Source organism: Bufo bufo, chromosome 2 (assembly GCF_905171765.1).
Source record: "Bufo bufo chromosome 2, aBufBuf1.1, whole genome shotgun sequence".
Classification (NCBI taxonomy): Eukaryota; Metazoa; Chordata; class Amphibia; order Anura; family Bufonidae; genus Bufo; species Bufo bufo.
The window spans coordinates 635,831,669-636,408,384 of NC_053390.1; the positions used below are offsets into that span (position 1 = coordinate 635,831,669).

Sequence of the window (576,716 nt, forward strand, 5' to 3'; positions counted from 1 at the left end):
AAAAATGAGCCACTACCTGAGACAATCGCCCAAAAAATAAAAAAACTATGGCTCAGAATATGGAGACACAAAAATATCATTTTTTTTGTTTTAAAAAAGCTGTTATTGTGTAAAACTTACATAAATAAATAAAAAAGTATACATATTAGATATCACGGCATCCGTATCGACCGGCTCTATAAAAATATCACATGAACTAACCCCTCAGATGAACACTGTAAATAATTGAAAATAAAAACTGTGCTAAATAAACCAATTTTTGTCACCTTACATCACAAAAAGTGTAATAGCAAGCGATCAAAAAGTCACACGCACCCCAAAATAGTGCCAATAAAACCATCATCTCGTCCCGCAAAAATCGTACACTAACCAAAGTAATCACCCAAAAACTGAAAAAATTATGGCTCTCAGACTATGGAAACACTAAAACATGATTTTTTTTTTGCTTAAAAAATGAAATCATTGTGTAAAACTTACATAAATAAAAAAAAAAGTATACATATTAGGTATCGCAGCGTCCGTATCAACCGGCTCTATAAAAATATCACAAGATCTAACCTGTCAGATGAATGTTGTAAATAACAAAAAATAAAAACAGTGCCAAAACAGCTATTTCTTGTTATCTTGCCTCACAAAAATTGTAATATAGAGCAATCAAAAATCATATGTACCCTAAACTAGTACCAACAATACTGCCACCCTATCCCGTAGTTTCTAAAATGGGGCCACTTTTTTGGAGTTTCTACTCTAGGGGTGCATCAGGGGGGCTTCAAATGGGACATGGTGTCAAAAAAAACAGTCCAGCAAAATCTGCCTTCCAAAAACCGTATGGCATTCCTTTCCTTCTGCACCCTGCCGTGTGCCCGTACAGCTGTTTATGACCACATATGGGGTGTTTCTGTAAACTACAGAATCAGGGCCATAAATATTGAGTTTTGTTTGGCTGTTAACCCTTGCTTTATTACTGGGAAAAATGGATTAAAATTGAAAATTTGCCCAAAAATTTAAATTCTGAAATTTCATCTCCATTTGCCAATAACTCTTGTGGAACACCTAAAGGGTTAACGACGTTTGTAAAATATGTTTACCTTGAGGGGTGTAGTTTCTTAGATGGGGTCACTTTTATGGAGTTTCTACTATAGGGTTGCATCAGGGGGGCTTCAAATGGAACATGGTGTCAAAAAAACAGTCCAGCAAAATCTGCCTTCCAAAAACCGTATGGCATTCCTTTCCGTCTGTGCCCTGCCGTGTGCCCGTACAGTAGTTTACGACCACATATGGGGTGTTTCTGTAAACTACAGAATCAGGGCCATAAATATTGAGTTTGGTTTGGCTGTTAACCCTTGCTTTGTAACTGGAAAAAAATGATTAAAATGGAAAATCTGCCAAAAATGTGATATTTTTAAATTGTATCTATTTTCCATTAATTCTTGTGGAACACCTAAAGGGTTAACAAAGTTTGTAAAATCAGTTTTCAATACCTTGAGGGGGGTAGTTTATAGAATGGGGTCATTTTTGGGTGATTTCTATTATGTAAGCCTCGCAAAGTGAATTCAGACCTGAACTGGTCCCTTAAAATTGGGTTTTTGAAAATTTCTGAAAAGTTTCAAGATTTGCTTCTAAACTTCTAAGCTTTGTAACATCCCCAAAAAATAAAATGTCATTCCCAAAATAATCCAAACATGAAGTAGACATATGGGGAATGTAAAGTAATAACTATTTTTGGAGGTATTACTATGTATTATAGAAGTAGAGAAATTAAAACTTGGAAATTTGCATTTTTTTATAAATAAAAAAGTTTTTACTTAAGGAGTTAAAGGACCCTCCAGTTAAAAGGCTAAATTTGACTATACATGGCAAATATATAGTGAACATGCTTGGTGACTTCCTCACTATGCTGACGCTGTATATAAGTTCTATCCCCCATTTAAATCTTTACAAAATGGACACCACAGTATTAGACTTCCCTTTGCAGAGTGTTCCCATAAGCCTTAGACAGGACCTTATTCCACAACCCTCCAACTGACACAGCAGCAATGGGGGACCTCAGGAGAAATCCCAAACGATCTTTAGAATGTGATGCAGAGGACTGAGTTGCAGAGGACAGTATAGGGGACAGTGAACTGCCAGAGGGTGTCATATGAACACATCACTCAACTCCAATCCACTTGATCAGTCTGTAATATGGGGTGCAGCAGTCATTTCAGCTCTAATCCACAGATCCCAAATCTTGAGAAAGTGTCACAAATATGCAAAAGTATAACTAGTATAACTATTCCTATGCAAAAAAAACTAAACAAACAAAGCAACAGCACTCTGCAAACTGAACTCTGAAGTAAATACAAAAGTGCCATATTATATTGTACCTCTTCAGAGCCACAGAAATACAATATAGTCTGGGCTCAGCATGCATGTAGAACCTGAATTCTCAGAATTTAATGGAGGCCGGTATGGCACCTAGTGAATGCAGTATTTAGTGTTAAGTTCCTGTCCTAAAGAGATCGCCTTGACGCCAGCGGACAGGCACAAATAATTTTGTACAAAATGTATTTGCCAAGCATCTCACATTTACAATGCAGCATTAGTATTTTACATTTCCTACAGTAAGTATGGCACTATTGTATTTACTTTATTATTTGTGTTTGCAGAGTGCTGTCGCTTTGCTTTCTTTGCTTTTGTGCTTCCAGCCATGGTGACGTGCATCTGCCCACTGGGATATGCTGACTAACCCCCAATTTTATTTTAGTCATCACTGTTTCTATAGCTTTTTCCTATAGTTTGCAAGCATTGCCACCATTGCTGGATTGCAGGGTGGTTGTAACCCCTAGAAAAGAGCAGTGTATAATGTGATGGAAAATGAATCAAGCCAGCAAAGGATACAATATGGGCAAAGTGCCTTGTATTAACTTTCTCTACATGATACATGCCATTTGCTGAAGTGAGACAATCCCTTTAACCCATTAAGGACTCGGCCCTATTTCACCTTACGGACTTGGCCATTTTTTGCAAATCTGACCAGTGTCCCTTTAAGTGCTGATAACTTTAAAACGCTTTGACTTATCCAGACTATTCTGAGATTGTTTTTTCTTCACATATTGTACTTCATGACACTGGTAAAATGAAGTCAAAAAAATTCATTTTTATTTATAAAAAAATACCAAATTTACCAATTTTTTTTTAAAAATTGCAAATTTCCAAGTTTCAATTTCTCTACTTTTATAATACATAGTAATACCTCCAAAAATAGTTATTACTTTACATTCCCCATATGTCTACTTCATGTTTGGATCATTTTGGGAATGACATTTTATTTTTTGAGGATGTTACAAGGCTTAGAAGTTTAGAAGCAAATCTTGAAATTTTCAGAAATTTTCAAAAACCCAATTTTTAGGGACCAGTTCAGGTCTGAAGTCACTTTGCGAGGCTTACATAATAGAAACCACCCAAAAATGACCCAATTCTAGAAACTACACCCCTCAAGGTATTCAAAACTGATTTTACAAACGTCATTAACCCTTTAGGTGTTCCACAAGAATCAATGGAAAATAGAGATCCAATTTCAAAATTTCACTTTTTTGGCAGATTTTCCATTTTAATAATTATTTTCCAGTTACAAACCAAACTCAATATTTATGGCCCTGATTCTGTAGTTTACAGAAACACCCCATATGTGGTCGAAAACTACTGTACGGGCACACGGCAGGGCGCAGAAGGAAAGGAATGCCATACGGTTTTTGGAAGGCAAATTTTGCTGCACTGGTTTTTTGACACCATGTCCCATTTGAAGTCCCCCTGATGCAACCCTAGAGTAGAAACTCCATAAAAGTGACCCCATCTAAGAAACTACACCTCTCAATGTATTCAAAACTGATTTTACAAACTTTGTTAACCCTTTAGGTGTTCCACAAGAATTAATGGAAAATAGAGATACAATTTCAAAATTTCACTTTTTTGGCCGATTTTCCATTTTAATAATTTTTTTCCAGTTACAAAGCAAGGTTTAACAGCCAAACCAAACTCAATATTTATGGCCCTGATTCTGTAGTTTACAGAAACACCCCATATGTGGTCGCAGTGGCGGATCCAGAGCCTGGTCTCGGGAGGGGCACTTCCAGATTATTTTCTGTCCGCCGCCACAAAACAATGGTGCTTATAGAACAGACTACACAGTGTAGCGGTATACTGTATATTGTGTGGCACAGTGTAGGCTATATTTGTATAACATAAACATATTTCACATGAAAACTTACAATTACTTGGCTTGGCCCTTGGGGATCTTGGACACCACTTCAACACTTGGCTGGGGGGCTCGGTGGAGCTGATGTTGTGTTTTATCCTAATGAGAAAGATTTCATAATAAGGATTTGGAGAAGGGGCAGAGGGATAGCAGAGCAGGGAGAGGCTGGTGCTGCTACTAGATGGTCATACCATGGGGGAGTAATAAAGCCCACTATAATGCCCCCCCCCCCCAGTAGAAATAATTCTCCTTATAATGTGCAAAAAATACCCCCTTGTAATGCCCCCAGGTGAGCTAATGTCCCCATAGTGCCCCCATAATGTGCCAGTATAAAATACCCCTATATAGTGCCCCCAGTAAATGCCCCTTAGTGCTCCACACCCTCCTTCCTCCTAGTGCCCCCCATAATGTACCAGTATAAAATGCCCCAGTAGATGCCCTCAGTGTCCCCCATAATTGCCCCCCCCCCCTGGATCCGCCACTGTGTGGTCGTAAACTACTGTACGGGCACACGGCAGGGCGCAGAAGGAAAGGAATGCCATACGGTTTTTGGAAGGCAGATTGGTGTTCCACAAGAGTTATTGGCAAATGGAGATGAAATTTCAGAATTGCAATTTTTGGGCAAATTTTCCATTTTAATCCATTAAATCCAGTAACAAAGCAAGGGTTAACAGCCAAACAAAACTCAATATTTATGGCCCTGATTCTGTAGTTTATAGAAACACCCCATATGTGGTCGTAAACAGCTGTACCGGCACACTGCAGGGCGCAGAAGGAAAGGAATGCCATACGGTTTTTGGAAGGCAGATTTTGCTGGACTGTTTTTTTTGACACCATGTCCCATTTGGAGCCCCCCTGATGCACCCCTAGAGTAGAAACTACAAAAAAAGTGGCCCTATTTTAGAAACTACGGGATAGGGTGGCAGTATTGTGGGTACTAGTTTAGCGTACATATGATTTTTGGTTGCTCTATATCAGTGTTTCCCAACCAGTGTGCCTCCAGCTGTTGCAAAACTACAACTCCCAGCATGCCCGGACAGTCTTTGGCTGTGCGGGCATGCTGGGAGTTATAGTTTTGCAACAGCTGTCGGCACACTGGTTGGGAAACACTGCTCTATATTACACTTTTTGTGAGGCAAGATAACAAGAAATAGCTGTTTTGCCACAGTTTTTATTTTTTGTTATTTACAACATTCATCTGACAGGTTAGATCATGTGATATTTTTATAGACCAGGTTGTCACGGATGCGGCGATACCTAATATGTATACTTTTTTTTATTTATGTAAGTTTTACACAATGATTTCTTTTTTAAAGCAAATAAAATCATGTTTTAGTGTTTCCATAGTCTGAGAGCCATAATCTTTTCAGTTTTTTGGGCGATTACCCTCGGTAGGGTATGATTTTTGCGGGATGAGATGATGGTTTTATTGGCACTATTTTGGGGTGCGTGTGACTTTTTGATAGCTTGCTATTACACTTTTTGTGATGTAAGGTGACAAAAAAATGGTTTATTTAGCACAGTTTTTCTTTTACATTTTTTACGGTGTTCATCTGAGGGGTTAGGTCATGTACATCACATGACCTAACCCCTCAGATGAACACCGTAAAAAATGTGCCGGTAGATACGGACGCCGCGATACCTAATATGTATACTTTTTTTGTTAATGTAAGTTTTACACAATGATTTCATTTTTGAAGCAAAAAAAATCATGTTTTAGTGTTTCCATAGTCTGAGAGCCATAATTTTTTCAGTTTTTGGGCGATTACCTTGGGTAGGGTATGATTTTTGTGGGATGAGATGACGTTTTTTTTGGCACTATTTTGGGGTGCATGTGACTCTTTGATCGCTTGCTATTACACTTTTTGTGATGTAAGGTGACAAATTGGTTTATTTAGCAGTTTTTATTTTTTATTTCTGAGGGGTTAGGTAATGTGATATTTTTATAGAGCCGGTCGATATGGACGCGGCAATACCTAAAATGTATACTTTTTTTATATTTATTTAAGTTTTACACAATAATATCATCTTTGAAACCCAAAAAAAATCATGTTTTAGTGTCTCCATATTCTGAGAGCCATAGTTTTTTCAGTTTTTGGGCGATTATCTTAGGTAGGGTCTCATTTTTTGCGGGATTAGATGATGGTTTAATTGGCACTATTTTGGGGTGCATATGACTTTTTGATCGCTTGCTATTACACTTTTTGTGATGTAAGGTGACAAAAAATTGTTTATTTAGCACAGTTTTTATTTTTAATTTTTTACGGTGTTCATCTGAAGAGTTAGGTCATGTGATATGTTTATAGAGCCGGTCGATATGGACGCAGCGATACCTAATATGTATACTTATTTTTTTTTCCCCTATTTGTTACCAATTTTTTTTAACTTTATTTGGGGAAAATGAAGTTTTTGTTTATTTTTACTTTAAACTTTAAATTTTTGGGGGGGAAAACTTTATTTTTTCAACTTTTTTTTTCACTTTTTTTTTTACTTTTTTTTTTTGTCCCACTTCTGTATTGGAATGCATTGGCTGTATGAGTAATACTGTGTGTATTACTCATACAGCTTCCGGGGCCTGTGAGATCCAGGGGGCTGGATCTCACAGGCTCTTAACCGGAAGGCAGCGCGATTCCTTCCTTAGACATCGCGCTGCCTTCCATGCCATCGGGTCCCCCCTACAGCCGCATGGGGACCCGATGGCCCGCCCGATCGCCGCCGCAAACCGCAAGTCTGAATTGACCTGCATTTTCCGGCGATCGCCGATACGGGGGGGGTCACATGATCCCCCCCCGGTGTTGTGACAGGATGCCCGCTGAATGATTTCAGCGGGCATCCCTTCACAATTAACCCCCGCCGCGCCGCAATCTTTTTTTAAACTTAGGACGTACCGGTACGTTCTGAGTCCTTAAGGACTCGGGAAACAGGGCGTACCGGTACATCCTACATCCTTAAGGGGTTAATGATGTCAGCAACAGTGAGTAAAAGTCAGCTTATGACGTTTTCGTACAATGGTTGCTTGATATCAAAAGATTTGTTTAAAGAGTCACTGTACTTTTAGACAATTAAATTTCATTTAAAGGGATTGCCCCACAAAAAATAATTTACAGTTTTCAAACCAGCACCTAGATCTGAGTACTTTGTAATTGCATGTAATGAACAATTTAGCATAGCCACTGAGTTATTCAATATAATGTATCTGTATAGCGCCACCTGCTGTTTTTTTTTTCGTAATCCTTCGTACTGCTCACTAAGACAGCCGCACATGCTCAGTTTCATCCTTTAACTGCCTTCTTAGTTGTGATAGGGAGAGCTGAGACACGCCTCCTTAGCTGCAGCAGAAAAGACACTCCCCTTGAGCTGTGATAGGGAGAGCTGAGACACGCCCCCTGAGCTGTAGCAGATAAGACACTCCCCTTGAGCTGTCAGCTTGATATAAATCTTGCAAAGCAATGAATGGGGAGATCTCTGGATCCATGAGAGGTACAGGGCTAATTCTAGAGATCGTCATGTACTATATCAGGGCTGGCCAACCTGAGGCTCTCCAGCTGTTGCAAAACTATAACTCCCAGCATGCCCACACTGCCTACAGCTATCCGCCTACAGCAGGGCATGGTGGGAGATGTAGTTTTGCAACAGCTGGAGAGCCTCACGTTGGCCATCCCTGTACTATATGATGTCTGATTCTCATTTTTTTACATTAGTCATGGGAAAACTCGTGTAATAGAAAACAGTGTAACCAGCAAACATGACACAGCTAGCTGAGATCCTGAGCCTGATAAAAGAACTGCTTCTACACAGCTTTTGATTACAGGAGCCTTTCTGTAAGTGTGATTTCCCCCTCATTATCTGTTCTGTGAGCTCCGGAGCTGGAACCAAACACAGTGAGAAGTGAAGGAAAGGACATCACAGCAGTACTGTGCTGGTGGATGGCACAGCAGGGAAACACCCCCTGCTTCTGAGAGAAATGCATCTAGCTGTGCAGCTGAAACAGGGAATAATATGTCTGAGAAAAAGATTAGGGAAGCCCAAAAAATTAGGGAAGCCCAAAAAATATGTCACCGTGCAGTTCACTGTGTCACTGGGGGCTTGCTGCAGCCTTCTAATGTGTGAACCTTGGCCTCTGAATGTCTGTACTGCCCATGTCTGCATCAAAGTGCAGTTCTTGACGCTCTTGCCTTGCAGGCTGACTACAGGTTCTCTTGCATACTGGCTGTAGGTTTTCTCCTGTGTATGCTGGTTGCTTGGGAATGCGTGCTGGCTGTCGCCTTTCATGTGTGAATGGTGGCCTGTGTATGTGTTTACTCTTTTACTTGTTGGTGTCTGTTTCGTTTGGGATTAACTTTCCCTGTTCTTCCTGGGTGTGTCTTCTAGGTGGTCAGATGACCTTGTTACCCTGCTATTTGATCCTGTGAGCTGTGGGTTTGGGTTCAGTCTATCTCCAGCTTTGCTGGGTGCAGTAGCTATGCATCTGACTTGGGGATATTCCATCTCCCTGTCTGTGTGGTCACCTAGTGAGACATCAAGGTCACCTTGCCTGGTTCGGGGGCTTACTGAGTCTCTACCCTCTGGGTTTGGCCCCAAGTAAAACTGGTGCACTTGGTCCAGTGGTATTACATGCCACTGGTCCCTTACCTGCTGGCCCAGTTTCCTGTCATGTCTAGATTTCTTTAAATAAAGACTTTGTGTTGGTCTTTGCCTTGTCTGATTGCTTGCCTTGTGTTTGTTTGCCTGAGATATGTTCTAGGGGTCGGTAGGACCATTGCTAGAACATGACAAAAGACCTGCTCCTTCATATTTATGTCCGAAGAAGCACAGCCATTAGGCAAACTTTTTTGAAAGCGCAGGTATGCTTTAAAAAATGTAAAGGGGCTGTCCAACTTATATGAAAATCTCCTCCGTGCCCATAAAATGTGTTTACAGGCTGCAGCGATGAGGTAGCCTATACACCATGTGACCGTTGCAGCCAATAATAGGCTTCAGCAGTCTTGTGCTGTATACAGCTGATTGGCTGCAGAGGTCACATCCTGTATATGGATGTCACCACTGCAGCATGTAAAAATTTTAAAAAATATTTTAAAAAATGCAGTGAGAATTGGAGAAGCAACTGGGGGATTAAGTGGTTACAATATGTTTTATTATTTTAACACATTTAGGGACACTTGGGAGATTTCCATACAATTCAGACAACCCCTTGGTACTATACAATACTAGTCAAAGATTGATAGGTGAAGGTAGACTGGCATCTTAGCGGCTTAAAACTTCATATGAATAGAAAAACACCTACCATGAAACACAATATCCAATGCTTATGTATTACCAAGTACATACACGATATAAATTGTGTTTGAAGCCAGGGAAGTCTATCAAGTACAGTACTGAAGAGAATTCATTTCAAGGGTTTCAATGGTTATTTGGTAGAATTAATTATTATTTATTATTTCATAATTACTTGTATGACGATTCTTAAAAAAATTAGCATTGGGAAAATGACGATGTTTTCAGAATGATTCAGGAGCAAAGAGTAGTTCTCCATCTAACAATCTATCTGGAGATGCAGAACTAAGCAACGGATCCCTTCCCGTACACGATTTTCCGATCACGTGGACATACCTCTGGTCACGAGAACCACCGCCAAGTAACGTGTGACGCTGAGTTGAGACCACGAGACCACACGGGACGCCGTAGCGGGTCTGGCGGTGGAGAGAGAGAGAGAAGACACTCGGCATTTACTTACCAACATGGTGGTAAGGTTTGATACCTACAGTGCGAACAAGACAACTGGCCAACTATCGGGTGATAATGTATGACACTAACCGCATTTACTTCTGATATTATTTACTTGGTATACGGACATATCTTTGCTATAGATTCATTCTGCAAGGTATATATCAAAGGTGACATGCTCCCAAGAGGCACGTTTTTGCTGTCCATCTTAAGACCCAGCCTTATCTGTACACAGCGCCGCCTGAACAGGTAGCACGCCTTATATCTTGCTCCATAGGGACTCTACACCCTTCCACCTAGGGACCTATATGACTATCTATGGAGCTACAGTTTTGATTTACCACTGCGTATGATTACATGGATGTGCTACTATTCATTTGAATATATGCCATTCATTTGTATTTACAGTTGCAAGAAAAAGTATGTGAACCCTTAGGAATGATATGGATTTCTGCACAAATTGGTCATAAAATGTGATCTGATCTTCATCTAAGTCTCAACAATAGACAATCACAGTCTACTTAAACTAATAACACACAAAGAATTAAATGTTACCATGTTTTTATTAAACACACCATGTAAACATTCACAGTGCAGGTGGAAAAAGTATGTGAACCCTTGGATTTAATAACTGGTTGAACCTCCTTTGGCAGCAATAACTTCAACTAAACATTTCCTGTAGTTGCAGATCAGACATGCACAACAGTCAGGAGTAATTCTTGACCATTCCTCTTTACAGAACAGTTTCAGTTCAGCAATATTCTTGGGATGTCTGGTGTGAATCGCTTTCTTGAGGTCATGCCACAGCATCTCAATCGGGTTGAGGTCAGGTCTCTGACTGGGCCACTCCAGAAGGCATATTTTCTTCTGTTTAAGCCATTCTGTTGTTGATTTACTTCTATGCTTTGGGTCGTTGTCCTGTTGCAACACCCATCTTCTGTTGAGCTTCAGCTGGTTGACAGATGGCCTTAAGTTCTCCTGCAAAATGTCTTGATAAACTTGGGAATTCATTTTTACTTCGATGATAGCAATCCGTCCAGGCCCTGACGCAGCAAAGCAGCCCCAAACCATGATGCCCCCACCACCATACTTCACAGTTGGGATGAAGTTTTGATGTTGGTGTGCTGTGCCTCTTTTTCTCCACACATAGTGTTGTGTGTTTCTTCCAAACAACTCAACTTTGGTTTTATCTGTCCACAGAATATTTTGCCAGTACTGCTGTGGAACATCCAGGTGCTCTTGTGCAAACTGTAAACGTGCAGCAATGTTTTTTTTGGACAGCAGTGGCTTCCTCTGTGGTATCCTCCCATGAAATCCATTCTTGTTTAGTGTTTTACGTATCGTAGATTCGCTAACAGGGATGTTAGCATATGCCAGAGACTTTTGTAAGTCTTTAGCTGACACTTTAGGATTCTTCTTCACCTCATTGAGCAGTCTGTGCTGTGCTCTTGCAGTCATCTTTACAGGACGGCCAATCCTAGGGAGAGTAGCAGCAGTGCTGAACTTTCTCCATTTATAGACAATTTGTCTTACCGTGGACTGGTGAACAGCATGGCTTTTGGAGATACTTTTATAACCCTTTCCAGCTTTAAAGCAAAAATCAAAAGGTAAAGCATAGAGGTCAGATCAATATATATCTGCGCTCTGGATCATCTGGGGTATATGCAAAAATCTGAAAGAATAATCCTAAAACATAACATTTAATAGTTAATGCTGATAAAATCCTAATTAGTGTGTGCAAGAAAACTGTATACAGGGATAAGCATGGAGGCAAACCGCTAGATAGAGTGGTCCATGGTCACCCCAGCAACAGAAACAAAATAATTAAAGTGCACGGCGGCACTGTGGTGGTAACCAGTATGTCCTACCGGTACCCAGGGAAGGTCGTCAGGTGCTCCACCATATGATATTGTAGCAGTTGTTCATCCTGTATGGATGGTCGGATGAATACCAGGGTAGGAGAAAATTCAGATCAGACAATGCATGTAGGGTCCCTAGGGTGATCCCTATAGCTGTCTAAACACCAACCCTAATGCTATAGATATGGTAGCAGCCTGACCACAGGGCACTCGTCCTTAAAAGGACGACCCCGTCCGGAACCTGTCCCTGATCTAGAATACTATATGTCCCTAAATATGCATAGGCAAATCCCTACATGCACGTTTCGCTGCCAGGACATGGGGCAGTTCATCAGGGGAGATGATATGGTGTCAGGCAAGTCAAACCTGGATAAAGTGATCAAGCCTGCAGACCAAAATGACACGATCAGTCATATGGTCCTGAGGTGCACGAAGATGTTCGGCCCCTGCGTGGGCTACCTCATCGGTAGGAGGTTTAAGGAAAGATGCAGTATACAGATGTAAGTAACTGCATATGGGACGCCAACTGACCTGGTGTGCCCTCCTTGTTTAAATACAGCTCGTTTCCCGCTGCTGCCGTCGGTAATTGAGGCCAATGAACGCGCTTACCTGCTTGCACGTAAGCACGGCGCATGCGCTCATCACAAAATGGAAACGAGGCCTGCATCGCACAGAGAGTGCCTGATACAGAACGCACTCCTGCGCATGCGCGAACTCACGTTGGTATCGCGAGATCGCGGACGCTGTGCAAAACAGCAGAAGAGATAAGAAGCAATTCAGATATCGATTGCTCCTAAATATTCAGCAAAATACAATCGGGAGTACAGCTGAGTATTGTGAACCACAATGGGTTCTAATTTATAGATATTTTTGGCCATTTATCCTATGTGGGATAGGTACAGCTCAGGGATAGAGAGACAATCGGAAAAACAGGTAGAAACAGGTGATCATTGAAAGTAACATTTAATATTAGTATTTCGTGCAGGGTCTTGGTCGCTGTTGATTATTGACCCAGAAACTGAGTGTACAAAATTATGATACTTGGGTAAAGGCCAAAAGATGTTCACACTCAAAATAGGTGCACAAAATGTAAAACCAATGTCAGGAAGGTGACAGTTAATACAAAAAAGGGGTACACAGATCATTACTAACGGTGATGAGCCAGCATGTATTCTTTCTACAAGAAGCAACTATAATTCAGCTGCTCATTTAGGCCATTTGGTGCGACAGTCTTCAAAAGAAATATCCACCGTGACTCTCGTTGTAAAAGAATCTTGTCCCAATCCCCCCCTCGTTTGGGGGGACTGACAGCTTCAATACCCATGACTCTAATGGCTTTGGGATTGCCTTGGTGTAAATCGCAGACATGGCGGGCCACTGGGGTATCACGGCTCTTAGCAATATCCAGGAGATGTTCTCCTATGCGTCTGCGCAGTTCGCGCTTTGTCTTACCAATGTATTCTTTTTGGCAAATACATGTAATTTTATATATTACACCAGTAGTTCTACATGAGATGAAATCTTTGATGTCAAAACTACGTTGGAGATTGGTACTGTAGAAGGTTTTACCTTGGTCAATATTGCTACAGGCCACGCAACCACTGCATCTAAAACATCCCACAGGGCGACGGCTCAGCCACTTACTAGGTCTAACTAGTGGTGCAAGATGACTATGCACCAATACGTCCTTAAGACTTTGGCCTCTTCTGAACGTCACCTGAGGGTGTTCATGCAGTACTTCTCGGACATCTGGATCCATGAGTAAGATGGGCCAGTGTCGTGCAAGAATCTCTCTGGATTCCTTTGCAGAACCATCAAAAGTAGTAATGAATCTTACTTTCCTGTCACCCTCCTCTCTGGTCTTAGGAGTAAGTAAGGTCTCTCTGGGGGTGTTAGCCGCTCTCTGAAAGGCCCCTCTCAGTACCTTGTCAGGGTAACCCCTGGCCCTAAACCTTTGGCGAAGGTCTGCTGCCTGACGCAAGAACTCTTCCTCATCAGAACAGTTCCTGCGTAAGCGCAGGTATTGTCCATAGGGAATACCTCTCTTTAATGGCAGGGGATGGCTACTGAGTTAGTGGCCGTGGTCTTACGGAAAACGGTTGTGGAAAGTTCACCTCCAGGTTTCTTGGAGATGCGGACATCCAAAAAAGGAAGGGAACAGTCATTGGCCTCATAGGTAAAACGGAGACCTATGGTGTTATCATTAAGAAAGTCCACAAACTTTTTAAATTCCAGGGTGCCCGCATTCCAGACTATAAGGATGTCATCGATGTACCGGGCCCATAGGGTAATGGGCCCGGTCATCGGTTCACCCTCTCCAAAAACGACGGTGGCCTCCCACCAGCCCAGGAGCAGGTTGGCATACGACGGCGCACAGGAACAACCCATGGCCGTACCCCTGAGCTGGTGGTAGAGGCGACTGTCAAAAGTGAAGAAGTTATGCGTCAGCAGGAATCTGAGCAGCTGTAGGCTTTTGGAGATACTTTTATAACCCTTTCCAGCTTTATGCAAGTCAACAATTCTTAATCTAGGTCTTCTGAGAGCTCTTTTGTGCGAGGCATCATTCACATCAGGCAATGCTTCTTGTGAAAAGCAAACCCAGAACTGGTGTGTGTTTTTATAGGGCAGGGCAGCTGTAACCAACACCTCCAATCTCATCTCATTGATTGGACTCCAGTTGGCTGACACCTCACTCCAATTAGCTCTTGGAGATGTCATTAGCCTAGGGGTTCACATACTTTTTCCACCTGCATTGTGAATGTTTACATGGTGTGTTCAATAAAAACATGGTAACATGTAATTCTTTGTGTGTCATTAGTTTAAGCAGACTGTGATTGTCTATTGTTGTGACTTAGATGAAGATCAGATCACATTTTATGACCAATTTGTGCAGAAATCCATATCATTCCAAAGGGTTCACATACTTTTTCTTGCAACTGTATATGCCATTTATTTATTTTATTTTATTGGTGGATATAAAATGTTTTATGTTTCACAGATTCTGCTGTCCAGGGCTCCCTGATATTTGAGTGCCCCTTTATTATTTATACCTACAAGCTTCCTGGATTCGGGTGATCTTTGAGGAGTGCACCTACCCATAGGGGTCTCCCAGGTGAGCCGCCATCTTTGCACTCAAGATGTGACTTGTGCCTTCGCTTATAAAGAAGCTTAAAGAGTTTCTGTCACCAGAATAAACCCTATTAAACTGGCTGACATTAGCGAATGTCAACAGACCCTAACTGTACTATTTTTATGCTTATGGATGCCCCAGGTACTGCACAATTTTAACTTTGAAGATATGCAAATTAGCCTCTAGGAGCAGAGGGGGCATTGCTCCTGCTCCTAGAGGCTACGTTCTACCACCTCAGGTCACGCCCTGCCGTCCTTGATTGACAGGGTCAGGCAGCGTTCGTCTCCTCCTGCAGGCCCTGTGTGCTGGGATTGCGCAGGCACGAGATTTATCCAGCGCCCAGAGCCGGCAGGAGAAGACGAACGCTAGCCCTGTCAATCAATGACGGCAAGGCGTGACTTGAGGTGGCAGAACGGAGCCTCTAGGAGCAGGAGCAACGCCCCCTTGCTCCTAGAGGCTATTTTGCATATCATCAAAGTTAAAATTGTGCAGTAACCGGGGCATCCATACGCATAATGGTACAGTTAGGGTCTGCTGACATTAGCACATCGCTAATGTAAGCCAGTTTAATAGGGTTAATTCTGGTGACAGAAACCCTTTAATAAAAGCAAATATACAATTCAATAAACAGCTAATACTGTGGCATAAGGAAATAGACTTTGGACCTAGAAAGTGCTCACGGAGATCATATTGCTTAGCAATAGGTGCTTGTCCTATGGGAAGAAGCTGTCAGCCTTTGTTTGCCAGAAAGTTATTAATGATTTAGCTCTTGGTGTCACATGCTAACTGTGAAATGCCTAGCGCCAGGTTGTGTGTAGTACCACAAAGCTGAATGAGGTATGGCACACATGGATTACCACGTAGAAGAAGCAGAAGACGAGATGTTTATCAATGTTTCCTTAGAGGACAGTGCAGGTAGGATGTTATTGCAACGTTAGAGATGTATAGTAGGTGAATATTTGTTTGATTGTATTGTTTTGGCTTCTTACAACACACATTACTTTTTTTATTTTTGGTGCAAACTATCCTTCAAGGCTATATATATTTAGGTGATAAAATGTAAAATAAAATTAAAAACAGAATCTGTAAGAGATATTTTACATTACTTAGGCCTCTTTCACACTTGCGTTGTCCGGATCCGGCGTGTACTCCATTTGCCGGAATTACACGCCGGATCCGGAAAAACGCAAGTGTACTGAAAGCATTTGAAGACGGAACCGTCTTCCAAATGCGTTCAGTGTTACTATGGCACCCAGGACGCTATTAAAGTCCTGGTTGCCATAGTAGTAGTGGGGAGCGGGGGAGCAGCATACTTACCGTCCGTGCGGCTCCCAGGGCGCTCCAGAGTGACGTCAGAGCGCCCCATGCGCATGGATGACGTGATCCATGTGATCACATGATCCATGCGCTTGGGGCGCCCTGACGTCACTCTGGAGCGCCCGGGGAGCCGCACGGACGGTAAGTATGCTGCTCACCCGCTCCCCGCTACACTTTAGCATGCTGCTGTATTTTCTCCGGCCAAAAAACGTTCCGTTCCGGAACTGAAGACATCCTGATGCATCCTGAACGGATTTCTCTCCATTCAGAATGCATTAGGATAATCCTGATCAGGATTCTTCCGGCATAGAGCCCCGACGACGGAACTCTATGCCGGAAGACAAGAACGCAAGTGTGAAAGAGCCCTTACCATGTTTTTCGGACTATAAGATGCATCCCAGGTTTAGACAATAGAAAATTTGAAGAAAAAAAAAATTCTACTTATTAAACCTTCCCTGCTAGTTTAATAAAGTGGAGGGGCTAAGGTCATTAACTTTGGGGTCCTTGCTAGAGGGGGTTAATAGTTTTAGTCAGCTCCTGTTAACTTTAGTGTATTATCTGCTGACCATTGAAAGAAACAGCAATGGCGCATGTGGTCACTTGATTGAATGTATCTATCCAAGTAAATCTGTCTCCTGTCATTGCTCTGCAGTGTCCTGCTATGCTTTTTTGCTACATTTTGTTAGGTATGGTTTTTTTTTTAAACTTTTTTTTTAAACAAATACACAGACACACAGCTCTGAGGTACACACATTATATACACACACAGCTCTGCAGTACATACACTATACATACACACAGCTCGGCAGTACACACATGATACACACACAGCTCTGCAGTACACACTATACACACACAAAGCTCTGCGGCACGGACATTATATACACCCACAGCTCTACAGTACACACACAGCTCTGCAGTACATACACTATACACACACAGCTCTGCGGCACACACATTATATACACCCACAGCTCTACAGTACACACACAGCTCTGCAGTACACACACTATACACACACAGCTCTGCAGTACAAACACTATACACACACACACACACAGCTCTGCAGTACACACACAATACACACAGCTCTGCGGTATACACATTATACTAACACACAGCAGTGCTGTATGAATACTATACACACACAGCTTTGCAGCACACATTATAAATATGCACAAACACATTATATATGTGTGTGTGTGTGTGTACATATACAGTACAGACCAAAAGTTTGGACACACCTTCTCATTCAAAGAGTTTTCTTTATTTTCATGACTATGAAAATTGTAGATTCACACTGAAGGCATCAAAACTATGGCATCCACACATGTGGAATTATATACATAACAAACAAGTGTGAAACAACTGAAAATATGTCATATTCTAGGTTCTTCAAAGTAGTCACCTTTTGCTTTGATTACTGCTTTGCACACTCTTGGCATTCTCTTGATGAGCTTCAAGAGGTAGTCCCCTGAAATGGTTTTCACTTCACAGGTGTGCCCTGTCAGGTTTAATAAGTGGGATTTCTTGCCTTATAAATGGGGTTGGGACCATCAATTGCGTTGAGGAGAAGTCAGGTGGATACACAGCTGATAGTCCTACTGAGTAGACTGTTAGAATTTGTATTATGGCAAGAAAAAAGCAGCTAAGTAAAGAAAAACGAGTGGCCATCATTACTTTAAGAAATGAAGGTCAGTCAGCCGAAAAATTGGGAAAACGTTGAAAGTAAGGGCTATTTGACCATGAAGGAGAGTGATGGGGTGCTGCGCCAGATTACCTGGCCTCCACAGTCACCGGACCTGAACCTAATCGAGATGGTTTGGGGTGAGCTGGACTGCAGAGTGAAGGCAAAAGGGCCAACAAGTGCTAAGCATCTCTGGGAACTCCTTCAAGACTGTTGGAAGACCATTTCAGGGGACTACCTCTTGAAGCTCATCAAGAGAATGCCAAGAGTGTGCAAAGCAGTAATCAAAGCAAAAGGTGGCTATTTTGAAGAACCTAGAATATGACATATTTTCAGTTGTTTCACACTTGTTTGTTATGTATATAATTCCACATGTGTTAATTCATAGTTTTGATGCCTTCATAGTCATGAAAATAAAGAAAACACTTTGAATGAGAAGGTGTGTCCAAACTTTTGGTCTGTACTGTGTGTGTATGTGTATATATATATATATATATATATATATATATATAGACACAAATATATATGTATATAAATATATATACTAGCTGAAGGACCCGGCTTCGCACGGGTATATTTAATCTATTTCATTTAATCTTTGTGTGTGTCGTTAAAAGATATTGACAGTATCCACTATAACAGTGACATCTACAGTACCCCGCCCCCTTAACAGTGACCTCCACAGCCCCCCCCCCACAGTGTCCCGTCTCCTTAAAATAGGACCTCCACAGAAGCCCACCCCCTTAACTTTGACCTTCACAGCACCCCACCCCCTTGACAGTGACCTCCACAGGGTCCCACCCCCTTAACAGTGACCTCCGCCCCTTAACACTGACCATAGGTTATAGTGCCCTTAACTGTGATCTCCACCATTCCCGGCCCCCTTAACAGAGACCACAGTGACTGCCCCTTTAACAGTGACCTCCACTGTACCCCGCTCCCTTAACAGTGACCTCACAGTACCCCTCTGCCTTAACAGTGACCTCACAGTACCCTGCTGCCCCTTTAATAGTGGACTCCACAGTCCCCTCCTCCCTTAACAGTGACCAACACACCCCGCTCCCTTAACAGTGACCTCACAGTACCCCTCTGCCTTAACAGTGACTTCACAGTACCCCGCTGCCCCTTTAACAGTGGCCTGTCCCCTTAACAGTAACATCCACAGCGCCCTCCCCTTTAACAGTGACATCCACAGCGGCCACCCCTTTATTAGTTACCTCGACAATACCCGGTCTCCTTAAAAGTGATTTCCACAATATCTCGTCCCCTTAACAGTGACCTCCACAGAGCTCTGTTCCCTTTAAAATGTGACCTCCACAACATCCCACCCCCTTAACAGTGACCTCCACAATATCTCGTCCCCTTAACAGTGACCTCCACAGAGCTCTGTTCCCTTTAAAATGTGACCTCCACAACATCCCACCCCCTTAACAGTGACCTCTACAGCACCCTGCCCCTTAACACTGACCTCCACAGTGGCTTGCCCCCTTAACTGTGACTTCCACCGTTCCCTGCCCCCTTAACAGAGACCTCCATAGCGTCCACCCCTTTAACAGTGACCTCCACAGCATCCTGCCCTCTTAATAGTGACCTCCACAGCGGCGCGCCCCTTTAACAGTGACCTCCACAGCAGCCACCACTTTATTAGTGACCTCCACAGTACCCCGTCTCCTTAACAGTGGTTTCCACAAGACCCTGGCCCCTTAACAGTGGCCTCTACAGCAATCTTCCCCTTAACACTGACCTCCATAGCGGATCGTTCCCTTAACTGTGACCTCAACAGCAGCCTGCCCCTAGGGTGGCCAGAGGTCCAGTTTTAAGGCGGACAGTCCGGCTTTCAGACTCCCTGTCCTCTGGCGCAGGGCCAGGACAGAGACAGGGATGTCCTTTTGAACAGCTCACTCTCAGATAGCAGCACTGTGCTGTCTAAGTGTGAGCTGCAGACCCTCCCTCCCACCCCTGCAGCTGACAGAATTAGATTTTTACCTTCATTTTTTTCAATCCCTGTCGGCTGCGGAGTGGGAGGGGGCATGGCCTAACCGGATCAGGGCGTGGCTTAGCGGGACAAGGGGCAGGGTTTTTAAGTCTGTCTTTTGCGGGTGGCCTGAATGGCCACCCTACCTGCCCCTGAACTGTGACTTCCACAGCACTCCGCTCCCTTAACAGTGTCATCCACAGAGCCCTGCCCCTTTAAAGCTGACCTACAGCAGTGAAGAAAAATGGCTGGGTTGTTATGGAAACCTGTTGTAAAACTGTGTGTATGTGGAGACTAAGGGCCTGCGAGCTTCTATTGGCTGATAAGGGTCATGTGACAAGGCTTCTATTGGCTGATAATGCATTTTTTGGGAATATCTCAGGAACGGTACGTGCTAGAGAGCTGAGACCCAGTCTAAAACATTCCTGGACACCTGTTGTACCTGTGCGCCATATTTCGTGATTGTAAATGCGATGGTGCAGATTCCTTTAGTGGACACACACTTAGCTTTATATATTAGATATAAGAGACATACATTGGATATAAAAATATATTATTTTTATATTTTTTCTTCCCTCTACCTAAAAGATTTCAGTTTGTTTTTCAATTGAGTGGTACAGTTTATAGGTCACATTAAGGGTGGAAAAAGTTCTGAAATGATTTATCTTTGTCTCATTTTTTTACATCACAGAAACCTGACATTTTACCAGGGGTGTGTAGACTTTTTATATCTACTGTATAGATAGATAGAGAGAGAAGAAAATATAGAGAAATAGAGCGGCACAGCTGTATATGCAGTATAGACGGAGTGCCAGCAGCTGTGAAGGCGATCCCCCTTCAAGTAGTTAGCAGGAAAAATTCCACGGCACTTCCAAGGCGTAAAATAGAACCATACTTTATTCACCAGACAGCGACGTTTCGATCCACCTCCTGGGATCTTTCTCAAGCAGTGACAAACATACTAGTGCACTGTGTATATTTATACAGCTTTCACATAATTAATCAATCAAGTACTAATTTGTAACAATGAAAGAAATATCATAACATAATCATCAAAATATATCAAATGTCAGTGTATACTGTGAATGTAATATAGACATAACATACAACACATGTTTTCGGCATCCTTGCCCAATAAAACAATCAAAAATGCTTAAATCAGTGTATGGTCATCATAATTATAACTTCACACATCTGTGGATGACTTCATAATTGTATATATAGTGCAGGTGTACCTTAAAAACAGACAAAATGAGGAAGGTCCTAGAGCGAGCGTAGGAAGAGGTCCACATGGATTTCGGCGTGCCGGTCACTCAACTGCGCATGTCGCAGGACCTTTGAAACATTCAGGTCACGTGATCGAACGTCCGATCACGTGATCGCAGTTGCTATGTTCATCGTACAAGCGTCTATGAGATCAGACGTCATGCGCTCCAGCGCACACGTCTACATAGGTCATCACGTCAGTGAACTGAGTATGTCATGCGTTCCAAAGACATATGGGACGCATATATCACCATGGAGACGCGACGTACATTCACATGGGGGAACTCGCTCAAGAGCTGGAGCGCATGACGTCTGATCTCATAGACGCTTGTACGATGAACACAGCCTGTTTCAGTTTATTCGTTGTTTTCATTAAATTGAATGCTCAAAAAATGTTTTGTCTCACTCCCATTTCTTCTTGTTGCATGGTGAAGCTCTACTTAGAACCTTGTTAAGATCCAGCCATGCTAAATATGATTTTTTGCCATTTTTCAAGTGGTCTTAATGCAGCGTACTCAAGTTGTGTTTAATAGTGTTCCTGGGTGTAGTAGTGCAATAGACACTAACCTGAGACGGCTGACTCTCTGCATAGGCAGGTGATGGTAGGAAAATGTTCGTGACGCCAGTGCCAATTAAACGGTGGCACGCCGTTTGCGGATAGCAGGAATAAATGAGGAACACCGTGATGTTAAAACAGAACTCCAACTTTAGTAGTTTCCATATAGAGACATTAACGGAAGCACAGTTCCTTTGCATACAGTTGATTTTTCAATACGGTCGATGCAGGCAATACAGATTAAGCAAGGTGACTTCAGAGTGTGAAACACAGGACTTGCAGTACAGGAGCTTGCACTCTATTTCTGACTGATCCTGGGACATAGAAAATCTTCTCCAAGGCCCAATGCCCTAGCTCTGGCGTATATCCTTGGTTCTCTCTTTATAAAGTACCTCCTCTGTTATCTTGAGTACCTCTTGCTTCTCTGCGCTTTGCCTCTGTCTCCCTCTCAGCTTCCTCAGACTCCAGAAACTTCTGAACTGAACTCCCTTCCTGGCTAGGCCCTGCCTATTTATACAGAACTGGGAGCTCCCTCTGCTGACTGTACCAAGGATTGCCTGCAACAGGCCTAACTGGCTTAAAGGGGAATACACATAACATTCTAGCAGTGTCGGGTAACCTACCCGTATGCTGCATTAAACTTTTGATCAGGACTGTATAAGTACACACGTAACACACCTCTGCTGCATACACACCTGACAAATACAGTTATGCTATACAGTTGATACAGCACGCTTTCTGACATTTTCTGTAGTACAGTTAGTAACATACGTCCTTTCCTTTTACAGTACATATCCTTCAGTTTTACCAACATTCCTGTTTGGTGTAAAGCAGTGGCGTACACATAATCCATGGGGCCCCGGTGCGAAACTGATCCATGGGGCCCCTCTTCCCGTCCCCGTTCCCCCCAACCTGCCTTCACCCCCCCCCCCCCCCCACCGCGCGCGTGTGTATGTACTGTATGTATTGTGAGACAGTGACAGGTCTCACGCAGGGTAGAGGCAAGGAAGGGGTGGATAGTTCGGTCCACACCCCTATTCCACCACAGGCGAGACCAGCTGGAAGTAATCAGGCTGGCACAAAGCACCTCCCAGGATGTCAGCAAGGGGGGGAGTGTGTTACCTGTGGACAGAGGCCTGGAGGCTCTGTCTGTGTGGTCCAAGCCAGGAGGGCTGAGAGACCACGATTCCCCAAGAGACACTGAACTGGAGACAGTGGGCGTACTGTGCTCTGTACAGCCAGAAGGCTGTGGGACATTGGCTCAGAAAGATGCATGTGTTCACAGGGTGTGAACAGGGACTTAGGTTAGTCAGGGATCTGTTTGTTTAGTTAGAGCCCAGCCGGGTGAGTTTTTATTATTTTGTATCATTGTTTATGTTTATGCGGATGTGCCGCAATAAAGCACCGTGTTTGGATCTTAAACTTGGTGTCCTGAAGATATCTGTGAGAATGACCCTCGAAAGAGAGCTGATCCCCCTACAGTATATATATTATATACTGTATATCACTGGATACAAAAGGATGATATACGGTATAACATCTTCTTGTATATAGCGATATAGTGGACCACGCTGATGATATAACCTGGTATCTCCTTATATGATAATATATGTGCAGCTGGTATAAGTTGTACATCTTAATATACCAGAAGATGTATAACTTATACCAGGCCAGCTCACATGTAATAATATACAGAACATACCAAGGCCAGATAGTAACTATTACCTGGGCTGGCTCAGGCTGAAAGCTGCTGAATCGACCTGCTGAAAGTCAGTGGCAACTGGCAAGGCTGAATGCTGGAGGCTGGCTGGGCTCAGTGTGGGCTCAGTGGCAACTGGCTGGCTGAATGAGCGCTGCTCCTGGGCCTGGCTCAGGCTGGCAGAGAGAGAGAACGAGGTGGGGTGAGTGACTGTAGTATAGAGTCAGACTACTGGGCAAGTGGGCAGTGGCAGACTAGCAGTGGCTCCAGCGCTCCTCTGTTCCCAACTTCCTGCCGGACCTGCAGCGCTGATAACTTTGTGACATCACGTAAGTGCACAGTGTGATCCGGACATGCTGCCAGGCCCTTCCCCATGCCATTGGTACTTAAAGTGACCATGTCTGAGCCGGACCCGCCGTCCCATCATCCATAACAACAAAAAAGGGGGACTTCTGGCCGGCCGTCCTGGCCTTGCACCAGACCAGGAGTCTAAAAACCGGACGTCTGGCCACCCTAAGAGCAGCAGTGGCAGAGAGGCTGAGGCCAGCAGCAGCCATTTCAGTCAGATTAGAGCCAAAGCTGCAGAGTGGCTGTAATCTGACTAAAATGGCTACTGCTGGCCTCAGTGTGCCTCTCTGCCACTGCAGAGACCTCAGATCACCCAAAGAACCCCATGAGACCCCCACTCAGCCTCCATCAGACCTCAGATCATCCCAAAGACGCCCACTCAGCCCCCTATCAGATTAGCCCCAAAGACCCCCAGGTCCTCCAGTCAGCCCCCATCAGACCACACTCAGATCAGCCCAAAGACCCCCATCAGACTCCCACTCAGTCCCCATCAGACCTCAGATCAGCCCAAAGACCCCCATCATCATCAGACCTCCACTCAGCCCTCATCAAACCTCAGATCGGCCCAAAGACCCCCATCACACCCCCACTTAGCCCCCATTAGACCTCAGATCAGCCCAAAGATCATCATCAGACCCCCACTCAGCCCCCATCAGACCTCAGATCAGCCCAAAGACCTCCACTCAGCCCCCATCAGACCTCAGATCAGCCCAAAGACCCCCATCACACCCCCACTTAGCCCCCATTAGACCTCAGATCAGCCCAAAGACCCCCAGTCAGCCCCCATCAGGACTCAGATCAGCCCAAAAACCCCCATCAGACCCCCACTCAGCCCCCATCGGCTCAGATCAATCAGCGGCGGCAGCCCAAAGTGATCCCCATTCCCCCAGGCCCCAATACTTACCTGTTCTGCGCCACGGGGCTACTCTTCCTCTTCGGTGCATCTGCAGAAGTCGCGTTCCGGCCTCTCTCTGTCTTCACAGCCGGCGCTGCACTGTCACCTGACAGCGTGCAGCCGCAGGTCATAGTGCGCGCACTAAGTCCTGATGCAGTACGCGCTCAGGACAGTGAAACGCCGGCCGGGGAGGGGAGGGTAAGTATATTAAAGGGGCGGGCACAAGGAGCCTTGGGGGGCGGGCACGAGGAGCACTGGGCGACGGGCCCCGGGCACTACGGTACACAGCACTACTGCAGGGCGGGGCCAGGGGTCCACAGGCGGCCGGGCCCCCTGGAGTGCTGGGCCCGGTCGCAACTGCGACCCCTGTATGTATGCAAAATCACTAGAATATATAGTTAAAGAAGTTTTTCAAGAGTTCAAAACTGATCACTTATCGTTAGGATAGGTCATCAATATCAGATCCTGGGTGTCTGACTCCCAGCACCCCCGCCGATCAGCTGTTTGAAGAGGTCACAACCCTCACCACCTCTCCTTAGGCCAGTGACATCCCGTTCATTGGTCACATAGCTTACTCTCAGCTCAGTTCCATTCAAGTGAATGGGCGTAGGCTGCAATACTAACTACAACCACTATATAGTGTACGGCGCTGTGCTTGGTACTTTGAAGAGGCCGCTGCACCCTTACACTTAGAGATAACCTGGGTTCATTAGGTAGGACCAAAAATATTGGGCAAAATTACAAACTGTGCACTGACTGTGTAGAAAAGGGTAACGCACTAGAGTGCACTTGATATTAAAAGGAACCTGTCACCGGGATTTTGTGTATAGAGCTGAGGACATGGGTTGCTAGATGGCCGCTAGCACTTCCGCAATACCCAGTCCCCATAGCTCTCTGTGCTTTTATTATGTAAAAAAAACGATTTGATACATATGCAAATTAACCTGAGATGAGTCCTGTCCCTGAGATGAGTCCAGCGTGAAGGAGCCCAGCACCGCCCCGCATCCTCAGAATCCCCTCCTTGCTCCCCGATGTCAGAAAGCTAGAGCACCGTAATCTCGCGATGCGTGATCTAGCGCATGCGCAGTTCGTTCCCTGAGGCTGATGCCAGCACAGGGAAGGAACACTATGACGACACTGCGCATGCGCTAGCTAGGGGAGATTGGGCGGAGCTAGGTGACTTTTACAGTTTTTTTTTTTGTTTTTACATTACAATTTTATTACCACCACAGGGGCTTCACGAATATTAGGGGGGCACTAAGGGGGAGCATGACTGTGTGGGGGCATTAAGGGAGAGCAATAATGTGTGGGGGGGGTATTATGGGGGAGCACAAATGTGTGTGGGGGCATTAAGGGGAAACACTACTGTATGTGGGGGCATTAAGGGGGGGGGAATACTTTGTAGAGCCATTTAGGGAGTAATACTGTGTGGGACTAATGAGGCATAACTACTGTGTGGGGTGACTAACAGGATTTTAGTGTAGGGGCGCTAAGGGGACATAAATACTGAATGAGGGCGCTAAAGGGATATTCTACTGTGTGGGGCACTAAGAAGGCATAACTGCTGAGTGGGTGAGAGTCTATGGGAAGCATGGGTGGTCTAGACTAGCCGTTGGGGGGGGGGGTAGGTTGCAGGGAAGTTGCTCTTTCATTCCAAAATTTGCTATGGGGCACACCCTTTTCTAGTTACACCCCTGCCTGCTGCTAATGGAACAAATTTATAAAGTGAGGCAGCCATTACTAGAAATAGCCAACGCCAATAGTACTCACAATCATTCTGCTGTTTGAGCTCATAAAGTTTTGTGGAGCATCATTGAGCATGTGAGGCCACATCACCATACAACTTCTTCTAACCACAGGTCAAGACAGGAAAAAGTAAGAGTACTAATTCAGAAGTGTCATTGGCACAATGGGCAGGGATGCGTTGTGCACGGCTGATGCCCTTTACTCTCACCACATGGATTACAACATAGAGTTTTTATCACAGTTTTTCAGTGTCTATAAATCTGCATATGCAATATGCAATATAACATATTACTAAGGCAATGGAGACAGAAAGTAATCAGAGTGAAAGAATGCAATCAGAGTGAGTGATTAAGGGCACACTTACCTCAGGTACTGATATGAATATAAACCAGTGGTAGAGATCTTAGACACTGAAATTCTCTGATTCCCTCTAAAACCTTAAGTTATCTGATATCTGACAAAAGGGAAGACATATTAATTCCCTGTTCATTATTTGAAAGGATGTGACCTTACATTAAATTGTAGGGCATTATCTATAACATACCATTAGCAATATTCATTCAGATATACGTACCTTGTTCAGAACCCACCACTAAAGATCTAAATATAGAGTGTGACTTCTTCAAGTGCTTCTCTTACTAGACATTAAAAATCTGTGTTACCAGTATCAGAACAATTTCTGTGCTACTGGCTATTAGTTTATCACTTACAGATATTAAAGAGGCCTTCAGAGATTCTGATACTGATGACCTATCCTCAGGATAAATCATCAATATCAGGTCAGCAGGGGTCTGACACCCAGTCAGCTTTTTAAGGAGGCTGTGACACTGTGGTGGGTGCCGAGGCCTCCTAACAGCTTACCAAGCACAGTGCTGTCCACTGGATAGCAGCTATTCTTGGCATGGCAGCTCAGCCCCATTCACTTGAATGGGACTGACAAACGCCTAAGCCACATGACCAACGAACATAATGTCACTGGCCTAGAAATAAGCTGCAGTGCTCACCAGAGAGCCACAACATCTGATTGGTTGAGGTCCTGGGAGTTGGACCTCTGCCAACCAGATATTGATGACCTATCTTGAGGATAGGCCATCAAGTATCAAAATCTTGGAGAAACCCTTTAAATAATAAACTATAATCTACATATCATCACTGCAACATCTGCCGCTCAATACTACTACGAGTTATTGATATTAATCAGCATTAGGCCTCATGTCCATAGAAGAACTGTTTGTGCAGAGCTTATATGGCAGTAGAGTCCAGATGGATTCCTTGTGACCCTGGTGTACTGGCTCTCTCAGGTGCCTTATGATAGAGAATACCTTTGTACATATCAGAGATGGAGATTCTATCCCTGTATAGAGTGTGCACCGGACGCTCCCCCTCGAGAGTTCAGAGCCAGGTGTCAGTATGTTTTCACTGCCTGTCCCTGTCAAAGAGAGTGAGCAAAGCCTCTTGGTGCAACGATACTGCCCTCATGGCGCCTAGGGACTCATTTGCATATAATAAAAAAAAAAATTGGGCAATGCAGGCAAGTAGGAAGATAGGACCAATACAATGACATTTAGCTGACCAACTCACATCTCTCAGGTCAGCTGCTTTTATCTTGACATATATGGTGACAGACTCTGTTTAAAGACCCCATTTCCTTCCATTGGTACAATATTACAACTCCGTACATGAGGTCTGATTCATTAAACCTCTGGTGTGTTGTTGTTTTTTTTTAAATGTTAGATAATGTACAATGATCAAATCCAATTGAGACCTGGTCTTGTTTAGTAGTCTGGTTTGCACCACCAGTTTTTATTGAAATGTCCCCTCAACAACAATCCTCCAATGATTGAAGGATCTAACATGCAACTTTCAGCAACCAGCTGCACTTCTGGCGTAGTGGCTGGTAGCTCCTTATTGAAGCATTATATGGTGTCCAAGACAAGCTGTAGCAGCTGTCCACTCAGGGTGAAATAAGAAGACACCAAATCCTGTAGGTCAAAAGCATTTGTCTTAGTTCATGGCCAAGTTAGTGCTGAGTTTCGTTAAGTCTGTGCCTTATGTATATTCCTTCTATAAATCAACAGAGTAGATATTTTTGTTATAGCCAATGAGTATCAGGAGTTCTTCCTCCTCTTGGAGAACTAAGGTTATGTTCACAATGCCATTAGAGGCTCTGTTTGGAGCCATCAGCAGTTCTGGTATATTTGATGCCAAGAATAACCTTGCTGTTAAAAGTTACAGAAGCCATGATGGAACCACAATGGACCCCATTACACATCCAACACACAATATATCTGGCGGAGCGTTTTTTTCTCAATCACAGTAAATACTCCTATTTAGAGGTCTTTGTGTCCTCACAGGGGTGCTTGTATGCTACAAGAAAAAACTTTGGGACAAGTACACATTTCACTGCACTCCATATCTACAATGAAACTTGTTTTATCGTACATCACTTTTTTGAATTAAAGTAATATCCTCCACAATCTGAATACTATGTTAGAGTTAGGCTACTTTCACACTAGCGTTTTTACTGGATCAGGCAGGGTTCAGCAAAAACGCTTCCGTTACTGATAATACAACCGTCTGCATCCGTTATGAATGGATCCGATTGTATTATCTTTAACATTGCCAAGATGGATCCGCCATGAACTCCATTGAAAGTCAATGGAGGACAGATCCGTTTTCTATTGTGGCAGACTGTGGCAGAGAAAACGGATCCGTCCCCATGACTTGCATTGGGGGTCATGCCGGATCCGTCTTTCTCCGCATCCCAGGACGTAAAGCAAATTACAGCATGTTTAGGAACGCAACTAAACGGAACGGAATGCATTTTGGAGCATTCCATTCTGTTCAGTTTTGAGCCCCATTGACAATGAATGGGGACAAGACGGAAGCGTTTTTTTTTTTTCCGGTATTGAGCCCCTATGATGGAACTCAATACCGGAAAACTAAAACGCTAGTGTGAAAGTAGCCTTCAAAACATATTATGTGACCAGGTTATGATTCATTTTCCCTTTCTTTTATGTGCATTCTAACTATACAGATAAAATAAATGGACATTATTCTCAGTAGTTTCTGCCAGGAGTGGAGCTTCTTAATTGGAAATGGATAAATCTGAGGTTGCATAATTACTTCTCCATGGTAAAAGTTGCTGATTTTGTAAGTGGGAGATAATATAAAATGCACTGTCACAGACACCTACTGTGATCTGACAAAGACCTTAGAGGATATGTATAAAAAATGTAACAAGAAAGAAATAGATTAACATTGGTTCATCGTTAGAAATGACTGCAGGGTCAGTAATGGCCTGACCAAAATTATAAGCTTCCTTTTCTCTGAAAGGCTCTGGAGAAAACTCATTTAGCATAAATAAATGATCTTATGTGTAATATAAAGATTGTTTCAGCGAGCAAAGGGCCCGTATTATGCATGGATAGAATTGGTCACTTTGAGGAATAATTAGAAATTCTTTTAAATCATGATTTCACATGGGAGGCACTGACAATACTAACTGAAGCAGTAGCAGGGCTTTTTATCATAGTCTATATCACTGATTCTCAGAAAAATGGCCTTAATGCAACCAATGGCGTTTAAAAGCATTTGACATTATTAGAAATATGCTACATTGTAGTATATTTTTTATAAATATTTCAAAACCGATACCTTACACATTTTATTGATGACTTCAAAGCGCACTCTGGATGAATTGGATCCATCTGGGTACTGCCATCATTTTGGTTCAAGAATAGAGGGGCATGCTGTGCTAATTTTCCCATCAACTACCAAAGGAGACTCGGAGAGGCCTCTGATGATACATTGTGACACAGCGTAAAATATTAACTCCTCTAACGGTGCTTTCACAGTGCATTTTGCAGTGTAAATTGAAGGTATATTCTAGGAGGATAGTGGCATTGTTTGTTCATAGGCTCCCATAAACATATAGGGGGTCATTTATTAAACAGAAATACGCCTATATTAGGTGTATTTCTCGCGCAATCTGCGACTTTTCCCCTCTCACGGCAGGTCTAAAAAAAGCGGGCAGTAAAGGAGACGGTAGGCCCGTCTTATTTACCATTTTCTATCCCTGTTTTAGGCTACATGCACACGACCGTTGTGTGTTTTGCGGTCCGCAAATTGCGGATCCGCAAAACACGGATGGCGTCCGTGTTGGTTTCCGCAATTTGCGGGACGGCACGGACAGCCATTGATATAACGGCCTAGGACAGGTTATATTTTTTTTTTGCGGAATGGAGCAATGGATGCGGACAGCACACGGAGTGCTGTCCGCATCTTTTGCGGCCCCATTGAAGTGAATGGGTCCGCATCCAAGCCGCAAAAACTGCGGCTCGGATGCAGATCAAAACAACGGTCGTGTGCATGAGGCCTTAGGCATAGAAAATGGTCTAAATGTAAGACAGTTAGAAAGCTGGCTTACACTTAGAAGCAGTAGTGGATCTGCTGAAGTTATGTAGAGGCTGGTGCTTCTACATAACTTTGGAGGAGGTAAAGAATAGCCAGCAGCACTCCATGTTGTGGAGTGCTGCTGGCTATTCTTTACCTCTAGCTTATTGGACCTAGGTGCAGGTTCACATTTGCCGGACGTGCACCCCTCGTTTACACAGTGTGCTGCCTCCTCATTTTTTCAATTAACTTTGGAGGATCCATCGCCAGCGCAGGGTCTTAAGACTGGCGTCTAAAATGCCGGTCTTAATAAATGAGCCCCATATGGTGTGACAGTATAAAAGACATCAGGCTGAGCTATACCTAATATACTAGCCAGACTGGAGGCCAAATGGACAATTGTTTGTCCTCCATCAGGTGAATGGCGGCCAGTGCCGTTCCACCAAATAGGCGAGCTGAGGCAATCACCTCAGGCAGCACGGCCCTGGTGACAAATGGGGGGCGGCAGCGGCAGGGCACAGGGACAGGGCCGATCCTAGGGTCACAGGCGCCTGGGTGCAGAAATATTTCTGGCGCCCCCACATGGGCGTGGTTATCTTACTAACTCCTCCCCTTTACAATGTTTCTATGGCAACAACTTCAGCCCCCAACTTCAGCCCCACCAATTTGCTTTGACAATAACTTAGTCAACGGCTTTGACAAGTCAAAATAAATGTCATGTGCCAGTAGCCAGAGCCCCCCCATATCATGTGCCAGTAGCCAGAGCCCCCCCATATCATGTGCCAGTAGCCAGAGCCCCCCATATCATGTGCCAGTAGCCCCCCTTATGTGCCAGTAGCCCCCCTTATCATGTGCCAGTAGCCCCCCTTATCATGTGCCAGTAGACCCCCTTATCATGTGCCAGTAGCCCCCTTATCATGTGCCAGTAGCCCCCTTATCATGTGCCAGTAGCCCCCCTTATCATGTGCCAGTAGCCCCCCATATCATGTGCCAGTAGCCAGAGCCCCCCCCCCCTTATCATGTGCCAGTAGCCAGAGCCCCCCCCCTTATCATGTGCCAGTAGCCAGAGCCCCCCCCCATATCATGTGCCAGTAGCCAGAGTGCCCCCATTATCATGTGCCAGTAGCCAGAGTGCCCCCATATCATGTGCCAGTAGCCAGAGTGCCCCCATATCATGTGCCAGTAGCCCCCCATATCATGTGCCAGTAGCCCCCCTTATCATGTGCCAGCCCAGTAGTCCCCCCTTATCATGTGCCAGCCCAGTAGTCCCCCCTTATCATGTGCCAGCCCAGTAGTCCCCCCTTATCATGTGCCAGCCCAGTAGTCCCCCCTTATCATGTGCCAGCCCAGTAGTCCCCCCTTATCATGTGCCAGCCCAGTAGCCCCCCTTATCATGTGCCAGCCCAGTAGTCCCCCCTTATCATGTGCCAGCCCAGTAGTCCCCCCTTATCATGTGCCAGCCCAGTAGCCCCCCTTATCATGTGCCAGCCCAGCCCAGTAGTCCCCCCTTATGTGCCAGCCCAGTAGCCCCCCTTATGTGCCAGCCCAGAAGCCCCCCTTATCATGTGCCAGCCCAGTATTGTACCTATATAAAAAAATAAAAAAAAATACACTTATACTTACCTCCAGCAATGCGATGCGATGCAGGCCGCCTCTTCCATCTGTGTCCCTCGCTATACGGCTCAGGCGACGCGATGACGTCATTGCGCCGCCTGCACCGGCCTCTGATAGGCTGCCAGCACTAAGCCGGCAGCCTATCAGAGGAACAGGAGGGGACACACCTCTCCCTCCTCTGCCGCAGCACAGGCATCTGTATTGCCGTCCTGAGGACGGCAATACAGATGACTATGGAGATGAGCGCTTCCGCAATGGAGGCGCTCATCTCCTGCTCTGCCCTGCCGCCGGCCGCCCCCACTTGTCACCAGGGCCGCGCCTTGCGGCACTCAGGCTTGCTGGCCCACCGGGAAATTTCCCGCTATCCCGGCAGGCCAGTCCGGCCCTGCGCTCGGCGCCTTTCGGGTGACAGCGCTGGGGTGCGGGGCACCCACTGCACCCCGTGTAGGATCGGCCCTGCACAGGGAGATCATCTCCACAGTCATCTGTATCACCATCCTCAGAACAGCTATACAGATGGATGCTGCGGGGCAGGGGAGAGACGCGTCTCCCTTTCCTGTTCCTCTGATAGGATGCAGGCACCAGCCCTGCATCCCATTAGAGGCTGGTGCAGGTAGCGTGATGACGCCTGAGCCGCACAGCAAGGGACACAGGCCAGAAGAGGCCTGCATAGCATCACTGCCAGCCTGATTGAGGTAAGTATGTGAGTTTATTATTTTTATACGATACAATACAGGAGAGGAGCGCTATGCGGGCACTTGTTACTGGCACATGATTGGGGGGCATCTATGGAGGGACTATTCTTACTGGCACATGATTGGGGGGAATCTATGGGGGGCAATTCTTACTGGCACATGTATGGGGGGCACTACTTACTGGCACATTATTGGGGTGCACTTCTTACTGGCACATTATTGGGGAGCATTATGGGGGCATCTACTGAGAACACAAAGAAGGGGTATTTTATATGGGGGGCACTATGGAGAAAGGGGGTTAGGAACACTATGGGTGCATCTACTGAGGCCACAGAAAAGGGGTTATTTATGTGGGGGGTTCTGTATAGGGGCATTTTATACTGGGACACATTATGTTGGGTACTATGGGGAAATGGGGGAGAGGAGTATTATGGGGTCATCTAAGGGGGGCACTATATGGGGGTATTTTATACTGGCACATTATGGGGCACTACAGGGACATTAGCTCAACTGGGGACATTAAAAGGGGGTATTTTTTGCACTGGCACACAATATAAGGGGGGGGGGGTCTATGGGGAACATGATTACTAGTATGGGCACTATGGGAGCATTATTACTTCTGGGGACATGTTGGGGTCACTGTAGGAGCACTATTACTACCATGTGTGCTCTAGCAGAGAATTATTCCTATTGGTGGGACTTTTGGGAGCAATATTACTGTGGGGGCACCTTGGGACAGTATCAGCTTACCACAATTATTTTGGGGGGACGTTATGTTTACACTATTAGTGTCAGGGGCACTATTTGCTGGTCGCAGTTATTTTAGGACACTGTCTGCCAATAATTATTGAAGGGCACTATCTGCATGATACTAGTATTATCAGGGGGTTTATCTGTTTCTGCAGTATAATATTGGGACAGTATTGGGGGTGGTAGGATGATTTGTCCAGAAGATGGGAGAATGATGGAAAAGTAATAAACTAAGATTTTTTTTTTGTCAAACTGCAGAGATGAGAAATGGCAGAAAAATGGTGGTCTGGTCTGAAAGGAGAAGATGAGGAAAGAGAACATCTACATCAAAGGAGACGTCACTGGATGTAAGAGGTATGCGGCGCTGTATTACCCGGTATGTTCTTTTGTGATATACGTAATGTTAGGAGGGAAGAGGTTAGGTTGAGAATTTGGATGGGTGGGGGGGCCTTTTTAAATTTTCACCTCAGGCAGCAGAAAGGCTAGGTGCACCCCTGATAGTGACCTATGGATAAGTTAGTCATGTATGCCAGGTGCTTTCCAAAAGCATACGGAAAACAGACACTTTATTAAAAAAACAGGGTGAAAGCAGCCTAAAGCTATGGAGACACATGACTGGTCCACTTCAGATTTTGAAAAATGGAATGCAGTGGATCTTCTGGTATTTTGCATTAGCAAAATCCACACTAATTGGTGCAGATTTTGTTGCAGGTTCGCAGCACATTTTACCCCTTTGTATTGCAAAGGCTGAAATATGTGGCAGGAATCTGCAACATAAATTGACATGTTATTGATTTAAAATCTGCGCCGCATGTCAAGGTATATGCTGATGGATTGTGGAAAATGTCTGTAGCACGTGAACGTCTCACCCGCCTTGCTGCTACTGTAAATGTAATCGGTTTTTGAAGGGTGGGTGGAAACGGAAGCAGCTGGAGGAAAAGCATAATATGGGGAGAAAAAGAGAGAGCAAGGACTTGTTCCCTAACTCGTGAATAAAAACTGAATGCAATGGTGTGGAGGTGCCAACTTCTAATATTTTATTCAGAATAGAACATAAATCACGGAACAAAAGTTTAAACTGAGAAAATGTACCATTTTAAGGGAAAAATATGTTGAATCAGAATTTCATGGTGTCAACAAATCCCCAAAAAGTTGGGACAAGGCCATTTTCACCACTGTGTGGCATCTCCCCTTCTTCTTACAACACTCAACAGACGTCTGGGGACCGAGGAGACCAGTTTCTCAAGTTTAGAAATAGGAATGCTCTCCCATTCTTGTCTAATACAGGCCTCTAACTGTTCAATCGTCTTGGGCCTTCTTTGTTGCACCTTCCTCTTTATGATGCGTCAAATGTTCTCTATAGGTGAAAGATCTGGACTGCAGACTGGCCATTTCAGTACCCGGATCCTTCTCCTACGCAGCCATGATGTTGTGATTGATGCAGAATGTGGTCTGGCATTATCTTGTTGAAAAATGCAGGGTCTTCCCTGAAAGAGATGACGTCTGGATGGGAGCATATGTTGTTCTAGAACCTGAATATATTTTTCTGCATTGATGGTGCCTTTCCAGACATGCAAGCTGCCCATGCCACACGCACTCATGCAACCCCATACCATCAGATATGCAGGCTTCTGAACTGAGTGTTGATAACAACTTGGGTTGTCCTTGTCCTCTTTGGTCCGGATGACATGGCGTCCCAGATTTCCAAAAAGAACTTTGAATCGTGACTCGTCTGACCACAGAACAGTCTTCCATTTTGCCACACTCCATTTTAAATGATCCCTGGCCCAGTGAAAACGCCTGAGCTTGTGGACCTTGCTTAGAAATGGCTTCTTCTTTGCACTGTAGAGTTTCAGCTGGCAACGGCGGATGGCACGGTGGATTGTGTTCACTGACAATGGTTTCTGGAAGTATTCCTGAGCCCATTCTGTGATTTCCTTTACAGTAGCATTCCTGTTTGTGGTGCAGTGTCGTTTAAGGGTCCGGAGATCACGGGCATCCAGTATGGTTTTACGGCCCTGACCCTTACGCACAGAGATTGTTCCAGATTCTCGGAATCTTCGGATGATGTTATGCACAGTTGATTATGATAGATGCAAAGTCTTTGCAATTTTTCGCTGGGTAACACCTTTCTGATATTCCTCCACTATCTTTCTGCGCAACATTGTGGGAATTGGTGATCCTCTACCCATCTTGGCTTCTGAGAGACACTGCCACTCTGAGAAGCTCTTTTTATACCCAATCATGTTGCCAATTGACCTAATTAGTGTTAATTGGTCTTCCAGCTCTTCGTTATGCTCAAATTTACTTTTTCCAGCCTCTTATTGCTACTTGTCCCAACTTTTTTGGGATTTGTTGACACCGTGAAATTTTGAATCAACGTATTTTTCCTTTAAAATGATACATTTACTCGGATAAAACGTTTGATCTGTCATCTACGTTCTATTACAAATAAAATATTGACATTTGCCATCTCCACATCATTGCATTCAGTTTTTATTCACAATTTGTTTAGTGTCCCAACTTTTTTGGAATCCGGTTTGTACATGCTGTTATAAATTTACCTGACCTCGATCCACCTGTCTCTGTCTCTCCGCCCAGCAGCCGCCACTCCAGTCCATACTACAATTCTGGTGGAGATCAGAAGTCGTGCAAGTGGATATTGTGCAACCATTCTGAAAGAGACAGGGGACTGCGCATGCAACAGTCACACAGCTGTTCCCTAGGGTTGCTATACTGACCAGTCAATCTCTGCTTATTCCACCAATTAGAGACTTGAGATGGCAAACCATTCAGGGCTCTGCCTCAGCGTTCAGTGAGAAGAGTAGACAGGGGATTTAAACCAAGCACTGACACTAGGTCAGTGCCTGTGATTGTGTGCTGTCTCCTGGCTCTCATTTGTGTTTCTTGGGCTTTCTTGTTTGTGTTTCTTGTGTCTAAACTATCTGCTTGTTTACCCTCTGTGTACCGAACTTGGCCAGTCCCACTGATTAACTTCTTGTCTGCTGATTTGGCTATATCCGTAGCTTGTTTTATTATGCCTTCTGCTTTCCTTTGATCTTCTGGTTAGGTCTGCGAACTCACACTCTATTTTTTGTCACCTTACTCCGCAGTCGCAACCTAGGTCTCTAGCAGCCAAGACCACCCTGACTTGCAGTAGGTTTTAGGGAATACCTATAGGTAGCCTTAGTCTCTGTTGACCAGAGTGGTGTATGATCAGTAACTGTTTTAAGTTTGTTAGCTGTAGTTCCAGTCAGTGATCTGTAGTTATCATTACACATGTGTGGGAAGATTAGAAGGCTATGTATGTTTACTGATCCAAGCTGGGTCCATTGTGCAAAATTTATTTTTTGCTGAAGCTTCCTTTTAAAAGAGAATTAGAATTTCAGAAGAAAAAAAAAAAAAAGGTAGACAATTTTCCAATGTACTTTCTGCATCAATTAGAAACTGTACTTAGTCGTGTGATGGACACACTAGTGTACAGTTCATGTCCCATACCCCTGGTGACACTGCTAGGCAGCAAAACATGACATGGGGACATTTTATAAGAGGTAAATTTTTTTATATTGTGTGACATAGGTGTAAGCTGGATATGTAGTAGAGGAGAATTAGGAGCTAATTAAGGACTGTTCCATTAGAATGTGATCGGCCCAGGAAAAAACGGGCTATGTGTAAGCTGGATCTCCCGGGCCAACTGTGTTCCCCTTACCCAAACTTTCATATTGTTTTATTGATCAGTCTAAAAAATTTGTGTGAAACAGCCCTAATTATTATCAATGTACATTTATTATTAACCCCTTAGGGACCGGGCTCATTTTCACCTTAAGGACCAGGCCATTTTTTGCAAATCTGACCAGTGTCACTATGTGGTGATAACTTTAAAACGCTTTGACTTATCCAGGCCATTCTGAGATTGTTTTTTCGTCACATATTGTACTTCATGACACTGGTAAAATGGAGTAAAAAAAAAAAACATTTTTATTTATAAAAAAAATACCAAATTTACCAAAAATTTTAAATTGAAAGTTGGAAATTTGCAAATTTTTTATCTACTTCTATAATACATAGTAATACCTACAAAAATAGTTATTACTTCACATTCCCCATATGTCTACTTCATGTTTGGATCATTTTGGGAATGACATTTAATTTTTTGGGGATGTTACAAGGCTTAGAAGTTTAGAAGCAAATTTAGAAATTTTTCAGAAATTTAAAAAAACCCACTTTTTAAGGACCAGTTCAGGTCTGAAGTCACTTTGTGAGGCTTACATAATAGAAACCACCCAAAAATGACCCTATTCTAGAAACTACACCCCTCAAGGTATTCAAAACTGATTTTACAAACTTTGTTAACCCTTTAGGTGTTCCACAAGAATTAATGGAAAATAGAGATACAATTTAAAAATTTCACTTTTTGGGCAGATTTTCCATTTTAATAATTTTTTTACAGTTACAAAGCAAGGGTTAACAGCCAAACAAAACTCAATATTTATGGCCCTGATTCTGTAGTTTACAGAAACACCCCATATGTGGTCGTAAACCGCTGTACGGGCACACGGCAGGGCATAAAAGGAAAGGAATGCCATACTGTTTTTGGAAGGCAGATTTTGCTGGACTGATTTTTTTTTTTACACCATGTCCCATTTGAAGCCCCCTAGAGTAGAAACTCCAAAAAAGTGACCCCATTTTAGAAACTACACCCCTCATGGTATTCAAAACTGATTTTACAAACTTTGTTAACACTTTAGGTGTTCCACAAGAATTAATGAAAAATTTAGGTAAAATTTCAAAATCTCACTTTTTGGGCAGATTTTCCATTTTAATAATTTTTTTTTCCAGTTACAAAGCAAGGGTTAACAGCAGTGGCGTAACTACCGGGGAAGCAGGGGAAACGCTGCTTCAGAGCCCGGGCTGACAAGGGGTCCGGCACCCGGCAGCGTGCCCTGTCTATCCCTGCAGAGCTAGACAACATATTGGGGTCCCTCAGCTCTGCACCCCCCCTCCCAGTATACCAGACATAGGGGCTACGTGGCCTAGGGTAAACCCAAAACTCTGGATCTGGCCTATCTGGCCATTTAGTGCTTTTTATATAATTGGTTACATAAAGGTTAAAAACACTTTAAAACATTTTAAAACATAAATAAAATGTATTATAATAAAAGAGGTGTCCGCTGCATATTGGCTTGACTTAATATATGCATTTCTTAAAATATCCTTTCTAAGTGGGATGCAATTTGTATATGTTAGAGATTTTCAGGTTGACTGCCCATACAAAATGCTAGGTGCGTTGTGCATTTGTGCTGGAATGTATTTGTTTAAAATAACACTACATGCGTGTTATTCATGTGCGATTTTTATTTAAAGTGTGTTTTTTATGTGCAGTGCGTTTTTTCATATATGCGTTTTATTTAAAAATAAGGGTTTTATTTAAAAATTAAAACGAATGCGATCAAAATAGCAATTGAATGTAAAAATTGTGAGATTGTGTCTTTTAATATAGCATCCAACTGTATATATTTGTACCTAACTAGTCTATTCTCCCTTGATTTCTTATGTAGGACTTATTACATTTACAAAGAGACGGTAGCTCGTCTAACTGAGGTGAGTGTTTATCTAGGGACTTATGTTGCTTGGCTTTTTGTCAAAGATTGGAATTAAGTAGGGGGAGAGGGAGATCCTGCAGCTAAACTGCAATAGGATTAGAATCCACACCCTACAAGAAGCCAAAAACCTCCAATTCTGCGTTTAGTCCTTGTGGGAGGATGGAATTAAATTCAAATATTTTCCTAGATTCCATCCGTGACATTTTGCTTATATGGTCTCCCCCTCTCCAGTGTGTGTTCACCTTTTCCAAGGCTATAAACATCATTCCTTTTGGGTCCTGATTATGTGACGTCTTAACGTGAAGTGACAAAGTGTGTTTGTCATATCCTTTTTTTATATTTGCAACATGTTCTGCAATGAGTTTTTTCAACGTTCTTTTGGTTCTGCCCACATACTGTTTTTTGCATGGGCATTGTATGATGTATATAACGCTCTCCGTATTCACAAGGCACAGCCATGGGCACCAGGTTTTCACCCAGTTACGCTAATCTATTTTTGGCCCAATGGGAGCAGGACATCATTGCTCCCAAACTGGGGACAGACCTGGTGCTCTGGAACCGATATATAGATGATGTGCTGTTTGTATGGTGCAACGATCAGGCATCACTTGATCTGTTTCTTGAAGATATCAATAATAATTTATTGAATCTACGCTTTTCAGCCACTACAAGCAAGTCCTCCGTTGAGTTTTTGGACCTACAAATTACTATAGAAAATAATAACTTAGTATGTAGCACTTACCAAAAGCCAACATCAAAAAACAGCTACATACTATATAATAGTTGCCATTTACCACAATGGCTTGTAAATATACCTTCAGGTCAATTTAGACGTATTAAGAGGAATTGTTCCAAACAAGAAAAATTTGAGGAAGAAGCAATAAAACTAAGGGATCAATTTTTACAGAAAAAATACCCATTGGAAATATTAGAATCCTCATTATAGGATCGAAAAACCTTTTTTATGGATAATTTGGAAGTACCAAAACCCAGCACTAATGATAATGTAAGATTAATATTGCCATTTAATTCACAACATAAAAAGATCAGATATATAATTAACAAACATTGGCATCACATTACCAAAGATAAAACAATAGGACACATATTGCCCAACAAACCTCAAATTACCTTTACCAAGGCCCCAAATTTGGGTTTGTTGGTAGCCCCCACCATCACCAACAAATCTTCAAAAAAACAAACATTTCAAAAATGGATGGGACTTTCAGGTTTCTATAGATGTGGATCGTGTATGGGGTGTAAATCCACTTCATTCCCTAAAAAAACTAGTGAGGTTAAATCCACCAGCAACACTCATATACACAAAATCAGAGAATTCCTGACATGCAATACGGAGAGCGTTATATACATCATACAATGCCCATGCAAAAAACAGTATGTGGGCAGAACCAAAAGAACGTTGAAAAAACTCATTGCAGAACATGTTGCAAATATAAAAAAAGGATATGACAAACACACTTTGTCACTTCACGTTAAGACGTCACATAATCAGGACCCAAAAGGAATGATGTTTATAGCCTTGGAAAAGGTGAACACACACTGGAGAGGGGGAGACCATATAAGCAAAATGTCACGGATGGAATCTAGGAAAATATTTGAATTTAATTCCATCCTCCCACAAGGACTAAACGCAGAATTGGAGGTTTTTGGCTTCTTGTAGGGTGTGGATTCTAATCCTATTGCAGTTTAGCTGCAGGATCTCCCTCTCCCCCTACTTAATTCCAATCTTTGACAAAAAGCCAAGCAACATAAGTCCCTAGATAAACACTCACCTCAGTTAGACGAGCTACCGTCTCTTTGTAAATGTAATAAGTCCTACATAAGAAATCAAGGGAGAATAGACTAGTTAGGTACAAATATATACAGTTGGATGCTATATTAAAAGACACAATCTCACTATTTTAACATTCAATTGCTATTTTGATCGCATTCGTTTTTATTTAAAAAAAAACTTATTTTTAATAAAACGCATATATATGAAATAAACGCACTGCACATAAAAAACGCACTTTAAATAAAAATCGCACATGAATAACACGCATGTAATGTTATTTTAAACAAATACATTCCAGCACAAATGCACAACGCACCTAGCATTTTGTATGGGCAGTCAGCCTGAAAATCTCTAACATATACAAATCGCATCCCACTTAGAAAGGATATTTTAAGAAATACATATATTAAGTCAAGCCAATATGCAGCGGACACCGCTTTTATTATAATACATTTTATTTATGTTTTAAAATGTTTTAAAGTGTTTTTAAAGTGTTTTTAACCTTTATGTAACCAATTATATAAAAAGCACTAAATGGCCAGATAGGCCAGATCCAGACTTTTTGGGTTTACCCTAGGATGACGCAATAAATTGAATGAGAAGATTGATCCAGGACTATATAAACCACCACATAACAGATGAGACTTGACCACTGAGGAAGGAGTCTGTGTTAACTCCGAAACGCGTCTGGTGTATACAAGTCTCAAAGGAAGAAAAAAACGCAGCATACAACCTGCGGATTATCTGTGAATTTTTGGAGCGCTCCCGAATGTTCTATAGGAATGAGAGAGTCCCGCCGCGTCTAGAATAAATACACACGAGGTAACGCTGATTACTAAAGAGGGTTTAACCACCTACAGACCCCGGCGTCCAGCGGACTATTCCTAACCTTGAAAAGCTATTATACTCACCTTAGAGCAAACCGGAGGTAAGATCTTCTGTGCCGCAACACTTGGGACGCCACACTAGGCACGAAAACCTGGAACCACTATTGCCTCAAACAGTGAGTAACATAGCGGGAATTAACTTTGGTTTAGTAGCGGATGATTACGATATAGCTACAAATATACACTCAACAAATTGAGAGGAAATTATCCTCATTTGTAAAGTATTAGTCACACCGGAACTTTCTACACCGACAAGTCGCAGCAAAAAACTGCTGACATATAGGGGAACCACGCACACCTTAAGTGCATCAAAACCGGAGATCTAATAAAACAGTATATTGGCCACGGTCCAACAGCAACGTATAAGACTGTTGGCAACTATACCCAACTACGGCATTATAACTGTGCACCCATTCAATCCTTTAAATTGGTTACATTTATTTTAGAAGTATTAACCCATGTATACAGTGATAATCATTGTCATTTTTATTGTTAATCTATAGAAGTACCGCTAAACTTGATTTTTATGGTTATATGCAATAAACAATTTAGATTAATATTGGCTAGCGCTCTGTGTTTTTCTGGATGTAGGTGTGCCCCTCTATCCAATTTTTTCAATTTGCTCTCTTTAAGATTGGGGTACATCTTTTTTAGGGGGAGCACCCACTCCTTGTTAGTTGGAGGGAGAGCCATCCCAACCCACTATAAACTATACTTTATTTTTATTTATGTAAGTTTTACACAATGATTTCACTTTTGAAACAAAAAAAAACATGTTTTAGTGTCTCCATAGTCTGAGAGCCATAGTTTTTTCAGTTTTTGGGCGATTATCTTGGGTAGGGTATGATTTTTGCGGGATGAGATGACTGTTTGATTGGCACTATTTTGGGTGCGTATGACTTTTTGATCGCTTGCTATTACACTTTTTGTGATGTAAGGTGACAAAAAATTGCTTTTTGTACACCGTTTTTATTTTTATTTTTTACGGTGTTCACCTGAGGGGTTAGGTCATGTGATATTTTTATAGAGCATGTTATTATCGATGTGGCGATACCTAATATGTATACTTTTTTAAATTTACTTAAGTTTTACACAATAACAGCTTTTTTAAAACAAAAAAAATGATGTTTTAGTGTCTCCATATTCTGAGCCATAGTTTTTTTATTTTTTGGGCGATTGTCTTAGGTAGGGACTCATTTTTTGCGGATGAGGTGACGGTTAGATTGTTACTATTTTGGTGCGCATACGCCTTTTTGATCGCTTGCTGTTGTACTTTTAGTGATGTAAGGTGACAAAAAGATAGTTTATTTAGCACAGTTTTTATTTTTTATGGTGTTCATCTGAGGGGTTAGGTCATGTGATATGTTTATAGAGCCTGTCAATACGGACGCGGCGATACCTAATATGTAAACTTTTTTTTCCCCAATTTTTTACCAAGTTTTTAGTTTTTTTTTACTTGAAACTTAATTTTGGGGGGGGGAGGAAACTTTATTTTCTGATCCCCTTTACAATGCATTCCAATACTTCTGTATTGGAATGCATTGGCTGTATGAGTAATACAGTGTGTATTACTCATACAGCTTCCTGCCTGTGAGATCCAGGGGGCTGGAACTCACAGGCTCTTCAAAGGAAGGCAGCGCCGATGCCTAAGGAAGGCATCGCGCTGCCTTTCATGCCATCAAGTCCCCATTACAGCAGCACGGGGACCCGATGGCACCGCCGAGCCCCCCAGGAACTACACGTAAACTCCGCAAACCGCAGGTCTGAATTAACCTGCAGTTTGCAGCGATCGCCGAAATGGGGGGGGGTCACAGGACCCCCCCCCCCCCCCCCCCCCGTGCATTGTCCTAGGGTGCCTGCTCAATGATTTGAGCAGGCACCTTGTTCCGATCACTGTCTGGCATACAATGGAGTGGGAAGGGGCAAAAAAATCCCAAATGTGGTGGAATTGGTAAAAAAACACAATTCCTCCACTGTTTTACAGGTTTTGTCCCTACGGCATTCCCTTTGTGGCAAAACTGACCTGTGACCTGTGCCCTCTATTTTCTGGGTCAGTATGATTACAACGCTACCACATATGTATAGGTTTTTTATGTCTAAATAGTGTAAAAATAAATGTAAACTTTGAAAAAAAGATTTTTTTATTTTTTTTACATCACTATATTCTGACACCCAAATCTTTTTTTATAGTTATATCTACTGAACTGTGTGGGGGCTCATTATTTGTGGCACGATCTGTAGTTTTTATTGATACCATTTTGGAGTGTGTGTGACTTCATATTTTATTACATTTTTTGGGGTAAGAGAAGCAATGAAAAAATGGCAAATTGGCCATTTTGACCCTTTTTATCATTACGCCATTCGCTGTATTGGAAAAATATTTTTATATTTTAATACTACAGGTGTTTTCGTACGCGATGATGCCCATGATGTTTAAATTTTTTGTTCTTAATGTTTTTTAAATTTTTTATTCTACTGAAAAGGGCGAAGTGAAAGTAGGAAGAGGAGGACGGATGGGTGGGGGATGGGGCTAATGAGTAGCAGCAGTCTGCTACATTACCACAGCCCCACAATAATCTGCAGTGTCTGTCCTCCTCTCCCTACTTTCACTTCGCTCCATTACCACACACAGCTGATATCAGCTGTATGTGAGATGGTAACTTATTACAGCCAGACTGGTTAAGAGGGCTGAGAGAGCTCTTTAGCTAACTGCACTGATCATCTGATGTATCCCGTCCCATCTGTGTTACAGACTTTCTCTGTGCTAGCAGCAGAGCCACCATTTTATTTCTCCTGATGCTTGTTCCCTAGAGAAAACAAGACATTATAAATAATGAAAGCTATTTAGGAAAGTGTTTATAATGAAGTAATATTTTATGTATTTTCAATAATTGTATTTTCTTAATTCCCAGAGATCCCCTTTAATAAATGTGCCCCTCAGTCTTTATTATATGTGTCCTACTTTTGTGATCCATTCATGGCTTTGGCTATAAAAAAAATAAAAAACAGCCTTAGGCTACATTCACACGTCAGTATTTTTCTATAATCCGATTTTCTGTCCGTTTTTTGCGGATCCGTTGTTCCTGAAAATGTTTCCGTATGTCATCCGTATGTCATCCGTTTTTTTTGCGGATCCGCAAAAAACGGAAACATGTATAAATTTCAATAAGCAAATAAAAATGTTTGGATTTCTTTAAAAAAAAAAATAAAACAAAATTAAAATGTAATTTCCAGGAACGGATTCCGTATAAAACGGATGACATACGGAATGACATCCGTATGTCATCCGTTTTTTGCGGATCCATTGACTTTGTATTGTACCAGGATCCGATTTTTCAGGAAAAGAATAGGACATGTTTTATATTTAAACGGACATGCGGAACGGAACAACGGAAACGGACAGCACACATTGTGCTGTCTGTTTTTTTCCAGGACCCATTGAAAATAAATGGGTCCAGATCTGGTCCAGAAAAAACGGAACAGATCAGGAAAGAAAAAACGAACGTGTGAATGGACCCTTAGGCTTTCTACGCACATCCTTGTCCGTGGATAAACATTCAGTATTTCATCTGTGAAGATGTCCATGAAGGTCCCTTTTTTGGTCCATGTCTGTCTTGTGCTCTCCATGTTGCATCCATATTCCAAGTGCACTGCTGGCTTGAAAAGGGGGATTTCCAAAACATCTCCCATCAATGGTCAGTGAAAATGGCTTTTACGGACCCATAGACTCCAATGGCTGCAACGCAGTCCAAAGTATTTCATGCTTTCGTTGTTTAATGAATACATGTACATGTGAATACACCCTAAATGTTCTTTTTAACCATAATTAACCTAAGTTGATCAAAGGGGTTATCCGACCTCTGAAATGCCCACCCATATGCCCGGGCCCCTCACACACAATGTTCTTAACTCGCTCCCTGACACCCGCGCCGCTTCTGAAGCCCGCACGGCCGCCGCGGCTTCTCCCCGTGCGCGGATGAAAAGATCCGACGTCGGGGGCAGAAGGGTCAGCCAATGGCAGGCGGTGACAGGAATGAGCCTCCCTAGTGTCACCCGCGATGCTAGATGCTAGAGCACTCTAGATCAAGTTTTTATTAAGAATATCTCTGTACTTTGCTTCATTCAGCTTACCCTCAAAAATGACCAGTCTCCATCTCCCATCTAGTGAAAAACCACCATGCTTTACTGAAGAGATAGTGCTGTGCAGGTGATGAGCAGTGCCGATTTTCCTCCGGACATGATGCTTAGATTTGAGGCCAAAAAATGTAATCTTGGTTCCATCACACCAGGGTATCTTGTTTCTCACAGCTTTAAAGTGTTTATTTTGCAAACTCCAGGCAGGCTTTCATTTGTTTTTTACTGTGGAGAGGTTTCTTTGTGGCCACTCTGCCATAAAGCCCAGATTGGTTAACCTTCTGGAAGTTTCTCCCACCTGCACACAGCCAGAGTGACTATTCAGTTCTTGGTCACCTCTCTTACCAAGGCCCTTTTCCCCTGATTATTATTTTGGTTGGTTATCCAGCTCTTACAAGGGTCCTGGTTGTTCCAAGCGTCTTCCATTTAAGAAATATGGAGGCCACTGTGCTCTTGGGTACTTTCAGTGCAACAGAAAGTGTTTTTTCCCTTCTCCAAATATGTGCCTCCACACAATCCTGTCTCTCAGCTCGAGAGGCAATTATTTCCTCCTCATGACTTGGGTTTAGCTCTGATATGCATTGTAAGCTGTGAGACCTTATATACACAGGGCTGTGTCTTTCCAAGTCATGTCCAGTCAACGGAGTTTACCACAGGTGGGCTCCAATCAAGGTGTAGAAACATCTCGAAGATGATGTACAGAAGTGGGAGGCCTCCGGGGGTAAATTTCAACTGTCAAGGCGAATACTTAAATACTTATGTCCAGGCAAAATTTTAGTTTTTCCTTTTTTATTAAAATGTGAAATAATTTCTAAAACTCTGTTTTCATATTATGGGGTATTGAATGCAGAATGATGCAGGGAAAACGTGAGGTTTTTTTTATTTTATTTTAGCACAAGGCTGCAACATAACAAAATGTGAAAAAGTGAAAGGGGCTGAAGAGTTTCTGAATGATAGACAGATTAGATAGATAGATGTAGAGATAGATATAGACAGATAGCTAGATAGATGTAGAGATAGATATAGACAGACAGATAGATGGATTGACAGATAGACAGAAGAGATTAGCATTCCAAAATAGAAAATAACTGGTCTAGCATCATAACTTAATTTAGCTACTGGCAAAGTAAAAAAAAAACTAAACTATGGCCAAAAGTTGCATTTGTCCTAAACTGTACTGGACAGGAGGACAACATTTGTATGTTTGCATGCCATTGTCTTCAAAACAGTTTAACTGAGCTCCTCTGCTCAATAACATTACGTGAGTATGCCTGTGGAGACATGGTATCAGAGAAATATAGTACAATATCTGGTAGCTGGGAAAAATATCACTGAATATTCTTCAGAGAGAGTTGTCATAAGACTCATCACTTCGCCTCTCTCCCCTCCTCTCTTGACATGTGCACCAGCCTGGAACATCTCCCTGTGCCTGCGTGCAGACAGCCACTGGCACTAACCACCCGCTTACCATTTCAATAAATACAATGCTATTCTATGCACACAATGTCAGATTAACCTGTTGGGCTGTTCCTAAAAAGGAATGTAATCTTCAAGGATGATGTTAGTTAACAGTCACCGCAAGAGGCAAATGGTGACCTCAAACTGTGATTTCATGTCTTATAATTACAAGTGGGTGGCTAGAATGCTTCTCAAATGTGTCGCTCTTCTGCCATGAAACCGCCACCTACTGCCACAGTCTGATTACTAGATGACTCAGTTCTGTGACTCTCCTGCTAGCTGCTCGGGGATGGCATAATACCTGCACAATGTCATGGAGCACATCTCAATGTTTCCTTGTCTGGGTACTAAGAGTCAAAGTTGCTATTGATTGTAATGACATTTATAACGATCTGTGCATTTCATACAGGGTTTTAGATGATGGCAGATTAACAGTGTCAGAAATACTGGGAGAGATTTACTACGCTAAATGGGCAATAATTTTCAAATCAAATTTTAAATCAATCCACTCACCCATCTAGCTGTTGATTTTTTTGTGCTAACCTACCATCTGTTGGCAGACTACAAGCTGCCACAAATGTCAGCTAGCCTCTTAAAGAGCATGTGTCAGCAGATTTGTACCTATGAAACTGACCTATCGCTTAGTAAAAGCTGGACCCCTTTAAATAGTAATTCCCATGTTTACCTGCAGGCAGTTGTCCTCTGTGAATGGCCATATCTGCAGATTTGTACCTATGAATCTGGCTGACCTGTTACATGTGCGCTTGGCAGCCAAAGGCATCTGTGTTGGTCCCCTGTTCATATGTGCTCACACTGCTGAGAAAAATTAAGTTTTAAAATATGGAAATGCTGTGCACCGCTGTTCCCTTGCTTACCGCCGTGGTCCTGGGCATCGTATTCAGCTGTGTTTTGCTGCCAGTGCTTCCCCATTCACCACTGCAGTCCTGGGCTCTATCCTTGTAGGTACTGTTTGTTCTGGGATCCACTCCACAGTTTCCTTTCAGCACTGGCCACAGCATGCTTGCTGCTTGTTCCATTCAGCACTTCCTTAAGGGCCGGCGCGCGTCACTTCCTGTGCTTTATGGGTTAGATCATGTGACCTCGCTGACCAATCCTAGCCCTCCTGCATGTATAAAAGTGTCTCAGTCCCTTCCCAGATGCCTGGGTGTCAAGGTCCTTGTGTCCTGCAAAGGTTGCTGAAATCACTGCTTGTGTTCCTGACTCATGCTTGTATTTCTGGATTCCGCTACCTGCTTGATCCCTGCCTGCTTGCCTTGACTCTCCTGTTGCCGATCTGGATTGCCTGACCTGTACCTGTGCCACCTGCCCTGACCTATTGCTTGTTTGACTTCACCTCTGCCTCATCCTTCAGTCCTGCACTGTTGCTCCTGGTTATGACTTGGCCTGCTGACTACGTCTGTACCTTTGGTACCCCCCGGTCCGTCTGGACCAACTGCCTCAAGTGACAATCCTCCTCAAGAGGTAGCGACCTGGTGTTCCCCTCAGAAAAGTCTATCCCCACAATCAGAGGTACTGTGAAGAACGAGGGGTTCACTTAGACAACGCCTTTTAAGTCGGTACGACACGTGGCACAGTGGGTTCACACCCGCTGGTTCGTGACAGAAAGAATAATGCTACAGACCAGAGGTCACACTACATTTTTTTTCCAGAAGAGTAAAAATACTCCTCTTAGCATTTTTGAGGAGTAGTTTTAGCCAAGGAGTACGGAAGTTGCAATAATTCATATATATATAATATGCCTGTCCACATAATGTTGTGTTTGCTATTTATGCAGGGAAACCATTACTAGTCTACTCTATAACTGTCCTCTATGCATAAATAGCAAATGTAAATAATTTTGAATTTCTCTGACAACATACACTAAACATACAGTAAGACCACTGCCACCATAACAGAGCTACACAGGCGTTCCATAAAAGAGCTGCCATGCACTGGGCTTCCATAACAGTGCTGCCATAACAGCCATGCATAGTGCTTTCATAACAGTGCCACGCACAATTAGGTTAGCTCATTGGGAGGTACTGGCAGACATTCCTGCTGCTGTAAGATTTTCCAAATCATCCATGAATCTCGGAGGTCTTCATTGTTTCAGGGAGCCTCTCGGACATACCAGGAGAGTCGGCAAGCATGATGTTACCCCATGTATTTGTATGGGTGATCTCCAAGTACTCTAGTTTCCCCACACTCAAAAAATTGAGAGCCCAATGGGAATAAGGAGTGATGGAATATGGGTATTATGTAAGTGCTATATAAATAAAAAAAATACTAAATAAATGTGGAATCAATGGGGTTCAGTCACTGGTACCCTACAATGACTGTTCAGTATTAGACATAATGCCCAAACCAGAGAGTATGGTAAGACTTTGAAGGAGTCGTAGTGTTGCACCACGATCTAGTGATACACAATCCATGTTTAAAGGCCCCCTTTAAGTTGCCTTACTAAAGCAGACAAATATGGCCTATGTGCAAACATAATAGCCTTCAGACTCCCTCTATAACATTGCATGTGGTCATAATAAGCATGTGTGACTGCTCACTCACTTGCATCTGGTAGCCATCTTTTCACTTCCAACATGGATCAGCTGAGAACATGCAGGTGAGATTACAGGTAGAGAACATACAAGAGGCGTGGCTACTTGTACATAGGGATTGGCTGTGGCACTGTTTGGAGGAAGTCGCGGCACATGTGATGTCTGGAATCACATGCTAAACATACCATCTAACGCTGCACTGCTCCCTCTGCTGGCCACATACAGGCAGACAACACAGCATGCAGTGCGCTCATCGTGTGCAGTGAAAGCCTATGCGCATTCATACGCATCAGTTATTTTTTAAAGAGTAAAAGTGCCTGTGCAGGTGTCTGTGATTGTTGTTCAGGCGTTATTATGACCTCTGCTAAAGACTATGTTATTCTTGTTTTCAACAAATACCCAGTGGACCACAGACTGCGCCATATTGTTTGGATATGTTTCGTTTTCTTTAAAATGTGTTCAAACAAGTGTCATTAAACTAAATTTATGAGTAGGTCCAGACAGGGGAGCACCCAGAGATTTTGCTTAGGCAGGACCCGAGGTGAATAAAGGCGGCGCACACCATGCAAAAGTTTAGGCTCCTCCATTATTCTAAGTTCCTCCTACATATAATAAATCACTCCATACAGCTGAAATTATATAACTATACCGTCATGATGTCTAGAGGACCTATAAAGGTCGGCGTATACTGCTCACTCTGTCTGTACCATTCTCATTGATATACAGTCAGGTCCATAAACATTTTTGGCTCTATACACCACCACAATGGATTTAAAATGAAACAAACAAGATGTGCTTTAACTGCAGACTGTCAGCTTTAATTTACATCCAAATCAGGTGAACGGTGTAGGAATTACAACAGTTTGCATATGTGCCTCCCACTTGTTAAGGGATCAAAAGTAATGGGACAGAATAATAATCATAAATCAAACTTTCATTTTTTAATACTTGGTTGCAAATCCTTTGCAGTCAATTACAGCCTGAAGTCTGGAACGCATAGACATCACCAGACACTGGGTTTCATCCCTGGTGATTCTCTGCCAGGCTTCTACTGCAACTGTCTTCAGTTCTTGCTTGTTCTTGGGGCATTTTCCCTTCAGTTTTGTCTTCAGCAAGTGAGATGCATGCTCAATCGGATTTAGGTCAGGTGATTGACTTGGCCATTGCATAACATTCCACTTCTTTCCCTTAAAAAACTCTTTGGTTGCTTTTGCAGTATGCTTTGGGTCATTGTCCATCTGCACTGTGAAGCACCATCCAATGACTTCTGAAGCATTTGGCTGAATATGAGCAGATAATATTGCCCGAAACACTTCAGAATTCATCCTGCTGCTTTTGTCAGCAGTCACATCATCAATAAATACAAGAGAACCAGTTCCATTGGCAGCCATTCATGCCCTGGGTCTTTTGGTGTTGCTGAGCTCACCGTTGCGTTCCTTCTTTTTAAGAATGTTCCAAACAGTTGTTTTGGCCAGGCCTAATGTTTTTGCTATCTCTCTGATGGGTTTGTTTTGTTTTTTCAGCCTAATGATGGCTTGCTTCACTGATAGTGACACCTCTTTTGGATCTCATCTTGAGAGTTGACAGCAACAGATTCCAAATGCAAATATCACAATTGAAATGAACTCTGGACCTTTTATCTGCTCATTATAATTGGGATAATGAGGGAATAACACACACCTGGCCATGGAACAGCTGAGAAGCCAGTTGTCCATTACTTTTGGTTCCTTAACAAGTGGGAGGCAAACTGTTGTAATTCCCAGGGCTGTGGAGTCGGTAGATAAATGGTCCGACTCCTCCGTTTTTGGTACTTCCGACTCCGACTCCCCGACTCCAACTCCTCTGTATTTAATATGCGAATGTATTTTATACATTCCTTGAAGGAAAGAAAGGCAACATACATGTCATTAACACAGAAATACTGGCTAGGAAGCTGCTGCCTTCTTCTTTGTGTGCTGATCTTCTGCTGAAGATAGGGCAGTGGGAGGATCAGGGGCAGGAGGAGGGGCATTTATTTTAAAACATGATTTCCCTAGTAGAATCCCATAGTCATGTTTAAAGTTTAAAGAGGACCTTTCACTAGTGTACAAACTAAAAACTAACTATATCAGTGGGCAGAACGGCGCCCAGGGGTCCCCCTGCACTTACTAGTATGTCTGGGCGCCGCTCCGTTTGCCCGGTATAGGCTCCGGTGTCTGCAGCGCCCTCTGTTGTACTGGACTGATTTTTTGTATGAGGCGTGTCCCTTGCTGCAGCGCTGGCCAATCGCAGCGCACAGCTCATAGCCAGGTACCCAAAATTGCCTCCGACTCCGACTCCTCGACTCCGACTCCACAGCCCTGGTAATTCCTACACCGTTCACCTGATTTGTAAATACCCTCAAATTGAAGCTGACAGTCTGCAGTTATAGCACATCTTGTTCGTTTCATTTCAAATCCATTGTGGTGGTGTATAGAGCCAAAAATGTTAGAATTGTGTCGATGTCCCAATATTTATGGACCCGACTGTATATTTCATTTACATGACAATATTTCACAGGTTGCTCCCTTTTTTTGCTCTTGTTTTCAGTTCTACCACCACCTTAAGTAGCATATAAAAAAAAACAAAGCACACATTTTTCAAAAAGGAAACAGTATTTATTAATCGATCATATGTAAGCTATAGTTCAATATAAGTTTTTACTTTGATAAATAGACGAAGCCCATAAAACAGTAATTGAAATAGTCATGCACCGTAATTTAAAAGGAATCTGTCACCAACTTCATGCATACCTTTCTGAAGGCAATATAAAGTAGTTGCAGAGTCCCTGGATCTACCCTCATCCTACATAGACACACTCTACTTTAAAGGGGTTCTGCAGTTTGTTTAAACTGATCGGCGAGGGTCCGACACCCGGGACCCCTGCCGATCAGCTGTTTGAGAAGGCAGCGGCGCTCCAAAAGCGCTGCAGCGTTCTCGCTGTTTACCGCAGGCCCAGTGATGTCACGACTAGTATCACTGCCCTGGGCGCGGCTAAGCTCTGTTCACTTGAATGGAGCTTAGCCAGTTGATACTAGTCGTGACATCACTGGGCCTGCAGTAAACAGTGAGAAGGCTGCGGCGCTCCTGGAGCGCCGCTGCCTTCTCAATCAGCTGATCGTCGAGGGTCCCAGGTGTCAGACCCCTGCCGATCAGATGCTGATGATCTATCCAGAGGATAGATCATCAGTTTAAACAAAGTGCAGAACCCCTTTAATACTCAGGGCCCCAACATAAGTTTCACAAACCTACCACCACGTGGCTGGCTCTGTCAGGAGCTGTTGCAGCTTTGCTTCCTAGTCCTGAGGGTGCCAAAAGAGGAGTGGAGGAGGAGCTGCATGATATGTAAGGTGGGAGGGGCCCGACTTACACATACAGGGAGGGGAGGGCCTACCCTGGCGGCACTGCCTGCTTTATGTTATACAATGGACCACAGCAGGCTACAACCAGAAAGCTCCTCTCCTCCCGGATCCCGCTTCCGGACTGTCGTCCCCTCCACCATCAGGGCTGCCATCCTTGCCTTTTTCTTGACAACTGAGGCAAAAGTCACGGACACATTCCCCGCCTTATTTAACACACACTCACAAAACGCCTCAACTGAAATTACTGGTAGTGCATAGGATGCCCCCAAAGCCCTGTATCAGAACCAAAAAAATCACTGCTATCTATTTACTGCTCCTACATCTGCGTATGTATATAGGCACACATGCAGTATATTCAGGCAGGAAAAGTACTTAGATGTATAGATAGGAGCAGTATACATACTGTAAATATACAGAGTTAGAAGCAGTACAAGCTGCAGTATATATAGACATAAGTACTGTAAATACTGGCATATTATCATCGATCAGTCTCCAACTGCAAGATAGGGCAGGCAGAGCACCTGCAAGACAGGGCGGACAGCGACCTGCCAGACAGCCCAGGAAAGATAGCCGTGTAAATATTTCAGAGATCAGAATGCGCCTCAATTCTGGTGAAATTTGCCTTAAAAGACAGGCATACATGCTTTGCATCACATTTCTTGTTCAGGACATTTTTTGGACAACCTGCCAAGGGGTATAAAAGATTAGAAAAAATGCTTGCTTCTCTCCCATAAACAGCACCCCCACAGATTGTGTCTGGTATTGCAGCTCATATCCATTCACACCTAGGCAAGAGTGGCACAAACAGTCTGGAAAAACCTCCCTGGCTGTGACGCTCTCCGCTGTGATTGGATCGCGGCACAGCCAGGGAGAAGGAGACGCCCATTGAGAAACCCTGGCGTCTCCTCCTCCCTGTACCGATGCTCAGGATTTACATACTGAGCGCGAAAACTTCAGGAGGGCGCGTAGGGGCGATGTTTAAAAAAAACAAACGGGTGGCAGCATCAGCGGGGGGTACCCTGCAAGTACAGGTATTTAGCTCCTATAAGTAAAACAGATGAAAGGTCCTCTTTAAATTATTTATTTGCATCTGTTACACTCTAGAAACTTCCATGATGGTCCTCCAGCACACAGATCATACAACGAATGATAACTCATCCTAGTGTACATTTCATTCATGCATTTCTACAAGAGGTGATCCTTTTAAGGTCAATAGCAAAATGCATATACAACTCCGAACAACAGTGTCATAACTTAAAAAATAAACCGTATGGGATAGCAGAACAAATGAAAAACCACACCAAAATTTATGACACAGTGACAGCATCTTGTGCAAACTACAGGTTTGGCATCTTAAAACATATATAGCAAGACACTGTTATATGCTGCCACCTACTGGCATAAAAACTCATTGCAGCACATTGGAGCTAGAAATTGTACACCTTTACTATTGTATAGATCAGTGGTGCCCAACCATTTTTCGTCTGAGGGCCGCACTAGACTTGGTATAAATTTTGCGGGCCGGAACCAGGTAGCTTTGCCAGAAAGAAATGCAAACGCTGTGAGGGGGCACGTGTGAGCATTACTACTGTGAAGAGGGCACATATCTGGCATAACTACTGTGAGGGGGCACATATCTGGGCATAACTACTGTGAGGAGGGCACATATCAGGGTATAACTACTGTGAGGAGGGCACATATCAGGGTATAACTACTGTGAGCTGTGAGGAGGGCACATATCTGGACATAACTACTGTGAGGGGGCACATATCTGGCATAACTACTGTGAGGGGGCACATATCTGGGCATAACTACTGTGAGGGGGCACATATCTGGGCATAACTACTGTGAGGGGGCACATATCTGGGCATAACTACTGTGAGGGAGCACATATCAGGGTATAACTACTGTGAGGAAGGCACATATCAGGGCATAACTACTGTGAAGAGGGCACATATCTGGGCATAACTACCGTGAGGGGGCACATATCTGGGCATAACTACTGTGAGGGGGCACATATCTGGGCATAACTACTGTGAGGGGGCATGTGTGAGCATTACGTCTGTGAAGAGGGCACATATATTGGCATTATTACTGTGAGGGGGCACATATCTGGGCATAACTACTGTGAGGGGGCATGTGTGAGCATTAAGTCTGTGAAGAGGGCACATATCTGGGCATAACTACTGTGAGGGGGCATGTGTGAGCATTAAGTCTGTGAAGAGGGCACATATCTGGGCATAACTACTGTGAGGGGGCATGTGTGAGCATTACGTCTGTGAAGAGGGCACATATCTTGGCATTATTACTGTGAGGGGGCATGTGATGTATACATGTGTGTAATGTATGTAGTGCAGTATGTGATGATCACACACTGCACTACATACATTACACACATGTATACATCACATACTGCGCTGTCACCTTCTTCTGCAGATCTACCTTGATGTCTGGTCTTTAGGCTTCAGTCAGATCCTCCACCGCCATGCTTGAGCCATGTGCCCGACACCACCAGGAGCTGGCCCCTCCTCCTTTCATCTCCCGCCGGCTTCTCCTACAGCAGGGCGCTCTATCTCTCCAGTGCCCGCCCAATCTTAACAATCAGGGGCGTAGCTAGAAATGACTGGGCCCCATAGCAAAAAAATGTATGGGCCCCCCCCTCCCGTATCTCCCACCCCCACATACCTATCGGACCTCCCACCCCTTCCAGAGCTCCCACCCAAACACCACTCCAGGACCTCACACCCCAACATCCCCACATCCCTCCCTAGATCCCCCCCTTCAGTGTCATCCACAGATATCCCCCCTTCAGTGTCGTCCACAGATATCCCCCCCTTCAGTGTCGTCCACAGATATCCCCCCCTTCAGTGTCGTCCACAGATATCCCCCCCTTCAGTGTCGTCCACAGATATCCCCCATCAGTGTTATCCACAGATATCCCCCCCTCAGTGTCGTCCACAGATATCCCCCCCCCAGTGTCATCCACAGATATCCCCCCCCAGTGTCATCCACAGATATCCCCCCCTTCAGTGTCGTCCACAGATATCCCCCCCTTCAGTGTCGTCCACAGATATCCCCCCCCTTCAGTGTCGTCCACAGATATCCCCCCTTCAGTGTCGTCCACAGATATCCCCCCCAGTGTCATCCTCAGATATCCCCCCCCCTCAGTGTCATCCACAGATATCCTCCCCCCCAGAGCCGCTTTCTAGCTAATTTATTCACTGCACTTGCCTCTGTAAAATTGAAGAGAAGCGCCGTAATCTTGCACAGGCGCACTGGCAGAGGCCAGGAAGACGGTGCATGCGCACTTCGATGCCTCTGCCAGTGCGCCTGTGCGAGATTACGGCGCTTCTCTTCAATTTCACAGAGGCAAGTGCAGTGAATAAATTAGCTAGGAGGCGGCGCTGGGCGGGGAGATTGCAGGCACAGGCAGCATCGCTTTGCTGCCTGTGCCGTTCGCAGCGTGCCCTGTGCTGATAAAGTCCGCTCACTGCGCGGGCCGCATGACACGGCTTCGCGGGCCGCATTTGGTCACGAGAAGGTCGACCATACACATAAAAATAGCTTTCACGCCCGATCTCTCCTGATACACATGCCTGCTCAGCTTGGCCAAGCAAGCATGTGATCTTAGAAACATCTCTGGCAGCAGCTTAAGCTACTTTCACACTAGCGTCGGGGTTCCGCTTGTGAGCTCTGTTTGAAGGGTCTCACAAGCGGCCCCGAACGCATCCGTCCAGCTACCAATGCATTCTGAGTGGATGCGGATCCGCTCAGAATGCATCAGTCTGACAGCGTTCAGCCTCCGCTCCGCTCAGCAAGCGGACACCTGAACGCTGCTTGCAGCGTTCCGGTGTCCGCCTGGCCGTGCGGAGGCAAACGGATCCGTCCAGACTTACAATGTAAGTCAATGGGGACAGATCCGTTTGAATTTGACACTATATGGCTCAATTTTCAAACGGATCCGTCCCCCATTGACTTTCAATGTAAAGTCTGGACGGATCCGTCTGAAGCTACTTTCACACTTAGATTTTTTTCTACAATATAATGCAGACGGATCCGTTCTGAACGGATCCCAAGTCTGCATTATATGAGCGGATCCGTCTGGGCAGACCCCAGACTGATCTGCTCTGAACGCAAGTGTGAAAGTAGCCTTAGCTCCCTCAGAACAAAAGGATCAGATACAGTAACTGAAATCCAACTGTCCAATCCTTATCTCCCCCAAAATTTGACCCTTATGCGCGTTAGACGGTTGGACAGTCCCACCAAACTCCGCAAAATATATCTAATGTGTATGGGCAGCTTAACACTTGTTTATACCTCATTACATGGGTGTGTGGTACCCAAGTAGGACTACTGCAAAGGGTTAACTAAAGTTAAACGGGTTAATGCAATGTTATGGAGTTAAACGTTGTGATTTACTGTGTTCTACAGTATGTGTACTTAATAGCAATGTATAGGCAACCAAACAGTTAACAAATTGGCAGACTATTTAGGTTACTGGGGTGATGGACTGGGTCCACCCCCTGGTTAGGTTGAAGAAACTAGTCTGAGCAGAGCAAGAGAGAAGATGTGTGTGAAAGTTCCTGCAGACCAGGCCCAAGCTCAGAAAATCTCAGTCTCTGAGGCTGCAGCTGGCTAAGGGAGGATATACATCTCCTAGAAAGCCTTCCCAGAAGAGTGGAAGCAGTTTTGCCTGCAAAGGGAAGATCTACTCCATATTAATGTCTATAGATTTAGAATAGGGTGTTATAAAAGCTCCTGTAGGTGTAATGTGTAGATATACCAAATACTTTTGTCCATACAGTGTATTTCACAATGCAGATACCAGCCAAATTAGTTCAAAATCTGTTGATCCATGCTACTCCAGCATGATATGAAATTGTCCCAGTGTCTTGTGATGTTACTTCACGCTTTTAAAGTGAACCTATAGAAGAGGGAGGTCAATGTCAGGTGGCTGTGAAGGGAACTCCTTGCTCATCTTTTATCTTCAAGATGTTCTTGCAAAGCTTTGACGTTGTGTATGGGTCATTTTCACGATGACGTATAAATCATTCACAGATATGTAAACCAGACCATGGCATATAATGGATGAATGGAGTGCTACTTTCCTTTGTTAGTCTGTAGTACATCCGGTGCCCAATTCCTTAAAAGCAAAATCCTTGAATACTCCGGTCACAATACAGTTGATCTGACTGTGTTTGTCTCCTTAATAAACCCTTCTGTTACATAAATGTGGTTTTATCAGTAACACTGCCCCATGGTAGGCATTGGCCTTGTTCCCCATTCTAAGAGGAGGTGTAGAGGACGACGGCTTGTCTTCTTAGATCACTACTAGTCTTCTTGTGACAGCAGTTCTGCTGATTAGTCTTTCATTCTATATTCAGCACGTTCTGTATATGTGATGAGGTTGCTGTTCTCTCAGGGGTAAAGAGTTATGCAGGTTGATTAACTTGAGATGGTAATAGGCATTAACACCTGTCACGTACGCACCCGCGTCTCGCAACCAGGGATGGGTCTGCCAGGGGCCCCCGCCTACCTCCAAGCTCCCCACACACTCAGACCGCTAAGTGAGTGTAGTTCACCCCCAAACACGCACAGACTCAACACCCCAAACACCGGCTGCCACCATCGACTTTGACGTAAGTCGGAAACGATGCACACTCCACGCACATACGTTCTGCTCACGAGCAGTCACACGTTCAGGCTATAGATTCTTAGAGCAACAAGGCGGACTTACAAAGGGAATATTTTATACACAAAAAATAGTGCAGTGCTTACAAAAACAGATGCAAGATGAGACAAAGTAAAAATAACATACAAAACAGTAAGAGTAAAATAAATGGGTAAAAACAGTAAATAAGAACTTACTGCCCCGGGAGAAGCGGAGGAAAATGGCTAACCGTCAGCTCGGCTGTGACTCCCTCACGGTGTAACACTGAAAATATGTCCGTGCAACAATTTTATAGAACTAGGAGTGGTTTCCAGTTTCCGGTCGGCGCAGTCATTGACTAACCAAATCCTAGATCTTCCATTAGGGGGCAATTGATGAGGGGAGTGGAGGGCATTGAATATTGAAATCTCTTTGTTTTAAAGTTTTCAAATCTCCCTCCAAAATGAGCCCCCTTCCTCCAGTATCTGGTTTATCAGGGGGGAGCAGCTAGAGGTGTTAGATATGACAGGAACATGAGGAGAACTGGCCATCTGCATCTCCTGTAGCTGGCAGAGTCCCAGCCTGCCCGACTCCACCCTGCTGGGATAGAATGGAGGCTTCAAAGCACTCAGCCATTTGGTGAAGGACCCTTCTATCCAGCAGACACACAGCACATATACTTCTATAATAGCTACTACAAGTATGCGCCCCACATCATATTCATGACAACACCACTTTCACAAGACAGTATTTTCCAATGCTATGCAAAGCTTTAAGTGGAGCGAGTAATCACAGGCAGGAGTTCTGCATAGCACATCGCTGCTCCAGCCTGTGCCCACTCCACCAAAGCTCAGCATAGCACATTGGATATGCTATGCCAGTCTTTAGCAGAGAGGGCACAGGCAGGAGCAGTGATGTGTGCTTATGCCAGTACTGCGCCCACTGCAGCCCCACACTGGAATCCGTACACCACTGACATGACAACGGTATACGAGGGTATGGATTCCAAAAGTCACTAAAATAGCAAAATAAGCAAATAAAGTATACACAAAAATGAACTATAGCCCATCCTCAATAGTTTTTATTAAAATAGATCAAAAATATAGGTACACGTTAACACTTTTTTGTTTGCTACTTAATTCCATATGTGTTCCTTTATCATTTTCATTGTCTTCAATGCAAATCTACAGTGTAGAAAAGGTCCAAACTTTTGACTGGTACTATATATACTGTATGTATATATGTCGCAGGGAAATGATGAAAATGTAGATTTTATCAAATCCCCTAGGGGAAATGATCAATTCACGGAAGATATTTAAAATAACATCTCTGTGGGGTGATTTCCCTACAAAAAGTACCGTATTTTTCGCCCTATAAGACGCACCGGCCTATAAGACGCACCTAGGTTTTTGAGGAGGAAAATAAGAAAAGAAAAAATTTGAACCAAAAGGTGTGAACTAATGGTGGTCTGTGGATTACACTATTATGGGGCATCTGTGGATGACACTGTTATGGGGGCATCTGTGGATGGCACTGTTATGGGGGGCATCTGTGGATGGCACTGTTATGGGGGGCATCTGTGGATGGCACTGTTATGGGGCATCTGTGGATGGCACTGTTATGGGGGGCATCTGTGGATGGCACTGTTATGGGGGGCATCTGTGGATGGCACTGTTATGGGGGCATCTGTGGATGGCACTGTTATGGGGGCATCTGTGGATGGCACTGTTATGGGGGAATATGTGGATGGAACTGTTATGGGGGCATATGTGGATGGCACTGTTATGGGGGATCATTGTGGGGGCATCTGTGGATTGCACTGTTATGGGGGCATCTGTGGATGACACATATATAGCATCTTATCTAATGTGTCATCCACAGAATCCCCATAACAGTGTCCCTGTGTAGTGAATGGGGGCCGGCATCTGGTTCTGTAATGGCAGCGGGGCCCGGTGCAATCACTGTATTCTACTACAATGGGCCCCGCTCACTGTAGTATAATCATATCTAACTTGTGGGTATTGTTAAAGTATTCAAATAATTTTAAATCCAGCGCTGTACTACTTACTACTAACTTCTTGGCAGTCAGGAGGCCGGGCAGGCGGGCGCTCGCAGCGTATGAATGAAGGAGGCGGCGCAGGTGCATGACGTAGTCCGCCTGCCCGGCCTCCTGACTGCCAAGAAGTTAGTAGTAAGTAGTACAGCGCTGGATTTAAAATTATTTGAATACTTTAACAATACCCACAAGTTAGATATGATTATACTACAGTGAGCGGGGCCCGGTGTAGTAGAATACAGTGACTGCACCGGGCCCCACTGCCATTACAGAACAAGATGGCGGCCCCCAGCCCCTCCTCCCTCTCAGCCGATACACCCGACGGTCGCAGCATTCGCCCCATAAGACGCACTGATATTTTTCCCCCACATTTGGGGGAGGGCGGGGAGTGTGTCTTATAGGGCGAAAAATACGGTAAGTGATTTGGTTCAAATCCCTTAACCGTTTTAGTGAAAAGATGAAATAAACAAGTAAGGATTCCTGGAAAAAAAAATAAAGTAGTCGAAGGACCTTTGATTACCTCATAGACAGTAATGTGACCAGTAATATTGCTATGTTACTGGTCACATGGTGATGATGTCATCAAAGGTCCTTTATCCCATAGCTCTCACAGTTCACTGATAAAAGGCCCTAGCGACCCCCCTGATTCTAGGTATATACTATTCTGGCAGGGGGAACACAGCCAGGCATATTTCTGTGGGGGCACACTCCTGGCCATGGGTTCAGATATAGAAAAAAATCTAACTCTGACCGAAATTGTATCTGAAGAACAATTTAATGAAACTATCAGGACGTTTTTGAACAATCAGCATGATAAAGAAAAACCTTTGTGGACTCGCGAAGGGATAGAAGAAGCTATCACAGTCATTGAGCAATTTAAATTAGCACCTACAACGGACACATATAAACAGTACTATTATGGAAAAAAATACGATGTTATAGAAGTAGGTACTAAAAAAAATCTTTGATTTTGAAGAGAAAGTCTGACTCCGATCCAAATATCTAAACAATATTATTTCATATTATTATTATATTATCAAAAATATTAAACTTTTCACTAAAAAAGTTAAGGGACTTGATGATCAAATCACTTACTTTCTTTAGGGAACATCATCTTCCATGAATTGATCATCTCCCTTAGGGATTTGATCAAATCTCCATTTTTCATCATTTCGCTGCGACATGTTTAAATGTTTTTAAAGATGCAAAACTGAATACCGAATTTATTTGCGCGATTTAGAGTGAAACGAATTTTGCCTCCAGAGAGGCAATACATTTTAATGCTGTACAGAGACCGGTCTTCGGACAGCACTAAAACAAAGTGTTAGAATGAATCGGCCTCGGATCCATAATCAACACAATATCCACCCTGCTGTTTAATTCATTGGGGGCCCTGAGTCCACAATCTCGAGATTGGTACTGCTGGGACCCCCACCTATCTAATACTATCCCATGCCTCCCAACTTTAGAAAATCGCAAACAGGGACAATATATGCCGGCATGCATCGTTGCAATTTTTATTTTTACTAGGCCATGCCTCTAACTCCGCCCAAAGCATAATTACTGACCCCCATCACAACTGCAGCAGCTGGGGATCGGTTAGGTGAGCGTAAGTTCCTTTTTTTTTTACAGTCTGCGGAGCCCCTGGGACAATTTTTTCTTGTATTTAAATATTAGCACATAAATCATCAGAATATAGATATTTTAAAGTAGAAATGGCACAAAATAATGATGTTCTGGTCTAATATACAGGTAGAAACCATCCAGACACTTTAGTAAGGAGCCATTTAGTAAATGTATTATTACACATTTATGTTTTAATTCCCCAGGTCAAAAAGAGAGACATTTAAAGGGGTTCTCCGAGTTATTTTTTTGTTCTTTCTATGTTCCTAACTAGGCAAATATAACAACTTTACAATTAACTCACTTTATCTGCAGTGCTTGGTTTATCAGATTTGACTGAGGGTCACATGACCTGTGATGCCAGCTACTCTCCCTGCTCTGATAAAGTTCGTTGCACAAGCCTGTAAACGAGACGTCACTGTGCTGGCCACGCACCCCTTCACTGCCGGGCTGTCGGCTCTCTCCTAGGATTCTTAACCCCTTCAGCTGCACAGACTGGGTAGCTGCAGGCAGTGAATTCTGGGCACGGGAGCTGACAGACTAGAGAGAGCATTGCACAAGAAGGTAGGGGGGAGATCCTGTGTGTATTAGCAGTGTCATTATACAGCTGGGACTTGTAGTTCTACACTTACAAGTTGTTGATTCTCCCAGCACTCAGGGCAGCTCTTGTATCCACTCCCTTAGCAGTGTCATTATACAGCTGGGACTTGTAGTTCTACACACACAACATGCTGCAGAGTCTCTCAGCACTCAGGGCAGCTCTTGTAGCCACTCCCTTAGCAGAGTAGGGGGAGGGGCAGAGATTGTTTTTATTGCATGTAAACAAAGGGCCAGAAGAGAACCAGGGAAATGAGGAAATATATATATATATATATATATTTATTTATTTTTTTTGCCTGAAACTTGCTTAGCTTAGTTATATATTGCTGCCCATCAGATTTTCAGTGCTATATATTTTTTTTTCATAACTCGGACAACCCCTTTAAGAGTCAAAGAGGGATTTGGGTCAAAAAGAGGGACACTTGGGAGGTATGCTTTCCCTTATCAGTAGGATAGCTTTCTCACAACCAGAAATTGAGGGGTTAACCCCACATCACAAACCAGTCCCACCATAACCGGGGTGCTTGTTTATAATATAGCTCTGCTCCATGCGCTGTAAGGACCTTCTGACGTCACAGGGGCAGATGACATTCATAGTCTCAATTTCCAGTCACCATGCGCCTCACCTTAAACACTATCATTAGGCTTTAGCTATAATTATATTATATTACTAATCTGTATTACCAGAGCGCAGAGGAAGTAGATTATTACCCTGCAGCTGCTTCAAACCCACGTGACTTTAGCATGTCACGTGACCCAGTGACGTCCCAACGTCCCTTACGGCGCATGGAGTGCCTACCAGCTAACAGGGATTCTAGCGGACGAACATCCAATCACAATCTTCTATTTCTTTTCCTTGAGCTGCCATGCTATATAGAAGGTCGAGAGAACCTGTCTCCAGTGCTTTTGTTTCACTTTCAGTGAAGAAGCCATCTTTGTGAAGTCAGCGTCATTCAAGTTTGGGGCGCTGGCTTCGCAAATATGGCTCCGGTAGTAGGGACAGAGTCGTAAGGCTTGTTTATTCGATAGTAATTGCGGGTATGGGCACGTCAGTACGCTGGGGGGCACGTCTGGCCAGTTCTGCCCTGTGTCGCAGAGGAGGGTCCAGGGGAGTGGACAGCTGTGTATGTGTGTACATCAGACGAGGCAGCGGACAGCGCCCGGCCCGGGTAGGTGAGTCCCTGGAAGCTGTCTGTACCTGTGGTTTACCTCTGGTCTTTTCCATCACTTGTTATAATAAGGCAGCCCATCTGCATGGAACATTAAGGGGTACTCTGAGCAGCTGAGCCCCACATTCCCAATGTTGGGGGGGCCCCATCTTGTATTGCTGCAACTCCACTCCTATTCAAGTGAATTCGGCAGTATGACCCCAGATGGAGTCTTCTAGAGGCCAGGTGTCGGACCCCCATAGGTCTGATACTGAAGACTTATCTGGAGGATGGGTCATCAGTATCTAAGTCCTGGAACCCCTACCTATAGGAATGAATGGATCCGCATCTATTCTGCCAAAATGTGGATCGGACGATACGGTCGTGGGAATGTACCCCACATCTGCAGCGTGTCAGTTCATGCTGTGTTGTCGGATTAGATCCTCTCCAGTTATTCCTGAAGGATGGGGTACTTACTGTATAGCAAGCATGGCCAACCTGTGGCTCTGCAGCTGTTGTAAAACTACAACTCCCACCATGCCCTGCTGTAGGCTGATAGCTGTAGACTATCTGGGCATGATGGGAGTTGTAGTTTTGCAACAGCTGGAGAGCCTCAGGTTGGCCATCCCTGCTATATAGCATTAATGCTTGTGCTATGTTTCTGAATGCCTGCAAGATTTTTAATATTATTTATATTTCCTCATCATAACTGTTTGCTGTCAGTGAATAGGAACAATATGGTTTAAATCCTAGAACAAAAAAAAACCTCTCATCAGAGACTAGTTCCTGTGGATAGAGAAGGCCTCGGTGGCAAATGGATGTGACTCCTGGCAGTGGTTTGCTCGGGGAGGGCACAGCCAGCCAGCCATTTCCCATGCTGTGCCCGCAGCAGAAGTGATGTAGTATACATGTCACTGGTTACATAACGGGGCCTCATGTAGAGGACCGCTTCTATATCTACTATAGACAGGGGTTGTCTTTATGAGACAGACCCTTCAGTACTGACAGTTCACTATCTTTGTATCCAGTCTAGACAGTCCCTGACTAAACACATCAGCTGCACCGCTCTCTCTCTCGTGTGTAGAGGGTTTGTCACAGTGTATCACTGCATGCACAGTATTCAAGCCTAGGCGAATAATTTCGGATGAGCTAAAGGATCTGCTAAACATCAGAATTCAGTGTTAGTACTTCATTATCAGTTTTTTAAGTCTCACACGCATTGCCTAAAGCCTGGGCCCCCATGACAACACTTCCAGCTTTGTTATTAAGATATTATCTAAATCCTCATCCCCTCAATTAGCCACGTTCTTGCTACCCTGAATTTTGGCAGTTATGTGCATATATATCTGTGGACATTGACGTATATATTGATTTGGGTCCTTACAAGGTCCATCTGATAAGACACATGTCATTTAGGACTTATGGTACAGACACATAGAACAGTTTTCAGGAGCCATATACCTAGTGATGGGATTGGGTCTCAGGCGATTTCACTTGGGGCCTCGCTATATACACCACTCCGCATAGATTTATAACAGTGTTTGGAAGGGACTGCATCCGTAAATGGGAATAATTGCCAGAAGCTCTGCTAATATCAATGTGGCTGGGGCGCTCGTTAATGGAGCTCCATTTTTACTTTGGCCTTCATCTTCCGCTAAATGACTTCCTGCACTGGTACCACGCGCATCAGGTGAATGTCGGCAGAACCCGCTGATTCCCAAGGGCCCAAGAATATGCGGCAGATGCTGGAGGAGAGAAGGATCGGGCAGTAAGGCTACATGCACACGACAGTGGGGGAAAAATGGACACGCTGTCAACTTTTAACTTTTTTTTTTTTCCCCCCAACCATTTGTGCATTCATTTTCTGTCTGTTTTGAATCACTAATTTCCCTTTCTTTTTCGGCTGTTTTCTTTTCTTCTTTTTATTATTATTATTTTTTTTAATCCGCAAACTTGCAGTGCCCTCATAATGCCCCCAGTATGCTTTTTAAAAATAAATAAAAAAAAAACTCATTCACTTGCACATGTGGGGACTGGAGGCTGCAGGATGTCCTCACACTGAGCGCAGGTCCTGCCGCATCCAGTGAGGGGCGAGTGTCCCTGCTCAGGCAAGTGGTTGAGGCTTTTTTTTTTTTTTTCCCACTGTATGGCTTTTTTTCCCCCTCCTGTACCCCTTTTTAACCCCCATTAGTGCACTCCTGTCTAAACGGCTGTGGTCCCATTGGGATCTGTCTGGTCATGAATACTGCCAAAAAAACAGGAATTGTCCTAGTTTTTGAAGACCGCTATTCACTGACTGTTATAAACAAAATGGCTGCGTGAATAGCCCCATTGACCTCAATTGGTTCTTTATGTACCAGCCGTCACACACAGCCATTTTTCAGGATTGTGTGAATTTGCACACTGCTGTGATTAGTTCTCTCAAAGCGGTCGTCCCGGATTAGAAAAAGATGGCTGCTTTATTCCTAAAACAGCCCCACAGCTGGCATTACAGCTCAGCCCCTTCTACGTCAATAGCATACTCAGCCCATGGACAGGTGTAGGGCTGTTTTTATTTTTTTTGTGTTTATTTTTATATTTTTTCAAATAAAGCAGCTATGTTTTTCTAATCCTGGACAACCCCTTTAAAGTGGTATTCCCACCACACCCAGAATATCTGCAGGATATGCCACGGCGGTGTCAAGAATGACTCTGCCTGTAACCACCACATCCAAGCGGTGAATGAGTGGGGAGGTGGGAGCTACAGAAACCGCTCAGGACACCTTCTTACTCCTTTAGGATTTTCCGCCATGGATTTGTGTGGATTTTATCTCCGCTGTAGAAATGAGCAAATCAATTTGTCCAAGCAAGATTGTGTCCCCGAAGCTGAGGACAGGGCGAGACATCTCGGAAAGCCCTGACAATCTCGCACCTGCACCGCTGCTCTGGGTGGCACTGACTGCGCATGTGCTGCTACACTTCTAGGTAGTGGTGTGTGACCAGCAGCTACTCTGGGAGTGACTGAAGGCCTTCATTATGCCCACTATATGCAAGGCCTATTGTCCTTCTGGATAATGCACTATTATTGACGTAGTTCTGGGGCACCTCGCCTTCTCTATATGCCGGGATCGTTCTGCTTTCATCTATACCTGCCGATATATACCATTTCTTATTTTATAGAGTTTAGCTCATCGCAGTTACAGTTGACGCCGCAAGACTTGCCTTCAGCCATGATGAATTCCGACATGGATGGTACGTGACAATAATCCTTGCTTATTACCTGGTAATTTGGTAAATTGGATAGAAGTAGGTGAGGATACCGCCAAGCTTTTACATCTGCAGATTGTCATTTTCTGTTTGTCTTTTTTCTTTGTACTAATTCGTTTTCTTCTGGTCTTACTGGTTTCAGATGGAGATTTATGTGGTACATTATTTATGCCGTTTTTTTGTTCTGGTCATTTTGTAATATTTACTGTTCTGTAATAAGTGTTTTTTGACCATGGTGGATACGATGTGGGGTGGTTGGGTCATATTTTTATTATAATGTAAATAATTGCCCATTGATAACTATATTAAAGGGGTTTTCCAGGCTCCTGATATTGATGACACCAGTGATCCCCACTGAACTGCTGTTCCCTGCAGCCTCTGGCGCTAAAACTTGAGCTGTGAGTGGAGCCGGAAGCACGGCTCCATTCAAAGTATAGTGGCCGTGTCGGGTACTGCAGCTCTGCTCCCATTCACTTCAATCGGAGCTGGGCTGCACAGCCAGTACACTTTGAATGGAGCCGTGCTTCCTGCTCCATTCACAGCGCAAGTTCAGCTGATCGGTGGGGGTGCAGGGTGTTAGACCCTCACCAGTCAGATTTTAATGATCTATCCTTAGGATAGGTAATCAATATCAGGAGCCTGGAAAACCTCTTTCCCCACACTGATTACTAGGGTTGTCCCGATACCGATACTAGTATCGGTATCGGGACCGATTCCGAGTTTTCTCGGCGGTACTCAGCCGCCAATACCCCGCCCCGATACATAAATAGAATACTATGGGCGTAACTATGGGCGGGGCCCCGCCGCTCACCGAAGTATTTATAAACGTGAATCCTTATCCTGTTGTTAAGTTGAACTAACGCTGCCCTCTCCCATGTCCCCCCTGTATCCCCACAGCACTTACTTAAGCTTCCATAGCAGGCAGAGCAGACGGCAGCAGTAACGTCACTCACTGACGTAGAGCGCCTGCTCCGCCCACTTTATGAGTGAAGCAGGCGGAGCAGGCGCGCGACGTCAGTGAGTGACGTTACTGGTGCCGTCCGCTCTGCCTGCTATGGAAGCTTAAGTAAGTGCTGTGGAGATACAGGGGGATACAGGGGAACATGAGAGAGGGCAGCGTTAGTTCAACTTAACAACAGGATAAGGATTCACGTTTATAAATACTTCGGTGAGCGGCGGGGCCCGGTGTATTGGGGGACACTGTTATGAGGGGGATCTGTGGATGACATATAGCAGTGTCAGCCACAGATCCTCCCCATAACAGTTCCATCCACAGATCCCCTATAACAGCACCATCCACAGATCCCCCACCAAATAACAATGCCATCCTCAGATCCCCCCACCCCATAACAATGCCATCCACAGATATCCCACCCCATAGCAGTACCATCCACAGATCCCCCATAACAGTGCCATCCACAGATCCCCCATAACAGTGCCATCCACAGATCCCCCATAACAGTGCCATCCACAGATCCCCCATAACAGTGCCATCCACAGATCCCCCATAACAGTGCCATCCACAGATCCCCATAACAGTGCCATCCACAGATCCCCCATAACAGCACCATCCACAGATCCCCATAACAGCGCCATCCACAGATCCCCATAACAGCGCCATCCACAGATCCCCCATAACAGCGCCATCCACAGATCCCCCATAACAGCGCCATCCACAGATCCCCCATAACAGCGCCATCCACAGATCCCCCATAACAGTGCCATCCACAGATCCCCCATAACAGTGCCATCCACAGATCCCCCATAACAGTGCCATCCACAGATCCCCCATAACAGTGCCATCCACAGATCCCCCATAACAGTGCCATCCACAGATCCCCCATAACAGTGCCATCCACAGATCCCCCATAACAGTGCCATCCACAGATCCCCATAACAGTGCCATCCACAGATCCCCCACATGACAGTGCGTCATCCACAGATCCACAGATCCCCCAAAACGGTCACATGACATTTAAAAAAAGTATCGGTATTCGGTATCGGTGACTACTTGAAAAAAAGTATCGGTACTTGTACTCGGTCCTAAAAAAGTGGTATCGGGACAACCCTACTGATTACTAAAACATTTCCAGACATAATCAAGTAGACAAACGGATAAAAAAAAAGTAAAAAAAAAAAAAGAGAATAATTTAATAGTAAGTGAATTTATTCCCTATGTTTAGTGCTGGAAGTAGAAAATCAGGTCGAACTGGAAGAAAAGACGCGGCTCATTAACCAGGTTTTGGAACTTCAGCATACATTAGAAGGTAAAATGTTTTAAAAATGTATTTAATTTGTATGTATGTAGCCATCGAGGGGCATTTATCAAGGCATTTCCGCCAGTGTTGTGGTGTAAATACGTTGCAGATTATGGCACATGCCATATGTGCACCCATAATTGCGACTTTTTAGGCTTCTCGGCACTTTTTGGAAGTGGTGTGAAAAGGGGGCGTGGCTTCATGACGCCAACCCCCCCCCCCAACAACCACCACCTTCCCCGGATTTACTATAACTCGCCAGAAACCATGCTCAACGGCTGCAATGCGATCGGCTGCACGGGATTGCAAGGCACAATTATGCCTGAGGTCCGGTCAAAATGGTGTTTGCGGCATTTTGTTTGGACTGGACTGCAGGCATAATGTGCCTTGCGATCCTGTGCAGCCGATCGCATTGCAGCCGTTGAGCATGGTTATGGTGCCAATCACAGACCACTACGCCCCCTCCGGCCCCACAATATAGTTAGCTGGCCGCAATGCGGTGCAGTTAATCCTGGACAGAATCAGGCCGGAACGCACTGCCTGGTGTGAACGAGGCCTTAATGTGATCACCGCAATTAGTTTAGTGCACACTCTTGCTCTTAGCACATGACAACCTGTACCTCTAAGTGGTTTAGGCAAACTAGCTGCTGATGTGGCATGGAAAGGAACCCCCCTCACCTTCCCAGTTTGACAACACATGCAGAAAGGGGGGTCCTCTGAGGGATGCTGGCAGAGTTGAGAGTTCTATCAATGCCCCTGGCTCTGTAACGGCTCTGTAACTGCTCCTCCCCCCAAACCGGAGACATGACAGAACCCCTCCAGCTCTGTAATTTCTTCTTCCCCACGCTGTCACTACACCACGCCCCCCCCCCCGCTCTGTCACCGCCGATGCGTCACTGCTCTACGCCCACTGCTCGGTCACCGCCGCTCCACGCCCCCAGCTCGTCCCCGATCCACTGCTCTGGTAAACAAAGCCTTCTCACCCCTGCTACTTGCCCGCAGCAGGGATAAGCTACTGAACAAACTACCTGCCCGGCGCCCGGAACTCCATGTCCCGGGCGTTGGGCGATACGATTTCCACACCCCTGGCCTTTTTATGACACAAAACAAAAGGTAGCGGTCAGACATCATTGGAAAATTGTTTATGATCCTTAACATTCGCTGTCTTCGTCCACATCACTAGCTGATTTTTATTTTTTTCCATGTGGGGTGTGAAGACTTTTCATTCCAGACATAAACACTTTTTGACCAGCTAGTAAGCAAAAGTCATTCACCATACAGCCATGTATACTGCCAACTCATCACCTTCTGTACTGATTAAAGGGGTTTTCCAAGTGCTTCATTTTTAATATTGACAAATTATCGTGAGAATTAGGTCTTCAAGGTCAGATTGGCGGAGATCTGACTCCTGGCACACCCACCTATCAGCTCTTGTTCTGGTCAGGAGATATAAAGGGATTTTTCAAGTGTTTAATACTGATGACCCATCCTCTCTATAGGTCATCAGTCTGACACCAGGCACCAGCGCCAGTCAGCTGTTTGAATAGGCTGCAGCGCTCTGCTGAGCTCTGCAACCTCCTAGAAGCTTACTAAGCACAGCACTCCATCAGATAGTGGCTGTGCTTGGTATTGCAGCTCAGACCCATTCACTTAAATGGGACTGAGCTGTGCCTAGGTCATATGATTAATGTAAGTGACATCAACAGCACAGGCTGTTCAAACAGCTGATCAGCAAGAGTGCTGGGAGTCGGACCCCTCATGATCCGATACTGATGACCTATTCTGAGCATAGCTCATCAGTATTAAAATCTCGGAAAACCTCCCAGACATTGGAAATCTTCTTCTCCCCCCTCACCTGAGGAGTGGTTTGACGAAATTGCCTTGTATCAGAGGTTGGAAGATCTCATTTGTATTACGCCCTCAGACACCACACGCTATGTACAGACTTGGGGCCCCTGGGAAGTCTTTCGTTCCTCAGACACATTTCGTGATGCGCAAGTTTAACCGCTTTAGCAGAAATTATACCCTTTCCCCTCCTTTCCTCCCCCCTAATCCCTTGTCTAATGTCTTGTCTGTCTATGTTACTGAAATTTTACATGTCCATTTAGATACGTCTCACTCATATTCTTCCATGAGCTAAGCTATGTGATAACGGGTGTATACCCAACACAATTCTGTGGACATTATGTTTAAATTGATAACATTTTTTGAATGTGCATTTGTCTCTATTTTGGTTGTACCAGAAAAATTTCAATAAAACTTAAATTTGAAAAAATCTCGGAAAACCTTTTAACTCTTAGGATACTGGAGCTTTTTCGTTTTTGCATTTAAAACGATTTGATACATATGCAAATTAACCTGAGATGAGTCCTGTCCCTGAGATGAGTCAGGGACAGGACTCATCTCGGGTTAATTTGCATATGTATCAATTCGTTTTTTTTACACAATAAAAGCACACAGAGCTATGGGAACTTGGTATTGCGGATGTGCTAGCGGCCATCTAGCAACCCATGTCCTCAGCTCTATACACAAAATCCCGGTGACAGGTTCTCTTTAACCACCAACATGTTCTCATTGAGGAGAGCACGGCTTTCTCCTTTTCTTAGTGGTTGCCTTACCAGGGATCTAGGGAGGCCTCTCTGATTTTTGCATACTGTGCCACACACCACAGTACCTCTGCAAGCTAGAGACTGGAACAGTGGTAGACTCGTGTAGTAATTATCCACGTAGAGATGGTAACCCTTATCCAGCAGTGGGCGCAGTAAGTCCCACACTATCTTCCCACTAACTCGTAGGACGGGGGGGACATTCTGGGGGTTCAATCCGGGTGTCCCTCACTTCGTAAACCCGGAACTTGTGAGTGTACCCAGAGCTACTCTCACAGATTTTATACATTTTTATGCCATACCTTGCCCACTTGCTGGGCAGGTACTGGCGGAATCTTTTTCTGGGGTGTACACTTCTGAAAACTTTGCGTTGAAGTGGTCAAGGATGGGCCTAATTTTGTACAGACGGTCAAATGCGGCTTCATTCTGGGGTGGGCACTGCATCATCGTTGTAATGCAAAAATGTCAGGATTCCTTGGAATCGATTGCGGGCCATGGCACTACTGTAAATTGGAGTGTGGTACAAGACATCCACACTCCAATACTGAGTAATCTTAGTTTTTTTTTTAACAACGCCCATATGCAACAGGAGCCCCCAAAAGGTCATCATCTCTGCTGCATTTACTGGGGTCCAACCTAGGGGTCTAGCATAGGGAAATGTGGGGTTCTGGGAAAAAAATTGCTGGGCGTATAAATTTGTTTGGGTTACCATGAAATTTATTAAATCTTCAGAGAAAAAGATTTTAAAAAATTCAATTTCAGTGAAGCCCGCACTATCTGAATTCCTGAGCTGCCCACAAACTCAGGAATTTGGGGCTGATAATCGTCAGGGGGTGCGGTCCATATGGGGTCACTCTGGGAGGCTGTCTCCGCTGCTACCATGGGGTGCTTTAGAGGGTCCCTCATCACATGATGATGATGAGGAGTAGAGGGAAGTGGCATCCTCTTCTCCCTCACTGGTCGACTCAGTATCAGAGGAAAGATATGCGTATGCCTCTTCAGCTGAGTAAACTCGTTGGGACGGACGGGCCATTTTTATTTTATTGGGGTGTAATGTGTGAAATGTGTAAAACTTTATTTAGTGTGAGGTGTGTATGAGGTGGTTTCACACGTGAAGGGGCTTGTAATAAATTGGAAAATAAATTTAGGAGAAAAAAAGAACAAAAATTAGAAGAAAGAAAATTCTTTTCTGCACAAAAAAAAAAAAAGAAACTACTGATCGGTGCTCAGTGGTTGCAAAATGCACACGTGCAAATGGTACGTTCGTGCAAAATCCTAAACTGACACTAACTAAAATTGATTTTTTTTATATAAAAAAATAAATAATAATATATACAGTACAGACCAAAAGTTTGGACTCACCTTCTCATTCAAAGAGTTTTCTTTATTTTCATGACTATGAAAATTGTAGATTCACACTGAAGGCATCAAAACTATGAATGAACACATGTGGAATTATATACATAACAAACAAGTGTGAAACAACTGAAAATATGTCATATTCTAGGTTCTTCAAAGTAGCCACCTTTTGCTTTGATTACTGCTTTGCACACTCTTGGCATTCTCTTGATGAGCTTCAAGGGGTAGTCCCCTGGAATGGTTTTTACTTCACAGGTGTGCCCTGTCAGGTTTAATAAGTGGGATTTCTTGCCTTATAAATGGGGTTGGGACCATCAGTTGCGTTGAGGAGAAGTCAGGTGGATACACAGCTGATAGTCCTACTGAATAGACTGTTAGAATTTGTATTATGGCAAGAAAAAAAGCAGCTAAAGAAAAACGAGTGGCCATCATTACTTTAAGAAATGAAGGTCAGTCAGTCAGCCGAAAAATTGGGAAAACTTTGAAAGTAAGGGCTATTTGACCATGAAGGAGAGTAATGGGGTGCTGCGGCAGATGACCTGGCCTCCACAGTCACCGGACCTGAACCCAATCGAGATGGTTTGGGGTGAGCTGGACCGCAGAGTGAAGGCAAAAGGGCCAACAAGTGCTAAGCATCTCTGGGAACTCCTTCAAACTGTTGGAAGACCATTTCAGGGGACAACCTCTTGAAGCTCATCAAGAGAATGCCAAGAGTGTGCAAAGCAGTAATCAAAGCAAAAGGTGGCTACTTTGAAGAACCTAGAATATGACATATTTTCAGTTGTTTCACACTTGTTTGTTATGTATATAATTCCACATGTGTTAATTCATAGTTTTGATGCCTTCATAGTCATGAAAATAAAGAAAACTCTTTGAATGAGAAGGTGTGTCCAAACTTTTGGTCTGTACTGTGTATATATGTGTGTGTGTGTGTGTGTGTGTGTGTGTGTATATGTATATATATATATATATATATATATATATATAACAACACAATGTAACTCCAAGTCAATCACACTTCTGTGAAATCAAACTGTCCACTTAGGAAGCAACACTGAGTGACAATCAATTTCACAGGCTGTTGTGCAAATGGGATAGACAACAGGTGGAAATTATAGGCAATTAGCAAGACACCCCCAATAAAGGAGTGGTTCTGCAGGTGGTGACCACAGACCACTTCTCAGTTCCTATGCTTCCTGGCTGATGTTTTGGTCACTTTTGAATGCTGGCGATGCTTTCACTCTAGTGGTAGCATGAGTTGGAGTCTACAACCCACACAAGTGGCTCAGGTAGTGCAGCTTATCCAGGATGGCACATCAATGCGAGCTGTGGCAAGAAGGTTTGCTGTGTGTGTCAGCGTAGTGTCCAGAGCATGGAGGCGGTACCAGGAGACAGGCCAGTACATCAGGAGACGTGGAGGAGGCCGTAGGAGGGCAACAACCCAGCAGCAGGACCGCTACCTCCGCCTTTGTGCAAGGAGGAACAGGAGGAGCACTGCCAGAGCCCTGCAAAATGACCTCCAGCAGGCCACAAATGTGCATGTCTGCTCAAAAAGTCAGAAACAGACTCCATGGGGGTGATATGAGGGCTTGACGTCCACAGGTGGGGGTTGTGCTTACAGCCCAACACCGTGCAGGACGTTTGGCATTTGCCAGAGAACACCAAGATTGGCAAATTCGCCACTGGCGCCCTGTGCTCTTCACAGATGACAGCAGGTTCACACTGAGCACATGTGACAGATGTGACAGAGTCTGGAAACGCCGTGGAGAACGTTCTGCTGCCTGCAACATCCTCCAGCATGACCGGTTTGGCATTGGGTCAGTAATGGTGTGGGGTGGCATTTCTTTGGAGGGCCGCACAGCCCTCCATGTGCTCGCCAGAGGTAGCCTGACTGCCATTAGGTACTGAGATGAGATCCTCAGACCCCTTGTGAGACCATATGCTGGTGCGGTTGGCCCTGGGTTCCTCCTAATGCAAGACAATGCTAGACCTCATGTGGCTGGAGTGTGTCAGCAGTTCCTGCAAGACGAAGGCATTGATGCTATGGACTGGCCCGCCCGTTCCCCAGACCTGAATCCAATTGAGCACATCTGGGACATCATGTCTCGCTCTATCCACCAACGTCACGTTCTACCACAGACTGTCCATGAGTTGGCAGATGCTTTAGTCCAGGTCTGGGAGGAGAACCCTCAGGAGACCGTCCGCCACCTCATCAGGAGCATGCACAGGTGTTGTAGGGAGGTCATACAGGCACGTGGAGGCCACACATACTACTGAGCCTCATTTTGACTTTTTTTAAGGACATTACATCAAAGTTGGATCAGCCTGTAGTGTGATTTTCCACTTTAATTTTCAGTGTGACTACAAATCCAGACCTCCATGGGTTGAAAAATTTGATTTCCATTTTTTTATTTTTGTGTGATTTTGTTGTCAGCACATTCAACTATGTAAAGAACAAAGTATTTCAGAAGAATATTTAATTAATTCAGATCTAGGATGTGTTATTTTTGTGTTCCCTTTATTTTTTTGAGCAGTGTGTGTGTGTGTGTGTATATATTCATATTATTTTTAATTTTTTTTTATATAAACCCCTAAATACAGTTTCTTCTTTTTGACCAAAAAAATTAACAGATGTGGGGGGAAAAAAAGCGCAAAAAATAATCCCCAGGTGCTGATCAGGCAGGTATGCACTGAACAGCACTTGACGGTCACAGCTCACAAGCAGAAAAAGTTGTGCAGACCTAGAAAATTGTAAAAAATAATAAAAAAACAAAAAAAAAGCACTGACCAAATGGTGTCCGTAAAAAAAAAACGAGGGGGGGGGGACAGGGAGTGTAGTTCAGGGATCTAGAACTGCTGCAAATGGGAAAAAAAATCTGTGCAGCAGTTCCAGATGTTCTTCTTTTCTTCTTCTTTACAGGAACAGTTGAAGTCGCAGTGGTGGTGCACCACAAGTCCCAGCAGCACAGAGGGGCACAGAACCTCTCTGCATGCAGTCACCAGCTAGAATGGCTGCATGCAGGGAAGTTCAGCCCTTGCCTGTGCAGCTGTAGCGCTGCCATTGGCTGGACACTAAACACTGGTATCTCCTGCCTGACCCAGGGGGGACAGGTGCTGACAAGTTCAGCACTAGTCACCCCTGTACAAACCCTGTTCCACCCCCCTGCAGCTTCCTGGATGAATGAAAAATCATCCGGAGCTGCGATTGGCCGGTCTGCAGAAATCGGCTAATCGCAGCGATCAATGTTGCGGGGGGGGGGGGGGGGCGGAAAAACCTCGCCATTTGCGACTAGACCCACCGCCGCAGCTCTGAATACAGCGGCGGGTCATCGGGGATGATAGTTCTCTGCCCCGCTGCCGATGTTCTTCTCAGCAGCACAGTGGAGGAGTCTCTCCCTCCCCCCTGTGCTGCTGCCGCCGCTGCCAATAAGAAGAGAGACCGGAGGAAGAGGGGAGGGGCTGTGGCCACTGCGCCACCAATGAAGATAACTGACCTGTTAATACAAATACAGGAGGCGGGGATTCCAGCACCCAACCTTTGACAGGGAGCTGCGATCAGCGGCAGTTAACCCTTCAGGTGCGATACCTGAGGGGTTAACTGCAGCGGATCGCAGCTCCCTGTCATAAAGGTCGGGTGCCGGCTATTTGATTCTGGCACCCGCCTCCTGTATTTGTATTAACAGGTCAGTTATTGTGGCGAAACCAACCTCGCCACTGTGTTTTGAAGGGGGCTGTTTGCCAGCCTCCTGCCCCAGGATTAAGGCCCATACTAACTTTGAAGGAGAAGACAGACCGGCCGCACAGCTTAAATCTGTGGAACTGTTTTGGGCAGGAAAGCCATGCTTGCGGCCGGCCAAATGTGCATTATGGGGATATGTGGGGTTTTGAGGTGTTTTCAGTGTTTTGGGAAAAATGTGTGTTTTCTGTCTGAGTGATTAAGTTAGCCCATTGCGTTTGGTAATTGTATTTTGCGGATTGCGTCTCAGACAATGCCACTGTGTTAGTTAATTGCGTCTCAGACAATGCTCATTGTATTTTGTTGATTGCGTTACAGACAGAGGGAAGGGGATTTTGTGTACAATTGCTGGGAGGGTTTTAATACTGTAAATGCATGTGATTGGCTAAAACGTAAACTGTCAGTCTTTTACAAGGGCCCCAGGGGGAGTGTCCCTTGCTAGGAGACCTGCATAAAAGGCTGAAAAATAACCCATTAAAGAGTTCCTGCTTTGCCCATTTTTGAAGTCTTGGATCATATTTGGGGGATGGGATAACTACACTCTTGGGATTGCTATATCATAATACTCCCCTGAGTATAAGCTCTTGTAAGAGCTTGTTCCTGGTTCCTGTCTCTGGATTTAGGAGAGGTTCACCCACTGGAGCCTTGTCGTAGGTCCAGGGTGGGTAGGAGACGGCGAGACCTCCACCAAGCTTCTGCGGTTCGTGGGGTCTGCAGTGCTGACGGTGTCAAGTGGAGTGCTTGGAGTCCTCTGGAAGCACTAGGAGCATCTATCAACGGAGGTACCCGGTCGGGGTGCTAGGCGTTCCGTTACATTGGTGGCAAGCAGTGGGATGGCGTCCTAGTGAGAGGAGAAGCAGCTCGGAGACACCATTCGTGGATTTACAAAATTGAGGGCAACGCTACTATCCGTACAGCGCCCCTGGCTACAGTAATATGGATGCCGTTGGTTCCTGCACAGCATTCCATGAGGAAGATCACCCGGATTACAGGGATGCCGAACGGAAAGGCGTATGGCACCAGGCCCTGGAGGACGTGCAGCGTCGGAGGGGTGAGAGTCTTCCCAGTGAGGAGCAGAGATTACGAATGCGATTGGCTCTGCGACTACCTCTACTGGGAGAGCAACCATTGACGGAGTGGGTGTCAGAGCTTGAGACACTGGTATGGCAGGAAACCTGGCTGGATGACGCTTACCCCAAGCACTATGGTGGGACACAGTACGACAGTCTCCATGGATGGAGGAGTATGCCAAGCCCGAAGGTGAGGAATATAATTGCCCTGGGTTATTGTGGGAGTCTTTTGAAGACATTGACTTTGGGAGCACAGAAGAATCTAGATTTTGGGACATTACTGACTACAGGGGGGACTTGCACAATTGGCCTACAAGTAGTGGGGTGAGGGCAGATCTGACCTTTCTGGTCCAAAGGGAGTGGGAGCTGGAGCAAGATTATCAACAGTTGTTTCGCTCCATTCAAGCCCAGCGCAAGATACAAGACAATTGGATACCAGGCCAAGACCTGCAGCCCTACCCCTGGCAAGTCACAGCTGAGGTATCCCCTACTTCCTCACCAACTGTGGAGGTAGGGGACTTCATAGACTGGTACTGGGAGGAACCCCAGTCGGCAGGTGGAGATGGGACTGTAGTCACTCCACCGGCCCAACAGGGTGGCTGGGGAGGCGGCCCAGATCATCAACTGCCACTGGGAGTACAGGGAGAGGAGATTGTCGGTCCCTCATCTCTGCAACAACCAGAATCACTGGTAGTGGAGACAGTCGGTCTCACTACCCAGCGGCAGTATACTCTACAGGGAGAGGAGACAGGAGACAGTCGGTCTCTCTTCCCAGTGGCAGGTAGCATCTCAGGGGGAGGAGATGGTCGGTTCCTCACTCCTGCAACAACCAGCATCACGGGTAGTGGAGACAGTCGGTCTCACTGCCCAGCGGCAGTGTACCTTGAAGGGAGAGGAGACAACCGGTCTCTCTCCCCAACCACAGGGGGACAGCACCCCTAACTCCGATGGTGCAGATGGGACCGCAGTCTCTGCACCAGGCCTACTGGGATGCTGGACGGCCGGTACGGATCCCCCACCAACCCTGAAGGAATGCCAGGAGGAGGAGGTAAACGATCCCTCCTCTCCACAGCTGATCCGCAACAAGGTCCTGGGGGCAGGATTCCCTGACCCCATCCCAGCGGAAGAGCTGGCATCTGGGCAGAGCGCAGTCGGCCTCTGCCCTCCCCTATCCTCTTGTCCAGAGGCTGACTCCCCACTGGCTACCCCAGCGGAAGAGCTGGCATCTAGGCAGAGCGCATTTGGCTACTGTCCACCAAGTACCTACAGCTCCAAGCTAGAGAACCACAAGGAAGCAAGGAGTAGCAGATGCCCACTCCACAGCTGGGGACATACAGAACAGAGTCAGGCCCCAAAATTCAACAGGTCCAGTATTGGGTTGTGGGTGGACTGCCAGACTAACTCCAGGTACTGACCGGCGTGAGGTCGGGTATCTGGCTAGTCTTCCCTGGGAGGGGGAGATGTGTGGCGAAACCAACCTCGCCACTGTGTTTTGGAGGGGGCTGTTTGCCTGCCTCCTGCCCCAGGATTATGGCCCATACTAACCTTGAAGGAGAAGACAGACCGGCCGCACAGCTTAAATCTGTGGAACTGTTTTGGGCAGGAAAGCCATGCTTGCGGCCGGCCAAATGTGACTTCCATGGAATTCGGGAACCCCTGCTCAGATCTGGGTGACTTTTGGATATGTTGTTCACCCAGATCAGAGCTATCCATGGATGTATACATTATGGGGATATGTGGGGTTTTAGAGGTGTTTTCTGTGTTTTGGGAAAAATGTGTGTTTTCTGTCTGAGTGATTAAGTTAGCCCATTACGTTTGGTAATTGTATTTTGTGGATTGCGTCTCAGACAATGCCAGTGTGTTAGTTAATTGCGTCTCAGACAATGCTCATTGTATTTTGTTGATTGCGTTACAGACAGAGGGAAGGGGATTTTGTGTACAATTGCTGGGAGGGTTTCAATACTGTAAATGCATGTGATTGGCTAAAATATAAACTGTCACAGTCTTTTACAAGGACCCCAGGGGGAGTGTCCCTTGCTAGGAGACCTGCATAAAAGGCTGAAAAATAACCCATTAAAGAGTTCCTGCTTTGCCCATTTATGAAGTCTTGGATCATGTTTGGGGGATGGGATAACTACACTCTTGGGGATTGCTATATCATAATACTCCCCTGAGTATAAGCTCTTGTAAGAGCTTGTTCCTGGTTCCTGTCTCTGGATTTAGGAGAGGTTCACCCACTGGATCCTTGTCGTAGGTCCACGGTGGGTAGGAGACGGCGAGACCTCAACCAAGCTTCGGCGGTTCGTGGGGTCTGCAGCGCTGACGGTGTCAAGTGGAGTGCTTGGAGTCCTCTGGAAGCACTAGGAGCACCTATCGACATAGGTACCCGGTCGGGGTGCTAGGCGTTCCGTTACAGTTATCTTCATTGGTGCCGCAGTGCCCCCCCCCCCCCAACACCCCAGTATAATAAACATTGGTGGCGCAGTGCCAATGAGGGTTAAAAAAAATAAAGAAATTAACTCACCTCCTCCAGTTGATCGCGCAGCTGCCGGTCTCCTGTTCCTTCTTCAGGACCTGTGGTGACGTCACTGAGCTCATCACATGGTCCATTACCATAGTGATGGATCATGTGATGTACCATGTGATGAACACAGTGATGTCACCACAGGTCCTTTGACAGGTCCTGAAGAAAGAACAGGAGACCGGCAGCTACGCGATCAATTGGAGGAGGTGAGTTCATATTATTATTATTTTTTTAACCCTCAATTGACCTTCTACTATGCATGCTGTATTAAAGAATGCTATTATTTTCCCTTATAACCATGTTATAAGGGAAAATAACACAGTGAATAGACTTTCATCCTAGCAACCATGTGTGAAAATCGCACCGCATCCGCACTTGCTTGCGGATGCTTGCGATTTTCACGCAGCCCCATTAACTTCTATGGGGCCTGCGTTGCGTGAAAAAAATGCACAACATAGAGCATGCTGCGATTTTCACGCAACGCACAAGTGATGCGTGAAAATCACCGCTCATGTGCACAGCCCCATAGAAGTGAATGGGTCCGGATTCAGTGCGGATGCAATGCGTTCACCTCACGCATTGCACCCGCGCAGAAATCTCGCCCATGTGAAAGGGGCCTAAGGGTGAATAGGACAAGGGTTCCAGCCCCTAAGGGGGCTAATAGTAAGTAAAAAAAACAAAACACAAACACTAAGGCTACTTTCACACCTATGGCCGTGTGATCCGGCGGGCAGTTCCGTCGTCGGAACTGCCTGCCGGATCCGCCGATCTGGATGTGACTGAAAGCATTTGTGAGACGCATCCGGATGCGGATCCATCTCACAAATGCATTGCAAAGACGGATCCGTCTCTCCGCTTGTCATGCAGACAGACGGATCCGTCTTGTATCTTTTTACACATTTTTACCAGTCTGCGCATGCACAGGACGGATCCGGCATTCCGGTATTTTGAATGACGGATCTGGCACTAATACATTCCTATGGGGAAAAATGCCGGATCCGGCATTCAGGCAAGTCTTCAGTTTTTTTTCGCCGGAGATAAAACCGTAGCATGCTACGGTTTTATCTTTTGCCTGATCAGTCATAATGACTGAACTGAAGACATCCTGATGCATCCTGAACCGATTACTATCCATTCAGAATGCATGGGGATAAAACTGATCAGTTCTTTTCCGGTATAGAGCCCCTAGGACGGAACTCATTGCCGGAAATGAAAAATGCTAGTGTGAAAGTACCCTAAAATATTAAGTTTAAATCCCCCCCCTTTCCCAATTTTACATATAAAATATATAAACAATAAATAAATAAACATATTGCATTGCATTGCTGCGTCCAAAAAGTCCAAACTTTTAAATTATTCAAAAATATCTCCTATGGGGTGAGCACCGTAACAGACATAAATAAATAAAAACCATGCGATTTGCAATTTTTTTGTCACCTTGTCACCCCAAAAAATAGGATAGGACTGTTCTATTATGGGCCGAACATTTCATAAAATGCAAAATGCACGCTGCTTTTTTTGCTGTTTTTTTTTTTGTTTTTTTTTTGCGTGGTATTGAGTATCGCAATACTTTTTTATGGTGGCGAAAGCGAATCAAAATTTTGGTATTGAAACAACCCTACGCGGATCTGATCGGCGTAGCGTTGTCACGATATCAAAATTTTGATTCGGTTTCGATTTGGCGACTAAAAATTTAATTTGGCTCCTAAATTTTTCATTTCAGGAGCCAATGGCTACTAAGTATTTTTTTTTAGTCTGGAGCACTGCCCCTAGGGAAGATGGCTGCCTGCCGGCCTGAGCAGCCATTGTAACCCAGTAAACGAGCGATTTCGCTCAGGGACTGGGTGAACACTGCTCCGTAGCTGTACTGCGCTGGTATTTTGTACCTAGTTCGCAGCACCGTACAGCTACGGCGCTGGTAGCGAACAGGTTAAAATCAATTACCGGCATCCTGATTGGTGGCAGAGGATGCTGGTAAGAAGCCCGAATCGTAAGCTAACGGGTTTTTCACCTCACTTGATCATGGCATTTAAAGGCTTTAATGATCACGTTATTGAAACAGCGGAGACCCGCCAGCCATGGCGTCTGCTGCATGTGTGAGCGGGCCACGTTTGTACATGTACGGTGCTGGTAGTGAAGGGGTTAATAGCATATTTTATAGGGCTCAACACTCTGTTTCTCTGTTAATTTTCTCACAGCCATATATCTAAAGAGGATGTGTCACTATAACAGACATTTATGGCATGGACACATCTTTTGGGAGCAGAGGGGAAAGCTCAGCTCCATAGACTTCTGTGGGGAGAGCCACAAATGTGTGTCAACCTCTGCCTGGATGTGGTGGCTGTTGCCTCCCTAGACGGTGAAGTTTACGGCTATATGTGGTGGCACGGTGGCTCAGTGGCTATCACTGGTCTCATACAGCGCTGGGGTCCTAGGTTCAAATATGATCAGGGACAACATCTGCATGGAGTTTGTGTTTTCTCCCCGTGTTTGCGTGGGTTTCTTCCCACCCTCCAAACACATACTGATAGATTGTGAGCCAGTGAGTGATAATGTCTGTAAAGTGCTGTGGAAAGCGTTATAGAATGTGTCGGCAGATGAGAACCATTTGGCCCATCTAGTCTGCCCAATATACTGAATACTATGAATAGCCCCTGGCCCTATCTTATATGAAGGATAGCCTTATGCCTATCCCATGCATGCTTAAACTCCTTCACTGTATTTGCAGCTACCACTTCTGCAGGAAGGCTATTCCATGCATCCACTACTCTCACAGTAAAGTAATACTTCCTGATATTACTTTTAAACCTTTGCCCCTCTAATTTAAAACTATGTCCTCTTGTAGCAGTTTTTCTTCTTTCAAATATTCTCTCCTCTTTTACCTTGTTGATTCCCTTTATGTATTTAAAAGCTTCTATCATATCCCCTCTGTCTCGTCTTTCTTCCAAGCTATACATGTTAAGGTCCTTTAATCTTTCCTGGTAAGTTTTATCCTGCAATCCATGTACCAGTTTAGTAGCTCTTCTCTGAACTCTCTCCAAAGTATCAATATCCTTCTGGAGATATGGTCTCCAGTACTGCGCACAATACTCCAAATTAGGTCTCACTAGTGCTCTGTAGAGCGGCATGAGCACCTCCCTCTTTCTACTGGTAATTCCTCTCCCTATACACTAGGGTTGTTGCGGGTATCGAAATTTCGATACCCAATCGATACTTTTGTCCCGGTATCGATACGATACCGGGATTTCCGTTTTTTCGATACTGGGCTGCGCTTCTGCGCAGTCTAGTATCTCTGAACATGAGCGCGCTGCTATCGGCGCGCTCATGTTCTCTCAGCAGCACGGGGAGAAGGAAGCTGTCCTCCCTCCCCCTGTGCTGCTGCCGCTGCCACCAATGAGAAGAGAGGGGCGGAGGAGGGGCGGCAATGAGAAGAGAGGGGCGGCAATGAGAAGAGAGGGGGTGGAGGAGGGGCGGCAATGAGAAGAGAGGGGCGGAGGAGGGGCGGGCGCACTGCGCCACCAATGATAGGATTACTATCGGAGCGATGGGAGGAGACATCAGCTTCACTAGTGGGCGTTCCTTTTCCCTGCGCTGCGATTGGACAGCGCTACAGCCAGGGAGAAGGAACGCCCACTAGTGAAGCTGATGTCTCCTCCCATCGCTCCGATAGTAATCAGCAGCATGTGGAGCAGGAGAGGAGACAGTAATGGGGCACTGCGGGCGAACGGAGCGGCGCCCAGGACTAAATGGTGAGTGCTGAGACATCGCTGGGCGCCGCTCTGTGTGGCCTAATAGTGAAAGTCTGGACTCATATACAGTAGTCAGTCTTTAACACATACAGGAGGCGGGTGCCGGCAGCAGAATCGCATTGCCGGCACCCTGCCCCTGACAGGGAGCTGCGATCAGCGGCAGTTAACTGCCGCTGATCTGCTAGTACCCGCCTCCTGTATAAAGGGGTAAAATCATTGGTGGTGCAGTGTGCCCCCCCCCCCCCCCCCAATCCCCCCATCCCATTAAAATCATTGGTGGCACAGTGCGCCGGCCCCTCTCAACCCTCCAGTATTAAAATCATTGGTGGCAGTGGCCACAGGGACCTCTCCACTCCCCCTCATTGGTGGTGCAGTGGCAGCTTCTGATCGGAGCCCCAGCTGTGTAAGCCTGGGGCTCCGATCGGTTACCATGGCAGCCAGGACGCTACAGAAGCCCTGGTTGCCATGGTAACATCCCTGATGCTGTGTGCACAAAGCACAGAGCAGCAGGGACAGTGTGGAGTCCTATTCACCCTGATAGAGATCTATCAGGGTGAATAGGAAAAGGGATGAAAGATCCCAGGTTCTAGCCCCTAAGGGGGGAAATAGTTATTAAATAAAAAGTGAAAAAAAAAAAAAACACTAAAATATGAAGTATAAATCACCCCCCTTTTCCCAATTTCACATATAAAATATATAAATAAACATATTACATCGCCACGTCAGAAAAGTCCAAACTATTAAAATATAAAAAAAAAATCTAGGTGGTGAATGCCGGAACAGAAAAAATAAAATAAAAACTGCGCGATTCGCCATTTTTAAAAATGAGGAATGCACGTGGCTTTTTTTGTTTATTTTTTTCGCGTGGTATCGAATGGTATCGAGTATCGCAATACTTTTTCATGGTATCGAAACCGAATCAAAAATTTGGTATCGCAACAACTCTACTATACACCCAAGCATTCTGCTAGCATTTCCTGCTGCTCTTTGACATTGTCTGCCTACCTTTTAAGTCTTCTGAAATAATGACCCCTAAATCCCTTTCCTCAGATACTGAGGTTAGGACTGTATCACTGATTTTATATTCTGCTCTTGGGTTTTTACGCCCCAGGTGCATTATCTTGCACTTATCAACATTAAATTTTAGTTGCCAGATTTTTGACCATTCCTCTAGTTTTCCTAAATCCTTTTCCATTTGGTGTATCCCTCCAGGAACATCAACCCTGTTACAAATCTTTGTGTCATCAGCAAAAAGACACACCTTACCAGCGAGGCCTTCTGCAATTTCGCTGATAAAGATATTAAACAATATGGGTCCCAGAACAGATCCCTGAGGTACCCCACTGGTAACAAGACCTTGGTCTGAATATACTCCATTGACTACAACCCTCTGTTGCCTGTCCCTCAGCCACTGCCTAATCCATTCAACAATATGGGAGTCCAAGCCCAAAGATTGCAATTTATTGATAAGTCTTCTATGTGGGACAGTATCAAAAGCCTTACTAAAGTCTAGATAAGTGATGTCTACTGCACCTCCACCATCTATTATTTTAGTCACCCCATCAAAAAAATCAATAAGATTAGTTTGACCTGATCTCCCTGAAGTAAACCCATGCTGTTTTTCATCTTTCAATCCATGGGATTTTAGATGTTCCACAATCCTCTCCTTAAAGAGGACCTTTCACCGATTATTACACTATGAACTAACTATACAGACATGTAGAGCGGCGCCCGGGGATCTCACTGCACTTACTATTATCCCCGGGCGCCGCTCCATTCTTCTGCTATGCCCTCCGGTATCTCCGTTCCCTAAGTTATGGTAGGCGGAATGTCTGCCCTTGTTCTTCTGTAGCGCTGGCCAATCGCATTGCAGAGCTCACAGCCTGGGAGAAAATAACCTCCCAGGCTGTGAGCTCTGCTCTGCGATTGGCCAGCGCTAGAGCAGAACAAGGGCAGACTCCGCCTACCATAACTTAGTGACTGGAATCTCCGCCTACTATAACTTAGTGAGCGGATATACCGGAGTGCATAGCGGGAGAACGGAGCGGCGCCCGGGGATAATAGTAAGTGCAGTGAGATCCCCGGGCGCCGCTCTACATGTCTGTATAGTTAGTTCATAGTGTTATAATCGGTGAAAGGTCCTCTTTAAGTATGGTTTCCATTAATTTCCCCACTATTGATGTCAGGCTTACTGGCCTATAGTTGCCTGATTCCTCCCTACTACCTTTCTTGTGAATGGGCACAACATTTGCTAATTTTCTAATCTTCTGGGACAACTCCTGTTGCCAGTGATTGGTTAAATAAATCTGTTAATGGTTTTGCTAGTTCACCGCTTAGCTCTTTTAATAGCTTTGGGTGTATCCCATCAGGCCCCTGTGACTTATTTGTATTGATTTTAGACAGCTGTAAAGACACATGCATCAAAAGATTCATTAGTCTTCTTTCCTAACTGAGGTCCTTTTCCTTCATTTTCCTTTGTAAAGACTGAACAGAAGTATTCATTGAGGCAGTCAGCTAGTTCTTTATCTTCTTCCATATACCTTCCTTCTTTTGTTTTTAATTTTAGTTTCCTTTTTTAATTTATGTATCTGAAGAATGCCTTATCGCCTTTTTTCCCTGACTGAGCTAATTTCTCTTCTGCCTGTGCTCTAGAAGCTCTTATAACTTGTTTGGCCTCTCTCTGCCTAATCTTATAAATTTGCCTGTCATCCTCGTTTTTGTTTTTTTTATAATTCCTAAATGCTATCTTTTTGTTTTTATAATTCCTAAATGCTATCTTTATGTTTTTAATGATTTTGGCCACTTCTGCTAATTACCACAGTGGTCTCTTCCTTTTTTGCTTTTACTGACAAGCCTAATGCAATTTTCTGTTGCCTTCAATAGTGCCACTTTTAAGTAGTCCCATGTCTCCTGGACTCCAATGAAACTGTTCCAATCTGATAGGGACTCTTATACCACTAATCTAATTTTAGAAAAGTCAGTTTTTCAAAAATCTAAAACTTTTGTTTTTGTGTGGTGTGACTCAGTCACTGTACTTATAGTAAACCACACTGACTGGTGATCACTAGATCCCAAGATTTCCCCTACAGTAATATCAGATACCAAATTCCCATTTGTGAATACTAAATCTAAAATGGCCTCCTTCCGGGTTGGCTCCTCCACTACTTGCTGTAGAGATAATCCCAGTAGGGAATTTAGAATATCTGTACTCCTGGCAGTTATATATGTCTGTATGCAGTATAAATGCTACGGATTTTCCCAAATGGTTTTTGTGCATTTGAGCAAATGTCTTGAGAAATGTTAGGTATCTTTTGTATCTTAAACAGGTAATCCCATCTTGACATTTATAGCATATCCACAGGACATCCCTAGAAGTGTCTGATATGTGTGGGTCCCACTTTGTGAGCTGCCTGTGCCACACCATTCACTCCTGTGAGAGTTCCAAAAATTGCTGAATAAATGCGCTCAGGAATTTTTGTCACTCCTATAAAAATGGAGAGAGCCTTGCATGCATGTCCACCTGTCCATCCTGTGTATGCCATTAATGTCGAGCTGGGAATCCCCATGTCTACGTATGTAGATGGGGTGTCGTTTTGTTAGGAGATGGCTCCATCATTCCCATATTTCCACTATTTTATTTCCAAACAGATCTCTCTGCTCGGGTTGATGCTGTAAAAGAGGAAAACCTAAAGCTGAAGTCAGAAAACCAAGTTCTTGGGCAGTATATTGAGAACCTCATGTCTGCATCCAGCGTCTTCCAGACAACAGACACTAAGAGCAAGCGGAAGTAATGGCCGATTGTGCCTGTATTGTCCTTGTTTCCACTGGTGTTTGTACCTGAATAGTGAATATGGGTCTAGTTAGCAGAGAACGTGCTTTCACTCAGCGAGCTGTAAACCTTCTGTACACATGGTGACTGCACGGACGACACTACTTTAATACACTGAGTAACAGGCATTCTGGATTAACCATACAATGTCAATGACTACACAGAGAAATCATTTAATTGGCTTTAAAAGACTCCACATCAGTAATTACCCTTGTTATATACAGAAGAAAGTGTTCTACAAATGCTGTGGTGTATTTTAAAGCCCCTGTATGTATAGCGGCTGCATCTATAGCAGAGTAGGGCTATACTTTTTTTTGCGTGATGTCTATATGTTCAGTATCTCTTACAAAATATCCATAGGCTATTCTATTGGACATGCCTGATCCATTTGCTCTATTAGGGGATGCGGAGTTGATGGAGGGGAGTCCCCCTCCTCTTCCCTCATTCTCCTCCCATAGTAGGAGCGGCCCTTTCTGGAGAACCCCAGCATGTCCTTGCATCATCATAATCATCCCTTCCAAGTTCTTCCTCCCTACAACATGGGACCCAGCTTGGACGAAAGCCTTTAAATGATACAGAAAGTATAGGTTACAGATGACCTACTTGTCGTGTAGTTTTCAACTTGTGAATACATACTCCTTATTTGGTTTTATGTTGCTTTTGTGTATTCATTTCTAAGCCACATTCACACTGCCCTATCTGTTTTGCTGTCCTCAAACCAGGGATCCTCAAGATGCAGACATCGGCCGCTGTTTTCACCATGCCTATTATTGCCCGCAAAATACACAAGACTAGGATATGTTCTGTCATTTGCGGCACCGATGCGGACTGCATGCAGATGACATATTTGTGCTGTCAAAAATTGCTGCAGCCCCTTAGAAATAAATGGATCCTGCGTGCAATCGGACCAAAAGTACGGTTGTGTGAATGAGGATTTATTTGGTGTCCTCTCCTGATGTTCGTCTGTACACTGCAGTCTCCATGTGCAGGAAAGCATTGTTACTTACATTGGAGACACTAGACATTTGAGCTGAGGGGACTAGTAGTTTGGCTTATGCCCTTGTGCGTACTTTTTCTTTATAACTGTGAAAATCTTCACAGAAATAATCCTGGAGCGCTCCCTGCAATGATGCCGGTGATCCTGGCATTGTCTGATAGTAGTCAGTAGGGGGCGCTGCTGGTCATAAGCTAGTAGATGGCTTCATGCCCAGCAACACCCCTAAAGATCAGTCCATTCATGATGTAAAGAGGAACCTCTGGAAGTCTTGTGTCATATGTGAATGATGCCTTTTATGGTCAGAACAGTATTCTCCCCAATATCTGCTTAGTCCCCCTCCCTTATTTATTGAACGATGTGTTTTCTTGTCCTGTCTGGCTGACGCCATGTTTACCAGGTAATGAGTACGGTGCAAGAGAATTCACATTGTGCCAGGAACACAGATCCACTAAAGCAGACACTTGTAAGTTTGACAGATCCGTCCGCAGCTCATTCCCTAGTTTTGGATTGCAGTAGAAACAAGTGAATGCCTCCTTGATACCCTCGGCAGGGTTCCTGCAGTGCCAATCACAGCTAACTATATCCACATAGAACATTGCTTTTCTGTAACGTGTATAAAGTGTCTTAGTGAGATCTAACACTGTAAGTTTACATCCTTAGTTATTCTAATTTATTCTGAAATAAAGTACTTGGTTATTTGATGCCACCTCTTGGTAACGTCTTTTCTTGAGAATCTCATTGAATGCATTTCACCCCTTCAACAGTTGACTGAGACAGAGGCTTGTTCATAGCTTCCCCCTCATTCTGCATGCACTTGCTGGCAACACAGACTGACCAACTGCATTTTCCAGCCACAGACCTGAATAATTATAACAAAGTGCAGCAGCCCATTGGAGTCTAAATGGGGAAAAAGTGTGATAGCTGCCTGAAGCTGTAAGGGTATGGGCACATAAGGTATTAGAAAATCTCATATGACTTGATTTTCTTACTTACCTTGACCCTTAAAGGGGTTCTCCTGGCTTTTTCATATTGATGACCTATCCTCAGGTTGGCGGGGGTCCGACACCCAGCACCCCCGCCAATTAGCTGTATGAGGAGACGGTGCGGTGTTTATGAAACAGCAGCAGCGAACAGGAAGAGAGAAGGGAAACGGCACGTGCACAATGCATGCGCCGTCACCTCATACAGCTGATCGGTGTCTGACCCCCGCCGATCAGTTATTGATGGCCTATCCTGAGGATAGGCCATCAATATGAAAAAGCCCAGAGAACCCCTTTAAAGGACTACTCTAGTCAAAAATGAAAAATCAGCTCTCACTTGGTATTTATGTCTTCCTAAGGCCTCATGCACACGACCGTTTTTGTGGTCTGCATCTGAGCCGCATTTTTTGCGGCTCGGGTGCGGACTCATTCACTTAAATGGGGCCGCAAAAGATGCGGACAGCACTCCGTGTGCTAGCCGCATCCGTTGCTCCGTTCCGTGGCCCCGCAAAAAAAAATATAGCATGTCCTATTCTTGTCCGTTTTGCAGACAAGAATAGGCATGTCTACAATGGGCCACCCGTTCCGTTTCACAAAGGCACACCAGCGGCTTCCGTTTTTTGTGGATCCGCGGTTTTTGGACCGCCAAAAACGGAACGGTCGTGTGCATGAGGCCTAACTTACATTGTTCAGGCTTTCTGCTCCCTTTTATTTCTAGTTACAACATCAAGTGGCTGCCATCTCCATGACTCCAGTAACTGAGTCAGCTGTATCGCACTTACCCCTCAGTACATAGATGTCAGTGGGTGCACACTAGTGTTGGGCGATATACCAGAATTCACTATATACTGCATTATTAAGAAACAGCGATATCACTGTTTAATTACTACACACTGATGGCAGAATGCTGCACACTTACATGGACCAGCTTCACCCAACCGTAGAGCAGCAGGGGGCAGACCAGAGTGGCACCAATCATAAAGAGGCTGGGAGGAGAGAGCGATAATCTGGAAATGCATCTGGGGCAGGGACTGCAAGGGTTGAAAAGCGGGGGAGCGACTAGTACAATACCCATGTACACTGTCCTGTATCCCATATACCTGTACAGTGCCTTGAAAATTGTATTTATACCCCTTGAACTTTTCCAAAAAAAATTCATGTTACACCAACAAAGGCTACTTTCACACTAGCGTTTTTCTGGATCCAGCAGGGTTCAGCAAAAAAACGCTTCAGTTACCGATAATACAACCATCTGCATCCATTATGAACGGATCCGGTTGTATTATCTGTAACATAGCCAAGATGGATCTGTCATGAACTCCATTAAAAGAAAATGGGGGACGGATCCACTTTCTATTGTGTCAGTGAAAATGGATCTGTCCCCATTGAATTGCATTGTGGGTTATGACGGATCTGTTTTGCTCCGCATCCCAGAACGGAAAGCAAACCGTAGGACGGTGCAGTTTGCTCTCCGGTATGAGAACGGAACGGAATGCATTTTGGAGCATTCCGTTCTGTGCAGTTACATTTTGTCCCCATTGACAATGAATGGGAGGAGTTTATTATATATATTTTTTTTTCCGGTATTGAGACCCTATGACGGATCTCAATACCGGAAAATAGAAACGCTAGTGTGAAAGTAGCCAAACTTAAATGTATTTTATTGGGATTTTATGTGATAGACCAACACAAAGTATTTAGTATGTGTGAAGTGAAAAGAAAGTGATACATGGTTTTCAACACTTTTAATAAATAAAAATCTGAATAGTGTGGCGTTCATTTGTATTCAGCCCCCCCCCTTCACTATGATACCTTTAAAAAAAAAAAAAAAGCCAGTGTGACCAACTGCCTTCAGAAGTCACCGAATTACTAAATAGAATCCACTTGTGTGTAATGTATTCTCAGTATAACTACAGCTGTTCTGTGAAAGCCTCAGAGGTTTATAAGAGAACATTAGTGATCCAACAGCATCATGAAAACAAGGAACACAGCAGACAGGTAAGGGATAAGGTTGTGGAGAAGTGTAAGGCTGGTTTCACATTTCACATTGAACTTGCAGCGTGTGTTTGCAGAAGCTCCGGTACTCACCTCCCTAGCACAGGGTTGCATAGCATTATATTGATTTATGATGCTATGTAACCCTTAGGCCTCTTTCACACGGGCGTTCCGGATTTGCTCTGGATGCGTCGCGTGTGCATTGCGGGAAACCGGGCTAGTAAGCATGCAATTGCAGTCAGTTTTGACTGCGATTGCGTTCCTATGTTCAGTTTTTTTCCACGCAAGTGCAATGCGTTTTGCACGCGCGTGAGAAAAAACTGAATGTGGTACCCGAACCCGGGCTTCTTCACTTAAGTTCGGGTTTGGGGTTCTGTATATTTTATTATTTTCCCTTATAACATGGTTATAAGGGATAATAATAGCATTCTTAATACAGAATGCTTACTAAAATGTTGCTTGAGGGGTTAAAAAATATTAACTCGCCTCATCCTCTTGTTCGCGCAGCCGACATCGTCTTTTTTTTCTTCATCTTTCAGGACCTGCGCTGACGTCAGCACGTGGTGAGCGCGATTACGTCATCAAAGGTCCTTTTGCAGGTCCTGAAAGATGAAGAAAGAAGACTATGCCGGCTGCGCGAATAGGAGAATGAGAAATTTTTATTTTTTTAACCCCTCAAGCAACATTTTAGTAAGCATTCTGTATTAAGAATGCTATTATTTTCCATTATAACCATGTTATAAGGGAAAATTACAGTAAATTGACTTTGATAAATTTACTAACATCATTTCCTAGCAACCATGCGTTAAAATCGCATTGCATCCGCACTTGCTTGCGGATGCTTGCGATTTTCACGCATCCCCATTCATTTCTATAGGGCCAGCGTTGCGTGAAAAACGCAGAATATAGAACATGCTGTAATTTTCACGCAACGAACAAGTGATGCATGAAAATCACCGCTCATCTGCACAGCCCCATTGAAGTGAATGGGTCCGGATTCAGTGCGGGTGCAATGCGTTTGCGTCACGCCCGTGTGAAAGGGGCCTTCGAATTCTGGAATGTATTGTATAACACTGACAGCATGTCTGTTATACAATACATTTCAGAACTCTAGGGCCCCCCGGATTAGGTGCGGATGCGTTCATCGTAAAATGCTCGATTTCACAAGCAAGTGCATTCAGCTTGGTTTGCGATCGTGTTCAGTTTTAATCGCATGGGTGCAATACAATTTATTGCGTTTTGCACGCGCGTGATAAAAAAACAATGTTTAAAAACAACATCTCTTAGCAACCATCCGCGAAAATTTTTTCACGCAGCTCCATTCACTTCAATGGGGCCAGCGTTGCGTGAAAAATTGCAGAATATAGAACATGCTGCGATTTTCACGCAACGCAAAAGTGATGCGTGAAAACCAACGCTCATGTACACAGACCTATTAAAATTAATGGGTCCGGATTCTGTGCGGGCGCAATGCGTTCGCATCACGCATTGCACCCATGCGGAATACTCGCTCGTGTGAAAGGGGCCTAAGGGTTACATACGTATCATTTTCTTTTCACTTCACACATACTTGTTACTTTGTGTTGGTCTATTACATAAAATCCCAATAAAATACATTTATTTGTGGATGTAACATGAAAAAATTGGAAAAGTTCGCTATGAATTAACACATGTGGAATTATATACATAACAAACAAGTGTGAAACTGAAAATGTCATATTCTAGGTTCTTCAAAGTAGCCACCTTTTGCTTTGATTACTGCTTTGCACACTCTTGGCATTCTCTTGATGAGCTTCAAGAGGTAGTCCCCTGAAATGGTCTTCCAACAGTCTTGAAGGAGTTCCCAGAGATGCTTAGCACTTGTTGGCCCTTTTGCCTTCACTCTGCGATCCAGCTAACCCCAAACCATCTCGATTGGGTTCAGGTCCGGTGACTGTTGAGGCCAGATCATCTGGCGCAGCACCCCATCACTCTCCTTCATGGTCAAATAGCCCTTACTTTCAAAGTTTTCCCAATTTTTCGGCTGACTGACTGACCTTCATTTCTTAAAGTAATGATGGCCACTCGTTTTTCTTTACTTAGCTGCTTTTTTCTTGCCATAATACAAATTCTAACAGTCTATTCAGTAGGACTATCAGCTGTGTATCCACCTGACTTCTCCTCAACGCAACTGATGGTCCCAACCCTATTTATAAGGCAAGAAATCCCACTTATTAAACCTGACAGGGCACACCTGTGAAGTGAAAACCATTTCAGGGGACTACCTCTTGAAGCTCATCAAGAGAATGCCAAGAGTGTGCAAAGCAGTAATCAAAGCAAAAGGTGGCTACTTTGAAGAATCTAGAATATGACATAATTTAAGTTGTTTCACACTTGTTTGTTATGTCTATAATTCCACATGTGTTAATTCATAGTTTTGATGCCTTCAGTGTGAATCTACAATTTTCATAGTCATGAAAATACAGAAAACTCTTTGAATGAGAAGGTGTGTCCAAACTTTTGGTCTGTACTGTATAATAGATATATATATCACACACACGGACACTATAGGGTCATTGTATATACAGAGGGCACATTGGGAGGCAAACAGCCAATGAAATTCATCTGTTTTTAAAGGAAACCGGTCATCACTTTCTAAGCCTATTTATCCACTCACTTTTCTATAAATATGTTTTAATACATTAATAATGATATTAAAATCAATTCTGAATGAACTATCAGTTCAGAGAAAAACCTAAAATAAATGTTCCCGCCCTATATGTAAATGCACCTTAGATGAGTCCTGTCTCCTCCATGCTTCAGAGATGAGTGCAGCCATGCCCACAAACGAATAAGACGCACCCTCTACGATTGCTCATCTCCACACCTTCTCTTCCAAGTCTCGCAGCTGCGCAGTATACATTATATGATCAGTAGTAGTGTTGATCACGAATATTCTAATTTTTATTGCAAATATCAGCACATCATAATCGCAAATATTCTAGATTTTTAGTTTTTTTTGCAGTGAGTGAGGTGACTGGTTCTGTACATTTGGGACGTGAGTTCGGGAGGAGGGTAGAATCTTTAGATTCTGTCACTCTTATAACGGGAGGTGGTGTTAGGAATGGAAAGTGATGAGGTAAGCATTGAATTTACATAACTTGAAAAAAGCTAAAGTGGACTGTAAGGGCTGTTTCACACGAGCGGATGCCGTGCATGACATCCGCTCCGTGAATGACAGCCAAGACCCGATGCAGACCGCAGAAGCACGGAGCATTAACATGATTGATAATGCTCTTTGCCTCTCTGTGATCTCTTTACTACGAAATCACAGTGACAACTTTATCTCACTGTGATTTCGTAGTAAAGACATCACAGAGAGGCACGGAGCATTATCAGTCATGTTAATGCTCCGTGCCTCTGCAGTCTGCATCGGGTCTTGGCTGTCATTCACGGAGTGGATGTCACGCACGGCATCCGCTCTTGTGAAACAGCCCTAAAAGAAATACTTGGAGGTGTTTAAAAAAAAAAAAAAAAAAACCTAGGACAGGGCTGGCCAACCTGAGGCTCTCCAGCTGTTGCAAAACTACAACTCCCAGCATGCCCAGACAGCCTACAGCTATCAGTCTACAGCAGCAGTCAGCAACCTTCGGCACTCCAGATGTGTTGAAACTACGACTCCCAGCATGCTCCATTCACTTTTATGGGAGTCCTGAAAATAGCTAAGCAAGTGTGCATGCTGGGAGTCGTAGTTTCACCACAGCTGGAGTGCCGAAGGTTGCTGATCCCTGGTCTACAGCATGGCATGGTGGGAATTGTAGTTTTACAACAGCTGGAGAGCTGCAGGTTGGCCAGCCCTGCCCTAGGATGATTAGGGTGGGGGAGAACTATCTCAGGATGCCGATGATTCTTATGGTTGAAAAAACGGTGACAGGTTCCCTTTAATGGATGCAAAACGGACATTAAAAATGTATAGACAGACACTAATGCAATGGATGCATACACTAATGCAAAATAGACATAATAAACTGACAGTTTATCTGTTTTTAATGTTCTTTTTTTTCACTATCCTGTGAATGTACTCCATGACTTTGACCAAAGGGTACATTTTTCATTTTTGTCATGCGTGACCCTTTAAAGCAGTTTTTCCCATAATCAACACTTATGACTTATCTTGTGGATAGGTGCTATGTGTTTGATTAGTGGGGTCCAACTGCTGGGACCCCCACTGTTCATGAAAACAAGACTTTTCCGTTCCCTATTTGAATGGAGTGGTATGTGCACTGTCGCTCGAATCAAAGTCTATAGGAATACCAAAGGTTCAGCTATTACTATTAGGCTAATAACGGTCCAGACCAGGAAATGCTCTGTGTGAGGGCTGCATTTCCCAGGCCGAACACTAGTCCCCTGACCTCAATGCACAACATCCTAGTGGCTTATCATACTGTGACTTCCTGCCTGTCAGTGGGTCTACTGTATTGGACTCGTGGCTTTACGTGAAGACAGTACAGTAGACCTGCGTCATAAGTCACTATGATGAGAGGAGCAGTGTCCAGCCTAGGAAATGCAGCCCTCACACGGAGTGTTTTTCCTGGACCGAACACGCTTGTGTGAAGTTTACCTTATGGCCTCTGTTGGGAAAATGTCCAGAACTGATGTAACAATAATTAACCAATTATATTAAATAATATTTATTGGAAATAATCTTTTAATAAACTGACAGGTTTTTATTTAACTATAAAAGTTTGGGGTAAAATGTACATATATATTAGATAGACATCAACATGTAAAACTACTTTGTGAATAGAACACAGTACAAATCATTGACCGCTATGGCAGGGCCGTTATTAAAAGGGTTATCCCATGAATAATGTAAAAAAATAAAAAATCTTAAATTATCTAGTACATCACAACCTAAAACAAAGCTAGAACCAGTCCTGTACTTCACATGGATCCAGAGATCTCCCCATCCGTTGTTCCAATTGTTCTACTAGATTTATGGCAAGCTGGCGGCTCAGGGCCATGTCCTTTGTCAGGGGTGTGTCCCTTCTGCTGCAGCTGATGGAATTGAGCATATGCTTACATCCCAGTGAATGTGGCGCTATATAGATTTCATTGAATAACTATAAGGCCCCTTTCACACGGGCGAGTATTCCGCGCGGATGCAATGCGTGAGGTGAACGCATTGCACCCGCACTGAATACCGACCCATTCATTTCTATGGGGCTGTTCACATGAGTGGTGATTTTCACGCATCACTTGTGCGTTGCGTGAAAATCGCAGCATGCTCTATATTCTGCGTTTTTCACGCAACGCAGGCCCCATAGAAGTGAATGAGGCTGCGTGAAAATCGCAAGCATCCGCAAGCAAGTGCGGATGCGGTGCGATTTTCATGCACGGTTGCTAGGAGACGATCGGGATGGAGACCCGATCATTATTATTTTCCCTTATAACATGGTCATAAGGGAAAATAATAGCATTCTGAATACAGAATGCATAGTAAAATATCGCTGGAGGGGTTAAAAAAATAAAAATAATAATTTAACTCACCTTAGTCCACTTGATCGAGGCCCGGCATCTCCTTCTGTCTCCTTTGCTGAACAGGACCTGTGGTGAGCATTAATTACAGGTAAAGGACCTTTGGTGAAGTCACTCTGATCATCACATGATCCATCACATGATCTTTTACCATGGTGATGGATCATGTGATGACCGGAGTGACTTCACCAAAGGTCCTTTACCTGTAATTAATGCTCACCACAGGTCCTGTTCAGCAAAGGAGACAGAAGGAGATGCCGGGCATCGCGATCAAGTGGACTAAGGTGAGTTAAAAAAAAAAATTTTAACCCCTCCAGCGCTAGTTTACTATGCAGTCTGTATTCAGAATGCTATTATTTTCCCTTATAACTATGTTATAAGGGGAAATAATACAATCTACAGAACACCGATCCCAAGCCCGAACTTCTGTGAAGAAGTTCGGGTTTGGGTACCAAACATGCACGATTTTTCTCACGCGAGTGCAAAACACATTACAATGTTTTGCACTCGCGCGGAAAAATCGCGGGTGTTCCCGCAACGCACCCGCACATTTTCCCGCAACGCCTGTGTGAACCCAGCCTAATAGATTTTTTTATTACCTGCAGTTAGAAATATATTCAGATCCAGGTGCCGGTTTGAAAACCAGAATATTTTTCATGGGACAACCCCTTTAACCACTCATTGGGAAGAAAAATTTAAAAAATACTCAGCAAGTACACAGTAAAAGGGTAAAGCTACATTCACACAACAATGAAAAAAATGCTGTTAAAAACTGCAAAACTTTTTTAACAAGCAATTTTCTTTTCACTGTGTCCTTTCTGAGAAACGGCCATTGAAAACACCCACTTTAAAATCCCTCTTAAAAATCCCTTTCAATTGTATGGGGGCTGACGGTCCATGACAACGTAAAAATAGGACATGTCCTATTTTTTTACGGTCGTTATTCACGGGCTGTCAAAAGAAAAAAAAAATTGGCCGTGTGAATAACCCCATAGACCACTATTGTTCTTAAAACTGCCTAAGGCCTCATTCACACGATCGTGGTTTGGTTCCGCATCCGAGCCGCATTTTTTTTCGGCTCGGGTGTGGACCCATTCACTTCAGTGGGGTCGTAAAAGATGCGGTCAGCACTCTGTGTGCTGTCCGCATCCGTTGCTCCGTTCCGTGGCCCCGCAAAAATTATGAGTCATGTCCTATTCTTGTCCGTTTCGCGGACAAGAATAGGCATTTCTATAAAGGGCCGTCCGTTCCACAAAATGTGGTAGGCACACGGGCGGCATCCGTCTTTTGCGGACCGCAAAATACGGCACGTTCGTGTGAACAAGCCCTTGTTAACTTCATACATATTCCTGACTGTAGAAACCATTATTGAGGACGGCCCCCAAAATACATATGCATATATAAGTTCTGTGCTTTATAAATAACAAAGCCTGCTATTATAACTTCTGTTCCATCCTGAGAAATGTTTCATCCAGAAGTGATCATCAGTAGAATGGCCTTTTCAATAAATCTGCTACTAAGTGGTTCAGTTGTCCTTTGGAGTTCTGCAACTCACCCGCCTTGGCATCACCTCACATGCTCTTATGGTATTAAAATTCAGTGCAGAGCATTATGTGTGCAGCTCATCTAATGGGGAGAGAGACTGTAGTGTATAGTAGGAAACAAACACATTCAGGAGAGCAATGTGAAAATACCTGGTGCCCCCTACTGGTCAATATCTAGAAAGTTTAGAATTAAAGAATCGGCCATGAAGACTACTAGGAACTGAAATAAGCAGTCTAATAACGCAAAACCTGGATGTATCTGAAATCTCAAAGAAAACTAATGCACACAAAAATGTGAAATCTCTGACAAAAGCACATGAATCGGGAACGCTTAGGTTTCACAAAGTCTTGGACCAAGAGGTAAGATGTGGTTCCTTGTCCGTGTATTTTATGAGTCACCAAGCATATGCTCCTTGGCAAACCGGCTCTAACAGTCCTTTAAATATGTTGGAAGTCTTAATCTTTCCGTACTCGTCTTTTACGGAGGGATTTCTTTAAGTGATCTCCACAATCTGCCCCTTCGTCTGCCTCTTTCATCTGTTAGGGAAAGTTAAAAATCAATATTAGCCTAAAGGGATTGTACAAGTCTTAGTAAACTTTGCCCAGTGCAAAAAAATAAAATAAAAAATCCTATAGTTGCCTGTTTCTCCTGCTGTCCTCCTTCCTATTCTTTGATTACAAGACTGCTGCAGTTTCGTTGAGGTGTATGTCATGTGACTGCTGCAACCTATCACTGGCGTTGACATCCTTGTGCCGTATACCGCTAGGCTGCGGTGGTCATATGGCAAGTTTAGGATTATTTTTTTATTTTATACAATGTACTGGCATGGGGAAAAGTTTGAAGGGGTTGGTCACTTTCTGGATACTGTTGACCAATGTTTCTGTGAGATGACACTTATATGGCACTTACTGATATAGTCTTTGCTGATAATCTGCACCATGCCCCCTTGTTTGCCACGTCTTTTGTGCTGTCTACACAGAGGTCCATATGCCAGGAGTATAGTGCAGTGTGTTTAAATGGAGGTGGCTGAGTGATGTGCCTGGTCACATGACCCTCCATCAGCGGCCATCTTATGGACAGGACCTCTGTGAAGACAGCACAGAAGATCTGCCTAAGAGGGGGGCATGGCTTATGGAATATAGCAAACAGCACAGAATATGAACAAAGACTATATTAGTAAGTGCCATATCTTACCCAGACATTGGTCACACGTAGCCAGAAAATGGCCAACCCCTTTAGGCTGGGGCTACAAGATGGCCTACTGCTTTGGACTACTGCTGTCACTCAATAGTTAGAATCAAAAGTACCACAAAAAGACATTTTTTACAGACTTTTTATCAATTCATTATACATTAGATCAGTGTGAAGAATAGACCACATGTAGATGGCATCCATGTACTGTCTGTGGTTTTCAAAGGCCCATTAAATAGAATGGGCGCACTCTGTCTGAAATATGGCCCATAGTAGTGCACGCTCCTATGTTCTTCCTCCGGACAAGGCTTTTAGGGGACAGAAGACTTAGGTGTACTGCGGCTGCACAGCGTATAGGCACCCATACACAAAGGATATGTGAAAAATGTTACCGCACTCTAAGGGCTCATGCACACGACTGTATGTATTTTGCGGCCAGCAAAAAACAGATCCGCCAAAAAATATGGGTGACGTCTGTGCATTCCGTATTTTGTGAAACAGCTGGCCCCTGATAGAACAGTACTATCCTTGTCCGTAATGCGAACAATAATAGGGCATGTTCTATTTTTTTTGCGGAACGGAAATACAGAAACGAAATACAGAAACAGAGTAACTTCCGTTTTTGTTTTTTTGCGGACCCATTGAAGTGAATGGTTTCAAAAAAAAAAACGGAACTGACATGGAAAGAAAATACGTCCGTGTGCATGAGCCCTAAAATTGTCCTTTTCCACAATGCTTTTTATCCACACATCTCTCCCCAAAATTGGCCACAATAAACTTTTGTGAGACGGTGTGCTTTTTGCAATGCACATATTGGGCAAGTGGTAACAGAAGAGTAATATATATGTATATCTTTTTTATAATTGGGCTGCTACTTTTACCTCATCACCTGAGGACTGATTTAATGTGGCTCCAGCATCTTCATCTTCTTGACTCAGATCCTCCTCCTCATTTTCTATGTTATCTTCACCAATGTCTATGAATAACAAAACGTAAAACTCATCAAACATTATAAACAGCTTAAAGAACACCAGTCAGCAGTATGAACCCTACTGTGCCAGGCTTACTACCTGGTATGGTTGGTTCTGCTGATTAAAATGATACCTGTTTTGTGAAAATTGGTTTTGGTGTCCCCAGGAAAAGAGTTTTATTCTTGAGTAAATGCAAGCTCATGTGCACCGAGGAACAAGGCCTTGCCCCTTGGTGCCCTGAAGCCCTAATTTGCATAAATAATATTTCAGTTTTTTTTCTTGAGTGTCTCTGGAGTGGTACCCCATATTGATTACTATTCCTGAGGAAAGGTCATCAATATTCATCTCTTTAAGCTCCACACACCACTTCAGCAGATGACCTGACGCTGTAACTAGTAGTCAGCAGGGCATTGTCACCGGATACCAGTCTTGGCACCAGGTCAGGATTGAACAATTCTGAAGTTTTCTACCAGCCCCCTATCAAATCTGGAACATCTTTAGACTAGATGTTTACACGATCTACATTTTAAATGGGATTAGTCCTTGTTCCCCAGTGTTTAAAGGCTACTTTCACATCTGCGTTTTTAATTCAGGTTTTGTGATCCAGCAGAGGATCTCAAAACCTGAATTAAACGGATCAGTTTTGTCCCTGTTCATTGTCAATGGGGACAAAACTGATCAGGATGCGTTTTGGGGCTGGACACAAAACATTTGGAAAACTGGACAAACCTGATCAGGCATGAAAATCAATGTAAGGCCTCGTGCACACGACCGTTGTTTGTCTCCGCATCCGTTCTGCCAATTTTAGCGTTTCAGATGCGGACCCATTCATTTCTATGGAGCCGTTGAAAATGCGGATAGTGCACCGTTTGCCATCCGCGTCCGTGGTTCGAGTCCGTCAAAAAAATATAACCTGTTCTATTCTTGTCCGTGGAAAACGGTTCGCGGACCCATTCAAGTCAATGGGACCGCTAAAAATCACGGAGGCACACCACACAAGATTATCATCTGCGTCCGCGCTTCCGCGTCCATTTTATTCCTATCATTTGCATGGCAAACCTGTCTTAAACTTAACTTTTTTTTTTAACCTTCCTTTATGTCTGGTGGTCCTCCAAAAATAAAGGAAGACACACAGAAACAAAAACGGATCACGGAACAACGGAACCCCATTTTGCGGAACGGAACACAACAACGGTCGTGTGCATGAGGCCTTAGGCTACTTTCACACTAGCATTAAAGTTTTCCGGTATCAAGTTCCGTCACAGGGGCTCAATACCGGGAAAAAAATGCATCAGTTTTCTCCTAATGCATTCTGAATGGAAAGCAATCCGTTCAGTTTGCATCAGGATGTCTTCTGTTCCGTCCCTGTTACGGATGTCACCCATGCTGCGGTATTTTTCGCCGGCCAAAATTCTGGAATACTTGCCGGATCCGGCATTAATTTCCATTGAAATGTATTAATGCCGGATTCCGGTACCAAGTGTTCAGGAAATTGCTGCATTGACGGATCCGGTTTTCCTGTCTGCGCATACGCAGACCTTTAAAAATGTGAAAGAAAAAAAAACGTATCTGTTTTTCCAGATGACACCGGAGAGACGGATCCAGTATTTCAATGCATTTGTCAGACGGATACGAAAACAAACGATATCCGTTTGCATACAGATTTCCGGATCTGGCAGGCAGTTCCGGCAACGCTAGTGTGAAACTAGCCTAAGTCAATGGTGCCTGATGCGTTTTTTTCTGTAACGAAGAAAAACTGATCCAGCACCCATTGATTTACAATTATTTTCATGCCCGATCAGGTTTTGTTCAGTTTTGATTTAATACAACCAGATCCGGCTGCCGGATCTTAAAAAACACAGGAGAGGAAGGAGAGCATAATTGAAGCAATTTTGACTCCAGTTACACAGACTATTGGCCCAATAACACAGTGCAGTAAAATAGCACCATTGTGACCACAGGCTAATATTATATTATAGGCCAGTGTATCGCAATTCCGGTCCTCAGGGTCTACCTGCCGGTCATGTTTGAGAATATCCCACAGAATGAATACTTATGGTAAGTCATGATGCATTGACAATAAGGATATCTCTCAATACTAAGGAAATCCCAAAAACATGACATGCTGGGGGGGTCGTGAGGATTCACTGGGGTTGAGAAAGACTTCTATATATTAGCTAAACATTACACAGGAGATACAGTTCACCTTTGTCCAGTGCTGCCTTCTTGTGATCTTCAGTGCCTTCTAAATCCCCCTTCTTCATATTTTTCTGGAGAGCTAAATCAGTTTCATCAGGTTCTAGAAAATCACTCATTGAGAAGTCTGCATCATCATCATCTTCTTCAATTTTCTAAACAAAGGAAAAAAGTGCAGAATATGGGTTTGTTTCTAGTCAGGGGCATAACTAAAAGGCTCACGGGCCCTGGTGCAAGAGTTCAGCTTGGGCCCCCGTTCCCTCAGTGCTTTGCGGCCAGGGGCAGGGAAGCACATGGCCTTCCTGCTGCCTCAGGCAAAAATTGAAACACCCCCCCCCCCCCTCCCAATACCAAATTCTTGACCTAACCCCTTCCCTCCAATCAGAAGTGTAACTTGACCAGCATGCACTTTCTATAATACTAGTGTCTTCTTATGTGGCCCCTCCTGGGCCCAGTAGCGACTGCTACCTCTGCACACCCTATAGCTACGCCCCTGTTTCCAGTACATTTTAGGCTTTTTTTTACATCATATTAGGGTATATATCTTGGGAAAAACTCCTGGCATATACACCGAACATATCCAAAGGGCTCCATTTACCCAACGGAGGTCAAAGATGTGTCCATTTGGCCTCTATGGGGCCTGTAAATGTCAAAATAGCTTAAAAGACTGTCTATCCCATAGAAAAGTATAATGTAATTTATTTTTATTTATTTTTTTAAATGGAAGTCCATTACAAACATATCCCACTGTATACGTTGCAGCCTCCCATTAGAGGTCATATCACTAGATCCTCCCAATGTATATCTTCACAGTAGGCTCTGGACATGATTAGAAAAGAGCCTTACCCCTTGTTTTCAGCATAATCATCGCTGCACAAAAAGGTTATTTAATTTGTACATTTCTGTAGCAAGGAATGAGTGAGTAATGATGTAACCAATTTGACAAAAAGGTAGTTGTTCTAACCTTTCTGGGCCAGCAGAACAGGACCAGAAGACCCACAGGGAGTGCAGCTGTCAGGATATAAAGGCCCCAAAGCCATGGTCGCTCTTCTGCAGCACTCAGGAGTTGATTAATCAAGCCTGGCTGAAAGAAAAGCGATAAAACAAGCATCTTCAAGTAGTTGCAATACATCAAAAGACATGACATGGCCTGAACCTATTACCCCTGACCAAACCAAGGAAGCTGGTTTTAGCCTAGATTATTTAAGATACTTCTCCATGGGAGGAATTAATCAAGGTCTGCACTGCAGAAATCTGACTTCAAAAAGTCACAAAATATGGCTTTGCAATTTTTTTAACTTATTTAGATACATTTTTGCCACATGGAATATGAGTGTAGTTAGTCTGACAAACTGATATAAGCCACAGTTATCAACTGCCTCTTTGAAAGAGTTGCAAAAATTGTCACAATTTTACTCCAGTGAAGAGGTGGTGTAGAAAATGGAGTAACATCTTGAAAAAGAAAAGATATCTAGTCACCAGTCCGCAAAAAAATGTTCCGCTGCAGGTCCGAGGAGTGTTGTGGGGCGAATCACACTTTCATGCAGTATATATATAGGGTTCGGACCGCGCGCATAAAAAGACGGTATACAAACAGTTTTTTTCTTTCTCCTTCTCCTTTTAGAAATAAACCGAGGGCTGCAAATGTCCTATTTGTGGATATCCTGCAACTAATAAAAATTATAATAGTGTAAATCCGTTCGGTTGTTTTGCCCTGCAGTGCACAGATTGTACTTACACGGCACTCCACCAACAAAAAGCGTATTTACGATATCCTCCGCAGGTGGTTAGATTTTTTGCGGCGAAGATCCACGTTCATACACCACCAAACAGGGCTAAAACCACAGACTTGATTCCAGCACACCAGATGAGTCTGCTAGTATTCCCAATTTCTTTTCCTTAAAAGTTTCTGTGGATACAAGTGGCTCCTACCATAGTGAAGCTCCGATAACTGCTTTAAAAGGTTTATTAGTACATATTTACAAACATGCACTTTAAAATTCGCATTAAAAAATCCCAGCGTCTTATTCTTTGCCCGACCCAGGTTTCGCTCCTTAAGCTTCGTCAGGTTTCGCTCCTTTAAGGAAAAGAAATTGGGAATACTAGCAGACTCATCTGGTGTGCTGGAATCAAGTCCGTGGTTTTAGCCCTGTTTGGTGGTGTATGAACGTGGATCTTCGCCGCAAAAAATCTAACCACCTGCGAAGGATATCGTAGATACGCTTTTTGTTGGTGGAGTGCCGTGTAAGTACAATCTGTGCACTGCAGGGCAAAACAACCGTACGGATTTACACTATTATAATTTTTATTAGTTGCAGGATATCCACGAATAGGACATTTGCAGCCCTCGGTTTATTTCTAAAAGGAGAAGGAGAAAGAAAAAAACTGTTTGTATACCGTCTTTTTATGCGCGCGCGGTCCGAACCCTATATATATACTGAGTAACATCTTGAGACAGAAGTGTTAAGACTTAAAAGGTCACTGAGTTTTGGTAAAAATTTTGATATGTCATAGAGACATTATCAAAAGTTTTATTAGTGGGGGTCATGAGATCCCCATGATCTCTAGAACGAGGAGAGAGAAGCGTGCACATATAGCGCTCTCCACACTTCAGAGGACGGAATTGAGACAAGGCAATAAATAGACTTCTACAGAGCCGGCCAACTACAATGAGGAAAGGGACCGCAATATGCACACACATCTCTCTCCTCATTCTAGGGATTGGTGGAGGTCTCAACACTCAGTATAGTATATTAACTTGTAAATTCTAGAGTGGAATATGTAAGCAGTTTAGACATTTCTACCTCAACCTTCTATGACTTGAATTCTGAAGAAGGCTTGTTACTTCCGTGCATACAAAATGTACACCATGTAGAATATATATCTGTTCTTTCAGCTATGGAACATTTACAATGGACATAATATACACTCCTCAACATTAAAATTGCAGCCGCAAGAAGGACAAGCCGTAGGGTTATGCAAATTGAGGAAGTAGCAGGTGTCGCTAAGATCTACAGATAATCACATTTTCAAGCATCCAGCTCCACGCTCTGGCATGTGGGGGGCAGGGGCATTAAGGCCAGACTGAAAGCAGCAAACTTTTGATTTTTAGCCACGTGAAACCTCAAAAATCGGATCAAGTCGTGTGGGATGATTATATCCACTTGTTACAAAGTGAGAGGGACAGAATCTTTGAACTGAGAGGCCTTGGCTTATCACTCCAGCAGATCACTACACGCCTATCCCGAGATGTCAGCACTGTTCAATGCTATGTGTCCCAGTGGTTGGGAGAACAATGATGAACTGGAATGACAGCAAGAGATGCATAGAGGAGCACCTCTACATGGACGCATTGTCCGATTAGAAGAATGAGGCATTAGTGATCCCTTCTGTACTGCAAATTAAATTGGACATCACATACCAGACCAAGGGAGCAAACAGTGTCTACACATACCATCAGAAGGCATTTGCACAACATTGGGCTAGGTTCCAGAAGTCCATTGACCTCCTACCACCGCAATCAAAGAATCATTGGCACAGCAAGGCAGCATGGGGGCTGAAATGGAAGTCTATGCTCTTCAGCAATCAGTTCCGCTTTAGTCACAGTCAGCGATTGTTCTGCGGACCATGTGAGCAATGCCATCAGACAATGTCACACCATTATGGTGTGAAGAAACGGTAGCCTTCATTTCAGGTACACTGATAACTACATTAAAAATTAATTTCTGCAATAACAAACCTCATTGGCACTGGCCACCAGTTTTTTCAGTCCCCAACTATCGGAAGCCCAACGGTCAGCCACTTCCTTCTCTGTACAGATGATAAAGTTGTCAAAATATATATCAGAAGTCATTGACCACAGTTCCAAACCAATGGCACTGAAAGGTGTCATTCTAAATGGATTTAGGTCCTCAAAATAATGTGGGTTTGGGATTTTATGTGGTTTCCAAATTCCCTGTACAAAAATAAAGAATGAGTGGATCAGGACTGGTATGAAATATAATGTTGTATAAAATAGTAGTGGCCATATAGAATAATCACCTGATAATTAGGGTTCTCAATCATAGGAGGCTTCCATGGTCCTTTGTAGTTAGGATTGTCTATAAGTGGGGGTTCCCACTCTCCACATCCAGGTGCACTCTTACACTTTGGGTTGGAAACCAGAGGAGCTTCCCATTCACCATCCATCTCATCATTCCTATGAACATCAAATAAGTCCTTCATAATATTGTAACATGTGCATATGGAATACACTACACTAGATCACTGTGATAATATACAAATGTATTAAAAAAGAAAAAACTAAAATTGGATCCTTTGCTATTGAAATTTAGCTCTGGGGGCTTCCCAATTCTTCATCACCATTGAGATATTTATACACCTTGATTGGAGTCCACCTGTGGTAAATTCAGTTGATTGGACATGATTTGGAAATATACCCCCTGTCTATATAAGGTCTCACAGTTACCAATTCATATCAGAGCAAAAAACAAGAGGAGGAAAGAACTGCTCGTAGAGCCCAGGGACAGTACTGAGTGGAGGAACAGATCTTGAGAAGGGTGCAAAAAAAAAATTCTGCTGCACTTAAAGTATCCAAGAGCATAGTGGCCTTCGTAATTCTTAAATGCAAGAAGTTTGGAACAACCAGGGCTCTTCCTAGAGCTGAATCAAAGAAAAATGGGCGGCACTGTGCTTCGATAGGGGTCCAGGTGCACGGTCAATAGGTTGATTCCCCAGGTACTTGTAGTAAAGAGACCAGCACTCCGTAATTCCAATAGTGAAAAGGATATGGGTGACGAATAAAGAAAATCCTTTTCACTATTGGAATTACGGAGTGCTGATCTTCCTAGAGCTGGTCAGCGCACTAAACTAAGTATTTAGGGGGAAAAGAGCCTTAGTAAAAGCGGTGACCAAGAACCCAATAGTCACTCTGGCTGAGCTACAAAAGATACAGTGCGCAGATGGAAGTAGCCTCCAGAAGGTCAACCATCACTGCAGCACTCCTGCAATCTGGGCTTAATGGCAGAGTGGCCAGAAGGAAATCTGTCTTCAGTTAAAAAAAACAAAAAAAAAAAAACACACATGAAAGTTTACAAAAAAACATCTAAAGGACTCTCGGACTATATTCTCTGGGCTGATAAAACCAAGACTGGACTTTTTGTTCTCAATTCTAACTGTAATATCTGGAGGAAACCAGGCACTGCACAATACCATCCCGAGAGTGAAGCATGGTGGTGGCATGGTGGGGGTGTTTTTCAGAGGTTAGGACAAGGAGACTGGTCAGAATTTAGGAAAATCGGAATAGAGCAAAACACAGAGGTATTCTTAATCGCTTGATGACATGTGCCATACGACACCTTTAAAGATGACCCAGGCACGTGGTTTTACACAGCAGACACCAGGGCTAATGCCTTTGATCTGCAGACATTTTACCTATCAATTGTGAGCCAGCTGCCAGGGTACAAAAGCCTTCCCTGCATGGAGATCGGGGGAAGCCTTTAATTCTTTCTGGATCATTCTTAAGAGTTCAAGGCTATTATAGCTGCAGTTCTAATGGAGGCCTGCAGGTGGAAGATCTCCATAAGAAAATAGTGAATCAGACCTGTCAGTACGGTTGGATCAATGTCTGTAGAGAACTTGCTCTAGAAATTTTCATTCTGTGATACTTTATACCTGGCATTCTACAGTAATTTGGGAAAATTAAGACTGTCACTGCATTGCAGGAGCTCAGCTAAGCTGTTATGGATGTGTCCCATGACAAGTTGGTTGACTCTTTCCAATGACGACCAGCTAAACTGTGATTGCAGCTCTGGACTATAATGCAGGCTGTAACTCAGAAGGACTACATAACAAGTAGAATTCTGGTGGTCCTGGGTCCCAAAATTGGCTCAGTCCATGACCTTTAGGACCTTGCAATTTTCGGTTTCTGCTTTTTAGTTTTTTACTCCCTGCCTTTCCGGAGCCATAGCTTTTTTTTTTTTCCGTTTACATAGCCATATGAGGGCTTTTAGAGTGTGTATGGCTCCTTGATCACTTTTTATTCAATTTATTTTGGGAGGTGAAGTACTGAAAAATGATGAAGCAGCCATTTTGAGTTTTTTTTGTTATGCCTCTACCCATTTGGGATTAATATTTTAATAGTAAAGGCATTTTCAGACGCGGCAATGCCCAGAATGTTTACATTTGTATTGTTTATTTATTCTAGGATAGGGATGCTCTACCCGTGGCCCTCCAACTGTTGTAAAACTACCACCATGCCCTGCTGTAGGCTGTCTGGGCATGCTGGGATGTTTTAGTTGGCAAACAGCTGGAGGGCCGCAGGTTCAGCATCCCTGTTCTAGGAAAAGGGGGGTGATTTAAACTTTTAAATTTTTAAAAACTGTTTTTCCAACTTCTTTTTTAATTCACCGTATGTGACTATAACATACAATTATTAGACTGCCACTTGTATTCTGTAATGGATTTCTATTCATTACAGAATGCAGGATTCAGGATATTCCAATGCAGTGCTGCCCTCTGCAGGCCAGCATTGGAAAACACTAGTAATCAGCATGGAAGCCTTGTAGAGACTCAGGCCTATTTCTAGTTTGGAGCGCCTTCTCCAATCTCAGCCAGGGGAAGGCGGGCTGGACTGGGAAGCACGAGGCTTCTGTTTTAGCACTCTCAGATGCTGTGGTCACATTTGACCATGGAACATAAGGGATTAAATGTATGTGATCTGCATTATCGCCGATAGCAGACACCTGGCTGTTATGGCACCCACTGCGCTCGCGACTGGGAACCATCTTTGAAGACTGGACTTTATGCATGGCGGAGGTCTGTATTATGGTAGTCCTATAGAGAATGAATGGAGCGGCAGGGCATATGCTCCACCTGCTGCTCCATTCACAGGATCAGTAAGTGTCCTGTCCCAGTGGTTGGGCCTCCGCCAATTAGTTATCCTCTATTCAGTGTAGTAACCAGAATACCCCTTTAAGGAGTTAAACTTGTCCTGGACTGTCAACAAAGTGGTATATCTAGCTCCAAATATTTTCTGTAATAAAATTTGTAAAGTATTCAAATTTAACATGATACGTGTAACAAACAGCCTCTTACCAGTCGCTTGGCTTCTGAGCCTCTGGATCAGGTACCAGATGAGGCTCATCATCCAGCCAGCCTTCTGGTTTCATAGCATTCACATCCTCTATTTTAACAGGGCCCCCTTCATCCCTAAAAATACATAAAAAATACACTTCTGACAGAGTACAATTATAATATAATAAGACAATAAAATATGGTAATTCCACTAAGAAAGCATAAGTGCTTGGCATAGAGATAATGTGAAAACAATGTAAAATTCAGGAGACAAGGCAATGTGATACTCTAATGAGCGAGGGAAGAAGTCCCGCAAATGCACTCAATGGAAATAACTCTGAAGCCCAAGACGTCAGCAGTAATATTTTAAGTGTATTTGCTACTTAGCTTTTGGCTTTCTACAGCCCTGCAATATGGACTTATTATTTACCAGACTAAATTATTAATTCCCTCTCATTACAAATAAGCATCCACTCTGCATAAAACTTGCACTAAAAGCAATGTCAGAGGGAATCCATTGCATATGGCTACAAGAGATTCTCAGACTCATTGAAGACTACCTGAGATGTCTCATAGCTGAAATTATATTCCCAATCATCTCATGCAAGTCAAACTCATCTAAAACTGGCCATACATGAGATAATTGACGAACAGATCCGCATATTAACGAGCAAGTTTGGACTGGCCAAGATTTGTTCCATACATTTAAGGCCCCCGTTCACATTAGAGCATTGCCAGCTGGCCCCAGTTTTCGACAGGACCAGCTGACAATTTAATGTGTATGGGGAGCTCTTGAGTTTACCCTGCCATATGATGTCGAGGGAGAGGAGGATTGAGAATGTTAAAATTTAACGCCCAATCCGTTTGTCCTGTTGGGAGATAGGCCATCGCCAGAGATGTCTGGCAGCGGCTTTCTCCTCTCTCCCCACTGTAAATTCGTACACGCTCAGTAAAGGATGTATGTGTATGGGAAAGTTGGGTCAGATAGCTGAAAGAGAAATAAAAAATTAAAAATAAAATAATACCTGTGTTATGCCAGACATTACATTCTCAAGTTCTAGAAATATGGAAGCATTCCAAAGGTGCGGGGTGGCACTCACTTGGGTGAGGGGCCAAAAATAAGAGTGGACAAGACAAAGGAGATTTGTAATGAATATCAAATGTTGCCTATACTAGGCGATCACATGCTGTACACGCTTGATTGTATCCAATAAGGTAGTGGAGTGTTTAACTCATCCAATGAGGATTAGACATGTAAGTATAGTATAAGATGATCATGTATATAAATTGAATGGGTGTCCTTCCCCCCTTTGTGTGTCAAATGTGTGTTAATGCTCCCGGCTGGCCGTAATAAACCTTACTCTTCCTGAAGACTGGGTTTCCAGAGAGTGATATTCTACAACAATCAAATCACAGGAATCACGTATTTTACTCTCCAGATGCGTCACTTAGGCTACTTTCACACTTGCGGCAGTGTGATCCAGCGGGCAGTTCCGTCGTCTGAACTGCCCGCCGGATCCGCCGCTGACTGAAAGCATTTGTGAGACGGATCCGGATGCGGATCCGTCTCACAAATGCATTGCAAGGACGGATCCGTCTCTCCGCTTTTCATGCGGACAGACGGATCCGTCTTGTACATTTTTTCACATTTTTATCGGTCTGCGCATGCGCAGGCCGGAAGGACGGATCCGGCATTCTGGTATTCTGAATGCCGGATCCGGCGCTAATACATTCCTATGGGAAAAAATGCCAGATCCGGCATTCAGGCAAGTCTTCAGTTTTTTTCGCCGGAGAGAAAACCGTAGCATGCTGCGGTTTTCTCTTTTGCCTGATCAGTCAAAATGACTGAACTGAAGACATCCTGATGCAAACTGAACGGATTACTCTCCATTCAGAATGCATGGGGATAAAACTGATCAGTTCTTTTCCGGTATAGAGCCCCTGTGATGGAACTCTATGCCGGAAAAGAAAAACACTAGTGTGAAAGTAGCCTTATGCGTATAGCTCACAAATTAAATTTAAGGACGCTAAAAACAAAAAACTTTATTGTAATAAACTGCTTATTAAAACACTGGGTAGAAGAGGTGGCGTGCGCTCATACATGTTTGTCTGTCTGTTTGTATGTTGAAGTAGGCTAGAATTTTAGGAATCAAAGGGCTCCTGATGAGGGTTTTGTTTCAAACCAGAAAAGCGTTGAGCCTATATTTGACCCTAGCCAGTTACTTGAGAATGAGTTAATAATTGACAGATTGCAACAAGGTTTTGTATAATTCAGTAGTGAGGGATACAAGGTTAAATAAGCTATGGAACTTTGGCAATACACTGAATATTAGAGCAGTGGAAGTGTGGTATATACACTGGTTCCCCACCGAGACCCTGACTAATTATATTGATATGGAACACGGACAATACTAGGAGATACACTGCCAGCTAATGAGAGATAATTGCTCTGGCACATTATTTGTAAGATAGCAGTATTTGTCCTTGCGCACAATATCAGGATATTTAAAGGAATTAAGTGTACTTTCACACAAGCGTTTTTCTTTTCCGGCGCTGAGTTCCGTCCTAGGGGCTCAATACCGGAAAAGAATTGATCAGTTTCATCCCCCTGCATTCTGAATGGAGAGAAATCCGTTCAGGATGCATCAGGATGTCTTCAGTTCAGTCACTGAATGGCGTTTTGGACGGAGGAAATACCGCAGCATTAAAAATACCCGGCATGCCGGATGCGTGAAAATGTGAAAAAAAAAATTGAAATGGATCCGTTTGTCCGTATGACAAACGGAGAGACGGATCCGTTCTTGCAATGCATTTGTGAGACAGATCCGCATCCGGATCCGTCTACAAATGCCATCCGTTTGTATGCAGATTGCCTGATCCGGTAGGCAGTTCTGGCGACGGAACTGCTTGCCGGATCACTCTGCCGCAAGTGTGAAAGTAGCCTAACACTATAGTGACTGAAGTGTCTTCTACCCAGTGTTTTAATAACCAGTTTATTACAATAAAGTTTTTTGTTTTGTTTTTAGCGTCCTTAAATTTAATTTGTCAGCCGTATTCTACAAAAAGCCAAATAATTGTCTCTGTCAGCCACTGAAGGTGTATGGGCACCTTTATTCCATTCGGTTGATAGTGACCACAGTTATCCCTCCCCACTCCTCAATAATCATCGGTTAAGCAAGCATGTGTATGTCAACGAGGAGTTGAATAAGTAGTATCTGGTAGCTGCAGAAATTAAATAAATGAATAGCATTTTGAAATACATCATATGTACTTTCAGGAACTGTCAAGATTAGATTTTTGTTCAATCTCGCAACGTTGCCAGGTTCCGTCAACTTTAATCTACCGTGCATGGACGTCTTACGTATGAGCTTTGATCATAGATTTCATGGATCTGATGAACTGACATCTGCTATATGGTAAATAATTTTCATAAATGCAGATATCTAATGAGGTATACTCCTATAATGATCACTTCCATGCCATAATGATAACTGGCGAATAACGCTTGTAGAGTATATGAGAGGTCAAAATAACCTGTGATCAGCATTTATCTGATCAGCCCATAAACTATGGGACTTGCTACATCAATTTATTGCCTATGGTCGTCTTTAAGGGGGATTTAGTCCCAGATTTTACAATACAACCCACATCCATTATTAATGATGTAAAAATCATTACTCATCTTTTAAGGCTAGGTTCACACCTGAGCGTTTTACAGCGTGTTCCTACGCTGTAAAACGCTCAACAGGCAAAAACCAATGTTTCCCTATGGGCATGGTTCTCACATGAGCGTTTTACAGCGCGTACGAACGCGCTGTAAAATGCCCGACGCCCCAAGAAGTACAGGAGCTTCTTTGAGGCGTATTGTCGCACGTAACACCTGTGTTTTTCATTGTACGCCCCTGTGGTCAATAGCAAGAACGCGCGTACGACGCGTTTCCAAAATACAAAAACGCCCAATAAAAACGCCTGTAAACAGCGCTTATCGAATACGCTCAGGTGTGAACCCAGCCTAACCTTTGTTTTTTACATTAGCATTCAGAAAGCACAGAACTACATCTGGTAACTGCTAAATAAGACTTTTCCTACCAGTCTTCTGGCTCCACAGCATTAGGATCAGGGATTTTGGGGCGTTCATCCCATTCCGTAGGTTTCTTGTCTTTTGGATCATCTATTTCTTTCGGTGGATTCAGAGGTGGTATGACATCTTCCAGAAGACTTCCTTGGCCAACAACTGTTTGATCTACCAGCATTTCATATGTGTTGTCTGGCTTTAGAACTGGTAAGCAAAGTGAATTGATAAATTCTTCAAATTTTCATTCCAGGCAGTTGTTAAACTGTAATCTTTTCTTTAAGGGGGTTGGCCCATAAACAACATTTATCAAAGTATTCATGGGCCAGTTAGGACTGGCAGTAGTAAACAAAGGGACAGATTTACTAATTTTGTCTAAATGCCCCAATACACATTTATGTGCTGCAAGCTGAACCTACCAAAAACTGTGGATTTGGCCGACAGTCTAATGTGTAAGGGAAGCTCCCGTCAGATGATAACGGACTGGGACTGGGCAAAATTAGTCCTTTTGTTCTCCTAAGAGATAAGCTCTTCCTATAGAATACACAGAAACGTTCAGCTGCGCAAAGCATGTATGTGTATTGGGAAGCCAGGAAGAGGTCGGCTTGGATTTAGTCAAACCAATAATCGTCCAGATTATCGGGAAAGACCGTTCCAGCGAACGCTTGTTCACGATAATCTGCCCATCGAAATGTGCCACCGATCACCCGACGAAATAGCAAAACACTTGTTCATTGGGTGATCCTGTCGTTCGTGCAGGCACCACCAATCATGGCTTCTGGACAGCAGATTGTGCTGTCTAAACAGTGATCTGCTGCCCAGAAACAATAATTCTGTATGGGGATGCACGGTGGCAATAGTGATCCGTCGTCCTCATACAGTGAAGGCGATCGTTGCATGTAAATGCCGCAGTCTTCTTCACTCAGCGAGCAGCCGACAATTGGCCGCTCCATTGGCCCGTGTAAACCCGCCTTTTGTCAGCCGAACAATCATCTGGCAGACAGCTATTAATTGTATAAGGGGGCACTAAAACTAAAGGCTGCCATACACATTCAATTGCTGTCTAGACCTGCCATACACATTCAATAGCTGTCAGCCGTTCGTTCGGCAGACATCTATCTCTCCCAACTCCTCCATACACATATACAATCGGTTTGGCTGAATGTGTATGTGTATTCAATGCGAAGAGGGGAGAATGGAGCTGCCAAACACTTCTAGTGGTGGCTTATCTTCTAGGAGAACATAAGAAAATATTCATGCATCCAATTTCTCACAGTGGCTCATGCTGTATGATAAATTTGGCGCATCTTGCTAGAAGTTAGACACAGCTATGGGTTGGCTTAGGCTACTTTCACACTTGCGGCAGAGAGATCCGGCAAGCAGTTCCGTCGCCGGAACTGCCTGCCGGATCAGGCAAAATGTATGCTAACTGATGGCATTAGTAAGACTGATCAGGATCCTGATCAGTCTTAAAAATGCATTGAATTGCCGGATGCGTCTTTCCGGTGTCATCCTGCAAAAACGGATCCGGCATTTATTTTTTCACCTTTTTTTCAGTCTGCGCATGCGCATACCGGAAGGACGGATCCGGCATTCCGGTATTCTGAATGCCGGATCCGGCACTAATACATTCCTATGGGAAAAAATGCCGGATCCGGCATTCAGGCAAGTCTTCAGTTTTTTTAGCCGGAGATAAAACCGTAGCATGCTACGGTTTTCTCTTTTGCCTGATCAGTCAAAACGACTGAATTGAAGACATCCTGATGCAAACTTAACGGATTACTCTCCATTCAGAATGCATGGGGACATACCTGATCAGTTCTTTTCCGGTATAGAGCCCCTGTGACGGAACTCTATGCCGGAAAAGAACAACGCAAGTGTGAAAGTAGCCTTACTTTGCATCAAACGTTTACACAAAAATTTTAATCTCATGTTGCATTTTAACTTCTACCCCTTCTCACAAAGCTACACCCCTAACTGCTACATACTCAATGACCACTTGTCTAGTGAGGCACAAAAGGTGTGTGCAACACATAATAAATGTGATGCAAGGCATCTTACCCAATTTACTTTACTCCAGATCATCATCTGGATGAATTCCTAAACATTTCTGCTTTTACCTCATGAATTAGTAACCTAATCGAGAAATATTCTGCGTTCTCAAAAAGCCTACATTATTCAATACAAGCAGTGTTTTATCTGAAAAGAAGTTTATTTATGATGTATTTTTTTGTCCTTGGTACCTGAAATTTCTTTCCTGAAGAACCAATATTGTTGCATGGCGAGACTATAGAACAGTGGTTTAGTAGACGTATCATCGCCTGTCTATTGACCCTGAGAACTAAGGTATGCATGCCCACCTACTCAACAAGTTTTCAGTAAATTGCTGCACATGTGTATTCATCTCTATGAAAAGCAGCAGAGACCTACAGTCAGGTCCATAAATATTGGGACATTGACACAATTCTAAAATTGTCGGCTCTATACACCACCACAATGGATTTGAAATGAAACAAACAAGATGTGCTTTAACTGCAGACTGTCAGCTGTAATTTGAGGGTATTTACATCCAAATCAGGAGAACGGTGTAGGAATTACAACAGTTTGCATATGTGCCTCCCACTTGTTAAGGAACCAAAAGTAATGGGACAATTGGCTTCTCAGCTGTTCCAGGTGTGTTATTCCCTCATTATCCCAATTACAATGAGCAGATAAAAGGTCCAGAGTTCATTTCAAGTGTGCTATTTGCATTTGGAATCTGTTGCTGTCAACTCTCAAGATTAGATCCAAAGAGCTGTCACTATCAGTGAAGCAAGCCATCATTAGGCTGAAAAAACAACACAAACCCATCAGAGAGATAGCAAAAACATTAGGCGTGGCCAAAACAACTGTTTGGAACATTCTTAAAAAGAAGGAATGCACCGGTGAGCTCAGCAAACCCAAAAGACCCAGAAGACCACGGAAAACAACTGTGGTGGATGACCGAAGAATTCTTTCCTTGGTGAAGAAAACACCCTTCACAACAGTTGGCCAGATCAAGAACACTCTCCAGGAGGTAGGTGTATGTGTGTCAAAGTCAACAATTAAGAAAAGACTTTACCAGAGTGAATACAGAGGGTTCACCACAAGATGTAAACCATTGGTGAGCCTCAAAAACAGGAAGGCCAGATTAGAGTTTGTCAAACGACATCTAAAAAAGCCTTCACAGTTCTGGAACAACATCCTATGGACAGATGAGACCAAGATCAACTTGTAGCAGAGTGATGGGAAGAGAAGAGTATGGAGAAGGAAAGGAACTGCTCATGATGCTAAGCATACCACCTCATCAGTAAAGCATGGTGGTGGTAGTGTCATGGCGTGGGCATGTATGGCTGCCAATGGAACTGCTTCTCTTGTATTTATTGATGATGTGACTGCTGACAAAAGCAGCAGGATGAATTCTGAAGTGTTTTGGGCAATATTATCTGCTCATATTCAGCCAAATGCTTCAGAACTCATTGGACGGTGCTTTACAGTGCAGATGGACAATGACCCAAAGCATACTGCAAAAGCCACCAAAGAGTTTTTTAAGGGAAAGAAGTGGAATGTTATGCAGTGGCCAAGTCAATCACCTGACCTGAATCCGATTGAGCATGCATTTCACTTGCTGAAGACAAAACTGAAGGAAAATGCCCCAAGAACAAGCAGGAACTGAAGGCAGTTGCAGTAGAGGCCTGGCAGAGCATCACCAGGGATGAAACCCAGCGTCTGGTGATGTCTATGCGTTCCAGACTTCAGGCTGTAATTGACTGCAAAGGATTTGCAACCAAGTATTAAAAAGTGAAAGTTTGATTTATGATTATTATTATGTCCCATTACTTTTGATCCCTTAACAAGTGGGAGGCACATATGCAAACTGTTGTAATTCCTACACCGTTCACCTGATTTGGATGTAAATACCCTCAAATTAAAGCTGACAGTCTGCAGTTAAAGCACATCTTGTTCGTTTCATTTCAAATCCATTGTGGTGGTGTATAGAGCCAAAAATGTTAGAATTGTGTCGATGTCCCAATATTTATGGACCTGACTGTATGTGTTTTTCTGACATCGGTGAGGGCAAGCGGTTCTGGCCTCCCTCTAAATGATAAAAAGACATACAGAGGTTTTATTCTCTGGTTTACAAAGCCTGATGGAGCAGGCAATTGTGGGCAAGGAAGAAGAATTGTAACCTCTGTTTTCCTGCCATTCATCAGAAGGACTTTAACCCCTTAGTGACACATGACGTACCGGTATGGCATGTTTCCCGAGTCCTTAAGGACACATGACGTACCGGTACGTCATGTGTTGTCCTGATCACCGCCACCTGGCGGGCGGTGATCGGAACATGGTGCCTGCTCAAATCATTGAGCAGGCACCTAGGCTAATTCAGACCTGCGGTTTGCGGCTTTCTATAGTGCGGCGGCGGTGCCATCGGGTCCCCATGAGGCTGTGGGGGGGACCCGATGGCATGGAAGGCAGCGCAATGCCTTCCTGAGGCATCTGCGCTGCCTTCCGGTGACGAGCCTGTGAGAACCAGCCCCCTGGATCTCACAGGCCCCGGAAGCTGTATGAGTAATACACACAGTATTACTCATACAGCCAATGCATTCCAATACAGAAGTATTGGAATGCATTGTAAAGGAACATACCCCCAAAAGTTCAAGTCCCAAAGTGGGACAAAAAAGAAAGTGAAAAAAAAGTTGAAAAAATAAAGTTTTCCCCCCAAAACATTAAAAGTTTCAAGTAAAAATAAACAAAAAAACGTCATTTTCCCCAAATAAAGTTAAAAAAAAATTGGTAACAAAATAGGGGGGGGGGAGGGAGTATACATATTAGGTATCGCCGCATCCATATCGACCGGCTCTATAAACATATCACATGACCAAACCCCTGAGATGGACACCGTAAAAAATAAAAAATAAAAACTGTGCTAAATAAACAATTTTTTTTGTCACCTTACATCACAAAAATTACAACAGCAAGCGATCAAAAAGGCGTTTGCCCACCAAAATAGTACTATTCTAACCGTCACCTCAGCCCGCAAAAAATGAGCCCCTACCTGAGACAATCGCCCAAAAACTGAAAAAACTATGACTCTCAGAATATGGAGACACTAAAACATGATTTTTTTTGTTTGAAAAAAGCTGTTATTGTGTAAAACTTACATAAATAAAATAAAAAGTATACATATTTGGCATCGCCGCATTCGTATCGACCGGCTCTATAAAATTATAACATGACCTAACCCCTCAGATAAACACCGTAAAACATTTAAAATAAAAACTGTGCTAAATAAACCATTTTTTGTCACCTTACATCACAAAAAGTGTAATAGCAAGCGATCAAAAAGTCACACGCACCCAAAAATAGTGCCAATAAAACCGTCATCTCATCCCGCAAAAATCATACCCTACCCAAGGTAATCGCCCAAAAACGGAAAAAATGATGGCTCTCAGACTATGGAAACACTAAAACATGATTTTTTTTGCTTCAAAAATGAAATCATTGTGTAAAACTTACATAAATAAAAAATAGTATACATATTAGGTATCGCCGCATCCGTGACAACCTGGTCTATAAAAATATCACATGATCTAACCTGTCAGATGAATGTTGTAAATAACAAAAAATAAAAACGGTGCCAAAACAGTTATTTCTTGTTATCTTGCCTCACAAAAAGTGTAATATAGAGCAACCAAAAATCTTATGTACCCTAAACTAGTACCAACAATACTGCCACCCTATCCCGTAGTTTCTAAAATGGGGCCACTTTTTTGGAGTTTCTACTCTAGGGGTGCATCAGGGGGGCTTCAAATGGGACATGGTGTAAAAAAAAACAGTCCAGCAAAATCTGCCTTCCAAAAACCGTATGGCATTCCTTTCCTTCTGCGCCCTGCCGTGTGCCCGTAAAGCTGTTTACGACCACATATGGGGTGTTTCTGTAAACTACAGAATCAGGGCCATAAATATTGAGTTTGGTTTGGATGTTAACCCTTGCTTTGTAACTGGAAAAAAATTATTAAAATGGAAAATCTGCCAAAAAAGTGAAATTTTGAAATTGTATCTCTATTTTCCATTAATTCTTGTGGAACACCTAAAGGGTTAACAAAGTTTGTAAAATCAGTTTTGAATACCTTGAGGGGTGTAGTTTATAGAACGGGGTCATTTTTGGGTGGTTTCTATTATGTAAGCCTCGCAAAGTGACTTCAGACCTGAACTGGTCCCTAAAAATTGGGTTTTTAAAAATTTCTGAAAAATTTCAAGATTTGCTTCTAAACTTCTAAGCCTTGTAACATCCCCAAAAAATAAAATATCATTCCCAAAATGATCCAAACATGAAGTAGACATATGGGGAAATGTAAAGTAATAACTATTTTTGGAGGTATTACTATGTATTATAGAAGTAGAGAAATTGAAACTTGGAAATTTGCAATTTTTTTCAAATTTTTGGTAAATTTGGTATTTTTTTATAAATAAAAATGATTTTTTTTTTACTTCATTTTACCAGTGTCATGAAGTACAATATGTGACAAAAAAACAATCTCAGAATGGCCTGGATAAATCAAAGCGTTTTAAAGTTATCAGCACTTAAAGTGACACTGGTCAAATTTGCAAAAAATGGCCTGGTCCTTAAGGTGAAATAGGGCTGAGTCCTTAAGGGGTTAATATGACAGTAACATACTTAAAGTATAGAGGTGTGTCTTCTTGTCAGTAAAGAATTTCTTCAGGTCAACCTCTGGTCGTTTTGCATGTTTCTCATCATAATCTTCGATTAGAGGGTTTTTATGTCTGAAGATAAAATGTAGTTTATAATCTTCTCCACACTTGTCTGGACCAAACATAATTGTATATGCGGTTCTGTCATGGAATTCTTCCTGCGACGTGTAAATGAGAAATAATTTTATAGAAAAACCCATTCTATATTACTGTATACACATATTTCCACCTGCCATCCTTCTAATCTCCCAGTAATCCCATCAACATTTTCTCTAAAACACCCATTTCCTAGTCTTACCTGCTTACTAGAGTCTTCTGGGATTAGAAATTAGACTCAACTTTATAAAAATAAAAGACCTAGCACCACTCCAGTCCATGGGCTGTGTCGGGTGAAGGGGTTTGAGCTGCAGTACCAGACAAAGCCTATGGCTTCTAATCCCTACAATCCCTTTGTCATGCTCTAGCTAACCTGATTATAAGAGGAAGCAGAGCTGCTAATGTGAGTAGAGTTAGGGTCCATTCACACATCCGTGTGTGTTTTGCGGATCCACGGATCCGCAAAACACGGACAGCGGCAATGTGCGTTCCGCATTTTGCGGACCGCACATTGCCGGCACTAAGAGAATATGCCTATTCTTGTCCGCTATTGCGGACAAGAATAGGACATGTTTTATTTTTTTCAGGAACGGAATTGCGGACCCGGACGTGCGGCCCCATAGAAATGTATGGGTCCGAAATTCCGTTCCGCAAAATGCGGAATGGAATTGCGGATGTGTGAATGGCGCCTTAGGGCTGGTTCACATTGGCTCTGGTCATTTCTGCTGTTCTGCTCCATTACACCGTGTTCCAAAGTATTACATTGGATTTAAGTGCCATAAGATGTAATTTTTTAGTTTTTCAATTAAACCTCATGGATTGTATTGTGTCTCAGGGCTCTTTGGATAACTGAAATCAATCTCAAACACCTGCGATAATTAGTTTGCCAGGTGAGCCCAATTAAAGGAAAACTACTTAGGGTACTTTCACACTTGCGGCAGGACGGATCCGACAGGCTGTTCACCATGTCGGATCCGTCCTTCCGCTATTTCGCCATGCCGCCGCTCCGTCCCCATTGACTATAATGGGGACGGGGGCAGAGCTCCGGCGCAGCACGGCGAGAGCCGCCAGACTAAAAAGTCGGACATGCAGGACTTTTAGTCCAGCGGTCTTTTGCCGGGCACCGCAGTGCTGCGCCGGAGCTCCGCCCCCGTCCCCATTATAGTCAATTGGGACGGAGCGGCGGTCCGGCGGCACGGCAAAATAGCGGAAGGACGGATCCGACATGGTGAAAAGCCTGTCGGATCCGTCCTGCCGCAAGTGTGAAAGTAGCCTTAAAGGGATTCTGTCACCTCGTTTTAGGTTATAGAGCTGCGGACATGCACGGCTAGATCGCCGCTAGCATGTCCGCATTATACCTGTCCTATAGGGCTGTGTGCTTTTATTGTGCTTAAAAAATGATTGTATAGATATGTAAATGAGCCTGGTAAGGTGCCCAAGGGGCTGTACTAACCTTCTTGGTGCCCAGCCACGCCCCCCTGTGAAGGAGCCCAGCACCGCCTGCGTCCTCCGAATCTCCTCCTTGCTCACAGTTAGATCGCCGTAATCTTGCGATGCGCAAGCTCGCGCATGCGCAGTTCCTTCCCTAAAGGCTGATGCCAGCACAGGGAAGGAACACAATACCAGCACTGCGCATGCGCGAGCTCGCGCATCGCGAGATTACGGTGATCTAACTGTGAGCTAGGAGGATATTCAGAGGACGCAGGCGGTGCTGGGCTCCTTCACAGGGGTACTAACCAGGAAGGTTAGTACAGCCCCTTGGGCTCCTTACCAGGGTCATTTACATATCTATAAAATAATTTTTTAAGCACAATGAAAGCACACAGCCCTATAGGACAGGTATATTAAGGACATGCTAGCAGCGATCCAGCCGTGCATGTCCGCAGCTCTATGACCTAAAACGAGGTGACAGAATCCCTTTAAAGGGATTGTCTTACTTCGGCAAATGACATTTATCATGCATAGGAAGCTAATACAAAACACTTACTAATGTATTGTGATTGTCCATATTGCCTCCTTTGCTGGCTGGATTCATTTTTCCATCACATTATACACTGCTCGTTTCCATGGTTACGACCACCCTACAATCCCGCAGTGGTGGCCATGCTTGGACACTATGGGAAAAAGCACTAGCCTATGTGCGCTGCCACGGTCCCGGCCACCAGAGAGGCCAGTGCTTTTTCCTGTAGTGTTCAAGTACGACCACCGCTGCTGGATAACCATAACCATAGAAAAGAGCAGTGTATAATGTGATGGAAAAATTAATCAAGCCAGCAAAGGAGGCAATATGGACAATCACAATACATTAGTAAGTGCCTTGTATTAACTTTCTCTACATGATACTCTTGCTGAAGTGAGACAACCCCTTTAAAGGGGCTGTCAGGGTTCAGAGCTGAAACTAGACATAAGCTCCACTTCACTTATTTACCATGTCTGAGTGGAGCATTTCTAGCAACGATGCTCCCCCTTGCCCTGCATCGTGCAGGGCAAGGGCTATTTCTTCACTACCTAGGCTGTTTTACAGGCTAGGGCAGTGGTAAAGACCGCCCATTAGTGCCGGTGACATCACTGGAGTCACTGCTAGGCAGAAACCTCCACCTAGCACACTGAGAAAAAGCTGTGTACTTTACCAGCAGTAAACAAACAGCCCTTGTCTTGTGCTATGCAGCTCAGGGAAAGGGGGAGCACTGGAGCTAAAAATTCTCCAAAGCTCCACTAATACATGGTATAGAAGTGAAGGAGAGCCTATGTCCGAGTTCAGAGCTGCCCTTTAAGAAGGACGTTCACCATTATTAAGCAGGCCACAGGTTTCAAGCAATATGGGAAAAGCGTCTCTCTGCTGCGAAAAGCTTCAAATAGTGCAATGCCTTGGACAAGTATGAAAACATTAGACATTTCACAAAAACGTAAGCATGATCATTGTAGTGTGAAGAGATTTGTGACTGATTCAGAGAACAGACAGGTTCGTGCAGATAAAGGCATAATGAGGAAGGTTTCTGCCAGACAAATTCATCCGATTAGGAGAGCAACTGCTGAAATGACATTACAAAGCATGGTGCCTCTGGAGTCCCGCCAACCTCAAGGCGTAGGATCCTACAGAGGCTTACAGCTGTGCATAAACCTACTATTCAGCCACCCCTAAACAGTGATCACAAGCAGAAACGGTTACAGTGGGCCCAGACATACATGAAGACTACATTTCAAACAGTCTTGTTTACTGATGAGTACTGTGCAGCCCGGGATGGTCCAAATTAGGGATCGACCGATTATCGGTTTTACCGATATTATCGGCCGATATTGAGGATTTTGACCGTTATCGGTATCGGCATCTATTTTGCCGATATTCCGATAATGTATTGGGAACACAGAACGCGCTGCTCTCAGCGCTCTCTGTGTTCCCTCAGCAGCACAGGGGAGAAGGAAGCCGTGTCTCCCTCCCCCTGTGCTGCTGCTGCCGCCAATGAGAGGAGAGAAGATAAGAGGAGGGGAGGGGCTGTGGCCACCGCTCCACCAATGAAGATAAGTCTTTCATTAATTCATATACAGGAGGCGGGAGCTGGCTGCAGAATCACATAGCCGGCTCCCGACCTCTATGAGCGGTACTAGCTGCGGTCCGCGGTAGTTAACCCCTTAGGTGCCGCGGATCGCAGCTACCGCTCATAGAGGTCGGGAGCCGGCTATGTGATTCTGCAGCCAGCTCCCGCCTCCTGTATATGAATGATTGAGAGACTTATCTTTATTGGTGGCGCAGTGCGCCCCCCCGCCCCAAGCCCCCCATCCCAATAGTAAAAACATTGGTGGCGCAGTGCCCCCCACCCAGTATTAATCATTGGTGGCAGTGGCCACAGGATCCCCTCTCCCCTGCTCCTCCGATCGGAGCCCCAGCTGTGTAATCCTGGGGCTCCGATCGGTTACCATGGCAGCCAGGACGCTATTGAAGCCCTGGCTGCCATGTTCAGCTCCATGCTACTGTGTGCACTATGCACAGAGCAGCAGGGACAGTGTGAGCTCCTATTCACCCTGATCTATCAGAGTGAATGGGACAAGGGTTCTAGTCCCTAAGGGGGCTAAAAGTTAGTAAAAAAATAATAATACACGTTAACAATAAACATATTAATTTTCAGCAGATTTGTGTAGGAAATTATTTTTTTCTCAAAAAAGAAAATTCCCAGAATATCGGTATAAATTATCGGCTATCGGCCTGAAAGTTCACAAATTATCGGTATCGGCCCTAAAAAATCAATATCGGTCGATCCCTAGTCCAGATGGATGGAGTAGTGGATGGTTGGTGGATGGTCACCATGTCCGAACAAGGCTGCGATGTCAGCAAGGAGGTGGCGGAGCCATGTTTTGGGCCGAAATCATGGGGAGAGAGCTGCTAGGCCCCTTTAGGGGACCCGAAGGTGTGAAAATGACCTCTGTAAAGTATGTAGAGTTTCTGACTGACTACTTTCTTCCATGGTACAAAAAGAAAAACGTGCCTCCCATAGCAAATTCATCTTCATGCATGACAATTCACCATCTCATGCTGCAAAGAATACCTCTGAGTCAATGGCTGCTATGGGCATACTATTCATACTACAAGCTCATGGTGTGACCACCTTCCACCTTTGGAGTATCCTCAAGCAAAAAAAATCGATGAGGGTGGGAGTCAGTTCACATCAAAACAGCAGCTCTGGGAGGCTATTCTGACATCTTGCAAAAAAATTCAAGCAGAAAATCTCCAAAAACGTTCAATGGATGCAAGAATTGTGAAGGTGATATCAAAGAAGGGGTCCTATGTTAACATATAACTTGGCTTGTTAAGATGTTGTTTATTAAAATAGCTTTTAATTTCACCTTTTAAAGCTGCAAAGTCAACAAATGACCATTTTCAGATCTTTACAACCTATAAAATGTTTTGAAACTCTGTTGTGCAAAATAATTTGGAACGCAGTGTAGAGGAAGGACAGCAACAGTGCCTGATGAATATAATGGGGTTTGTGTTTGTCCTTTTACTGGACAAAATAGTACATAGTGAAATATGTGTCACAGGTGGAAGCTCCAATGAAGATATGTACACCCCCTTAATTCTAATTTATAGTAGCTGAAGGTTCACAGGGAACGGGGTTGAACAACGGAGATGCTAATTTCAGATAAGAAGAACCATTCTCAGTTATAGGACCATAAGCAGAAACGTCTGTGGTCACACTCTTTACAATATATCAGAATCTGGACCATCCCTAAGCCATTTATAAGATAGCAGTATTCGGCTGACAGCCATCTCTCGTAAACCCTCATAAACATGTATGCTTGTAGGGGTAGGGAAATAAAGGGCAGGGAAATAAATCAATGGAAGACATATCTAGCAGAGAATTTATCCTGGACTTTACAAGGGATTGGGCATGAACTTCACTTGGAGTGAACTTCAACATGCCCAAAGCTACGGTACTTATCCAACTTTTGCCAATGGGGTACTGACAGTCAATCCCACCAAAATGAAAAGCGATGTGTGACCCTGGAAATATATACTGGAAGTGCTTGGAAATATCATACAAATATGTGAATGCGCTGTAATTTTCTACTAAGAATATGTGATAAATATGCAATAAAAATGGATCAACTCACACACCAGATTCAGATCGCTGGAATGAGACAGAAGTTTGATATATGCGCCCCCACAATCAATGCCGTCCTGAAAATTCGCCTCGTACCTGAATAAAAATATTTAAAAAATTGACAAGATGCATCTAATAAAGAGTCTGTACAAAATGACAAAACTGTTCAACTGGATAGCACTGTACTGAGAGCAGAGAGAGTGGAAAAAGCTATTTGGTAGTGGTGATGCCATGCCATTCCTCCTCTTTAAGGCCTCATGCACACAACCGTTGTGTGCATCTGTGTCTGTTGTTCCGTTTTCCGTGATTTTCTGCGGACCCAATGACTTTCAATGGGTCTATTGAAAACTCGGAAAATGCACCGTTGTTCATCCGCGTCCGTGATCCGTGTTTCCTGTCCGTCAAAAAAATATGACTTGTCCTATTTTTTGGACGGACACTGGTTCACGGACCCATTCAAGTCAATGGGTCCGTGAAAAAACACGGATGCACACAAGATTGTCATCCGCGTCCGTGATCCGTAGGCTACTTTCACACAGACGGATCCGCAGATCCGTCTGCATAAAAGCTTTTTCAGATCTGAGTTTTCACTTCGTGAAAACTCAGATCCGACAGTATATTCTAACACAGAGGCATTCCCATAGTGACGGGGACGCTTCAAGTTAGAATATACTAAGAACTGTGTACATGACTGCCCCCTGCTGCCTGGCAGCACCCGATCTCTTACAGGGGGCTGTGATCCGCACAATTAACCCCTCAGGTGCCGCACCTGAGGGGTTAATTGTGCGTATCATAGCCCCCTGTAAGAGATCAGGTGCTGCCAGGCAGGAGGGGGCAGACCCCCCTCCCTCCCTAGTTTTAAATTCATTGGTGGCCAGTGCGGCCCCCCTTCCCTCCCTCCCCTGTATTACATTCATTGGTTGCCAGTGCGGCCTCCCCTCTCCCCCCCTCCTAATTAAAATCCCCCCCCCCCATCATTGGTGGCAGTGGAGAGTTCCGATCGGAGTAACTGTGTCTGTCCGTCCGGGCGCTCCTCCTACTGGTAAGTGACAGGTCTGTGCTATAAGCAATGCGCCGCACAGACCTATTACTTACCAGTAGGAGGAACGCCCGGCCGGCCACAGACAGCGAAGGTAAGTATAATGCTTCTAAAATTGCTAAGTAACCATGGCAGCCAGGACTACAATAGCGTCCTGGTTGCCATGGAAACCGATCGGAGCCCCAGCGATTAAACTGGGACTCCGATCGGAACTCTCCGCTGCCACCAATGATGGGGGGGGGGGGGGAGGATTTTAATTAGGAGGGGGGGAGAGGGGAGGCCGCACTGACCACCAATGAATGTAATACAGGGGAGAGAGGGGGGGGCCGCACTGGCCACCAATGAATGTAATACGAGGGAGGGGGGCCGCACTGGCCACCAATGAATTTAAAACTGGGGAGGGAGGGGGGTCTGCCCCCTCCTGCCTGGCAGCACCTGATCTCTTACAGGGGGCTATGATACGCACAATTAACCCCTCAGGTGCGGCACCTGAGGGGTTAATTGTGCGGATCACAGTCCCCTGTAAGAGATCGGGTGCTGCCAGGCAGCAGGGGGCAGTCATGTACACAGTTCTTAGTATATTCTAACTTGAAGCGTCCCCATCACTATGGGAACGCCTCTGTGTTAGAATATACTGTCGTATCTGAGTTTTCACAATATAACTCAAATCCGATGGTATATTCTAACATAGAGGCGTTCCCATGGTGATGGGGACGCTTCAAGTTAAAATATACCATCGGATTGGAGAAAACTCTGATCCGATGGTATAATAGGGACTCCTGACTTTACATTGAAAGTCAATGGGGGACGGATCCGTTTGCAATTGCACCATATTGTGTCAACATCAAACGGATCCGTCCCCATTGACTTGCATTGTAAGTCAGGACGGATCCGTTTGGCTCCGCACGGCCATGCGGACACCAAAACGACTTTTTCCTTCATTTCCGTGGATCCTCCAAAAATCAAGGAAGACCCACGGAAGAAAAAACGGACACGGATCACGGAACTACGCAACCCGTTTTTGCGGACCGCAAAAAAAAACGGTTGTGTGCATGAGGCCTAATCCAGTAATTCTAATTTATTGAGACATCATTAGAAAAAAAATACTCACCTGTACAATCTCCACCAATCCAGTGCAGCTGCCTGGTGCTCCCCTTTGGTCTTCGTGTATTTAAAGTGGTTATCCAACCCCTGAAATGCCCTCCCATATGCCCGGGCCCGTCACACACAGTGTACTTACCTCGCTCCCTGGCACCCGCTTCTGAAGCCCGCGCGGCTGCCGCTGCATCTCCCCGTCGCGCAGATGAAAACATCCAGCGTTTGGAAGGCAGCCAATAGCAGGTGGTGACGGGGATGGGCCTCTCTAGAGTTCCCCGCGATGCTAGGGAGGCTCGTCCCTGTCACCACCTGCTATTTTCTGCCTCCTCTCCCACACGCCAGATGTTTTCATCCGCGCAACGGGGTGATGGGGAGCGAGGTAAGTACACTGTATGTGAGGGGCCCTGGCAAAGGGGGGGGGGCATTTCAGGGGTCAGATAACCCCTTTAAATGCAGCCATTTTGGTCTCACTTCATATGTTACTGATGCCATGTAGGTTGCCAGGCATGTCATCGCTGTAGCCAGGTAAACAAAGACACATGAGGGGGGCACCAGCGCTGGAGCGGAGGAAATTTTACAGGTGAGCAAGAGATCCAGCAATAGTTTTTTTATGTAGAAAAAACTCCTGTAACATACAGGTATGATCAGTTTTATAGCAATGGCGAACTATCACTAGCCGCAATAGGATGAACACTCACTGTACAATTAGAGGTTCATTTTCAAAGACAAAAGGCTTTGTTAGTTTCGCTGAAATGGCATGGTGCCTCGCGGTGGATTTCAGGACAAGTCCCAAGTCTCCTGATAACTTGTTTTTCTTCAGTTCTTCTACCTCCCACTGACCTAAAATAAAATCATATATAGTAAAATTATATAATTGACTATGGAAAGTGTCATTTATAACAGTAAAAATACCCATAACCCATGTCCTTGTACTGTGACCCAATCATCGGGCGCTATTAGTAAATATGATTTCATGTACAGTACATGGCATAACTTTAGACATGCTATAGATAAGGTCATCGAGACGTTCTATTGTTTATTTATGTGATCTTCATATACGCTGTGAATTTCTGGGTCTTATGTTTTGCAATACTTCAAAGCTAGCATCATCCTGAACCTTGAAGAAGTGATTGAGCGTAGAATATAATGGCGAGACAATAGAAATAGCTTTATTCATCTTAAAGGGCATCTGTCAGGAGATTTGTACCTATGACACTGGCTGACCTGCTACATGTGCAGTTGGCAGCTGAAGGAATCTGTGTTGGTCCCATGTTCATATGTGCTCACATTGCTGAGAAAAACTGATGCTTTAGTATATGCAAATGAGCCTCTAGGAGCAAAGGTGGCGTTGCCATTACACATAGAGGCTCAGCTCTCTCTGTAACTGCCGCGCCCTCTCCACTTTCATTGATAGGGTCAGGCAGTGTAAACGTCTTCACAGAAGAACGCTGAAGCAATGCTTAGTTACAGTGTTGCTAAAGAGAGACTCTACCCTGTTTTCCACTGCAACGGAACACATTTCCTAATCAAGTAAATTACAAAAATATTTACCATCCCTGCCCCTACACCATATTAATAATAAACCGGAACAACAGTTACACTTTAAAAATAAAAATAGTGACACCCTAGCCATTGCATAGGGTACTACCTCAGAACCCTAACTGATCTCTAAAGGCAAATACTATCTTTCCTGAGGTTCCTCTTCAGCACTCTGGCTCTCATCAAGCTCACTCAGGTCCCTTCTGGACGCCAGGCCTCTTGGGACAGACGACCAGCCCAATTCCAGCTGGTCCATAGTCCCCTGGCTCCTCCAAGACAAAAATAGCACTTCCTTGTGGTGAGTTCTACCTTTGGAGAACTACATCTGCACATTTCTTACCATCATATTTAGCTATGTCTTCATCGACATCTTCCTTCATGGTTTTAGAGAGGACCCACCTGGTATTGAGAATAAGTCAGATTAATGCATTATTGGAAATAGTTTGCAGCTAATAGCCTGTGGTTTACTGTTTATTAACCCCTTAAGGACACAGACATTTTTCATCTTCGTGACAGAGCCTATTTTTGAAAATCAGACATGTCAATTTATGTGGTAATAACTATGGAATGCTTTTACTTATCCAAGCGATTCTGAGACTGTTTCTCGTGACACATCATAATTCAGGTCAGTGGTAAATCTGAGTCAATATGTTTCACCTTTAATTATTAAAAAAAAGAAAAAAAAAGAAAAAAAAAGAAAAAAAGAATTTATGGACAATTTGGAAATAAAATTATAAAATTTGAATTTCTCTGCTTTTAAGACGGATAGTGATACCTCATAAAATAGTTATCAAATAACATTCCCCATATGTCTATTTTATGTTGGCATCATATTGTAAATGTCATTTTATTTTTTAGGACTTTAGAAGGCTTAGTATTTTAGAACAACTTTTTAAGATAACATTTCCAAAACCCACTTTTTTAAGGACTAATTCAGTTATGAAGTCACTTTGTTGGGCTTACATAGTAGAAACCACTCATAAATAACCCCATTTTAGAAATTATATCCCTCAAATTATTCAAAACTGATTTTATAAACTTCATTAACCGAAAATGGAGGTGAAATTTCAGAAGTTAACTTTTTTTTGCAGATTTTTCATTTTAAATAAATTTTTCCTTTAAGGCAGCAAAACAAACCTTAATATTTATTAGGGCTCTTTCACACCTGCGTTCTTGTCTTCCGGCATAGAGTTCCGTCGTCGGGGCTCTATGCTGGAAGAATCCTGATCAGGATTATCCTAATGCATTCTGAATGGAGAGAAATCCGTTCAGGATTTTTTGGCCGGAGAAAATACCGCAGCATGCTGCGCTTTTTGCTCCGGCCAAAAATCCGGAACACTTGCCGCAAGGCCGGATCCGGAATTAATGCCCATTGAAAGGCATTGATCCGGATCCGGCCTTAAGCTAAACGTCGTTTTGGCGCATTGCCGGAGCCGACATTTAGCTTTTTCAGAGTGGTTACCATGGCTGCCGGGACGCTAAAGTCCTGGCAGCCATGGTAAAGTGTAGCGGGGAGCGGGGGAGCAGTATACTTACCGTCCGTGCGGCTCCCCGGGCGCTCCAGAGTGGCGTCAGGGCGCCCCAAGCGCATGGATCATGTGATCACATGGATCACGTCATCCATGCGCATGGGGCGCTCTGACGTCATTCTGGAGCGCCCCGGGAGCCGCACGGACTGTAAGTATACCGCTCCCCCGCTCCCCGCTCCTACTATGGCAACCAGGACTTTAATAGCGTCCTGGGTGCCATAGTAACACTGAAAGCATTTGGAAGACGGTTCCGTCTTCAAATGCTTTCAGTACACTTGCGTTTTTCCGGATCCGGAGTGTAATTCCGGCAAGTGGAGTACACGCCGGATCCGGACAACGCAAGTGTGAAAGAGGCCTTACCCCGATTCTGCGGTTTACAGAAACACCCCATGTGGTTGTAAACTGCTGTATGGGCACACTGCTGGGCTCAGAAGGAAAGGAGCGCCATATACTTTTTGGAGGGAAGATTTTGCTGGAATGGTTTTTGGGCACTGTGTCACATTTGAAGAGACCCTAAGTTACTCATACAGTGGAAAAAACAACCCTCAAGGAATTTACTGAAGGGTGGACTGACCAATTTGACTACACAGGTGTTTTATAGAATTTAGAAACACATGGCTGTTAACATAAAAAAATTTCATTAACTCCAATAAAATGTTGCATAAGCCTCATTTTTCATTTTTACAAGAGGTAACAGGATAAAAAGCACCCCAAATTGTGTTAAGCATTTTCTCCTGAACACGGAAATACCCAATGTGTGAACGTAAACTGCTGTTTGGGCACACGGACGGGATTAGTAGGGAAGGAGCGCCATATGGTTTTTGAAGGGCAGACTTTGCTGGAATGGTTTTCAGGCACCATGTCACATTCAAAGAGTCCCTGAGGTACCTATAGAGTGGAAACCCCCCAAAAGTGACCCCAAACTACACCTCTCAAGTTATTTATTGAATAGTGTACTGATTGCTTTGACCCCACAGGCGTTTCACAGAATTTAGAAACACTTGGTTGTTAAAACTAAAAATTTTATTTTTCCAATAAAATGTTGATTTAGCCCCAGATTTTTAATTTTCACAAGGGGTAACATGAGAAAAAAAGATCTTAAAATTTGTTACGCAATTTCTACTGATTACAGCAGCAACTCATATATGGTCATAAACTGCTTTATGGGCACACCGCAGGACTCAAAAGAAAGAGCGCAATATACTTTTGGAGGGCAGATTTTGCTGCACCTCCAAAAAGTGACCCTTTTTTGGAAACTACAGCCCCAATGAATTTTTAATAGGGTGTAGTAAGCACTTTGACCTAATAGGCATTTCATAGAATTTAAAAACATTTAGTGGTGAAAATGAAATATTACACTTTTTAAAGGGGTTACAGGAGAAAAAGGACCCCATAATTTGTTACCCATTTCTTTCTGAGTACAGCAATACCCCATATGTGGTCATAAACTGCTGTATGGGCACATGGGAGGGATCAGAAGAGAAAGAGCACCATGCGCATTTCAGTCCTACATTGGTGATTTATACAGCACTGGCCGACAACGGCAGAGGCTTTGAGGTGAAATAAAAAAAATATGAAAACCCAAGAAGCGACCCCATTTTAGAAACCCCACCCCACCCAGTAAGTACCAAGGGGTGCATTGAACATTTTGACAACAGATGTTCTGCAAAAATTAATTCACAGCAGAGGGCACAAATTGCAATTTTTACAAAGATATGCAATCTCAATGCTTAATGTGTTGTGCCCATTGTGTGCCACTGTGAAATGCATGCCCTCTTATTATTATGCCATGCTTCCTGGTTTTATAAACAACCTACATGTGGCTCATCATGATTGTGCCCCAAATTAGAACCATACAACTTTTTGATCACTTTTTATTTCGCTTTTTGGAAACAGGATAAACAAAAGGCAGCAATTCTATCACTGCTTTCTGGGTTTTGTTATTGCTGCGTACACCGTGCAGAAAAAAATAAATAAATGACGTTCTCTTTGTTCTGATGGTCAGTGCAATAACAAAAATAACAATTTTATATATTTTTTTTATGTTCTTACTACTCTTACACAGAGCATTTAAAAAAAATATGGTTTTTGTGTCGCCATATTCTGAGAGCCAAATATTTTTTGTTTTTGTTTGGTTGTCTTGTGTGGGAGCTTGTTTTTTGCAGGATGAGTTGACATTTTTATTGGTACCATTTTGGGGTATATAGTACTTTTTGATCACATGCTATTACACTTTTTGGAAGTCAATGTGACCAAAAAAAAAGCTATTTTGACACTGTATTTTACTTTTTTTATGGTATTCATATGGTGTGTATGGGTAGCTCATGTGCTATTTTAATAGAGCTGGTTGTTACAGAGGCGGCAATACCCAATATGTTGTTTTTTGGGGGTTTATTTCTGCAATATTACACAAAAGCATTTTTTTTAATATTGTTTTTGTGTTGCCATTTTCATAGAGCCATATTTTTTAGCTTTATATTTTTCTGCCAATCTTATTGAATGGGGCTCGTTTCATACAGGATGAGCTGACCTTTTAATTGGTACCATTTTGGTATACATAGTATTTTGATCACTTGCTATTACACTGTTTGTAAAGCAATGTGACCAATTTTTTTTTATTTTGGCACAGTTTTTATTTTTTTATGGCGTTCATCTGATGGGGTAGATCATGTAATATATACAGTTGCAAGAAAAAGTATGTGAACCTTTTGGAATGATATGGATTTCTGTACAAATTGGTCATAAAATGTGATCTGATCTTCATCTAAGTCACAACAATAGACAATCACAGTCTGCTTAAACTAATAACACACAAAGAATTAAATGTTACCATGTTTTTATTGAACACACCATGTAAACATTCAAAGTGCAGGTGGAAAAAGTATGTGAACCCTTGGACCTTGGATTTAATAACTGGTTGAACCTCCTTTGGCAGCAATAACTTCAACCAAACGTTTCCTGTAGCTGCAGATCAGACGTGCACAACGGTCAGGGTTAATTCTTGACCATTCCTCTTTACGGAACTGTTTCAGTTTAGCAATATTCTTGGGATGTCTGGTGTGAATCGCTTTCTTGAGGTCATGCTACAGCATCTCAATCGGGTTGAGGTCAGGACTCTGACTGGGCCACTCCAGAAGGCGTATTTTCTTCTGTTTAAGCCATTCTGTTGTCGATTTACTTCTATGCTTTGGGTCGTTGTCCTGTTGCAACACCCATCTTCTGTTGAGCTTCAGCTGGTGGACAGATGGCCTTAGGTTCTCCTGCAAAATGTCTTGATAAACTTGGGAATTCATTTTTCCTTCGATGATAGCAATCCGTCCAGGCCCTGACGCAGCAAAGCGGCCCCAAACCATGATGCCCCCACCACCATACTTCACAGTTGGGATAAGGTTTTGATGTTGGTGTGCTGTGCCTCTTTTTCTCCACACATAGTGTTGTGTGTTTCTTCCAAACAACTCAACTTTGGTTTCATCTGTCCACAGAATATTTTGCCAGTACTGCTGTGGAACATCCAGGTGCTCTTGTGCAAACTGTAAACGTGCAGCAATGTTTTTTTGGACAGCAGTGGCTTCCTCTGTGGTATCCTCCCATGAAATCCATTCTTGTTTAGTGTTTTACGTATCGTAGATTCGCTTACAGGGATGTTAGCATATGCCAGAGACTTTTGTAAGTCTTTAGCTGACACTCTAGGATTCTTCTTCACCTCATTAAGCAGTCTGCGCTGTGCTCTTGCAGTCATCTTTACAGGACGGCCACTCCTAGGGAGAGTAGCAGCAGTGCTGAACTTTCTCCATTTATAGACAATTTGTCTTACCGTGGACTGATGAACAGCAAGGCTTTTGGAGATACTTTTATAACCCTTTCCAGCTTTATGCAAGTCAACAATTCTTAATCGTAGGTCTTCTGAGAGCTCTTTTGTGCGAGGCGTCATTTACATCAGGCAATGCTTCTTGTGAAAAGCAAACTCAGAACTGGTGTGTGCTTTTTAAAGGGCAGGGTAGCTGTAACCAACACCTCCAATCTCATCTCATTGATTGGACTCCAGTTGGCTGACACCTCACTCCAATTAGCTCTTGGAGATGTCATTAGTCTAGGGGTTCACATACTTTTTCCACCTGCACTGTGAATGTTTACATGGTGTGTTCAATAAAAACATGGTAACATTTAATTCTTTGTGTGTTATTAGTTTAATCAGATTGTGATTGTCTATTGTTGTGACTTAGATGAAGATCAGATCACATTTTATGACCAATTTGTGCAGAAATCCATATCATTCCAAAGGGTTCACATACTTTTTCTTGCAACTGTATTTAAGGATGTGGCGGTACCTAATATGTCTTCTTTTTATATATGGCTTGATTATGGGAAAGGGCGCTTTTTTTTCTTTTTACTTGAAATTTCCAATTTTTTATTGCGGGTTATTCTGCCTGCATCAGTGTTTTCACCGATGCTGGCGGATACAGCAGGGGCCCGGCTGCCAGTAACAGCCGGACCCCTGCCGGTGATCGCAACAGCACATGTGGGGAAGAGGGCTAACTGCAAGATGAGAATGCTTGTCCTAATGCAGGATGTACCCGCTGTTCAGGAGGAGTATTCTCGTCCTGTGTCCCCGACAAATTAAAGAAGACCACAGCACAGATTTTACAATGTACAATTAACCTGAAGAAAAGAGACAATGCCTCAAATGCAAATGACCTGTCCATGTGGATAATATGTTAAAGTTGAACGTCCCCTGCTGACAAGCGCACACTATAATAGTGCACTATAAGTGTCATAAAGATTTCAATGGCATATTTGACTTGTGCCATTGACCCATTCTTATCAATATTTGCCAGCATTTTTTAATCACAGATTCAGAATAAATCATGAGAGAAAGAAATCTCTATAACATTGACACAATACTTCCTTAATACAACATGTGATAAAACTACTTTTCCTACAAATTCCATATGTCAGTAAGAAAAGGAATCGTGACATGTCTGAGGTACATGAAGGTACATATAATGTATGGACCCATATACTTTATCAAATCTACATTTTGGAAGCCTGGGATAAAAGTAGTAAACCTTAAAGAAATCACAAACCACCACTCACTTGTTGCCGGCAGATTCTGGCCACATATTGCTACCAACTGAGCCACCAGTACAGCATATGACCTTCGAAAGCAACATACCTATCCAAAGATCCATCATCAAATGTCTCAGAGAAGTACACTTCACCACTGGGCACAGGTGTCTGGTACATAACCTGCTATGAACAAAATAATACTTGTTATAAGTTTCAACACGATTCAGGAGCAGCTAATTCTACATATTTTATGAAGAGTATTGGTGGACAGCATGTTACTTTCTGAGAAACCTTACAGAGGACCAGTATTTAAAAAGTATTTGAGCAGATATATAGTGAAGAATCTTCACAACTCAGGAAATTCTCAAGTACATGAATCTATGAAACTTGTCAAGTTATTAACAGGTCATCTTCTGAGTGTTGCTAACAGTTTACAGATTAAGGTCATGGACATTCTCTACAAACTCTCGGCCCTAGGTCTACTATCAGAGGGTGCAATATTGGCAACTAGTGTTGAGCAAATGGAAGTATCTAAAGTGGACATCGATCCGGATTTCGGGCAAAATTCGATTCACCGTGAAGCCACATTTCCTCGCGCTTCCTGGTAATGAATCAATTTTGCCTGAAATGGCATTAAAAAAAAAAAAAAACCTTACTCACCTTATCCATTTAAGCGTGAAGAGACTGCCGCAGTCATTTTGATTGAAGATCCCACGCAAAATCTTGTGCGCGGTGACATATGACATCACGACACCGATCAGCCTGATGATGTCATTACGCGCTGCACGAGATATTTCGCATGGGATCTTCAATCAAAATGGCCGAGGTGGCCTCTTTGCGCTCAAATGGATGAGGTGAGTTTTTTTTTTTTTTTATAACCGATTAACCCCTCAAAGCCCTAATTTTTATCAGCGATAAATGCAGCATCTGAGGGGTTCAATGACGGGATGGGGGGGGGGGGGAAGGTGCAATCACTGAAGTCAGTCATCACTAAGCAAATTTCTTTGTGAAATTTGAAGAAGCAGCCGAATCAAAGTTTTGTAAACTTGGCTCATCGCTACTGGCAATAATGGATGTAGAATCAACATCCCCCACGAGGATGACATAGCTGAATGTCAACACTACCTTCAACAGAACAAGATATCCACAGAACCAAACTTACAACTAATCAGGTATGTGCTTCAACATAATTACTTTTCATTTGAAATAATATATACCTTCAATGTATGGGAAGCACCATGGGCAGTAAAATGTCGTTCCTGTATGCCACCCTGTTTATGGCCAAATTGGAGGAGGAATTTTTATCAACATGCGGGATAAAAACTTCAACAACTTCCATCCAACCATCAATCTCATTCTTAGCTACTCAAAATCCCAGATACACTTTCTGGATAGAACTATACTTATTAACACCACCACCATACAAACATCAGTCTACCATAAAACTACAGGTCACCCAGCATGCCTAAGATGGGACAGCTACCATACGGAACACACAAAAAGATCCATCATTTGCAGCCAATCTCTGCGATATATATCCAGATCTGCTCAGACACTGAAGACCAAGGCAAGCTTAGAACTTAGGCAGTCTAGACCTGCACCAGAATTATCAGAGGGGCTCAGGCTGGATGATAAATCTGGTGCAGCGATAATCACTTTTCGTTGACTGTATAAAAATTATTGGTTGGCTTACTCTCAGAAAGAACTTGACACCAGAAACGTGGTGCATTGGGGAACATAATGGTGCAACTTATGCTCCAAAAGGGTTGGGGCCTGTCGGAAAAAAGTGTAGAAACCCTAGCTGTGCCACTTTGTAAGCAGATTTTAGGTGCCAATACTTTAATAAATCTGGGCCACAGTGTAGAAAATATGCAGCTCCTACCTCTAAATAACTCTTATGCTCTTCTCCATTGGTTTCTGTGGTGTCTATCACATCATCCTCATTATCCTCTTCTTTGTCACTGACTTCTGCAGTTGTCAAGCAAACAAGAAACAGGGCCAGACATGTCCATCTCCACTCTGGCTGCATTCTAAGGCCCTGGAAGCACCAAACACATAAGACGTGAGGAGCACTGCTGACTGGTCACATACACAGAGCAATGCCAGAGAACGGACAGGGGCACATTCATTTACAAGTCTAAATGATGTACTTACCACTTCAAACAAACTATTTCACACACAATTATAAAAACGATTTCTAGGCTTTATGCCACAGCATATAAAATAACATATGATGCATTGTCATGTCGACTTGGTATGATGAAACACTCATGGTCTATAGCCTCGGCTTGTACAGACTTTGTGTAGTCCCCAGTCTTTACTACGCAGATGATCTAAATGAGTAGTCTGACATTTGTAAGACTTGGTTCACACCAGAGCTATCAAGTTCCATAATTCTGCTCTGTTATAGGTGCAGAACAACAAAAATAACAGGAGTGTGGGATCCAGAACATAACTGAACCGAACAGGCTCCATAATGGGGTCTATTTGGTTTCCGTCCAGGAGTCCGTTCTTTTAGCAGAAAATGTCCTACGGGACTTTTTTATTTGCAACGAAGGCCCCAAACTGCATCTCTGATACAGGTGTGGACTTAGGCTAGGTCTACACGATGACATTTGTCGCGCGACATTTTGTTGCACCAATGTCGCGCGACAATTTTTATAATGGCAGACAATGGTGTCGCACTGCAACATGCTGCGACTGTCGCAGAAAATCCATTCGAGATGGATTTTTCTGCGACTGTCGCGTCGCAGTCGCTGCATGTTGCATGTTGCAGTGCGACACCATAGACTGCCATTATAAAAATTGTCGTGCAACATTGGTGCAACAAAATGTCGCGCGACAAATGTTGCAGTGTAGTTGTGCCCTATCTGTCGCGCGGCAAATGTCGTCGTGTAGACGTAGCCTTAGCCTACTGGCTCAAGTGACTTACCGTAATTCTTGATACAAGGCAAGGTATAGTATATAGTAAAAATTCTGATAATAATCTCCAGATATGATATCTGCAAATATAGGTCTTGAATTGACTTTGGATTCTTCTACTGCATCTCTCTGTCTTCCCCTTTTTATTTTTCTATTTTTTGTTTGTTCCTCTTTTCTTATATGTTTGTGTTTATCTTTTTCCCATGTTCTTTACCATTTCCAACCTGAGCTTTGGAGCCATAAGCACTTGGTGTAACAGCTAACCTTTTTCGTGGTTGCACTCTAAATGGACACTTTTTTTGCCCTTTATAGAGATACTATAAATATCAATCAAGGTGCATAACAAAATAGCATCCTGTGCAGCTCTAATTTTCCATGCCTACCCCGACCAGCCCAAATCTGGCCCTCATTACATTCCTTCTGATAAGCATACCCAAGCATTGTGTACACTAAAACAGCTTGAGGGAGCTTTACACTTTGGACAATCCCTACTTGTTAAAAAGCTCCCTTGACAATAATCTGATCAACTCTAATCTGTCAGAAAACCTGGGATGATTTTTCTGGCGTACAAAGCTTGCAGTTTTTTGTGCAACAGGCATTTTGTACAAGAATTTGCAACTGTCTCCGATTTTCTGCTGCTCACATTTTTTTTTAAGTAAATGGGAATAAGCAGAAGGGATGGAGCCTTCTCTGAACGACACATTTACTTTAATTTATGCTACCATAGCTATAGCTGGCATGGATTTCAGTTTGTGGCACATAGACAGCACAAGGTGACACATTTATTAAAGGGGTTGTCCCACAAAAATTATTCTACAGTTTTCAAACCAGCACCTGGATTCGAATATTTTTGCAATTGCATGTAATTAAACTTAGTTATTCAATAAAATGTATGTGTAACACAGTCTGCTTTTTGTTTTTTTCTTATTTCTTTGTCCTGTTCACTGAGACAGTCGTACACGTTCAGTTCCATCCTTCAACCGCCCCTTGAGCTGTGATAGGGAGAGCTGAGACACCCCCCTGAGCTTCAGCAGAAAAGACACTCCCCCGAGCTGCCAGCTTGATATAAATCTAGCAGAAGAAGTGCAGCAATGAATGTGGAGATCTCTGGATCCATGTGAGGTACAGGGCTGGTTCTAGCTTTGTTAGAAAGAGGTTGTCATGTAGTATATTTTATATGATTTTCCTTTTTTACATTAATCATGGGATGACCCCCTTTAACCTCTTAAGGACATAGGGCGTACAGGTATGCCCTTGTGCCCTGGTACTTAAGGACACAGGGTGTACATGTACGCCCTGTGTATTTTCGATCACTGCCGTGCGGCTGGCAGTGATCGGAACCCGGTGCCTGCTCAAATCATTGAGCAGGCACCTAGGCTAAATGCGCGGGGGGGTCCCGTGACCCCCCCATGTCGGCGATCGCGGCAAACCGCAGGTCAATTCAGACCTGCGGTTTGCTGCGATTTCTGCAGTTTCTGATCCCTGCGGAAACTTTAGTATTCCTAAAATAGATCTGTATCCCTCCCCCTGCACCCCCGAGTGATTTTAGCCCGGTGGGAGGTGCAGGGGAGGGTTGCGGGCGGTGCGCCTCCCCTTGAATAATCGTTGGCATCTAGTGGGTATACCAGGGTGCCAGCACATTGCTGGCACCCTGGTATAAACCGCTGAAATCTGCGATGCGATGTCAGCCGTTTAACCCTTTCCATACAGTGGTCCGTACATTTATCACTGATTAAAAATGAAAAAAATAAAATTCCCTACACATGTTTGGTATCGCCGCGTCCGTAACGACCTGATCTATAAAACGGTCATGTTACTTTACCCGAACGGTGAACGCCATAAAAATAAAAAACTATGATAAAATTTAAATTTTGCCCACCTTACTTCCCAAAAAAGGTAATAAAAGTGATCAAAAAAGTCGCATGTACGCCAAAATTGTAACAATCAAACCGTCATCTCATCCCGCAAAAATCATACCCTACCCAAGATAATCGCCCAAAAACTGAAAAAACTATGGCTCTTAGACTATGGAAACACTAAAACATGATTTTTTATTTTATTTTTTTAAATGAAATCATTGTGTAAAACTTACATACTGTATATTCCTGCGTATAAGACTACTTTTTAACACATGAAAATCTTCTCAAAAGTCGGGGGTCGTCTTATACGCCGGGTATGGCGGGCGCTGCAGTGCCGGGACGCCCGAATTATCAACAGAGAGAGCCCGGGCTATTGCCTTGTATCCCCAGCAGCTGAGAGCTGCGATGTAACCCACGGCATATGCCCCCCCGCGCTGTACCTTGTATACCGCCCCCTGCTCTGTACCTTGTATGCCTCCCCCTGCTCTGTACCTTGTATGCTCCTTGTACCGCCATCCTCCCGGCCGCTCGCATCGCGCTCCTGCGCATGTGCGAGATCTCCGTGCGGCGTATCTAAGTGCGGCGCAGATGTGCATATGTGAATGTGAATATGAAGAATAACATAACAAAAACATGTTCAGGGTATAGGTGGCACATGTTTAGGGTCTGGGAGGCAGGACAAGGAAGGTGGTGGGATGCAGGGATGGTGGTGATACCATGGGATGGCGGTGGTACCTAGGGATGGCGGTGGTATCTAGGGATGGCGGTGGTATCTAGGGATGGCGGTGGGATGCAGGGATGGTGGTGGGATGCAGGGATGGCAGTGGTACCCAGGGATGGTGGTGGGATTCAGGGATGGCAGAGGTACCCAGGGATGGTGGTGGGATGCAGTAATGTACTGCTGTGTGTTGAAAAAGGGGTAGTCTTATACGGCGAGTATATCCCAAACTCTATATTTTCAGTGTAAAAGTTGGGGGTCGTCTTATACGCCGGCATATACGGTAAATAAAAAAAAAAGTATACATATTAGGTATCGCCGCGTCCGTATCGACCGGCTCTATAAAAATATCACATGATCTAACCCCTCAGGTGACCACCGTAAAAAAATAAAAATAAAAACGGTGTAAAAAAAGCCATTTTTTGTCATCTTACGTCACAAAAAGTGTAATAGCAAGCAATCAAAAAGTCATATGCACCCCAAAATAGATGCCAATCAAACCGTCATCTCATCCCGCAAAAAAAGAGACCCTACTTAAGATAATCGCCCAAAAACTAAAAAAGCTATGGCTCTTAGACTATGGAGACACTAAAACATTTTTTTTTTTTTTTTAAATGAAATCATTGTGTAAAGCTTACATAAATAAAGAAAATTGTATACATATTAGGTATCGCCGCGTCCGTGACAACCTGCTCTATAAAATTACCACATGATCTAACCTTTCAGATGAATGTTGTAAATAACAAAAAAAAACGGTGCCAAAAAAGCTATTTCTTGTTACCTTGCCGCACAAAAAGTGTAATATAGAGCAACCAAAAATCATATGTACCCTAAACTAGTACCAACAAAACTGCCAACCTATCCCGTAGTTTCTAAAATGGGGTCACTTTTTTGGAGTTTCTACTCTAGGGGTGCATCAGGGGGGCTTCAAATGGGACATGGTGTAAAAAAAAACAGTCCAGCAAAACCTGCCTTCCAAAAACCGTATGGCATTCCTTTCCTTCTGCGCCCTGCCGTGTGCCCGTACAGCGGTTTACGACCTTATATGGGGTGTTTCTGTAAACTACAGAATCAGGGCCATAAATAATGAGTTTTGTTTGGCTGTTAACCTTTGCTTTGTAACTGGAAAAAAAATATTAAAATGGAAAATCTGCCAAAAAAGTGAAATTTTGAAATTGTATCTCTATTTTCCATTAAATCTTGTGCAACACCTAAAGGGTTAACAAAGTTTGTAAAATCAGTTTTGAATACCTTGAGGGGTGTAGTGTCTTAGATGGGGTCACTTTTTTGGAGTTTCTACTCTAGGGGTGCATCAGGGGGGCTTCAAATGGGACATGGTGTCAAAAAAACAGTCCAGCAAAATCAGCCCTCCAAAAACCAAACGGCGCACCTTTCACTCTACGCCCCGCTGTGTGGCCGTACAGTAGTTTACAGCCACATATTGGGTGTTTCTGTAAACTACAGAATCAGGGCCATAAATAATGAGTTTTGTTTGGCTGTTAACCCTTGCTTTGTTAGTGGAAAAAATGGGTTAAAATGAAAAATTAGACCAAAAAATGAAATTCTCAAATTTCCTCCCCATTTGCCAATAACTCTTGTGCAACACCTAAAGGGTTAACAACGTATGCAAAATCAGTTTTGAATACCTTGAGGGGTGTAGTTTCTTAGATGGGGTCATTTTTGGGTGGTTTCTATTATGTAAGCCTCGCAAAGTGACTTGAGACCTGAACTGGTCCCTAAAAATTAAGTTTTTGTAATTTTCGGAAAAATTTCAAGATTTGCTTCTAAACTTCTAAGCCTTATAACATCCCCAAAAAATAAAATATCATTCCCAAAATAATTCAAACATGAAGTAGACATATGGGGAATGTAAAGTCATCACAATTCTTGGGGGTATTACTATGTATTACAGAAGTAGAGAAACTGAAACTTTGAAATTTTCAAATTTTTCCAAATTTTTGGTAAATTAGGTATTTTTTTGTGCAAAAAGAATTATTTTTTTTACTTCTTTTTACCAGTGTCATGAAGTACAATATGTGACGAAAAAACAATCTCAGAATGGCCTGGATAAGTCAAAGCGTTTTAAAGTTATTAGCACTTAAAGTGACACTGGTCAGATTTGCAAAAAATGTCCTGGTCCTAAGGTGAAAAAAGGCTGTGTCCTTAAGGGGTTAAGAGACATTCAACTCTCTATAAATTAGGCACACCTTCCTACAACTTCCTGTAGGAAATAACAGTCCTAAAAAAATCAACTCTTAGTAAGTTCTAGATATATCTGTAGTTAATATGTGGAAATTCTGGGAACTAAAGTTCTTTGATGTGTATAAGAATAAGAAAAAATAAAATTACATATAAGCTAAAGCTTGATTTAACATGTCCTCAAAACAGATGAGAGATGTAATCCCAAGTGAATATTTCAGTGTTCTGTGAGCCTGATTATTAGTGTTGCTATAATTACTGCACAGTACTACCGCCACCAGCATCCATCGTTTATGCCTTACTAATTGCTGTTGATCACAAATCATCCAACTCTCTAGGTATCAAGCTGGACTCCTGAGAGTACACGATGGATGATCAGAAAAAAAGTCACCCATCACCTACATTTATACACATTGTATGTCTTGAGGTGGTAAAAGCATTACTTGTATACCTGTTCCTTCACTTATGTTCATCCGTTTTAGGCCTCATGCTCACAATGGGTCCGCAAAAAAAAAACGGAAGGTACTCCGTGTGCATAAGGCCTTAAAGGGGTTGTCTTACCTTTTTAGTGAAGCCCAGCAAATCTGTGGAAGGAAGTATGGCTGAAGACCTGTCCACAGTTAGTCATGCCGGAAAAGTATAGATTTTTCAATGCATTAATACAGGGCTTGACAAATTTCCTTGGAATCTAGGAGCCAGCTAAAAAAGTTAGGAGCCAGGCGGAGCCGCGTCATAAAGCCCCCAGTAGGTGCCCGCATAGTGCCCCCCCCACTTCTCCATAGAGCCCCCCCAATAATGCTGTATACCATGTTACATATACCGCCGCTCCGTCCCCGGACCCTATTGACTATAATGGGGACGGGAGTGGAGCTCCGGTGCAGCATGGCAGTTCGCGGTGAGAGGCCGCCGGACTAAAAAGTTGGACATGCAGTACTTTTACCATGCACTGCCGTGCTGCGCCAGAGCTCTGCCCCCATTATAGTCAATGGGGACAGAGCTGCGGTCCGGCGAAACAGCGGAAGGACGGATCCGACAGGGTGAACAGCCTGCCGGATCCATCCTGCCGCAAGTGTGAAAGTACCCTTAGTTCTATAGCTACTGAATGAGACAGAAGAAGGGATGCCTTTAACATATAGATCTCCTTGAGAAGCCAATTTGATCCTAAAGGGTTAATTCACACTGTAATCTGAACTGTGTCCTGTCACTGTCACATCACTGCTGCAAAAGCATCAGCACAGCCTCAGTGTAAACTGTTCTAGAGTCTGACTGACTGTTCTTTTAACTCAATGAATCGAATGAGTCACTATAAGTCGGATCTTTAGATTCTTTTAACTTGTGACTCATTCGATTCATTTCTATTCTAACTCCCTGTACAGACGGCTCAGAGCTGCTGGTGCTTGCCTTGCCTCAGCTCTGATTGGTTGGTGGGCGGGGAGGGGAGGGGCTGGCAGAAGCAGCTTCCACTCTAGGATCAGATTACACTCCTCCTCCCGAGCCCCTCCCCTCCCTGCTGCCAGCATCTCTGCTATTGTGTGCTGTGACGGAGCTGTTTCACACGGTGCTGCCTCCGGACAGAACGGCAGCTCCGCACCCATTGCCCAGGCACCTTTGAAAACGGGCTGACAAATACCCAAGCGCCAGGACTAAATTCCTGGTCGCCATGGCGACCTGGCGCCTGGGATTTGTCGAGCCCTGCATTAATACAACACTCCTTACATTTTCTGCTAATTGCATTAACCCTTTCAGAACCTGGCCAATATTCAGATTTTCATTTTCTCTTCCCCAGCTTTCATAACTTTTCTACATTTCCATTCTAATAGCTGTATGAGGGCATGTTTTTGCAAGCTGAATTTTTACCATATCTTGCATTAGCAAAAAAGGGAAAAATTCCTTTGTGGGGTGAAATTAAAAACAAAAACGCAATTCTACTATTGTGCTTTGAGTTTTGTTTTTATGGTGGTGTGCTAGATAGGACATGATGGCCTTATTCTGTGGACCAGAATTCTTATAGCAATACCAAATTTATATAGTTTTACTACTTTTAAAAATATTTGAAAAACAATTATTATTATTTTTTTTTTTGCTGCACTGCATTCTGACGCCCATCATTTTCTTTCTACAGAGCTTTATAGTACTTGTTTTATTTATTTTGGGATACGTATAACTATTAGATCAATATTTTTTCAGTTTTTTTTTCCCAGAGGCAGTGACAAAAAAATCGGCAATTTGTGCATTTTGATTTTTCTTCCATTACAACGTTCACTGTACTATTTCAGACATTTTTGGATGCAACAATACCACGTCAATTTTTTTTATCATTTATTTTTATATGTAAAATTGGTAAAGGGGTGTGGGTTTTTAATTCCTTTAGTTTTTTAAATATTTTTGAAAACATTTTGTTTTTAGATCTCCTAGGGGACTTGAAAAAGTGATCATTTCATCACTTATACCGCAGGCTGCAATAGTATACTACTGCAGCATATGGGAATTCTCCATACTTCCTATTAAAGAGGTTTTCCGGTCCCTTTATATTGATGGATAAATCATTAATATCTGATCGGCAAGGATCGGACTCCCAGCGCCTTCGCTAATCAGCTGCTTACTGCAGCATTAGTGCCACTGCAGTGACCAGCTCCATCCACTACACAATGGATGGCGCTATGTACTGTACTTCCAGCACCGACTTATGGCACTCGAGCTACTCCTTTAAAGACTCCGATTATAGGGTAAGATTAGACATAAGATGCTAACAGGAAGTCCTTCCTATGGCTCATCCTTAGGACAGGCCATTAAGTTCAGATCGACAGGGGTCTGACACTTGTAAACCCTGTGTATAGGGGATAACTTCTACCTACCGCAATACTCCTTTAACTTGTAAGAGCAAACAGGAATGTTAAAGTTAAAGGGGTTGGCCACCCTAAGTATCAAAAGTATCCAAAGTGCCCCAGACAATAGTCAAAACCATGAAGTATTTCTATCATGTGACATGTACTGGCTATATATCATTTTTCTAACCTGTTCTCCATGAGGCGCCTCCCTGGAGGAGCTTCCTCAGACCGACTGTGTGGGAGGAGCAGCTGTAAAGTGAAAGTAAAAATCCCAGCATGCATTGCAGCAAGCATGTTCAGAGGAGCAGTCACATGACATCCCCGCCCACCTGTGTTTCCATAGAGACAAGAGCCCCTTAGATAATATCAATAGCTCAGTCATCAGTGAATAACTGCTGTACAGACATAGCAATAGGAACTACGCCCGTCCCAGCAGCACACAGGAATATGATGCTAATGTGTCATACATATGTTACTGGGGGGGAGGGGCCCTGTTCATAAACATGCTGTCGGGCCTAGTCATTTCTAGTTGCACCATTGGATTTAAGCCATGAACAGAATGAATAGAGGGGGAGATTTATCATTTCCCTTGTTTCTGAAAAGTGGCGTTAAAAAGTAGTGTTTGCGACTTTTTTTTACTGTGCCTTTAAAAAAAAAAAAAAAAAAAAGCGTGACAATGGCAGGGAGGGGGGCGTGACCAGTTGCCCCTAAAAAATGTATGTTAATTTTCGCCAGTTTTCTGACTCAAATAAAGCCAGAAATCCCCGGCAGCTCTGAGCGGTCATAGATTTCTGTTTAGGTGCATGGACCGCCGGAGGAGGGGGCTGTTGAGCGGGGGGACAGGTCTTTGTTGCACAAGAGCTCTGATGAATACATTTGTACAAATCGATCTGCTCACAGAGAGGAGCATCCTGTCTGTCTATCACATGACTAAGGCTCCATTCACACGTCCGTAACGTGTTTTGCGGATCCACAAAACACAGGCACGGCAATGTGCGTTCCGCATTTTACGGACCACACATTGCCAGCACTAATAGAATATGCCTATTCTTGTCTGCAATTGCGGACAAGAATAGGACATGTTCTATTTTTTTCGGGAACGGAAATGAATGGGTCCGCAATTCCGTTCTGCAAAATGTGGAACGAAATTGCGGACGTGTGAATGGGGTCTAAGGCTACTTTCACACTAGCGTTGGCAGGGTCTGGCAGGCTGTTCTCCTGCCAGGGGAACGCTAGCGCTAGCCCACGAGTGCCGTCGGAAGATCGCTCCGGCCCCATTCACATTCACTGATGCCCAGCACGCCGCGTTTTCTGTCCGGCCGCCTCTCGGTATGTTTGCCGTGCTGCGGCCACATCTCCGACCCGTCTCTATTAAAGTGAATGGGGCCAGAGAGGACTTCCGGCGGCACTCGTGGACTACTGTTAGCAAGGATCACTGTATACAGTGTACAGGGGTCACATATCACCATATACAGAGTGCAGGAAGGAGAGGGCACACAATTATAGATGGTGAGACCAGTGACTGCTGCTGATATCACTGACAGCTCACAAGGGGTTAAAGCTCCTGAACTGTAATATCATGTCTGTGATAAGAACACAGTGCAGAGGGGCCATAAGGCTCCATTCACGCGTCCGTAAGAATGGCTCAGCATCCGTTCCGCAGACCCATTCATTCTCTATGGGGAGGACGTAATGGATGCGAAGAGCACACTATGTGCTCTCCGCATCTGCATTTCCGGAGCGCGCCACTGATCTTCCGGTCCGCAGCTCCGGAAAAAAATAGAACATGTCCTATTCTTGTCCGCAATTGTGGACAAGAATAGGCATTTCTATAGGGATGCCGGCCAGGTGTATTGCGGATCCGCAATACACTACAGAAGTGTGAATGGACCCTAAACAGGACAGACACTGGGATTGCTCACAGTTTGTGGTCCACAGCGCTTCCCTGGCTCTGCTGCATCCTCACATGTTGGCAGGATCCTCTCAGTACAGGGGAAACAGAGGGGGTAGAGCCTGCATTCAGATCAGCCATCACAGCTTCCCCTCAGTCTCCCTTCCTCCTGCAAAAGTTTCTTTATTTTAGCTTTTAACAAGTGTCCCTGCTAAGCCCCTGCCAGCCCTGCACAGCCAGGAGTGCCAGTCACAGAAGGAAAGCATCTCTGATACAAGCAGGGTGCTTTAGGACCCAGACAGGCATGGAGTCAGCTCTTCTATGGCACGTGCAGGAATGGACCGGACAGGAGGGGGCGTGGTGAGTGCAGGACAGGAGGGGGCGTGGTGAGAGCAGGACAGGAGGGGGCGTGGTGAGAGCAGGACAGGAGGGGGCGTGGTGAGAGCAGGACAGGAGGGGGCGTGGTGAGAGCAGGACAGGAGGGGGCGTGGTGAGAGCAGGACAGGAGGGGGCGTGGTGAGAGCAGGACAGGAGGGGGCGTGGCTGCCAATAGCAGGAAAACCAGGCAGATCTGCTTAAGAAGATATAGTAGTAAGTGTAAAATCTCCCTACTTTCTTTATAGTTTTAATAAGTGCTAACAGAGGGGCCAACTCCTTTAACGGCTATGGAAACCTTTGTGGCCCCTTTTTTTTTATCATTGCCTTTTACTCATTTTAGGCTAAAAATCACTTTTAAATTAGTCTTTATTAAACTTTTTCAACCATTTTTCTCCTACAGCCTTTTCTTTCTGCTTTACAGGGAATCTGTCATGGAGCTACCCAGACGCTTCGATCCGTAGCCCTTATCTGTGAACTCCTGACAGCTCAAACACTCATTTAAGCCATACACTTACCAGAATGATTATTTAGCTTAATAAGTATTTATGAGCTGTCGGTTCAGAGATAATGCCTACATACCAAGCTGTCAAAGCAGCTCCCTGATGGATTTTAGCAGAGGGGGTGATCTAATGCTTATTGGAGCGTGAGGCATTTTGGATGTTAAAGGGGTTATCCAACCTCTATAGTGACACCCCCAATGCCTGAGTACCTCATATAGGTTATACTTACCCCGCTCCCTGACACCAGCATAGCTCCTTATATATAAATGAAAAAAGGAAATTAAAACAAGGAATAACTAAATTAAAAACAAAGAACGGAAGGTATGTAGAAGAGAATAAAGGGCTAGCCGACTGCCTTAATGAATACTTCTGTTCAGTTTTTACAAAAGAAAAAGGAGAAGGACCTCCACTAGAAAGAATGACTATTAAATCGTTTGATGCATGCATCTTTACAGAGGAAGATGTTCTAAGTTTGCTGTCTAAGGTGAAGACAGATAAGTCACAGGGGCCTGATGAGATACACCCAAAATTATTAAAAGAGCTTAGTGGTGAGCTGGCAAAACCGTTAACAGATTTATTTAACCAATCATTAGTAACAGGAGTCGTCCCGGAAGATTGGAAATTGGCAAATGTCGTGCCCATTCACAAGAAAGGTGGTAGGGAGGAATCGAGCAACTATAGACCAGTGAGTCTGACATCAATAGTAGGCAAATTAATGGAAACCCTATTAAAAGGATAGGATTGTGGAACATCTAAAATCCCATGGATTGCAAGATGAAAAACAACATGGGTTTACTTCAGGGAGATCATGTCAAACAAATCTTATAGATTTTTTTTGACTGGGTGAATAAAATAATAGACGGTGGAGGTGCAGTAGACATCGCATATCTAGATTTTAGTAAGGCTTTTGACACTGTCCCACATAGAAGACTTATCAATAAACTACAGTCATTGAGCATGGACTCCCATATTGTTGAGTGGATTAGGCAGTGGCTGAGTGACAGACAACAGAGGGTTGTAGTCAATGGAGAACATTCAAAACAAGGTAATGTTACCAGTGGGGTTCCACAGGGATCTGTACTGGGACCGATTTTGTTTAATATCTTCATAAGTGATATTGCAAAAGGCCTCGCTGGTAAGGTTTGTCTTTTTGCTGATGACACAAAGATATGTAACAGGGTTGATGTTCCTGGAGGGAAACGCCAAATGGAAAAGGATTTAGGAAAACTAGAAGAATGGTCAGAACTCTGGAAACTGAAATTTAATGTGGATAAGTGCAAGATAATGCACCTGGGGCGTAAAAACCCAAGGGCAGAATATAGAATATTTGACACAGTCCTGACCTCAGTATCTGAGGAAAGGGATTTAGGAGTAATTATTTCAGAAGACTTAAAGGTGGGAAGACAATGTAATAGAGCAGCACGAAATGCCAGCAGAATGCTTGGATGTATAGGGAGAGGTATAAGCAGTAGAAAGAGTGAAGTGCTTATGCCGCTGTACAGAACACTGGTGAGACCTCAGTTGGAGTATTGTGCGCAGTACTGGAGGCCATATCTCCAGAAGGATATAGATACTCTAGAGAGAGTTCAGAGAAGAGCTACTAAACTAGTACATGGATTGCAGGATAAAACTTACCAGGAAAGGTTAAAGGACCTTAATATGTATAGCTTGGAAGAAAGAAGAGACAGAGGGGATATGATAGAAACTTTTAAATACATAAAGGGAATCAACTCGGTAAAGGAAGAGAGCATATTTAAAAGAAGAAAAACTACCACAAGAGGACACAGTTTTAAATTAGAGGGGCAAAGGTTTAAAAGTAATATAAGGAAGTATTACTTTACTGAGAGAGTAGTGGATGCATGGAATAGCCTTCCTGCAGAAGTGGTAGCTGCAAATACAGTGAAGGGGTTTAAGCATGCATGGGATAGGCATAAGGCCATCCTTCATATAAGATAGGGCCGGGGGCTATCCATAGTATTCAGTATATTGGGCAGACTAGATGGGCCAAATGGTTCTTATCTGCCGACACATTCTATGTTTCTATGTTATACCCGCAGCTGCATCCCCTATCGCAGGGATCAAAACATCTGTCGTCGGGGAGGTGGTGGGTGGTGTCTGTTATGGATGCATACAGCCAATAGCAGGCCACGACAGGGACAAGCCTTCTTAACATCGTGGGCGACGCTAGGGAGGCTCTATTGGATATGCAGTGGCAGCCGTGCAGGGATCAGGATCTACTCGGGTGCTAGGGAGTGGGGTAAGTATAACCTATTTAAGGTGCCCGGGCATTGGGGGGGTGTTCATTATAGGGCTTGGATAACCCCTTTAGCCCTAAAGACTTATTTCCCTGCAGGTTTGAATTACCGCAGAGACATGATGACATTTTACTAGCTGATATTTTTTATCTCATTCATATTAAGAACACGGTACATAATGGTTTAGGCTTTTTATTATTTTCCTGCTTCTGGTCACTTTTAATAAGTTTGCATTGTCATTTACTAAACTGTGATGCGGTGTATGGGGTTGCCCAGCAGTCCTCATTAATTAGTCCATATCTGTGCCGTTTGTGTGCCCACTACGGTGGGCTGGCTTGCCCCATATATAAGCATCAGATCATATGACAGTGGGGACGTGCTTTTTTATGCAATTTATTACAATAAATTTTACAACACGCTGTATTCCTTTTCTACTTTTAAATCTCTTTTTGCTAAGGACATGAACAAGCCTTGAATCTGGGCAGTGACCTGTTTGATGAATAAAAAAATCTGGTGCTGGATCACATTTTCTCTATACAAAATAGTCTGCAGATATAGTGAAAGTGAAGGCTGTAGAACAAAAACTGTTGAAAATGTTTAATAAAGAACAATTGAAAAAAACCACACCTATTGATGTAAATGGGTCCGTGACAATCACGGACGACATCTGTGTTGCGTCCGTGTTTTACTGAAGACTGATATACTGGAACAAGGATGACACACGGAGGGCAGAAATGGACACACCGACCAAACACTGATCCTAATGGACATCTTCACAGATGTAACACAGACTTGAAACTGACGTGGCAATGTGGACGAAGCCTCAGTGTAGTACACTGACAGTCAATGAAGTATAATACAGCATATATTTGTCACGGTCCCTCCCATGACAGAGGTTAGAAAATCTGAGAGACTGGCTACACATCAGATTATCTGACAGTCTCTCGGTTTTCACTTGTTGCAGTGTTGTTGTCGGTAATGACCACACCTCTTGTCTCAGGTGCAGCTTGTGGTCATTACTGCTTCTCTATTTAGTCTGGACTCACACTTCATACCATGCGGTTGATATTCTCTGCCTGGAGTTGGAAGAGCTGGTGTGTGGTCCTCATCTGAGTTCCTGCTCATCCATTTTCTATTGAAGATATGTGTTCTTCTCCTTTGTATTTTCTTGTTCCCATTTTCTCGTTGTTTACTAGGCCTCAGGGAGACGCTGGTTCGTTCATCTGGGAAGGAAACAGTAGTCTCAGACCCTGTCACTAGGGCTATTCAGGGTTACTAGGTCCTAGGTTTACGGTGTATGAATATATCCACCTTCAGGGTCTATTCATACTGACAGGAGTCAGGGCTAGGTTTAGGGTTTTCATAGGTGGTTACCCTTTCCCTTTCCCTCCGTGACAGTATTGTACTAAATTGAAACAGGGATTAGACCCTGAAATGTTGAGGTGCCATACTGGGAAACAATTAAAAGGGGGAAAAAAAAAAATAGTAAAAAATAAAATAAAAAAAAAAGGTTTACAGTAAAAATGACCCTTTTCCCTTTATCAAGACATTTTTTATTAACCCCTTAAGGACGTACCGGTACCTCCTAACTTTAAATCGCGATTCCGGCGCCGCGGGGGTTAATCGGAACGGGATGCCGGCTGAAATCATTCAGCCGACATCCTGTAACAACGCAGGGGGGGTCATTTGACCCTCCTGTATCGGCAATCGCAGAAAACCGCAGGTCAATTCAGACCTGCGGTTTGCTGCGTTTCCGGTCCATTCGGGTCTCTGGTGACCCGATGAACCGGAAAAAGACTGCGATCGGTGGCGTGATTATACACCGCCAATCACAGTCCGAAGATTTGGAGAGGCGGTGCTGGCCCTGGTGCTGAATGCTGCTGTTCAGGGTGCTGATTGGTGCAGGGGAGAGAGGCGCGAGATTCAAACTTCCTGCGCTCCTCTCTCCCCTCTTCTTCCTGTTCTGCACGAGCACCCTGCAGCACCGTCCAGCACCAGCTCCTGAGTCCCCCTAATCGGCATCCATCACCCTCCTGCACCCATCGCCCTCCAGGTAGGTTAGGGTCAGTGAGGGAGAGGCACCGTTAGGCAGGGATAGAAGGGAAAAGTTAGTTAGGAAAAAAAAAAAAAATAATAACTTTTATCTAAACTTTCTTTGTTCCATCTTTCAGACCCCAGACCCCTTCCTGCCACTTGCCATTTTGGGGCCTCGTGCTGCATATGGGTCTAGTGCAAAAACCCAGTGTCAGGCAATACTGGAGTGGGGAAGTCCTCTACCAGACCCCACTCTACAGTATGGCCATGACACGTCCCCTGCCGGTCATCGATACCTTCGGGGCCAAATTTGAGCAGGCCTACGTACCTGGAAGGGAGGTTGCAGTTGATCCTATCCCCAGGGGTGAGACCCGTGCCCTTACCAGTGGAAACCTGTTGCTGGTCAGGTATAAGGACAAGAGGGATGTCCTTATGCTGTCCACAATCCACGGTAACAGCACCACCCCCGTCTCTGTGCGAGGTACCGCGGCAACGGTCCTCAAGCCCGATTGTATCGTCGACTACAATCGGTATATGGGAGGAGTTGATCTCTCTTATCAAGTCCTCAAGCCATATAATGCCATGCGCAAAACCCGGGCATGGTACAAAAAAGTTGCAGTCTACTTGGTACAGGTTGCCTTGTACAACTCTTTTGTACTATTCCGAAGCGCTGGCAGCACAGGGACATTCCTTCAGTTCTATGAGGCAGTCCTCAAGACCCTGATTTTTTCAGACCGGGAAAGAGCAGGTCGGAGTACCTCGGGAACTGTAGGTGCCCGGATCGTCCCTGGCCAACACTTTCCAGGTGTGGTCCCCCATACTGGAAAGAAGGGACGAACCCAAAAAAAGTGCAGAGTGTGTCGCAGGAGGGGGATACGGAAGGACACCACCACTCAGTGCGACACGTGTCCCGATCATCCGGGCCTCTGCGTTATCGATTGCTTCAGGGAGTATCACACTTCCATCGAGTACTACATTTTTATAATCCCCAACAGTCCACTAGAGAACATAAAACACTATGGCTCTCAGACTTTGGAGACACGGAAACAATTTTTTTTCCCCAAAAAAAATATTAGTTTTAGTGCAGGCATCCTCAAACTGCGGCCCTCCAGATGTTGTAAAACTATAACTCCCAGCATGCCCAGACAACCTACAGCCATCAGCAGGGCATGGTGGGAATTGTAGTTTTACAACATCTGGAGGACCGCAGTTTTAGGATGCCTGCTTAGTGTCTCCAAAGTCTGAGAGCCATACATATTGGGCATCGTCGCGTCCGTAAAAATCGTCTCTATAAAAATAACATTTAACACAACCCCCCCGGATGAACAGCGTTAAAAAAAAATAATAATTGTAAAAAAAGCAATTTTTTTGTCACCTAACAACAGAAAAAGTGTAATAGCGAGCGAACAAAATGTCATATGCACCCCCAATAAGTGCCAATAAAACCGCCATCTCATCCCGCAAAAAATGAGCCCCTACATTAGATAGTCGCCCAACTAAAAAAAAAAAAAATTTAGCTCCCAGGCTATGGAGATACTAAAATATATATTTTTTGGGTTCCAAAAATGATAATGTAATGTAAAATCTAAATAAATTCTAAAATGTAGACATATTAGGTATCGCCGCGTTCGTAAGAATCTGCCCTATAAAAATAACAGTTGACCAAACCCCTCGGATGAACAGCGTTAAAAATATAAAATAAAAACAGTGCCAAAACACCAATTTTTGGGCAAAATTTCATTTGAATCCTTTTTTTCCGGTAATAAAGCAAGGGTTAACAGCCAAACAAAACTCAATATTTATGGCCCTGATTCTGTAGTTTGCAGAAACACCCTATATGTGGTCGTAAATGGCTATATAGCCACACGGCAGGGCATAGAACGAAGGGAACTCCATATGGTTTCTGGAAGGCAGATTTTGATGGACAGTTTTTTTTGACACCATGTCCCATTAGAAGCCCCCCTGATGTAGTCTAGACTAGAAACTCCAAAAAAGTGACCCCATCTAAGAAACTACACCCCTCAAGGTATTCAAAAGTTACTTTACAAACTTTGTTAACCCTTTAGGTGTTCCACAAAACTAAATAGCGAATGTAGAAACAATTTTAGAATTTACATTTTTTGTTACCTTGCCTCAAAAAAGTGTAATATAGAGCAACCAAAAATCATATTTACCCCTAAAATAGTCCCAAAACAACAACCACCTTATCCCGTAGTTTCCTAGATGGGGTCACTTTTATGGAGTTTCTACTCTAGGGGTGCATGAGGGGGGCTTGAAAGGGTACATGGTGTAAATAAACCAGTACAGCAAAATCTGCCTTCCAAAAACCATATGGCGTTCCCCTTCTTCTATGTCCTGCCATTTAGCCAAAGGGGTGTTTCTGCAAACTACAGAATCAGGGCAACCCATATTGAGTTTTGTTTGGCTGTTAACCCATTTTTTTCTGTAATAAAGTAAGGGTTAAAATGGAAAAGTTTCCAAAAAATAGAAATTTCGAAATTGTTTCTCCATCTGCCATTAACTCTTGTGGAACACCTAAAGGGTTAACAAAGCTTGTAAACCCAGTTTTGAATACCTTGAGGGGTGTACTTTCTTAGATGGAGTCACTTTTTTGAAATTTCTATTCTAGGGGTGCAACGGGGGGCTTGAAATGGGACATGGTATAAACAAAACCAGTCCTGCAAAATCTGCCTTCCAAAACCCATATGGCGTTCCCCTCCTTCTATGTCCTCCCGTTTGGCCAAACAGTAGTTTACGACCACATATGGGGTGTTTCTGCAAACTACAGAATCAGGGCAACCCATTTTGAGTTTTGTTTGGCAGTTAACCCTTGTTTTTTTCTAGGAAAAAATAGATTATATTGGAAAAATTTTAAAAAAATCTAAATTCTTTAAATTTATGTCTATTTAGACCTAAAGGGTTAACAAAGTTTATAAAAACAGTTTTGAAAACCTTGAGGGGTGTAGTTTCTAGAATGGGGTCATTTTTGGGTGGTTTCTATTATGTAAGCCTCACAAAGTGACTTCAAACCTGAACTGGTCCATAAAAAGTAGGATTTTGAAAATTTCTGAAAAATTTCCAAATTTGCTTCTAAACTTCTAAGCCTTGTAACATCCCCAAAAAATAAAATATCATTCCCAAAATGCTACAAACATGAAGTAGACATATGGGGAATGTAAAGTCATCACAATTTTTGGGGGTATTACTATGTATTACAGAAGTAGAGAAACTGAAACTTTCAAATTTGAAAATTTTTCCAAATTTTTGGTAAATATGGTATTTATTTATGCAAAAAAAATTAACTTTTTTGACCCAATTTTAGCAGTGTCATGAAGTACAATATGTGACGAAAAAACAATCTCAGAACGGCCTGGGTAAGTCAAAGCGTTTTAAAGTTATCAGCACTTAAAGTGACACTGGTCAGATTTGCAAAAAATGGCCAAGTCCTTAAGGTGAAATAGGGCTGAGTCCTTAAGGGGTTAAAGGGAACCTGTCACCTCAAAAATGCATCTACACCCACCAGCAGTACCTCATAGTAGCCCGCAGCCTGTTAGTAATCATATATTTCATCCTGTTGTCCGATGCTGCATATGTTAAAAAAAAAACAGTTTTATTCTCCATCAGAGCTATAGTGCAGGCCGGCTTGAAGTCAAGGGGGCAGCGGCCTCCTTGCTTCAAGTCAAGGTTACCACGCCCCCTAACCGTCCCCTCTTGCCTGAGAGTGACAGCCTGCAGTGTGGCCGCGATTCCCAAAGTCTCGCGCATGCGCGGTGCGCTCTGTAGTAATGCACTATCCCATCTCCTGCTTCTGCTGTTAGCCGGGTTTCAGCAGCGCAATGCTTTAAAAAAAAAAAATATATATATATATATATATATATATATATATATATATATATATATATTCGGTATCGCCATATCTGTAACGAGCATTTCTAAAAATATCACATGAACTATCAGGTGAACGCCATACACCATAAAAGAAAAGAAAATAAGATGGCGTCTTAATGAATCCTTACTTCAGGATCTAGAAGTGGCGCAGGGTATTGACTCGGCCCTTTCACACTATTTTGAGGAAAACCTAGTAGAAGATGCCTCCCCTCTTATGGTGTGGGCTGCGCATAAGTGCGTGATCAGGGGTGAGTTCATCAGACATGGGGCACGGCGTAAGAAGGAGAGGGCTTTGGAAATCTCCCAGATTTTGAAGGACATATCCGAGTTGGAACAGATACACAAACGTTCCCATGCTCAGTCTGTTCGAACTGAGCTCACACAGGCAAGGTGCAAGCTTAGAGATAAACTAGACACTCGTACAAAACACCTCCTTTCGCAGGGCAGAAGACACTTTTTTGAATATGGCAATAAGTGTGGTAGACTCTTGGCTAGATCCTTACGGGAACAAAGGGCAAGAAACTACATTCCACGCATTACTCCACCGCGGGGACCAGTACTGCACAACCCTGACTCTATCACAGAGGCTTTTTCCCACTTCTATCAGAACCTTTACAATCTTCCTCAGTCCAGTCAAACGAACCAGGCCCTGGACTCGGCCATGAGCTCCTATTTAACTAGGTCAGGTTTACCCAAACTGCCGAGTGAGGCCCTTGAGGGTTTAAACAGTCCGTTCACCGCTGATGAGATTGAAGAGGCTTTGAAGTCAATGCAGCCTAGTAAGGCTCCTGGCCCCGACGGCCTGCCGGCCTCTTATTATAAGAGATTCCTCCCCCTTCTGAGTGCTCCTCTTACCAATGCCTTGAATAAATTAAGTTCCGGAGTCCCTCTCCCTAAAGATATGTCGCATGCACACATTACTGTTATTCATAAGGAGGGTAAGGACCCGACCGCTTGTGCCAGTTACCGGCCCATATCTCTACTTAATGTAGACATTAAGCTTTTCGCAAAAGTCCTGGCCACCCGCCTGACCCCTTTCCTGGCGGACCTGATACACTTAGATCAGGTTGGTTTCATTCCCTCAAGGGAGGCGAGAGACAACACCACAAAAGTTTTGAACTTGATCCATCTGGCCAAGATCCAACGGTCCAACCTATGTCTCCTATCCACGGATGCCGAAAAGGCTTTTGACAGGGTTGGTTGGCCATGGTTATTTGCAGTTTTAAACCATGTGGGTGTGGAGGGTTCTCTATTGACATGGATCCGCTCCTTATATTCCTCTCCCTCGGCAGCCACAAAGGTTAATGGTGTCCTCTCGCCTCCCTTTGAGATTAGGAATAGTACACGCCAGGGTTGCCCCTTATCGCCTCTGATCTTTGTCCTCACGCTAGAACCACTTCTGAGGACTATAAGGAAAAACCCTGATATCTCTGGTCTGATGGTGAGAGATAGGGAGTTTAAGATAGCAGCATATGCAGATGATCTGCTGTTTATGATTACCAGGCCTAGGGTTACGTTCCCCAACCTAATTGAGGAATTCAAAGTATTCCATAACTTGTCCAATCTGAAAATTAACTTGCAAAAGTCTGAGGCGCTTAATGTCTCCATTCCACCCACACTTGAGGCTGAACTGGCGGGTTCCTTGCCTTTCCGCTGGACGGCAGGTGCCATTAAATACTTGGGCACGATGATTCCCAAAGACCTACGAGAGCTATTCCCAAGAAATTTTACCCCCCTCTTGATCAGAGAAGACCTTAAGAGGTGGTCCAAAGGCCTTTACACGTGGTTCGGCAGGTGTGCCATTTTTAAGATGAATGTCCTTCCACGTCTATTGTATCTGTTTCAGACCCTTCCAATCCACATTCCGGCCAGCTTCTTCGCTATTGCACACTGTGACCTCTTTAAATTCCTATGGGCGGGGAAAAGCTCAAGAATATCTAGATCCCTATTACATGTACCAAAGGAAAGGGGGGGCTTGGGGATCCCTGATCTAAGGAAGTATTATGCAGCCTCAATGTTTCAACGTGTAGTAGACTGGTCCCGACACACCATGTTTAAACAATGGATCTCCATTGAGCAATTTTCTTCCCGGACCCCTTTGGCACTACTGCCATGGACTGATGGGAGGGTTCCTAGTGACCTCTCCTCTCATAGGTCCTACCCTGACTCAGTTTCGTAAGTATCATCAAATCTCTACTATCTCCCCTACGCCCTCCCCAATGTTTCCTGTATTGGGACATCCGGACTTCCCGGCAGGTAACTCTGGGGGACCATTTGCTCAGTGGAGATTGAGCGGCAGGTGTCGGGCACCATTCTTTAGAACCTCAGGTAGGTGGCTCACTTACTCGGAAATTTGAGGACAGACGGACCCTTGCCCTCTAGGTCCTTGGAGATCCAGACAACTTCACCACTTCCTTTCCTCTATCCCCCCCTCTCAGGGGTCTGACAGGGCACTCACTCCTTTCGAAAAAATTTGTATTGGCTCCGGCCTTTATCGGCATTCTCTCTCAGAAATATACAAGGCATTGGTAACGCCGGGGTCGGACTATCTCCCCTCTTATTCGGCCAAGTGGGCTCAGGATTTGCAGAGGGATATCTCCTCTGACCAGTGGCTTAGGATTTTCCAATTTACCCATAAATCATCCATTGCCAGTAAATATCAGGAGGCCAGTTACAAATTGCTATCGAGATGGTATTATGTCCCAACTCGTCTCCAGAGGATGTTCCCGTCGGCATCTCCTCTATGTTGGCGTTGCGACTCCCACCCAGGTTCTCTCCTGCATATTTTCTGGCATTGTGATAAAATCAGACCATTCTGGGAATCTGTTCATGGGACTCTGGCCTCCATTTTCCCCTTTTCTATTCCTAACACACCAGAGTTTATATTGCTCTTTCTCTCGGACCTACCATTGATATTATTTCGGCGATCATGTTTGCGCCACCTGGTTATAGCGGCTAGAGCTTGTGTCCCTGCGAGGTGGAAGTCTGCCTCTCCTCCCTCTGTGGGAATGTGGATTCAGAAGGTTGAAGAGATACGAAGAATGGAGGAACTCACAGCCTCTATGAAAGGCAGTAACAGGGCTTTTGTTACTATGTGGACCCCTTGGTTCACCTTCCAAGACTCAACGGAGTACCGGAATTTGCTGGCCTGAGAGTCTCGTTTGGATACCAATGTACTCTCCACTCCTCCCTCCACCTCTATCTTAATCCTCTGTCCCCCCTATTCCCTTTTGTATCCTTGTCCCGTGCTCCCCCTCTTCATTTATATTGTTGATTGTTGATTTGTCTTTTAATTTCATGCGGAGGCCATGTCTTCTTGGCCTTTTGTTTTTCTATTTGAGTTTTATTTTTGTCAGATGAATCAAGGTGCTTTATTGTCACCGCAAGCTGAATATCAAACACTGACCGTGGTGTTGTAATTGTATGTGTATTGTTGGATTATGTTCCATGATGTCAGTCGGCTTGGTCCGACAACTATTTTCTAATGTATGAGATTCAACATGCAATAATTTTGTTATTTTTGCAAGATAGAAATAAAGAATTTAAAAAAAAGAAAAAAAAAAAGAAAAGAAAATTTTTTTGTCTCCTTGCCAAAAAAAAAGTGTAATATCGAGCGATCAAAAATTCCAAAATGGTACCAATAAAAATGTCAACTCTTCCCACAAAAGACGAGGCCCCACACAAGACAATTGGCAGAAAAATAAAAAAAATATGACTTTCAAAAAAATGGACACATGAAACATGATTTGTTTTTTCCAAAAATGCTTTTATTGTGTAAAACTGAAACAACCTGCTCTATAAAAATAACATGATCTATCAAGTGAACGCCGTAAAAAAAACAAGAAATAAAAACGGTGCCAGAACAGCCATTTTTTTTGTTACCTTGCCCCACTAAAAGCGTAATATCAAGCGATCAAAAAACAAATCATATGTACCCAAAAATAGCACCAATAAAACTGTCACATTATCCCAAATCGGATCACTTTTTTGGAAGGAAAAAATAAAAAATTTTGGATATTGATTATATATTAATTATATGGGACGGCCCGGAGGATGGGTTTTCTGAATTCCTAACATAAATTAGTATAATAATGAAATTAACTTAAATTTCACTTCCAAGTTTTCTGATACATCCATTAATTTGCTGGACTTGACTCTCACTGTGCAGGGTTGTCGTGTGAACAGTTCCCTATTCAGAAAAGAGAATGCTGGCAATTCTAATTCCTTATGGAGAATTACTGCGAGTACACCACAGTTGCTCAGATGACACGTCATTTACACCTTTCCTCGAGTCGTCTTTGTTGTGGAATAGACTGCAGAAATGTGATTACCCATAATTGGCTCTTAATAGAAGCCCGATCGAGATTGTCTAAGGCAACGTTCACATTAGCGTTTTCAATTCCGCTATTGAGATCCGTCATAGGATCTCAATAGCGGAAGAAAACGTTTCAGTTTTGTCCCCATTCATTGTCAATGGGGACAAAGCCGAACTGAACAAAACGGAATGCACCAAAATCTTCCGTTCTGATCGGTCCCCCATTGACTTTCAATGGAGTTCATGACGGATCCGTCATGGCTATAGAAGACATAATACAACCGGATCCGTTCATGACAGATGCAGGAGGTTGTATTATTGTAAGGGAAGCGTTTTTGCATATCCATGACGGATCCGCAAAAAACGCTAATGTGAAAGTAGCCTAAGATAGACAGGAACTCTCTATTGAATGACCGAGAATCTGCTACCATTACTGATACCAAGCCAGTTACATCTGTGACAACTCTTAGTAACCAGTACCGTAAAATTAGAAACATTGTCAATACACTGCGTGCAGAATTATTAGGCTAATGAGTATTTTGACCACATCATCCTCTTTATGCATGTTGTCTTACTCCAAGCTGTATAGGCTCGAAAGCCTACTACCAATTAAGCATATTAGGTGATGTGCATCTCTGTAATGAGAAGGGGTGTGGTCTAATGACATCAACACCCTATATTAGGTGTGCAGAGGGATGCAGCACTCTTAAAATTGCAAAGCTTCTGAAGCGTGATCATCGAACAATCAAGCGTTTCATTCAAAATAGTCAACAGGGTCGCAAGAAGCGTGTGGAAAAACCAAGGCGCAAAATAACTGCCCATGAACTGAGAAAAGTCAAGCGTGCAGCTGCCAAGATGCCACTTGCCACCAGTTTGGCCATATTTCAGAGCTGCAACATCACTGGAGTGCCCAAAAGCACAAGGTGTGCAATACTCAGAGACATGGCCAAGGTAAGAAAGGCTGAAAGACGACCACCACTGAACAAGACACACAAGCTGAAACGTCAAGACTGGGCCAAGAAATATCTCAAGACTGATTTTTCTAAGGTTTTATGGACTGATGAAATGAGAGTGAGTCTTGATGGGCCAGATGGATGGGCCCGTGGCTGGATTGGTAAAGGGCAGAGAGCTCCAGTCCGACTCAGACGCCAGCAAGGTGGAGGTGGAGTACTGGTTTGGGCTGGTATCATCAAAGATGAGCTTGTGGGGCCTTTTCGGGTTGAGGATGGAGTCAAGCTCAACTCCCAGTCCTACTGCCAGTTTCTGGAAGACACCTTCTTCAAGCAGTGGTACAGGAAGAAGTCTGCATCCTTCAAGAAAAACATGATTTTCATGCAGAACAATGCTCCATCACACGCGTCCAAGTACTCCACAGCGTGGCTGGCAAGAAAGGGTATAAAAGAAGAAAATCTAATGACATGGCCTCCTTGTTCACCTGATCTGAACCCCATTGAGAACCTGTGGTCCATCATCAAATGTGAGATTTACAAGGAGGGAAAACAGTACACCTCTCTGAACAGTGTCTGGGAGGCTGTGGTTGCTGCTGCACGCAATGTTGATGGTGAACAGATCAAAACACTGACAGAATCCATGGATGGCAGGCTTTTGAGTGTCCTTGCAAAGAACGGTCACTGTATTGGTCACTGTATTGGTCACTGATTTGTTTTTGTTTTGTTTTTGAATGTCAGAAATGTATATTTGTGAATGTTGAGATGTTATATTGGTTTCACTGGTAAAAATAAATAATTGAAATGGGTATATATTTGTTTTTTGTTAAGTTGCCTAATAATTATGCACAGTAATAGTCACCTGCACACACAGATATCCCCCTAAAATAGCTAAAACTAAAAACAAACTAAAAACTACTTCCAAAAATATTCAGCTTTGATATTAATGAGTTTTTTGGGTTCATTGAGAACATGGTTGTTGTTCAATAATAAAATTAATCCTCAAAAATACAACTTGCCTAATAATTCTGCACTCCCTGTAGATATCTATCCATTTTGGAGCAGGACAAAGGACTTAGTGATGTGTTGTCAGGGGGTGTTAGATATGTGTCAAGAAGAGCCAGAAGTCTTGGCTCCTTACTTTCACCAAGTCCCTTTCTTGACACAAACCGTACAATCCAACCATGGCTAAAATCTGTAGGGTTATACAAATGTGGCCATAAGATCTGCAAAGTATGCCCCTTTGTGAACAGGTCCCAACAATTCACTTCACATACTACTGTACAGGTGTTCCATATGCACTCATATATGAATTGGGATACAACGCATGTTATCTATACTAGGGGTGCACCGAAATGAAAATTCTGGTCCGAAACCGAAAATTCAGGATGCCCTTGACCGGAAACAGAAACTGCCTTTTTGCCCAAATACTTTTAAAATACATTTTTTTTAATGATTTTATTAATAATTCTTTTTCATGAATGAAATTCATCTGTGGGTGGCGCTGTTATGGAGGGGGGGATATGTGCACTGTTATGGGCATAACAGTGCACAGATCCCTTTCCCAATAACAGTGCACAGATCCCTTTCCCCATAACAGTGCACAGATCCCTTTCCCCATAACAGTGCACAGATCCCCACTCCCCATAGCAGTGCCATAGACCGATCCCCCTACCCATAACAGCCCCGGCCCTGCTGCTCACAGCAGACTAATCACTCACTGCATCTTTATTTTACCTTACAATCGTGACGCTCCAGTAACAACTCTGCAGGCAGAGCGGAGGGCGGCGTAACGTCACTTACTCACGTGACGCACCTGCTCCGCCCACTTTATGAATGAAGGAGGCGGAGCAGGCGCGTCACGTGAGTAAGTGACGTTACGCCGCCCTCCGCTCTGCCTGCAGAGTTGTTACTGGGGCGTCACGATTGTAAGGTAAAATAAAGATGCAGTGACTTAAAGTAAACCGCCCGCCCGGTGCGGGTGACAAATCCCACAAATCCCAAACCCCATATTTTCTGCTGATATGTACCAATATCGGCCGAAATGGATTAGGCCCATTTTCGGCCGATATTTTCGGCCGCCGGAATTTCGGTGCACCCCTAATTATACAGCATATTGTAATGCGACAATATGAAGGACACACATCTAATGCCCTGAAGGAGCACATACGCCACCATTTATCAGAAAGAGTTAACATTTCTGCCCTGTCCAGACATTTCAGGGAGTTGGGCCTCTTTCACACGAGCGTGTCCGGATAAAGTCCGGATGCGTTGCGTCAAACCCGCGCGAGTAGGTACGCAAATTTCACGTTTTGCACGCGCGTGATAAAAAACTGAATGTGGTACCCAGACCCGAACTTCTTCACAGAAGTTCAGGTTTGGGTTCAAGGTTGTGTAGATTGCTGTTATTTTCCCTTATAACCGTGTTATAAGGGAAAATAATACATTCTGAATACAGAAAGCATAGTACAAATAGTGCTGCAGGGGTTAAAAAAATATGAAATTTTTTTTAACTCACCTTAATCCACTTGCTCGCGCAGCCCAGCTTCTCTTCTTTCTTCATCTGTGAGGAATAGGACCTTTGATGACGTCACGCTTATCACATGGTCCGTCACATGATCCATCACCATGGTGATGGATCATGTGACGGACCATGTGATGAGCGTAGTGACGTCATCAAAGGTCCTATTCCTCACAGAACAAGACAGAAGAGATGCCGGCTGCGCGAACAAGTGGATTAAGGTGAGTTAAATTATTTTTTTTAACCTCTCCAGCCCTATTGTACTATGCATTCTGTATTAAGAATGCTATTAATAGCTATATTATTATAATAAAGATCGGGTCCCCATCCCGATCGTCTCCTAGCAACCGTGCGTGAAAATCGCACCGCATCCGCACTTGCTTGCAGATGTTTGCGATTTTCACGCAGCCCCATTCACTTCTATGGGGCCTGCGTTGCGTGAAAAACGCACAAAATAGAGCTTGCTGCGATTTTTACGCAACGCACAAGTGATGCGTGAAAATCACCGCTCATGTGCACAGCCCCATAGAAATTAATGGGTCCGGATTCAGTGCGGGTGCAATGCGTTCAACTCACGCATTGCACCCGCGCGGAAAACTCGCCCGTGTGAAAGGCGCCTTATACTGTGGCAATATATCCTTTTTTTTTTTTTTCATTTCAAGGTATTGAAAGGGTCTGGAAACTCCAAGAATTTATTCAATAAGCAGACACTATTGATTTTTCTATTACATACAGTACTAGGGTTCCTGAAGGTCTAAATCAGAGGCTTGATCGGATCTGTTGCTATTAAGAACTGCAGCCATTTAATGCTATGTTTTTTTTCCTTCCAGTACACTTGGGGTTAAAGGGGTTGCCTCATCATGGACAATGGGGGCATATCGCTAGGATATGCCCCCATTGTCTTATAGGTGCGGGTCCCATCTTGCAGCCGCTCTCCATTCATTTTCTATGGGGCCGGCGAAAATAGCCGAGCACACTTCTATGGGGAGCCGGCTTGGTGGTGGCCAGACCGGAGTCCTCCATCCACCACCCTGCGGAGCTTCCTTCTCGATATAGGTGCGGGTCTTAGCGGTGGGACCTATTCAAGTGAATGGGTTCACATCCGTGATGTGGGGAGCACACGGCCGGTGCCCGCATATTGTGGACCTGCTGTTTGCGGGCCACGGCTGGGTAACGGCCATGTGCATGAGGCCTTAGGCCTCTTTCACACGGGTGAGTTTTCCATGCGGGTGCAATGCGTGAGGTGAACTGGACCAATTCATTTCTATGGGGCTGTGCACATGAGTGGTGATTTTCACGCATCGCTTGTGCGTTGCGTGAAAATCACAGCATGTTCTATATTATGCTTATTTCACGCAACGCAGGCCCCATAGAAGTGAATGGGGCTGCGTGAAAATCGCAAGCATCCGCAAGCAAGTGCGGATGCGGTGTGAGTTTCACTCACGGTTGCTAGGAGACGATCGGGATGGGGACCCGATCATTATTATTTTCCCTTATAACATAGTTATAAGGGGAAATAATAGCATTCTGAATACAGAATGCTTAGTAAAATAGGGATAGTTGAAAGAAGAAGATCGGACCAAATTTAAACGGCGCTGATGCAGAAGAATGACTCCGTGTTGAGATGTTACCATATAGGTAATCTTTTATTCAAAAGTTGACTTTTGAATAAAAGATTACCTATATGGTAACATCTCAACACGGAGTCATTCTTCTGCATCAGCGCCGTTTAAATTTGGTCCGATCTTCTTCTTTCAACTAAACCTGCTTTATCTCTTTGACCGTGAGCGACGGAAAAAGGGCATAGACCAAGGCAGCACATGCAGATCCATCCCCCGCAGACTGGACGGGATTATTTCCAGCAAGGCGAAACATAGGTGTTGTGACTTTTCACAACACCACATGGTAAGCATAATCAGTGCAATTCTGTATTATTGTCTGTAAGGTTCCACACAAGAGGCGCTGCCTCTTTCTGGTTTTTTCTTTCATATATAGTAAAATAGGGATGCGCAGCCCAGCTTCTCTTCTGTCTTCTTCTTTGATGCCCAGGAGGAAAAGAACCTGTGGTGACGTCACTGCGCTCATCACATGATCCATCACCATGGACCATGTGATGAGCGCAGTGACATCACCACAGGTTCTTTTCCTCCTGAGGATGAGGTGAGTTAAATTATTTTTATTTATTTTTTTTAACCCCTCCATCCCTATTTTACTAATCATTCTGTATTAGGCTACATGCACACAACCGTATGTGTTTTGCTGTCCGCAAATTGCAGATCCGCCAAAAAAACGGATGCTGTGCCGTATGGAATCCGTTTTTTTTGCGGATCCATTTTTTTTTTGGCGGATCCATTGTAATAATGCCTATCCTTGTCCGCAAACTAAAAAAAAATGCACTTTTTTTTGCGGAGCAATGGAACGGACATACTGATGCAGACAGCACACGGTGTGCTGTCCGCGCTTTTTGCGGACCCATTGAAATGAATGGGTCCGCATCCTATCCGCAAAAAAAACGGAACGGACACGGAAACAAAATACGGTCGTGTGCATGAGGCCTTAAGAATGCTATTATTTTCCCTTATAACCATGTTATAAGGGAAAATAATAAAATCTACACAACACGGATCCCAAACCCGAACTTCTGTTAAGAAGTCCGGGTTCGGGTTTGGGTAACAAACATGCCGATTTTTCTCACACGCGTGCAAAATGCATTAAAACGCTTTGCACTCGCGGGGAAATTATTATTATTTTTTTTTAAATCGCACATTTTCCCGCAACGCACTCGCATCTTTTCCTGCACGTCACCCGCAACGCCCGTGTGAACCCAGCCTTATAGTGAAGCTGTCAGTTTTCTGCTTGTCTTTAATGGATAGAACAATGCAGCTTAATTTAAAGCCAGGATTTTATAAGAGCAAAATAAGCAGAAAATAGTAGAAGTCTGAACAAAGCCTAAAGCTGGCCATGCTCATTAGATGTATGTTGCCTGAACCCTCTGACCATCTAATGTGTATGGGAGCTTCCCAGCTCTCCCCCACCAGCAGATGTTGAGGGAGATAAGGATCCGGAAGATGGATTTCTAATAACTGATACTTATGTTCTAGAAGAGATAATCCGCTGTCTGAGATGTCTCCCCTTTCCCATTCATAACATGCGCATGCTCAGCCGAGCCAAGAGAGCGATTTTCTAAATCTCACCTAGATGGTGTGGAGATTGTCCTCACACAGATTAACCTATAGTGTGGATTTTGAAATCTGCAGCGTGTCAATTGTTTTGGCAGATTTTTAGAAATCCACCTGGAAATGTGTGCAGAGCTACACTGCTGTGTGCATGTGCCCTCAGATGATGAAATAACTGCATACATAAGCAATATAGGGCAGGTAGGTTCATATTCTTTAGGGTTATTGCGCAGGACAACTTTTGCTATACTGTAGGATATGCGCCAAAGGCAATGCATGGTGTGCAGCTTGTGACCCAACTGTTTTCATGGACCGGACAGCCAAATGGTCTATGTCCATGTTGGCTACCCACTTTGAAGGTCTCCGATGCTGAGGCTACAATTGTCAATGGGGCACAGAGATGGTGTTGTATTATGAATGTGACATGTGGTCGCTTAGGCCAGGGACTGACAATGGCTGCAGCTTTTTGCCTTTTAATTCCACATTGTGCTGCAAAGTGACAAAGCATACTTTGGTAATAACTTTGGAATGCTTTTACTTATCCAAGCCATTCTGAGACACGTTGTACGTCATGTTAATGGTAAACTTGAGTCATTATGTAAAAAAATATTTACTAGTTTTACTGCATTTACTAGTTTCTAAATTTGAATCTCTCTCTGCTTTTAAGACAGATAGTGATACCTCACAAAATAGTTATTATTAAAGGGATTCTGTCATCAAGATTTTCGATATGGAGCTGTTCATATCATCCTCTCAGTCTCCATTATCTAATTAAAAATATACTAGTTTTACCCCCACCTGTCCTTTCATTTTGGATTATTAATATGCTAATTACCTTACTAGCATGCCCAAGGGGCTGTCCCTCCGGCCGTTTGTGCCCAGCCATGCCCCTCATCTCGTAGCCCAGCGCCACCCCACTGCTAATTATGCACTCCTCTCATCGCCGATGGTGCGTGGTAATCTCTCGCGTGCGCCCTAAATCCACTGGTCAGCGCCCGCGCGGTGTCCTGGCAGCAGCCTCAGCGAACAAAGCACGCATGCACCAGCTGTCTGCGCACTTCGCCGGCGGGCGCTGACCAATGGATTTGGGGCGCATGCGAGAGATTACGTTGCACCATCGGCGATGAGAGGAGTGCATAATTAGCAGTGGGGCGGCGCTGGGCTACGAGATAAGGGGCAGGGCTGGGCACAAACGGCCGGAGGGACAGCCCCTTGGGCATGTTAGTAAGGTAATTAGCATATTAATAAAACCAATTTTTATCCAATATGAAAGGACAGGTGGGGGTAAAACTAGTATATTTTTAATTAGATAGCAGGAGCTCCGTACAGTATTAGAATGTATTGGCTCCGATGAGCCGAAGTTATTGCTTCGCGCAATAACTTCATAAATTAATTTGTACTGTAAAAAACCATTTCCCGAACTCGGGTTCGGTTCCAAGGTACCACTCAGTTCAGAAGTCACTTTGAGGACTCGGAACTTACATAACAGAAACAACCCATAAATTACTTTTTAAATACTACACCCCACAAACTATTCAAAACTTATTTTAGAAATGTTGCTAACCCTTTAGGTATTCCATCCAAGGAATTTTAAAAACATGTAGTAAGCACTTTGACACAACAGATGTTTCATAGAATTTATAACACTTGGTTGTGAATATGAAAAATTACATTTCTTTTTTTTTTTTATGGTGCTTTAGGCCCTAACTTTCTTTTTCACAAGGGATAACAGGAGAAAATCACCCCACACCCCTATTTACTACCCATTTTCTCCTGAATACAGTAACACCCGATTTGTGGTCATAAACTGCTGTTTGGGGATACACCAGGGTTCAGAAGGGAAGGAGAGGCATCTGGATTTTCTAACATTGAATTTGCTGAAATGGTTTTTAAGAGCCATAACTTTTTTTATTTGTTGCTGTGTGAGGGCTGTAGTTTTTATTGGCACAATTTGGGGGATATATTTCTCTTTCTGATCGTTTTTTTATCTCATTTTTTGGTAGGAGAGGTGGGCAAACACTGAAATTCTGTCAATCTTTTTTATTTTTATTGAGGTTCACCATGTGGTATATAACATGATAACTTTATTCTGCAGGTTGATAGGATTACAGTGATACCAAATTTCATGTTTTAATTCTTTTGCATAATAAAATCACTTTTTATTAAAAATCTGTTATATTTTCCATCACCATATACTAACATCCATAACAGTTTTATTTTTCTGCAATTGCAGATGTCTGAGGGCTTGCCTTTTGCAGGACATACGGTAGCATTTTGGGGTACATAAGACTTTTTGATGAGTTTAAATTATGTTTTTGGGGAGGCGAGGTGACAAAAAAAACAAAAACGGTTTAGCATCATTTTTATTTATTTTTTACGAAGTTCACCTTATGGGGTAGATCATGTGATTTTTTTTATACAGCCAGTGATTACAGACTCAGCGTTCTTTTTTTTTTTTTTTCTATTTTAGCAATTTTTTTATGACAATTGGGAAACTTATTTTTTATAAAACCCCCCCTTTTTTTTTTTTATAATTGCTGATTTCTGACATAGCAGCCCCAGATACAGGGGGAATACAACCCCCAGAGAGGCTGTACAGCAGTGTACTATGCAGGGCTGGACCCAGCAGCTCCTGCAGTCCCGCGGCCGGAACAGGAAACAGCCTAGCTCACAGCGCTCGTTCAGTGGTGTGTATTCAGTTATCTAGAAGGCAGGGACACAGAAGAACGGTCCATGCCTTCTCTATGGGGAGCCCTGCTGTCACAGCTGCGATCTCTGAATGGACATTTCTAGTCAGTGGGCGGTTGGGGGCACATCCTCTGCCCTTTGGTGCGCCTGGGTTGAAATCTACTCCAGTCCCTAAGTGGAGTAAATTTCCGTAGTCAGGAAAACTGACAAATGTTTGTGAAACTGCCGGGGCTGAGAGCCTCACCTCTGCCACACTCCTCAGTCTTGAGGGCAGTGTAAATTTAAGTGCACAGGCATTTAAAAAGTCGCAGAACATGGCTTTGCAATTTTTTAGGGCAAAAACTGCAGTATTGAGTCATGATAAATTAACCCCATTGTGCCAAGTTTAAGGGCTCATGCACACAAACGTATTTTCATTCCGTGTCCGTTCCGTTTCTTTTGAGGACCGTATGCGGAACCATTCATTTCAATGGGTCTGCCAAAAAAAACTGAAGTTACTCCGTGTGCATTCTGTTTCCGTATGTCCGTATATCTGTTCCGCAAAAAAATAGAACATGTCCTATTATTGTCCGCATTACGGACAAGGATAGGACTGTTCTATTAGGGCCCAGCTGTTCCGTTCTGCAAAATACGAAATGCACACGGATGTCATCCGTATTTTTTGTGGATCCTTATTTGCGGACTGCAAAATACATACTGTCGTGTGCATGAGCCCTAACAGTGAGTTTCCTGCTGACAGATTCCCACTAAATACCTGCGGCAGGATGTTTTTGGTATCCCATGGTTAGTACTTACCAGCAGTGGTCCAGGGAAGGACAATCTGTGATAGGATCATGGAAGCCTAAGGCCCCTTTCACACGGGCGAGTATTCCGCGCGGATGCGATGCGTGAGTTGAACGCATTGCACCCGCACTGAATGCCGACCTATTCGTTTCTATGGGGCTGGGCATATGAGCGGTGATTTTCACGCATCACTTGTGCGTTGCGTGAAAATCGCAGCATGCTCTATATTCTGCGTTTTTCACGCAACGCAGGCCCCATAGAAGTGAATGAGGTTGCGTGAAAAACTGAAAATCGCAAGCATCCGCAAGCAAGTGCGGATGCGGTGCGATTTTCACGCACGGTTGCTAGGAGACGATCGGGATGGAGACCCGATCATTATTATTTTCCCTTATAACATGGTTATAAGGGAAAATAATAGCATTCTGAATACAGAATGCACAGTAAAATAGCGCTGGAGGGGTTAAAAAAAATAAAAAAATGATTTAACTCACCTTAGTCCACATGATCGCGATGCCCAGCATCTCCTTCTGTCTCCTTTACTGAACAGGACCTGTGGTGAGCATTCATTACAGGTCAAGGACCTGTGGTGACGTCACTCCGGTCATCACATGATCCATCACATGATCTTTTACCATGGTGATAGATCATGTGATGACCGGAGTGACGTCACCACAGGTCCTTGACCTATAATGAATGCTCACCACAGGTCCTGTTCAGTAAAGGAGACAGAAGGAGATGCCGGGCATCGCGATCAAGTGGACTAAGGTGAGTTAAATTTAATTATTATTTTTTTAACCCCTCCAGCGCTATTTTTCTATGCATTCTGTATTCAGAATGCCATTATTGTCCCTTATAACTATGTTATAAGGGGAAATAATACAATCTACAGAACACCGATCCCAAGCCCGAACTTCTGTGAAGAAGTTCGGGTTTGGGTACCAAACATGCACGTTTTTTCTCACGCGAGTGCAAAACGCATTACAATGTTTTGCACTCGCGTGGAAAAATCGCGGGTGTTCCCGTAATGCACCCGCACATTTTCCCGCAACGCCCATGTGAAAGAGGCCTAAGGCCTCTTTCACACGAGCGTGACGGATTGACTCTGGATGCGTTCAGGGTGCGTTCAGTGAAACTCGCACCATTTTGCAAGCAAGTTCAGTCAGTTTTGTCTCGATTGCGTTGAGTTGTTCAGTTTTTTCTGCGCGGGTGCAATGCGTTTTGATGCGTTTTTCACGCGCATGATAAAAAACGGAAGGTTTACAAACATCTCTTAGCAACCATCAGTGAAAAACGCATCGCACCCGCACTTGCTTGCGGATGCAATGCGTTTTTCACGCAGCCCCATTCACTTCTATGGGGCCTGCGTTGCGTGAAAAACGCAGAATATAGAACATGCTGCGATTTTCACGCAACGCAGAAGTGATGCGTGAAAAACAACGCTCATGTACACAGACCCATTGAAATGAATGGGTCAGGATTCAGTGCGGGTGCTATGCGTTCACGTCACGCATTGCACCCGCGCGGAAAACTCGCTCATGTGAAAGGGGCCTAAGGCCTCTTTTACACGGGCGTGTCCGGATTGGATCTGGATGCGTCCCGGTGCATTTCGGCGAGTAGGAACGCAATTGCAGTCAGTTTTGACTGCGATTGCGTTCCGATGTTCATTTTGTATCGCGCGGGTGCAATGTGTTTTGCACGCGCGTGATAAAAAAACCGACTGTGGTACCGAGACCCGAACTTCTTTACAGAAGTTCAGGTTTGGGTTAGTTGTAGTGTAGATTGTATTATTTCTCCTTATAACATGGTTATAAGCGAAAATACTAGCATTCTGAATACAGAAAGCATAGTACAATAGGGCTGGAGGGGTTAAAAAAATAAAAATAAATTTAACTCACCTTAATCCACTTGTTCGCGCAGCCGGCTTCTCTTCTGTCTTCATCTGTGAGCAATAGGACCTTTGATGACGTCACTGCGTTCATCACATGGTCCATCACATGATCCATCACCATGGTGATGGATCATGTGATGAGCGTAGTGATGTCATCAAAAGTCCTATTGCTCACAGCACAGATGAAGACAGAAGAGATGCCGGGCTGCACGAACAAGTGGATTAAGGTGAGTTAAATAATTTTTTATTTAACCCCTCCAGCCCTGTTTTACTTAGCATTCTGTATTCAGAATGCTATTATTTTCCCTTATAACCATGATATAAGGGAAAATAATAATGATCGGGTCCCCATCCCGATCGCACTTGCTTGCGGATGCTTGCGATTTTCACGCAACCCCATTCATATCTATGGGGCCTGCATTACGTGAAAAACGCACAAAGAGGAGCATGCTGCGATTTTCACGCAACGCACAAGTGATGCGTGAAAATCACTGCTCGTGTGCACAGCCCCATAGAAATTAATGGGTCAGGATTCAGTTCAACTCACGCATCGCATCCGCGCGGAATACTCGCCCGTGTGAAAGGGGCCTAAGGCTTACTGCTGGCTGTAATATGAAGATGCCAGAAGACAGTATATTGCAGCTTGCTGTGTGTATGGCTAGACTGTCCAGAGTGCCCACGCTGATCCCTTTTCAATGCTGAAAGTACCTACAATGGGCACATGAACATCAAAACTGGACCATGGAGATCTGGAAGGAGATGGCCTGGTCAGACGAATCACATATTCTTTTACATCATGTGGACAGCTAGGTGCGTGTGCATCATATGGGGAAGAGACTAACCAGGATGCAATACGGTCAGAAGGCAACCCAGAAAGAAAGTGAAACCTTGGGTCCTGACATTCATGTGGAGATTTCTTTGGCACGTGTCACATACTGTACCTAAACACTGTGTAGACCAAATACACCTCTTCATGGCTCCAATATTCCATCAGCTCTAATCTAATGCTATGTGATATGACCATATAGTGCCAATGAAGGTGCCAATGGCAGAGCGGGTGACATACCTGCTGCAGGTTCACACCAGGATTATCATCTCCACTGTTCTGATACGTTATAGGAGTAGAACAATAAAAACCAAATAGCCCCAAACGGACTCCATTGACTAACCAGGATGCAATACGGTCAGAGCCCCAAACGGACTCCATTGTCTATAATTGTGTCAGTTCGGTTCTGTTTGGGATTGCGCTGTTTTAGTGGGGAAAAAAACTGTCCTGCATGCACAGAATCGGAATCTGCGACACACACCCCGAACAGAGCGTCCGAAACACGTGTGAACTTAGCCTTACATGTAAAAAAGATAAATGCCACCGTCACCATCCAAATGACATAAACTAAAGTTACATGGCATTACCGCCCACTGCAGTACCATGAAAAAAGCAAGTGACAATCACAGAAATCGTCACCATTCTAGCGGTCTGATACTGCCACAATGTTACCACAACCAACAAAGAGCCATTATGGAACACTACATTCTGTCTACGGTAAGAAGATGAATGGTCATGATCAGTGGCGGATTAACATATGGGCGTTCGGGTCGGCAGCCCACATACTGCGGGGGGCAGGGGAGCGCATAGTTCCCAATCAACGCCATAGGCTTCAGGCCTAGTAGGCCTGAGGCCTATGTGATAGTATAATAGTATAATCCTGCCTGCAGCATGCCTCACCACACAGGTAAGTATTAGCTTTTAATTTCTGTGTGTGCCAACTTTGGGGGGCAGAGACAGGACATGGGGGCAGTGTGGGGGCAAATCACTTCAGGGGGTGCAGTGTTTGGGAAGATTATTACATGGGGCAAATCACTTCATTAGGGGCAGATTATTAAAAGGGGGCAAATTACTTCATAAGGGTGCAGTGTGGGGGCAAATTACTTCATAGGGGTGCAGTGTGGGGGCAAATTACTTCATAGGGGTGCAGTGTGGGGGCAAATTACTTCATAGGGGTGCAGTGTGGGGGCAAATTACTTCATAGGGGTGCAGTGTGGGGATTACTTCATGGGGTGCAGTGTGGGGGCAAATTACTTCATGGGGCAGTGTGGGGGAAATTACTATATGGGGACAGTGTAGGGGAAATTACTATATGGGGACAGTGTAGGGGAAATTACTATATGGGGACAGTGTAGGGGAAATTACTATATGGGGACAGTGTAGGGGAAATTACTATATGGGGACAGTGTAGGGGAAATTACTATATGGGGACAGTGTAGGGGAAATTACTATATGGGGCAGTGTGGAGGAAATGCTATAAGGGGGACATTATTTTTGGGGACACTATACAGGCATTATTACCTAGAGCACAATATAGGGTGTTGTTATTACTGGGGGCACTGTAGGGGACATTATAACTGCTGTAAACACTATAGGGATCTTTAGGATAATTTATCAAACTGGTGTAAAGTAGAACTGGTTTAGTTTCCCACAGCAACAGATTCCACCTTTCATTTTTGACAGCTCCTTTGGAAAATGAAAGGTGGAATCTGTTGGTTGCTATGGCAACTAAGCCAGTTCTACTTTACACCAGTTTGATAAATGACCCCAATAATGAGAAATCTAACATGTCTGAGTAACAAACTCTGTAGAGACGAGATGCGGCTGAAAGAATTTGTCATGGCGTTCTGGGTCAAACGGAGGAGAAGAGGAAAGGTCTACATGATATCACTGGATGTAACAGGTAGGTGATGCTGTATTCCCCTATATGTAGAGCTGGCTCACTACTGTGACCCGTGTCTCATCTTCTCCTCCAAGTATTTTTTATCATAATCATTTTGGCAACAAAGTTTTTAATTTGTCGCCTGCAGTCCTATGTAACAGCCCGGATAACAGTGCTAACTTTCTGTGTGCAGATAATGTAGTAGATGTTCTCTGCAGTCCTATGTAACACCACACATAACACAATAGTTCACTGTGTTATGTGGGGTGTTAAATAGGACTGCAGGTAACATCTATTAAATCTGTACTCAGAGTTATGAGATGGTGGGGGTCTGACTCCGCGATGTCCCAGTGAGCGCCGCAGCCTCTTCGCTCCTTACCAAGCACAGGGCTGCCCATTTGAGAGCACTGCACTTGGTATTACAGCTCAGCCCCAATCACTCAGATGGGACAGAGCTGAACCTAGACCATGTGAACGATGTCATATGGCCTAGGAAGGGACTGTGGCACTTAATCCGCCCCTGATGACTTTATTTCGTGAGTGAGGAGTTACGCCCCTTTCACACGAGCAAGTTTTCTGTGCGTGTGCAATGCATGACGTGGACGCATAGCACCCGCACTGAATCCAGACCCATTCATTTCAATGGGTCTGTGTACATGAGCGGTGATTTTCACGCATCATTTCTGCGTTATGTGAGAATCGCAGCATGTTCTATATTCTATATTTTTTTTCGCAGCCTTGGCCCCATAGAAGTGAATGGGGCTTCAGTGAAAAACGTATTGCATACGGATGCAAAGTGTTTTCACTGACGGTTCAATTTTTTTTCCATGCACGTGAAAAACACATTAAAGTTGATAGCATCCACGTGAAAAAACAACAACCGCTGGACACAATTGCAGACAAAACTGACTGAATTTGCCCGCAAAACCATCAGTTTTTTCTTGAACAGATCCTGTATAGTTCATGTGAAAGGGACATGGACAATACACAGACATGGTATCTTTTGCGGCAATACACGGACGCGATGCCTCAGGCAGTACACAGACGTGGTATCTTCTGCGGCAATATATGGACATGATGCCTCAGGCAGTACACAGACATGGTATCTTCTGCGGCAATATACGGACATGATGCCTCAGGCAGTACACAGACATGGGATATTCTGCGGCAATACACGGACATGATGCCTCAGCAGTACACGGACGCGATGCCTCAGGCAGTACACGGACGCGATGCCATGCCTCAGGCAGTACACGGACATGGTATCTTCTGCGGCAATACATGGACACGATACCTGCAGCAAGGGATATCTGGCAATGATGCCCCTTTAAGGCAGGCCAAAATGACACCATGTATAGCCAGCTTGAAAGATGAGGAGGATGTCAGTGGATACATGGACATGGTGATGGAGGCCAGTTCCACCAGTTAGCTCACTGCTCAGCAATCCCCGTACATCTGGCGCATCCTGCTCTCATGGATGTGACAATAGCTCTAGGCCTATCCAGCATCCCACAGGGACCAATGCCGCATCTAGCTAGAGCGTATAATGACCATGCAGCGGTAACGCGGGCACTACCACCTGGACGCGATGTGCAGGGGGGTCAGGTGCAGCAGGATACTCACTGCGGGCGGGGGGGGAGGACGCTCCGGTCTCCGGTGATAGACGGACAGGTACAATCCGGGCTCTTCTCTCAGCGCCGGGAGATCTCCAGTAATAATCCTGCTGCTGCTGCTGCTCAGTTTCTGGGCGGGGGGAGGGGAGGAGAAGCCGCTCTCCGGCTGCTGGGGGTTGTCAGTGTGTGTGTATGTGGTTTTAATAGCGGGCATCACTAGTGCCAAGATACCGCCCCAGTGAAGGGGGAGGGGCAGTGACTACTTCTCATCTCTGTCTCATTCTTGCTCCTAAGATGTACCAGTGAGAAATGAATGAATTCATGGATATTATATTGATGAAGAAAGTGCCCCTTCACATCCTCTCCCTCACTGCCTTATATAGAGCTCATGCACACCGCCGTTGCCATTTTTGATGTCCGCAAATTGCGGATCCGCAAAACACAGATATCGGCGAGAGTCTGACATTTTCTTTTTTTGCACGCCTTCACAAATGTCCTATCCTTGTCCGCAAAATGGACAAGAATGGGACATTTCTATATTTTTGCGGGGCCGCAGCATGTACGTATGCACACAGTTGTCCACATCTTCTGCAGCCCCATTGAAGTGAATGGGTCCACCGTCATGTGCATGAGGCCTTATGCTCACACCCATATGTATTTCGTCATTGGCTAAATGCAGATCTGCAAAACACAGATGGCGTCCCGGTGATGTCTGTGTTACATCCGCTTTTTTTTTGTTGCAAACCCATTGATTTCAATGGGTCCGTGGTCTGCATTGTGCAGCTAAGTACAGGGCATGTTGTATCTTTTTGCAGAACAGTCATACAGATTCAGAAAGCATATGGGCATGCGGTCATGTTATATAATGCGACAAGGAGCCAAGCCCCCCCCCCCCCCCCCCTTAACCCTTTCAGGACCCTGCCATATTTTACCTTAAGGCCTCTTGCACACGAATGGTTTTTTTCCCCGTTAGTTTTTTTTTGTGTTCCGTTTGCGGTCTGTATGTGGAACCATTCACTTCAATGGGACCGCAAAAACAATGGAAGGCACTCCGTATGCATTCTGTTTTCGTATTTCTGTATTTCCGTTCTGTTCAAAGGTAGAACATGTCCTATTATTGCCCCCAAATCACGTTCCGTGGCTCCATTCAAGTCAATGTCTTCCGTAGCCATTCCGTTTTTGCGGAACCATCTATTGAAAATGTTATGCCAGCCCAATTTTTTTTATGTATTTACTGTTTAAAGGGATTCTGTCACCATATTTTACCCCCTACAGTAAAACATAGCTACCTGTAGGTCTCCCTGAGCTGTATTAAATGATGCCCTTATTAACTAATAGTCTTGATTTATTTCTGTATAAAATTGATTTTAGTGATATGCTAATTACTTACATAAGGTGCCCAAGGGGATTTCCTTTCCTAACTTGGTGCCCAGCGCCGCCTCCAATATAATATATTCAAGAGCCGGCGCGCTGACGTAATCCCTGAGCCTGTTTGAAATCCCGCGCGTGTGCACTACATACTGCAGACTACAGGTAATGGCATCGTTTTCGATCTGCAAAAAACGGATCACAAATTGAAACCAAATGGAAAAAACGGAACGGAAACACTACTGAAACAAAAACCCTGAAAATCGGATCCGTTAAAAATGGACCGCAAAATACTGAAAAAGCCATACGGTCGTGTGCAAGAGGCCTAAGAGCAGGCTGTTTTTTTGGGAGATCTGACGTGTCACTTTATGTGGTAATATCTTTGGAACGCTTTTACTTACCTCAGCCATTCTGAGAATGTTTTCTCGCAACACATTATACTTCATGACAGTGGTAAATTTGAGTCAACATATTTCATTTTTATCTGTAAAAAAAATTCCAAATTTACCCCAAATTTTGAAAAATTTGCAACTTTCCAAATTTCAATTTCTCTGCTTTTAAAACGGATAGTGATACCTCATATAATAGTTATTACTTTACATTCCCCATATGTCTACTTTATGTTTGGATCATTTTGTGAATGCCATTTTATTTTTTGGGGACGTTAGAAGGCTTAGAATTTAAGAAGCAAATCTTAAAACTTTTAAGAAAATTTCCAAAACCCACTTTTTTAAGGACAAGTTCAGTTATGAAGTCACTTTGTGAGACTTACATAGTAGAAACCCCCATAAATGACCCCATTTTAGAAAATACACCCCCACAAGGTATTCAAAACTGATTTTACTAACTTTGTTAGGCTACTTTCACACTTGCGGCAGAGAGATCCGGCAAGCAGTTCCGTCGCCGGAACTGCCTGCCGGATCAGGCAAAATGTATGCTAACTGATGGCATTAGTAAGACTGATCAGGATCCTGATCAGTCTTAAAAATGCCTGATCAGTCGAAAAAATGCATTGAAATGCCGGATCCGTCTTTCCGGTGTCATCCGGCAAAAACGGATCCGGCATTTATTTTTTCACCTTTTTTTCAGTCTGCGCATGCGCATACCGGAAGGACGGATCCGGCATTCCGGTATTCTGAATGCCGGATCCGGCACTAATTCATTCCTATGGGAAAAAAATGCCTGATCCGGCATTCAGGCAAGTCTTCAGTTTTTTTAGCCGGAGATAAAACCGTAGCATGCTACGGTTTTCTCTTTTGCCTGATCAGTCAAAACGACTGAACTGAAGACATCCTGATGCAAACTGAACGGATTACTCTCCATTCAGAATGCATGGGGACATACCTGATCAGTTCTTTTCCGGTATAGAGCCCCTGTGACGGAACTCTATGCCGGAAAAGAACAACGCAAGTGTGAAAGTAGCCTTAATCCTTTAGCTGTTCCACAAGAATTAAAGGAAAATGTAGATGCCTTTTCAGAATTTCTGTTTTTTTGGCAGATTTTTCTGTTTTTTTGGCAGATTTTCCATTTTAATCCGTTTTTCCTGCAACAAAGCAAGGGTTAACAGCCAAACAAAACTCAATATGTATTACCCTGATTCTGTAGTTTACAGAAACACCCCATATGTGGTCAGAAGAGAAGGAGCAATATATGGTTTTTGGAGGGCAGATTTCACTGGGATAATTCGTTACGGATGCAGCGATACCTAATATATCTATTTTTCTTTATTTATTTTAGTTTACAAAATAAAAGCATTTTTGAAAAAAGAAAAATCATGTTTTAGTGTCTCAGTATAAATTTTTGGGGTGATTGTCTTATGTAGGGGCTCAATTTTTGAGGGGATGAGATGACAGTTTGATTGGTACTATTTTGGGATACATATGACTATTTGATCACTTGGTATTAGACTTTTAGTAATGTAAGGTGACAAAAAATGGTTGTTTTAGCACAGTTTTTATTTTATTTTTTATAGGGCATTTAGAGGATGCGGTGGATTATGTAATATTTTTCTAGAGCAGGTTGTTAAAGACGTGGCGATACCTAATATGTCAGTTTTTTTTATTTTTTTATTTCAGTTTTACACAATAAAAGCATTTTTGAAAAAAAAATGTTTTTGTGTCTCCATATTCTGAAAGCCATATTTTTTTATGCGATTGTCTTATGTAGGGGCTAATTTTTTGAGGGATGAGATGACTATTTGATCACTTTGGTATTACATTTTTAGTGATGTAAGGTGACAAAAAATGGATGTTTTAGCACAGTTTTTTTTATTTTTTTACGGCGTGTGGATCATGTAATATTTTTATCGAGTCGGTCGTTATGGATGCGGCAATACCCAATACCTCCGCAAAAACCCTGCATGCTGCGGTCATACAAGGGGTTAATACGCCGGCTTATGCAGCAGGGGCCCAGCTGTCAGTGACTGCATGGGTCTGTGCAGCCGATCGGCGAGCCATACGGAGCTGGTCCTTAAGTCACGGATCCCAGCGCCGTACATGTATGGCGAAGGTTCTCTACGGGTTAAAAAAAAACCTGAAACAACATCAGTAGTCAAACTACAAAAAAGAAACCGGCTCACCGCTATCAATTCAGTCTTTTAGTCTGAGATCTAAGTTGAGAATTGTCTCCTCACAAGCCAGTATATCAAGCAGAGACTTTACCGTATGTCTGCATTTTTATCCGCTACAGTCACGAGCAGACCCGATTGATCCATTCCCAGAACTTGTGATGAAGGAAGTGAAGAAATTGCATGATAATCCTAGGTTTTTAAACACTAAGTCCCCTTTCACACGAGCCAGTTTTCCGCGCGGGTGCAACGCGTGACGTGAACGCATAGCCCCCGCACTGAATCCTGACCCATTCATTTTAATGGGTCTGTGTACATGAGCGTTGTTTTTCACGCATCAGTTCTGCGTTGCGTGAAAAATGCAGCATGTTCTATATTCTGCATTTTTCAGGCAGCCCTGGCCCCATAGAAGTGAATGGGGCTTCAGTGAAAAACGCATTGCATCCGTAATCGCAAACAAAACTGACTAAACTTGCTTGCAAAATGGTGCGAGTTTCACTGAACACACCCTGAACGCATCCAGAGCCAATCCGTCATGCGTTCAGTTCTTCTGTTTTTTCCGCGGGGGTGCAATGTGTTTTGATGCGTTTTTCATGTGCGTGATAAAAAAACTGAAGGTTTCTTCTATCTTCATTCAGCAGGACCTGCGCTGACGTCACCGTGCTCACCACGTGGTGAGCGCGATGACGTCAGCGAAGGTCCTTTTGCAGGTCCTTCAAGAAGAACAAAGAAGAGGATCCCGGCTGCGCGATCAAGTGGATGAGGCAAGTTATGTTTTTATTATTTTTTAACCCTCAATTGACATTATACCCAGCTTTCCTGGAACATTGGGCTATCAATTTCTTGGCAGTATGATATCATTATTCAGCCAAGATCAATGTATCCGGACGGGGAGCTAAGTAAAAATCTATATTATCATTATTTTTCATCATTGTGCTATCCTTCTCACCCCCTGATGATCCTTGCCTTAGGTGAAACGCGTAGGGGTTTTTCGTTTAAGGAAGTGTTGGTGTATGATTACCTGCGGTGCACCAGACATTATCCATATATTTATGCATTATCTTCTTTCTTTCTTTATTTTCGTTTGTTACGTTCTCTTTCTATAGGGTATAGATATTCTAGGATTCTAGGATATTCTAGGATATTCTAGGATTCTAGGATTAGGCACGGGGACAGGGAACCTCCACCACTAGGGGGCAACCCTGGGCTGAGGATAGACTAGGCAGGGTATTACAGGGATAGTATCCCCTGTGGTCCCCTGATCATCCTCCTTTCTCGATTAATCTTTTTCCCGTTGCCATATTATTAATATATCTCCCCTGGAGGATTACATCACGTATTGTTAGTTATTAGGTACCGTTGTACCAATACCCATTACTTTAACATTAAAGGTATTTTTAAGTCACGTTCGTTTTCTATGCTTAGTTTGATTTGATTTATAAACGAGATTCGGTTGAATCTTTTGAATCTTTTCTGTGTGAAATATTTATGACATTATACTTAGCATTCTGTATTAAAGAATGCTATTAGGCTCCATTCACACATCCGCAATTTGGAACGGAATTGCGGACCCATTCATTTCTATGGGGCCGCACGATGTGCTGCCCCGATCCGGAAATGCGGACCTGAACTTCCGGGTCTGCATTTCCGTTCCCGAAAAAAATAGAACATGCCCTATTCTTGTCCGCAATTGCGGACAAGAATAGGCATATTCTATTAGTGCCGGCGACGTGCGGTCCGCAACATGCGGAACGCAGATTGCCGGTGTCCGTGTTTTGTGGATCTGCAAAACACACACGGATGTGTGAATGGACCCTTATTTTCCATTATAACCATGTTATAATGGAAAATAATAAAGTAAATGGGGTCCCAGGTCATACATCCCTCTTCTCCTTAGCAATCATGCAAGCAAGTGCGGATGCAATGCGATTTTCACGCAACCCCATTCATTTCTATGGGGCCTGCTTTGCGTGAAAAACACATAATATAGAACATGCTGCGATTTTCACCCAACGCACAAGTGATGCGTGAAAAACATTTCTCATGTGCACAGCCCCATAGAAATGAATGGGTCCGGATTCAGTGCGGGTGCAATGTGTTCACCTCACGCATCGCATCCGCGCGGAAATCTCGCCCGTGTGAAAGGGGCCTAAAGGTTCAAGTTTTGAAACTTTTAAATGATATTGAAAATCCACAACAACAAAATATTTCTAATGCCACAAAAGACTATTTCCTGCCAGTCAGGTAGTGCCAAATTTATGGCATAGAAAAGATAACAAAAACGTGGGAGTGACCTGAAACGCCTCCTTCAAAATCGGGAGGCACATTGGATTTTTAATCTCAATACAAGAAATCCATGCGGTTGGAATCTAAAAAGGGAGATCATGTACTAGTTCATGACGACATATATGTTATGTCATGCTTTTAACGTCTTTGTATGTACATGCATATGTTACGTTTTATATACATGAATCAATATATTTGCCCAATGTGGCGTTCATAGATTAAGCAATTAAGGCTTAATTTTGCCATTTACACGTCACATTGATGCATGTATCATATGATCATTTGGACTTTACATGGATTTGGCATATTTTTCGTTAAATTCAATGTTTATTGTCAGGGGTGCACCACCAATGAGGCGAGGTGAGGCGATTGCCTCAGGCAGCACCAGGTAGGGGCAGCAGAAGGGGGATTATCTGTATAGTATTGGGAAGAACAGTGGGCACAGTATGTGGCACTGCATTACCGTGTATGTTTGGTAGCGCTGTATGTAATGTCTTCCAAGTATGTCTTTAACAGTAGGGCTGGAGGGAAGGAGTTAGGCTAAGAAACTGGCATTGGGGGCTAGATGATGCGCCCCTGATTATGGTTATGACTAAGGATACAGTATGCATCAGAAATGCGTTGGAAATTAGTCGTTCATGTGGAGGTGGTGGTGATACTTATTCTTCATTAATAAAAGGTGTATTTTACTATGGATGCTGGATGAATGACTTTGTCAGACTACCTTCCCATAAAGGTAGCCCTAGCTTTTCTATATAACAAAGCTTTGTAATAAATCTGACCTCCTATGAACGGTCTTCATTATTCTGCATGGATGAGTCATTGGGGAGGGGGGGGGGGGGGGGGGGGGGCAGATAACTCTAAGTTAAGCCACTGTATATACACAGTACAGGTTCTGCTCTTTAATACAGTAGTATTACTATTCACCTGTTAGATACCTGGGCACTGAAAGCCGGGTCACATGTACGGTGCTGGAAAGTGGGTCCGAAATCCCAGCGACGTACATGTATGACGCTCTGATCGGACGGGCGCAGGAGCTGTGCCCGCCCGTTCAGCGCCAGGGGTCTGGCAGTCACTGATAGCTGGACCCCTGCTGTATGCGCCGGCATCGGTGAAAAACACAGATGCCGACGCAATAACCCTTGCACTGCCGCGGTAAGCGCTGACCGCTGCACGTGCGGGATCCTGCTGGGTGCGGACTGGCCATCAGGTCTCACCCTAGGGTGGAAAAACACTGGAGAGGAGGTAATTACATCAAAACAAATGTCTAGGATAGAATCCCGACGTATTTACGAATTCGGATCCTTACTACCGAAAGGATTGAATTCAGACTTGGAGGTATTTGGATTTCTGTAGGCTGGACGTCTCGGACCCGATGGGATGTCGCATGCCAGGCCGTTTTCCGGCGCTGCGACATCTCCTTGGGTAGGAGATTCCCATCCGATCCCTCCTTCAACATCCATACAACTAAATAATGATAAGAAGATCGTTTTGTCAGTAGTTGTCACTTGTGTACAGAATTATATATACACTTTTTAAAAAAATATTTTTTATATATTTGATATGTTTTCATATATTTTATATGTTTTATTAATATTTATAGATGTCATCTATTTGATGATTACACTTATGACAATCTTTTGTTCATAAAACAATATATCCGTGTTATTGACCATAAGCAACTGCAGATTTAAATTTCACTACATACAGTAGTGTACCACATTATGAGGAACATCTAGACAAAAAAACGCACCTATACAAAAAAACGCAACAAGTATCGCAAATAAAACGCATGGACATTGCAACCTTTTTTTGAATTAAGAAGAATATGGAGAACCAGGTGTCTGGGTTTTGGACTCCATTGGAGGCAATATAAAAGATGGAGGAATGGCGGGCAACACCTAACCACTGAGGAAGGGATAGCGCAATATCCCGAAACGCGTCTGGTTGGAAGGTGGACGCACCCGCTACAAAGTCATCCTAAAGAGCTGTATCGCCATACAGAAAGAACTTTGGAAGAAAAAGTAACGAACATCTTACTACCTCCGTTCCCAGCATTTGAATATACAGCGACTAAGGTAATATCGCGGCTGAAAATCCTGCATACTCTTGCGAGACTTCAGCTCGAGGAGTGCGACGCGAGATGCTGACAACTCTCCGCTCGCCCCTCGTCAAGCCGCCGGGGACTATCCGGATTACACACAAGGAAAGAGGTAAGAGAATAACTTTAGAGACTTTGAAAGACTCGTTTAGTAGTGCATCAGCGGGACTTGATTGAAATTTGAGATCAAAAAGAAGAACTTTATAGGCGCAGTACATGTGCGCAATGTGATACAGTACATTGGGAAACTACGCAAGTACGACTTGCGACCTCAGCACTCAGAGACATCTACATATGGACCTTTGCAATATCATGGGAACGTTTGTGAACTAGGAACGTTTGTGAAATTGCAGGTTGCTAATTGTAGCTATTTGGGACGACGGTCCTACGCATTGTGTGTTAGATAGCATTTTAAATATTTGATGTGCAATATATGTTATGAATAAATTCCTTTATATATGTCAATTGGATGCCGATTGTATGAGTGCTCGCCCACTTTAGTTTTATCGAGTATTGTAATGCATTGTAAAGGGGATCAGACCCCCAAAAGTTAAAGTCCCAGAGTGGGGAAAAAAATAAAGTGAAAAAAATTATACGTTTGCAGTAAAAAAAAAAAAAAAAGGGTCCTTTTGCCAAAATAAAGTAAAAATTAAATTGTAAAAAATAGGGAAAAAAATAAAAAGTAGACATATTAGGTATCACCGCGTCCGTATCGACTGGCTCTATAAAAATATCACATGACCTAACCTCTCAGGTGAACACAGTCCAAAAAATAGAACAAAAACTGTGCTAAAAAAAAAAAATTCTTGTCACCTTACATCACTAAAAGTGCAACACCAAGCGATCAAAAAGGCGTATGCCCCCCAAAATAGTACCAATCTAACCGTCACCTCATCCCGCACAAAATGAGTCTACCTTAGACAATCCCCCAAAAAATAAAAAAACTATGAATCTCAGACTATGAAGACACTAAAACATGATTTTTATATATATTTTTTAATGCTTTGTGTGTTAAATGTAAAAAAAAAAAAAAAAAGTAGACATATTAGGTATTGCCGCGTCTGTAACAACCTGCTCTATAAAAATACCATATGACCTAACCCCTCAGATGAACACCGTAAAAAAGATAAAAAACTGTGTCACCTTACATCACAAAAAGTGTAATAGCAAGCGATCAAAAAGTCATATGCACCCCAAATTAATGCCAGTCATCTTATACCGCAAAAATTAAACCTTAAGACAATCGCCCAAAAAAAACAAAAAACTATGGCTCTCAGAATATGGAGACACTAAAACATACAGTTGCAAGAAAAATTATGTGAACCCTTTGGAATGATATGGATTTCTGCACAATTTGGTCATAAAATGTGATCTGATCTTCATCTAAGTCACAACAATAGACAATCACAGTCTGCTTAAACTAATAAAACACAAAGAATTAAATGTTACCATGTTTTTATTGAACACACCATGTAAACATTCACAGTGCAGGTGGAAAAAGTATGTGAACCCTTGGATTTAATAACTGGTTGAACCTCCTTTGGCAGCAATAACTTCAACCAAACGTTTCCTGTAGTTGCAGATCAGATGTGCACAACGGTCAGGAGTAATTCTTGACCATTCCTCTTTACAGAACTGTTTCAGCAATATTCTTGGGATGTCTGGTGTGCATCGCTTTCTTGAGGTCATGCCACAGCATCTCAATCGGGTTGAGGTTAGGACTCTGACTGGGCCACTCCAGAAGGCGTATTTTCTTCTGTTTAAGCCATTCTGTTGTTGATTTACTTCTATGCTTTGGGTTGTTGTCCTGTTGCAACACCCATCTTCTGTTGAGCTTCAGCTGGTGGATAGATGGCCTTAAGTTCTCCTGCAAAATGTCTTGATAAACTTGGGAATACATTTTTCCTTCAATGATAGCAATCCTTCCAGGCCCTGACGCAGCAAAGCAGCCCCAAACCATGATGCCCCCACCACCATACTTCACAGTTGGGATGAGGTTTTGATGTTGGTGTGCTGTGCCTCTTTTTCTCCACACATAGTGTGTTTCTTCCAAAAAACTCAACTTTGGTTTCATCTGTCCCCAGAATATTTTGCCAGTACAGCTGTGGAACATCCAGGGCCTTTTGTGCAAACTGTAAACGTGCAGTGATGTTTTTTTTGGACAGCAGTCGCTTCCTCTGTGGTATCTTCCCATGAAATCCATTCTTGTTTAGTGTTTTATGTATCGTAGATTCGCTAACAGGGATGTTAATGTTAAAGTCTTTAGCTGACACTCTAGGATTCTTCTTCACCTCATTGAGCAGTCTGCGCTGTGCTCTTGCAGTCATCTTTACAGGACGGCCACTCCTAGGCAGAGTAGCAGCAGTGCTGAACTTTCTCCATTTATAGACAATTTGTCTTACCATGGACTGATGAACAGCAAGGCTTTTGGAGATTCTTTTATAACCCTTTCCAGCTTTATGCAAGTCAACAATTCTTAATCGTAGGTCTTCTGAGAGCTCTTTTGTGTGAGGCATCATTCACATCAGGCAATGCTTCTTGTGAAAAGCAAACCCAGAACTGGTGTGTGTTTTTTATAGGGCAGGGCAGCTGTAACCAACACCTCCAATCACATCTCATTGATTGGACTCCAGTTGGCTGTCACCTCACTCCAATTAGCTCTTGGAGATGTCATTTTTCTAGGGGTTCACATACTTTTTCCACCTGCACTGTGAATGTTTACATGGTGTGTTAAATAAAAACATGGTAACATTTAATTCTTTGTGTGTAATTAGTTTAAGCAGACTGTGATTGTCTATTGTTGTGACTTAGATGAAGATCAGATCACATTTTATGACCAATTTGTGCAGAAATCCATATCATTCCAAAGGGTTCACATACTTTTTTTGTTTCAAAAATTGTATTATTGTGTAAAACTTCAATAAATAAATAAAGTATACATATTAGGTATTGCTACGTCCGTAACAACCTGCTCTATAAAAATATCACATGACTTAACCCCTCAGGTGAACACCGTAAAAAAAAAAAAAAAAGTGTCACCTTACATCACAAAAAGTGTAATACCAAGCGATCAAAAAGTCATACCAATCAAACCGTCATCTCATACCAAAATATATGAGCCCCTACATAAGACAGTTGCCCAAAAACTATGGCTTTCAGAATATGGAGACACTAAGAATAATTTTTTTTCAAAAATGCTTTATTATGTAAAACTGAAAGAAACAATCAAAAGAAGTAGTCATATTTGGTATTGTCGCATCCGTAACAACCTGTTCTATAAAAATACCACATGATCTAACCGGTCAGATGAACATTGTATATAATAAAAAATAAAAACTGTGCCAAAACAGCTATTTTTTGTTACCTTGCCTCACAAAAAGTGGAATATAGAGCAACCAAAAATCATATGTACCTTAAAATAGTACCAACAAAACTGCCACCTTATCCCCTAGTTTCCAAAATGGGGTCACTTTTTTGGAGTTTCTACTCTAGGGGTGCATCATGGGGTCTTCAAATGTGACATGGAAACTTAAAATGATCCCAGTGAAATCTGCCCTCCAAAAACCATATGGCGTTCCTTTCCTTCTGCGCCCTGCCGTTTGCCCGTACAGCAGTTTACGACCACACATGGGGTGTTTCTGTAAACTAAAGAATCAGGGCAATAAATATTGAGTTTTGTTTGGCTGTTAACCCTTGCTTTGTTACTGGAAAAAATTGATTAAAATGGAAAATCTGCCAAAAAAGTTAAATTCTGAAATTTCATCTACATTTTCCTTTAATTCTTGTGGAACACCTAAAGTGTTAACAAAGTTTGTAAAATCAGTTTTGAATACCTTGAGGGGTGTCGTTTCTAAAATTGGGTCATTTTTGGGTGGTTTCTATTATGTAAGCCTCACAAAGTGACTTCAGATCTGAACTGGTCCTTAAAAAGTGGGTTTTGGAAATTTGCTTCAAAACTTCTAAGCCTTCTAACGTCCCCAAAAAATAAAATGGCATTCACAAAATGATCCAACCATAAAATAGACATATGGGAAATGTAAAGTAATAACTATTATATGAGGTATCACTATCTGTTTTAAAAGCAGAGAAATTGAAATGTGGAAAGTTGCGAATTATTCTAATGTTTTTGTAAATTTGGTATTTTTTTAAGTAAAATTTACCACTATCATGAAGTACAATGTGTCACGAGAAAACAATCTCAGAATGGCTTGGAGAAGTAAAAGCGTTCCAAAGTTATTACCATATAAAGTGACACGTCAGATTTGCAAAAATCGGCCTTGGGTTTAAGGTGAAAAGTGGCTCGGCACTGAAGGGTTAAGGAGAGGCTACTGTTTGGATATAAAAAAGGTCTGCAAGCAAAATTTTAAATAAATACTTATTAGAATATTGTTCGACATCCTTCTCTAAATAGGTTAAGTAATCATTAAAACCAGAATACCTCTTTAACCACTTCCCGACCAGCTCCATATGTGTACAGCGCTGGGCAGGACTTCAAAGATGCCCATAGTCGCCAGGTGCTTGCGGTTTTAAACAGCAGATACCAGAGACTAATGCATGCGATCAACAATAATGTTGATCGCATACACTTAACCCCTCAAATGCCATGGTCAAACATCACCATGGCATCTGGGACCGCAAAAAAGGCAGATGGTGAGTGCGGCAACCTCTGTGCTCCTGAATGATCCGAGTCTGCCGCTCATATGTTCCTATGAGTCCCTGCCTGCTAATGCATTGGAGTCTACGAGAGAAGCAACCTGACGATTGCTTGTAAGGGTACTTTCACACTTGCGTTTTTCTTTTCCAGCATTGAGTTCCGTCCTAGGGGCTATATAACGGAAAAGAACTGATCAGTTTTATCCTCATACATTCTGAATGGTGAGCAATCTGTTCAGGATGCATCAGTTCAATCTTTTTGACTGATCAGGCCAAAGATAAAACCGCAGCATGCTACGGTTTTATTTCCGGCCCAAAAAACTGAACACTTGCCTGAATGCCGTCATTCTTTCCATAAGAATGTATTAGTGCCGGATCCAGCATTCAAAATACCGGAATGCCAGATTCGTTTTTCCGGATGACACCGGAAAGACGGATCCGGCATTTCAATGCATTTTTCTGACTGATCAGGCATTTTTAAGACTGATCAGGATCCTGATCAGTCTTACAAATGCCATCAGTTGGCATACGTTTTGCCGGATCCGCAGGCAGTGCCGGCGATGGAACTGCCTGCACTTATTTAAAAAAATATATAAAAATTCAAATCACCCCGCTTTCCCCAGAAAAAAAATATACATTAACAATAAAAAATAAACATCAGGGACATGACTGCGTGTGAAACTGCTTGTACTATTAAAATATAAAAATATTTATCCCATATGGCAAACCATGAAACGGAAAAAAGTAAAGTGGCAGATTTGCCATTTTTTTGTCGCTTCACCTCCCACAAAAAATGGAATTAAAAGAGATCAAAAATTCATACCCCCCGCAAAATGGTATCAGCAATAGAAATAAAAAGAAATAACAGTTTTTCAAAGTTTTTACTTTTTTTCAGTATTAAAATGCAAGAAAAATTATACATTTGTGGTATCACCATAATCGTACTGACCCAGAGAATGAAAGTAACAGGTCAGTTTCACCACATAGGGAATGTTGTAAAAAAAAATATATATATAAAACCGTTGCAGAATTTTTTTCCAGCTCCCCACTATATTGTATGGAATTTTATATGGTGGTATTAGAAAGTGCAACTTGTCCCACAAAAAATAAGCCCTCATACGGCTATGTGAACTGAAAAATAAAAAAATGATGGCACCGGAAAGGCAATAAGTGAAAAAATAAAAAACCTCTGTGACTGAAAGGATTAAATGGTGCGTCCTGAGATTCCTGGATTTTGAGACTTTTAGGGTATGTTCACACAACAGATTTTGACCATGTCAAAATCCACCACGTATCTCACAGCAGAAACTGCTAAAGTTTCTGCCATGTTTTTTGTTTTGAATGCTGTGTTCCTGCTCTCAGTTTAGTTCCATTGAATGGAATCAGGCAAGCAGTCCAAGGTGTCCGTGTGGTAACCACACCACGAATGGACATGGACATTCTTGAAGCTTTCGCATGTGAAATATACTTGTCCACTTGAACTGCAGTGCGGCCTCTCACTGAAAATACGGGCAGGTGGTTTCAGCTCAGATTCGGTACCGAATCGGCTGTGAAACCAGTGGCAAAAATTCCTCATGTCAATATACCCTTACTGCTCCTCGTTATGTATGGATTGATATTACAGTTGTGGACTCTTTAGGCTGGTTTCACACGCAGGATTTGCTTGCATTTTCTGCACTTTTGTGTTTGTTGGTTTGTTTTCTGCAGTAAAAACACCAGCCCCAGATGTTAGCTGAAGGTCTGTGGAAAATATGAAAGGCAGGACACACAACTGTTTTTGTTCATTAGGAGGCATTTTTTTTTTTACATTATTGCTTATTTTCAGAAACACAGCATGCCGTATCTCTTAGGCCTCATGCACACGGCCGTTGTGTGGCCGTTCTGTGCATTGGGGTCCGCAATCCGTCCGAACATTTTCTATTTTTTCGCGGTGCGGAGGCACGGACAGAAACACCATGGAAGTACTCCGTAGTGTTTCCGTGCCTCCGTTCAACATCGCAGCTCCGGATTGCGGACCCATTCAAGTGAATGGGTCCGCATCCGTGATACGGGGAGCACACGGCCGATGCCCGCATATTGCGGACCCGCTGTTTGCGGGCCACAATACAGCCACGCCCGGGCAACGGCCGTGTGCATGAGGCCTTAGGCTTGTTTCACACGGGTGTTGCGGGAAAACATGCGGGTACGTTGTGGGAAAATGCACGATTTTTCAGCGCGAGTGCAAAGCGTTTTAATGCGTTTTGCATGCAAATCAGCATGTTTGGTATCCAGACCCAAAACCGGACTTCTTCACAGAAGTTCGGGTTTGGGATCGGTGTTGTGTAGATTTTATTATTTTCCCTTATAACATGGTTATAAGGGAAAATAATAGCATTCTTAATACAGAATGCTTAGTAAATTAGGGATACTTTATTTCAGCGGCTGAAAATCAAACATCCATTTAAACAAAATCCTTGTCTACCGGTTTCGGGCTGTTGTGATGTCTGCCCTTACTCATGACAACCATGGTGATGGATCATGTGGTGGAGCGCAGTAACGTCACCAAAGGTCCTTTTCCTCCCAGGTCCTCAAAGAAGAAGAAAGACAAGCCGGGCTGCGCAAACAAGTGGATGAGGTGAGTTTAATTTTTATTTTTTTTAACCCCTCCATCCCTAATTTACTTAGCATTCTGTATTAAGAATGCTATTATTTTCCCTTATAACCATGTTATGAGGGAAAATAATAAAGATCGAGTCCCCATCCCGATCGTCACCTAGCAACCATGCGTTAAAAAATCGCACCGCATCCGCACTTGCTTGTGATTTTCACGCAGCCCCATTCACTTCTATGAGGCCTGCCTTGCAGGAAAAACACACAATATAGAGCATGTTGCGATTTTCACAAAACGCAAAAGTGATGCGTGAAAAATCACTGCTCATGTGCACAGCCCCATTGGAGTGAATGGGTCGGGATTCAGTGCGGGTGCAATGCGTTCACCTCACGCATTGCATGGAATTCGCCCCCGTGTGAAAGGGGCCTTAGTGTTTTTTTAAAGGCGTTTTCGCATCACCTTCTCTATAGGAGAAAAAGGCAGTTAAGAAAACACTAGTGGTAAGAGACACTGGCTCAAATTTACTAATCCTAAAGATGGTGTAAACTTAGCTATGCTATATAGACCTGCACCACAGGGACAGACTGGATGATAGATCTGGTGCAGGGACAGATACTTCTCTCTAAACTATTGGCTTAGGCTACTTTCACACTAGCGTTTTTACTGGATCCGGCAAGGTTCAGCAAAAACGCTTCTGTTACGGACAACCATCTGCATCCGTTCTGAACGGATCCGTTTGTATTATCTTTAACATAGCCAAGATGGATCCGTCATGAACTCCATTGAAAGTCAATGGAGGATGGATCCGTTTTCTATTGGTAAACTATGGGAGAACACCATTAATCTTGGAGATGGTGGGGAGAAGGGGGAAGAGAGTTTTTCTGCGCAAATTTTCATACGAAAAAACTTGAACATAAGGGCTCATGCACACAAACGTATTTTTTCTTTGTGTCAGTTACTTTTTTTTGCGGCCCATATGCGGAACTATTCACCTCAATGTGACCAAAAAATGAGACTGTGTGCATTTCAAGTTCTTATGTCTGGATGGCCGTTCCACAAAAAAAAAATGTCCTATTATTGTCTGCATTACGGAAAGGATAGGACTGTTCTATTAGGGGCCAGCTGTTTCATTCTGCAAAATGCGTAATGCACACGGCTGGTGTCCATGTTTGAGCCCTAGTACAGTACCAGCAAATTGGTTTGCTGCTCCCTGATTTTCGTTCAAGTTGATTATTCCCACACTATTTTACAATTATTTTTTTTTGTCCACGGAGTGGATCACATAGCTGAACATGAATCACACATCTCTTCGTGTCATCGATTATTGCAATGAGCGTCTCAAAAAAAATGGAATAAATTTTTAATAATTTTAAATTTTAAATAATAAAGATAAGGATTCTCAAAATCCAGATCGTTTCCTTAGAAAAACTGCTAGTAAAAGAAATGCGCACCTAATGGGACTTAACTTCACTCCAACGCTACATTGAAAAAAGCATGATTCCTCGCAGACTTAGACTTCGAAAAAAACCTACCACCCTTTATTATTTTGTAACCCAGTGGCATAATATTCTACCTGATTGTTCTTTTAAGCTCATGGGTCTGATAGTATCACATGAGGAAGAAGTTCTATGTAACCTGAGAGAGGAAATTAAAGCTACACAGGAATCCATTACTCCTTTTGCTAACCTGGATACCTTTAGGCTTCCTGCACACGACAGTATTTTTTCACGGTCCGCGATCCGTGACCATTTTTTCGTCCGTGGGTCCTCCTTGATTTTTGGAGGATCCACGGACATGAAAAATGAAAAAAAAATCTAAGTCAAGTTTGCCATTGAAATGATAGGAAAAAACGGACACGGATCACGGACACGGATGACAATCTTGTGTGCATCCGTGATTTTTCACGGACCCATTGACTTGAATGGGTCCGCGAACCGTTGACCGTGAAAAAAAATAGGACAGGTCATATTTTTTTCACGGCCAGGAAACACGGATCACGGATGCGGCTGCCAAACGGTGCATTTTCCGATTTTTCCACGGACCCATTGAAAGTCAATGGGTCTGTGAAAAAAAACTGAAAACGGAACCACGGACGCACACAACGGTCGTGTGCAGGAGGCTTTAAGGAAATGGATTCCAGTCTACAGGAGAATTTAAACAAAATGGAAGAGAGGCTTAATGCAGTTAAGCAGGGCAAATTTGCATGTGATCTGCAAGATTATAAAGGGAACACGGTTTATAGCTGGTCGGAAATTAGAGCAAACACGCCACGCTCGATCATGAGAAAAAGTTATTGTGGAAAAAACCTACAGCATCAAAAGTGGCATTTAGCTCAACAGATCCAGATTCATCTGATTCCGCTCCAGTCGCTGAATGTACGAGCTGGCAATACACAACCGGCCACACAAAGCGTTTTCTTTGAACAAGACGCCTCATTGAAAAAGAGGTAAAAAAACACAGGGCCGGGCCAAGCACACCAGGAAACAATCGTTATCTATCGTGCTCAAAGAAACCGTGAGTAAATCACAAGTTGTGAATATTTCTTCACGATCCCCGAGTCAATCACAGACCAATGTTTTGTCTAAAGGTCTCTCTTTCTCTCCTACTTGTCACTTCAATTTATATCATACCATCATAGATGTCAACAGACTGGCCCGTAACCTTATGTTGAAAAAACATTTTGCTCATGCTGAAACTGACAATACTGATATCGCAGGTATATCCATACTGCCTGAAACAAAGTCTTTAAGTGATCCTAGCATTACGGCTTTCTCTTTTGAAGAACTTGCAAATCTCTCCCATATGCAACAGTGTCGTCCTCTTCAAAGCAAAAGAGATCGTGATGATTTTGCGCATCATTTTGTCACCTTTAATCGAGACTTTTATCAGCAGTCGCATAATAATAATAATAGCAACAACAACAGGTATGTAACTGAGTTATATCGGTACATTCCATTCTTCCATGAGATCACATTAATGTAGGTAGTTATATATCCGAGATTCTACCAACATATAAACAAGTGAGTTTAGGATTAGTCAGGATTCCTAGATATCCACTGTGTTATGCATACATGAGAGCCACACATCCCATCTATTTCTGAACGTTATACTTGTGCCTAAGGAGGAAGCAATCATAGATTCGTACCAACAACAATTGTTCATTCCCTGTATTACTCTAGCCACTGGAGGGATATTCGAGGATTTCCATCTTCTAACAATTTGTGCCCTAGCTACCGTGATTATGTGAAAAACTACGGTTTGGTGGAAAACCGAAAATTGGTTCGGGTTTAGATTTAGACGGGCTAGGGGTGCATCCAGTATAACTGGGAAGCCACACACATAGGAAATTAGTTTGCCTATCTTCCTCCAAAATCCCCGAATCCTCGAGCATCCCCACCATATATGCAGAAATTTACCCTTCTCCTGACACCTCCAACGCGTGTCTGCTGTGTCCCCAAACAGAGCAATTCTAGTTGGAACTAAGTACTATTGATAGAATATTTTTCTGGAAACTTCAATGTGACTAGAGCATCTAAATATTTTAGGGATGATTGCGTGAGCGTCCAACCAATTGTTATCTGATATGGAAGTGTTGAGTATGGTTTCCCATTTGGTTTTATATGTAGACATTAGATCAGGACCTGATTGTATGAGGATCCGGTAGCAGTGGGCTATCCCTTTTCTATTATTAGATGTTAGAGATAAGGTTAGCCATTTTTTTTTATGGATTATCATGTGGTTCCTCAAGCCATAGGATTTTTCTAATAGCATGTCTGATTTGTAAGTATGGGTAAATCTCAGAGTCTGTTAGGTTAAATTTCCTCTGTAGGTTCTGGAAGCTGAGACACTTATTATCTTTGGTTAGATCTCAGATTTTCTTAATTCCTTTGTCTTTCCAAGCGGATAAGTTAATATTTGGAATATGGGCTTCAAGTGTATCTATATCCTCATGAGAAGTTACTATGGAAAATAGGTTGCGTGGGACTACAGTTTTCCACCAAGAGTCCATTATTGCACCTATAGTTGGATGTGAGGAGGTTGGTTGTGTGTGGAATAGGGAAGATGCTCTAAGTCTTGTGGGTACTTTGGATTTACCTAACAGTCGCATTTTCATGGTGACCCAATGTTTTGAAGTGTTCCCTTGCCAGAGAGATTTGAGCTGGTCTAATATAACCGCATGATCGTAATAACTAATAGACGGGCAACCTGTCCCTCCCATTTTTAATTCTTTATATAGGATCTCCGATTTAATTCTTGGAGGCTTATTATCCCATATAAAGCCTAATAGAGTATATTGGAGCCTTTGGAGGAAGGAGTTTGGCAGGCTAATTGGTACGTTTTTGAATAGGCAAAGTTTTTTAGGAATTATCAACATTTTTATAGCTGCAATTTTTCCAAACCATGAAACCTTCCCACTCCTAAAGCTGGCTAATTCCTTTTTAATGTCTGATATAAGGTTGGAGTAGTTGGAATCGAATAAGTTGCTTGATGGGTAACTCAGTTTAATTCCTAGATACTGAATAGCCATGGGTTCCCATTTGAAGGAATAATCTGTTTTAAGGCGCAATTGGGTTTTCAAGGAGAGGCCCAAACTAAGGATGGAGGATTTAGATTGGTTCATTTTATAGTATGATACCTGGCTGAAGTTATTAAGTACTCTGGTTATTGCTGGGAGAGAGTCTGATGGATTTTTGCAAATGAGTAGGATGTCATCCGCAAAGAGGCCTATTTTGTGGGATGTTTGACCTATCTGAATACCCTGGATTAGAGGGTCATTCCGAATTGTTTCAGCTAATGGTTCCACCACTAGAGCGAATATCATTGGAGAAAGGGGGCATCCTTGTCGGGTGCCATTTGTTATTTCAAATCTCCGTGAGAGGAAGCCAGATGAGAATACTGATGCAGATGGGATTGAATAGAGTGACATTATTGCTGATAGATAAGGGCCTCTAAAACCGAAGGAGCACAAGACTTTTTCCAGGCATCCCCAGTGAACTCTGTCGAACGCCTTCTCTGCGTCAAGGGAAAGAAGCAGAGAAGGTGTTCTAGTGTGCCCCACGTGGTTTAGAAATCTCCTGGTGCCATCTGTGGTCTGTCTATGTTTGATAAACCCTACCTGGTCTTCTTTTACCAGTCTAGGTAATACATCAATTAATCTGTTAGCTAATATTTTTGAGAGGATCTTTAGATCTCCATTGAGGAGAGAAATTGGGCGGAAATTTTCAGTTTTGTCCAGGGTTTTCCCCGGTTTGGGTAGAGTTACAATTAGGGCATGAAGCATTTCCTGTCGAATTCTACCAGTGTCCATAACTGTTTGGAAAATCACTTCCAAGTAGGAGGACAATAAATGGCTCATTCTTTTGAAGAATTCATTTGAAAGTCCGTCAGGGCCTGGTGATTTGTTTAATTTTAATTTCTTTATAACTGCTCCTATCTCTGAGAGTTGCAGAGGGTCATTAAGTTGTTCTCTATCCATTGCAGTAAGGGACGGTAGATTTAAGGGCTTCAGAAAGTCTGCTATAATGTCTGTGTTTGGTTGTGGAGTATGTGGGTCTTTTTTAAGGTTATAGAGGTTAGTGTAGTATTCTGCGAATACATTAGTTATTTCCTTGGGATTTAGGATTTTTTTGCCGTCTTTATCCATAATATATGGGATTTTGGATTTTCCTAATCTATTTTTGAATTTGTTGGCCAGAAGGCACCCGCTTCATTACCTTGTGCATAGAATAGTGCTTTATTTCTCCTATAAAGAAACTCAAAATGGTCATGATGGAGTCTATATAATTGTGGTCGTAATTCCCTAAGATCTTTTGTTTGCTGTTGTGACACAGAAGCTTTTTTTTTTTTATGATTCAAGGTTATTAATTCTGTCTAATAGGTCTTCTATTTTCTCCCTTTTTTGCTTTTTCTTTATAGAAGCTAGTTGAATACATTTACCCTTAATGACAGCTTTGTCAGACCAGTTGGTCTGGGCTGAGGGGTCTTCATTATGGTTATGTAAAAAATATTCAGATGTTTCCTATTCTAAAGCCTCGCATATCTTGATATCTGACAATAGAGAGTTGTTAAAGGGGTTTTCCCACTTTGCTAAATCAGCCTCACCTGCAGTCACTTTGCTGGTAACTTCCTGCTTTTCTGCAGATAAGGCTGGGTGGGCTTAGGCAGCTAGAGTGAAGGCCGGCCACACCTCCTTATGACATCACACTGAGAGCTGATTCCTGCGTGCTAGTTCATGTGAAGACTATGACTCATCAGGCTCACTGGCTCCCGGCAGTGTCTGTGAAGCTTATCCCCTAAAACAACCACTGAACAGCACAGATGCTGTATTCTTACCATTATAGCTGTACTAAATTGAGTAATAACATTCATATCCAACTTTTCTATATATCAGTGTATTTCCCTCCCCCCATGCCATCTAGATTTCCACTTTTCTCTGTCATACCTTGGTAATCCACTCCCCTGCTATCCCTGTGGATGCTTGCAACACGATTAGCTCTGCTACATTTTATGGTTTTCCACACCCATGTCATCTAGATTTCCACTTTTCTGTCATACCTTGCTAATCCACTCCCCTGCTATCCCTGTGCATGCTTGCAACACGATTAGCACTGCTACATTTTATGGTTTTCCACACCCATGTCATCTAGATTTCCACTTTTCTGTCATACCTTGGTAATCCACTCCCCTGCTATCCCTGTGGATGCTTGCAACACGATTAGCTCTGCTACATTTTATGGTTTTCCACACCCATGTCATCTAGATTTCCACTTTTCTGTCATACCTTGCTAATCCACTCCCATGCTATCCCTGTGCATGCTTGCAACACGATTAGCTCTGCTACATTTTATGGTTTTCCGCACCCATGTCATCTAGATTTCCACTTTTCTCTGTCATACCTTGGTAATCCACTCCCCTGCTATCCCTGTGGATGCTTGCAACACGATTAGCTCTGCTACATTTTATGGTTTTCCACACCCATGTCATCTAGATTTCCACTTTTCTGTCATACCTTGCTAATCCACTCCCCTGCTATCCCTGTGCATGCTTGCAACACGATTAGCTCTGCTACATTTTATGGTTTTCCACACCCATGTCATCTAGATTTCCACTTTTCTGTCATACCTCGGTAATCTACTCCCCTGCTATCCCTGTGGATGCTTGCAACACGATTAGCTCTGCTACATTTTATGGTTTTCCGCACCCATGTCATCTAGATTTCCACTTTTCTGTCATACCTTGGTAATCCACTCCCCTGCTATCCCGGTGGATGCTTGCAACATGATTAGCTCTGCTACATTTTATGGTTTTCCATACAATTCATAAACTTGCCCCCAGTTTCAATAAAATTCATATAGTTGCCCCCAGTGTCCATCCATTTCATATAGTTGCCCCCATTGTCTATCCATTTCATATAGTTGCCCCCATTGTCCATCCATTTCATATAGTTGTCCCCAGTGTGCATAAAATTCATATAGTTGCCCCCAGTGTGCATAAAATTCATATAGTTGCCCCCAGTGTGCATAAAATTCATATAGTTGCCCCCAGTGTGCATACATATAATATAGTTGCCCCCAGTGTCCATACATATAATATAGTTGCCCCCAGTGTCCATAGATATAATATAGTTGCCCCCAGTGTCCATACATATAATATAGTTGCCCCCAGTGTCCATACTAATATAGTTGCCCCCAGTGTGCATGCATTTTATATAGTTGCCCCCAGTGTGCATGCATTTTATATAGTTGCCCCCAGTGTCCATACAATTCCTATAGTTGCCCCCAGTGTGCATAAATTTCATATAGTTCCCCCCAGTGTGCATAAAATTCATATAGTTGCCCCAGTGTGCATACATATAATATAGTTGCCCCCAGTGTCCATACATATAATATAGTTGCCCCCAGTGTTCAAAGATATAATATAGTTGCCCCCAGTGTCCAAAGATATAATATAGTTGCCCCCAGTGTCAATACATATAATATAGTTGCCCCAAGTGTACATAAAAATGCCCCCATTGAAGTCACTATGAACCCCCTTTATTGCCGAATATTCAATAATCGTTGGTCGATTAGTGGGCCAGTAGATATTATACTTACAGTATCCCGTTCCTCCGATGTCCGTCCGCTCACTCCGCTGACTCGCCCGAACTGTTCGGATGCCCGCGCATGCGCAGCTCTATCTAAGACGCGGTGGATATACTGCGCATGCGCGGACGTGCGCGTTCATGTAAAAGTGGAGAGGCCGGCCGATGAATTTATTAGCCTGTGGTGCGCAGGCGCGGCAAAAGGATGCGGCCGGCGAAAAGAGGCCGTATCCATTGGATACCTGTGTAAACAAACCATTCTAATAGAAGCTGTTTTAGGAAGATTGAAAAGTTTTTTTTTAACAGACATACACTGCTCAAAAAAATAAAGGGAACACAAAAATAACACATCCTAGATCTGAATTAATTAAATATTCCTCTGAAATACTTTGTTCTTTACATAGTTGAATGTGCGGACAACAAAATCACACAAAAAAAAAAAATGGAAATAAAAAATTTTAACCCATGGAGGTCTGGATTTGGAGTCACCCTCAAAATTAAAGTGGAAAAACACACTACAGGCTGATCCAAATTTGATGTAATGTCCTTAAAACAAGTCAAAATGAGGCTCAGTACTGTGAGTGACCTCCACGTGCCTGTATGACCTCCCTACAACGCCTGTGCATGCTCCTGTCCTGATGAGGTGGCGGACGGTCTCCTGAGGGATCTCCTCCCAGACCTGGACTAAAGCATCTGACAACTCCTGGACAGTCTGTGGTGCAACGTGACGTTGGTGGATAGAGCGAGACGTGATGTCCCAGATGTGCTCAATTGGATTCAGGTCTGGGGAACGGGCGGGCCAGTCCATAGCATCAATGCCTTCGTCTTGCAGGAACTGCTGACACACTCCAGCCACATGAGGTCTAGCATTGTCTTGCATTAGGAGGAACCCAGGGCCAACCGCACCAGCATATGGTCTCACAAGGGGTCTGAGGATCTCATCTCGGTACCTAATGGCAGTCAGGCTACCTCTGGCGAGCACATGGAGGGCTGTGCGGCCCTCCAAAGAAATGCCATCCCACACCATTACTGACCTAATGCCAAACCGGTCATGCTGGAGGATGTTGCAGGCAGCAGAACGTTCTCCACAGCGTCTCCAGACTCTGTCACATGTGCTCAGTGTGAACCTGCTTTCATCTGTGAAGAGCACAGGGCGCCAGTGGCGAATTTGCCAATCTTGGTGTTTTCTGGCAAATGCCAAACGTCCTGCACGGTGTTGGGCTGTAAGCACAACCCCCACCTGTGGACGTCGGGCCCTCATATCACCCTCATGGAGTCTGTTTCTGACCGTTTGAGCAGACACATGCACATTTGTGGCCTGCTGGAGGTCATTTTGCAGGGCTCTGGCAGTGCTCCTCCTGTTCCTCCTTGCACAAAGGCGGAGGTAGCGGTCCTGCTGCTGGGTTGTTGCCCTCCTACGGCCTCCTCCACGTCTCCTGATGTACTGGCCTGTCTCCTGGTAGCGCCTCCATGCTCTGGACACTACGCTGACAGACACAGCAAACCTTCTTGCCACAGCTCGCATTGATGTGCCACCCTGGATAAGCTGCACTACCTGAGCCACTTGTGTGGGTTGTAGACTCCGTCTCATGCTACCACTAGAGTGAAAGCACCGCCAGCATTCAAAAGTGACCAAAACATCAGCCAGGAAGCATAGGAACTGAGAAGTGGTCTGTGGTGACCACCTGCAGAACCACTCCTTTATTGGGGGTGTCTTGCTAATTGCCTATAATTTCCACCTGTTGTCTATCCCATTTGCACAACAGCATGTGAAATTGATTGTCACTCAGTGTTGCTTCCTAAGTGGACAGTTTGATTTCACAGTGTGATTGACTTGGAGTTACATTGTGTTGTTTAAGTGTTCCCTTTATTTTTTTGAGCAGTGTATATAGGAAGAAATGTTCAATGGGGGAAAATAAATTAGGATAAACCTATTTAATGAAGTGGGACAACCCCTTTAATTCTCCAAGGAGTTTAGGGAAAGGAGTTATAATGTTCTTCTATTGAAATAGTTACCGGAGCATGGTCTGACCATGTTATGCTCCCGATAATTGATCTAGTGACCCTTTATAGTAGCTTTTTGTCCACTAAAGCCATGTCTATTCTTGAGTAGACACTATGGGAATTAGAATAAAAGGAAGTGTCTCTTTCAGACGCGTGTAGTATTCTCCACGTGTCATAGATATCTTCCTTGTTGAGAGATCCGCTCACCTCTGTTCTTTCAGGGTAGGTGCACCAACCAAAACTTGAGACACCCCTCAAAATTGGATTTAAATGTAGGAAAAATATGGATGGGCACTCGTATACGGAAATATAGGACACAATTTATTCATAAAAATTATTATAAAATCACAATGTAATAAAATCAAAATATAATAAAATAGCAATATAATGAAAAACAATATAGTGTAACACAATTAATGTGTACGCCGTTTGGGCAGAGACTGATAACTCAAAAAATCCTCACTTTAGTTTCCCCAACATGGATCCATGGGTCCTGAAGATTGAATTTAATTTGGGGGGAGGATAAAGTGACGCAATCAGCCTCCGCTTAGGGCTCTTTCACACTTGCGTTGTTCTGTTCCGGCATAGAGTTCCATCGTCGGGGCTCTATGCCGGAAGAATCCTGATCAGGATTATCCCCATGCATTCTGAATGGAGAGAAATCCGTTCAGGATGCATCAGGATGTCTTCAGTTCCGGACCGGAACGTTTTTTGGCCGGAGAAAATACCGCAGCATGCTGCGCTTTTTGCTCCGGTCAAAAATCCTGAACACTTGCCGCAAGGCCGGAATTAATGCCCATTGAAAGGCATTAATCCGGATCCGGCCATAAGCTAAACGTCGTTTCGGCGCATTACCGGATCCGATGTTTAGCTTTTTCTGAATGGTTACCATGTCTGCCAGGACGCTAAAGTCCTGTTTGCCATGGTAAAGTGTAGTGGGGAGCAGTATACTTACCGTCCGTGCGGCTCCCCGGGCGCTTCAGAGTGACGTCCGGGCGCCCCACGCTCATGGATGACGTGTCGCATGGATCACGTCATCCATGCGCATGGGGCGCTCTGACGTCATTCTGGAGCGCCCCGGGAGCCGCATGGACTGTAAGTATACTGCTCCCCCGCTCCCCACTACTACTATGGCAACCAGGACTTTAATAGCGTCCTGGCTGCCATAGTAACACTGAATTCATTTTGAAGACGGATCAGTCTTCAAATGCTTTCAGTTCACTTGCGGTGTTATGGATCCGGCGGGCACTTCCGGCAAATGGAGTACACGACGGATCCGGACAACGCAAGTGTGAAAGAGGCCTTACTTGGGCGAAACTTCTCCTGCAATTTTCATATATGCTAATTTGCGCACACCAAACTTTAAAAACGCAGCATTTATGGTGGTGCAATCGGTCCCATACTTGAATAAAAAACACAAAAAGGTGCTAAAATGCCGCTGAATGTCCTGTGTCGGTGCAAGGTATATCCGAAATTAAATATACAAGTAGCGCTCCACCTGTGTGATATTTCCTCTGCGCTCAGCACTCTTTACAAAATGTATCCAGTCTCTGTTACATCAGTAAGTGCTGTTGCAATTTATCAAGGTTTAGTTGCTGACAAAAGGAATCCTTACTGTGTAACTGGGTACAGTTCGTTACTTCCCCTTCTAATATCTTGATAAGTTTTTACCCACTCGTATGGGCTTACCTTTGCCTGTATTCTTGGTTTACTGGGACTTGCGAGTAAATTTTCACTCCGTGCTGTGTGCCGGCGTCCCAGCTATGGAGTTAGTCGCGTCCCACGTGTCTCTCACAGCTGATTCCAAGATCTGACTTGGTGTGAGGATCACGTACTTACGGTTTCAGGCGCTGGTAGATGACGTCTTTTCTTATAGAGTGGGAAGATTCCTTTTTCTTTATAGTGCACTTGTGTCCATGAAAAGCGGGGTATTTATCCAAGGTTCTACGCCAGACGCGTTTCGGGGAGACGCTTGCCCCTTCCTCAGTGGCATACCCCGATTCTGTATGTCAGTATAATTTATACCGATTGTCGGTCTCTCTCAAGATCTGATCTGGATTGTATTCAAAAAGGGATCTGGATCAAATTTCTGGATGTCATTTTACATCCCTACGGCTTGTTTGCGGTTTTGATGCAGTATTTTCCATAAAGGTGCGTTTTTTCTACTGCGTTTGCAATTTTATATCTATAATTTAATCCATTTACAATTGCTCATTTGGAACATTCCATTCTTGTGTTATAGTCCTTAATATAGGAAATCCTTTGTGTTTATTTCTCAATATATATTGTTGCTATCATTTGTTCATAAAAGTCAATACATGTTACTAAATATCAAGTACGAATCAAAATCTAAAAGATATATAAAAATATATATATATATATAAAAAAGATACATAAAAAATATGAAGGCTCATTGCAGAATTCTACAATTTCTATATGGGGAGGATGTTTTCCCTCTACTAATAGATCTTTTCGGAGTCCATTTTGACTCAAAACACATCTGCGGTTTAGTTGCATTTTCTTTGAACAAGGTGCGTTTTGTCTCCCATCCACATTTTTATACTTGTGGGATCCATCTTAGGTATTTTACATGTAGGGTAATATTTTTAACATAGGAAAAATTTATAATTTTCATTAATTCTTGGTGACTAGACGGTGTAGAAAAGGGGGGGGGGGGCCCATGTGGGGTAGAGGGAGAGTTGCAGTGCTGGAATAAACAGCCTGACATGCGGGGGGCGTGGCCTGCGCGTTGATGGCGGCGGCTGCTTGAGACTGTAGCTCCGCTTCCCGCATACCCATAGCGGCTCAAATATTACTCTTGAAGGGTCCTGGCACATACTGCGCTCACCTACCTGGTTCCCAGAATGGGGAAGATGAAAAAGAAGCAGGCGCCGAAGAAAATGACAGTTCTTCCCTAGAACGCCACCGTCTAGTGCCGGGCCTGAGGGATCTCCCGCCTCTTCTCCCCGGCCCCCTGCGACTCCTGCTCCCTCCCCTGCAGCATGTGGAAGCCCACCGCTTCCCCTTTCTGCTGAAGCTGGGGTTCTCCCGATCACAGAGGACACCCTGCGTACATTACTGGATTCCCTGAGATCCTCGCTGAAAGCGGACATCTCCAGCATGATCAAAGACCTGCAGCGGGATATACAGGGAGTAGGTGATAGAGTCACCCACGTGGAAAACAAAATGGCTGAATATGCCATGTCGCATAACTCTTTGATTGATGCGCATGAAGCGCTGGAAGAAGAGGTGGCGGCCATGAAAGAAAAGATCCAAGACATGGAAGATCGCCATAGGCGCAATAATGTGCGCATTAGAGGAATCCCGGAGACGGTAGGCCCAGCAGAGCTGGAGTTTTATTTGCAAACCCTGCTTAAAGAAGCCGTGCCTGAATTGTCTGAACGAGACTTGCTAATTGATAGAATTCATCGTATCCCTAAGCCAAAGGGACTTGATCCTTCTCTCACGCGTGACGTTATAGCGCGAATTCATTTTTATCATGCCAAGGATCACTTTCTTCGAAACCTGCGGCAAAATCCGACACCAACCGAAACCTTTAAGGACATTAAAGTGTTCGCAGACCTGTCCGCAGCCACGCTAACGAAAAGGAAGGAGTTTGCGCAAATTACTCGTACCCTACGCGACAAGAACGTCCGATATCGCTGGGGCTTTCCTGTAAAGCTACTGATCTCGGTGAATGGGCAGTTGACCGTCTGCAACACTCCACAGGATGCCTCTGTCCTTTTACATAAGTTGGGCCTGCTTTCTATCGGAGAAAATGCCAGTTCTGCAGAAGAGCGTGGAAATAAGGCGGCAAGAATTGCGCCAGAATGGGAACAAACATGATTTCCAGGACTCCCTCATCTACTTTATCCTTCTGGATGTGCGGGATGGGAGATACGTAAGAACTTATCTCTTTTTTCTTTCCCCCATTAGGTCTGCTCTCCTGGTATTAGGGTGGTAGTCACCCCCTAAGCAGACCCCCTTTTTAGACTCTAGAATGTCTAATCACTGTTTTTTTTTTTCCGTTTTTTTTTTTATTTTTGTTAATGTTCTGTTGTTTTTTGTTGTCCCAATTTGTTTGTGCTCTGATATGTGGCCCACATATTTTGGTCTTTACCTCAGCCGTATAGCGCCCTTTATGTTCACACCTAAGCCGTTATGCATTTTCTTATGGCGGGGCTGAAATTTTATTCTAACAATGTTCATGGTCTGAACTCCCCATTTCGCCGCTCCCAGTTGTGGCGGGATCTGCTCCGCAGCAAATGTGATGTGGCTTTCATCCAAGAGACGCATTTGGTGGGAGCAGATCAGCACAGATGTACTCACCGATTGTATCCGCATATTTTTCACTCGCCTGCTGCCCAAAGACGTAAAGCTGGCACTCTCATATGTATAAGGGGCTCGGTTGCGTTTACATTACACCAATGCATCACAGATAAGGAAGGAAGATATGTTATCCTGATATGTTCACTTGAAGGTAAATTATGTACGATGGTTTCGGTTTATGCACCAAATGTCAAACAGATCTCCTTTTTCAACAGATTACATAAGAAAATGTTAAAGGTAGCGAAAGGTGCTATTATAATGGGGGGGGACTTTAACGTCCCAATTGATGTGGAAATGGACTGTCTCACCCATGCTGAGCCTCGACGGAAGGGCCTAAAAGAAGCTCTAAAAAACACTTCTTTGCATGATATCTGGCGGTACCAGCATGGGGGAGAGAGGGATTTTACGCACATCTCTTCCGCGCACCACACACAGTCTCGGATTGATTATTTCCTGGTCTCTAGGGATATTTTGCAAGGGGTACTTAGGACGGACATTCTGCTAGCCACTTGGTCGGATCATGCCCCTATAGCAATGGAACTTAATATGGGCCTGCCCTCTCAATCTCCCCGAAATTGGAGGCTGAATCAGTATTTACTCAAAAGTGCTAAGAGATTAGAAGAATTCCGCGTTAGTTTGAAGGAGTTCTTCCTTCTTAATAGCACCCCTGATATTTCGACATCTACCCTGTGGTTGGCTCACAAGGCCTATATGAGAGGTATATTCTTGCAGCCTCTCGTTTGAAAAAAGCTAGAGACCGGCAGCTTAATGAGGCGTTATCAGAGCTGGAGTCTGCGCATCAACGATTCAAGGATAATCCCTCTTCGGGTCACCTTTTGGAACTGCAGAATGTTCGTTCTAAGCTGAGGGCGCATCTCTTATATGATCATGAGCGAGTAATCAGCAGACTGAAGATGTCTCATTATCATATGGGAGATAGGGCAGGTTCCCTGTTAGCTAATAGACTTAGGAAAAGGGCGGCTAACTCTAGAATAGAGAAAATGCATTATAATGGGTCTGTTCTCACGCATCCGCAAGAAATCACTAACGCCATAGCTTCATATTATGCGAAACTTTATAATTTAAAGGAAGATGCTGCAACCCCTCAACCAACAGAAGCATCCATTGTAGATTTTCTAGGGCACCTAAAACTCCCCACGCTGTCAGATGCACAATTAACTACTCTCAACTTGCCAATTGCGGAAGCAGAGGTACAAGCAGCTCTAAAAACTACCGCTGCGGGGAAAGCACCAGGGCCGGACGGTTTTATTGTGGCATATTACAAAGAGTTTTTGCCCCAGCTCCTCCCCAACTTGTGCTCGATATATAATACCTTTTTTCAAACCGGGGTTATTCCAACAGAAATGCTTTCAGCCACGGTGGTAACCATCCCGAAGCTGGGCAAAACCCCGGATGCACCTGCCAACTTCCGTCCCATATCCTTGCTTAATGCGGATTTAAAATTATACGCAAAAATATTGGCCACTAGGATTAATCAGTTTTTGCCAGAACTAGTAAATCCAGACCAGGTTGGGTTTGTGCCTGAAAGGCAGTGCAGGGATGGCACTAGACGTATGCTAGATTTAATCCAGATTGCAGGGAAGTCCAGGTCCCCCACAATGTTTATTTCCCTAGATGCAGAAAAAGCATTTGACAGGGTGCATTGGGGGTACCTGGACCGGGTGCTTCAGACCTTTGGTTTCTATGGTAATATTAGGGCTGGTGTAATGGGGCTATATACAACCCCCTCGGCTACTGTTCTTGCCTCAGGTTATATGTCTAGTTCTTTTAAGATAACCAATGGGACCAGACAGGGGTGTCCATTGTCGCCGCTGATTTTTGCGTTGGTAATGGAACCTCTGGCTGCTAAGATTCGGGCGTGTCACAGCATACAGGGAATTACAGCGGGAGATACTTCCCATGTGATTGGACTATATGCTGATGATGTTGTATTAACATTATCGAACCCTGAAAGCTCCTTAATAGCACTACATCAAATACTGCAGCAATTCTCAAACTGTTCTTATTATAAACTAAATGAGACCAAAACCAAGGTTTTAGATCTACACTTGCCTGTAACCACAATAGATAGGCTGAAGCAAATATACCCCTTCCAATGGTCAGACCGGTCAATTCCATATTTAGGGATAGAGTTAGCACGAAGCTCGGTTGAGACAGTTTCCATTAACTTTAATCGCCTAAGAAAAGACCTACAGAGTGATTATTCTCGTATGGCGCAGGTTCAGTTATCCTGGGTGGCGAGAATCAATGCTGCAAAAATGTTATCCCTGTCAAAAGCACTTTATTTTTTCAGATGTCTCCCATTGCAAGTTTCCAAAAAATTGATATCCACGCTGCAAAAAGATCTCTTGGCGTTTATTTGGCAGAATAAGCACCCTAGAATCCCGAAGGCTTCCTTGTATCCCTCGGTTAGAGCTGGGGGACTTGGGGTACCAGATTTGTATAAGTATTATCTGGCCTCCCTGGCGGAACAGGCGCTGGAATGGTGGTCTCCATCCGCTCCCCATAAGTGGCTTGAGATAGAAAGTGCGTTTGTTAGAAAGCATTCACTCCCAGCCATTCTAGCAGCTCATGAATTGGGGAAACTTCACTATGAGGTTCCTTTCCCTACAATGCGAGCGTCTCTTTTCATTTGGTCATATTTGAGAAATATAAAGAAGTGGTTCACAGTGCCAAAAGACAGCATTCCTCTCATAGCACTTGAATATCATATTTCTGATATGAACCTAAAGGCATGGGTGGATAAAGGATTGGATAAGTTGGGGGGTCTTTATACAATCTCTGGCCTAAAAGATTTCCAGTCCCTACATGACACCTACTTCATCCCTAATAACCTTTTTTACCAGTATTTACAGATACGTCACTTACTAAATAATTCCCCATTAACCCAACCTCACTCCTGTAAGAGTCCTTTGCAGCCCTATGTCGCATCGCCCCTGCAACTCAGAGCGAAGATTTCTGATGTATACTTAAACTTATTATTAGACCAAGATAGTGGGAAACAGTCCTTTATGTTAAGATGGGAACAAGAGCTGGGTGATGAGTTTTCCATGAGCCAGTGGAGGGAAGCAATTTCTTGGTCCTACAGGTGTACCAAATGTCTAAATCATATAGAGCAGGCCAGGAAAATAAACAGCCTGACATGCAACTCTGCATCGACACCCACACGGACCACCCTATCTTCATATAAAACCGAATATTTCTAGTTCTGCATTTAGACCTCTCGGCAACAGGCTGCCGAATTCATAAATTTTCCTGGATTCTGCCCTTGATAATCTCTCAATCTGATTTCCTCCCCGCCAATGTTTCTCCACCTTCTCCAGCGCCATGAAGGAGAGACCCCTAGGGTCTTGATTATGTACATCCTTGAAATGTCTGGACAGCGGGTGTTTGTCATAACCCTTAGTAATATTAAGTGTTCTGCTATCCTGACTTTCATGGTGCTCTTGGTTCTGCCTATGTACTGTCTCTGACATGGACACTGGATCAGGTATATAACATTGATGGAGTTGAAGGTAGGAAAATGTAGAGGAACAGCCATGGGTACCAGGTTTGCCCCCAGCTATGCCAACTTATTTTTGCACATTGGGAGGCTAGTAACATCGATCGCGAACTGGGGGTGGACCTGGTCCTATGGCGGTGATACATAGATGATATTATTTTAATTTGGGGCGGAACAAGGCAAAACCTTGATATTGGGAATGAAAGGGTTGAATTTCTGGATATTGAAATTACACAAAGAGAAAACAGATACATGTGCAATACATTTCATAAACCTACGGCTAAAAACGGGTATATCCCTATCTCAAGTTGCCACCTGCCAAGGTGGCTAACAAATATTCCCTTCGGACAGTTCCGCCGACTCAAGCGGAACTGCACGGAGGAGAAAAAAAATTTGAGGAGGAGGCCAACATTATGAAGAATCAATTTAAAGAAAAAGATTATCCAGAATCTATCATAACTTAAGCCCTTTTTTTTTTTAAGGTAAAAACCTAGATAGGAAGACCTTCTTTGAACCAACACAAAAATCTAAACAGGAAGAAAATCTGGGTTTTCGAATTATCCTGCCATATAATATCCAGGCAAGGCAGATTGAGCACATTATAAAATCCCATTGGCACGATTTACACAATGATAAAACTATAGGGATGCTCCTGCCCCCAACTCCTAGAATAACATACTCAAGGGCTCCGAATCTAGGAATTCAAGTAGCCCAGTCAGTGAAAGAGAGATTTAAAAAAGGCCCAACAACAAACTGGCTCCAACCAAAAGGCTTTTTCAGATGTGAGAGATGCCTAGGTTGCAAGAAAACTAAGTTACCAAGAAAAACAACATCAGTTATCTCCACACAAAACTCTCACTCTATGACCATTAAACATTTTCTTACCTGCAACTCCATCAATGTTATATACCTGATCCAGTGTCCATGTCGGAGACAGTACATAGGCAGAACCAAGCGCACCTTGAAAGTCAGGATAGCAGAACACTTAAATAATATTACTAAGGGTTATGACAAACACCCGCTGTCCAGACATTTCAAGGATGTACATAATCAAGACCCTAGGGGTCTCTCCTTCATGGCGCTGGAGAAGGTGGAGAAACATTGGCGGGGAGGAAATAAGATTGAGAGATTATCAAGGGCAGAATCCAGGAAAATTTATGAATTCGGCAGCCTGTTGCCGAGAGGTCTAAATGCAGAACTAGAAATATTTGGTTTTATATGAAGATAGGGTGGTCCGTGTGGGTGTCGATGCAGAGTTACATGTCAGGCTGTTTATTCCAGCACTGTAACTCTCCCTCTACCCCACATGGGCACCCCCTTTTCTACACCGTCTAGTCACCAAGAATTAATGAAAATTATAAATTTTTCCTATGTTAAAAATATTACCCTACACGTACACATTAATTGTGTTACACAATATTGTTTTTCATTATATTGCTATTTTATTATATTGTGATTTTATTACATTGTGATTTTATAATAATTTTTATGAATAAATTGTGTCCTATATTTCCGTATACGAGTGCCCATCCATATTTTTCCTACATCTTCCTTGTTGAGTAAGGAATATAGATCAGTATTCCTTTCATTGGGTTTAGATGAGGATTTATCTAGATTTGGGATCAATACTTTGTTGAAATCTCCTATAAGTACCAGAGCTCCTTTCCCCTTTCTCCTAACGTCTTTCAGTAGTTTTTTATTTGGAGCATACAAAGAAACTATACAATATGGTAATTTATTGATAATACAGTTTAAAATTATGTAACGCTCATTTTTTTCATATGTAACGCTTGTTAAAGAGAATGCTACTGTATTTTTTACTGCAATTAGCACTCCTTTTCTTTTACATGTGTTCGGAGTAGTGAAGATATGAGAGAAATTTTTGTTTCTTATTCTATAGGAGTCTTTTAGGAGTAAATGAGTCTCCTGTACACACAGCACGTCACAGTTAAGTGACTTTGCCTCTTTCCAAAGGAAGGACCTTTTTATTGGACTGTTCAGCCCCTTTACATTATCAGAGGATATTATAAAAACCATTTTTCTATGGAAGTGTAGATCAGCTTATAGATGGTTTCTGTGCTATCCTGAGTACCAACGTGATATACATATCTTCCATTTTTGTGGAATGTTTCATATATTGGACCGACATAACCAATACTTAACAAAATATGTGAAAAACTAGAACAGTTAACCAATACAGAATTTGTATAACACGTAGTCTTATCTGACCTCACAGATAATTATAACCATCCGGAGGTGGGACGGTGTAGGGGGGTAGAGAGACCCCATCTAGCCTACAATGGTGTAACAATTGTAAGGAGAAATTTGGAAGTCCAGTAAGTCTGGTGTAGGAAAGTTAAGTAACTTTTATATGAACTTAGCTGTTAATTTTGATGAAGTAAGGAGTTCGGATTGAAGGTGAAAATTCTCCTCCATTCTGGGATGGATTCTTGGCGTCTTCGGCTTGTAGACTTGACATTTTAAACCCGGAGAGTAGTTAGAAGATTTAGGGGATCCAACGGTGGTCCATTCTTTTGTCATCGTTGGTTTTTTGGTTGGCGGTGACTTGTCGCTTCTTATTAATGCATTCTGGAACCATTTGTTCACTAGTTTAGCTGCTACATGAGGAGAATACAGTACATGAGATGAACCGTTCCTATAAATGATTAGTTTCACTGGGTATCCCCATCGTATTGGACCCCTTTATCTCTTAGTATTTTTGTGACCTCAGCAAATTCCCTCCTTCTGTTGAGAGTGGCTATTGAAAGGTCTGCATACAGGGATATGTTGGCATATTTTTCTGGTAGATCTTTAATATTTCTTGCTGTCAGCATTATTTTCTCTTTAAAGTGGAAAAAAATGTAACCTTGCTAAAACGTCCCTTTGTGCAGATTGGGGTGCTTGCTTTGCTTTTGGGGTTCTATGGACCCAGTCAATGATCATGTCTCTTTGATCCGATTCTGGGGAGAGGATTGTAAAGAAGTCAATTAATAACTCCCTCAGCTGGTCTGTTTGAGTCGCTTCTGGAATTCCTGTGAACCTTATATTATTTCTGCGGCTTCTATCTTCTAGATCAGCCAGCTTGAGTTTGACTACTTCCATGTCATCATATAGTTAGTTTTGAGCATCCACTAGTGAGTTATGTGCTGAAGAAAACTCATCCATTTTGGTCTCAAGGTGAGCTGTTCTGTCCCCTATATCCTTGATTTCTTTATATACATTTTGAATGGCTGCTTGGAAGTCAGCTTGTATAGAGTTACGTAGTTTTTTTTTTTTTTAAATAAACCTTTATTATTTTCTGGAACAAACATACAAATTCTCATATCAACCAATTAAAATTTGCAAATATGCTTTATACAAGTTAATACACTTGTTCCTTTTAACTCACCCCATCCCTTTTGCTTCCCTGCCGCGGGGTCCAACCGCATTTTAATATCTACCTTAAAGAGGACCTTTCACCAGAGGAAAGCCTCTAAACTAACTATACAGAGGTGTAGAGCGGCGCCCAGGGATCCCCCTGCACTTACTGTTATCCCCGGGCGCCGCTCCGTTCGCCCGATATAGCCTCCGGTATGTAAGTAGTTAGGCTCCACCCACTTGATCCTGCCGGCGTCTTCTTCTCCTATGCTGTAGCGCTGGCAAATCGCAGCGCTCAGCTCATAGCCTGGCTATGAGCTGAGCGCTGCCATTGGCCAGCGCTACAGCATAGGAGAAGAAGACGCCGGCAGGATCAAGTGGGTGGAGCCTAACTACTTACATACCGGAGGCTATACCGGGCGAACGGAGCGGCGCCCGGGGATAACAGTAAGTGCAGGGGGATCCCTGGGCGCCGCTCTACACCTCTGTATAGTTAGTTTAGAGGCTTTCCTCTGGTGAAAGGTCCTCTTTAACTTATGTTTCCAAAAATTCCCAGTATAAGGGGTCCTAGGGGCCTGAAGAGAGTAAGGGAGCCTGCCCCCTCAGGGAGCCATCACTCCAATTTACTTGCCATTCTTCTATAGGCCTCAATAGTGTCTAGCCGAGCCCTCCATTCATAAAAGCTAGGACTATTCTTCGTACCCCAATGTTTAATCAAGGCCTTTGTGACCATAAAACTTTCCATGCTAACTCGTAGTTGGTAGGGGGTCAGTTCAGAGCGGGGGAAAAGACCCAATATTGCCTACGTAAAACTTCGCTTCAATTTAATCTTATATCTTTTATATAGTTCCTCATAAATGCTAGTCCAATACCCCCACACTTCCGGACAATTCCATAGTAGGTGACTTAACTCCGCATTTTCTGACGAACATTTCCAACACAGGTCCTTCCTTTCCTTGTATATCTTGGCGAGGAAGGAGGGGGAGTAGTATAGGCGGTGAACAATCTTGAACTGTATCAATCTGTATTTCTAAGAGATCGATACTTTTTTTATATTTTGATATACAATATCCCATTCCAAGCTGTTCCCCTCGCCCAATTCAGCTTCCCAGCCTCCCTCACTTTTAAATGTGGTTATTTCCCCCAAACAGTCCGGGAGTTTATGATATATTTGAGAGAGTGTAAGTTGAGTATCCTTAAATCTAAAACAATAATCCAAAAAGGGGCTTGTCCTAATGGCCAATAAATTTTTGTCCTGAGTGCTCATATATGCGTGACTAATTTGTGCATACCTATATCTATTTACAAAGGATGGTATACCTTTTATTAATTCATCTAAAGGAATAATATTACCATGTGATATTATATGAGTTAAGCGGTTAATTCCGCGTGAATTCCAGTATTTATAATCTACAATTGACTTAAATTCTTTTAAATTATAATTGTGCCAAAGTGGAGTAAAGTGAGTAGGAAATGTCTCACCCAGTAATTTTTTTATCTTATTCCAAACCTTATTTAGTGTATCACTAATCAAACATTGTTTTTTTTTCTCATGTCCAAATGACCAGTCTCCAAGACAGAAAAAATGTCCCCATATGGCCCCTGGAAATCCCTTGAGAGGATACCCAACAACAAAGCGGCCTGGCTTTCTGCCCTCCCCCCTCCCAAACACCACTTTATCTGTGCTGCAATATAATATCCCTGGAGGAATGGAAGGGAAAGGCCACCCCTTCTCTCCGATATACAAAGATATTTTTGCTTAATCCTAACCCTTCCCCTCCCCCAGATTAAGTCGTTCATCAATTTGTCCACTAACCCAAAAGTAGAGTCATCAATCCATATCGGGCATGCTGTCAAAGGGTATAATGCAATAGGGAGGACCACCATCTTAATCAATGCAATCCTTTCCTCCTGTGACAAGGGCAGCTTCTGCCAGGACCGGATCTTCTCCCTGATCTTATTAATCATAGGAGTTATATTTAAGGAGTTATATCGGGACAGGTCCGCGCTTATGCTGATACCCAGGTATCGGATGGAATCATTTAATCCAAGAACCTTAATGCCTAAGGACCTATCAGAGGGCACTCGGACCAGAGGGAGAAGTTCAGATTTATCCCAGTTTACTTTATACCCCGATATCGCCCCATATTCTTTCAAGATATTCATAACAGGTGTAACGGCCTTCCATCCCTGCCTCAGGAATACGAGAATGTCATCCGCGTATAGACTAATCCTATCTTCCTCTCCTCTCCCTCCAAATCCTACGATCTGACTAGACTGCCGGATTTTACAGGAGAGAGGTTCCAGAGCTAGGGCAAATATCAGAGGTGAAAGGGGACAACCCTGTTGAGTACCTCGCTGTAGGGGGAGCTGTTACGAATCCATCCCATTTATCTTAACCCTGGCCCTAGAATCTGAATAAAGTAACTGTATCCATTTAATGAAATGTTCACCCAAGTTCATTTTATCCAAAGTCGCCCACAGGAAGGGCCACTCCACCCTGTCAAAGGCCTTCTCGGCATCCAAAGACAGGATGGAGCGATCCTCCCCCTCCCCAACATATACATTTAGAAAGGCCCTGCGGATATTAGATTGTATGTCTCGTTTTGGGATAAAACCCGTCTGATCCGGATGGATCAGATGGTGAAAAACCCCCCTTAGTCTATTTGCAAGAACCTTTGCTAGTATCTTGTAATCGGTGTTAAGTAGCGAAATAGGGCGATACGCCCCCACCTCTGTCTTATCTTTATCTTTCTTCAGGATTAAGGAAATGGAGGCTTCCCTCAGGGAGGGGGGGAGTGAACCACTCCTCCAAGATTCATTAAACATTTGCAAAAGAAGAGGCAATACGGTTTTACGGTATGCTCTGTAAAATTCAAAGGGTATGCCATCCCTTCCCGGAGCCGTATTGCCCTTTATGCTGTCAACAGCTTTCTCCACCTCTTCAAGAGAGAGTGGCAAATTTAGTTTGGCACTATCTTGCCCGGAGAGGCAAGGGAGTGCCATACCTTCAAAGAAAAGAGCCTGGGCCCCGTCATCCACCCCGAGGTCCGACCAATATACTTTAGTGAAGTGTTCTACGATTACAGTTTTGATTTTAAAGCTGTCATTAGTTAGTACACCCGTTGGAACATTCTACCTGTCTTGCCTTTCTCAAAAAAATCTTGCTGTCCAGCAAAAAAGCGTCTATGTTGCACCTTTTCATAAAGAAAATTCTGATATTCCCTCTTTGCCTCCATTAGTAATGATCGAGTGCCATTCTCATTTTGTTTGGCCAAGGCCGCCTCAAGCGCCCCGGCCCTCTCTACCAATCCCTTTTCAGTATTAGCATATTCCGCCCTTTTCCGCATAATCCTCATACTATATGCCCCTCTTATCATGGCCTTCAAGGAATCCCACACATAATGTATGTGTGTGGATCCTTAATTTAGTGCCCAGAATTCTGTAATATCTTTCCCAATTTTTTCTTGGTCACCGACCACCTGTATCCAATGTGGGTTTAACCTAAAGGTTTTTTTCCCTACGGGGGGTAGAGAGTCAGCCCTCAAAATTAACATAGGAGTATGATCAGATATACCATGTGGTTCGTACTTCATTTTTTGAATCAGTTCCAAAAATTCTGCACTTGCTAGAAATAGATCTATCCTAGACATGGCCCTGCAAGATCTACTAAAGCAGGAGAAGGCCGTTTTTTTCCCATACAAGAACTGCCACACATCTATAAGACCCATCTCTTGGCAGATCCCGCTAAGGATCGTGGGTTGATCATTAATACTCCCCCTTCCACTATACTCGGATACCCTGTCCCTATTATCCATAATAGTTAAATCTCCTGACACTAATATAGGACACGGATCCCACTTACATAAATACTCTGCAAGCTTCCTAAGTACTTCCGAGGAGAAAGGGGGAGGAATATATACAAACGCAAACACGCATACCAGTCCCTTCCACCGGCCATATAGGAATACAAATCTTCCCTCTTTATCAATCCATTGATCATATGGCTCATAATCCACATTCCTATGTATGTAAACACTGACACCTCGTGAATAGGCCGAGTAGTGGGAGTGGTATTCGTACTGCGTCCAAGGTTTTCGCATATATTTCAATTTTTCAGTAGTAAAATGCGTCTCAATCAACCCCAGGATAGCAGGTAAATGTCTAGAGATGATATCATATACCACCCTCCGTTTAAGTTTGTCCGCCAATCCGCGGACATTCCATGTTAGTATACGTGACATTTACAGAATTACGGCGAATGGCCAGGCCCTCCCGCCCCTATCCCAAATTCTAGGTTACGTAGTTCCTGTAACCTATTTCTCATACAGGATTCTGTTATGGCAGCCTCGTTACTGGGCCTGTGCTGGCTCCCACTTTCCCCAGCTGTATCTGGATAATCAGGGTTATTTTGCTCGCATCTCTTAGAGACCCTGTGTGGACTTAGTTTCTGTGAGCCCTGTGACAGGGGAGGAGATGGACTTACTGCGCCATTGCTGGTAGTATCGTGCTCCTCTCCTCCCTCGCTAGCTGCGTCTCTCTCTGCAGCGCTGCGGGCGCCATCTTGGGATGCTCCTGCAGGGTGGAAGAACGCGGGCATTTTTGCCAGTTCTGTTCGTTTCTGTCGGCCTCTCACCATTTCTGCTGGTGCTGTAAGGTAAGCCAGCTTTGTGGGTATGGCTGAAGGTGCTGGTTCTTGCCAAAAAAACTCAGCTTTGGGCTGCTTTTGCTGTAGGCTAGGAGAGGGAGAGATCCTCACACAGCCTTCCTGCTCGGCATCCGGCCACGCCCCAGAAATGTTTTGTACCTTTCTCCATACCTGTGCCTCCGCAAAATCCTGTCTCTGGTCTCTACAAGCAGTTATTTTCTCCTCCTGGCTTGGTATTTGCTCTGCTATGCATTGTCAGCTGTGACACTATATAGACAGGGGCTGTCTTTCCAAATCATGTCCAATAAACTGAATTTACCACAGGTGAACTCTCATAAATGTAGAAACATCTCAAAGATGATCAAGAGAATGGGAGGCCTCCAGAGATAAATTTCAAGTTTCATATTAAAAGGGCCTAAATACTTAAATTGTCCAAGCAAAATTAAAATTTTTCCTTTTACATAAATTTGCAAACATTTCAAAATTTTTGTTTTCATGTCATATGGTCTTGAGCGAATTGAACTTCGATTTTATTGTTGTCTCCGTACAGCAATAAAATGGATTACCTCCAGGTAGGCCCTATGTGTCCCATAAAAATCATTGCAAAATTATTTTGGTAGTCCAACAAATAAAAAAGTTACAACCGTTTAACCACCACATGTGCTAAATCTCAAAAAACTCATTAAAGGGTTAACCAACCAGCGCTTTTCCCACTAGTAAGGTAAAGTGCTCACAGTTTATTGTGTGGTGCCTCTCACAGAGGTATAACCTAGAACTGTGGGACAGGAGGCGATACAAGTGAGCGTCATCCTCTGCAGAGAAGGAAGGCGGTCATTTATGAATAGGATGGAAGGAAATGTAGCCACTTAAGGCTCTATAAGGTTGCGTTCACATCTGTGAACTCCGACAGCCTGTTCCGGTGGGGGAAATAACTGCTAGAGTTCACTTTATACGGCACAGCCGATACCACTGTGCACAGCAGGATCCCCATTCAATATAATGGGATCCAGACGCTTTCCAGCATATAATCCGGCTTTTGGCCGGACAAAAAATGCTGCATATAGTATTTTTTGTCTGGCCAAAAGCCACCATATATGCTGGATACAGTGACCAGATCAGAGTGTCAGAGTTCACAAAACAAATGTGAACCCGTCCTTACACTGCAACATATTTGGACCATTATCAAGAACAAGCGTTCACACAATTGCTTGTTCCTGATAATTTGCCCATGTAATCATGCCGTCACTCAGCCAGTAAACAAGCAAACACTCGTTTGTCGGCTGATATGCATTTTTGATTAGGGTGAAATATGTACGATTATTAGCAGCACCTTCCTGTATAATCATGGATCTACTGCTAATAATAGAACTGAATGAGGGAGTAACAACTGTGGTAACGATAATTTTTTTCCCATCCATTTTGCATCAGCCTGTGTAATAGGCCGATGCAAACGAGCATGGATTTTTTTTGCGACCACTTGAAATACAACAATGTGGCCCTAAGAACAAAAAATATCTTGTGCATCCCTGCTCTAAATAAATATTCAACTCCTTTAATAATGAATTAGAACCAACAGACACTCATAAAACCATACCTTATTTAAGGCTTACCAAGCTCATCCTGAACAAAATGGTCATTCAGCATTGTAGGAATCATATAATAAAGTGCAACATATCAGGAAGAGAAGGACATCTGATTAGGTCAAGGAGAAGAAACGATCAGACATTTAATAACACATTCAGCCATTGTGTGCAACCATAGTATTGTGTCAAATGCGTCCGAGTGTGGAAACGCATAGATATTCACGAGTCATTGAAAGGAACATTATAGTAAAGGAAATACAACTTGACACATTCTTTGGAATAAATGATATAAGTCAAGGTTCCAGAGATTATCAGAATTGCAGAGAGTTGTTGTGATTGTTGGAAATGTGGGTGTATTTCTAGGGTGTACAGTATATTCTTAGGCTAGTTTCACACTAGCGCTAAGGATCCGGCAGGCTGTTCTAGCGGCGGTTTTCTTCCGGCCGATTCTCTGCACATTTGCCGGGTTGCGGCTGGATCTCCGCCGGTCCGCATTATAGTTAATGGAGTTGGACCAGGGGTGTAACTACCATAGCGGCAGACCATGCGACTGCTATGGGGCCCAGGGCAAGAGGGGGCCCAGTCTTAGTTGGGATCATCTCCTCTTCTACTGGGGGTGAAAACTTGGTCAGGACTCTACCCTCTAAAGAAACAACTTTTAGCAAAAGATGCAGTGGAAAAAATGGCCCAAGGATCATTGAAAGGTGTTTAGGCGGAAACCTTACTGTTCAGTGGGAAGGGGGGGGGGGAGGGGGGGGGGGGGCTTGGCTTGATCCTTGCTATGGGGCCCTTACTTCTCTATGTACGCCACTGAGTTGGACTGAAAGATTCAAGCTTCCAGCAATGCCAGAACAGCCTGCCAGATCCCAACTGCTAGTCCAGCAGTGTCCTACTTGTAGCCCTCCAACTGCTGCAAAACTGCAACTCCCCTGAGTATTCCGTGGCTGTCAGCACATACTAAGAGTTGCAATTAAAACAACAGGTTGTACATCACTGGTCTGTGCAGTCATTTGTTACATGAGGCCACCTCAGCTTTGTCCACTTTGAATACCTCTTGGATGTCAAAGCTTTTCTGGTTCTGGTAGACTCAAGCCAATCAATTCATTTGAATGGCCTCCATTACTTTTCCAAAATAAGATGGAATAAGCAAGAACTGGGGGAAATCAGCTAATCGTCCCATGGTCCGCATTCTTAAAGGTGCCGTTTCTGATGGGACAAACTCTTTCACATTTGTAATGAACCAATGCACAACATTCCTCTGCTGTGAACCAAACACAAACAACAATGTCAAGGTCTACAAGTCCCTGAGCTATAGCTGGTCTCAAATTCAGGACATCTTACAAAGGATTTCCAAAAATAGAAAACAGCTTAGTGTGTCTACAGGTTATATTTTCTTTGTGCACTTCGATTCCCAAGTTTTACAGTGGCATGCAAAAGTTTGGGCACCCCTGGTTACTGTGAACAGTTAAGCAAGTTGAAGATGAAATGATCTCCAAAAGGCATAAAAGGTAAAGATGAAACACACTTGTTAACATTTTACGATATATCAATGTATTATTTGGGCTTTGGGCAATTTTAGAGTGAAAAAAAGGAAAGGAGTGCCTTGCAAAAGTATGGGAACCCAAGAAGATTTGAGTGTTCAGAAAACCCTTGAGCTGCTAGGGATAAGGCTTGTTCACAATCATCATCGTATCTGTGTTTGGATCAGAAAGCGACCTCTAAACAAGCGAGAACGGTCTAAGAAGGAGTTTGAGATTATTTCGGTGCCCAGTCAAAGTGTCGTCCTGGTGCACGAGCCGACGGAGGATGTCACCAAGTGCCTGGAGAACCAGGCCTTCCACTTTGATTACACCTTTGATGAGAGTGCTTCTAATGAACTAGTGTACAGGTTCACAGCCAGACCTCTGGTCCAGTTTATATCCGAAGGAGGGAAAGCCACATGTTTCGCTTATGGCCAGACTGGGAGCGGTAAAACTCATACAATGGGAGGCGACTTAGGGAAAAGTCAGAATGTTACGACGGGCGTCTATGCGTTTGCACCCCGAGATGTCTTCCTCCTCCTCTCCCAGCCACGGTACAAGGATCTAGATCTTGAGGTGTCTGTGACCTTCTTTGAGATATACAATGGAAAGGTGTTCAACCTTCTGAATAAGAAAGAGAAGCTGTGGGTGCTGGAAGATGCGAAGCAGGAGGTGCAGGTAGTGGGTCTGGTGGAGAAGGAGGTCACCAGCGCAGAAGATGTTCTTAAAATGATAGAAGTTGGCAGCGCCTGCAGAACATCGGGTCAGACATTCACAAACCGCAACTCTTCCCGTTTCCCATGCCTGCTTCCAAATCATCCTGCGAAGGAGGAGACGGCTCCATGGCAAGTTGTCTCTGATGGATCTGGCTGGTAATGTGCGAGGGGCCAACACAGCCAGTTCGGACCGTGCCACCTGCATGGAAGGAGCAGAGATCAACTGCAGTTTACTGGCCTTAAAGGAATGCATCCGAGCTTTGGGGCAGAATAAAGCTCACACTCCGTTCCGAGATAGTAAACTCACCCAGATCCTGCAGGATTCCTTTATTGGGGACAATTCTCGGACATGCATGATTGCGATGCTTTCCCCTGGGTTTAACAGCTGCAAGTATACGCTGAACACGCTACAATATGCAGCCAGAGTGAAGGAGCTGAGTCCTCAAGGAGCAGACACTGCCGATAATCAGCCGATGGCAACGGACAATGGGGACAAGTCCAGTCTGGGGGAGTCCGAGAGCCAGGATGACGCGAGTGATGCCAGACACTGGCCACAAGCTGGGACACTTGTCAGAAGGGAAAAATAACCCTGATGTGAACTCTCCTGGTGGCATTGTGGGTGGGAGGTTAAGTGCATCTTGTGAAATAAAAAATATATATTTTTATTAGGGAGACTCAATTATTAGGGGAACAGATAGGGAAATCTGTCACAAAGACCGTGATCGCCGAACAGTGTGATGTCTTCCTGGCGCTAGAGTTCGACACATCGCGGATCGGGTTGACAGATTACTGGGAGGGGCTGGAGAAGATCCAGCAGTCATGGTCCATATCGGAACCAATGACAAAGTTAGGGGTAGGTGGAGAGTCCTTAAAAATGATTTCAGGGATTTAGGTCAAAAGCTTAGGGCAAGGACCTCAAAGGTAGTATTTTCCGAAATACTACCTGTACCACGGGCCACACAAGAAAGGCAGCGGGAGATTAGGGAAATTAACAAGTGGCTCAAGAACTGGTGTAGGAATGAGGGGTTTGGGTTCCTGGAGAACTGGGCCGACTTCTCTACCGGCTACAGGCTCTATCGTAGGGACGGGCTGCACCTCAATGGGGAAGGGGCAGCTGTGTTGGGGAAGATGATGGCTAGAAGGTTGGAGGAGTGTTTAAACTAGGGACTGGGGGGGGGGGTAATTACGTTACAGGATGGGAAGATAGTGCAGATAAAGGCCGGGGGCAAGGTAGTGGGACTGGGAAGGAATGGAAGGAGGGACTAGAACAGTTCAGAAGGAAAGGTGTAGGGTAAAAAATATACATACACCTCTCAAATGTATGTATACTAATGCCAGAAGCCTGACTAATAAAACTGGTGAACTGGAATTAGTGATGTGTGAGGAGGACTATGACATAGTGGGAATAACTGAGACATGGCTGGATGATAGCTATGACTGGGCAGGTAATGTACAAGGTTACAGTCTGTTTAGAAAGGATCGTCAAAACCGGAGAGGGGGAGGGGTCTGCCTTTATGTAAAGTCCTGTCTAAAGCCCACACTCCGTGAAGATATAAGTGAGGGACATAAACATGTGGAGTCACTGTGGGTAGAGATACATGGAGCTAAAAACAACAATAAATTACTAATAGGAGTTTACTATAAACCACCTAATATACCAGAGTCCACAGAAAATCTACTACTAAATGAGATAGACAAGGCGGCAAATCATAATGAGGTGGTTATTATGGGGGACTTCAACTACCCAGTTATAGACTGGGAAACTGAAACGTATATCTCATAAAGGAAACAGGTTCTTGGCAATAACCAAAGACAATTACCTCTCCCAACTGGTTCAGGACCCGACTAGAGGGACGGCCATACTGGACTTAGTATTAACCAATAGACCTGACAAAACAACAGACGTGCAGGTTGGGGGACACCTGGGAAATAGTGACCATAAAGTAATAACCTTCCGATTATCATTCAAAAGAGAATTTCTACAGGGAGGAACAAAAATACCAAACTTCAAAAAAGCTAAAATTAGCCAACTAAGAGAGGCCATAGGCCTAACTAAATGGGATAAAGTCCTCACAAATCAAAATACAGCCACAAAATGGGATATCTTTAAAAGCATCCTAAAAGCTCATTGTGAGAGGTACATACCGGATGGGAATAAAAGGTTAAGGAACAAAAAGAAACCAATGTGGATAAACAGAACTGTAAAGAAAGCAATAAATGACAAAAAGAAAGCATATAAAAACACTAAAACAGGAGGGTAGCACGGAAGCACTGAAAAACTATAAGGAAAACAATAGAACATGTAAAAAACAAATAAAAGCGGCCAAACTAGAGACCGAGAGATTAATTGCCAAAGAGAGTAAAACGAACCCTAAAATGTTCTTCAATTATATAAATGTTAAAAAGTATAAATCTGAAGGTGTCGGCCCTTTAAAGAGTAATGAGGGGGGAGTCGCAGAGAGCGACGAGGAGAAAGCAAAGCTGTTAAATATTTTTTTCTCCAATGTATTCACTGAGGAAAATAAACTGTCAGATGAAATGCTGAATGTTGAAATAAATTCCCCATTAAAGTGTCCTGTCTGACCCAGGAAGAAGTACAACAGCAACTTAAAAAGATTAAAATAGACAAATCGCCAGGACCGGATGGCATACAGCCCCGTATCCTAAAGGGAATTAACTAATGTCATAGCCAGACCCTTATTTCTAATATTTGCAGATTCTATACTGACAGGGAATGTTCCACAGGATTGGCGCATGGCAAATGTGGTGCCAATATTCAAAAAGGGTCCAAAAACAGAGCCTGGAAACTATAGGCCGGTAAGTTTAACATCTGTTGTGGGTAAACTGTTTGAAGGTTTTCTGAGAGATGCTATCTTAGAGCATCTTAACGGAAATAAGCAAATAACGCCATATCAGCATGGCTTTGTGATGGATCGGTCATGTCAAACTAATTTAATCAGTTTCTATGAGGAGGTAAGTTCTAGACTTGACAGCGGCGAATCAATGGATGTCGTGTATCTGGACTTCTCCAAATCATTTGACACTGTACCACATAAAAGGTTAGTATATAAAATGAGAATGCTCGGACTGGGAGAAAACGTCTGTAAGTGGGTAAGTAACTGGCTCAATGATAGAAAACAGAGGGTGGTTATTAACGGTACATACTCAGATTGGGTCACTGTCCCTAGTGGAGTACCTCAGGGGTCAGTATTGGGCCCTATTCTCTTCAATATATTTATTAATGATCTCGTAGAAGGCTTGCATAGTAAAATATCAATTTTCACAGATGACACTAAACTGTGTAAAGTAATTTACACTGAAGAGGACAGTATACTACTACAGAGGGATCTGGATAGATTGCAGGCTTGGGCAGATGAGGTTTAACACTGACAAATGTAAAGTTATGCACATGGGAAGAAATAATGCAAGTCACCCGTACATACTAAATGGTAAAACACTCGGTAACACTGACATGGAAAAGGATCTAGGAATTTTAATAAACAGCAAACTAAGCTGCAAAAAACAGTGTCAGGCAGCTGCTGCCAAGGCCATCAAGATAATGGGTTGCATCAAAAGGGGCATAGATGCTTGTGATGAGAACATAGTCCTACCACTTTACAAATCACTGGTCAGACCACACATGGAGTACTGTGTACAGTTCTGGGCTCCAGTGAACAAGGCAGACATAGCAGAGCTGGAGAGGGTCCAGAGGAGGGCAACTAAAGTAATAACTGGAATGGGGCAACTACAGTACCCTGAAAGATTATCAAAATTAGGGTTATTCATGTTAGAAAAAAGACGACTGAGGGGAGATCTAATTACTATGTATAAATATATCAGGGGTCAGTACAGAGATCTATCCCATCATCTATTTATCCCCAGGACTGTAACTGTGACGAGGGGACATCCTCTGCGTCTGGAGAAAAGAAGGTTTGTACACAAACATAGAAAAGGATTCTTTACGGTAAGAGCAGTGAGACTATGGAACTCTCTGCCTGAGGAGGTGGTGATGGTGAGTACAATAAAGGAATTCAAGAGGGGCCTGGATGTATTTCTGGAGTGTAATAATATTACAGGCTATAGCTACTAGAGAGGGATCGTTGATCCAGGGAGTTATTCTGATTGACTGATTGGAGTTGGGAAGGAATTTTTTATTCCCCTAAAGTGAGGAAAATTGGCTTCTACCTCACAGGGTTTATTTTTTTCCTTCCTCTGGATCAACTTGCAGGATGACAGGCCGAACTGGATGGACAAATGTCTTTTTTTGGCCTTATGTACTATGTTACTATCATTAGGAAAGGCCTGGTGACGCAAATGTCAAAGCTGGGACTCCTCTAATCTTGTCCCAAAAAAAAACCCAGCAGCGATTGGTTCTTCTAAGCAGCTACCACTCTGAAAATGAAAATGGTTGAGGCCACTAAAAGCAGGAGAAGGATATAAGAAGATAGCAAAGCGTTTTTAGGTTGCCATTTCCTCAGTTCGAAATGTAATTGAGACATGGCAGTTAACAAGAAGTGTGGAGGTCAAGAAAAGGTCTGGAAGACCAAGAAAAATTTCAGAGACAGCTGCTCGAAGGATTGCTAGAAAGGCAAATCAGAACCACAGCTTGACAGCAAAAGAAGATTTTGCAGGCTCTGGAGTTGTGGTACATTGTTCTACTGTTCAGCGACACCTGCCCAAATATGGCCTTCATGGAAGAGTCATAAGAAGAAAACCTCTCCTGCGTCTTCATCACAAAATTCAGTGTCAGAAGTATGTAAAACAACATCTAAACAAGCCCAGTGCATTTTGGAAACTCCCGTGGACTGACAATGGTATGTTTGGAGAAAAAAAGGGCACAAAATTTCATGAAAAGAACAGCTCTCCAACTATTAAGCATGGAGGTGGATCAATCATGATTTGGTGTCGTGTTACAGCCAGTGGAAAATAGAACATTTTATGGTACAGAGAAGAATGGATTCAATGAATTTCCAGAATATTCTGGAAGCAAACATAACACCAATTGTAAAAAAAAAAAAGCTGAAGTTGAAAAGAGGATGGCTTCTACAAATAGAAAACGATCCTAAACACACAACAAAATCCACAATAGATTACCTCAAAAGGTTTTACCATGGCCCTCACTGTCCCCTGATCTAAACATCACTGAAAGAACAGTGCATGCAAGATGGCTCTAAAATCTCGCAGAACTGAAATACTTATGCAAGGAAGAATGGATGAAAATCTTGGCTGGTTACAAAAAGCGTTTACAAGCTGTGATGCTTGCCAAAGGGGGTGCTACTTGGTAGTAACCATGCAGGGGTGCACAATATTGTGCTTTGGACCCTTTTCCTTTTTAGTTATTTTGAAAATTTAAAAGATTAAAATACTTTTTTTTTGGTTGCTTAAAATACAAAGGGAATGTGTCATCTCTAACTTTATGCCTTTTGGAGATCATTTCATCTTTAACAGAATTTTATAACTCGGATTGGTGGGGTTTGACACCTGGAAGCAGAAGCACAGCCGATCAGCTGTTTGAGAAGACATTGTCCCTTCTGTGAGCGCTGTGGCCTCCTCTGTGCTCGCCATGCACAGCGCCATACATTGGTTGCGCTTGGTATCGCACTCAGCCCCATATACTTCTATGGAGCTGAGCTGCTCCTAGGCCACGTGACTGATTAATGTGTGGTCACTGGCCTAGAAAAAGCTGCGAGAAGGCCACGGCACTCACAGGGGCGCTGGTGCCTTCGGGTCCGGGGTGTCTGATCCCCATCGATCAGATATTAATGACCTATCCAAAGAAAAGATCATCATTTATAAAGTCTCAAAAAACCCCTTTGACTGTTCACAGAAACAGTAATTTTGACCAGGGGTGCCCAAACTTTTGCATGCCACTGTATATTTATTTATCATGTTCACTTCAGTAGTACAACAGCTTGGTTATAGAGGAATCCAGTGTTCAAAGTGAGGGAATTAAAATCACCAAGTTGAAAGTAAATCATTGACCCAAGGCACAAAAGCTTGTAAAAATATAAATCTTGCAGTCTGTCAGAAGGTAGTTTTTTACCATTACATAGTAATAACAAGGCCACTGACCATGTGAAGAAAGTTTAACATAGTAGAAGAGACATGGACTGAACAGGATTTTGCATATTAAATGCCCAAAAAGTCACTGTAAAACTATACAACCCATTCAAACCATTTGTGTAAACATTTTCTGTATTTTTTCATACATACAAGGCACAGTTTTAGGAAGGCTTCTTTCTTATAACTGTTATTCCTTGTTCACACAGTGCAGTTCTAACATTTTTTGTAGCCCAAAACCAGGATGGATTAAAAAACTAGATATATTCCTTAGGGCTCATGCACACGGCTGTATGTATTTTGCGGTGTGCAAAAAAACGGATCCACAAAAAATATGGATTACGTCCGTGTGCATTCCGTATTTTGCGGAACGGAACAGCTGGCCCCTAATAGAACACCGCTATCCTTGTCCGTTATGTGGACAATAATAGGACATGTTCTAAGTTTTTGTAGAACGGACATACGATAACAGAATGCATAACTTCCATTTTTTTTTTTTTTTTGCATACCCATTGAAATGAATGGTTCTGCATACGGTCCGCAAAAAAAAAAAAAAAAACACGGAAAGAAAATAAGTTCATATGCATGAGGCCTAAATATTATTCCTCCCGTTTAGGATCTGCTAGTCTTAGCTGTGTCAACAAGGAATGCTACATTTAATTTAGAGGTTGGTATGTAATGTGGGTTGGATGGTGCACTCATTCTTTTGTCAATTGTGATTTTATGTTTTAACCTGGCACATAAAACTAGGATTATAAAACTGGGGGACTATGGGCATTACTAATTGCCTGTCCATGTAGCGCCTAAAAAAGCCACACTTTTTTTTAGTGAAGATTATGTGCCCCAGGATAATTTATTTTAAATTTATTGCACTAAATTTCTTATTAGTGAAATAAAATAATCCAGGAGGACATAATATTCACTTGATCCTGCTTAATTTCCAGAAAATTTACTCAAATCCAGGTGTGCTTTGTGGAGAAAGAAGTGGCCATGAATGCTGCAAATCTAAATTCTTTTTTGTGAAACCTTAAGGGGGTCATTTATCAAACTGGTGTAAAGTAGAACTGGCTTAGTTGCCCGTAGCAACCAATTAGATTCCACCTTTCATTTTCCAAAGGAGCTGTCAAAAACGAAAGGTGAAATCTGATTGGTTGCTATGGGCAAGTAAACCAGTTCTACTTTACACCAGTTTGATAAGTGACTCCCTAAATAAGCATAATAAGCGAAATGAGAAAAGCTTACTGCTTTGATATACAGGCAGAATATACAATTTATTCGGAAAGTCTTCAGACTTTCACTTTTTTCATTTTGTTATGTTGCAGCCTTGTGCTGAAATAAAAATAACTTCAGGTTTTTCCTATCATTCTGCACTCATCTCTTAATGGCAAAGCGAAAACAGAATGTTAGAAATCTTTACTATATTGAAAAGGAAATCTTGCATTGACATAAGTATTCAGACCCTTTACTCAGTACTTAGGTGAAGCACCTTTGGCAGAGAGCCTCCAGTTTTCTTGGGTATGATGTCACAAGGTTTGCACACCTGGAATTTGGGGATTTTCTGCCATTCTTCTCTGCAGATCCTCTCAAGCTCTGTCAGGTTGGATGGGGACCGGTGGTGGACAGCTATTTTCAGGTCTGTCAAAAGATATTTGATTGGGTTCAAGTCAGGGCCCTGGCTAGGCTACTCGAGGACAATCACAGAGTTGTCCCTAAGCCACTCTTATGTTGTCCTGGTTGTGTGCTTAGGGTCATTGTCTTGTTGGAAGGTGAACCTTCAGCCGAGTCTGAGGTCCAGATCAGGTTTTCATTAAAGGGGTTGTCCAGGCTTTTACTATTGATGACCTATCCTGAGGATAGATAATCAATATCAGACCAGTGGGGGTCCACCACCCAATACCCCCGCCAATCAGCTGTAGGAGACGGCACACGCAGTCTGCATGTGCGGTCTCCCGTCTCTCTTCCCTCTTCCAGTTCATCGCTGCTGTCCATGGCAAAGGCCATACATCGCAGCAGACAGAAAGAGAGAAGGGAGACGGCATGTGCGCACTGCGCGTGCCGTCTCATACAGCTGATCGGTGGGTGCCAGGTGTTGGACCCCCGCCATTCTGATATTGATGACCTATCCTGAGGATAGATCATCAATAGTAAAAGCCCGGACAACCCCTTTAAGAATATCTCTGTACTTTGTTCCACTCTTATGGGGTATATGAGTGTACAAGTCCTCAACATAACAAAATATGAAAAGAGTAAAAGGGTTTGAAGTTTTTCTGAATGGACTGTACTGTGTGTGGACGGGCTATCATCTGAGCATATTTAGAAATCCCAGTATGTCATGGTGTTGTGCAGCATTTCAACAGGCAACATTTTCTATTGTTATAATTTAAAGAACAAATTTACATACCGTATAAACCATTTTTTCATATTTTATGTTGTCTACTCTATTCACCTAAAAAGTATTTAAACTGTTGTCTGCTTCCATAGCCAATCGCCTAAATAGTATCTCCACTCCACTGTCATACATGTCACCTAACCTTCCAGCACTTATTGTTTAAAGTTGACCGTAAACGTGAAAGATTATTGGTCAAGGGCTTCAGTTCTCCTGACATTTCTCCTGTCTGCCTTCCCTATGAAATCATTCGGGAGCATCTTTTCATTTAAATCTGCATTGGGCTCTTCCTCTGCTGTTCCTTCTAGAATTTTATAAATACACTGACAACCTGGTGTCATCATTCCCCTAGTCAACGGTGTGTGTCCCTACACACTTTCACGTGGTCAGCACTAATCACACAGTGGCAGACTATTCAAATATTTCCAGGATGAATAACAGAGAAATATCAAATGCAAAGTTCTGCAAACATGTTCTTTATAAGGAGTGCAAGTATTTACTAAAACAGACATTCTTCAATAATGAATCCTGTTTGGTGACTGATGAAGACCATTATGTCTATGGTAGTGATTGGTTTGAGCACCTGTTATGCAGGTTTTCATTCTTTTGATAGTGATAAATGTTAGAATCAGCATTTAATGCATTACTGTTTAAAGGGAGACTGTCAGGAGATTAATTTTATCCAAACGACAAGCAGCAGAAAATACTGACAGGCTCCCTGGTTATAAAACAAGCTGGGAAGAGGGAGAAAATACACATGGGTGGCTCCCCACCGCCCAGCATCTACCCGTTTGTGTATGGAGAGACCTATTAATTAAGGCTACTTTCACACTAGCATTTCTATTTTCCATTCATTATCAATGGTGACAAAATGTAACTGAACAAAACGGAATGCTCCAAAATGCATTCTGTTCTGTTTGGTTGCGTTCCCATACTGGAGAGCAAACCGCAGCATGGTGCGGTTTTCTTTCCGCCATGAGATGCGGAGCAAGACGGATCCTCCATGACCCACAATGCAAGTCAATGGGGACAGATCCATTTAACTCTGACACAATAGAAAACTGATCCGTCCCCCATTAACTTTCAATAGAGTTCATGACGGATCCGTCTTGGCTATGTTAAAGATAATACAACCGGATCCGTTCATAACAGATGCAGATTGTTGTATTATCAGTCACCCTGCCGGATCCAGCAAAAACGCTAGTGTGAAAGTAGCCTAAGCAGAGTGGGGAAAAGCCGGTCAGGAGATACCATTCCTTTTTTTCCCCTAAACTACGTTTTCTCTCATAGGCTGCAGTGTTTCAGAGTAGAGCATATCTGTAACCAGGGAGTCGGTCAGGATTTTATGCTGACCATGGTTCAGGCAGACCCTTAGAAACTTTGGAGCCAGTGTGAGGATACAATCTTTTCCATGTATAAAATCATAACTATGGCAAATATGTTTCCATGTATGATTACTGACAGGTATCGCAATATGAGAAATGTATCAAGATAATTTTTGGTTGAGGAAGGGGATGTTACTTTTATCTATTAGCCACATTAGCTGGCATCCCCACAATGCACTGCCTCAGATAAAGGTAGCCCACTATATCTCTGCCATGTCTGGTCAAGAAAACAATATCAGTAAAGGATATGGACAGCAAAGGGCATATATTCAAGCCTTTTTGTAGAAAGGCTTGTGAGAAGCATATACCACAAAGCACCATCATTCCAAAACTACTAAAACAGTAAAATTGGGAGCGTGGCCAAGCTGCTGAGGGAGATGGACGCATAAACCAGAGCTCCCGCTCCTACACTGCGACTATCACAGCTATAGCCCTTCAAAGTGCTTCTTTTCAAGAAAAAGAACGTCTGCCAGACACTGGTAAAGACCCCCATGATGACTAGGGGGAAAAGAGCGTCGAAAGCGCAAGGAAAGCTGGAATTTTTCTTCAGCAAAGACCGGAGCAAAGATGGCGCCGAGGGGGAGACCGACCCAACAGCCCCGAACACGAGCAGCAACGGAGGGGTCAAGCCATCATCTCCAAGACAAACGGAGGAGAGGGATGAGAATTGGAGCTCAGAGATTGCTGCGGCCTCCACAACATCGACTTCTCCCTCCCCCTCTCAGGTCAGTCGGCCTAGTTCGGGCGCGGGATCCCCGCTCGCAGGGTCTGCCTCTCAGGCCTCACCGCCAGCTAGCCCAGAGAAACGAAGGTCAAGGGGCCAAGATTCCGGGCAGCTAAGCCTCGGTACATCGACTACACTGGAGGAGACGGACTCTCCTTACACTGTGGAGACTTTACAAGCCTTCCCCACAAATGATTTACCTGCCTCTAGCAGCTTAATGAAGCAAATGCTGTTAGCATTTAATAGCTCCATGACAGCACATATGTCGAATTTAATAACACCACTGCAAGCCACAGTTACAGATTTAGGCAACAGAACGCTGCATGTGGAAGAGAAAATGGGGGAGTTTGCCACCTCACATAATAACCTGATCGACGAGCATGAAGCACTGGCGGCTGAAGTATTTTACCTGAAGGCTAAAGTTGCGGATCTTGAAGACAGATCCCGCAGAAACAACCATAAATTAAGGGGGATCCCAGAAAATGTCACTTCAGCGGATCTGTCCGAATATATAAAGTGCCTATTGAAAGTGCTCATACCCACCTGTTCAGACAGGGACTTGATTATTGATAGGGCGCATAGGGTTGCCAAGCCTAAATACCTTCCAGAAGGTTCCCCCAGGGACGTACTGGCTAGGATTCATTTTTATCATATAAAAGAAGGTGCACTGGCAAATGCTAGGAAGAGAGTCTGCATGCCGGATCCTTACCAGTCTGTTCAGCTCTTTGCAGACTTATCTGCGGCCACTTTGCAGCTCCGTCGCACATTTTTCCCCGTAACATCAGACCTGCGGGCTCACTCCATAGTATACAGATGGGGATTTCCAGTCAAGCTACTAATCCGGAAAGATGACTCTGTTATGGTGGTCAAATCCGTGGAAGAAGGGAAGAAATTGCTTTCTACATGGAATATCCAGACGGATCCTTCTCACGAGTTGCCACCTCGAAACAGGATCCCAACAGAAGAAGAATGGCAGTTGATGGAAAGCAGGCGTAAGAAGAAAAACCGCTGAAGGGCTTGCCGATAAACCGCTTCTGAAGTTGTAGGAGTGGATGAGTATTCACATCCCCATATTGGCTGACTATGTTTTCCCCCAACATATTTGAGAGGCTATTTCACCTGCCTCTAACCTATCAGCCAGATCGCCCGTGTTTAAGGGTGACTCCGGCTTGGATAGCCTTGTTATTATGTTTAGTGTTTTCCTTTTCTTCTCCCTTTTCTTTTACTTCCCCAGGGTTTCCATGCTTGAATAGTGACATGCCAGATGATGATAGATGTCTTGCTTATGTGGTTATGAGAGGAGGTCCCTCTATCCTGAAATATCTGTTTAGGCTCTTAATAATGCAATGTGTTTATTACAATGGTACTTAAATTAGGTTCCCTTAATGTTAGAGGCCTAAACAGCCCATTTAAGCGCCGCATGCTATGGAAAGAGGCTCTTGATCTTAAATGTGACATTTTTTGCGCGCAGGAGACGCACATTTTAGAGAAGGATGCTCACAGGCTCAAACACAATAGCTTCCCAGTGATCTTACAAGCACATGATACAAAAAAGAAGAGGGGGGGTTCTCCTAGCTTTTAAAAATACAGTGGCTCATTCAGAAGTCTCCACCTTCTTAGACCAAAGGGGTAGGTACATCATCCATATCTGCTACCTAAATAATGTACTATATACAGTGGTAGGATTGTATGCCCCAAACAAGAAGCAGCATAGATTCATACAAAAATTATTTAACAAAGTAAACTCCATACAGAAAGGCAGAATCATTATATGCGGGGACTTCAACACGATTCCTGACCTTTCCCTTGACACCACTTCCTCTGCCAGAAGTGGCTCTGCTAACCTCGCCCAATTATTACTACACAACTCCCTTTATGACATTTGGCGTATTTTACATGCCTCGGAAAGGGACTATACTTATTTCTCGCCCTCCCACCATTCCTACTCACGCATAGACCTGATACTAATAGATGGTAGATCCATCGGTCAAATACAAAAGGCAGATATCGGGTTAATAACGTGGTCTGACCACGCAACAATCACTGTGGAAATTAAAGAACAGTTCCAATATCCCCATAGTCAGCTTTGGAGAGCGAAGGATTTTATTTTATCTCACTCCCAATACACGAAGGAGATTACTAAAGAACTAGAAGAGTATTTCCTCTTTAATTCTGCCTCGGTGTCAGACCCCTCAGTGGTTTGGCTCGCACACAAAGCGTATATAAGAGGAGTCCTGATAAAACTAGGCCACATTGACAAAAAACAGAGGGAAAAAACCCAGAGGGATCTATTGTCCCAAATAGAACAGTTAGAAAAAGCTAATAAAGCTGCCCCAAACGTGAACAAATCACTTACCTTGAGGTCCCTCAGATTGAATCTAAGGGAACTTCTTTTACATTCTTACGAACATGCCCTGAAGAAGACTAAAGCTAGATATTACTCCCAAGCTAATAAGGCAGGAAGATTACTCGCAAACAAAATAAAAGCAAGAGCCTCTAAATCCCGCATAGCCTTTTTATGGAACTCTGCCAAATCCCAAAAAATATATGACCCTAAACACATTGCCAATCGATTTAGAGAATTTTATTCTCACCTCTATAATTTGGAGCAGGACCCCCTCATCATCCCTCCTTCTTCCTCTGACATGGATAAATTTCTGGATGCGCTGTCCCTTCCCACTATTGACATGGAGAGCAAAAAATCTCTTACTTCTCCCATAACAGCAGAGGAAATCCTCTGTATAATCCGCCATCTCCCGAGCCACAAAAGTCCAGGTCCTGACGGCCTATCTAATATGTACTATAAACTGTATGCCCCAACGTTAATTCCCCACCTCCAGGCCTCCCTGTCTCGTGCCGCATTGGATGGAAAGATGCCAAAGGAGATGTTAGAAGCTACCATAGTGACCCTGCCAAAACCGGGGAAAGAACCAGACACTCCACAAAATTTTCGCCCAATATCACTCTTAAATGTAGATCTCAAAATATATGCGAAATTGATAGCGAATAGATTAGCCCCTATTATTCCAGCCTTAATTAATCCAGACCAAGTGGGCTTTGTGCAAAAGAGACAAATTACGGACAACTCAAGGAGAGTCCTAAATTTAATAGATTACGCAAACAGATCTGCTAAACCAGCGCTCTTCATCACCCTGGACGCCGAGAAGGCATTCGACCGGGTCAATTGGTCGTTTGTCATCTCGGTGCTCGAGAAAATGGGATTCCCACACCAGATGATGAGAGCAATTGGGGCACTATATAAAGATCCCTCGGCAAGGGTCTTAGCTAATGGCACTCTATCAGATTCTTTTGCTCTTTCCCCACTTATTTTTATTTTTTATCTTATCCATAGAGCCTTTAGCCCAGGCGATTAGGCGATCCCCAGAGGTAACGGGGGTTCAAATAGGAGATAGACAACACCGCATCTCTTTGTATGCGGACGACATTATACTGACACTTACCAACCCTGATAAATCACTATCAGCGGCGATGAATATAATACGCGAGTTCGGTGCCCTGTCTTATTATAAAGTCAATGAGACTAAGTCACAGGTCCTCCCGCTGGGATTACCTTCAGACGAACTAATTCACCTGCAGGGAAAGTTTCCCCTAGATTGGAGATCTGATGACATCTCATACTTAGGAATCCGTCTTTGCTCCACCCCTCACAACCTTTTTAAAGCTAACTTTTCCCAGTTAATACCAACACTTCAATCTGAACTTAACAACATAGCAAAAACGGAGCTATCATGGATCGGGCGAATAGCTGCGTTTCAACAGCACGTTCTCCCAAAAATGCTATATCTGTTCCGGACCATCCCGATTCCCATTCCAAACTCTTTCTTTAAGCTATCCAATAAAATGCTTAACAAGTTCATATGGCAGAAGGGACCACCAAGAATTGCTAGGGGCATAATGAATAGACATAAGAAGAAGGGAGGTCTTAGTCTACCGAACATCTCTGACTATTATATAGCCTCCAGAATCAACCAACTAAAGGCGTGGTGGGCGGGAGATGAGTCTATAAACTGGGTTCACATAGAGCAAACCCAAGCTCCCTCACACAATCTTAAAGCCTTACTTTTAGCATGCATTAGCAAGAAATCCCTTATCCTGACTCAATCATTTTTCGTCTTATCTTCACTAGCCATGTGGAAAGCATATACAACCAAAGTGGCGAATAATCAGGTATCATTTTCTCACTTAGCTCCAATAGATTATTTATCTCTGCTTACCCCTGACCTGCAATTGGCAGCATGGAAGGAGAGAGGGTTGCTTACTGTGGGTGAGTTGTTGATAAATTCGCAGATCAAACCCTTTGCGGAATTACAACAGTCACACAGCATTCCGAGTGGGGAAATATTTAGATACATAAGAATCAAACACATCCTTAATGATACCCCTATGACAATTGGCAATGGGGTCTTACAACTGTTGAAGCATTGGAACCTTCCCAACTCATCCTCTTCTGGTATCAAGGCTACTTACTCCCTCCTAGGAAATAAATTATCCTTCGTTAAAACAGCCCCATTCATAGCCTGGGAGAAAGATCTAGGGCAACCATATACTCTTGCCCAATGGACTATTGCCATTGGGACAGCCTCGTCTCACTTGCATTGTACTACTCATTTGGAATCATATATGAAAACTGTGTTGAGATGGTACTATACACCTCTCAGACTTAGGCAAATTTACCCAGGTGTATCACATACCTGCTGGAGGGGATGCGGCGGAAAGGGGTCCTTGTTTCATATCCTTTGGGATTGTCCCAACCTCAAAGAATTATGGGCCCAAATCTTTCAAACAATTTCTCTTTTGACTAAAACCCCAATTTCGCCTGATCCTGCTCTAGCCCTGTTATTTTTAAAGTTAAACGAGATTCCCAGAGAGGCAAGAGTGATATGCTTGCACATTTTCCTAGCTACAAGGCTACGCATAGTGACCTACTGGAAAAGTAGGAGAATACCGTCCCTTTCTGAAATAATAGAATCAGTGGCTACTACTTCGGTATACGAAAAAATGATGGCATATAAGGACGCTAGAATTAATAGGTATGAGACAGAGTGGGCAAAATAAGATATTATACAAGATCGGTCACGAACTCTATTCGATGACTTGGGCAATGTAATGTGATGATGCACTACCATGATATGTCACGTCTCTCGGATATTCTCACCCTACAGGAAACCCTAATCCCTTTATTCCTTCTCCCCCCCCCCCCCTCTATGTATTCCCCTCTTCCCCATTATCCTTTGTTTATGTATTATTTTATGTATGATGTAAAACAGAAATGTATGGCGAAATATATGTTCCTGTATTACCTTTTCTTGAAAATGACAATAAAAACAATTGACAAATAAAACAGTAAAATTAAAAAGTCTAATTCTAATATCTACAGAAAGTACCATTATCATCACCCTTTTCATCATTGCAATCATCCTTTTTTGTCCTGAGACATACAATCAGCATTAGTACAATATTCAGTGGTGCGATGGAGCTTTTTCAGCTTCAGGAATGTTTTTCAGTGTCCAGTACCTTGGTTGGGTTTTTTCTTTGTGTTCTCTCTTTTTTCTTTACAGTCCTAAAAGTATAAACTACCGGTACATTATTTAAGTCCTTTGGTCTCACCCTTTGAAATATGCCTAAAGTCTGCCAACATTGAAACTAATGTTGAATGACAAGAAAAGTCTAGTAAAAACAAATGAAAAAATGAAATCATAAATAATTTTCTTCATCATATAAAATAGAAGAGCATCTATCTTTTCTTCATACTTTCGGTGACGCAATATCTTCTGAGCAGTTTTTCTCTCCACCAGCAGAGGGCAAGCTTTCCAAATGTTTAAGGCATCAGTCTCAGAATTTTAAAAACAAACTATTTTTTCAACTTTATGAACATCTGAAATGAAAAAGAAAGTATAAATGAATTACTGAATTTACAGATATAAAAATATAAAAAAGGTGAGCAAGCTGAGGTTTTTGCACTGAAACAGATGCCTGTAGTTTTTATTTAGATTCTTGCCAGAACCAACAATTTCCCCTACCATAGGTCTGCTTAATATTCTTGTAAAACTGATGGAATATATTGGTTTACACCACCTATGACTAGGTCATAGGATGTGACCTGCAAGCTTGTGTGTTGCTCATTGGTGTAACAGATTTGGTTTTTTTAAGCACTATTTGCACTAGCATATTCTGCAGGGCTGTCCAGTGGTATACATGATTGAATGTGTACATCTGAAGTATGTAAATTCACACTTGGATTGAAGCCCACTGACCTATCAGAATGGCTTTTGACAGGAGAAAGAACACCTGTGCAAATATTAGTCTTTATGTTTGTGACATTACAATAACCACTGCAGGAAAATCTCTCCTTTGTAGGCAACACCTCATATCAGTCACCAGAAGTCGTATCAGCCCTCTGAAGCCACCAGATTGACCTAGCACAAAAATTCAATACATAAGTGACATTTTATTACACTACTCACAAAAAGTTAGGTATATTTGGCCAGTGGGTGAAATTTCAGGATATAGAAACATATAGAATGTGTCGGCAGATAAGAACCATTTGGCCCATCTAGTCTGCCCAATATACTGAATACTATGAATAGCCCTTGGCCCTATCTTATATGAAGGATGGCCTTATGCCTATCCCATGCATGCTTAAACTCCTTCACTGTATTTGCAGCTACCACTTCTGCAGGAAGGCTATTCCATGCATCCACTACTCTCTCAGTAAAGTAATACTTTCTGATATTACTTTTAAACCTTTGCCCCTCTAATTTAAAACTATGTCCTCTTGTAGCAGTTTTTCTTCTTTTAAATATTCTCTCCTCTTTTACCTTGTTGATTCCCTTTATGTATTTAAAAGTTTCTATCATATCCCCTCTGTCTCGTCTTTTTTCTAAGCTATACATGTTAAGGTCCTTTAATCTTTCCTGGTAAGTTTTATCCTGCAATCCATGTACTAGTTTAGTAGCTCTTCTCTGAACTCTCTCCAAAGTATCAATATCCTTCTGGAGATATGGTCTGCAGTACTGCGCACAATACTCCAAATGAGGTCTCACTAGTGCTCTGTAGAGCGGCATGAGCACCTCCCTCTTTCTACTGGTAATGCCTCTCCCTATACACCCAAGCATTCTGCTAGCATTTCCTGCTGCTCTATGACATTGTCTGCCTACCTTTAAGTCTTCGGAATTAATGACCCCTAAATCCCTTTCCTCAGATACTGAGGTTAGGACTGTATCACTGATTTTATATTCTGCTCTTGGGTTTTTACGCCCCAGGTGCATTATCTTGCACTTATCAACATTAAATTTTAGTTGCCAGATTTTTGACCAATCCTTTTCCATTTGGTGTATCCCTCCAGGAACATCAACCCTGTTACAAATCTTTGTGTCATCAGCAAAATACACACCTTACCATCGAGGCCTTCTGCAATTTCGCTGATAAAAATATTAAACAATATTAAACAATATGGGTCCCAGAACAGATCCCTGAGGTACCCCACTGGTAACAAGACCATGGTCTGAATATACTCCATTGACTACAACCCTCTGTTGTCTGTCCTTCAGCCACTGCCTAATCCATCCAACAATATGGGAGTCCAAGCACAAATACTGCAATTTATTGATAAGTCTTCTATGTGGGACAGTATCAAAAGCCTTACTAAAGTCTAGATAAGTGATGTCTACTGCACCTCCGCCATCTATTATTTTAGTCACCCAATCAAAAAAATCAATAAGATTAGTTTGACATGATCTCCCTGAAGTAAACCCATGCTGTTTTTCATCTTTCAATCCATGGGATTTTAGATGTTCCACAATTCTCTCCTTAAGTATGGTTTCCATTAATTTCCCCACTATTGATGTCCGGCTTACTGGCCTATAGTTGCCCGATTACTCCCTACTATCTTTCTTGTGAATGGGCACAACATTTGCTAATTTCCAATCTTTTGGGACGACTCCTGTTACCAGTGATTGGTTAAATAAATCTGTTAATGTTTTTGCTAGTTCACCGCTAAGCTCTTTTAATAGCTTTGGGTGTATCCCATCAGGCCCCTGTGACTTATTTGTATTAATATATAGGATGAACCTAAAATGCAGGATAGGATGAACCTAAAATGCACTCTAACCTTTATAGGTGAACTTAATGTGACCTACTCTAAACTTTTGAATGCACATGTCCAACTGTTCAGTGTTTCAGTACTTTTTGCACATCTTGCTGTTCTCTAACAAGGAGCTTAACGGCAAAATTCACAACAGGTGTTTGATCCAGAATCGCCCAATAAGTTTCCTGGTTCAATTAGAATTGGTATTTAAACACTCCGATTCATCATGTTCACATTTTGACATCATGAGATCAAGAAGACAGCTAACAATTGATCAACAGTACCTCACCATTGCAAGGCTTCAAAGAGGATGTTCTCAGATGGAAGTGGCCACTGAGCTTAGAGTGTCACAGAGTGTCATCAGCAGGTTGCAACAGAGATACAGAGAGACTGGAAGAGTCACAGAAAGGCATAGAAGTGGACATCCTTCGGCCACATGCCACACTGATGACCACTTCATTGTGAACAATGCCCTGCAGAACTGGATGATAAATGCCACACAACTCCAGGCACATTTAAGGGAGGTGAGAGGCCATTTGAAACCATTTACATCAGCGTAGTCTGCGTGCTAGACAACCTGCAAGGGTACCTGACCACAGGCGTCATCTTGCATGGGTCAGCGAGCATCTACACTGGACAAGGGACCAGTGGCCCTCAGTGCTGTTCATTGATGAAAGTCGATTCACGCTGAGCAGAAATGATGGCCGCCAACGATGTTGGAGACGTCAAGCATCAGCCACTGTTGTCACTAGACGAACCTTTGTTGGTGGTGGTGTTACAGTGTGGGCAGGTGTGTCTAGTCAATACAGAACTGCCCTACACTTTGTGAAAGTTACAGAGACAAGCCCATGATTATTCCAGTTATTGTGCCTCTACATGAACAACACAGGCCTAATTCCATTTTCATGGACGACAATGCGTCAGCTCATCGAAGTTGCATCATTAGGGAATGGCTGTGGAGACTGGGGTACCTCAAATGGAGTGGCCTGCACTTTCTCCAGACCTGAATCCCATTGAAAACCTATTGGATCAGCTAAGTCACTGTGTAGAGGTCCATAACTTTCTACCCTCTGAACCGAAATGACCTGAGGGCTGCCCTTCAAGAAGAATGGGATGTCATGCCTTAGCAAACAATAAGTCGATTGCAAACAGCATGAGACGCTATTGTCAAGCTGTAATTGATGCTCAAGGCCACATGACAAGTTATTGAGACATTGACATTTTTTTGGGGGGTATAACCACCACGGTTGGCTTTTGTTTCAATAAATTGTTTGACATGAGGAAATCACCATTGTATGCTTCTACTTAAATGCCCTACTTTCATAATATAATATCATTGTAGGAGGAACTTTTTACGTTTTTTATATATTTCACCCAAAAGCCAAATATCCCTAACTTTTTGTGAGTAGTGTATCTACAACAGCAAACATAATTTGCATTCCGCCAAAGTAAAGAGCATCTGGAAAAAACTGACTAACACTGGCTCCATAAAATTCAGTGAAACAGACAGTTAGACTTTTGCAAAATGTTTTATTTCATAAGAAACCCAAAAGAGTATGAATGGTGCTGCAGGAAACTGGCAAGAATACAATAATAGCACAGGGCATGGAAACTCATTTTTGCAGAATCCACATTGACTGGTAAACAGCTTATACTACCTAAAGCAGAGCTGCACCACTAGCATCCTGTAATGCTTTTCTGCGTAGCCCCAACCATCTTTGGCATATTTGGGTCTCATCTCTGTTTGGCACTTTAGAGATGAAGTGAGGGTTGTGCAGGTGGCTCTCTGCACTGTAGCTTATAGGGCAGGGGTCTGGCACTTCAGCTGTTGTGAATCTACAACTCGCAGCATTCACCAGGCGTGCATTATAATTTCACAAAAGCTGAAGTTCTGAATGAAGCATTCTGAGAACTGTAGTTTTCGGCTGGAGTGTCAGAAACTGCTGATCCCTGCCCTATAGGCACTGTCATTTAAAAAGGTGCCGTATAGGACAAGCATGTTTCAGATCCATAATAAATGCATTACAAATGCAGCAATTTTAGTAGAAAATAGAAATAAATGCGATAATAGACTATGAATAATGTCTCTGAGTAAGCTATAAGTCTTGACATACAGAATAAGACACCACAAACGGCAGCCGGCACAGACATGTCTAGGAATGCCTTTGGATCCTCCTCGTCATGGGGTATTTCTAGGGTTGTTTGTGAGCCCAGCTGTCTTACTTTTTCTCAAAGAAACCACAGAGTCACTAATTCTCCTATACAATATAAGGGCTCATGCACACGACCGTATGTATTTTACGGTCCACAAAAAATATGGATGACATCCATGTGCATTCCGCATTTTGCGGAACGGAACAGCTGGCCCTTCATAGAACAGTACTATCCTTGTCCATAATGTGGACAATAATAGGACATGTTCTATTTTTTTGAGGAACGGAAATACGGACATACGGAAACGTAACGCACACGGAGTAACTTCCGTTTTTTTTGGTGGACCCATTGAAGTGAATGGTTCCGCATACAATTTGCAAAAAAAATAAAAATGGAACGGACACGGAAAGAAAATACGTTCGTGTGCATGAGCCCTAGGGATGTAGCAAATAAAGCACACAACCATGTTCTCACCTCACTTAGCAGGGCCCAGACAGGGGACTCAGTGAGAATCTTTAGACGGATGGCTTTGATTTTCCCCAAAGAGCTGCTGATTTTGCCTTCAGCGATGCCATTCTGAAATTTGCCTGTGTGAAATAAAATATAACTGTAAGAATGTACAAAATGCTGTATAATGCCATAATGTTGGCTTCAGAAATATCATATGTTCTACTATTCATAATGAAATCAAAGGAATTATGCAAGCTCTGCTACTTACAGGCTGGTCAAACGATTATCTTACATTTAAAAGGTATTTACAATGTGGGAAACGTTTAATTCCTATTGCATTCTGTCTTAAGTAACTGGCATTTTTAGGTCTACATAATCGTTTTTAATGGCATGGAAGCTGTTAGCAGTATGTAAAAGCAATAAGTGGGATCAATCACAGCTGCTGATCTTGCTGGCACGGATGCTGCCCCTGGATGTTTTATCATGGCATACAAGAATGCCATTTTGCATGAAAGGCAGTCCCATTGATTTGAATGGAGTCGCGCGCTTCATTCAAATAGGTGAACACAGGATGCCTGTTCTCAAAAACAGCAGGTGCTCCAGCTATCCTACCCTCGCTGATCAGACACTTATTCCCTATCCACAGAAAAGGGGACAAATGTTTGTAACAGGACAACCCCTTTACCGAAGCACCCCAGAAAATTCTGGTCTTGCATATTTAAAGGGCTTCTGTCACCCCCCTAAAAGTCATTTTTTTATTTTTTGGCTCCTTAAAATCCTTATGCTGCGATTTATCAATATATAGGGCTCTTAGGCTGCGTTCACACGGGCGAGATTTCCGCGCGGGTGCAATGCGGTAGGTGAACGCATTGCACCGGCACTGAATCTGGACCCATTCATTTCTATGGGGCTGTTCAGATGAGCGATGATTTTCACGCATCACTTATGCGTTGCGTGAAAATCGCAGCATGCTCTATATTCTGCGTTTTTCACGCAACGCAGGCCCCATAGAAGTGAATGGGGTTGCGTGAAAATCGCAAGCATCCGCAAGCAAGTGCGGATGCGGTGCGATTTTCACGCATGGTTGCTAGGTGACAGTCTATAAACTGTATTACTTTCCCTTATAACATGGTTATAAGGGAAAATAATAGCATTCTGATTACAGAATGCATAGTACAATAGGGCTGGAGGGGTTTAAAAAAATAAACTCATTAACTCACCTTCTCCTCTTGATCTCGAAGTTCCCGGTCTCTTCTTTACTTGAGTTGTGGGGTAAAGGACCTTTGAGTTGAGTTTACTGATGAGTTGTGGGCTAAAGGACCTTTGGTGACGTCAGATCTCATGCTCCAATCACATGGTCCATCACCACTATGTTAGAATATACCATCGGATTTGAGTTACTTTGTGAAACTGAGATCCGACAGTATATTCTAACACAGAGGCGTTCCCATAGTGATGGGGACGCTTCTAGTTAGAATATACTACAAACTGTGTACATGACTGCCCCCTGCTGCCTGGCAGCACCCGATCTTTTACAGGGGGCCGTGATCAGCACAATTAACCCTTCAGGTGCCGCACCTGAAGGGGTTAATTGTGCGTATCATAGCCCCCTGTAAGAGATCAGGGGCTGCCAGGCAGCAGACCCCCCTCCCTCAACCAGTTTGAATATCATTGGTGGCCAGTGTACGGCCCCCCCCCCTCTATTGTAATATCATTGGTGGCCAGTGTGCGGCCTCCCCTCTCCCCCGATCATTGGTGGCAGCGGAGATTCCGATCGGAGTCCCAGTTTAATCGCTCTGGGGCTCCGATCGGTAACCATGGCAACCAGGACGCTACTGCAGGCCTGGTTGCCATGGTTACTTAGCAATATTACAATATTAGAAGCATCATACTTACCTGCTGGCTGCTGCGATGTCTGTGTCCGGCCGGGAGCTCCTCCTACTGGTAAGTGACAGATCATTAAGCAATGCGCCGCACAGACCTGTCACTTACCAGTAGGAGGAGCTCCCAGCCGGACACAGACATCGCAGCAGCCAGCAGGTAAGTATGATGCTTCTAATATTGTTATATTGCTAAGTAACCATGGCAACCAGGCATGCAGTAGCGTCCTGGTTGCCATGGTTACCGATCGGAGCCCCAGAGCGATTAAACTGGGACTCCGATCGTAATCTCCGCTGCCACCAATGATCGGGGGGGGGGGGGGGGGGAAGCCGCACACTGGCCACCAATGATATTAATACAATAGAGGGGGGGCCGGGCCGCACACTGGCCACCAATGAAATTACAATAGAGGGGGGGGGGGGGGCACACTGGCCACCAATGATATTCAAACTGGGGAGGGAGGGGGGGTCTGCCCCCTGCTGCCTGGCAGCCCCTGATCTCTTATAGGGGACTATGATATGCACAATTAACCCTTCAGGTGCAGCACCTGAGGGGTTAATTGTGCGGATGACAGCCCCCTGTAAGAGATCGGGTGCTGCCAGGCAGCAGGGGGCAGTCATGTACACAGTTCGTAGTATATTCTAACTAGAAGCGTCCCCAGCTTTTATGCAGACGGATCTTCGGATCCGTCTGCATGCAAGTAACCTACGGCCACGGATCACGGACGCCAATCTTGTGTGCATCCGTGTTCTTTCACGGACCCATTGACTTGAATGGGTCCGTGAACCGTTGTCCGTCCAAAAAATAGGACAGGTCATATTTTTTGGACGGACAGGAAACACGGATCACGGATGCGGCTGCAAAACGGTGCATTTTCCGATTTTTCCACGGACCCATTAAAAGTCAATGGGTCCGCGAAAAAACACGGAAAACGGTACAACGGCCACGGATGCACACAACGGTCGTGTGCATGAGGCCTAATGCTAATCTACCAACTATATTCTAGCAGTCATCCCAGCTCAGTTACATCCAGACATTTTGAACCCTTTCATTATGAGCAACATGTCATCCTGAGGTCGACTACCAGTCTAGAGACAGAAGGATAGTCTCCCTTTTGTGGCTGACTTCCTGTGAACTACAACGGTATGTTAGCATCATCAAATTGTTCCTGGCAGTTCTCGGTCTGTTCTCCATCCAGTTTTGCCCTCCTTGTTCCTCTGTATGTCCCTCCATGAAGAAGAAAAACTGCTACAAGAGGACATAGTTTTAAATTAGAGGGGCAAAGGTTTAAAAGTAATATCAGGAAGTATTACTTTACTGAGAGAGTAGTGGATGCATGGAATAGCCTTCCTGCAGAAGTGGTAGCTGCAAATACAGTGAAGGAGTTTAAGCATGCATGGGATAGGCATAAGGCCATCCTTCATATAAGATAGGGCCAGGGGCTATCCATAGTATTCAGTATATTGGGCAGACTAGATGGGCCAAATGGTTCTTATTTGCCGACACATTCTATGTTTCTATGTATACAGTGGTGCTGAAGATATAATTTCTGTCTTACCTAAAAGAGCAGGAGTGTAGTTATATCGGAGTGAGACTTAACTGACTGCCTATAATATCTGTGGGTGCAAAATCTTCTGTTTATCGTAAGAGATGCGTCTTCACACTGCTCTCCCCTGCCTCCTGCATGTAAGAACTGACAGGAAGAAACCCATAACAAGCATGAAGCAAGGGAGACAGGCTGAGGCTGCATGACACAGGAAAGCCCTCTATATAAAAGGGTTTTAAAAAGAGTTTTGCATTTATAGGATAACCCCTTTAAGAATAGTTTTTTTCTATTTCTTTATACTGCAATTTATTATTGCTAATAGAGTTGTTGCGATACCAATTTTTTTATTCGGTTTCGATACCATGAAAAAGTATTGCGATACTCGATACCATTCGATACCACGTGAAAAAAAAAAAAAGCCACATGCATTCTGCATTTTAAAAAATGGCGAATCGCGCAGTATTTTTTCTGTTCTGGCGTTCACCGCATAGATTTTTTTTATATTTTAATAGTTTGGACTTTTCTGACGTGGCAATATGTAATATGTTTATTATTTATACATTTTATATGTGAAATTGGGAAAAGGGGGTGATTCATACTTCATATGTTGGTGGGGTATTTTTTTCCTTTTTTTTTTACACTTTTTATTTAATAACGATTCCCCCCCCTAGGGGCCAGAACCTGGGATCTTTTCATCCCTTGTCCTATTCACCCTGATAGAGCTCTATCAGGGTAATTAGGACTTCACACTGTCCCTGCTGCTCTGTGCTCTGTGCACACAGCATCACGGATGTTACCATGGCAGCCAGGGCTTCAGTAGCGTCCTGGCTGCCATGGCAACTGATCGGAGCCCCAGGCTTACACAGCTGGGGCTCCGATCAGAAGCTGCCACTGCACCACCAATGAGGGGGAGGGGAGAGGACCTTGTGGCCACTGCCACCAATGATTTTAATACTGGGGTGGTAGAGAGGGGCCGGCACCAATGATTTTAATGGGATGCGGGGTTGAGGGGGGGGGGGGGGGGGGGGGGGGGGGGGGGGGGGGGGGGGGGGGGGGGGGGGGGGGGGGGGGGGGGGGGGGGGGGGGGGGGGGGGGGGGGGGGGGGGGGGGGGGGGGGGGGGGGGGGGGGGGGGGGGGGGGGGGGGGGGGGGGGGGGGGGGGGGGGGGGGGGGGGGGGGGGGGGGGGGGGGGGGGCGGGGGGGGGGGGGGGGAGAAGGGGCACACTGCACCACCAATGATAATTACCCCTTAATACAGGAGGCGGGTGTCAGGGGCAGGATGCCGGCAATGCGATTCTGCTACCGGCACCCGCCTCCTGTATTATGGGTTAAAGTCTACTTTTCCTGGGTCCAGACTTTCAGTATTAGGCTACACAGAGCGGCGCCCAGCGATGTCCCAGCACTTACTATTATTCCTGGGCGCCGCTCCGTTCGCCCGCTGTGCCCCATTACTGTCTCCTCTCCTGCTCCACATGCTGATTACTATCGGAGGGATGGGGAGGAGACATCAGCTTCACTAGTGGGCGTTCCTTCTCCCTGGCTGTAGCGCTGTCCAATCGCAGCGCAGGAAGGAACGCCCACTAGAGAAGCTGATGTCTCCTCCCCATCCCTCCGATAGTAATCAGCATGTGGAGCAGGAGAGGAGACAGTAATGGGGCACAGCGGGCAAACGGAGCGGCGCCCAGGACTAATGGTGAGTGCTGGGACATCGCTGGGCGCGGCTCTGTGTAGGAAAAGTACTATCATTGATGGCGCAGTGCGCCCGCCCCTCCTCCACCCCTCTCTTCTCATTGGTGGCAGCGGCGGCAGCAGCACAGGGGGAGGGAGAGACTGCTTCCTTCTCCCCGTGCTGCTGAGGGAACATGAGCGCGCTGAGAGCAGCGCTCTCATGTTCAGAGATACTAGACTGCGCAGAAGCGCAGCCCAGTATCGAAAAAATGGAAATCCCGGTATCGTATCGATACCGGGACAGAAGTATCGATTGGGTATCGAAATTTCGATACCCGCAACAACCCTAATTGCTAACACTATATATTCATAACCAATGTCTTGTACTGTTTGCTACCAGTGTTTTTCTATTTGTAATATCGTCTTGTATCCTTGTTCCTAAAATACGTCACCAAGAGCTACAGTTAAAGAAAAACAATGGAAGAAACCCATAAATGGCACATCAACTTGGTAGTCTATACATTATTCTTTACTAATAGTCTATGCTGAATTATATTGGGAAATAAATTACTGGAGTGAATTTTTTATAGTTCAAAATGGTGATATGAACACATTACCTGCATTTATTGTGAAGTTTAAATGCTGATAATAACCCACACAAGCTCCTACAGGTAAAAAGATGGACACACCAGGGGTACAGAAGCCTAGCTGACAGTACCCCTATAGACCGCAACTATGCAGGAAATGGGGGATGGCAACGATTATACAAAAAGGACACACAATGAAGCCATCATGAAAGGCCTGTACATGTTCACCACACCTGAATAACAGTGGAGGTCCTGTACATGTTCACCACACCAGAAGAATAATAGCGGTCCTGTACAGGTTTACCACACCTGAATAACAGTGGAGGTCCTGTACATGTTCACCACACCAGAAGAATAATAGCGGTCCTGTACAGGTTTACCACACCTGAATAACAGTGGGGGTCCTGTACAGGTTTATGACACCAGAAGAACAAGAGCGGTCCTGTACAGGTTTACCACACCTAAAGAACAGTGGAGGTCCTGTTCAGGTTTATGACACCAGAAGAACAATAGCGGTCCTGTACATGTTTACCACACCTAAAGAACAGTGGAGGTTCTGTACAGTTTCACATGACTCTTTAAGGAAGAGGAACAACTTGAACTCAGTCCCTATTCTCCTTGGGCCTCAAACCAGTTATAGAGGTTGCCACGGTATATACACCCCTGCAGTTTACCGTCAGATATTCAGCCTGTTGTTGCATGCACTCAAAAACATAATCCACAATGCTGTTTACCTATTTGTACGAATCCGTCTTCATCTATTTGTCCCTGTGGCACATTATTAACTTTCTGGGGGGCGGAAAAAAAAATCAGCAACTTAATACAATTTAATATAATCACAATTACATTTGTAAAGGTCATTTCCTATTTCTGTAATGTCATTCTATTATTTCATGACCTAACCAGTATTTATGCTTGCTATAATAGAACTATAAAAGTCTTGCTGTCTACATGAAGAGCATGTTGGATCATGTACTGTAGCTTCACCACACCTGGAGAACCACAGGCTGCATAACAGATACACTCACAATGTATGAGGAGAAAACAAATCTAGGGTACAATATTTACCGCACAGCGGCTAGATATACTGATATGTATGTCACTAATTAGACTGAAGTACTGTAATGCTTAGTCACAGATGACGGTCATTATTGTAACATTTAAATCTTAAAATTGTGATTCATTTTTAAGTGTTTCTTATATGTGGCAATCTGGAACTTCGCATGGGTGTGGTTTTCTTATATCCATATCAATGTTTTATTAAAATAGGGGGGATCTTTAGAGTAAAAGTAATCATTGTCCACCATAACCACTTATCACCTATCCACATGATAGGCGATTACTATCCGATTGGTAGGGTTAGGGCACTAGGATCCTCACCAGTCATGAGAACGGGTTCCTGAGGTTACGTACTCTGCCATTCCATTGATCTCTATGGGACTGCAGAAGAGAAGCCAAGTACAGTGCTTAGCTATCTTCACAAGTCCAAAAGAAATTAATAATGTGGCAGCTCTAATGTGTGAAAGCTGCTCCATCCACCTGAGGGACTCTAGTGATCAGTGAATGGAGCAGTGTTCACTCATGCACGCTGCCAACTTTATTCATTCAATCTATTGGATTTGCTGAGATAGCCGAGCACTGTACTTGGCTTTTCTTTTGCAGGACCATAGAGATCAATAGAATGGCAGCATAAGTAACCTTGGGACCCCGTTCTCATGATTGGTGAGGTTCCTAGTGTTTGGGCCCTACCAAACAGATACTGATCACCTTTCATGTAGACAGGTTTTGGTGGACAATCCCTTTAAAAGTAACACTCCAGGAAATTAAATACACTGACATGGGGATTTTCTCTTTGAAGTACTGTATCATGCCCTGCACTATCAGGCCCTGTAATAGGCATAAGTGCATCAGTTTTACCCAAAGAGTTCTTTTAGGAGATGCCAAACCATAGCTGGTATCAATAAAACTAATATTACCTAGAATTATTAACTTTCCTCTGGATCAAAAATGAATCAGGATGAACGTGATGGACATTTATCAACCTATGTATTGGTGTATTCTGTCAAGTAATGCATTTCTGCACACAACCAAATGCTACTAACCTCTGCCGGTAAGGCCTGTACAGTAGTGTTAAAGAGCTTGTCACCCGGGTGCTCGATGTTTCCACTCCTGAACAAGTAACTGATAAAAAATACACACAGAAAACCTGTTATAGACTGCACCAAATACATCTATTCTCGGGATACAGTGAGGTATGAGCTTTAATCATCATAAAACAATGATTTTATTGCGACAGGAGGCTCCCATTGTGCATAACTTTCTTTACTACTCCCATTAGCAGCAAGAATAAGTATTACAACATGTGAAAGAGTTTTTTCAAAACAGGTAGTAAATATGTAAATGAGGAAGTCCAGGTAGCCAATCAGTGATCCTCTTAGTGTATAAATCATGGTGTTGGTATAGATTCTGCCTCTTTCTTGCTGCTCCCAACCAAGGAAAGATATGTATTAGTAGTTTCACCTTGTTATATACTAACCATTTATGTTTTTTAAAAGCATAAAATGTAATTTCATGTGTTTATCTTCCATATTTACATGCGGTGCTTCACTGGCGCATTTCCCCAGTCAGGCACTGTATCCTGTAACCACCGTTTGTCATTGCGGTAGTGCGTCTCCTCACTGACTTAATAAATCTCCCCCTGCGAGCTTTATATACCCAATTCGGCCTTCCACCCATTACTGTACCCTCAATCTTACCTCCGTTTCCTCCTTCAGTCCCCAGGCACCGTTTCCTCCCATTCTAAGCCGAAGTCTCGTGTATCGCGAGACTTCGAGCGCTCCACTCTCTGGTCTGTGAGGTGATTGCGCGCGCTTTTCAAATCACCTCAGCGCAGCTGAATCACCTCACAGTGACAAAGCACGTCGGTACAGTTTCTCCTCCTCACATTAAAACGACTGTTACATATATACATATATATACACATTCTTATATATATTCTACCTCTTCTATCTAATTGTAAGTATATTTAATATATTTACTGTGCATGCATTCAGGGACTTATACTGGTCTGTATACATTTATGCTGACTTAAGTATGTGTACCTGAATGCGCATTCTTGTGTTCATACAAGTATAAAACACTGATTTTTCTACCCATTTTTCTCTTACTTTTCATATCCACTTATTTAGCAATATGAATCCTTCTGAGGAACAGACTAATACCCAATCCATTCAACCCATTCCCATTGGATATGAGGTATTAATTTCGGATTCTATCCAACAAATGGTGGATCAATCCGTCTCAAAATCGGTATCTGTAGCAATACAGTCAGCTATGGTATCCATTCAGGACTCCATTGCTAAATCCCTTTCCCTAGTAGTAAACCAAAGGTCCCCTCAAAATTTTCCATCTACCCCGACTGACAACTTCCTCTCAGCGGAAGATTCAATTACGGAGCTGGTCAAAGGTTTTAAACAACCGGGCAAAACAGCCAAAAAGAGAAGGTTTTCAGAAGACCCAAAATCCCAGACACTGGGAAAGGGTCAAAATTTTAATGAATGTCCGCATAAACCATGCGGCAAAGGTAATGGTGGCGAAAATCCCCACAAAGGACCCTCCACCCGGGAGGAGACTACCAATAGCCGGGTTATGACAGCCAGTAAGAGGGCTAAGTTCATCTCTTACAAAGAAATATCTTCCTCTGCATCATCAGATGATTCTGATTCAGTTTTGAAAGACGAACTCCCATTTTATTATGAGGATGACTATCCCGAGGATCCTGAAGAATCCCCTTCAACCAGCCAAACCCCAGAATCTTTAATTCTAGATAGTCAGGGTATCCCTTTCTTTAACCCCGACCAGATAAAACACCCTAGATCTGGAGAATGGGTTCCCCAACCTCAAATTTCAAAATTCCTGATGCACTGGGTCAATAAATCCCTGGATAGATCCTCCAAAAACAAATTAAAAGCAGAATGTCCAAGACCAACTTTACCACATAAAAAATCCTTAACTCCTGAGCTAGACCCTATCATTTTTAAATATTTAAATAAAACGGGTAAGAACCCCAAAAGAGGTCTGGACAGATCTTTTAAACTTTGCCAAGACAAACTTCTAGATTTATTAGGACCCCTCACAAAAATATTAGATCTATCAGAGCAATCCGCTATTACAGGCCAACCAGTAGACACGTCGGTCCTTCGGGGCTGGGCCCAAAGAGCCATCTGTTTCTTTGGAAACGTTAACTCCGCCCTGAGTGCGGAAAGAAAACGCAATATATTAATGAAATTAGACCCACAACTCTCTCATCTGGCCAATTCAGACCCTGATGAGTCAGTCGGCTGAAGGCTTCCTGTTCGGAGATTCCCTTATCAAAGAGATAGGGAAATTTGTTGGAGTATTTTCCTCCCTCGATAAGGCCAAAACATCCCTAAAGAAAGTGGGTCAACCCAAAATTTTTGGCAGGGCTGGGAAAGGCAGGGGCCGCTTTCCCAGCCGAAGTTCACAATTCAGACAAATTCAGCAGGCTCCCTTCCAACCAGACAGACCTTATACCTTCACACCATCCACTACACCATTTTTCCCTACCAGAGGACGCCCGTGGAGAACCCGAGGCCAGCGAGGTTTCCCTAGATCCAGACCATCATCAGGTAAGCTCTTCTACCCCAAACTATTCCCACATTCCTCTAGGGGGAAGACTGAAACATTTTTTCCAAACATGGTCTTCTCTAACTTCAGACTCATGGATCCTGAACACCATCTCAGGATACCAGATAGATTTCCAATCCTCTCCCTCACAGAACCACATTCCTCAACCAATACATTTCTCCACTCTAGATCAAGACCTCATAGAGTCAGAGATACTAGATCTTTTCCACAAGAGAGCTATCATTCAAGTACCTTCTCTATCCCCAGGTTTTATCAGCAACATCTTTCTAGTAAAAAAGAAAGACGGAGGTCACAGACCGGTCATAAATTTGAGAACCCTCAACGATTTTGTGACTTATCATCACTTCAAAATGGAGGGAATTCACCTTCTCAGGGACCTATTACTCCCTCAAGACTGGCTAATAAAAATAGATCTGAAAGACGCGTATCTCACTGTACCCATACATCCTCTCCATCAACCTTTTCTACAATTTTTCTGGAACAACCAAAAATGGCAATTCACTTGCCTTCCATTTGGCCTATCATCAGCCCCTTGGTGTTTCACCAAATTAATGAAACCAGTGATATCATCCCTAAGATCCTGAGGGGTACGCCTAATCATATATTTGGACGATATCTTAATTATGGCACAATCACACTCTTTAATCCTTACCCATTCACAATGGACAATTTCTCTTCTAACCAGTCTGGGTTTTCTAGTCAATTACAAAAAATCCATACTATCCCCATCCAAAGAAATAGAATTTTTGGGATTCAATATCAACACCGACTCTGCTCTTCTGAGTCTTCCTACCAAAAAACTCACTTTGATTCGAAGAGAAATCCGTTCAATACTAAACAAACATCTAGTCTCACTACGAACCATTGCACGAATTGTGGGCCTCTTGTCGGCCTCCATACAAGCAATTTTCCCTGCCCCATTACATTACAGAGCCCTACAGCGTCTAAAAACTCAACATTTAAGGGAGGGCCTACAATATTCGGACAAAATTCCACTATCCTCAGAAGCCAAAGAAGAACTTCTTTGGTGGCTTCAACATATTCAGACATGGAATGGGAAGATGATATTCAATTCCCTACCAGATCTGATTCTGGAATCAGATGCCAGCCTTTCGGGATGGGGCGCTCGTTGTGGTCCTTATTCCACAGGAGGGAAATGGTCAGGTTCAGAATCTCAGCTACACATCAACTGTCTGGAATTACTAGCCGCCTTTTTCGCCATGAAAAGTTTCGCGAAAGACAAATCACACTGCTTCATCCTTCTACGTATGGACAATATTTCGGCAGTTCAATACATCAACCGTTTCGGGGGCACTACCTCCAAGATCCTAACCGACATTGCCAAAGAATTTTGGCACTTCTGTCTAGACAGGGATATCATTTTAAAAGCAGAATATCTTCCAGGTATAATAAACTCAGTTGCCGACTGGAATTCCCGATACCTTACGGATTCCAGCGACTGGCAATTGAACCCTTTCATCTTCAAACAAATCAACAATCTATGGGGTCCCCTCCTCATAGATCTATTTGCATCACGACTGAACACCCAACTTCCCACCTTCTTCAGTTGGCGCCCGGATCCAGAAGCCTTAGCCCTAGATGCTCTCCGCCAAATTTGGCCACAAGGACGTCTTTACGCCTTTCCCCCCTTTGCACTAATATCCAGAGTTCTACTTCAGACAATCACTCAGAAATCCACACTAGTGATCATCACCCCATGGTGGCCGTCTCAAACATGGTTTCCCACACTACTCAGTCTGACGATAGATATCCCGAGAATTCTTCCCTCTCCCCAAGATCTGCTCCGAGACCCTTCGGGTCACCTACACCCTCTAATCCTATCGGGACACCTAACACTAATAGCTTGGCTGATCTCAGGCAACAAACAATCGACCTCGACCTTTCACAATCTACTATTGACATCCTCTCTGACGCATGGGCCCTGGGTACCAAAAAGGCTTATAGATCAGCCTGGAAAATTTGGCTTCATTGGTGCACTCAACGGAACCTGGATCCCATTCATGCACCTATTACCCACATATTAAATTTTCTTTCTGAATCTCTTAATATGGGGAAAGCTTATAGGACCATAAACCTCTATCGTTCTGCAATATCATCGGAACATGCCCCTATTAACTCAATCCCCGTGGGCAAACATCCCATGGTTTGTAGACTTATGAAAGGTATTCGCTTTAGAAACCCCCCGAGACCTAGATATCACTCCACTTGGGACGTTACCTCCCTTCTAAATCTTTTTTCTACGTGGGAAGATAATGAACATCTCTCACTAAAATTACTCTCTTTTAAAATCACAACCCTCTTATGTCTCATATCCATTAAAAGGGTTTCAGACGTTAGAGCCTTAGACATCTCCCACAGATTTTTCACACCTAACGGTGTAACCTTCCAAATCACCAGAAGAACCAAAACCAATCTCCATACAGTATCTTATCCGGCCTTTCCTTCTAACAATAAACTATGCATTGTCCGTTGTTTAAAAACATACGAATCCATGACCCAATCTTTATGCTCTCCCCAATCTTCCCAACTCCTTATCTCCTTCTGCAAACCACATCTTCCAGTATCTTCCCCTACATTAGCAAGATGGATTAAACTGACCATGCAAATGGCAGGAATTGATACAGCAATCTTTGGCCCACATTCTCTTCGAGGAGCGGTTTCCACTAAAGCATTCCAAAAAGGAGCTTCCCTCTCTGAGATTTTGAAGGCCGCGGATTGGTCTTCAGAATCCACTTTTAAAACTTTTTATTTTAAACCGGATTCTCATGTATCCATGTCTATCATATAAACTACATTTGTGACTTTTGATATACATTTAGCTTTAAACTTGCACAATGGGAGCCTCCTGTCGCAATAAAATTGGAGATTTTCCTAGCTATTGTAACGGAAAATATGGATTTTATTGAAGACAGGAGGCGAGCATTGTCCCCCCCTATTAACCCAACCCTAATCGTATATATATTTTTCTGTTTCCATAGCATACTAGAATATCTTCAATTTCCTCAATCCTTCAGCGACCATCGAATGTTCCTGTTATTCCGGTTTTGTTCCCTCCAGATTTATTCTACATTCTGTTTATACTCAAGATCCATTTAATTCTACTTACTACATCTCAAGCCATCAAGAAAGAGGCAGAATCTATACCAACACCATGATTTATACACTAAGAGGATCACTGATTGGCTACCTGGACTTCCTCATTTACATATTTACTACCTGTTTTGAAAAAACTCTTTCACATGTTGTAATACTTATTCTTGCTGCTAATGGGAGTAGTAAAGAAAGTTATGCACAATGCTCGCCTCCTGTCTTCAATAAAATCCATATTTTCCGTTACAATAGCTAGGAAAATCTCCAATTTTATTTCAAGACACGGAGGCTCCTATTGCATCATCTCTCTTTACTGACAACCACAGCAGCAAAGAAAAAACATACAGAAAATTAACATATCACCATGGCAACCAGCCCACCCCTCCTGAAAATTAACATATCACCATGGCAACCAGCCCACCCCTCCTGAGCCCCTATATAGTGTCCATGGGCCAGTAGAACCTCCTATTTCTTTGCTGCTGCCACAGATAAGTATTGCTCTTATCTTTATGGTGTCTAGTTTTGTTAATCCATTGGTTATAGTGATTGTTTTGTGCCCCTTTTTATCTATTCCCTGGTTATTCATGTGTTTTTTCCAGTTTCAGTTTAGCCTGTTACTGATTATATATATATTAGTTTCTCCTCTTTTCTGGGCGCTCGTGCCCTCTCCTTCCCCCACCCTTCCTCTCTGTCCGCTCACTTACTGCTCTGCCAGTCCTTTCTGACCTTTTTTCTCCCCTTACGATCGGCTCACCTCTGTAACAGCTCTCCGCTAGACGCCTTCCATTGCGGCCGAGATCTCGGCCGCCTATGTGATTTCGGACAGTCATGTTCCCGGCTTCTTCACGGGCCCCCCCGCTCTCTCCTCCCCTTCTCTGTTTTGCGCATTTTTCGCGTCTCTTCGCACCATTTCCCGGACATGCCCCTTCCGCCCTAGAGTTCTTTTCCTTACGGCGGTCAGCGGCTCCCTGGCATGCTCTGGTCTGGGGTTCTGGGAAACTCTCCCTAGTTGTACCCCCCCCCCCCCAGTCAGTACATCCCTTCTGTACTATTAGACATTATATATATATATATATATATATATATATATATATATATATATATATATATAAAAATACACGTAGGTGAAAATAGTGGGATCTTTTTATTCACCCATGCAACGTTTCGATCCACTTGCTGGGACCATTTTCAAGCAATACATCTCAGTGAGCAGTGCATATTTATGAGGTCACATCATATTAGCATACATAAGTATCAATCAACTTTACATAAAAAAATATGCTCAAGGAAGCTCATGTGTACATATAAAAACATAGTGCTCGGAAGAAGAAATCATTTGGCACATAAATTAATACACAAAATTTGTCCAAATGTGATAGTGTAGAAAAAACATCAATGTTTTACATAAGTGATAATTCATAGTGAATAGTCGTATATATACACTCACCTAAAGAATTATTAGGAACACCATACTAATACGGTGTTGGACCCCTTTTGCCTTCAGAACTGCCTTAATTCTACGTGGCATTGATTCAACAAGGTGCTGATAGCATTCTTTAGAAATGTTGGCCCATATTGATAGGATAGCATCTTGCAGTTGATGGAGATTTGAGGGATGCACATCCAGGGCACGAAGCTCCCGTTCAACCACATCCCAAAAATGCTCTATTGCAGGGATCAGCAACCTCCGGCACTCCAGCTGTTCTAAAACTACAACTCCCAGAATGCTCCTTGCACTTCTATGGGAGTTACAAAAACAGCCGAGTAAGTGTGAATGCTGGGAGTTGTAGTTTCACAGCAGCTGGAGTGCCGAAGGTTGCTGATCCCTGCTCTATTAGGTTGAGATCTGGTGACTGTGGGGGCCATTTTAGTACAGTGAACTCATTGTCATGTTCCAAGAAACCAATTTGAAATGATTCGAGCTTTGTGACATGGTGCATTATCCTGCTGGAAGTAGCCATCAGAGGATGGGTACATGGTGGTCATGAAGGGATGGACATGGTCAGAAACAATGCTCAGGTAGCCCGGGGCATTTAAACGATGCCCAATTGGCACTAAGGGGCCTAAAGTGTGCCCAGAAAACATCCCCCACACCCTTACACCACCACCACCACCACCAGCCTGCACAGTGGTAATAAGGCATGATGGATACATGTTCTCATTCTGTTTACGCCAAATTCGGACTCTACCATTTGAATGTCTCAACAGAAATCGAGACTCATCAGACCAGGCAACATTTTTCCAGTCTTCAACAGTCCAATTTTGGTGAGCTCGTGCAAATTGTAGTCTCTTTTTCCTAATTGTAGTGGAGATGAGTGGTACCCAGTGGCGTCTTCTGCTGTTGTAGCCCATCCGCCTCAAGGTTGTGCGTGTTGTGGCTTCACAAATGCTTTGCTGCATACCTCGATTGTAACGAGTGGTTATTTCAGTCAACGTTGCTCTATCAGCTTGAATCAGTCGGCCCATTCTCCTCTGACCTCTAGCATCCACAAGGCATTTTTGCCCACAGGACTGCTGCATACTGGATGTTTTTCCCTTTTCACACCATTCTTTGTAAACCCTAGAAATGGTTGTGCGTGAAAATCCCAGTAACTGAGCAGATTGTGAAATACTCAGACCGGCCCGTCTGGCACCAACAACCATGCCACGTTCAAAATTGCTTAAATCACCTTTCTTTCCCATTCTGACATTCAGTTTGGAGTTCAGGAGATTGTCTTGACCAGGAGCACCCCCCTAAATGCATTGAAGCAACGGCCATGTGATTGGTTGACTAGATAATTGCATTAATGAGAAATAGAACAGGTGTTCCTAATAAGTCTTTAGGTGAGTGTAATATTATATATATATATATATATATATATATATATATATATATATATATATATATATATATATAAATATACACATATATATATATATATATATATATATACATACAAGATCTCCAGCCAGCGCCATCATATCTGTCCAGGTGACTGTTCTATTCCCCAGTTCAGCTTCCAGCCTGATATATATTAAGTGGTCTGTTTCTCTTCTCAGTTACCATGTCACAGCTTCATATGCCCCCCAGCCCGCTGGCTGACGATTCTGATGCAGAGGCTCTCCCACCTCCCCCTCCCCCGGAGGTTTCGGTTCCCCTCTCTGTTCATATGTCCCGTGCAGACGCCTTGCAGCGTTCCGTCTCTGAAGCCATTGTTGCTGCTATGGGATCCATGTCTCAGACCCTATCCCAATCTATCTCTGAGGCCCTTAGGGCGCTCCCTCCTAGGGATCCAACATCTCTCCCACCTTCGGTCCCTCATGCCTCCAGAAACAATCCGATTGGTGTGACACTAGCCATCCGTGAGAATGCGCTGAATCCGCACAAACGAGCCTTATCCCGCCAGGCAGAAAAGACGCGGAACTAGAAATGTGCCAGAGCACAGACTAGCGCTGAGACCGATTCTGATATCGGCTCTGATGAGGAGGCTGGGTGCGAGGACCTAGAGGCACCGGATGAGTCCCTATCCGGATCGCCCTCCCATTTCCCTACCCCCATGCTGTCAGGTCCGCCCACGGGAGTCTCTGTTTCCGTGCCCACACCTGCCCCAGCGGTCTCTTTAACGGACCCTTCGGGTGAGCCGCTTTTTGACCCTGACGCCCTACACCACCCCAGGTTCGCGGAGTGGATTCTGATGGACCATGTGGCTCAATATCTAGAGGCGCGGGTTCGCTGCCCTCTGAACAAGGAGGCGCGCAACAAACTACGGGCCTAATGCCCTCGTCCCCTTGTGGCCAATAAAGTGTGTGACACCCCCATTGTGGACCCAAAGATGGCCCAATTTTTATCTAGATCAGGGTGGAACCCCCGTAGGGGACTTGAGTCAGCACTCAAGGCTTGCCAGGACAAGCTCCTGGACATTTTCGGGCCGTTAGCCAAAATATTTGAGTTGGCTGAGACCGCTAGAGCAGTGAATGAATTAGTAGACCCGAAAGAACTCCGGGGTTGGGACCAGTGTGCAATCTGCATCGCCGGGAGCGTGAACAAGTCACTCTCAATTGAACGACGCAAGTCCATCTTATACAAAATTTAACCCAAGCTGGCCTACCTAGCACTCACTGAGGCAGGACGAGACGCCCAGGGTCTGTTATTCGGCGATTCCTTTATCAAGGATCTAGGCCATTTCGTAGGGGCCTTCACGGCCCTGGACAATGCCCAGTCCTCCATGAAAAGGGTGTTCCAGGGTCGGGTCTCCACCAGGGCCGGCAGCTCCAGGGGCCGTCTGTCCGGCCGCTCCTCGTTCCAGACCCGCGCCTCGGGTTGAAGCTCCTTCGCCCACCGTTCGTTTGGGCAGAGATCTACCTACCAGGATTCAAGACAGCCGAACAGTTTCTTCCCTTCCCGCGGGACGCCAAGCCGCAGAGGCTACAAAGGATATTCGGGCTCTCGCCGACCATTTGTTAAGTGTCATTCCTCCCCTTTCTTTCCAGGTTTGTGTAGGGGGCAGACTCCGACATTATTTTCATGCTTGGACCGGAGTTACCACAGACAGTTGGATTTTGTCTACGGTCCTCGTGTTCCACATAGAACTGGTGGGCCTCCCGCACCTGTTTCCTCCTCCTCCCCCCCCCCCCCTCAGGTCCTCTCGTGCCTGCTTGGACAGGGAACTTTCAGACCTCTACAGCAAGGAAGCGATCGAACGTTCCCAGGAACCGAGACCAGGCGTCCTCAGCAACATCTTCCTGATCCGCAAGAAGAACGGCCAGATGCGACCGGTCATCAACCTGCGTCCACTGAACAGGTTTGTCCGGTACCGACACTTCAAGATGGAGGGCATCCATATTCTCAGAGACCTCCTACTCCATGGAGACTGGATGGTAAAGCTCGACCTCAAGGACGCGTACCTCACAGTCCCAGTCGCGGAGACCTCCAGAAATCTCCTTTGTTTCCCTTGGGAGAGACGAAGTTTGGCGCTTCACCTGCCTTCCGTTCGGTTTTTCGTCAGCCCCATGGTGCTTTACCAAGCACATGCGTCCAGTGGTGGCTTGGCTACGCAGCCGAGGGATTCGTTTGATAGAGTACCTGGACGACATTCTCCTGTTAGCCCAGGATCCCGCTACCCTTCTCCAGCACTTCGATTCAACGGCAGCCCTCCTGTCTCGCCTGGGATTCCTCATCAATTTCGAAAAATCAGTCCTAGTTCTGTCCCAGACGATATAGTTCCTCGAAATCGCGGTGGACTCCACGACCGAGACCCTCAGCCTTCCGATTACGAAGATTCGTGCGATCCACAAGGAACTGCGCAGGACTCTAACCATGCCCCAGTTATCTTTGAGACATCTATCCCGGATCATCGGTCTCCTCTCGTCATTCATTCAAGCAGTCTTCCCGGCCCCTCTTCACTACCGATCCCTGCAGTGCCTGAAGACTGCCCATCTACAAGCGGGAGCCTCTTACGCGGATTTGATTTCCTTGGATCCAGAGACGAGTTCCAGTGGTGGATCCACAACCTCTCGGTTTGGAACGGGAAAGCTATCTGCGGTCCGCGACTGGATTTCACGGTGTATTCGGACGCCAGCATCCTCGGCTGGGGAGCACATTGCGACAGAGTATCCACCGGTGGCCGTTGGTCGGAGGATGAGACCTCACTCCATATCAACGCGTTGGAACTTCTGGCAGGCTCCTTTGCCATTCGCAGTTTCACGAAGGGCATTGCCAGAGCTTGCATCAGATTACGTATGGACAACGTTGCTGCTGTCCGTTATGTGAACGCCATGGGAGGGACTCGCTCTGCCATGCTCTCTCATTTGGCCAAGGAGTTCTGGTCCTTTTGACTTCATCAGGGTATCACAGTTGTTGCGGAATACCTTCCCGGCCTACACAACATTCAGGCGGACTGGAGCTCTCGATATCTTGGGGATGTCAGCGACTGGAGATTGGACATTCAGGTGTTCTCCAACATCTCATCACTCTGGGGTCCAGTTTCCATCGACCTCTTTGCCTCCCGCCTGAACACACAACTTCCCCATTTCTTCAGTTGGCGTCCAGATCCGGACGCAGAAGCGGTGGACGCTTTTCTTCAGGATTGGTCCGGTCCTCTACATTATGCCTTTCCCCCTTCTCCATGATTCCTCATGTCCTCAATCAAGTTCGCTATCAGCTGGCCGAACTGGTCCTCATCGTTCCCTTTTGGAGTTCCCAGTTGTGGTTCCCTCAGCTGTTGGAACTACTAACTCTTCCTCCTGTACTTCTTCCATCGTCCCTGTATCTCTTCTTTGGTCCAGGGGCTCTTCAGCATCCACTCATCGTGGACGGCTCCCTGCGACTTCTGGCCTGCAGAATCTCGGGTGTTCCAGAGACGGCGAGGAGTTTTCGGAAGCAACTAGAAAACTTCTGGAAAATTCATGGGCCCCTGGCACAAGACGAGCCTATTGAGCGGCTTGGAGATCTTGGGCTAGCTGGGGCTTGGCTCGAGGTGTGGATCCCGTTTCAGCCCCTGTAACGGACATTCTTTATTTCCTGACATTCTTGTTTGAAGAGGGTAAAGCCTATCGTACCATCAACCTCTTCAGATCCGCTATCTCTTCGCTCCATCAGGGTTTCGAGGGTCGTCTGGCAGGCCAACATCCGTTGGTTTGTCGTTTGCTTAAGGGTTCTAGGTTATCCCGTCCTCCCAGACCCCATTTTTCCGCCTCGTGGGAGGTCTCGTGTCTTCAAGAATACGAGGTTAGGACTTCCACTCATCGTTCTGCCGACTCCCCGCAGTTATTTCTCTCCTATCGTCGACCTTTCGCTCCGGTGACTACTACCACGCTGGCCCGCTGGGTCAAGTGGATCATGACCTTGGCGGGAGTGGACACTTCCGTTTTTACCGCCCACTCTACGCGAGGCGCCTCCTCCACCTCTATGCTGGTTTCCGGAGCTCGATTTGAAGATATCATGAGGATTGCTGATTGGTCCAGGGTTTCAACTTTTAGAGAGTTCTACTTTCGTCCTCAACAACATGTTTTTTCTTCTATTATTGCACAGCTTTGAACCTGCTATAGGAGCCTCCGTGTCTTGAAATAAAATTGTATGATTTTCCTAGTCTATGACGTAAAGTCATGATTTTATGAAAGACACGGAGGCGAGTATTGCCCACCTCTCTTGTGTTTTTTCCCCCCCTTGGGTTTTTTGTTGGGGTTTTCTTACTACGTGCTTATCTACCTCAGCGGGTGTTAACACACTCTTCATGCACTTTATATTTTCGCAGGATGAATATCCAGTCTGCTGTTCCTGAGAGACATCCAGTCGGTTATCTGGTTCACTTCTAATGTTCGGCTCCTGTGTTCGGTTCCGGTTCCTACAGTTCAACTGGTTTTCTCGTTAAAGCGGTTTTGGTGTGGCATCCGTCAAGAAAGAGCAGGTTCTACTGGCCCATGGACACTATATAGGGGCTCAGGAGGGGTGGGCTGGTTGCCATGGCGATATGTTAATTTTCAGTATGTTTTTTCTTTGCTGCTGTGGTTGTCAGTAAAGAGAGATGATGAAATACTCGCCTCCGTGTCTTTCATAAAATCATGACTTTACGTCATAGACTAGGAAAATCATAAAATTACTTTACACAATATGCCTCTAATAAAAAGGTAAGAAGCTTGCAATCAGTGATGCATTTTCATAGGTTCTAATTTGTCATGTATTAACATTATATCACGCCTGATCTGCTGCAGATAAAATGATGCTATGTGAACCATGGATTCATGGATAAATCCACTTAAATTACTAAAATTGTTCTGACGGCTGGGCTAGATATGGACACAGTCTGCCTGCTCCATTCCGAAGCATCAAGCTGGTAGAGGAGCTTCAGAGGGAAGGGGGAGAGGCGACAAATTATATTTTCTACTCTTTTTTTTTTTTTTTTTAACTCCATCGATATTTCACATTGACCATCTTGGAGGATGGACAGTCACTTATTTCTAATTTAGCCCAAAATGCTTCTTTCTCCACAAAGCACACCTGTATTTGAGTAAATTTTCTGGAAATTAAGCAGGATCAAGTGAATATTATGTCCTCCTGGATTATTTGATTTCACTAATAAGAAATTTAGTGCAATAAATTAAAATAAATTATCCTGGGGCACATAATCTTCACTAAATTCATTAAGGGATCATCAGTACAGGTGAAACTCGAAAAATTAGAATATTGTGCAAAAGTCCATTATTTCCGTAATGCAAATTAAAAGGAATTGCATTAATGCAGCTTAAAGGATAACTGTCACATTTAGACTCTAATTTCAATTGGTAGTTACTAATAACATGATATTCCAGAATCAGTTACTATTAGACTGACTTACCCCATATTTAATAAGATTCAGCCCTTAGCAACAAGTCTGCATAAAACTGCAATTTCACTATTCAGTTAAGATGGCCGCCACTGCCCTCACCCTGAGGCTAATCCCGCCTGCCCTCACTAGCCAGTAACAATAGCCCCCCAAAAGTGTCAGTAACCAGAGCCCTCCATCCTAAAGGGTTAATCTCCTGCAGCACAAAGGGGTCCTCTTACCACATGTTGCTTTCATTTATACACTGAGCAGATGGCAGATCTCCCTTCCCTGTTGTGCGCTGCTCAAACTCTGCATTCTCCAGCTCTGCCGAGTGAGGGAGCGTCTGCCAAGCGCAGGGACAGGGATAAGTGCACACAGCCCAGGCACTGTTATCAGCTGCTGGGGAGGACCTGGCTTTAATCATTTACTTACAGTCCCTGGCTGTCAGTAATGTGACCCTGCACGCAGCGTGCTCCGACTATCAACACATAGACGGACCATGCCTAGCAACCCTATTTTAAGCACAAGTAAAAGTAGGCAGTACAGGGAACAAAAATGTGGAATTAAGGGGTAATTGAATACACAGTGAAAAGTTGAAATAGGGCCACCAAGGTGATATTAATCACCACAATCCAATACTCCAAAAAAATATAAAAAAATACGACAGTTATCCTTTAACCCCTTAAGGACTCAGCCCTATTTCACCTTAAGGACTTGGCCATTTTTTGCAAATCGGACCAGTGTCACTAAGTGCTGATAACTTTAAAACTCTTTGACTTATCCAGGCCATTCTGAGATTGTTTTTTCGTCACATATTGTACTTCATGACACTGGTAAAATGAAGTAAAAAAAAATTATTTTATTTTTTAAAAAATACCAAATTTACCCAAAATTTGTAAAAAATAGCAAAATTCCAAGTTTCAATTTCTCTACTTCTATAATACATAGTAATACCTCCAAGAATAGTTATTACTTTACATTCCCCATATGTCTACTTCATGTTTGGATCATTTTGGGAATGATATTTTATTTTTTGGGGATGTTACAAGGCTTAGAAGTTTAGAAGCAAATCTTGAAATTTTTCAGAAATTTTCAAAAACCCAATTTTTAGAGACCAGTTCAGGTCTGAAGTCACTTTGCGAGGCTTACATAATAGAAACCACCCAATAATGACCCCATTCTATAAACTACACCCCTCGAGGTATTCAAAACTGATTTTACAAACTTTGTTAACCCTTTAGGTGTTCCACAAGAATTAATGGATAATAGAGATACAATTTCAAAATTTCACTTTTTTGGCAGATTTCCCATTTTAATAATTTTTTTCCAGTTACAAAGCAAGGGTTAACAGCCAAACCAAACTAAATATTTATGGCCCTGATTCTGTAGTTTACAGAAACACCCCATATGTGGTCGCAAACTACTGTACGGGCACACGGCAGGGCGCAGACGGAAAGGAATGCCATACGGTTTTTGGACGGCAGATTTTGCTGGACTGTTTTTTTTTACACCATGTCCCATTTGAAGCCCCCCTGATGCATCCCTAGAGTAGAAACTCCAAAAAAAAGTGGCCCTATTTTAGAAACTACAGGATAGGGTGGCAGTATTGTTGGTACTAGTTTAGGGTACATATGATTTTTGGTTGCTCTACATTACACTTTTTGTGAGGCAAGATAACAAGAAATAGCTGTTTTGGCACTATTTTTATTTTTTGTTATTTACAACATTCATCTGAGAGGTTAGGTCATGTGATATTTTTATAGAGCCGGTCGATACGGACGCAGCGATACCTAATATGTATACTTTTTTTTATTTATGTAAGTTATACACAATGATTTCATTTTTGAAGCAAAAAAAAAAAATCATGTTTTAGTGTTTCCATAGTCAGAGCCATAGTTTTTTCAGTTTTTGGGCAATTGTCTCTGGTAGGGGCTCATTTTTTGCGGGATGAGATGACAGTTTGATTGGCAGTATTTTGGGTTGCATATGACTTTTTGATCGCTTGCTATTACACTTTTTTTAATGTAAGGTGACAAAAAATGGTTTATTTAGCACAGTTTTTTTTTTTTTTTTTTTTTTACGGTGTTCATCTGAGGGGTTAGGTCATGTGATATTTTTATAGAGCCGGTCGATACGGACGCGGCGATACCCAATATGTATACTTTTTTTAATGTAAGTTTTACACAATAATATAATTTTTGAAACAAAAACAAATGATGTTTTAGTGTCTCCATATTCTGAGCCATAGTTTTTTTTATTTGTTGGGCGATTGTCTCAGGTAGGGGCTCATGTTTTGCGGGATGAGGTTACGGTTAGATTGGTACTATATTGGTGGGCAAACGCCTTTTTGATCGCTTGCTGTTGTACTTTTTGTGATGTAAGATGACAAAAAAATGGTTTATTTAGCACAGTTTTTATTTTTTACGGTGTTCATCTGAGGGGTTAGGTCATGTGATATGTTTATAGAGCCGGTCGATACGGACGCGGCGATATCTAATATGTATACTTATTTTTTTTCCCTATTTTTTTTTACTTTATTTGGGGAAAATTAAGTTTTTGTTTATTTTTACTTGAAACTTTAATTTTTTTTGGGGGGAAACTTAATTTTGTCAACTTTTTTTTCACTTTATTTTTTGTCCCATTTTGGGACTTGAACTTTGGGGGGTATATTCCTTTACAATGCATTCCAATACTTCTGTATTGGAATGCATTGGCTGTATGAGTAATACTGTGTGTATTACTCATACAGCTTCCTGCCTGTGAGATCCAGGGGGCTGGATCTCACAGGCTCGTCACCGGAAGGCAGCGCGATGCCTTCCTTAGGCATCGCGCTGCCTTCTATACCATCGGGTCCCCCCCACAGCCGCATGGGGACCCGATGGCACCGCCGACACCCGCCGCAACCACAGGTAAAAGCCGCAAACCGCAGGTCTGAATTGACCTGCGATTTAAACTTAGGACGTACCGGTACGCCCTAAGTCCTTAAGGGGTTAAAATTAGAATTTTGTGAAAAGGTTCAATATTCTAGGCTCAAAGTGTCACACTCTAGTCAGCTATTTAATCCATACCCCCTGAGCAAAGGGAACCTCAAAATTGTGACTTTGGGGTTTCATAAGCGGTAAGCCATAATCATCCAAATTATAACAAATAAAGGCTTGAAATATCTCCCTTTGCATGTAATGAGTCTATCTCATATATTAGTTTCACCTTTTAAGTTGCATTACTGAAATAAATGAACTTTGCACGATATTCAAATTTTTCGAGTTTCCCCTGTATATGTACTAAATATGCTATATCAATGGCCAACATTTAATATTAAAATATGCCACTTTTGTAGTGTGAAAAAGTCGCAAACTGCAAGTTTGCAACTTTTTCAACCGCACTTGCTCAAAAAATTATTTGAGCAAGTGTCATTTCCCTGCCGACCCTACCACTTTCCTAAAAAGGGAGTGTAGCAAAGAAGAGGGCAGGGCCAGTTGCCCCACCACATTTGACATCTTTTATGCCAGTTTTCTGGCGTATAATAAGACTGAAATCGGCTGGTGTAGATTTCAGTTAACATAGCACAGACTGCCACATGCTGCTCCTAATTTATGACGAGGCATATGCTGCCAGGCTATAATAAATCTTCCCCAGTGAGTCCACGGACTGATATTTTCAGCTGTGGATTTCAAGTCACCTTATGTCTACAAAGCTCCACAGCGCAAGTCACCTTATGTCCAAAAAGCTCCACAGCACAAACAACATGGAATCCTTTACTAAAGGTTTCAATACAACCTATTTTGAAGCAGGAAATTAAAATCACTATAAGGCCCCTTCGGATGAGTGAGTTCCACGCACTGGACTCGCAGCAAGAGTATGTGGCAGCTCCCGTCCTGACCTCCCAGCACTGACGGGATCACATAGTATTATATTGATTTATGATGCTATGTAACTCTTAGAGGTCTGGAATGTATTGGATAACACTGACATAATACAGTCAGTGTTATCCAATAAATTCCATAACTGTTAGGGCTCATTCACACGACCGTGGTTTGGTTCCGCATCCGAGCCGCATTTTTTGCGGCTCGGGTGCAGACCCTTTTACTTCAATTGCTCTGTTCCGTGGCCCTGCAAAAATGATAAGTCATGTCCTATTCTTGTCCGTTTTGCGGACAAGAATAGGCATTTCTATAAAGGGCCTTCCGTTCTGCAATTTGTGGAAGGAACACGGGCGGCATTTTCTGTTGGAGAACAGATCTCACCGTAACAATCTTCGCTTGGTGGGAGTTCTGGAAAAGGCAGAAGGGGCTAATGCTACATTGTTCTTTGAAGAGGTTTAAATATAAAAGTTTGGACAAAACTCCCTGTCTCCGTTATTTGCAATAGAAAGGGCGCACAGGGTGCCATTCCGACCCCCCCCCTCCCCCACCACCGGAGGCATCACCAGTCGAATCTTGCTTAGGATCCTGCATTGCCAAGACCGAGACACTATTCTTCGTAATGCAAGAGACCATGTGCATTTAACTATCCATGGCAATAAGATATCTGCTTTCCCGGACTTCTCGGCGGAGGTCCAAAGACGACGGGTGCAGTTTCTGGATGTTAAAAGACGTCTAAGAATGAAAAATGTGCAATACTCTATGCTTTACCCCTCCAAGCTAAGTGTGGTCACTGGCGGGAAGATCCACTTCTTTGAATCGCCTGAAGATGCTACCCCGCTGGATGGATTTACATGAAAGCTCCCTCTGTGATCCTACCGGGACTGGCTGATCATGAGGACTAACTATGGCCCACTCTGGCGGGGGCCCCGGAGACCTCATTGGCAAAGCTATTGCGCAAACTTGATCTGCATGATTTGTGGAGACTCCAATATCCAGATGTACGCGAGTATTCCTCTTTTTCAACATCTTATAACTCTCCCTCCAGAATAGATTTGCCTATTGGGTCCTTGAAGGCTTCGCTCTATATTTCTTGCATAGAATACCTACCACGTAGTCTGTCAGACCACTCCCCCATTCGATTGGAAATGCAGCTGGTGAGGGGTGGGGAACGCAGTGGACCTGTTCTTTGGAAACTTAAAGGGAACCCGTCACCTCCAAAAACCATCCCAAGCCGCAAGCAGTACCTGACAGTAGCCAGCAGCATGTTCCCGACGATAATTTTCTTCCTGAAGGCAGATGCGGCTAAAGCTCAGAAAACGTTCTTTTATCCCCTGCCGGCGCGCTTCTCTAGACATGCTTGAAGTCGGAAACACGCTGCTGGCTACTGTCAGGTACTGCTGGCGGCTTGGGATGGTTTTTGGAGGTGACAGGTTCCATTTAATCCATTTAGGATCCAGCTATTGGATGAGGGAGACCCCCTTACAGAGCAGATTAGGGATTTTTTTCTCTCTAATGTAGGTTCAGCGGCCATGGGGATAGTATGGGATACTATAAAAGCCTATGTCTGAGGTTTATACATACCGTACAAATGTTTCTGACTCAAACGTTTCTTTCTGAGACAGAAATATTTTGAAGCAGGTGAAAGCGTGGGCAGTTTGTTGGCCAGGATGGTCCGCTCGCAGGAGGCCCATCCAGAATAAGGGCTATCAGAACTAAGAAGGAATCACTCTACAGACGACTCGTTTATCCTTAATGAGTTTTATAGATCCTATAAAGAGTTATATACTTCAAAACTTGTCATGGACACAAGTGATCTTAAGTCCTATATAGCCAATAAACCCATACCGGTGATTTCATTAGAGTCAGCCCGATATTTGCATGAGCCCAAAGAGATGGAGGAACTTAAGGCAGGCTTTGGGTCCTTTCCCAACGAGAAGGCCCTGGGTTTTGATGGTCTACCGGCTGAGTTCTTTAAACGTTATTAAGAAACCCTTCTCCCTCATCTATTAGACACATTTAAGGATGCTTTGCAATTGGGGAAATTGCCTGCATCTATGTGGTAGGCTGTAGTGGTGGTGCTGCCAAAACCTGAAAAGGATCCAACTTTACCTGACTCCTACAGGCCCATATACCTTTTGTCTACAGAAAATACTGTCAAAGGTATTAGCTAATCGCCTGAATAAAGTTATTACCTCCCTCATACATGATGATCAGTCGGGATTTATGCCGGACAAGAGTACCTCCATTATTCTCCGGAGACTCTTTCTCAATCTCCAGAGACCAATAGATACTGTGGGCTGCTGCGCTGTGATTTGCCTCGACGCTGCCAAAGCTTTTGACAGCGTTGAATGGGAATATCTATGGGAGGTCATGAGGGCTATGGGATTCGGGCCGGGATTTATGTCATGGGTTCAGCTTTCCCTACTGCTCACCAGTGGCCATAATTAGGGCAAACGGGAAATTATCTGCATAGTTTCCACTGCATAAGAGAACAAGACAGGGTTGTCCGTTATCCCCTCTATTGTTCCCTATAGCCAATGAGCCTCTGGCCTGTCTTCTGCGTACATCCCCTGATTGGAAAGGGTTTCCATTGGGTCCCTGGGAGGAAAGGGTCTCCCTATATACCGATGATATGCTCATATACACAGGAGACATAGCGTATTTATTAAATGCATCACCGAATTTGGAAAGCGATCCGGATTAACAATTAATTTGGATAAATCAGTAATTCTCCCTCTTGATCCCCTTCCACCGCAGATGGATTGGACGCAAATCCAGCTACAAATCGCCCACAGCTTTAAGTATCTGGGGATAATGATAACGCCAACAATTACAGATTATGTTAAGGTTAATATGGACCCCCTGATTCACAAATTTACAGACAAGGTAAATGCCTGGTGTAAAGTAGTTGGTCGTTGCAATCTAAATAAAATTATATTGATGCCTCAATTGCTATACACATAAAAGTCTATCCATAGTCCAGGGATCACATCTTGTGTGAAAAGCCTTTTTCTCTGGGAACCTTCCAGACTCTTTTCTCTACCAATCTTTTGCATGCCTTGGGGCACATTAGTAACTGTAATATAACTGAAAGTTTACTAATCAGGGCAGCCACCAATAAGTGATCATCTAGATCACATTTGGCTTGTTGTGTGCATCCTAATGATGAGCATTCTGGAGCAGAAGAGCCACATCACCATTAAAGGGAGTCTGTCACCACAATATGACCATATACAGCGCTTACATGGCTCTGTAGCACACCTATACATGAATGTAATGGCACCTTTGTTAATTCATATGCAAATTAGCACTCGCAAGTGCCCAGGGGCGGTGTTCAGTGTGTAGCCCAGGGTGCCCGGCGAAGCAGTGTGCAGGCGCGGGATCTCAGCCGGACCTAGGGATGACACAAGTGAATAGGAGGGCGGGCAAACGCAGAGGCTAGGAACGAGTAATGCTGAAAGAAGGCAGAGCAGCCTGGGCGCCTACACACTGAACGCCGCCCTGGGCACTTGCGAGTTCTCATTTGCATATGAATTAAACATCGGTTTTCCTGCTTCTGCAAGTCTAAAGAAAAGAACGAAGGTACCATTAGGTTTGGTACAGAGCCATGCAAGTGTTGTACATGGTCATAGAGTGGTGACAGACTCCCTTTAACAATAAAATTACTTTCATTTACAATCAATTTGAATACTGCACCAATCTTCATGTTGTCGCGGTTTTGGCCACATCTTACCCACAATGTGTAAACCCAGCATTGTAATCCTGCTCTCTCTCTGGAAATGCTAGGAACCTGTTCTGGATATGCATTGTATTTTGGTGCTTCTGGGGAGGTACAGTATTTTCTGTTGCAGCAGTGTGGAGTGCCAGCAGCTGAGCTGAAGCGGGGTACGGACAGCTACCTGCCCCACCATTACAGGCAACTGTCTCTGTGTCCTATGGACACAGAGACAGATGAGAGCAGGACGCACCTCAGCCGTTCCAGGACTGTGGGACAGCCACCAAAATCTGATAAGGTTGGGAGGTATAATAATGTGATGGAAAAAAGACTCAAGCCAGCAAAGGAGGCAATACGGACAATCACGGTACATTAACCACCTCAGCCCCCCTAGCTTAAACACCCTTAATGACCAGACCACTATTTACAATTCTGCACTACACTACTTTCACCATTTATTGCTCGGTCACACAACTTACCACTCAAATGAATTTTACCTCCTTTTCTTCTCACTAATAGAGCTTTCATCTGGTGGTATTTCAGTGCTGCTCACATTTTTACATTTTTTGTTATTAATCGAAATTTACCGAAATTTTTGCAAAAAAATTTCATTTTTCACTTTTTCAGTTGTAAAATTTTAAAAAAATACATTTATATATAAATTTTTCTCTAAATTTATTGTTCTACATGTCTTTGATAAAAAAAAATGCAATAAGTGTATATTTATTGGTTTGGGTAAAAGTTATAGCGTTTACAAACTATGGTACAAAAATGTGAATTTCCGCATTTTGAAGCAGCTCTGACTTTCTGAGCACCTGTCATGTTTCCTGAGGTTCTACAATGCCCAGACAGTAGAAAAACCCCACAAATGACCCCATTTCGGAAAGTAGACACCCTAAGGTATTCGCTGATGGGCACTATGTATCGGCCTTTTGATGAAAGTTCCGCAGTGGTATTATATCAGAGAATTTCGTCGAAAAACCGTCCAGCTTTAGTCTGTTGAATAGTCGATTGTAGGCGTTTGGGTCTTTCAGTATGAAGATGGGGGGTGTAGCACCAGACGCGTTTTGGGGTACAACGTATTGCCCCTTCCTCAGTGGTATACGACGACGAAAATCTCTGATATAATACCACTGCGGAACTTTCATCAAAAGGCCGATACATAGTGGCCTTGGCAGTGATGTCAAACTAAACTACAGAGACGTCTGCAAAAGCCTCCCGATTAAACAAGTGCTGTAAGAATATAGGCATACTCGGAGAGTGCAAATATCTCAAAGTCTGGACGAAACTTTCAGTCGATTAAAAGGTAACAAATCTTACTTGCAAGTAACATTGTAGCGGGACGCCGCTACCCACTCTGTTCCGGCGGGACGCCGCTGAAATCAAGTGTGGGATATAAGGTCTTGGTCTCAAAGCATCGATACCCAGGTATATACACTTTTTAGAGCTGCACATTATCATTGGATCGAATAATCTATTAACTGTGATAGAGGATTATCAAATATTCTGCATTCTACGTCATCAAATATCTATTTTTTTTTTTTTTTATAATTAGAACATCGATTATTCTGCATCCTATGTCATTGAATATCTAGTCGATTTTTATCAACTAGAATATTGTTACCATTATATTAAGGATAACTGGCATTGACTGCTTATTGAACATTGTTTACAAGTTGGTTGTTAAGACAGTATTTCACTGCATTATTTGCCAATTTGTTATTTTATCTATTCTTACATTAAATAAAACCACTTAATTGTTCCAACCACATGGTCACGGTTTCTTGAGTGCCCTGCTTTACAATATTTATTACGTATTTACAGGTGCACCGGTTTGGTGTTCATTTCTCCTAGTGCGACATCTCATTTATTTTATCTTGATATAAATTTAGCAGAACAATGAATGTGGAGATCTCTGGACCCATGTGAGGTACAGCGCTGGTTCTAGCTTTGTCAGAAATAGATTGTCATATACTATATAATCTCAGATTTTAATTTTTTGCATTAGTCATGGGATGGATAACCTCTTTAAATAAGTGCCTTGTAAAAATGTTGTCTACATAATAAAAGCCATTTGCTGAATTGAGACAACCCCTTTAAGCTACGTGAGATTTGTGCTCAATAATAGCCGGATTAAAGAAACAGAAAGGCTGCAAAACAGTCCAAGTGTAATACTAAAATACAGTATAAGGAGGACATTGTGCATACAGCTTTCAGTGCCCTAATTGTGCAGGCATTTTTCAGTGCTCTCAAGGACAACTATAAACCAAACTTACCCTTCTAGCTGCAAAGGCTCTTGAAACTCAAACAGGATGTAATCTCCTGCCACAGGAGAGAAGGACCAAAAATATTCTTCCCCCATGTAGGCCTTTTCCAGGTTGTACTGTTGGTACACTTTCAGGCTGGTGCCGAGTTTAGCAGGAGGATTCAGATGAGGCTTGTGTAACGCCTTCTTGCCAAAGTCTTTATCCTACCAACAAAAAAAAGTATATAATGCAAACTAACAATTCACTGCAACCATCTATGAGAACACCATCATTGTGAAAATAATTTCTTGTATTTGTAATCTGTAATTAGTACACTGCTCAAAAAAATAAAGGGAACACAAAAATAACACATCCTAGATCTGAATTAATTAAATATTCTTCTGAAATACTTTGTTCTTTACATAGTTGAATGTGCTGACAACAAAATCACAAAAATTAAAAAATGGAAATCAAATTTTTCAACCCATGGAGGTCTGGATTTCGAGTCACCCTTAAAATTAAAGTGGAAAAACACACTACAGGCTGATCCAACTTTGATGTAATGTCCTTAAAACAAGTCAAAATGAGGCTCAGTAGTGTGTGTGGCCTCCACGTGCCTGTATGATCTCCCTACAACGCCTGTGCATGCTCCTGATGAGGTGGCGGACGGTCTCCTGAGAGATCTCTTCCCAGACCTGGACTAAAGCATCTGCCAACTCCTGGACAGTCTGTGGTGCAACATGACGTTGGTGGATAGAGCGAGACATGATGTCCCAGATGTGCTCAATTGGATTCAGGTCTGGGGAACGGGCGGGCCAGTCCATAGCATCACTCCAGCCACATGAGGTCTAGCATTGTCTTGCATTAGGAGGAACCCAGGGCCAACCGCACCAGCATATGGTCTCACAAGGGGTCTGAGTATCTCATCTCGGTACCTAATGGCAGTCAGGCTACCTCTGGCGAGCACATGGAGGGCTGTGCGGCCCTCCAAAGAAATGCCACCCCACACCATTACTGACCCAATGCCAAACCGGTCATGCTGGAGGATGTTGCAGGCAGCAGAGCGTTCTCCACGGCGTCTCAAGACTCACATCTGTCACATGTGCTCAGTGTGAACCTGCTTTCATCTGTGAAGAGCACAGGGCGCCAGTGGCGAATTTGCCAATATTGGTGTTCTCTGGAAAATGCCAAACGTCCTGCACGGTGTTGGGCTGTAAGCACAACCCCACCTGTGGACGTCGGGCCCTCATATCACCCTCATGGAGTCTGTTTCTGACCGTTTGAGCAGACACATGCACATTTGTGGCCTGCTGGAGGTCATTTTGCAGGGCTCTGGCAGTGCTCCTCCTGTTCCTCCTTGCACAAAGGCGGAGGTAGCGGTCCTGCTGCTGGGTTGTTGCCCTCCTACGGCCTCCTCCACGTCTCCTGATGTACTGGCCTGTCTCCTGGTAGCGCCTCCATGCTCTGGGCACTACGCTGACAAACACAGCAAACCTTCTTGCCACAGCTCACATTGATGTGCCAGCCTGGATAAGCTGCACTACCTGAGCCACTTGTGTGGGTTGTAGACTCAGTCTCATGCTACCACTAGAGTGAAAGCACCGCCAGCATTCAAAAGTGACCAAAACATCAGCCAGGAAGCATAGGAACTGAGAAGTGATCTGTGGTCACCACCTGCAGAACCACTCCTTTATTGGGGGTGTCTTGCTAATTGCCTATAATTTCCACCTGTTGTCTATCCCATTTGCACAACAGCATGTGAAATTGATTGTCACTCAGTGTTGCTTCCTAAGTGGACAGTTTGATTTCACAGAAGTGTGATTGACTTGGAGTTACATTGTGTTGTTTAAGTGTTCCCTTTATTTTTTTGAGCAGTGTACAAACAGTATGTACTATGGAAATACAGATAAATTATATCCTAGAAGGGCATCTGTTAGCAGATTTCTAGCTATGACACTGGCGGCTGACCGGTTGCTGGCAGCTGATGGCATCTATGTTGGTCCCATGTTGTATTATATGCATATTAACCTCTAGGAGCAACGGGGGCGTTGCCATTGCAGGGAGAGCTGAGTCTGTTGCTCCTAGACGCTAATTTGCATATATTAAAACATCATTTTTCAATGCAATGCAGGCACATATGAACATAGGACAACACAGATTCTTCAGCTGCCAACCGCACATGTAACAGGTCAGCCAGTGTCACAGGTACAGATCTGCTGACAGATGCCCTTTAAAGCGTTTCACCACATTACCAACATTTTTCCAAAAATGCTGGAGCGATGCACAGACAATTTTCTGGAACAAACTGAACGTTCCTAAAATTGCCTGAATGTCAGCAGAGATGAGAACTGCATTTACAGAGAAACAATGATTTTGAGTGCCACATCAACGCGTTTGCTCATTTATCGTGTGATTGGTGGCAGTTGGTTGACACAGGACAATTACTTTTAGTAAGCGTTTGCACAAAAGCTCATTTTCAATAATCGGCCCATAAAAAGGAGCTTTTACTCATATAACGTAATAACAGAATCAGTGCACGATGTCCTCAAATGTGAAGTCCTGTCCTCTTCTCCAGTGCAGTCTCTTCATTGACTGCACAGCGCTCCTGTATGGAACATGTCTACTGATGGAGGGACGCGTGACAAGACCCATCCATGAGCCACCTCCATTTTACAGTGAAGAGACTGAAATAAGGGGGCATAACTTGCAAAAAGGAACTGATGCTATTATAACTTTATATCAGCAAGTCGCTTATAGAGCAGTTTTGAAAACAAATTGATAATGTGGCCAACCCCTTTACAAATTTGGCCATTAGAGTTAGTAATAACCTTAACCACTTCCCATCTGGGCCATTTGCCCCCTTCCTGACCAGGCCTAATTTAGAAAATCTGACATATCTCACTTTATGTTGTAATAACTTTGGAACACCTTTACTTATCCAAGTCATTCTGAGATTGTTTTCTCGTGACACATTGTACTTCATGATAGTTATAAATTTGACTCAATATATTTCACCTTTATTTATGAAAAAATCCCAAATTTACCAAAAAATTAGAAAAATTCGCAATTTTCTAAATTTCAAATTCTCTACTTTTAAAACAGAAAGTGATACTTCATAAAATATTTATTACTTAACATTCCCCATATGTCTACTTTATGTTGGCATCATTTTGGAAATGTCATTTTATTTTTTTAGGACGTTAGAAGGCTTAGAAGTTTAGAAGCAATTTTTCAAATTTTTAAGAAAATTGCCAAAACCCACTTTTTAAGGACCAATTCAGGTCTGAAGTCACTTTGTGGGGCCTACATAGTGAATACCCCCATAAATGACCCCATTGTAGTAACTACACCCCTCAAGTTACTTAAAACCGATTTTACAAACTTTGTTAACCCTTTAGGCGTTCCACAAGAATTAAAGGAAAATGGAGATCACATTTTTAAATGTAACTTTTTTGGCAGATTTTCAATTTTAATCCAATTTTTTCTTTAACACCTCAATGGTTAACAGCCAAAACAAAACTCAATATTTATTACCCAGATTCTGCGGTTTACAGAAACACCCCACATGTGGTCATAAACTGCTGTATGGTCACACGGCAGGGCGCAGAAAAAAAAGGAACTCCACATGGTTTTTAGATGCCATGTCCCATTTGAAGCCCTCCTGATGCACCCTTACAGTAGAAAATCCCAAGAAGTGACCCCATTTTGGAAACTAGGGGATAAGATGCCAGTTTTATTGGTACTACTTTTGGGTACATATGATTTTTTGATCATTCATTATAACACTTTATGGGGCAAGGTGACCAAAATATTGGTTGTTTTAGCACAGTTTTTATTTATTTATTTTTACAGCGTTCACCTGAGGGGTTCGGTCAAGTGACATTTTTATAGAGCAGATCGTTACGGATGTGGCGATACCTAATATGTATACTTTTTCTTATTTATTTAAGTTTTACACAATAATAGCATTTTTGAAACAAATTTTTTTTTTAATGTGTCCATGTTCTGAGAGCTATAGTTTTTATTTTTTGAGAGATTTTCTTATGTAGGGGCTCATTTTTTGCGGGATGAGGTGACTGTTTTATTGGTACCATTTTGTGGGACATACGCCTTTTTGATCACTTGGTGTTGCACTTTTTGTGATGTAAGGTGACAAAAATTGCTTGTTTTGACAGTTATATATATTTTTTTTATGGTGTTTATCGGACTGGGTAGATCATGTGATATTTATAGAGCCGACCGTCACGGATGCAGCAATACCAAATATGTCTATTTTATTTTATTTTTTCTATTTTTATTTTTTATTCCTTAGGCTACTTTCACACTGGCGTTTCTGGGTCCGCCTGTGAGATCCGTTTCAAGGCTCTTACAAGCGGCCCAGAACGGATCAGTTCAGCCCCAATGCATTCTGAATGGATAAGGATTCGTTCAGAATGCATCAGTTTGCCTCCGTTCAGCCTCCATTCCGCTCTGGAGGCAGACACCAAAACGCTGCTTGCTTTTTTTTTTTTTCATGGTAATGCAAATGGATCCGTTCTGAACGGATACAAGCGTTTGCATTATAGGTGCGGATCTGTACCTAAATGCAGGTGTGAAAGTAGCCTTACTTGGGGATTTTTTTTTTTACATGTGAAACCTTTTTTATTTTTATTTTATTTTAACACTTTATTTTTTTTATTTTACACTTTTCGTCCCCCATAAGGTCATACAAGACCTCTGGGGGACATTTACTTCACTTTTTATTTTATTTTTCACTGTTGATTTCTCCTGTAACTGGGGCTGACATAGTAGCCCCAATTACAGGAGAAATACACCCCCCCCCGCCCCCAAAGAGGCTGTACAGCGCAATACAGTGCTGTACAGCCTCAGTGCAGGGCTGATCGAGGTCTCTGAAAGACCTCACACAGCTCCTGCACTCTCCAGTCCCGGGCCCCCGGCGATCACATTACCGCCGGGCCGGAACAGGAAGCGGTGAGCACTGTGTATGCAGCGATCCAGAAGGCAGGGACACCTGGGCACTGTCCCTGCCTTCTCTCTGGGTTGTCCTGCTGTCACTGACAGAGGGCAACCCGATCAGCAGCTGCACGATTAGCGTGCAGCTGCAGTTTCTGAATGGACGTTCTGGAACGTCCATTCAGAAATAGAGAACCACCTCCCGGACGTTTATAGTCTATGGGCGGACGGGTGGTGGTTAACAAAATAGTTCAGCACTGGAGGACATCCAAAGGTTGGTCAAGCAGATAACAGTAGGCCTTGTGACATTACAACTGGTTACACAATGGAAGGGAAAGTCCTTTGCTATACACATTAATTTCTTCTGTGAAAAGGGAATAGTGAACTAAAAAGAAACTAAACATACCTTTAGATTCTGTATTTTTCCCGCCAAAGAGGAATGTGTCCCAACATGCTGGAATAGGGATGGACGATACCGAATGCGCAAGTTGGACTTTTGTCGGTCACAGTGTTTCTGGAAAGAAACATAGAAAAATAGAAGATTGCCTGCAGAAAAAGACCACCTTGTCTATCTAGTCTGCCCTTACATTAATACTTTTTTTTTATCTGAGGATAGACGTGTGTTTACCCCAGGCATGTTTAATATCACTTACTGTAGATTTCCCAACCACCTCTGCTGGAAGTTTGTTCCAAGCTTCAGCCACTCTTTCAGTAAAACAATATTTCCTGACATTGCTTCTGATCTTACCCCAGCTAATTTCAGATTGTGCCCCCTTGTTCTTGTGTTTAGCTTCTTATTGTGAACACTTAAACCTTCAACATCTTTAAAGGTTTCGATCATGTCCCCCCCTTTCCTCAAGACTAAACAGATTAAGTTCTATCCTGATATGTTTTATGCATTTTTGCAGCCTGTCTCTGTACCTGTTCCATTTTATCTATGTCTATTTGTAGTTGGGGTCTCCAGAACTGGACACAGTATTGCAGATGTGGTCTCACTAGCACTCTATACAGTGGGATCACAACCTCGTTCTTCCTACTGGTTATACCTCTAGCTATACCGCCAAGCATCCTACTTGCTTTCCCTGCTGCCTCTCCACACTGTGCACTCATTTTGAAGCTGTCTCATATCATGACGCCTAAATTCTTCTGTTCTGAAGTTCTTGCTAACCCTAAGCTGCCAATACGATATTCAAACTAAGGATTCCTTCTCCTCAAGTGCATTTTTTTCCATTCGGAAACATTGAGCTGCAGTTTCCATTGTTTATCTAGTAAAGCTACAAACCTCTCCGGGAATATCAACCCTATTACATACTTTTGTGTCATCAGCAAACAGAAAAATCTTACCTACCGAACCTTCTCCTATGTCACCTACAAAAATATAGGTAGCAGTGTTCAGGTTTGGCCACCAGGTTCAACCCAGGAGACAACTGTCTATAGAAACCAAGATGAGGAGAAATGGGGGAAGATACAAGCTACAGAGAATTTGACACAGACAGCAGTAAAAAAAGAGAGGTGAGGTACAACGAAAGACAGGATCACAATTAGCCTTCCTGAGTTGGCTCCTAGCACTTAGGAGCGGTCTGTAAACATTTTTTTCATTGACTTCAATAATACTATAGCATGCACTAGCGGAGGCTGCAGACAGTTGTGATGTTGTGTTTTAAACCTATATCTATGCAGGAGATTTGGAGCTGTGTATTACAAAAAAAACTGAGTTTCAACCATTATAGAGATATGTTCAGATTCACTAAGTCTGAACCTTGACTCCGTTTAAAAGAAGAAGAAAAAAATGTGGTGAAACTAGGTTTTCATCTAATTATTTCAAACATACTTGAAAAGTGGCTGAGGCTTAGTGGGAAAGGTGGTGGGGCCTAAAATGCACCAACCAAGAGATGGCGTAAAGTTAGACATGGCCACGTTTACCCTGCCATGATGTTAAAACATGGGTAATCAGTTTAAGTGATGCAATGCTACAGTAACATACAATTTTCACAAAAGCTATACCCTTAAAATTATTTTAAACTTAGGCTACTTTCACATTAGGGTTTTCAATTCCGCATAGGATCTTAATAGCGAGGGGAAAACACTTTTATTTTGTCTCCATTCATTGTCAATGGGGACAAAACTGAACAAAACAGAATGCACCAAAATGCATTCGGTTATGATTGGTTGCGTCCCCATCGCGGACAGAATAACACTGCAAGCAGTCTGACACACAATGTACGTCAATGGGGACGGATCAGTTTTCTCTGACACAATAGAAAACGGATCCGTCACCCATTGACTTTCAATGGTGTTCAAGACGGATCCGTCATGGCTATAGAAGACATAATACAACCGGGTCCGTTCATGACGGATGTATGCGGTTTTATTATTGTAACGGGAAGCGTTTTGCAGATCCATGACAGATCCGCAAAAAACGCTAATGTGAATGTAGCCTAAAGCACAAAATTCTTACTTTTTTTTGCCCAAAACTATCATATATATTGTGCTGCTTTTTACAGTGTACGTTTTATTTATACAAAAGTGGAATATGGGGGAAAACACTTACTGAATCTTTTTCCGGGTTGCACACTTTTACCCAGAGATAATGATCAAGGAGCCAGTCGATGGGTTTATCTTTGTAGAACATCAAGAAGAATTCTGCAATGTGTGGAAGATCTTTACACTTAAAGAGCTTTCCTAAAAAAAAAATTAAAAATACATACATCGATAAATATATTCGGGAAAACTGTAACGGGAACATTTTCCATGACTGGGACACAAATGACTTGCCTTCTGCACTGGAAAGTTTATCATTCACAATATATGGAGGATACAAATTCATCCAGTTACTTTTTATTGGGTTAATCCAACAACAATATTCTAAATTTTTCAACCCAGCACCTGGATCTGAATACTTTTGTAATTGCATGTAATTAAAAATTCAGTGCAACCACTGAGTTATCCAATAAAATGTTCCATCCTTCAACTGCCACCAGCTGTATTTACTATCTACTTGCATCCTCCATGTACAGTCGTGGCCAAAAGTTTTGAGAATTACATAAATATTGGAAATGGGAAAAGTTGCTGCTTAAGTTTTTATAATAGCAATTTGCATATACTCCAGAATGTTATGAAGAGTGATCAGATGAATTGCATAGTCCTTATTTGCCATGAAAATTAACTTAATCCCAAAAAAACCTTTCCACTGCATTTCATTGCTGTCATTAAAGGACCTGCTGAGATCATTTCAGTAATCGTCTTGTTAACTCAGGTAAGAATGTTGACGAGCACAAGGCTGGAGATCATTATGTCAGGCTGATTAGGTTAAAATGGCAGACTTGACATGTTAAAAGGAGGGTGATACTTGAAATCATTGTTCGTCCATTGTTAACCATGGTGACCTGCAAAGAAACGCGTGTAGCCATCATTGCGTTGCATAAAAATGGCTTCACAGGCAAGGATATTGTGGCTACTAAGATTGCACCTCAATCAACAATTTATAGGATCATCAAGAACTTCAAGGAAAGAGGTTCAATTCTTGTTAACCACCTCAGCCCCCCTAGCTTAAACACCCTTAATGACCAGACCACTTTTTACAATTCTGCACTACACTACTTTCACGGTTTATTGCTCGGTCATGCAACTTACCACTCAAATGAATTTTACCTCCTTTTCTTCTCACTAATAGAGATTTCATTTGGTGGTATTTCATTGCTGCTGACATTTTTACTTATTTTGTTAATAATCGAAATATACAGAAGTTTTTGCAAAAAATGAAATTTTTCAATTTCAGTTGTAAAATTTTTCAAAAAAAAAAATCATTTCTATATACATTTTTCTCAAAATGTATTGTTCTACATGTCTTTGATAAAAAAAAATGTTTGGGTAAAAAAAAAATGGTTTGGGTAAAAGTTATAGCGTTTACAAACTATGGTACAAAAATGTGAATTTCCGCTTTTTGAAGCAGCTCTGACTTTCTGAGCACCTGTCATGTTTCCTGAGGTTCTACAATGCCCAGACAGTAAAAACACCCCACAAATGACCCCATTTCGGAAAGTAGACACCCTAAGGTATTCGCTGATGGGCATAGTGAGTTCATAGAACTTTTTATTTTTTGTCACAAGTTAGCGGAAAATGATGATTTTTTTTTTTTCCTTACAAAGTCTCATATTCCACTAACTTGTGACAAAAAATAAAAACTTCCATGAACTCACTATGCCCATCACGAAATACCTTGGGGTGTCTTCTTTCCAAAATGGGGTCACTTGTGGGGTAGTTATACTGCCCTGGCATTTTAGGGGCCCTAATGCGTGAGAAGTAGTTTGAAATCAAAATGTGTAAAAAATGCCCTGCGAAATCCTAAAGGTGCTCTTTGGAATGTGGGCCCCTTTGCCCACCTAGGCTGCAAAAAAGTGTCACACATGTGGTATCGCCGTACTCAGGAGAAGTTGGGCAATGTGTTTTGGGGTGTCTTTTTACACATGCCCATGCTGGGTGAGATAAATATCTCTGTCAAATGACAACTTTGTATAAAAAAAATGGGAAAAGTTGTCTTTTAGAGAGATATTGCCGAGATATTTATCTCACCCAGCATGGGTATATGTAAAATGACACCCCAAAACACATTGCCCAACTTCTCCTGAGTACGGCGATACCACATGAGTGACACTTTCTTGCAGCCTAGATGCGCAAAGGGCCCCAAATTCCTTTTAGGAGGGCATTTTTAGACATTTGGATCCCAGACTTCTTCTCACGCTTTAGGGCCCCTAAAATGCCAGGGCAGTATAAATACCCCACATGTGACCCCATTTTGGAAAGAAGACACCCCAAGGTATTCAATGAGGGGCATGGCGAGTTCATAGATTTATTTATTTTTTTCTCACAAAGTCTCCCTTTCCGCTAACTTGGGACAAAAAGTTCAATCTTTCATGGACTCAATATGCCCCTCAGCGAATACCTTGGGGTGTCTTCTTTCCTAAATGGGGTCACATGTGGGGTATTTATACTGCCCTGGCATTTTAGGGGCCTTAAAGCGTGAGAAGTCTGGAATATAAATGTCTAAAAAATTTTACGCATTTGGATTCCGTGAGTGATATGGTGAGTTCATGTGAGATTTTATTTTTTGTCAGAAGTTAGTGGAATATGAGACTTTGTAAGAAAAAAAAAAAGAAAAAATATCTATTTCCGCTAACTTGTGCTAAAAAAATGTCTGAATGGAGCCTTACAGGGGGGTGATCAATGACGGGGGGATGATCAGGGAGTCTATATGGGGTGATCACCACCCCGTCATTGATCACCCCCCTGTAAGGCTCCATTCAGTTGTCCGTATGTGTTTTACGGATCCGCAAAACACATACGGACATCTGAATGGAGCCTTACAGGGGGGTGATCAATGACGGGGGGTGATCACCCCATATAGACTCCCTGATCACCCCCCCGTCATTGATCACTGCGTCATTGCGGATCCGATCCATGGATCACTGCGTCATTGCGGATCCGATCCATGGATCCGTAAAACACATACGGACGTCTGAATGGAGCCTTACAGGGGGGTGATCAATGACGGGGGGGTGATCACCCCATATAGACTCCCTGATCACCCCCCTGTAAGGCTCCATTCAGACGTCCGTATGTGTTTTGCAGATCCGATCCATGGATCCGTAAAACACATACGGACATCTGAATGGAGCCTTACAGGGGGGTGATCAATGACAGGGGGGTGATCAGGGAGTCTATATGGGGTGATCACCCCCCCCCCCGTCATTGATCTCTCCTCTGTAAGGCTCCGTTCAGACGTCCATATGTGTTTTGCGGATCCGATCCATGGATCCGTAAAACACATACGGACGTCTGAATGGAGCCTTACAGGTGGGTGATCAATGACAGGGGGATGATCAGGGAGTCTATATGGGGTGATCAGGGGTTAATAAGTGACCGGGGGGGGGGGTGTAGTGTAGTGTGGTGCTACTTATTACAGAGCTGCCTGTGTCCTCTGATGGTCGATCCAAGCAAAACGGACCACCAGAGGACCAGGTATATTAGACGCTGTTATCAAAACAGCGTCTAATATACCTGTTAGGGGTTAAAAAAAAAATCGCATCTACAGCCTGCCAGCGAACGATCGCCGCTGGCAGGCTGTAGAGTCACTCGCTTACCTGCAGTTCCTGTGAACGCGCGCGCCTGTGTGCGCGCGTTCACAGGAAATCTTGCGTCTCACGAGATGACGCGTAGATGCGTGACTCTGCCTGAGTGAACCGCCTCCGGAACGCGATCCTGCGTTAGGCGTCCAAGAAAGTCCAGCAAGCGCCAGGATCGTCTCCTAAAGAGGATTCAGCTGCTGGATCGGAGTGCCACCAGTGCAGAGCTTGCTCAGGAATGGCAGCAGGCAGGTGTGAGCGCAGCTGCATGTACAGTGAGGCGAAGACTTTTGGAAGATGGCCTGGTGTCAAGAAGGGCAGCAAAGAAGCCACTTCTCTCCAAAAAAAACACCAGGGACAGATTGATCTTCTGCAGAAAGTATGGTGAATGGACTGCTGAGGACTGGGGCAAAGTCATATTCTCCGATGAAGCCTCTTTCCGATTGTTTGGGGCATCTGGAAAAAGGCTTGTCCGGAGAAGAAAAGGTGAGCGCTACCATCAGTCCTGTGTCATGCCAACAGTAAAGCATCCTGAGACCATTCATGTGTGGGGTTGCTTCTCATCCAAGGGAGTGGGCTCACTCACAATTTTGCCCAAAAACACAGCCATGAATAAAGAATGGTACCAAAACACCCTCCAACAGCAACTTCTTCCAACAATCGTTTGGTGAAGAACAATGCATTTTCCAGCACGATGGAGCACCGTGCCATAAGGCAAAAGTGATAACTAAGTGGCTCGGGGACCAAAACGTTGACATTTTGGGTCCATGGCCTGGAAACTCCCCAGATCTTAATCCCATTGAGAACTTGTGGTCAATCCTCAAGAGGCGGGTGGACAAACAAAAACCCACTAATTCTGACAAACTCCAAGAAGTGATTATGAAAGAATGGGTTGCTATCAGTCAGGAATTGGCCCAGAAGTTGATTGAGAGCATGCCCAGTCGAATTGCAGAGGTCCTGAAAAAGAAGGGCCAACACTGCAAATACTGACTCTTTGCATAAATGTCATGTAATTGTCGATAAAAGCCTTTGAAACGCATGAAGTGCGTGTAATTATATTTCACTACAACACTGAAACAAAGATCTAAAAGCAGTTTAGCAGCAAACTTTGTGAAAACTAGTATTTGTGTCAGTCTCAAAACTTTTGGCCACGACTGTACAAACAATTCTGGTGCATAAATACTTATACACCTATGTTGAGCTTTTCCTTTATTATTCCTGTTAGACGTTATGACTGAATTGCTAGCAGTTTGCAATAAAGTTCTACCAGCAGCCACCAGCAGAACGGATTGGTTAATGTCAGACTGTGCAGGGACACCGCCCCAACTCCCATATGGATATTCAATGCAAACTGCTAGCAAGTCATTCACAACTTCTAGAATAATAAAGGAAAAGCACAGCACAGAGTCACAAGAACAGTAGTTCCTAAAACAGACTTGTCAGGTGAGGAGACAGGTCCTGTGTGTAAATATCTGTTACCTTTATCTCTTTCACCACCCTCATTGGAGTCAGATAGAGACAAAATGTAGCCATTCGCATTACACAGAATATAAACCTTTGCACTGTCCACCTTGTTTCATCATTTGTGTGTGTCTGTATGAGAACACATCTGTTTGGTTTCTTCAACTCAAAGTCCTTCTTTTGGACTTCTCATCACAGAAATAACTAGAAGCTTAAGAAAGTGACCTTTATGACAGAGGGGGGAAAAGATAATCATTTCAGGTGAAATCACTCCTACAAGCAGATTCCCAGACTTATCTCCTAGGTCATTACAAGACTGTGTAAAGTCAGCCTATTTACTTACCGTAAAAAAAAAAAAAAAAAAGCTGAATTTGTGAACTGTTGTATGCTGGCAGTATTACATAATCTGCGCTATGATGCCTCTTGTTCTGCATTCAGTGTACGTATCACTGCAAATGCAAAAATCACAGACAGACCTGACCTAGACATACATGAAATTCCTAGAAAAGAAAAGTATACTACACAGTTTTAGCTCTCAGCCTTGCTATTGCTGTCTAACCAGATGCAGGTAGAAGTAGATTTACTTCAGTGCTAACAGATACTGTGTAGCTCACTTAAGTTTTTACATCGCCTTCTGGACCATTATGTACAGACTCAGACTAGCCCACAAGGGGACAGGTGAATTCCCCGGAGGGCCCCTGAGCAAGGTGGGACCCAACACCCATCCCCTACACAAATGGCACATGATAGAGTAGCATGACGGCATTACATATACTGTAGATAGGCAGGACACAGCATCTCAACCAGCCTATGTTCATAGAAAAAAACTGGGTAGATTATTTAGAAAACTTCCCAGTTTATTATTGTAGATGCATCAGATGGTGGAGATGACGTCTAGGTATAGAAGCAGGCCATGCGGCATCCTCTCAAGGACCTGCCCTCTCAAAGTCGCTGCTGGGATCCCATAATCAAGCATATTGCTGTGTGAGCAGGTAATATTTGCATGTATCTGTGCGGTGGGCCCTGGGCACCCCAGTCCGATACTGATTATGTACATACACTGACGTGTTCATATCATGTACAAACTGTAACACATATATAAAGGACTGATATTATTCTAACCGGTGTAATAAAACAGAGAAACAAGGGTAATACCAGATTTGAAAATAGCTCAGTCGGTACAAGAGCGTTGCCAAATCTTGCTGCCAAACAAATACACTACCCAAAAAGTGTACAAAGCTTGAGTAAATAATCCTTAATATTGCACAATATGACAAACTAAGGTTGGCACTGTGATCATGAAGGTGACAAAGGAGTTATATAAATAATGAATGGCTGCAGGTACAAGCTGCCTAATGTAAAGAACTCTATGGGTAAGTCTGAGCACAAGTTTAACCCCATTTTTTTCTTTAAAGAGCAATTCAAGCTAGTAAATTATATCGTACTGTACATCGAAGTACAGCTCTGATCTGCCAATTGCATCCCTGTGACCTTTCTGCATCTTTACCCAAAACTCCTCTACTTTCCTCCTTTACCCGGCTCCACAGCATCACTTTGATATGGCCATACTGCTTGACAACCCAGTAAGATTGGTAAAGCTATTACCGGTATATAAAAACTGTATAGAGTTGTGACCTAATGGCTGCTTAGTTTTTCTCTTACATTTTTACTTTATCAGATCAGAGGGGTTGTCTGGCTGGTAAAATAAAAAATAAAAAAATCACTGGCCGCAATGGAGACCCGCTTCAGGCCAGCAGGGACCCAGGAAGCGTTGGGATAGAAGTGGCAGTGGGTTGTTGAAGTTAGAATCACTCTTTTTAGTTTTAATTCTGACCCTTTAAACAAGATAAATAAAAGTTTTCGCCTGGTAGTGAAATAAATTAGTACCATGTTCAAGTTTTGGAAGGTTAAAAGTATCTGAGCTCACTGCAACTACCAAAAAGATAGGATAGAATCCTCATAAGGTTTCACACTCTGCAACTTCCCCTTTAACCACTAATTTTATCCAATCAAACATAATATTTATATTTCGCCTGTTTAGGATTAATTTATGTAACCTGGGCTGCAGCAGGTGTCACATAGTCCACTCATTGACAAGACTGGCCCACTGAGGCCATCCAGGCAGACCATAGATACACAGTATACTGGTACCTCATGTCTGTGCTGCATCATGTACTGTAACTATTTGTGATAAAGGAAACCACTAAGCCATGCATCTAATAGATTAGAATCAGACCGTTAATATCCTGCTTTTCCTCGATCAATACATAAATTGGTTCATTGGACTAGATAATGTAATCTGGCACATCTGCTAGAGTCGTTCTCAGAAGCACTTAAATGAAATACAAGGTCACGCGATATTTATCCAGCTTGTTTTCAGCTATGAGATAAGTCTGTTCTACGAATTGCATTTATTGCAAGCAATAAAGACTCTCCTAAGGTACACCTGTATTTTATGTAGTAAAGCCTTCCCTCATGTGACAAGAACCTCTTCCATCCCTAGATCCTAATAGTACGTTGCAAGCAAGCAGCTAGTTAGCATAAGCAAATGTACTGTTACAGAGCAATAATGGTGTGGGCTCAGGGTACTGTGCCCAGACAATCACTTGCAGGTGCCAACTGTATTATACAGTTGACACCCCACTCTCATTGCCATGATCAGAGATAACTCTGATCCCTAGAGTTTAACCCACAGTCAATGCTGATAATAGCAGCTCCCTCTCTCAACCCATCCCTTCCTTTTGACAAAGCAATCACAAAGTTTCATTGACACTGAAGCCTAGAAGGCCCTGCCTGAGGTAGAGCCTAAAGGGCTGCCTGTCAGTTTCTAATTGACGGACATAATAGACTGTAATACATAAGTATTACAGTGTATTATATGAGCAATCAGAGGATTGAATGTTCAAGTCCCATACAAGACCTCTAAAAATATAAATAACTGGTATTGCTGCACCTGTAATAACCCATACAATAAACATACAATGTAGACACCTTAAAAGAAATAAAAAACAATTGCAAAATTTCACATCCCAAAAGAAAGCAATAACAAGTGATCAAAAAGACTTCTAATCCCCAAAATGTTAAGAAAACATGCTGGACCAGAAGGACTGCGAACAGGACCTTGACACTGGAATGGAGCATTTAAAGGGCTTCTGTCAGCCCACTAAAGTCATTTTTTTTTTTTTTGGGCTAGTTAAATTCCTTATACTGCGATATATGAATATATAATGCGCTTACTCACTTTCCTTCAGCAGTTTCTTAAAAAATCTGACTTTTATAATATGTAAATGAGCTCTCTACCAGCAAGTAGGGCGGCTACTTGCTGGTAGCAGCCGCATCCTCCTTTCATAATGACGCCCCCTCCTCATGTTGATTGACAGGGCCAGCGAACTTGCTCGTCCTCTGGCTGGCCCTGTCTGCGTTCAAAATCTGGCGCCTGCGCCGTACCTGTCTTCAGTCAACGCAGGCGCACTGAGAGGAGGATGCTCGCTCGGCCGCTCCTTCCTCAGTGCGCCTGCATCGGGTGTAGCTGTGACGTCATCGGTGCAGGCGCATTGAGGATGGAGCGGCCGAGCGAGCGTCCTCCTCTCAGTGCGCCTGTGCTGACTGAAGACAGGTACGGCGCAGGCGCCAGATTTTGAATGCAGAAAGGGCCAGCCAGAGGACGAGCGAGTTTGCTGGCACTGTCAATCAACATGAGGAGGGGGCGTCATTATGAAAGGAGGATGCGGCTGCTACCAGCAAGTAGCCGCCCTACTTGCTGGTAGAGAGCTCATTTATATATTATAAAAGTCCGTTTTTTGAAGAAACTGCTGAAGGAAAAAGTGAGTAAGAGCATTATATATTCATATATCGCAGTATAAGGAATTTAACTAGCCCAAAAAAAAATATATGACTTTAGTGGGGTGACAGAAGCCCTTTAAGAAAAGGCGAGTGTGCCTTTTCTTTAGGTTCAAAACTGTCGTGGCCACATTTAAAATAGACCTTGAAAGGGTTTTCCACGATTATGTCCATGTATTTACTTACCTCATGTACATCTTCCCCATGATTTATTTTTTTCATTTTGGACACTTTTAGTTTTTATCATGTAAACAAATCACTTTTGTTTGTTTACATCCTGTATATAGCACTTCGTGTTGCTAAACCCATGATGCACATCTCCTTTTTCTGCCACAGCTCCAGCACCGCCCCTTACAATGCCCAGAATAGCTCCCTCCCCGGGGCGTGACTAGAAAAGGCTGGGCCCCATAGCAAATTTTTGAACACCTCCTCCTCAAAAAACTTCCTCGCAACCCCACCTCCAGCAGTTAGACAAGACTGCACACGCTCGCCATACAACCCCCCACCCACTCAGTCATGTAAAAAAACATTACAATAAAAAGCTGGACATGAGGAGGAGTCAGGAGTTTAAAGGGGTAATGCACCTCTGGGGGAGGGATGGCAACCCTACCTCCTCCCTATTTGGCAGATATTTGAAGGGAAGCATACTTACCTGCTTCCCCGGCGCTGGCTACCGGCTACTTCTCTACTACAAAACTGTTTAACATCCCTGTCCCTACACTATATTAAAAATAAACTGAAATGACAGTTACACTTGAAATACAACATACTTGATCTGCCACACACTCACCGATAAATCCAAGCTGTGAGAACTCAAGTATAAGCCAATCATCAGAGGTTTGTTGGGTAGCAAATTCCTTGATGGATTGGAAATAATCTGGCTTGGCAACAATGTCATCTTCCAACTGTTAAAAGTGAGAAAATCTGTCAGACCAATTTCCTCTGAAGTATAAGAAACAAAGCAGTAATGTGCACAGTTTTATTTTTTGGAATTATAAAACATGGAGATCATTATTACAACCTAATACGTGGTTACTGGCCGCCAGACTTTGCTTCATGAACTTGTAATAAAATGCTACACTGTTTAACCCCCATAAAAAAAAAAAAAACAGAGAGAAAATGGGTTGTGAGAACATCATCAAATGATACAAACTACAGCTAATCCTAGTATTAAATATGGCGTATGTTACATCAGAAATCTAGCTCCTTGCTGGGATAGATTTTAATATCTAGTGTAGGGGCCTCCTAAAATGTGATAAAATTATTAATTTTGTAGCATCTCATGCCAATTTTGTTTCCTATTAAGACTGGTGTGAGAAATGCCACTGCACCAGTCTTAATTCCCCCCTAAACTATCAACCGACATGTACACTGCTACTGTTTTATCACTAAACATACACAGCCTGTCCAAAAAAAAAGTCGCCACCTGGATTTAACTAAGCAAATAGTTATGAGCCTCCTATTGGATAATTACTGCATGGGCGATTATCTTTCAGCTGGTGATAAGTTATTTAACCCCAACTGGTGCAATGAGCTGCTTCTCATTTCTTAAACAAATATGTCGAAAGACACATCTCGTGGTCGTGGAAAAGAGGTTAGTCTGTTTGAGAAGGGTTAAATCATTGGCATGCATCAAGCAGAGAAAACATCTAAGGAGATTGCAGAAACTACTAAAATTGGGTTAAGAACTGTCCAACGCATTATTAAAAACTGGAAGGATAGTGGGAACCAATCGTATTCGAGGAAGAAATGTGGCGGGAAAAAAATCCTGAATGATCGTGATTGGCGATCAATTTAACGTTTGGTGAAATCAAATCAAAGAAAAACAACAGTAGAGCTCAGGGCTATGTTTAATAGTGAAAGTAAGAGCATTTTCACACGCACAATGCGAAGGGAACTTAAGGGATTGGGACTGAACAGCTGTGTAGCCGTAAGAAAACCACTAATCAGTGAGGCAAACCAGAAAAAAAAGGCTTCAATTTGCTAGGGAGCATAAAGATTGGACTCTGGAGCAATGGAAGAAGGTCATGTGGTCTGATGAGTCCAGATTTACCCTGTTCCAGAGTGATGGGCGCATCAGGGTAAGAAGAGAGGCAGATGAAGTGATGCACCCATCATGCCTAGTGCCTACTGTACAAGCCTGTGGGGGCAGTGCTATGATCTGGGGTTGCTGCAGTTGGTCAGGTCTAGGTTCAGCAACAATATGTGTTCTAAGAATGAGGTCAGCTGACTACCTGAACATACTGAATGACCAGGTTATTCCATCAATGGATTTTTTCTTCCCTGATGGCACGGGCATATTCCAAGATGACATTGCCAGGATTCATCGGGCTCAAATTGTGAAAGAGTGGTTCAGGGAGCATGAGACATCATTTTCACACATGGATTGGCCACCACAGAGTCCAGACCTTAACCCCATTGAGAATCTTTGGATGTGCTGGAGAAGGCTTTGCGCAGCGGTCAAACTCTACCATCATCAATGCAAGATCTTGGTGAAAAATTAATGCAACACTGGATGGAAATAAATCTTGTGACATTGCAGAAGCTTATCGAAACAATGCCACAGCGAATGCGTGCTGTAATCAAAGCTAAAGGCGGTCCAACAAAATATTAGAGTGTGTGACCCTTTTTTTTTGGACAGGCAGTGTATGTGCTGGTAACATACACTGTTTGTTAATGAGCTTATAACACAGCTTGAAAAACTGGTTTATATGATGCAAATCAATTCACCTACCGATTCTTCTGGGCACAGCAACTATTTCAGGCCAACTATAATGACATTAGTTTTTTTGCAAATGCAATATTTCACATTCTCCTCAGCCCAAGGCAATTTGCATAAATGACACCTTTTTTAAATTACAGGCATTGCATGGATTAGACAATTAGTCTTGCAATTAGTAAGGCAGAAGAATGGTAGAAAGGAAAAGAAGTAAAAAAAAAGGGGGGATGGTAGACAGAAGCGAAAGAGTGAAGAAAGCATGATGACGCTGTTCTGGTAACTTAGGGTACTTTCACACTTGTGCCGGAACTGCCTGCCGGATCCGTCAATCCGGACTCAAACTGATGGCATTTGTCAGCCGGATCCGGATGCGAATCCGTCTGACAAATCCATTGAAATACCGAATCAGTCTCTCCGGTGTCATCCGGAAAAACGGATCCAGAACACTTAATGCTGGATACGGCACTAATACACTTCAATGGAAATTAATGCCAGATCCAGCATTCAGGCAAGTGTTCAGGATTTTTGGCCGGAGATAAGACTGCAGCATGCTGCAGTATTTTCTCCGTCCAAAAAACGTAAGAGGGACTGAACTGATGCATCCTGAACGGAATTCTCTCCATTCAGAATGCATTAGGATAAAACTGATCAGTTTTTTTCTGGTATTGAGCTCCTGTGACAGAACTCAATACTGGAAAACAAAAACGCTAGTGTGAAAGTACCCTTACATTTTTCTCTTTTTAGATCCTTCTTAAATTGTTTTGTATAATACAGCAGGCACCCCGTTGCAATGGCAGGAAATGGAGATCACGCTTAAGGGTACTTTCACACTTGCGGCAGAGGATTCCGGCAATCTGGACGCATTTGTGAGACGGATCCGTCTCACAAATGCATTGCAATACCGGATCCGTCTTTACGGTTGTGATCTGGATAAACGGATCCGATATTTTTTTTTTTCTAATTTTTAAAAGGTCTGCGCATGCGCAGACGGCAAAACCGGATCAGTTTTGCTGGAACACTTGGGGCCGGATCCGGCAAGTGCTCAGGATTTTTGGCCGGAGATAAAACTGCAGCAGGCTGCGGTATTTTCTCCGTCCAAAAAACGTAAGAGGGACTGAACTGATGCATCCTGAACGGAATGCTCTCCATTCAGAATGCATTAGGATAAAACTGATCAGTTTGTCTCCGGTATTGAGCCCCGAGGACAGAACCGAAAAGTGTGAAAGTACCCTAAGGGCTCATTCACACGAATGTACTTTTTTTCCGAGTCCGTTCCGGTTTTTTTGCGGACCATATGCGGAACCAGTCATTTTAATGGGTCCGCAAAAAAACTGAAGTTACTCCGTGTGCATTCCGTTTTTCTTTTCCTCAAAAAAATAGAACATGTCCTACTATTGTAAGCATTACGGACAAGGATAGTACTGTTCTGTTAGGGGTCAGCTGTTCCGTGTGGACGTCATCCGTATCTTTTGCGGATCCATTTTTTGCAAACTGCAAAATACATACGGTCGTGTGCATGAGGCTCAACTCTGTAATTTATCTCCTAAAACAGTGATCAAACAGATCGTGGCATCTGTTGAATTAGGCAGAGGAATACGGCTCCCTCTGCCTTCTGATTGGAGCCCCTGCAGTGAAATCGCGGGGCGCCAATCGGTTACCATGGCAGACGGGGGTGCTTCTGAAGCTTACAGGCTGCCAATATAAGCTTCCTGCTAAGCTGTGTATCAAGCACAGCTAAGCAGGGAGCACATCAAAATCCTATTCAACCTAATAGAGAATGGGACAAGGAATCAAAAGATCCTAAGTTCTAGCCCACTAAGGGGGTTAAAAGTTATTGTTAAAAAAAAGTAAAAAAAATAAAATAAAATATGAAAATATTAAATGTTTAAATTACCACCCTTTCCCAATTTCACTTATAAAAATATCTAAACAATAAAACAATAAACATATGAGTTATCACCGCGTCCAAAAATGTCTGAATTATTAAAATATTTTTTTAAATTCTCTGTGTGGTGAACATCGTAACAGAAAGAAAAAATAAAACATTTTTTAGTCCCCCCCCCCCCCCCAAAAATGTAATCGTGATCAAAAAATCGTATGTACCACAAAAATGGTACCAATAAAAACTATACAGTTCATACCACAAAAAACAAGCCCTCATACAACTGTCTATAGAAATATAAAAAATGTATGGCTGTCAGAAAATGGAGATGCAAAGCAAATTTTTTTGAAAGAGGTAAAACTAAAACAACTATATAAGTTTGGTATTGTCGTATTAAGCCACAGAATAAGGAGTCATGTCTTTTTTTAGTGCACAGTGAAACCTTGGAGTATTTTTTCTTAAAATTATTTTACCCCACAAAGATTTTCTTTCCCATTTTCCAACAGCAGACATGGTAAATGAAATGGTGCCCTTAAAAAAATTCAACTTATCCTGCATAAAAATAAGTCCTCATATGGCTATATGAATGGAAAATTCAAAAAGCTATGGCTATTGGAACGTAGGGAGGAAAAAATGAAAATGCAAACGGGCTCAGTACTTAACGGGTTAAAGACAAAAAACATCCCCACCACATCCCATTACAGTCAATGGGGTCCAGCGGCATGTGGCACTATCTAGCTATGCTTGATCCAGAGAACTCCGGCAAGCTGTTCTCTGCAAAAGCAGCCTTCCGGAGTTCTCTGGATCCAGCATAGCTATATATATATTATTTTTTTTTACGCATTAACAGCTACCCTTAGATGCTGCTGTAAATAGTGACCACGGCATGTAAGTGGTTTAGAGCAGTGGTCCCCAACCTTTTTTGCACCAAGAACCGGTTTCATGCAAGACAATTTTCACTGACTGATTCACGCGCATAACAAAACACAAGGTGCATATTAAAATACATAACACTATGTATGAGGCGGCTGGGGCCAAGATGACATTATACTGTATGGGGCCACAAGGTGATATTATATTGGATAGGGCCACAAGGACATTATACTGTACTGGGCGGTTGGGGACAAGGTGACATTATACTTCATGGCGTGGGCCAAATGGTGACAATATACTGCATGGGATAACAATCCCCCTTCCCCTCCATACAATATCTAATCAGTGTCTGCATGGCATAAATAGCTGAGGGCTTGCTGGGCTTTGTAGTGCACTTAAGGCCATAGGTTGCTTCTTTAACTAACTTATTGTATGATGCAAACACAAAGCATCACCTACTTCAGGCAGTAACAGTGACAACCCCATGACAGCAGCTAGGACCCACAGAGCACACAGGGTGATGCACTGCAGGTAATCATCAGCCCGAGTAATGTACAGCAAGCCACACTAACCTGAAACCACTACACTTTCGACTGTGCCAAGTCCTGCCCCCAATCCATTTATCGCCAATCAGCATTTGTCTTACCACTAACCAATCAGCGGGCCTGTTATACCTGCGCTCACAGCATGTGTACATGAAAGAAGCACTGGGATTGGCTGGGAGCAGCTGCCTGAGGGATTGTCATACTGGTATGGAGATTTCCGGCTCCTGCATTTCTCCTTGTCTGTATTGCCACGGCCCGGCAAACAATCATCCAGGGCCCGGACCTGGGCCGCAGACCAGTGGTTGGGGACCACTGGTTTAGAACCCTGCAAATGTGATTGTGAGGTACTAATGTCTTTGCATAGTAGCCAGGGGCCTAATGAAGGCCCTTAAGTTGACAACCCGCAAATGTTGGATGTTGACAACCCGCAAATGTAGGAAAAAATGGAGGAGGCTGAGGAGCTAGGACTGGATGAGGAAGAGTAGGATGAGGAGTTGTAACAGGCACGCTTAAAGGGGTTCTTCAGGAATGAAGAAAATGAAAATACTGAAATATTACTTTACTATAAATATATTCCCAAATACCTTTCATTAGTTATAATGTCTCGTTTTGTCTAGGGAGCAATCATTAGGAGAAATAAAATGGCCGCCACCCTATTAGTACACACAGAACCTGTCCTAATCACACAGGAGGGCAAGTTGCCTCCTGAGTCACCGCTCCAGGGCCTCTGCCAGCACCAACACTTCAACAAGAAACCGAAGCAACAGCACTAGAAGCAGACAATAATTTGTTGAACAGTTTTTTTTCAGCCAATGCACACATCAGGAAACAGATATGCAATGCCTGAATGGCCAGGTTCCATAGTGCTTGCCCTTTCTCCAGCAAATACCCTAATCACTGAATCCATGGACTTCTGGGTCAGCGAACTGGTCCCAGTGGCTGGAACTGACCCAGTTTGCTATTGGTGTAATGTCTTGTCTACCCTTCAGTGCACTGCTAGAGAGGGTATTCGGATATTCAGAGCAGTAGGTGGCGTCATTACATGGATGCAGACAAAACTGTCTTCCACAAGTGTGGAAAATATTACATTTATGAAAATGGATCAGGCATAGATCTGTGAGGATTTTCACACACCTCTGCCTGATGCCATGGAATAGATCTGTCATTGCTGACAGTGGGGAATAGCTAGTTATCACCGGCCCAGTGATGTCACTGCTGCTTTCTGCTTGTCCCTCATGGTCCATTCTGTACTGCTGCCATGGCTGCAGCTATTGCTACCCCTGCCGCTGTTACTTCTACCCCTACCCAGCTTCAAAGCTCCTGCCTTATCCACCATGTTCCATACTGTCCTGCTGCTGCCACTACTACTTGACCTGCACAGCCACAAGTCTCCTGCTTTTTCCCAACATATTCCAAACTGTGCTGCTGCTGGGAACCCTACCTTGCACAGTATAACAAACCTGCAACTGCCCCCTCCCAATATACAAATAATCTATTTTTGACAGCTTTTGTAAAAATCTAATGCTTCTTCACTTTGCAGGATGATGAACATTTTGTTAAAAAGAAGACCAAATCTGTTACTACTCCCTAAAAATGGATCCAAAATCATCAATTTTTAATTTTAAAAAGCATAACAAATCTGACAATGCAATGTGTTTTTCAACAGGCTGTTTGTTACCACCAGCTACTTGTGGTAGCCTTTTCAGACAGGCTGTTCCGGCAGGGTAACAGCCTGCCGGATCCGTGCTACCGCAAGTCCATCATGCCACCGGATGTCCGCTCCGGCCCTATTGACTATAATGGGGGCAAGCCGGAGGTCCAGCCACAGCACGGCAAACATCCCGAGAGGCCGCCGGACAAAAACAACAACATGCTGCGGTTTTGTCCGGCCGCCTCTCGACTTGTTTGTCATGCTGCGGACGGACCTCCGGCCCGCCCCCATTATAGGGAAGGAGCGGACTTTCGGCGACACGGTGGGCTAGCATTAGCACGGATCCGGCACGCTATTCCCCTGCCGAAAAAGCCTGCCGGACCCTGCTGCCGCAAGTGTGAAAGTAACCCAACGTCAGTTTACTTATAGCCATATATGTTGCTCACCGTGAAAGGGGTTGCATAGCGCCCTAAAATAACTTAGAGTGTCATCCATGACTTTTCAACCTTTAAGTATTATTTTGTTTTCTTGGTGTAAATGTTGTTGTTTACATACAGTATAACAAATCAACTTATACTGTATTTGTTTTCTGCTTGTATCTCCTGAGTATGTGATTTAGAATAATAAGGCTTCTTTCACATCTCAAGGTAACATCAATAGCAGTCTTTCGTTATCTCGAGGTCTGATAAAATCTAAACGCACATTTTGACCTAGTCTATGGTAGAGTGAATTGCCTGCTTTTATTCTTATCTTTCAACTGTGGCATTATTCGATTCCTTGGCTGGCGTCCTGAGAGACGCCCAAGTCTCTTGGGGACATGGGGGAGTGTGTGAGCCAAAAATGTAGAAACTGTCACAGCGATATCTAAATCCTTTCAAATCACATGCTGTTTAATCCAGGCAGAAGCTGAAAGGGGAAAGTGATTCCACTCAGGAACAGATATCATGATAAACCTCTTAACAGTGGGAGTAATGTTTTGCGTCATTGTCTAGGATGGCATTTGTGTCTGTATCTTAAAAAGGGCATCGTCAGAAATTTACAAGATTTAAATGAGGGTTTTAATATAAACATAATTTTGGTTATATTTTCCATTTTCATATATCCACATACAAAACTTATTTTAATATTTCCTGTTTTCTGCAGCTCACATATTAGCTTTGCTGTGGCAACTGGGCCATGGTCAGAGACATCTCATTAGCAGGGAGGTAATTCAATTAATTGGCCTTTGTCTATTGTACTTAGCCTATAGATGATGAGACAATGCACACAGATAACAGATAAGGCTCTGTCTCTGGGCTGTAAACACTCTCCTCCCAATGAGTCTATTCACACCTCTGTCCATTAAGGCCTCATGCACACGACAGTATTTTTTCACGGTCCGCAAAACGGGGTTCCGTTGGTCCGTGACCGTTTTTTCGTCCGTGGGTCTTCCTTGATTTTTGGAGGATCCACGGACATGAAAAAAAAAGTCGTTTTGGTGTCCGCCTGGCCGTGCGGAGCCAAACGGATCCGTCCTGACTTACAATGCAAGTCAATGGGGACGGATCCGTTTGACGTTGACACAATATGGTGCAATTGCAAACGGATCCGTCCCCCATTGACTTTCAATGTAAAGTCAGGAGTTAATATACCATAGGATCGGAGTTTTCTCCAATCCGATGGTATATTTTAACTTGAAGCGTCCCCATCACCATGGGAACGCCTCTATGTTAGAATATACCATCGGATTTGAGTTAGATCGTGAAACTCATATCCGACAGTATATTCTAACACAGAGGCGTTCCATTGGTGATGGGGACGCTTCAAGTTAGACTATCCTACGAACTGTGTACATGACTGCCCCCTGCTGCCTGGCAGCCCCTGATCTCTTACAGGGGGCTGTGATAAGCACAATTAACCCCTCAGGTGCCGCACCTGAAGGGGTTAATTGTGCTTATCATAGCCCCCTGTAAGAGATCAGGGGCTGCCAGGCAGCAGACCACCCTCCCTCCCCAGTTTGAATCTCATTGGTGGCCAGTGTGCGGCCCTCCCCCCTCCCTCTATTGTATTATAATTGGTGGCCAGTGTGCAGCCCCCCCCCCCGGCCCCCCCTCCCTCCCTCTATTGTATTATCATTGGTGGCCAGTGTGCGCCCCCCCTGGCCCCCACTCTATTGTTTCAATATCATTGGTGGCCAGTGTGCGCCTTCCCCCCCCCCTATTGTTTCAATATCATTGGTGGCCAGTGTGAGGCCTCCCCTCCCCCCCTCTATTGTTTTAATATCATTGGTGGCCAGTGTGCGCCCCCCCCCCTCTATTGTTTTAATATCATTGGTGGCCAGTGTGAGGCCTCCCCTCCCCCCCCCCGATCATTGGTGGCAGCGGAGAGTTCCGATCGGAGTCCCAGTTTAATCGTTGGGGCTCCGATCGGTAACCATGGCAACCAGGACACTACTGTAGTCCTGGTTGCCATGGTTACTTAGCAATATTAGAAGCATCATACTTACCTGCTGCGCTGTCTGTGACCGGCCGGGAGCTCCTCCTACTGGTAAGTGACAGGTCTGTGCGGCGCATTGCTTAATGATCTGTCACTTACCAGTAGGAGGAGCTCCCGGCCGGTCACAGACAGCGCAGCAGGTAAGTATGATGCTTCTAATATTGCTAAGTAACCATGGCAACCAGGACTACAGTAGTGTCCTGGTTGCCATGGTTACCGATCGGAGCCCCAGCGATTAAACTGGGACTCCGATCGGAACTCTCCGCTGCCACCAATGATCGGGGGGGGGGGGGGGAGAGGGGAGGCCGCACACTGGCCACCAATGATATTAAAACAATAGAGGGGCTCTCTATTGTTTTAATATCATTGGTGGCCAGTGTGCGGCCTCCCCTCTCCCCCCCCGATCATTGGTGGCAGCGGAGAGTTCCGATCGGAGTCCCAGTCAATGGGTCCACAAAAAAAAAAGGAAAACGGCACAACGGCTACGGATGCACACAACGGTCGTGTGCATGAGGCCTAACTCTGATTAATTAAATCTGCAATAAAGCACACACCCTACTTAAGTGTTCATACAGAAAATGCAGGAAACGTGTGTGTGAATCCAACATGGCAACCCCCAGGTAATTTTTTAAAGCAACACTGGTTCAAGAAAAAAAACGGAATTAGACTTACCGGTAATTTTGACGGCCACACAGGAGGTTGACCCATAACCTCTGTAGGGGCAGGAACAGAGAAGAGGTTAAATTGCCCCCTCCCATCTCCGTTCCCCAGTGTTTCAAAGATTACTGAGTGCCAGAATCATAAATAGAAATATATTCAAGGTATTACATCATACCCCGAAGGGGAGACACAAGGTATTACTTCATACCAAAAAAAAAAGGGGGGGGGGGGGGGAACGGGCCGTCATGGTGATTTCATGGAAACAAAGTTACCGGTAAGTCTAATTCCGGTTTTCCATTTCATCACCATGACGGCCACACAGGAGAATTATAAAATTATACATTTTAGGGGGGGGGGGGGGGGGCAACCGCTTGAAGGACCTTGCGTCCATAGGAAAGGTCAGACGACCTGGATAAGTCTAAGCGGTAATGTCTGACGAAAGTGTGTATGCTAGACCAGGTGGCCGCCCTACATTATGTCATCTAGCGAAGCTCCTGCTCTTTCTGCAAAGGTGGTGGAGACTGCTCTAGTAGAATGGGCCCGAACATTCATGGGTGGATCTAGGTTCTGAAGCTTGTAGGAGAGAAAGATGGTATCTTTAATCCATCGGCAATGGATGACCTAGAGACCTTCGAGCCCCTATTCTTTCCTGCAAACTGGATGAGAAGACTGTCAGATTTTCTAAAGTCTTTTGTGGCTTCCAGGTATCTCAGTACAGTGCGTCTGACGTCAAGGAGTATGGAAGTCACTCTCCCTCTGGTTTCTTGGTTTGTCGCAAAAGGACGGGAGGATGATTTCCTGACTTCTGTGGTAGTTGGAGACTACCTTGGGCATAAATCCCGGATCTAGTTTTAAGATGATTTTGTCATCAGAGGTGGTGAGATAAGGTTCTCTTATGGAGAGTGCTTGTATCTCTCCCAGCCGCCTGGCTGACGTAATGGCTATGAGAAATGCAGTCTTTAAAGAGAGTATTTTTATTGTGCAGTCTTCCAGGGGTTCAAAGGGAGGATGAATAAGTGCGTTAAGGACTAGGTTTAGGTCCCAGGTAGGAGTACGGGATCTTAGAGAGGGCCTCAGCCTGATTGCTGCTCTGATAAACCGCTTAATCCACCTATGATCAGCTAGACTGGTGTCAAAGAAGGTACTAAGTGCAGAGATTTGCACCTTCAATGTAGAGGGAGTAAGCCCCATCTCCAGGCCGTTCTGTAGGAAGTCAAGGATTTTCTGAATGTTAGGTTCCCTGAGGTTTGGTCCTGTTTCTCCAGACTATGAGCAAAACCTTTTCCATATTTTAAGGTATATTGCTGATGTCACTTTTTTCCGACAGTATTTCATTGTAGAAAAGACTCTGTCAGAAAGACCTTGGTGTTTCAGTATGGCGACCTTTAGGATCCAGGCTGTGAGCTTGAAGAACTCTGGGTGAGAGTGAAGGATGGGACCTTGGTTAAGAAGGTCCCGGATGGGTGGTAACTTCCAGGGTTCCTCTATTGCTAGTTTCCGGAGTAGGGGGAACCAGCTCTTTTTTGGCCAGAAAGGTGTGATCAGTATAACAGTCGTCCTCCCTTCCATGATTTTCTGAATTATTATCGGAATCAGGGGGAGAGGGGGAAAGGCGTATGCCAAGCCCCAATTCCAAGTCAGTGATAGAGCATCGATTCTCCAGGGGTGGTCTCTTGGGTTCAGCGAGTAGAAATGTTCTTAGTTTTGCATTTTCTTTTGAGGCGAATAGGTCTATCGTGGGGAGGCCCCGTGTCCTGGTTATCGTCTCGAACACTTCTTGTTTCAATGACCACTCTGAGTGGTCTATTTTTCGTCTGCTGAGGAAGTCTGCTTCCTGGTTCAGAGAGCCTTTCAAGTGGACTGCCGAGATGGATCTCACTTCTTTCTCTGCCCAGGAGAATATTTCTTCCGCAATGCTCTGGAGTCTTTTTGAGCGTGTACCTCCCTGGTGTCTGAGGTAAGAGACAGTTGTCATGTTGTCCGATAGGATCTTTACATGGCGGTTCTCTAGAAGCTCCCTGGCTGCATTCAGGCTCTTTCAGACAGCGTACAGTTCCCTGAAATTGGACATTTCTTTTCCCCAGGAGCCCTGGTAGTATCGGTCCCCGACCTTTGCCCCCCAACCTGAGTTGCTGGTGTCCGTGAGGATTGTGACAGATGGGGATCTGCTCCATGGGACTCCCCTGGACAAGTTTTTCTCCACTTTCCACCAGGATAGGGATATTTTCACGGATCATTGGGGTCCGCAACCTGTGGTCTAAATATCCTAATTTTTTGTTCCACCGATTCAGAATCCAGCTCTGCATGACACGGTAATGTGCCTGAGCCCATTCTACTGAGGGGATGCAGGAAGTTAGAAGGCCCAAGAGGCTCATCGCCTCTCTTATAGAACATACTCTTTTCAGTTGGAATCTTTAGGATTTTGTCTAAGACAGGGCCAAATACGTATTCCCCTGAGAAGGTGATAGAACAGAGCTTCATCTTGGAGGCTTTGTCCCCAGACCAGGACTTCATCCATAGCGCTCTACGAGCAGAATTAGATAAACTCGCATCCCTGGCGCTGAATCTAATGGATTCGGCCGAGGCGTCAGCTAAAAACCCTGTAGAAGATTTCAGTAGTGGTAAAGACTGAAGGATTTCTTTCCTAGAAGTTCTGTTCCTTAAGTGATTCTCCAATTCGTTCAACCACAGGAACATGGATTTGGCCACAGACGTGGCCGCTATATTCGTTTTGAGCCCGTACATGGATGCCTCCCATGATTTTCTTAGAAGGGCGTCGGCTTTGCGTTCCATGGTGTCTTTAAGCTGAGCAGCGTCTTCAAATGGCAAAGCAGTCTTTTTATTTACTTTAGCCACCTAGACGTCTATTTTTGGGGTTTCATCAAATAGTTTAGACTGAGATGGATCAAAGACTAAACAGTTTTTGAATTCTTTGGATATTCCCAATCTTTTCTCCGGTTCGGACCATTCTTCCAACACCATGTCTCTGATGTTCTCATTTATGGGAAATACCATTGCCCTTTTTACTCTCAGCCCCCCGAACATATTGTCCTGGATGGAATGAGTTTTAGGGGCCTCCTCAATCTCCATGGTGGCACGAACTGCTTTTAATAGGTCGTGCATCTCCATAGCAGAAAAATAGAATTTCCTATCACTTTCCGAAATTTCTCCTTCGGAAAGGGAGGCGTCCTCCTCCCACGGTCTGGAGGAGGAGGCCTCATCCTCCATGTTTGAATCCAAAGAAGAAAAATCTCTTATTCTCGGCCGTTTAGCTGGTTGAGGTTGGGGATCAGGTACCCAGGACCTGGCGGCTCTCAGCTCCTCCTGAACCACTGAACGGATGCTTTCAATAAAAGAGGGCTGTTCTTGGCGGATTACATCTGAAATACAGTCTTTGCACAACTTTTTCGCATATCCCTCAGGTAATTTTTTTGAACAAGTTAAACAGCGGGAAGGCTATTTAATCTTTTTCTGTGCCTCCTTAACCTGGGGATATGAAAAAATTAAAATGTAGGAGAGCCGTCAGGGAAGACAAGAGGAGGATTACCAAGCAAGTTAAACAATTTAGGTAATAGGGGTCCCACCAGGGGAACTTACGGGAGGCAGTATGGGGGCATCAGGCTCCAAATAAACCTGCGGCTCAGGACCCGACATGCTGGGGGTGCCAGTGGAATAACTGGTACTTACTCAGACCTCAGATCAGCGTCTGCCGTGGCTTGCCCGCTTCTTATACCGCTCCATCCCGTCCATGAAGACTTCCGGGTTGGTCACATGACCGGGACCCGGAAGTGACGTCATTAATGATAGACTTCAGCGTGCACGCACGCCGGCCGCTGCACTGTCCGCCCCACCGGGGGAGAGGAGGAATCCTGCGGCCCGGGAGCAGGCTCTGGAAGAACCGGAAACGAGTCCTCCCGATACCCCCAGCCCAGCATAAGCACTCGGCCGCCGGCGGGCTGGGGAGCTCCCGCTGGAGCTAAGGTAGGAGACCGTCCTCGGACATCCTAATAAAGTAAAAATAAAAAAGCAAAGGGATAGTTTCCTCTTCATCTCCCTGACACGCAGGGAGACTCTTCTCTGCCCCTGGCCTCAGTAGGGACAGGAACACTGGGGAACGGAGGTGGGAGGGGGCAATTTAACCTTTTCTCTGTTCCTGCCCCTACAGAGGTCATGGGTCAACCTCCTGTGTGGCCGTCATGGTGATGAAATGGAAATTTACATCAACTTTGGAAGCAACAGAGCACTTACCTGATGCCCTCCTTTTCATCTTTGAAGCAGCAGATCTGCCAATTCCTGGGCTCCTTTTCTTTCACCCAAGATGGCCACACCACTTCTCAGACTGCCTGATGCACACTGTGCATATGGTAGCCCAAAACTCTTCTTCATGCCCACAGATTAATCAGCACTACTCACATGGGCAGTGAATCCAAGCCTCGACAAGTAGGGAGTGTCTTGGGTTACAAAAGGCACAGTGTGTATCAGACAGTCTGAAAAGTGGTGTAGCCATCTTGAGTGGCAGAAAAGAAGCCTAAGAATTAGCAGATCTGCAGCTTATAAAATGAACAGGAGGGCACCATGTAATGGGATTTTTTTTTTATTGAACTAGAGTAGCTTAAGTAGCAAAATTAAAAAGCACACACTGATTCTCTCAGTGCACTTCTGGTTATGTTTAGTTCCATTCATTAAATATATTGTACATTCCCTTTAATCAGAGTGGCTGAGGTGAAACCAAAGTGCCTTCAATATGATTCACAGAATTAAAAAAATAACGTAAAAAAAACCTCCTTAAATCAGACCACACAGTTGTATTAAGTCATGATAATCATGAAACGCAAATGAAGAAAAATATACAGAGAAAATACTTAGGTATCTATGGGGGTCAATTATTATCCAGAAATAAATCCAAAATTTCTGACACAGATTATAGCGCAAAGGTTATTTGTGCCACAATCTGAGACTTTTCCCTGCTTACGTCAGGTCTAAAAAAGTTGGCATGGTGTGGGTGGGGAAAATGTTTTAGGCGTAGAAAAAGGTCTAAATGTAAGGCAACAAGGAAGCTGTCTTACAATTAGACTGGCACTGGAAGTTAAAGGGTTTCTGACACCAGATTTAACCCAATTAAGCTAGCTAACATTAGCGATGTGCTAATGTCAGCTAAACCTAACCAGCCTATTCCTACTTTTATCTATGCCCCCGTTACGCCAGAAATCTAACTTTTATAATATGCCAATTAGCCTCTAGGAACAGGGGAAGGGGGGGGGGGGGGCTTCCTGCTCCTAGAGGCTCCGTTCTCCCACCTTTGTTGCCTCCCTCCAAGTCCTGATTGACAGGGCCAGGCAGTGCTCGCATCTGTCTGCCAGCCCTGTGCTCTGGTGGACTCTTGCGCCATTCAGTATTTGGCACAGGCGCGGTGAGGGAAAGACGCTTGCAGGCTGCTAGCTTCCTCACCGCGCCTGCGCTGAATGCTGACATTAGCACATCGCTAATGTCAGCTAGTTTAATAGGGTTAAATCTGGTGACAGAATCCATTTAAGAAGAGGCCGGCGACTGTTCTTAACTTCAGAAGATCCACAGCCAGATATAGGGGTTAAGACCAGTGTTTTAATGGTTGGTCTTAATAAATGACCCCCTATGTTTCTATGTCTCAACAAAACTAAATATAATACACTTATATTTAAAGGGAATCCTACAGTCTCATGTTACTGAGGAAGATCAATAAACGACTGAAACGCTTTTTATCATGAGTGGTTGTACAAGTAACTGACATTTTGGTTTTGCAATGGATGATTACTGAGAAGCAGCAATCCACAGTTAGACGAGTAAAGCCAAAGACGCCTATTTATTAAAAGAGAAAGGAAAATTATTAAGCCAAGGCTCGACAATTCATCTACTCCAGTGGACCTCCTGAGAGGAGTGTCATCCCAGAGTGATTGTCCTAAAAGCATCCTTCTCTTCATGAACTATTTACTAGATAATAATGCTGGTTACTGGAGGCCTAAACCAAGGCCTGATCCCTAGATTAACAGAAGAGTGAGTAAACGGTTACACCCCTGCCTCTGGACACTGATGAATAAGGCCAAACAGAATATTATCCATTTATTGATGTAGTGAAAGTTACTACTTAGGTTTTCTTAAAAGTCTCTCCTGAGTGCACCTACAGTTTGTTACATGCGCCAACATCTTTTTGGTCAGTACCATTTGTCTCATCTAAATATCCCATTAGTTCTGATCTCATATTTAGGGGGGAGAAAAATTATATACTGTAATATAATAATTTCTTTATTGATTGCTAACTTGTAACTTTACCAAAATCATTAAACATTAAATTGTATATACTGTAGTTTCATGTAACATTTCTTTGTGAGCATATCATCTTATAGTGTATTGTGTGTATTGAGCTGGGCGGGGGTTTCCTGAGTCTATTCCTGGCAGAAGAGATAAATCCTCCTGCATACCTCACAGGCTCCTATCAAGATTTAGGTGAAGGCACTGCGTCGCTGAGGAAGAAATACGTAAAACTCCCCTTTAAAGTTAAAGAATTAGTCAAAAGGTGTTACGTTTATAACAGGGCCAGGCAAGGTGACTATGCAGGAACCTTGAAGTGTGACTGTTTCTTGTTTCAGTATCGAAGCTGTGGCTGAGTGTTACTATGGAGAGTCTTCAGCGTTTTACTGAGCACTAAAGATGTCTGTGTGCACCCAGTCACATAAGCAGGATGATTGACAGTGATTGTTAGGCCACATGTCCATAGTCAGGGACTGAGCTAGTGAGGAGATGCGCTGGAAGCATCTGCATGTTACACACTGGCGTCTTCTCCTTAGAGCTTTGCTAAGAAGACAAAAACTTCTTTCCCTAATAACATATATTAAAAACCTGTGTCCCTACACTACAGCTGCATTCACATGGCTGTTAAGACTACTTTCACACTAGCGTTTCTGCGTCCGCTCGTGAGATCCGTTTCAGGGCTCTCATAAGTGGCCCAAAACGGATCAGTTCAGCCCCAATGCATTCTGAATGGATAAGGATCTATTCAGAATGCATCAATTTGGCTGCGTTTGGTCTCCATTGCACCTGTATTCCGCTTTTGAGGTGGACAGTAAAACACAGTTTGCAGCGTTTTGGTGCCCGCCTGAAGATGCAGAGACAAACGGATCCGTCCTGAATTACAATCTACGGTAAGTCAATGGGGATGGATAAGTTTTCACTGACACAATATGGTGCAATTCAAAACGGATCCGTCCTCCATTGACTTTCAATTTAAGTCAAGACGGATCCGTTTTGACTTAGACTTTTTTTTTTTAATGAATAATGCAATACGTTATGAACGGATATAAGCGTTTGCATTATCGGTGCGGAACCATCTGTGCAGATACAAGACGGATCCGCACCGAACGCAGGTGTGAAAGTAGCCTTACAAACACACTGTCAGTTTCTCATGGTAATTTTTAACCATTTGTGCATCCATTTTTAACAGCTGTTAAAAAACGGCACTGAAAACAGTATAATAAATGCACCTCTTTGTGCCCCCAGTAGTTATAATGACCCCCCAGTTGTGCCCCAGTATAGATATTAAACCCCAGTTGTGCCCCCATATATTATGGCCCCAGTTGTCTCCCTAAAATAAATAAAATACTTACCTCATCCACTTGCACACAGTGGAGCACTCGCCCTGCACTCGAGGCAGCAGGACCTGTGCTCATGTCTACACAGCTGTTAAAAACAGGCCCATTGATTTCAATGGTCCAACTGAAATGTCCTATTTTTTGACAGCTGCCATTAACTGGCCGTTAAAAAAAGACATGTCAATAGCCCTATTGACTTCATTCAGTTCTAAAAATGGCTGTGTGATGGCTATTACAAACATGCTTGTCAGCTGAAACCCAGCTAACAGCGGCAGCAGGAGATCGGATCGCGCGCAAGTACAGAGCGCACCGCGCATGCGTGAGGCTTTGGAAATCACGGCGAACTGCAGGCTGTCACTCTCAGGCAAGAGGGGGCGTGGTTACCTTGACTTCAAGCTGGCCGGCACTATAGCGCTGATAGAGAATAAAACTGTGTTTTTTTAAACTTGGGCAGCATCGGACAACAGGATAAAATATGATTAACAGGCTGCGGGCTACTATGAGGTACTGCTGGCGGGTGTAGATGCATTTTTGAGGTGACAGGTTCCCTTTAACTGCTATGGACTGCAACTGTTGCTCAATAGTTAAATCAAATTAAGAGTGATACAAAGAAATTTGGAGGAGCATTTACTAAAGTGTTCATGGTGTAAAAAAATGGCTGCTGTCTGATATGTAGACTGCTCTCCATAATGCAGCAGAAAATTGCATTTTTGAAATCTGAGATTTGTAAATTAACTGTTAAACAAACTTAGGCTGGTAATGTTGCAATGCCACTGCCACAAAGGCCCCCTAGAAATGGACGATGGATTACTGCAGGTTCTGGGAGACTTAGAGTTGTTGATAGAAGACATGTCCCACAGTCTGTGGCTCTCCATAATTCATTTGCAGTACTTTCAGAGCGCAAGAGCAACACGGAGGATGGTTCAAGCACAGTGGGTGAGGAACAATCATCTCCTATGCCTAAGGCTGGGTTCCCACCTGAGCGTTTTACAGCGCGTTCCTACGTGCTGTAAAACGCTCAACAGGCAAGAACCAATGTTTCCCTATGGGAATGGTTCTCACCTGAGCGTTTCACAGCGCGTACGATCGCGCTGTAAAACGCCCGACGCCCCAAGAAGTACAGGAGCTTCTTTGGGGCGTCTTGTCGCGCGTTCCCGTACATAGACTTCCGGGAACGCGCGACAATGGGCGTTCGCTTGTTCCGGAGTCGCGTCTGTAAACACGCATAAAATCGCGCATACAGAGCACTCCATCCCGTACGCTCAGGTCTGAACGCAGCGTAAAGTATGCAAGACTGCAGCCAAAGACAAAAAGGATAAGGTGAGGACTGATAGCAAGCAGCTGTTGGTGGGCAATTCTATCATAAGAGGTGTGAAGTTTGAGGAAAATGGTTTTGTGAGATGTCTCCCTGGTGCTAGCGCTAGCAAGGACAGAAGACGTATCCTTAATATTGTTAGGCAAGCAAAGCAAGAAAGGGAGTTGGATGTTATTGTCCATCTTGGGACAAATGATCTGGCTTGCAATTTTCAAAGGTGAAGTAAGCTTTTCACACACTTGGAAATGATATACGGGAGGTTGCATTGACTGTTTCATTCTCTGCAGTTTTGCCTGTGCATAACCTTCAGCATGACAGGCAGATGCGCATTAAGGAATTCAATCTATGGCTTGGTGAATGGTGCCTGAACCAAGGGTTTGGCTTTGTGTCTCATGTTAGCTCTCGTTGGAATCGAAAAGAACTGTACAAGACAGATGGTTTGCATCTTTCTCTCAAGGGAACGAATGTCCTCAGTGAACAGTTCAAAGTATTTGCCAAGAAGCATTTAAACTAGGAAAGGGGGGCAAAAGAGTGATAATCCAGCAGTCCGACTGCCCCCGGAACAATGCCAGAAGATGCCAGTAGCATATAGGTTAAGAAATGACAAGCTCAGAGTCTTGTCTACAAATGCTCACAGTTTAGGGAATAAGATCAATGAACTTGAGTCTATAATAGCATCTGAGAATATAGATTTAGTGGCTGTTACTGAGACAGGGTTCAATGGGAGTAATGACTGGGATATAACAATACCAGGGTTCTCTCTATATAGGAAAGACCAAGAAGGCAAGAAAGGGGGGGGGGGCTGTATGTGAAAGATAGCATAAAATCTAATTTCATACAAGTTAGCAAGACCAATTTAGAGTTAGTTTGGGTTACGTTGCAGCTTGATAATCATAAGGTAATTTGTGTAGGTGTGATATATAGACCACCTAGCCAAGTCAAAGAATTAGATGATCTACTAGTTAAAATGACATTTAAAGGGGAAGTTATCATTATGGGAGACTTTAATCTTCCTGATGTAAACTGTAAAACCAAAATAGCTAGTTCTGCCAGGAGTACAGATATTCTAAATTCCCTACTGGGATTATCTCTACAGCAAGTAGTTGAGGAGCCAACCCGGAAGGAGGTCATTTTAGATTTTGTATTCACAAATGGGAATTTGGTATCTGATATTACTGTAGGGGAAATCTTGGGATCTAGTGATCACCAGTCAGTGCGGTTTACTATAAGTACAGTGACTGATTCACACCACACAAAAAAAAAAAGTTTTCTAAAATTATATTAGCGGTATACGAATCCCTATCAGATTGGAACAGTTTCAATGGAGTCCAGGAGAAATGGGACTACTTAAAAGTGGCACTATTGAAGGCAACAGATAATTGCATTAGGCTTGTCAGTAAAAGCAAAAAAAGGAAGAGACCACTGTGGTACTCAGCAGAAGTGGCCAAAATCATTAACCCCTTCAGGACCGGGCTCATTTTCACCTTAAGGACCAGGCCATTTTTGGGAAATCTGACCAGTGTCACTTTAAGTGCTAATAACTTTAAAACGCTTTGACTTATCCAGGCCATTCTGAGATAGTTTTTTCGTCACATATTGTACTTTAATGACACTGGTAAAATGAAGTCCAAAAAATTTTTTTTTTTGCACAAAAAAATACCTAATTTACCAAAATTTTTTAAAAATTAGCAAATTTCAAAGTTTCAGTTTCTCTACTTCTGTAATACATAGTAATACCCCAAAAAATTGTGATGACTTTACATTCCCCATATGTCTAATTCATGCTTGAATTATTTTGGGAATGATATTTTATTTTTTGGGGATGTTATAAGGCTTAGAAGTTTAGAAGCAAATCTTGAAATTTTTCCGAAATTTACAAAAACTCAATTTTTAGGGACCAGTTCAGGTCTGAAGTCACTTTGCGAGGCTTACATAATAGAAACCACCCAAAAATGACCCCATCTAAGAAACTACACCCCTCAAGGTATTCAAAACTGATTTTACATACGTCATTAACCCTTTAGGTGTTGCACAAGAGTTATTGGCAAATGGGGAGGAAATTTGAGAATTTATTTTTTTGTCTAATTTTTCATTTTAACCCATTTTTTCCACTAACAAAGCAAGGGTTAACAGCCAAACAAGACTGTATCTTTATTGCCCTGACTCTGCCGTTTACAGAAACACCCAATATGTGGCCGTAAACTACTGTACGGCCACACAGCGGGGCGTAGAGTGAAAGGTGCGCCGTTTGGTTTTTGGAAGGCTGATTTTTATGGACTGGTTTATTTACACCATGTCCCATTTGAAGCCCCCTGATGCACCCCTAGACTAGAAACTCCCTAAAAGTGACCCCATCTAAGAAACTACACCCCTCAAGGTATTCAAAACTGATTTTACATACGTCATTAACCCTTTAGGTGTTGCACAAGAGTTATTGGCAAATGGAGATGAAATTTGAGAATTTCATTTTTTTGCCTAATTTTCAATTTTAACCCATTTTTTCCACTAACAAAGCAAGGGTTAACAGCCAAACAAGACTATCTTTATTGCCCTGACTCTGATGTTCACAGAAACACCCCATATACTGTATGGCCACACAGCGGGGCGTAGAGTGAAAGGTGCGCAGTTTGGTTTCTGGAGGGCTAATTTTGCTGGACTGTTTTTTTGACACCATGTCCCATTTGAAGCCCCCCTGATGCACCCCTAGAGTAGAAACTCCATAAAAGTGACGCCATCTAAGAAACTACACCCCTCAAGGTATTCAAAACTGATTTTACAAACTTTGTTAAACCTTTAGGTGTTGCACAAGATTTAATGGAAAATAGAGACTAAATTTCAAAATTTCACTTTTTCGGAAGATTTTCCATTTTAATATTTTTTTTCCAGTAACAAAGCAAGGGTTAACAGCCAAACAAAACTCAATATTTATGGCCCTGATTCTGTAGTTTACAGAAACACACCATATGTGGTTGTAAACTGCTGTACGGGCACACGGCAGGGCGCAGAAGGAAATTAACACCATATGGTTTCTGGAAGGCAGATTTTGCTGGATTGTTTTTAGACACCATGTCCCATTTAAAGCCCCCTGATGCACCCCTAGGTTAGAAACTCCAAAAAAGTGGCCTCATTTTGGAAACTACGGGATAAGGTGGCAGTTTTGTTGGTACTATTTTAGGGTACATATGATTTTTGGTTGCTCTATATTACACTTTTTTGTGAGGCAAAGTAACAAAAAATAGAAATTCTGAAATTTCATCTCCATTTGCCATTAACTCTTGTGGAACACTTAAAGGGTTAACAAAGTTTGTAAAATCAGTTTTGAATACCTTGAGGGGTGTAGTTTCCAAAATGGGGTCACTTTTTGGAGTTTATACTCTAGGGGTGCATCGGGGGGGCTTCAAATGGGACATGGTGTCAAAAAAACCAGTCCAGCAAAAACTGCCTTAAAAAACCATATGGCGCTCCTTTCCTTCTGCGCCCTGCCGTGTGGCCATACAGCAGTTTACGACCACATATGGGGTGTTTCTATAAACTAAAGAATCAGGGCAATAAATATTGAGTTTTGTTTGGCTGTTAACCCTTGCTTTGTTATGGGAAAAAATAAATTAAAATGGAAAATTTGCCAAAAAATAGCTGTTTTGGCACTGTTTTTATTTTTTATTATTTACAACGTTCATCTGACAGGTTAGATCATGTGCTATTTTTATAGAGCAGGTTCTTACGGACGTGACGATACCTAATATGTATACTTTTTTATTTATTTAGGTTTTACACAATAATATCATTTTTGACACAAAAAAAAAAACATGTTTTAGTGTCTCCATAGTCAGAGCCATAGTTTTTTCAGTTTTTTGGCGATTGTCTCAGGTTGGGTATCATTTTTGCGGGATGAGATGACTGTTAGATTGGTACTATTTTGGGGTGCATATGACTTTTTGATCGCTTGCTATTACACTTTTTGTGATGTAAGGTAACAAAAAAATAGCTTTTTTGACACCGTTTTTATTTAATTTTTTTTACAGTGTTCACCTGAGGGGTTAGGTCATGTGGTAGTTTTATAGATCAGGTTCTTACGGACATGGCAATACCTAATATGTCTACCTTTTTATAATTTATCAGGGTTTTACACAATAATATTTTTGAAACAAAAAAAAATAATCATGTTTTAGTATCTCCATAGTCTGAGACCCATAGTTTTTTTATTTTTTGGGCCATTGTCTCATGTAAGGCCTCATTTTTTGCGGGATGAGGTGACGGTTTGATTGGTACTTTTTTGGCGTACATGCGACTTTTTTGATCACTTTTATTACCTTTTTTGGGAAGTAAGGTGGGCAAAATTTCAATTTCCTCATAGTTTTTATTTTTTTATTTTTATGGCGTTCACCGTGCGGGGAAAGTAACATGACCGTTTTATAGATCAGGTCGTTACGGACGATACCTAATATGTGTAGTGTATTTTATTTTATTTTTTTTTATTCAGTGATAAATGTGTTTTTTTGAAACTTTACTTTTTTCACTTTTTTTAACTTTTTTTTTGACCCAGACCCACTTGGTTCTTGAAGATCCAGTGGGTCTGATGTCTGTATAATACAGTACAGAACAATATATATTGTACTGTACTGTATTTTACACTTGTCTGAACAGATCTATGCCTTTTAGCATAGATCTGTTCAGCACCATGGACAGCAGGACGCCTGAGAGGCGTCCTGTTGCCATGGGAACCTTCCCCGTCTGCTCAGTACTGGTCAGAACTGCGCAGACGGGGAAGGGTAAGCACAGGGCTGAGGGGGGCTCTCTGGGGGCTCTCTCCCTCTCCCATCGGGGGGCTGCAAAGGCACAGCAGCCCCCCGATGGGAGAGGGAGGGAGCTCCCTGCGCTGTTAACCTTTTCCATACAGCGGTCCGTACGGACCGCTATATGGAAAGGGTTAAACGGCTGACATCGCATCGCAGATGTCAGCCGTTTATACCAGGGTGCCAGCAATGTGCTGGCACCCTGGTATACCCACTAGACACCAACAATCATTGAAGGGGAGGCGGGCGGGGGATCGCGATCCCGCCTGCCGCACCGCCCGCCTCCAGCACCTTACCGCACCTCCGCACCGCCTGCGACACCCCCCCCTGCACCACCCGCCCACATAACATCATTCAGGGGTGCAGGGAGGGTAAAAAATCGTTATTTTAGACATACTAAATGTCTGAATTGACCTGCGGTTTGCAGCGATCGCCGACATGGGGGGCTCACAGGACCCCCCTCGGCATTGACCCAAGGTGCCCGGCTGTGTGTCACAGCCGGGATCTCAGCGCTGTCACCATGTCTGCAGACATGGTGACAGTTTATGCCATGACGTGTATACTCATCATGGCGCGCTAAGTAGCAGTGCTCCATGACGAGTATACTCGTCATAGGTCGGGAATATTTTCACACTTTCTCCTTCTCTGATCGCTTCCCTGACAGGAATTGGGGCGATCAGAGAAGGAGAAGCACATAGTCCCTCCCTAACCCCCCCTTACCTGCCCCGATGCGCTGCGATTGGTCCCTCTGCAGTAATGGACCAATCACAGCGATCGCGGGCGGGTCAGAGCTCAGATACAGCTCCTGCCGGCTTCTCTGGTTGCCTAGCAACCCCAGCACGCCGGCTTCACTGAAGCTTCAGCGCTTCGCTCCCTGCGCTGACAGTGAAAGCCGATCACGTACATGCACGTGGGGATGCGGTGAGGCACCACATTCCCCCACGTACATGTACGTGATGTTGCGTGAAGGGGTTAAAAACAAAAAGATAGCATTTAGTAATTATAAAAATAAAAAAACGAGGATGACAGGCAAATTTATAAGATTAGGCAGAGAGGCCAAGCAAGTTATAAGAGCTTCTAAAGCACAGGCAGAAGAGAAATTAGCTCAGTCAGTGAAAAAAGGCGATAAGATATTCTTCAGATACATAAATGAAAAAAGGAAACTAAAACAAGGAATTACCAAATTAAAAACAAAAGGAAGGTATATGGAAGAAGATAAAGAACTAGCTGACTGCCTCAATGAATACTTCTGTTCAGTTTTTACAAAGGAAAATGAAATAAAAGGACCTCAGTTAGGGAGGAAGGAGGAAGACTAATGAATCTTTTGCTGCATGTGTCTTTACAGGGGAAGCTGTCTAAAATTAATACAAATAAGTCACAGGGGCCTGATGGGATACACCCAAAGCTATTAAAAGAGCTCAGAGGTGAACTAGCAAAACCATTAACAGATTTATTTAACCAATCACTGGTAACAGGTGTCGTCCCAGAAGATTGGAAATTAGCAAATATTGTGCCCATTCACAAGAAAGGTAGTAGGGAGGAATCGGGGAACTATAGGCCAGTAAGCCGGACATCAATAGTGGGGAAATTAATGGAAACCATACTTAAGGAGAGGATTGTGGAACATCTAAAATCCCATGGATTGAAAGATGAAAAACAGCATGGGTTTATTCAGGGAGATCATGTCAAACTAATCTTATTGATTTTTTTGATTGGGTGACTAAAATAATAGATGGCGGAGGTGCAGTAGACATCGCTTATCTAGAATTTAGTAAGGCTTTTGATACTGTCCCACATAGAAGGCTTATCAATAAATTGCAGTCTTTGTGCTTGGACCATATTGTTGAATAAAATTAGGCAGTGGCTGAGGGACAGACAACAGAGGGTTGTAGTCAATGGAGTATATTCAGACCATGGTCTTGTTACCAGTGGGGTACCTCAGGGATCTGTTCTGGGACCCATATTGTTTAATATCTTTATCAGCGAAATTGCAGAAGGCCTCGATGGTAAGGTGTGTATTTTTGCTGACGACACAAAGATTTGTAACAGGGTTGATGTTTTTGGAGGGATACACCAAATGGAAAAGGATTTAGGAAAACTAGAGGAATGGTCAAAAACCTGGCAACTAAAATTTTATGTTGATAAGTGCAAGATAATGCACCTGGGGCGTAAAAACAAGCAGAATATAAAAATCTGTGATATAGTCCTAACCTCAGAATCTGAGGAAAGGGATTTAGGGGTCATTATTTCCAAAGACTTAAAGGTAGGCAGACAATGTCATAGAGCAGCAGGAAATGCTAGCATAATGCTTGGGTGTATAGGGAGAGGCATTACCAGTAGAAAGAGGGAGGTGCTCATGCCGCTCTACAGAGCACTAGTGAGACCTCATTTGGAGTATTGTGCGCAGTACTGGAGACCATATCGCCAGAAGGATATTGATACTTTGGAGAGAGTTCAGAGAAGACCTACTAAACTAGTACATGGATTGCAGGATAAAACTTACCAGGAAAGATTAAAGGACCTTAACATGTATAGCTTGGAAGAAAGACGAGACAGAGGGGATATGATAGAAACTTTTAAATACATAAAGGGAATCAACAAGGTAAAAGAGGAGAGAATATTTAAAAGAAGAAAAACTGCTACAAGAGAACATAGTTTTAAATTAGAGGGGCAAAGGTTTAAAAGTAATATCAGGAAGTATTACTTTACTGAGAGAGTAGTGAATGCATGGCATAGCCTTCCTGCAGAAGTGGTAGCTGCAAATACAGTGAAGGAGTTTAAGCATGCATGGGATAGGCATCAGGCCATCCTTCATATAAGATAGGGCCAGGGGCTATTCATAGTATTCAGTATATTGGGCAGACTAGATGGGCCAAATGGTTCTTATCTGCCGAAACATTCTATGTTTCTAAATTATGGTGCATGCCATATTTGCACCATATTTTACAACTTTTTGACCTTCGACACTTTTCTAATGTGGTGAGAAAAGGTGGGGCTTAGTAGGAGGGCGGGATTCACATGGCCCAATGGACTTACTATAACTTACGCCCCCAACTGCCACCAGAAAACCATCTCAGAATCAGTTAGATTAGTAAAAACGTTCCAAAGTTATTACCACATAAAGTGACACATGTCGGAATCGCTAAATTATACCTCGTTCACGTGACCGTAATAGGGGTCTGAGTCTGGTCCGCAGCATTCATTTCTATGGGTCCACAAAACATGCAGACAAGCACACAGATGTAGAACATGGTTTATGGGCTGCAAAACAGCAACGGCCACGAGGCCTTAGGCTGGGTTAAGAAGGTGAAAACTATCTTAGGCAGAGTTCACACGAACGTGTGTGACCCGTGCCCGTGCTGCGGCCCGCAAATAGCGGGCCGCAATGCACGATCGCCGGCCGTAGTTCAGCCGCATCGGATCGCGGACCCATTCACTTTAATGGGTCCGCGATCCGCCCGTTCCGCTAAAAGATAGGACATGTTTTATCTTTTTACGGAACGGAAGTACGGGACGTAACCCCACGGTAGCACTCCGTAGTGCTTCCGAGGGGTCCCATCCGGCCGTTCCGCGATTCCGGATTTGCAGTGAATGGGTCCGCATCCGTGATGTGGAATGCACACGGAACTGTGGCCGTGTATTGTGGCCCGCAATACGGCCATGGATCACACACGTTCGTGTGAACTTAGCCTTAGTCTGGAATGGGTTAAGGTTCTTGACGGGTGTGCTGTAATCAGGCATCCATACACATTTACATAATTTAGTAATACATTGTAACATGTAAATCACTGTAGAATAATCAGGAATGTAGTAAACATACATAATCGCACAAATTAAATACTGACAGAAGACCCATAACATATGTAAAGAGAAATCTTGCAGGCAGACATGCACAATAAATCTCAAAGTAACTAACATACCTGCAAATAATACGTGCCCTTTGGTTGTGCATACAACATAAGGAAGCTGTAATCTAGGTTTTGCTTTGTTCTCCACCTAGAAAAAGAAACTGTCTCAATGATAACATGCCCAACTTGACTAACCTGCTCCGTGTTCAATTACAAATCCCATGCTAAGATAATAAAAAAAAAACTGGAATTTTAACTGAAGTATATGATAGCATCTAGCTGTGTATATTTAGGATTCTGCCGCTCGGACTGCAGAAGATGGACAACCCCATTAGAGTAATTTAAATGAATTACTGGTACATATCTGCTCACTGGAAATTAATAAATAATAATGGCTTCACACCCACGCCTTAAACATAAAATATACTAAATCGCATAGCTTTATGTGTAAAGTCTGCGTACTTCACTCTGTCTTTGGAATCCCCAAACGTCTCCTTAATAGTTGCGAAATCTGGGTAAAATGATGAAGGTGGAGATATAATCTCAAGCACACCAGACTGTATTTCTTGAGGAAAGCTGGAAGAAAAAAAGTTAAGTTAATAAGATAATTTGTTCTATATTATGTACTTCAAGGAGAGGTTACTTTTGGTTATGTTCACATGTAACAGATATGCTTTGAATTTGCCATCGCAGATTTGTGCACAACGAACCCAAGTGTTTTACAGCAGTGGTGCCCAACCATTTTTCGTCTTGGGGCCGCACTAGACATGGTATAAATTTTGCGGGCCAGAACCAGGTAGCTTTGCCAGAAAGAAATGCAAACACTGAGGGGGCACCTGTGAGCATTACTAAAATACATAATACGTAGGCCTACGCTTGTTCAAATCTGCCTTGGAGGCTGCGTTTGGAGCCTCATATGCAGATTCTGTCGAAAGACCAGACAAAAAATTCTCATATGCAGCACTTGTGTCCGGTAAAAAGACTGGATCCCGAACGGAAACTGAACGGATCCCATCATAAGCGGTGGAGTCTGTTCAGCTTCTTCCCTGTGGGGTGACAGGAAAAGGAGGGAGCAGGGTCACTAGTGAGATGACAGGAGGAGGGGGGAGCAGGGTCACTAGTGGGGTGACAGGAGGAGAGTGGAGCAGGGTCACTAGTGGGGTGACAGGAGAAGGGGTGAGCAGGGTCACTAGTGAGGTGAGAGGAGGGGGGAGCAGGGTCACTAGTGAGGTGACAGGAGGAGGGGAGAGCAGAGTCACTAGTGGGGTGACAGGAGGAGGGGGGAGCAGAGTCACTAGTGAGGTGACAGGAGGAGGGGGGAGCAGGGTCACTAGTGGGGTGACAGGAGGGGGGAGCAGGGTCACTATTGAGGTGACAGGAGGAGGGGGGAGCAGGGTCACTAGCGGGGTGACAGGAGAAGGGGGGAGCAAAGTCTTTAGTGGGGTGACAGGAGGATGGGGAGGATGGGGAGGAGGGGGGAGCAGGGTCACTAGTGGGGTGACAGGAGGAGGGGGGAGCAGGGTCACTAGTGAGGTGACAGGAGGAGAGGGGAGCAGAGTCACTAGTGGGGTGACAGGAGGAGGGGGGAGCAGGGTCACTAGTGAGGTGACAGGAGGAGGGGGGAGCAGGGTCACTAGTGGGGTGACAGGAGGAGGGGGGAGCAGGGTCACTAGTGGGGTGACAGGAGGAGGGGGGAGCAGGGTCACTAGTGGGGTGACAGGAGGAGGGGGGAGCAGGGTCACTAGTGGGGTGACAGGAGGATGGGGAGGAGGGGAGCAGGGTCACTAGTGGGGTGACAGGAGGAGGGGGGAGCAGGGTCACTAGTGGGGTGACAGGAGGAGGGGGGAGCAGGGTCACTAGTGGGGTGACAGGAGGATGGGGAGGAGGGGAGCAGGGTCACTAGTGGGGTGACAGGAGGAGGGGTGAGCAGGGTCACTAGTGAGGTGACAGGAGGAGGGGGGAGCAGGGTCACTAGTGAGGTGACAGGAGGAGGGGGGAGCAGAGTCACTAGTGGGGTGACAGGAGGAGGGGGGAGCAGGGTCACTAGTGGGGTGACAGGAGGATGGGGGGAGGGGAGCAGGGTCACTAGTGGGGTGACAGGAGGAGGGGTGAGCAGGGTCACTAGTGAGGTGACAGGAGGAGGGGGGAGCAGGGTCACTAGTGGGGTGACAGGAGGAGGGGGGAGGAGGGTCACTATTGAGGTGACAGGACGAGGGGGGAGCAGGGTCACTATTGAGGTGACAGGACGAGGGGGGAGCAGGGTCACTATTGAGGTGACAGGACGAGGGGGGAGCAGGGTCACTAGTGGGGTGACAGGAGGAGGGGGGAGCAGGGTCACTAGTGGGGTGACAGGAGGAGGGGGGAGCAGGGTCACTAGTGGGGTGACAGGAGGATGGGGAGGAGGGGAGCAGGGTCACTAGTGGGGTGACAGGAGGAGGGGGGAGCAGGGTCACTATTGAGGTGACAGGACGAGGGGGGAGCAGGGTCACTAGTGGGGTGACAGGAGGAGGGGGGAGCAGGGTCACTAGTGGGGTGACAGGAGGAGGGGGGAGCAGGGTCACTAGTGGGGTGACAGGAGGAGGGGGGAGCAGGGTCACTAGTGAGGTGACAGGAGGAGGGGGGAGCAGGGTCACTAGTGGGGTGACAGGAAGAGGGGGGAGCAGGGTCACTAGTGGGGTGACAGAAAGAGGGGGGAGCAGGGTCACTAGTGGGGTGACAGGAGGAGGGGGGAGCAGGGTCACTAGTGGGGTGACAGGAGGAGGGGGGAGCAGGGTCACTAGTGGGGTGACAGGAGGAGGGGGGAGCAGGGTCACTAGTGGGGTGACATGAGGAGGGGGGAGCAGGGTCACTAGTGGGGTGACATGAGGATGGGGAGGAGGGGAGCAGGGTCACTAGTGGGGTGACAGGAGAAGGGGTGAGCAGGGTCACTAGTGAGGTGACAGGAGGAGAGGGGAGCAGAGTCACTAGTGGGGTGACAGGAGGATGGGGAGGAGGGGAGCAGGGTCACTAGTGGGGTGACAGGAGGAGGGGGGAGCAGAGTCACTAGTGGGGTGACAGGAAGATGGGGAGGAAGGGAGCAGGGTCACTAGTGGGGTGACAGGAGGAGGGGGAGCAAAGTCACTAGTGGGGTGACAGGAGGATGGGGAGGAGGGGGAGCAGGGTCACTAGTGGGGTGACAGGAGGATTGGGAGGAGGGGGAGCAGGGTCACTAGTGGGGTGACAGGAGGAGGGGGAGTAGAGTCACTAGTGGGGTGACAGGAGGAGGGGGGAGTAGAGTCACTAGTGGGGTGACAGGAGGAGGGGGGAGCAGGGTCACTAGTGGGGTGACAGGAGGAGGGGGAGTAGAGTCACTAGTGGGGTGACAGGAGGAGGGGGGAGTAGAGTCACTAGTGGGGTGACAGGAGGAGGGGGGAGTAGAGTCACTAGTGGGGTGACAGGAGGAGGGGGGAGTAGAGTCACTAGTGGGGTGACAGAAGGAGGGGGGAGTAGAGTCACTAGTGGGGTGACAGGAGGAGGGGGGAGCAGGGTCACTAGTGGGGTTACAGGAGGAGGGGGAGCAGGGTCACTAGTGGGGTGACAGGAGTAGGGGGGAGCAGAGTCACTAGTGGGGTGACAGGAGGAGGGGGAGCAGGGTCACTAGTGGGGTGACAGGAGGAGGGGGGAGTAGAGTCACTAGTGGGGTGACAGGAGGAGGGGGGAGCAGAGTCACTAGTGGGGTGACAGGAGGAGGGGGGAGCAGGGTCACTAGTGGGGTGACAGGAGGAGGGGGGAGTAATGCTTTAGAAAAGGTGAAGACAGTTACAAGTAACGCTTCAATCTCAGCAACAGCAATTTGAGATTTTTCACTGGGGATCATGAATATCAAGGTGAGATTTCATCACATGCTTTATTACAGAAGCGTCTGAAATGTGCCCCTAAGTGTTGAGAAAAGGGGACAGGGCTTAGCAGAAGTTTTTTTTTTTACCATGGGTCAGTGGAAAAACCATGTAGACATGCTCTATTTTGGTTTGTGTCGCACACGAAACATGCCCATTGAAGTCAATGGGTCAGTGAAAACCACAGACACAACACAGATGTCATCTGTGTTTGACCTAGATGGGCAAGCACTCAAACAAACATCACAGACTTCATGGAAATCTAATCTATTACTAATATTTATTTAATACAACATTACATCAACATACCTAAAATGGAATAAAATTAAAATAAAATGAGATAAAAAAAAAAGGATAAAAAAAGTCACATAAAAAGGTCCCTGAGGATGGTCACTTTAAGGCAGGTACTTGTGTCCACTTTGGCCACTGAGGAAGAGGTCAGCAAGACCACGAAACGAGTCTGGTGTTTCATACAGACCCGATAATTTTGTAAAGCATGGCCATGTGATAAAAGACTTTACAAATATATTTATTGGGCTGTGAGACGACCAACCTGTCCTATTACAGCGAACACCGCAAGTACCGCGAGAAGAGGTAAGGCCCGTGACTCTCCACCTCGGTTCTCACGAGAGCCACACACGGAGGATACTGAACAGCCACATGAGATTTGGACCCCACTCTATCGATCTGCTCAAAGATCACAAATAGGATATTGCGAAGACCATACATCACAAGGTGGGGTGAGTGCTCAGTGAGCATGTTTTCTTTATCCGCATGTTATATCTTCGGTGTGGTTACAAATCCTTCCCTTCTGATGATGTTGACATAGACCGCGGGTCAGATACAAACACCACATACGGGCACCTGCCTGCAGTTACACACTTGCTGGTGTACCAACCTTGGAAAGTCCAGCGGTGAATTTGGTCGAACCACATACCTATGACTAAGCCTGATGTGGTATGAAGTACATTTTTCTGGAACAACCATTTTGCTTTAATTAGGAACTTGTTTTTGCAGTTTTGTGTTCAGCCAAAGTGGACACGAGTACCTGCCCTAAAGTGACCATCCTCAGGGATCGTTTAATGTGACTGTTTTTTATGTTTACTCTGATTTTATTAAGGTTTTCAGAAAAGTCAGAGCAGAATATAAACATTAAAGGAACACGCAGGATCCTCAGTCAGTAACAATCAAGAAACAGAAAAAACAATTTTCAAGGTTTACAGGAATGTCATATCAGTATACAAACATTAAGAGAACACGCAGGATCCACTGCCAATAGCTACAAACCGGTAAACAAAGTGTTCAGAAATGTCAAAGCAGTATATGACCTTAAAAGGATCTCACAGGATCCACTGCTAATAGCAATAAGATGACATAGGAATCCATGAACCAATAACAATCTTAGTAAACCTGTAGAAATTAACGAAGAACAGACAGTATAGAAAAGAGAAAGAAAAAGAAACAGAGGATAGGAAAAGGAAGACGGGAGAGAGGAAGGTAATGGGGAGGGGAGAGACACTCCGAGTGCGATGCCCCGGTTTACCCACTATCCCACTAACCTGGTACCCCTGGTCTCAAAATCCAGCCTGCACCATAATCCTTTACGCTGTAGACCCCAGATTCTGTAAACTTATAGAAAACTCAGGAGAACCAATGAAATCGAGAAGGGGCCTACACCTTGCCTCAAACCTATCACCCCGATCATGTGAAGTAGCAATCAGTTCCTCCCTGCTAACCAAAAACCAGCCCATTCACAAAGAGAGGGAGCGCGATCCATCTTCCAGTGCCTCGGAATATTCATTCGGGCCGCCGTGAGGAAAAATCTTAAAGCATTTTTCTTTTCCAGGGAAACAGAGCCAGGTATCAATGAGAGAAGCGCAAGATCAGGTGAGTTAGTAACCACTGAAGGCTAATGGCTATATTAGTATTATCCCTAGCTTCCCTGCCAGGTATAAACCCCACTTGGTCCCTGTGCATGACCGTCGGGAGCACCGAATTAAAGCGGGAGGCCAATAATTTGGAATACATCTTAATCTCACCATTGATGAGGGATAAGGGACGATAATTACTACAGCAGGAAACATCAGGTTTCGGAATTAAGACTATATGCGCTTCGACTGGGAGATGCTATTAAAAACTTTAAGAAGGAAAGGAACAAGGGGGTCAGCAAATGTTTTAAAAAAGGAAGCCGTAAAGCCATCTGGGCCTGGGCCTGTGTTCCCCCCCCCCCCCCACCTCTAGGTTGGAAATGATCACTCCGAGTTCGGATTCTGTGAAATCATTCTCAATGATGTGACTGTTTTTTAATCATTTTTTTTAATCTCATTTTATTCCAATTTAGGTATGTTGATGTACTGTTGTATTAAATTAGTAATAGATTAGATTTCCGTGAAGTCTATGATGTTTGAGTGCTTGCCTATCTAGGTCAATTGTCTTTACTGTTTTTGAATAGGGTGATTCAACATTCGGGTTTAAGCAAATATCCACGGTCATTTGGGGTGAGCCATCCTAACACTCAGCTTGTCATCTATGTTTGGTCAGTCTTTCACAGACATTGGTAGGAGATGCTCTGGAAATACATTTTCTAGAAGACACATGGAGAGCAAATAAGGGACATACGTACCCTTCACAGATGAACCACTGACCATCTTGTCACAGGTGTCATCATGGACACGGACGTGTGGATAAGGCCTTACTCCAGAGGCCTTTTTTACGAAGATTTGTAGTTTAAATGCCATTCTTAGCAAATCTACCCCATAGTTTTTTTTTTCCTCACAGATTAATACAAAATCCATAAGAATAAAAATTGTGCCATGTCCCAACACATGCCATAAGATATATTCTCCCCCATCCACCCCAAAGCCTTGCTTTTAGGGGACAATATCATGTCTTGTTGAAACACTCTGCAGTGGCAAATAGGGTTTCTAGCGGTTCGTATTACAGATCCTTAAGAACTCATTAAGTGGTTAAATCCTGCAATGTCAGTGGCTTATTTTTTTAAATGTAATATGGCACTGTGCGACAGGCCAATAATTATCCTACGTCTATGGGCCCCCTTTACTATGCAAGAGGTCTTAGGGTGTCTTCACACGCGGCAGAGTTTGTGGCTGAAAATCAGTTTCATTCATTTGAATGAGGGGGAAAGCACATGGATTTTTGCAAGCTGAATTAAGGTGAATGGAACAGATTTTCAGTAGCGGAAAATTCTGCAACAGAATCTGAACTTGGCTAAATGCTCACCTATTCATAATATTGTCAGCAAGTTCATTCACATACTGGGCATTCACCTAAAAAACAAAAAAAAAAACGATGGTTAGCAATACGACATACACATTAGAATACCAAAAATTTTTATGAAAATACGGACTATGGCAAAATGCATAAATGTATAATGATAGAAGCACACAGCTGGAACAGTCCTTTAAAATTGAGTCTTCATAATAGATGCAAAGCAATTCACTGGAAACAAAAACATGTCCATACGTGTGGGAAAACCAAATTACCGGTATTTCTACAATCTTTCAATATCCAAGACAGGAAAAATTTCAAAACACAATGGAAGATTTTTTGACGCAGCTGCCTGTACAACAAACGTAAAGCACCATTTATGATGATGGGTGCATGCTGTAAAAAAAATACATAAATACAAGCTGCAGTGGAATCGTTTTTCGGCACTTTTACCAAAATACAAATCAATAGAAAATTTTATTATAATGTATATATACCAAAACATGGCATCTACATCTACAAAACGAAGCCCCATTCAGCGACATCAGACATAAATGAAAAATACAAAAATATAAATGGAAAAGGAATGAACAGATACAGAATAAAAAAAAGAACGGTCCATGTCCCAAAGTTAGATTTCATGTGTTGGTTGTAGCTTTGATAAGAATGCCTGTAGTTCTGGAGTTGCCTGTATCAATGGGCTATGATTATGATAGTAAACTAGTGCATTACACTAGGTTAGAAGATTCAGGCAATTTCTATCATTTATATGATAAGACTGAAATATAATAAATAATAAAATTACAGGAATCCATCATCTATTGTTCTTCGTAAAGGAGAGCTGGATGAAGAAATAAATCATAAGAATTTACTTTCCCAGAATCCACTATCCCAAAGGGGAAATTGAGCTACTTTCTTATTTCCCCAGTCGTCTCCATAACAGCACAAACTGAGATTGCCTTCCTCTGATAGGACAGGAAAAAGCACACAGAGGTTAAAAACCCCACCCTCACCCCCTCATCGCCAGGGTTTTTCCTGTCCTGTCAAGGAAGGAATGCCAGATAGGTGCTGGGAGCTCTTCTGGGTTCCCTAGTCCTTTTTTTCGGTTTTTACCTTTTTTCTTCTCGCCCTGCTACGGCGGGGTGTCATCCGTTAGACCGGAGGTCGGTTCCGGGGTCCGGCTCTTCCCTCCTCCAGGCGCGGTCTATGCCCGGGTCACCCTCATTCATGGTGATCCCGGTGAAGTTCCCTCTGCGGCGGCCCAGGCGGGCTTGAAGCAGTGCGGTAAGGGCGGCTGGAGCGACGCTATGACGCGCTTCCCTCCAGTCGCCGGGTGATTACGTCGGACGCCGGGAGGCGTGGCCAGCGTCGTGACGTCACGGACGCCGGCGCCAAATTCAAAAAGGGATGCTGATTCGGACCGCTCTGAGGCCTCCACGGTTCACCCTACCTGCTGACAGCAACTCAAGTGGACGGGAGCTGGGAAGAGGAGCGCCCCTACCACCACTGGCTTAGGTCCTGAGCCCCCTACCTCTCTGGGCGGTGTGAGTAGCCTGCTGGCACCTTTTCATATTGCGTATTTGCCCTGCTGTGGTTGACCCTTTCCTCCCTTGTGTGTTACAGGGAGAAAAGGAGTCTACCTCCTCTGTTAAATCCAGACCCAGGAAGTGCGGCGTCTGTTCTAAGCACCTTCCTTCCTTCCTCAGGGTCCAAGCTACTGTGTAAAGACTGCACCTCTACCGTGGTGAAGGCAGAGTCCTCTAGTTTTATGGAGGAGATCAAGACTCTGGTCGGAACGGAGGTCCAATCAGCGTTGGCCGCTAGGGACCCCCCTGCCTCCCCTATACCCCAGCCCTGCCAGGGCCACAGACCACCCTCTTCCAGAGGCCTTGACTACTCTGGGAATGACCTGGACTCGGCCGACTCTGATTTATCAGATGTGGGGACTTCTGCTAGATCTCTGGAATTGGAGGAAAGTAGCGAGTACAGGAGATTCCTCTTTAACCCAGAGGATATCGAAGAATTGATCCGAACCATCAGGGCCACTATTAGGATGGAGATCCCTAAGAGGTCCAAGTCAGTCCAGGAGGAGATTTTTGGGGGTTTAGGGGAGAGGCACAAATCGGTGTTCCCGGTCCCGGACAATGTCCAGAAGAGGATACGGACAGAATGGGAGAAGCCGGAGAAGGGTTCCTTTATCCCACGGGGCCTCAAAAGGCGATACCCCTTCGACGAAGCGGACTGTGCCGATTGGGAGGCCATTCCCAGGGTGGATGCTCCCGTTGCTAAGGTAGCGAAACCAACGGTCCTTCCGTTTGAGGACGTAGCGCAGCTCAAGGACCCTCTAGATAGGAAAGCCGAGAGTCTGCTCAAGAGGGCCTGGGAGGCTACAGCAGCTCTCCTAAAACTGGGGGTAGCAGCAACGTGTGTGGCTCGTACACTCGCCGTGTGGCTTGAACAACTAGAGCGCCATATAGCGAATAAGGCCCCTTGGGTGGAGATCCTGGACAGTATTCCTCTTCTGAAGGCCACTTTCTTCCTTGCCGATGCTGCTGCAGAATCGGTTAGGCTATCTGCTCACACGGCGGTCCTGTCCAATACCACCAGACGGGTACTGTGGCTTAAGGCCTGGTCGGGCGACACTGTATCAAAAAACAGGCTGATATCTCTACCCTTTCACGGTCAATACGTGTTCGGGTCTGACCTGGACAAGATACTTGAGAACGCCACGGACCGCAAGAAGGGCTTTCCAGAGGACAAATCCAACTCCAGGAGACAGTTTTTTTGGAGGCCCCAGCAGGATCCCAGGGCCGATAGGAGGAGCCGCGAGGGTCGCAGATTTACGAGAGGCGGGAGAGGAAAAAGTTTTTTAATTAACCCCTTAAGGACGCAGGGCGTACCAGTACGCCCTATTTCCCAAGTCCTTAAGGACTCAGGGCGTACCGGTACGTCCTAACTTTAAATCACAATTCCGGCGCCGCGGGGGTTAATCGGAACGGGATGCCGGCTGAAATCATTCAGCCGGCATCCTGTCACAACGCCGGGGGGGGGGGGTCATATGACCTCCCCGTACCGGCGATCGTAGCAAACCGCAGGTCAATTCAGACCTGCGGTTCGCTGCGCTTTTTGCCGATTCTGATCCCCGCGGTCCCTGGCCGCGGGGATCAAACTTCAAAATGCCCCATATACATTTTTTTCCACCCCCCCTGCACCCCTGAATGGTTTTATGGCGGCGGGTGGTGCAGGGGGGGTGTTGCGGGCGGTGCGGCAGGCGTGATCGCGATCCCCTGCCCGCCTCCCCTTGAATAATCGTTGGTGTAAAGTGATTATACCAGAGTGTCAGCACATTGCTGACACTCTGGTATAAATGGCTGACATCTGTGATGCGATGTCAGCCGTTTAACCCTTTCCATACAGCGGTCCGTACGGACCGCTGTATGGAAAGAGTTAACAGTAAGATGCGGCTCCCTCCCTCTCCCATCGGGGGGCTGCTGTGCCTGTCCTTACCCTTCCCCGTCTGCGGAGTTGTGGCCACAACTGAGCAGACGGGGAAGGTTCCCATGGCAACAGGACGCCTTCTCAGGCATCCTGCTGTCCATGGTACTGAACAGATCTGTGCTAAAGGCATAGATCTGTTCAGACAAAGTGTAAGTAAAATACAGTACAGTACTATATATTGTACTGTACTGTATTATACAGACATCAGACCCACTGGATCTTCAAGAACCAAGTGGGTCTGGGTCAAAAAAAAAAAAAGTATAAAAAAGTGAAAAAAGTAAAAATAAAAAAATAAAAACATTTATCACTGATTAAAAATGAAAAAAATAAAATTCCCTAGACATGTTTGGTATCGCCGGGTCCGTATTGGACCTGATCTATAAAACGGTCATGTTACTTTACCCGAACGGTGAACGCCATTAAAATAAAAAATAAAAAACTATGATGAAATAGAAATTTTGCCCACCTTACTTCCCAAAAAAGGTAATAAAAGTGATAAAAAAGTCGCATGTATGCCAAAATTGTAACAATCAAACCGTCATCTCATCCCGCAAAAATCATACCCTGCCTAAGATAATCACCCAAAAACTGAAAAAACTATGGCTCTTCGACTATGGAAACACTAAAACATGATTTTTTTTGTTTCAAAAATGAAATCTTCTGTAAAACTTACATAAATAAAAAAAAGTAGATATATTAGGTATCGCCGCTTCCGTATCGACCGGTTCTATAAAAATATCACATGATTTAACCCCTCAGGTGACCACCGTAAAAAGCTAAAAATAAAAACGGTGTAAAAAAAAGCCATTTTTTGTCATCTTACGTCACAGAAAGTGTAATAGCAAGCGATCAAAAAGTTATATACACCCCAAAATAGTGTCAAACAGTCATCTCATCCCGCAAAAAATGAGACCCTACTTAAGATAACCGCCCAAAAAAATTGTATACATATTAGGTATCGCCGTATCCGTGACAACCTGCTCTATAAAATTACCACATGATCTAACCTTTCAGATGAATGTTGTAAATAACAAAAAAAAAAAACGTGCCAAAAAAGCTATTTCTTGTTACCTTGCCGCACAAAAAGTGTAATATAGAGCAACCAAAAATCATATGTACCCTAAACTAGTACCAACAAAACTGCCACTCTATCCCGTAGTTTCTAAAATGGGGTCACTTTTTTGGAGTTTCTACTCTAGGGGTGCATCAGGGGGGTTCAAATGGGACATGGTGTAAAAAAACCGGTCCAGCAAAATCTGCCTTCCAAAAACCGTATGGCATTCCATTCCTTCTGCGCCCTGCCGTGTGCCCGTACAGCAGTTTACGACCACATATGGGGTGTTTCTGTAAACTACAGAATCAGGGCCACAAATAATGAGTTTTGTTTGGCTGTTAACCCTTGGTTTGTAACTGGAAAAGTGGAAAATCTGCCAAAAAAGTGAAATTTTTAAAAATTGTATCTCTATTTTCCATTAAATCTTGTGCAACACCTAAAGGGTTAACAAAGTTTGTAAAATCAGTTTTGAATACCTTGAGGGGTGTAGTTTCTTAGATGGGGTCACTTTTATGGAGTTTCTACTCTAGGGGTGCATCAGGGGGGCTTCAAATGGGACATGGTGTAAATAAACCAGTCCAGCAAAATCTGCCTTCCAAAAACCAAACAGCGCACCTTTCACTCTACGCCCCGCTGTGTGGCTGTACAAGAATTTACGGCCACATATGGGGTGTTTCTGTAAACGGCAGAGTCAGGGCAATAAAGATACAGTCTTTTTTGGCTGTTAACCCTTGCTTTGTTAGTGGAAAAAATGGATTAAAATGGAAAATTAGGCAAAAAAAAAAAGTTCTCCTCAAATTTCATCCCCATTTGCCAATAACTCTTGCGCAACACCTAAAGGGTTCACAAAGTTTGTAAAATCAGTTTTGAATACCTTGAGGGGTGTAGTTTATAGAATGGGGTCATTTTTGGGTGGTTTCTATTATGTAAGCCTCGCAAAGTGACTTCAGAGCTGTAGTGGTCCCTAAAAATTGGGTTTTTGTAAATTTCTGAAAAATTTCAAGATTTGCTTCTAAACTTCTAAGCCTTGTAACATCCCCAAAAAATAAAATATCATTCCCAAAATAATTCAAACATGAAGTAGACATATGGGGAATGTAAAGTCATCACAATTTTTGGGGGTATTACTATGTATTACAGAAGTAGAGAAACTGAAACTTTGAAATTTGCTAATTTTTGGTAAATTAGGTATTTCTTTTATGGAAAAAAAAAAAAAAATTTTTAACTTCATTTTACCAGTGTCATGAAGTACAATATGTGACGAAAAAAACAATCTCAGAATGGCCTGGATAAGTCAAAGTGTTTTAAAGTTATCACCACTTAAAGTGACACTGGTCAGATTTGCAAAAAATGGCCAAGTCCTTAAGGTGAAATAGGGCTGAGTCCTTAAGGGGTTAATCCCAACAGGGGACATCACTCTCCCTCTTCATCAAAACAATGAAATCATCCCAGTCGGAGGAAAGCTCAGCTCCTTTCTAGGAGTTTGGGAACAAACCATCACGGATCTGTATATATTAGGCATCGTAGAACATGGCTACACTATAGAACTGGATTCCCTTCCTCCGCAGAGGTTCGTCCTGACCAAGGTCACCAGGGGCCTCAAGTCTCCCTTATCCGAGGGCGTAAGAAAATTATTACGCCTGGGGGCAGTAGAAAGGGTCCCTGCCGGAGAATTGGGGAGGGGTCACTATTCCCCCTTATTCCTGGTCTGGAAATCAAATGTCAATTTTCGGACCATCATAAATTTAAAACCCCTGAACAAACATCACCTACCACAAGTTCAGGATGGAGACCGTCAAGTCAGCGGTGAAGCTCATCAAAAGGGGGTCTATGATGGCTACAATAGACCTCTCAGACGCATACTTCCATATCCCAATACAGGTCCGTTCCAGAAGATATCAGGTTTGCGGTGGAGCAAGGTGGGACAGTCCGCCACTATCAGTTCAAGTGCCTCCCGTTTGGCATATCATCAGCACCCTGCATATTCGCGGAGGTCGTAGCCTCCCTAAGCAAGGAGGGGATAATAATCGTCCCTTACCTAGACGACCTGCTAATAGTAGTGGAAACCTCAGATCTCCTTCACAGACACATCCAAGTGGTTCTCTTGCGCCTCCAGAACTTGGGCTGGTTGGTCAACCGGGAGAAGTCAGACATGTTCCCAGAATATCGGAAGGTATTCCTGGGTATTCTCTTTGATTCAGCTCTTCAAAAATCCTTTCTCCCTCCGCTAAAGGTACAGAAGCTGAAGTCAAGGGTCCTCCACTTCACCAAGCAGTCCCGTTGCTCAATAAGGCAGGGCATGGAAATGCTGGGCCATCTCACCTCCTGCATCCCTGCGGTAGCCTGGGCCCAATTCCATATGAGACCCTTACAGAAGCTGGTTCTAAAACAATGGAACAGGTATCGATCATCCCTGGACCAAGGGTTGTCAGTGTCCCGGGAGGTGAAGTCTTCACTGGGCTGGTGGCTCAAGACCAAGAACCTGGAAACGGGAGTTCCATGGAGGCAGGAGGGTGTGCTTTCCCTCACAACGGACGCCAGCTCTTGGGGCTGGGGGGCACTCGTGGCTTCGGAGACTTTTCAGGGGATTTGGTCAGAGGACCAGAGAAGGATGTCCTCCAACTACAGAGAACTCCGTGCGGTTTGGGAAGGCCTCAGGTCCATCCAAATACAGGCCAAAAATCACCACGTCCTGGTCCATTCGGACAACTCCACAGCTGTGGCGTTTATCCAGTACCAGGGAGGAACAAGACACTGTCACCTCTAGAGGCTCTCAGACCCAATCTTCCTTTGGGCAGAAAAGAATCTACAATCCCTTGCGGCAGTACATCTGAAGGGATCCCTGAATCTCCAGGCGGATTACCTCAGTCGGCAAAGTCTGGATCCAGGCGAATGGTCTTTGTCCCAGACCGCTTTCCAACAGATTCGGGATCGTTGGGGGGAGTCCAATCCTAGACCTGTTCGCATCAGCAAAGAAACACAAGGTTCAGGATTTCTTCTCCCTCAACCGAAGAGACCCATGTGTGGCAATAGACGCTTTTACCCAGAGCTGGACGACAGGCCTAGTCTACGCCTTTCCCCCCCGATACCAGTAATGCAAAGAGTGCTCCAAAAGTTTCAGTCCAAAAGGTGCAGACTGATTCTGGTGGTCCCATTCTGGCCCAGGAGAAGCTGGTTCGGGCTCCTCAGGTCCCTCAGCCCGGAAGATCCCATCCGTTTCCTGCCGGAGGAGGGTCTTCTAACCCAGGGTCCCATACCGCACCCCAATACCAACCTCCTCAAGCTGTCCGCCTGGATTCTGAGAAATCCCTCTTGCTAGGGTTAGGGCTCTCTGAAAGAGTAGTTAAGACCCTCTTACTCAGTAGTAAGTCCAACACCTCCAAAGCGTACCTCAAAGTTTGGAGGAAGTTCGCCTCCTGGGGCGGAGTCAGGTTCAACCAGTCCACCCCTAATATCCCTCTTATCCTGGAATTCCTCCAGGATGGGTTGGATTTGGGCCTTGCTCCTAACACATTGCGAGTCCAGGTGTCGGCCTTAGGGCCCCTCTATAATACCAGCCTTTATGAGGTCCCCTGGGTAGCAAGATTCCTGAAATCGGCAGATCGACTAAATCCCTGAGTCAGGAATATGGTCGCACCATAGAACCTTAATACCGTCCTTTTAGGGCTGTCGGATGTACCGTTTGAGCCTCTTCTCTCCCTATCTATTAAGTGGCTCACTCTGAAAAACATCTTCCTAGTGGCCATATCCTCCGCAAGGAGCGTTTGCGAGCTCCAGGCCCTGTCCATACAGGAACCCTTCCTCAAGGTGCTAGACGACAAGCTAGTTTTCAAATTAGACCCCTGTTTTCTCCCCAAAGTAGTCTCCTCCTTTCACAGGTCACAAGATATAGTTATCCCGTCTTTCTTTCCTAACCCTAAAGACAAGCAGGAATCTAGATTCCACAATTTCGACGTTAGGCGTTCAGTTCTTCATTATTTACACGCCACAGAGGAGTGGCGTATCGACAAAAATTTATTTATCCAGTTTGCAGGTCCAAATAGGGGTAAGAAGGCAGCTAAGAGCTCTATATCCCGCTGGATTAGATGCACCATCTCAGAGGCCTATAAAGCCTCCGGTAAGGAGGCTCCTCCATCCCTTAGAGCCCACTCAGTTAGATCGGTCTCCACTTCTTGGGCTGAGAGAGCCTCTGCTTCGTTAGAACAAATCTGCAGGGCAGCTACCTGGAAGAGGGCCCGCACCTTCACCAAGCATTATAGGGTGGATGTGTTTGCCGACGAGGACTTGGCCTTTGGACGTAAGGTCCTAGGTGCTGTAGTCCCCCCCAAGTTACTTTGTTAGTTCTCAGTTTGTGCTGTCATGGAGACGACTGGGGAAATGAGTATTATACTCACCGGTAATCCGGTTTCCTGGAAGTCTCCATGACAGCACAACTTTGTCCCGCCCTTGTTTTCTTTGTCAATAGACTATTTTGTCTAGTTTTATGTTCTACCCCTTGTCCTAGTCCTGTTATAATACACTGGCGATGAGGGGTGGGGGTGGGGTTTTTAACCTCTGTGTGCTTTTTCCTGTACTATCAGAGGAAGGCAATTTCAGTTTGTGCTGTCATGGAGACTTCCAGGAAACCGGATTACCGGTGAATGTAATACTCATAGTTCTACTGCTTTATTTATTCATTATCCTGCCTTTTCATTTTGATTATAAGCCTTATGGTTACTAATGCAATGCAACGTGCTGCTGGCACTAGCCTTCAATAAAACAGAGGATGTCTTGCCAACCTCAACACGTGTACTAACACCTAGCAAAAACACAAATCACGAATACTATAAAGGTAAAAAAACCAAAAGATACCGCACCTTATTTGATCATGTTAAAATCAGACATACAAAAAAACAGTAAAAGAGGCAATCACTTACAAAAAGGTACTGCCTCTAGACATAAGAATGTTAACACTGCTAAACAGGACACAACATACAGGAATACTAGAGGATACAAATTCATACTAGGACCAAAAAAATATTGGCCATGTGCAAAGAAACTCTCATATACATGGTCAGGTCACATTATTATGACCACTTCCTACTTTTGACGTCGGTAGTATGTAGCTTATGAAGGAAGTATCATGAGCTGGCTTGGTGGGTATCCAAGGTGTGTGATAACCGGCCTGCACACACATTTCTCATTGCTGTCTTGGGTGAAAGCGGCAATTTATTTTTAGAGTTGTAAAAAGGGATTATTATTGAATTTCAGGCCAAGGGTGGCAGTAGTTCTGAAAGGGTCCAGTTTGTGAACTGTTCATGTACAGCTGTGGTGAAAGTGTATAGTGAGTGGAAAAATGGCACAATTACGAATAAGCAATGTGGAAACTGCAGAGCACCAGATGCTACTGATGTGAGAGGTGAACGTCGGCTACAAAGGTGTGCAAGGGCAGACCAATTGGCTACAGTGGAGCAGCTCAACACCAAAATGAACCAGGGGGCTACTATCGAACAGATGGACATTGGTGCGTCAGGGTATCAGAGAACGAACACCCTGCAACGATTGCTGGAAGAACACAAGGTGGTGGTGGCAGCGTTATGGTCTGGGGAATGTTTCTGTGGCATTTTCTGAGTCCATTCATACATGTGGAAGGCCCTCTCAACCAATCTGGGCATGAATGCATCCTTGCAGATCATATACACCCATGCATGCCGATTGTCTTCTCTGGAGTGAACAGGATCTTCCAGCAGGACAACAGACATGTCACATGGCTAGAAATGTCAGACATTGGTTGGAAGAGCATGACCAAGACTTCCAAGTACTACCATGGCCCCCTTTCCATGTGGTATAATAGACAGAGTAATTCTGAACTCTAAGGCCTCATGCACACGACCGTTGCTGTGTTCCGTTCCGCAAAATGGGGTTCTGTTCCGTGATCCGTTTCTGTTTCCGTGTGTCTTCCTTTATTTTTGGAGGATCACCAGACATGAAGGAAAGTAAAAAAAAGTCTAAAGTCAAGTTTGCCATGCAAATGATAGGAAAAAAACGGACGCGGACGACAATCTTGTGTGCCTCCGCGTTTTCTCACGGTCCCATTGACTTGAATGGGTCCGCGAACCGTTTTCCGTGAAAAAAAATAGGACAGGTTATATTTTTTTGACGGACTGGAACCACGGACGCAGATGACTAACGGTGCATTAGCCGAGTTTTCAACGGACCCATTGAAAGTCAATGGGTCCGCAGAAAATCATGAAAAACTGAACAACGGACACGGAACACAACAATGGTCGTGTGCATGAGGCCTTAAAGATCAGTGATCCCATCCTCCAGCACTTTTTTATGAACATGGCATTATATACGGATTAGACTGTGTGGCAGCAGAACCTTTCTATGCCTTGCATCTCATATACAGGTGAAACTCGAAAAATTAGAATATCGTGCAAAAGTCCATTTATTTCAGTAATGCAAATTAAAAGAAATTGCATTAATGCAGCTTAAAGGGAGTCTGTCACCTCCATATGGCCATATACAGTGCTTACATTGCCCTATAGCACACCTATACATGAATGTAATGGTACCTTTGTCTTTTTCTTTAGACTTGCAGAAGCTGGAAAAACGAAGTTTAATTCATATGCAAATGAGCATTCGCAAGTGCCCAGGGGCGACGTTCACTGTGTTGGACCCCAGGCTGCTCTGTCTTTTTTCATTGTTTCCCCGCCCCAACCTCCGCCCGCCCTCCTATTCCTTTGCGTCATCCTTCGGTCCAGCCAAGATCCTGCTCCTGTTTACTGCCTCGCCTAAAGCATCGCTTTAACTACTGCGCATGCGACGGCAAACGCCACATTGCCGCTGGTTTCGCGCTGTTCGCCGGCGCATGCGCAGTAGTTAAAGCGATTCCGTGCAAACAATGGGCATCGCAGTGTGCATGCCCCGGCCCGGCGAGGCAGTGTGCAGGCGTGGGATCTTGGCCGGACCAAAGGATGACGCAAGGGAATAGGAGGGCGTGCATAGGAAGAGGCTGGGGCGGGGAAACAATGAAAAAAGGCAGAGCATCCTGGGCTCCAACACAGTGAACGCCGCCCCTGGGCACTTGCGAGTGCTCATTTGCATATGAATCAAAGTTCATTTTCCAGCTTCTGCAAGTGTAAAGAAAAAGACAAGAAGGTACCGTTACATTCATGTATAGGTGTGCTATAGGACAATGTAAGCACTGTGTATGGCCATATGGAGGTGACAGACTCCCTTTAAAATTTGAATATTGTGAAAAGGTTCAATATTCTAGGCTCAAAGTGTCACACTGTAGTCAGCTAATTAATCCCTTAGGCAAATGGTACCAGAGATTGTGACTTTGGGGTTTCATAAGCTGTAAGCCATTCGTAAAAAGGAGGGGCACTCAATTATTTGAGAACTCTGGGCAGCAAATCCAGTGACACAATTTAATCATCAAAAGATTCCTCATATACATAAAATCACATCAAATAAGTCATATATATGAAATCGAATCACACAGGATAAAAACACTCCAAATAAAAATCGCATTGAAATCACTGCAAATAAAATCACTACAAATCAAACATGCAGCTGAATGTATGGCTCTGGTATGAGCACACAATTAGACTCACAGCAAAATGACTGAGGTGAGTAACTCCAATAAGTGTCCCAATAAACTAACAGTATTCAGTTATAACCAAAAATAGTCCCATCTGTAAGTGGTTATTTTATGTAGAAATGTGTCCATCTAATGCGGTTGGATGGATTCCCAGATAAGCAATGGACTGACAATATGATAACATGAATCTGTGTAGTACGTTACCACCACGCTGGAACAGTCAGCTTCTTGCTTCTCCTGCCGCCCGGACCTACTACGGCGTCCTGTGTGGTCTCGCGGTCGTAGCGCGGCGTCCCACGTGACCTGGCAGCGTCTTCACGTGACTGAATAGTCTCCACGTGACCGACGTAACCTACGTCGGCGAAGATCAGCTGTGCGTTCCAAATGTGCGCGATGTGTTCCACCAGAAAACTTTTAGTCCGGATCTTTTGTAGACGTCTTTAGAAGAATCCAATAACACCGCTTATAATATGGGTGCTTGCTGAAACTCCAGGGCCAGACGCGTTTCAGGGTACCCCCCCTTCCTCATGTGATTTTATTTGCAGTTATTTCAATGCGATTTTATTTGGAGTGTTTTTATCCTGTGTGATTCGATTTCATATATATGACTTATTTAATGTGATTTTATGTATATGAGGAATCTTTTGATGATTAAATTGTGTCACTGAATTTGCTGCCCAGAGGTCTTAAATAATTGAGTGCCCTTCCTTTTTACGAATTCATTACAGTTTGGAGGTGGGTGTACCCAGAGGAGTGCACCTTATCCATAGGGGGTTCTGGGGTGAGCCGCTTAACTGTTTCTCAAGTCATAAGCAGTAAGCCATAATCATCCAAATTATAACAAATAAAGGCTTGAAATCTCTCGCTCTGCATGTAATGAGTCTATCTCATATGTTAGTTTCACCTTCTAAGTTGCATTACTGAAATAAATGAACTTTGCACGATATTCTAATTTTTCAAGTTTCCCCTGTAAATCTTGTACAGTAGTGGCTCCGAAGAGATTCCATTCTTGGGAACAGTCTTAGTGTATGGCCACATAGTTAGGTTTGGAAGCCAAAATCAGGAGTGGATCATAAAAACAAAGGATGTATAAGGTGTATTTCACATGAGCGATATGGATTGTGTCAGAAATAAACTGATGGCTTTTCACACAAGTTAAATCAGTTTTGTTTGTGACTGCGTTTCTGTGTTTTCCGCATCCAGATTGTGTGGGTTTTAATCTACATCTCCTAACAGTCAGTGAAAAACGCTCTTCATCCGGATGTCTTCTGTTTTTCATGCAAGCCCCATTCACTTCTACGGAGCCAGAGCTGTGTGAAAAACGCACAATATAGAACATGCTGTGATTTTTCCTGAACGCAGAGAAGATTTTTAAGAAAACAACGCTCATGTACACAGACCCATTGAATGGGTCTGGATTCAGTCCGGATGCTGTGCGTTTACTACAGACACCGCATCCGGAAGGAAAACTCACTCTTGAGAAAGAGCCCTTCGAGAAATGGTGGAAAAATCATTTCATGCGCAAACCTATGCCAGGTATTTACAGTATATGCAGTCACTTACCTCAGCTATGAAAACGATGACGACACAATCTTCTTTTTCTGCTGCAGACATCTCTGAGAAAAGGGAGCTCAAAGTATCCATCAGGTAGGTCTGCTTGTCTCTCTTTACAGTAGGGATTCCAATAACTATGGACACTGCAGATAAAAGTAGACACCATGTAATCACGTATCATAACTACCAGACTTCTGCAGTTTGATGGTGCTGCGGGTGAGTTAACAAGTACAAAATCAGTTCTCAGATAGTAGTAATAACCTGCATCTAAGAAAAGAATATTCACATCAATACAGGCTGTTCCGTAGGGTTAACAGCTTGCCAGATCCATCCTGCCACTAGTGACCATGCCCCCCCCCCCCCCCAGACTGCCGCTCCTTCCCTATTGACTATAATGGGAGCGGGGGTGGAGTTTCGGAAGAGGCATGGCAGCACACGGCGAGAGGCAGCCGGAATAAAACTACGACATGTCCGACATTTATTCCGGCGGCCTCTCGCCGTGCCTCGCCGTAACTCTGCCCCCGACCCCAGTCAATGGGGACAGAGCGGCAGGCCGGGGGCACATGGTCACTAGCGGCAGGACGGATCCGGCAGGCTGTTCACCCGATGGAACAGCCTGCCGGAGGTCCGTGCTGTTAGTGTGAAAGTAGCTTTAAACTAAAAAATTAATTATAAGGCCCTTTGTGTCAAGTGAAAAATTGTTGCAAAAATTATTTTGGTAGTCCCAACACATAATGTTACAACCATTCGAACCACCATGTGTGCTAGATCACAAAAAAAAGTGTCTTTTCAGGCCTGGTTATTAAAGTGTTAACCAATAAGCACTTTCCCCACTAGTAAGGTTATTACATGGCGCCTGTAACTGGGGGGCAGGAGGAGGTAAACAACCAGTGAGCGCCATCCTCTGCGGTAAAGGAAAGCACTCATTTATGAATAGGAGGCAGGAAGGAAATGTCACTTTTCCTGTAAAAATGACTTTTAACAAGTTCCTGCCGCATGACCCCTGATGCTTACCTGCTTCATGCCGCCCTGGCCCCCTCTGCCACCATCTTCCGGTTGCCGCGCTGTTTACACCTGGCAGTGCATAGCCATGGTCATATACAACGCTCCAGTCAATGACTGACTTCAGCAGTGACACGCTGCTTGTGGCCACATCACCGCTGAAGCCAGTCATTGGCTGGAGAGGTGCATGTGACCATAGCCATGCACTGCCAGGTGAAAACAGCGCTGGAAGCAGGTAAGTATAACTCTTCAGTTTCAGGGGCCATGTTGCAAGAACTTGTTAAAAATTTATTTTACTGGGAAATCCCTTTAAGCCAGGGGCGGATTGGCCATAGAACTTACAAGGAATTTTCCTGGTGGGCCGATGCCCAGGGTGCTGTCTGAGCCCTCCTCACGGCTGGCCAGTGAGAGCTTTAGGGATGTATTTTGTGCTCATGGGGGCAGTATTTTGTGATGCACTGTGGTATTTGGCTCTGTTGGGGTGGTATAATGTGCCACAATATGGTATTGCTGGCCCTGACTTCCATCAATTTGTATCAGAGTACAAAACGGGGCAACTTCAAATTCCCAGTCCGCCCCTGCTTTAGGCCCCTATGAAACTGCGAGATATTCAGGTGAATTAGGAGCGCTCATTTATGACAACTGGCCTGAATAATCGTGCCGCACCTATCTCTGTGTAATCGGGGATGTGCTACTGATAATCAATGTAACTAAATGAAGGAGGAATGACTGTGACTCATTCCTCCCCAGTCACTTTACATTGGCATGTGTAGTAGGCTGATGCAAATGAGCGCCAATCAACATTTTTTTATTTATTTGCGGCCCCTTGAATTAGAGCGATGTGACAATGCGGCCCTCAGACCAAAAAGGTTGTGCACCCCTGATGTAAACAATTCTATTCAACCATTTCTTGGCTGGATGACAGGCAGTATGGTTCCAGTTACAGCTTTTAGTGGAGTGTAACAGGGGCATTTCCATACAGCAATCATAGGGAGTATGGGGATAATAATCCATTAGTCGCCAGCACATCCCCTCTTTACACAAATGTTGTGCTGTCAGCGAACGTTGAATTTTCGTGCTGCATCGCAGATGCTATTGCCCAACAAATGCTGAACAGGAACGACGGCTTATTGTTCCTAATCACTGGTCCGTGTAAAAGGCCAATGCTCATTTTCCCAGACACCTGGATAAGTGTAGTGTGAAAAGAGCACAGAATGTACTAAATGATAACACCTATGGATGTTGTAACTGCACCTGAATTTGCTGCCACCCATCTTTCCAAGAAACACATATAGCTATGGAACACAGGAAAAGAGTTTAAAGGGAACTATGAACATGGTGCCCGAGATGAAGGCAGCATATTATAGAGCAGGAGGAGCTGAGCAGACTGATATATAGTGTTATGGGAATATATTCAGTAAAACTGGTCATTTATATATCTGTTATGTGGGTGAGCCTATTCAGTGACTGACCGTTAAAGCCCCTTGCAGACAAGCGTGTCCGGATTAGGTTCGGATGCGTTCAGTGAAAACTGTGCAATTTCGCAAGCAAGTCCATTCAGTTTTGTTTGCGATAGCGTTCAGTTGTTATCCCGTGGGTGCAATGAGATTTAATGCGTTTTGCACGTGTGTGATAAAAAACTGAAGGTTTACAAACAACATCTCTTAGCAACCATCAGTGAAAAATGTATCGCATCCGCACTTGCTTGCGGATGCGATTTTCACGCAGCCCCATTCACTTCTATGGGGCCAGCGTTGCATGAAAATCACAGAACATAGAGCATGCTGCGATTTTAACGCAAAGCACAAGTGATGCGTGAAAACCAACGCTCATGTACACAGACCCATTGAAATGAATGGGTCCGGATTCCGTGCGGGCGCAATGCGTTCACGTCACGTATTGCACCCGCACAGAATACTCGCTCGTGTGAAAGGTGCCCAACTCTGCATGACTAAGCATAAGGAAGTTACTACTCAGTAAGTAGGACAGCACACATGGCTCCTAGGCATCTAAAGATTAGAAATTTAAAATAATAAATTACTAGTGTTACTAAAAGAGTTTAATGGGAACCTGTTATGTTGAACATGGTGTCTGAGCTGAAGGTGTCTGAGCAGGTCATAGAGCAGGAGGAGCTGAGCAGACTGATTTATATATATAGTTTTATAGGAAAATATTCAGTATAATTTATACATTTAAACTTCTGCTCATTCTGGGCTTTGTAGACAAGGAGGCGGTCCTATCAGGGATGACATCCTTCCATCTATGACTGTATACACAGATAGCTGTCATCACTGATAGGACCATCTCCTGGACTTCAAAGCCCAAAATGAGCAGGAATTTAAATGAATTAAATACAAGTCATAATTAATATTTTTCCATAAAACTAGATATCAATCTGCACAGCCTCTGCTCTGTAACATGCTGCCTGCAAATTAATTAGTATTTTCATTGTGACAGGTTCCCTTTAAGCACCATCACAGAAGACCAGTCATGCTTTTATGTGCTGCCTATTGGAGATTTATTTATGATATCAAGGACACATGCACGTACATGGCAAAAATAGCAGCTACACCACAACATTACTGTAGAAAACATACATTACTGTATAACTCCTGCAGCTATTGAGCAACTTCGTACCAACCGTAGTGATATTCATTGTCTCACAGTGGAAAGTTACACTGGTTTGTCTAAAATCGGATATCAGGAATGCTACAATGTGGGGACTCGCTATGGTAGTCAGGACAAGCGGACGTATTGGTGTTAGTTCACACCCAGATAGCTCAAAAACAAAAAAGAGTCACCTTTTGTTGTGGGTGCTAATCCACACCTGACCGACATAGCTTAGAACAGAGCAGTCCTCCCGGATTCAAGCCTCCAGCCTGGCACAAGGCTCAAATCCCGGTACATAGGATTGCCAGAGCTCCAATGTCAGAGAGAGATAATTCCCCACACCTGACACTGCTGGCTATTTTTTAATAGGCCCGACAAAATCCGGCCTGGAACGTGGGGAGTAGTCAACCACCCAGCACTTTGACTACTCCCAATAAGAGCCGTCCCGGATCAGCTATTTACAGCCATACTAAATAGCAAAGTGTCAAACAGCAACTGCTGCTGACACATTAAAACTGGCTCTTATTCCACCGAGGCCATACCTATCATCAGGGGCGTAACGATCGCGGTCGCAGGGGGTGCGACTGCGACCGGGCCCGGCGGGGGGAGGGGGCCCGCTGTACTAACATGTAATGAAGAGCTGTGACGGGGCCCGGCATGAAGTACAGTGACAATGCCAGCCCCGTCAGGGCGCTCCATTACACGTTTAATATTATGAGGCAAGGTGGGGGAGGTTTGCGCAGAGAGGGGGAGGAGGAAGAGGGGGGACGCGCGCACTCACTCATATACACTCGGCCCGGCAGTTCTTGTCACTGCCGGGCTGTCTCCAGATCATCAGTGAAGCAGGAGCTCTAGCGCTCCCTCTGCTTGCCGCACATCGCGCTGCTGGCTGTGGGAGGAGCTCTGAAGGCCCGGGAAACTGCCTTCAGTACAGCCAGCAGCGCGATGTGAGTGTGGCAGTGAAACATCAGGGAAGAGGGTAAGTATGTTTTTTTTTTTTTTTTTGCAGACTGGGGGCAAAGGGGAAGGGGGGGCACAAAAGTGTGCATCTCTACTGAGGGGGCACCTAATCTGTCATAACTACTGTGAGGGGGGCACATATAAAGGCATTACTATGAGGGGGCACATATATCAACTACTGTGAGGGGGGCACATAATCTGGCATAACCACTGTGAGGGGTACATATGTGGGCATATCTAATGTGAGGGGCACATAATCTAGCATAACCACTGTAGGGGGGCACGTATCTGGTCATTACTGTGAGGGGCAAATAATCTGGCATAACTACTGTGAGTGGGCACATATCTGGTCATAACTACTGTGAGGGGGAACATATCTGGCCATAACTACTGTGAGGGGCACATATCTTGCTATATCCACTGTGAGGGGCACATATCTGGGCATATCCACTGTGAGGGGCACATATCTGGGCATATCCACTGTGAAGGGGGCACATATCTGGGCATAACTACTGTGAAAGGGGCACATATCTGGCATAAATACCGTGAGGGGGCACATATCTGGCATAAATACCGTGAGGGGGCACATATTTGGCATAACTCCTGTTAGGGGGCACATATTTGGCATATCTACTGTTAGGGGGCACATATCTGGGCATAACTACTGTGACAGGAACAAAGGTGGGCTTAATTACTGTGAAAGGCCACAAGGTGGGCATTAGTACTGTGAGGGGCCACAATGTGGGCATTAGTACTGTGTGGTAGCACTTAGGGGAAATGTCCTAAATTACCCTGCTATACATTGGCATAGCTCAGTCTACCAGGCCAGCACAGCGCCCCCTGCTGGTGATTTCATAGGGGCAGTCACCATCCCTTCCTTATGTGATTATTCATTTTTTTCTCTATCACCACAGGGACCTTGTTCTGGATCCAGTGGATATCACGCCGAAGCCAGCGACACCCTGGATGAGGTAGGACCAGATTTTATTAGGACTGGGTTAGTGTAGCCATGCATTGGGCTTAGGGCTCTTTAACACAAGCGGATCCCGTGTGGCTAATCCGCTGTGTGAAAGAGTGCCAAGCCCCGCTCCGGACAGCAGAGACACGTAGCAGTAACATAATTGATAATGCTCTGTGCCTCTCTATGATCGTTTTGCTACAAACTCACAGTGACAACTTTATCTCACTGTGATTTTGTAGTAAAAAGGTCACAGAGAGGCACGGAGCATTATCAATCATGTTACTGCTCCGTGTCTCTGCTGTCCGGAATGGAGCTTGGCCCTCATTCACGCAGCGGACTAACCACAAGGGAAAGAGCCCTTCGTAAGAAAATCTGCCGCTTCTTTGTAAAAAGGGGGGGGGAGGGCGAGCCAAAGTTTGCACTGGGGCCCATAACACTCTAGTTACGCCACTGCCTATCATCCACGATGATTCCTCGTAGCTTCTTACATACCTCCCCCCTTTGTTAAACCCTGAGGGGGTGAACACATGCCATACAGTATACCCGAGACAGGGCATCCGTGTTTCTTAGTAACCGGCCTGACCTGTGTTCTACGGAGAACTTAAAGTTCTGTAAGGACAGGAACCACCTGGTGACTGAGGCATTTCTCCCTTTGGCATGGTTCATCCACTCCAGAGGGGAGTGGTCAGTCACTAGGCGGAACTTTCTCCCTAACAAATAGTAGCGGAGAGACTCGAGTGCCCACTTGATAGCCAGGCACCATCTCTCCACTATACTGTACCTGGTTTCACCTGGGGTAAGCTTGCAGCTTAGGAAGACAACGTGATGTTCCTCCCCATTGATTTCCTGAGACAGTACCGCACCAAGGCCTACTTCGGAGGCTTCCGTCTGTACTAGGAATTCCCGTTTGAGGTTGGGCGTCAACAAAACCGGGGGACCCACACAGGGCCAACTTCAAAGCAGAGAACGCCTCTTCCGCCTGATTATCCCAGTGAACAATCACCGACCTGCATCCCTTCAAGAGCCCTGTCAATGGCGTGGCCACTGTAGCAAAGTGGGAAACAAACCTCATGTAATAGCCCACCATTCCTAGGAACAACTTTATTTGCCTAGTGGCGACAGGTCGGGGCCAATTCCGAATTGCCTCTATTTTGTTCACTTGAGGTTTGATAACTCCGTGCCTAATGAGATACCCCAGGTACGTAGTCTCCTCAAACCTATCGCACATTTTTTTGGGTTAGCCCAGCATTCCTAAGGGAGTCTACTACAGCCTGTACTTTGGGTAGATGACGATATCTTCCAGGTATGCCGAAGCGTACCGACGATGTGGACGAATTAGCCATTGAAAGGTGGCGGGGCGCCATGCAGACCAAAGGGTAACACCTTGTACTGATATAGCCCCTCCGGTGTGATTAAGGCAGTTTTCTCTTTAGCAGCCTCCGTTAAGGGCACCTGACAATACCCTTTCGTGCATATGTGCCTCCCACTTGTTAAGGGACCAAAAGTAATGGGACATAATAATCATAAATCAAACTTTTACTTTTTAATACTTGGTTGCAAATCCTTTGCAATTAATTACAGCCTGAAGTCTGGAACGCATAGACATCACCAGACGCTGGGTTTCATCCCTGGTGATGCTCTGCCAGGCCTCTACTGCAACTGTCTTCAGTTCCTGCTTGTTCTTGGATCATTTCCCCTTCAGTTTTGTCTTCAGCAAGTGAAATGCATGCTCAATCGGATTCAGGTCAGGTGATTGACTTGGCCATTGCATAACATTCCACTTCTTTCCCTTAAAAAAAACCTCTTTGGTTGCTTTTGCAGTATGCTTTGGGTCATTGGGCTGAATATGAGCAGATAATATTGCCCGAAACACTTCAGAATTCATCCTGCTGCTTTTGTCAGCAGTCACATCATCAATAAATACAAGAGAACTAGTTCCATTGGCAGCCATACATGCCCACGCTATGACCAGGGCCGGCCTTTGGGGTGTGCGGGCTGTGCGGCCGCACAGGGCGCCATAGTAACAGGGGCGCTGGGCGGCCGACAGCTCGCAATGTAATCTGCGGCAGGCGAGGCTGCACTTGTGTTCTCCCTCGGGGCGCCCCCTCCATCTCCCCCTCCCCTGTCTGACCTGCCTGCTGCCCCCGCCGCTGCCAATAAGAAGAGGCAGGAGGAGGAGGGGAGGGGCTGTGGCCACTGCGCCACCAATGAAAAAAACTGACCTGAAATACAAATACAGGAGGCGGGTGCTGGAATCAAATAGCCGACACCCGACCTCTATGACAGGGAGCTGCGATCAGCTGCAGTTGAGTTAACCCTTCAGGTGCGGTACCTGAGGGGTTAACTGCCGCTGATCGCAGCTCCCTGTCACAAAGGTCGGGTGCCGGCTATTTGATTCTGGCACCCGCCTCCTGTATTTGTATAAGAAACGTTGGTGGCACAGTGCGCCCCCCCCCCCCCCAGTATAAGAAACGTTGGTGGCACAGTGCGCCCCCCCCCCCCCCAACACCCCAGTATAAGAAACGGTGGCACAGTGCGGCCCCCCCCCCCCAACACCCCAGTATAAGAAACGGTGGCACAGTGCGGCCCCCCCAACACCCCCCAACACCCCAGTATAAGAAACGGTGGCACAGTGCGGCCCCCCCCCCCAACACCCCAGTATAAGAAACATTGGTGGCACAGTGGGAAGTGCCAGTGAGGGTTAAAAAATAATTAAAAAAAATTAACTCACCTCCTCCAGTTGATCGCATAGCTGCCGGTCTCCTGTTTTCTTCAGGACCTGTGGTGACGTCACTGAGCTCATCACATGACCCATTACCATGGTGATGGATCATGTGATGAGCCCAGTGATGTCACCACAGGTCCTTTGACAGGTCATGAAGAAAGAACAGAAGACGATCAATTGGAGGAGGTGAGTTAATTATTTTTTAACCCTCATTGGCACTGCCCACTGCGCCACCAATGTTTATTATATTGGGGGGGGGCGCACTGCGCCACCAATGTTTATTATACTGGGGTGTTGGGGGGGCGCACTGCGCCACCAATGTTTATTATACTGGGGGGGCGCACTGCGCCACCAATGTTTATTATACTGGGGTGTTGGGGGGGGGCGCACTGCGCCACCAATGTTTATTATATTGAGGGGGGGCGCACTGCGCCACCAATGTTTATTATATTGGGGGGGGGCGCACTGCGCCACCAATGTTTATTATACTGGGGTGTTGGGGGGGCGCACTGCGCCACCAATGTTTATTATACTGGGGTGTTGGGGGGGCGCACTGCGCCACCAATGTTTATTATTTTGGGGGGGCGCACTGCGCCACCAATGTTTATTATATTGGGGGGGGCGCACTGCGCCACCAATGTTTATTATACTGGGGTGTTGGGGGGGCGCACTGCGCCACCAATGTTTATTATATTGGGGGGGCGCACTGCGCACAACGATGGGTTAGGGAAATTTCACAGCAGAGTGCGCATGCGCTGGGAGCCTCGCCGGCGGTTAGGGTAGGGAAAAATTATGGGCCAGTGCACAGGTGCGGTGATCGGATGGATGTTCTCAGCTGGACACCGGCCGACACTGCGCATGCGCTGGGAGCCTCACCAGCGGTTAGGGTAGGGAAAAAGCACTGGCCTGTACGTAATTTTTCCCTTCCCTAACCGCTGGTGAGGCTCCTGGCGCATGCGCACTCTGCTGTGAAACTTCCCTAACCTGTCGTTGTGCGCCTGCGCGGCGCTGCACACCTCCTCACGTCATGTCCGGTGCGACTGGAAGTGACGAGGGTAGGGAAATCTCACGAAGTAGGGAAGTATAACATTACACCGGCCTTTGGGGTGTGCGGGCTGGTAACTACTTGGTTGGATAGTCAGCCAGCCTATGCCATGATGCCAGCAACAAGCAGTGTTTTTTTTTTTTGGGGGGGGGGGGGGGGGCGCCACAAGGTTAGCTCGCACAGGGCGCCTGGACACCTAAGGCCGGCCCTGGCTATGACACTACCACCACCATGCTTCACTGATGAGGTGGTATGCTTAGGATAATGAGCAGTTCCTTTCCTTCTCCATACTCTTCTCTTCCCATCACTCTGGTACAAGTTGATCTTGGTCTCATCTGTCCATAGGAGGTTGTTCCAGAACTGTAAAGGCTTTTTAGATGTCGTTTGGCAAACTCTAATCTGGCCTTTCTGTTTCTGAGGCTCTCCAATGGTTTACATCTTGTGGTGAACCCTCTGTATTCACTCTGGTAAAGTCTTTTCTTGCTTGTTGACTTTGACACACATACACCTACCTCCTGGAGAATGTTCTTGATCTGGCAACTGTTGTGAAGGGTGTTTTCTTCACCAGGGAAAGAATTCTTCGGTCATCCACCACAGTTGTTTTTCGTGGTCTTCCGGGTCTTTTGGTGTTACTGAGCTCACCGATGCATTCTTTGTTTTTAAGAATGTTCCAAACAGTTGTTTTGGCCACGCCTAATGTTTTTGCCATCTCTCTGATGGGTTTGTTTTGTTTTTTCAGCCTAATGATGGCTTGCTTCACTGATAGTGACAGCTCTTTGGATCTCATCTTGAGAGTTGACAGCAACAGATTCCAAATGCAAATAGCACCATTGAAATGAACTCTGGAACTTTTATCTGCTCATTGTAATTGGGATAATGAGGGAATAACACACCTGGCCATGGAACAGCTGAGAAGCCAATTGTCCCATTACATTGGTCCCTTAACAAGTGGGAGGCACATATGCAAACTGTTGTAATTCCTACACCGTTCACCTGATTTGGATGTAAATACCCTCAAATTAAAGCTGACAGTCTGCAGTTAAAGCACATCTTGTTCGTTTCATTTCATATCCATTGTGGTGCCAAAAATGTTAGAACTGTGTCGATGTCCCAATATTTTTGGACCTGACTGTATATTGTGCTGCATTGTGGTATATGGTACTGATGAGACTGTATTTTGCAGTATGAGATTGCTGACCCTGCCTATCTGTGATGCCATGCCGTCTGTCAATTTGAACCCCCCTACAACATGGCCATTTTTGAGTTTTTCTTCCAGGGTCACTCAGTTCCCAGTCCACCCTAGTATGCAAGCAAGGTTTTATGTCAGTCAAATTTCTGGTGCACATATTGATTAATGTTTCAGGCTCACCTGCTCCTGCCCACTGTTTGTAAAGGGTGTTGGAAAAGGAGGAAAAGTCAAAATTTTTGTGCAAAACTTGCACTAAAACTTGCAGCTTTTCTAAGCCAGTCGTAGAAATTTAGTAAACTCTCCCCGTGGTCTGATGTGAGAGATGGCAATCCCCATACAACGATGCAGAATATGTTGGCGATCTATAAGCTACATAAGTATATAAAATGTCTGCCCATCTGTCTGCAGCATTCTCTGTATGCTTCTGATAAGGTCACTGAGGGCAGGTTTTTCTTATGACTACTTTTATCATTCATTTTCATAGTTTTTTTAGCAGCCACACATGATGTAAGAACTACATGCATTACCCTTACACCATACATCTCAGCACTGCCCGGCACAAGGCACAACACATTTTTATTGCATGTTTCTAGAAGATAACTGAAAACGTTGACCACTAGATCCTGACAACGCTTTGTGACCACAAACACGTCAGGCCTTCCCTTCTACTTCATGTAGCAATGTGCATAGCTGCTACAGATCCTCTAACATACAACAATCTGCTAATCTGCTACCAGACCAGTAGTCCACCAGCCCAGCCAATGCGAGCAAAAGGAGGCTGGTGCCAGCAGCATCATTCATGCCCTGCAGAGTTTCTGCTTCCTCCAGTGACTCCTTTCTGCACACTACAGAGTCAGCACAAGGCGAGACGGTGCTATGCCTGCAGAGAGATGGCCAGTCACATACAGGAGCCATTCTAATAAACTGCATCTGAGCTGATGCATACAACCCGTCCATGTGACTGGCCCTGCAGTACCTCAGTCTTCCCTATAATTATCCAATACTAAGATATGCTGGGACCTGTCATGCCTCGATGTTCCAGTATGTAACTATCCATTACTAGGTTATGCTGAGACCTGTAGTACTTCAGTCTTCCCCGTAATTATCCAATACTAAGAGATGCTGGGAGTTGCTGCGTCTTAATGTTCCAGTGTGTAACTATCCATTATTAAGCTATGCTGAGACCTGTAGTGCCTCAGTGTTCCAGTCTACCTCAGAGTTCACTGGAATTATCCACTACTAGGTGTGGTGATGTGTACGGTATGAGTGCTGGAAGGTGTGCATATCCCACCCAGATACCTCAGCTGGGTGAGATAAATAAGATCCAGAAGGCTGCAGGGGTTTCAGCAAAGTGTAGTTTGCCGAGACAGTTTTGTTTACATTTTGTTCTGGGCTGAATTTCATTTGGACTGGTGGATATGGTTTGGTAGTGGGATCTGCCAGTCCGAGTATTGTCTTTTACCTGAGGTCATCGCAGATGAGGCCTGCTGTAATCAAGTAGGAATAAAACCAACCAACCCTCTGTGTGTCAGTCAAAAGGAGAGAGAAAAGTTGGAAACAGAGGTCTACAGAGGCTCTCTGTGGTTTCAGCCAGGAGGGCTGAGGGGCCACAAGGCTTTGTAAAGCCTGAACTTTGGGGGGCCCAGCGACAACCTACAAAAAGAGGGTCGCACAGTCAGAGTTGGGAGGACTTCTGGACCATCTCCCCCCAAGGGTGCTGGTGTGGTCATAACCTGAAGGCTGCTGGACCGTATATGGATGAGGGGCCACGAGGCTATGTAAAGCCAGATCTCTTCCCATATGGACTTGTGTCTGATGAGCAGACCTGCTAAGGCTTGGAGCCTGAAACCCTGTGTTTAGAGAAGAGTCAGGGAAACTATTGTGTATTAGTTAGAGCCCAGACGGGCAGGTGTTTGTTTCATTTTGATGCTTATGTTTGTGTTGATGCTTAAGTGCCACAATAAAGCATCAGTTTGGACATTAAATCCGGTTGTCTGCGAAAACGTCTGACTGCGACCCCCTGAGACAGTGATCCCTTACATAGGCTATGCTGGAACTTGTAGTACCTCAGAGTTCACTGGAATAATCACTACTAGGCTATGCTGGGACATGTAGAGCCCCATCTATCCAAGGTATATTTTTTTTTTTTTTTTTATAATAATGAAATAAATCACTCCATGTCTCTTTCTGGTTCCTCTGTTCTCCTCTTCGAGGTTCCAATGACAATAATCAGTAGGTGGACAGACGATTGTGAAGAAAGACACTGGCAATCTCGTACACGCATAAAGGACTTAGGCCCCTTTCACACTGGCGAGATTTCCGCGCGGGTGCAATGCGCGAGGTGAACGCATTGCACCCGCACTGAATCCGGACCCATTAATTTCTATGGGGCTGTGCACATGAGCTGTGATTTTCACGCATCACTTCATGCTCCTCTTTGTGCGTTTTCCACTCAACGCAGGCCCCATAGAAGTGAATGCGGCTGCGTGAAAATCGCAAGCATGTGCGGATGCGGTGCGATTTTCACGCACGGTTGCTAGGAGACCCGATTATTATTATTTTCCCTTATAACATGGTTATAAGGGAAAATAATAGCATTCTTAATACAGAATTCATAGTACAATAGGGCTGGAGGGGTTATAAAAAAATTAAAAATAATTTAACTTACCTTAATCCACTTGTTCGGCTGCGCGAACAAGTGGATTAAGGAGAGTTACATTTAAAAAAAAAATAATTTTAACCCCTTCAGCCCTTTTGTACTATGCATTCTGTATTAAGAATGCTATTATTTTCCCTTATAACCATGTTATAAGGGAAAAAATTACAGTCTACATAACACCTAACCCAAACCAAAACTTATGTGAAGAAGTTCGGGTTTGGGTACCAAACATGCCGATTTTTCTCACGTGCGTGCAAAACGCATTACAATTCGCACATTTTCCCGCAACACACCCGCATCTTATTCGGGCCAAAAACATGACGCACATGTGAAAGAGGCCTTACAGTTTAGGCAGAATTACACTTGCTAGCACAGAAGATTGCTGATGGGGAAGGCAGGGCCAGCACTATCAATACTAAAAGATATGGCTGTACAAGTAAGAGGTTAAATATTTACTGCTTTTTCCAGGTAAACATTCTTGATGGCGTAACCCTGATAAATGTTACGTTATTGTAATATACTGTATGTTCTCGTTCTGATAACACTACTTCTCTTTACACCCACTAAAGGACAAACAAAGATGGAGCTGCAGCAAAGAATTCAAATTTTTCTGAAGCCACCATTAGTTAGATTGGGTAGGCAGGATGAATGTCAGCATCAGTTAGTGGTATGTTGGCATTAGTTCACACTGAGCACATGTTCTGCCAGACATGTCATTGTAAAGAACAGGATTCCACACAATTCCAGCCCCTCAATGTGGCTAAATACCAGTTGTTTTAAACTATATAATGTCATATTGGCTGGTCTGTTAGCCTTTGTGCTAGTTGTGAAGCACAGACCCCATTGTGAACTCAGCCACTGAAGTGAGAAGATGTGTCTGCCATGTCTCTGACAGATACGAATTACAGACACAAACCAGTCATCTTAGAGTCTTTTCCTCAAAAATCTGTTAAAAAGCCCCTACAGTTTATAAGTGTTTTTATGTATATTCCCAGCATCACCAGCAGCATATATTTCACTGCATACGCTGCACAATTGTTCCTTTTACTTTCAAAAAACCTGCTGCAATTTTTCTACTGTTTATATGTGCTAAGTAACTAAAACAAGTAATCTCATTCTAGTGCATCAATACCAGCGTATAGTGTGTTCGTAGCAGGGGACATTTAATTGTGCCTGTATTTATTACCAAAAACACAGTTGGAATTTAGCACAGGTGTAGGGGAAGGAGCCGTCCCATAGAAGTGAATGGGAAGGCTTTTTGTAATTACATAGTTAATACGTTTTTTTTTGCATTTATATATTTAAAAAATGTTTTGGGATTTGTTTTGCTTTCTTTTGCTACCTGCTGTTCATTTTGTATCTGCTAATTTTATCTCATTTTTGCAGATTTTATTAAGCCCTTTGTAATCTTCAAACGCTACAGCTGACCCCTCAGATTTGTATTTTTTAAATGCCCTCTTTTTGTCTTCGATTGCTCTTTTTACAGTAGCTGTAAGCCATGGGGGTTTAATTTTAGCTGTTTATACTTGTTACCTAAAGGGATAAAAAAAAAGTTCAATTACTCAATGTGGATTTGAAGCTCTCTCGTTTATCCTCAGTATTATTATGTGACAGTAGCTGCTCCCAGCCTATGCCCTGAAATGCTGTCCTCAACCCAGGGAAATTTGCCTTTTTGAAATTCAGGGTCTTTGCTCTGTCTGACAGAGTTTGCTTTTTATAGTTTAGGGGGAATATAATTATATTGTGGTCACTATTACCTAGTGTTTCTCAAACAGTAACATTTCGAACAAGCTCTACATCATTAGAAATTACCAGATCCAACAGAGCACTGCCTCTAGTGGGAGCTTCTACAAACTGCTTGTTGCTGCAATGTCGACGGCAAGCAGTCTTCTCTTCAACCAGTTGACTGGCGGGGGAGCCGTGTGTCAAACCCCTGCCATACTGATATTGATAGCCTATCTCGGAAAACCCCATTAAGCAATATTAATAGTACTGCTATATCAAAAAACCGCATGCTGTGAGAATATTAGATCTGAATTCTGACAGTGGAGGAACGGGGCGGGGGGGGGGGGGGGGGGGGTGCAGTAGGAAAAAAAATAGTGATATGAACGCCTTATCTGTAGTACTAGTCATGTATTATTGCAGGTAAACGTCCAAGATCCTGGTGACAGATCCCCTTTTAGGCTAGGGCTACACGATGATAATACGTAACACGACATGTGTGTATGACAATTTTTATAATAATAGTCTATGGCAGGGCTGGCCAACCTGCGGCTCTCTAGCTGTTGCAAAACTACAATTCCCACCATGCCCTGCTGTAGGCTGATAGTTGTAGACAGTCTGGGCATGCTGGGAGTTGTAGCTTTGCAACAGCTGGAGAGCCTCAGGTTGGCCATCCCTGGTCTATGGTGTTGCACTGCTACATGCTGCGACTGCGACAGTCGCAGAAAAATCCATCTTGGATAGATTATTTGCTACTGTCAGGTCACAGTCGCAGCGCGACACCATAGACCAGGAATGCTCAACCTGCGGCCCTCCAGCTGTTGTAAAACTACAACTCCCACGAGGACCTTCTGTAGGATGATAGCTGTAGGCCGTCAGGGAATGATGGGAGTTGTAGTTTTGCAACAGCTGGAGGGCCAAAGGTTGAGCATGCCTGCCATAGACTATCATTATAAAAATTGTCGCGCAACAAATGTTGTGTAGCCCTAGCCTTAGGCCCCTTGCAGACGAGCGTTCCTCCTGCGAGTCCGCATCGCAGCAACCGGCCTGACCTCCCAGCATTGACTGGATTCACATAGCATTATATTGATTTATGATGCTATGTAACCCTTACAGTTCTGGAATGTATTGGATAACACTGGCAGCATTATGCCAGTGTTATCCAATACATTCCAGAACTGTAAGGGTTACATAGCATTATAAATCAATATAATGCTATGTGACCCCCGTCAGCGCTGGGAGGTCAGGCCGGGAGCTGCGATGCGGACTCGCTGCGGGAGGAACGCTAGTCTGCAAGGGGCCTTAGAGTTCATGAAAGCAAACCGTTTCTACCAAATATGGGAAAAGCAGAGGCCCTACCCAGACGGCTTACTATAAGACTGCATAGTGCAATTGCACTCCATTTTGAAAACAATTTCCTCAACAGTGGGTAAGGTTATACTCTTCCACTGCATTGCCACCATGGCCCTAGTTACTGTAAGAATTTGCAATATTATGGTCAGGTAGAGATAAGATTTGTTTTACATGCATTAGTTTTAGCTGTTATTGTACTGTGTTTGCTCGTAAGTTTGTCCCTCCTATTTCCCTGCAGCCAGGCTCTAATGCAATCAACTCCCCCCCCCCCCCCCCTTCTTCCTGTGAGCGTAGAAGCCATTGTAGTTCAAGCTATAGTACTGTCCACACGCCCTGTTGAATCCTAACAAAAAACATTTTTTGATCTACTGTTTGTGCACAATTTCAAAGATTCAGCCTAGAACAAACATCATCTGCATTCTTCATACATGTCTTGCAGTGGAGATAAACAGAGTCAGTTTTTCAGACAAGCATAGCCATATTGAGGGAGTGTTTACTTCACTATTATGGCATAAAAAGTACAAATAAAGGCACACGCCATATTTGCAACTTTTTGTGGAGGGTGCGGAGCTTCGAACAGCCTGCTGGGTTTGCTATAACTTACGTCAGAAACTGGTGCATGGACTGCCAGAAATGTGACCAATTTATTTAGAGCCATCTGCCTCTTAATAAATTAGGTGCATCTCACTCTGGCAAACAGGGATTAAGACTGGTCACAGTCTTAATAAATGTCCCTCATTGCCTCATGAGCTTACAGTTCTGTCTAGGTACAGAGTAGGGCTGAAACGATTACTCGATTTAAATCGGTAATTTGACACCCAAAAAAATCCTCAATGCAGATTAGCTTGTGTCATGTGACCACGGAGCGAGAGTGAAGCGCTTGCTATTACTCACCGCTCAGTGGTCACCCGCCGGCCCGCACCGCGCTGTATCCTGACACATAGTCAGGACATAGTGCACGTAGATGGACGAGCTGTGCAGTGGCACCCCTACAGGAAAGGTAATTATTTTATTTCACTGGCGCTGGGAACATAGCTAGGAGGGGGAGATGGTAGCACTGGGGGGCACCTGGAGGCACTGGGTGATAAGCTGGTGGCACTGGGGGCCAAAGCTGGTGGCACTGGGGGGGAAAGCTGGTGGCACTGGGGGGGAAAGCTGGTGGCACTGAGGGGGCAGCTGATGACTTTTTATAAAGAAAGTTATTTTAATTAGTTTTTTGTCATTAAAGTACTCGATTAATCGTTGGATTAAACACTCAATTACAAAAATAGTCGATAGCTGCAGCCCTAGTACAGAGTCAGAACACCAGTCTTAATGACAAAAGAGCCACCTCAGCTCCCCAAGGAAGGCATTTGCACTTGTATCCCATAATGCCCCATACAATACCACCAAATATGCATAATAGTACCCATTTCCTGGGTGCACCTCCAGCAAACCCAAGACACCTTTGGGTACGGTATATCTCAGACAACCTATATGGGGTATAAAACCACCCGTATAGTAACTTTCTTATGGCCTCCACATGGTTAGCACATTTAGAAGTAGTAGCACTCATGAGAAAACATATTGACATTGCTCAGTGGTAAATTGATAATTCCAACCCGTTTCCCCCTTGGATTGAAAGGGAAGGACATTTGACTTTCAAAGAAGCTGGATCATTTGGTAACTTTTGGACAAACATTTAGTGAGAAGTTTGAGAAAAACTGTGAAAAGAAGGGTCAGAAGGGAAACACAAAGATATTTATAAAAAATCTCTTAATAAAATCCTGCATAATTCTGAAAAAAGGGAATAGGAGCATAGCCATCACTAATATCCACCAGTGTTAACACCCAAAGCAATGAAAGCTGTAAAATCAGTGTCCAGAATTAGAGGTTGTAAATGCTGAATATCTCATCAGCAGCAACTGGTGTGCAAAATAATGTTCATGCCATAATGAAGTCCCTGTCTGTAACAGAGGGAACCATAGTACATTTTCCAGTAAGGAATACGTCACTTAACTAATCTCTCCATGAAGAAGAACTAGCTGGATGGCATTCCATATCTACCGAATGTCTGGAATTATCTCTAGATTTAATGAAGGACAGAAGCCCTATACTATGTTAGTATACATGGACAACCCAGTCTACCCAATTTAGAAGATATAAAATATTTGCTGCACCAAATATAATTAAAGGGAGTCTGTCACCAAGTTTTCATGTTTTGGACTGCTTATATAGCATTCGTGCACACACACATGATTAGAACAGTACCTTTGTTGTGTTTTGTCCCATCTAGTAAGGCTGAAAAAAAATGAGGGCATGCAAGTGCCCAGGGGTGACGTTCTGGCTGCAAGCCTAACCCCTCTCCATTGTACCCTCTGGCCTGCTCTGTAATGATCTTATGTCATCCTCTTCAGTTCTCGTCTTCTCACACTTCAGTGCCGGGCCCAGCCATACGCAGAGCCCTGCCCACCATGGAGTGCAGTGCACATGCGCCGATCTGCTGGTGAGCCATGGCATTAACTGGTGCATGCACAATGCAAATGTCTGTGCCTCTGCCCATGGTGGGCAGGGCACTGCGCATGCCTGGGCCCGGCAGTGAAATGTGCAGGCGAGAACTGAAGAGGATGACATAAGATCATTACAGGGTGGGCCAGAGAATACAATGGGGAGGGGTTAGACGTGCAGATCACTGAGGGGCCTGGGCACTTGCAGCCAGAACGCTATCCCTGGGCACTTGCGTGCCCTCATTTACATAACTTTAGTAGATGAGACCAAAACAACAAAGGTACTGTTGTAATCATGTGTGTGTGCAAGAACGCTATATAAGCAGTCCAAAACATAAAAACTTGGTGACAGACTCCCTTTAAGTATTAGTGCTTGAATACGCAGGTTACAGAAGTAATAAAGAATCTTGTGCAATAGTAACATTTTCGTTGCTGCAACTTAACTGATCAAAGAAATCAGAAATCTGTAAATGGCGAGATAGCCTTTTGGTGTTGCAAAAAGTAGGGTGTTAAAAGTTAACTAACGGCAGTTTATTGGAAAACCTACGTAATACCAAGATAAAGAACGCCATCATTTATGCACTTAAAAAGGGATTTTTCTCAATTTGTCATCTGGTGAAACACCCATTTTTAAAGTAAGAGACCTAGTACTATTGATTTTATAGTTTTATAGCTCAATAAGGTCAACATCACGTGGCAATGATACTCCTGGTGAGCTAAGGCAAATAGGCCTCTACAGTGATCTATAGTGCCGATCTGTATCACCGCAACATTAGGAGATAATCTATCATACTTAGCAAACGGTTCCAGGACCATCACAAAAATGATAGGGGACAAAGGGCACTCCTGGAGGGTGACATTACTGATTTGGAAAGTCTTAGATCCCAGTGTGTAAACTTTTGCTGAGAGGAAAGTATACAAGGCCATGATGGCTATAATAAGCCCGGAAGTAAAAACCACATTTACTCACCCACCACCGACAGCACATTTACAATGGCTTTTTTTTTTTTTTATTGACTGTAATACTGTACAGTAGTTTCTGTAGTTTCTCTTTAAAAACACATGTAGTAAAACACACTGGGGGAAATTTATCAAAGCTGGTGTAAGGAAAACTAACTTACTTGCCCATAGAAACCAATCAGATTACACCTTTTATTTTCCAAAGGAGTTCTGAAAAATTTAACTTGGAAAAGTTTTCCTTTATACCAATTTAAATAAATCTCCCAAAACATTTGTAAAAAAAAAATTAAAAGAAATAATTGCATAAAATTCAGAAAGACTCAAAAACATCATCCAAAATGCATGTAACATAAAAAACTGCCATCTTTTCAGATTTTTTTTGTTTTACCATTTTCGTTATGCTGGATGGAAAAAAAAAGTCCTGTCAACAGGACTTTCACTTTCTTTTTCCGTCAGAGATAGCAGAAACTAGACGGATCCGTTATGCTTGCCTATAGACCTCCATTATGACTGATCAAAATGGAATGCCTCAAAAGGTTTCTGTTTTGAATTCCGTCTTATGAATGCCATTATTTTTCTTTATACCTATGTTATAAAGGAAAGAAATAACGCAATTCGTAACGCTGACACAGAGTGCTGTCCGCATCTTTTGCGGACCCATTGAAATGAAGGGTTCCGTATGCGGAACGCAGAAAACGACCCGGATACGGAACGCAAAATACGTTCGTGTGAAAGAGCCCGAACACTGATGCATGCCCTAAATTGCCCATGACAAGCACCAATCAGCAACATAGCAAATAGTTTAGACTTGCAAGTCTATAATTCATATTTTACAATAATTTGTGCTTTTATTTAGTTACAGTCCTTCCATGCATGTTTGCTTGTCTTTCCTCCTCTCGTGCAGACTGCATTACAATCTGCCCGTTTACACAAGGGGATTGCTGCTGATAAAAATACAGTATAAGCATAATAGATGCAATCGATCACAAGTGAAATGTCAATCTTTGTTCAAGCCAATGACTGGAAATAATCATTTGGGTAATTATTGCCTGTGTAAAATGCTCTTTAGTCATCCAGAATGGTCCAGTTATCACCTAACATTTAAGGGCAGCTTAATTCTTTTGACAACGAAAATATACATGCTCCCCAGACAACAGATTTCAATGAGCTTTTTGTATGCCATTTCACTATGCACGCTGTTATGGTACAACCCATTATAGAAACCTATAAAAATGCAAAATCACTGTCCTGATTGCTGTGCAATGTTTTTGACTATCTTATGAAAACTCCACTGGATATACACTGACCCCTTAAAGGGAATTGGTCATCAACTTTATGCTGACCTTGCTGATTTCAGCAATGTGTCACTCATGAGCTAAAAGTCAGTGGTTGCCGAGAACCAGCATCATAATCATTGCAGCCTGGGCCTGGAAAAGAGTCAAATCTACCTGAGAAGAGTCCTGGTTATTTATAATCTCCTGCTCTCCCGCCCACCTGCTGATGATTGGCAGTTCTCTCCTAGAGAGAAAGGGAGAAAACTAGGTAGAAGACGGTCAGTCATCAGCAGGTGGGCAGGGAGGGCAGGAATTCATGAATAACCAGGACTCTTCTCAGGTGGCCGGGACTCTTTTCCAGGCCTAGTCTGCAATAATTGTGATGTTGGTTCTCGGCAACCACTTACTTTTAACCGATAAATGACAGACCGCTGAAATCAACTCACCTGTCTCTACTTTATTCTACTGTTAGTATGGGCAGTATAAAGTTGATGACAGGTTCCCTTTAAATCCCACATTGTATCGCAATGAGCAAAGTATTCATGTTGAAAATCTTAACAGATATAAATAGTGTATTGCATCAAGAACAAAATAAAATGTCATTGACCAAGGGCTGTATTCCAAATCACCCTGAAAATCAAAGTAAAAAATTAAAATCAAAGGTGTATCAAATTTGTGTAAAGTTCATCAGGGCACCTCATAATATGACTCAGTAGTAAGTATGCCCCCCCACGTGCCTGTGTGAACTCCCTACAGTGATCGAGAATGCTCCTGATGAGACAACAGATTGAGTCCTGGGGAATCTCCTCCCAGACCTGGATCAGGGCATCTGTGAGCTCCCGGACATTCTGATGCACTGAATCTGAATATTCCAGAGGTTCTCAACTGCATTTAGTCTAGGAAACGTGAGGGCCAGTCAATCGCATCAATGTCTTTGTCATCCAGGAACTGCCTACACACTCTGGCCTCATGAGACCAGGAGGAAACCAGGACTCACTGCACCAGTATTAAGTCTGACAATGGCTTTGAGGATTTCATCCTGGAACCTAACAGCTATCAAGCACAGGTTTGTATGACCTTCCAAGGATATGCTTCTCCCAACCATCACTGACCCACTACCAAACCAGTCATGCTGGATGATTTTGCAGGCATTACAACATTCACCAGAGTCTCCAGACTCTTTCATGTCTGTCAGATGTGCTCAATGTGAACCTTCTCATGTGTGAAGGGAAAGGAGCGCCAATGGCACACCTGCCAATTCTGATACACCCCCATGAATGCCAATCAAGCTGTGCAGTGCTGCGCTGTGAGCACAGGTCCAGCTACAGGATATAAGGCCCTCATGCCACCCTCAGAGTCTGTTTGTGACAGAAACATGGAGAACGTCCACTAGAGGTAACTTGGTAGAGCTCTGGCAGTGCTTCTCTTGTTCCTTCTGGCCAAAATGAGCAGATACTGGACTAGATGCTGGGTTGCTGCCCTTCTATGATCCTATCCTGCTGACCTCATGTATTCGCCTGTGTCCTGGTTTCGTCTCAATGGTCCTGAGGCTGTGCTGGGAAACCGTCAACCTTTTTGCTACACAAGTATGAATGTGCTATCCTGAAGGAGTCTCACACAGAAACAGGAGCACAAAGGCACCTTTATATTCAGCCTCTTACTAACAAGCTCCTTTTAACATAAGGTGCCTAAGGAAGTTTCTAAAATTCCAGTGTGGGTGTTGATATAAAAATTGCTCTACTTTATTCATAATGTCTCTCAACAATTGTAATTGTTTAGTTGCTATGACTCCAGAAATATGACTCCAGAAATTAGATCATTTTATCACACCATAACACAGCCAAGTAACTAAAACAGGTGGACTAGTGTCCCCCGATATGTTTTGCCACACTAGCTGCATCATCAGGGGAAAGACGTGCTACCAAGCTGCTCCCCTCGATGACACGGCCACGTCCTTAGCAACCAGTGCAATGCTCTGTTTCTCCCCACAGTGCGAATGCTCTATACACAAGTGCCAGTGATAGTCTTTTGTGTGGCTCACTAGCGTTTACTCCATTACACTCTTGTTCCTGTGTTCCTTATTGCATCCTGTGTTTTTGAGCTAGGCTTGTCTTAGAGCCTTCTTGGCCTCACGTTTTGGTACCTTGTAGCTCATCCACTTTGCCTTTTTGTGTTGTCTATCTGCGTCTTTTCTTTGTTCGTCTCTGCAATTAGTAATGTAGGGTCTGTCGACCAGTTGTGGTCCTACCGCTTACGGCTTGTACTACAAGTAGCTAGGGGCAGCGGGGTGGTTCAGTTCAGGTCTTTACTTTTCTTGTTACACTACATGCCTTACAATAGTCTTTCATAGCTTCATGTTCTGAACCAGAGGGGTTATAGAGCCTACTATTGGGATATTTAACTCCTGGTAACAGCAATATGAGACAATCATATGGCTTATGGGGCGGAAGGGAGTCAGAGCCAGATTTAGAAAAAACATTACCAAAATCTCTAATATATTCAGGAATGTATTCAGTCTCAACATCAAGTTTAGCAAAACACATTAACCATTTGGATCTCCACCTTTTCAACTCTCCAAAGGCTCAACAGGATTATGTAGTTGGAGCCAGGGTATGCCCAAAATGACATTAGCTGGTAGATTTTCCATCACAGAGTGCAGACCTCAGAAAGAATAATGCCAATGAGCATAGAAATGTTGGGGGGCATGAAATTCACTGCTTGGCCAGCTGTGTGGTACCTACCGCAATAACCCTTAGGGGATGTTCACACAACAGACTTTGAAAAAGCGCTGAAAAAATGTGGATTTTGCTCAGATTTTTTCATTATGTCTTTTCATACTTTTTTTTGACACGTCCACTTCAATAAAAAGCTTTATTTTCAGCTCAAGGTTTTTGGCACACATCTGTGCCAAGAAAAACGCACAAAAAATGCATGGACTTTTTTTACGCTTCCCATTTATTTCATGGGAGATTCAGCGCAGATTCCGCCCCAAGACAGGGCATGCTGCTTCTTATTTCCACGAGGAAAAAAAAGCAAGTGCTCCTTCCCATTGAAATTAATAGGAGGCTGTTTTGAGGCATTTTTTGAAGCGGAGGCAGAAACGCTCCAAAAATCAGCAGCAAAAAACTTCATGTGAACTGTCCCTTACTGGTTAAGGGAGGGTAACTAATGGGAAACCCATAAAAACGGCAAACTTCAAATAAGTCAAATTAGCAACGGGTCCAGAATCTACAAAAGCAAACCCAGATTGTTTAAAGGAATTGTAGGAAATGCATACAGGTAATAAGACTTTATTTGAGATTTTAGGAAATACCTGCTCACCTAGGTGGTCTTCCAGTGAGTCATCTAGGTGCTAAAGTTCTTCTGGTAGTTGCAGATTTGGGCAGGTTTTGAATAGATGGTTACTGTTACCCCAATAGAAGCATAATCCTTTTTACCTTCTAAAACTTTCTCTGTCTTGAGGAGAAAGAGTAAAGCCTCATGCACACGTCGACAGACCTAGGTTCAACAGCTGAATGGATGAACGTTCTCTTCTGCATTCCCTTAGGCTACTTTCACACTAGCGTTTTTTCTGGATCCGTCATGGATCTGCAAAAACGCTTCCGTTACCATAATACAACCGCATGCATCTGTCATGAACGGATCCGGTTGTATTATGTCTTCTATAGCCATGACAGATCCGTCTTGAACACCATTGAAAGTCAATGGAGGACGGATCCATTTTCTATTGTGCCAGAGAAAACGGATCTGTCCCCATTGACTTACATTGTGTGCGAGGATGGATCAGTTTGGCTCCGCTTCGTCAGGAGGACAGCAAAACGCTGTAGGCAGTGTTTTGGTGTCCGCCTCCAGAGCAAATGGTGACTGAACGGAGGCAAACTGATGTAAACTGAGCGGATTCTTTTCCATTCAGAATGCATTAGGGCAAAACTGATCAGTTTTGGACCGCTTTTTAGAGCCCTGAACGGATCTTACAAACGGAAAGCCAAAACACTAGTGTCAAAGTAGCCAAATTCGTCTATCCAAATGCACAGTCATCTATCATAGTCTCATCAAGAGAGTTATGTTAAGGTGGCCTAACCGTCATGGAGTGAAGTTATTTATTTTACTTTATTTCTGTCCCACTCTGGGACTTCAACTTTTGGGGTACTGATCTCCCTGCAATGCATTACAACCAGGGTGGATTTAATTTAAATCAAACTGATTTAAATCACGCTTTAAAATCACTAGTCAGTAAGGCTTGATTTAAATCATAGTTTTCTACATAAAGACTAATTCTTGTTGGTATAACTTATAATATGCAAGTAGATGAAGATTTTTAGAACAACAACTTTTCATATTAGTTTGATTCTGTATTCATAGGTTTGTAGAAGTTAGGATTAAGGTCTTTTTCTCAACTCTGTTCATGTTATAACATTTTTGCTGTAAAGAAGAGGCATGTGATCTCTGCTGAGTCAAATTCAGTTTTGAGAACTGCAAAAGTAAACCAAGCATCTGTGATAATATCTTGTAGGCAGAGAAACTGCCTAATAATCTTACAAAAACCTCTGGTAGAGCATGACATTGTGAATGGATTAATGGAATTTATTTACCAAAAAAATTAAAACATATACAGCCTTATTCTACATAATTAAAAAACTAATCATTATTTCATGATGGAATAACCTTTGGATGGTAATATATTTTCCTCAAAAAGCATTTTATATTAAAAAAAAATCTGATTTAAATCAAAAATCTATATATATTTTTTTAAATCATAGATTTTTATCCACCCTGATTACAACACATCTGTATTATAATGCATTGCCTGTCAGTGTATTACACAGTGTAATGCACTAACAGTTGCGTAGGAGAACCAGCCTGGAGCTGAATCTCCTAGGCATCCGGCTACCTTCTCAACCATCGGGTCCGCCGCACAGACCTTCTAAGCTGCGGTCATATTATGTCATATGTCAGGAAGGCGTTAAACATACTTATCTTGATGATATTCCAGTATGTATTTTTTGTCAACCCGATGTCACACAGCGGCTTATTCTAACCATTTTCCCTAAAGGGGTTCTCTGGGAATTAGGAAAATGAAAATTGTTAAATATTATTAGTTAATTATAGATATATATTCCCAAATACCTTTCATTAGTTATAATGGCCCATTTTGTCTGGCGAACAATCATTAGGAGAAATAAAATGGCCGCCGTCCTATTAGTACACACAAAACCTGTCCTAATCACACAGCAGGACAAGTTATTTCACAACACTGATCTATAGAGCTGCCTCATCCTCCTCTCTGCTCTACTTGTCAGGGATTATGATCTCGAAAACAGCTGATAAGACCTTCAGCTGAATCTCTGTAGGAATGGAGTTCATGAGGAGACAAAGTACAGACAGGAGGGTGGAGGTGAGGCTAATGAGCAGCAGCACTTATATGCAGTCTTCATTACCACAGACCCACATTACCACAGTCTATCCTGTTCGTCCCTGCACTTCATGTATTCAGGATCATAATCCCTGACAAGTAGAGCAGAGAGGAGAATGAGGTAGATGTTTACCTCAGTGTTGTGAAGTAACTTGCCCTGCTGTGTGATTAGGACAGGTTTTGTGTGTACTAATAGGACGGCGGCCATTTTATTTCTCTTAATGATTGCTCCCTAGATAAAAAAAAAAAAAAAAGGCATTAAAACTAATGAAAGGTATTTGGGAATATATTTATAATAAATTTATATTATAAGTATTTTTTATTGTCTTAATTCCCAGAGAACACCTTTAAAAGGTTGCCTCTCTGTTACTACAAGGGGAATCTTTAAAAAGTTTTAGCACTTTTATATTATTGTTGGAAACTGTGAGGGCAGGAGTAGTAGTAATTGGTTGCGTCTGAAAGTGTCATGTGACTAGGCTGTCTGGCAAACCTGCTGACCTTGCAGTTTAGTATGAGAGTTGTCACGCTATGATAAAGATGGAACAGTGTTCTATCATAATCTCTTTATGGGCAAAAGGTCTTCCAGGAGCACTAATTCATCTCTGCATGTGTATTCAATAAAGTTCTCCACCATAAAGATAAAGTTCTCCACCATAGATAACTTTGCCCATTATCATGAAGGTGACAGTTCACTTCAACAGATAGTCACTGGCGATGAAACGTGGGTTAAACATTACAAGCAAAGGAGAGCATCAGAGCATGAAATGTCAGGGGGGCTGCCTGCGTGAAAATATGGGTACGTCCAGATTCAGCTCCGAACCTGGACAACCCCTTTAAAGGCCTATTCTCAAAACCTATCAGGAACGTGGGACAACTGCAACGTACTGACATGCTTCAGAGAGAATTGAAACCCACAATCCCCTCTAAAAAGATGAAATCTGTCAAATCCCTCCTGGCTGCTCTCAGGCCCCTCTCCTCCCACAGTCCTCTGTATATCTCTGTATTCTGCTGAAGGGATAGGGGGAGATTTAACTAGACGGGCGCTTTTTGCTCCTGTCCTGATATCTGCTGCACTGTCAGACACCTCAACATAAATTAAGCGCATGCTCCAGCAATTCGTGCTTCTAAACAGAAATCTATGACAGCTCTGAGCTGCCGTAGATTTCTGGCTTCATTTGCACTAGAAAACTGGCATAACTGAAGATACATTTGTCTTGGCTGTTGGCCACGGCTCTTTCCCACCCTTGCCATGTTTCCTTGTTGAAAAGTGGGGACGGTAGCGTAAAAAGAGGCACTTGCGACTTTTTGGTTATTAAATGCAATTTAATAAGTCACACAAACACTTTTTATTGCCACTTTTCTGGCACAAGGGAGATGACCAGTCTCCTCCATAATGTCTCCCCTATCTAAAAGACCATAGGGGAGATTTAGCAAAACTGGCTTAGACTGGCTTAGCTGCCCGTCAAATTCCACCTTTAATTTTTAAAGCTTTGTTGAAAAATAAAAGGTGGAAACTGATTGGTTGCTATAGGCATCTAAGCCAGTTTTCCTTTACACCAGTTTTGATAAATCTCCCCCAGGAGTGCAGATATATAGTAGGTAATAGTATACAGTGATTAGCTGCAGTTATATAAACCTCCTGACTCACACACGCCCGCCTGTGAAGGAGCCCAGCACCGCCTAGGTCTCCTCCTTTCATCTACGATAGATAGCCGTAATCTCGCGATGCGCAGTTCTTTCCCTGAGGCTGATGCCAGCACAGGGAAGGAACACTATACCGGCACTGCGCATCGCGAGATTATGGCTATCTATCGTAGATGAAAGGAGGAGAGGTGGTGCTGGGCTCCTTCACAGGCGGGCGTGGCTGGGCACAAGGAAGGTTAGTCACCTGAGGTAGGCGGATCGAATGAAAGGGAGGGCGGCGATTTCAGCTCAGAAGGCGGCGCTGGGCACCTAAACGAGATGGCTGCAGCCGGGCACCTTTCACCATGAGACGTCCCCTTGGACACATTTTGAAGTGATTGACAGGTGATATAAACCTCTTTTTTATGAATATAGAGCCACAGGGGCATTTGATAAACTCACTTTAGGATTCAGTGTTTTACAAGGGACATCGCCATATTTTTAGCTTATAGGGCTCATTTCTGATGACAGAATCCCTTTAAATGCATACACAATAGCCTGTATCTTATTCTTTAATAATAGTCTATCCTGCACTATATAGGCAAAGAAAAAAAAAAAACAGAGTGCTTCTTTAAAAGGGGTTGTCTCATCTTGCTGTTACTAAGGCGAAATAAGACAGTCCGACCTCTGACCACCAGCCGGCCGGGAAAAAGCAGAGCACTCCGGCGCTCACTGTTTGAGTAGCTCCCGATGTGGTGCATGTGAGCTACATATACATTGTAGCACAGCAAACTATGCAGTTTCCGAGTTAGGGAAACAGCATAACTTGCTGTGCTACACTGTTTCTGTAGCTCACATGCACCACAACGGGAGCTACTCAAACAGTGAGCACATTCTACCACTTTTATATCATAAAATCATTTTTTTTTTCATCACCAAATCGAAGACCCATAACTTTTTTATTTTTCCATCAATACATGGAGGGCTTATTTTTTGCGGGATGGGCTGTAGTTTTTATTGGTATCTTTTTTTTTTAGATGTATATGACTTTTTGATCACTTTTTACTAAAATTTTTTGGGAGGTGTGGCAAAAAAACTGTAATTTAGTCATTTGTTTCACCACACGGGATTAGTACCATGATCATTTTTTAGATCAGGTCATTACGAACACGGCGATACCAATTATGTGTAGTTTATTTTATTTTTTCATTATTTACAGTAATCTCTTACAAATGAGCAGATATGGGAAAAGGAAATTTTATTTTATTTTTAATTTACATTTTTATTTTTTTACATTTACTTTTTTACACTTTTTTTTTAAAAATAAAATCCTACTTGGATCTTGAAGATCTAGTGGAGCTGACGGCTGTACTATACTTTGCATTGCAAAGTATAATACTATCAGTTTTACACTGATACACGGCAACACTGGACACCTTTGCAAGGCATCCAGTTGCCATGGTGAACATCGGGCAGCTGCCATCACAGCGCAGCAGCCCGATGGTAGAGAGAGGGAGCCCCTTCCCTATATTAACCCCATGGATGCTGCTGACTGGGGCAGGCGGACATAGATCTGCACAGACTAACCAATCGGATCGATCGCCAGCAAGGGACCCCTCTAATTGGTCTCTTGCCTGCATTACCAGACTGTACGTGGTCCGTGACAGCAGCAGAAGTTTTAACCAAGCGCTTAACAGTGCTTGTATTAAAGAGCAGCCATAACGTTTATATACATGCTATCTGCACGGGGTATGTGCAGATAGCACGTATATAGCAATATGGCAGGTTTGAATGGGTTAATGCAGCTAGCTGTGACATGTAACAGAGCCTATATATAGTAGGCGTGATGCAATACTTGGTGCCGCTTTTGTTCTCTGTGTCTCATTCCCCTGATGACACTGCTAATACAAAAAGGGTTGTCCAAGTTTTTTTTATTGATTATCTATATTCAGAATAGGTCCTAAATATCAGATCGGCTGGGGTCTGACACCAGGCACCCCTGCCGATCAGCTGTTTGAAGAGAAGGCACCTAAGTTGACCATTGAAGCGAATGGGATGGCTTCTTGTAATTACAACTGGTCACCGCTGCGGATGCGATGGCAAGCAGGTAAACAGTCAAGAAAAGGCTGCGCTGGCACGGCGCATGCCTTCTCTTCATACAGCTGATCGGCAGGGGTGCTGAGTGTCAGACCACCGCTGATCTGATATTGATGACCTATCCTGAGGTCCCCTTTAAGGCCGCTTTCTAAGGCAGGAAGAAAATTCAAAACAATAAGGATATGATCACACAATGGAAGATTTTCTGATGTGTAATTTCCATTGTAGAAATCTAAAGAGCCCCTTTACACTGAACAATGTGCGGGCAGATAATCGCTAACAAGCATTTGTAAGAACACTTGGCAGCGATGATCTGCCAATGTAAAGGTGCCATCGATTACACGATGAACGAGTGAAACACTGGCTCATCGGGTAATAGAATTATTGGTGCAGTCACCTAAATGGTGGGTTTACACAGGGCGAGGAAGCAAGTGTTCATCTGGAACTGGCTGCCAGTTTAGTGGGGGTGAAGCGATGCATTTACATGAAGCAATCACCTCCGCAGTATAAGAATGAATGTAAATGCAGCGGTCTCCTTCACTGACGAGCAGATGATTGCTGGGAAGGAACGATTCCTTCCCGACAATTGGCTGCTCCATTGAGCAGTGTAAAGGGGCCCTTAGGGTGTGATAAAATAATCTAGTTCTAGGAGCAGATTTCCAGCGTCAAAGCTCATGAACAATGACAATTGTTGAGACATCAATCGAGTAGAGCAATGTATACAGTCAACACCCACACTGTAATTTTCGAAATCTCTTTAGGCACCTTACTTTAAATTATAGAACAAAAGTTATGTTTTAGAGGAGTGTGGTAGGGGGAGGCTGAATATAAAGGAGCCTTTGTTACCGTTTCGGCGTAAGGAGTTGTGCGCATTTCCTCCCACTGGCTCCATTTTTATTTTGGTTACCTTATAACTGTTTATCTTGGAGGAGCAGCACTACCTGTGCACCCTGATGGGCTGCAACCGTGACAAGGAAACTAGTAAAATGCAAAACTAGGGAAGAAATGTCAGAGGTATGATGAAAGAGTAATTGTCTGGCCACCACCTGCAAACTTCTTCACTTTATGGGGTTGTTTTGCTACTGCCTGTCCGATGCACCCGTTGTCCTTTTCATTTGCATTCATTTTAGCAAATGAAATAGATCACAATTGTGTATGCTTCCTAACTAGACAGACTGACATCCCTGACGTTTACTGTGATGCTTACCTATTCCCTTTTTTTTGAGCAGTGTAAAATGTCACCAATTTGCAAGAGGTATAACAGATTTCCTTACTTACCTCCTGTCTTTCCATGCCCATAATGCACATTTGGCTGCAGGCTGTCTTCGTGGCCCAACAAATGGGGCAGAAACATGTATATGTTTGTGAATTGCATGGGGAGTTTGCTGGTCATATTCAACACCTTCCATTTTATCTCCTCAACTGTAAAGATGAGAAAAAGTAAACTGTAAGCTGTTATCTTAATCACCTAAATATATATGTGCCAACAAACAATGAATTGCCGGAACACATCTTCCATGTCCTCCACCTTTTGAATAAATTTTGGGTCCCCCCTCCCCACAAGACCTGTGGAAAATAGCATACTTCCCTTCATCCTGCTGTTTTGTTCGGACTTCTTTTTGCGGTTGTTAGAGGTATTGGGTGTGGAACCACTGCGCCAACCAACCAGTTTGACATTGATCCAGACCTAAGGGTGTTATCCTGACAGTTCCCTGGTATTCACATTCTATTTAACCCTCATTCATCTGGACAGCCACCAGGCCCTACCTCTTAGAATAGTTCCATTGTGGTTGGCAGCTGACCTCCTGGGGCCATAAATACCGGCGTGATCACTGACACAGTGTGCAAGCTCTACTGATTCACCGCTCCGTGGTCCTACTGTGTACTCTGGCCGCTCTGGATTGCCGACCCCTGCTACACACCATTAACCGGTGTTTGCGCTATCCGAAACACGTAGGACGCCTAGGATACAGAGCCTACAGCTGAGAGAGCGGGACCGCTATAGCGAACATAGTGAACACAGTGAGACACAGCAGTACATCGTTCAAATCATACAGCCTACTGCACCTCGGTTACAGAGTTATCGAAGCAAAGCACTATCTGATACTGCGCTCCTGTTATCAGAATACAGATAGAGGCAAGCTCACTGTTCAGTTACCCCACGTGGGACGCCACGAACGAACACTAAACCTACAAACGTGAATAGCAATAGATCTCACTAGCCATTATCTGCAATAACTCTATATTTGCATTTTCATCAATGTATTAACAGCAGAGAAAGAAATAGATACAATATATTGCTATCTCTCTGGGCAATTTTTCGGCAATTGGGAACATTGTATCAAAGATACGCTTACCATGGAAACCTTTGAATAGAAGAAAAAGATGAAGTTGTACCAGAATACCCAGATAAACTTCTATTGAGTGGCAGAGATTTACACACTAATATCTACACCTTGGGATTATCACTATCTTTTTTTTCAAACTTAGACTGGTGATACACAATCATATACTCTTCCTAATATATGTTTTCATCTTTTCGCACTTTTTTTGGAATACACCAATTCCTCCTATCACTTGTTTAAAGGACTCACTTGTTTTTGTCTAACAATTGGTGCACGTTTTAGGCCATCACAAAAGTTGGCATAAGTACCACTCTTATCTGCGGGACACACTCTTCAGCGCGCCACTCTGGGCGCTATACGATTCTGGACCGACCTCATTCTAATAGATGCCATTTTTTTCATACAGTTCCCCAGCTGACCTGATATTGTATTGTTACATTTTTATTCTCATACTTTTTTTCTTGTATTGCATTGCAATTCTGTGGACAATAATCCCATTGATTTTATTGGATGATAAGCTGCGAGAGCTCCGCAGCTTAATTTTAATGTTAATTTTAAGGAAGGAACGTGACCACTATAGCCACACTGCTATTGAATTTATAATTATAAATTGGTTTTATAACCACATCGCTCATATATTGCTATACGTTTGTGGTGGGTGGATAGTCTTCTTTGTGGCGCTGTGCGCTTCTTGCCGGGTGCTTGTGGTGGCCTGTGGGGGGCGCCGTGTGTGTGTGCGGTCTGTGCGTCGGCGGCTCCGCGGGTGTGCTCCGGCTGGTAGCAGGCGTTCCAGAGCGCTCACCCATCATGCGCACCATCAAATACTCATCTAGCACTCTCCTCAGCCTAAGGAATACTACTACACCACTTCCAACCACCTCCCAAACAATACTACCGAAAGAACAACCTCTAAGAGCTAATTTTCTACCGACCCAAAACAGGACCACACCACTTCCAGTACAACACCTATCATGCGCCCTAATCAACACCAGATCAGCAGTGAAGCACAAACACGAAATCCACGACTTCATCACTCAACACAATACGGACTCTCTCTTTATCACAGAAAGCTGGCTAACGCCGGACTGTAATACCATCTTAGAAGAACTAGTGCCGAAGAACTACTCCATCCTAACTGAGCATAGAGTCGGTCAAAGGGGAGGCGCCTAGAGGTCATTTACAAATCCCATCTTATACTCACCAAACCAACTCTACAGAGCACATTGCCATTTATGGAAACACTCACACTCCAACTCCAAACACCACCCCAGGACACCATCCACATATTATTATGCTACAGACCACCGGGACCGAAGACACACCTCCTCACACCCCTCACGGAATTCATCTCTTCACTCACTTTGAAAACCAAAAACCTCCTGCTACTCGGGGACTTCCAGCTCTGGCCCAATTCCTCCCAGGACCCTATCGCCCACTGCCTGCATTAGCCAACTGAAAACATTAGGTTTGCAACAACTGATAAGGGCCCCCACACACGTTTCGTGACACACTCTCGACCTCATCTTTAAACAAAACATCGACATTAACACACTGGACAACATGCCACTGCCATGGACGGATCACCACGCCATCAAATTTAAAATAACCACTCACACCATTTATCAAAAACCAAAACTCTTAAAAACTACACACTGAACAACTTCCTGGCAGCCCCATGGAGAGCCTGGTTCGTCACCAGAACTCCTGAAAATGCCTTTGCCTTGTGCGATTTAGCGCAGGGCAAAGGAGAGCATCGGAGCATGAACTGCTCCGATACTCAAGTCAGGGGGGCTGCCTGGGTGAAAATGGAGGTAAGTCCAGGTTCAGCTCTGAACCCGGACAACCCCTTTAAAGGTCAGGACAGGTGGCAATGGGTCAATATAGTAAAACAGGCAGAGGTCAGTACATGGGTAGACAAAATGAACAGCACACCTTCACCAAGGACTAGCAAGCTAGATAATCAAAGCTAAGGCATCGTCCCCTAGGGAAAGGTGCCTTACCCCTTCAGGACCCTGGGATTTTCTGTTTTTGTATTTTCGTTTTTCACTCCCTGCTTTCTCGAAGCCATAACTTTTTTATGTTCAATTAGATGTATGATGGCACCATTTAATATTGCATACAATGTAGTGGGAAGCTGGAAAAAATATCCAAAATGGGTGAACTTAGAAAGAAAATGCAAGCCAGTCATAGTTTTATGGATTTTGTTTTTATGGTGTTCCATATGGGATACAACAAACCTGTTTCCTTCATTCTATGGGTAAGCATGATTACACCAATACCACATCTGAATAGTTTTTCTTGTGTTTTAATACAAAAAAAAAAACTTTGAAAAACAGATTTTTGCTTTGTGTCATTATATTCCGAACTCCATAATTTTTTTATATTTACAGATATAGTTATATTTTAGCCTACTTTCACACTTGCGGCAGTGTGATCCGGCAGTCAGTTCCGTCATCGGAACTGCCCGCCGGATCCGCCGATCTGCTGCTGACTGAAAGCATTTTTTTTTTTTTTAAATCAGATAATTTTTATTACTTTTTCCCAAATTTTTTTTATACAAGTACAACAACAACCCACCCATCCCACCCAACCCCACCCCTACCCCCTCCCCAAAGCACGACCACATAGAAGACACTAGGCACGGTCCATATCTGTAGTTGGTAAGTCCACCTGAAGACATCGCAGTCCGTTCTTCTGAAACATGGTAGATGACACCGAAGAGCTTCTGTATCCACCTCTAGCACACCATTCACATCTCACAAACTCACTCTAAGACAGATTATAATGCGAAATCCACGAGGACCAAATCGCTTCAAATTTTTTCATCGAGTTCCTTTTCAAGTAAACATATTCCTCTAACTTAACCAGTGTGTGTACCCTACCCACTACTTCCTGAATCGTAGAAGCTGACTCATCAATCCAATGAAATGCTATGCATTTCCTTGCTTGATACAATATTCTCATAACAGCCACCTTCATTTTCAGCATGTTTCTTGGCACTTTCACGAAGCCAAGTAGTTAGGTCAGTGGGTTAACCTCTAGGCTAATTAGAAAAATCCTATTTATAAGTCCCACTATCTCAACCCAAAACCTCCTCAAGCGTGGGCAGCTCCAAATAAGATGGATCAAGTTTGCACTCATGATATTACAACGTGGGCATACATCATCTCCCCTATAACCCATTTTGAATAGTAGTGCAGGTGTTCTATAAACCCTATGCAGGAGATACAACTGGGAGATCCTATATGACTCGCTCAATGACAACGTCGGTAAATCAGTGAGAATTTCTTCCCATTGTTCCTCAGTCAGATCCTCAATATCAGTCTTCCATTTCTCATACAATTTCAGTGGGTTGGATTTATCAACTTCCACCCAGAGTGTGTTATAATAAAGGGATATCACCCCACTTGTGGTCCCTGCCCTCACTGTGTAGTCAATGATGGGACATCTGGATGCCTGCTGGACCTTCCCATTCTTTTCCTGAGACTGAATAGCATGCCTCAGCTGTAGATATACATAAAAATACCTATGCGGAATACCAAATTCCTGTCTCAAAACTTCAAAACTCTTCAATGACTTGTCTGAGAACAATTGAACCATCTTACCCAACCCATATTGCTCCCATTGTTGCACTCCACTAACCTTATTTAATTCAGAGTATAAGAAATATAGGCGTGTGGGTACTATACCCAGTAATATTCATCCTTTCTTTAGTTTTCCACCATATTTTATGCATCATGCTTATCAACGGATATTGAGTACCATGAGAATGAAATGATCCATCCTCCAAAGCTGACAATAAACAAGTACGGTGTATCAAGTGTTGGATAATGCGACCAGCATTGCTCAATTGGGACTCATCCCCCCATCCTCTGAAATGCTGTAACCGAGCTGCAATATAATAGGACCAAGGGTCCGGCACTGCCAATCCCCCTTGTGTTTTAGGCCGCTGAAGGGTTGAAAGTTTAATCCTAGGGACACCTCCCCTCCATATTAAGTCTCTGAATACTGCGTTGACAGTGTTAAACAACTTAAGCGGGATCCAGATCGGTGCATTATGGAGGAGGTATAGAAGTTTTGGCATCAATATAATTTTCAAGAGATTGACACGACCAATTACAGATAAGGGCAATTTGCTCCAGGCCTGTATTTTTTTACGAAATTCAGTGAGCATTGGTACCAGATTCAGACGTTCATAGTCACCTAAATTTGCAGTTACCCACACCCCCAAATACTTTAAGAATGTCACCACCTGTAACCCTCCCGTATCGGGTGGAGGCCTATTATTACTACTACCTAAGGGTAATAAGGCAGACTTTGACCAGTTAATCACTAACCCAGACATATTCCCAAATGGATTAATGATTGCCATTGCAGCGGGAAGAGACCGCTCCCAATCATCCAGGAACAAAAGCAAGTCATCAGCATATAAAGCCACTTTTTCTGTTCTAGGTCCATATTGAAGACCCTTGACTGTAACAGCCATTCTCAGAGCCTCCGCCAAGGGCTCCACCGCCACCGCAAAAAGAAGCGGTGACAGTGGACACCCCTGTCTAGTTCCCCTAAACACCATGAACGGGTCAGACAGATCGCCATTAACCCTCACCGCCGCTCTAGGGTATGCATACAGTAGTTGAACCCATGAAATAAATTCAACTCCAAAACCCATTTTCTTAAGCACCAACCATAGATAACGCCATTCCACGCTATCAAACGCCTTGGCCGCATCAAGAGATGCGACCGCCGCGGTCGAGGCGTGGACATGGGTTGCTTGAATGTTCAGAAATAGACGTCTGATATTTACCGCAGTCGACATATTGGGCATAAAGCCTGCTTGATCCTGACATATCAAAGTGGTTATCACTGAGTTCAAACGGTTCGCTAATACTTTTGCTAAAAGTTTGATATCAACTGGGAGTAAAGAAATGGGTCTATAGGATTCAGCTTCAAGTACATCTTTATCTGGTTTAGGCAGGAGCGCAATGACCGCTTCATTCATGGAATCAGGGAGCCGACCCCGCCGCTTGGCATCATTACAGACCGCAAGTAATTGAGGAAGGAGAATGCTGGAATAGCGTTTGTATACCTCAGCCGGCAAGCCATCCCTGCCTGAGGCTTTATTATTGGACATTGTACCTAATGCTACCTCTAGCTCTTGAACAGTAATAGGACCATCTAACAGCGCCCTATGCTCACTTGATAGGGTATGTAGTTCTAGGGGCTGCAAGAATTGTTCAATCTCCGCATCCATAGCTCTCAGTTTAGATTTATATAGTGTGGAATAAAAGGAATACATGACCTGGAGCAAATGCGGTGGTTCAGTTTGAATAATACCATGCGAATCCCTCAAGGCTGCAATGTACGTAGGTTGTAACTGGGCTTTAGATATTAATGCCAAAAGTCTACCCGCTCTCTCCCCTTCTTCATAGAATGTTTGTTTTTGAAAGAATAGTTTGTTTTTCGTCTGCACCAATAACCTGTCATTCAATTTTTGTTGGGATTCTTTCCATTTATCTCTAGTGGCGTCCTGCAGTTGTAAAATATAATCCGCCTCTGCTGTCTCTACTTCCATAATTAACTTTCTCGTGTGCGCCCTAGATTCACTCTTTTTCCTGTTGACTTCCGCTACAAGCAGACCCCTCAAGAATGCTTTCATAGTTTCCCACACTGACTTGGTTGCGGACGGTAAATTAATCTGGAAAAATTCCTTAAGTTTTTCACCAATTCCGCCAGCGTCTGGTAGGAGAGGTAGCCAGTAAGGATTAAACTTCCAACCCCCACCCCTATGACTTCGTGTTGTACGGAGGTCAAGCACTGCAAGCACCGGTGAGTGATCTGAGATCCTGCGTGGCCGATACTGTACTTCCCTTACGTATTGTCCTATAAGGGCATTCCCAAGAATCAGGTCAATTCTTAATAAAGAATTATATGTGCTAGAGCAGCAAGAGAACTGCTTCACTGACGGGTTTTTCAACCTCCAGAAATCTAGCAACATAGCTTCTTGCATCAGAACCCCAAAAGGTGTCATTCCGTTCGTTTGAGGAGTTTGACCCGCCCCCATTCTATCTAGATTAGGATCAAGAATGTTATTGAAGTCCCCCAGTAATAGAACCGGAACATAAGGCACGTCTGCTATAAACTGTAGTATACCTTTAAGTACCACCGGTGAGTATCCCACCAGGACACATGGAGTTGCGAAAATCACACAGTGTAAACAGACATATCTCCCCTCTTTCTCCACCTTTTTAGTAATGCATGTAAACGCAATTGATCTGTGTATCAGGAGGCTCACCCCCCTTGCATAGGACGAGAAAGTGGAATGGTAACAGTGTCCTGCCCACTTAGGGGTAAGTAATTTGGTCTGGTCCGAGGTAAGGTGAGTCTCCTGAACACAACAGATCAATGGTTGATGTTGACTGCATGACTGCTCTCCTTTTAGTTACATCCTTAATCCCCCGTACATTCCAGCTTAGAACATTAACCCTCCCCGCCATACTCGAATATCCAGAAATGTGCAAAATCTAGCGCCCAGTCTAGTAGCACTAGGAGAGCAAACATAATAGTAAGTCATATCATACTCAGACAGTAGACTAATACCTGCATCCTCATATACAGTGCGTGTATTTAGGTTAAACAAAACATCCCCCCCACCTCCCTTCCCCAAACTTTTCAAGCTATTACCCAACACCATAGCCACCTAAATAGCGGGTCCCATTATAACACCTAAATAAGGCCTGTGGGAAGAGATACACAACCCGCTATTAGAGTTAGTCGAGTGCCTAAAAACCTCCCTCCCGTCACTTGGAGGGAAGGTTAAAGTATACCCAGAAACAAATGTGGGTGCGCAACCACTAGGTAGTGAGCTCAAAAAGGGCCCAGAGCCTCCCCTCTCATTACTCCTCGGTCAATTATATGAGAATATAGTTAAGGAAAACCTATACCTATCAGACTATACATTCCAATGGTATTACAGTAAGATTCCTATTTACATACCCTCATCATACACAACCCCACTCCTGAGCACTCACACCCAAACACAACCAGGCCACATCAAACAGGATTATATGACCTAAGCCAACAAACATGATGGCGCTTCTCCACTCGTGGATCAGTCATGTTCCGCTGCAAGCTGCCTCTCATGACGATCCATCCACCTTGCTGCCTCTTTCGGATCCTCAAAAAAATGCATGGTCCCCAGTGCGGCCACCCTTAACTTGGCCGGGTACATCATGGAATAAGACACGCCATGTGCCCGCAAACGCCTCTTTACATCTAAAAAATCTGGCCCGTCGCTTCTGGACTTCTTGTGAATAATCCGGGAAGAGTGCCACTTTATGTCCATCAACAGACAAGTCAGGTTTATCCCGCGCTTTCCTTAAAATAATGTCCCGGTCTCTAAAGTGCAGGATCTTGATCAGGACTGTTCTGGGTGGGGCACCCGGCGGTAAAGGACGTGTAGGGACCCTGTGGGGCCTTTCCACGGCAAATAAAGGAGTCAGTACATCTGTGCCAAAGTTCTCCTGCAGCCAGAATTCAAAAAATTCCGACGGGTTGCCGCCTTCCACTTTCTCTGGCGCCCCCACCACCCGTACGTTATTTCGGCGGGATCGGTTTTCAAGATCATCCTGCTTTGCAGCAATAATGTCTAGTCTCATTGAGTAGTCCCTCACATTTTTAGTCAGAGGTGACATGGCGTCCTCCATTTCTCCCATCCGACCCTCCAGAGCAGTCGTGCGGTCAGCCAATTTTCTCATGTCATGCCTCACTATGGAGACATCCTCCTTAATGGCTCCCACTTGCATGGTAAGGGTGTTTAGCGAACTGCCACATTTAGTTATGGCCTGCATGACATCTTTTAGAGTCGGTTCCTCTGAATCAGAATCGGGCGTTTCTGAGGGCAAGCGGTCACATAGAGCAGCTAGAGCGCCAAATCGGTTTGAACAAGCCGCCGGAATGCTATCCGGATCAGGCCCTTCAGTGTCAGAGTCCACATCAGACAGGTCTTCAGTAGCCACTGGTTTCCTAGGAGTACCTTTCCCAGAGGCAGCAGTTGACTGTCGGGCATATTTCTCAAGCTTAGCCGCCGCTTCTTTTTGAAGTTCAGTGACGCGACCTGAGCGCCCAGGAGTGGCACCGGCGCCATCTTGGCTCTCCTTCTCCGATCCTCTCTGCTCCTTCCTACGGGTCATGATGGCCGGATGCAGCCTCCCCAACAATCCAGGGGGGTTCTCTAATGTCCGTCCGGTAAGGTATAGTCAGGATAAAATAGCCGAGGTAGCGGAGGAACTCTGTACCACATGTCGGCTCACATGCTCCGCTAGGCCACGCCCTCGACAGAGCATTTGTGAGACGCATCCGGATCCGGATCTGTCTCACAAATGCATTGCAAGGACGGATCCGTCTCTCCGCTTGTCATGCGGACAGACGGATCCGTCTTGTATCTTTTTTCTCATTTTTACCGGTCTGCGCATGCGCAGGCCGGAAGGACGGATCCGGCATTCCGGTATTTGGAATGCCGGATCCAGCACTAATACATTCCTATGGGGAAAAATGCCGGATCCGGCATTCAGGCAAGTCTTCAGTTATTTTGGCCGGAGATAAAACCGTAGCATGCTACGGTTTTATCTTTTGCCTGATCAGTCAAAACGACTGAACTGAAGACATCCTGATGCAAACTGAACGGATTACTCTCCATTCAGAATGCATGGGGATAAAAATGATCAGTTATTTTCCGGTATAGAGCCCCTGTGATGGAACTCTATGCCGGAAAAGAAAAACACTAGTGTGAAAGTACCCTTATCTACAGAGATGTGTGGGTGCTCCTTTTTTGAGGGCAATCTGTAGTTCTCACTGATACCATAAGTATTTTTGAAGCCTATATCACTTTTTATTCAATTTTCTTTCTCTTTTTTTTTTCTGTTATGGCTTTCACTATACGGGATAAATACATTTATATTTTAAATCGATCAGGTGTTTTGGGACACCTAATGTATTGTTTATTTTTATAATAGGGGAAAGGGGAGTGATTAGATTATTATATATTTTTTTTTTTATATTTTTAAAACCATTAACTTTTTTATTTACACATTTTAACTTTAACAAGTGATTGTTAGATCGCTTTTTCCATAGACTTCAATGAATTAGCACTGCAGTCTATGGGAGATTTGCTATGTTCCTATAGAGGCATACCACCTGCAAGCCTCCATAGGAACTAATGCTGTGATAGCCAAGGATCCTACAGAGGAACTGAGGAACAAATGGCTCCCTCAATGGCCGCACAATGGAGTCATCCAGTCCCTTGAGTGCAGTGATCCTGGGGAAAGCTGCCTCAGATGCTGTGGTCACAACTGACCACAGCATCTAAGGAGTTAAATGTCTGTGATTGGTGTTATTGTCAATCACAAAACATTTGCCTAAGGTGTCTGCTATGTGAACCAGCAGAAACCTGCGGGCTATAGCATCCGCTGCCATCTGGAACAGGCGCCATATTTAAAGACCCAACTTGTGCCATACATGTACAGCACAGTTCAGAAAGGGGTCAGATACCCTAAAGTGTCCAGGAACTGGCTATGGAAAACTACTAGTATAGTGTGGCCTAGTAGGGAAGCGCAGGCCGCGGCCTGTAGTAGGACGGTCAATGTGGAGAGCTGGCGGGCAGAAGGCATCAGGGTCCAGGCCACCGGCATAGCAACAGATGAGGCAGGGTAAAAGACATATCACCCATGCCCAACAGGGACAACGAGATAGCCTTCTGATCTCAAGGTCACTGGGTCATGTGCCACTTAAGGGGGCACAATCGCTGTGGCTAGTCATTGTCTGCAGAACCACATGTGGCTCTTATCTATGGCAGAAGTCGACAAGCGGGTACTGGTCAGCCACGAACGGAAGGAGCTGGAACCAAGTGTCAATGAGCAGGTAAGTATGCTTCTATTCACAGGCCTGGCAGGAAAATGGAGAAACCCAAATTTGTGCAAAAGGTGGAGATTCCCTTTAATATCTGATTAGTGACAAATACCTCAGTCAGAAAACATCTCATCATTTTCTATGGGAAAATGTTGTGAGCAAGCTTTGTGTCACGTACAGAGGTCACTATGGAGGGGGGAAGTAGGATGAATAGTTCTTATCGCCTATTCTTTATGGTACATCCTGACTCCAGGGGCACCAGGATAGACATTTTAATGTGATTTTGTTGAGTTAAAGGGAGTCTGTCACCTACTCTGAGCGTTTTAGACTGCCCAGATCGGGTTATAGAACGTTTGCCCCCCATTTAAATAGTACCCCTCTTGTGTCTGTCCAACGTAGAGATCCTGAAAAAGGTACTTTATAAAGTTATGCAAATTAGCTGTAGCAAGTGCCCAGGGGTGGAGTTACGGCCGCAAGTGCCCAAACCCCTCAGCTATGTGCCCAGATAACCGCTCCCCTTACAGTCCTCCTCCTCCCACGAGCACCGATAACCTCTGCACATAGTGGGCAGAACAGTGCGGATGCGCGGGCTCGGCAGTGGCCGGCGCTCATGTGACATCTGGGGGGCCTGGGCACTTGCAACAGCTAATTTGCATAACATTATAAAGTACTTTTTTCAGGATCTCTATGTGGGACAGACCCAAGAGAGTTACTGTTTTAATGGGGGTGGCAAAAGTTCTATAGCGTGATCTGGGCAATCTAAAACACTCAGAGTACTGTAGTTGACAGACTCCCTTCAATATGTTAATTTTGTTAAGATAACCTTGGCTACATCTGTAATTTAGGCATACTTTTTTTTTTTTTACTGCTTACTGCAAAAAAAATAAAAAATAAAACATACAGCTAAATCAGGATGCAGTAGGACGTCTATACAATCAGATGCTGTTATTGACTTCCACTGTAAATAAAAAAATACACATCTTGATATTGTTTTTGACATCATCAAAAAAACATAGCAGTCTGCAATATATTGTCCTGTTAAAAAAAAAAAAAAAAAAAAAAAAAAGCACCCAGGCACATTTTATTTCATTTTTATATAGAAGTTAATGGCAACATGATCCAACTGTATATGCATTCTGCTGCACCCTGCCGGACTCTGCTGCCAGTATATTCTTTATAGTAAGCAGTAAAGACATATACCCTAACACAGAGGTGTTACCTATCATAGTAAAGCACACCCACTGATGATGGCTGCTGAACCTGCCCCCAGTACTCATACAGCAGAAACCTCTGTAAAAAGGCACTGCTACAGATCATTGTTACAGCTCTTTTTACTGTTAGGAGTCAGACACAAGTAAGGGCTCTTTCACACTTGCGTTGTCCGGTTCCGTCGTGTACTCCATTTTCCGGAAGTGCCCGCATGATCCGTAACACCGCCAGTGAACTGAAAGCATTTGAAGACTGATCCGTCTTCAAAATGCGTTCAGTGTTACTATGGCAGCCAGGACACTATTAAAGTCCTGGTTGCCATAGTAGTAGTGGGGAGCGGAGGAGCAGTATACTTACCGTACGTGCGGCTCCCGGGGCGCTCAAGAATGACGTCAGAGCGCCCCATGCGCATGGATGACGTGATCCATGCGATCAAGTCATCCATGCGCGTGGGGCGCCCTGACGTCACTCTGAAGCGCCCCGGGAGCCGCACGGGCGGTAAGTATACTGCTCCCCCGCTCCCCACTACACTTTACCATGGCAAACAGGACTTTAGCGTCCTGGCAGCCATGGTAACCATTCAGAAAAAGCTATACGTCGGATCCGGTAATGCGCCGAAACGACGTTTAGCTTAAGGCTGGATCCGATTTACTAATACATGTGAAAATGAAGATTCATCTTCTCGGACTACCACTGTCAATACCTGTATGATTCTCAAATGCGTTTCTCTTCTCTGCCACTGCCTGTTTTATCTCGTCTAGAACGGCGCTCAGATCTCGAGATCGCTTTTGATTCTCTTGTTCTGCGTGGAAGAGTCTTTGTTGTAATTCTAAAAACTGCTTTTCATATGAATCCATTCCATATTCTGCAAAAAGATATGAATAATGTCAACAAAGACAACCCAACTTATATAAGAGTTACCATTACTAGAAACTGATGCAATACAAAAGGACATTTGAGCATTCCTAAGCACATCATGAATGTAAAAGTCCATGTGGTAACTGGACATGTTATTTAAAGGGGTTATCCAATTTCTCAAACAGCCCTCCCCATGTGCCGGGCCCCTCACATCTAATATACTTACCCTGCTCCCCACGCCACTCCTGGTGCCCGCTGCTGCTTCTCCCTGTACACGGATAAAAACATCCAGTGTCGGGGGGGGGGGGGGTGAGCCAATGGCAGGCGGGGACGAGCCTCTCTAGCATCACGGGTGACGCTAAGGAGGCTCGTCCCCGCCTGCCATTGGCTGCTCCCCTCCCCCCCTAGGAGCAACACCTAGAGGCTCTTCTCTCTCTGCAACTGCTGTGACCAACACAGATGCCTTCAGCTGCCAAGTGCATATGTAACAGGTCAACCAGTTTCATAGATACAATTCTGCTGACAGATGTACCTGTTCTCTTGAAAATACAGTGTATTCTGTTTCCGTAAAACATTAAATTTATAAATTTAAATCTCTGCTAATTCTATGGTTATAAGTCATGTGGGTGATCCTTCCTATTCAGTGGTTGACAGCTAACTCTTCTTAACTAAAGGCGGAATTACACTGCCCAATATTCGGGCAATTATCGGGAATGAATGTTCCTTCAAACACTCGTTCCTGACAATCTGCCCGTCTAAATGTGCCGCCAATCACCCAATGAATGAGCGAACCGCTTGTTCATCGGGTGATCCTGCTGTTCCTGCAGGCACATAAATTATCATTTATGGGCAGAAGATTGTGATGTTTAACCGCCTCCCGACCGCCTAACGCAGGAATGCATCCTGTGGGCGGTCGGTTTGTTCCTCGTAGACGCATCGGCGCGTCATCTCGTGAGATTTCCTGTGAACGCGTGCACACAGGAGCGCGCGTTCACAGGATTGGAAGGTAAACGAGCTGATCTACAGCCTGCCAGCGGCGATCATTCGCTGGCAGGCTGTAGATCCGAATTTTTTAACCCCTGAAAGGTATATCAGACGCTGTTTTATTAACAGCGTCTGATATACCTGCTACCTGGTCCTCTGGTGGTCCCTTTTGCTTGGATCGACCACCAGAGGACACCGGCAGCTCTGTAAGTAGCACCAATCACCACACTACACCCCCCCGTCACTTATTAACCCCTTAATCACCCCTTATAGACTCCCTGATCAACCCCCTGTCATTGATCACACCTCTGTAAGGCTCCATTCAGACGTCCGTATGTGTTTTGAGGATCCGCAAAACACGGACACCGAGGATCCGCAAAACACGGACACCAGCAATGTGCTTTCCGCATTTTGCGGATCCGCACATTGCCAGAACTATATAGAAAATGCCTTTTCTTGTCCGCAATTGCGGACAAGAATAGGACATGTTCTGTAGGCTCTACAAAAAACGCAGTGTTCGCCCGATCAGGCCTGCGCACACTTGCATTCAGTCCGCCCCACCGCAGTGACAGAAATGTTTTTCTGATCACTGCAAAAACACTGTAAAATCGCTGCGGCGCTATAAAGATCACTTTTGAGGGGCATGGCGAGTTCATAGAAGATTTTTTTTTTTTGCCACAAGTTAGCGGAAATAGATTTTTTTGTTTTTTCTTACAAAGCCTCATATTCCACTAACTTGTGACAAAAAATAAAATCTCACATGAACTCACCATACCCCTCACGGAATCCAAATGCGTAAAAATTTTAGACATTTATATTCCAGACTTCTTCTCACGCTTTAGGGCCCCTAAAATGCCAGGGCAGTATAAATACCCCACATGTGACCCCATTTTGGAAAGAAGACACCCCAAGGTATTTCGTGAGGGGCATGGCGAGTTCATGTAAAATTTAATTTTTTGTCACAAGTTAGTGGAATATGAGACTTATATATATATATATATCATTTTTCGCTAACTTGTGCCAAAAAAAATATATATATATTCTAGGAACTCGCCATGCCCCTCACGGAATACCTTGGGGTGTCTTCTTTCCAAAATGGGGTCACTTGTGGGGTATTTATACTGCCCTGGTATTTTAGGGACCCTAAAGCGTGAGAAGTAGTTTGGAATCCAAATGCGTAAAAAATGCCCTGTGAAATCCTAAAAGTACTTATTGGAATTTGGGCCCCTTTGCGCACCTAGGCTGCAAAAAAGTGTCACACATGTGGTATCGCCGTACTCAGGAGAAGTAGGGCAATGTGTTTTGGGGTGTATTTTTACATATACCCATACTGTGTGTGAGAAATATCTCTGTAAAATGACAACTTTGTATAAAAAAAAATTGGAAAAGTTGTCTTTTACAGAGATTTTTCTCTCACTCAGCATGGGTATATGTAAAAATACACCTCAAAACACATTGCCCTACTTTTTCTGAGTACGGCGATACCACATGTGTGACACTTTTTTGCAGTCTAGGTGAGCAAAAGGGCCCAAATTCCAATGAATATCTTTAGGATTTCACAGCGCATTTTTACGCATTTGGATTCCAAACTACTTCTCACACTTTAGGGCCCCTAAAATGCAAGGGCAGTATAAATACCCCACAAGTGACCCCATTTTAGAAAGAAGACACCCCAAGGTATTCCGTGAGGGGTATGGTGAGTTCATGTAAAATTTTATTTTTTGTCACAAGTTAGTGGAATATGAGACTTATATATATATATATACAGGGAGTGCAGAATTATTAGGCAAGTTGTATTTTTGAGGATTAATTTTATTATTGAACAACAACCATGTTCTCAATGAACCCAAAAAACTCATTAATATCAAAGCTGAATATTTTTGGAAGTAGTTTTTAGTTTGTTTTTAGTTTTAGCTATTTTAGGGGCATATCTGTGTGTGCAGGTGACTATTGCTGTGCATAATTATTAGGCAACTTAACAAAAAACAAATATATACCCATTTCAATTATTTATTTTTACCAGTGAAACCAATATAACATCTCAACATTCACAAATATACATTTCTGACATTCAAAAACAAAACAAAAACAAATCAGTGACCAATATAGCCACCTTTCTTTGCAAGGACACTCAAAAGCCTGCCATCCATGGATTCTGTCAGTGTTTTGATCTGTTCACCATCAACATTGCGTGCAGCAGCAACCACAGCCTCCCAGACACTGTTCAGAGAGGTGTACTGTTTTCCCTCCTTGTAAATCTCACATTTGATGATGGACCACAGGTTCTCAATGGGGTTCAGATCAGGTGAACAAGGAGGCCATGTCATTAGATTTTCTTCTTTTATACCCTTTCTTGCCAGCCACGCTGTGGAGTACTTGGACGCGTGTGATGGAGCATTGTCCTGCATGAAAATCATGTTTTTCTTGAAGGATGCAGACTTCTTCCTGTACCACTGCTTGAAGAAGGTGTCTTCCAGAAACTGGCAGTAGGACTGGGAGTTGAGCTTGACTCCATCCTCAACCCGAAAAGGCCCCACAAGCTCATCTTTGATGATACCAGCCCAAACCAGTACTCCACCTCCACCTTGCTGGCGTCTGAGTCGGACTGGAGCTCTCTGCCCTTTACCAATCCAGCCACGGGCCCATCCATCTGGCCCATCAAGACTCACTCTCATTTCATCAGTCCATAAAACCTTAGAAAAATCAGTCTTGACGTTTCAGCTTGTGTGTCTTGTTCAGTGGTGGTCGTCTTTCAGCCTTTCTTACCTTGGCCATGTCTCTGAGTATTGCACACCTTGTGCTTTTGGGCACTCCAGTGATGTTGCAGCTCTGAAATATGGCCAAACTGGTGGCAAGTGGCATCTTGGCAGCTGCACGCTTGACTTTTCTCAGTTCATGGGCAGTTATTTTGCGCCTTGGTTTTCCACACCCTTCTTGCGACCCTGTTGACTATTTTGAATGAAACGCTTGATTGTTCGATGATCACGCTTCAGAAGCTTTGCAATTTTAAGAGTGCTGCATCCCTCTGCAAGATATCTCACTATTTTTGACTTTTCTGAGCCTGTCAAGTCCTTCTTTTGACCCATTTTGCCAAAGGAAAGGAAGTTGCCTAATAATTATGCACACCTGATATAGGGTGTTGATGTCATTAGACCACACCCCTTCTCATTACAGAGATGCACATCACCTAATATGCTTAATTGGTAGTAGGCTTTCGAGCCTATACAGCTTGGAGTAAGACAACATGCATAAAGAGGATGATGTGGTCAAAATACTCATTTGCCTAATAATTCTGCACGCAGTGTATATATAAATAATAATTTTCCGCTAACTTGGGACAAAAAATAAAAACGAATCAGCGAATACCTTAGGGTGTCTACTTTCCGAAATGGGGTCATTTGTGGGGTGTTTCTACTGTAGAACCTCAGGAAACATGACAGGTGCTCAGAAAGTCAAAGTGCGTAAATTAACATTTTTGCGCCATAGTTTGTAAACGCTATAACCCAACGCCTTTTACCCAAACCAATAAATATACACTTATTGCATTTTTTTTTTTATCAAAGACATGTAGAACAATAAATTTAGAGAAAAATTTATATAGAAATGTAGTTTTATTTGAAAAATTTTACAACAGAAAGTGAAAAATTTCGGTCAATTTTGATTAATATCAAAAAAAGTAAAAATGTCAGCAGCAATGAAATACCACCAAATGAAAGCTCTATTAGTGAGAAGAAAAGGAGGTAAAATTCATTTGGGTGGTAAGTTGTATGACCGAGCAATAAACCGTGAAAGTAGTGTAGTGCAGAATTGTAAAAAGTGGTCTGGTCATTAAGGGGGTTTAAGCTAGGGGAGCTGAGGTGGTTAAACATCAATCTGCTGCCCAGAAACCATGATCGCAATAGCGAACCGTCGTCATCATACTGTGAAGGAGATTGCTGAATGTAAATACAGCTGTCTCCTTCACTGAAGAAGAAGCCAACTGTCGGGAAGGAACGCTTCTTTCCTGACAATCGGCTGTTACATGGGGACGTGTAGACCATCCTTAAGCATAAGGGAGCTACTTGTCAATCAGTAGGACCGCATACATGGCACCAAGGCATCTAAAGATCAGAAATTAAAATGAATAAATCACTTGTTTTACTGAAACTTTACGTCAGTCTGCTCAGCTCTTAACATGCTGCCCTCAGATTACTCAGCATTTTCATGGTGACAGGTTCTCTTTAACCGCCTCACGTCCGCCCATAGGATATAAACGTCCTATGGGTGGACGTCTATTTCTGACAGCACGTTTTAGAACGTCCTGTCAGAAATAGCAGCTGCACGCTAATCGTGCAGCTGCTGATCGGGTTGCCCGCTGTCAGTGACAGCAGGGCAACCCTAAGACAAGGCAGGGACAGTGCCCAGGTGTCCCTGCCTTCTAGATCGCTGCAGACACAGCGCTCACCGAGCGCTGTGTCTGCAGAGCAGGAAGCGCTGTGCGCTTCCTGTTCCGGCCCGGCGGTCATGTGACCGCCGGGACCGGAGGGTGCAGGGGCTGTGTGAGGTCTCTCAGAGACCTCGATCAGCCCTGCTGTGAGGCTGTACAGCGCAGGATTGCTGCTGTACAGCCTCTATAGGGGTGCATTTGTCCTGTAACTGGGGCTACTATCTCAGCCCCAGTTACAGGAGAAATCAACTGTGAAAAAAAAAAGAAAAAGTGAAGCAAATGTCCCCCAGAGGTCTTGTATGACCTTATGGGGGACGAAAAGTGTAAAAAAAAATAAATAAAATAAAGGGTTGAAAAAATCAAATAAAATAAAGTTTCACATGTAAAAAAAAAAAAAGTTCCCAAGTTAGGAATAAAAAAAAAATAGAAAAAATAAAGTAAAATAGACATATTTAGTATTGCCGCGTCCGTAAAAACCAGCTCTATAAAAATATCACATGACCTAACCCCTCGGATGAACACCGTAAAAAAGAAATAAAAAAACCTGTGTCAAAACAAGCAATTTTTGTCACCTTGCATCACAAAAGGTGCAACACCAAGTGATCAAAAACGCGTATGTCCCACAAAATGGTACCAATAAAACCGTCACCTCATCCCGCAAAAAATGAGCCCCTACATAAGAAAATCTCTCAAAAAATAAAAAAACAATAGCTCTTAGAACATGGAGACACTAAAACATCATTTTTTTGGTTTCAAAAATGCTATTATTGTGTTAAAGTGAAACAAATAAAAAAAAGTATACATATTAGGTATTGCCGCGTCCGTAAAAACCAGCTCTATAAAAATATCACATGAGCTAACCCCTCGGGTGAACACCGTAAAAAAAAAAAAAAAAAACTGTGTCAAAACAAGCAATTTTTGTCACCTTGCATCACAAAAGGTGCAACACCAAGTGATCAAAAACGCGTATGTCCCACAAAATGGTACCAATAAAACCGTCACCTCATCCCGCAAAAAATGAGCCCCTACATAAGAAAATCTCTCAAAAAATAAAAAAACTATAGCTCTCAGAACATGGACACATTAAAACATAATTTTTTGGTTTCAAAAATGCTATTATTGTGTAAAACTTTAATAAATAAGAAAAAGTATACATATTAGGTATCGCAACGTCCGTAACAATCTGCTCTATAAAAATGTCACTTGACTGAACCCCTAAGGTGAACGCTGTAAAAATAAATAAATAGAAACTGTGCTAAAACAACCAATTTTTTGGTCACCTTGCCCAATAAAGTGTTATATTGAATGATCAAAAAATCATATGTACCCAAAAATAGTACTAATAAAACTGGCACCTTATCCCCTAGTTTTCCAAAATGGGGTCACTTCTTGGGAGTTTCTACTGTAAGGGTGCATCAGGGGGCTTCAAATGGGACATGGCATCTAAAAACCATGTGGAGTTCCTTTCCTTCTGCGCCCTGCCGTGTGCAGTTTACGACCACATGTGGGGTGTTTCTGTAAACCGCAGAATCTGGGTAATAAATATTGAGTTTTGTTTGGCTGTTAACCATCGATGTGTTAGAGAAAAAAATTGATTAAAATGGAAAATCTGCCAAAAAAGTGAAATGTAAAAATTTGATCTCCATTTTCCTTTAATTCTTGTGGAACGCCTAAAGGGTTAACAAAGTTTGTAAAATCGGTTTTGAATACCTTGAGGGGTGTAGTTTCTACAATGGGGTCATTTATGGGGGTATCCACTATGTAGGCCCCACAAAGTGACTTCAGACCTGAACTGGTCCTTATAAAGTGGGTTTTGGCAATTTTCTTAAAAATTTGAAGAATTGCTTCTAAACTTCTAAGCCTTCTAACGTCCTAAAAAAAATAAAATGACATTTCCAAAATGATGCTAACATAAAGTAGACATATGGGGAATGTTAAATAATAAATATTTTATGAGGTATCACTTTCTGTTTTAAAAGCAGAGAAATTGAAATTTAGAAAATTGCGATTTTTTTTAAATTTTTGGGTAAATTTGGGATTTTTTCATAAATAAAGGTAAAATATTTTGACTCAAATTTATGACTATCATGAAGTACAATGTGTCACGAGAAAACAATCTCTGAATGACTTGGATAAATAAAGGCGTTCCAAAGTTATTACCACATAAAGTGAGATATGTCAGTTTTGCAAAATTTGGCCTGGTCAGGAAGGGGGCAAAGGGCCCAGATGGGAAGTGGTTAAAGGAGCCAAACAACTACAAATGAAAAATGTGCATTTGAATGGAACAGTGGAACACATTTTGTTAAGTGCCTTTAAGTTTTCCATTATGGCAATTCATAAATGTAATGGTTTCAATGTATTCCTCTGTGAGGAGAGCTCATTAGTAACCCGCTAATGTATTTTGTTTAATGTACAAAGAACTCTAGAGATATCCATCCAGATAGACTTCATGTTCTTACAGTATATTACACGGCATCTGTCAGCAGATCTGTACCTATGACATTGGCTGACCTGTTACGTGTGCGCTTGGCAGCTGAAGCATCTGTGTTGGTCCCATGTTCATATGTGCCCGCATTGCTGAGAAAAAGGACATTTTAATATATGCAAATGAGCCTTTAGGAGGAACAAGGGCGTCACCATCACTCCTAGAGTCTCTGCAACTGCCGCACCCTCTGTACTTTAGACGTCAGGTCCATGGTGATGGATCATGTGATGGACCATGTGATGAGCGCAGTGACATAATCAAAGGTCCTATTCCTGTGCACAGCAAAGATGAAGACAGAAGAGAAGCCAGGCTGCGCGAGCAAGTGGATTAAGGTGAGTTAAATTATTATTTATTTATTTTTTAACCCCTCCAGCCCTATTGTAATATGCATTCTGTATTAAGAATGCTATTATTCTCCCTTATAACCATGTTATAAGGGAAAAAAAATACAATCTACACAACACCTAAACCAAACCCGAACTTCTGTCAAGAAGTCCGGGTTCGGGTCTGGGTACCAAACATGCCGATTTTTCTCACGCATGTGCAAAACGCATTACAATGTTTTGCACTCGCGTGGAAAAATTTTCACGCAACGCACCCGCATCTTATCCGGGCCAAAAACATGACGCCAGTGTGAAAGAGGCCTAATAAAAAGAGTAAGGCCTCTTTCACACGAGCGAGTTTTCCGCGCAGGTGCAATGCGTGACGTGAACGCATAGCACCCGCACTGAATCCTGACCCATTCATTTCAATGGGTCTGTGTACATGAGCGTTGTTTTTCACGCATCAGTTCTGCATTGCGTAAACATCGCAGCATGTTCTATATTCTGCGTTTTTCACGCAGCCCTGGCCCCATAGAAGTGAATGGGGCTGCGTGAAAAATGCATTGCATCCGCAAGCATGTGCGTGAAAAACGCATCAAAACGCATTGCACTAGCACGGAAAAAACTGAACGCAATCGCAGACAAAACTGACTGAACTTTAATGCAAAATAGTGCGAGTTTCACTGAACGCACCCTGAACGCATCCGGACCTAATCCGTCACACTCGTGTGAAAGGGGCCTTACGGTCATATTTTTTTTTATGTGCTAGTTTATTAGAGCTAGGCATGTATACCTGAGTTAGTCTGTCAATGATTGTCAAAAGATCTGAAATTATCTTCTAATAACAGCTTTCATGAATGTCCTCTGTCCCTTTCCACTGCTCACTTAAAGGGAACCTGTCATCAATTTTATGCTGTCCATACTAATGGCAGAATAAAGTAGAGACAGGTGAGTTGATTTCAGCAGTCTGTGATTTATAAGTTAAAAGTAAGTGGTTGCCGAGAACCAACATCACAATCATTGCAGACTGGGCCTGGAAAAGAGTCACGGCCACCTGAGAAGAGTCCTGGTTATTCATGAATTCCTGCCCTCCCTGCCCACCTGCTGATGACTGACCGTCTTCTACCTAGTTTTCTCCCTTTCTCTCTAAGAGAGAACTGCCAATCATCAGCAGGTGGGCAGGAGATTAGGAATAACTAGGACTCTTCTCAGGTAGATTTGACTCTTTTCCAGGCCCAGGCTGCAATGATTAAGATGCTGGTTCTCGGCAACCACCGACTTTTAGCTCATGAGTGACACACCGCTGAAATCAGCATTTGTCACTAATTTATGCTGCCCTCAGTCAGGTTAGCATTAAGTTGATGACAGGTTCCCTTTAAAAGACAGTTGCTATGGCTTGTCTGTCTCTGGCTAAGAAGACAGGAAGACGGAGAGGCAGTCCTTCACACTGCATGGCTGCATTAGGCTTCAGAGTGAGGAGGCGTGTCTCAGTAATCCAATCTGATTGGCTGACAGAGAACTGCTGGCTACAGCAAGTGTGCATGGGAAGTGAGGGAAAGCAGTTTTGGCCTCAGAGAACTGGCAGAGGAGCCATCTTGAGAAGATCCTCACATTGTAAATGTTTAAACATCCGTAACTAAGGCACAAACTCAAGGAAAACTGTGGTATGTGAAGAAACTAAAGATTGCTTTATGCATAATGCTGCTGCAGCAGTAACTTATGCTAAAATTGATGTATTGATGAAAACATGACAGTTACCCTTTAATTACTGCATAATGAAAAGGTTATGCCACTTTATAACATGTTTTGTGTTTTAATTCTTCAAGATTTTCAAGTTCTGCAGCCAAAGAATTGCCACAGAATGATGCCAGTATCTTAGGTATGGCGTTCAGTTTATCTCAATGGCCCATTGTCTCTGTAAACTAATCACACAGAAGTCGTAGGCACTGAAGAGGCCACCCCAAATGCCTAGAAGTGGAACTATGCATCCTCCACTACAGTGTTTCTGTAAGGGTGGGGTGGATGACCGGCCTTTTCCGGTAGCACTAGAACAAAAAATCTTTGCATTTTCTTCACACAGCAGTACACAATGTTCAATGGTATACAGGAGGAGGCCACCATGAAACAGGCAGCATGTTAGAGGAGGAGCTGAACAGACTGATGTATAGTTTTAGGGGAACATATTCAGTAAAAGCTGTCATTTATACATTTATATTGCTGTTCTTTATGAAGAGAGAAATCCACAGCAATTGATACTATTACTAACACAGTATTGTGAAGCCGCAAGCCCCGGAGGACTGGAGCAGAGGATGGGAGTGGTAGTGGCCCTGGCTGCAATAATTATTCACAGTGGCAATTCACAGGGCTTTTCCTTCATATCAGGTGACGTACCAGGCTTTATCACAGTATGCTATCTTTAGCACTGCTGTTAAACAGCCTAGGGCAGCGCTAAAGATAGTCAATTAGTATCGGTGATGTCACCGGGGTCACTGCTAGGCAGAAACCTCCACCAGGAAAAGGGAGAGCATCGGAGTATGAATTGTTCCGATGCTCCACTCAGAGGGGCTAGAGGGGTAAAGAATGGGTTATGTCTCACACCAACAACCTCTTTAAAAATAAAATAAAAATAAAAGTGTGTACAGCAAGATGGAGTTAATTACAGATTAAATTAGTTTGAAAACGGCATGTATGATTAATTTGGAACTTCATGTGCTAACAAAAACTGTAAGTGCATATTCTCACACTTCCACAGAAATACCAAGTAAAATACGTAAGTTCCTTGTTTTGCTCGTCCCGATGGTACAAGAATTCTGCTTATAAAACTGCTGATCTGGCTGGTCTATTTTCAGTGCAGTAAATATCATCTGATACCATACACACAGACGTGTATAAGGACAACATAATCGCAGATACACAGATGAGAACAAACAAATAAGAAAACTGGAAACTTTGATGCTTTTATATGTTACATTTCCTGCAAGCTATGGAAAGGTTATGACAACAGATCATGGCCAATGATATCCTCAGACGTGTCACAAGACAATTGTAAGGTAGATGTCCACATTAAAGGGAACTTGTCACATGGTGTTTGAGCTGAAGACGGCATGTTATAGAGCAGGAGGAGCTGAGCAGATTGATGTACAGTTTTATGGGAAAGATTCTCTGCTCTTTCCATTCTTTAGGGTCGATGAGGCGGTCCTATCAGTGAACAGCACATATAAAAGAGTAGGCACAGTGGAAGAATCCAGGCTCTCATTCACAATTGAATATCTGATTGGTATTTTTAGCGATATTTTTAAGCCAAAACCAGTAGTAAATCCTAAGCACAGAAAAAAAAATTGAAACCTTTTTTATTCTCCTGGGGATGTCCAGGCACAAAAAAAAATATATGTTTAAAACTGCTCACGCAGGGTACTATGTAAATACATAAAGGTGGTTTTTGGAAGGCAGGGAATAAAAGTGAGGCCTCTTGCACACGGCCATTCTTCGGCCATTAATTGCATTGGGGACCGCAAAATGCACGGGCACCATCTGCGCGGCTGCCGCAATGGATCCAGACCCATTCAACTTGAATGAGTCTGTGTGATCTGTCCACACCGCAAAAAAAAATAAAAATAGACCCACTCAAGTGAATTGGTCCGCATCCATGATAAGGGGAGCACACAGCCGGTGCCCGCATATTGTGGACCCGCTGTTTGCGGGCTACAATACGGGCCACGGCCGTGTGCATGAGGCCTGACGGTGTTCTTTGTGCCTCTGGCATTTTTGCTGAAAACACAGCAAGTTGTAACTTTTGGTCTCCTTTTAGGTGATTTTTAATCCACTTCTCTATAAATGATAAAACACAATGGAACACAAACCAGCAACTTCACTTTTTTTTTTTTTCAAGAAAACACTATAAAATATGCCATAAAAACCAGAATGAAGTATGGGAGAAAATGCAGTCAATTTCTATGGCTTTTTTTTTAGTGGTGGGAAAAGAATGACAGACCAAATTCATTTGTGTAGGGCAGTGGTTCTTAACCTTGTTGGAGGTACTGAACCCCACCAGTTTCATATGCGCATTCACCGAACCCTTCTTAATTGGAAAAATGAAATATGATTTTTTCAAATTCAAAACATAGGTATATATTTATACATAGGTGCACAAAGTGAATAAAACCATTAAAGAACAACACCATTAAAACATGATTTTCACACAAAAATAAAAACATAATAATGAATATTTACTGCAAATCAGTGTGACTTCTGCTATTGTCTTTCAGAGACCAGGTCAGAAATGCGCGGCTTTACCTTGGCAAGTGCCACTCATGTCATTTTCGCAACAAAGTCTGTTCCTTTTCTTAGTTTTTATGTCCAGCATCCTTGAAAAGGATTGCTCGCAAAGATATGTTGTAACAAACGGTATGAAAAACTCCAGAGCTTTCTTAACAATAACAGGGTACGTTACCATTTGTTGACACCAAAACCTTGAGAGCGTTGTTGTTCTGAAGAGTTGCTGTTGAACCTGGCTCTGCTGAAGTTCAATGATTTCATCGAGGTATTCATCATTGACATCTGTTGTCTCAACACTAAATGTGAACGGCTGTCTCACCCATGCTGGATATGACTCTCTTGTAGGGAAGTATCCATCAAGAGACGTTGCAAGCTCATCTAAGTGCGTGGCAATTGCTTGCTTCAGTTCCGTGGGTACAGAAATGTCTCCGATTCCAGATACATCTTCGATCTTACTTACACAGTCATCTAGCAGGGGAAAGTTTGCGAAGTTATCGTTCTCTATTCGTCGTTTCCATAACGGTAGCTTTTTTTGAAAAGCCTTCAGGTTTTCTTCCGCTTCGATGATGTTGACTCCACCGCCCTGCATCTGTTGATTGAGATGATTTAGAGCTGCAAAGATATCAGTCATGTACGCTAAAATGAGAATGAACTCAGAATCTTTGAAGCAATCTGCATGACAATGTTGGTGCTCTTGCAAAAACAGGGCTAATTCCACACGCACGGCAAAAACACGATTCAACACCTGTCCCCGGGATAACCACCGAATGTTGGAATGGTACAGAAGTACCTCAAATTCAGATCCCATTTCTTTACACAGCTCCCTGAAGATGCGGTGCCTCAGAGCACTATTTCGCACATAGTTCACACATTCCACTACAATTTTTAATACTTCTGCCAGTTTTGGAGGCAAGGTTTTTGTTGCCAATGCATGCCTATGCAGAATACAATGCGTAACAACGTGTGGTCCATAGGCTTTCACTAGCGCACCAAAACCAGACTTTCTTCCCAGCATGGCTGGAGCTCCATCCGAACAAACTGCAGAAACCATATCCCACGAAAGATTGTTGTCTTTGAAGAAGTCATCCACAAGTTTCTTCACATCGGCTGCCTTAGTTGTTGTTGTAAGAGGCTTACAAAATAAAAACTCTTCCTTTATCACGTCGTCTTTCACATAGCGCACGAATACTGCAAGCTGGCTTAGATTGGAGACGTCTGTGGTCTCGTCGAGTTGAAGGCTGAATTTTGCCGGGCTTGAAATCTGCAACTATTTGAGCCAAGATGTCTTTGCTCATGTCCTCTATTCTGTCGCTGATGGTGTCATTTGAAAGAGGAATTTTGGATAACTTAACTTCAGCCGCTTTTCCCAGCATGATATTTGCCATCTTCAACACAGCTGGTTTTATGAGTGTTTCACCAATGGTGTGGGGTTTGCCCTGCTTTGCGATCAGGTAAGCAACTTCGTACGATGCCATGAGGATCGGTTTGTTGATGGGTACAAAGCCGAGAACAGGCAGACTAGCCTTTTCATCGAATCTGGCTCTCCTCACCTCGAATTCAGCGAGCGTTGTGTTCTTGTATTTTCCATCTCCATGCAGCTTAAGGAAGTGTTCTCTTAGTTTTGCTGGTGCTAGACTAGAATTGCTCAACTTGGCATTGCAAATCATACAGTTAGGACGCTGACTCCCATCACGTTCCGTTATACATGTGAATCCATATTCTACATATTCGTCCGACCACTTTCTTTTTTTGCTCGACATAGTTAGTATGAAGGGATAGGCCAAGCGATGTTGCGTGATCACCTGCAGCCAATGATGGACAAGCGGGGCGAGTCGGGTGTGTGTCTTGACCTCCAGGGCCGGACTGGGGATACAAAGCAGCCCTGGAAAAAAAAAAATCTATGTCAGCCCCATAAGTCACTGCGCCTAATATACTACTGCCCCCCCCCCCCTCTCCACTATCTAATACACTGCTGCCCCCTCCCCACCACCCCCAATACACTGCTGAACACCCTCCCACCCCCCTAATACACTGCTTATCCCCTCCCACCCCCTAATAAACTGCTGACCCCCCTCCCAACCTCCTAATACACTACTGACCCCCAGCCTCCCAAATACACTGCTGACCCCCCAGTCCCTCAATACACTGCTGACCCCCTCCCAAAACAATCCCAGCCCCCCTAATACAATGATGACCCCCTTTCCAGCCCCCCTAATTCACTGCTGACCCCCCTCCTAGCCACCCCAATACACTGCTGACCCCCCTCCTAGCCACCCCAATACACTGCTGACCCCCCTCCTAGCCACCCCAATACACTGCTGACCCCCCTCCTAGCCACCCCAATACACTGCTGACCCCCACCCTCCCAGCCCCCCCAATACACTGCTGGCCCCTCCAATACAATGCTGACCCCTTTAATACAATACACAATAGGTCCTCCAAGCCCCTTTACTCTTACCTGTAGTACAACAGGTCAGCTTAGCTCAGTGATGCCGGTGTCTGTGTGCAGGAGGGACAGGATGCCGCCGCCACCATGCTGTGCAGTCACTAGATCCGCCGCCGCGCATCCGCCGGATATGACGTCATGTCGTCATATGCCGCTCACATCCGGCGGCTGGCAGAAGCAAAATCATTGCGCTCGCTCGGCTCTTCTGATCATGAGCCGCAGCGGGCGCAAAAGGAGTCTGAGTAACAGGAAATAAATATTTTCCTGTCTTGTGGCAGCCACCTATCAAAGCGGCCCCCCAGGGCCGGCGGCCGAACCCGCGAAACTGACTCACCGAACCCCTGGGGTTCGATCGAACCCAGGTTAAGAACCACTGGTGTAGGGAGTAGGGACCATAAGATGGTTTTACACATTTGGATAACGTGATCACACTATTAAAAATGGTTAAAAATTGTTGATTACGATTGTCTGAATGTGTCAGGACTCCCAGATAACTACAGTACACCAGGAATGCTGGCAATTCAATCAGCGAGTCGCTGTGTTTAAATACAACGGCTCAGTGGTTATGCAAATAAAGCAGATTGCATGGTTGTTTCAGAAACCAGTGGAATAGAATAGGGACATGCACGGCTACCTCTCCAACTTTTCTCTGTTTGGATGCATCAGTCACCTCATTAGGTGGGTTGAGGGACCCCTGTTCTTGATATATGTCATCTAACGCAATTGCCATGCAAAGTATGTACCTGCATGCATGACTGAGTTTTCTCCGTGATTCTTTACTATTATTATAACTTCACTGCAAAATCCAAAGCTACAGTCGTATAAGTACCTAAAGGGTAACGGTCATGCTTTCATTAAAGAAAATGCATATACGTTGTTCACAAATGACTACACAGGTGTGTCTCAGTAAATACTGCACACCATAGGCATGTGTGTGAGTCACGTGAACTGTTCCTCTGGGTGTCTATTTGCAAGCCCAATCTGAGCCGTAATACAAACAGACACACAGATCACTGCTGGAAATATTGAATGATACTGTCCATGCACACAGTGGACTATGTAGATGTCGCATAGACTAGCACTGCACATCAGTTGGTAGCTATCAGTCAATAAGATCAACGTGCCAGCAGCGACAGTATCCACAACAGGCTCGGTCAGAGCAACAGTGTTGCAAATGGATACAAGAGAGTCCCTCAGATGCTGGCCGTGCACTTAGGCTACTTTCACACTTGCGTTGTTCTTTTCCGGCTTAGGGCTCTTTCACACTTGCGTTATTGTCTTCCGGCATAGAGTTCCGTCGTCGGGGCTCTATGCCGGAAGAATCCTGATCAGGATTATCCTAATGCATTCTGAATGGAGAGAAATCCGTTCAGGATGCATCAGGATGTCTTCAGTTCCGGAACGGAACGTTTTTTGGCCGGAGAAAATACCGCAGCATGCTGCGCTTTTTGCTCCAGCCAAAAATCCGGAACACTTGCCGCAAGGCCGGATCCGGAATTAATGCCCATTGAAAGGCATTGATCCGGATCCGGCCTTAAGCTAAACGTCGTTTCGGCGCATTGCCGGAGCCGACATTTAGCTTTTTCTGAATGGTTACCATGGCTGCCGGGACGCTAAAGTCCTGGCAGCCATGGTAAGTGTAGTGGGGAGCAGTGTACTTACCTGCCGTGCGGCTCCCCGGGCGCTCCAGAGTGACGTCAGGGCGCCCCAAGCGCATGGATCACGTGATCGCATGGATCACGTCATCCATGCGCATGGGGCGCTCTGACGTCATTCTGGAGTGCCCCGGGAGCCGCACGGACTGTAAGTATACCGCTCCCCCGCTCTCCGCTCCTACTATGGCAACCAGGACTTTAATAGCGTCCTGGGTGCCATAGTAACACTGAAAGCATTTGGAAGACGGTTCCGTCTTCAAATGCTTTCAGTACACTTGCGTTTTTCAACGGAAGTGCATGCCGGATCCCAACAACGCAAGTGTGAAAGAGGCCATAGAGTTCCGTCACAGGGGCTCTATACCGGAAAAGAACTGATCAGTTTTATCCCCATGCATTCTGAATGGCGAGTAATCCGTTCAGTTTGCATCAGGATGTCTTCAGTTCAGTCATTTTGACTGATCAGGCATGCTACGGTTTTCTCTCCGGCGAAAAAAAACTGAAGACTTGCCTGAATGCCGGATCCAGCATTTTTTCCCATAGGAATCTATTAGAGGAATCTATTCAGAATACCGGATCCGTCCTTCCGGCCTGCGCATACCGATAAAAATGTGAAAAAATGTACAAGACGGATCCGTCTGTCCGCATGACAAGCGGAGAGACGGATCCGTCCTTGCAATGCATTTGTGAGACGGATCCGACGGAACTGCCCGCCGGATCACACTGCCGCAAGTGTGAAAGTAGCCTTATGCTACTTTCACACTCTCGTTTGGTGCGGATCCATCATGGATCTGCACAAACGCTTCCGTTTAGATAATACAACCGTCTGCATCCTTTCAGAATGGATCAGTTTGTATTATCTGTAACAAAGCCAAAACGGATCCGTCTTGAACTCCATTAAAAGTCAGTGGGGGACGGATCCGTTTTCTATTGTGCCAGAGAAAACGGATCCGTCCCCATTGACTTACATTGGGTGCCAGGACCGTTTGGCTCAGTTTCGTCAGGCGGACAGCAAAAAGCTGAAGGCAGCGTTTTGGTGTCCGCCTCCAAAGCGGAATGGAGGAATGGAGACGGAATGGAAGCAAACTGATGCATTCTGAGCGGATCCTTTTCCATTCAGAATGCATTAGGGCCAGGGTGGATGAAAATGAATGATTTAAAAAAAAAAAAGGATTTTTTTTTATTTAAATCTGATTTTTTTTTATATAAAATATTTTTTGAGGAAAATATATTACCATCCAAAGGTTATTCTATCATGAAATAAAGATTAGTTTTTTAATTATGTAGAATAAGGCTGTATATGTTTAATTTTTTTGGCAAATAAATTCCATTAATCCATTCACAATGGGAGGGAAGAAATGCTCTTAACAATATACAAATAAGCCTTGCATTAGAGGGAAAGCTTGTTAAGAGCTCATTTGCATTTCTTCCCTCCCAGAATTCCAGAGGAGCATGTATGGCCTAAAAGTCTCCTCACACTGATTAAGGTGCCCTCTCCCTAAGGAGGAGAGTTAGTTTCCCCCTTTGTCTATTCACAATGTCATGCTCTTCCAGAGGTTTTTGGAAGATTATTGGGCAGTTTCTCTGCCTACAAAGATATTATCACAGATGCTTGGTTTACTTTTGCAGTTCTCAAAACTGAATTTGACTCAGCAGAGATCACATGCCTCTTCTTCACAGCAAAAATGTTATAACATGAACAGAGTTGAGAAAAAGACCTTAATCCTAACTTCTACAAACCTATGAATACATAATCAACCTAATCAAACTAATATGAAAAGTTGTTATTCTAAATCAAATCCACCCTGATTAGGGCAAAACTGATCCGTTTTGAACCGCTTGCGAGAGCCCTGAACGGATCTCACAAACGGAAAGCCAAAACGCCAGTGTGAAAGTAGCCTTAGCCAGCATCTAAGAACATCTAAAACGTCATAACGCATTCTTGATGGAACTTTTGGAGCTCATTTTGACACACAATGTGTTTCTCTTTGATGGTCAGATCTTCCACCAGCTCAGGGGAGTTGCAATGGGAAGCCCCTGTGCCCCAACTTTTGAGAATCTCTACCTGGGCTGGTGGGAGAGAGAATTTGTATTCAGCGATGACCTGGAGCGCTTTACATCATCAATCCCATTATGGATTAGATACATCGATGAGGTGTTGGTCCTACGGATGGTTGATGTTCCAGGAGTTTGTTATAACCCTTAACAAGAACTCTTTGGGGTTATTCTTTACAACAGAAATTAATGAGAAACAAATCTCATTCCTGGATCTATCCATTTCCCTTAACTAGTCCGGTCAACTCATCACCAATATTTTCAGGAAGCCCACCGCCACCAATAATCTCCTAAGATGGGAGAGTGGACATCCAGCTGCACCCATAAAGGGCATCCCGAAAGGTCAGTATTTAAGGGCCAGGAGAAATTGCACCCAATTATCAGATTTTAGATCTGCTGCAAATGAATTGCAAACAAAGATTTATTCACCGTGGATACCCACACAAGGTTCTCAGGTATGCATACCAACATTCCCTGAGTACTACCAATAGAGACCACCTACTCTCCCCCAAAAACAGAATAAAAGAGGATGAGGTAGTGCGAATCATAGGGACGTATGACAGGGCACACGAGGAAGTTAGTCAGGTCCTAACAGACAACTGTGACATTTTACGATCAGACCCGGACATTGGGGGCCTGATCCCTCGTAAACCGGCCATCACCTATCGTTGTAGCCAAAATCTACGGGATTGCCTTGTTCATAGTTTTTATCAAAGTCCCGTACAACAATCACGGTTACACAACACTGACTGGTACCTTTCCGTGTGGTATGTGTAAGTTTTGTCAATATATCAAAAAGGGTAAATCCTTTACTGGGGTTATTGATAACTTACTACATTAATTCCTTTATCAACTGTAAATCAGTAGGGGTGATATATCTGTCGACATGTATTTGTGGCATCAAATACATTGGTAAAATGAAACGTGAACTGAGACGACGCATTGGTGAACATGTCTCTGGCATCTGTAAGTAGACATCTGTACTGGTTTCTGATCACCCGATCCCTTTATCACAACTATTGGTTTCCTTAATTAGCCGCCGTGATATGTTCCCTTCATTACTTGTAGCGCTGCTGCGCTTTTCCCGGGTGGTACATTGGTTCCCCTGCTCACCAGCTGACCGGAGATGTCAGTCTCCCGCCAGGTTGGCTGGATGAGCGGAGGCACACCCTGGGGTGGGGTATCAGCCCTTTAAAATCTCGGCACATAGGAGGCCGCTTTGCGGCCATCCTAGTGCCGAGGCTCACATCAGAGCCCTTTGTTAGTAATGTCGTCTCTCAAACTAGAGGAGCGCGGCTTTAGGCAGGCAATTTAATTTGTGCTCAAGAAGTTTGCTCCTGAGGAAGTGCGCAAATGGGATGCATGGAAACGCGTTGAACATTTTATCACTCTTGCCAGCTATCACTGATGTTAATTTGGCTGTATATGAGCCATATCAGTGTGTCACCATACTGGTTCTGAGTGAAGCACTGATTACTAGGAGTCCTCGGTTGCTGGCTAAGTGCACGGCCAGCATCTGAGGGACTCTCTTGTATCCATTTGCAACACTGTTGCTCTGACCGAGCCTGTTGTGGATACTGTCGCTGCTGGCACGTTGATCTTATTGACTGATAGCTACCAACTGATGTGCAGTGCTAGTCTATGCGACCTTCTACATAGTCCACTGTGTGCATGGACAGTATCAGTCAATATTTCCAGCAGTGATCTGTGTGTCTGTTTGTATTACGGCTCAGATTGGGCTTGCAAATAGACACCCAGAGGAACAGTTCACGTGACTCACACACATGCCTATGGTGTGCAGTATTTAACTATATTTGGCCTATAACATATAACGAATTGGGGGTTTTACCCCTATTTTTAATGACAATAACCAAATAATTTTTGAGCTTTTAATGTCCTCTATGATATTTGTTTGAGGTACTAATATACCTTCACATACCCCCTTCTATATTTGTATGTTACTGCTGCAGCAGCATTATGCATAAAGCAATCTTTAGTTTCTTCACATACCACTGTTTTCCTTGAGGTTTTCCTTTAGTTACGGCTGTTTAAACATTTACAATATGAGGACCTTCTCAAGATGGCTCCTCTGCCAGTTCTCTGAGGCCAAAACTGCTTTCCCTCACTTCCCATACACACTTGCTGTAGCCAGCAGCTCCCTGCCAGCCAATCAGATTGGATTACTGAGAGACACGCCTCTTCACTCTGAAGCCTAATGCAGCCATGTAGTGTGAAGGACCGCCTCTCCGTCTTCCTGTCTTCTTAGCCAGAGACAGACAAGCCATAGCAACTGTCTTTTAACCACCTCAGCTCCCCTAGCTTAAACACCCTTAATGACCAGACCACTTTTTACAATTCTGCACTACACTACTTTCACGGTTTATTGCTCGGTCATGCAACTTACCACCCAAATTAATTTTACCTCCTTTTCTTCTCACTAATAGAGCTTTCATTTGGTGGTATTTCATTGCTGCTGACATTTTAACTTTTTTTTGTTATTAATCGAAATTTAACGATTTTTGTTGCAAAAAAAATGACATTTTTCACTTTCAGTTGTAAAATTTTTCAAATAAAACTACATTTCTATTTAAATTTTTCTCTAAATGTATTGTTCTACATGTCTTTGATAAAAAGAATATGTTTGGGTAAAAAAAAATGGTTTGGGTAAAAGTTATAGCGTTTACGAACTATAGTACAAAAATTTTAATTTCCGCTTTTTGAAGCAGCTCTGACTTTCTGAGCACCTGTCATGTTTCCTGAGGTTCTACAATGCCCAGACAGTAGAAAAACACCACAAATGACCCCATTTCAGAAAGTAGACACCCTAAGGTATTCGCTGATGGGCATAGTGAGTTCATAGAACTTTTTATTTTTTGTCCCAAGTTAGCGGAAAATGATGATTTTTTTATTTTTATTTTTTTTCCTTACAAAGTCTCATATTCCACTAACTTGTGACAAAAAATAAAAACTTCCATGAACTCACTATGCCCATCACGAAATACCTTGGGGTGTCTTCTTTCCAAAATTGGGTCACTTGTGGGGTAGTTATACTGCCCTGGCATTTTAGGGGCCCTAATGCGTGAGTAGTAGTTTGAAATCAAAATGTGTAAAAAACACAGAACAGGAGCAGATCTATCCATTATACCTTATCTTAGTGTAAACTTCCCTCCTGGTTTTGGCTCACAATAAAGCCTCATTCACACATCAGTGTCTTGGTCAGTGATTTCCATCAGTGATTGTCAGCCAAAACCAGGATTGGAGCCTCCACAGACAAAAGGTATAAGGGAAAGATCTGCACCTGTTCTGTGTTTAGAGCCGCATCTGGTTTTGGCTCAAAATCACTGATGGAAATCACTGACTGTGTAAAAAGCGCCTAATGGTGGAAGGGGAGTACGGAATAGGCTCAGGAAATAACCCACTCCATACACAGTTGGTGCTAGCTGTGTAATACAGCTGACACCCACCACAGTGACCAGAAGTGGAAAGTGCTCTAATTCCGGTTATTTAACACCTCAGACGTCGCAGTCAATGGTGGACATGACATCAAAGCAGCTAGATAGAGAGCTCCCTCTGTCCTCAATTTGGCCCCTATGTGGCAAAATCAGTGTGCTGACCTGTTGTCCTGGAGTTTTGTGGCAACTCCCAGGACTGCCATAGGTGAGCTAAATGGAAAGACAGACTGTTACAGTAAAGTATTATAGACTATGGTATAAGTGACTGATCAAACGCAAGTTCAATTCCCTTTAAGGACTAAAAATAAAATAAAAAATTCGATATATATTCAAATCGCCCCCCCTTTCTCAATTTTACTTATAAAAATAAATACAAAATATACATAATTGGTACTGCAGCATTTGAAAATGTCCAAAATAGTAAAATGCAGAAAGAAAAAAAATGCCCCCAAACTAGCCACTTTTTTGTCATCTTGCCACTAGAAAAAAATGGGTCCGGACGTGTCAATGGACCCTAAATGAAGCAGTGCTACAGTTCCCCTGTACAGCGGATGGCTGGAGCCCTAAACCAATAGCCTTCCTGCTCAGGATCAGTAAGTGATCAAAACCCATATTTTATGGCTCTTAAAAGGAGGGAAGTAAAATACAAAAATATTTACATTGGGAAGAAGTTAAAAATCAATGAATCATGCATTATAGATGCGTATAAAGCCACCATTAGTCTTTGAGCACATCCCAGAAAACGGGCTGCCAATGCTCTATACAAGGTCTTGCTATCAGAGTAGTAGAACATATCAAGCTGGCTCCTGGGATGGTAGAACGCCTAATTTAGTTCTTCAAACTGTAATACATTCTTAACAAACAATTAAAAGGTATCTCAGTGAGCCAACTAAAGCACAATTTCCAGCTATTTTATATTGCTTATTTTCCATGAATATTTTCAAAAACTAGGAAACTGTATGACCATTTTCTGCAGGCAGAAGACAAAAGGGACAGGTACAGAACTAAAGTCTTAAAGGGGTATTCCTACTTCATAAATTGATGGCATATCACTGCTATATGTAATTACTATATGATTATGGGGGTCCCCTTTCTGACATACTATTTTTTCCTGCACAGCAGTGCTCCTGGCTGCAGCAAGTCCTGTTATTTAGGCTACATTCACACGTCTGAAAGTGTTTTGCAGTCCGCAAATTGCGGATCCGCAAAACAGGGACACCGGCGGACTGCACATGCCAGGCACTTTAATAGAAATGCCTTTTCTTGTCCGTGTCTGCGGACAAGGATAGGACATGTTCTATTTTTTTGCGGAACGGAAGTGCGGACAGCACACTGTGTGCTGTCCGCATCTTTTCAAGCCCCATTGAAAATGAATGGGTCCAAACCCGTTCCACAAAATTGCGGAACCGATGCGGACCCATTTATGCAGACGTGTGAATGGACCCTAAAATGAAGCAGTGCTACAGTTCCCCTGTACAGCGGATGGCTAGAGCCCTAAACCAATAGCCTTCCTGCTCAGGATCAGTAAGGCCTCTTTCAGACGGGCGTTGCGAGAAAATGTGCGGGTGCGTTACGGGAACACCCGCGTTTTTTCCGCGCAAGTGCAAAACATTGGAATGCGTTTTGCACTTGCGTGAGAAAAATCGCGCATGTTTGTTACCCATGTTTGGATCGGTGTTCTGTAGATTGTATTATTTTCCCTTATAACATGGTTATAAGGGAAAATAATAGCATTCTGAATACAGAATGCATAGTAAAATAGCGTTGGAGGGGTTAAAAAAATAAAAAATAATTCAACTCACCTTAATCCACTTGCTGGCGCTGCCGGCATCTCGTCTGTCTCCTTCTTTGCTGAACAGGACCTGTGGTGAGCATTCATTCCAGGACCTGTGGTGACGGATCATGTGATGACCGGACCACAGGTCCTGGAATGAATGCTCACCACAGGTCCTGTTCAGCAAAGAAGGAGACAGACGAGATGCCGGGCTGCGCGAGCAAGTGGATTAAGGAGAGTTAAATTATTATTATTATTATTATTTTTAACCCCTCCAGCTCTATTTTACAATGCATTCTGTATTCAGAATGCTATTATTTTCCCTTATAACCATGTTATAAGGGAAAATAATAATGATCGGGTCTCCATCCCGATCGTCTCCTAGCAACCGTGCGTGAAAATCGCACCGCATCCGCACTTGCTTGCGATTTTCACGCAACCCCATTCACTTCTATGGGGCCTGCGTTGCATGATAAACGCAGAATATAGAGCATGCTGCGATTTTCAAGCAACGCACAAGTGATGCGTGAAAATCACCGCTCATGTGAACAGCCCCATAGAAATGAATGGGTCGGTATTCAGTGCGGGTGCAATGCGTTCAACTCACGCATCGCATCCGCGCGGAATACTCGCCCGTGTGAAAGGGGCCTAAGGGTCACTCACTAGGATATGCAATCATGTTATAAGATGGGAACACCTATTTAACCCCTTAAGGACACGGACACTTTTTACCTTACGGATCAGGCCATTTTTTGAAAATCTGACCAGTGTCACTTTGTGTGTGAATAACTTTAAAATGCTTTTACTTATCCAGGCTATTCTGAGATTGTTTTTTCGTCACATATTGAACTTCATGACACTGGTAAAATTAAGTTAAAAAAATTCATTTTTATTTATAAAAAAAATATCAAATTTACCAAATATTTGAAAAAATTAGCAAATTTCCAAGTTTAAATTTCTCTTCTTCTATAATACATAGTAATACCTACAAAAAAAATTACTTTATTTTCCCCATGTCTACTTCACGTTTGGATCATTTTGGGAATGACATTTTATTTTTTGGGGACGTTACAAGGCTTAGAAGTTTAGAAGCAAATCTAAAAAAATTTCAGAAATTTTCAAAAACCCACTTTTTAAGGACCAGTTCAGGTCTGAAGTCACTTTGTGAGGCTTACATAATAGAAACCACCAATGACACCATTCTAGAAATTACACCCTTTAGGTGTTCCACTAGAGTTAATGGCAAATTGAGATAAAATTTCAGAATTTAAATTTTTTTTGCAAATTTTCCAGTTTAATCAATTTTTTCCAGTAACAAAGCAAGGGTTAACAGCCAAACAAAACTCAATATTTATTGCCCCGATTCTGTAGTTTGCAGAAACACCCCATATGTGGTCGTAAACTACTGTACGGGCACACGGTAGGGCGTAGAGGGAAAGGAGCGCAGTGTGGTTTTTGGAAGGCAGATTTTTCTGGACTGGTTTATTTACACCATTTCCCATTTGAAGCCCCCTGATGCCCCCTGAGAAACTCCATAAAAGTGACCCCATTTTAGAAACTACGGGATAAGGTGGCAGTTTTGTTGGGACTATTTTTAGGGTACATATGATTTTTGGTTGCTCTATATTACATTTTTGTGAGGCAAGGTTACCAAAAATAGAAATTCTGAAATTTCATCTCCATTTGCCATAAACTGTTGAGGAACACCTAAAGGGTTAATAAAGTTTGTAAAATCAGTTTTGAATACCTTGAGGGGTGTAGTTTCTTAGATGGGGTCACTTTTATAAAGTTTCTACTCTAGGGGTGCATCAGGGGTTCTTCAAAAGGGACATAGTACCAAAAAAAAGCCATCAATATCTGCCTTCCAGAAACCATACAGCGTTTCTTTCCTTCTGCGCCCTGCCGTTTGGTCATACAGCAGTTTATGACCACATATGGGGTGTTTTTTGTAAACTGCAGAATCAGGGTAATAAATATTAAGTTTTGTTTGGCTGTTAACCCTTGCTTTGTTACTGGAAAAAAACGGATAAAAAATTGAAAATTTGCCAAAAAATACCTTTTTTTGGCACAGTTTTTATTATATTTTTTGACAGTGTTCATCTGAGAGGTTAGGTCATGGGGTATTTTTATAGAGAAGATTCTTACGGATGCAGCAATACCTAATATGTCAACTTTTTTTTATTTATTTTAGTTTTACAAAATAATCATTTTGGGGGGAAAAAATTCTGTTTTAGTGTCTCAAGTCTGAGAACCATAGTTTTTTTTTCGATTGTCAGTGGCTAAAATGGAATTAAAATTGGGGAAGTGGATTATAAATTTAGTACTTCATGGAAGTGTGGTACTCCCTGAAGCAACCAATAATACAGAGGCCCGGATGATCGGGGCATGTGTCACACTGAGTGGTGGTGTCCTTTCGTATCCCCCTCCTGTGACACACACTGCACCTTTTTTGGGTCCGTCCCTTCTTTCCAGTATGGGGGACCACACCTGGAAAGTGTTGGCCAGGGACGATCAGGGCGCCTCCAGTTCCCGAGGTACTCCGGCCTGCTCTTTTCCGGTCAGAAAAGATCAGGGCCTTGAGGACTGCCTCATAGAACTGAAGGAATTTCCCTGTGTTGCCAGCACTCCGGGACAGCACAAAAGAGTTGTACAGGGCAACCTGTACCAAGTAGACCGCAACTTTTTTGTACCATGCCCGGGTTTTGCGCATGGCATTATATGGCTTGAGGACTTGATCAGAGAGATCAACTGCTCCCATATACCGATTGTAGTTGACGATACAATCGGGCTTGAGGACCGTTGCTGCGCTACCTCACACAGGGACAGGGGTGATGCAGTTACCGTGAATTGTGGACAGTACAAGGACATCCCTCTTTTCCTTATATCTGACCAGCAACAGGTTTCCACTGGTAAGGGCACGGGTCTCACCCCTGGGGATAGGTACCTGGAGGGGGTGGGTAGGGAGGCTGCGTTGATTTTTCTGCACAGTCCCACAAGCGGACGTGGATCTAGCAGCGAGGGACTGGAACAAGGGGATACTAGTATAAAAGTTATTCACATACAGGTGGTAACCCTTATCTAGCAGTGGGTGCATAGGGTCCCACACAAGTTTCCCGCTAACACCCAGAGTAGGGGGACATTCTGGGGGTTGAATACGGGAATCTCGCCCCTCGTACACACAAAACTTGTAAGTGTACCCTGAGGTACTCTCACAAAGTTTGTACAGCTTCCCGCCATACCTCGCCCGCATAGAGGGAAAATACTGGCGGAAAATGAGTCTCCCCTTGAAAGCAATGAAAGACTCATCAACCGCGACCTCCCTTCCAGGTACATAGGTCTCCAAAAATTTAGCCCCAAAGTGATCGATGACCGGCCTGATTTTGTACAGGCGGTCACAGGCAGGATCACCTTGGAGGGGGGGGGGGGGGGGACATGCTGCATTATCTGCATAATGCAGGCATTTCCGGATGGCCTCAAACCGGATACGTGTCATGGCCGTACTGTAAAGTGGGGTCTGGTAGAGGACGTCCCCACTCCAGTAATGCCCGACACCGGAGTCCAGCCACCAGCCCTAGCCAAAAAGGAGCCCAGGTGTTGAGCAATGAACTGTTGGGCGAACATGTTTGTTTGCTCCACCATCAGATTCACAAAGTGGTCATTGAGAAAAATGACTAAAATAGTCAGTCATATTCAGTGAAGCCCACTGTAGGAATCTGGATTCCTGGTTGGCCAACAAAATCAGGAATCACAGGCTCAAAATGCTCTGTGGTACACCAGACAAGTTCACCAGTAGGGAATTCAGGTGGACTTATCTGGTGGGCCACAGGGTCCCTGGAATGGTGGTCCCCTTGCTCCGCCTGGTGGAGTCTCCACTGCCTTGGGGGCTCATCATCATCGCTAGATGATGAGGAGGATGAGGATGACAAAAGGAAAGTGGGGGTCATCCTCGTCCTCACTGGGGCTCTCTGAGTCGGAGGCAAGCTGGGTGTATGCCTCCTCAGCGTGGAAGTCTTTATTTAGTGTACGTGTGTGTGGGGGCACGGGTGTTCGCGTACTTTTCCCTAAAACTAACAGAAAAAAATATATACTAAATAAAAATAAAAAAAGCCCCAAAAATCTGTCTGATCAGCGGTGGGGTGTGCGATGTGCTAACAGTGGCCGGACGCTAAGAGTGCCGGCCACAGTCAGCGTACGCAGAAGGAAAAAAAACTGCTTGTGCCCAAAAAAAAAAAAAAAAAGTGTGTGGGGGTGTGGGGGGGGGGCAAGCTGCAGCACCCCTGGGGGGTCTAGGGTCACACAGCTGTGCTGTGGACCCCAGACACCCGATCAGGGTGATGCAACAATCAAACTTTTTTTCCCCCCCTAAACTTTCCCCAAGTACCTTTTAGTGCCAGATGGCACTGTGGAGGGTGAGAAGGGGGGGTGCTGGGCACAGATGGGGTGCTGGGTCAGGAGATCTGATGCAGGCTCCTCACCATCACCTCTCAGGATTGCAGGATGGTGATTGGTGGTGTATTATCACACCACCGATCACCATCCTGTTCCGGGTTACCAGAGACCCGAATAACCCGGAAACGCATCTGAATTGACCTGCGGTTTGCCGCAATTGCCAATTTGGGAGGGGGGGGGGGGTGGTCCCAGGGTGCCTGCTGATGCTGTAGGAAATACACATGACGTACCGGTACGTCATGTGTCCTTAGGTACCGGTACATCATGACGTACCGGTACGTCATGTGTCCCCAACAGGTTAAAGAGGTTCTCCAGGCTTTGAATATTGATGACCTATCCTCAGGATAGGTCATCAACATCAGATCGGCAGGGGTCCGACACCCGGCATCAGCTGTATGAGGAGACGGCGCATGCAGTGTGCACGTGCCGTCTCCATTCCTGCTCACCGCTGCTGTGCCATGGACATAACAGCAGCAGCAGGAAGAGAGACGGGAGACGGCACGTGCACACTACGCGAGCCGTCTCCTCATACAGCTGATCGGCGGGGGTGCTAGGTGCCTGATATTGATGACCTATCTTGAGACAGATCATCAATATTAAAAGCCCAGAGAACCCCTTTAAGGCCTCTTTCACACATCAGTGTACAGGATGACATCCGTGAAAAGATGGTCAGTGGTCCATCCATGAAGATGTCTGAAGAATCCGTGTTCGGTTCTTGTCATCTGTATTCCACTGACACCGCTAGGCTTAAAATGATTTTCCAGAGCACATTTTAGCAACTTTCTGTGAACACCATGGACCAAGCATCTGTGTTGTGTCCATTGCTTTCACAGACCCATAGACTATAATGTGCATGAGAGATCTGTAATAGGTCATGCTTCTATGGTATCACCACAGATCCACCATCTTTGGAAAACCACTGATAAAGTCAATGGATACGTGAGCAGTCCACGGAGACCACGAACAGCACATGTGCGTGATCCACTGACGTGTGAATGAGGGTAGGTGAACACGTCTACTATGGAATACTATTTGTTATACAATTCTGTACGCACGTAAGGTCAGATGACAGGGTTTTTCCATCCAGAGTAAGCCAATCTACTAGATGGACAGTGAAAGGGTTAGAAAGTAGGTAATCTGAAAGGTGCTAGCTGAGGCAATCTTTGATCCACGTCACAGCTTCTGTCACATATCATATATAAAGCACATTGGATTCCTTTTTCGGATGTCCTTACATGTAAACGCTGCAGGCAAAGTTGAAAGTAACAACAAAAAGTAGGTCACAGCACTGAGGTAATCCAAGACAGTTTTCAGGCGTTTGTAGAGGAGAGTTTCACCAAATCAATGCCCAGGTGTAGAAGTCCTGATCCAATTTCCTGTCATCTACTCCTATCATCTATGAGAGGATTTACCTGCACCAGGTCCCCAACCTTTCGCAGGCTGTACGCCCTTTTTAAAGCCAGCACATGATATTAAGGGAAAAGTCTATTTAAAGCCACAACTGTTTGATATGGCCACCTTAGTGTAAACCACCGGTGATGTCGAGGTGCACAGTTTCCTTGAATAATACTAGTTTTTTAAGTGAAGTGTCCACGCCCATTTTTAGGCGTAAAAATGTTGCTTAAAACAGTAATTTTTTTAGTCGCATTTACTACTGAAACCGCACCTGTTTTGGAGACTTTTGCACCTCGTTCGCCTATTTTGACCCGTGCGCACGGCTGTTGCCAATATTGTGCAAAAACTAATACCAGCCGAGAGCCCGCTGCCATTTTTATGTGCTCCTTCACAAACACCCTATCCTGGTCTGCAAAACAGATGAGAATAGGACATGTTCCATTTTTTGGCAGGGGCCGGATGCGTACAGCACACGGGTTGAAGTGAATGGGTCCGCATTCGATCCGCAAAAAATGTGGATCAGATGCAACAAAAAACACGGCCGTGTACATGAGCCCTAATTCAGAAGTTTTCTAACTTTTGCAACTTTTTTCTGGTCTATTTATGTAGGTGAGCATTTTTTTGCGCCTGAATCTGTCGCAAAAACAGCCTAATTTCTGATCCACTCCAAAGCAGACGTAATTTACTTCATCTGTTTTGAGTCGTTTTTATAAAAGTCACAGTAAAAGTCACAGTTTTCGGGAGACATGCAACTTTTCTTTGCACAGATGTGAAGTTTTTCAGGGGCAAATTAAAATAGACCAGTCCAAGTGAATATGAACCTGTCCAACTGAAAAAGCAGTGTCCATGGAATACGGATGACACACGGACACATGGACCAAACACAGATGCTTCACAGACATCTTCACAGATGAAACACGGATGGATTTTCCACAGATATCGAACGGACATAGAAATGTGAATAATGCCTGAGATGCATTATCAACAATTGCAACCTTTGGTCATAAATGGTAAATGCTGGTTTTCTGCCCTGTAAATAGATTTTTGTTTTATAAAACTACTCACTCTTATGGCCGTTAGTAAAATAATACTTCTTCCCAATCATTACCAATGTAAATATGTTGTTTGTTTGGCGACTGCACACAAACGTAAGGGCGCCATGCCCGTATTGCGGACTACAAACGGCGGGTCCGTAATCTGCAGGCACTGGCCGAGTGCACTTCGTGCTCCGGATGTGGACCCATTGACTTGAATAGGTCCGCGATCCGCAAGATATGGTAAAAGATAGGACATGGTCCGGATCGTAAAAAACCCACAGAAACACTCCAAAGCACTTCTGTGGGCTTTCGGGCCTATGCCTCCACACCGCAAAAGATAGTGTGCCAGCATAAAGACTTCCCCCATGTTATCCTATGGAGTTGAAAAGTGTCGACCCGCAGTACAAATAATTATGTGTCGTGGCTTTTCTGATGAAGAATCATTCATTTTAGTGGGAAATGTAGAAATCCACATCAAAATTCTGCCTCCTAATCCACACCTGTGTATTTTTTGGCAGATTTTTCCACCACATGTGAAGGCACCATATTACAATCCTGAACCTAACCATCAGATTATTCCTGAAAAGTACTAGAAAAATGTAATTTCAGCAGGAACAAACTAACAGCATGCTAGACTACTCAGAAAAGAACACACAATATGTCAAAGTGACATCGCAAAGGTGTTGATTATTGGGGTCCAGGTGCTGAGCCCCCACCGATCGGTAAAATGACGAGTCAGAAGCGCGTCTCTCCTCGCTGCCGAAGACTGCCTCATTTTAGCGATCATCTGGGATCTCAGCACTTGGAACCCCACCGACCCCATTGCAATATATAGTACAAAAGGGACTTAACACATATTAACCCCAAAAATATAAAAAGATAAACTTAGCTTTTTTCCTACAGACATATAGATATACCATAGGTAGATAGACAGATATATATTTATAAAAGATATTATTAATATTAATAATAATAATAATAATAATAATAATAAGTATTGCTGTGTCTGTAAGATCCGAGTGCCATGGGGGGGGGGGGACTTTTTACCAGTACTGTAGTTTTTAGGTCACAACCTCAATTTTTTTTATAAATAAATTAAATAAAAATTAATAGGTCATATGTATCCTAAAATTGTACAAATAAAGCACGCTGCATCAGTCATAAAATAAAAATAAATAATGGATGTCAGAATATAGTGACAATATAGGAAGCCTGACAATATAGGAAGCCTGAGGTGGTCTGAGACACCCCCCCTGTCTCATCATTGGTTCAGGCTGCTGCTCTCTCCTGCCCCCTGCAGCTTTGCCTTCTCAGACTGGCTGCTGTGTATAACACAAATCAATCACAGGCTCACTGTACTGAAATGCACAGTCAAGTACACTATTCAATACATGCAACAAAAAAAAAGAAAAGCCTTTAATGTACAGGGCCACATAAAGAGCACCATGATTCTCCCAATAGTCGTGGGTCCCAGATATGCCATAAATCTTGGTAATGAAAATACCATTTAAAAAAAAAATATAATCATATAAAAAATACAGGAGACTAACTTTTCCTGAAATCTGTCTTTAGGAGGAAACGTACATGCCATATTTTAGTCTTTACCCGATCTAGCTAAATCACCATCATACCCTATATATCACAGTAAAAGTAAGAGGAGTTTTTTCATAGTAGATGAACCAGGCAAGTTTATGAAAATGATAATTACACTTTACAGTAATTTTCCAGAACCCAATGACAGTCTTACATTTATTTACCATGCTGAAGAAAAAGCAAAGAGACAGAATTCCATGCTGTCAAGGGATGCGGTCATGGTTTCCGGAAAATCAAATTACTGGTAAGTGTAATCAGGGTGGATAAAAATCAATGATTTTTTTTTTTTTTTTTATAAAAAAAAAAATTCTGATATTTTTTATTTAAATCAGATTTTTTTTTTATATAAAATGCTTTTTGAGGAAAATATATTACCATCCAAAGGTTATTCCATCATGAAATAAAGATTAGTTTTTTTAATTGTGTAGAATAAGGCTGTATAGGTTTAATTGTTTGGGTAAATAAATTCCAGTAATCCATTCACAATGTCATGCTCTTCCAGAGGTTTTTGTAAGATTATTGGACAGTTTTTGCCTACAAGATATTATCACAGATGCTTGGTTTAGGCTACTTTCACACTAGCGTTCGGAGCGGATCCGTCTGATGTTTCATCAGACGGATCCGCTCCAATAATGCAGACGTTTGCATCCGTTCAGAACGGATCCGTCTGCATTATTACTTAGAAAATTTTCTAAGTCTGAAAGTAGCCTGAGCGGATCCGTTCAGACTTTACATTGAAAGTCAATGGGGAACGGATCCGCTTGAAGATTGAGCCATATGGTGTCATCTTCAAGCGGATCCGTCCCCATTGACTTCCATTATAAGTCTGGACGGATCCGCTCGCCTCCGCACTGCCAGGAGGACACCCGAACGCTGCAAGCAGCGTTCAAGTGTCCGCTCACTGAGCGGAGCGGAGGCTGAGCGCTGGCAGGCGGATGCATTCTCAGTGGATCCGCCTCCACTGAGAATGCATTAGGGCCAGACGGATGCGTTCGGGGCCGCTCGTGAGCCCCTTCAAACAGAGCGCACGAGCGGACACCCGAACGCTAGTGTGAAAGTAGCCTTACATTTGCAGTTTTCAAAACTGAATTTGACTCAGCAGAGATCACATGCCTCTTCTTCACAGCAAAAATGTTATAACATGAACAGAGTTGAGAAAAAGACCTTAATCCCTACATTCTACAAACCTATGAACACAGAATCAACCTAATCAAACTAATATGAAAAGTTGTCATTCTAAAAATATTCATCTACTTGCATATTATAAGTTATACCAGCAAGAATTAGGCTGGGTTCAGACCTGAGCGTCTTTGATATGGGCGTTTAACGCGCGTTTTTGACGAGCGTTTTTTGCAATAGTAAACGCGCGTTTGACGCGCGTTTGTGTGATTGACTGCAATGTCCTATGGCCACAAACGCGCGTCAAAACGCCCCAAAGAAGCTCAAGTACTTGTTTGAGCGTAGGGCGTTTTACAGCGCGTTTTTCAGCGCTGTAAAACGCTCAAGTGAGAACCAGGGCCATAGGGAAGCATTGGTTTTCATGTGTTGAGCGTTTTACAGCGCGTTTGAACGCGCTGTAAAACGCTCAAGTGTGAACCCAGCCTTAGTCTTTATGTAGAAAACTATGATTTAAATCAAGCCTTACTGATTCAGTTTGATTTAAATCAAATCCACCCTGAGTGTAATTACATTTTTTCCCTTCACGCATAATAGCCCCAGAGAGAGGATAAAAGAGGAGCTAAACTGTGGGGGGTATGGGGGAAGGGACAACCACTTGCAAGTTCTTAATTCTGAAGAAGACCCAAATTGACACCGAAACGTAAGCAGAGGAAAGCCAAAGGATAAGAGGTCCGAATTGAAAGCATTTATCACCAACCTAGATATTCAGAGGTGGGGTGGACAAAAAGAGGAAAAATAAACCAAAGCCCCTAAGACTGAGATATTAACTCTTAAAGAACTAGTGAATAAACCTCATACCAGAAATAAACTAATAAATTATCAAAAGGAAGTTTGACTTTGGAATAATCTTAAGTCCACCCACCCTGTGAAGGAAAGCAACTTGGGGGATTTGATGGATGTACAGAAAAACTATGTTGTTCCATAAGTAGAAGAGGCTTATTCTGCCGGACTGTCTCATATGCTTAAAGGGAACCTGTCACCGGGATTTTGTGTATAGAGCCGAGGACATGGGTTGCTAGATGGCCGCTAGCACATCCGCAGTACCCAGTCCCCATAGCTCTGTGTGCTTTTATTGTGTAAAAAAACGATTTGATCCATATGCAAATTAACCTGAGATGTGTCCTGTCCCTGACTCATCTCACATACAGGACTCATCTCAGGTTAATTTGCATATGTATCAAATCGTTTATTTTACACAATAAAAGCACACAGAGCTATGGGGACTGGGTATTGCGGATGTGCTAGCGGCCATATAGCAACCCATGTCCTCAGCTCTATACACAAAATCCGGGTGACAGGTTCCCTTTAAACAACCTATCAAAGCAAATGACAGGTTAAAGATCAAATTGTCCTTATTCTAATGGCATCAAAGCTCATATTCCCTGAAAAAGCAAGTTATGGATTCCTCATCTTATTCTCACAAAAATAATCAGAACAGTCTTGTCAAAATGTCCTGAAAGGTATTTACCTTGACATAGGCTTACCTTTACTGAAGGTGCCAGATGGGAAAATACATCCTTAACCCATCTACCAACTTATTCAGTGCAGCCTTATATTGCAGGACCAATGCTTGGATCCAAAGCAAAATCACACACAAGGCCTAAATCCCTCAAAGCCGCTTGAATGCACTTTGTGTCTGCCCTCCACCGGAGCAGCATAATGAGTCCTGCGCCTGCCCTCCACCGGAGCAGCATAATGAGTCCTGCGCCTGCCCTCCACCGGAGCAGCATAATGAGTCCTGCGCCTGCCCTCCACCGGAGCAGCATAATGAGTCCTGCGCCTGCCCTCCACCGGAGCAGCATAATGAGTCCTGCGCCTGCCCTCCACCGGAGCAGCATAATGAGTCCTGCGCCTGCCCTCCACCGGAGCAGCATAATGAGTCCTGCGCCTGCCCTCCACCGGAGCAGCATAATGAGTCCTGCGCCTGCCCTCCACCGGAGCAGCATAATGAGTCCTGCGCCTGCCCTCCACCGGAGCAGCATAATGAGTCCTGCGCCTGCCCTCCACCGGAGCAGCATAATGAGTCCTGCGCCTGCCCTCCACCGGAGCAGCATAATGAGTCCTGCGCCTGCTCTCCACCGGAGCAGCATAATGAGTCCTGCGCCTGCCCTCCACCGGAGCAGCATAATGAGTCCTGCGCCTGCCCTCCACCGGAGCAGCATAATGAGTCCTGCGCCTGCCCTCCACCGGAGCAGCATAATGAGTCCTGCGCCTGCCCTCCACCGGAGCAGCATAATGAGTCCTGCGCCTGCCCTCCACCGGAGCAGCATAATGAGTCCTGCGCCTGCCCTCCACCGGAGCAGCATAATGAGTCCTGCGCCTGCCCTCCACCGGAGCAGCATAATGAGTCCTGCGCCTGCCCTCCACCGGAGCAGCATAATGAGTCCTGCGCCTGCCCTCCACCGGAGCAGCATAATGAGTCCTGCGCCTGCCCTCCACCGGAGCAGCATAATGAGACCTGCGCCTGCCCTCCACCGAAGCAGCATAATGAGTCCTGCGCCTGCCCTCCACCGGAGCAGCATAATGAGTCCTGCGCCTGCCCTCCACCGGAGCAGCATAATGAGTCCTGCGCCTGCCCTCCACCGGAGCAGCATAATGAGTCCTGCACCTGCCCTCCACCGGAGCAGCATAATGAGTCCTGCGCCTGCCCTCCACCAGAGCAGCATAATGAGTCCTGCGCCTGCCCTCCACCGGAGCAGCATAATGAGTCCTGCGCCTGCCCTCCACCAGAGCAGCATAATGAGTCCTGCGCCTGCCCTCCACCGGAGCAGCATAATGAGTCCTGCGCCTGCCCTCCACCGGAGCAGCATAATGAGTCCTGCGCCTGCCCTCCACCGGAGCAGCATAATGAGTCCTGCGCCTGCCCTCCACCGGAGCAGCATAATGAGTCCTGCACCTGCCCTCCACCGGAGCAGCATAATGAGTCCTGCGCCTGCCCTCCACCGGAGCAGCATAATGAGTCCTGCGCCTGCCCTCCACCGAAGCAGCATAATGAGTCCTGCGCCTGCCCTCCACCGGAGCAGCATAATGAGTCCTGCGCCTGCCCTCCACCGGAGCAGCATAATGAGTCCTGCGCCTGCCCTCCACCGGAGCAGCATAATGAGTCCTGCACCTGCCCTCCACCGGAGCAGCATAATGAGTCCTGCGCCTGCCCTCCACCGGAGCAGCATAATGAGTCCTGCGCCTGCCCTCCACCGGAGCAGCATAATGAGTCCTGCACCTGCCCTCCACCGGAGCAGCATAATGAGTCCTGCGCCTGCCCTCCACCGGAGCAGCATAATGAGTCCTGCGCCTGCCCTCCACCGGAGCAGCATAATGAGTCCTGCAAATGCCCTCACTTAGAGCAGCGGAAGGCTTTATGCCATCCTTTATGACTACATTGGAAGTATAGACTGGGCCTTAGGATATATTGTTTCTCTGCTAACTTGTCATACTACCCCACCTACCAGTCCAACTAGGAGCCTCGACTGGACTTTGGCTACCTCCACCAGTCTCAAGAGATAGTGTTAGTCAAACCAGGGACAAAAGTAGAGACAGTGAGCAAATACAGCCAAGCCCAAGTATGCATAGACAGAAAGATACACACGTAGGACCGCAGAATCCACAACAAACCAAACAGCATCTGGGTCAAAGTAACGATACCCAGACTACTAAACTACTTTCACAACAGAAGACTACGCCCCAAAAGCCTACTAGAACATTCACTGTAGAACTTGCCTTTATCCCCCACATACATGAATCTTGACAGCAAAAAACCATGAGAAACATTTGTGTGTTTTTCCAAACAGCATACAACAACAAAAAAGGCACCAAAACCCACAGGAGCATAAAACGCCACTTAAAAGAATGCAAAAAAATAAAATAAAAAATATCTGTGTGTGAATCCACCATGAATGCATCTCATAAAATTTGAATAAGAGAACACCATAAACTGAAAGGCAATATGTAGCACTATTGTTCTGTATCAAGTGCACAAACTTCCTAAGAGTCTACAAGAACTAAGATGACTGGACAGAAAAACACTGCCTTCAAATGGCTAGACATCCAACTTGTGAATTATTCATCCTTAAGGAGAACAATCTATGTGAGACAAGAGCGTCCAATGGGGATCCAGTAACATATAAGGAGGACTTGAATGGTAATGGGTTACATGAGCCTCAGCCAGATTCTGCAGATAAGTGTCTATAGCTGAATACTGGAAACTCTCCTGTGACAAATCTATCTCCCAATGCAATCTACCCTGTGAAGATTGAAAAAAAGAACTAAAATTCGTTTTGGTCACAAAAAAGGTTTTGTTTAGAAAAAGGATTCTCCGTTTACAAAAGTAGAAAAAGAAAAAAACACAACCCAAGAGTGGCGGCAACGCTCATACCAAATCTTACAGCACATTACATACAACCCCGATGACAATGGCTCAGACGTTGTTCTCAATGGTGGATTAGAAACAATTCAGGAGAAACTATCTGCTATGAAAGATTATACCGATGAGTATCAATAATACTGCAGCAACTGTCCAGTGAAAAGCACATAAAAGGCATGTAAATCAGAGCCTCCTAGGCACTATTATCTGCTATTTTCCTCAGTTCTTACTGACTGGTTGTTAGATCGCTCAGCTCCAATAGGGCAGAGCTGTGATATGTGACTACAGTTTAGCTACAGAGCATACAGAAAGTCTGAGGTGGTCTGAGACACACCCCCTGCCTCATCATTGGTTCAGTATGTCGCTCTCTCCCTCCCCCTGCCTCCTCAGATTGGTTGCGACTCACCAGGAAGTCAGTGCATGCAGAGCACATATCCATTACAACAAAGGCAGAATGATTAGAAAAAGAGGATTATCAGGTAAGGCTACTTTTACACTAGCATTTTACTGGATCCGGCAGGGCTCAGCAAAAACGCTTCCGTTACTGATAATACAACCGCCTGCATCTGTTATGAACGGATCCGGTTGTATTATCTTTAACATAGCCAAGACGGATCAGTCATGAACTCCATTGAAAGTCAATGGGGGACGGATCCGTTTTCTATTGTGTCAGAGAAAACGGATCCGTCCACATTAACTTGCATTATAATGGGTCATGACGGATCCGTCTTGCTCCGCATCCCATGATGGAAAGAAAACTGCAGCTTGCTGCGGTTTGCTCTCCGGTATGGGAATGCAATTAAACGGAACGGAATGCATTTTAGAGCCAATGAATGGGGACAAAACGGAAGCGTTTTTTCTCCAGTATTGAGATCTTATGACGGATCTCAATAACGGAAAAGAGAAATGCTTGTGTGAAAGTAGCCCAAGTTACGCAAATATAATGAGGGGAATGAGCCTATAGGCCCCATACATGTGTGGGGAGCTCCCAACATCATCTCTCGGGAGAGAGAACAATCGGGCAAAGTTTATGTTTTATCCTGATCCTTTTGTTCTCCTGGGAGATAAGCTTCCTCCAGAAGTGTCTGTCAGCAGATTTCTCCCCTCTCCCCACTAAATAGACATATAAACACGTACGTGTATGGGTGAGCCAGGAGGAAACTATTGTTAAGTTGACAGCTATTGAATTGTATGGCCGCTTTCAGTTAGGGGCAGCCTGAAGGAGTGCTTTAAAGGGGGTATCCGACCCCTGAAATGCCCCCCTATATGTCCGGGCCCCGGACACACAATGTACTTACCTGGCTCACCGCCTGCTATTGGCTGACCCCCCCACGTGACGCCGGATGTGACGCGACAAGGAGATGCACCGGTGGCCATGCGGGGAACGACACGAGTGCCGAGGAGCCAGGCAAGTATGTTGTGTGTGAGGGGCCCGGGCACATGGGGGGGCATTTCTGAGGTCAGATAACCCCTTTAACTATTATAAAAATATGCATCTTTTGAAGTTTTTATATGTTAGCTATCAACTTCCAGTTGAAATTCCTCACAAGGTCTTTTCTCCCGTCAAAAACAACGGTTCTTTCACAGAAGTTACACAAACAGAAGCAAAATGAGCACAATGGATGCCCAAAATAAGGGTTCCATTTTTATTTTTCTGTTCTTCTGACAGATCAGAAGAATGGAAAACGAAATGGTGATGTGAACGCGGCCCAAGTCTGAATACGCCTCAAAAGACTCGGTGTGGGGCGTTATGTACAATCTGTAGGAGTAAAGTGCCTCCCTCCTCTGGAGTACCAGTGGCCAGTAATTTGTCTTCAGCTCGTATGAACAGAGTTAGTGTACCAGTTTGTAATAACCATTATTCCAGATGTTTTCCTTCTATTGTTCTTCCCTTCTGCTCTGACAGCTTGTACATAGTGAAGGAATGTCTGCAAGACTCCCGATCTCGCCATGTATCTGTCTGTCCTGTGTGTATGTGTGAACAGGAGCTTAGTTCAGTGTATCTCACCCCAGGGGTTACACCCTTTCTCTCCTCTCAGCTAGTCCATCAGCTCCCCTATAAATATCTGCTTGTCGCCATCACTCTTGGCCTGATCAATACAGGTCCTGCTAGGTTCTGGTTTCCCTTGCTATCTGAGCTTTAAACCATTTACATGTCAGTATACTGGCAGTTGCCTTCCTGAGCCTGTTCTTGACTAAGAGTTAGGCCTAGTTCACACGAACGTATGGCTTTTATAGTTTTTTGCGGTCCGTTTTTCACGGATCCGTTGTACGTAAAAAAGGAACAGAAACGGAAACACAACGGAAACAAAAAACGGAACAACGGATCCGTGAAAAACGGGCCGCAAAAAACTATAAAAGCCATACGTTCGTGTGAACTAGGCCTTAGCCCGATTCCCCTGGTTCTCTGATTTGGTGCCCCCCACCCCATGGGTCAGCAGCCTACCACTCCTGGGGGGATGGCACAGTGGATCCTCAGATTGTAATACAGATGCAGGTTTTAAATATTTTTTTTGGGGGGGGACAACCCCTTCAACTGGAGATATTCCATTAAAGGGGTTGTCCACCCCCAAAGCAATTTTAATTGCTGCTCTGAAAGGGGTTAACATAAAGAGAAAAAGCCACTTACCTATTCCCCAGTGCTCTTTTCCAGCACAGAGGGTACTTCCAGTACCCTGTGGACCCGAAGTGCCATCCGTTCCACTGAAGTCATTCACTGGCCTTAGCAGTGACACGAGGGTGCTGCATGTGACCTCACACTTCCGGTCAAAGCGAATCACAAGCAGTGAGGACAAGACCCATGGTGCTAGATCAGAGCACTTTCTGGGGTCGGACAACCCCTTTAATGAAATATTACCAGCAAATTTCTAATAAACTATTAAGAGGGTCAGAATCGGGGTAGATAAGAGAACGCGGCAGTTGGCCAGTACATAAAAGTTAAAGGGGTTCTGCACTTTGTTTTAACTGATGATCTATCCTCTGGATAGAACATCAGCTGTTTGAGAAGGCAGTGGCGCTCCAGTAGCGACGCAGCCTTCTCACTGTTTACCGCTGGCCCAGTGACGTCACAACTAGTATCAACTAGCGTGGGCGGGGCTAAGCTCTGTTCACTTCTCAAACAGCTGATCGGCAGGGGTCCCTGATGTCGGACCCCCGCGATCAGAAGCTGATGATCTATCCAGAGTATAGATCATCAGTTAAAACAAAGTGCAGAACCCCTTTAAGCCTCATTCACACGTCAGTGTTTCACGGACGTGTGCTGTACATGTTCTCCAGGTTCATGTGGGCGATAAATCTCAATGGGCCCCCTTGTGGCATTTGTCAAATGTCACCACGGCATCTGAGTGTTAAAAATCGGAAGCGCGGGCTTCCTGCTCAGACGCGCCTTCCCCCAGCAGAGATCAGGGAAAGCACCCTGTTCTAAAAATGAGCCGCAGCCTGTACTAGGCTTCCAGGCTCATTGTTAGTATATCCCAGTTTAGGCCACTAGCTGGCAGGACTAAACTGTGATAGTGATTTCTATACAGAATAATAAAGCAATTTCCATTATTCTGTATAAGTTGCAATCTGATAAAAAGTAATTTAAAAAAGTAAAAAAAATAAAATATGGAAAATATAAAAAAAAAATTAAAAATTAAAAACGTAAAATCATCCCACTTTCCCTAAAATAAAAATTTACAAAATAAGAATAACATAAGTTAGCCCATATGGTGAAGGATATAACAGAAAAAAAAAAGGCTGATTTGCCCTTTTTTTTAATCACATTATCTCCCAAGAAAATTGAATAAAAAGTGATCAAGTCATACACACCCCAAAATGGTATTGTCAAAAAAAGACAGATTTCCCTCAAATGAGCCCCCACACATCTCCGTAGACATAACTATAAAAAAAAGTTATGGGGGTCACTGGGGAGCAGGGGTTCTGTTAGGGTTGCCACATTTCCCAACAAAAAATAATAGTTATACAAATTAAAAAGGTTGGTGTGTCTATTTAAGTTTTTATTTAGCCTCTATTTTTGAGATGATTCTGCTGGGATTCAAGCTCACAACCTTCTACATTTAAGTCAAGAACCTTAACCACTGGGCTATAGAGCTTCATGTCAACCAGCTGAGAACCTCAGTAATAGTTTCCCACATATTATGCATTCATATATATCAGAAGTATGAATATATTAGAGGTGGGACGACGAATCCACGAATCTTACTGGATTCGAAGGATTCATGGACTCTAATCCCGACCTCATTTACAAAATTCAATTCCGACGAATCCCGGGCATAGTCATCTATATCACTGTCCTCAGGACAGCGATACAGAGATGCCTTGCCTGTGCTGCAGCAGGAGAGGGAGAGGAGTGTCTGCTGGGACTCAAACCCACGATCTTCTGTATCAGAGGCAAGGCACTTACCCACACAGCTATAAGAGCTGTAAAACTACTAACTGAAAAAATGTGAGACTTCTACAGTAGACTCTGTTAGCTGTTCTAGCCAGTGTACATCTATACACGACAGCTGCCCAAAAACACCCAGCTCTTCTATATCTCTATATGACAGCTGCCCCAGCACACTCACCTCTGCTATATCTCTATATATGATAGCTGCCCCAGCACACCCAGCTCTGCTACATCTATACACATGACAGCAGCCCCTGCACACTCAGCTCTGCTATATTTATATATCTGTAAGTATTACTATACAGTAGATATATAGAGATATAGCAGAACTGAGTGTGCTGGCGCAGCTGTTGCAGAGCTGGGTGTGCTGGGGCAGCCATTATATATAGCATAGCCGAGTGTGTTGGGGCAGCTGTCATGTGTATAGATGTAGTAGTGCTGAGTGTGCTGGGGCAGCTGTCATATAGAGATATAGCAGAGCTGAGTGTGCTGGGGCAGCTGTTATGTGTATGGATGTACACTGGCTATCAAAGCTATGACTTTATGATATTTTTTCAGACAGTGGCTATGCAGCTCTTATAGCTGTGTGGTTAAGTGCTTTGCCTCTAATGCAGAGGGTCGTGGGTTCGAGTCCCAGCAGAAACTTCTCTGAAATACACAAGCACTGACTCCATATATGGACATACAGCGCGGGACACAGGCCGGAAGAGGCCTGCATCGTATCGCTGACATGGAGGGAAGTGTTTTTTTTTAAAATACCGGACTATTACTGCCACATGGGGGGGAGCAGGAGGCACTTGATACTGGCACATTGGGAGGGGGGATAAGGCACTATGATACTGGCACATTGGGAGGGGAGATGGCACTATGATACTGGCACATTGGGAGGGGAGATGGCACTATGATACTGGCACATTGGGAGGGGAGATGACACTGATACTGGCACATTGGGAGGGGAGATGGCACTATGATACTGGCACATTGGTGGGGAGATGGCACTATGATACTGGCACATTGGTGGGGAGATGGCACTATGATACTGGCACATGGGGGGGATGGCTCTATGATACTGGCACATGGGGTGAGGGTTGGCACTATGATACTGGCACATGGGGTGGGAAGGAGAGAGGCACTTAATACTGGCACATTGGGGGGGAGATGGCACTATGATACTGGCACATGGGGGGGGAGATGGCACTATGATACTGGCACATGGGGGGGTTGACACTTGATACTGGCACATGGGGGGCATCCATGGGGACACTTACTGGCACATTATTAGGGGGCATTATGGGGGTCCCTTTTTACTGGCACATTATTGTGGGGCACTATGAGGGCATCTACTGAGGCCACAAAGAAAGGGTATCTTATATGGGGGGCTCTGTGTGGTACTAGTATTATCATGGGGTTTATCTGTTTCTGCAGTATTGTATTGGGGAGCACAGCGGCACAGTATTGTGGTAGGATGATTTGTCCAAAAGATGCGAGAATGATGGAAAAGTAGTAAACGAAGATATTTTATTTTATTTTTTTAAACTGCAGAGACGAAAAATGGCTGAAAACTGGAGGTCTGATCTGAAGGTCTGAAAGGAGAAGATGAGGAAAGAGAACATCTACTTCAAAGAGACATCACGATGTAAGAGGTATGTGCGCTGTATTACCCTGTATTTCCAACTTATTTTTAATCCAAATCCGAATACTTTGTTAAAAAAGAAAGATTTTTTCATATTAACTCCTTAGGCCTCATGCACACGACCGTTGTGTGCATCCGCGTCCATGGTTCCGTTTTCCGTTTTTTTTTGCGGCTCCACTGACTTTCAATGGGTCCGTGGAAAAATCGGAAAATGCACCGTTTGGCAGCCGCATCCGTGATCCGTGTTTCCTGGCCGTGAAAAAAATATGACCTGTCCTATTTTTTTTCACGGTCAACGGTTCGCGGACCCATTCAAGTCAATGGGTCAGTGAAAAATCACAGATGCACACAAGATTGTCATCCGCGTCCATGATCCGTGTCCGTTTTCCCTATCATTTTCAATGCAAACTTGACTTTTCATGTCCTCCAAAAATCAAGGAAAACCCACGGACGAAAAAACGGTCACGGATCACGGACCAACGGAACCCCGTTTTGCGGACCGTGAAATAATACTGTCGTGTGCATGAGGCCTTAAGGACACAGCCTTATTTCACCTTAAGGACCAGGCCATTTTTTGCAAATCTGACCAATGTCACTTTAAGTGGTGATAACTTTAAAACGATTTGACTTATCCAGGCCATTCTGAGATTGTTTTTTCGTCACATATTGTACTTCATGACACTGGTAAAATAAAGTCCAAAAAATTCATTTTAATTTATAAAAAAAATACCAAATCTAGCAAAAAAAAATATTTTCAATTTCTCTACTTCTATAATACATAGTATTACCTCCAAAAATAGTTATTACTTTACATTCCCCATATGTCTACTTCATGTTTGGATCATTTTGGGAATGATATTTTATTTTTTGGGGATGTTACAAGGCTTAGAAGTTTAGAAGCAAATCTTGAACATTTTTCAGAAATTTTCAAAAACCCAATTTTTAGGGACCAGTTCAGGTCTGAAGTCACTTTGTGAGGCTTACATAATAGAAACCACCCAAAAATGACCCCATTCTAGAAACTACACCCCTCAAGGTATTCAAAACTGATTTTACAAACTTTGTTAACCCTTTAGGTGTTCCACAAGAATTAAATGGAAAATAGAGATACAATTTCAAAATTTCACTTTTTTGGCAGATTTTCCATCTAAATAATTTTTTTTTCAGTTACAAAGCAAGGGTTAACAGCCAAACCAAACTCAATATTTATGGCTCTGATTCTGTAGTTTACAGAAACACCCCATATGTGGTCGTAAACCGCTGTACGGGCACACGGCAGGGCGCAGAAGGAAAGGAATGCCATACGGTTTTTGGAAGGCAGGTTTTGCTGGACTGGTTTTTTTGACACCATGTCCCATTTGAAGCCCCCCTGATGCACCCCTAGAGTAGAAACTCCAAAAAAGTGACCCCATTTTAGAAACTACGGGATAGGGTGGAAGTTTTGTTGGTACTAGTTTAGGGTACATATGATTTTTGGTTGCTCTATATTACACTTTTTGTGAGGCAAGATAACAAGAAATAGCTGTTTTGGCACAGTTTTTATATTTTTTTTATTTACAACATTCATCTGACAGGTTATATCATGTGGTATTTTTATAGACCAGGTTGTCACGGACGCGGCGATACCTAATATGTATACTTTTTTTTTATTTATGTAAGTTTTACACAACGATTTAATTTTTGAAGCAAAAAAAAAAATATCATGTTTTAGTATTTCCATAATCTGAGAGCCATAATTTTTTCAGTTTTTGGGCGATTACCTTGGGTAGGGTATGATTTTTGCGGGATGCGATGACAGTTTTATTGGCACTATTTTAGGGTGCGTGTGACTTTTTGATCGCTTGCTATTACACATTTTGTGATGTAAGGTGACAAAAAAAATGGTTTATTTAGCACAGTTTTTATTTAAAATTTTTTACGGTGTTCATCTGAGGGGTTAGGTCATGTGATATTTTTATAGAGCCGGTCGATACGGACGCGGCGATACCTAATATGTATACTTTTTTATTTTATTTATGTAAGTTTTACACAATAACAGCTTTTTTAAAACAAAAAAAAAATGATGTTTTAGTGTCTCCATATTCTGAGCCATAGTTTTTTTTATTTTTTGGGCGATCATCTCAGGTATGGGCTCATTTTTTGTGGGATGAGGTGACGGTTAGATTGGTACTATTTTGGTGGGCAAACGCCTTTTTGATCGCTTGCTGTTGTACTTTTTGTGATGTAAGGTGACAAATAAATTGTTTATTTTGCACAGTTTTTTTTTTATTTTTTACGGTGTTCATCTGAGGGGTTAGGTCATGTGATATGTTTATAGAGCCGGTCGATACGGACGTGGCGATACCTAATATGTATACTTCCCCCCCCCCCCCTATTTTTTACCAATTTTTTACCAATTTTTTTTTACTTTATTTGGGGAAAATTATGTTTTTGTTTATTTTACTTGAAACTTAAAATTTTTTGGGGGGAAAACTTTAATTTTTTCAACTTTTTTTTCCACTTAATTTATTTTCCCACTTTGGGACTTGAACTTTGGGGGGTCTAATCCTTTACAATGCATTCCAATACTTCTGTATTGGAATGCATTGGCTGTATGAGTAATACTGTGTGTATCACTCATACAGCTTCCGGCCTGTCTTCCATGCCATCGGGTCCCCCCTACAGCCGTATGGGGACCCGATGGCACCGCCACACGCCACCACCGCAACTTAGAAAAGACGCAAACCGCAGGTCTGAATTGACCTGCGGTTTGCGGCGATCGCCGACATGGAAGGGGGTCATGGGACCCCCTCCCCCGGGCATTTAGCCAAAGTGCCTGCTCAATGATTTGAGCAGGCATCGGCTTCCCATCACCGCCCGCTGCGCAGCGGTGATCAGAAATACACAGGACGTACAGGTACGCCCTGTGTCCTTAAGTACCAGGACATAAGGGCGTACTTGTACACCCTGTGTCCTTAAGAGGTTAAAAGAATATTGAGTTTGGATCACTTTGTTTCTTACACTGTTCACACAATTCTTATGTACAGGATTTGTAGGATTCGAGATTAGAGAACCTTTTCGGGCTTCGGATTCTAAAAAAAATTGGATTCGTCCCACTTTTTTTTTTACAATTACAAAAAAAAAAAAATATATCAAATTATACTTCTGCTGTACAGGAATACCTAATACAATGTGAAACTACTAGGAGGTTTTTCTAGCACAGTTTAGCATTGAGCTCCATAGCTCTGTGGTTAAGGTTCTTGCCTCTAATGTAGAAGGTTGAGAGTTCAAATCCCAGCAGAAACATTTCAGAAACAGAGGCTAGATTAGGTACACTAGGTGTCCCCAAGCATACTGACAATTATGACGCCATATATGGAATCAGAGCAGGGACTCTAGAGTCCTGACTAGGGTTGTTTCGGGTATCAAACTTTCGATACCCAATCGATACTTTTATGCTGATTCGGTATCAGGATGTTCATTTTTTCGATACTAGACTCTCCTCTTATGGCGCTCTGTGGAGAAGGAGTCCCTCTTATGGCGCTCGGTGGAGAAGGAGTCCCTCCTATGACGCGGCCGCGCTGAGCCCAATGAAGTAAATCGCCCCCTTTCCCAATTTTACATATAAAATATATAAACAATAAACAAACATATTACATATCGCCACGTCTAAAAAGTCCAAACTATTGAAATATTAAAAAATACTCCTATGCGGTGAGCACCATAACAGGAAAAAAAAACAAAAAAAACCGCACAATTAGAATTTTTTTTTTGTCACCTTGCCTCCCCAAAAAATAGGATAGGACTGTTCAATTATGAGCCGGACGTTCCATAAAATGCGGAATGCACGCGGCTTTTTTGGTGTTTTATTTTTTCCGCGTGGTATCGAATGGTATCGTGTATCGCAATACTTTTTTATGGTATCGAAACCGAATCAAAATTTTGGTATCGAAACAACCCTAGTCCTGACTGTTCAGTAACATTTGGGTCACACTTGACGTAGCATCCCTCTACAGCAATATCCGACATGACTTAGGAATACGCGCAATTAAACATTTCCTTGAGCTGGATCATGAGATGCCCCTCCCCCAGAAAGAATTCATTCTAAACTCAATACAATTTATTTTAGAACACAATTTCTTCACTTTTAATGACACCTTTTATATTCAAACAAGAGGTACCGCTATGGGTACAAAATTTGCACCCTCGTATGCCAATTTGTTCGTAGGCCTTTTTGAAGAGTCTCTATGTCTCCAACACCACAAAGATATACACCTCTACCGTCGATATATCAATGATATCATCTTCATCTGGGGTGGCAGTATCGAAGAACTCACATCTTTTTTACTAATGCTAAACCAGAATCACTGGGGTCTTCAATTCACACATGAATTTGACTCCAAAAAATCTACGTTTTTAGATCTACATATCGAAATCAACACAAACAAGATTACCACTAGTACCCATTTTAAAAAAGTGGATTCCAACAGCTACCTGGAATACTCCAGCTGCCACTACACGAAATGGAAGAGAAATATACCGTACGGGCAGATGAAAAGAATTCGGAGAAATTGCTCTAATGAAAAGACCCTCAAAACTCAACTGGGAATTCTAAAGGATCGGTTCTTGGAAAAGGGATACCCGAAAAGCTTAATTAAAGCATCCACTCAGAGGGTTCTAAAAATAGACCAAAGAGAAGCATTGAAACCACCCCCCCCCCAAAAACTACAGACCCAAAAGGATACCAATATAACCTTATTACTAGGTACAATAAAGACCACCAGAACATTAGAAAGGTAGTAATTAAGCACTGGAACATCTTGCTAAAAGACCCCATCCTCAAAAATATACTACCCCAATTACCGTCCATAACATTTAGAAGGGCACAAACCATCAAAAACATCATCGCCCCGTCCTGTCCCAAACTTCAAGCCCCCACGAGAACCATTTTCCCACAGCTAATCAGAAAAGGTTGTTTTAAATGTGGCATCAAAAAATGCAAATGTTGTGCGATGATCACACATGACACCAGGGCCATCGATACAGGAGGTCCTTTGGGCCCCTGGACAATAAAACAAGATCTAAACTGCGGGACAAGAAATGTTATATATCTCCTTAGATGTCCCTGCGGTTTAAAATATGTCGGTAGAACTACCCAAACACTTAGGGAAAGAATGTGCGAACACAGATCGAATATTAAACGAAAAGTCCCGACACACAGCGTATCACGCCATTTTTCCGAACAACATGAGGGCTCCATTACTGGCCTCACAGTTACTCCGTTAGAAACCATTACTTCATCATATCAACAGCTATGCCGAAAAGAGATGTATTGGATCTTTACACTAAATACCTTATCCCCTTTTGGCCTAAATGAAAGCTTAGAATATTCTAATTACTAAAATGTACCGTTGCCATATTTTATATAATAATTAACAATTTAATTATTTTTATTTTTTTTATTTATTTATTTATTTTTTTTCCTACTATACATATATACGGAAATTTTATCATATTATAGTATATATATTATCGTAATTTTTAACCTACCTTTTACTATTTATACATTTATTACCCACATGTATTACCCAATTTTACTCCATTCAATACTATTAACTGATTATCAATATATTCCATTTATTTTTTATTTATTTATTATTATTATTCATTATATATATATATATTTTATTTTATTTTTTTTATATATATATATATTTTATACATTTTTTATTTTCTATTATTATTTATATTTATTATTTTTTATTTCCTATTTATCAGGCATTATTATCTTTCACTATATTATTATTATATGACACTTTGATCAATGTTGTCAAATATCAGTACTACTAATATTATTTTCTTTAATTATCTTGTCAACAACATTCCTGTTAATAACTGTAATATATTTTTCTCTTGTCAACATCATTTTATTTATTTTTCTCTTGTCAACATCAGTTCTGTTAATAGCATTGAGACTGCAGAAATGTAACCTCCGATCATGTGATTGGGGAGCCGGTCATGTGACCTCTTCCTTTAGTTTAAACTTATGGTAATAAACCCTTATACATATATATTTTTATATTCCCCCACAATATCGAGATCCCACCCTAGAGTAAGCCTAAGATCTAGGCACCTTCACCCCCCTTTCTCTCATTCTGTATGTTGTCCGGCTGGCAGAATAGCTACTGCCGTCTAGAGAGGTACTTCCGGTTTCGGATGCGTTCCACGGTGGAACGCACCGGAAGTGGAGGATGCGTTCCACTGTGGGCACAGAAAAGACAGGGACACGATCGTACCCTAAAAAAGCCTATTACGTGCCCCCTAATTACCCTACAGCACCTTACCATACTATGAGGCAATGTTCAATACCTATTGTTAAATAAGATCGATCTTTTAGATACAAATATGACGTCACTTCCGGTGCGTTCCACCCTGGAACGCATGCAGTACCGGAAATGACGGAATTGTAAGCCGTTTTTGGCGGTTTTTTTGTGTATTCACTTGCTATTTAAACTTCATTACACTGCATTATGAATGTACATGCTCCTGATGAAGGGGACCCATTAAGAGGCCCCGAAACGCGTCGAGCTACTCACCCCCCTACCCTGGCTTTGGAATAAAAGAACTTAAAGAATGAACAAGATTTCCTGAGTGATCATTGTTCATCCGTGAGACTCTACTGGCGATCCAGGCGCAGGAGGTGTGATGTGGGTGTTATGTGCTTTATCCCACATTACCCTCCTGGGTGAAGTGGGTCACTGAAAATTTTTTCATTTGATTTTATACCTTTATTTTATATTTGTATAATATTTTACATTTACCTTATACCATATCTGCTTAACTGCATACCATATACGATTTTACCGTGAGAATCACAACAATCGGTGAGTGTGAAAATATCGCCACCACATATACACTGCGTGCAGAATTATTAGGCAAATGAGTATTTTGACCACATCATCCTCTTTATGCATGTTGTCTTACTCCAAGCTGTATAGGCTCGAAAGCCTACTACCAATTAAGCATATTAGGTGATGTGCATCTCTGTAATGAGAAGGGGTGTGGTCTAATGACATAAACACCCTATATTAGGTGTGCATAATTATTAGGAAACTTCCTTTCCTTTGGCAAAATGGGTCAAAAGAAGGACTTGACAGGCTCAGAAAAGTCAAAAATAGTGAGATATCTTGCAGAGGGATGCAGCACTCTTAAAATTGCAAAGCTTCTGAAGCGTGATCATCGAACAATCAAGCGTTTCATTCAAAATAGTCAACAGGGTCGCAAGAAGCGTGTGGAAAAACCAAGGCGCAAAATAACTGCCCATGAACTGAGAAAAGTCAAGCGTGCAGCCTGCCAAGATGCCACTTGCCACCAGTTTGGCCATATTTCAGAGCTGCAACATCACTGGAGTGCCCAAAAGCACAAGGTGTGCAATACTCAGAGACATGGCCAAGGTAAGAAAGGCTGAAAGACGACCACCACTGAACAAGGACACACAAGCTGAAACGTCAAGACTGGCCAAGAAATATCTCAAGACTGATTTTTCTAAGGTTTTATGGACTGATTGAAAGGAGAGTGAGTCTTGATGGGCCCGTGGCTGGATTGGTAAAGGGCAGAGAGCTCCAGTCCGACTCAGACGCCAGCAAGGTGGAGGTGGAGTACTGGTTTGGGCTGGTATCATCAAAGATGAGCTTGTGGGGCCTTTTCGGGTTGAGGATGGAGTCAAGCCTCAACTCCCAGTCCTACTGCCAGTTTCTGGAAGACACCTTCTTCAAGCAGTGGTACAGGAAGAAGTCTGCATCCTTCAAGAAAAACATGATTTTCATGCAGGACAATGCTCCATCACATGCGTCCAAGTACTCCACAGCGTGGCTGCAAGAAAGGGTATAAAAGAAGAAAATCTAATGACATGGCCTCCTTGTTCACCTGATCTGAACCCCATTGAGAACCTGTGGTCCATCATCAAATGTGAGATTTACAAGGAGGGAAAACAGTACACCTCTCTGAACAGTGTCTGGAGGCTGTGGTTGCTGCTGCACGCAATGTTGATGGTGAACAGATCAAAACACTGACAGAATCCATGGATGGCAGGCTTTTGAGTGTCCTTGCAAAGAAAGGTGGCTATATTGGTCACTGATTTGTTTTTGTTTTGTTTTTGAATGTCAGAAATGTATATTTGTGAATGTTGAGATGTTATATTGGTTTCACTGGTAAAAATAAATAATTGAAATGGGTATATATTTGTTTTTTGTTAAGTTGCCTAATAATTATGCACAGTAATAGTCACCTGCACACACAGATATCCCCTAAAATAGCTAAAACTAAAAACAAACTAAAAACTACTTCCAAAAATATTCAGCTTTGATATTAATGAGTTTTTTGGGTTCATTGAGAACATGGTTGTTGTTCAATAATAAAATTAATCCTCAAAAATACAACTTGCCTAATAATTCTGCACTCCCTGTATGTGTATTTAATAACTCAAATTTTCTTCGGTTATATACATTATAACCCCAAATACTAGGGTTTTGGCGCCTCTCTGTGGTCCTTTTTAGCGTCTCCACGCTACCCCACTGTCTTCTTCCCGATCACCCACCTTGAGGGCATCAGGGTGGGTCGAGACCACTGGCAGCCTGCCTTTCTGTGCTCTACCATCATTCCCAATATATATTAGTTCCAAAAATTCAGGTATAAACATACCATACATACACATATATATATATATATATATATATTATTTTTTTTTGTTTGTTTGTTTGTTGCCCTACCTTTGGCGCCCTGCAAAGTTATCCCTGGACCATCGCCTTGAAAGGCCCAGTGACTAACCCTCTTTTTTCTTCCCCTGTCAGTAACAGTTTGCCAGGTGACTGCTCTTCCTTCAGTAGACTGCTCTGAAGAACTCCCTCCTTATGTCTTCAGAACCACTAGCAACAAACTTTTTATTCTACATCATAAACGTCAAACTAATATGACACTATAAATGTACTAAACCATCACTGCCCTTCATTTTTTATAAAGTATATAAACGTACAATGACCAAAAGTTCACAGTACTAGTCACTGCAAACAAATCCTGGTAAAACACAATAACATTAGTCAACATTGGCAAGCAGAACCACAGTGGATAAAACTCTGGTATTATGTGCTAGCTGGCCCGTGCCCAGCAGGTCAATACCACAGACTTTACTGCCAGCATATTATAGTTATTATATGGCTTACAATTCATTCACGCACAGAGCGGCTCCTGAAAACATTATGGACATATTCACTCATGCATATTTACAACCAGCAGTATTTCTACACATGCTCTACGCGAAGCCAATGACAGGTATGAAACACCGATTCAGCTCTTCTGCACTGGTATATCGGCCTAACGGAGCTTCCTAACTGTAAGGCCTCCTGCACACAAACGAATGCTGCCCATTGCCGTATTGCGGACCCGGAATACACGGGTTCCGTTCCGTGTGCATTCCGCATCACGGATGTGGACCCATGCACTTCAATGATTCTGCAAATCCGGAGATGCGGAACAGAAGCACGGAACGGAACCACTACGGAGTGCTTCCGTGGGGTTTTGTCCCATACTTCCGTTCCCCAAAAAGATAGAACATTTCCTATCTTTTTGCCGGAACGGCCGCGATCGCGGACCCATTAACCACCTCCCGTCACACTAACGCCGATAGGCGTCAGGACGGTGGTGCTCCCAGGTCTCGATGGTCGCGAGGTAAACAAGTTGATCTACAGCCTGCCAGCAGCGATCATCCGCTGGCAGGCTGTAGATGCGATTTTTTTTAACATCAGAAAGGTATATTAGTCGCTGTTTTGTTAACAGCGTCTGATATACCTGCTACCTGGTCCTCTGGTAGTCCCTTTTGCTTGGATCGACCACCAGAGGACACAGGCAGCTCTGTAAGTAGCACCAATCACCACACACACTCCCCCCTGTCACTTATTAACCCCTTATTAACCCCTGATCACTCCCCTATCATTGATCACCCCCCTGTAAGGCTCTATTCAGACGTCCGTATGTGTTTTGCGGATCCGCAAAACATGGACACCGGCAATGTGCTTTCCGCATTTTGCGGATCCACACATTGCCAGAACTATATAGAAAATGCCTTTTCTTGTCCGCAATTGCGAACAAGAATAGGACATGTTCTATATTTTTGCGGAATTGCGGACCCGGAGGTGCAGATCCGCAATTCTGGATCCAAGCGGGACAAAGTCTGTCCCCATAGAAATGAATGGGTCCGCAATTCCGTTCCGCAAAATGCGGAACAGAATTGCAGACGTGTGAATGGGGCCTAAGGGTCCCTTATCACCGCCAGTTAGTTAGCTACTTGTTAGGTAGTTAGAGTCCAGCCCACCGCACTGCAGTCACTGATTAGTCGCCGATTAGCGTCATCGCTGTCCCTAATAAGCACTAGTACTATATAGTATCTGTAAGTGATCAAGACTGATCGCAATCAGATCTATATCAGTACATTAGGGTCACCTTAGGCTCTACAAAAAACGCAGTGTTCGCCCGATCAGACCTGATCTTGTGCGCACACTTGCGTTCAGTCCGCCCCACCGCAGTGACAGAATATTTTTTTCTCTGATCACTGCAAAAACACCGTAAAATCGCTGCAGCGCTATAAAGATCACTTTTGAGCTTTTTGGATCTTTATTAGCGATCGCAGCTTTTTTTTTTTTTGCACATTTTTTGGCCGAGATTTTTTTATCCACATTGATCGATGCAAATGAAGAAATCTGTGCCGTTCATTTTTTCTATCAGCCCAGATGCTGAACGAAAAAAAAAAAATCTCATTACCCGTATGCTCAATATAAGGCCTCATGCACACGACAGTGCCGTTTTTTGCGGTCCGCAAACCGCGGATCCGCAAAAAACTGAAGGCGCCCGTGTTGACTTCCGCAATTTGCGGAACGGAACGGGCGCCGGCAATATAAATGCCTATTCTTGTCCGCAAAGCGCGGACAAGAATTGGACATGTTATATTTTTTTTAGCGGGGCCGCGGAATGGAGCCACGGATGCGGACAGCACACGGAGTGCTGTCCGCATCTTTTGCGGCCCCATTGAAATGAATGGGTCCGCATCCGAGCCGCCAAAACGGCGGCTCGGATGCGGACCCAAAACAACGGTCGTGTGCACGAGGCCTAAGGAGAATAGCAGAAAATCCTAATGCTGCCCATACATGTAATGATTGCGGAGACCCTCAAATGCCAGGGCAGTACAAACACCCCACAAATGACCCCATTTTGGAAAGAAGACACCCCAAGGTATTCGCTGAGGGGCATATTGAGTCCATGAAAGATTGAACTTTTTGTCACAAGTTAGCGGAAAGGGAGACTTTGTGAGAAAAAAAACTTTAAAAAAAAAAAATCAATTTCCGCTAACTTGTGCCAAAAAAAAATAAATCTTCTATGAACTCGCCATGCCCCTCACGGAATACCTTGGGGTGTCTTCTTTCCAAAATGGGGTCACATGTGGGGTATTTATACTGCCCTGGCATTTTAGGGGCCCTAAAGCGTGAGAAGAAGTCTGGAATCCAAATGCCTAAAAATGCCCTCCTAAAAGGTACTCGTTGGACTTTTGGCCCCTTTGCGCATCTTGGCTGCAAAAAAGTGTCACACATGTGGTATCGCCGTACTCAGGAGAAGTAGGGCAATGTGTTTTGGGGTGTATTTTTACATATACCCATGCTGGGTGAGAGAAATATCTCTGTAAATTGACAACTTTGTATAAAAAAATTAAAAAAGTTGTCATTTACAGAGATACATTGCCCTACTTCTTCTGAGTACGGCGATACCACATGTGTGACACTTTTTTGCAGCCTAGGTGCGCAAAGGGGCCCAAATTCCAATGAGTACTTTTAGGATTTCACAGGGCATTTTTTACGCATTTGGATTCCAAACTACTTCTCACGCTTTAGGGCCCCTAAAATGCCAGGGCAGTACAAATACCCCACAAGTGACCCCATTTTAGAAAGAAGACACCCCAAGGTATTCTGTGAGGGGTATGGTGAGTTCATGTAAAAAAAAAATTTGGGTCAAAATGTTACAATTTTACCAGAAAAAGTTAAAAATACACTTTATTTGAGAAAATTGCGGTCTATTTTGATTAATATCAGAAAAACGAAAAATGTCAGCAGCAATCAAATACCACCAAAAGAAAGCTGTATTTGTGAGAAGAAAAGGAGGTAAAATTCATTTGGGTGCCAAGTTGCATGACCGAGCAATAAACCGTTAAAGTTGTGATGTGCTGATTTGTAAAAAAGGGCCTGGTCACTAGGGGGGTATAAACCTGTGGTCCTTAAAGGGAATCTGTCACCTGCGTCTACCTTCTAGAAATGCCCCGTCCTCCTTCCTGTCGGCGGCCAGAAAACTTGCGCAGGCGCAGTACCGCCTGTGGCCAGAGCGATCATCAACCTCCTCAGGGCAACAGCGCTCAGAATACATCACTGGGCTCGGCGCATGCCCAGTGAGACTTTTGAGGCTGTTGCCCTGAGGAGGTTGATGATCACGCAGGCCGCAGGCATTACTGCGCCTGCGCGAGTTTTCTGGCCGCCGACAGGAAGAAGGACGGGGCATTTCTAGAAGGTAGACGATGACGTGGGGAGGGGGCGGAACAGTTTTCCGGTGCTGTGGGAGGTTATTTGAAGATCAGGAGGCGTTCTTGGGATTCAAATTAAGGCAGGCTGGGCACTGCAGGGGGGCGTCACTGGGCACCGGAGAGGGGGGAAAAAACGCTCCTCTGGGCACCTTGGAGCCTCATTAGCATATCATAAAAGGGCTTTTTTATCAAAAGGACAAAACGAAATAAAGTAAGAAAAAGACTGCTGGAAATAAGGTACTTTAGTGAACATAGCGATGGTGACAGCTTAAAATGGTAAAAGCAGGTGACAGATTCCCTTTAAGTGGTTAAAGTGAACGGTGTCCCGCGATCGCTGCAGCTGCCAGCTGTCGGTGTTCATGCATTGCGGCCCGCATTTTGCGAGCTGCAGCACGGCCACGGGGCGCACAAGTTCGTGTGCAGGAGGACTAAGTGAAGGGTTTAAAAGGAGTAGTCCATTTTTTTTTTTATCTCTTTATAGAACAGGTAATCAAAGCATTATCTAATCAGTTTTCTGCCTTTTAGATGGAACTGTATTTTTCACTGCTAAGAGTTTTGTTCGCCAAGAAAAAAAAATGGCAGTAAAAGTGCACCCATGATGCTGCATCATGCATCAAATGAGTCATATGCCTGATACAATATCCCTCCACACAGCCCATATATGTGCTAACCGCAGCCCAGAAACAGCAGGAGCACAGCTGTCAGATCAGCGCACCGTAGCTGTATGGTGCTGGGCAGCAAGTCACGTCCTGCTGCACCATACATATGTCGGCGCTGGTCGGGAAAGGGTTAAACCTGGTCAACCTTTTTTTTTTTTTTGGACGTTGTTTACCTGAGGGGTTAGGTCATGTGATATTTTTATAGAGCCGGTCAATACGGAGGAAGCGATACCCAATATGTCTACTTTTCTTTTTTTCCCTATTTTTCACAATTTTATTTTTACTTTATTTTGTGAAAAAGACGGCTTTATTTATTTATTTTTTACCTGAAACTTAAAAAAAAAAAATGTCACCTTATTTTTTTTTGTCCCACTCTGGGAGTTTTGGGGTTCTGTATTGTAATGCATAGTCTGTAAGTGTATTACACACTGTATTAGGCCCCATTCACACGTCCGCAATTTCGTTTCCGCATTTTGCAGAACGGAATTGCGGACCCACTCATTTCTATGGGGCCACACAATGTGCGGCCCGGCTCCGGAAATGCGGACCTGCAATTCCGGGTCTGCATTTCCATTCCCGAAAAAAATAGAACACGCCCTATTCTTGTTCGCAATTGCGGACAAGAATAGGCATATTCTATTAGTGCCGGCAATGTGCGGTCCGCAAAATGCGGAACATTGCCGCTGTCCGTGTTACGGACGTGTGAATGGAGCCTTACACTTACAGCTTCCTGCCTGTGAGATCCAGGGGGCTGGATCTCACAGGCTCTCCCGGAAGGCAGCCACGATGCCTAAGGAAGGCATCGGGCTGCCTTCCCTGCCATCGGGTCCCCGTCACAGCAGCGCGGGGACCCGATGGCTGCTTCCTCCCTGCACGGACATCGCATGTGCCACAGTCGGCGCTGACCGCGGACGTGCAGGGGTTAATGCGCATACAGCAAGGGTCCGGCTATAAATGTCTGCTGACCCCTGCCGCAGATCGGGCGGGCGCAGCTCCTGCACCCGCTCGATCAGTGCGCCGTACATGTAAGGGGTTAAAACCAAGCAACTTGACAAATTGCTTTGATGAGAAACCTCTTCCTACCTTTTTAACTTTAACCCTTTATGCATACCTATGTTTCTCCATGACAGACGAGAAACAAACCTGGTGAAGCCTAAAGGTAAACATAGGGGCTCATTTACTAAGACTGGTGATTTACACACGGTCTTAATTGTCTCTGTGCTGCTGGAGGAAGCACTGAAGTTATGTGGAGGTGCAGGCTTCCTTCAGTGCCAACTAAAATCTACACCAGCTCCCTTGCTAGCATAGATTTAAGTCATTTTTACACCAAAAACTGGCATACAAAATGATGGATGAGACGGGCCTGCCGGCCCATCCTCTTCCCCGCCCCCTTTTCTAGACCTTTCGGAAAAGTGTCATGAGCAGGGAAAAGTTGCAGATTTTGTTGTAAAATGGCTTGTGATAAAATCAGCCACACAAAAGTGGGGTATAACAGTTCATAAATGGGCTCCATAGGCTTTACCCTAGGGAGAGGCAGATCTACATTTATGAATGGGCTTTTATTATATTAAAGGGAACCTGTCACCGGGATTTTGTGCATAGAGCTGAGGACATGGGCTGCTAGATCGCCGCTAGCACATCCGCAATACCCAGTCCCCATAGCTCTGTGTACTTTTACTGTGTCAAAAAAAACGAGAGAGAATATATATATATATATATATATATATATATGTGCACCGTAATCTCGCGATGCGCAATCTTGCACATGCGCAGTGTCGGCATAGTTTTCCTTCCCTGAGCTAGCATCAGCCTTAGGGAACGAACTGCGCATGCGCTAGCTCGCGCATCACGAGATTACGACGCTCTAGCTTTGTGACGGAGGAGATTCGGAGGATGCGGGGCGGTGCTGGGCTCCTTCATGCTGGACTCATCTCTGAAGCATGGAGGAGACAGGACTCATCTAAGGTTAATTTACATATCTATTAAATCGTTTATTTGACACAACAAAAGCACACAGAGCTATGGGGACTGGGTATTGTGGATGTGCTAGCGGCGATCTAGCAACCCATGTCCTCAGCTCTATACCCAAAATCCAGGTGACAGGTTCCCTTTAAGGGGTCATATATGATAAGAAAAACATGTCTGCTTTCTTCCAGAAAGAGCATGTTTGTTCAGGTGTTTAGGTGTTTAGGGCTCAGCTGCAATACTAGACCCTGGCGAGGTGCATGCCACCATTTATTACGTTTTTTGTACGTGCAGATGGGTTCAGTACATGGTGTCCGCATCTTTTGCAGCCCCATCGAAATGAACGGGTCCGCATACAACCTGTAAAAAAAAAAATAGGATGCGGACAGAAACTTCAGCCGTGTGCATGAGTCCTTAGACTGCTGAGGACAGTGGTTGACTGCAGCAGTCAGGTCACTGCTGTGGTTTGTGAACGAGCAGTGGCTGGAGGAAAGCTGGAGAATGGGGTGAGTAGAAGATGATGTTTTCTTCAATAGGCTATTGCAGGGCTTGTCAGGGCGATTTAATTAGCACAGACAACTCCTTTCTTTGCCTTCTAAGATTATATTTTCCCTTCCTTACTGTTGCAAGCTTAGACTTTCCACTGCACTAAACCTTCCCCAGGGTTTCATTACAAGCTGAGCTAACACTTCCCTAGCAACCTGATATCTTCTCCTCACACGCCTTAAGTTTACCTTCCATCCACTCACAAGCCCTTATTGCACTGAGAAATAGTGCAACGGTGGTACGCTTACATTTATATTTCTGACTCGTTCACATGCCAGTGATTCATAGACGTGTGCTGCATCTGTTCTCCGCGGACAGCACACGTACATTTTAATATGTGTATTCACACATCCGGGTTTTAGCACGGTCCGTGGTTTTAGCGCAGAAGCATGCTGTATTTTGTCCATGTTAGTCCATTATGCAATGAAAATTTATTTTGAGCTGAGCAGTGTCAGTGAAACACGGATGACACACGGATACACGGAACAAACACTGATCCTTCACAGACATCGTCAAGAATGAATCACTGACCATCTGATCACGGATTACATCACGGACGTGTGAACGAGGCTTAAGGGTTCAACCTTCAGAAAAAATATGAAAAGTGGCAACCATGCCATGGCATTAACCAGTAACCATCAGCAGGCATTATAAAATATAACAGCTCAAAAATAGCCGCTATTGGTTTATACAAGACACCGCGTTATGTCAGTGTTTGAGCAAGAATCCAGCCTATGCTCCACATCACTAAACCCTATTAGGCAAGGTCTTAAGCAGGGGTGTTGCTAGGGTCTGAAGACATCCGGGGGCACACCCCCACCCCATGAAGCCACACCATCACCGGGGGGGGGGGGCCTTTACAGTAGTTATTAACCCCTTTCAGCAGTCCCCCTTTCAGTGAAGGGCCTAGTCGTCTGGGCAACCCCACAGATCATCCTAACCTATGGTCAGCCTAATTTAAAATTAAGCAAACCCCCCAACTATAAACTAATTACAGATTGTGCTGCTGGGATGCCAGAATCAGTTGTAATCTGTGAAGGAACCCATCAACAAGTGTAGGAAGTTGGAACCCATCAACCCCCCTTGTACTGGTTCCACTACTTGCAGGCTGTGCGGGCATGAGTTCAGAACTTCAGTCACTTTCCGCAATTCTGTTCTGCGGTGCGTGATCCCGTGAGACCCACCGCGGGGGGTCACGGGATCACGCGCCACAGAACAGAATTGTGGACCGAAGTGGCGGAAGTTCTGAACTCATGCCCGTGCAGCCTGCAAGCAGCAGAAGTACAAGTACAAGGGGGTTGGGGGTTGATCTGTGGGATTGCCCAGATGGCTAGGAATAGCCTAATAAAAATAAAAAAAATCCCACCAGCATAAACATTTGGGGCACTGGACAAAACATCCGGGGCTCCAGCCCCGAATGTTTTGACCTAACAACGCCCCTGGTCTTAAGACATAAGTCTGGGTGCTTGCGACTCTATAAAGCAGTAACATGTAAGGACTGCCAACAAACGCAGAAACTTGCTAATTAACTGCAGTGTGAAACATCATCAGCCCCAGACCCGCATCAATGGCCTACTTTGCACTGACGGGGGCAAAAACCCTGAAACAGCTGTCTGCGGATGGGTGTCTTTTCTTTATGAAGAAGATTCCGGTTTTGGCTTTGATGCCACTCTGCATTTTCTTTGAAAATGGGCAGATATTAGTGAAAGGGGACATGGCGACCACCATAGCCCAACACACTAAATTTTGGAAGAAAACTGGTGCAAATTATAACTGAAATCTACCCTAGCTCATTGTTGGTATAGGCTTCGGTTTCTGGTGCACGATCATCACAGATGCCACAAATCTGGAGCCCTGCACCTCTTAACCCCCTTGGCGGTAATCCCGAGTGTGGCTCGGGGTGAAACTTTTACTGCCAGAAGCAGTAACCCTAAACCACACTCGGACCGCAAAACACCAACGCGGCCGGCACTTACACAGAGAAGTCCTCATCTATTTTCTTGCGGAGCTGCGAACCAGAAGTTCGCGTCCGCGCTCCGGAAATGCAGATTCATCCATTCCTGCCCTATTGAAAATGAATGGGTCCGCACCCATTCCGCATAATTGCGGAACGAGTGGGACCATCATACTGACATCTTAACCACAAAAGTCCTGTTCCCTGCGAGTCGGGCGGCGCCTGAGGCAGAACTGGGAGGGAAATTCAAATCAATAAACTGACAGTACACACACAAACAAGGGATACAGTGTAATCTGTGAGGATTACACTGTATCAACCTAAATCGCCTCAGATTTGTCCCTAGGATCATTCTCCAGTGCCCTGCCTGCCTTTGTTACTGTCATTTCTGTCTGGAACTTTTTCGGCCCATGGCATCAAAAAAGCGTCAACTGAGTGCAAAAAGCAGTTTTACTGGTCACTGAACTACTGAACGTTTGTATTATTGTATACTTAAAATGTTAAACTTTATTGGTATAACTGTGCGAAACCAACCTCGCCACTGGGTTTTGGAGAGGCCTGTTTACCAGCCTCTTGCCCTACGACTATGGCCCCGGGACATATTACCCTTCAAGAACAGTAACAGAACTATGCCGCATGTCTGGACTGTTAATAGGACCGAACGCGGTCAGCGGTGTATACTAAAGATTCTGTGGAACTAAAATCAGATGCGCAAATACACGAACACCGCTGACCCTTACCTTCTTCCATACGGAACTTTCAGCTCCAGAGACTAAGTCCCGTTCGAAGATGGGACTTAGTCGTTTTTCTGCATGAAATTGACCGACCGCACAGCCCAAATCTATGGAACTGTTTTGGGCAGGAAATTGTGCTTGCGGTCAGTCATAAAGGACTTCCACTAAACTTTTGATCCCGCTGGAGGGTTTGTGTGATTTTTGGAAGTGTTATATTTGATGTATGCCGAGTTTAAATATGTAATTTTATGGAGATGGAATGTATTGGTTTTAAAGTTATAGAGTATGTTTAAAAACTGTATTTTTACTGTCTGTGATAGTTATGTTAATCCATAATTATATCACAGACAGAAAGGGAGGATTTTGTGTGTTTGGGTGGGGATTCCTGTCCTGTTGTCTCTCTGTGTGTATTGGCGATGTCCTTTGTCCTGAGAGATAATTTAATTACTTCTCGGTTGTCTCCAGGACAGAGGATATTGTGTATTCGTCTGTCTGTGGTGATTGCATCAACCCAGTGTGAGGTAATTCTATCACGGACAGAGGGGAGGATTTTGTGGGGATGTGTTGTAATATATTGATTGGTTGTATTTCAAACCCCTGTGGGCAGTACTATGTTTTTGGTTTGTGAATAAAAGAGGCTGTACGTGAAGTACAGTCAGTTCCTGTTTTAACCCTCAAAGTGAAGTGTCGACTTATTCTTGGGGGGGGAGGATTTATGGTATGCTGTTCCAGTTTGACTGCTAGGATCGTAAACCTATTCGTATGGTTTCCTATTCTACTGGCTACAGCATTCATATATTTGAAGAGGATTTATCTGCTTCTTCGGTTCGGTGATGGTGGTGTCTGCCAGAGTGCTTGGAGACCTCAGGAAAACGCTAGGAGCATCGTCAACGGAGGTACCCAGTCGGGGTGCCAGGTGATCCGTTACATATACCTTAAAATATAGAACGAGAGTGATGTCCTAAAGGGACTTGTGTTCACAATAGGGGTTATCCCTTGTATAGCAAAAAAAGCCAGAAAAGGCACTAGTTCCAGCCAGTCATATGTTACACCTCTTTCACTTGTATAGGGTACATGGGGTGAACATATCCGCCGGACAAAAGCTTACAAGGTAGATAAACCCCTATCAATTGTAGAGCATCCACCAGAGTTCTGAAGCTACCACAAGTAAATCAACAGAAACCGAGCACTAAGAGAGGGGTGGGGGAGGGGAATTGTAACCAGGAGAGAGACATGGGCCAGGGTGCTGTCTGCAGTAAACTTCAGAGCTCATCCTGCACAGCTACTCCAAGGTCCCCAGCTACTCCTAATTCAACCCCAAATAATTCCACCCTCTCACAGATAATTCAGTGCCCGGGACGGCACATCGCCTTGAACCTAGCAGCTAGCGTTTGTGTATGTCTATAATATGCCCATTATTTGCTCGACGCGTTTCTTATAACATATCATCAGGAGCCGGGGCTTAGACACACAACATATAGCAGACAAACACATAGAGCTGCCCCTCTCACATGTGGAGGCGGCAGCATCGGCGCTAGGATGGCCGTGACGCGGGCGCCGGGAGCAGCTGTTTAAGTCACCTAGGCCACTCCCATCAAGGGCAGAGCTCATCCCTGAGACGGCCAATCAAGGGGCTAGAGGTGCGGTTGCATCGCAAACCACCGCCCCCATGCTGGCCACCCCACTTCAGGGGCGAATCATCCTGGGTGTCAAAACACCAGAAATAATAAAAGGAATATATCGGCGATTCTTTTAGAAGCAGGACGACATTAGACTGCAGCAAAATATGCTGAACGCGGAGTTAGATGGGGCAAACAATGTTATTCCCTTTGCGTCTGATAACATTACATAGCACTGAGTCCTATGCGCCCTCACCAAGAATGGGGAGGGCTGTCAGAAGCTTATAGGACTACAAAAAATGATGATGAAAAATGAGAGGAACAAGTATGGATCCCGAAGTGAGAGGGATAAGTATGGATCCTGAAGTCAGTAAGCCCTCCACATATTACTGCTACTGGGTTTTAAAGGGAGATCCCAAGATCGGATCCCAAGATGGGAGCCCTCCACATATTACCGCTAATGGTTTAAAAGGGGATCCCAAGATGGGACATTCACCAGACAATTGGTTACATAAGGTACATTTAGGACCATATCAAATGAAGCAGGCAAAAGAAATAAAATCATTAAGCCCCTTCGGACGCACTGTCTGTAAACGAAAGGTCCATTGTGCTTCCTTCTGCAATATTCTTTTGTCATGGTCACCACCTCTTACAGATCTCCTTACCATTTCCATTCCCTGGAAATTAATAGAATCCAGGTCATTCTCATGAGTAGAAGCAATGTGATGTGCAATGGGAGTATCCGCACCCTTTCGAATGTCATTTAGGTGCTCCCCGATCAGTCTCTGGAATTCTCGGATAGTCTTTCCAACATACTGCATCCCGCAATTGCAAGTTGCCAGGTACACAATGCCTCGGGTCTTACAGTTGATAAATGACCTGATTGCGTATTACTTTTGCGTGACAGTACTGGTAAAGCTGTTCCCAGTCTGAATGGCGCCACATGCCACGCAACCGCTGCAACGAAAAGTGCCCATTGGTCTCGTCTCTAGCCAGGTAGGTGCCACAGGGGATTGGTATAAGCCGTGCACCAACCTATCGCGCAGATTTCTCCCCCTGCGATAAGTAATGCTCGGCTCATCACCTACCAAATGACCCACATCTGGGTCCGATTGTAGAATTTCCCAGAATTGGGCAAGAATAGCTCGAACTGATTCATGGGCATCATCAAAGGTTGCGATAATACGCATTTTCTCATCCTCCATTGTTTTCACCCGTGGAAAAGCAGTTTTAGACCAGATAAATGACAGAGACAGTGACTTAGAAGTACTCACTGAATTGAGCAATAGCGATTCATGAGAAAATTCCTCATCAGACACTGATCAGACAAGTGACAGTGGCGAATCCGCACCTGAGCTCAGCGATGTGTGAACCTGGTGCCCTACTAACTGTGGTACGGGTCAGGCAGCGCCCCCAAGATTCCCGTTTACTGGAACACTTCGTATCAAAGTAGATGTTGAGCACAACAACCCTTTGGCATACCTACAACTATTTCTGACAGATGAGGTAATTGAAAAAATTGTTGCGGAGACAAACCGGTGCAAAGAGCAACAATCCGTTACTCTGTGTCACAAGTTTTCAAGGAGCAGAAAGTGGGAACCAGTGACCAAAGATGACATTTGGAAATTTCTGGGCCTAAAAATACTTCAGGGAGTGGTGGGAAAACCCCTGCAGAAATGGTATTGGTATAAATTACTTGTAACTCAATTTTTTGGCACCGTCATGTCAGAGTAGAGATTTTCCCTAATTATGAAATTTTTTAACTTCACAATGAAGAATTTGATGAAACTATTCATCCTGCACCAAAACTAAAGAAAATTTGGGAAATATATAAAATGATTGTAAAGAATTTCCAACAGACCTACAGTGGCGGAAATAATTATTTGACCCCTCACTGATTTTGTAAGTTTGTCCAATGACAAAGAAATGAAAAGTCTCAGAACAGTATCATTTCAATGGTAGGTTTATTGTAACAGTGGCAGATAGCACATCAAAAGGAAAATCGAAAAAATAACTTTAAATAAAAGATAGCAACTGATTTGCATTTCATTGAGTGAAATAAGTATTTGAACCCCTACCAACCATTAAGAGTTCTGGCTCCCACAGAGTGGTTAGACACTTCTACTCAATTAGTCACCCTCATTAAGGACACCTGTCTTAACTAGTCACCTGTATAAAAGACACTGTCCACAGAATCAATCAATCAAGCAGACTCCAAACTCTCCAACATGGGAAAGACCAAAGAGCTGTCCAAGGATGTCAGAGACAAAATTGTAGACCTGCACAAGGCTGGAATGGGCTACAAAACCATTAGCAAGAAGCTGGGAGAGAAGGTGACAACTGTTGGTGCGATTGTTCGAAAATGGAAGGAGCACAAAATGATCATCAATCGACCTCGCTCTGGGGCTCCACGCAAGATCTCACCTCGTGGGGTGTCAATGGTTCTGAGAAAGGTGAAAAAGCATCCTAGAACTACACGGGAGGAGTTAGTTAATGACCTCAAATTAGCAGGGACCACAGTCCCCAAGAAAACCATTGGAAACACATTACACCGCAATGGATTAAAATCCTGCAGGGCTCACAAGGTCCCCCCTGCTCAGGAAGGCACATGTGCAGGCCCGTCTGAAGTTTGCCAATGAACACCTGAATGATTCAGAGAGTGACTGGGAGAAGGTGCTGTGGTCTGATGAGACCAAATAGAGCTCTTTGGCATTAACTCAACTCGCTGTGTTTGGAGGAAGAAAAATGCTGCCTATGACCCCCAAAACACCGTCCCCACCGTCAAGCATGGGGGTGGAAACATTTTGCTTTGGGGGTGTTTTTCTGCTAAGGGCACAGGACAACTTATTCGCATAAATGGGAAAATGGACGGAGCCATGTATCGTGAAATCCTGAGCGACAACCTCCTTCCCTCTGCCAGGAACTGAAAATGGGTCGTGGATGGGTGTTCCAGCACGACAATGACCCAAAACATACAGGCAAAGGCAACAAAGGAGTGGCTCAAGAAGAAGCACATTAAGGTCATGGAGTGGCCTAGTCAGTCTCCGGACCTTAATCCAATCGAAAACCTATGGAGGGAGCTCAAGCTCAGAGTTGCACAGAGACAGCCTCGAAACCTTAGGGATTTAGAGATGATCTGCAAAGAGGAGTGGACCAACATTCCTCCTAAAATGTGCGCAAACTTGGTCATCAATTACAAGAAACGTTTGACCTCTGTGCTTGCAAACAAGGGTTTTTCCACCAAGTATTAAGTCTTTTTTTGTTAGAGGGTTCAAATACTTATTTCACTCAATGAAATGCAAATCAGTTGCTATCTTTTATTTAAAGTTATTTTTTCGATTTTCCTTTTGATGTGCTATCTGCCACTGTTACAATAAACCTACCATTGAAATGATACTGTTCTGAGACTTTTCATTTCTTTGTCATTGGACAAACTTACAAAATCAGTGAGGGGTCAAATAATTATTTCCGCCACTGTATGTGCCAGAAAGAGACATCAGCATAGATGAAAGTCTAATGGCCTACAAGGGACGGCTCAGTTGAATACAGTACATTGCATCAAAGAGGGCACAAATTGGCATAAAACCCTATATGCTCTGCGAATCGTCAACTGGCTACATTTGGAATTCAGTTATATACACTGGAAAAGGCACAACATTCAATCCAAAGTACAGCGACTATGGAATGTCAGCATCTTCCGTCCTCACACTCATTGAACCAATGCTAAATCAGGGCTATTGTGTAACAACCAACAACTTTTATACATCTGAATTTTATGAGTTTCTTCTAAAAAACAAAACCGATGACTATGGAACCGTTAGGGCTAACCGCCGTGACATGCCATCAATGTTTTGCAAGAAGAAGCTGAAAACTGGAGAAACGGTTGCCTGGCAGAAAGGCAAGATGATGGCACTGCGTTGGCATGACAGAAAATATGTGTGCCCATTGAGTACTGTTCATAATACCTCGACTGTTATGGCACACACGAAAAGGTGGGAAAGTAGCGATAGACTACAATAAAACCATGGGAGGGGGTCGACAAAGCAATTACATTCTACCCAGCAATGCGCAAACAGCAAAAGAAGTACTACAGGAAGGTCTTCTTGAGCAATGCTTGTGGAATGCCTACATTCTGCGCAGAGAAAAGAGTGACAAGCCTCTGGTTCATTCTGACTTCATTTGGAAAGTTGCTGAAGAGATCTTTGTGAACCACCAAACACCATCAATGGCTGTGAAGAGACCTGGACGCCGTGCTGTTGATGTAGTCAACCCGTAATGCCTGACTGGTCGTCACTTCATGGACTACATCCCACCATTCGAAAAAATGGATGTGCGTGGTTTGTTGCTCAAAGCGAGATGATAATGGAAAGAGAATCCGAAAGGAATTTATGATTTTTAGTTTGAAACTTTATCATACCTGGAATGTCTACTAGATTTTTTTTAGACAGATTTAAAGGGAACCTGTCATCAACTTTATGCCACCCATACTAACGGCAGAATAAAGTAGAGACAGGTGAGTTGATTTCAGCGGTCTGTCAATTATGGGTTAAAAGTAAGTGGTTGCCGAGAACAAACATCACAATCATTGCAGACTGGGCCTGGAAAAGAGTCCCGGCCACCTGAGAAGAGTCCTGGTTATTCATGAATTCCTGCCCTCCCTGCCCACCTGCTGATGACTGACCGTCTTCTACCTAGTTTTCTCCCTTTCTCTCTAGGAGAGAACTGCCAATCATCAGCAGGTGGGCAGGAGAGCAGGAGATTAGGAATAACTAGGACTCTTCTCAGGTAGATTTGACTCTTTTCCAGGCCTAGTCTGCAATGATTAAGATGCTGGTTCTCGGCAACCACTTATTTAGCTCATGTGTGACACATTGCTGAAATCAGCATTTCTGTCACTAATTTATGCTGCCCTCAGTACGGTCAGCATAAAGTTGGTGACAGGTTCCCTTTAAGTGAGTAATTCCTAAGAATTACAGGCCTACAATATAAAACAACAAATTTCCATGCAAAACAATGTACCGCTTTGGGTACAAAATTACTGACATAATCAGACCGCCAGGGAGGTTAAATTGGCTGCATCTTACGCCAGCGGGCTTTTTACTATAGAAAGTGCACAAACAAGAGAGAAAACAGAGAAAATGCACAAAACAAGTAAAAAAATATTGCAGCACTTCTTTATCTCCTCCTTGACCCTAGGCCTGGACTCCCAGAGCGTTTTGCACTGGGAAACACAGAGTCACATACTGCTATATGTTGGTTGTGACTGACGTGTACCAAATATAGCAATAAGAACCCGCTGAAAAATGGTGCACAACATGACAGAAGTCAGAAGCCCATTCATTAGCAGCATCCACAGATACAGGAGCGTCTGTGGTTAACATACGCAAGAAAAACCCACATAAATGTTGGGCAAAATTGTCTGACTCTAAAGAAGCCAGCTCAGCATCATGAAGTAATCCTAAAAAAGCAAACAGACTCAACAGGCTAAAATAAACAGTAATTTTATTAAATACATAAATATGACAAAAGACACAAAAGATGTGGTACGAATCACTTCTGAGGAATAGTATAACACAGTCAATCAACTGGACCTGGGCGTGCCAAAGGGTGCGTAGACCGAGCCTCTAGGTGCTGAAGCAACGCCCTAATAGCACCTAGAGGCATACTGTTATGTACTGCTGACATCAGCACATCGTTAGGGTCGGTCAGCTACATAACGTTATTTCTCATGACAGAAACCCTTTAAGTGTATACTCATCATTATAGACAGTCATGTCCTTGGTTAAAGGGCAAAAAAAAAAAGGCAGGGGAAATTAGCAAAACCCCTTTAATTGCATGAATTGGTTAACTTGTGAGGATTTGGAGGAAGGGGGTAGGCTGGGTACTGATCAAACCACTGATGGGGGAATGTGAGAGCCATGCTGCTGCTGACAGGTAAATGGTCAATGTGTTAAGGGGTTGTCTGTTCTTTTCATATTGATCCTCCGGATAGGTCATCAATATCAGATCGGCGGGATACTGACTCCCAGCACCCCCGCCAATCAACTGTTTGAAGAATCCACAGCGCTCATCAGCGCCGTCTTCTTTTCGCCGTTTACCTGCCCGCCGTCACAACCACAGCAGTGATCCGATGTTATTACAACTCTGCGTCCCATTCACTTCAATGGGGCAGCTCTGTAGTATTCACACAAACAGGAAGAACCCGTTCTTCTTGAAGTGAATGGGACAGCTGAGATGTAATTACACCTGTCCACCACTGCAGGTAAACACTGAAGAGAAATATAATTAGTGTCTTCCCAGGATATATGACTGCAGGGGCAGTTCGCCTGGGTACCGCTCAGGAAGATAAAGCAAGTGCAATGAAGGGGAGCAGTAACAATTTAAAATTTAATTTTTAATGTGTCTATTCTCCCAAGGGAGTAAAAGACCCCTTACAAACAAAAAAACACACTAAGAGACAGACAAGACCCTTGGAGGGTTGTGCCGCGTATTAGACACTGCGCACCAATCCAGGTGGCAACCTCCCTAGGCCTATGGTGATAGATACACAGGCCTATGGTGGAGGAACCATGTGATTCCTAGTATCTAGAATCTACGAGATAGTAGGGAATCAGGTAATTAAGAAATGGAACGGTCTTACCAGTTCTTAAGAGGGCCTCACTTGGATAACCATATGTAATGGGTTAATGCAGGAGGAGGTCACAAGGAGCAGGTAGGTACTCCGTCAGATGTCCATAGATGAAAAAGAGACATCAGAGGTGTCCAGACGGCCGGGTACGAGAGTAGCCTCAAAATAGAAACTAACCCTAGTACCTCCCTGCTTGACCTAACCTAGCCCTAGTGACCTATCACGGGGTCCGTGCCCCGCAAGGGGTGGCCCCGTCCGGAACCTTGCCCTGATGTGGAAACCCTAGGTGACCCTAACAAAGGGTGACTAGGGACAGGATACTGTATAACAAGGCCGGTAAAGATGCTCAGTTGATAAGGTCTCAAAAGACCATAAGTGAAGGAAGGAAGCACAATAAGTGCTAGGTCACTAGGGCTAGGTTAGGTCAAGCAGGGAGGTACTAGGGTTAGTTTCTATTTTGAGGCTACTCTCGTACCCGGCCGTCTGGACACCTCTGATGTCTCTTTTTCATCTATGGACATCTGACGGAGTACCTACTTGCTCCTTGTGACCTCCTCCTGCATTAACCCATTACATATGGTTATCCAAGTGAGGCCCTCTTAAGAACTGGTAAGACCGTTCCATTTCTTAATTACCTGATTCCCTACTATCTCGTAGATTCTAGATACTAGGAATCACATGGTTCCTCCACCATAGGCCTGTGTATCTATCACCATAGGCCTAGGGAGGTTGCCACCTGGATTGGTGCGCAGTGTCTAATACGCGGCACAACCCTCCAAGGGTCTTGTCTGTCTCTTAGTGTGTTTTTTTTTTGTAAGGGGTCTTTTACTCCCTTGGGAGAATAGACACATTAAAAATTAAAATTTTAAATTGTTACTGCTCCCCTTCATTGCACAAACACTGAAGAGAAGGCAGCGCTTGTACAAGCGCTGCTTTCTCTTCAAACAGCTGATCGGCAGGGGTCCCGGGAATTGGCCCCCTGCCAATCTGATATTGATGACCTATCCCCAGAACAGGCCATCAATATAAATAAAGCGGAATACCCCTTATTATTTACACACATACATTTATTTTATTCACTTATATAGCGCTGACCTATTCCTTAGCGCTTTACAGGCATTAGCCCCACATCATTATAGTTAGTGGTTCTTTTCGGCTTGAATAGCTGTATAAATCCATGTACAGTAACTAGGAGCTATGAATTGGTTGCACGTGGTTTCCTTTCCTACCGCAGGAAATGTCAGGCAGGAAGGGTTTTCTGCAATACCAGTAAATGACTAAATGCCTAAATAATAGATGATTTTTTTCTTTAGCCGTTCACACTGGAATTCCCAGCCAATTTCTGCGTTCTCCGTCTCACATACGTTATGTACTAATCCTAGCATATACCGTACATAACTGAAATACCTCGAGTGGTAGCTTTAGACCGGGGCAAGGAGCACACAGGAGGGGAAGGTCTTGGAACTGGTAATATCATGCGGAAATCCACACCCCTATCTAGATTACAAATAAAGACAGGAACTGATCACAGTTTCCATGGACATTTTCTTCAATGCAATACACTTCCAGATGGAAAAATAAAAAAAAGAAGCAGTTGGCATGGCATTGGCACATGCTGTATTAATAACATCCTATCATTGTGTACAGCCTGGCAGTCGTCACAGCACAAGTGTCCTAATACCTGAAATCACTGGATGGGTGAAGTGGCAAAAAACTAAGCACTGAAAGCAGGAGCGAAGGTGTTCTGACCCCACACTAAACCCAGTCTCATGTACTTCTACCCCACGCTGAACTAGCGCTGCCACAGTAGATGGCGACCTGTCACATCTATACAGTATATCTAACATCTGCATTAGGCCTGCTGCACACGAACGTGTGCTGCCCGTTGCCGTATTGCGGATACGCAATACTCGGGCGCCGTTCCGTGGGCATTCCACATCACAGATGCGGACCCATTCACTTGAATGGGTCCGCAAATCCAGAGATGTGGAATGGTGCGGAACGGAAGCACGGAACCCTACGGAAGCACTACGGGGTGCTTCTGTGGGGTTTCGTCTCGTACTTCCGTTCCGCACAAATATAGAACATGTCCTATCTTTTTGCGGAACGGCCGGATCGCGGACCCATTAAAGTGAATTGGTCCGCGATTCCCTGCAGCTGCCCCATGGTCGGTGTTCGTGCATTGCGGCCCGCATTTTGCGGTCACGGGGCGTACACGTTCGTGTGCAGGAGGCCTTACAGCCAGGGCCCCAGCCTGACCTGTATAGATCTGTCTGGAAACAAACCCTCTGCCATGTGTCCTGCAGTTAGCACACCGTCTGCTCAAAATACTTCGCAGCCAGTTGATGAGTAATCACAAATATATGCACGACCTTCTCTGCAACCAGCTGACCTACGGGGGTGCCGGGTGTCGGACCCCCGCAGATCTGATATTGATAACCTATCCTGAAGGCGGATTGGCCATAGACCCTACAGGGAAATTTCCCAGTGCGCCGATGCCTAGCGGGCCACCCGAGGCCGCCTCAGGCCACCGGCCAGGTACATAACTATCCGATACTCTCAGCATTAATTAATGCAAGGAGCATCAGGTGCTTAGGCACCCAGCCAGCCAGTGACAAGGCGTTCTTCTGAATTCAACTTAATTGCTGCCCTCAGGACAGTGATACGGTTCAATACTGTGGCTGGGGTGGCAGTATGGAGTGCTGCACTGTGGTATTTGGTTAAACTGGGGCAGTGTTGCACTATGGTATTGTTGGCCCTGCTTACTTGTGCTGCCCGGACCCCTCATCAATCAGGACCCACTTACAACTTGGGGCCACTTTTATTTTATTTTTTCCAGGGCCACTTCCAAGTTCCCAGTGGCCGTCGCAAGAAATCCAGGCATGTTAGATTTCTTGCAGCTGCTGCGGCGATCCAGTTCATTTCTATGCGATCACCGCTACTCAGCGATCCTGGCCACGACCAGTGTCACCGTGTAGCCCTTGCCTAGGTTGTATCTGTTTAATGGATGTGCCAGGAGCTTTCCCAGGAGCCTATGGTAAACGGACACTGAGGACGTAATGTGAACAAGGCCCTATGCTAAGTTCACACTAGGAGATCCAGCAGAGTGTTCAGGCACAGATGCCGGCTGGACTAAGCCGTTGGAGGCAGCAGTATTTGCTCTAGCGGAAACCTAGCATTTATGGCGGAAAGCTAACAGATCACTGCCGGATCCTATTGTAGCTATATGTGGATATGGTGGTTCTAGGCATTATCCAACTATGCCAGATACGGTGATCTCTGTATGTTCTATAATTTGAGGAACGGACAGGCGGATGTGGACAGCACACGGCTGACATCTGTCTGCTATCCGTTTTGTTTTTTAGAGACCCATAGAAACGAATGGGTCCATGTGCAATCTACAAAAAACGTGGATCAGACACTGATACAAAATATTGTCGTGTGCATGAGGCCTCCTCAGCTTTTATATATAGGTTATATCTATTTACACACTTTACATGGCTGATCTGCTGCAACGTCAAAATGTTCTCCGTACACTTATGGTTTAATGACCCGAACTAGAAAACGGCTCTCACTGAGCGTTTAGCAGCGTTTTTCTGGCGTTCTTTTTTCTACATACATACACCGGGTTTTGGTTTGTGGACATTTTAAAGTCAGTTGTGTAGACTCCAAAAACACCTGAACAAAATGACAAACTGAAAAGCACCAGTAAAACACAAGTGGAAAAAAAAAAGCTTCAAACTGGTTTTGCGCAACAGAATCTGTGATGAGTGTCCATTTATGTGCTGGATTTCCTCCCAGAATTTCACCCTTTACAATCCAGAGTGTGAGATCCCTGGCAAATTTGCAGCAACATCGGCATCAAAATTCACATGCGACTTTTCAGTCACAAGTTTTGCGGTGGCTACGCCACATGCAGTAGTGGACTTTCTTGCAGAATTAACAGTGTAACAGGACTGCTGTGGATTTCGCCCGCATCCACTGACATGTACTGCATGTTAAAGGGGTATTCTGGTAGGTAAATGTTATCCCCTATCCTGATTGAGAACGGTGGGGGTCCTACTGCTAGGACTGCGAGAACAAGGGCCCCGTACCGTACCCCCTGCTGCTCTATTCATTTGCATGGGAGTTCTGGAGTTTCTAGGGGACAGCTTTTACCTACTGGAATACCCCTTTATGTGATATGATGGATTCCTTTGTGGAAATTTCTGCAGCAAGTACTGTAAATAGATGAGACTTTTTATTTCACCCACTGAACATGTTATAGATTTTCTGCACACAATTTCCCAGCGGAAAATGTACAACATATCCGCCAAGTGCGGCCGCTCTGTTGGAGTGGCTCCACTCATCCTCAGGAGCCCCTCAGCTCATTGAGGGTACATTCAAACAGTGGGGTCTAATTGCCTTTTTTTTTTGCTGCAATTACCATTATATCTCTGCAAATACAAAGGTTTTTGCACAGTTGCAGGACAGTAAAGATTTAATGATAATAATCCTAGTTTATATAGCGCCACCATATTCAGTAGTGCTGTACAATTCAGAGGGTATATGTACAAAACAAAGTAGACATCACATGATTACAATATACAAATGAAACACTAGAAGTGAGGACCCTGTTCAAAGAGCTTACAATCTATAACCCCTATTTGTACTAAATAGAATAGTGCAAAAGGCACCGCATGAGATAATACATTAAAGAGGCTTTCCCATCCTAGTGATATGCCCCCAATGTCTAAGGCTACTTTCACACTAAGGGAACAGCCTGCTGGATCCGTGCTAATGCTAGCTCACCGTGCCGCCGGAAGTCCGCTCCGCCTCCATTGACTATAATGGTGGCGGCCCAGAGGTCCGGCCGTAGCACGGCAAACAAGCCAAGTGTCACGGACGTTCCCGCGATATGTGGCAGGAGATCTGTGAGACTGGCAACACGTGGTTTGATCTGACATGTTTTCCGTTTGGATCAAATGACGTCTGTGTTGTTACTGGTGCTCGCCACACCTTCCTTCCCCAGGTGTGGCTATTATGGTCAATTAACCGTCTCTATTTATTGTTGTTTCTCCCACTATGCTATGTGGTTTATAGCTTCAGTTTAAGTTGTGGATAGCTGGTGTGTGGATCTCGGCTGAGTTCCTGGTGCTGCCATAGCCACTTGAAGTTTTCTTTCCCTTTTGTATTTTGTTCGGGTTATTTTGTGTGTTGCATTTCCCTGTCATTTGAATAAGCGTCCAGTCACACGTCCTTTAGAATGTGTCAGCACCTGTTCCACAATTATCCGGAACGGGTGCGTACCCATTCATTCTCTATGGGGCAGGAGTGGATGTGCTGTCCGCATCCGCATTTCCGGAGTGCGGCCCCGAAGTTCCGGTCCGCGGCTCCAGAAAAAAATAGAACATGTCCTATTCTTGTCCGCAATTGTGGACAAGAATAAGCAGTTCTACGGGGGAGCCGGCCCGGTGTATCGCGGATCCGCAATTTGCGGATCTGAAATACACTACAAACGTGTGAATGGACCCTTAAGGTCTGAGTGAGACTCCTGTTCGTCCTTCCTTTTGGAAGCGCTCTGGAAGGCCCGGAATATAGTACAGTGAGAACGCTGGGCCCCTCATGTCAGAGTGCTCTTCAAACATGAGGGGCAGCAGGAGGCAGGGGGGGGTTGTACTCCCCCGGCAGTTCTCGTCACTACCAGGCTGTTCGTTTTCAGAGTGAAGCAGGGAGACAGTTTGTAACACAGACACGTTAGATTTCTCAATTTTTCCCATCAACCTCCTCATCCTGGTGTCCCCACAGTGTCATCCTGCTGCCACTCCCAATACTGTGCCCGTTTTGCTCCCCAATGTCCAAGGTACTATACTGCTTAAAAAATAGTGACCCTAATAGATATAATTGGAGTCATTTATCAAACTGGTGTAAAGTAGAACTGGATTTCCAAAAGAGCTGTCAAATATAAAAGGTGGAATCTGATTGGCTGCTATGGGCAACTAAGCCAGTTCTACTTTACACCAGTTTGATAAATTACCCCAAATGTTCCTATAGTGTCCACAGCAGCTATAATGTCCCCTAGAGTCCCCCGAGTAATAATACTACCCTCTATTGTGCTGCAGGCAATAATCCCTGTATAGTGTCCCCAAAAATAATAGAATTGCCCCTAGAGTGCCTACCCAATAGCAACACCCCCATATAGTAATTTCCACCACACTGCCCCCACATAGTAATCCCCCCATAGTTATTTGCCCCCACACAGTAATTTTCCCCCACACAGTAATTTCCCCTACGTAGTAATTTGCCCCACACTGCCCCACATAGTAATTTCCACCACACTGCCCCCACATAGCAATTTCCCCCACAGAATAGTTTTCCCCCACACTGCCCCCACATAGTAATTTCCACCACACTGCCCCCACACTGTCCCCACATAGCAATTACCCCACACAATAGTTTCCCCCACATAGTAATTTGTCCCCACACTGTCCCCACATAGCAATTACCCCACACTGCCCTCACACAATAGCAATTACCCCACACTGCCCTCACACAATAGTTTCCACCACACCATAGTAATTTGCCCCCACATAGTAGTCCCTCACATAATAATTTGCCCCCACACTGCCCCACATAGTAATTTGCCCCCACACTGCCCCATATAGTAATTTGCCCCCACATAGTAGTCCCTCCCATAATAATTTGCCCCCACACAGCCCCCACATTCCCCCTCCCATGTATTAGAGGTCTCTTCCCTAATATGTCCTCCTCTGTGTGTCGTCCCCCACATGTCCCCCAAAGTAGGCACATTAAATAAAAAATTAAAAAATGGGGAAAAAAATGAAAAGCTAAATACTCACCATCCAGGGCTAGGCACTTGCTCACAGACGAAGGCGGGATGAGGCAGGCGTGCACACGTCAATGTGCTGTGTCCCGGCACAGGCGCGTGATGACGTCATCACGCACGCCTGCGCTGGGATTTCACTACCGCATAGGCTTCAGGCCTAGGCCTGAAGCCTATGGTGGTGAAAGGCGACGGGACAGGGAGCTATGCGCTCCCGTGCCCCGACGCAGTATGTGGGCGTTCGGGGCGGTGCTGGGCCCGGGGCTGCCGACCCGAACGTCCCTATTGTAATCCGCCACTGCTACCGGAGCCTATACCGGGAGAACGGAGCAGCGCCCAGGGAGATCCCTGGGCGCCCCTCTCCATGTCTGTATGCTTAGTTTACATTTTTTATTCTAGTGAAAGGTCCTCTTTAATTACTGTGAGGGGCCACAAGGTAGACATTAATACTGAGAGGGGCCACAATGTGGGGATTAGTACTGTGAGGTAGCACCTAGGGGAAATGTCCTAGATTACCCTGCTATACATTGGCATGGCTCAGTCTTAAAGGCCAGCACAGCTCCCCCTGCTGGTGATTTCACAGGGGACAGTCACCATCCCTTCCTTATGTGATTATTCTTTTTTTTCCTATCACCACAGGGACATTGTTCTGGATCCAGCAGACATCACGCTGACGCCAGCGACACACTGGATGAGGTAGGACCAGATTTTGTTAGGACTGGGTGAGTGTAGCCATGCATTGGGCTTAGGGCTCTTTAACACAAGCAGATCCTGTGCGGGTAATCCGCTGCGTGAAAGAGAGCCAAGCCCCGTTCCGGACAGCAGAGACACGGAGCATTAACATGATTGATAATGCTCTGTGCCTCTCTCTCTGATCTTTTTGCTACAAAATCACGGTGACAAGTTTATCTCACTGTGATTTTGTAGTTAAAAGATCACAGAGAGGTACAGAGCATTATCAATCATGTTAATGCTCCGTGTCTCTGCTGTCCGGAGCCGGACTTGGCTCGCTTTCACGCAGCGGATTACCCGCACGGGATCTGCTTGTGTGAAAGAGCCCTTAGTGTAAAGAAAATCTGCCGCCTCTTTGTAAAAATGGTGCTGTTGTTTTTGTCCGCCCACCTCTCTGCATGTTTGCAATGCTGCGGCCGGACCTCCGGCCAGCGCCCATTATAGTGAATCGGCTGGAGCGGACTTCCGGCGGCACATTGGGCTAGCGTTAGCACGGATCCAGCAGGCTGTTCTCCCGCTGGAACAGCCTGCCAGACCCTGCTGCCGCAAGTGTGAAAGTATCCTAAGATGGGAAAAACATTTTAAGAGGGGGGATTACAGTCAGAAAATGGCGTTCATTTCTAAAGAATGATGGAGGGGGGTTAAAAGGGGAGGAGTCAGTTTAGGGAACAAAAGGGTTGTCCAGGTTCAGAGCTGAACCCAGACATACCCATAATTTCACCCAGGCAGCCCCACTGATGTTAGCATCAGAGCATTTCATGCTCCAGGGCTCTTTTATTTACAATAACACTACCGGGTGGAGGCTTCCGCCCAGCAGTGTGTTTGGTGATGTCACCGGCTCTGATGGGCGGGAGCCTCCGCATGGCAGCCCCATGGAGAGCCCGGTAAGTCACCGGAACTCAAAAACAAAATTCCTTTTCCCTGCGCGATTTAGCACAGGGCAAAGGAGAGCATCGGAGCATGAACTGCTCCGATGCTCAAGTCAGGGGGGCTGCCTGGGTGAAAATGAGGATATGTCCGGGTCCAGCTCTGAACCCGGACAACCCCTTTAATAAGCCTGCCTGAAAACTTGCACTGTGTTAACGTACCCATAGGGTACAGCTCGATGATGCAGCTGCCAACATGAGGCCCAGCCACACCCGCGCAACCAATGGCCACATGGTTTTGTGGCATAAGGAAAAAAGCTGGGAAATAAAGCCAATTTTATCTACAGCAAGCTTATCTACAGTGGATGCCCATTGACTTGTAGTGGCACAGGAGCCGAGAGCCACACATCTTTAGTTAGGACTAATGCCCTGTAGATATGGAGTGACAGAGCAGCTGAAGATCACACACCTCTAGTTAGGACTGTCGCTCTGTAGAGGACCAGGAGCTGAAAACCATGCATCTCTCGTTAGGACTAATGTCCTGTGGATTTTTAGTGGCACAGGAGCCGAGAACCACACATCTATAGTTCGAACTAATGCCCTGTAGACTTGGAGTGGCCCAGATGTGGAAAACTACACATTACTAGTTTGGACTCCTGATCTGCAGACCTGTAGTGGACCAGGAGCTGAGGACCACACATCTCTAGTTAGAAATAATGACCTGTAGACGTGGAGTGGCACAGGAGCTGAGAACCACACATCACTAGTTAAAACTAATGCCCTGTAGACCTGGAGGGGCCCAGATGTGAAGAACCACACATCACTAGCTAGGACTCATGCTCTGTAGACCTGAAGTGGCCCACAAGAAGAGAACCATACATAACTAGTTAGGACTAAAGCTCTGCAGACCTGTATGTAGTGACACAGGAGCGGAGAATCACACATATCTAATTAGGATTAATGTCCTGTAGATCTGGAGAGGTCCAAAAGCTGAGAACCACAAATCACTATTTAGGAATAATGTCCTGCAGACCTGTAGTGGCCCAGGAGCTGAGAACCATAAATCACTAATTAGGACTAATGTCCAGTAGACCTGGAATGGTCCAAGAGCTGAGAGCCACTCATCACTAGTTGGGACTAATGTTGTGTAGACCTGTAGTGACACAGGAGCTGAGAACCACACATAACTAGTTAGGAGGACTAAGGGTCCATTCACAATTCCAATTTTGCTGAACAGGTGCGGACCCATTCATTTTCAATGGGGCCGGAATGTGCTGTCCGCACCCGCATTTGCGGATACGCACTTTCGTTCCGCAAAATAAAAAATTAGAACATGTCCTATTCTTGTCCACAATTGCGGACAAGAAAAGGCATTTTCTATGAGAGTGCTGGCGATGGGCGGTCCTCAAAATGCGGAACGCACACTGCCGTTGTACGTGTTTTTTGCGGATCCGCAAAACACATACGGACGTGTGAATGGATCCTAATGTCATGTAAACTTCTAGTGGTCCAGAAGCCGAGTACTACACATCTCCAGTCAGGACTTACACTCTGTAGACTTGTAGTGGTCCTGGAGTTGAGGGTCACACGTTTCTAGTTAGGACTAAAGTCCAGTGGACCTAGAGTAGTCCAAGAGCTGAGAACCAAACTTCACTAGTTAGCACTAATATTCTGTAGACTTGTAGTGGTCCCGGAGCTGAGGACCACATATCTCTAGTTAGCACTAATATTCTGTAGACTTGTAGTGGTCCCGGAGCTGAGGACCACATATCTCTAGTTAGCACTAATATTCTGTAGACTTGTAGTGGTCCCGGAGCTGAGGACAACATATCTCTAGTTAGCACTAATATTCTGTAGACTTGTAGTGGTCCCGGAGCTGAGGACCACATATCTCTAGTTAGCACTAATATTCTGTAGACTTGTAGTGGTCCCGGAGCTGAGGACCACATATCTCGTTAAAAGGGTTGTTTCACTTTAACAAATGGCATGTATCATGTAGACAAAGTTAAAGAGGACCTTTCACCTGTATAAACTATGTGAACTGAGTATGCTGCCATATAGAGCGGCACCCGGGGATCTCACTGCACTTACTATTATCCCCGGGCGCCGCTCCGTTCTCCCGTTATAGGCTCCGGTACCTTTGCTTTTTAAGTTATAGTAGGCGGGTCTTCCCTTGTCCTGTGGGCGTCTCCTTCTCCTAGGCTGCAGCGCTGGCCAATCACAGCTCACAGAAAAAAACCTCCCAGGCTGTGAGCTGTGAGCTGTGCGCTGCGATTGGCCAGCTCTGCAGCCTAGGAGAAGGAGACGCCCACAGGACAAGGGAAGACCCGCCTACTATAACTTAAAAAGCAAAAGGTACCGGAGCCTATAACGGGAGAACGGAGCGGCGCCCGGGGATAATAGTAAGTGCAGTGAGATCCCCGGGCGCCGCTCTATATCGCAGCATACTCAGTTCACATAGTTTATACAGGTGAAAGGTCCTCTTTAATACAGGGCACTTACTAATATATTGTTATTATCCATATTGCCTCCTTTGCTGGCTTGATTCATTTTTCCATTGGATTATACACTGCTTATTTCTATGGTTACGACCACCCTGCAATCTAGCAGCGGTGGTCATGCTTGGACACTATTTGGGAAAAAAAAGCACCGTCCTTCCCTATAGTGTGCAAGCACGGCCACTACTGCTGGATTGCAGTGGTGGTTGCAACCACGTATACGAGCAGCGTATAATGAAATGGAAAAATGAATCCAGCCAGCAAAGGAGGCAATAAGGACAATCTCAATACATTAGTAAGCGGCTTCTATTACCTTTCTTTACAAGATAAATGCCACTGGCTGGAGTGAAACAACCCCTTTAACCCCTTAGTGACCACCCATACGTGTTTTTTTTGGGGGGGGTTTACGGCAGTCACTAAAAGGCAGAATTGCTCCCCATCTGCCTTCCCAGAAAGAGTTAATAAAAGTTCATGAGAAAGTTGTGTGTACCCCAAAATGGCACCATTAAAAACCTACAACTTTTGCAGAAAAAGGAAAAAACAACAACAAGCCCTCATACAGCTATATAGAAGGGAAAAAAGAAAAAAAAAAAAAAGTATAGTTCTTGGGACGCAACGGTGAAAAAAAAAAAAAAAGAAGAAAAACGCTTGGTCAGTAAGGGCAAAAACAGGCTGGTCACTAAGGGGTTAATACTAGCAGGTGCAGGTCCTCTCCACCCTGACATGACATACACAGGGGACATGTACGGGGCCTGAAGTGGACTCACCTTTGTCTCTGTGCCAGGCTGTGTACCAGGACAGGGAGAAGAAAGCAGCCAAGCAGAATAGTGTCACCAGACTGCCGTTCTTGCACCTCATCTCACATAGCAGCCCGACCACTCCTCGGAGCTCCCTCAGTCACACCTGCACGAGCGCAGTCACGGAGGCCCCTGTCGCCCTATGTACAGACGTAGCGGTCCTTCCGTGTCTCCACAGTCTTTAGACTCTCCTCATGGAGTGCAGCTGCTCTGCCCTGCGCCAGGTGCATAGGCGTCTATGAGCGTCCTGCGCCAGGTGCATAGGCGTCTACGAGCGTCCTGCGCCAGGTGCATAGGCGTCTACGAGCGTCCTGCGCCTCCCGCTCCGGCCGGGCTCGGTCCCGCCGCCTCACTTCAGAGTGCTCACCATCCTGAGAAGCGAGATACCGGCCTCTCCCTCACTTCCTCCCTCGCTATTCTGTGTGGTGAGAAGGTTGCGAAATTCGGCGCCTTGTGCTCCGTTCACACATTAGTAGTAGGCGGCACCAGGTGAGGCATTTCCTTCCAGAACGGCTGCGGTTGGAGACCTGAAACTTGTCTACTGACAATGTCTCCAGAGGCAGTGCCTCCCCTGACCTCCTTCTGGAAATAATCGCGGATGCTACCCTCAAAAGGGATCTTTATCGGTTCATTTGGACGTTTCTATAAAAAGCTTAGAATTTGTGTAAGAAAATACAAATTGTGGGTGGCTTGTTTTTTTACCATTAAAAAGATTTCATAGAATAAAAAACGCTAGTGTTTTTTTCCAGCCTCATGCACAAGAACGTATTTTTATTCCGTGTCTGCTCTTTTTTTTTTTTGCGGACCGTATACGGAACTAAAAAAAAAACAAAAAACAGAAGTTACTCCATGTGCATTCCGTTTCCGTTCCACGAAAAAATAGGATAGTACTGTTCTATTAGGGGCCAGCTGTTCCGTTCCGCAAAATACGGAATGCAAACGGACGTCATCCGTATTTTTTGCAGACCGCAAAATACATACAGTCATGTGCATGATGCCTTAAAAGAAAAAAAAAGTAATGGAAAAAACGTGCTTTATTCTAGGACATCTTTTTAGTGGTATTTCACACAAATTCAAAGCTTTTTTTTTTTTCTAGAAATGTCAAAATGAAACGATAAAGATCATCAGCGCGCTGCAGTTTTTGTCCGGCCACCTCTCGGCATGTTTGTCGTGCTGCGGTTGGCCTTCTGGCCCACCCTCATTATAGTGAATGGGGCCGGGGTAGACTTCCGCCAGCACGGTGGACTTGCGGTAGCACGGATCCGGCAGGCTGTTCTCCTGCCGGAAAAGGCTACCGCAAGTGAGAAAGTAGCCTAATTAACCACCTCAGCCCCCAGTGCTTAAACACCCTTAATGACCAGGCCACTTTTTACACTTCTGACCTACACTACTTTCACCGTTTATTGCTCGGTCATGCAACTTACCACCCAAATGAATTTTACCTCCTTTTCTTCTCACTAATAGAGCTTTCATTTGGTGGTATTTCATTGCTGCTGACATTTTTCCTTTTTTTGTTATTAATCGAAATTTAACGATTTTTTTGCAAAAAAATGACTTTTTCACTTTCAGTTGTAAAATTTTGCAAAAAAAAAACGACATCCATATATAAATTTTGCTCTAAATTTATTGTTCTACATGTCTTTGATAAAAAAAAAATGTTTGGGTAAAAAAAAAAAATGGTTTGGGTAAAAGTTATAGCGTTTACAAACTATAGTACAAAAATGTGAATTTCCGCTTTTTGAAGCAGCTCTGACTTTCTGAGCACCTGTCATGTTTCCTGAGGTTCTACAATGCCCAGACAGTACAAACGCCCCACAAATGACCCCATTTCGGAAAGTACACACCCTAAGGTATTCGCTGATGGGCATAGTGAGTTCATAGAACTTTTTATTTTTTGTCACAAGTTAGCGGAAAATTATTTTTTTTTTTTTTTTTTTTACAAAGTCTCATATTCCACTAACTTGTGACAAAAAATAAAAACTTCTATAAACTCACTATGCCCATCACGAAATACCTTGGGGTCTCTTCTTTCCAAAATGGGGTCACTTGTGGTTTGGTTATACTGCCCTGGCATTCTAGGGGCCCAAATGTGTGGTAAGGAGTTTGAAATCAAATTCTGTAAAAAATGACCTGTGAAATCCGAAAGGTGCTCTTTGGAATATGGGCCCCTTTGCCCACCTAGGCTGCAAAAAAGTGTCACACATCTGGTATCTCTGTATTCAGGAGAAGTTTAGGAATGTGTTTTGGGGTGTCTTTTTACATATACCCATGCTGGGTGAGATAAATATCTTGGTCAAATGCCAACTTTGTATAAAAAAATGGTAAAAGTTGTCTTTTGCCAAGATATTTCTCTCACCCAGCATGGGTATATGTAAAATGACACCCCAAAACACATTCCCCAACTTCTCCTGAGTACGGAGATACCAGATGTGTGACACTTTTTTGCAGCCTAGGTGGGCAAAGGGGCCCATATTCCAAAGAGCACCTTTCGGATTTCACAGGTCATTTTTTACAGAATTTGATTTCAAACTCCTTACCACACATTTGGGCCCCTAGAATGCCAGGGCAGTATAACTACCCCACAAGTGACCCCATTTTGGAAAGAAGACACCCCAAGGTATTCCGTGAGGGGCATGGCAAGTTCCTAGAATTTTTTATTTTTTGTCACAAGTTAGTGGAAAATGATGATTTTTTTTTTTTTTTTTTTTTCATACAAAGTCTCATATTCCACTAACTTGTGACAAAAAATAAAAACTTCCATGAACTCACTATGCCCATCAGCGAATACCTTGGGGTCTCTTCTTTCCAAAATGGGGTCACTTGTGGGGTAGTTATACTGCCCTGGCATTCTAGGGGCCCAAATGTGTGGTAAGGATTTTGAAATCAAATTCTGTAAAAAATGACCTGTGAAATCCGAAAGGTGCTCTTTGGAATATGGGCCCCTTTGCCCACCTAGGCTGCAAAAAAGTGTCACACATCTGGTATCTCTGTATTCAGGAGAAGTTGAGGAATGTGTTTTGGGGTGTCTTTTTACATATACCCATGCTGGGTGAGATAAATATCTTGGTCAAATGCCAACTTTGTATAAAAAAATGGGAAAAGTTGTCTTTTGCCAAGATATTTCTCTCACCCAGCATGGGTATATGTAAAATGACACCCCAAAACACATTCCCCAACTTCTCCTGAGTACGGAGATACCAGATGTGTGACACTTTTTTGCAGCCTAGGTGGGCAAAGGGGCCCATATTCCAAAGAGCACCTTTCGGATTTCACAGGTCATTTTTTACAGAATTTGATTTCAAACTCCTTACCACACATTTGGCACCCTAGAATGCCAGGGCAGTATAACTACCCCACAAGTGACCCCATTTTGGAAAGAAGAGACCCCAAGGTATTCGCTGATGGGCATAGTGAGTTCATGGAAGTTTTTATTTTTTGTCACAAGTTAGTGGAATATGAGACTTTGTATGAAAAAAAAAAAAAAAAAAATCAGCATTTTCCACTAACTTGTGACAAAAAATAAAAAATTCTAGGAACTCGCCATGCCCCTCACGGAATACCTTGGGGTGTCTTCTTTCCAAAATGGGGTCACTTGTGGGGTAGTTATACTGCCCTGGCATTTTCCAGGGGCCCTAATGTGTGGTAAGTAGGTAAATGACCTGTGAAATCCTAAAGGTGCTCTTTGGAATATGGGCCCCTTTGCCCACCTAGGCTGCAAAAAAGTGTCACACATGTGGTATCGCCGTATTCAGGAGAAGTTGGGGAATGTGTTTTGGGGTGTCATTTTACATATACCCTTGCTGGGTGAGAGAAATATCTTGACAAAAGACAACTTTTCCCATTTTTTTATACAAAGTTGGCATTTGACCAAGATATTTCTCTCACCCAGCATGGGTATATGTAAAATGACACCCCAAAACACATTCCCCAACTTCTCCTGAGTACGGCGATACCAGATGTGTGACACTTTTTTGCAGCCTAGATGCGCAAAGGTGCCCAAATTCCTTTTAGGAGGGCATTTTTAGACATTTGGATACCAGACTTCTTCTCACGCTTTGGGGCCCCTAGAATGCCAGGGCAGTATAAATACCCCACATGTGACCCCATTTTGGAAAGAAGACACCCCAAGGTATTCAATGAGGGGCATGGCGAGTTCATAGAATTTTATTTTTTTTGGCACAAGTTAGCGGAAATTGATATTTTTTATTTTTTTCTCACAAAGTCTCCCGTTCCGCTAACTTGGGACAAAAATTTCAATCTTTCATGGACTCAATATGCCCCTCACGGAATACCTGGGGGTGTCTTCTTTCCGAAATGGGGTCACATGTGGGGTATTTATACTGCCCTGGCATTCTAGGGGCCCTAAAGCGTGAGAAGAAGTCTGGAATATAAATGTCTAAAAAATTTTACGCATTTGGATTCCGTGAGGGGTATGGTGAGTTCATGTGAGATTTTATTTTTTGACACAAGTTAGTGGAATATGAGACTTTGTAAGAAAAAAAAAAAATAATTCCGCTAACTTGGGCCAAAAAAATGTCTGAATGGAGCCTTACAGAGGGGTGATCAATGACAGGGGGGTGATCAATGACAGGGGGGTGATCAATGACAGGGGGGTGATCAATGACAGGGGGGTTATCAGGGAGTCTATATGGGGTGATAACCACAGTCATTGATCATGCCCCTGTAAGGCTTCATTCAGACGTCCGGATGCGTTTTGCGGATCCGATCCATCTATCAGTGCATCCGTAAAAATCATGCGGACATCTGAATGGAGCTTTACAGGTGGGTAATCAATGACAGGGGGGTGATCAGGGAGTCTATATGGGGTGATAACCACAGTCATTGATCACGCCCCTGTAAGGCTTCATTCAGACGTCCGGATGGGTTTTGCGGATCTGATCCATCTATCAGTGGATCCGTAAAAATCATGCGGACGTCTGAATGGAGCTTTACAGGGGGGTAATCAATGACAGGGGGGTAATCAATGACAGGGGGTGATCAGGGAGTCTATATGGGGTGATAACCACAGTCATTGATCACGCCCCTGTAAGGCTTCATTCAGACGTCCGTATGCGTTTTGCGGATCCGATCCATCTATCAGTGCATCCGTAAAAATCATGCGGACATCTGAATGGAGCTTTACAGGGGGGTGATCAATGACAGGGGTGTAATCAATGACAGGGGGGTGATCAGGGAGTCTATATGGGGTGATCACCACAGTCATTGATCATGCCCCTGTAAGGCTTCATTCAGACGTCCGGATGCGTTTTGCGGATCCGATCCATCTATCAGTGCATCCGTAAAAATCATGCGGACATCTGAATGGAGCTTTACAGGGGGGTGATCAGGGAGTCTATATGGGGTGATCACCACAGTCATTGATCATGCCCCTGTAAGGCTTCATTCAGACGTCCGGATGCGTTTTGCGGATCCGATCCATCTATCAGTGGATCCGTAAAAATCATGCGGACGTCTGAATGGAGCTTTACAGGGGGGTAATCAATGACAGGGGGGTAATCAATGACAGGGGGGTGATCAGGGAGTCTATATGGGGTGATCACCACAGTCATTGATCACGCTCCTGTAAGGCTTCATTCAGACGTCCGGATGTGTTTTGCGGATCCGATCCATCTATCAGTGGATCCGTAAAAATCATGCGGACGTCTGAATGGAGCTTTACAGGGGGGTGATCAATGACAGGGGGGTGATCAATGACAGGGGGGTGATCAATGACAGGGGGGTGATCAGGGAGTCTATATGGGGTGATCAGGGGCTAATAAGGGGTTAATAAGTGACGGGGGGGGGTGTAGTGTAGTGTAGTGGTGCTTGGTGCTACTTTACTGAGCTACCTGTGTCCTCTGGTGGTCGATCCAAACAAAGGGGACCACCAGAGGACCAGGTAGCAGGTATATTAGACGCTGTTATCAAAACAGCGTCTAATATACCTGTTAGGGGTTAAAAAAAACACATCTCCAGCCTGCCAGTGAACGATCGCCGCTGGCAGGCTGGAGATCAACTCTCTTACCGTCCGTTCCTGTGAGCGCGCTCGCCTGTGTGCGCGCGTTCACAGGAAATCTCGGCCATCGCGAGAGGACGCGCCGGCGCGTCCACTCGGAATGAATCAACCACCTCCAGGACGCGTCTGTGCGTACAGCGGTCCGGAGGTGGTTAAAGTACTGTATGTTCCGTACTGGGAAAAAACATTGGTAAAAAAAAACATGCAAAAGCACCCTATGCAGAATGCTGACGCGCATTGCGCATGTATTTTTGAAACTGCAAAAAAAAAATTTAAGGCCTAAAAGTTTTTTTCTGTTTACATTCAATTTTTTGTGTTCCATATACTGTCCGTAAACGGAACCATTCATTTCAATGTACTCGGTATGCATTCCGTTTTTCCGTTCTGTTCAAAGATAGAACATGTCCTATTATTGTCCGCATAACGGACAAGGATAGTACTGTTCTAGTAGGGGCCAGATGTTCCGTTCCGCAAATGTCATCTGTCATCTGTATTTTTTGCGGACCGCAAAACACTTAAAAAGCCATACGGTCGTGTGCAATAGGCCTAAAAATGGAGGTGTGTGGGAGAAAAATGTCAGGGAATGAGGGAAAATGCCAGAAAAACACAACACTGTCCCAAAAAAACACACACTTCACAGGAGAAAAACACTACTAAAAACCCAACCCTAAAATGTTTTTCGATTATTATAAATGGTAAAAAGTATAAATCTGAAGGTGTTGGCCCACTACAGAGTGAGGCCTCTTGCACACGAACGTTGTGCATCCGTTCCATGCATTGGGGACCGCAATTTATGGTCCCCAATGCACAGGCGGCGGCCGGGACGGATCAAAACTCATTCAACTTGAATGGGTCCGTGATCCGTTCGCACCGCAAAGAAATAGAACAAGTTCTGTTTTTTTTCGGTACGGAGGCACGGACAGAAACACCACGGAAGCACTCAAGTGAAAGCGTCCGCATCCGTGATGCGGAGTGCACATGGGTCAGTGCCCGTATATTGTGGACCGTCATATGCACAACGTTCGTGTGCAAGAGGCCTGATGATGGGGGAGTTGCAGACAGCGATGTGGAGAAAGCAAATCTATTAAATATTTTTTTCTCCAATGTATTCACTGAGGAAAATAAACTGTCAGATGAAATGCAGAATGTAAAAATAAATTCCCCATTAAAAGTGTCCTGTCTGACCCAAGAAGAAGTACAGCGGCGTCTTAAAAAGATTAAAATAGACAAATCACCAGGACCAGATGGCATACACCCCTGTATCCTAGGAGAATTAAGTAATGTCATAGCAAGACCCTTATTTCTGATATTTAACACCTTCAGGACCTCCGCTGTACATGTACGGCGGAAGTCTGGTCTTTAAACATGGCGCCTGCTCGCACGTGCTGTGGACGCCATAGCCGCCGGGTTTCTGCTATTTTAAATACACCCCCCAAAATAGTATCTATGAAAAGTACAGATCACCCCACAAAAAATGAACTCTCACACAGCTCCGTACCCATAACTACAAAAAGGTTATAGCGGTCAGAATATGGTGATCAAAAAAATAATTTTTTTCAAGGTTTCTATTTTTTTCAGTATTAAAACACAAGAAAAACTATACATTTGTGGTATCACCGATATCGTACTGACCCATAGAATAATAGTAACAGGTCAGTTTTACCGTATAGGGAACACTGTAAAAAAACAAAACCCATAAAACTGTTGCGGAATTGCAAGCGTTTTTCCAGTTTCACCACATTTGGATTTTTTTCCAGCTCCCCACTACAACTTGTCCTGCAAAAAACAAGCCCTCATATGGCTATGTGAATGGAAAAATAAAAAAGTTATGACCCCGGAAAGGCAGGGAGTGAAAAACGAAAAACCCTCTGGGGCTGAAAGGTTTAAGGCCTCTTGCACACGAACGTGTGCGCTCCGTTGCCATATTGCGGATCCGCAATTCACGGGCACCGTTCCGTGTGCGTTACGCATCACTGATGCGAACCATTCACTTCAATAGGACCGCAAATCCGGAGATGCGGAACGGAACCCTACGGAAGCACTACGGACTGCTTCCGTGGGGTTTCGTCCTGATAGAACATGTCCTATCTTTTTGTGGAATGGCTGGATCGCGGACCCATTAAAGTGAATGGGTCCGTGATCCACTGCAGCTGGCCCATGGTGGGTGTTCGTGCATTGCGGGCCGCAGCACGGCCACGGGGCACACACGTTCGTGTGCAAGAGGCCTAACATTGACAAATGTAAGGTTATGCACATGGGAAGGAATAATGCAAGTCACCCGTACATACTAAATGGTAAAACACTGGGTAAGAGCTCATGCACACGACTGTGTATTTTGCGGTCTGCAAAACACTGATACGCAAAAAAAATACGGATGACGTGCGTGTGCATTCCATATTCTTGTCCATAATGTGGAGTATAATAGGACATGTTCTACTTTTTTGTGGAACGGACATACGGAAACGGAATGCACATGGAGTAACTTCCGTTTTTTTGGCGGACCCATTAAAATGAATGGTTCCGCATACGGTCCGCAAAAAAGAACGGAACGGACACGGAAGGAAAATATGTTCGTGTGCATGAGCCTAACATTGATATTGAAAAGGAATTTTAGTGGACAGCAAACTAAACTGTAGAAACCAGTGTCTAAAGGTAAGAAGGTTTCTTCAACATAGAAGAGGATTCTTTACGGTAAGAGCAGTGAGACTATGGAACTCTGCCTGAGGAGGTGGTGATGGTGAATTCACTAAAAGAGTTCAAGAGGGGCCTGGATGTATTTCTGGAGTGTAATAATCGTTAATTTCTAACGATAATTTGTTTTCCCTTAGTCCTAACAGCAGCACAGATGGGGTTAACTGCCCCTGTGGACTGGTAGGACCGGCGGAATTTTAATGAGCCCAAGAACCAATAAACGATCTTCAGCTCCCTGAAAGGGAGGAGATCACCCCCCAGCCCACCGTGTTTTTAACAAGCATAATGTATTTAGGGTGGGATATTTGTGTGCTGCTGTTAGGACTAAGGGAAAACAAATTATCGTTAGAAATTAACGATTCCCTTACGTCCTCAACAGCAGCACAGATGGGGAGATAGCAAGAAGAATCCCCTAGGGAGGGTCCTCATGCCTGGCAGAACTAAGAACAGTCTGCCCAAAAGCCGAAAACTCTGCCATCCTAGCATCTATCCTATAATGGGAGATGAAGGTGGAGACCGCCCTAGTAGAATGGGCCCTCACAAACTCAGGAGGATCTAAGGATTGGGAGACGAAAGCTTCCATAATAGCCTCCTTGATCCAGCGACTAATGGTGGCTTTAGACGCTTTACGGCCTTTAGACTTACCGGCAAACAGGATAAGAAGATTCTCATCTATCCTGAACTCACTAGATCTATCCACATAGATCTGGAGGCATCTTGAAATATCCAGCGGGTCTCTAGCTGGAGTATCAGAGGAGGAGGCTGTAAACAAAACTGGTAAAGATATTACCTGATTGATGTTCTGGAAAGTAGGCACCTTAGGCCTGAAGTAAGGTAAAAACTTCAGGAGTACTCTATCCTGTAGAAAAATAATGTACGGGTGAATTGCGGAGAAAGCCTGCAATTCAGAAACTCTTTTGGCTGAAGCTATAGCCAGAAGAAAGACCATCTTTAAAGTCAAAAATTAAAAATTTACCTCCTCCAAGGGCTCGAAGGGGGGAGATGCTAGCCCCCTGAGCACTACTGAAAGATCCCACTGGGGGATAGGTTTCAGTATAGTAGGCTTTAGTCTTTCAGCTCCCTTCAGGAAGCGTTTGATGAGTGGGTCCCGAGAATGTGGCCTGTTGAGACAGGCCGAGATGGCATAAACCTGTACCTTCAAGGTAGCTGGAGATAGGCCTCTATCTAATCCATCCTGAAGAAATTGAAGTATCGCAGGAAGGGGCGGATCTGCAGACGCCACCTGTCTGGAATCACACCATGCCTCGAAGATTCTCATGATCCTGGAGTAGGCCTTCTTTGTAGACTCTGGTCGGGAATGCGACAAAGTTCTCAGGACCGACTCGGAAAGCCCTTCTATGTTGGGAAGGGACTGATCAACCTCCAGGCTGTCAGGTTGAACCTGTGCAGATCTAGGCAGAGGTGAGTGTCCCACGACACCAGGGTCTGCTCCGGGGGGAGTCTCCAGTATTGTCCCCGACTCATCTGAATGAGCTGGGTAAACCAGGATCTTCTGGGCCAAAACGGTATGATGGCTATTACCGAGGCCTGATCCTGACGGATTTTCATCAATACCCTCGGTATCATGGAAAAGGGAGGGAAGATGTAAGCCAGCCTGAACCTCCACGGTATTGACAGAGCATCTATCGCCAGGGGGTTGTCTTCCCTGTAGAGGGAACAGAACCTCATCACCTTGGCGTTGAACCTGGTTGCCATGAGATCCACTTCTGGCATACCCCATCTGTGAACTAGCTGCCTGAAGATCTCCGGATGCAGAGACCACTCCATGGTCGGTAATCCTCGACTTAAGCGGTCCGCTATCATATTGAGGGAGCCTCGAATATGAACGGCAGATAGATGGGAAAGGTTCAGCTCTGCCCACCGAAGAATTACCCCAATCTCTGACAGAAGGGGCAATGATCTTGTTGTCACGGAACCATGAACCAGACGTACAACAAGAGATAAGTGAAAATAAGAAGGCTTTATTGAAAATAAAGCTGTAAAGCAAAAGTCCAAGCGGATGGTGAAACCGAAGCAGAGTCTTTGAGAGGCCAGGGGTCAGGAACCAGAAGGGTAGTCAGACGAAGCCAGGATCAGGAACCAGCAGGGTAGTCAGACGAAGCCAGGATCAGGAACCAGCAGGGTAGTCAGACGAAGCCAGGATCAGGAACCAGAAGCAGCAGCAGTCTTAGAAGCATGTGAACACAGGAGGACCAAGCAAGGAACTGAAGCCACAGACCTCCTATATATATGAGCTAGGCATCCAGCTCCTCCCAGTGGGAAGGAGGAGCCGCAGGGTGGAAGGCTACTAGAAACTAAGATGGCCGCCAGCACATGTCAAACGAAGGAGAACAGCAAGAAGGTAAGACCATGACAGTACCTCCCCCTCAAGGGCCCCTCCTCCGCGGAGCAAAAAACGGTTTCTGAGGGAAGCGTGCGTGGAAGGCTCGGAGCAAGGCAGGAGCATGGACATCTGCGGAGGGAACCCAGGAACGCTCCTCTGGACCATAACCACGCCAATGGACCAAAAACTGCACCCGACCGCGGACCAGGCGTGAGTCCAGGATATTGCTCACCTCATACTCCTCACGATTGCCCACTCGGACCGGACGAGGCCGAGGAAGTGAAACGATTACACACCAGTGGCTTCAACAGGGAGACATGAAACACGTTAGAGATCCGCATGCCAGGAGGAAGCGCAAGGGCATAGGCTACCGGGTTTACCCTGCGAAGCACTCGGAAGGGACCAACAAAGCGAGGCGCCAGCTTGGGAGTGGGCACTCGAAGGTTGAGGTTGCGGGTGGACAACCATACACGGTCTCCGACCTGGTAGGAAGGAGCAGGCGCTCGTCTGCGATCAGCCTGGAGTCTCTGGCGCTGCGCAGAGGCCTCAAGGGACCTCTGGATCTGTACCCAAGAAGCACGTAGGAGGGAAAGGTGATCCTCCACAGCCGGAATATCCTGGGGAGAGAATACCTCCGGTAACACGGCAGGTTGGAACCCATAATTGGCCATGAAGGGAGACTTCCCAGAGGAAGAGTTCACCGCCGTGTTCCTGGCAAACTCAGCCCAAGGCAGGAGGTCAACCCAATTGTCTTGGTGATCGGAGACATAGCAACGAAGGAATTGCTCCAAGGCCTGATTGGATCGTTCTGCGGCCCCATTGGACTGAGGGTGGTAGGCCGAGGAGAAGGAGAGATGAATCCCCAACTGGGAACAAAAGGCGCGCCAGAACCTGGACACAAACTGACTCCCCCGATCCGACACAATCTCCTTGGGCAAACCGTGCAACCGGAAGACCTCCCTGGCAAAAATCGTGGCCAACTCTTGTGCAGAGGGTAACTTCTTGAGAGGAACACAGTGGCACATTTTGGAAAACCGATCCACAATCATGAGAATGACCGTATGGCCTCGGGATGCAGGGAGGTCCACAATGAAATCCATCCCCAGGTGTGACCATGGGCGCTCCCCGGTGGCTATGGGTTGCAGAAGGCCCAACGGAAGGTGCCGAGGGGACTTACTCTGGGCACAAACGGAGCATGCCGCTACATATGCGGCGATGTCGGAACGTAGGGAAGGCCACCAGAACAGACGTGAAACAGCCCAGGACAGCTGATTCTTTCCAGGATGCCCCGCGGTCTTGGAGTTATGGTAGGTTCGCAACAACCGAGTGCGCAACTCCTCAGGCACAAAACATCTGCCGTTGGGTCTCCCAGAGGGAGCACCAGATTGAGCCGCCAAAATCTGCTCACCCAGGGGAGAGGTCAGGCTGGTGCGAATGGCGGCCAGGATCTGATTCGGAGGTATGACCGAAGTCGGAATCGACTCCTCCCTGGACAGCTCGGAGTACTGCCGTGATAGGGCATCCGCCCTGATGTTCTTGGAACCGGGTAGGTAGGAGACCACGTAATTAAAACGTGACAAGAACAGAGCCCATCTGGCCTGACGTGGTGTCAATCTCTTGGCCTCAGAAAGGTAGGTCAGATTCTTATGGTCCGTCAGGATGAGAACCGGAACCACCGAACCCTCGAGCAAGTGCCTCCATTCTTTAAGGGCCTGCACGATGACCAATAACTCCCTGTCACCAATCTGATAGTTGCACTCCGCGGAAGACAGTTTCCGGGAGTAAAACCCACAAGGAAGCAGAGGACCCTCTGGTGTTCTACGCTGAGACAGAAGGGCGCCTACTCCCGTCTCAGACACGTCCACCTCGAGGACAAAGGGCAACCCAGGGTTGGGATGCGACAGAATCGGAGCCGACACAAAAGCGGACTTTAGGGCCTCAAAAGCTCGGATGGCCTCGAGCGGCCAGACCTGGGAATTACTGCCCTTCCTGGTCAGATCCGTGAGAGGCTTGGCCAGCATGGAAAAGTCCCTGATGAACTTCCGATAATAATTGGCGAAGCCCAAAAAGCGCTGCAGGGAACGAAGACCACTGGGCTGGGGCCACTGTAAGACAGCCGAAACCTTCTCAGGATCCATGGAGAACCCCTCAGCGGAAATGATGTAACCTAAGAAGGTTACCTGGGATCGGTGAAATTCGCATTTCTCAAGCTTACCGAACAGCTTGTTCTCTCGTAACCGTTGCAACACTCGTCTGACATCCAGAATGTGGGCCTCCATGGATTCAGAATATACCAAGATGTCATCCAAATAGACCACCACACACTGCTGCAACAGGTCACGGAAAACATCGTTGATGAATTCCTGAAAGACTGCGGGCGGATTGCACAACCCAAAGGGCATAACCAAGGATTCATAATGACCGGTCCTGGTGTTAAACGCGGTCTTCCACTCATCGCCCGCCTTGATCCTTACCAGGTTATATGCCGCCCTCAGGTCGAGTTTGGTAAAGACCGTGGCCCCTTTAAGGCGATCGAACAGCTCGGAAATCAAGGGTATCGGGTAAGCGTTCTTGATCGTGATGCGATTGAGACCCCTGTAATCGATGCAAGGCCTCAACTCACCGCCCTTCTTTTTCACAAAGAAAAATCCAGCCCCTGCCGGGGACGAGGATTTGCGAATGTGTCCGCATGAAAGCGCCTCCCTCACGTACTCCTCCATGGCCTCATTCTCCGCTACCGACAGTGGATAGACTTTGCCACGAGGAGGAACGGCACCAGGTTGTAACTCTATGGCACAATCGTATGGGCGGTGCGGAGGTAGGGCAACCGCGCACACCTTATCGAATACATCCCAGTACTCCTCGTATTCAGGAGGCAACAGAGAGTTCGAGGAAGTACACAGCAACTTGACAGACCCATGGATGCAACTAGCCCCACACTGCGGTGACCACGAGAGGATCTCGGCCGATCTCCAATCGAAAGTCGGATTATGCTTCTGGAGCCAGGGGTACCCCAAGACCACCGAGTAGTGTGGAGACGAAATAACCTGGAGGCAGACCGACTCTCTGTGAACGGCACCAATGGCTATCCCCACTGGAAGGGTCTCATGAGTCACGTGTGGCGGCAGAAGGGGTCTGCCGTCTATCGCCTCAAGAGCCAGTGGAGAACCTAGAGCCTGCAGAGGAATGGAATTGGCGGCAGCGAACACACTATCAATGAACAAACCACCAGCACCAGAGTCCACCAACGCCTGGGTCGTCACCGAGCCCCCGACCCAGGAGAAGACAACAGTGATCAGTGGTTTGTCAACACGGGAAACCGGGGACGAGGAGACTCCACCCAAGATCTGCCCCCGACAGGATCTCAGGTGCGAGCGTTCTCCCGGACGGTTCGGACATGCCAACCGAAAATGCCCACCGAGACCACAGTACATGCATCGGCCCTCGCGTCTCCGGAGTACCCTCTCCCCCTCGGACAGGCGAGCAAACCCCAGCTGCATGGGTTCACCCCCAGACAAGTCATCCCCAGGAGGCGTGGGAGGAGAGGGAGGCACGGGTGGGACAGCAAACGTAGGCGCCAATCTGTTAGAAGACCTCCGCAGGCTCTCCTTAAAGGAAGACCAAGATCCCTGAATTGGGGATCCGTCCAGGTCAGCGCCCCAGCCTACAAGGGACGCGTCTGTAGTCAATATGACCCAAGCTGGTTGGGTCATAGACTTCCCTGCTGGTAGCTGAAACCACCATCTGAGGGAATTTCGGGTTTGACCGGACAGGGAGCACAGGGAATCTTGCCCCGCAGGGCTGCCGTTCCATAGGTGTAAGACCTCCGACTGAAGAGGACGGAGGTGCCATAGCGCCCAAGGGACCGCATCCGCAGCCGCTGACATGAGCCCCAGCATCTTCATGAGAGTCCGGATAGAGACTCGACGAGGGACATAAAGGACCTTTGCCAGGTCCTGAATCCGCGCTCTCCTTTCTGGAGTCAACCGGAGGGACATCTCCACAGAGTCGACCACGAATCCTAAGTAATGGATTGAAGTCGATGGGCTCACATTCGACTTCTGCCAGTTGATAATCCAGCCTAGGCGGAAGAGAAAAGAGATTGCGACCTGAAGATGGTGGGTAAGGATCGGAACTGAAGAGGCTATGAAAAGCCAATCGTCCAGATAAGGAATAATAGTCAGTCCTTGGAGTCTCAAAGCTGCCACCACCGAAACCACCACCTTGGTGAAGATAAGGGGGGCAGAAGAGATTCCGAAGGGAAGCACGGCGAACTGAAAGTGCCTGCAAACCCCTGAAATCTGGACCGCGATCCTGAGGAGTTTCCGGGGAGCGGAATGGATCGGAATGTGAAGGTACGCATCCTTGAGGTCCAGAGTAGCCATGACGTCCCCAGGATTGAGGATATGGCTGACTGACCTTATGGTTTCCATGCGAAACCTTGTTTTCCTTATAAATCGATTGAGGAATCTCAAATCGATGATCATCCGGAGATCTCCTGTCTTCTTGGGAACCAGGAACACTGGTGAATAAATCCCTAGGCCCCTCTCCCCTGCCGGTACCTCCTCTAGGGCTCCCTTGGAAATATAGTCCTGAATGTAAGATTCTAGGACCACCTGTTTGGCAGACCCGAAATTTCGGGTGGCGATGAATCTCTCTGGGGAGAGAGAGATAAGATCTACCCGGTACCCGGCGGAAACTATGTCCTGGACCCAGGGGTCTGCAATCAACCGGCTCCAAGAGTCTTTGAAATGGGTAAGACGGCCCCCCACGGGAATCTGGGGGAGGGGTACGGGAAAATCTAGAGGAGACACTGCAGGGGCAGCAGGGCTTATCCAAGAGCCTCGAGGAGGCCCATAGTCAGGAGGGTTTTGCCTCCCTGGTGGGTTTGCGGGGGCGTCTCGGATCTTTACGAGACGGCCCCCCCCCCCCCAATCTCTGCGCCTAGACTGCTGCCCAGGACGACTTCCGCCCTTCTTTTCCTGTCTGGGGCGTCCCCGAAAGGGCTGCTGGGGGAGGCTCTTCCCTTTTTTATCGGAGAGCCCCTCCATTATTTTGTCCAATTCGGACCCGAATAACCTATCTGGTTCGAAGGGAGGGCCCACAAAGGTTAAACTTGGATGCGTTATCCGCGATCCACGGTTTCAGCCAGAGTGGTCTGCGGGCAGCTGAAACTAGGGCCATAGTTTTGGCAGCCAGCTTCAGCTGCATCTGGGAGGAATCAACTAAAAAGTCCATAGCCAGGTTGGCTGACTTGAAGGCTGCCAGGATGTCGTCTCTTGATACGCTCTGGTCCACATCCGTCTGGATTTGATTAAGCCTAGAACGTAGATAGGTGGCTACCTCAGTGGCCACAATGGAAGTAGATGCGGAGGCAGCGGCCGCCGCGTAACCCCTCCTAAGGGTGCACTCTGCCCTCCGGTCTAGAGGGTCCTGCAGGCTAGACCCATCGTCTGCAGGGACTAGAGTGCGCCGGGACAACTTGGCTATAGCCATGTCCACCTTGTGAACGGAACCCCACGATTCCACCAAGGGTTTAGCCATCGGGTACATGAGTCTGAATTTTCTGGTAAGCACTGGACCCTTCTCAGGCTTTTTCCACTCTGTGCGCATCACAGAGAGGAGGGTCTCATCCGCTCTAAAGACACGCTGTGTCCGACCGGCGGGATCGGAGGACTCCCCCATGTCAACATCCTGGTCCCCCGACCTGATGGACTTGAGTAACTTCTGCGTCTTTTCTGGAGGGAAAAAGCAAGAAGTAGATTCTTCTTCCTCAGAAGAAGAAGACCCCACTGAACAGGGGGTAGGTCTTTCGACCTGTGCGACCACCTCCATGGGAGTCTGAGAGGGACCTGGTAGCCTCTCATTAAGCAGCTGAACTACTCCCTTGATGGAATCATCCACGTATGTCTTGGTCCATTGGAACATCTCCTGCATCGTGGATGCCGTGCGACAACTCTCACATCTGGAGTAAGGACAGGTGTCATCTAGGGGTGTGTTACATTCGTAACATGCCAAATGCTTCCTCTTGGCCCCAGCCTTCCGCTGATCCTGCTCCTTAGGGGAAGCCATAGTCTGTAATGGAAGAAACAAAACAGGTCATAACACCTACAATATCAGGAGGTGGAGAAAACCAGACCTTAAGGGGGCCCACCAGCACTAGAAGAAATAGAACTGAAAGAAGAGGAAGTACAAAACCCAAGCAAAGCAATACTGCAGGAATATCACAAAGCACAGGAGCGCTCTGGAGCTAACTTGTGAAAGCTACGCAACCAGAGCACTGACTGATGGGCTCTGGGCGCTTAAAAGGAGGAAGCCCCGCCCAATGGGCGGGTTCCTGAAACGAGATCAGCACCACTCCCTTTTTTTTTTTTTTTTTCCTTGTAGAAAAACCAGAGCCTATACTGGCTCTACCTATACGAAAATTGTCTCCCCAGACTAATCCTAAGTCCAGGATGTCCTTCTAGGGAGCCAGTTTAAAAGAAAGGTGAGTTTTATACATCACCGCAACGCTTCGGAAAACCGGAAGTGACGTAGCGCACCTAGGGCGCGTCACTTCCGGAAAATGGCGGCGCCCATAGCGCCGCACACATGCGGTAACGGAGGGACGGAGCACCGTCTACAGATGATGAGAGAAGAGGGGAGGGGACGCCCCCCTCCCCGACAGTACCCCAGACCGAAATCGCCATGATCAGGCCTAAAATAAAGGCACTGAGATCCATAGAAAGCGAGCTAAGCTTAAGGAGGGGAAAAGAACCCCTAAGCAATCTTCAGCTCCCAGAGAGGGAGCGACACGCCAGTCCACCTGTCCAGAGGACAGAAAAAAACACGGTGGGCTGGGGGGTGATCTCCTCCCTTTCAGGGAGCTGAAGATCGTTTATTGGTTCTTGGGCTCATTAAAATTCCGCCGGTCCTACCAGTCTACAGGGGCAGTTAACCCCATCTGTGCTGCTGTTGAGGACGTAAGGGAATATTAGGCTACATTCACATGACCGTATGTGTTTTATGGTCGGCAAATTGCGGATCCGCAAAAAAAAACGGATGACGTCCGTATGGCATCCGTTTGATTTTTGCGGATTCATTGTAACAATTCCTATCCTTGTCAGCAAAACGGACATGAATAGGACTGGTTCTATTTTTTTGGGAGGCTACGGAACTGACATACGGATGCAGATGGCACACGGTGTGCTGTCCGCATTTTTTGCGAACCCATTGAAATGAATGGGTCCTCATGCAATCCTCAAAAAAAAAATTGAACGGACACGGAAACAAAATACGTTCGTGTAAATGTAGCCTTACAGGTTATAGGGGTCGTAGATCCAGGGAGTTATTCTGATTGCCGGATTGGAGTCGGGAGCTTCTACCTCACAGTTTGTTTTTTTTTGCTTCCTCTGGATCAACTTGCAGGATAAGGGTCCATTAACACGTCCGTAGAATGGGTCCGCATTTGTTCCGGAAATTGACCCATTCATTCTCTATGGGGCAGGAATGGATAGGGACAGCACACAGTGTGCTGTCCGCATCTTCATTTCCGGAGCGCGCCCCCGATCTTCTGGTTCACGGCTCTGGAAAAAAATAGAACATGTCCTATTCTTGTCTGCAATTGCGGACAAGAATAGGCAGTTCTATGGGAGTGCCGGCCGGGTGTTTTGCGGATCTGCAATTTGCGGATCCGCAATACGCTACAGACGTGTGAATGGACCCTAAAGCTTATTGCACACGAACATGTGCGCTCCGTGGCCGTTTTGCGAACCGCATTTGCAGATCCGCAATACACGGGCACCGTTCCATGTGCATTACGCATCACGGATGCGGACCCATTCACTTCAATGGGTCCACAAATCCGGAGATGCGGAATGGTACAGAACAGAACCCTACGGAAGCACTACGGACTGCTTCCGTGGGGTTTCGTCCCGTACTTCAGTTCCGCAAAAAGATGAGATCTGCGGTAAAACGGCATCAAATCCACAACAAGTACCCCAAGTAACACGTGGTTTTTGGTGCAAATATAAATAAATCACAGTAAACCTGCTCACATTGCAGATTATGTGCTTTGTTTTTTGTTTTGTTTTTTTGCGTGGATTTTTATGCAGAAAAAACACAGCATAATACAGTACTAGCAAATCTGATGGACACTTTGCTTTTGTGTAAATTGACTTGTCATGAGGATTGTTAAATCCGCAGCATATGCAATTCCGCACCTTCTGTGGTCTTCCACATAGACTTCAGTGGAGGTGTTAAAGTGTAACTGTCATTATTATTTTTTTTTTTTTGTAATGTATAGGGGCAGTGATGCTTACCATTTTTGTAATATACTTTAATTACTGAAATCATACATTTCTATTAGAAAAACACCTCTAAAGTGGTCATTTTGAGCCTTCGTAACGCTCCTCTGTCTTCTGTTTACATAACAGTCAGTGTTGAGCAGGTCTCCACTGTTATGTAAACAGAAGACAGAGGAGCGTTACTAAGGCTCAAAATGACAACTTTAGAGGTGTTTTTCTAATAGAAATCTATGATTTCAGTAATTAAAGTATATTACAAAAATTGTCAGCATCACTGCCCCTATACATTACACACATAAAAAAAAGAATGACAGTTGCACTTTAATATCAATAGAAAATCCAAACCAAAAAATGCACAAAAACCCACGATTAAGGCCTCATGCACACGACCGTGTTTTTTTTGCGGTCCGCAAAAATGGGTTCTGTTTTTCCGTGATTCGTGACCGTTTTGGTGTCTGCCTGGCCGTGCGGAGCCAAACGGATCCGTCCTGAATTACAATGCAAGTCAATGGGGACGGATCCGTTTGACGTTGACACAATATGGTGCAATTTCAAACGGATCCGTCCCCCATTGACTTTCAATGTAAAGTCAGGAGTTAATATACCATAGGATCAGAGTTTTCTCCAATCCGATGGTATATTTTAACTTGAAGCGTCCCCATCACCATGGGAACGCCTCTATGTTAGAATATACCATCGGATTTGAGTTACATCGTGAAACTCAGATCCGACAGTATATTCTAACACAGAGGCGTTCCCATAGTGATGGGGACGCTTCTAGTTAGAATATACTACGAACTGTGTACATGACTGCCCCCTGCTGCCTGGCAGCACCCGATCTTTTACAGGGGGCTGTGATCAGCACAATTAACCCTTCAGGTGCCGCACCTGAAGGGGTTAATTGTGCGTATCATAGCCCCCTGTAAGAGATCAGGGGCTGCCAGGCAGCAGGGGGCAGACCCCCCTCCCTCCCCAGTTTGAATATCATTGGTGGCCAGTGTGCGGCCCCCCCCCCCGGCCCCCCCTCTATTGTAATATCATTGGTGGCCAGTGTGCGGCCCCCCCCCCTCCCTCCTTCTATTGTAATATCATTGGTGGCCAGTGTGTGGCGCCCCCCCTCTATTGTAATATCATTGGTGGCCAGTGTGCGGCCCCCCCTCTATTGTAATATCATTGGTGGCCAGTGTGCGGCCTCCCCTCTCCCCCCCCCGCCCGATCATTGGTGGCAGCGGAGATTCCGATCGGAGTCCCAGTTTAATCGCTCTGGGGCTCCGATCGGTAACCATGGCAACCAGGACGCTACTGCAGGCCTGGTTGCCATGGTTACTTAGCAATATTACAATATTAGAAGCATCATACTTACCTGCTGGCTGCTGCGCTGTCTGTGTCCGGCCGGGAGCTCCTCCTACTGGTAAGTGACAGATCATTAAGCAATGCGCCGCACAGACCTGTCACTTACCAGTAGGAGGAGCTCCCGGCCGGACACAGACAGCGCAGCAGCCAGCAGGTAAGTATGATGCTTCTAATATTGTAATATTGCTAAGTAACCATGGCAACCAGGCCTGCAGTAGCGTCCTGGTTGCCATGGTTACTGATCGGAGCCCCAGAGCGATTAAACTGGGACTCCGATCGGAATCTCCGCTGCCACCAATGATCGGGCAGGGGGGGGGGGGAGAGGGGAGGCCGCACACTGGCCACCAATAATATTACAATAGAGGGGGGGGGCTGCACACTGGCCACCAATGATATTACAATAGAGGGGGGGGCCGCACACTGGCCACCAATGATATTACAATAGAGGGAGGGGGGGAGGCCGCACACTGGCCACCAATGATATTCAAACTGGGGAGGGAGGGGTGTGTGCCCCCTCCTGCCTGGCAGCCCCTGATCTCTTATAGGGGGCTATGATATGCACAATTAACCCCTCAGGTGCAGCACCTGAGGGGTTAATTGTGCGGATCACAGCCCCCTCCCTGTAAGAGATCGGGTGCTGCCAGGCAGCAGGGGGCAGTCATGTACACAGTTCGTAGTATATTCTAACTAGAAGCGTCCCCATCACTATGGGAACTCCTCTGTGTTAGAATATACTGTCGGATATGAGTTTTCACGAAGTGAAAACTCATCTCTGAAAAAGCTTTTATGCAGACGGATCTTCGGATCCGTCTGTATGAAAGTAACCTACGGCCATAGACGCGGATGCCAATCTTGTGTGCATCCATGTTCTTTCACGGACCCATTGACTTGAATGGGTCCGTGAACCGTTGTCCGTCAAAAAAATAGGACAGGTCATATTTTTTGGACGGACAGGAAACACGGATCACGGATGCAGCTGCAAAACGGTGCATTTTCCGATTTTTCCACGGACCCATTGAAAGTCAATGGGTCCGCGAAAAAAAACAGAAAACGGCACAACGGCCACGGATGCACACAACGGTCGTGTGCATGAGGCCTAAAAGTGTGGATTTAGGTGCAATTTTTATGGTGCGGATTTCATGTGGATTTTCTGCTTCCAAATCTGCAGCGTGTGCAGCCACCTTTAGGCTACCTGCGCACGATGTGGATTACGTGCGTTTTTTCCGCATAACAGTTTACGAAAATACGGTACCAGCAAAGTGTATACAATTTTTCTTCTGTGTGGAAACTGACGTGCCGTGCGGATTTTTAAATAAATTTCTCCTTTTTCAATGCAAGGATTAGATCTGCGGCAAAATCTGCAAGTTGGGACCCTTTCATACGAACGATACGGATTGGCTCCGGAGGTGTTCAGTGAAACTCGCACCATTTTGCAAGCAAGTTCAGTCGGTTTTGTCTGCGATTGCGTTCAGTTGTATTCCGTGCGGGTGCAATGCGTTTTGATTAACAAACAACCTCTCTTAGCAACCATCAGTGAAAAACGCATCGCACCCGCACTTGCTTCCGGATGCGATATGTTTTTCACTGAAGCCCCATTCACTTCTATGGGGCCAGGGCTGCATGAAAAACGGAGAATATAGAGCATTCTGTGTTTTTCAAGCAACACAGAATTGATGCGTAAATAAAACGCTCACGTTCACAGACACATTGAAATGTGTGGGTCAGGATTCAGTGCGGGTGCTAGCTCGTGTAAAGGGGGCCTAAAGCTTCATCCACACGTCAGTGTTCCACGGAAAGCACACGTCCCCATTCATTTTAACATTTTTAGAACGGATACATGCTCTATTTTGTCTGTGTTCATGGATCGATCACGCCCATTATAGTCTATAGGTCCGTGAAAACCACAAATTCAACACAGATGCCATCCATGTTTCACGGATCATTAGAAAGAGATGCTTTGAAAATTATTTTTCAGCTGTGCAGTGTCAGTGAAACACGGATGGCACACAGAGAGCAAAAAACGGACCCAACACGGATCCATCACAGACATCTTCACGAAGGCATCACTGACTACCTTTTCACGGATTTAAGCACGGATACAGACGTGTGAATGAGGCTTAACACATGCAGATTTGGTGCACAAAAGCATGTGTGGATGTGCAGGTAGACCTCGGCCTCTTGCACATGAACGAGAGCTTCCGTGGGGTTTCGTCCCGTACTTCCTTTCTGCACAAAGATAGAACATGTCCTATCTTTTTGCGGAATGGCCGGATTGCAGACCCATTAAAGTGAATGGGTCCGCGATCCGCTGTGGCTGCCCCACGGTGGGTGCCCGTGCATGGGCCAAGAGGCCTTAGGCGTCTTTCAGGATCTGTTCAGGAAAAACCTGATGGTTTTGCAGGCAAGTTCAGTCAGTTATGTCTGCGATTACGTTTAGTATGCACATTTTTCCCATCTGGATTGTATCTGGATTGCATTCATTTTTCACGCACATGAAGAAAAACTGAAGAATAACACTCAACATCTCAGAGCAACCATCATTGAAAAACACAGTTGGGGAGATTTATCAAAACTGGTGTAAAAGAAAACTGGTTTAGTTGCCCATAGCAACCAATCAGACTCCACCTTACATTTTCCAAAAGAGTTCTAAAAATGAAAGGTAGAATCTGATTGGTTGCTATGGGCAACTAAGCCAGTTTTCTCCCCCATTGTATCCAGATGCCTTCCTTTTTTCATGCAAGCCCCATTCACTGCTATGGAGCCAGAGCTGTGTGAAAAACGCATAATATGGCCTCATGCACACGACCGTTGTTCTAGTCCGCATCCGAGCCGCAGTTTTTGTGGCTCAGGTGCGGACCCATTCACTTCAATGGGGCCGCAAAAGATGTGGACAGCACTCAGTGTGCTGTCCGCATCCGTTGCTCCGTTTCGTAGCCCCCCAAAAAATATAGCATGTCCTATTCTTGTCAGTTTTGCAGACAAGAATAGGCATTTCTACAATAGGCCGCCCGTTCCGTTCCATAAAAAACTGAACGGTCGTGTGCATGAGGCCTATAGAACATGCTGCAATTTTTCCTAAACGCAAAGATGATCAGTAAGAAACAACCTTCATGTACACAATCCCATTGTATTCAGTCAGGATGCCATGTGTTCACTACATGCATCACATCCGGAAAACGCACACAATGCATGTGGTTTTGATGCAGTTTTAGGGTGGGTTCACATCACGCTTTATGCCTCCGTTTGACGTATACATTAGGGAAAAAAAAGGATACCAGAACGCAGCACATTATGTTCTTGTATCCTGCACAGTCTGGTAAAAAAATATATATATATATACGTTTTTTTACAATGGTAAAAAAAAAGTATACTTCTTTTTTCACAATAAAACTCTATGGTGAATGGATGCGACTGTATGGCATCAGTTTGAGTCGTCCGTTTAACATGTACGTTTTTTGTATATGTTAAACGGATGGGAAAAAACGTGATGTCAATCCACCCTTAACCACAACTCAACTTCTACTGAATTTGAAAGAAAAACCTCCTTTAACTCACAACAGTGTGCCGCCATGGACTGCGGCGGGTAGACGGGATCGCAGCTTTTTGAAGTTTTTGGTGCAGAAATGCACAGAAATCCATACGGAAATTCATGAAGAGTTTTTGCAAGATAGCCCACAAACTGGGGCAGTTTGTCTAAAGCAAGCATGCTCAACCTGCGGCCCTCCGACTGTTGCAAAACTACAACTCCCAGCATTCCCAGACAGTCTACAGCTATCAGCCTGCAGCAGGGCATGGTGGGAGTTGGAGTTTTACAACAGCTGGAGGGCCACAGGTTGGGCATCCCTGGTCTTAGGGCTCTTTCACACGAGCGCATCCCGTGCGGGTAATCCGCTGCGTGAAAGAGAGCCAAGCCCCGTTCCGGACAGCAGAGACACGGAGCAGTAACATGATTGATAATGCTCTGTGCCTCTCTGTGATCTTTTTACTACAAAATCACAGTGAGATAAAGTTGTCACTGTGCTTTTGTAGTAAAAAGATCACAGAGAGGCACGGAGCATTATCAATCATGTTACTGCTCCGTGTCTCTGCTGTCCGGAACGGGGCTTGGCTCTCTTTCATGCAGCGGATTAGCCGCACAGGATCCGCTTGTGTTAAAGAGCCCTAAGGCCTCTTTCACACGGGCGAGTTTTCCACACGGGTGCAATGCGTGAGTGAACGCATTGCACGCGCACTGAATCCGGACCCATTCATTTCTATGGGGCTGTGCACATCACTTGTGCGTTGCGTGAAAATTTCAGCATGCGCTATATTGTACCATGGTGATGAACCATGTGATGAGCGCAGTGACGTCACCAAAGGTCCTTTTTTCCCAGGTCCTCAAAGAAGAAGAAAGAAGAGAAGCCGGGCTGCGCGAACAAGTGGATGAGGGGAGTTAAATTTTTTTATTTCTTTTTTTATACCCCTCCATCCCTAATTTACTAAGCATTCTGTATTAAGAATGCTATTATTTTCCCTTATAACCATGTTAAATAATAAAATAATAAAATTTACACAACACCGATCCCAAACCCGAACTTCTGTGAAGAAGTCCGGGTTCGGGTCTGGGTACCAAACATGCCGATTAAAATGCTTTGCACTTGCGCAGAAAAATCGTGCATTTTCCCGCAACGCACCCGCATCCTATCCGGCCCTCACATGCGACGCCCATGTGAAAGAAGCCTAAGGGTACGTCCACACCTAAATAACCTACAAAAACCTCACTGTCCAATCATCAAAGTCCCATAGAAAAAAACTACATGTACACATACCAAAAAAGGCTATGAGACTCCATATATGAAAACATGTATAACAACCTTTATTAAATAATAAATATTAAAAATAAGGTGGACCACGATACAGAGAGCTTTGCAAAGGGCATTATCCCAAGTATAGGGAGCCATGCCTTTAAGATATAAAATGGAAAAAAACGTTGCTACTGAGCATATTACTACAAAGATAATTATAAAATCTCTAATAATCACCAATAAATACTGATAACATAGAGAGGAGTGGGGTGGCACTGCTGTGTGTGACGCGGGAGTGCACGGGGTCCTGGGCTACCCTGTCAATGCGTGCAGCCAGCGATCATGGTGCTCTGCCCTATAGTGTATAGTCCCAACAAATGAACAAAATGTGTAGAGAAAAATATGAAAAAGAGGGCGGCACTCACCACTGCTGGAATAAAATGTAGTCCTTTATTCTTCATGAATAAAAACGATAGGCAGGAGCATAGCAGCAAGATGCACGGACATGAGAGCGGCGTCGGCCGTTCCGCGTGGATTCGCGCTTCGCCTGGCCTCTGATAACCAATAAATCACAAAAGGACATCAATATGTTAAGTTGTTAGATAGTAAAATAGCGCCACAGGAACACAGTTATGTCAAATATCCATAATATTGCATCAGCAGTGCTGCTGGACAAATCAAAATAACCAAAGATTATATAAAAGATGTAATCACAAAAGATAATAACCACCATGCATAAATTGCACTAGTATTCTAAATATATAATCTGTACAACAACACTGCAGATGCATTCAATATACCAAAGAGTATACATATAATACGCCTCAAAATAAAAGGATAGAACAAAGATATCCTAATCACACATACCCTGTGACATGGTTCACTATAACCTGCACCTGCACACGAACAGAAACCTCGACGCGCATTTCACCCTCAAGGTTTCGTCAGGAGGTAATAGATAAAGGAAATACAGGGTATATACTGTATAGGGGATGCAATGGGAGTACGTAATAATAAGTGTAAAACAAAACATGCAATGCAACAGCTCTCTGCAAACCAAATAAAGTACAAAAATGCATAATAATTGCTAGTGCTATACTTATAAATTAGAGATGCTTGGCAAATACATTTTGTACAAAATTATTTGAGCCCGTCTGCCGTAATAATAAGTGTAATCACCTGGATTTCCACCTATACAGGCGCGAGTCCGCCATGATGGCCGACTCAAACCTTCAGCGTGTCCCTGCCGCACGTGATGACGACACGTAGGAGCACGTCCGGAAAGAGCCGGACAGCGCATGCGTCAGATCACGCCCTGATGGAAACACAGGAGATCTATCTTAAAAGGTACACTACATCAAGAATACCGAAATTACTCAAACCTATTTATAACCTACAGTAGCAGGATCACCAGTCTCATAATTAAAAATAATACATACCCCACAATTACCATTACCCACAATTTCATAATACGTGACAGACAAAAAAGTGTAAAAAGATTTTCTTTAGAAAATGTGACATTATTACGAGATTATAACAGCATACTTACATTAACCTCTTAAGGATACATGTATGGCGCTGGTGGACGTGACTTACCGTATGCGGCGCAACGACAGCGGCCATGGGTCCCTTAAAGCAAATGTTTTTTGTGACGCCAGTTGCAGTGAAGCAACAAGGGCACAGGGCCCCTTTTAGTGACGTAGTAGATGGTACCCAGGTGTAGGAATACCAGCGTGGTGTAGGGTGGCTAAATGTCCCTTAATGTTGGTGCACGTGTCACGGTGCTCCAAACTGGATACGCTGGAACCCAGGAGTTGTCGTCCGAAGCAGAGCAAATAGGGGGAATAATCGAGGGATTTGAAAAAATTTATTGAGTCCAGACCTTGTGATGAAATTCAATAACAGCTTAAGGCTACTTTCACACCTGCATTTGGTGTGGATCCGTCTTGTATCTGCACAGATGGATCCGCACCGATAATGCAAACACTTGTATCCATTCATAACAGATCCGTTTGCATTATTCATCAAAAAAAAAGGCGGATCTTGACTTATATTAAAAGTCAATGGGGGACGGATCCGTTTTCAATTGCACCATATTGTGTCAGTGAAAACGGATCAGTCTCCATTGACTTACATTGTAAGTCGGGACGGATCCATTTGGCTCCGCATCGTCAGGCGGACACCAAAACGCTGCAAGCTGCGTTTTAGTGTCCACCTCAAAAGCAGAATAGAGACCAAACGCAGCCAAATTGATGCATTCTGAATGGATCCTTATCCATTCAGAATGCATTGGGGCTGAACTGATCCGTTTTGGGCCGCTTGTGAGAGCCCTGAAACGGATCTCACAAGCGACCCAGATACGCCAGTGTGAAAGTATCCTTACTTGAATAAACGTTTCTCCAACAATTTTAGGCTTTGTCTTGATTCCCAGCAGGCGTTAGCATTAACTGTGGCAGGCAAACAAACTCAACTCTGCTACATCTGTTGCTCTCTGGCTCTGCCGAGCCAACAAGCTGACTGAATAACTTTTCTTTAGCTGTATGCTGCAACTTCTCTCTGTAGTCTGACTCTAGAATTGTCCAGAGAAAACTTTTTCCTCCTGGCTTCAGAGGCTTTAAGCTGTGGCCTCCATATCCAGCAGAGCTGAAGGTGCCCTAGCTCGCTTAGGCAGGACATGTCCAGCAGGGACGTGGACCTGCTTCCTTCCACAAGCAGAGGGTACTCTCCACTGACCTCTAACTAACTAAACTCCTCCATACGGCGTGTTCACACGACCAATGCCCCTCCGTTGCCGTATTGCAGGCCGCATACGGCAGCTCCGCAATACACGGGGCACTTGAATGGGTCCGCAAAACCGGAGATGCGGTGCGGACTGGAACGAACCCCACGGAAGCACTACGGAGTGCTTTCGTGGGTTCCGTTCCGTGTCTCCGCACCGCAAAAAGATAGAACTTGCTCTATCTTTTTGCGTAACGGATGGATCGCGGACCCCATTCAAATGAATGGGGTCGCGCTCTGCATGCGGCAGCCCCACAGCCGGTACCCGTGCATTGCGGACCGCAATTTGCGGTCCACAGCACGGGCACGGAGGGGCAATGGTTGAGTGAACAAGCCTTTAGAGGGAGAGAAGGGAATGGAAAGAAGGTTCCATCCTCTGCAAATGTAGCTCGCCATGCTTGCTGCCACCTTCTGGTGAACTAGGTACATTGCATGAACAATAACAGTTGCATAGAAATAGTAATGCACATTGTATAGGACCTGCAATAATTGCATAAGATGACACTGTGTTAGCCCAAAGAAGACAGTAGCGGGGTGCAGAGTGGTAATGGCACTCTGGGTCATTACACTTAACCGCCTCCGGACCGCTTAACGCAGGATTGCGTTCCGGCAGCGGTCGATTTGTTCTTCCTTCACGCTTCGGCGCGTCATCTCGCGAGACGCGAGATTACGCGCATAGCCGGCCCGCGCATGCGCAGTGCGGGCCGGCAAAAGTTACAGGAGGAGTTCGTCACCAGCCTGCCAGCCAATGATCATCGCTGGCAGGTTGGTGATTTTCAAAAAATCTAATCACAAGCCATTTAACACATTATATTTATAAATATAATGTGTTAAATGGCTTCTGTGCTCTCTGCTGGTTCCTTTTCGTCGGTTGGTCCCAGCAGAGAGCACACATCACTGAGTACACCAAGCACAACACATTTAGCCCCAGATCACCCCCCCCCCCATCACCCCAATTAACCCTTTGATCACCCCTGTCAATCACTAGTGAAAGGGAAAAAAGTGCTCAGTGTAAACTGTCACTTTTTTTTCCCACCAGTATTGACTGTTAGGTTTAGGATAGTTTAGGTCCCTTTGGTAGGTAGTTAGCGTCAGTTAGCGCCCAGCCCACCGCACCGCAGTCACTGATTAGCGTATCGCTAATCAGCATGGGTACTTTTATAGTATCTGTAAGTGATCAGAACTGATCACAGTCAGATCTATAATAGTATTAGTGTCACCTTAGTTCGCCCTCCACCCAAAACGCAGTGTTTGCCCGATCAGGCCTAATCGGTCGCCCACACGTGCGTTCACCCATGCCCGCCCCGCCGCAGTGACAAAAAAAATATTTTTTTTTATCACTGCACAATCACTACACAAGCGCTGCGGCGATAAAAAAATCAGTTTTGATATTTTTTATCAATCGCAGCGGCTTCCTGTACTTCGCTAGCCTCCCATTTGTAAGACAGGCTTGCTTTTTTTCTTGGGTAGTCTCAGGGAATACCCCCTAAATTTAGTTGACCAAATGGCAAGGAAGGGGTATTCTTCTGAAGAGGCCTACAGGCTTCTGACCCAGTTGGATGAGGAATGGGAACCCTCATCTGACGAATCTAGCGGTTCAGAATACGAACCTGTAGAAAGCAGTGGCAGTCTGACCCAAAGTTCGGATGAGGAGGTTGAGGTCCCTGATAGCACCAGGCGTACCCGGCCCCGTGTTGCTAGACCACAGGTTGCGCAGGATCCGCTTCAAGGGCAGCAGAGTGGGACTGGCGCTGTCGGATTACGTGGTGAGGCATACACCAGCAGCGCAGCCCATCCTGGACCTAGTACCAGCACTGCCGTAGAACATGGTGAAGTGGCAAGCACCAGAAGGGCAGTTGAAGCTGGTACGGTGGCATGTGCAGTAGTTCCCCCGTCGCAACCACCGCACAGACAGGCCCGTAGAGCCCCTAGAGTCCCTGAGGTGCTGGCAAACCCTGATTGGCAGCCCCCAACTTCAGCCGCACCAGTAGTTCCCCTTTTACCGCCCAGTCTGGAGTTCGGGTTGAGACAGCTCAGATCGGCACTGGGGTTTTTTGAGCTGTTCTTCACTGCGGAGCTCTTGGACTTAGTCGTGGCAGAAACAAACAGGTATGCCACTCAATTTATAGAACCAACCCGGGAAGCTTTTATGCCCAGTTTTCCGGTGGAAACCCGTCCAAGTTTCCGAATTTAAAACTTTTCTGGGCCTTCTCCTCAACATGGGCCTGACAAAAAAGCATGAATTGCGGTCATATTGGTCCACGAACCCAATTCATCACATGCCCATGTTCTCTGCTGCCATGTCCAGGACACGATTTGAGACCATCCTGCGTTTCCTGCACTTTAGTGATAACAGCACCTCTCGTCCCAGAGGCCACCCAGCTTTTGACCGGCTCCACAAAATTCGACCCATCATAGACCACCTTAACACCAAATTTGCAGATTTGTATACCCCTGAGCAAAACATCTGCATAGACGAGTCCCTGATACATTTTACCGGGCGCCTTGGCTTCAAACAATACATCCCAAGCAAGCGCGCCCGGTATGGGGTCAAATTGTATAAGCTCTGTGAAAGGGCCACAGGCTATACACACAAATTTCGTGTCTGAGGGTAAAGATCAGACCCTGGAGCCGGTCGGTTGCCCTGACTACCTGGGGAGCAGTGGGAAGACAGTCTGGAACTTGGTGTCACCCTTATTTGGCAAGGGGTACCACCTTTATGTGGACAATTTCTACACAAGTGTGCCCCTCTTCAGGCATTTATTTCTAGAACAGATTGGCTGCTGTGGCACCGCGCGACCTAGTCGCCGGGGCTTCCACCAACGGCTCGTTACCACCCGTCTTGCAAGGGGGGAGAGGGCTGCCTTGTGTAACGAAGAACTGCTCGCGGTGAAATGGAGAGACAAGCGTGACGTTTACATGCTCTTCTCCATTCACGCAGACACGACAATCCAAATTGAACGAGCAACCAGTGTCATTGAAAAGCCCCTCTCGGTCCACGACTATAATTTGCTCATGGGAGGGGTGGACTTCAATGACCAGATGTTGGCTCCTTATTTAGTGTCCCGCCGCACCAGACGCTGGTATAAGAAGGTGTCTGTATATTTAATTCAATTGGCTATGTACAATAGTTTTGTTCTCTACAGTAAGGCTGGGAGAACAGGATCCTTCCTCAAATTTCAGGAAGAGATCATCGAGAACCTCCTGTATCCAGGAGGTTCCGTGGCCCCATCCACCAGTGTAGTGAGCCGTCTACACGAGCGACATTTCCCCAATGTCGTTGCTGGTATCTCAACCCAAGCGCCACCCCAAAAAAGATGTTGTGTCTGTAGCAGGAGTGGAATAAGGCGTGACACCCGCTATTTCTGTCCTGACTGCCCTGACCACCCTGCCCTTAGGGGAGTGTTTCCGGAAGTACCACACACAGGTACACTATTAGTATAGGGATTGCGTGACACAGGACAGGCACACAGGGGTCTTAGGGCCCTTTCACTCACAGCTGCTGCAAACCTCTCCTTTCACCTGGGACAAAGTACATAATGTACTTCGCCACATCTCTGGGCGATTTGCGCTTTGCACATTGTCCCATGGGGAAGGAGAGGTTTGTCCTATAAAGGTAAAAAAAAAAAAAAAATCACAGGTAAGCAAAAAAGTTAATGTTCCAAAAGTTCAATAAAGTTTATAAAAGTTAATGTTCTGTTTCAAATGTTATATAAAGTTAATGTTAATAAATTGATTGCGTTGCGGCCTGTTTTTTTATTTTTTTTTACCTTCTAGGTGGACCAACCGATCGACCAGCTGCAGCACTGATGTGCATTCTGACAGAAGCATTGCGTTGTTGTCAGATTACACAAAAGTCGATGTATTCGGCGCTGCAAGACGAGATTTCTCCTCTGCAGTAAAAAAGATACGTTTGCCGAGGCTTATGAGCTGAGGGGCGGTGTTCATATGCTTTGGCAAACACTTTGTATATAAAAAAAATAAAAAAATTCCGGCAATGATTTATTCATCCACATCGATTGATGTGAATGGAGAAATCGGGTTTGCCAGGGCATACGGGCTGAGTGGGTTTGGATTTCGGGCGGAGCTCCTATGTCCTGGCAGACGCCTTTCCCCTCCTTTTTTTTTTTGGCAGAGATTTTTTCATCCACATTGATCGATGCGAATGAAGAAATCTGTGCCGAACATTTTTTCTTTCAGCCCAGAGGCTGAATGGAAAAAAAAAATCTCTTTACCCTCAATATAAGGAGAATAGCAGAAACTCCTATGCTGGCCATACATGTAATGATTGCGGAGACCCTCAAATGCGAGGGCAGTACAAACACCCCACAAATGACCCCATTTTGGAAAGAAGACACCCCAAGGTATTCGCTGAGGGGCATATTGAGTCCATGAAAGATTGAACTTTTTGTCCCAAGTTAGCGGAAAGGGAGACTTTGTGAGAAAAAAACAAAAAAAATCAATTTCCACTAACTTGTGCCCAAAAAAATAATCTTCTATGAACTTGCCATGCCCCTCACGGAATACCTTGGGGTGTCTTCTTTCCAAAATGGGGTCACATGTGGGGTATTTATACTGTCCTGGCATTTTAGGGGCCATAAAGCGTGAGAAGAAGTCTAGAATCCAAATGTCTAAAAATGCCCTCCTAAAAGGTACTCATTGGAATTTGGGCCCCTTTGCGCACCTACGCTGCAAAAAAGTGTCACACATGTGGTATCGCCGTACTCAGGAGAAGTTGGGCAATGTGTTTTGGGGTGTCTTTTTACATATACCCATGCTGGGTAAGAGAACTTTATGACAACTTTGTATAAAAAAAATGGGAAAAGTTGTCTTTTACAGAGATATTTCTCTCACCCAGTATGGTATATGTAAAAATACACCCAAAACACATTGCCCTACTTCTTCCGAGTACGGCGATACCACATGTGTGACACTTTTTTGCAGCCTAGGTGCGCAAAGGGGCCCAAATTCTAAAGAGCACCTTTAGGATTTCACAGGGCATTTTTTATGCATTTGGATTTCAAACTACTTCTCACACTTTAGGTCCCCTTAAATGCCAGGGCAGTATAAATACCCCACAAGTGACCCCATTTTGGAAAAAAGACACTCCAAGGTATTTCGTGAGGGGCATGGGAGTTCATGTAAAATTTTATTTTTTGTCACAAGTTAGTGGAAAATGAGACTTTGTAAGAAAAAATAAATAAATAAATAATTTTCCGCTAACTTGTGACAAAAAATAAAAACTTCCATGAACTCACTATGCCCATCAGGGAATACCTTAGGGTGTCTACTTTCCGAAATGGGGTCATTTGTGGGGTGTTTCTACTGTCTGGGCATTGTAGAGCCGCAGGAAACATGGCAGGTGCTCAGAAAGTCAGAGCTGCTTCAAAATGCGGAAATTCACATTTTTGTACCATAGTTTGTAAACGCTATAACTTTTGCACAAACCAATAAATATAGACTTATTGCATTTTTTTTTATCAAAGACATGTAGAACAATAAATTTAGAGAAAAATATATATAGAAATGTAGTTTTATTTGAAAATTTTTACAACTGAATGTGAAAAATGTCATTTTTTTGCAAAAATTTCGGTCAATTTCGATTAATAACAGAAAAAGTAAAAATGTCAGCAGCAATGAAATACCACCAAATGAAAGCTCTATTAGTGAGAAGAAAAGGAGGTAAAATTCATTTGGGTGGTAAGTTGTATGACCGCGCAATAAACCATGAAAGTAGTGTAGTGCAGAATTGTAAAAAGTGGTCTGGTCATTAAGGGGGTTTAAGCTAGGGGAGCTGAGGTGGTTAAGGACCAGCGCCGTACATGTACGGCGGGCTGATTGGGTGGGTGTAGGAGCTGCGCCGGGCCCCTGACAGCCTGGCCCCTGCTGCATACGTCGGCATCGGTGAAAACACTGATGCCGGCGTGTTAACCCCTCGCATGCTGCGGCATGCATAGAGTTCGGGTGCCCTCCACTTCCCCATCGGGTCCTCACGCTGCAGTGGCAGGGACCCAATGGCCTTCTACGGAAGCCTATGAGATCCAGTCCTTCAGGTCTCTTGCACACGAACATGTGCTGCGGTCCGCATTGCACTGGCACCGACTGTAGGCCAGCCGCATGCGGATCACGACCGACTCCATTCACTCGAATGGGGTCCGCGATCCGTCTGTTCTGCAAAGAGATAGGACAAGTTCTATCTTTTTACGGAACGGAACCCCACGAAAGCACTCCGTAGTCCTTCCGTTTCATGGTTCCGTTTCGCACCGCATCTCCGGATTTGTGGACCCATTTAAGTGAAAGTTATTACCACATAAAGTGACACATGTCAGATTTGCAAAAAATGTCCTGGTCCGTAAGGTGAAAAATGGCAGGGTCCTGAAGGGGTTAATGAAACCATGATTATACATAAGAAAATATGACCTATACATGATTCTTTCTTGTATAAAAAAAAATGTAAAGTGACTTCAGTGCAATCAATGGTCCCTAGTGAAATATAAAGTAACATCAATATAATAATGAAAGAAGGTTTGCGTCAGCGCCCCTCCCAAACAAAAAGGGGACGGAGAGCCGAGGCAAACTACCCAACGTGTCATACAAAATAAGTGATAAATCAAAACTATCTAAGGCTACTTTCACACAAGCGTTTTTCTGGATCCAGCAGGGTTCAGCAAAAACTCTTCCGTTACTGATAATACAACCATCTGAATCCGTTATGAACGGATCCGGTTGTATTATCTTTAACATTGCCAAGACGGATCCGTCATGAACTCCACTGAAAGTCAATGGAGGACGGATCAGTTTTCTATTGTGGCAGATTGTGGAAGAGAAAACAGATCTGTCCCCATTGACTTGCATTGGGGGTCATGTTGCATCTGTCTTGCTCTGCATCCCAGGACAGAAAGCAAACTACAACATGTTGCGGTTTTCTCTCCGGTCTGGGAACACAACTAAACGGAACAGAATCCATTTTGGAGCATTCCGTTCTGTTCAGTTCGAATTGGGGACAAAACTGAAGCGTTTTTTACCGGTATTGAGCCTCCTTGACGGATCTCAATACCGGAAAACTAAACTGCTATGTGTAAAAGTAGCCTAAAACTACCAATAAAAAAGGATATGGTATGACCCACAGGGGGTCCGCACGTGCCTGAAAATATGGCAGAAAAGACCACAAAGGTTTTTTCGCAGTTCCGCAGCAAAGACCATGACACGCACCACATAAAAAAAAATTGTCACAGAAATAACTGTGGCTTCACCCTCACCTTTGAAAGTGAAATCTGATGTGTAGATCCGCAGCACATATTGACACGCTGTATATTTCAAATCCTCACCGCAGGTCAATTTACACTGCATTTTTTATACACGGTGTGTAGATGAGGTTTTTTATAATCTCACCCACTTTGCTGGTACTGTACAACGCTGCAGATCTGCTGCATGAAAACCCGCAGCTAATCAGTAACGTGTGGACATAACCTTATACTAACATCAAAGTGAATGAAATTTTACCAAATCTCCTCCACATGCTTTGGAAAAAAAGAAAAAAGTGCACAAACTGACCCAAAACGTGAAAATTTCAATGGAAACAATATTAACAAATGTGTTCAAACAGTGTGTGTGAGTCCAGCCTTACATAGCTCTGTATTATGTGCTGTTAGGACAGATTTATCAATGTAATTATGCCAATGTAATTACATTGAGAAATGGTGTCCAGCATAGGTGCCAGATTTTAACCCTCCCCCCTTCCCCACCTCTTTTCCACTGCCATTTTTAAAGGTCAAGAAAGAGAAGGGCATGACTTTTAAGTCATACTATTGGAGGCTGGCCCAAAAGACTTCTCTGGTCTAGCTGTGGCATGTTCTACAATAGTCATGCTCTAACTTATGGCACATGCTGCCATGTTACCACTTCCATAAGGTGCCGCTGTTTTTTTTACATAGCACTGGGGAACTGTGGAGTAGGGGTTCAGTTACCCCAGCTTCTTCTGCACCCCAGTAGATACACCACTATAAATATGCCCTTTCCCTTTCTGACTCTTGCATGCAGCTTAACATGTCTATATGTCAATAATACAGATCCATAGGAACTCTGTGTGCCACACATTGGTGACTTCGGGAGGAACTGCATTGTCCCCTGGAAAAAATGCTTTTATTATTATTATTTATTATTAAAGCGTCATTCATTCCATAGCGCTGTAAATATGAAAAGGGGTATACACACATAATACAGACAATTGCACTAATTATAAACAAAACGAGTTACAAACTGGTACAGAAGGAGAGAGGGCCCTGCCCGTGAGGGCTTACAATCTACATGGTATGGGAGAAGGACACAGTAGGTGATGGTGAAGTTGGTCATGGCGGTATAGAGGCAGTAGGGTCACTGGTTGTAGGCTTGTCTGAAGAGGTGGGTTTTTAGGTTTCTTTTGAAGGATTCCACTGTAGGTGAGAGTCTGAAATGTTGGGTTAGCGAGTTCCAGAGTATGGGGGATGCATGGGAGAAATCTTGGAGGCGATTGTGGGAAGAGGTGATATAGAAACATAGAATGTGTCAGCAGATAAGAACCATTTGGCCCATCTAGTCTACCCAATATACTGAATACTATGAATAGCCCTTGGCCCTATCTTATATGAAGGATGGCCGTATGCCTATCCCATGCATGCTTAAACTCTTTCACTGTATTTGCAGCTACCACTTCTGCAGGAGGGTTATTCCATGCATCCACTACTCTCTCAGTAAAGTAATACTTCCTGATATTACTTTTAACCCCTTAAGGACACAGCCCTATTTCACCTTAAGGACCAGGCCATTTTTTGCAAATCTGACCAGTGTCACTTTAAGTGCTCATAACTTTTAAACGCTTTGACTTACCCAGGCCGTTCTGAGATTGTTTTTTCGTCACATATTGTACTTCATGTCACTGCTAAAATTGGGTCAAAAAAGTTAATTTTTTTGCATAAAAAAATACAATTTTTACCAAAAATTTTGAAAAATTAGCAAATTTCAAACTTTCAGTTTCTCTACTTCTGTAATACATAGTAATACCCCCAAAAATTGTGATGACTTTACATTCCCCATATGTCTACTTCATGTTTGTAGCATTTTGGGAATGATATTTTATTTTTTGGGGATGTTACAAGGCTTAGAAGTTTAGAAGCAAATTTTGAAATTTTCAGAAATCTTCAAAATCCCACTTTATATGGACCAGTTCAGGTTTGAAGTCACTTTGTGAGGCTTAGATAATAGAAACCTCCCAAAAATGACCCCATTCTAGAAACTACACCCCTCAAGGTATTCAAAACTGTTTTTTCAAACTTTATTAACCCTTTAGGTCTTCCACAAGACTTCATGGCAGATGGAGAAACAATTTTGAAATTTCTTTTTTTTGGAAAATTTTCCAATATAATCAATTTTTTCCAGGAGTAAAACAAGGGTTAACTGCCAAACAACACTCAAAATGGGTTGCCCTGATTCTGTAGTTTGCAAAAACACCCCATATGTGGTCGTAAACTACTGTTTGGCCGAACGGTAGCACATAGAAGGAGGGGAACACCATATGGGTTTTGGAAGGCAGATTTGGCAGGACTGGTTTTGTTTATACCATGTCCCATTTGAAGCCCCCTGTTGCACCCCTAGAATAGAAATTTCAAAAAAGTGACTCCATCTAAGAAAGTACACCCCTCAAGGTATTCAAAACTGGGTTTACAAACTTTGTTAACCCTTTAGGTGTTCCACAAGAGTTAATGGCAGATGGAGAAACAATTTTGAAATTTCTATTTTTTGGAAAATTTTCCAATATAATCAATTTTTTCCAGGAGTAAAACAAGGGTTAACTGCCAAACAACACTCAAAATGGGTTGCCCTGATTCTGTAGTTTGCAAAAACACCCCATATGTGGTCGTAAACTACTGTTTGGCCGAACGGTAGCACATAGAAGGAGGGGAACACCATATGGGTTTTGGAAGGCAGATTTGGCAGGACTGGTTTTGTTTATACCATGTCCCATTTGAAGCCCCCTGTTGCACCCCTAGAATAGAAATTTCAAAAAAGTGACTCCATCTAAGAAAGTACACCCCTCAAGGTATTCAAAACTGGGTTTACAAACTTTGTTAACCCTTTAGGTGTTCCACAAGAGTTAATGGCAGATGGAGAAACAATTTTGAAATTTCTATTTTTTGGAAAATTTTCCAATATAATCAATTTTTTCCAGGAGTAAAACAAGGGTTAACTGCCAAACAACACTCAAAATGGGTTGCCCTGATTCTGTAGTTTGCAAAAACACCCCATATGTGGTCGTAAACTACTGTTTGGCCGAACGGTAGCACATAGAAGGAGGGGAACACCATATGGGTTTTGGAAGGCAGATTTGGCAGGACTGGTTTTGTTTATACCATGTCCCATTTGAAGCCCCCTGTTGCACCCCTAGAATAGAAATTTCAAAAAAGTGACTCCATCTAAGAAAGTACACCCCTCAAGGTATTCAAAACTGGGTTTACAAACTTTGTTAACCCTTTAGGTGTTCCACAAGAGTTAATGGCAGATGGAGAAACAATTTTGAAATTTCTATTTTTTGGAAAATTTTCCAATATAATCAATTTTTTCCAGGAGTAAAACAAGGGTTAACTGCCAAACAACACTCAAAATGGGTTGCCCTGCTTCTGTAGTTTGCAGAAACACCCCATATGTGGTCGTAAACTACTATTTGGCTAAACGGCAGGACATAGAAGAAGGGGAACGCCATATGGTTTTTGGAAGGCAGATTTTGCTGGACTGGTTTATTTACACCATGTACCCTTTCAAGCCCCCTGATGCACCCCTAGAGTAGAAACTCCATAAAAGTGACCCCATCTAGGAAACTACGGGATAAGGTGGTTGTTGTTTTGGGACTATTTTAGGGGTAAATTTGATTTTTGGTTGCTCTATATTACTCTTTTTGAGGCAATGTAACAAAAAAATTAAATTCTAAAATTGTTTCTACATTCGCTATTTAGTTTTGTGGAACACCTAAAGGGTTAACATAGTTTGTAAAGTAACTTTTGAATACCTTGAGGGGTGTAGTTTCTTAGATGGGGTCACTTTTTTGGAGTTTCTAGTCTAGGCTACATCAGGGGGGGCTTCTAATGGGACATGGTGTCAAAAAAAAAACTGTCCATCAAAATCTGCCTTCCAGAAACCATATGGAGTTCCCTTCGTTCTATGCCCTGCCGTGCGGCTATATAGCCATTTACGACCACATATGGGGTGTTTCTGCAAACTACAGAATCGGGGCAATAAATATTTAGTTTTGTTTGGCTGTTAACCGTTGCTTTATTACCGGCAAAATGGATTCAAATTGAAATTTTGCCCAAAAATAGGTGTTTTGGCACCGTTTTTATTTTATATTTTTAACACCGTTCATCCGAGGCGTTTGGTCAAAAGTAATTTTTATAGCGACGACTTTTACGCACGCGACGATGCCCAATATGTATGGCTCTCAGACTTTGGAGACACTAAGCAGGCATTCTAAAACTGCGGCCCTCCAGATGTTGTAAAACTACAATTCCCACCATGCCCTGCTGATGGCTGTAGGTTGTCTGGGCATGCTGGGAGTTATAGTTTTACAACATCTGGAGGGCCGCAGTTTGAGGATGCCTGCACTAAAACTAATATTTTTTGGGGAAAGAAAAATTGTTTCTGTGTCTCCAAAGTCTGAGAGACATAGTTTTTTATGTTCTCTAGTGGACTGTTGGGGATTATAAAAATTTAGTACTCCATGGAAGTGTGATACTCCCTGAAGCAATCGATAATGCAGAGGCCCGGATGATCGGGGCACGTGTCACACTGAGTGGTGGTGTCCTTCCGTATCCCCCTCTTGTGACACACTCTGCATCTTTTTTGGGTTCGTCCCTTCTTTCCAGTATGGGGGACCACACCTGGAAAGTGTTGGCCAGGGACGATCCGGGCGCCTCCAGTTCCCGAGGTACTCCGGCCTGCTCTTTCCCGGTCCGAAAAGATCAGGTCTTTGAGGACTGCCTCATAGAACTGGAGGAATGTCCCTGTGCTGCCAGCGCTTCGGGATAGTACAAAAGAGTTGTACATGGCAACCTGTACCAAGTAGACCGCAACTTTTTTGTACCATGCCCGGGTTTTGCGCATGGCATTATATGGCTTGAGGACTTGATCAGAGAGATCAACTCCTCCCATATACCGATTGTAGGCGACGATACAATCGGGCTTGAGGACCGTTGCCGCGGTACCTCGCACAGAGACGGGGGTGGTGCTGTTACCGTGGATTGTGGACAGCATAAGGACATCCCTCTTGTCCTTATACCTGACCAGCAACAGGCTTCCACTGGTAAGGGCACGGGTCTCACCCCTGGGGATGGGTACCTGGAGGGGGTGGGCAGGGAGGCCGCGTTGATTTTTCCGCACGGTCCCACAAGCGAACGTGGATCTGGCGGCAAGGGACCTGAACAAGGGAATGCTGGTATAAAAGTTGTCCACGTACAAGTGGTAACCCTTATCCAGCAGTGGGTACATAAGGTCCCACACGAGTTTCCCGGTAACACCCAGAGTGGGGGGACATTCTGGTGGTTGAATCCGGGAATCTCGCCCCTCGTACACACGAAATTTGTAAGTGTACCCTGAGGTACTCTCACAAATTTTGTATAGCTTCACGCCATACCTCGCCCGCTTTGTGGGAATGTATTGGCGGAAACTGAGTCTCCCCTTGAACGCAACGAGAGACTCATCAACCGCGACCTCCCTTCCAGGTACGTAGGCCTCCATGAATTTGGCCCCAAAGTGATTGATGACCGGCCGTATCTTGTACAGCCGGTCATAGGCAGGATCACTTCGGGGGGGACATGCTGCATTATCGGAATAATGCAGACATTTCCGGATGGCCTCAAACCGGGAGCGTGTCATGGCCGTACTGTACAGTGGGGTCTGGTAGAGTATGTCCCCACTCCAGTATTGCCTGACACTGGGTTTTTGCACTAGACCCATATGCAGCACGAGGCCCCAAAATGTCCTCATCTCGGCTGCACTGACCGGCGTCCAGCCACCGGGTCTAGCCAAAAATGAGCCCGGGTTTTGAGCGACGAACTGTTGGGCGTACAGATTCGTCTGCTCCACCATCAGATTCACCAGTGGGTTACTGAAAAAAAAACTAAAAAAGTCCATTTCAGTAAACCCCACTGTGGGAATCTGGATTCCTGGATTGCCAGCAAAATCCGGAATCTCGGGCTCAAAGTCCACTGGGGGACACCAGCTAAGTTCATCGGCAGGGGGCTCCGATGGGCTTATTTGGTGGGCCGGGAAACCAGTACGAACCCCAGGGCGGCTCGTACTAGGGTGGGCCACAGGATCCCTAGCATGTGGGGCCCCTGGCTCCGCCTGGCGGCGTCTCCGCTGCCTTGGTGGCTCATCGTCATCCGATGATGATGAGGAGGATGCGGATGACAAAAGGAACGTGGGGTCATCCTCATCCTCACTGGGGCTCTCGGAGTCGGAGGCAATCTGGGCGTATGCCTCCTCCACCGAGAACATCCGGCGGGCCATGGGTGTGTGTGTGTGCGTGTGTATGTGCGTGCGTGTAAACCTTTATTCTATGTGCGTGTGTGTGGGGGCACGGGTGTTCGCGTACTAAAAAGTCCAGGCAAAAAAAATGGGCAAATGTTAGAAGAAAAAAAAAAAAAAAGTTCAAACTTGCTGATCAGCGGTTCAACGCTGATCAGCGGTCGGTGGGGTGGTGGGGCGGGCGATGCGCTAACAGTGGCCGGACGCTAAGAGTGCCGGACAGTCAGCGCACGCAGAAAAAAAAAAAAGTGGTGGTGGGGGAAGGGTCTGGTGGGGGGAGGGGGGGTTGGGGGGTGGATGGGGGGGGCTGGTGGGGGGGGGGGGGCTGGTGGTGGGGGGGATGCGGGGGGGCAAGTGGCAGGGGGGGTCTGGGGTCTGAAAGCTGAAACAAAAAAGTTTAGAATAAATGTGCTTTTTTTTTTTTTTTTTTTTCTAACTTTTCCCTTCTTTCCCTGCCTAACGGTGCCTCTCCCTCACTGACCCTAACCTACCTGGGTGGCGATGGGTGCAGGAGGGTGATGGATGGCGATTAGGGGGACACAGGAGCTGGTGCTGGACGATGCTGCACGGTCAGGGTGCTGGACAGGAAGAGGAGGGGAGAGAGGAGCGCAGGAAGTTTGAATCTCGCGCCTCTCTCCCCTGCACCAATCAGCACCCTGGACAGTGGCATTCAGCACCAGGGCCAGCACCGCCTCTCCAAATCCTCGGACTGCGATAGGTGGTGTATAATTACGCCACCGATCGCAGTCTTTTTCCGGTTCATCGGGTCACAGGACACCCGAATGGACCGGAAACGCAGAAAACCGCAGGTCTGAATTGACCTGCGGTTTTCTGCGATCGTCGATGCGGGGGGGTCAAATGACCCCCCCCTGCATTGTTACAGGATGCCGGCTGAATGATTTCAGCCGGCATCCCGTTCCGATTAACCCCCGCGGCGCCGGCATCGCTATTTAAAGCCATGACGTACCGGTACGTCATGTGTCCTTAAGGACTCGGGAAACATGCCGTACCGGTACGTCATGTGTCCTTAAGGGGTTAAACCTTTGCCCCTCTAATTTAAAACGATGTCCTCTTGTAGCAGTTTTTCTTCTTTTAAATATTCTCTCCTCTTTTACCTTATTAATTCCCTTTATGTATTTAAAAGTTTCTATCATATCCCCTCTGTCTCGTCTTTCTTCCATGCTATACATGTTAATGTCCTTTAATCTTTCCTGGTAAGTTTTATCCTGCAATCCATGTACTAGTTTAGTAGCTCTTCTCTGAACTCTCTCCAAAGTATCAATATCCTTCTGGAGATATGGTCTCCAGTACTGAGCACAGTACTCTCAATGAGGTCTCACTAGTGCTCTGTTGTCAGGGAACCAGGGGGGCCGTTTCGCATCCGGTTCGCGGGCGGCGGGCGCAGATAGCTCCTCCTCTTCCTCCTGACAGGACACCTGACGTCAATGTGGCCAGTGCGCCTGCGCGAGTCGGACGCCGGGTGCGCGGTACACAAGCCGCATGCGCAGGGATACGAGCATAGTGCACATGCTCTATTCCAGACCACAGGTGCTACTCAGGCTGGGGGAGGGCTTCAGCCTCCGTCACAGCCCTCAGCCTTATGATTGGCTTCTGACTAAGGAAGCCTCCTGGTTGCCCGGCAACCAGGGGGGCGGTCCTAGGTTCACTGTGTACTTAAAGCCAGTCAGAGCCTTGACTCATTGCTGAGTTATTCAACCTTATGGTGAACACCCAGCTCCCTCCTGTGAATCTGTTGTTTAATCTGACTTCCCAGCTACCGACTCCTTGCCTGTTTCCTCGATTACGATTTCTGCTGCCCGCCACGACCCGGAACTGGAACCGACTCTTCGATTGGATTGACCTTTTTTGTGCTACGCTAATTTTTGGGATTATTTTGTCCCTGCCAAAGGATTCCATACCTGATCCACTATTCCAGTCCTGACATAATAACTCAGCCAAACCATGGAATCCGCGGGACCTGCAGACGGTGCCCCTTCTTGGTCCGAACAACTGACGATGATGGCGCAAGCCCTTCAGGACATGCAGGCCAGCCATGCACACCTATTAGGGAGAATGCGTGCCCAGGAGCTGCGCCAGGCCCAGTTCACTGCACTACCACCCTCACCTCCTCCCGCTGCACGCACGTCACTAGAAGTGGTGAACAGTGAACCAGCCGTAGCCCTACCAGAACGCTTTTCTGGAGACAGGAATAAATGCCGTTCATTTATTATTTCCTGTGAGCTACTGTTCTCCTTGAAACCCCGCACTTACTCCTCGGACTACGTCAAAGTGCGGACAGCTATCTCCCTGCTCACGAGACCCCCACAGACCTGGGCCCATCAGCTCCTGCAAACTGATAGCCCAGTGCTGTCCTCTTGGGGCTCCTTTGTTTCTGCCATGCAGGCAATCTTTGACGACCGCCTGCGTGCTTCCACCTCTAGGGACACTCTCCGTTCACTGCGACAAGGAAGGCGTCCAGTGGAGGACTACATTACGGAGTTCCGGGAGATCGCACCAGATACCGGACTCAATGAAGTGGCCCTTATCGACCAGTTCCGGATCGGACTGTCGGACCAATTAAAAGACTAACTCGCCCGTATCGGGGTCCCAGAGGTCCTGGAAGAGCTGATGAGCACGGTTACCCAACTGAACCGCCGTTTCCGGGAACGAAGGACGGAGAGACAGCACGCTTTGCCTCCTCCTGCACGGCGATCCAATCCTTTTCCCGTTTCAGTCCTTGGGCAATCCTCCACAGTGGGAGACCTCACCCCGGACGAACCAATACAGGTCGGAGTGGTCAGGGGTCCACTCTCAGCAGTTGAGAGGTCCAGAAGGCGGACTCTCAATCTCTGCCTCTACTGTGCCAAATCCGGGCATATGTTGAGAGACTGTCCTGTCAAACCACCTACAGGTAGGAATGTCAGTTCCGCTGTGTTCTTGAACATACCTGTATACCACAGTTCTTCACATCTAACTCTATGTGTTTCTCTGCAGCTGAACGGAACTGGCCTTGAACTCACGGCCTTAATCGATTCGGGCGCAAGCAGCTGTTTTTTTTATTCCAAACTTGCCACGCAGCTAGAAATACCCTTGCGCCCCAAGGAACACCCATCCTGACTCCACATGGTGGACGGCAGTACATTAAAAACCGGACCTGTCTCTTTGGAATCACACCCTCTTACCCTTTCCATTGGTCGCCACCACCGTGAAGAGATCGTGTGGGACATCGTACCCTCTCCTTTATTTCCTGTTATCTTGGGCATCCCATGGCTTAGAAAGCACAACCCCCAAATAGACTGGGCCCTGGGACGTGTCACATTTCAGTCCTCTTATTGCATCTCCCACTGCATCTCCTCCGCTCCTGGCTCTCTGCTGGTCCTTGCCTCATCTTCCCGGGTATTACCTGCTACATACGAAGAATATGCGGATGTCTTTGAGAAAGCAGGGGCAGACACCTTACCTCCCCACAGACCTTATGACTGCCCCATTGATCTACTCCCCGGGGCCTTGCTGCCGTACGGACGGTTATACAACTTGTCTGAGCCCGAGACCCAGGCGCTGAGGGATTACATTGAGGAAAGCCTGGCGAAGGGCTTCATCCGCCCGTCCACCTCCCCAGTCGGTGCAGGTATCTTTTTTGTGGGGATGAAGGACGGGGGTCTTCGGCCCTGTGTGGACTACCGGGGCCTTAACAACATCATCAGGAAAAATAAATACCCTCTCCCTCTCATCCCTGATCTCCTGGACTGAGTGAAGGATGCCAAAGTGTTCTCCAAGATCGACCTCCGGGGGGCCTATAATCTTGTGTGGATCCGTGAGGGCGATGAATGGAAGACGGCTTTTCGTTCCAGATTCGGCCATTATGAGTATCTGGTGATGCCCTTCGGGCTTTGCAACGCCCCAGCTACCTTCCAAAGCTTTATCAACGATGTCTTCCTCGACCTTCTGGACACATATGTGGTAGTGTATCTGGATGACATCCTTATTTTTTACCACACACTCCAGCAGCATGAGAGACATGTGAAGGTAGTCCTCCAGCGCCTTCGGACACACCGACTCTATGGGAAGCTGGAGAAGAGCATCTTTGAGGTTCCTTCTATTGAATTCTTGGGATACATACTGTCCCCCGGAAAAGTGGAGATGGACCCCAAGAAGGTTCAGGTCGTCCTAGAATGGCCTATCCCACGAAACCGACGAATGGTCCAACAGTTTATCGGTTTCGCGAATTTCTACCGTCGCTTCATCCGGAATTTCTCGGCCATATGCGCTCCTTTTATGTTCCTAACCGGGAACAACGTTCCATTTGTATGGACCCCTGCCGCTCATAAGGCCTTCCAAACCCTCCAAAGGCTCTTCACACAAGCTCCAGTACTGGCGCAGCCTGACACTGCTCTCCCCTTCTACCTGGAGACAGATGCCTCAGAGAAAGCCGTCGGGGCAGTTCTCTCCCAAAGACAAGGGGAGAAACAACTTCTACACCCAGTGGCGTTCTACTCCCGCAAGTTAACCAAGGCGGAACGAAACTACAATGTGGGCGAGAGGGAACTACTGGCCATAAAAAATACGCTGGAGGAGTGGTGGCATCTGCTGGAGGGAGCCAAGCACCCGGTAACTGTCTATACTGATCACCGTAACCTAGAATACCTTCGTACTGCTAAGAGGTTATGGCCCCGGCAAGCCAGGTGGGCCCTCTTCTTTTCCCGCTTCACCCTCCAGATAACATATCGTCCTGGATCAAAGAACGGGAAGGCCGATACCCTCTCCCGTCTTCACGACACCGATGCTGTGTTTTCACCCTCAGAAACCATCCTTCCAAGCACCTACTTTTTGGCCACACAACATTCATTACTCGAAGAGATCCGACAAGCCAGCGTGACCGTACCGTCAGAAGCAGCACACCTGCCACAAAGGCAGGGTCTACGTTACCATCAGGGAAAGATCTACGTGCCTACTTCCCATCGGGTGCCGATCCTGCAACATCATCACGACCACCCAACCGCAGGTCACAGGGGAATATGCAATACCTTAGAGTACGTGCAGAGGCAGTTCTGGTGGCCTTCCCTAGCGGCGGATGTACGTTCCTTTGTGGGCTCATGCACCATCTGTGCCATGCACAAGAGACCCCACACCCGGCCAGTCGGCCCACTACAACCTATACCCGTGGCAACAGTGCCCTGGAGGGACCTCGCCATGGATTTCGTGGTGGACTTACCTCCTTCACAGGGCCACACTACGATCTTGGTTGTAGTAGATAGATGCACCAAGATGGCCCACTTTATTCCAACTTCCAACAGCCCAACATACCTCAAAATTGTTTTTACAGCACGTGTTCCGCCTACATGAACTCCCCTCCTCTATTGTATCTGATCGGGGTTCGCAGTTCACCTCCCGTTTCTGGAGCCAATTTTGCCGCTGCCTCCACATCACCCGCAACCTGTCTTCTGCTTATCATCCCCAGTCCAACGGCTAGACGGAGAGGACGAACCAAACCTTGGAGCAATATCTCCGCTGCTATTCGTCATACCTACAAGACGACTGGGTGGACCTTCTCCCTCTGGCAGAATATGCATACAATCAACAGCAGCATACCTCTACGGGACTCTCACCCTTTTATGCGAATTACGGGTACCATCCCTTGACTCTTCCAGACCTTCCGGTGGCCCAGCGCCTCCGTCGTCTCCGGGGTTTGCTACGTACCCTAGTGCGGAAGCTCCACACTACCCAGCAACAGCAAAAGACTCAGACCGATCGGAGGCGCACCGAGTGCCCCAAGTACAGAAGTGGGAATAGGGTATGGTTATCTTCTCAGCACCTTAAACTGACCTGCCCGTCCAAAAAATTGGGCCCTCGCTATTTAGGACCATTCACCGTCACCTCAATGGTCAACGACGTCGTGGCGAGACTAAACCTGCCTACATCATTTACCATCCATCCGGTGTTTCATGTATCACTACTGAAACCCTACCGTGCCAACACCCTTGTGGGCAGAGTGCCGGTGCCACCCGCTCCCATTCAGGTGGATAACAATGATGAATATGAAGTCCAGGTGATCTTGGACTCCTGCAGACCCCGTGGAGTCTTGGAATACCTTGTCCACTGGAAGGGATATGGGCCAGAGGAGCGTTCCTGGGAACCAGCAGGTAACCTTCATGCAGACGCCAAGGTCCGCGCATTCCATAGGGCTCATCCTGATCGGCCATCCCAGGTTCGCATCCGGCGGCCGCTCCTTAGTGGGGGGCTCTGTCAGGGAACTAGGGAGGCCGTTTCGCATCGGGTTCGCAGGCGCGGGCGGCCGGCGCAGATAGCTCCTCCTCTTCCTCCTGACAGGACACCTGACGTCAATGTGGCCAGTGCGCCTGCGCGAGTCGGACGCCGGGTGCACGTGCGCGGTACACAAGCCGCTTGCGCAGGGATACGAGCGTAGTGCACATGCTCCATTCCAGACCACATGTGCTACTCAGGCTGGGGGAGGGCTTCAGCCTCCGTCACCCCCCTCAGCCTTATGATTGGCTTCTGACTAAGGAAGCCTCCTGGTTGCCCGGCAACCAGGGGGGCGGTCCAGGGTTCACTGTGTACTTAAAGCCAGTTAGAGCCTTGACTCATTGCTGAGTTATTCAACCTTATGGTGAACACCCAGCTCCCTCCTGTGAACCTGTTGTTTAATCTGACTTCCCAGCTACCGACTCCTTGCCTGTTTCCTCGAATACGATTTCTGCTGCCCGCCACGACCCGGAACTGGAACCGACTACCCGATTGGATTGACCTTTTTTGTACTACGCAAATTTTTGGGATTATTTCGTCCCTGCCAAAGGATTCCATACCTGATCCACTATTCCAGTCCTGACATCTGTAGAGCGGCATGAGCACCTCCCTCTTTCTACTGGTAATGCCTCTCCCTATACACCCAAGCATTCTACTAGCATTTCCTGCTGCTCTATGACATTGTCTGCCTACCTTTAAGTCTTCTGAAATAATGACCCCTAAATCCCTCTCCTCAGATACTGAGGGTTAGGACTGTATCACTGATTTTATATTCTGCTCTTGGGTTTTTACGCCCCAGGTGCATGCACCTCTAGTTTTCCTAAATCCTTTTCCATTTGGTGTATCCCTCCAGGAACATCAACCCTATTACAAATCTTTGTGTCATCAGCAAAAAGACACACCTTACCATCGAGCCCTTCTGCAATTTCTCTGATAAAGATATTAAACAATATGGGTCCCAGAACAGATCCCTGAGGTAACCCACTGGTAACAAGACCATGGTCTGAATATACTCCATTGACTACAACCCTCTGTTGTCTGTCCCTCAGCCACTGCCTAATCCATTCAACAATATGGGAGTCCAAGCACAAAGACTGCAATTTATTGATAAGCCTTCTATGTGGGACAGTATCAAAAGCCTTACTAAAGTCTAGATAAGCGATGTCTACTGCACCTCCGCCATCTATTATTTTAGTCACCCAATCAAAAAAATCAATAAGATTAGTTTGACTTTATCTCCCTGAAGTAAACCCATGCTGTTTTTCATCTTTCAATCCATGGGATTTTAGATGTTCCACAATCCTCTCCTTAAGTATGGTTTCCATTAATTTCTCCACTATTGATGTCAGGCTTACTGGCCTATAGTTGCCCGATTCCTCCGTACTACCTTTCTTGTGAATGGGCACAACATTTGCTAATTTCCAATCTTCTGGGACGACTCCTGTTACCAGTGATTGGTTAAATAAATCTGTTAATTGTTTTGCTAGTTCACCGCTAAGCTATTTTAATAGCTTTGGGTTTATCCCATCAGGCCCCTGTGACTTATTTGTATTAATTTTAGACAGCTGACTTAGAACCGCTTCCTCTGTAAAGACTCATGCATCAAAAGATTCATTAGTCTTCCTTCCTAACTGAGGTCCTTTTCCTTCATTTTCCTTTGTAAAAACTGAACAGAAGTATTCATTGAGGCAGTCAGCTAGTTCTTTATCTTCTTCCATATACCTTCCTTCTCTTGTTTTTAATTTGTTAATTCCTTGTTTTAGTTTCCTTTTTTCATTTATGTATGTGAAGAATGTCTTATCGCCTTTTTTCACTGACTGAGCTAATTTCTCTTCTGCCTGTGCTTTAGAAGCTCTTATAACTTGTTTGACCTCTCTCTGCCTAATCTTATTAACCACCTCCGGACCGCCGAACGCAGCGACGCGTCCTGGAGGTGGTTGATTCATTCCGAGTGGACGCGCCGGCACGTCCTCTCGCGAGACGCGAGATTTCCTGTGAACGCGCGCACACAGGCGCGCGCGCTCACAGGAACGGAAGGTAAGAGAGTCGATCTCCAGCCTGCCAGCGGCGATCGTTCGCTGGCAGGCTGGAGATGTGATTTTTTTAACCCCTAACAGGTATATTATACGCTGTTTTGATAACAGCGTCTAATATACCTGCTACCTGGTCCTCTGGTGGTCCCCTTTGTTTGGATCGACCACCAGAGGACACAGGTAGCTCAGTAATATGTTGCACCAAGCACCACTACACTACACCCACCCCCTGTCACTTATTAACCCCTTATTCACCCTTGATCACCCCTGATCACCCCATATAGACTCCCTGATCACCCCCCTGTCATTGATTACCCCCCTGTAAAGCTCCATTCAGACGTCCGCATGATTTTTACGGATCCACTGATAGATGGATCGGATCCGCAAAACGCATACGGACGTCTGAATGGAGCCTTACAGGGGCGTGATCAATGACTGTGGTGATCACCCCATATAGACTCCCTGATTACCCCCCTGTCATTGATCACCCCCCTGTAAAGCTCCATTCAGATGTCCGCATGATTTTTACGGATCCACTGATAGATGGATCGGATCCGCAAAACGCATACGGACGTCTGAATGGAGTCTTACAGGGGCGTGATCAATGACTGTGGTGATCACCCCATATAGACTCCCTGATTACCCCCCTGTCATTGATCACCCCCCTGTAAAGCTCCATTCAGACGTCCGCATGATTTTTACGGATCCACTGATAGATGGATCGGATCCGCAAAACACATACAGGCTTCTGAATGGAGCCTTACAGGGGGGTGATCACCCCATATAGACTCCCTGATCACCCCCCTGTCATTGATCACCCCCCTGTAAGGCTGCATTCAGATGTCCGTATGATTTTTACAGATCCACGGATACATGGATCGGATCCGCAAAACACATACGGACATCTGAATGGAGCCTTATAGGGGGGTGATCAATGACAGGGGGGTGATCACCCCATATAGACTCCCTGATCACCCCCTGTCATTGATCACCCCCCTGTCATTGATCACCCCCCTGTCATTGATTACCCCCCTGTCATTGATCACCCCCCTGTAAAGCTCCATTCAGACGTCCGCATGATTTTTACGGATCCACTGATAGATGGATCGGATCCGCAAAACGCATACGGACGTCTGAATGGAGCCTTACAGGGGCGTGTTCAATGACTGTGGTGATCACCCCATATAGACTCCCTGATTACCCCCCTGTCATTGATCACCCCCCTGTAAAGCTCCATTCAGACGTCCGCATGATTTTTACGGATCCACTGATAGATGGATCTTATCCGCAAAACACATACAGGCTTCTGAATGGAGCCTTACAGGGGGGTGATCACCCCATATAGACTCCCTGATCACCCCCCTGTCATTGATCACCCCCCTGTAAGGCTGCATTCAGATGTCCGTATGATTTTTACAGATCCACGGATACATGGATCGGATCCGCAAAACACATACGGACATCTGAATGGAGCCTTATAGGGGGGTGATCAATGACAGGGGGGTGATCACCCCATATAGACTCCCTGATCACCCCCTGTCATTGATCACCCCCCTGTCATTGATCACCCCCCTGTCATTGATCACCCCCCTGTAAGGCTCCATTCAGACATTTTTTTGGCCCAAGTTAGCGGAAATTATTATTTTTTTCTTACAAAGTCTCATATTCCACTAACTTGTGTCAAAAAATAAAATCTCACATGAACTCACCATACCCCTCACGGAATCCAAATGCGTAAAAATTTTTTGACATTTATATTCCAGACTTCTTCTCACGCTTTAGGGCCCCTAGAATGCCAGGGCAGTATAAATACCCCACATGTGACCCCATTTCGGAAAGAAGACAACCCCAAGTATTCCGTGAGGGGCATATTGAGTCCATGAAAGATTGAAATTTTTGTCCCAAGTTAGCGGAAAGGGAGACTTTGTGAGAAAAAAATAAATAAAATCAATTTCCGCTAACTTGTGCCAAAAAAAAAAAAATTTCTATGAACTCGCCATGCCCCTCATTGAATACCTTGGGGTGTCTTCTTTCCAAAATGGGGTCACATGTGGGGTATTTATACTGCCCTGGCATTCTAGGGGCCCTAAAGCGTAAGAAGAAGTCTGGGATCCAAATGTCTAAAAATGCCCTCATAAAAGGAATGTGGGCCCCTTTGCGCATCTAGGCTGCAAAAAAGTGTCACACATCTGGTATCGCCGTACTCAGGAGAAGTTGGGCAATGTGTTTTGGGGTGTCATTTTACATATACCCATGCTGGGTGAGAGAAATATCTTGGTCAAATGCCAACTTTGTATAAAAAAATGGGAAACGTTGTCTTTTGCCGAGATATTTCTCTCACCCAGCATGAGTATATGCAAAAAGACACCCCAAAACACATTGCCCAACTTCTCCTGAATATGGCGATACCACATGTGTGACACTTTTTTGCAGCCTAGGTGGGCAAAGGGGCTCACATTCCCAAGAGCACCTTTAGGATTTCACAGGTCATTTACCTACTTACCACACATTAGGGCCCCTGGAAAATGCCAGGGCAGTATAACTACCCCACAAGCGACCCCATTTTGGAAAGAAGACACCCCAAGGTATTCCGTGAGGGGCATGGTGAGTTCTTAGAATTTTTTATTTTTTGTCACAAGTTAGTGGAAAATGATGATTTTTTTTTTTGATTTTTTTTTCTTACAAAGTCTCATATTCCACTAACTTGTGACAAAAAATAAAAACTTCCATAAACTCACTATGCCCATCACGAAATACCTTGGGGTGTCTTCTTTCCAAAATGGGGTCACTTGTGGGGTAGTTATACTGCCCTGGCATTCTAGGGGCCCAAATGTGTGGTAAGGAGTTTGAAATCAAATTCTGTAAAAAATGGCCCGTGAAATCCGAAAGGTGCTCTTTGGAATGTGGGCCCCTTTGCCCACCTAAGCTGCAAAAAAGTGTCACACATCTGGTATCTCCGTACTCGGGAGAAGTTGGGGAATGTGTTTTGGGGTGTCATTTTACATATACCCATGCTAGGTGAGAGAAATATCTTGGTCAAATGCCAACTTTGTATAAAAAAAATGGGAAAAGTTGTCTTTTGCCAAGATATTTCTCTCACCCAGCATGGGTATATGTAAAATGACACCCCAAAACACATTCCCCAACTTCTCCTGAATACGGAGATACCACATGTGTGACACTTTTTTGCAGCCTAGGTGGGCAAAGAAATCCGAAAGGTGCTCTTTGGAATGTGGGCCCCTTTGCCCACCTAGGCTGCAAAAAAGTGTCACACATGTGGTATCTCCGTACTCGGGAGAAGTTGGGGAATGTGTTTTGGGGTGTCATTTTACATATACCCATGCTAGGTGAGAGAAATATCTTGGTCAAATGCCAACTTTGTATAAAAAAAATGGGAAAAGTTGTCTTTTGCCAAGATATTTCTCTCACCCAGCATGGGTATATGTAAAATGACACCCCAAAACACATTCCCCAACTTCTCCTGAATACGGAGATACCACATGTGTGACACTTTTTTGCAGCCTAGGTGGGCAAAGGGGCCCACATTCCAAAGAGCACCTTTCGGATTTCACAGGCCATTTTTTACAGAATTTGATTTCAAATTCCTTACCACACATTTGGGCCCCTAGAATGCCAGGGCAGTATAACTACCCCACAAGTGACCCCATTTTGGAAAGAAGACACCCCAAGGTATTCGCTGATGGGCATAGTGAGTTCATGGAAGTTTTTATTTTTTGTCACAAGTTAGTGGAATATGAGACTTTGTAAGGAAAAAAAAAAAAATCATCATTTTCCACTAACTTGTGACAAAAAATAAAAAATTCTAGGAACTCGCCATGCCCCTCACGGAATACCTTGGGGTGTCTTCTTTCCAAAATGGGGTCACTTGTGGGGTAGTTATACTGCCCTGGCATTCTAGGGGCCCAAATGTGTGGTAAGGAGTTTGAAATCAAATTCTGTAAAAAATGTCCTGTGAAATCCGAAAGGTGCTCTTTGGAATGTGGGCCCCTTTGCCCACCTGGGCTGCAAAAAAGTGTCACACATGTGGTATCTCCGTACTCGGGAGAAGTTGGGGAATGTGTTTTGGGGTGTCATTTTACATATACCCATGCTAGGTGAGAGAAATATCTTGGTCAAATGCCAACTTTGTATAAAAAAATGGGAAAAGTTGTCTTTTGCCAAGATATTTCTCTCACCCAGCATGGGTATATGTAAAATGACACCCCAAAACACATTCCCCAACTTCTCCTGAATACGGAGATACCACATGTGTGACACTTTTTTGCAGCCTAGGTGGGCAAAGGGGCCCACATTCCAAAGAGCACCTTTCGGATTTCACAGGCCATTTTTTACAGAATTTGATTTCAAACTCCTTACCACACATTTGGGCCCCTAGAATGCCAGGGCAGTATAACTACCCCACAAGTGACCCCATTTTGGAAAGAAGACACCCCAAGGTATTCGCTGATGGGCATAGTGAGTTCATGGAAGTTTTTATTTTTTGTCACAAGTTAGTGGAATATGAGACTTTGTAAGAAAAAAAAAAAAAAAAAGAAATCATCATTTTCCACTAACTTGTGACAAAAAATAAAAAATTCTAGGAACTCGCCATGCCCTTAACGGAATACCTTGGGGTGTCTTCTTTCCAAAATGGGGTCAATTGTGGGGTAGTTATACTGCCCTGGCATTCTAGGGGCCCAAATGTGTGGTAAGGAGTTTGAAATCAAATTCTGTAAAAAATGGCCTGTGAAATCCGAAAGGTGCTCTTTGGAATGTGGGCCCCTTTGCCCACCTAGGCTGCAAAAAAGTGTCACACATGTGGTATCTCCGTATTCAGGAGAAGTTGGGGAATGTGTTTTGGGGTGTCATTTTACATATACCCATGCTAGGTGAGAGAAATATCTTGGCAAAAGACAACTTTTCCCATTTTTTTATACAAAGTTGGCATTTGACCAAGATATTTCTCTCACCCAGCATGGGTATATGTAAAATGACACCCCCAAACACATTCCCCAACTTCTCCTGAGTACGGCGATAACAAATGTGTGACACTTTTTTACAGCCTAGGTGGGCAAAGGGGCCCACATTCCAAAGAGCACCTTTCGGATTTCACCGGCCATTTTTTACAGAATTTGATTTCAAACTCCTTACCACACATTTGGGCCCCTAGAATGCCAGGGCAGTATAACTACCCCACAAGTGACCCCATTTTGGAAAGAAGACACCCAAAGGTATTCGCTGATGGGCATAGTGAGTTCATAGGACTTTTTATTTTTTGTCACAAGTTAGTGGAATATGAGACTTTGTAAGAAAAAAAAATAAAAAATCATCATTTTCCGCTAACTGACAAAAAATTCAAAGTTCTATGAACTCACTATGCCCATCAGTGAATACCTTAGGGTGTCTACTTTCCGAAATGGGGTCATTTGTGGGGTGTTTGTACTGTCTGGGCATTGTAGAACCTCAGGAAACATGACAGGTGCTCAGAAAGTCAGAGCTGCTTCAAAAAGCGGAAATTCACATTTTTGTACCATAGTTTGTAAACGCTATAACTTTTACCCAAACCATTTTTTTTTTACCCAAACATTTTTAGAGAAAAATTTATATATGGATGTCGTTTTTTTGCAAAATTTTACAACTGAAAGTGAAAAATTTCATTTTTTTGCAAAAAAATCGTTAAATTTCGATTAATAACAAAAAAAGTAAAAATGTCAGCAGCAATGAAATACCACCAAATGAAAGCTCTATTAGTGAGAAGAAAAGGAGGTAAAATTCATTTGGGTGGTAAGTTGCATGACCGAGCAATAAACGGTGAAAGTAGTGTAGGTCAGAAGTGTAAAAAGTGGCCTGGTCTTTCAGGGTGTTTAAGCGATAGGGGCTGAGGTGGTTAATTTGCCTGTCATCCTCTTTTTTTTTTTTATAATTACTAAATGCTATCTTTTTGTTTTTAATGATTTTGGCCACTTCTGTTGAGTACCACAGTGGTCTCTTCCTTTTTTTGCTTTTACTGACAAGCCTAATGCAATTATCTGTTGCCTTCAATAGTGCCACTTTTAAGTAGTCCCATTTCTCCTGGACTCCATTGAAACTCCATAAGAGGAGAGAAGGAGGTCCTGTGAGCATCGGAGATTGCGTGTGGGTATGTATAGGGAAAGTGGCTCATAGATGTAGGGAGGGGACAGGTTGTGGACGGCTTTGTATGTATTTATTAGTATTTTGAACTGAATTCGCTGGGCAATGGGGAGCCAGTGAAGGGATTGGCAGAGGGGAGAGGCAGAGGAGTGACAGGGTGGGAGGTGGATTAGTCGGGCAGCAGAGTTGAGGATAGATTGGAGGGGTGCGAAAGTGCTAGATGGAAGGCCACAGAGGAGAATGTTGCAGTAGTCTAGGCGGGAGATGATGAGGGCATGTACAAGCATTTTTACAGATTCAAAGTTAAGGAAAGCGCAGATGCGGGAGATGTTTTTGAGCTTTAGGGGGCAGGTGGTGGAAAGGGCTTGGATGTGCGGTCGGAAGGAGAGGGCAGAATCCAAGGTCACTCCAAGGCAGCGGACTTGGTTGACCGGGGAGAGTGTGCAGTCATTGATCGTGATAGATAGGTCCGTTGGGGGAGTTGAGCAAGATGGGGGAAAGATGATGAATTCTGTTTTATCCATGTTAAGTTTTAGAAAGCGAAAGGAGAAGAAGGATGATATAGAAGATAGACATTGTGGGATTCTGGATAGTAAGGTGGTGATGTCTGGACCAGAGAGGTAGATCTGTGTGTCGTCAGCATAAGAGTGATACTGAAAGCCATGGGACTCTATGAGATGTCCAAGGCCAAAAGTGTAGATAGAGAAGAGCAGGGATCCTAGGACGGAGCCTTGCGGGACACCAACAGAGAGGGAATGAGATGAGGAGGTGGTGCGAGAGTGGGAGACGCTAAACGTCCGGTTTGTGAGGTATGATGTGAACCAGGAGAGGGCTAGGTCAGTGATGCCAAGAGATGAGAGAGTTTGCAATAGAAGGGAGTGGTCAACAGTGTCAAAGGCAGAGGACAGGTCAAGGAGAAGGAGGACAGAGTAATGTTTTTTTGGTTTTGGCTGTTAGTAGGTCATTGTTGACTTTGGTAAGGGCAGTCTCAGTCGAGTGGTGGGGTCGGATTGTAGGCGGTCAAAGAGGGAGCAGGAGGAGAGGTGAGAGGACAGTTCAGAATGGACATGTTGTTCAAGTAGCTTTAAGTCATACGGAAGAAGCGATATGGGGCGATAACTGGACAAAGAAGATGGGTCAAGTGAAGGCTTTTTGAGGATAATATATATATATATATATATATATTGTGAAGAAGTCCCCAGTAACCGTTTGGTTATTTTGCCTCCCTGCTACTTAATCCCTGTGGATACCTGCTCCTAACAATGGACGTAGACATCGATGTGTATCAAGGACATGTGTACACACACTTCCAGACATTCAGTCTTCTAACCACAAGACTGATCTACTTAATGAAAATACACGAGATAACACTTTAGCCATTGTCTTGGAAAAGGCACAGTGATTGCTTGTAAGCCATGTGACCAAGCCCCTGTTTTGTAAATTGAGTTTCGAAAACTCCATTGTCTCTCTGGCTCAGAGGAGGAGTTTGATGCTGTTTAAATTGAATGCCCTTGTTTTTCCATAAAGCGTGTCTTGTTCCAGCATGAAGCTTTGGCTCCTGTGTGGATTATTATGCGACACCAGCAATATTTTACTCTGTGAATTCTTGGCGATTTTATTTCATGGGAATTAGGGAATGACAGACGGTAATTCATATTCAGACAGTTATATATATATATATATGTATACTGTATATATTATATGTTAGGCGATGGAAGGAAAAAAGAGCGAGGGGGAGATCAAAACTGGTGTAAAGTAGAATGTGCTTAGTTGCCCATAGCAACCAATCAGATTACACCTTTCAGCTTCTTTGGAAAATGAAAGGTGGCATCTATTTGGTTGCTATGGGCAATACCTGAGTGGGACTAATGGTGACAAAAGTCTCACCGATATTTCAAGATTCAAAGCTGCCAGTGGCCCACAGTATGAAGTGTGGGGAAATATCCTTTTAAAATATAGCTTTTATAAGATATGCGATAAAATATACACCATAGGATGCATCAACAATACAAAACATATATAAGGGGTTTCTGTGATAGATGCCCCACTGCTGGTAAAGCTAAGGTAAGCAATAAAACTGCTGCGCCTGAGTGGAAGCACGCAGTCTTACCTAAAGCAAAGGTAAGTATTAAACCGGCCGCACCCTGTGGACGCAATCAGTCTCACCTGACCAACAACAATACAAGACATAAAATAAAGGGGTTCCAGGATAGATACCCCACAGCTGATTGATACAATGGTGAGTATAGAACACTGCTGCGCCTGTGTGGACGCGAGCAGTCTTACCTGACCAACCAGGTGACCAGGATCGGCATGACGGGGAATGATGCTGTGATGAAACTGGGTGTAGAACAGAGATGCAGTCACGGGAGTGTGAATACTGTGCCCTAATTAGCCCTATACACTTGGTAGGAAGGAGGCTGCTCCCATACTGCCTGTCTACACAGAGCACCCGTCCTGAAAAGGACGACCCCGTCAGGATACCTGTCCCTAGTTATGGACCTGATCACTAGTCTAACAACAAAAATTATAACTACAGACCTCCCGACGTGGCACATTTCTGTCGTGTCGACTCCTCAGGGGGATTCAGTACATGTAGAAAAAAGAAACAGTGTGTACCACCTTAAACTGCAGATAGCAGGTAAGCATATCCTGCAGTAACGTGGTTACACTACAAAGGTAAGCTCAAGCACTCAATATAGGAGCCTGAGGGCAGACATCCAAGGTGCAGGATTGTCATGCTGCAGAGGGATAGATGCTCCTCCGCTTGTTGGTGTGTGAGGATATAGTGATCCTCGCCAAAGGTAATATCCCTATGGTTTAGGGGGTTCCTCAACCAATACCAGCCACACTGACACATACCTTGTTGGAGTTTAACCGCCTCACGTCCGCCCATAGGATATAAACGTCCTATGGGTGGACGTCTATTTCTGACAGCACGTTTTAAAACGTCCTGTCAGAAATAGCAGCTGCACGCTAATCGTGCAGCTGCTGATCGGGTTGCCCGCTGTCAGTGACAGCAGGGCAACCCAGAGATAAGGCAGGGACAGTGCCCAGGTGTCCCTGCCTTCACGATCGCTGCAGACACAGCGCTCACCGAGCGCTGTGTCTGCAGAGCAGGAAGCGCTGTGCGCTTCCTGTTCCGGCCCGGCGGTCATGTGACCGCCGGGACCGGAGAGTGCAGGGGCTGTGTGAGGTCTCTCAGAGACCTCGATCAGCCCTGCTGTGAGGCTGTACAGCGCAGGATTGCTGCTGTACAGCCTCTATAGGGGTGCATTTCCACTGTAACTGGGGCTACTATGTCAGCCCCAGTTACAGGAGAAATCAACAGTGAAAAAAAAAAAAAAAAGTGAAGTAAATGTCCCCCAGAGGTCTTGTATGACCTTATGGGGGACGAAAAGTGTAAAATAAAATAAAAATAAAATAAAGTGTTGAAAAAATAAAATAAAAAAAAGGTTCACATGTAAAAAAAAAAAAAATCCCAAGTAAGGAATAAAAAAAAAAAAAAAAAAAATAGAAAAAATAAAATAGACATATTTAGTATTGCCGCGTCCGTAAAAACCAGCTCTATAAAAATATCACATGACCTAACCCCTCGGGTGAACACCGTAAAAAATAAATAAAAAAAACTGTGTCAAAACAAGCAATTTTTGTCACCTTGCATCACAAAAGGTGCAACACCAAGTGATCAAAAACGCGTATGTCCCACAAAATGGTACCAATAAAACCGTCACCTCATCCCGCAAAAAATGAGCCCCTACATAAGAAAATCTCTCAAAAAATAAAAAAACTATAGCTCTTAGAACATGGAGACACTAAAACATCATTTTTTTTGTTTCAAAAATGCTATTATTGTGTTAAAGTGAAACAAATAAAAAAAAGTATACATATTAGGTATTGCCGCGTCCGTAAAAACCAGCTCTATAAAAATATCACATGACCTAACCCCTCGGGTGAACACCGTAAAAAATAAATTAAAAAAACTGTGTCAAAACAAGCAATTTTTGTCACCTTGCATCACAAAAGGTGCAACACCAAGTGATCAAAAATGCGTATGTCCCACAAAATAGTACCAATAAAACCGTCACCTCATCCCGCAAAAAATGAGCCCCTACATAAGAAAATCTCTCAAAAAATAAAAAAAACTATAGCTCTCAGAACATGGACACATTAAAACATAATTTTTTGGTTTCAAAAATGCTATTATTGTGTAAAACTTTAATAAATGAGAAAAAGTATACATATTAGGTATCGCCACGTCCGTAACAATCTGCTCTATAAAAATGTCACTTGACTGAACCCCTCAGGTGAACGCTGTAAAAATAAATAAATAGAAACTGTGCTAAAACAACCAATTTTTTGGTCACCTTGCCCCATAAAGTGTTATAATGAATGATCAAAAAATCATATGTACCCAAAAATAGTACTAATAAAACTGGCACCTTATCCCCTAGTTTCCAAAATGGGGTCACTTCTTGGGAGTTTCTACTGTAAGGGTGCATCAGGGGGCTTCAAATGGGACATGGCATCTAAAAACCATGTGGAGTTCCTTTCCTTCTGCGCCCTGCCGTGTGCCCATACAGCAGTTTACGACCACATGTGGGGTGTTTCTGTAAACCGCAGAATCTGGGTAATAAATATTGAGTTTTGTTTGGCTGTTAACCATCGATGTGTTAAAGAAAAAAATTGATTAAAATGGAAAATCTGCCAAAAAAGTGAAATTTAAAAATTTGATCTCCATTTTCCTTTAATTCTTGTGGAACGCCTAAAGGGTTAACAAAGTTTGTAAAATCGGTTTTGAATACCTTGAGTGGTGTAGTTTCTACAATGGGGTCATTTATGGGGGTATCCACTATGTAGGCCCCACAAAGTGACTTCAGACTTGAACTGGTCCTTATAAAGTGGGTTTTGGCAATTTTCTTACAAATTTGAAGAATTGCTTCTAAACTTCTAAGCCTTCTAACGTCCTAAAAAAATAAAATGACATTTCCAAAATGATGCCAACATAAAGTAGACATATGGGAAATGTTAAATAATAACTATTTTATGAGGTATCACTTTCTGTTTTGAAAGCAGAGAAATTGAAATTTAGAAAATTGCGAATTTTTCAAATTTTTGGGTAAATTTGGGATTTTTTCATAAATAAAGGTGAAATATTTTGACTCAAATTTATGACTATCATGAAGTACAATGTGTCACGAGAAAACAATCTCTGAATGACTTGGATAAATAAAGGTGTTCCAAAGTTATTACCACATAAAGTGAGATATGTCAGTTTTGCAAAATTTGGCCTGGTCAGGAAGGGGGCAAATGGCCCAGATGGGAAGTGGTTAAATAGAGCCCAAACGCGCCTCTTCTTGGGAGACCGCCCTGTCAGCATCTGCGTCGGCGTCTGACGTCACGCGCATGCGCCGCGACGCACCAGACGCCGCCGCCCATACCACATGATTATGGCGACCAATCCGATCCAGGGGCGGAGGGTGTGAGCGGTTACCTAGGAGACTGTGTCAACAGGAAGTAACCACACAGCACGACTCGTGATAGAGGCTTCTGTGATAACGCTATGACACAGAATCATAGCAAGATTAGACTGACATTTTTTGCAGGAAATACAAGAACACGGACAGGTTACAGAGAATTATAAACATGAGGCAAAGTGGGTTTGAATTAATAATGACATAGATGTTTCAGATGTGTTCATCCCATCACTTAGAACGGGATGTCACTGTTAACCTGGGATATATCCTTTTTAAAGGGGCCATCACCGCAATCTATATGAAGCACCCATAATCAAGTCTTTCATTAAGGCCACGAGGTGCAGATGTTTTGAGATGGAATATCCATCTGGATTCTTGTTGAAGCAACCGCCTATCCCAGTCACCCCCTCTCAAGGGGGGTTTGACAAGGTCGACGGATAGGGGAGCATATAGGGGATATCTCACACAAACGAGATACCCCAATTTCAAAACATGTACATACTGTGCATAATGGTAAAGCCTCCTTGAAGTTCCTGGGTATCGACCTTGTCAAACCCCCCTTGAGAGGGGGTGACTGGGATAGGCGGTTGCTTCAACAAGAATCCAGATGGATATTCCATCTCAAAACATCTGCACCTCGTGGCCTTAATGAAAGGCTTGATTATGGGTGCTTCATATAGATTGCGGTGATGGCCCCTTTAAAAAGGATATATCCCAGGTTAACAGTGACATCCCGTTCTAAGTGATGGGATGAACACATCTGAAACATCTATGTCATTATTAATTCAAACCCACTTTGCCTCATGTTTATAATTCTCTGTAACCTGTCCGTGTTCTTGTATTTCCTGCAAAAAATGTCAGTCTAATCTTGCTATGATTCTGTGTCATAGCATTATCACAGACGCCTCTATCACGAGTCGTGCTGTGTGGTTACTTCCTGTTGACACAGTCTCCTAGGTAACCGCTCACACCCTCCGCCCCTGGATCGGATTGGTCGCCATAATCATGTGGTATGGGCGGCGGCGTCTGGTGCGTCGCGGCGCATGCGCGTGACGTCAGACGCCGACGCAGATGCTGACAGGGCGGTCTCCCAAGAAGAGGCACGTTTGGGCTCTATTTAAACTCCAACAAGGTATGTGTCAGTGTGGCTGGTATTGGTTGAGGAACCCCCTAAACCATAGGGATATTACCTTTGGCGAGGATCACTATATCCTCACACACCAACAAGCGGAGGAGCATCTATCCCTCTGCAGCATGACAATCCTGCACCTTGGATGTCTGCCCTCAGGCTCCTATATTGAGTGCTTGAGCTTACCTTTGTAGTGTAACCACGTTACTGCAGGATATGCTTACCTGCTATCTGCAGTTTAAGGTGGTACACACTGTTTCTTTTTTCTACATGTACTGAATCCCCCTGAGGAGTCGACACGACAGAAATGTGCCACGTCGGGAGGTCTGTAGTTATAATTTTTGTTATTAGACTAGTGATCAGGTCCATAACTAGGGACAGGTATCCTGACGGGGTCGTCCTTTTCAGGACGGGTGCTCTGTGTAGACAGGCAGTATGGGAGCAGCCCCCTTCCTACCAAGTGTATAGGGCTAATTAGGGCACAGTATTCACACTCCCGTGACTGCATCTCTGTTCTACACCCAGTTTCATCACAGCATCATTCCCCGTCATGCCGATCCTGGTCACCTGGTTGGTCAGGTAAGACTGCTCGCGTCCACACAGGCGCAGCAGTGTTCTATACTTACCATTGTATCAATCAGCTGTGGGGTATCTATCCTGGAACCCCTTTATTTTATGTCTTGTATTGTTGTTGGTCAGGTGAGACTGATTGCGTCCACAGGGCGCGGCCGGTTTAATACTTACCTTTGCTTTAGGTAAGACTGCGTGCGTCCACTCAGGCGCAGCAGTTTTATTGCTTACCTTAGCTTTACCAGCAGTGGGGCATCTATCACAGAAACCCCTTATATATGTTTTGTATTGTTGATGCATCCTATGGTGTATATTTTATCGCATATCTTATAAAAGCTATATTTTAAAAGGATATTTCCCCACACTTCATACTGTGGGCCACTGGCAACAGTTGCTATGGGCAACTAAGTATATTCTACTTTACACCAGTTTTGATAAATATACCCCTGTGGGCCTACAGTAGAAGCCTATGGATGAGGCACTATGAAGCTTATGGATGAGGCACTAGGAAACTTATGGATAAGGCACTGTTAAGCTCATGGATGAGGCACGATGAGGTTTGAGCGCTTCGTTCCACTACACATGATATTTACATTAGGTAAATGGTTTGTTTTTTCTGCTCAGTCTGTAAGTTATGTATATATACACATGTCATTTGTGCCTGTGGTTTCATCACCTCCCAGGGCACACCTATGGACCTTACCAAGGGTACTCTATGCACAATAGTTCAGTAGGAAGAGTGGAATATCCTGCTGGTAGATATCTATGGTGCCACTTGTCTCATAAGGGAAGAAAGCATCAGACTAGTTAAGCACAAATTGGACAGGAAATGTGTCACATCCCTGGTGTGTGATACTGGCCAAAAGCTGGTCAAACACACTAGATGAACATCGTCCGAACCTTCTGATCTGGGCAAGAACGACTGACCATCTAATGTGTATGAGGGGAGATAAGAATAGGGCAAGTGGATTTTTAGCATGCCCAATCTCTGCCACCTCTGGTGGTGGCTTATCTCCCTTCCTGCATGCTAAGCCTAGCATTTGTGTATAGGCTGACAGCTATCTAAAATGTATGGCCATCTTCAGATAAGCAGTATATGTCCAGAAACCACTCATCCGCATTCACCATAGAAATAGTTATGTGAGTCTCATGCACATGCCAGCTTTATCAAAGGTAATAAACTGCACCTTCATCATTTAAAGGCAGGGATGGACTGGCCATAGACCCTACAGGGAAGATTCCCAGTGGGCCAATGCTAGTGAGCTGTCCGAGCCCCCCTAATGGCTGCCAGTTAGGTACATTAACGGTCTGACACTCCTGAATTCAACTGTATCGCTCTGCGGTGGAGCTAGGGTTGCCATCCGGCCGGTGTCTCAACAGCAAGGCCGGTATTTTAGTGGCCCTGCCGATGCCAGTAATTTTTTTCCAAGGCCAGTTCCTAATGAGTGCTTTCATTGTGGAGCACTCATTAGTACAGCCTTTACCTCCGCCACTTGTGTTAATAAAAAATAAAATAAAAATCAGAACTCACCTCCTCCATTTGCTTGTACTGCGGGGAACAAACACTGCTGACTGGAGGACAGGACCTGTTAGACGTCATCCCACTGGAGCGCAGGTCCTGTCCTCCAGTCAGCAGCGAGTGTTCACCGCCAAGCGAGCAAATGCAGGAGGTGAGTTTTTTTTTTTTTTGTAGAAGCAGAGAAGGAGGCACTAATGGGGGCATTATTGTGGTTCAATCTCTTTTTTATTAAAGCATTTTAACAATAAAGCTTTACAAACATTTGTAAGTCATGGAGTGATCTGAATAAAGACACTTCTCCAGTGTTGTATGAGTACACAATAGCACAATCAAAAAGAAGTATAATGCCATACATTGCAGGTATATGGAGGAGAAAAACTTCCCGTTACCATGTATATCTATCTACTGTAAGGAATCGTCTCTTTTCAGGGGGTCACACTCACAGATATCTCACCAGACAACAGATTTTCATGTCCAAACTGTGCATTTATTTTGGCAGTCTTCTTATAAAGGATAGTCCAGTTATACATCACTGGGTGGGGTGAGGTTCCTGCACCGCCAACACTTAAAACACAAATAAACTCCTGCCCATCTAGGCGCTACCTAAACAAAATACGTCCCTACCTCACTCATAGAGCACAGTTCACACATGGACATTATATGCGGCTTTCCTCAGCCAACATCAATACTGCAGCCTCCAGGCTGTGGCAACTCCAGTACCTTTTGGGGGAGTGTGGCCCAGTAGTCCTCCAGACGCTGGGCGTGCAAGCCTCGTTCTCTAGGTGTCGCTAGGTCCTCCAAACCTCAGGCTATTCAAAGACTTGTGGCCCCTCAGTCCTTCTGACTGAGACCACACACAGAGCCTCTGCTTCACAAAACAGTCTCGCTCTCCCTCCCCAGACTGATCTACTCTGTGGTGCTTTATGCCAGCCTGATTACAGTAGGCCTCACCTGCGATCACCTCAGGTAGAAAGGAAAACCCGTACTGGAAGGGTGTGGACTGGCAACACCCTCTACCAAGCCTAGCCACCAGTCCAAGTAAAATCCAGCGCAGAAAATGTATACAAAAATGTCTCGGCAAACTATGCTTTGCTGAGACTACTGCCACTCTGGATTTTATCTGTCTCACCCATCTGAGGTACCTGAAGTGGGACAACACACCTTCCAGCACTGTTCACATTACCACATATTCCCCCCCCCCTCTTCTTCAGACCGGAGGTCTGGGGATTTTCCCACATCGTACCATGCCCTCTGGAAGATGTGGTCAGTGTCACACATTTCTCTCTATTCTGTCACCTCCAGGCTAGCAGAGCTTGGTTTTTCATAAACACTGACTTTCTACCTAACAGACAGTGTCTAAGGGACTCCTCCTTCTCCTCTTTGCTGGAGAACTTTTTCTTCGCTTTCTGGCTTGCTCCTTTTTCAGATTTCTTCTTAGGTCCACGACCTCTAACTTCCGCAATCTTTACAGCCGTGTTTTCCACGGGGAGCTCCCGCCTCCTCCTTTTGTTGGAGATCCAGCTGGTCAGTTTTATACGACCCTTTAGCCGCTCTAGTGTCAGCTGGTGTTCACACTCGCTTTGTTTCTTTCTTCTATGAACAGATAGCACTTCTCTTTTTTCTTTACTCCCCACAGGGTTTAGCTCAGGTTTGGCTTCAGTTTCAGAGTCTTCTGCTTCTTCAGTAGCTTTGCCCACTTCGGCCGACTCTTCTTCCGCCTTATCTTTTGTCTCTGGAGCATCCGAGAATCTCTCCCACTCCAACTCATTGGCCTTAGCCTCTTCAGCCTTTGAGTCTTTATTCAGTTTGATAACCTTCTCATCCTCCTCGGACACGGCATCATATACTTGCATTCCTAACCCCTCCTCTTTCTCATCAAGGTTGGAGGTACTGGAGACACCGGGGTCCTCAGACTCTTCATCTTCTGGCCCTCCCTCCAGAGGGTCACCCAGGACATTGTTCTCCTTTCGGGCAGGCTCTAGGAGAGCCATCTCACAGTAGTAGACAACATCTGCATGCTGGCCGTCTGTCTCCTCATATTTCTCCCCCAGCAGACCGCTGGCTTTCTGGAAGGCATTGACGGCAGAGGGGACATCTTTCATGACCCGGTCCTGGCTACTCATTGCCATGAGTCTCTTGACTTCTGCCTCCACATCAGCTTCATCAACTTGTTCAGAAGAAACTTTTTCCATCTTCTCTGCCTCGGCCGCCAGTGCAGTACCACCATCTTCAGGCCCATTCTTAACAGGCTCTGACTTCTTGGCATCTTTCAGAGGATGCTCCTCTTCAGGTTTCTCATTTTCCTTTTATTGAACCAACCTGTCATCTCGAGAAGCTCTTGCCTCTAACCCGTCAAGCTTAGTCTTCTCCAACTCATAGACGTTTTTCCCAACGTCATCGTTTGAGCTCATGAGATCCTCCATCTCTGCTCTGGGTTGCTTGTTCAGCCTCTCACATTCATCTCGCTCCTCAAGCGCTTCTTCAAGGGCCGTTGTCTCCTTCTCCTGCTCATCAGCCTCAGCTCGGTCATGTTCTTCGGCATATCGGGCCGAGACTTCTTTCTCTATATGAGACATAATTTGCCTCTGGTGGTCCAGGTCCACCATCAGATCATCCAATTCTCGCTGAAGTTTGTTCTTGGTTTTGCGCACAAACGTGATGGAAGCGCCCGGCTCTTTGGCCTCCTGTTCCAGCTGCTCCTCGCTTTGCTCTGCTGCAGCAGCATCCTGTGGGGGTTCTACCCAGAGTCTCTTTAAGCACATTGTCCATGTCTACCGCTGTTTTCTATGATTCTTTGGAGCCTTTACTCTTTACCTGGTCATCTACCACTGCCTGGGTATAGGTCTCAGTCACTAGGCTAACGTCTCCCCACTTAACTCTCGTCACGTCAGGTATAACTTGTCTGGTCGCTACTAGCAACTACTTTAATTTCGCAAGACCTTGACCTGGTAACTTCTTTCTCTGAGTTGCTATCGGCCACGGCACATGCGTCACTTATATTACTTGTGTTATCATTATCAGTTCTGACCTCTAGGGGCACCGATGCGCTAATCCCCACATTGGACACTTCCCTAGCAACCATAAAACCCTGTGGGTACTGCATATCCACCCCTGGTACACCCTTTGGGCTCACAACATTAACCAGCATTTTTGTATCACATATATTTTTACTAGGAGGCGGCACTTCTCTCCTGATCACATCCTGAAAGGGAAAAGGCATGTCAACATCATATACTTCACATGACCTCACATTTTCATTTTTCACTTCAACTACATCACTGTTTTCAATGGTCCTTTCCCTTACATGTTCACTTAAAGGGACAGGTACAAGTTCTGCAGGAGTTTTTGCACTCTCTGCAGAAGTGTCTCCATTACGCCACAACTCCCAAAACAAGGGGAAATCACGGCCCAAAACTACATCATGCGCAAGCTTGTTTGCAACCCCAAACTTATAAGTCCCAGTTCCCACTGGAGTCTCACACTCAGTGAGAGCCACCAGATAGTCCTTACTATCCGCATGATTGTTCCGCACATAGTCCCCAGCTACCAAGCTGGCATGTACCAGGCTCACCTGGCACCTTGCGTCCAACAACGCCTGGACTGAACTGCCATTCACCACAATGTTGCACATTTTCGGCGCAGTCTCTAGTCCCCGTGTCTCAACACCTCCTGGCCCAGCATATAGCAACTGCCGCCGTCTCACACCACAGTTCACGGTCTCTGAGGTACCAGGGCCCCGGTCAGTCACATGCCCAACCTCCAGAGCCATGCTCACTGTCACGTGGTCTGCTACACCAGCAATTACAGGAACGATCTTACCCATTGTCGCCTCAGGTTCGTCCCTCTCACGTGCGATACGTCCATCTCCACAGTAGTCATCATCCTTTTCCAGGATGTTGGGAACCTCCCATCTTTGATTCCTGGTCATAGGACAACCAGGTGCACACCTTTCCACTTGGCGACATCTCCAGCAGCACTCTCTCTGTTGCCGGACTGCTGCATGCTGTCGAGGTTGGTTGCTCTTAGCAATAGCATTAAGGCATCTTTGCACATCCTCTCTAGGACTCTGTACACCTTGGCAGAAAACACTTGAACTCTTGAGAGACGCACTGCTCTCCATCTCACTCTCTTCCCGTCGGTTTCCCTTGGCAACGGCATACACCACCTCTGCATCCAACCGCATCCTGAGAACCTGCAGTTCTTGGCTCCTGGTCACGAGGTCACTGCCCAGTTCCTCCGCACAGCTGTTACCATGGGAAACGCCTTGGGTTAGGACATCTCTTGGTTTGTCCAACCTGCACATGAGCTTTTCCTGCTCCTGTTGCCACATCATTTGCCTTTGGCTAGCCTTCAGATTGGCCCGTATCAGCTGCTTTGTGAAATCCTCCATCCACCCCATAGCAACAGATAGTCCTCTCTAGCAATACAGCAAAAGGGAAAAAAAATATTTGTTTTGTTTTTCAAACAGGTCAGTCTCTTTTCTGGTCTTCTGGCCCTTTAAATCTCTGCACCACAGAAAAAACTGTCCACAATAGCATGAGCAGCCCTTGCTCCACCGAATAAACAGGCTTCCAGCCCTTTAAACTCCAGCACAGCAGGATTCAGCAACACCTGCTCTTTCTCTTGTTGTTGCCCCTAGCAACCAACCGTTGCCCTTCTCTCATGAACAACAAGTTCTAGTTCAACCCATAACTTTGACGCACGATTATTGTGTAAGTCTAGAATACAGTTCATGATCGCAGCTCTATAGTAGGTGAAAAGATTGGGAAGATTCACCCCTTCAGCCGCTTTGGCTCTCGTGAGTGTCGCATAGCTTTGTCTAGCCTTGGAATTATGCCAAGTGAAACGGAAAATCAGGCTTTTTAATCTGTTAAAGTAGGTGAGGGGGACTTTGCAGGGTATAGTTTGAAATATATATAGGAGCCTAGGTAAAATATCCATCTTGATGGTATTAATTCTACCAAACTAAGATATGTATAGGGGGGACCACTTTTATAAGTCAGCCTCTATCGTACTAAGCATGGATTGGTAATTCAGCTTAAATAAATGGGCGAGGTTTGCTGGGATATGGACTCCCAGATGTTTGATGGACTGGGAGGTCCATCGGAAAGAAAAGGAGTCTTTAAGAGAGGTCTCTTCACGAGAGGGCAATGAAATATTTAGTATCTCAGACTTTTGGACGTTAACTTTGAAATTACTGAGGCGACCGAAAATCTCAAATTCCTTAAGTACCGACGGTAAGCCAACTCTGGGGGCGGTTAGATAGATGAGCAGGTCATCAGCAAATAATGATAGTTTATGTTCGGAATTACCGATTTTAAAACTACTAATGGAAGGGTTTGCTTGGAGAGGATTTGCCAGGGACTCCATCACTAAGATGTATAGAAATGGCGATAAGGGGCATCCCTGTCTTGTCCCGTTCCAAATCAGAAAAGGAGATGATAGCAATCCGTTAACCCGTACGCAAGCTGAAGGAGCGGAGTATAATGCCATGATCTTTTGAAGCATGTTATTACCCAGACCTATGTGAATTAGTGTTTCCTCTAAAAATCGCCAGTTAACCCTGTCGAATGCCTTCTCGGCATCGACTGCTAGGAGGCACAGGGGAATTTTGAGTGATTTCGCCATAGCTATTAGACCTAGAGATTTAAGGGTATTGTCTCGGGCTTCGCGTCCCAGAACGAATCCCACCTGCTCTCTATGTATACACTCTGGGATGAAGGGGTGTAGTCTCAGGGCAAGGATAGCTCGTTTGATCTCCGATTGGGTGAAGTCTCCCTCCAGAGAGGACTCTGCGTCGCTAGGAATCCAATTAGGGCCAAAGCGGGAGAGATAGCGTTGCATATTTTCTTCCGCGTGGGGGTTGTGTGCCCCCTCCGTAGGGTGTAAGTTATATAGAGTCGAATAGTAAGATCTAAATTCTGCTGATATCTCAGATGGTGCGTGAATTAGCCCTCCTGAGAAGGAGTTCAGGGCCTCTACATGGGTCAAACCAGCCCGAGGGTGAATTACTCTAGCAAGCCCCCTCCCCCTCACACTTATTATTGTATTCAAAGCACCCTCGCTTAAGTTTGTCTCTAGCACAAAGGGATTTCTGATCTAGGATCTGTAAAATTTGTTGTCTTAGGAGGGAGATATCCGATTTAAGGACGGTATTAGGGCAAGCCTTATTCTGGGCTTCCTTACGGTCTAATTCAGATAGGAGGACTGACAACTTATGGGTACGTTCCTTCTTCAGTCTAGAGCTATGTGAGATGAAGATGCCCCTCAGCACACACTTTAGAGCCTCCCATTTTACCGGTGAGGGGGTTGGATCTTCTTGGTGATCTAAGCCAAAATCTTTTATGACCTTCCTGACGTCAGCTAAACAAACAATGTCTTTTAAAAGATTGTCATTTAAACGCCACGAGAATGGACGTGGACGGGTATCTTGGCATGCAAGAAGGACATAAACTGGAGCGTGGTCTGACCAAATGAAGTTGTCGATAGAGCTTTTAGGGCTGGCATCTAGGAGTTGCTGTGACACAAATAGTAAGTCCAACCTCCCATAACTATTATGGACCTGGGAATAAAAGCTATAGTCCCTGATGCCTGGATGCAGAACACGCCAAAGGTCCACCAACTGCAGAGCGTAAAGCTCGGATTTAAACTTACGGAGAGACACAGAGGAGACTGAGGACCTACCAGCGGATGTATCAATGTCGGGATCCATCACCAAGTTGAAGTCCCCACAACAATGATTGAAGACCCGTCTGCAAATCTGGAGAACCATCTCAGTAGTCTGGATCCGAAGGCGGTTTGGCTCTGATTGGGAAAATATACATTAGCCACGGTGTACACACATCGATCGACCGAGAGCTTCAGAAGGAGGAATCTACCATTAGGGTCAATATCAGAGGCTATAACTGAGTGTCGTAGGTTTTTGTGGAGCGCTATGGATACCCCTCTGGATTTACTGGTGGGATTGAAACCAAGAGTCATAGTACCTATTAGTGCACTTAGGAATGGAGGAGGCTTTAAAATGGGTCTCCTGGAACATGGCTATCATGACCCTCTTTTTGTGGAAACAATAGAGTATCTGGTTCCGGACATTGTAGGTACAGAATGATATTGGAGCCATCAGTAGCCTATGGTATCGCTTACGGAACTCAGGGGCGGATAGTTCAGGTCAACTGTGGTAAAAGGAGGGGACAGGAGGGCACACTATGAAAAGTAAACAGACGTTAGACACAGACAACAGGAACACAAGAATGAGGTGTAGCCAAACAGTAGAACAGGGAGAGCCAAACGGAAGGGCTCAATAATATACTAGGCAGTGACTCTTGTCACAAGCGACATCTAAGGTCGCTATCCCTAGATGAGGAAGGAGAGGGAAAGGCACAGAGCCACCCTACTAGGCTCAGCGGAAATTGGTAATAACCTTAAAACAGTAGGACAGGACTTGAAGAACATTACAATGGGGAGGCCCAATAGAGAAAAGGGACTTCAATAAGGTGCAGACAGCTCAAAGAGACGTTAGGTATAAGACCCTTTGCAAACAAATACTATATAAGGTGAAGATTAAATCTTCCTCAGTCATCTGTGGCTTGAGACCTCCGGGAGGGCCTCTGTTGTTTGGGAGGGGATTTCTGCCATTGTTCCCTGCGCGGGAGAGCGATGAAGTCCCTTGGACACGGCCAGTCTCGAAGCTCCACGCGAGGCAGGTCAAAGGTCGACACTAGACGTGGTAAATACCGTATGGATTTGAAGACTGCGGATTTTCCATTCCCGGAGGCGAATAGCTGGAAAGGATAGCCCCATCTGTAAGTGATGTCGTTAGATTTGAGCACCTCCAAGAGCGGTCTAATGGCTTTACGGAGCATCAACGTGCGCCGCACTAAGTCTGGTAAAATCAGGATCTCCTTGTTTGCAGATGAAGCAGGGTCTGCATTCCTATAGGCTTTCAGGATCGCCTCTTTGTCTTTAAAGAAATGAATCCTACAAATAACGTCTCGCCGACGTGAGGGGTCCGCGGATTTAGGGCCTAGCACTCTATGAATGCGATAAATTTCTATAGGTTGGTCCGCAGGCCTGGACAACAATTTACCAAAGAAAGCGGTAGCCCATGATTCCAGATCTTGCACTTGAACTGATTCCGTGAGGCCCCTTATACGGAGGTTGTTCCTCCTGTTACGGTTTTCTAGATCGTCCAGGTGGGCCATTATATCTTGTATTTAATCAGTATGTTCAGCGAGGACCTGCTGATGAGATTCAAGAGCTGAATAGATGTTTTCTTGGGAGGACTCGATGTGATCAACCCTCTGACCCATACGTTTGAGGTCTTGATGAAGGGCCTCTATGTCCTGCTTATGGGATGCTTCCAGCTTGTGGAATAGAGAGTCTATCTTGCTTTTTGCGGGGAGGGCTCGGAGATGAGCCTTCCAATCCCACTCTGTACTGTCCCCTGAGGCGTCCCCAGGGCTCCCTGATCCGAATTGATGGCCAGCTGAGCCGCGAAATAGGGGTGAGGCGGATGATGCGCCTGAGGCCACAGACAAGGCCGGTGATGTTGGAGCGCCTGAGTGCTGACTGCCCTCTATAACGTGGGATTCGGGGGTGCGAGCACTCCCGGGGGACCCAGGTACCTGAGGGGTATTTGGCTCCTGGATTGCTGGCTGCGAGCGGGATGGAGGCGCTGGGAGTGAGCGCGCGGGTATTTCGCTGCCTGTCGCCGCCATCTGACCAAGAGTTTTTCTTCCTTTTTTCATCGTCGCCTTCCAAGAGCTACAACTTATTTTTCCATCTACAGTCAGGTCCATAAATATTGGGACATCGACACAATTCTAACATTTTTTATCTATACACCACCACAATGGATTTGAAATGAAATAAACAAGATGTGCTTTAACGGCAGACTGTCGGCTTTAATTTGAGGGTATTTACATCCAAATCAGGTGAACGGTGTAGGAATTACAACAGTTTGCATACGTGCCTCCCACTTGTTAAGGGACCAAAAGTAATGGGACATAATAATTATAAATCGAACTTTCACTTTTTAATACTTGGTTGCAAATCCTTTGCAGTCAATTACAGCCTGAAGTCTGGAACGCATAGACATCACCAGACGCTGGGTTTCATCCCTGGTGATGCTCTGCCAGGCCTCTACTGCAACTGTCTTCAGTTCCTGCTTGTTCTTGGGCCATGTTCCCTTTAGTTTTGTATTCAGCAAGTGAAATGCATGCTCAATCGGAATCAGGTCAGGTGATTGAATTGGCCATTGCATAACATTCCACTTCTTTCCCTTAAAAAACTCTTTGGTTGCATTTGCAGTATGCTTTGGGTCATTGTCCATCTGCACTGTGAAGCGCCGTCCAATGAGTTCTGAAGCATTTGGCTGAATATGAGCAGTTAATATTGCCCGAAACACTTTAAAATTCATCCTGCTGCTTTTGTCAACAGTCACATCATCAATAAATACAAGAGAACCAGTTCCATTGGCAGCCATACATGCCCACACTATGACACTACCACCACCATGCTTCACTGATGAGGTGGTATGCTTAGGATCATGAGCAGTTCCTTTCCTTCTCCATACTCTTCTCTTCTCATCACTCTGGTACAAGTTGATCTTGGTCTCATCTGTCCATAGGATGTTGTTCCAGAACTGTGAAGGCTTTTTTAGATGTCGTTTGGCAAACTCTAATCTGGCCTTCCTGTTTTGGAGGCTCACCAATGGTTTACATCTTGTGGTGAACCCTCTGTATTTACTCTGGTGAAGTCTTCTCTTGATTGTTGACTTTGACATTGCATAATCCAACATCAATCGCTAACATATGTAAAGTATATCATTGACATATACATCATATTGTAACATAGTCAATCCAAGAACATACTAATACATTGAAGTCCAGAACTTGTGATCCTTCTACGAGATATAATTTATTCTATACTATAGCGTGCCACTATATAGTTGTTTCCTACACAGTTGTCTATCCACCGTTCTCTCCCACCATGTATACCACACTATCAGTCACTACAAAGCCAAAGAGGAGATTTTAGCTGCAAACGGACAGGAGTTCCATAAGTCCCATCTTTTGTGAGCTTTTAAGCGGTCAGAGTAAGAATCTGCATATATGCGTTCCTTCTTTTTAAGAATGTTCCAAACAGTTGTTTTGGCCACGCCTAATGTTTTTGCTATCTCTCTGATGGGTTTGTTTTGTTTTTTCAGCCAAATGATGGCTTGCTTCACTGACAGTGACAGCTCTTTGGATCTCATCTTAAGAGTTGACAGCAACAGATTCCAAATGCAAATAGCACACTTGAAATGAACTCTGGACCTTTTATCTGGTCATTGTAATTGGGGTAATGAGGGAATAACACACACCTGGCCATGGAACAGCTGAGAAGCCAATTGTCCCATTACTTTTGGTCCCTTAACAAGTGGGACGCACATATGCAAACTGTTGTAATTCCTACACCGTTCACCTGATTTGGATGTAAATACCCTTAAATAAAAGCTGACAGTCTGCAGTTAAAGCACATCTTGTTCGTTTCATTTTAAATCCATTGTGGTGGTGTATAGAGACAAAAATGTTAGCATTGTGTCGATGTCCCAATATTTATGGACCTGACTGTATGTAGCTGTATAAGGGCTTGTTTTTTGCGGGACAAGTTGTAGTTTTAATGGTGCCATTTTGGGGTGCACATAACTTTCTGATTAACTTTTATTAACTCTTTCTCGGAGGGAGATGGGAAAGACAGCAATACTGCCACTGAGTTTTTATGTTATAAATTTTACGGCGTTAATTTTTTGGTATAAATAACATAATATCTTTATTCGCTGGGTCAGTACAATTACAGCTATACCAGATACATATTGTTTTTTCTGTTTTACTACTTTTTTTCAATAAAAACCCTTTTTTTAAAAGGAAGAAAATCTTTTTGCATCGCCGCTTCCCAAGACCCATAACTTTTTTATTTTTCTTTCTATGGAGTTGTGTGAGGGCTTGATTTTTGCAGGACAATTTGTAGTTTTCATTGGTATTGGAGTAAATAATGCATTTTGACCGTTTCATATTAGGTTTTTTCAGTGGCAACTAAGTATAAATTATCAATTCTGTCTTTATTTTAAAATTTTAGTTTTTACGGCATTCACTGTAGGGTATAATTTACATGACATTTATGTAGTGCAGGTCGTTACAGATGCAGCAATACCAAACATATGGGGGAATAATTTTTTTTTGCAATTTCTTTTCATTAAAAAGCGTATTTTTGATGGAAAAAAGCGCTTTTTCTTTTTACTGGATTTTTTTATTTAATAAACAGTTTTTTTTTTTTACCACTTAATAGTCTCACAAGGGGACTATAACAGACAACATTTTGATTGATTTTAAAATACAATGCAGTATCCCTATAGTGGTGAAAAAATAAATAAATCACTGCAGCTCTCACCTACCACCTCCCAGTGGAGCACGGAAAATCAGACCCGGACTGAGTCAGGTGCAAAATATGAAAAAACAATGGAATGCAGCTCCTCTGAATAAAAATGCTTTATTCGACTTCCATAAAATCCGACATCAAATAGGACACTTTGCTGTGACGCGTTTCGGGCTACAACATCTTAGCCCTTCACCAAGACAAACAAATAGACTTAAAAACCTCAATTTTATACACAGGCAAGAGACATGCCCACTTGATTGAATAATCCCCACCACCTGGAATCAGCACCTGATGGCTGGTCAAATTTTGACAGAAGGGAGATTCAGTCAAGTGGAACGGAGACTCAATACTGATGAAAAATATATAATTTATATTGTAGGGTTAAGTCATGCGTTTTATTCAAACCCTTTGGTATGCATGTTCCAAGATTAAACATCCAGTATGTCTCTACTGAAAAGTTTCTGTCTACGATCTCCCCCTCTAATTGGTGTGGTAACTCTTTCAATACCCTGCACAAAAAACGCAGAGGTATCGCCATTATGGACTATCGCAAAGTGTGAGGTGGCTGCTGATACATTTTGCGTTGAAATATGCGGGACATCACTCAAGTGTTTGTGAATTCTCACCTTGAGCTGGTTCATAGTACATCCCACATATTGCAACGTGCAAATTCGACAAGTGATGACATACACAACATATTCTGTATTGCAATTGATATATTGTCGCAGTTCATGTGTACTGCCATTAGATGTGGATACAATGTTTCTACTAACTGACATATGAGAACAGCAAATACACTTTTTGCTTCCACATTTAAAATTACCCTTTGTTTACGTAGAATGTTGCAGATCTGGGGATATTCAGCACTATAATTTGTGACAAAAGTCACAGGTTCACTCAAATTTCGAACACAAAATCGATCACATTTTCTTTTCTTATATTTTTTCTTATGGATTTGTTTCATGCTCTTGGTTCGAGTAAACACAAGAGAATTTCTATCCATGATTATCGCATGTTCTCTCGCCTTGCAAATATTTCCCATCGAATATCCCCTAGTCTGCAACCTTGCTGAGATGTCAGAAGCTTCCCTTAGAAATAAATCCAGGGTGGAACAGTTACGTCGAGCCCTCATCATTTCCCCTCTAGGGATGTTTTTGGCTACATGAGAGGGATGCCAGGATGATGCATGAAGCAGGGTATTGCCCGTGGTAGTTTTACTATCTGTGCAAGTATAAACCCTATGGCTCCCTCGATCTCCCCACAATGAGAGATCCAAGAATACGATAGAGGAAAAATCACTGACCATAGTGAGTTTAATGGAGGGGACACAGTTGTTCAAATACTCCACAAATAGCATCAGATCTTTAACATCACCCTGCCATACCCACAGCATGTCATCAATAAAGCGCCCATACCATTTCATGGAAATCGAATATGGGTTACTGCCCCATGTTTATATGTGGGGTGTGTGCACCGCAGATAGAGACATGTATATATGTACAGTTGCAAGAAAAAATATGTGAACCCTTTGGAATGATATGGATTTCTGCACAAATTGGTCATAAAATGTGATCTGATCTTCATCTAAGTCACAACAATAGACAATCACAATCTGCTTAAACTAATAACACACAAAGAATTTAATGTTACCATGTTTTTATTGAACACACCATGTAAAAATTCACAGTACAGATGGAAAAAGTATGTGAACCTCTAGACTAATGACATCTCCAAGAGCTAATTGGAGTGAGGTGTGAGCCAACTGGAGTCCAATCAATAAGATGAGATTGGAGGTGTTGGTTACAGCTGCCCTGCCCTATAAAAAACACACACCAGTTGTGGGTTTGCTTTTCACAAGAAGCATTGCCTGATGTGAATGATGCCTCGCATAAAAGAGCTCTCAGAAGACCTACGATTAAGAATTGTTGACTTGCATAAAGCTGGAAAGGGTTATAAAAGTATCTCCAAAAGCCTTGCTGTTTATCAGTCCACGGTAAGACAAATTGTCTATAAATGGAGAAAGTTCAGCACTGCTGCTACTCTCCCTAGGAGTGGCCGTCCTGTAAAGATGACTGCAAGAGCACAGAGCAGACTGCTCAATGAAGTGAAGAAGAATCCTAGAGTGTCAGCTAAAGACTTACAAAAGTCTCTGGCATATGCTAACATCACTGTTAGTGAATCTACGATACGTAAAACACTAAACAAGAATGGATTTCATGGGAGGATACCACAGAGGAAGCCACTGCTGTCCATAAAAAACATTGCTGCACATTTACAGTTTGCACCTGGATGTTTTACAGCAGTACTGGCAAAATATTCTGTGGATAGATGAAACCAAAGTTGAGTTGTTTGGAAGAAACACACAACACTATGTGTGGAGAAAAAGAGGCATAGCACACCAACATCAAAACCTCATCCCAACTGTGAAGTATGGTGGTGGGGGCATCATGGTTTGGCGCTGTTTTGCTGCATCAGGGCCTGGACGGATTGCTATCATCGAAGGAAAAATGAATTCCCAAGTTAATCAAGGCATTTTGCTGAAGAACTTAAAGGGAATCTGTCACTAGCATATTAGCAAAAAAGAAATTTAATGAATCCATGTGTAATAAAGTACCTTATATCCATATGTCTTGTTCTTTTTATTGTGAGTCTTGTCATTTCTTCAAAAAAAACGCTTCTTATGATATGCAAATGAAGCTGTAAGGAGCCCAGAGGGGCGTTATTCTTTTTCCACGGTGCCCAGGAACGCCCCTCTGAAGTGCCGTGCCCGCCTAAATTTGAAAACTAATAACTCCTCCAAGTTCAGCTAAATCGCCTCCCAGAGGCGAGGCTAAGTGCTCCCCCCCAGCACCGCACTCAGCGGCAAACACCCCCGATCCTCCTCTCGCCTGCAACCGAAATCCCGCGCAGGCCCAGTGCCGGCGATTTAGCTGGCTGAGGAAACAGCGTCACTGGGATCGGCGCACTCCCAGTGACGCTGTTGAAGCTGTTGCCCTCAGTCGTCTTATCATAGCGCAGGTGCAGGAATTCGCCGGCACTGCGCCTGCGTGGGATTTCGGTTGCAGCCGAGAGGAGGATCGGGGGTGTTTGCCGCTGAGCGCGGCGCTGGGGGGGGGGAGCACTTAGCCTTGCCTCTGGGAGGCGATTTAGCTAAACTTGGAGGAGTTATTAGTTTTCAAATTTAGGCGGGCACGGCACTTCAGAGGGGCGTTCCTGGGCACCGTGGAGAAAGAATAACGCCCCTCTGGGCTCCTTACAGCTTCATTTGCATATCATAAGAAGCGTTTTTTTGAAGAAATGACAAGACACAGAATAAAAAGAACAAGACATATGGATATAAGGTACTTTATTACACATGGATTCATAAAAAAAAAAAATTGCTAATATGCTAGTGACAGATTCCCTTTAAGGCCATCTGTCCACCAGCTGAAGCTCAACAGAAGATGGATGTTGCAACAGGACAATGACACAAAGCATAGAAGCAAATCAACAACAGAATGGCTTAAACAGAAGAAAATACGCCTTCTGGAGTGGCCCAGTCAGAGTCCTGACCTCAACCCGATTGAGATGCTGTGGCATGACCTCAAGAAAGCGATTCACACCAGACATCCCAAGAATATTGCTTAACTGAAACAGTTCTGAAAAGAGGAATGGTCAAGAATTTCTCCTGACCGTTGTGCACGTCTGATCTGCAACTACAGGAAACATTGTCTACTGTTGTGACTTAGGCCTCTTTCACACTTGCGTTGTTGGGATCCGGCATGCACTTCCGTTGCCGGAGGTGCCTGCCGGATCCGTAACAACGCAAGTGTACTGAAAGCATTTGAAGACGGAACCGTCTTCCAAATGCTTTCAGTGTTACTATGGCACCCAGGACGCTATTAAAGTCCTGGTTGCCATAGTAGGAGCGGGGAGCAGGGGAGCAGCATACTTACCGTCCGTGCGGCTCCCCGGGCGCTCCAGAATGACGTCAGAGCGCCCCATGCGCATGGATCACGTGATCCATGTGATCACGTGATCCATGCGCTTGGGGCGCCCTGACGTCACTCTGGAGCGCCCTGGGAGCCGCACGGACGGTAAGTATGCTGCTCCCCTGCTCCCCGCTACACTTACCATGGCTGTCAGGACTTTAGCGTCCCGGCAGCCATGGTAACTATCAGAAAAAGCTAAACGTCGGGTCCGGCAATGCGCCGAAACGACGTTTAGCTTAAGGCCGGATCCGGATCAATGCCTTTCAATGGGCATTGATCCCGGATCGGCCTTGCGGCAAGTCTTCAGGATTTTTGGCCGGAGCAAAAAGCGCAGCATGCTGCGGTATTTTCTCCGGCCAAAAACGTTCCGCGACCGGAACTGAAGACATCCTGATGCATCCTGAACGGATTACTCTCCATTCAGAATGCATTAGGATAATCCTGATCAGTATTCTTCCGGCATAGAGTCCCGACGACGGAACTCTATGCCGGAAGACAATAACGCAAGTGTGAAAGAGCCCTTAGATGAAGATCAAATCACATTTTATGACCAATTTGTGCAGAAATCCATATCATTTTCTCATTTTTTATCATTCATGATTTTTTATTACTTTTTATCTTGTATTTGTCCATAGATCACATACCATGGGCATGTATAGTTGGTACTTTTAATTAAATAATCCTTTGGGAATGGTTTCCTTGCTTTGTTTTGATGAAATTCTTAGGCTGGTTTAAGATGAACAAATACAAACTTATCAATGTGCAGTACCCTAATAGGACTATTGAAAAGGGTTAATTATTGCCAAATAGTTAACCCTTCTAGCCCAGGTTAGCTTTCACCTTTCTGCTCAGGCCTATTTTTGCTAATCTGATGTGTCACTTTATGTGGTAATAACTTTGGAATGCTTTTACTTATTTAACTGATTCTGAGATTATTTTCTGGTGACACATTGTACTTCATGTTACTGGGTAAGTTTGTGTCAATATTTTTTTCCTTTATTTATAGAAAAATATTACAAAATTTGGAAAAATCCGCAATTTTCTAAATTATAATTTCTCTACTTTAAGACATACCTCATAAAAAGTTATCATACACATTCCCAAATGTCTGCTTTATGTTGGCATCATATTGTAAATGTAATTTATTTTTTTAGGACGTTAGAAGGCTTCAGTGTCGACTGGGGTGCCTAGGGCCCACCAGTAAAATTTATTTTGAGGGCCCACTGTACGGATACATTTAAATATTACCTGCTCATACAGCAGCAAGATGTGGGGGTCCCTGCAGCAAATTTGAGAATGTAGGTCCTGGGGAGAAGAGGATACTGGCAGCTTTCCTCTATACCTAGAAGTCATCTCAGCTCTGATCGTGTCTATAATAATAAACTGGGGAGTTTCTTTATTAATCTATAAGGTTTTTATAAGGCTGGTTGAAGTTCTGTCCATTGAATATATATATGTAGTGCAGTAAGTCTACTGTGCCACTTGTGCAGGGGGTGGGAGACTAGGTGCCCTCCTTGCTCAGGGACCCACCGGGGGATTCACCTGTTTCCCTGTGGGCCATTCCGAGCTTGACTATGATCAGTGACTGCAACTTATCTGCATTGTGTATAGGAGGTCCTGTCTCCATATAAACTTGGTCTGCTGTTCTGTATCTACCTCATGCTTTACACTGCAGCACTGCCAGTTCAATTTTTCTGCTATGTATAAGTGGAAGGTCAGTACGTGGAAAGATGATTAGGTTACCGTATGGACAGAAGATTATAAACTACAGGGACCCAGGGGAGGGGCATTAATAAGTGGAAGGGCCTGGGGAGATGCCTTCATCAGCCATTGATTAGTAAACTCTTGACTCTTCCTCCTGAACGGTGCAGGACTCTCTGCGGGAGGAGAGGTGTCTTGGGGAAGTTGCTTGGAGTGTTTCGAAATTTTGCGCCTAGTTGCGCCCTTGAGTACAGTTAGGCCCCATGGTCTACTTTGAGGGCTGTATTATGGCTGCATACCATTTGCATATTACTCCGGTGTCAATGGGTGGCTGCAATTAATTGGACTCTACAATTTGGAGAACCCCTTCGTAATCACCAGTGTGGGTACAACACAAAAATACACATCTCATATACTGCAGACCTTTTTATGAGAAGGATGAGGCCTTATGCAAGCAATCAATGGTAGACCAGAATCTCTTCCTTAATTTCCAGAAAAGAGGTTCTGCAGCATCTGCCATCTCAAATTCTGTATTTTTATTTAAAAGATTAAAGTGTTTCATATAATATAGAGATCTGACCCCTAAGTTTTGGAACTATGCAGATTTAAAAAAAACTTATAATCAGCAACCAAATCAAACAAAAAATGTGACGCAGAAAATGTACTGTAAAGGTAAAAATCAATGTATCCTCGAAAATTGAAAATCTACATCCATTAAACAAACACTATCGATATATATTACTTAATTAACATATTAGATGCTCTGGCCATTAAGTGGTTAAAATGATCTGGTCTTCATCCTGGCAGAGTATTGTGCTGTCACTACATTTGCATAGAATGTTCTAGAACTGGGCCTACAGCTGTGATGTCACTGGATGACATCACAAGGATGAATTTGTGAAGGTGTAACTCCATGTTGGATGCACACAACTTCAGAAAGAAGATTTGACGCCATCATGAGGATTCATAGGCGTCGGCGCTAGTTGATCCGGCGGCTGGCTGGTCGACTCTTTCTCATCCTGCATGTCCATTGGCTCATTCTTCTGACCCGATGCAGGAAATTTAATCAAAAATTAACTCTGATGAGAAACTCCAGCTTCCTGGCCACGAAATCAACCATCATGACACAGGCCAGGAGCTTCTTCAGGTCAGTTGCCTTAAGATGTAAAAACCACATCATCCGCCATGACATAGCTGAGAAGACACCAACCAATTCCATTGCTGATCAAAAAGTTGCACATGAGGGGCCCCTAATACCACAAGGCATGTCGCTGGGAGAAAAACCATAAAGTGGGGAACCCCAACAAACAAGACCCCAGGATGCTGATGCTGTGGAGCCATTTCTTGTCCACAAAAGCACCAACCTGCTAAAAAAAATACCAAAGAGCTGTAAAGCAACGATGTAATAGAAAGATTAATCAAAAACAAGACACAGCAGTGAAGAATGATGTCTCTTTAAATTTAAGACCCTTAAAACATTGGACAAGAAAATGGCAGAGCCTGCTAAAGGCCCTCTTTGAAGCATCTCATGAAGCTTCAAAAGCAATTCTTAAAAGGAAAGCACAACCTCCAATGACAGTCAGTCCGGGACCATTTCCACCAGCCAAAAGAGCTGCGGCAGAAAACACGTCCGCTCCATCTACTAAAGATGTAGGAAGTCCGGAGGTGGAACACCACAAGTGGAGATGGCCTATACCTGGAGAGCACATTACAACTTGTCTCCCAAAGCACTTATCCATCCTGAAGAACAGCGCGCCCAGAAAGGCATGCTGGACGATGACAATATTAAGAAGGCCCCGGATCTCTGCAGAATCAGTTTGGGGACTTTTATGGCCTGTACCCAGCCGCTTGCTATTCTCTTTCCAGGGTACAGTGTGCTAAAGAAGCCGTACAAATCCACTACGATGAGGACAGGGTGCACTGGCTGACCACCCTGCTTCAAAAATGGTGACATCCTAGTGGCCGACAGCATCAAGACCAGCAATGCGAGCAGATTAATAACATCTATAGTGTAGTGGTCAATGAGTAGTGTAATGGTCAACATCCAAAATTCTTAACGAGGATCAGGAGAGAAACACCTACGACTGTGGGGTGTTTCGCCATAGCATTTGCCTTTGAGTTTCTGGCAGATGACGGTCAACCCACGGCGATCTTCCAGCATAACTTGATGAGAGCCCATCTAATATCCTGCCTGCAGAATGGCAGGATCACAGGCTTTCCCAAAAAGGTCAATTAGCGACTCCATGTCTTTCATTACATGTTGAGTCTATGATGGGCCAAGAGATCTCCCTGAACAGAAGGCTGATATTACCGAAACATACCTAGATCATCTATGTAACCAAAGCTGCAGTCTCTACCCAACCCCAGATTACCACCGCTGACCCATGGTACAGGTTCAGAACCCACAGACTTGTTGGCATCAGTATGTAACCAGTGACTTTTCTAAGTTTGATCATCTTTATGTAGTGATTGTAATAATGTCTTCTCATGTGATAATATATGTGTGGCAAAAATAACCTCGCCACTGGGTTTTGGAGGGGCCTATTTGCCAGCCTCTTGCCTCAGAATTATGGCCCATATACTAACTTTGAATGAGAAGGCAGACCGGCCGCACAGCCTAAATCTGTGGAACTGATGCCAGCACAGGGAAGGAACACTATACCGGCACCGCGTATCGCGAGATTACGGCAATCTATCGTTGATGAAAGGAGGAGATTCGGAGGACATAGGCGGTGCTGGGCTCCTTCACAGGCGGGCGTGGCTGGGCTCCAGGAAGGTCGTACAGCCCCTTGGACACATACAAGACTAATTTACATATCTCTAAAATCCTTTTTTAAAGAAAAATAAAAGCACACAGCCATATAGGACCGGTATATTGCGGACATGCTAGCGGCGATCTAGCCGTGCAGTCCGCAGCTCTATAGCCCAAAACTTGGTGACAGAATCCCTTTAACCACCTCAGCCCCCAGTGCTTAAACACCCTGAAAGACCAGGCCACTTTTTACACTTCTGACCTACACTACTTTCACCGTTTATTGTTCGGTCATGCAACTTACCACCCAAATGAATTTTACCTCCTTTTCTTCTCACTAATAGAGCTTTCATTTGGTGGTATTTCTTTGCTGCTGACTTTTTTACTTTTTTGTTATTAATCGAAATTTAACGATTTTTTTGCAAATAAATGACATTTTTCACTTTCAGGTGTAAATTTTGCAAAAAAAACGAACATCCATATAGAAATTTTGCTCTAAATTTATAGTTCTACATGTCTTTGATAAAAAAAAAAGTTTGGGGTAAAAAAAAAATGGTTTGGGTAAAAGTTATAGCGTTTACAACTATGGTACAAAAATGTGAATTTCCGCTTTTTGAAGCAGCTCTGACTTTCTGAGCACCTGTCATGTTTCCTGAGGTTCTACAATGCCCAGACAGTACAAACACCCACCAAATGACCCCATTTCTGAAAGTAGACACCCTAAGGTATTCACTGATGGGCATAGTGAGTTCATAGAACTTTTTATTTTTTGTCACAAGTTAGCGGAAAAATGATGATTTTTTTTATTTTTTTCTTACAAAGTCTCATATTCCACTAACCTGTGACAAAAATAAAAAGTTCTATGAACTCACATGCCCATCAGCCGAATACCTTGGGGTCTCTTCTTTCCAAAATGGGGTCACTTGTGGGGTAGTTATACTGCCCTGGCATTCTAGGGGCCCAAATGTGTGGTAAGGAGTTTGAAATTCAAATTCTGTAAAAATTGACCTGTGAAATCCGAAAGGTGCTCTTTGGAATTGGGCCCCTTTGCCACCTAGGCTGCAAAAAAGTGTCACACATCTGGTATCTCCGTACTCAGGAGAAGGTGGGGAATGTGTTTTGGGTGTCATTTTATATATACCCATGCTGGGTGAGAGAAATATCTTGGCAAAGACAACTTTTCCCATTTTTTTTATACAAAGTTGGCATTTGACCCAAGATATTTATCTCACCCAGCATGGGTATATGTAAAAAGACACCCCAAAACACATTCCTCAACTTCTCCTGAGTACGGAGATACCAGAGTGTGACCACTTTTTTGCAGCCTAGGTGGGCAAAGGGGCCCATATTCCAAAGAGCACCTTTCGGATTTCACAGGGTCAATTTTTACAGAATTTGATTTCAAAACTCCTTACACACATTTGGGCCCCTAGAATGCCAGGGCAGTATAACTACCCCACAAGTGACCCCATTTTGGAAAGAAGAGACCCCAAGGTATTCGCTGATGGGCATAGGGGTTCCTGGAAGTTTTTTATTTTTTGTCACAAGTTGGTAGAATATGAGACTTTGTATGAAAAAAAAAAAAAAAAAAAAAAAATCATCATTTTCCACTAACTTGTGACAAAAATAAAAAATTCTAGGAACTCGCCATGCCCCTCACGGAATACATTGGGGTGTCTTCTTTTCCAAAATGGGGTCACTTGTGGGGTAGTTATACGGCCCTGGCATTCTAGGGGCCCAAATGTGTGGTAACGGAGTTTGAAATCAAATTCAGTAAAAAATGACCTGTGAAATACCGACAAGGTGCTCTTTGGAATGGGGGCCCCTTTGCCCACCTAGGCTGCAAAAAAGTGTCACACATCTGGTATCTCCGTACTCAGGAGAAGTTGAGGAATGTGTTTTGGGTGTCTTTTTACATATACCCATGCTGGTGAGATAAATATCTTGGTCAAATGCCAACTTTGTATAAAAAAATGGGGAAAAGTTGTCTTTTGCCAAGATATTTCTCTCACCCAGCATGGGTAATATATAAAATGACACCCCAAAACACATTCCCCACCTTCTCCTGAGTACGGAAGATACCAGATGTGTGACACTTTTTTGCAGCCTAGGGTGGCAAAGGGGCCATATTCCAAAGAGCACCTTTCGATTTCACAGGTCAATTTTTACAGAATTTGATTTCAAACTCCTTACCACACATTTGGGCCCCCTAGAATGCCAGGGCAGTATAACTACCCCACAAGTGACCCCATTTTGGAAGAAGAGACCCCAAGGTATTCGCTGATGGGCATAGTGAGTTCATGGAAGTTTTTTTATTTTTTGTCACAAGTTAGGTGGAATATGAGACTTTGTTTGAAAAAAAAAAAAAAAAAATCATCATTTCCACTAACTTGTGACAAAAAATAAAAATTTCTAGGAACTCGCCATGCCCTCACGGAATACCTTGGGGTGTCTTCTTTCCAAAATGGGTCACTTGTGGGGTAGTTATACTGCCCTGGGCATTCTAGGGGCCCAAATGTGTGGTAAGGAGTTTGAAATCAAATTCTGTAAAAATTGACCTGTGAAATCCGAAAGGTGCTCTTTGGAATATGGGCCCCTTGCCACCTAGGCTGCATAAAAAGTGTCACACATCTGGTATCTCCGTACTCAGGAGAAGGTGGGGAATGTGTCTTTGGGTGTCATTTTATATATACCCATGCTGGTGAGAGAAATATCTTGGCAAAAGACAACTTTTCCCATTTTTTTATACAAAGTTGGCATTTGACCAAGATATTTATCTCACCCAGCATGGGTATATGTAAAAAGACACCCCAAAACACATTCCTCAACTTCTCCTGAGTACGGAGATACCAGATGTGTGACACTTTTTTGCAGCCGAGGGTGGGCAAAGGGGCCACATTCCAAAGAGCACCTTTCGGATTTCACAGGTCATTTTTTACTGAATTTGATTTCAAACTCCTTACCACAACATTTGGGCCCCTAGAATGCCAGGGCAGTATAACTACCCCACAAGTGACCCCATTTTGGAAAGAAGAGACCCCAAGGTATTCGTGATGGGCATAGCTGAGTTCATGGAAGTTTTTATTTTTTTGTCACAAGTTAGTGGAATTATGACTTTGTATTGAAAAAAATAAAAAAAAAAAATCTTCATTTTCCACTAACTTGTGACTAAAAATTAAAAACTTCTAGGAAACTTGCCATGCCCCTCACGGAATACCTTGGGGTGCTCTTCTTTCCAAAATGGGGTCACTTGTGGGGTAGTTATACTGCCCTGGCATTTTACAGGGGCCCTAATGTGTGGTAAGTAGGTAAATGACCTGTGAAATCCGAAAGGTGCTCTTTGGAATGTGGGCCCCTTTGCCCACCTAGGCTGCAAAAAAGTGTCACACATCTGGTATCTCCGTACTCAGGAGAAGGTGGGGAATGTGTTTTGGGGTGTCATTTTACATATACCCATGCTGGGTGAGAGAAATATCTTGGCAAAGACAACTTTTCCCATTTTTTTTATACAAAGTTTGCATTTGACCAAGATATTTATCTCACCCAGCATGGGTATATGTAAAAAGACACCCCAAACCACATTCCTCAACTTCTCCTGAGTACGGAGATACCAGATGTGTGACACTTTTTTGCAGCCTAGGTGGGCAAAGGGGCCCAAATTCCTTTTAGCAGGGCATTTTTAGACATTTGGATACCAGACTTCTTCTCACGCTTTGGGGCCCCTAAAATGCCAGGGCAGTATAAATACCCCACATGTGACCCCATTTTGGAAAGAAGACACCCCAAGGTATTCAATGAGGGGCATGGCGAGTTCATTGAAAAAAAAAAATTTTGGCACAAGTTAGCGGAAATTGATTTTTTTGATTTTGTTCTCACAAAGTCTCCCTTTCCGCTAACTTGGGACAAAAATTTCAATCTTTCATGGACTCAATATGCCCCTCAGCGAATACCTTGGGGTGTCTTCTTTCCAAAATGGTGTTATTTGTGGGGTGTTTGTACTGCCCTGGCATTTGAGGGTCTCCGCAATCATTACATGTATGCCCAGCATTAGGAGTTTCTGCTATTCTCCTTATATTGAGCATACGGGTAATGAGATTTTTTTTTTCCGTTCAGCCTCTGGGCTGAAAGAAAAAAATGAACGGCACAGATTTCTTCATTCGCATCGATCAATGTGGATGAAAAAATCTCTGCCAAAAAAAGAAAAAAGGAGGGGAAAGGCGTCTGCCAGGACATAGGAGCTCCGCCCAACATCCATACCCACTTCAGCTCGTATGCCCTGGCAAACCAGATTTCTCCATTCACATCAATCGATGTGGATGAATAAATCATTGCCGGGATTTTTTTTTTTATATATACAAAGTGTTTGCCAAAGTATATGAACACCGCCACCTCCTCAGCTCATATGCCTTGGCAAACATATCTTTTACTGCAGAGGAGAAATCTCGTCTTGCAGCGCCGCATACACCGACTTGCGTGTAATCTGACAGCAGCGCAATGCTTCTGTCCGAATGCACATCAGTGCTGCAGCTGGTCGATCGGATGGTCCACCTGGAAGGTAAAAAAAACAAAACAAAAAAGAAAAAACCAGGCCGCAAAGCAATAACTTTATTAACTTTAGAACAGAACATATTAACTTTTTTAAACTTTTTTAACTTTTTTACTTACCGTTAATTTTTTTTTTGTTTTGTTTTTTTTACCTTTATAGAACAAACCTCTCCTTCCCCATGGGACAATGTGCAAAGCGCAAATCGCCCAAAGATGTGGCGAAGTACGTTATGCACTTTATCCCAGGTGAAAGGAGAGGTTTGCAGCAGCTGTGAGAGAAAGGGCCCTAATAGCCCTGTGTGCCTGTCCTGGTGAGATGTGATCCCTATGCTAGGTGTACCTGTGTGTGGTACTTCCGGAAACACTCTCCTAAGCATAGGGCAGGGTGGTCCGGACAGTCAGGACAGAAATAGCGGGTGTCACGCCTTATTCCACTCCTGCTACAGACACGACATTTTTTTCGGGGTGGCGGTTGGGTTGAGGTACCAGCAACGACACTGGGGAAATGTCGCTCGTGTAGACGGCTAACTACACTGGTGGATGGGGCCACGGAACCTCCTGGGTAAAGGAGGTTCTCGATGATCTCTTCCTGGAATTTGAGGAAGGATCGTGTTCTCCCAGCCTTACTGTAGAGAACAAAACTATTGTAGAGCGCCAATTGAATTAAATATACAGACACCTTCTTATACCAGCGTCTGGTTCTGCGGGAAACTAAATAGGGAGCCAACATCTGGTCATTGAAGTCCACCCCTCCCATGAGCGCATTATAGTCGTGGACTGAGAGGGGCTTTTCAATGACACGGGTTGCCCTTTGAATTTGTATTGTCGTGTCTGCGTGAATGGAGGAGAGCATGTAAACGTCACGCTTGTCTCTCCATTTCACCGCGAGCAGTTCTTCGTTACACAAGGCAGCCCTCTCCCCCCTTGCAAGACGGGTGGTTACAAGCCGTTGGGGGAAGCCCACGCGACTAGTTCGCGCGGTGCCACAGGCGCAAATCCGTTCTAGAAACAAATGCCTAAAGAGGGCCACACTTGTGTAAAAATTGTCCACATAAAGATGGTACCCCTTGCCGAATAAGGGTGACACCAAGTCCCAGACTGTCTTCCCACTGCTCCCCAGGTAGTCAGGGCAACCGACCGGCTCCAGGGTCTGATCTTTTCCCTCATAGATCCGAAATTTGTGGGTATAGCCTGTGGCCCTTTCACAGAGCTTATACAATTTGACCCCATACCGGGCACGCTTGCTTGGGATGTACTGTTTGAAGCCAAGGCGCCCGGTAAAATGTATTAGGGACTCGTCTACGCAGATGTTTTGCTCAGGGGTATACAAATCTGCAAATTTCTGGTTGAAATGGTCTATGAGGGGCCGAATTTTGTGGAGCCGGTCAAAAGCTGGGTGGCCTCTGGGACGGGAGGTGGTGTTGTCGCTAAAGTGCAGGAAACGCAGGATGGCCTCAAATCGTGTCCTGGACATAGCAGCAGAGAACATGGGCATGTGATGAATTGGGTGCGTTGACCAATATGACCGCAATTCATGCTTTTTTGTCAGGCCCATGTTGAGGAGAAGGCCCAGAAAAATTTTAAGTTCGGAAACTTGGACTGGTTTCCACCGGAAAGGCTGGGCATAAAAGCTTCCCGGGTTTGCGGTTATAAATTGTGTGGCATATTGGTTGGTCTCTGCCACGACTAAGTCCAAGAGCTCCGCAGTCAAGAACAGCTCAAAAAATCCCAGGGCCGTACTGATCTGAGCCGTCTCAACCCGAACTCCAGACTGGGCGGTGAAAGGGGGAACTACTGGTGCGGCTGAAGTTGGTGACTGCCAATCAGGGTTTGCCAGCACCTCAGGGATTCTAGGGGCTCTACGGGCCTGTCTGTGCGGTGGCTGCGACGGGGTAACTAGTGCACGTGCCACCGTACCAGCTTCAACTGCCCTTCTGGTGCTCGCTACTTCACCATGTTGTACGGCAGTGCTGGTACTAGGTCCAGGAAGGGCTGCGCTGCTGGTGTATGCCTCACCACGTGATCCGGCAGCGACAGCCCCACTCTGCTGCTCTTGAAGCGGATCCTGCATAACCTGTGGTCTAGCGACACGGGGCCGGGTACGCCTGGTGCTGCCAGGGACCTCAACCTCCTCGTCCGAACTTTGGGTCAGAGAGCCACTGCTTTCTACAGGTTCATATTCTGACCCGCTAGATTCATCAGATGAGGGTTCCCACTCCTCATCCGACTGGGTCAGAATCCTGTAGGCCTCTTCAGAAGAATACCCCCTGTTTGACATTTGGACTACTAAATTTAGGGGTATTCCCTGAGACTACCCAAGAAAAAAAGCAAGCCTGTCTTACAAAGGGGAGGCTAGCGAAGTACCGGAGGCCGCTGCGGTTGATAAAAAATATCAAAACTGATTTTTTTATCGCCGCAGAGCGTGTAAAGTGAATGTGCAGTGATCAAAAAAAAAAATTTTTTTGTCACTGCGGTGGGGCAGGCGTGGGTGAACGCACGTGTGGGCGACCGATCAGGCCTGATCGGGCAAACACTGCGTTTTGGGTGGAGGGCGAACTAAAGTGACACTAATACTATTATAGATCTGACCGTGATCAGTTTTGATCACTTACAGATACTATAAAAGTACAAATGCTGATTAGCGATACGCTAAACAGCGAATAAAAGTGACTGCGGTGCGGTGGGGTGGGCGCTAACTGACGCTAACTACCTAACCAAGGGGCCTAAACTATCCCTAAAACCTAACAGCCAATACTAGTGAAAAAAAAAAGTGTCAGTTTACACTGATCACTTTTTGTCTTTCACTAAGTGATTGACAGGGGGCGATCAAGGGGTTAATTTGGATGATGGGGGTGATGGATGGTGATCAGGGGCTAAGGGCAGTGTTTGGTGTGTACTCACAGTGATGTCTGCTTCTCTGCTGGATCCAACCGACGAAAAGGACCAGCAGAGAAGCAGAGAAGCCATATAACAGATCATATTTACTAATATGATCTGTTATCTGGCTTGTGATTCGATTTTTTAAAAATCAGCAACCTGCCAGCGACGATCATTGGCTGGCAGGTTGCTGATGAAATACTCCTCTAACTTTTGCCGGCCCGCGATGCGCATGCGCGGGCCGGCTGTGACCGAAATCTCGCGTCTCGCGAGAGGACGCGCCGGCGCGTCCAGGAGGAATGAATCAACCACCTCCAGGACGCGTCTGTGCGTACAGCGGTCCGGAGGTGGTTAAGGTGAAATAAGGCTGTGTCCTGAAGGGGTTAAAGAGGACCTTTCACTACAATAAAAAATCTAAACTAAGCATACAGACATGGAGAGCGGCGCCCAGGGATATCCCTGCACTTACTATTATCCCTGGGCGCTGCTCCATTCTCCCGGTATAGGCTCCGGTATCTTCAGATTTTCGGCTCAACTGGGAGGAGCCAGCCGGCGTCTCCTTCTCCCAGGCTGTAGCGCATCGCGAGATTACGGCAATCTATCGTTGATGAAAGGAGGAGATTCGGAGGACATAGGCAGTGCTGGGCTCCTTCACAGGCAGGCGTGGCTGGGCTCCAGGAAGGTTCGTACAGCCCCTTAGACACATACAAGACTAATTTACATATCTCTAAACTCCTTTTTTCAAGAAAATAAAAGCACACAGCCCTATAGGACCGGTATATTGCGGATATGCTAGCGGCGATCTAGCCGTGCATGTCCACAGCTCTATAGCCCAAAACTTCGTTGAGTGAAGTGAGCATGCGCCGCCTGATGCGCATGCGCACTTCGCTCAACAAAGCCGCTGCCAGAAGTCTGCGGCGCATCAGGCTGAGCCTAGTGCGCAGGCGCCGGATCTAGCAGAGGGACGGGAGGATTGCGGAGGCGGGGCTGAGGTGAGGAAGGCGGTGCTGGGCACCAGACGGCGAGGGGTGCGGGCGGGCACCCTGGGTTAACGTAAAACCCCTTGGGCACCTTAGGTAGGTGAGTGACAGCTTATAAAAACCAGTTTTTTGGGCTAATAGAGCCACAAGCAGGTTTAATAAGGGCAGTTTAGGATTCATGTTATTAGTACGGACCTGGCCATATGTTTAGATTATAGGGCTCAAATCTCATGACAGAATCCCTTTAAGGACCAGACCATTTTTTGCAAATCTGACCAGTGTCACTTTAAGTGGTGATAACTTTAAAACACTTTGACTTATCCAGGCCATTCTGAGATAGTTTTTTCGTCACATATTGTCCTTCATGACACTGGTAAAATGAAGTAAAAAAATATATTTTTATTTATAAAAAAATACCAAATTTACCAAAAATTTGTAAAAAATTGCAAATTTCCAAGTTTCAATTTCTCTACTTCTATAATACATAGTAATACCTAGAAAAATAGTTATTACTTTACATTCCCCATATGTCTACTTCATGTTTGGATGAATTTGGGAATGCTATTTTATTTTTGGGGGATGTTACAAGGCTTAGAAGTTTAGAAATCTTGAAATTTTTCAGAAATTTTCAAAAACCCACTTTTTAGGGACCAGTTCAGGTCTGAAGTCACTTTGTGAGGCTTGCATAATAGAAACTGATAGGAATCTCAACGTCCCACTTTGTACCCCTGGCACCAAACTTCTAGTATCGGCTTGGTTTGAGTCCTTTTCTGACGTCAGGAGAGCGCTTCACTCAGTAGGGAATAAAAGACACAACAGTGATGTACTGAATGAACACTCTGAGGTTTATTTTTAATGCACACAGGTTATATAGAGGGGGCTTTACCCCCTTTATTAGCATATCATCGTAAGTTATGTATTCAACCTATCATATTAACACGTTCTATTCTACAGACAGAAAAAGAGAAACAAAAACTGAACTTCCATATTAGGAATATTGTCCGGGAGTAGTGCCTATCACGGTCGGCGTGGCTATCACATACGTGACACAGAGGGAGGGAACGAGGAAGGCCCTGCCCAAGTGAGAGGGAAGATGGTGACCCCTGACTCACCTGGCGGCTGGCACCTGGCTGCCCTGACGTCCCTAGACGGGTTCCTCACCCGTACGCCGATCACGTGCCTAAAGCCCTGGCTTTCCCTGAGCTGAGCCCTAGGTAGTGAACAGGGCGATGGGAACACTAGTCCGCACCACTAACTCTAAGGGAAAACACCAAGGGGAGGACAGACAACACAGACTCAACATATATTCCCAGGTGGGCGACAACAGGAGACAACAATAAGCCCAACAGGGATCCGGAGGGTAGCACTCAGGAACGAAAACCAGGATTAACCACTCCAGTGGGTCAGTATAGATGTCCAGGCAGGAAGCTCTATAACTGGCAACTAGAGAAGTGTGAGGGGAGAATATAAGGAGGTAGGGAGTGGCAGACAAGAAACAGCTGAGGAGGAGAAGCTACGGATCCCTGAGAGAGACAAAAAGGATAGCAAGGCAAACACAGAAAACAATCACTAAGAAACAACGTAATCTTTAGATATAGAGCGCGCAGCCACCCGCTGCGACTTCCTGACCCCGGGTATAACGGAGTCAGACGTGGCTCTTGATACCCTCGTGACAGTGCCAAAGAGATAAAATTCAGGGTTACAGAGAAAAGAAACTTTAACAGCAATCAGTTTAACAGCAATCAGAGTTAGTTTCTAACAGAGAAATGAAACTTCAGCAAAAAGCAGAATTGGTTTTGACATTACAAAAAACATGGATTCCTTTCAAATCCCCTCTTAAGAACCTTTAGTGTATCACACTACATGGTTCTTTCCTTTCTTGTCCTTTTTCTCTCTATATGATATTAGGTAATTCTTATACCCATCTGGGCTTCGATCCTCCTGGGGTAGAGTAGTCTGATATAATGACATATTAGAGAGCCCTTTTTCTAGCATTCGTCTCACACAAGGAATAACACATAATGCTACTACACCTATTACTACAATTACTATTAGTATGACAATCCCTAGTTGCATGAGACCTTGTTTCCAACCTGTGAACCACCCAAAGTATTGATCCCATGGATTATTTATACCTGAGTTCTTTTTCAGTTCTATTGACAGATCTTCAAGCTTTTTTTATAGCTATTGTGACCTTACCAGTGGGGCCAGTATTATTTGGTATGTATGTGCAACAGGAGGTTGGATCAGTCAATACTCGGCACACTCCGCCCTTCTCTGCAAGAATCATATCCAACACCATTCGATTCTGGAATATCATGATTGAGTCTGCTTGTAGTTCTTCTGCTACCCCTTGTAATGCATCTCTGGTATAGTTTACAAAACTTTGCTGATTGTAGTATATGTAATTTATCCAATCCACATTTTTATTCACAGTAATGATGGGAAATATTGATTCAAATCCGGCGGCTACTTGATCTCTAGCTTTGAAATCATCTGGGACCCCTCTTGGAACACCTATTGCATCTATATACACATGGGGATCAAAACTTGAAAGGGGGCTGCTTCTTTTGTTTATCTTTAGCACCCCTTTTTCTATAATATCTGATTCAGTAAAAATGTGCATGTTCATTATAACTTTGGCAAGCGCACATTCACCTTTCCAGGCACCTTCCAATCTGGATCTTATTTTTCCATCTCCACACTTCCAGTACACATCTCCTATGGAGTCTGAGTGAGGGATATGTTCAGATTGCTGTATTTGTGACCAGGCCCGTCGCTAACAGACAGGCAAAACAAGCAATTGCTTGGGGCCCCGAGCTGGCCCGGGGCCAAGCAGAGCCGGTGCTTGTTTTGCTTCCTTTAAGGCTGAGTAACTCAGAAGATCTGATGGTATATTCTAACCCCCAGGCGTTCCCATGGTGACGGGGACGCTTGCCTGGGGGTTAGAATATACCATCGGATCTGAGTTTTACGAGCTCAGTGAGATCGTAAAAACTCTAATCCAATGGTATATTCTAACCCCCAGGTGTTCCCATGGTGACAGGGACGCTTGCCTGGGGGTTAGAATATACAGGGCCACGCCGCTCACAGCAGTATATTTATAAACTAATCAGTAACTACTTTAATTTTAATCATTGCTCATTGCTGAGCTCTTTACTTGGATTATTTGGATATCTTACTTTGTCTTAGCTCCGGTAACAGCAGGCAGTGCGGGGGGCGGCGCTCACTCACTGATGTCACGCGCCTGCTCCTCCCACTAGGCGGCGCAGACGTGTGACGTCAGTGAGTGAGCGCCGCCCCCCGCACTGCCTGCTATTACCGGAGCTAAGACAAAGTAAGATATCCAAATAATCCAAGTAAAGAGCTCAGCAATGAGCAATGATTAAAGTTAAAGTAGTTACTGATTAGTTTATAAATATACTGCTGTGAGCGTCGGGGAGGGGGATCTGTGGATGGGACTGTAGGGGGATCTGTGGATGGCAGTGCCATCCACAGATCCCCCCTCCCCTAAACAGTGCCATCCACAGATCTCCCCCCTAAACAGTGCCATCCACAGATCCCCCCTAAACAGTGCCATCCACAGATCCCCCCTGAACAGTGCCATCCACAGATCCCCCTTCCCCTAAACAGTGCCATCATGGCACTGTTTAGGGGAGGGGGGATCTGTGGATGGCACTGTTTAGGGGGGATCTGTGGATGGCACTGTTTAGGGGGGATCTGTGGATGGCACTGTTTAGGGGGGATCTGTGGATGGCACTGTTTAGGGGGAGATCTGTGGATGGCACTGTTTAGGGGAGGGGGGATCTATGGATGGCACTGTTTAGGGGGGATCTGTGGATGGCACTGTTTAGGGGGGATCTGTGGATGGCACTGTTTAGGGGAGGGGGGATCTGTGGATGGCACTGTTTAGGGGGGATCTGTGGATGGCACTGTTTAGGGGGGATCTGTGGATGGCACTGTTTAGGGGGGATCTGTGGATGGCACTGTTTAGGGGGGATCTGTGGATGGCACTGTTTAGGGGGGATCTGTGGATGGCACTGTTTAGGGGGGAGATCTGTGAATGGCACTGTTTAGAGGGGGATCTGTGGATGGCACTGTTTAGGGGGAGATCTGTGGATGGCACTGTTTAGGGGAGGGGGATCTGTGGATGGCACTGTTCAAATTTCATGCACATTAAATGCAACAGCAGTATTTGCACTGTAAACCTCCTTTTTTATTTATATAAAGTGTGGGTGAACTTAAACTGTATGGCTATACTGTGGTTCCTGTAGGCTTTGCGTGCGTAAGGTGGGGAGGGCGTGGAGGGGGGGGCCTCCATGTCTATTTTGCTTGGGGCCCCCAAATTCCTTCAAACGGCCCTGTTTGTGACAATAACCTTTGGTGAAATTCTGTACATTCCTCCCATGTTAACTCCCTTTGTAACATGTGTAGTTACCTGGATTCCTGCCCCTGGGCGAGGATTTTTTAACAACAGATGGTATTTTGATTTCCCTTCTGTACATGCACTGTGGTTATAAGAAATATTAAAGAGGACCTTTCACTAATTTAAAAACTAAAAACTAACTTTATCAGTGGGCAGAGCGGCGCCCAGGGGTCCCCCTGCACTTCATGCGGCGCCCAGGAGTCTGCAGCTCCCTCTGTTGTACTGGGCGGAGTTTTTGTATTAGGGTTGTCCCTTGCTGCAGCACTGGCCAATCGTAGTGCACAGCTCATAGCCTGGGACTCCCAAATATGTGGAAGGGCATATTATAGTCAGGGAGGCCCAGCCCTGGACTCGACATGAGCGAACATTTCAGATAATCAAATGCATTGTACATTTCAGAAGACCATTTAACCACCTCAGCCCCCAGTGCTTAAACACCCTGAAAGACCAGGCCACTTTTTACACTTCTGCACTACACTACTTTCACCGTTTATTGCTCGGTCATGCAACTTACCACCCAAATGAATTTTACCTCCTTTTCTTCTCACTAATAGAGCTTTCATTTGGTGGTATTTCATTGCTGCTGACATTTTTACTTTTTTTGTTATTAATCGAAATTTAACGATTTTTTTTGCAAAAAAAATGACATTTTTCACTTTCAGTTGTAAAATTTTGCAAAAAAAAACGAGATCCATATATAAATTTTGCTCTAAATTTATTGTTCTACATGTCTTTGATAAAAAAAAAATGTTTGGGTAAAAAAAATGGTTTGGGTAAAAGTTATAGCGTTTACAAACTATGGTACAAAAATGGGAATTTCCGCTTTTTGAAGCAGCTCTGACTTTCTGAGCACCTGTCATGTTTCCTGAGGTTCTACAATGCCCAGACAGTACAAACACCCCACAAATGACCCCATTTCGGAAAGTACACACCCTAAGGTATTCGCTGATGGGCATAGTGAGTTCATAGAACTTTTTATTTTTTGTCACAAGTTAGCGGAAAATGATGATTATTTTTTTTTTTTCTTACAAAGTCTCATATTCCACTAACTTGTGACAAAAAATAAAAACTTCTATGAACTCACTATGCCCATCACGAAATACCTTGGGGTCTCTTCTTTCCAAAATGGGGTCACTTGTGGGGTAGTTATACTGCCCTGGCATTCTAGGGGCCCAAATGTGTGGTAAGGAGTTTGAAATCAAATTCTGTAAAAGATGACCTGTGAAATCCGAAAGGTGCTCTTTGGAATATGGGCCCCTTTGCCCACCTAGGCTGCAAAAAAGTGTCACACATCTGGTATCTCTGTATTCAGGAGAAGTTGAGGAATGTGTTTTGGGGTGTCTTTTTACATATACCCATGCTGGGTGAGATAAATATCTTGGTCAAATGCCAACTTTGTATAAAAAAATGGGAAAAGTTGTCTTTTGCCAAGATATTTCTCTCACCCAGCATGGGTATATGTAAAATGACACCCCAAAACACATTCCCCAACTTCTCCTGAGTACGGAGATACCAGATGTGTGACACTTTTTTGCAGCCTAGGTGGGCAAAGGGGCCCATATTCCAAAGAGCACCTTTCGGATTTCACAGGTCATTTTTTCCAGAATTTGATTTCAAACTCCATACCACACATTTGGGCCCCTATAATGCCAGGGCAGTATAACTACCCCACAAGTGACCCCATTTTGGAAAGAAGACACCCCAAGGTATTCCGTGAGGGGCATGGTGAGTTCCTAGAATTTTTTATTTTTTGTCACAAGTTAGTGGAAAATGATTATTTTTTTATTTTTTTATTTTTCATACAAAGTCTCATATTCCACTAACTTGTGACAAAAAATAAAAACTTCCATGAACTCACTATGCCTATCAGCGAATACCTTGGGGTCTCTTCTTTCCAAAATGGGGTCACTTGTGGGGTAGTTATACTGCCCTGGCATTCTAGGGGCCCAAATGTGTGGTAAGGAGTTTGAAATCAAAATTCTGTAAAAAATGACTGTGAAATCCGAAGGTGCTCTTTTGGAATATGGGCCCCTTTGTCCACCTAGGCTGCAAAAAAGTGTCCCACACATCTGGTATCTCCGTTACTCAGGGAGAGTGGGGAATGTGTTTTGGGGGTGTCATTTATCAATATACCCATGCTGGGTGAGGAGAAATATCTTGGCAAAAAGACAACTTTTTCCCATTTTTTTAACAAAGTTGGCATTTGACCAAGATAATTATCTCACCCAGCATGGGGTATATTCAAAAGGACACCCCAATACACATTCCTCAACTTCTCCTGAATACAGAGATACCAGATGTGTGACACTTTTTTGCAGCCTCGGTGGGCAAAGGGGCCCATATTCCAGAAGAGCACACCTTTCCGGGGATTTCACAGGTCATTTGTTACAGATTTTGATTTTCAAACTCCCTTACCACACATTTGGGCCCCTAGAATGCCAGGGCAGTATAACTAACCCCACAAGTGACCCCATTTTGGAAAAAGAGACCCCAAGTTATTCGCTGATGGCATAGTGAGTTCATGGAAGTTTTTATTTTTTGTCACAAGTTAGTGGAATATGAGACTTTGTATGAAAAAAATAAAAATAAAAATATCATCATTTTCCACTAACTTGTGACAAAAAATAAAAAATTCTAGGAACTTGCCATGCCCCTCACGGAATACCTTGGGGTGTCTTCTTTCCAAAATGGGGTCACTTGTGGGGTAGTTATACTGCCCTGGCATTTTCCAGGGGCCCTAATGTGTGGTAAGTAGGTAAATGACCTGTGAAATCCGAAAGGTGCTCTTTGGAATGTGGGCCCCTTTGCCCACCTAGGCTGCAAAAAACTGTCACACATGTGGTATCGCCGTACTCAGGAGAAGTTGGGGAATGTGTTTTGTGGTGTAATTTTACATATACCCATGCTGGGTGAGAGAAATATCTTGGCAAAAGACAACTTTTCCCATTTTTTATACAAAGTTGGCATTTGACCAAGATATTTATCTCACCCAGCATGGGTATATGTAAAATGACACCCCAAAACACATTCCCCAACTTCTCCTGAATACGGAGATACCACATGTGTGGCACTTTTTTGCAGCCTAGGTGGGCAAAGGTGCCCAAATTCCTTTTAGGAGGGCATTTTTAGACATTTGGATACCAGACTTCTTCTCACGCTTTGGGGCCCCTAAAATGCCAGGGCAGTATAAATACCCCACATGTGACCCCATTTTGGAAAGAAGACACCCCAAGGTATTCCGTGAGGGGCATGGCAGTTCCTAGAATTTTTATTTTTGTCACAAGTTAGTGGAAAATGATGATTTTTATTTTTTTTCATACAAAGTCTCATATTCCACTAACTTGTGACAAAAAATAAAAACTTCCATGAACTCACTATGCCCATCAGCGAATACCTTGGGGTGTCTTCTTTCCAAAATGGTGTTATTTGTGGGGTGTTTGTACTGCCCTGGCATTTGAGGGTCTCCGCAATCATTACATGTATGCCCAGCATTAGGAGTTTCTGCTATTCTCCTTATATTGAGCATACAGGTAATGAGATTTTTTTTTTCCGTTCAGCCTCTGGGCTGAAAGAAAAAAATGAACGGCACAGATTTCTTCATTCGCATCGATCAATGTGGATGAAAAAATCTCTGCCAAAAAAAGAAAAACGAGGGGAAAGGCGTCTGCCAGGACATAGGAGCTCCGCCCAACATCCATACCCACTTAGCTCGTATGCCCTGGCAAACCCGATTTCTCCATTCACATCAATCGATGTGGATGAATAAATCATTGCCGGGATTTTTTTTTTTATATATACAAAGTGTTTGCCAAAGTATATGAACACCGCCACCTCCTCAGCTCATATGCCTCGGCAAACGTATCTTTTATTGCAGAGGAGAAATCTCGTCTTGCAGCGCCGCATACACCGACTTGCGTGTAATCTGACAGCAGCGCAATGCTTCTGTCCGAATGCACATCAGTGCTGCAGCTAGTCGATCGGTTGGTCCACCTGGAAGGTTAAAAAAACAAAACAAAAAAGAAAAAACCAGGCCGCAAAGCAATAACTTTATTAACTTTAGAACAGAACATTAACTTTTTTTAACTTTTTTAACTTTTTTACTTACCGGTAATTTCTTTTTTGTTTAGTTTTTTTTACCTTTATAGAACAAACCTCTCCTTCCCCATGGGACAATGTGCAAAGCGCAAATCGCCCAAAGATGTGGCAAAGTACGTTATGCACTTTATCCCAGGTGAAAGGAGAGGTTTGCAGCAGCTGTGAGTAAAAGGGCCCTAATAGCCCTGTGTGCCTGTCCTGTGAGATGCAATCCCTATGCTAGGTGTACCTGTGTGTGGTACTTCCGGAAACACTCTCCTAAGCATAGGGTAGGGTGGTCAGGGCAGTCAGGACAGAAATAGCGGGTGTCACGCCTTATTCCACTCCTGCTACAGACACGACATTTTTTTCGGGGTGGCGGTTGGGTTGAGGTACCAGCAACGACACTGGGGAAATGTCGCTCGTGTAGACGGCTAACTACACTGGTGGATGGGGCCACGGAACCTCCTGGGTAAAGGAGGTTCTCGATGATCTCTTCTTGGAATTTGAGGAAGGATCCTGTTCTCCCAGCCTTACTGTAGAGAACAAAACTATTATACAGCGCCAATTGAATTAAATATACAGACACCTTCTTATACCAGCGTCTGGTTCTGCGGGAAACTAAATAGGGAGCCAACATCTGGTCATTGAAGTCCACCCCTCACATGAGCGCATTATAGTCGTGGACTGAGAGGGGCTTTTCAATGACACGGGTTGCCCTTTCAATTTGGATTGTCGTGTCTGCGTGAATGGAGGAGAGCATGTAAACGTCACTCTTGTCTCTCCATTTCACCGCGAGCAGTTCTTCATTACACAAGGCAGCCCTCTCCCCCCTTGCAAGACGGGTGGTTACAAGCCGTTGGGGGAAGCCCACGCGACTAGTTTGCGCGGTGCCACAGGCGCAAATCCGTTCTAGAAACAAATGCCTAAAGAGGGCCACACTTGTGTAAAAATTGTCCACATAAAGATGGTACCCCTTGCCGAATAAGGGTGACACCAAGTCCCAGACTGTCTTCCCACTGCTCCCCAGTAGTCAGGGCAACCGACCGGCTCCAGGGTCTGATCTTTTCCCTCATAGATCCGAAATTTGTGGGTATAGCCTGTGGCCCCTTTCACAGAGCTTATACAATTTGACCCCATACCGGGCACGCTTGCTTGGGATGTATTGTTTGAAGCCAAGGCGCCCGGTAAAATGTATTAGGGACTCGTCTACGCAGATGTTTTGCTCAGGGGTATACAAATCTGCAAATTTCTGGTTGAAATGGTCTATGAGGGGCCGAATTTTGTGGAGCCGGTCAAAAGCTGGGTGGCCTCTGGGACGGGAGGTGGTGTTGTCGCTAAAATGCAGAAAACGCAGGATGGCCTCAAATCGTGTCCTGGACATAGCAGCAGAGAACATGGGCATGTGATGAATCGGGTTCGTGGACCAATATGACTGCAATTCATGCTTTTTTGTCAGGCCCATGTTGAGGAGAAGGCCCAGAAAAATTTTAAGTTCGGAAACTTGGACTGGTTTCCACCGGAAAGGCTGGGCATAATAGCTACCCCGGGTTTGCGGTTATAAATTGTGTGGCATACCGGTTTGTCTCTGCCACGACTAAGTCCAAGAGCTCCGCAGTCAAGAACAGCTCAAAAAATCCCAGGGCCGAACCGATTTGAGCCGTCTCAACCCGAACTCCAGACTGGGCGGTGAAAGGGGGAACTACAGGTGCGGCTGAAGTTGGTGACTGCCAATCAGGGTTTGCCAGCACCTCAGGGATTCTAGGGGCTCTATGGGCCTGTCTGCGCGGTGGCTGCGACGGGGTAACTACTGCACGTGCCACCGTACCAGCTTCAACTGCCCTTCTGGTGCTCGCTACTTCACCAGGTTGTACGGCAGTGCTGGTACTAGGTCCAGGAAGGGCTGCGCTGCTGGTGTATGCCTCACCACGTGATCCGGCAGCGACAGCCCCACTCTGCTGCTCTTGAAGCGGATCCTGCGTAACCTGTGGTCTAGCGACACGGGGCCGGGTACGCCTGGTGCTGCCAGGGACCTCAACCTCCTCGTCCGAACTTTGGGTCAGAGAGCCACTGCTTTCTACAGGTTCATATTCTGACCCGCTAGATTCGTCAGATGAGGGTTCCCATTCCTCATCTGACTGGGTCAGAATCCTGTAGGCCTCTTCAGAAGAATACCCCCTGTTTGACATTTTGGACTACTAAATTTAGGGGTATTCCCTGAGACTACCCAAGAAAAAAAGCAAACCTGTCTTACAAAGGGGAGGCTAGTGAAGTACCGGAGGCCGCTGCGGTTGATAAAAAATATCAAAACTGATTTTTTTATCGCCGCAGTGCGTGTAAAGTGAATGTGCAGTGATCAAAAAATAATTATTTTTTGTCACTGCGGTGGGGCGGGCGTGGGTGAACGTACGTGTGGGCGACCGATCAGGCCTGATCGGGCAAACACTGCGTTTTGGGTGGAGGGCGAGCTAAGGTGACACTAATACTATTATAGATCTGACTGTGATCAGTTTTGATCACTTACAGATACTATAAAAGTACAAATGCTGATTAGCGATACGCTAATCAGCGAATAAAAGTGACTGCGGTGCGGTGGGGTGGGCGCTAACTGACGCTAACTACCTAACCAAGGGGCCTAAACTTTCCCTAAAACCTAACAGCCAATACTAGTGAGAATAAAAAAGTGACAGTTTACACTGATCACTTTTTGTCTTTCACTAGTGATTGACAGGGGCGATCAAAGGGGTGATCAAAGGGTTAATTGGGGTGCAGGGGGGTGATCTGGGGCTAAGGTGTAGTGTTGGTGCTACTCACAGTTCAGTCTGCTCCTGTGCTGGATCCAACCGACGAAAAGGACCAGCACAGGAGCAGAGAAGCCATATAACAGATCATATTTACTAATATGATCTGTTATAAGGCTTGTGATTCGATTTTTTAAAAATCAGCAACCTGCCAGCGACGATCATTGGCTGGCAGGTTGCTGATGCAATTCTCCTCGAACTTTTGCCGGCCCGCGATGCGCATGCGCGGGCCGGCTGTGACCGAAATCTCGCGTCTCGCGAGAGGACGCGCCGGCGCGTCCACTCGGAATGAAACAACCACCTCCAGGACGCGTCTGTGCGTACAGCGGTCCGGAGGTGGTTAATCAAATCTGGATTTTCTTCCAGAGTGGCTTGCCTCAAAACATTGTCATAATAGGAGCAATCAGGAATCCATTGTCTACAGTAGTTTATCATCCCAAGGAAAGATAACCTTTCTTTCTTGGTGTGCGGGGTGACTAGGCCTGCAATAGACTGGACTCTTTCTGTGTTGATTCTCCTTTCACCTTTTGTGAGGGCAAAGCCCAAGTATTCAACCTGCATTTTACACCATTGCATTTTCTTTAGTGCCACTTTGTGTCCACATCCTGACAACCATTGTAACAGTGATAAACCCTCCTGAATGCTGGCCTCCGCTGACATGCTACACAGTAACAAATCATCAATATATTGCAGCAGCACAGAACCTTGAGGGGGGGGGGGGTACCATGGTTCTAACGTGGCTTGGAGGACTATGCTGTACACTACAGGTGAATCAGCACATCCCTGGGGCATTCTGCGCCAGGTCAGTTGACGTCTGTCAAAGGAAAAAGCAAAAAGTAGTCTGGTCTTCTTGTCAACTGGGATAGAAAAAAATGCATTTTTCCGATCTATCACACTGAACCAAACAGCGTCTGCTGGAATGGCAGATAGTAATTGAGTGATGTCAGGTACAATAGGGGCTTTAGGCACAATGATGTTGTTGATGGCCCTTAAATCCTGTACAAAGCGAGTAGTACCATCTGCCTTTGTCACTGGATTTACAGACGTGCTGTAGGGTGAAATCACCTCTTCCAGGATTCCCCTTTTGTAGGAATTCTTTTATCATTGGCCTAAGTCCATCGAGTTTCTCTTTTGGCAGTAGGTATTGTTTCTGGAACACTGAAATGACACCTGGTTTTACAGTAGCTTTGTAAGGTGTGCAATCTATGAATCCTGTGTCATATTTATTTGAAGACCATAATGCAGGGTTAATGTTGTTAAGTTCTGGGTGGTTCTGTATGTTTGCAAGAATCAGTGGCACTGGTGTAGAGATT

General features: G+C 44.3%; 3 protein-coding genes across 4 annotated transcripts; 1 reads left to right on the forward strand and 2 right to left on the reverse strand.

Moving 5' to 3' along the window:
• Positions 1-64,654: 64,654 nt before the first annotated feature.
• On the forward strand, positions 64,655-89,755 carry SCOC (short coiled-coil protein). 2 transcript variants are annotated; one of them, XM_040418476.1, is made up of 4 exons: positions 64,655-64,804; positions 67,939-68,010; positions 70,209-70,292; positions 88,976-89,755. In XM_040418476.1, exons 1-4 carry the CDS (start codon positions 64,672-64,674, stop codon positions 89,116-89,118), a joined length of 432 nt encoding a protein of 143 aa, XP_040274410.1. In that variant the 5' UTR covers positions 64,655-64,671; the 3' UTR covers positions 89,119-89,755. The 2 variants fall into 2 exon arrangements, with proteins under 2 accessions (XP_040274410.1, XP_040274411.1); XM_040418477.1 differs by having other exon boundaries at positions 64,657-64,800; positions 88,976-89,118.
• Positions 89,756-99,921: 10,166 nt separating this feature from the next.
• On the reverse strand, positions 99,922-140,423 carry CLGN (calmegin). Its single transcript, XM_040418475.1, has 14 exons — positions 140,277-140,423; positions 138,501-138,574; positions 132,139-132,197; positions 130,958-131,099; positions 128,137-128,218; positions 122,395-122,587; positions 115,712-115,901; positions 111,644-111,757; positions 108,590-108,746; positions 108,288-108,503; positions 105,513-105,632; positions 104,559-104,703; positions 102,263-102,357; positions 99,922-100,726 (listed from the first exon to the last, which is right to left on the reverse strand). Exons 1-14 carry the CDS (start codon positions 140,421-140,423, stop codon positions 100,646-100,648), a joined length of 1,815 nt encoding a protein of 604 aa, XP_040274409.1. The 3' UTR covers positions 99,922-100,645.
• Positions 140,424-242,137: 101,714 nt separating this feature from the next.
• On the reverse strand, positions 242,138-471,192 carry MGAT4D (MGAT4 family member D). Its single transcript, XM_040418478.1, has 15 exons — positions 470,903-471,192; positions 388,457-388,618; positions 375,575-375,718; positions 344,227-344,360; positions 330,536-330,582; positions 323,883-323,996; positions 323,493-323,568; positions 295,828-295,942; positions 286,166-286,296; positions 284,021-284,128; positions 278,692-278,885; positions 254,879-254,957; positions 253,511-253,565; positions 247,120-247,232; positions 242,138-242,280 (listed from the first exon to the last, which is right to left on the reverse strand). The coding sequence occupies exons 1-15, from the start codon at positions 470,991-470,993 to the stop codon at positions 242,257-242,259; spliced, it is 1,587 nt and encodes a 528-aa protein (XP_040274412.1). The 5' UTR covers positions 470,994-471,192; the 3' UTR covers positions 242,138-242,256.
• Between the last annotated feature and the right edge of the window lie 105,524 nt (positions 471,193-576,716).

Coding starts and splice junctions, on each gene's coding strand:
- SCOC (XM_040418476.1), top strand. CDS start 64,672: ATGGGCACGTCAGTACGCTGGGGGGCACGTCTGGCCAGTTCTGCCCTG. Junction 68,011..70,208: donor GATGAATTCCGACATGGATG/GTACGTGACAAT, acceptor CCCTATGTTTAG/TGCTGGAAGTAGAAAATCAG. Junction 70,293..88,975: donor ACTTCAGCATACATTAGAAG/GTAAAATGTTTT, acceptor ATTTCCAAACAG/ATCTCTCTGCTCGGGTTGAT.
- MGAT4D (XM_040418478.1), bottom strand. CDS start 470,993: ATGAGGTGCAAGAACGGCAGTCTGGTGACACTATTCTGCTTGGCTGCT. Junction 323,997..330,535: donor GCTGACAATATTATGAATAG/GTGAGCATTTAG, acceptor TTTTTCTTCCAG/CTTTCCTCAAGAAATACAGT. Junction 286,297..295,827: donor CTCACAGCTTGGATTTATCG/GTGAGTGTGTGG, acceptor TTTTTTTTTTAG/GAAAGCTCTTTAAGTGTAAA.
- CLGN (XM_040418475.1), bottom strand. CDS start 140,423: ATGCAGCCAGAGTGGAGATGGACATGTCTGGCCCTGTTTCTTGTTTGC. Junction 128,219..130,957: donor AATGAACCTCTAATTGTACA/GTGAGTGTTCAT, acceptor ATTTTTATTCAG/GTACGAGGCGAATTTTCAGG. Junction 108,747..111,643: donor GCTCAGAAGCCAAGCGACTG/GTAAGAGGCTGT, acceptor TGATGTTCATAG/GAATGATGAGATGGATGGTG.